The sequence below is a fragment of the Anastrepha obliqua genome, chromosome 5, assembly GCF_027943255.1.
Source record: "Anastrepha obliqua isolate idAnaObli1 chromosome 5, idAnaObli1_1.0, whole genome shotgun sequence".
In the NCBI taxonomy this organism is placed as follows: Eukaryota; Metazoa; Arthropoda; class Insecta; order Diptera; family Tephritidae; genus Anastrepha; species Anastrepha obliqua.
Window position 1 is genome coordinate 111673572 of NC_072896.1, and position 487587 is coordinate 112161158.

Here is a 487587-nt window from a genome sequence, read left to right on the forward strand (position 1 = left end):
AAGGTACTTTGTCAGGCTTTAAATATAAAAAGGCAAGAAAAAGGCAACGCACCTAGAAAAGGCGGAAAAAGGCGATAAAATCAAAAAAGACACAATTTATATTTAGTATAAAAAAATGTCAAACGCGTAATTCTTGATTTGGTTAACAGATAGGATCACGCGGACAAAATAGGCAAATGCCTTATAATCCTAACCCTGATAATCACATTTCAGAATCGGATCAGATTGTGACTAAGTGGTTCATAGTTAGCCACTACTAGTCACAGTGGTGACAGTCAAGCTGCATTGAAAGCCCTTGCTAACCCAAGCTGCTCTTCGAAGTTAGTCGGTGAATGTAAGACAAAACTGAACAGTGATGCAAAACACTGGGTGCCTGGACATTGTGATTTTACAGGAAATGAGTTAGCTGATAAATTGGCCAATGAAGGCTCTTCCAGTATGCAACTAAGCCCTGAACCTTTTCTAGGTGTCAATTCCGCACCGATTCAACTATGGATTGACGACTTCATGAGGTCTAGCCATAGAGGACGTTGGTCTGGGTTGAACTCATGCAGAGTAGCCACGTGCTTTGTGAAAGAACCAAACAAGAAAATAGCGAACTTTCTCTTGAAACTCAACAGAAAGGACCTGAGAGTACTGGTGGGTGTAATCACAGAGCACAACGCCTGTGGTCGGCATATGGCTGCCATGGGGGTCGTCGACAGCCCGATATGCCTATCCTGTCTTGAGGATGACGACACGGTAGAGCATTTTCTCTGTATCTGTCCGGAGTTTTCCAGAATCAGACTTGGGATATTGGGTTGCGATATACTCAGTTTGGATAAAGTTCATACTCTTCCTCTTCCGGATCTCTTAAGATTCATCAATGAATCCAAGAGATTTGGGGGAGAGTGATCTCAAACTAATTTATCTTTTTATCTTTCTATCTCTATTCATCTCTATATCACTATCTCTATTCTTTGAAATCTATCCGGGTGTAGTACAATGGTCTCCTGACTGAGTGCTTGGACTTGTCCAACCCCCCACAAATCTAATCTAGTCCCTACTGTGATCTGACCATGTGGCGCAAAAGTATCCTTGCGATGTTTTTTGGCTGTAATTAAAAAAAAAAAATGAAAAACTTTGATTCTTCTTGTGGATTATTTTTATTTGGTCTTTTAATTTTTTTTACATCAAGTCCAGAATATGATGTCATGTAAATGGCCGCCGCCACAGTTGATTGCCATTTGAGCCCTTTTTATGGCATTTTCCATCACTTTGGCCAAAACTTCCGGCGATAGGTCCTCACATTCTTGACGGCTATTGTCTTTAAGAGCTGCAAGAGTCTGAGGCTTGTTGACATAAACCCGCGACTTCAAAAAGCCCCACAAAAAGAAGTCTGGAGCGGTCAAATCAGGCGATCTTGCTGGCCAGCGCAAATCGCCAAAACGGGAGATTAGGTGCCCTGGAAATGCATCCTTCAGCATATCGGTTGTGGTACATGCAGTGTGTGCCGTTGCACCGTCCTGTTGGTACCACATGTTTTCCAATCCCACTTCATCAAGTTGCGGCAAAAAGAACTCGTTGATCATTGCTCTGTAGCGCTCACCATTCACAGTAACCGTTTGGCCCGCGACGTCTTCGAAGAAAAAAGGTCTGATGACTCCTCCAGCGAAAGCACACCATACAGTGACTTTGAGCGGGTGTAATGGCTCTTCGTGGGTTACACGCGGATTTTCAGTGCGCCAGAAGCGTCAATTTTGCTTATTTACGTACCCGCTAAGATGGAAATGGGCCTCACCACTCATGATTATTTTTGATGAAAAATCATCTTCCTCTTGGTGGTGATTAAGGATGGCTTGAGCGTATGTTAGACGCAATTGGCGGTCAGCAGCTAACAGCTGATGCACCGTCTGGACTTTGTACGGAAACATCTTCAAATCTTGTACCAAAATTCGCTGTAAAGATCGACGACTGATACCTATTTGCGTGGCACGTCGTCTGGTCCATGTCGACGGCGCTTCCATGATATCCTCGGCTACAGCAGCAATATTCTCTGCAGAACGCCTACTCCGGGGTCTGCCACGCCTGGCAGCATCTCGTGTTGTGCCAGTCTCTTCGAGGCGAGCGGCTAAACGTCGCAGTGTTTCACCAGTAGGCGTTGGACGGCGAGGAAACCTGCGACGAAATTCACGTTGTGCCAAAGTCACCGACCGATTATTGGTGAAATATTATAAATAGTCAGCAATATTTCACGTTCTGGAGCAGTGTAGCGTAACATTGTTTATTAACGTGTATTTCGCATGTGTTTACTACACAAATGTCAAAACAGAACTGACATTAGGGGCCAATCGCAAAATTTATAGCATTTTCTGATAGGAGGATTACTTTAGCGCCACCTGTTAGAAGGGCTTCTCAGCCGAATTAGCCGCAGTAGCATTACGGGATATCCCCAAGCAAAGATCTTCTAGAGCTCGGAAAAGTACTAATCAAATCAATGTTGGCATCTTCGTGTCAATGATTTTACCGTATATATATGTATGTATGTATATATGTATGTATGTATGTATGTATGTATGTATGTATGTATGTATATATGTATGTATGTGTATATGTACAATATATACATCATGTTCAAAATGCTCACCTGCATTAAAGAGTTCACGAAAGAAATTAAAATTCCAACTTCTCCCAGTTTTTACTCCTATAAGTACACACAAATAAAACCAGAAAAAAAATGTAATACTTATATTGACTTGTGGTTTATATCTGTATGTATAAGTACACAAATGCACGTGCCACGGTCTTTCATAAAATTCTTTACCTACCAAATATGCGCTCAACTCGAACTGAATCACCATTTTCCACAATCATGGTGAACCATTTACAACTTAACCCCCTCACTTGAGTTCATAAGTGATGCCACAGACACATAAAACACAAGCTTACCTATCGCCTTTAATACTTACTCGTTTATGTGTGTATGGATGTATGTGTGTGTAATGTAGATTCACCAACTTTTGCTGCTGGTATGTGTGTGTAATGTAGATTCACCAACTTTTGCTGCTGGTTCTTCGGCGGTGATGATAGCGAAATATACTTGCAACAGCCCTTTCGCTTGTAAAATTCCCGCACAAATACATTTCTAGATACATACATACATACATACATAAAACCGCATACGTTCGTTAAGCACCTAAGAGGGCGAACAGTCATCCATTACGATTTTTTCTACAGCAGAGATGCCAAGTTACGTTAGATAGGGCTCAAAGGAAATTTTCTTAGTATGCGCAAATACTTCCACAATAGCAACTTTCATCAGATTTAAATGCCCTTTTGCTGAAAATTCGTTGCAGAACTGAAAGAGATATCGTCCGTCGAAAATTAAGTGTTTGTGGTTATTTGCCTCCCTTTCTGCTGCTATTCTGTTTTCGCATATCGACGAATTCGTCAGACTCAGAAAATTCCACAAATGATGTCTCAGCGACAAATAACGATTTTTTTCGTATCAAAATGGGTTTAGAAGAAGAATAATTGTATTCTGCGGTACTTTTGCAACCTTTCAAAAAAAATATCTCATGACGTTACATAACCTCGAATATAGCAAAATTGTAATTTTTGCACTTCAATATTACTACTTCGGAATATTATGAAAACTTGACGTGCTGGAGCTGAGGAAAAGTGCGGTCTGGTTCTTGGTACAAAATATATGTTGGCCTATGTAGAATCATGGCATTCGGTGTGGCTATTGTAACATTACCATATTAAAGTACTTAGCAATGAAGTTCAAATTTATAAATGTACTAATTTATTAATCTACATAATTTAAGAATACATTCGTCACAATGAAAAGAGACTCAACATGGCTGGTGTTGAGTAGAAAGGGAGTTCCCGCCACGTTAATCCGCCTCATCAGTGAGCTTTACAAGAACTGCGAACTGGCAGTGCTTCACAACGGCAACATCAGCGATCCATTCACCACCAATGCCAGGCGTAAGGCAATGTTGTTTGTTCCCTCTCGCCCCTTCTCTTCACCATCGTCCTAGATTACTTCATGAACTAATTGACTTTGCACAAAAGAGACATCGTATGGAGTTTCACCAGACACCTTGAAGACCTGGACTTCGCCAAAGGCATCTGCCTCCTCCCTGACAAACTCATTGTCATGCAAGCGAAGGCGGACAGACTAGTAAAGCTGGCACGCACTATCGAACTGGAGGTCAATATTGCCAAGACGAAGGCTATAAGAGTCAACTAAAATACAGGAAGCCATATAATGGTTGGCGGGTGCCCGGTGGAATTTGTCGAAAGCTTCTGCTACCTCGGCTGCGCTATCACGGCAGAGAGCGGTTCAGGGGGGCATCATGAGAATGACACGCGACTGGAACGCGCAGGGTCGCTGTCGGTCAAGAGATATTCGGAGAAGGTCATGTTGCGTGAGCTAGCGGATGCCGACTTCAAATGGGACGACGCAAAAATAGCAGCCCAAAACCGTGTGCGATGGAAGAGTCTTGTCTGTCAATTTCTTCATTTGTTGGCTGAAGTTTTCGGAGAATAAAAGACAATCATCGCTAAAGACGAATCATCTTTCACCAAGACAATGCGGGCTCTGGCGTATTGGCTCATACAAGAGAGTTTTTGAGCACTCGAAAGATCGAATTGCTGAGTCAGTCGCCTTACAGCACTGATTTGGCACATAATGATTCCTCTTTCTTAGCGAACATCAAAAATTAAGTTGCGAGGTCAATGTTTTTCAATGTCTGAAGAAGCTGTTGACACTTTAAACAACTAATTTTGAAGGTATCACTTCTGAGTAACAAAAAGTTTGAAAATTGGTTGAAGCGAATGCAGAAGTTCATTGACTTCCAAACTGAATATTTTGAAAAAAACAAATAAAGCCATTTTCATTATTATTTTACAGTGCCTTCATTAGTGTGCCCAAAATGTAAAGCAGACTATTAATATGTCGCAATTGAGAAAATCGCCAACTAAAATTTACCACTTGCATGAGTGCTGAAAGAAATCACCTAGTTCTGGGAGTCAATTCTCGTTCTGCGTAAACGTGAAGTGAAAAAAAGTTTAAATTTTTCTTTTCACAGACATTTTTCGCTCTATCTTTTCTCAAACAATTATTTCGTGATTCTTCTTTGTGCCATGAAAAAAGTGTAAGTGTAAAATTTTTCTAAGTGTGCAATGCAAATTTCAAATGACATTTGATTTGTTTAATTATTTTGCTTGGTTTGGAGCGAAGAGTTCGCGTTGAGAAAAGGTAAGTTAACGATTTTTAGTAAATTAAGTCCTTAAAGCTACAACACAACCCGAAAAACTGTTCAGAAAAAAGTAGGCTTTGATAGTGATTTTGTAGCTAGTAAAACCTGAAAAACTGTTTTTGAAAATATCATAAAAGCTATTAAAGTTTTTCAAATAAATACAGAACAAAAACTTTAATTCAATTTAAGTACAAAGCAAAAAGCTTGAATAAAATGTAAATTAAAATAAAGAGGTTGCTGTAAAGTCGGTTTACTGACGATAGTTTAACGTGACAACGTCATAAGAAAATATTGATGGAATGGTTGCAATTTTCAAAACAAAATTTTAATTTTATTTGTTTGATAGATATTTTGTATGGATATAGAGGAGGAGGTAAATGGAATTGCAATGGAATTGGTCAACTTACATTTACACAAACGTGAAAAATGACGAAACATTTATCAAATTTCAAAAAAGATATCTTCAATTTCGATTGCGCATCAGACGTTAATAAGTCAACAACACTAAGACACATTACACTCGAAACACTCCCTTTCATATTTCCTACTTTTCCTATCATCTCCTATTCTCAAAAGAGAAATGGTTCATTACCATGCACACAGGAAGAAGGCATACGCAAATACAAATATGTGAATTTACAGGGTGAACGATATGAACACCATAACTTTTTTGTGTGAAATTAGTTTTTATTGATTTCAAAGGCAAAATTGTTCAAAAATGATTAAAATTATAATATATATTCACTTTAGCTCGATATGACCACCTTTTGCGTTGACTATAGCTTTCAAACGGTCAAAACATGAGTTGCATGCTGCACGAATGTGATCTTGAGGTATTTTGACCCATTCTCGTCCTGTTGGAACGTCCTTGGTCTACGACCGAAATGTTTGCATGTCAACGGCTTTAAAGCAGCTTCTAAAACATTTTCCCGATAATAAGTCGCATTCACTTTGACACCAGGTTCGACAAAAACAATTGGAGAGCGTCCGTCAGCGGTCACTGCGGCCCAAACCATTACTTGCGCTGGGAAATTGCTTCGCGTGGCCATACGTAGGCTCAAATTCCCGTATGAGCACTTGGTCAAGTAAACACGATCGTTTTGAGTGTTTATTAACTGCTCAATTGGGAAATTTTTTTCATCAGAAAACACAATGTTAGGAAATTCGCCACGTTCGTGAAAGCGCAACAACTCCTTTGCTCTTTCGCACCGAATTGTTTTTTGCTGGGGTGAAAGATCGTGTACTTTTTGGAACTTGTAAGCCTTGACCTTGAGCTCATTTTTCAATAAGCGTCGAATGCTGTCTTGCGATATTTTCAGTTCTTTGTACCTCTTTGTCGTTCGTTCCGCGCTCTCGCTTGCAGTTCAAGCAAGGTAACGCCGCATGAGCAAGATAACGCCGCATTTTTTGGTGCGTGCAGCCGGCTGCATCGAATTATAAGACGTTATCACGTCAAAAATTAAAAAAAGTAGCTTAAATCCTAGCTAAACTTTGTGCAAGTTAAAAAAACTTCTCAAATTTTCATGAAATTTTTCAATTTTTTACACACAATTTTTAGAAAGTTTTCGGGTATATAGAGTTTTGTAACCACGCAACTACACTCGCACTTGCACACTTGTCGCATACAGTTTGTGTCAGAAGAGAAGAACCGTTTTTTTCTCGAAACTTCAAGATATATTACATTCTGCTTTTTGCTGCCTAATATTAGGTAGTCGAAAAAGTCTTTTTGTATTTTGTCAATAGATGTTGTTGGAGTCATCTATCTCTAGTGCTACCAATCACATTGTGTCATATCATATGGTGTTAGAAAGGTGACATTTTAAGCTTCATTTAACCAAAAAAAAATTAAACTCGGAGAAGTTGAAAAAAAGTTATAGCTGTTCAAAAATGAGTGAAAATAATGAAGAAATTCGCTATATTTTGATCGATGTTTGGGTACCACATGAATTGTCTGTGAAAAATTTAATGGTCCGAATAACATCTGCGATTCTTTGCTGAAACGAAATGAAATCGAACCATTTCTGAAGCGAATGGTAACAGGAGACGAAAAGTGGATCAAAAACGACAATAATGTGCGAAAAAGATCATGGTGCAAGGGTGGTGAAGCTCAACAAATGGTCGCAAAGCCAGGATTGACGCCTCGAAAGGTTATGCTGTGTGTTTGGTGGGATTGGAAAGGAATCATCCACTATGAGCTGCTCCATCCTGCTGGAACGATTGATTCTACGCTTTACTGTCAACAACTGATGAGATTCAAGCAAGCAATCGAAAAAAAACGGCCAGAACTGATCAGCAGAAAGGGCGTCGTCTTCCATCAGGACAACGCTAGCCCACACACATCTTTGATGACTCGTCAAAAACTGGGAGGGCTTGGCTGAGAAGTTTTGATGCATCCACCATATAGCCCTGACCTTGCACCATCGGACTAACATTTGTTTCGGTCAATGCAGAACTCCTTTAATGGAGTAAAGTTAGCTTCAAGAAAAGCCTGTGAAAATTACTTGTCGCAGTTTTTCGCCGAGAAACCACAAAAGTTTTACACTGTTGGAATAATGTCTCTGGAAGAAAAATGGCAAAAGGTGGTCGACCAAAATGGTAATATACATATTTGGTTTAATAAAGTTTATTATAAGTATAAAAAAAATGAGTTGAAGTTTGATTAGAAATACGAAAAGACTTTTTCGACTACCCAATAGTCCCACTCGAGGGCTACGACGTCAGTGCTAACTCAGGTTAGTGTTGTTCGAGTCTCGTAAACGCAACCAAACAAAAATGAGTGAGAAGTACGCAAAGCGTTTCGAGGCGGTATTTTTATGCACGCATTCGAAAGGGCCGAAATTATCTAACGCCGCGGCTGCAAAAGTGATTAAAGAATCGAAAAAGTTTGTTGTGATATGGAATCAGCGGTATAAGGTGTACAAAAATGTTGATGACTTTTCTGAGCGCGGCTTGAAGCGAGTGACGAAAAAAAAGAAAGATAAAGTGATCGTCTAAGTTTAAGCGATACCCTTCTTTGCGACTACGCCAAGCACGCACAATTCTTGCTAAAGAGGGAATAGATGTGAGTATCAACACCATCGAACGTCGATTGAACGTGGCGAACATATCCTAGCGTTCCACATCATCAAAACCACTGCTGTCAGAAAAACACATTGAGAAACAACAAAACAAGAAAATGGCGTCACAGTATTGGACTGACCTTCCTAGTCCCCAGACGCCAACCCCACTGAAAATGTGTGGGGAACTATGAAAACGCATCGTACCGGAAAGCCAGTCCATGATGGCTATACTCGACAACGATGGGGACTACACGTCTTATTGAGTAATTACGACTGTTAGTAATTTCCATATGAAAATATGTTAACATTTCTTTTCATTTTTTCACTGAACGCGAATCGAAAGTGTAAAGAAATGGGAAAAATATTTTCATTTCACGTTTACACAGAACGTGAATCGACCCCTGGTTACATATTTCCTACAAGGCAAATATTTGGTATGCGGTGGAAAATACTGCCGTGAAATAACTAACGTCAATACATTTGCATCCACACACTCTTATTAGGCACTTTCGTGCAATGGTAATACTCGTACAGATTGTGGCAGGTACTCGTACGCTTGTGGTAATTTGTTTATAGCTCAACATCGGACACTTCTTCCTGATAAGGTTTTCATGCGAATCGAGAAGCAAACACAGGCAGTGAAATTAGTAGTGGGAACGGAAAAGGCAGCTACAAATCAACTCAATCCAAACGTAACCTTTTGCATGTAGGGAAGTATGTGATTATATGTGCAGTTATGTATTTATGTATGTTTTTATGTTTGTATTTATGTATTTACTCTACCCCTTAGTATTCTGCTCCTAAGTTTATACGCTTATTTATATGCAGAAAAGCAACTTCCCCTCCCAAGACCACAGCCAAGTGATGGTCCTATAGACCGCGCAAAAAAAAAAAAACATTTCGTGACACCTGCTTTAATACTCGTAGCACCAAAGTTGTACAAATTGTGGTAGAGCAATATTACACGTAAGATTGCAAATTGCAAAGTATCTGTACGTATGAACACTTGCACATACACACATTTTCTTGTATTCATGTTGCATTTGTGGAGAAGTACAATTTTAAATATTTCCTTAACTTATTTCGTGTTCCATCTGGTAAGCCTACATCGCTAACAAGTCTTGTACATGCGAGAAAAATAACTTTGCGCGCATATTCACCTATGTACAGTTGCGAACGCGAAAATAGCAGTGACAAAAAATATTAAATTTTTCAAAAAATGATGTGATAAAATTTTTTTTTTATTATTTTGAAATGTTTTTCAACTGAAAACGTACATTTTGTCAAAAAAATATTGTTCATTTAAAAAGCGCGCGTTATTATTATTATTAGAAGGCCATTACGCACTGCGACCAGAGCTGATCTATTATGAAAGGCCTATTTTTGTAACCCTAGAATTTAAGGCTTTTTAAAAATTTTAGCACAATTTTAGGTTTGTTGTTCAAAGATTGTATGGAGATACTACGATACCACCAAGGTGATGAAGTCTCTGTCTGCCCAACGCAGGATATTCACAAAGCACATGTTCTGAGCTTTCTATGTCCATTTCACAAAAGCGGCAGACATTGGTCTCAGATAGACCAATATTATTTAGATGATACCTCAGGCTGCAGTGACCCGTAAGATATCCTGTTAAAAGACGCAGATCTACTCTGCTTAGGGAGAGAAGTTTATCAGATATTCCTTTGTTTGGACTTAGGAATAGTTTGGCTTGACGCTGACCGGCACAGTTTGGCCAGTGTGCAGCAAATTTTCTTTCTTCCCATTTCCTAAGGAATTCATTAATGTGGCCTTTTGTGAGTCCACAGAAAGGCTCAGGATCAGTAAGTTGCATATTTGCTCCTTGTTTTGCAAGGTCATCATTTCATTTCCCTCATGTCCCGGAATCCAGCATAGTGTTACTATGTTGAGGTTCCTTAACGTATTGAGAAGGTTTAGGCAATCATTTACCAATTTAGAGGTGATAGTTGTTGATAGAAGGGCTTTTAGAGCCGCTTGGCTATCTGAAAGTATGTAAATGTGAGTACCGCTCATTTTCCTGCTAAGGCATTCTCTCACACATATTTCAATGGCATGTATTTCTGCCTGGAATATTGTTGGGTAGAATCCCATCGGAATCGATTTTTTGAATTTAGGCCCATTGATTCCTGCCCCTGTTCTACCATTTTCCAATTTGGACCCTTCTGTAAGCCATAGCTGGGAGCCAGGTTTGAAAGTGATAGAGTTAGTTCTCCAGTCTGTGCGTTCATTAATTATAACTTGGAAGTTCTTGAAGAGTATTGGTTTGGGTGATAGTATATCATCCCTATGAAGAATGGGACTATGTAGGAAGTCTTCTAAGATCTTTAAATGTCCTTTCATATCCCCACTTTTAAGTTCAGATATACCTTTTAATCTTAAGGCACTCGAGCGAGCTTCCCTTTCAATTAGAATTGGAAGCGGTGGTATGTTCAGGAGCACACCCAATGCATCCGTGGGACATGTTTTCATAGCCCCTGTAATACCAACACATATCAGGCGATGCAGTTTGTTTAATTCGTTTACTGCTTTTCTTTACTTGACCTTGGGCCACCATGCTAAAGATGCATAAGGGACTATGGGTTTCACAACTGTGGTGAATGTCCAGAAGGTCATTCTAGGGTTTAGTCCCCATGTCTTACCAAAAAGCCTTGTGAATGCCCCTGTGGCTTTTGAAGTAACTGTCTCAATATGGGAATTCCACGTAAGCGTTTTGTCAAGACTGACGCCAAGATAGTTCGCTTCTGTCGAGAGTTGAAGTGTTGTTCAATTAAGGGTCGGACATTTGAGATTTATATTCCTTTTCCTAGTAAACGGTACAAGTGCTGTTTTGGATGGGTTAATGCAGAGCCCTTTTTCCGTGCACCATTTGTTTATTATTGTAAGGGCTTGCTGCATGCGATCCGAAATGGTTTCCTCATGCCAGCCTAATACATAAACTACTAGGTCATCAGCGTAGCCCTGAGTGTGAAATCCTAGGTTATTCAGTTTGTGGAGAAGTTCATCTATGACTAGAGTCCACAAAAGAGGAGAGAGTACGCCTCCTTGAGGGCAACCTCTTGTGGCTTTAATAGATTTGATTGATTCCTCCTAGTTCGGTGCTGATCGCCCTAGATTTCAGCATGAATATTATCCATCTAGTGATGGGTTCAGGTAAGCATATGTCGCGTTACACATATGTCTAAATTTTTTGCGCTGGAATGTTGATACAACTGTCCTCTATAGTGTGACAGAGTTTGAGCGTGATCTGTCAATTAGCTTATTTTTGGCATTTAATTATTATATATCAGTCAACCGCAGGTGTGCTCTGCGATTTTCACCATGGATAAAAATATTTAACAAAAAAATTGTCTGAAATTTTGTGTTTTGAACGGGAGTCATTGAAAATGTTGCAAAAAGCCTATGGTGGGGGTGCTTTATCAAAATCACGGGCCTACCAGTGGTATAAGGTTTGGCGGAGCGCCGAAAAATCGTGGAAGATTTGCCTCGATCTGGTCGCCCATCAACGTCCTCAACGGATGAAAACGTCGACAAAGTCAAGGAAATGGTGCTGGAAAACCATCATTGAAGTTTGAGGGAGGTAGCTCGTGACCTTAGCGTCTCTCAAAAAACAATTCGCAACATTTTACACCATCAATTGGGCATGAGACGCGTGGAAAGTGGAATTTCTTCCAAAAAATTCATCGGGAGAAGGTGACTGCAGACATGCTTGTGCAAGTGAATTCGGACCCAACGTTTATCCAGCGCATCGTAACAGGTGATGAGATGTGGGTATATGAGTTTGACATGCAAACCAGTCAACAGGCGGCTTTGACGAAAAAAAAACTCATGCATCTTGCACCATGATAACGCACCGTCTCACAAGGCTTATATTGTGAACACTTTTTTGACCAAAAAGTCGACAAATATCATCGAACAACCACCATATTCACCGAATTTAGCCCTCTATGACTTTTTTCTTTTCCCAAAACTTAAATTGCCACTCCGCGGACGCCGCCTTGAGTCGATAGAGGCCATTAAGGAGAATTCGCTGAAGGAGCTGAAGAAGATCTTTTCAAACACGTTTAAAATGTGCTTTGATGACTGGACTAATCATTGGTATGTGTGTGTTGCTTTGAATGGAGCATATTTTGAAGGCGATAAAATAAATTTTGATGATTCACCAATTAGTTTGCTTTTTATTGAACAATTACCGGTACTTTTTTGACAGAATGTATTTAAATCAATTATATGGGGAAGTTTTCAGTTACAATAACGGAGGACTCACTCCGGAGCAGAAGTTTCAGAGGGGAGCCACTCCTCTGCACACGGACTCAGAGGCCGATCCTTTTTGCCCACTTAACTTCGTTCCAGACCTGACCCACCAAAGCTACTGCCGCCCTGTACATCGTGGCCGACCGCTCGTCAGCGCACAAAATGAGCTTAAAAGAGCAATTTTTGTCCACAGCTTCGAGCTTAACTTCGTTCCAGACCTCATCCACCAATGCTACTGCCGCCCTGTACATCGTGGCCGACCGCTCGTCAGCGCACAGAATGAGCTTAAAAGTAAAAAGTGCCACCCGACACTCTTACAGCACGGTGGAAGTCCAGTCTTTTTTTCATTTTTCCTTAGAAATGGTACCGCCTTCCCTGCCTTTGTTGACAATCCCCGCTCGCTCAGCGACTTCGCTAAATGATTTCGGTGGTCCTCTACCAGTCTTCAGAGCGTTGCCGTTTGACTGCCAATTCCAATGGCGGCGCTCTCGCACACTCCCTTTCCACGCAGCCTTTCTTTGCACCTCTGATTATCATCCCGACCCACTCATGCGTCCGTAAGTATTGCACTTTTCAGGTACCTGTCAAGTATATTGGTCACCGTATCGTTCCAGGATCTTAGTAGCTAAGCGCTGATTAGAGAAGGCTCTCCTGCTCTGCCCTGGCTACCGTTTAGGCCTAACAGAGGACTCCTAAAGAGAGGTATCCGAAGCCCCTGGAAAGCTGGAGGAGAACCCCTTACTGGTGTTGGCCATCCCCTCCAGACCTACTTCACCACGGGCACCAAGCGGATCCGGATGCGGCTGTCTACCTAAGTGAAGTGGACTCCCAATCAATTCTATAACGGAAAACAAGAATTTGTATAAGAAAAAATAGAAATTCAGGGCAGTGGTCGTATTAGTAAAGCCTTTTAGATAAGTTTGGTGAAGGCAGCAATATATATGGCCTCCAGATCAATGCCACTAAGACTAAAGTCATGGATATATGCAGAATAATTTGACCTTATCGACACAAAGAGATCCCTTAGAAGGATTATCCAAATTCAGGTGCCTTGGTTGTTGGCTTAATGAGAACTGCGACTGCGACTGCATCGCAGAAATTAGGACACGAATAGAAATGACTAGAGTGGACAACAGTTTACTAAGGGTGAGTGTCCGCCCAAGGCGGGTTTCACTGTAATTGAATTGAGCCGATACATTAAAACAACTTGAAAACATTTGGTTACATATTTGTTTAGTGCTGATTTGCTATATCCTTTAAAATTATTCTTTATGCTGCCTGGTTTGGTGGGATGCTCTTCGGAAGGGCCATAATATCACTAAACTGGGGAGGGTACAAAGGACTGCAAGCATTGGCATCACCGGAGCATGTACAACTTGCCCCAGTGCTGCCCTGTATGTCCTTTTGCACTTACTTCCCAACGACTTTTCCGTAATTTCCATCGCAGCTCAAAGTACAATCAGGTTAGTCTCTTAAGGGATATGCCAGCATTTTCGGGCAGTTAGCACCGTATTTCTCCGAACTTGAAACAGATCTCTCTATCCGCAAACTAGACTTTGAGGGTCGTCCTAGGGAAATCTTTCCAAATAGGCAGGATTGGATCGAGGGGAAGCTGCACCGAAGCTTGCACCTCTGTCTGCACTGACGATTCCAAGATAGAATCGGGAGTCGGATCAGGAGTTTCTTTAAATCAGCCAATTTATCTATCTCCTTTAAACTGCCGAATACTGCAAGTGTTTTTCAAGCAGAAGTCTTTGCGATCCTGCAGGCATGCAAAATACTTAGGGAAATATTAACATTTTCTCCTATAGTCAAGCCGTGATTAAGGCTTTCACGATGCCATGGTGCAGAACGAACTTAGTAAACTCCTACAATATAAAGAAGAGATCAAATCTCTTGGCTGTGCAGGTCATATTTCTCTAATCTGAGTTCCAAGATAAAGAAGCACAAAAGAAAATGAAATTGCTGATGAGCTAAATTCTGGTGACTCCACACCATTCAATTTCCAAACTCGTAGCTGTGTTTACTGGTCACTGAACGATCGGCACACATGCGGAAAAGCTAGGGTTACCATTTAAACCCCATTGCAGAAGCTATACGGACCTTTCAGAAAAGATGACTGTAGAGCATTTTCTCTCTAAATGTCCGGGTTTGGCAGCTAGACAACTAAGGTCACTGAGAGCTCCTTTCTCCTCTGGCTAGCTGTAGATATCTACCTGTTGGAGGTCTCATGGTGGTATCACAACCGCGTTTTAGTGCTAATTGAGGAAAGCCAGACCGACACTTCAACCATTTCACCTACCTACCTCCCTATTCTTTATGTTACACACCGCACTATTAAAGACCGCTGACCGTGGAGGCTAACCACAGCTTAACCAACTCTACTTAAGTAGTTATGCTTACAATGCTGTGCAGTGCTTGGGTTTAAAGGTCAACATCACTTGTTAGTGGTTAGCAAAAAGTCATTGCGAGCCATTAAGTATAACTATTAAATTGCTTAAATATCAGACATACAGACAATGTAATGAACTAAGAAAAAATATCAAAAAATTACACACAACAACAACATTAATGCTCCAACTTCATAAGAGCAACAACCTTTCTGTGTACTTAAAAAGATTGCCACTTAAATTTTGAGGTAGACAAGTAAAAGCAAATATTCTTAATCAAAATGACCTCATTGTCTTTCAAAATATTTTCTATGCCTATCAATGCATTTTTATATGCGTTTGAAATAATTTTGGAAGTACTTTTCCCACTCCGGACTGGACCAAAGAAAACCAAAATGCTTCTGCAATGACCATCATTTGCTAACACAACGATCGAACATCTATCACCAAGCCTTCACTTCATTAAAGATTTCTTAGTGGGATCTCCATCTAGAGCAGATTTGAAAATAAGTAGAGTTTTTATAGATTTTGCTGCAGAAATTGACAATAATGGGTCCAAAACGGATTGCGGCATCAAGGTCGGTTTCTACACTGAAAACCTCCAATATTTAAATCAATGCGCCTTCCAGACAAAGCTAGCGTATTCTACGTGTATTCTGCTGGTAATCAAGAAAACCTGCAAAGCTACCTCCGACGCCAAGCAAGCTGGAGCCAAGGTAGTTATCTTCCGAACCTAGAAAACTGCGTTTAGAGGAACTCAATGGCTTGATATTACTTTAGTATGGATTCGATACCACAGAAGCGTCAAGGGTAAGTAGAAGGTGTATGAGCTTGCTAGGCCGGGATTCTCTTTATGGACGACCGAAGTGAAACCAGTAGAAGCTCCCTTCAGTTGAATTAAGACGGAATTACTGTCTCACAATAACAACATTGCAGTAAACGAGGGCGTTGTCCTGTAAGAACAAAGACGGCGATCTGGTGACTGACGTACAGAGCAATCTTAAATTATGGAGGGAACACTTCTCGAACCTGTTAAACGGTGACAGCTGCGCATGTCATAGAGAATGTGAAGATCCCGATACCCCAATCGTTGACGACGGAATTGTCGTTCCGTTACCCGACCATGACGAGGTGAGAATAGCAATATCACGGCTAAAGAACAACAAAGCCGCGGGCGCCGACGGACTGCCGGCTGAGCTATTCAAACATGGCGGCGAGGAGCTGGTAAGGTGCATGCATCAGCTCCTATGCAGAATATGGTCGGATGAAAGCATGCCTGCCGATTGGAATTTAAGTGTGCTCTGCCCAATCCATAAGAAGGGCGATCCTGCAATTTGTGCCAATTACCGCGGGATTAGTCTTCTAAATATCGCCTATAAGGTTCTAGCGAGCGTATTGTGTGAAAGGCTGAAACCCACCGTCAACCAACTGATTGGACCTTATCAGTGTGGCTTCAGACCTGGAAAGTCTACCATCGACCAAATATTCTCAATACGCCAAATCTTGGAAAAGACCCATGAAAGGAGAATCGACACACACCATCTTTTCGTCGACTTCAAAGCTGCATTCGACAGTACGGAAAGGAGTTACCTGTATGCCGCTATGTCTGAATTTGGTATCCCCGCAAAACTAATACGGCTATGTAAGATGACTTTGCTCAACACCAGCAGCGCCGTCAGAATTGGGAAGGACCTCTCCGAGCCGTTTGATACCAAACGAGGTTTCAGACAGGGTGACTCGCTGTCGTGTGACTTCTTTAACCTGATGTTGGAGAGCATCGTACGAGCCGCAGAACTTAATCGCTCAGGCACAATTTTTTATAAGAGCGTACAATTGCTGGCGTATGCCGATGATATTGACATCATTGGCCTTAACAACCGCGCTGTTAGTTCTGCCTTCTCCAAACTGGATAAAGAGGCAAAGCGAATGGGTTTGGTGGTGAACGAGGACAAAACGAAGTACCTCCTGTCTTCAAACAAACAGTCGGCGCACTCGCGTATCGGCACCCACGTCACTGTTGACAGTTATAATTTTGAGGTTGTAAAAGACTTCGTGTATTTAGGAACCAGCATTAACACCGATAACAATGTCAGCCTTGAAATCCAACGTAGAATCTCTCTTGCCAACAAGTGCTACTTTGGACTAAGTAGGCAATTGAGCAGTAAAGTCCTCTCTCGACGAACAAAATTAACACTCTACAAGACTCTCATCATGCCCGTCCTAACGTATGGCGCAGAAGCTTGGACGATGACAACATCCGATGAAGCGACGCTTGGAGTGTTCGAGAGAAAGATTCTGCGTAAGATTTTTGGACCTTTGCACGTTGGCAACGGCGAATATCGCAGACGATGGAACGATGAGCTGTATGAGCTTTACGACGACATAGGCATAGCGCAGCGAATAAAGATCCAGCGGCTTCGTTGGCTGGGTCATGTCGTCCGAATGGATACAAACGCTCCGGCTTTGAAAGTATTCGATGCGGTACCAGCTGGTGGGAGCAGAGGAAGAGGAAGGCCTCCTCTGCGTTGGAAAGATCAGGTGGAGAAGGACTTGGCTTCACTTGGTGTGTCCAATTGGCGCCGGTTAGCACGAGAAAGAAACGACTGGCGCGCTTTGTTAATCTCGGCCAAAATCGCGTAAGCGGTTATCGCGCCAATTAAGAAGAAGAAGTAAACGATAAAAGGGACTAACAACCTGTGCCATGTTCGGAAAGATATGACTTAACTATAATGCATCAAAGACTAAACAACTGTATACGGACAATCTAACATCTCAAAACTAACCGCGTGGAAGGCAGGAGAGCATGCGGCGAGTTTAAACATAAACTATAGATGCCGCGGTTGTAGAAAAGTGGGGGAGAAAGAAACTCCGGTTCATATTTTTTGCGATTACCAAGAGTAAGTTGACGAGTTTTTGACAAACCATTCCTTAACAATATTGATGCACTTTCAGGTATCTTCTTCTCTACCAGATTCCTTTTCTGTCTAGAGCAAATAGCACTCTTGGAAATTCGACTACCAAAACAACAGAGTATTGTTCTATTAAATCCAACCTATACACCAATTAAGGGAGGAGCCTGCTTTAGAGGCTTCAAAAAATCGATTTTTTCGTGGATTTTTTTGGGAAGGAAAGAAATATTCGATTGAAACGAAACTTTCAGGTGTTATTGTCATATATTTCAGTAGTCTTCTAAAATTTTTTCATTAAAATATATGTCATATTATGCCTGGTACAAGCATTTTGCCAAGGCGCCTCGAGTGTGCATGTGTCGTGCGGCGGGAAAGATTCAGGTCGCAATTTTCATCTGAAACCAAAAAAAAATTTTATTTTAGTATAGTATAACTTCTAGTTAAACCAAGAAAACTAAACAAAAAGTGAGAAATTCAACAATTTTTCGCTAATTGAAACAAAAATTCATTTTTTTGGAAAAACAAATTCCCTTTAGATTGTTTAAAAAGTGGGTTAATCGTAACTTTCTAGAGGTTTTTTAGGTTCAACTAGAAGAGAATTTAATTCCGAATACCTTCTACTCAAATATGAACGAGACGGTATCAATAAAACGGTCCGCGGATGACATATGGCAAAAATACATTTTTTGTTTTTTGGTAGGACTGTTATAAGCTTACATGGCAAATTTCAGCGTGTTATGTCACATAGTTTGTTTTCTGTGCTACTGTAAACAAGTCAAGCTCGAGTGTGTTCTTCGAATTCTCTTTTATGACTTCAATTGTCTCAAAATGTTTTCCACGGAGCGGCAACTTGAGCTTGGGAAACAGGAAAAAGTCACATGGAGGTACAATCAATGTTATCTCGTTTCGATAGGAAGTTTAACTTTTCCCCTATCTTTCCCGCCAATTAGGAGAAATCGTAAAAATAAAAAACCGAGAAATCGCGCGTCAAAGTTTTTGTATATAAAAAATCAGCTCGTAACCTCGACGCTTGCCCACAATTTCTTCTGTAACTGCGAAAATATTTTGAATTTTGAGGACACAATCTTGGATAGTTTGGTAAGACATTTATGCAAAAACAAAAATATCGATTTTTTGAAGACTCTAAAGCAGGCTCCTCCCTTAAGTGGCTGCCTGTCTAGCAAACACAGCCACTTTAACAACAAAAGCATACTACTGTGGGCAAAAAGTAAGGTGAATTTGGTTGTAAAATGAAAAATCTTTATTTATTCTTGTAAATCAATTTCATCCCCTTCAAAATAATCCCCACTCGATGAAATACATTTATGCCAACGATTTTTCCAATCCCGAAACATGCCAAATAATCCATTTCCGGTATAGCCATCAGCACCTTCTTCGATTCAGCTTTTATCTCCTCAATTGACTCGAAACGCGTACCCCGGAGTGGTCTCTTGAGTTTTGGGAATAGCCAGAAGCCACACGGAGCCAAATCTGGCGAATACGGTGGTTGCGGAACGATATGCGTGGAATTTTTGGCGAAATGGTCACGAAGAACGAGTGCAGTGTGAGACGGTGCATTATCGTGATGCAAAAACCACGAGTTGTTGGCCCATAATTCTGGTCTTTTTAGACGAATTGCTTCACGTAAACGACGCATAACGCCCAAATAATATTCCAATAACAGTTTGACCAGGTGGAAGGAATTTATTGTGCACCACACCACGAAAATCGAAAAAAACTGTCATTATGACCTTTATTTTTGAACGACTTTGGCGTGCTCTTTTCGGTCTGGCCTTGCCTTGAGCACGATATTCGCTTGATTGGTCGGTTGTTTCAGGGTCGTAAGCATAAATCCAAGTCTTATCTACCGTAATGATGCATTTGAGCTTGTCCTGATAGCCTGAAAGCATTGTTTCACACACATCAACGCGACGACTTTTTTCCAAGAAATTGAGAGTTTTCGGTACCAAACGAGATTTGACTTTTCGTAGGCCCAAATGGTCTTTCAAAATGGCTTTCACAGATCCTTCTGATATTCCGATCATATCAGTAAGGTCTTTAACAGTCAACCGACGATTTTTGAGCACTAACTCCTTCACTTTATTGACGTGTTGGTCATCTGTTGACGTCGATGGTCGTCCGGAGCACTCCACGTCATCAACACGTTCTCGACCCTCTTTGAAGTCTTTGTACCACTTATAAACATTTTTCTGCGACATGGTCGAATCACCAAATGCCTTCTGCAACATGCTAAACGTTTCCGCAGCCGAAATTTCATTCCGCAAACAAAATTTGATGGCACTTCTCTGCTCAATCAAATCAGACATTGTAAAAATCGAAAAATGTACTCTTGGTCATTTGGTAAACACAAGCGTAAATATAATTCACATGAAAGTTGGCCCAGATGTTATTAACAGTGCTGCCAACTCATGAAAAAAATAACTAGAGCAAAATTTTAATCCCGCGAAGGTTGACAAATAAATTCACCTTACTTTTTGCCCACAGTAGTATTTAATTCATAGGTAATAAAAAACTAATATTCAAATATTGGTTCCCAGGACAAGGCGGTATAACTGGAACGAAGTAACAGACGTATTGGCAAAAGAGGCCTCGTTACTAGTAGGACCCGAGCCCTTTCTTGCTATGGACAACACACTATCGAAGAGAAGCTTAATAGTGAAGAGCTAAAGCTGAGGGAGGCTAGTTGGCACCAAATTATGGTGTGTCCTTACTGTGTTTTAACTGCGGCTAAGACGAAATTCTTACTTGAGGCGTATAGTCAAAAGGGGTTTATACAACTCTTAACTCTACCTAAGAATAAACCGAGACTGCTCACGGGCATTCTCACAGGCCATTGCAGACTGCATAGTCATCTGCACATAATCGGGATATGGTTCACTGACTGTTGTCGTTTCTGTGATCACTCCCAAGAGACTTCAATGCACCTTCTCCTGGAATACAGCGCTATAGCACAGAGAAGGTTGATACATCTCGGTCATTTGTAGCCGGAAAGAAGCCACATACGCTCAGTTCAACCCAGCTCTATCCACAGTTTAATAAGGGAACTGGCTCTGGATGGGGTACTGTAATGAGTAGAGGACACAAAAACACATGAGGTCGAAGTGAAAACTTCCAATAAATCTAAATCTAATAATATTGCGGCCGCCACAACCGAATGGGTTTTTTGCGTGACTAACATTCGGGAGTACGTAGGTTCGAATCTCCGTGCATGAAACAGCAAATGTTTCTTTCTAATTGCGATCGCCTCTCCGCTGGCAATGACAAACCTCCGACTTTATTTCTGCCATGAAAAGTTCCTCATAAAACCCATTTACAGTTCGGAGTCGGTTTGAAACTGTAGGTCCCTTCATTTGTAGAACAACAACCAGACGCATGGCATAAAAAGGAGGAGGAGCTCGTCCAAATACCTAAGAGAAGTGTACGCGCCAATTATTTATTTTTTTAATTTTTTTTAACATTCAAATGTAGGTAAACCTAACATTAAAATATAAAGTTAAGAAATGCATTTGGACATTCATTTTTTCAGCTTCTCATTGCGCTGACTTTACTAGCTTCCTTCAAATCTCTTCTAAAATCGGTGTAGTTTCAAAGTGACAAATTAAATTGGTATGAAATTAATTTAACTTCTAGATATTGCATCTAAAAATACAAAAACAAAAAAAAAACAATCATTTCTTATCTCTGCATTCACGTGCCATGAATCTCATTATCCTTTGTTCGCCAAAACAAACTGTAACTAGAAGGTCACTTTCCATTTAAAAGGTCAGCATCTTAAGTTGATTTCCAGCTGAAATGGAAGAAAACTCATTTAAATGTAATGCAGCGCGTGTAAGTGTCCTTTGTTTGGCGGCAGAAGAACACAATGCAATCACTTACAGGGTAAACGAAACAAAGGGACAACAGCCCTCTTGTTTTTTGGAAAAAAAATTAAAAAGTAAACAGAAATGTTGAAGTGAAGGGGATAAAGTAAAAGAAGAAAAATATGTAGAAGTAGAAAGCAACAGAAACATAAATGTGCATGTAAATGGCTGTGCGTAAAAATATCACAAATTTTTAATATGAAGAAACAACTTTCTAGTGGAAGTTAAAAGCGGCAAAAGGAATGACTTGAAAACTGCGGCAGTTTGCAACTTTTCGCTGCATTTCTTAAACGGATAATATTTGCGAAACCAACGCTCGTACGCACCAATGAAGGGATGTATACACATATGCAAGTACAAGTACACCCATTTGTATTCACAAAATTAAGGCACGTGCTGTTGTGCTGACGTCCCCAAGCCTTAAGCCAAACGTCGCGTCTGTGTCCTTCGCCCTCAGTTGAGCTTAACACTGCAAAATGCCTTGCATGCCTTGAATTTACCAAAAATCAATGCACTCCTCTGTTTGGAGAGTGTGGAGCGGTGGACGCTCCACTGTGCTGCTAGAGGATTCACAACAATTAAATGCGAAGAAAAATACAAATGTTGAAGAGATTTGTTGTTTGGGGATTTGCGTAGAAGGACACAAAAACAAAGAGTTGCATGAATGAGACTGTGAAGACTGAAAGGGATGGGGGAAAGCAAGTATCAAAGTATGTAGAACAATTTAAAATGCTCCACCTAACGAAAGGAGACTTATGCATGTATTTAGATGTATGTATGTAGTTGTGCATAACTTCTGTTAATTATCTGAGCTTCGCTGGAGATTTCGGTCTGCAACGCTGATTTTGCTTTTCAAGGTAATTTGAAGAAGAGACGTGAAAAAATCAAGATTTAAATTAAAGTTAGACGGAAAATTAAGGTTTATTGCTGTACATTTATCAAGTCTCTGTCTTCTTAAATGCCACTTAGCTGATTGTTTTTAAATTAAAATTTTGTTTACTCTAATATTCAGATTTCTCTAAGTGTGTCTGCCACTGTGCCCACGATTATCGATACACCCTACCCTTTAAATTATTTACATAAGATAGAAGTACTCACGTTCAAGATTTTTTTTTTGGCGGTTGGGTTAAAAATGCCTTCGGTAGTTAAATTTCAAGGGCCGATGTTGAATGTGAACCACACCTAAACGTCAAGTTTTTTTCTGTACTTCATTTGACATTTTTCAATTTCAGACTAATTCAATTTGAACCATAGAAAGATACATAATCGAGCAACGCGTTAAAGTTATTCAGGCTTAAAATGAAAACGGGCGTTCAAATCAAAATGAATATCGCGCACTTCATCTTCAGTGATGACACACATTTTCACCTCAGTGGATTCGTCAATAAGCAGAATTTCGTCATTTGGGCGAATGATAATGCAAGAGTGATTGCCGAAAAACCAATGCACCCACAAAGAGTGACTGTTTGGTGCAGTTTATGGACTGGCGGCATCATTGAACCGTATTTTTTCCAAAATGAGGCCGGCCAGGCAGTTTCTGTGAATAGTGTTCGCTATCGTGAGATGATAACGAACTTTTTATGGCCCGAATTGGAAGATATGGATGTGGACGATATGTGGTTTCATCAGGACGGTGCCACTTGTAACACAGCTAACGAAACAATGGCTCTTTTGTGCGAAAAATTTTATGGCCGAATAATCTCTCGTCGCGGCGATGGCAATTGGCTGCCAAGATCATGTGATTTGACACTGTTGGACTTCTTTATTTAGGGTTATTTGAAAGAAAATGTGTACGTCGATAAGCCAGCAACAATTCAAGAGCTAAAGGATGACATAATTCGGCACTTTAACGGCATAGAACCTCAATTATGCCTCAGCGTCATCGAAAATTTGGACCATCGGATGGAGGTGTGCCGCCGAGGCCGCGGCGGCCATTTGACCAATATTTTGTTCCATACGTAATTGAGCCATACAAATATTATCATAATAAAGAGAAATGACAATAATTTCTTAAAAACATTATATTTTATTCAACGTCAACACCGGCCCTTAAAACTTAACCACCCTTTAGTAACCGTCGCTTCTACGTGTGTGATGATTCCTCTAAAAATATTCCTCCTCTTCTCTTGGATTTTTCCCTCCACCCCGGGTCTGCTTTCGCATTACTTCGAGGTAGAGGGCCAAGACGGCGTCCTAAGAAGGACACTTACTTACTCACCCTGCTTCCAGGATCGCTTGTTTTGAGAAACCTATGCTCGATGCTCTTCAGCATAGGTCTCCATTTCACGCTTCTTATCCTCCTATAATATCCTCCACTAAATTTGCGTCAGCGTTCCATTTTTCTTCGTCTATCATCATTTTCTCGATTATTTCTTCAGGTGTAAATACACCAATAGCTCGTTGCAGAGCTGTTCCCTCTATGTTCCACCTCGCGCATTTAAAGAAGGTGTGTTCCATATCATCATACTCAGTATCTCCATATATGCAGTTTGGTAGGCTCACTTTTTCCATTCGCCACAAATACCAGCGAAAGGACCCATGTCCGGACAAAAACTTTGTGAGGTAATAGTTAACTTCACGGTGCTTTCATTCTACCTACTTCTTTAGATCGGATATTAGTCTCGCTGACCATCTACCGTACCGTTCAGAGTGCCATCTTGCCTGCCAAAGTGTGAGCGTTTGAACTCTAATATCGGAGAAGCGTGGTACTGGGATTCCTGAGATTTTGGTCTCCCATCGCCGTTTGCGCTCTTGTTCTACAATATCTATATGGATGGTTCCGCTGATAATTCAAACCGCTGCTTCAGATACCTTTCTGTATAAAGAAGCCACTCTGAGAACGCAGTTGCGTTGCACAGACTGCAGAGTTTTCCGCAGGCATTGCACCCTTAGTGAATCTGCCCTTAGTTCGCATCCGTATAAAAGAAGAGGTATTAAGGCCCAGTCTTCCAGTGTTTGTTTAACTGTGGGGAATTTTTGAACTGAGTTTACGCTTCCAAATTCTTTACCAAAAACATATCACAAAATTCGTGATTTTTTTGGTTGAAATAATCGTCCGAATGAATCGACAATTCAAAGGTTGGTGAAAAAATGTCAAGAAATTGGTTCTGTCGAGGATAGAAAAAGGACTGACAGACCAAAAACCGGACGTTTTGTTGGGAATATTGCGGCGTGCGTTGGAAGTTACGTCTCTAGCTGACTTCCAGTGAAAGCGTCTAAAGTGTCAGTATGTTTGCGCCATCGGTACAAAAATGAGTTTTGAACAAAGAGCTAATATCAAATTTTGTTTTAAAATCGGTAAAACGTTTACCGAAACACTTAAATTGACGGAAAAAGTTTACGGCCATGATTGTCTATCTCCTGCCAGAGTTCAGAGATGGTTGTGAGAACATAAATGACAATGAACATACCGCCCAAAATTAGTAATCACCGCAAACTCCATCGAAATTGTTAGTAAATTTATCAAAAATGAACCGAAATCATTGTTGAAATTCATGGAATCGGAGTTGAATATCTCCAAAACATCGATTTATCTCATTTTAACTGATCTTTTGGGCTTACGAAAGGTCTGTGTATGTTTCAATCCGCACAAGTTAACTGAGGACCAAAAATTGCTTAGAATTCAACATCCGAAAGACCTCATTAAAGAGGCGAGAAAAAACGAGAACTTCCTTTACAACATTGTACTTGGTGATGAAAAGTAGTGTTTCCAACACGAACCTGAGAATTTGCCGAATGGAAGGCCCCAGCCACCACCCAAAAAATCGCGTTTGGAGAAGTTAAAAATCCAGTAGATGCTCATTTTTTTTACGATTCCAAGGGAATTGTTCACAAGGAATTCGTGCCAACGGGCCAAACCATCAATGCAATTTTCTATCTTTGCGTTTTGAATCGTTACTGCATCTCATTCGTCGAATTCGCCCTAAATATCGGGGAGGAGGAAGCTGGCGGTTATTGCATGTAAGTGCACCATCTCATCGATCCACTCTTGTGACTGATTTTTTTATTAGAAATGGCATTTTAACCTTCAATCACTCACCGTATTCGCCTAATATGGCTCCCTGTGACTTCTACCTATGCGGAAAATTGTATTTGGCCATGAAAGGAAAACGTTTTGCGTCCGTAGAGGCCATTGAAGGAAATTCCGGATTCCGGTCAATGACCTGAAACACACTTTCGAAAAGCTTTTAGATGGCGCAAAATAGTGTATCGCGGCCGGAGGGGATTATTTTGTATAAATAAACTCGAAGTTATCAGAACAAAGCTCCTGTTGTTTCTGTTTTAGCTCAGTCTTGTTTATTTTGGGCTTCACCTTGTAAATGATGTAATTTTTCACATATAATTGTTAAAAGCCGTATTTTAAATAAAAACAATTCTGAAACCTGAAAGAATCTAAATTTTTGTTTGTTTTATTTAAAAACCAACATCTAGACGCGTCTTTTAAAATACTCTTTATAAACTAACTTTAAATTTTTCTTTAGAAGCGCTGTCTATTTTTTCACTCGATTCTTCATTGTCTCACTCGCTTCATCTACAATTACGTCACCGCAAATGTACGCTCATTTTTCCACTGCAATCTGCGTATTCTTGTATTCTCTTGGGTACAGTTAGACTACTTAGTGCTTGAGCGCAATTGCTTTTGCCAGCTGCTGCTGCATTCAAACTGAATAACGAGTTGAGCATTAATTTTGTGGTCGCACAAAATAGACGGTAGGTGGATTTAAGAGAGAATTTACATATAAATATAAATGGATACTGCTGATTTTTATATTCGGGTGGAATGATCATCTACTTAGTTGTTTCCCGAATTTATTATTGTATAATAATTATAGACGTCTGTAATGCAAATACGTACATACTTTATTTTATTTTATTTATTTACTCATTTAATAATCTAAAAACATAGTACAATATTTTTTACAGACTATGAAAAATAGATTAATATGTCAAGCAAATAAATAAAAAATAAATTAAACTTATAATTAAATTTTTTCATTTTAATATTAGAGAATACTTGGAATCTAGTTAACGAATTCATTTAGTAACATTTTGAAGTGGTTCTTTGTTGAAGAAAAATCTAGGCCAATATGACTTGAAAACATATGAAATTCTCTTACAGTTCTAGCAATCGGAGCGTTGGAAGCGCAATTAGTTCTAACCATCCGTGACCAGAAAATATCAATGGTTGAGGTTGATCGGAAATTTTTCCAAGCACACATATATTATTGCACATTGCACTTGAGGCCAAGAGACGCTCACGTTTAGTGTTGCCCCAGGAAGAACAAGAAGTTTTGCAACGTAAATTCAAAAATCCAACACTAAATCTGAAGTGAATCACCAATCAACTTGAAAGTCCTGTGCGAAAATGTGGCAATTCTCAAAAAAGAAGAAGAAACAAGCTACAGCCACACCACTTCAAGAAGTCAAGTCGGTCAAGTCGCTGAGGAATATTGAAATTAATTTTCTCGAGTAGCGATTGGGAGTCAATGGCCCCATTTCATCAAATCGAAAATGAAAGTGAGGGAGAGAATACACCTTCTAACGCCTTGTCTTTTTAGATTAATGAACAACCATCCACGTTTATATGAAGGAATTGAAATAGTGTAATTCAAAGAACGTAAAGCATAACGCACAAAGGCTTTCTGGACACGTTCAAGCCTGCCAATTTGACAAGAATAATATGGCCTCCAAATAAAGGCGACGTAATCCAGCTTCGAACGCACCAGCTTTAGAGTATTTGGATCACAAAAGTCCGAACTAAAGCGACGAATAAACCTAATTCTCTTTTTACGAAAGATACGTTCCCCAAAAATACGTGTGAAAAGAGAATTAGGTGAAAATTATTAAATGATATTATTATAAAATATTAAAAAATTCTTTTTAGAGTTCACTTAAGAATTTATTTCGAGCTTCCACATTTTAATTCATTAAATATATTTTAAGAAATAAATTATTAAACGGCCAGAGGAAAATCTACCGAGTCTCAGATACTTTTTCTGAGACTAATTTAAACGCTTTGCATATGCGTCGAAAAATCTCACCCTATTTGCGCTATTAGATTCAAGAAAAAATCATAAAATATTGAAAATCGTGTTAAAACAAAACAATTCGTGTAAAAAAAGATTTTTTTGTTTGGTTTTAACTCGTATTAAATCAAATTCGCATAAAAAAAAATCGTATAAAAAGAGAAAAAAATATGACTTTGCAAAGGTGTAATTTAAATGTCTTTACATAAATGTATACATATATACAGAGTGTTTTTTCTCGAAATCACAGTTTTCAGCTTAGGATATTTTATGCCTTGAATGCCTTTTAAATACTGAAAATTAAAAACAAATAACTCGTATCTGCAGAAATACCTTGTAAATTCTACACATTTTTCCTCTACATTACCTTCTCGAAAAGTACGCAGGGGTTTATTTAGTCAACTCTGTAAATGTACAGCACAACTTCATATTTACATACATACATATACATGTATATATCTATGTATAATTCTGCACTCACTTTGCGTCACATCATGCATCCGTGCTGTTGTTGTTTTCATTGCATTGCATTGTTTTGGTTATATTTGCATATATTGTCGTGTATTTACTCACCACCAGCAACCCTTTCTCTCTCATTTCTCCCACTTCAACCATACGCTCGCTAGCTGCTTTTGTTCATATCCCGTTCCAAATTGCACACTTGCATTTTTATATTTGCTTATTTCGCCTCATTTTTTATCCATTTTTATTTGTGTATGTATGTGCACATGTATGCATGTAAGTATGTAAAGACTCGTATTTTCCGCCTTTATGCTGCATGCACTCTATGCTTATGCGCTCGCCTTGCTTCACATTCTATTATACATTTGCATTTGTATGTAATTGTGTATGTGTGTATGTGTTTGTATTTTTATTATGTCGCCTAAGGGTTGAAAGGCATGCCAAGTCATGGCAAGCAGCAAAGGACTCATAATAACCGTCTCGGCGTCATGTCTGCATTTTATTGTTGCAAGCAAACCAGTCAGCTATGTAGCTAACTACTAAAGTACTTATTGAACAACAACAATAACAAAAACACATATAATAATCGACATTATGTTGCATGAAGACGGAGCAAGGTGTGTGCACATGAACTTACATACATACATACATACATACATTTTTCCAAATTGCAATCCGCCAACAAATACAACAAATAAAATGTGCAGAGTTTGTCAGACCCGACCGTCAGCCCTTGAGTTAGTGAGCCTTTGAGGCTGTCTAGCATTTTCATTAACAACCCGCAAGTTGGCGGCATATGACAGTCGCGTCGAAACTTAGGACTAAGCATTGCCGACATTAAAGTCGTTAAAGCAGCACATTGCAAAGGTGCTATTTTGCTGGAAAATGTAACAGGGGAAAAAATTGTGAGCCAACAAAAAAGTGTGACTCATGCGCAGTGTTGATTTTGCTTTACTTATACAAGTATGTATGTAAGTAAATGAGCGAGCGACCGGTCAAAGGTGGCAAATTTGAGAGTGGCAGCATAATCATTATTTGAGCGAAAGCGGCATTACAGTACTTAGAGTTAACTTAACAGTATGTTAGTTTAGTTGAGGTGTGACTGACTACCTTAATGGCTGGTACATTAACAGCAGGTCGATATGGCTGTAGTTGCTAGAGATGCTCGCTCTTGTTACTACTGTAAAGCTGCTACAGCATCAGCATCAATATTTTATGCATTAGTCGGTAAAAGTGATGTACTCGTATGTATGTGTGTAGATGTGAGAGAGAAAAAACAGATTGAATTTTGCTTGCCTATATACATATGTACGTATAATTACATATTTATAAGTTTATTTAATATTCATATATTCCAAATTTCCCATCCGTAATTATTTCACAGCGCGCCATCTTCCTACACGCTACTTCCACTTTACTCCCATCACCCCGTTTACCTTTTTGGTATATCTTTAGAAATTGCTTAGACATGTGCATTTGGTCTGTTTGATCTTAAGTTGATTTAATTATGTTGGATAAAAAATATTGTACATTCGCAAATGAGTGTGGGCCCATATGACAGTTGCATGTGTGTGTGTATGTATGTATGCACACATGCACTAGCTTTTGTATACTTGCATCAATTTCGGTCCTGGCAAAGTCAGCAACACCAAAGCGAAGCGTTCTGCGCCTATTTTTCGCTCTCACAAAATTACACAAATAAAATACAGATGTATACATGTGTGTATGTACGATTATATGTGTGTGTATGCGTCTTCCATGCAAAACATCTATTTTTGGGCGCATAAAATTGTGTTATAAAAATCGATTGAAATGCTTTTGAAAGTCAATGTCCTTAGTTGAAGGTTAGATGAATTCAAAATGTTGGCTGTAGCTTATCGGGCCCGCAAATATTCAAGATAATAGCACACACCTGCAGTTTTGGATGAAATGAAAAATGAAATTAACAAAAAATAATAATTCTAAAATATGTAAAAATGTTTGAATATATTTTATTTGACAAAGATGGCTGGAAAGTAAAATAAAGCATCCTTTTATTCAAAATCTTCAAAATTGTGAATTTTATTTCTGTTTATTGTTGCTAGTAAAATACTACAAAACTTTTTGAAAACCACTCGAACATTTTGATATCGAATCCTCCTTACATTCACAACCTCCTTGCCCGCCTTCTGCGATGACTAAATACGACAAAAAATGGGTACAGTTTCTGGGCGAGGAAGTAGTTGCTCTGACAAAACCGACCTTCATACAAAAAACCGCTACTCCCTTTAAAATTTTCTTCAACAAAATTGAAATTTTGTTTGCAATTATTTCAGAGTTTCTAAAGAAGCGGTGAAAGACAAATGTGTAGGTTTTCTTTTTATTTTGAAGAGCGACCCTGCTGTTAGGCGATGTTGCGGACCTGTAGAAAGTTGCTTTTATAGCCTGAATATGTACAGGGTGTGCCAAATAACACCTACTAATGCTAAGCACAAATAACATTTTTATTTTTTGACATATTTATTTTTCCTTTTTTGTAGGTTATAATTGAATTGTTGGAAATTTATTATGGAACCCTACCGTAAGACCATCAACAACGATTACAATACGCTATTCGTTTTACACAATTAGCCACACAAATTGATTTTTTAAATAATGTTTTGATGTCGGATGAAGCGCATTTACATTTAAATTTATGTCAACAAACAAAACTGTAAGTTGTGGGGCTCTGAAAATCCAAGGGCAACACACCAATATCAGTTGCATCCATTTAAATGTACTGTTTGGTGCGGTGTTATGGCCACTAGAGTTATCGGCCCATATTTCTTCGAAAATCAAGATGAAACGCCGGATTCGATTTCAGGAGCTTCTTACAGAACATTCATTGAAACTTTTTGCGGCCAATGGCGGAGCAGTATTCTAATTTGTAGTTTCAACAAGATGGAGCAACTGCGCATACTGCTAGGCAAACTATGGACCTGCTGCGTAGTAGTAGTAGGTCTTATTTGGCCATTGTCTTAATAAGCCCGAAAAGTATTAGTTACTGGAAAACCAAGCTGCCATAACTAATAATGACGAATATCGGAGACAAACTTCGAGCATTACAGGAATTAGAACCAAATTTCGAGAAGAATTTTATTCATGAAAATTAGCAGCTCAGTTATTCACTTAATAAAAATGCAAACTTTGGGCATTAAACTATTTCAGTGGGCGAAGTGCAATTCAAGTAAACGAGTATGCATACAATATACTATACATATAAACATACTTGAATATACATACATAAATTGTACACAATTTCGCGTGCTATTGATACATAAAATTATTCCCAAACTTTTATGCCTAGGAATGTACCTTCGGATGAACATTTTTTCATACTAAAAAGCGAATTAAGATGGAATATATGGCTACTTGAATGACTGACTGGGCTTGTGCTCTTGCACACACTTAACAACTGTAGTTGGCAACAACTACAAACTCATATCAGATCACATCAGAATACTTTATATGTATTTATATGTAGGCTTAAACTACCTTGTAGGCAATTTTGTAGTCGCCTACTAAAAGGTCGGACTTTTAGCTTATCCCTTTCGATTATTTTTTAATAGACTGCATTTGTGCGACATTTTTTGGCAAACCAAGCACATTTAAATAAAAATTGGCAAACACATTTTTGATTCAGTTGAATTTTTTTAAATGAGTTCTATATTGGAAAAAAGAGCTTCTTATTGTTGAACGTTTTTCTTTTATTAAAAACAAGGGGAATGAAATTTTTAAGAACTGCATTTTTTTTGTTTTTGCTTAGAGAACGGGTCTAAAACTTAATTACTCCGCCTCTTTTAATGCTAAAAACTTATATTTTAATTGTGAAACAAAAGGTATATTAATTCCTTAATGTAATTCACCAATAAAAATAGTTTTAATAAAAATGTATAATTTTTAGTAACTGCGCCTGCCACCTGCATACTTTTTTAAAATTAAACAAAAAAATGGTAACGATAACTTTAAAAGTGGTATAACTCAGTTTCTATTCTTGCTAAAAACTTATTTTTGGTTTTATTTTGAACCTAAAGAAATTAGTAAAAATAAAAACGATTATAATGAAAACATAAAGTGCGTAAACAGTTTTTTTTAAATCGGCTATGCCACCAGCTCACTTCCTTTTTAAAATAAAATTTTTTTTTTTTAAGTAAATATTTTTGTCAAAATTTTTCGAAAATTTTAAAACACTATTTTGACATTACTAAAACTCAGTTTCTATTGCTTTGATTCCTTAATTTTAAAACTAAAGAAATTAATAAAAAGCATAAAAATAATTTAAAAAATAGTAATAAAAATAAAAAAAATAAAAAAAATAACAAAAAATAATAATAATAAATAATTTTTAATAAGTGTAACAGGTGTTATCTATCGCTATCAAGAGATGATTCACGTTTTTTTTGGATGGTATTGATCTGGACAACGTTTATTTTCAACAAGACGGCGCTACGTGCCACACAAGCAACGAAACCATTGATATTTAACGGAAAAAGTATCTGGACCGTGTTATCTCTCGCAGAGGTGATCACAATTGGCCACCGAGATCTTTTTTCTTTGGGGCCACGTGAATGAAAAGGTCTTCGCCAACAGCCCAGGGTCGATTCAAGATCTCAAAAATGGAATTCGTGAGGCAATCGAGGCCATAGGGCAGCCACTTTGCAATTCGGTTATGGAATACTAATGAAAAGGATGATGTTATTTTCCACTATGAACGGCATATCTTCCTCTTTATAATCAAATAAAGATCCGATCATTTATATTAAAAAAAATTGTGTTTCTTGGAATATCAAAATAACACCTCTTATTGGAAAAATCTTTATTTCAATATTAAAGCGACGATATGTACAATCTTTGAATTTGCAAAATAAGTCAGTGAAAACTTCTAAAAATTTACTCCATCAAATATTACCTGCAACTTTCATTCGAAACTTTTTATTGTAAAATTAATCATAAAAAAGTTATAAACAAAATTACGCCAAAAATTAAAGGATGATTTGTTTTCAAGCGTAATAACTTTTTTTTATTGATTCTGTGGAAAATATATATAAGAGCTTTTTTATAGAGCATTCTTTTGTGAATATTTTTGTCTATAAGTTTTTTCCGCTATCTTTATTTAGTCTTGTGATTTTGAGCTGCTAAGCGGAGCAACCATTACATTAGCGAAGCGCATAAGCGTACATGAATATCATTCGTTCTAATTTTGTACGAGATAATATTTTTCTGCATACCACCTTTGAGATAACCCTGTTGCGTATATATATATATATATATAAATTTGCCTACCTACCTACCTACTATATACATATATATGTATATCTTTCAAAAATATTTGTGAACAATATGTAAATTATGTCAAAGATCATTACGGCTCAAATGCGACCATTATTTTTGATGGTTATTCGGATGATCCGAAAAAAAAAAAAAAAAAAAAAACAAAAATCAAACGACATTATTTTTGATATTTATACGATTTCACCGGTACCACCAGAAACATTTCTTGGCAACGAACACAATAAAAAAGCTTTTATCGACCTTCTCAAAAAGGAGTTAGAAGAATCGTCTTACAGAGTCGATCAAGCAGTAAATGATGCAAATGCTGTAATTGTTACTTCTGCTCTGGAAAAAACTGCCATATTTGATTCGGTTATTATCATTGCGGAAGATATTGATGTTCTTGATTTACTGACAGTTGCTGGATCAAATTTAAACAATGTATTTTTTATTAAACCAAAAAAAGGTCGTTCATCTGAAACTATTTACTCCACTTCGAGTTTCAAACATACAGAAACGAGTAAAAAAAATGTATTACTAATCCACGCTTTTTCCGGCTGCGATACAACTTCTGCCACTTATAACATCGGCAAAATAAACTTTTTGACAACGTTTGAAAAATGCCCAGAGCTACTATCTGGTACCGAGCTCTTTATGAGTCGACATGTAGATGTAAATCTACTAAGTTACGTAGGAGAGCGATTTTTTATCGCGATCTACGGTGGCGAAAAATCAGAAGAATCAATCGACACATTACGTTTTAAACGATTTACTAAAGCTATTGTGAAAACCGGCCGCCGTAGCCGAATGGGTTGGTGCGTGATTACCATTCGTAATTCACAGAGAGATCGTTGGTTCGAATCTCGGTGAAAGCAAAATTAATAAAAACATTTTTCTAACAGCGGTCGCCCCTCGGCAGGCAATGGCAAACCTCCGAGTGTATTTCTGCCATGAAAAGGCTCCTCATAAAAATATCTGCCGTTCGGAGTCGGCTTGAAACTGTAGGTCCCTCCATTTGTGGAACAACATCAAGACGCACATCACAAATAGGAGAAGGAGCTCGGCCAAATACCTAACAGAAGTGTACGCGCCAATTATTTATTTATTTTTTTTATTGTGAAAATTACATTCCCTTTATCGTCTCTTCCTCCAACCAAAGATGCTGTTCATCATCATTGTATGAGAGTTTACCATCAAATGCAGACTTGGCTTGGAGAGTTTAAAGATCCAGAATGTTGGGGTTGGAAAAAAACATCTAGGCATTTCATGCCGATACAGTGCACCAAGCCTAACGCACCTCCAGAGTTATTGAAGTTAATGTTCTGCAGGTGCAAGGCGAAATGCGGTAAAGCCTGCGGTTGTCGCAAAGCAGGGCTGAAATGTTTACCAATTTGCCAACATTGTAGCGGCGAAACGTATGAAAATACGAGTACAATAGATATTTCTGAATTCATTGATAACAACCTGGATCATCCAAAAAAAACAAAAATTGAATAATAAATAAAAATTAGGGGATTAGTCCTACAAGGGAGCCCACATAAAAAAAAGCGCTGCAGACTCTATTTCTTAGGTGGTGCGGAAAGGAACTCAATAATTTATATAAAGTATGAATATAATTGCGTACAAAATTAACAATACAATAATACATAATAACATCACCAAGAAAAGTAGATAAATGCAATGTATATGATATTCGTATACGCTTATGCGCTTCGCTAATGTATTGGTTGCTCCGCTTAGCAGCTCAAAATGATAAGACTAAATAAAGACAGCGGAAAAACTTATAGACAAAAATGTTCACAAAAGAATGCTCTATAAAAAAGCTCTTATATAAAATAAAAAAAAGTTATTACGCTTGACAACAAATCATCCCTTAATTTTTGGCGTAATTTTGTTTATAACTTTTTTATGATTAATTTTACAATAAAAACTTTCGGAATTCACGAGATAAACGCAAAAAACAGTTGCACCCTTATTTCTAAGATGGCGGCCGCGGGACACAACCCCCGACCCCGAAATCTCAAACTTAAGTTCAAAGTGATGGGCTTTACATAATAAAACCATAAACTCGCATACTCCTAAAATTACTTACTTAAATCTTCTTTTGACTGGACTATTCATTTAAGAGAAATTTTAGTGAAAAATACCTGCTCCAGCTCTTTTACACATATTTGATTAACGGTATCACTGAAAGAAACTAGTCAACATTTTTGATGGAAAACAATTTTTTTCCAGATAATAATCTAGGGCTGTAAATGGGCTATATATTTAAATTGCTAATGTATTGAAAGTAAAAATATTAAATATAATACTTTTTTTTATATTTATTTTATATATTTAATATATTGAGTTTTTTTTTAATATTTAACAACTTTTGCTATTTCAATATTCCACTTAATTCGCAATGCTTGCGAAACACCCCTAATGATAAATTATACGTATACGTATTTTATGTAGTTACATTGGGAATGGAAGAAGGTGTGCGAAGCTTTATCGATTAATGTGCCCCATTGTAATTCAGCCGGTTGACTGTTCATAGCCACAAATAAGCCGTATTACTCAATAGTAAATTTGTATGTGCCAGTTGTTGTTCTTAAAATGCCGCTAAAGAATTTCAATGCTTTCCTTTGGGGGTTGTTTGCAAAAAGCGCGCATACAAATATTCTGATAAACGTTGACGCATAAGTACATACATACTCTGGCACATGGAACACATAACTTTTTGAAAGCAATTCTTGTTGATGCTAGGGTTAAGAGTGCTAACATATGACCTACGAAAGCTCTGATGCACGAAAGCTCACTGGAAGCAAAATGGTTATAACTTGGAGTGATGATAGAGATTCGTAGAATTGAAATTTATATCCGCCAAGTCTATTAACTAACTATTAGTAGATGACATAAATATTAAAAACATTTTGTATGAAATTGAGGTATACCAGAATATCTAAAAAGTAAGTAAGCAGGCTTGCAGGCCTATACTGCATTTCTATTCAATATGAAAATCAAAACTAAATAAGTACAATTTCTCTACCTTTTTGTGCTGGCTTCTACAGTTTCGAATAAATTCGAACTAATTCTTAAAATATTTTTTTGCGGGCTACTGAAAAAAATGGCAGTAAAAATATTTTTTGACTGAATACTGAAAACAACTGCAGCAAAATAATTTTTTTACTGGGTAGATTTTCAAGCTCTATAATTCAAACTAAAGGTATTTTCTTTGCTTGCTGGTGAGGTAGGGTTCAAAATGCCTTCGTGACCGTCGTCTACTTGCGTTGGGTAGTGTGACCACTAAAGTAATCCCTTCTCTCCTTCTGCGGAGACACCCTTCCCAGGACTACTTTCTGCATAACTTCGGGAGGGCTCAGAACGGCATACATAAAGGATCAATTCAATTCACCCACGACTATTCACCCACCATATCTGTAGCCAGCTTTCATGCTATAGGCTCGCCTTCTTGTGTCTCTAGCAGTAAGGCATCGCTTTGTTGCACTGTGTCGGGGAATATTTTTTTCCGTAGTACGTTCTCGATGTATCACTTTACCATATTCCAGCTGCCCTCGCGTTCGAGTATTTTGCTGATTATGTTGCTCGGCGTGATGTCGCCAATCTGCTGCCTCAGAGCACTTCTTTCCACGAGCCACCTGTCACAACTATAAAATGTGTGTTCAGCGTTATCGCTCGGTGCTTCGCAGTATATGCACTTGGCATCGATGCATGGGCAAGGTATGCGGTATAGGTATCTCCGGAAGTATCCGTGGCCCAAGAGGAACTGACTTAAGAAGTAATTCACTTCCCCAAAGTCACTTTGCACTCATTTGCCTATTGATAGAATGCGTTTCGCCGTCCATCTGCCACTCGCTTTAGTGTCCCAAACTAAAGGTATAGACATAAGCAATTGGGGAGAATAAGATCTCTAAATATTTGAAATAGTTTTGGATGATTTCAGTAATCGTTTTGCCATAAAAGCCTCATGATTTCATTAAAATGCGAATTGTAACCTTAGAAGTGGCATAAAATTTAAAAAATTAGTTATGAAAAAATTTGGTAAAATACGTGCCTTTTTATTTTTCATAACCTTACAGAGAGAGGGATAACATTTTTTTTCATTTTGTTGCACTATGTAATTTGTGTATGCCTCTCTATATTTTTTTAAGGGCCTCGCCCCATTGGAAATGGTGTTTTTGGTGTTTTTTGGGTGTTTCTTTAAAATCGTGTAAAATGGAAATGAAATTTTTGTTCTCAGTATTTTATGTTTTGATCCATTGTTAAATAATACAAATTTTTTTGAACATGCAAGGCTTGTTAAAAAAGTTGTCAGCCTTCAAAAAATAGTCTTCCAACAAAAGGTATGTCGCTGACGACACGGATTCCGGTGGTGTCTCAAATCGAAATGACAAAAAGGTTATTGTTTAGTGTGAATGAAAAAAAGAAAAATTTGATAAAATTACGGACTTTGAAAGATGAAAACCCGTTTTTTTACTTTAAAGGTCCGATAAAAATTCTAAAAAATTTGTTTTCAGAATGGTTGTGGCTCACACTAAATAACGACATCAATTCCACGTCATTTAAATTTTATTTCATCAAAATCGGTTCAGTAGAACCGGTTATATCTGTGTCCATTGTCCATGTGAATATCATTTTTTAAAGGCTGACAACTTTTTGAGCGAGTCTTGTATGGCAAAAAAAATTTTTTATTTTTTAACAATGGATCAAGAAATAAAATACTTAAAACAAAAGCAAAAAATTCTTTTTCGTTTCCGTTTTACATGCGTTTAAAGAAACACCTAAAAACACCATTTCAAATGAGGCGAGGGTCTTTAGTCCTTTATTAGTTGTTTATCCGAGCTTCTCTTACAAGTTGTGGGGTGCATTTGGGTTTTGTTCTACAAATGGGGGGCCTATAGTTTTGTGCTAACTTCAAATGGCAATCCGCACATATTCAGCAAAACCAAAGGACGCCAAAGGCAAGTTGTCGGTTAACTACATCTGAACTTTCTAATTTAAGTAAATATGCCAAACAAATTGGGATGTGATTTTCGTATTTGAAGCTTCGTTTTGCTTCGTTTTGCTTCTCAATTATTTTCTATGCTTAAATATTTCTGGACTACTCGGATATAGATACCTCTTTTTTCACTGACGGATCCAAAATAGAGCATTTCGGTCCCCTTTAAACTGCCGGAAACAAGCAGAGGTCTTCGGGATCCTGCAGGCATGCAAAATGCTTCGGGATCGCTGTTGGGAGGGGATCATTAACATTTTTTCCGACAGTCAAGCTGCGATCAAGGCCCTATCGTCGTCGTATTGTAGCTCTCTTCTGGTGAACACCTGTAAGGAGGAACTCAAACGTCTCGAACTTGCAGGTAACATTTCCCTTGTCTGGGTTCCTGGGCACAGGAATATAGAGGGAAATGAAATTGCTGATGAGCTTGCCAGGAAGGGGTTGGCAGAACCGGTTCCAGCTGTCCCATTCTCAGACATGGGTGTCCCCTTGGCCGTCGTTAAAGGGAAACTACACAATTTCTTTCTAAAAAAAAGCGCAAGACAGATGGAGGTCTGTCTCATCGTGTGCTATTTCAAAAACACTATGACCTCAATACGATAGAAACAGAACGCTTAAGGTGATGGGAATCCCCCGTCATTCAATTTCCAAACTCATTGCGGTGTTCACTGGTCACTCGGAGAAGCTTGGAATTCCATACAACCCCTATTGCAGAAGCTGTGGCGATCCTGCAGAGAAAGAGACTGTGGAATACTTTCTCTGCAAATGTCCGGCTCTGGCGGCTACGCGCTTGAGATTCCTTACTCTTGCCATCTTACCTACCAACCTACCTAGAGCGCTATAATTTCCCTGAAATGGGTCAAATAGTAAGCTGGTACACTTATTTTAGTTTTGGAATGAATTACAAAACTTTTGGATTTTTATTGACGTGTAATCGGTAAATTCATTAATTTCAAACCGCAGATGCTTTTACACCGTTATCCTTCACTTTCCAGCACTTCCACTTCCTGCATTGCCTAATAAGCCAAAATTTCCAAATATTTCCCTTCCAGTCGCTTTCAGTGTTTCAAAAGCTCTTTCTTGGCATTTTTCTTTTAATCCCTTTTCCCTGGAAAATTTTCACGCTGATAGCAAAAACATTCTGGTCGTGTGCGCACACTGCGGTTACAGAGAGAGAAAAACAAAATAATTCGCTGCTGAAATAATTTTAAAAAGAAAATAAGTGTGATTAACGCAAAAGTGATTATTAAAATAAATTTAGTTTAAAACCTTTTCAGTGCTAAAATCAAATATGTAGTGAAATCGAAAAGCGTTGCTGTGGCTTAAGTTTCGTTGCGCAAAAAACGGTAGCATAGGAAAGAGAAAAGCCAGAAATGGTGTGGAAAAATCGATAATTTCCAGAGTGAGGCCGTAACAACAAACAAACAAACGAGAAAAACAATAACAATAACAATTAGTAAAGTGGACGCAAAAGGTGTAAATAGAGAAATAAATAAAATAAAGAAGAAATGTTATTGAGAAGTAATTAATAAAGCGGCAAGCGCATAAAGTCATGATAAAAAATTAATAAGAAGTAATAAAAAAAAATTTAAAAATTAATAAAAAACAATAAAAACAAAAAAAAAATAAAAAAAAAATTAAGGGGTTACATGGGTTTCGTTGGTCCAAAAAATCGATTTATTTATTTTTTTTCTTATTAATTTCTAAAACTTCTTAGGAATATTATCCAAAATTTTCAAGTCGATCCGAATAACAGTTTCGGAGATACAGCCTTTGGTATGTGTGCGCTCCAAGCCACTTTTATTGTTACTCAAAACTTTAAACGCGTTTTTCTCGGAACCGTGTTTTCAAAGTCGGTTGCCAAATGTTCTCGAAAACTACTCAATCGATTTTGATGAAATTTTACACAGCTGTTCAAAATACAATTTACTCGTGCTTGAACGAAGGATTTTGTTTTTTTTTTTCAATTACAACTATGTATTTAAAAAAAAAAAACAAAATGTCAAGCAAATTCGACCGAAATTTTCATTTTTTTGCAAAAATGTCTGCCAAAATTCCAATTTTTACTTTTTTTTCTTTCCTGCGTTCAAGCAAGAGTTTATGGTCTTAACTATAGCATTTATTTTTGTTTTTTCATTTTTGATGAGCCTGTCAGGAGTTATGCTGACAACGCGGACGCACCTCTTTTTCGAGAGGTCACCGAAAATGACGTCACAACGGAGGAGTTTTAATTTTTTTTTTTTTGAAAATTTCAGAAATTATTCTTTAAATATGTATCTATAAGACAGAAAAAAGTTTGAATTAAATAAATAATTTTTTACATAGAAAAAAAAATTTTTGAAAATAGGCCTTTTTTGACCCGACGAAACCCATGTAACCCCTTAAGAAAGTAATAAAATTTAATTAATTTTCGAATATCAAAACAGACGTTCATTGCTTGCATTGTTGGTGTGCTGGACGACCGTTTGTGCTGGGGCTGCAGTAAATTTGAGAGCAACTATGTAGAAGAAATGCTTTACAAAGATTACAGTAAAATTCACAATAAATAAAATATTGTTGCATTCAAAAAAAAAAAACAAAAAAGTTTTCAATAACGCCTCAAAGCAACGCGCAATTTTTAGCCAGCTATAAAATAATAAATACTTATTTCTGAAAACAAAAAAAATATTCAAACACCGAACACCCACATATTTGGAGCTGCAGTCAGCCACCCAGTCTACCCATTAGCCAGTCTACGCTACGCCACGCCGCGCATGTTTCATAATCGCATTTTAATGGGCGTTGCGCACGCGCCCGGCATACGTCTGCTACGTCGAAGCGCCGAAGCCGCCAAATTTCTAACCGTACTTTTTCTAATTTTGACTCAGAATGTCTCGAGCTTTAGCTGCGCCTCCAATGCTATTAACACCGCCAGCGATGGCTACACGAGTTGGGCCTCTACGCAGACAGGTGTAGTTGGAAGCCCAGCAGCAGCAGCAGCAGCCGCCGTCGACATGCATCGCTTGGCAAAACGAATGGATTTGGAGCTATGTTTGGGTAGGTAAAATGGCGTGTACTCATACGTTAATATTAGCTTTTCGTTGGCGTGACGTGAGCTTTGAGGCAGGGAAAACTATTGTTTGACTCTAAATTGAAATTGAACGGCTGAGCGCTTCTTCATGCGCAAGTGGACTGTGGTCGTTTTCTTTATAAATAATTCCTATTTGGCTTTTATTGGCTTGATGACTCGGCTGCTTCACATTTTCAATTGCGGTTTACTATTGTTGTTTTTGTTTATGTTTTTGATTATTTTTATTTCTATTTTTACTTTATTGCATTCAAATGTTGTATGTAATTTTATTTCTGCATTTAATAGCTGAGTAGTTTTTTTTTCGTTTTGATCGCCAGTCAGTCAGTGTTTGTTTTGCCTGACTTTTGGTTCGACTGCTTTTGAGTTGCTTCTGTGTGTTGTTGTGGTGCATCTGCCATCGCCTCGTAACTAACTGTAAATAATGCCACTTTGTCATGGCTCTTGAACACCAACTGCTGAAGCAGCAGCTACGGCAGCAGTTAACTAGCGTTGGTAGTTGTGCAAATGGCATTGGACCACAGATATGCAGATGAGTTCCGTTGATAAGTTTTTCTGTTTTATTGTATAACTATTTGTTAAATTTGCTTTCCCGGCTTCTCTTCTCTTTTCTTTGCTTTTGATTTAATTTTTGATGTTTTTAAGGGAAAGTTTGATATCTTAAACGAGACGTAAACGAGGCCTTACTAATTAGCTACTTGCTTCTAAGCAGGTGGGAGTGTTTGGGGCTAATTGGCAGCAAGTGTGTTGAGGTGAAAAAGAGGCAATTGAAATTAAATAGTGATTTACCTTGGTTTACCACTGTAGACAGTTATAATTTCGAGGTTGTAAAAGTCTTCGTTTATTTAGGAACCAGCATTAACACCGATAACAATGTCAGCCTTGAAATCCAACGTAGAATCTCTCTTGCGAACAAGTGCTACTTTGGACTAAGTAGGCAACTGAGCAGTAAAGTCCTCTCTCGACGAACAAAACTAGCACTCTACAGGACTCTCATCACGCCCGTCCTAACGTATGGCGCAGAAGCATGAACGATTACAACATCCGATGAAGCGACGCTTGGAGTGTTCGAGAGAAAGATTCTGCGTAAGATTTTTGGACCTTTGCACGTTGGCAACGGCGAATATCGCAGACGATGGAACGATGAGCTGTATGAGCTTAACGACGGCGTGTACATAGCGCAGCGAATATAGATCCAGCGGCTACGTTGGCTGTGTCATGTCGTCCGAATGGATACAAACGCTCCGGCCTTGAAAGTAGAAAGGACTTGGCTTCACTTGGTGTCCAATTGGCGTCGGTTAGCACGAGAGAGAAACGACTGGCGCGCTTTGTTAAACTCGGCCAAAACCGCGTAAGCGGTTATCGTACCAATTAAGAAGAAGAAGAAGTGATTTACCTTATTGCCTTTAGCCAAAGTGGTATTTGAAGTTTTAATGTTTTTTTGTCGTAAACAAATTCTCACACTCAAATGGTCAGCCCTGTATTTATATGGAGTTTATGTATTTTATTTCTTCCTCTGGTAGGAAGGTAGATGAAATGGTTAAAGTACCACTCTGACACTCCCCAAGTAGCACTAAGGCACCCTTTTTTTTACCATTTTTTAGACCTTCAACGGGCAAACATCTACAGCCAGCCAGAGTTGTTGATGTAAAAGAGAAGATTGATGCGTTTTATGTCGGCGCACTGTCCTAAGCTGTCGAAGAAAGGATCACCCAGTGACACGATTAAGGTTTGCCAAACCCAGACATTTACAGAGAAAGTGCTCAATACTCTACTTCTCTGAAAAATGACCACAACTTCTGCATTGGGGGTTAAATAGTAAACGAAGCTTTTCCGCGTGTGTGCCGATTACCCAATGACCAGTAAACCCAGCTACGAGTTAGGACTTTTTTTTATAACTTTCTGAGTCCTCCATCTATTGTACTGAGGCCACAGGGTTTTCGAAATAGCACACGAAGAAATGGAGCTCCATCATTTCTGCGCTTTTCTGAGAAATAAGTTGTGCAATTCCCCTTTAACAAATGTCAGGGGGATGCCGATGACCGGGTAGGAGGTCTCTGAGACCAATACTGTCCCCTTCCTGCGAAGCTCAGCAGCAATTTCATTTTCTTCTATGGTCCTATGTCGTGGAACTCAGATGAGAGAAATGTTATCTGCACCACCAAGAGATTTGATCCTCTGCTTACAGGAGTTGAACAATTTGGATCTGCACCGTGGCGTCGTCAGAGCCTTGATCGCGGCTTGGCTAATAAATTCCTGGCTAATAACTTCCTCCGTTATTATTGCATAAAATCGGGAGTTTCAGAGTTCCCTTCCTACAAATTAGCAAACAGAGTTTGTTCACTTTTCATGAATAACTCCAAGCTATAGTAGGTAAGTCATGTTAAATTGTTTATTTTATTAATTGGTTGTTGCCTATTTGGCCTACAAATTGCAGAAATTATTTTTAAGTATGCGAAAAGGTTAGTCAGCTTCTTCGGTGGTTGTTGTTGTTGTTGAAGTGGTTGAGTATTTCCACTCAAATTATCCTAATTAGTGACCAGCACCACTGTCATCGTGTCATGATGACTTTTTTTTCTAAGTCAAATCCATTTAGTAAGGTCCAAGTATAGCAGCAAATTCTGTACCTCGATGTCTGAGGTCTCATTAATTTGCTGTAAGAAAGGCTTACCGAAGATTCGGAGTCGTGCCCTAGCTAGCCATGGGCATTCACATAAGTAGTGGGAGAGACTTTCCTTCACCCCTTCCGCTTGACAGCTTCTGCAGATGGGATTGAAGGGGAGGTTGAGTCTGGCTGCATGATCCCCCACATTCCAATGACCTGTGCAGTGATGCGTGAAATGTTTGGTCGGGAGCATCCTAACAGGTGATTCGTCCTTTTGATTTTGTACGACGGCCATGTGTTTTTTTTTGTAGTACATGTAGTGAATTACTTCCATCTTCTTTCGGCTGAAGCATGATAGTGTGAAGCAATAGATGTTTTTCTTGTGTTGAGTGGGGTGGAGACTGCCATCGCCTCTGTTATGTCTAGTGTCGAACCTTTTCTTGCTAGCTCATCCGATATCTCAATACCCCGTATGTTCCTATGACCGGGAACCCATATCAGAGTAATTTCAAGCCAATGACTAAGTTATTCCTCTCTACACTGTAAGTCTAGTTTGGATAAAATGAAGTTGGAGTCTAAGGCCCTGATAACTGCTTGACTGTCTGAAAAGACGCTTGCACCAACTTCCTTGTAGAGTTTTAGTGATTTGCATGATTCTCTGATCGTTGGTTATTTGCAATAGTTACACAACCGTCGCACACGCATTTGTCGCTCGACGCTAATTTTCTGTTATTACACTTCCAAGGAGTGCTCCTGCTAGATTCATAAGTTCATTACATTTTCTGATTTAAATGGGGACCGAAGCTACAGCAAAGCACAAATAAGTTTTTTCGTTAAGCTATGCAGTGGCTTCAACTGCGTTGAAGCACAGTTTACAATTTTTACTCTTGTGAAGCCAGCAAATGAACTACAGCAGAACAAAGTTCTAAAAAAACACCACACATCACATTGAGCTTTGCAAATCCCGAATACTGCGTACATAAATATTTCTAGCTTAAAAATTGGAGATATATCAGTGCATATTAGGGCGGGTCGATTTAAAAATCGCTCATTGCTCTGTGAAAATCGTATTCTACGGATCAAAATAAGAAACTTTGCCGAAGGAACCATACCTCTAAAACGAATTCTGATGTCCCCCAATTTGGGTCGAACGAAAAATACCACTTTGACCCATTTAGAGTGCTCCAATCGAGTCCAAACGTATGACCGACCCCCACTAACTTTGGACGGCCGATCCACCCATGCCAGTGCACACCCCCTGGAACTCCCCTGGGGGGTTCCCCATACAATCATTTCAAAATATCACCATTTTTGGCCTTTACATGAGAAAAGAAACTAAAAAGTTCGGCCCAAATTGGGGGACATCAGAATTCGTTTTAGAGGTATGGTTCCTTCGGCAAAGTTTCTTATTTTGATCCCTAGAATATGATTTTCACAGAGCAATGGGCGATTTTTTTGCCTCCCCACAAATCGACCCGGCCTAGTGCATATGAATATCTTACGGAATTCGTAAATTGCCAATATTGCAAGATCTCATAAGGCTTTGAGATTACTTTTGCATTTTGAGTTCTCAAACTCAACTTGTGGGTCTGGTTCAAGGAAGGCTCAAATCCTGAAGATTATTTATGTAGATGTTGTCTAGTGTATTTGAGTCAAACTAAAAACATCTATTTTTTCAAGAAAAAATCATGTAATGGAAATTTATTGTAGAAAATGTTTTGAAATTTATGTCAGATAGATCTTAAAGAATGCTCTGAATGTTCCAGCATTTTAGATGGTAATATCTCGAGACAGGATGCTATATGCTAGAAATATCACGCTGTTCTCAAGCTCAAATTCTTATGTTGAACTTTTTCGAGCTTGATGATGATGTACAGCGCACCGCTGCTGAACGTGAGTAATGTTTTTGTGGGAATAAAGGAAGAACTGGGTTCACATCCTCTGTTAGTGCGGAATCTTGGAGGTGTGGGAATAAGACAGACTGACGGATGGCATGGTGTAAGAAGTATGGTTTTCACTTGTCGGAATGTCGAAGTGGTCAGTTAGCTAGTTTTTATGGACTTTATTTTAAAAATATATATTCAATGGGTGCTTCATAACTAGTAGAACACACGACTATAACATTGATACGTTTTCAGTCGGAATAATTTAAAATAAGTATATGATGGCACAGTTTTCTTCATTTTTAATTCAAAGGATTCAGGTTAAAAAGTTTTATTATGAAATGCAACAAATGCCTAAAACTTCAGTACTCACAAAATATTATTATTTAAACTCAAAAGAGTACTTATGAAAATGTCGAATGTATGTATAAGTATAGCGAAATTTGAGGGCAAAGTCTTTAGATGACGAAGATACCCTGTGCGTTCAGTTGACTAGTTCATTTTTTGTGGGAGTGGGTTGCGTGTAGTTTAATGTAGTGTGTGGCGTTCAATATAGGTCACCAGTCTACGGCAGTATGTGAGCTCAACTGGTAATACCCTATGATCAAAAAGTACCGGGAATGTTTAATTTAAACGAACCGTGCACGTGGGGCCGGTCCATATATATTTTTATGTTGGTAGGACTGTAAGACACACATCTGTCACTTTTTAGCGCCATCGGACGATTGCGAGATGCTGTACGTCGCAAACGGCCGGAAATGTGGGCAAACAATTCTTGGATTTTGCGTGAAGTTAACGCGCCATCGCACCGAGCCCAAATTGTGCTGGATTGTTTGACCAAAGACCAAGTAAATAGCATCGTGCAAGCACCGTACCTGTATTCAAGTGATCGGGCCCCGTGCGACTTCCTTTTGTTTCCCAAGTTGAAGTTACCACTTCGTAGAAAGAGATTTCAGTCGATAGAGGAGATCAAAGAGAATGCGACGAAGGAGCTGAAAACTATCACTTCGTCGGGCCTACCTGGGTGGCATGGAGGACTGGGTTAAACGTTGACACATGTGTGTTGCTTTAGACGGGCCATATTTTAAAGAAGATAAAATAAATTCGTCTGTAGTTTAACTCTGTTTTGTTTTATTTAAACATTCCCTGTACTGTCTGATCATAGGGAAGCTTCGGCTATGAAGTTTGACCGGAGACTTAATACTGGTACTTCGGTGAGCAGGAACTCTTGATGTAAACGTCGAAAGTTATAGATAAACTTCAAACCATAACAAGATACTACAAATCAGTACCTAAAATGCATCTACGCATTAATTTAATCAGCTCTGCTTTTGAGCGCGATGATTTAAGGCTGACTACCACAGGTGACGCACCGTAAAACGCACCGGATGCTGCCCTTTGACCTCATTTTGTTATAAAATAATAATTTTGAAGGGGATATAACTGATTTTTGTCCTCCATAGTAGGATGGGTTGGTGCATGACTATCATCGGGTAGGTCCCGTGCTCGAAACCCGCTGTACGCACGAAACACCAAAATGATAGACAATGTTTTTTTCTAATAACGGTCGCGCCTCGACAGATAATGGCAGACTTCGGAGTGTATTTCTGCAATGAAAAAGCGCTTTATAAAAAATCATCTGCCGTTGGAAGACGGCGTAAAACTGTATGCCTCTCCATTTGTGGTAAAATATCAACACGTACACCACAAATAGGAGGAGAATTTGGGACAAACACCCAATGAAAGCTATACGCGTTATTTATCAAACTAGTATATATATGTATTAGGGCGGGTCGATTTAAAAGTCGCTCATTGATCTGTGAAAATCGTATTCTAGGGATCAAAATAAGAAACTTTGCCGAAGGAACCATACCTCTAAAACTGTCCCCCAATTCGGGTCGAACGAAAAATCCCACTTTGACCCATTTAGAGTGCTCCAATCGAGTCCAAATGTATGACCGACCCCCACTAACTTTGGACGGCTGATCCCCCCATTGCCGGTGGCACACCCCTGGGGGGTTTCCATACAATCATTTCAAAATATCACCATTTTTGGCCTTTACATGAAAAAAGAAACTAAAAAGTTCGACCCAAATTGGGGGACATCAGAATTCGTTTTAGAGGTATGATTCCTTCGGCAAAGTTTCTTATTTTGATCCCTAGAATATGATTTTCACAGAGCAATGGGCGATTTTTTTGCCTCCCCACAAATCGACCCGGCCTAATATGTATGTATATACAAATTATTTAAGAAAATCGATTTGGTAAAATTAGTCACAATGTTTGTATTTTTCAACAATTTTATTTCTTTTTTCTTCTAGGAAAATTTGAAATCCACAAAAACACGATAATTCGCACGGGCGAATCTCAAACGCTTGGTGGCAAGTACTTGCAAGGGCTGGAGCTCGACACCGCCGAGGAATGTCAACGACTCTGCTGCGAAACGGAATCTTGTGACGTTTACGTGTTTGAAGACAAAAGCGATGGCTATTGTTATCTTTTCGAGTGTGGCCCACCCGAGAATTTCCACTGTAAATTCACACGCCATGCCAACTACACCAGCGCAGTTCTGACAGTTGCGCGACATTTGACCGAAATGACTACGACGAAACCCAGTGTGTCACACGCCATTTCCACCAACAACATTTCCCAGCAAGAGTGGGAACTGGCTAGTTTAAAAGTGAAACCAGAAACGCGTGACAAAGCAACAGTCGCAGGAGGAACAGGTGGAGTAGAGGGTGCGGCGTCCGGCATGTCAGCTGCAGCCATTGCTGTCGGTGGCAGTGCCAATGTGGCGGCAACGGCGGGACCGGTGCCGATGCTAGGCGTGGAGAAAATACCACCAATGAGTGTAGCTTTTCCACAAAAAGGTGTGTGCCACTAATGTTTACATTCGCATAGTTTTTTGGCAGCGTACAGCGACTGTTTTTGTTTTCTGTTTTTTTGTTTTTCTTCTTCTAGTTTACCCGGCGCATTGTGGTCGCTTTCAGTTTACTTGCCATTCGGGCGAATGCATTGCAGTCTATAATGCTTGTGATGGTATACCACAATGTGAAGATGGCAGCGACGAGGGACCGGAAGTGAGTGTGCAATACTGATTTGAAAAAAAAAAAAAAACAAATGTCCACAAATGTCAAAAATTTTTTCAACATTTCGTTTAGTGTTCTGCTGCAACCTCAACTGCGAAATCCAATGCCGATGCTGCATCCTCAAATGCATTGGAAGCAAATAGTCAGAAGGTAGCTTAGAGCTTCCATTGTGTAATTTTTAAAGTGGAAAATTAAATTTAATAGAGTTGACTTTTCACAGATCGCCTCAGTGGCCCAATATCAGCCGCCTCTTCTGCAACAAACGGTGCAACAACAATTGCAGTCTGTACATCAAGCGCACCAACAACAACAACAGCAGCAGCAGCAATCAGTGCCACAAATGTTACCTGGTGTTGTACCACCACTCATAAATAATCGCGAGGATCCTGGGGCTTGGGCAAATCGCAAAACAGCAGCCTCGGAACGCAGTCACGCCGATCAAGCAACAAATGACGGTAGGTAGAATTTTATTTTACATGGTTAAACTAACCAGGTGCAATTTCATGGGAAGCACTTAACTGGCTTTCGATAATAGAGTGCCTTGAATTTAGTGTGGCTGACCTGAAAGATACCTTTAGATGTACACATGTATGTGTGCATTAGGGTAGGCATAATTTTTACGAGGGAAAACATATTAATAATCTAGAAACGTAAAGTTATATAAAAAAACGAAACTACTGAATAAGAAATTTTATGTTGATCGTTAAAAGTTACGACTAGAGCCTTAAGTTTGAAAAATATTCCTTGGAAAATCAATTTTTTTGCTCCCTTAGGAAAAACGACCCTCAGATTTTTTTCTTACGTTGTTTTAATAATGGCTTCAATGGTGATTGTCGCAAATTTCATAATGGGATTTCTAAATTTTTTCGCGCTATATTCAAAGACATTGAGTGAAAAATACCCCAATCGGTGAAAAATGTTACTTTAGCACACTTCATTATTGCCCTGATTCGCTTCTACTCTTAAAATACTTTAAAATCAATGACGATCAATAGGGCTGGCTCCAAAGCTGGCGACCCTGGACCCCTGGGCAGGGGAGCGTAGAACAGGCAGTCTGTATCAGAACACTTATTTGAATCTTCTCTGTCTTCGAAGAAATGCTACCGTAGTTTCGGGGCAGAGGAAAAATCCAGGGAAGAAGGAAGAGGGATTGTTTTTGTGGCTCACCACTCGACGTGGCAAACGACGGCCGCTGTAAGTGCGAAGGCAATTTAAACCCTACCTCACCACCACAAAAAAAAAGAAAAAATAGAGTTTCCATATTATTTGGAAATAATGAAAAGACGTAACTAATTTTAATTTTTTTTTACATTATTTGATCTCAGTTTAGAAAAATATTAATTTTTTGAGCTTCGGGCACAAATCGGAAGCACTAAATCTCACCAGATTCTCTTAATATTCCATATTTAGGAGTTTTTTGGGTAACCCTATATTTCTAAAGGCTATACCGAATAATACCAATAGTATTAGAAATAGGGACCACCCTAAAGTGCGTATATATTAAAGATAAAGATCAGTTATGACACTTTTAAATAGGAGAGAGGAGAAAGGAAATACTAAGAGAATAGAAAAAAATAATTCTAGTAAAATTGTAATAACAATAATGAAGTTGGAATAATATTTTTTATTTACTATAGAAATAATAACAAATAAAATAGAGGTGCAGAGGAAAACAATTCAAATCCTGCACTTATGAGGAATGATTATGTGGTCGACCAAAATAAACAGATAAATTAGTGAGGTTTTCCAATTAATTCATAAATTTCGTGAAATTATATTTTTACGAAAACAACAATTTATTAGTTAGAGAGTCCCCGCATAGTGCATTCTGGATGAATCACCACTTTAAACAACCAACCAACCCCGGCATACCGATAAGAAATTCGTATCAACGGTTAGTATCTGCTTAATATAAGAATGTGAAAAATTAATATATGATAAAGTGAACCTTATGAAAACAGAAGCAACCACAGGTGCAGATTCTAACTTCAATGCCCTGCTAATAGGCAGCGCAATTCCACCGGTCCAATTTTCTAATACTTTCTCCAATTAATCTGGCCGTGATTTTGGCTTGAATATTGCAATAAATCGAATCTTAGGTGCGATGTATAACAAGTTGCCCCATCTGGTTGGAACCAATATCGTCGATGTTTAGCTGTTTCATTTTTGGGAAACAAGAATTCAGTTAGCATGGCTCGATAGCGTTCGCCATTCACCCTAACGGGAACTCCTTCCACATTTCGAAAGAAGGAAGAACCGATGATGCCGCCACTGTTCATAGAGCGTTCAGCGCTCATTCGCAAACAGATTTTTTTTCCAAACAAAATTTCCACAATTTGAAATCGTTATGAACAGAAATACCAACACTCAGCTGTCAAACCATAGTTATCGATATCGTTAGTACCCATGCAGCTAAAAACACCCGATAGTTTGAGTGGGTTAGGAAGCTCCCTTAACAAGCTCCGTTTTTCATCTGGCTGGAAAAACTTCGCAACATTACATGCTTTCGTATATTCGCTCAACATTTATTGAGTGGACTCAAGTCCACAGGTAGGTGAAAAAGATTCACATTCCCTTTACTTTGAATAGTCAATTAGAAAATTCATGAACCAAACATTTGCCAGCAACTTTTTTTGTGCTGCTCACCTCAATATACATACAGAAGCAACCGAAAGGGAAATAATTCATTTCCGAACTGATCTGATGCGTACACTAATCTAAGACCTTGTTTAGCATTTGATCACTACAGAATATGCAATATGCAAATATTGTTTGTTTAGGAAAAAATAGTTTAGGAAAAAAAAAATATTTTTTTCCCTAACAAAAAAATTTGTTTTCCAAACAAAAAAAATAATTGTTTAGAAAAACAAGATTTTTTTCCCCCTAACAAAAAAAAATGTTTTCCAATTTTTTTCCAAAAATAATTTTTTCCTAAAATTTTTTCCTAAAAAAATTTTTTCCAATATTTTTCCAAAAAACAAATTTTTTTAAACCAAAAAATAATTTTTTTCCCTCGAACAAAAACTAATTTTTTTACCCAAACAAATATATTCTTTAAAAAAGGGTTTTCCAATAACAGATGTTATTTTGAATAGCCCGCTATTTTGGTAGATGTCACTTTTGAAGCTGTCATTTTTTGATATTTGACAAGTAGAAACTACGCCATTAAAAAAATGGAATGACACACGCTTAAATAACGCATTGAGATTTTTAAAATTCACTATAAAAATGGTGAAAATTTGGCAGAGACGGTTCGTAAAACTCGAACATTTTTGGGTCACCGTGAAGCACCTTGTCGGACCGCAATACAGAAATTGGTGAAAAAATTCGAGCTGTTGGGACAAGTTAGTGATGTGAAGAATAAAACCCGTGCACATCGCTCAAGAACAGCCAAAAATGAATATTTATTGCTGCTGTAGCCGAAAGTGTTGAAGAAAACCCAGATTTGTCCATTCCTCGTCGTTCTTTGGACTTAGGCATTCCACAAACGTCATTCATTACACCGTATTTTGCATAAAGATTTGGGTCTTAAGCGTTATAAAGTCCAGTTAACACAGGAACTCAAGCCGGCCGATCATCAGGTTAGGTTAGGTTAGGTCAAATGGCAGCCCCAGCTTGGGGCACACTTGAACAAATATTCAAAAATTCGTCCGTTGTGATGCCATACAGGGGAGAGGCAGCCGATCATCAACAACGGCATGTCTTTGCTGATTGGGCCGTTGAAATTCATGCACGATCTGGAATTCCATCGAAAAATCATCTGGAGTGATGAGGCCCATTTCCACCTCGGTGACTTCGTCAACAAGCAAAGTTGTCGGATCTGGGGCTCAGAAAATCCAAGAGTTATTGTTGAAAAGCCTCTCTATTCTCAACGTGGGACTATTTGATTTTTGATGCGGCGGAGTCATTGGAACTTACTTTTTCAAAAATGAAGCTGGAGCAACAGTTACGGTGAATGGATTGCGCTATCGAGAGATGATTAACGATTTTTTATGGCCAGAATTGGATGGTATTGATCTGGACAACGTTTATTTTCAACAAAACGGCGCCACACAAGCAACAAAACCATTGATATTTTATGGGAAAAGTTTCCGGAGCGTGTTATTTCTCGAAGAAGTGATCACAATTGGGCACCGGGATCTTGCGATTTAACACCTTGTAAATTTTTTTTTTGGGACCACGGGAAAGAGAAGGTCTACGCCAATAGCCCAGGGTCGATCTAAGACCTCAAAGATAGAATTCGTGAGGCATCGAGGACATAGGGCGGTTATGGAAAATTCCATGAAAAGAATATTGTCCTGTAAGTGTGGTGCTGGTAGTCATTAGCCTGATGTTATTTTCAACTATTAAACACATACCTTCCTCTTTATAATGAAATAAACATCCGATCATTTATATTAAAAAAAAAAATTTTCCTTTGAATATTAAAATAACGTCTCTTATTGGAAAACCCTTTAGTAAATTTTATCCTAAGAAATATTAAAACTTTAAAAATAAACCAAAGATACTTCACCTCAAAAAACTCCATATCAAAATTTTCAGCATAGAATAAATTATTTAAAAAAAAAAATCAGTTTACTTCAAATTATACTCAAGCCTACAAATGAACAAATTTTAAAAAGAAATTCCCTATCACTTGCGATGAAAAAGTGCTGAAAAGTTGTTATTGTTGGACAATCTGTTACAAAAACTTATAAGGAATATTTTTTGCAAAAGGAAAAACAAAAGTAGGAGCATTATTTGTCTGATTATGAACTCTGGAAAAGATTACAATTTGGCTAGTAAAAATTTGCTATAAAAAAGTATTCTAAACATAAATTAGTTCATATAAAAATATACTCAGTTAAAAAAAAGCTTTATTACTGTCTATATAATTAAAGTGAAAATTAAATAAAATCCCCTTTTTTGTGACCCTCGATGTGTTATCGTGTAAAACAGAACTGCTGATCATAATCACTTCGCTGGAAAAATTTTGTTCTTACAATATTTCCTGTGTTTATGCATCAGCATCCGCACATAAGAGAGAGAGAGAGAGGAAGCCAGCTAGTAATTTTTTAATGCAAACAAAAACGCATGTGGAAGGAAAATTGAGTAATCTCAAAGGCATTCTTCATACACATTTTTACTACTTCCTGATTTCTCTGTAACTCTGGCATAAAAACAAATCAGCAAAAGTAAACGAACACGCACACAGTTCATTGAAGCCACAGCCAATGTTGGATCATAAATATGTATGTATGTGAGTGTAGGTGTGTGTGTGCTTAATATCCAAGTGTAGTAAATTTTCCAACTGAAAACAAAAGAAGTGACACCAACTACACCCTCACACATACTTACGCAACGTGCAGCTTTGTGTAAAATTATTTCTTCTATTTTGTTTGGTTTTCTTGTTTTTGTTTTGCTTACTTTCCACGCCTTTTCACATGCAACTAAAATTTAATTCAATTAACTGTCACACAAAGCAAACGCCACCGCATCTAAATTGGAGTTATGGCACATCCATTCATTCCTTCGTGCACTGGAATCGTCTTAAATTGCTGTAATTGCTCTTGAATTTATTGCATGCACTACCAGCGCATAAATCAACAATTATCGCTTTTGAATTGATGAGTGAATGTCACAAATAATGAAGCAGATGAAGTACAAATATGTGGATGGTATTATTTCTCATGTATGTGTGTATGTAACCATGTGTGGGCATGTAAAGGGATTATTGTGGTATGCCCAAGCGAATGTGTGAGCGGAAAATTCATGTAATCTTTGAGACACAATGGAAACTTTTCAAATGTGTTTATGCATATAAATTTTGAACATTGAAACTTGCAGTTCAGACAAAGGCAAGCGAAAGCAAACATAAATTTATGTTCATAATTGGGCATGCTGGGGGCGTATATGTACATATGTATGTATTTATGTGTGTACTACCTACCAATAATATTATTCTAGGTTCAGCTTGTAAAAGGTGGTTAAGTTTCAAGGGCCGGTGTTGATTCTGAATAAAATACAATTTTTTTAGGAAATTATTGTCATTTCTCTTTACTATGATAGTATTGGTATAGTTCAATTATGCAGAAAACAAAATATCGGCCAAATGGCCGCCACGGCTTCGGCGGCACACCTCCATCCGATGGTCCAAATTTTCGATGACGCTGAGGCAGAATTGAGGTTCTATGCCGTTAATGTGCCGAATTATATCATTCTTAGCTCTTGAAATGTTGCTGGCTTTTCGAAGTACACCTTTTCTTTCAAATAACCTCAAAGAAAGAAGTCCAACGGTGTTAAATCACATGATCTTGGCGGCCAATTGACATCGCCGCGATGTGAGATTATTCGGCCATCAAATTTTTCGCGCAAAAGAGCCATTGTTTCGTTAGCTGTGTGACAAGTGGCACCGTCCTGTTGAAACCACATATCGTCCACATCCATATCTTCCAATTCGGGCCATAAAAAGTTCGTTATCATCTCACGATAGCGAACACTATTCACAGTAACTGCCTGAACTGCCTCATTTTGGAAAAAATACGGCCCAATGATGCCGCCGGCCCATAAAACGCACCAGACAGTTACTCTTTGTGAGTGCATTGGTTTTTCGGCAATCACTCTTGGATTATCATTCGCCCAAATGCGGCAATTCTGTTTATTGACGAATGCACTGAGGTGAAAATGTGCCTCATCACTGAAGATGATTTTCTTCGAAAATCGGTCATTCACTGTTGCCAATTTCTGCCACCATTCTGACCATTGACGACGCTTGAAATGGTCAAGATGCTTTAGTTCTTGAGTCAATTGCACCTTGTAAGCGTGTAAGTACAAGTCTTTATGCATAATGTTCATCAACGACGAGCGTGAGAGGTGCAATTGTTGGGCACGACGACGAGTTCAGGTGGACGGCTCTTCAACCGCACAATCGCGAACAGCAGCAATATTTTCTGCAGCATGAGCTGTACGAGCTTGCACTGATGTTTCCACATCTCCTACAGATTCGGTTTGCTCAAACTTTTGCACAATTTTTCCGATTGTACGCACATTTGGACGATTAAATTGACCGAAAAAATCACGAAGTGCGCGATATTCATTTTGATTTGAACGCCCATTTTCATAATAAACCTGAATAACTTTAATGCGTTGCTCGATTATGTATCTTTCTATGGTTCAAATTGAGTTAATCTGAAATGGAAAAATGTCAAATGAAATGCAGAAAAAAACTTGACGTTTAGGTGTGGTTCCTATTCGACATCGGGCCTTGAAATTTAACCACCCTTTAGTATAAAAGTGTCTGAACCTAATACATATAGAGCACACCGAAAAACGGTAGCTCAGCAAATTTATCAGAATTTAATTATAGAATTTTAGCATAAAAAAGAAAAAGAATTTTATGTTTTATTTATTTACAATATTTATTTTAATTACAATTAAAACTATAATTAATTAAGCACTAACTGCAAGGGCTATTGGCTTAGAATGTATATAACTTACAGGAAAGATTAAATTAATTTATGAATGTGTAGTTTAATATTTTTCTCTTGTGGGTATGTTAATAGTTCAAAGGGGTTGAAGTTGGGAATAGTCAAGCAAGCACTGAGGCAAAATTTACATATTGGTTGAGATTCCTATTTTAACAAATGATCGTATGTTACGAATAAAGCATTTGTTCATGACTATTCCCATGTTCCCACTACTACGGTTGGGAGTCTGACTGCAGTTCTGTTAGGGTTGTATGACTTGTAAGAGTGAGAATAATTTGCCCATTGTATAGCGCATCGTTGGTATACAAATTTAGAAATTATTTTTGCCACATCTTTCCTCGAGAAAGGCATAAAAGTTACTAATGGGGCTTTTGAAGCTAATTTGGCTGCTTTATCTGCGTGCTCATTTCCATTAATGCCAGCGTCTCCAGGAGTCCACATCAATTTTACTCTTACGTCTAGTTGAATGATGAGCTCTTTTATGGTAGAAATCGGTTCAGATGAGTTGCTTGCTGATTTAGCGGCTTCAAATACTGAAAAACTGTCTATACACACAACGAATTTATCTTTTAATGATTTAATTAGCAGAGCAGACAAAATGCCTTGCACTTCTGCGTCAAAAGCCGTTGCAACTGTGGGTAAGATGCCTTGTGCAAATATTTTACCATTGACGTCAATAACTGCGAAAGATGTACCCTGAATAGATTTAGATCCATCAGTGAATAATATTTGCCAACCTTGCCGTAAAAATGGATCAGTAATTTGCCAGTTTAATTGCCTATATATGACTACGTTTCGCAAGATTAGAAAAGATTTGTCTTGCATTAACCACGGCGGGTGTTTCCGGGTAGGAGAAGGTAAAGTTGTGATGGTTGATTTAGAAACCACATCAAGTATACAAGTCAGAGCGGATGAGAGTTTCATGCTGCGTTTCCGTCGTTTTAATAAGGTTATCTCTTTGGATAAAATTAAGTTGAGCTTATTGAATAGATAACTGGAATTTGACGGCATGTAATGTATCCGATCTTCAATAGTGAGAAACCCACTTTCCGCCAACAAATTTTCGATGGGTGTGGTCCTGAACTCTCGGAGCCTTGATTTAATAGCTGCTTGATAAGGATCTTCGGTGAGTGATAAGTATGATTTTGCACAATTTTTCTATATAATTTTGCTAAGACCTACTACCATTATTTTATGACTTTCAGTCATTTTAAAAACGTTTTTCATTATTTCTTACTGTTTAGTCGTGTGCGTGTGATAGGGGCATGTCAAATGATCCAAGTTTTCGGGCATTGCCATCAGTTTTTCTAAAAATTTCTTTATTTATAGGCTCGGGCAAAATAAGAAGTAACTGAAAAAATTAAAAAGTAAGATTTATTTAGTGTTGAAAACTTTTAGAATTTTCGTTTTTGTTTTTTTTTGTAATTTTTAGGAGAGTTGAGAGTTATTTGATGTAAAATAGCGTAAAATTGTTTCCTTAATTCTTAATTTTATGTTTTTAATTTTAAGTGTGCAAAACTATGGTATGGAGTTTTTGAAGTGAAATATTTTCGGTTCTTTTTAATACTTTTATAAATATTTTAATTTTTTTAGAATAAAATATGCTTTTGAAAAAGTTATGAGTCAGAGGTATTTGATGTGAAATATCTTAAAATGTTTTCTTTAATTTTTTATAATAAAATGTGCTTTAAAAAAAAATTATGGTGGTTTTTGAATTGAAATATTTTCCACTCTTTTTAACATTTTTATGAAATTTTCTTTTTATTATTTATATTTTATTATCTTTTTTATACTTTTTTATATATTTTTTCACTTTTTTCTAATAAAATATGCTTTTACAAAAATTATAGTACAGAATTAGAGGATGTGAAATATCTCAATTTTTTTCTTTAATTTTTCATGATAAAATATGGATTTAAAAAAAGTTATGGTATAAAGTTTTTGCAATGAAATATCGTCGGTTCTTTTTAATATTTTTATACAATTTTCTTTTTATTATATTTTTTATAATTATTTTTTTTTTAATTTTTTTGGTATAAAATATGCTTTTAAAAAAATTATAGTACAGAATGATTGGATGTGAAGTGTCTTACAATTTTTTCCTTAACTTTTAATGATAAATTATGCATTTTAAAAATCCTATGGTACAGAGTTTTTTGAAGTGGAACTTCTCTTCAATATTTTTATACAATTTTCTTTTAACTTCTTAGAATAAAAGATACTTAAAAACAAAAAATTGTAATATAGTATAGAGTTATTTGAAGGGAAATATCTTCGGTTCTTTTTAATGTTTTTATAAATATTTTTATTTTTTTTATTAGAATAAAATATGATTTTAAAAACTTATAGATTAGAGTTATTTGATGTGAAATATCTTAAATTTCTGCTTTAATTTTGTATGATAAAATATGGATTTAAAAAAATTTATGGTATAGAGTTTTTCATTGAAATATCTTCGGCTCTTTTTAACATTTTTATATAATTTTATTTATTTAATATATTGTATTTTTTATAATTTGCTATACTTTTTTTCTTTTTTTTTAATAAAATTTTTACACAAGAGTTAGTGAATGTGAAATATTTTAACATTTTTTTTTTTAATTTCTTATGATAAAATACGCATTTTAAATGTATTATAGTAGAGAGTTTTTTGAAGTGAAATATCTTCGGTTTTCTTCCATTATTTTACAAAATTATCTCTTTCACTTCTTAGAATAAAATTTTACTTACTTACTTACATGGCCTGATCAAGGATCACAACCCGTTACCGGATTAAGGCCGACTGTAAAAAATCTCGTTTCTGCTTCACCCGTGCCTTCTCCAATTTGTTACACCAAGCGAAAATAGGGTTCCCTCAGCTCCTTACTTCCATCGGGGGCATGGTCTTCCCCTACGTCGTTGTCCTTAACTTATCATACGAACACCTGCTTTGCTGCCATAGCAAGCGCTTAAAATTGATGTGCTTCACTATGTACACCTCGTCGTAGAGCTCATACAGCTCGGGGTTCATTTGGTTGTAGTAGTTATCGCAAACCCGAAGAGCGCCGAAGGTTTTCCGAAATATCTTTCTCAAGAGCTGCAGCATCAGACTGCGACACAACCCATGCTTCAGCGCCATAGAGTAGTATGGGCAAGATGAACGTCTTGTAGAGTGTTAGTTTTGTCGGGCGAGAGAGGTCTCCACTATGCATTTGCATACTGAGATCGAAGTAACACCTATTAGCAACGTGATTTGTCGGTTTATCTCCAGACTGGCATCGTTTGTTGTTGTGACGGCGGTGCCAAGATATATAAATTCCTTGACGATTTCCAAGGTATAGTTGTCCGCTGAAATGCTGCATGCAAAACGCCGTATATCTTTCCTAGTGGACAGCATATACTTCGTCTTGCCGTCGTTAACCGCCAGATCCACTGTATTTGACTCTCTTCTCTGTGCCCTACGATGTCAATGTCATCGGCATATGCAAGGAGCTGGACACTTTTGGTGAAAATAGTGCCATTACGATGAATACCGGCTCTCCGCAGTACCCTTTTCATGAGGAAGTGGAAAAGGTCGCACGATAGTGAATCGCCTTGTTTGAAACCTCGCTCAATATTGAAAGGTTCGGAGAGGTCTTTTCCTACCTTGGCAGAGCCGAACGTGTTGCTCAATGTCATTTTTCTAAGTCAGATCAGTTTTGCGGCAATACTGAATTCAGACAGTGTGGCATATAAGCGATCCCTTATCGGGCTATCGAAAGCAGCCTTATAATCGACAAAGAGATGGTGAGTTTTGTCGTTATCTTTTTCATGGGTTTTTTTTCCAGAATTTGCCGTATTGTAAAGAGCTGGTCGATGGAGGACTTTCCAGTTGTAAAACCACGCTGATTAGGTCCAGTCAGTGAGCTGGCATATGGCTTTAGTCTTTCACACAATACGCTGGACAGAATCTTATATGAGTTGGCGATAAGACTGATCGCCCGGTAGTTGGTGCTTGTAGTAGGGTCGCCTTTCTTCAACACAGGAAAAAGGACACTCAGATTCCAATCATTGGGCATGCTTTCTCCTAGCCAGTAGCAGAATAAAATCTACTTAAAAAAAAGTTGTGGTATATAGTTTTTTGAAGTGAAATATCTTCGGTTCTTGTTGACATTTTTATAAAAAATTATTCTTAACTTTTTTATAACAAAATATACTTTTTTAGAAAAATTTTAATATAGAGGCCTGAGGTTTAAGTTGGCCTGAGCGTGCGATGAACACTTTTCACAGAGTGTCGATTTTCGTAATTCAATTGTACGATTTGTAAACGTTGTTGAGGCGTAAGTCTTTCCACAATGAAATGTCAATCGAATACTGAAAAAAATATGTATTTAGTTTGACGGTAATCGCGCATAATCTATCAAAAACTCTGTTTTGGAAAAAGTACCTTCAACTTGATCACCCTTTACATATATGTGCCTCATGCACTTATTTCACGCTGCTGCTAAGTTTTTGTACACTTCTAATTATGTGAAATGTTTCTTCAATTAATGAAACTATAAAACATTTTTCTTGTCACGAGCAACAATGGCATATCGAATGGCACATCGAATGGGGCATATCGAAATAATCGCTGCATTGTAATCAATGACAACCACAAACACGTCGGGTGGAAATATTCGATGAAGGCAGCATACAAGTGCCCCTCAGTACACTTCCCGATTGCATAGAATGAGTTCATGCTAATATTTCTCAATAAAGCTACCCAATAATATTCCTGAAATCTATTTTATTACACACTCGTTTATAAATTCTATATATGTACACTCAATTGTAGGTATGTACATTACCCTGTGGGAAATTTTCAAGCATCAAAGTGGTAAGCTCTAAGTGCATACAGAACCATTACTGCTTCGGGCACCTTCGCAGCTCCATGAATATCAGCAACAGAGCGAATATCCTAGGCAGTTTTATTTGCCCTCCGCTGCATTCTTAGTTCGGAGATAGTCAATAAATTGTATGATATTCATATCTTCTTCCTTCCTTTGTGTTAAATTCAATAAATTTTATGAAGGAATGGAAAATATTAATTTGGCTCCCACTGCTACTAACATAGCAATAATTGAACTAGCAGGTGCTACACGATTTTTTGGAAAGGGAAAAGAATTAATTTTTATTTTTGTCTGAAGTAAAATTTATATTTTTTTTCTATTTTTTCTCTTGAATGACTGATTGGAAAACAGAAAAATAAAAATTAATTTAGTGACAAAACTAAAAATTATTTTTTTATACCTATTTTAACGTAAAATTCAATTTGCCATCATCCCTTCTGCTCAAATATGAACGAGACGGTATCAATAAAACGGTCTGCGGATGACATATGGCAAAAATAAATTTTTTGTTTTTTGGTAGGACTGTTATAAGTTTACATGGCAAATTTCAGCGTGATATGTCACATAGTTTGTTTTCTGTGCTACTGTAAACAAGTCAAGCACGAGTGTGCTCTTCGAATTCTCTTTTATGACTTCAATTGTCTCAAAATGTTTTCCACGGAGCGGCAACTTGAGCTTGGGAAACAGGAAAAAGTCACATGGAGCCATATCAAGCGAATACGGTGCTTGCGGAATGATATTAACATTGTTTTTGTTCAAATAATCGCGAACAAGACGTGATGTGTGAGATGGTGCATTATCGTGATGCAAGAACCATGACTTGTTGCCCCACAATTCCTTCCTTTTAAGACGAATGTTCTCGCGCAAACGCTTTAAAACGTCTAAATAATATTCAGCGTTAACCGATCGGCCTTGCGGAAGGAACTCCGAGTGCACCACACCTTCGTAATCGAAAAAAAAACAGTCAGCATAACCTTCATTTTTGAGCGACTTTGGCGTGGTTTTTTGGGTTGATGTACGGCCCTCTTTGAACGATTTGTACCACTGGAAAACACGTGCACGCGATAGAACAGAGTCCCCATAGGTTGTCTGCAAAATTTTTAAGGCGTCTGAAGCCGAAATTTTGTTAGAATAACCAAATTTCAAACAAATTCTTTGAATTTCCATCGTTAAATTCGAAGAACACACTCGAGCTTGACTTGTTTACAGTAGCACAGAAAACAAACTATGTGACATATCACGCTGAAATTTGCCATGTAAGCTTATAACAGTCCTACCAAATAACAAAAAATTTATTTTTGCCATATGTTTTATTGATAACGTCTCGTTCATATTTGAGTAGAAGGTACATTTTATTAAAAATAATAATGTGAGTGAAGAATTTTACTGAATTCATACAGTGTAACGCTCCCATATAAGCTCTTCTACATACACTCACATAGAGGAAAATAAACGTAGAATCCAGTAAATAATGACTTATTGCCACGCCTACTTCTCCTGTGAGTGGAAATGCTAAATATTTCTGATGTACTTAATATTTCTATGTACTTAAAAAATTCTAAATTTATAATAAAATTATAAAGGAGATAAAGTTGGGCCGAGCCACTGTCACGACCTCCAAATATTAGAAATTATCTCATTAATTTTCATGTAAGCCTATATTTTTTACTGCTATCGTCAGACCCATTCGTCTATATGGAAATGTTGTCTGGTGGTGTGCTATGCAGAAAAAAACCTATTTTAATTTATTGAATAAGGTGCAGAGATCAGCGGAATTAGAAATACGTGGCGCCATGAAAACCAAGATATGCATGGCCTTGGATATCATGCTACATCTGCCACCCCTTAATCTCTTCTGCAAATACTCAGCGTCCTGTTCCGCTTTAAGGCTTAGAGTGAGCTCACAATGGAAGACTGTCACAAATGGGCATTCAACCATCTTAGACTCCTATACGGATATGCCCAGTGATTTTGATTATCACCCTCCGATTCTCTGCTTCGAAAGGAATTTCCTAATGGAAATCCCTTCTAGAGTGGAATGGCTTGAAGAAGATCCAACACACCCGTTAGGATCTACACGGACGGATCTAAAATGGACAATGGTGTCGGATCAGGCTTATATTGCGAAGAGCTGTCTATCAATGAATCCTTTAAACCACCGGATCACTGTAGTGATTTTCAAGCAGAAATAAATGCTATTCATGAAGTCTTAAAATGGTTAGAGATAAACAGAATATCATCAACGGATATCTGCATTCTATGAGACAGCGAAGCTGTCCTACGGGCCTTGGATGCACTCCGAATAACATCAAGGAGTGTCTTACATTGACGCCAATCTCTTAATGAGATGGTCAAACAATATCTTATTATCTTATGCTGGGTTACCGGCCACAGAGATACACCAAGGAATTGTTGGGCTGACCAACTTGCAAGAGAAGATACCTGCCAAAACATAAGTAATTTTATGGAAGTACCTCTCGCAGCTTGTAAGCTTCTTATTATGGATGCACTTATTAGTTTTATATATCAAAGATGGATTAGTGCACCTGTGAAATTGCTAGGCATACATGGCCAAGGCTAAATTTACGTCTGTCCAAGAGTATTATAAAACTGAGTAGACTTCAAATCAGGACCTTAGTAGGGGCCCTCACAGGACATTGTCTCATAGGAAATCATGCAAGGAGATTAGGCGTTTACATGCACGATTTCTGTCGTAGCTGCAGAAGGAGGAAACAATTCAACACATTTTTTGCACATGCCCGGCTCTAGCCAGACGCAGGAACCGATATTTTAGATCCTACTTCTTAATGAATATAGATAGTCTATACACTTTAGGTATCAACAATCTTTTACGCCTTGTCAAAAGCTCAGGATGGTTCAATATGGAAGGGGAAATGTAGGCCAGCCACGCGGCTCACAGCGGACCCATTTCGTGGGCGAAGTGGCACATCCAACTCTCATACAAAATTTCTCAACTCAATTTTGATAAACTTTTGCCTCTAACTTTTTTTGACTTATAGATACTTCCAATTCCGCCTTAATTTCTTGACTTTGCGTGACCAATTCTGTGAAATCATAATTTCGAACTGACCGAAAACCAATGGCGTTAAGTTGTGCTCCGCTAAGCTCCTAATATTTAAAAACGACGATTATTAGTGCATATTTTTCGATTTTTTCACTTTCATATCCTAAAGAAAGCCTTGACTATTCACGACATTAATAACTGACGAAATTATTTAAAATACTTCTGAACCGAATAAACTTGTTTCAGTAGTTCAGTTTTTCTTGCAGGGTATGCACGTATGTGTGTGTGCATGTATTGCATTGCCAGATTAATGACCTTTTGTCCGTTGTAATCTATTGATTGTTCTACCATCGAAACTGCGCTTAACGCTTTACATAACCTTCCTTCGCCACCACAATAGCTGCTGCTGCAAAACTTTCATATACACACAGTGGCGGACATAAAAACGTTAACATTTACTAAAAAATCGATTGAAAGGCCATACAAATATTAAGCTGATTTTTGCTGTCCACTTTTTCTGGGATCTTACGATTCGAAGCTAACTTAAGTTATGCAACTATTTTAGCGATACTGCTGAGTTAAGTACAAAAAAATACTAAGTTGTGAAAAATTGGTTGAGTTTGATAAGGCAAAAATTCTTACACTATGATTGAAAAAATTCTCTTTTTCATAAATACCGCGATGGAAAAAATTAAGTTTAAGAAATATCAGCAGAAGAGTTGTGTTCAGTAGGCCTGTGATAAGTAGGTATTTAAATGTTTATCAATTTATTGGATTCCTTGCAGGCAAAAAGAGGTTTGGAAGTGTATGAAAAACCACCGCTTGTGAAGAACGTTTGCTAAAAATAATGTGATAGGTTCCTTGTGATAGGTAGGGCATCACAATCATTGTGGAAGAGGAAATAACAAAATTAAGCACACGAATGGTTCGTCGATGACCGCAAGAGGCTGGCTTACTTGCTGAGAAACCTGCCAAAATGTGAAATTTGACCGAAAAAATGCGCTAAAAGTGCTTACAATGGCTGAAAACAGCTAAAAAGTTGGGCGCCATATGATTTCATAAACTAAATATAAGGTTGAGGAAAAAGAAATCAATTTTTTTTATCTTGCGCAAATGGTTTAAAACTGTTTTATGGTCCATCTTTAACTTCTGGGCGATAGGTACTACGACTACTAATATGGCGGTCAACTTCGATTATTTCTGTGATTTTATACATGGGACTGCCTGTGCGGTGTGCATAGGTATGTGGGAGATGACTGAATGGAATCGACTAAACCAACATTGAAAATAATGTATTTCTTTTTCCCCAAACTAATATTATCAAATAAAGTCAAAATTCAAGTTGATTGGTTCTGATGGAATGGCATACTGGAGGTGTAGATCAAGCTTTTCGAAGAATTATGTTAGAAGAGCCGTTGGATTGGAAGCCAGTTGACAGATTTGGCGAAATTTTACAATTATAGAGTAGGACACTGAACGACACTGATAGATGTATAGGTAAACGTTAGGCCGGGTCGATTTGTGGGGAGGCAAAAAAATTGCCCATTGCTCTACGAAAATCATATTCTAGGGATCAAAATAAGAGACTTTGCCGAAGGAACCATACCTCTAAAACGAATTCTGATGTCCCCCAATTTGGGTCGAACTTTTTAGTTTCTTTTCTCATGTAAAGGCCAAAAATGGTGATATTTTGAAATGATTGTATGGGTAACCCCCCAGGGGAGTTCCAGGCGGTGTGCCACTGGCATGGGTGGATCGGCCGTCCAAAGTTAGTGGGGATCGGTCATACATTTGGACTCGATTGGAGCACTCTAAATGGGTCAATGTGGGATTTTTCGTTCGACCCAAATTGGAGGACATCAGAATTCGTTTTAGAGGTATGGTTCCTTCGGCAAAGTTTCTTTTCACAGAATAATGAGCCATTTTTAAATCAACCCGCCCTAGTAAACGTGCTTGTAAAAACTTTTTCGAGAACCATTCAATAGAAAAATTATATTCTCGAGCAGGCAGAATAATGCACACCAGACTACACAGGCGGCCACCGAAGAGATGGCACGAATGCTGAGCATCTGCACCCATTGAACTACAGTAAAAGTTATCCAAGCATATTTTAGTAAACAGGAATTTTTCTAAATGAACGGAGATGGGGGAAAAAGAAGAAAAGGCAGAGAATCCGCTTTTTAAATAGAATTCTGCGCCATGTCATCACTGCACACTGGAAAGCGTCTTTAATTTTTTATTCTCAATTTATTAGGTGGCCGCCATAGCCGAATGGGTTGGTGCGTATCTACAATTCGGAATTCAGAGAGAACGTAGGTTCGAATCTCGATGAAACACTAAAATAAGGGGCGGTCGCCCCTCGACAGGCAATGGCAAACCTCCGAGTGTATTTCTGCCATGAAAAAGCTCTTCATAAAAAATATTTACCGTTCGGAGTCAGCTGAAGGTTCCTATTAGCGGAACAACATTTAGACGAATACCACAAATTTGGTGAAGAGTTCGGTCAAACACCCAAAAAAGACTGTAAGCGCGAAATAAATGTGGCCGCCGTAACCCGAAATCGGATTCAAATTTTAGGTCCCTCCATTTGTTGAACAACATCATGAGCTCAGCCAAACACCTAACAGAAATGTACGCGGAAATTAGTTATTTATTTTTATAATGAATAAAAAAAAAGTATTAAAATCCAATATGTGTTTTGTGCTTTACCAGATTATCTAGCAGAAATCGACATTTCTGCATCAGACTGGCTTGGAAACAGCCTCGACATTAACCAACCTTAAATAAAACTAAATAATAATACCCATAGCTCCTGCAAATTGAACAAAATGATCAAAGATGTACTTATATAATAAATATAATTAATAAAATAAAATTACACCAGCAATTTTGCATATTTGTTAGGTTCGATGCTTTACGGAGTTCAAGCGATCATAAAAATTATGGAGACCTCATAAAATCTTCAAATACTAAATTATAATAATTTTTACTGCTTAATAAGAAATGATAATAATTTTTACTGCTTAATAAGAAATGGTTTAAGAAACAAACTGTTTTAATAAGAACAAATATAATCAAATAAATAGGACTATGCTAGTAAAAGTAAAAAAAACAGAACAATTTTTTTCAAGAATCGATACCATTGACCTGTCCTACTACTGGTATACACGAATATGTTTTAAACTGTCATTAAGTGCATATTTTAAATGATTTTCATAAAAAAATATGCTTAAGAATTAATAGAAAAACATCAGAAAATGCAATGTTTTAGATGTTAGCATTTTTATGTCCACCACTGTATAGTATGTCTGCCGATTCTTCTCCACTAGTAGGTGCTGTTGTTGTTACGGTCGCTTCTCTTACACTAAATCGCTTGTCTATTAGTCTGACGGCGTTTATTTGCATGCGAACGCTTATTTTTGTTATTAGTTTGACTTATTCGCTCATTTGTTTATTTATTTGTTTGTTTACATTTTGTGCCTTTCCACTTTGTGCTGTGCATTCTCTGCTATTTGGTACGCCTTTGTTTTTGTGTTGTTGGTACAAAAGTTTTCCTACAGCCGGCTGCAGTAAACAGACAGCATCTCAATTTGTATCAACAGTCGGCGCATCTCGCATAAAGTTCTCGTTCTTCCTCATCTGCTATGTATTACTTTTCCTAGTAAACCCCAGTGTTTTGTTGTTTTTAATATTTTTCATTTATTTTCTTGTAGTACACACAACTTTTATTGCTTTTGATGCTCTCTGTATTTGGTTCAGGAAGTCAATCATTAATTTGTTTTATATACTTTTCCTGCCATAGAATTCTTATATATGTATGCATGTGTGTATGTGTGTAGCTTCCTTTTTCTTTTGTGTTAGGAATGATGGAATCATGTCAAATTTGATTACTGGTTCTTTGCGTGTTTTTGATTTGGCTACCCGTATTTGCGTTTAATTTCAGCTTTAATAAGAATTGATTGTTGAAAGGCGAAGAAGTTGTTTGCTTGATTGCATTTTATCGCATTGTGAATGTATGTATGTATGTATGTATGTATGTATGCATGTACGGCATACTGAAGTATTAAAGTCGATGACTGCATGAAGACTAAAGGGAAACTGAGTTTATACCCAGCGTATTACGAGTACTAACGCCTCCCTTTCGTGAATTCATTTGAAGAAATCGTTCGCATAAATTTCTATAAAAAGAATAACAGAGTGGAAAATATTGTTCATGTATTATATTTATGGGAATTGTTGCTCACAGGGAATTCATGAGCAGAGTACGATTGTTGTTGTTGTTGTTCCTGTTGTAGCTTACTAAACCCTGTCAGTGCAATGCTGATTACCGATAGTCTTCGTCTAGCTCATCTAACGGTAGGCCCAGGAATGTTGCGATTGTCTCATATACGGCTTGTGTGTGCCAGCATGACAGAATTGAGAACGAAGGTGTTACTTCGTAATAGTTTTCGCCCAACAGTTAATTATCGTGTAATCTCTAAAATTCCCGCTTTTGTTGTTAGAAACAGATCATTTGAGGTCATCACTGAATTTATTAGGTTCCGTTCATAAGGCATTTGAGATGCAACCAGAAGTATTTTTTTCATATTCAGAGGCTGGAAAAAATAATATACAACCATTTATTTACTTTCTTTATGAAAATAATTCGGCATGTACTTTTGTTTAGAACGCCAATTATTTTATGTGCTCACCGAAAAGTCAATGTAACCGAGGCTCTGAAGCTCTCGCCAAAAATTTTCCAAAATTGGATTTCAATAATTTAAGTGAATTCTTATTTGAAGTTGTTGTCTCTTGATCATGTTTTCCTAACAATATTCTTTTGGCTATTTCAATATTATTCTGGGTAAAAATTCTGGAAAAAGTGTGAAACAAATTCTAAATACCCTAAATTCCTTTGAGTCATAATTCTGTATTTTTAAAATTCTGTAAAGGCAAAATTATGTAGAATTGTTTTTTTTTTTGATAATAATATTCTGCATAAAAATTTATTTCAATGAAAAAAATTGTATTTACTATAAATTGAAAATGTGAAAACAATATGCCTTGAAATGCACAAATTTCTGTATTACAAATTCTGAGAATCGTAAGCACTTCTTCTCTTCATACGTTAAGTTCTCACAGTTTCTAATACAGAAAGCAAAATATTGTACCATACAAATTATTTACCCAACCCAATTATTTCTAGTGCATTCGTGTCATGTGCGTTGGCCCTATAGAAAGTAGTTCATAAATGTTAAATCGGTTCAGTAAAATCCGTAAAATAATTATTTTGTATGTATAAAATAATAAAACTACTTAGTTGTTTGGGGAAAACCTTTTTTATTTTTCGACATACTCTCCTTTTAGGCTTACACACTTCGTCCAACGCTGCTCTAGTTTGTAGAAGCCTTCCGTATAATAGGATTTGTCCAAGTCTGAAAATAGCCATTCATTTCTGCAATCACCCGCTCGTTTGAATAAAATCTTTTTCCTGCCAGTTATTTCTTCACATTTAATAGTCCGAGGGATCGGAGGGCGCCAAGCCTGTAAAATAGAGGGAATGTGACCATGAATTATGCAACCATGACAGCTGAGCGGTAAGCTGTAGCATTGTCGTGATGGAAAAGGAAAATCACTCGACTTCCTCGATTGAAACGAATGCCAAACATATAGAAATAGGTCACCGAACTAGCTGAAACTTGATGTGTGTTCTTCCAAGAGATGCTGCTAACAAAACATAAGCTGGGTAGGTGCCAGTAGTGCCTCTCTCTTTTCAAAGGACCCTCGCAATTATCATAATTAGAATATGAACCAAGTGGGGCCACAATTACGATTTCTGTTCATATTATCTATCGATGCCACCTAGTGAATACATTTTTTGTAAAAATATTATATAACTCTTTTATATTCCAAATATGGACTAAATAACACCCAATATACGAATACTTAAAATATATCGACCGCAGCACCACCTTCTTGAATAAGCCTGCAAAAATTCACTGAACTTTTATCAAAATCGAATGATATGAGATGAAATTTAATTATAGATAAATTACAAAAACAAAAAACAAAAACAGATTTAGTAGCAATTTGAAACATATGACTATATAAAAATGTCAAAGTCAGTCCCAAATAACAGCAGCATTGCTATTTTAGATCGCTCACCACTTATGCAAGCGCTTGACTGAGCTCTTTAAATACTCGTAACATAATCGAATCTAACATAACAGCAGCCGATTGGCTGTTAATTTTCAAGTCTCTTGTTGTTACTGCTTCTGATATTGTATAACTGATTGCTTACTCTTCTCAATAATTGGGCACCACTTATAACACATACATACTTATATAGTGTCGAATTTTGTGGGCGAAAATCCCGTTTTGCTAAAATATAGTTCTGCTCTATTTTCTCATTTTTTGCTCTGAACTTATTTGAAGCCATTCATTTAAATTTCTGCAGACTCACGTAAACTCAGTAGTTGACATGAATACCAGATGGGCTAAATAGAAATTTGTTGAAATCAGTAAGCTCACAAACTGTTGCCTATTTTTGAGCTACTCTACATTCTCCCATAGGTACTTCTAAACTCTACTAACTAGGCGCATAGCAATTTCGCGCAAAGGCAGGGGTCATTGTCAGCAGGCAACTAAACTTGAACTTATATTATGCATATTAATTTCACCCTTCACTGCATTTTCGCTTGCACTGATTATATTTTAATGTAATATACATTTGTAATTCGGCTTTAAAATAAAATCATTTTATATATAAGTAATATAATCAGAAATCTAAACCACCTACATAGGTATGTTAGCATGCATGAATATAAAGTACAATAACAGACATTTACTTCGTACCGTTTCTCTGAGATGATAACATCTGCATTGTTGCTCTATTAACTGCTAGGCAACAAATTTATGTTAAAATTCACTGTAACATTTCCAGCACATTGCAAAGTCATTGTCACTTAAAGAACCACATTATTTTGTCTATCTGCTTGCATTAAGATGCCTTAAAGATTAGAATTACAAAGGTAGTCAGCAAATCATTAAAAGTGAATAAAGACCTGTATAAAATAAGCCTGAAAGAAAAAAATGAAACGAGGTGAACTCCCTAATGACAACCAAAGTGGCACAATTTGATTCTAATTACGCGCTCACGTCGCTTTCTCGGATTAAATACGCTAACTGCTCTTTTTTGTTTTTCTATTTTGCTATTTTGTTTATTATGCTATGCTATGCTATGCTTTGTATTTGCCTTTGTCTTTGTTTGGCTCGCAGGCATTTCGAGTTCAACTGATGGCGTTCACTGATCTTCCAGTGGTTTTGTTTTTTCTTCTGCTTCTTATAGTTTTGGTTGACTGACTCATTAACTGGCTGACTAGATGCCAGAGTGTCTGTTTGGTTCGCTGTCCACTGAACTGAAGAGCCATGAAGTCAGTTATCAGCATTTCGCTTTCAGATGGCGGCAAGTGCGATGTACTCAACTTCTATAAGTTCATCATTAAGATTCAAAGCGATTGTGTGCATTAATGTGGGCATGTGTGTAAGATGTGTAAGTTGTTGTTGTTGCGATCTATTAAAGGCATAAAACACTTCACTATTTGTGGTGATATTTGTCTAATGTGGGGGTCACATCTTGATTAGCAAATGTACAAAACTCAAATAGAGAAATGTTAAATTTTATGTTATATACATAATTGTGAATTTTTGACATAACAACTTTAGTGTCTTTAATAGGTTTTGTTTTGAGGTCTTTAAATTTTGATTTATCATAGAAAAATGTAATATTTTGTTCGACTTTAATTAAGATGTTTACTCAAACTGTGACTACAAATCCATTAAGGATTAAATATTTCGAGACAAGCAAGCAATTTAGTGCCTACCAAAAAAAGCTAAATCGACTTAAATTGTTTTATAAAAAGCTCACAGATACATATTTATTAAATAGTTTTATTAGTACAATATGGCGGCCGCCGTAGCCGAATGGGTTGGTGCGTGACTACCATTCGGAATTCACAGAGCGAACGTAGGTTCGAATCTCGGTGAAACACCAAAATTAAGAAAAACATTTTTCTAATAGCGGTCGCCCCTCGGCAGGCAATGACAAACCTCCGAGTGTATTCAAGTAACGTATGACAATAACAATGACAAACTTCAATTCCTTGACAATGAGCTCACATCCTGCGCGATTCGACGATTTCCATGATTAGATCAACATTTTTGATGATTGGCTTAGAATGAAAATATTTGGAACCACCGGTTTGTTGTTGCGTTATTTACTATAATATTTATTCCATAAAAAGTATTTTTTTTTACATTCCTGCCCCAACTTATCACCTTGATTTTAGTGTGGTCCTAAAGAATGTATCGAATTTTCTATTTTTATTTTCATTAAATTTGGAACCCTGTAAATCACAGCTGATTTTACCAAACACAAAAATGTCACAGGACTTTCTTGAAGTATAATATTACCTTTAACTCACTGTATGGAATGACCTGATGCATACATCAAAAGATACGGTTCACTAAAATCATCTAGCGGAAAATGTTCAGAACTTTTTACTTCACCTGATATTTCATCGCCTGGGGTACTCTGAATATGGCGACTCTGACGAGATGCTATTTTTTTTGTAAAGCACAACGGGAGCCAACAAATTTCCTATCTTATTTGCCCCAACTACGGTTCTTTTCTGGACGATGCTCTCACGTAGACTCACTCGTAGACTCTCACGTGGAAAACATAACAGCGTTTTTGCCAATTTTGGTCCTTAAGTGTTTAATTATTTTTCTATTAATATATCCAGTAACAGCCTCTAAGGCTTTCAGCTGCCTTTTTTTAATTTTTATAAATGTTTCTGCTTAGTTTTTTCCATTGATAATTTTTAACCCTTTAATTTATTGAATTTTTTTTTGTCTTATTTTTGGGAAAAACTATTTCTGCCTATCTAGCTAATTTTCATTAGCATTTTTTAACCCTTTAGCTACCAAATATTTTTCATTTTTATTTGTTTTTGTTTTTTAAGACTTTTTCTGCTTATTTCTGGTTACTGAGTTATTTTTCATTAATATTTCCATTAATAGTCACTAACCCTTTAGCTACCTATTTTATATACATAGCTTTTTTTTTTAAATACTGTTTTTGTCTACTTAGTTTTTTCCATTAATAGTCTTTAACTCTTCAGCGGCTTATTTTTTCATTTATATTTTTTTGCAAAAATTTTTCCTGCCTACTAAACTATTTTTATTAATATTTCCATTACTAATCTTTAACCTCCCAGCTACCAATTTTTATATATACTTTTTTGATGTGTGTCCATTCAGAGGTCTTTGTTTTTTGTTTATTTATTTATTATTATTACTTTTTTTTTTGAAAAACTTTTACTGCCTATTTAAGGATTTTCCATTAATAGTCGCTAACCCTTTAGCTGCCATTTTTTTTATTTTTAACTTTTTCTGCCTACTTGGTTGGTTATTTTCCATTATAATTTTTTACCCTTTAGCTATTAATTTTTTTATTTACTTTTTTTCACAAACTTTTCCTACCTTCTTGTTTTTATATTAATATTTCCATTAATAGTCTCTGTCCCTTTACTCATTAATAATTGTTAACCCTTTAACAGCTTAATTTTATTTTATCTTTATTTTTTTGCCTACTTAATTATTTTCCATTACTAGTCTTCAGCCATTTAAGAAGTTAAAAAAGGTCAATATTAGTACTATTTTGTTTGTTTTTCAAATTCAAAAAATTCCAAGAAAAGAAATTTTTCAATTCACCGGTGGTAGGACTAATATTTATATTATTAATATTAGCTTTACACAGCAATTGTCAAACCAATCCTAACATACGGTATACTACTGTGGGCAAAAAGTAAGGTGAATTTATTTGTCAAACTTCGCGGGATTAAAATTACGTTCTAGTTATTTTTTCATGAGTTGGCATCACTGTTAATAACATCTGGGCCAACTTTCATGTGAATGTAATTATCAGTAATATATTTACGCTTGTGTTTACCAAACGACCAAGAGTGCATTTTTCGATTTTTACAATGTGATTTGATTTGCAGAGAAGTGCCATCAAATTTTGTTTACGGAATGAAATTTCGGCTGCGCAAACGTTTAGCATGCAGACGGCATTTAGTGATTCGACCATGTCGCAGAAAAATGTTTATAAGTGGTACAAAGACTTCAAAGAGGGTCGAGAACGTGTTGATGACTTGGAGCGCTCCGGATGACCATCGACGTCAACAGATGACCAACACGTCAATAAAGTGAAGGAGTTAGTGCTCAAAAATCATCGGAATATCAGAAGGATCTGTGAAAACCATTTCGAAAGACCATTTGGGCCTACGAAAAGTCAAATCTCGTTTGGTACCGAAAACTCTCAATTTCTTGGAAAAAAAGTCGTCGCGTTGATATGTGTGAAACAATGCCTTCAGACTATCAGAACCAGCTCAAATGCATCATTATGGGGGATGAGACTTGGATTTATGCTTACGACCCTGAAACAACCGACCAATCAAGCGAATATCGTGCTAAAGGCGAGGCCAGACCGAAAAGAGCACGTCAAAGTCGTTCAAAAATAAACGTCATGATGACAGTTTTTTTCGATTTTCGTGGTGTGGTGCACTATGAATTCCTTCCACCTGGCCAAACTGTTAATAAGGAATATTATTTGAACATTATGCGTCGTTTACGTGAAGCAATTCGTCTAAAGAGACCAGAATTATGGGCCAACAACTCTTGGTTTTTGCATCACGATAATGCACCGTCTCACACTGTACTCGTTCTTCGTGACCATATCGCCAAAAATTCCACGCATATCGTTCCGCAACCACCGTATTCGCCTAATTTGGCTCCGTGTGACTTCTGGCTATTCCCAAAACTCAAGAAACCACTCCGGGGAACGCGTTTCGAGTCGATTGGGGAGATAAAAGCTGAATCGAAGAAGGTGCTGATGGCTATACCGGAAATGGACTATTTGGCATGTTTCGGGGATTGGAAAAATCGTTGGCATAAGTGTATTTCATCGAGAGGGGATTATTTTGAAAGGGATGAAATTGATTTACAAGAATAAATAAAGATTTTTCATTTTACAACCAAATTCACCTTACTTTTTGCCCACAGAGGTATTAGCATACATGTTAAGTTCCAATTAGAATTAGCAATTGATGCAATTGGTTTATATTCTCTAATTCATCAAACAATTAGAATGAGTTCAACTAATTCCCATTAGATAATTGAAATTTTTATTCCAATGGTAAAACTAATTGCAATTAGTTGCCATTAGCAAAAAAAATTGGTTTACCTTTACAATTAGAAATCTAATTGACTTCTGCTAATGCAATGAGATATTTAATTAGCTCGAATTAGAATTAGGAGGATGGTTCCATGTGTAGAAGTCCACGCAAGTGGGGAAAGTTACTGATCGCCATTCACTTGGGAGTGGCCAGGACGATTCTTCTACATATGGTTCAAGCAGCTCACAACGTCCGGGATTAGCCCACGTATCCTCTGGTTAGCTTCCGAACACCCGTTCGGGAGTGAGCTAAAGTGAGAAGGCGAAGCATCCCAGCATAGCTGGTTGTGCGCTGGGTTTGGGACCCGCCACTTAAAAAGCCCCCCCAATGAAAACAGCAACAAAGCCTCGGATGAGAACTGCCTTTACTGATGACGACCCCTGCAAACGAAATAAGGAACACGATTTGAGGGCATGCACCTGGAATGTCCGGTCCCTTAATGGGGAAGGTGCCTCTGCCCGGCTGGTTGATGTCCTCGTGAGAGTAAAGGCTGACATCACTGCCATCCAAGAGATGCGATGGACGGGGCAAGGTAAGAAAAACATAGGACCTTGCGACGTCTACTACAGCTGCCATGTAAAGGAGCGCAAATTCGGTGTCGGATTTGTTGTGGGAGAGAGACTTCGTCGCCAAGTACTGTCGTTCACTCCGGTGGACGAGCGTCTCGCAACAATCCGCATCAAAGCGCGATTTTTTAACATCTCGCTAATTTGCGCCCACGCCCCGACGGAAGAGAAGGACGATGCGACCAAGGATTCTTTCTATGAGCGCTTGGAACGTTCCTATGAGCGCTGCCCCCGCCACGACATAAAAATCGTGCTTGGCGACTTCAACGCCAGGGTGGGCAAGGAGGGAATTTTTGGTCCCACAGTCGGAAAATTCAGCCTGCACAACGAAACATCCGGTAACGGACAGAGGCTGATCGACTTCGCCGGGGCCCGAAACATGGTAGTCTGTAGCACCAGATTCCAGCATAAGAAGATTCACCAAGCTACCTGGCTGTCTCCAGATCGAAAAACGCGAAACCAGATCGATCATGTTGTGATAGATGGAAGACACGCTTCTAGTGTATTAGATGTACGTACGATCCGAGGACCCAACATCGACTCGGATCATTACCTTGTTGCAGCCAAACTGCGCACACGCCTCTGTGCAGCAAAAAACGTACATCTACCTACGCAAAGAATGTTCGACATCGAAAAGCTGCAATCACAACAGACAGCCAGAAGATTCGCCACTCGACTCTCACTCCTGCTCTCGGAGAGCACTGCCCAACACACCGGCATCTGCGAGCAATGGAGCAACATTTCTCGTTCCCTACGTACCGCCGCCGAAGAAGAAATCGGATTCCGGCGAGCCCGAAAAAACAATTGGTACGACGAGGAATGTCATGCTGCCGCCGAAAGAAAAGATGCCGCCTATAGAGCCACGCTGCGATCGGGCGCAACGCGAGCCATGTGGGATCGTTACAGAGAGCTAAAAAAGGAAGAGAGACGTATTATCCGACAGAAGAAACGAGAGGCCGAAATACGTGAGTGCGAGGAGCTTGAGATGCTGGCCAACAGGAACAACGCCCGAAAATTTTACCAGAAAGTTCGGCGGCTTACAGAAGGTTTTAAGACCGGGGCGTTGTCCTGTAAGAACAAAGACGGCGATCTGGTGACTGACGTACAGAGCAATCTTAAATTATGGAGGGAACACTTCTCGAACCTGTTAAACGGTGACAGCTGCGCATGTCATAGAGAATGTGAAGATCCCGATACCCCAATCGTTGACGACGGAATTGTCGTTCCGCTACCCGATCATGACGAGGTGAGAATAGCGATAATGCGGCTAAAGAACAACAAAGCCGCGGGTGCCGACGGACTGCCGGCTGAGCTATTCAAACATGGCGGCGAGGAGCTGGTAAGGTGCATGCATCAGCTCCTATGCAGAATATGGTCGGATGAAAGCATGCCTGCCGATTGGAATTTAAGTGTGCTCTGCCCAATCCATAAGAAGGGCGATCCTGCAATTTGTGCCAATTACCGCGGGATTAGTCTTCTAAATATCGCCTATAAGGTTCTAGCGAGCGTATTGTGTGAAAGGCTGAAGCCCACCGTCAACCAACTGATTGGACCTTATCAGTGTGGCTTCAGACCTGGAAAGTCTACCATCGACCAAATATTTACAATACGCCAAATCTTGGAAAAGACCCATGAAAGGAGAATCGACACACACCATCTTTTCGTCGACTTCAAAGCTGCATTCGACAGTACAGAAAGGAGTTACCTGTATGCCGCTATGTCTGAATTTGGTATCCCCGCAAAACTAATACGGCTATGTAAGATGACGTTGCTCAACACCAGCAGCGCCGTCAGAATTGGGAAGGACCTCTCCGAGCCGTTTGATACCAAACGAGGTTTCAGACAGGGTGACTCGCTGTCGTGTGACTTCTTTAACCTGATGTTGGAGAGCATCGTACGAGCCGCAGAACTTAATCGCTCAGGCACAATTTTTTATAAGAGCGTACAATTGCTGGCGTATGCCGATGATATTGACATCATCGGCCTTAACAACCGCGCTGTTAGTTCTGCCTTCTCCAAACTGGATAAAGAGGCAAAGCGAATGGGTTTGGTGGTGAACGAGGACAAAACGAAGTACCTCCTGTCTTCAAACAAACAGTCGGCGCACTCGCGTATCGGCACCCACGTCACTGTAGACAGTTATAATTTTGAGGTTGTAAAAGACTTCGTGTATTTAGGAACCAGCATTAACACCGATAACAATGTCAGCCTTGAAATCCAACGTAGAATCTCTCTTGCCAACAAGTGCTACTTTGGACTAAGTAGGCAATTGGGCAGTAAAGTCCTCTCTCGACGAACAAAATTAACACTCTACAAGACTCTCATCATGCCCGTCCTGACGTATGGCGCAGAAGCTTGGACGATGTCAACATCCGATGAAGCGACGCTTGGAGTGTTCGAGAGAAAGATTCTGCGTAAGATTTTTGGACCTTTGCACGTTGGCAACGGCGAATATCGCAGACGATGGAACGATGAGCTGTATGAGCTTTACGACGACATAGGCATAGCGCAGCGAATAAAGATCCAGCGGCTTCGTTGGCTGGGTCATGTCGTCCGAATGGATACAAACGCTCCGGCCTTGAAAGTATTCGATGCGGTACCAGCTGGTGGTAGCAGAGGAAGAGGAAGGCCTCCTCTGCGTTGGAAAGATCAGGTGGAGAAGGACTTGGCTTCACTTGATGTGTCCAACTGGCGCCGGCTAGCACGAGAAAGAAACGACTGGCGCGCTTTGTTAATCTCGGCCAAAATCGCGTAAGCGGTTATCGCGCCAATTAAGAGAAGAGAGAGAATTGAATATCTAATTGCATTAGCAGAAGTCAATTAGATTTCTAATTGTAAAGGTCAACCAATTTTTTTTGCTAATGGCAACTAATTGCAATTAGTTTTACCATTAGAATAAAAATTTCAATTATCTAATGGGAATTAGTTCAACTAATTCTAATTGTTTAATGAATTAGAGAATTTCACAAAAGGAGGCTAATTAGCAATCATTAGCATTATCTAATCATTATTTAACATCTATGGGTATTAGTATGGTGGCCGGCTTTAAATAAGTTATATATTAAAAGAACCATGGTACATGTACAAAGAATGGCCAGTCTTTGCATCTTCGGGGCCCTTAGGACTACACCCACAGAGGCACTAAATATTATGCTTAACCTTTTACCAATAGAACAATTCGGTAAGCAAACAGCTGCCAAAGCAACACTCAGACTAAGAGAAATCGGCCTACTCAGAATGAACCAGAGAGGACACTCTTCAATTTTAGAAAAATGCCCCTGCATTCCTGGAACAACGGATTTCTGTAAGACCAAGGATATCAACTTAAATAAATCTTTCGTCACAGTATTTCCTTCCAAAGAGAAATCGGATAACGGGCTTATTGTTAAGAAAAATGATATAAACATCTACACAGATGGCTCAAAACTAGACAACAAAGTAGGTTGAGGGGTTTACTCCGATAAACTTGGAGTTACCCAATCATTTCTCCTATCTGATCATTGGAGAGAAACGAGAGTATTATCCACAAATGAAGCATTCATATACTCGGACAGTCAAGCGGCAATAAAAGCGCTTGACTCTTAAACGCACTCATCAAAAACAGTCTTAGAATGTTTTAAACTTCGGATGAACTTGCTCGAACCGGTACAACGCTTGATCTCCAACCGGATAAGACGCTGATACCCATGCCTATAGCCACTTGTAAATTACTTATAGACAGGGAAACCATCAAAAAGGTAAATACAAGCTGGAAAAACCTCACAACATGCGAACTAAGCCGACAGACATAGCCGAATTGGAACAGCAGTCTATCGAAAATCTTGTTAAGATTTAGCAGAGAAGCTATAAGAAAAATGATAGGTGTATTAACTGGTAATTGTTTAATAGGCAGCCACGTTAGAAGGTAAGGACTCCCGTACTTCGATTTCTGTAGAAGCTGTTTTAATACAGAAGAAGTGGAAACAGTCAGACACCTTTTATGTGAGTGTGAAAGCCTAGCTATGAGAAGGCTGCGCACTCTTGATACGCTATTTTTAACCGATGTAGCGGACATAGCGCATCTGAAACTAACGAAGCTCTGCTCGTTTATTAAAGCTACTGGAGGGTTTGAAAAGGAACACGTAGGGTAAGGATAAGCTCCAGTGGTATCACAATGGACCTGTGAAAGGTCTAAGTGTGTCGCTACGACAACCACCCAACCTACCTACCTACCGGTGGTATCCTTAAAGGTTTAATTCCAGCTTATGCTTCCGAAATGAGTGCATGATGCACCGTACTTCGGCTAGAGGTTTTTTTGTAGTGTAATTCAAGCAAAATATAAAAAAAAATACCAGTCTAACGGTTAGACGCGATAGAAGTGAAACCTTCCGTAAAACAAACTGAGAGAGAATGAGACGGAGGCAGCATTAGGAGCGGGATAATTATATTGTAGGTTCATTATAATATTGCTATAAAGTTCATATATTATTCATCCTCAATGTTTTCAATTTCAACAAATGATATGAGTGGCTTATGATAGCTAAAATATGATACAAATGCTTTGGTTTCGATGTTGTCAACATATCTTTGAAATACCGTGTCAATTGTTGTTTTTTTCTGTCGATATTCACGACACTTTTCTGCATTATTTTTCGGCATAATTGCGGTAAATATTTAAAAATGAAAATATTTACGAATATAAAAATACGGACGCAATACAGCACACGCGGTTGCTATTATGAGCGTCGTAGCGCGTATAATACACAGACGTACTAACATACACGCAAACATTCGTAGGACGCCTGGTTTGAATTTTTTATACATATGTATGTATGCTATACTATGGCCTAGCCTATGTACGTACATACATATTTGTGTTCTGAACTTCCAGCATAACAATGCTTATTAATATACACATATGCATCTACATACAACCGCACACACAGGCCACTCACTTTATTCCTGTAAATGCGTATGTCGTCCAAAGCTAAAATTCTATGCCTAGCGACTACAAGAACAAAATGCATTAATAGGCGCAGGCGTAGCGGCCATCATCCTAGTTGCCATAGCGCTGAACAGTCGCGGCGGCGCCGAACAGTTTCAACTATTGTACTGTGCAACAAAAACTCATCATCAAAAAATTGATTTATAAATTCGAGCTCATAGTTCTAAGAGCAAGTACTTTCATTCATAAAACGAGCCGCCCATATGCTAATTTTCTCGACAATTCGAAAATAGTCAATATTGGAATATTTCGCGTAGAATTATTTGCCAATATTCAATTTTTGTCAAGTCGAGTGCCCGCGGCTCCGTAAATATGTTTGCACCCATATATGTACATATGTAAATATATGTTTCTAAATGCTCGACAACCGCAGCTGCCTGTTCAAGGTTACTGTACATTAGGCCGGGTCGATTTGTGGGAAGGCAAAAAAATCGCCCATTGCTCTGTGAAAATCATATTCTAGGGATCAGAATAAGAAATTTTGCCGAAGGAACCATACCTCTAAAACGATTTCTGATGTCCCCCAATATGGGTCGAACTTTTTAGTTTCTTTCCTATAACTCACATTCATTCATTTACATATGTTCTGACTAAATAAATTTCTTAAGAGAAAAAATAGATAATATTATAAATAAATAAATAAAAATAAAGAAAAAACATAGCCATTTAGCTGATTTTTTCATGTAAAGGCCAAAAATGGTGATATTTTGAAATTGGGGGACATCAGAATTCGTTTTAGAGGTATGGTTCCTTCGGCAAAGTTTCTTATTTTGATCCCTAGAATACGATTTTCATAGAGCAATGAGCGATTTTTAAATCGACCCGCCCTACTGTACATGCAATGCTGTGCCTATGAATGTGCGCTGTGCCTATGAATGCGCGCTGGATTTCTTGAGAAATTTTACCGTATGTTTTGCTGTGGCGAGGCACATATGTACATACACACAACATATATACATATATCCGCATATATACATACATATGTAAATTCACAAATTTAAATTTGCTTATGCCATCCTTCTGTGTGCCTGGTAATGAAGCATTTTCTATACATACATATATATACGTATATCTTTTTTCTTCTTCTTTTTGGTGTCGCTTTTTCGTTTCACTTTTTCTCAAATCACTCCCAACGATTCTAAAGAAGTTTTCACTTCAATAAAAGATCTGCATAACCGAATTGTAAAAGGGGTTTCCTGAAAAAGTTGCAGAACATGGGACTATGCAAATAATTTTTTCTTCTCACAAAATCTAATGCGAGTACTCGAAACAAAGCTTTTCTATTTATGCCAAAATCGCCTTCTACTTACTATGCATTTAATATATTTTTTTTAATAATTTTTTTTTATTACATTTTTTTCAATTATTTCTAGTGGAATTAAACAGTCGCATCTTTAGTCACAAAGGTGGCATACAAGTGCCCACTACAGGCGTGAACGCCAACAACAATCCCAACAGTGTATTGGTTAATTCGTATGGTAATACCAACAGCAATAACAACATTAACAATCCGAGCCTCAATCTGAATCCGGTGTACAATGCGGCAACATTGCAACGTAGCGGTATTTACGTGCCTCAAATGGCTGATTTGGCAACGGGTGGTGTTTATATCCCGCAACAGCAACAACTACAACCGCCACCGTCACAACAGCAACAACAGCAGCAGCAGCAGCAATATGTGGTGCCACAGGGTGAGTATTTCCGTTAGTTAGTAATGCAACTTATTTAAAAAATTAGTAAAAACAACATTTAAAAAAAATTTGCATACGAAAAATATCAACTCATTAAGGCCACATGATGATGCCACCGAATGTGCAGTGGCAAATGCAACAACAACAGCACCAACAGCAAGTGGCGCCTCAGCAGCAGATGCAACAGTCACCGCAAGAACAGCAACAAACACTGCCACTCCCTCTGCAACCGGGCCCAGCTTACATATTAAACACAGCCGACCAGCAAAAACAACCAGTGGCTCCGTCAGCTGACAACAAGGCAACCGCAGTCGAGGTGGGGCCTGCAGACAAGATATCGCTACAGCAGCAATCGCAGGCAGTCAGTTCGCCACAATCAATAATGCAGCAATCAACGGTGCATGTGGCCTTATCAGCGGCGGCACCGCCAGCCGCGGCAAAATCGAATGTGGTGCCAGCGACGACGTTACAAAAGTCAGACGCCAACAAAGTGGCCAGCAAAGCTGCTGAAACGCCAGTGGCGCCCGAGGGTGAATACGATGACTATGATGAGGAAGAAAAGTCAACAGAACCGCCAAAAAAGGTATGCAAATGAAAAGATTTATGCTGTTTAAAACAACGCTGCGTATGAGTGACGCGAATCGACAAGTGCGTTTCAATGTTGTTGCTCATACGCCAACGCATGGATTAATAAAAAATTTCAAAATATACAACTTACGACTTTACCAATCAATTCCTGCCTTCATTACAGAAACACAAACACAAGAAGTTGGCCGGCATACCCAAAGCCGATGCGAAGAAGAAGCAACAATTGGACCCAATCGAGTTGGCGCTTGAAGAGCAAAGACAACGCGCCCCTGCTCCCTCGCCCGTGCATGAACAATACAAAATGATACACGAAAATCTCGGCTTGGAATTCCGCGATCACGATGGACAATCGGAGCGCCCAGGCGGTGCCATGCTCTCGCTGACGCTTGGTCTACTGGTTACGGCGGCACTCGCCATTCTAATTGGCTGCCGTATGCGTACCGTCGGTCGGCGCACGCGCCGCATGGGCGGTAAGGCGCCTTATTCGCATGAAGCAGATTTTCTGGTGAATGGCATGTACTTGTAAGGCAACTTATGTTGTGGGGAGAGGGAGTGATACATACATACATACATACATACATACACGTGTGTGCATATGTGTGGTTGTCACTCCAACCTACTAATCTAGCGCGGCTGTGGTGATTCTAACAACAACAACAAAAAACAAAACTAAAACAATTTCTTTAAAATAAATACGTATGTGAATTTCTTAAGCTGCATGTATACACACACACACACATACATGTGTGCATGCCACAAAAGTGAACATATAACCTGCAGGGAAAGACGAGGTTAGTGAAAGAATTTCCAGCCGTAGTGCGAGTATTATTTCACCACCAAAATGCATCGGTTCGCGGAAGAGAGCCTAAATGCGACATCAATGAAAAAAAATTTTTTTTTTTTAATTTTTAGTTGTATTTACACAAGTGTTTGGGAGAAGCTCAAAAGGTGCATGGAATGAGGTGGAAGTCGTGTGCAATTAAATACGTTTTTTTTGTTCTTTTCGACATACAGTCAAGCTTCTCTAATGAAAATGTTCGACTTATAGAGACTTCGAGTTATAGATTTTTGTTTTTTAAACTGCAAACATAAGTAAAAGTTACAATGTATTAAAATATTCAGAAATCACTGAAAACCTTATTTCCTTCTGCTGTTTTCATTAAAGAGAGATTCTAATATCTTCCAAGCTTTATAGGGGCCTTCAGTGGTTGTCTCTATCATCTGCAAATATAATAAAAATAATTTCCTCCATTGAACCCTAATCATCACTTCCGTTTCTGCTCAAATGCGAATCTGCTTCTACGGTGCTTAGTTGTTGTTGTTGTTGTTGTAGCAGTAATAGATATCCGTCAGTGGAGGGTATATCACCGGTCGTCTTCGTCTAGCTCATCTAAAGGTAGGCCCAGGAAACATGCTGTTTCGACAGCTTGGCCCCAGAGGGAGAGGGGTGTTAGTTGAGTGCTTAGTAAATTGGGTCGTCTGTGGAAAAACCTGTTATTAAAACTGATTACCAAATGTTACGCAAAGAAGAAACGTCAAAACGAAAAACAAAACATCTCGGATACATTGAAAAAAAGGGGTCGAAAAAACTAAAAAAAATGAAATAATTGACGTATCCACTTATGTTAGGTGCTTGGCGGAGCTCCTCCTCCTATTTGTGGCTCGCGTCTTGATGTTGTTCCACAAATGGAGGGACCTACAGTTTCAAGCCGTCTTCGAACGGCAGTTATTTTCTATGGGGAGCTTTTTTCATGGCAGAAATACACTCGAAGGCTTGCCATTGCCTGCCGTGAGGCGACCGCTATTGGAAAAAACTTTTTTTCTTAATTTTGGTGTTTCATCTACAGAGATTCGAACCTAAAACTAAACAAGTACATAATTTGGCATTTCCCTCAAAATAATTTAACTTAGAGAATCGTGACAAAATTCTTAATCGGGTTATAGAGAAATTCGGGGTAGTGAAGTTCGAGTTATGGGACTAAAATTGAGTCTGTATTGCTTTCTATCCTATTGTCACTCGATTTAGTTCGAGTTATAGAAAATTCGAGTTATAGAAGTTCGAGTTATGGAAGTTTGACTGTATGTATATCATTTTGTGTTTAGTCTAATATAGATTTTTTCTAAACCTTTTGAATACTACCAATAAAAAAAACATTTTCTAGAACTTGAAAGCTTGTAGAAATAGCTGATTTTTTCCATTTCTGGAAATTCATATTATAATAATGAGAAGAGCCTACAGCTATACAGTGAAGAATATGGTGAAGCGTTAATGAGTCACACTTTTTTTACACAAGCAGCGCACCGAAATTCTTGTCAACGGTCATATTGTTATGCAGAAGAAATACACATTGAGCCCATTTTCCTCTTATTTTCTTCTTAACCCCTTGTCGTGCTTTAACGAGTCAGACTCGTGATGAAAGTTTTGGCTCAAACATAAATATGATGAGCCAGGCTCGTGAATAGATCGTCGGATCAAGCGTAAACATCACGACCCGAGGTCGTGTACAGATAGTCGGATAAAACATAAGCATCATGAACTCACGACCAAGGCTTGAATGCTAGTTTCTATCTGTACGCCCCCAGAAGTAGCCACGAGTCTCATAATTGCATTTACGAAGTCAGTCTGATCTGTTTACCACGCGTTGTCGCGTAACACGTAACACGTAACACAATCGTAAAAAAAAATGTAAGGTCTCTTCATGTAAAAATTGTCCAGTAACTTGTCAGGCCAGTTACTTAATTTCCGATAATTCGCTCGCAAAGAGAAAAATATCAAAAAAAAATTACATGCACGCAAAACCAGTAACAATTTGCAAGTTTTACGAACAGCTGATCAAGTTGTTGGCGGAAAAAATCATAAAGATTAAAAATTTTTCACTGAGCTACCTCGTGTTAAATTGAAAAAAAAAAACACCTAAAATTCAAAATGACGAGCATGATTTTATTTTGCCAAAACAATTTGCTCCAGTTCATCATCGCTGTCAAATGAAGAATATTTCATTAGCAATTGTTGTGGCAACCACTGATTCATTGTTGTTGTTGTTGTTGTAGCAGCAAACACATTCCCCATGCATGTACAGGGAGTGTTGCTGGAGTGACAGTCCTTGGCCGGATATATAGTAAATCCGGGTTGTTCCGGTAACGTAGAACCAACTGTCGGGGGAACGAATTCCTTCTTATTTTTCGCCGTCTATGTCTGTTAAATTAGTTAATAACCAAGAAGTAGAAACAACAATAAAATATACCGTCAACGCTTTCGCTTTGTATTTCGGAAACTGCAGCAACGGTGACTGGAAACTAGGGTTCAGAAGTAATTACATACATACCTCTATATCATTGACCGATTCCTATTTAATATATGACTTCAAATAAACTTTATAAATTTTATCTAAAACATATTTACTTACATTCTCCATTATAATCACAACTTATTTTTATTTAAATTTGGAACGTACGCTCAATTCGCAAATTTGAATTCGTGTTTATTTTTACTTTACGATCAGCTGTTTTTCTCACGTGCGATTGCTTACAAGTAAAAATTTATCCAGCAAAAACTTGCAACTTCCCCTAAAAATGAAATGTCATTTTGCGCTCTCACTTTCCCCTATTTCCGAGTTTCGTTTACAGGAACAATCCGGTTCATAAATTTATCTTTGTTTTCGCTACTCAGATTCAAAAGCTCGCGTGAACACACGTCGCTCTGTTGCTTTCGAGGCAGTGTGAGCCAAGATGTATTAAAGGAAAGAGATTAACTCGCGTTATTGAGTAGCCAGCGTTAGGTGAGTACCCGTCGAAAATTGAAGAGTGAGAGTTGCAGAATGAAAAAAAGGAAAAACAACGGAAATTCAAATTGATTGGGCAATATTTATTTATTTTTATTTTTTTTTTTGGAAAGAAACATTCATGACATTTATTTTTTAAAGTTAATCCCTTTCAAATAATACCCGCAATTGCGCCGTAATTCAGCCTCCGTAAACTCCAATTTTGAGTGACTCGCTGGAGAGCTTCCGTCGGTATTTCGTGAATAACTTTAGTAATATTGGCTTCCAATGCCTCAATCGGAGCTGGCTTATCCGCAAAGCATTTAGATTTTACCCCCACAGTAAAAGTCCAAAGGTGTGATATCACACGATCTTGGTGGTCAATCCACTGGCCCGAGACGAGAGACGGCGCAGTAATTCCATTGATTCAAAGTACCTCCAATCTGATCACCCTTTACATCTGTATATTTTGTTTGTGAGTAGTTCGCATATCATAATAGGATTTAAATTAACAGTAACAGTCAAATTTGCGATACCTAAGTTAACAATGCCAGTGTGGCTATCATCTGTGCTTCACACGACATTTGTGTGAGCATTTTCGCCACCAATCTAGCGCTGATCTTAGAATTGAAATATGGATACTTCGTAGGACATTGACGTGCAAAATTCAGTACTTATATGGAAAGAGTAACAAACTGCGAATTAGAATTTAATCGTCACAGTTTCAAATTAATTAAAACCGCACTGGTTCGGAACGAGTAAATTTCCCTGCAGGAAAGTGTAACACATTTCGTTTTACAAAAATTTTAGTTAGTTTATAAATTGACTAGTTTAATTGCTTTATTTAAATATTTTGCTTTGGTTGTCTCTGAGATTTTGAGTTCAAATATTTACGATTACCGAAATAACTAAAAATGTACTCGTATTCAAACAAATCTAAATGGAGTGTAAGTTAGGTTGGGTCTTTGGTGGGGATCATATACAAACATTTATTCCTGGAGAGGATTTGGTAGCAAATTAAATAACATTTTATAAATGTGAATGATACTAAATAAACTGATGCTATATGTTAATAAAAATAAAATAAAATAAAATAAAAATAAAATAGTTACACATTTAATAAAACTGTATGGGTTTATTTCGATTAAATTTTTCAGAGCAATACTTCAGAAAAATGTTTAATTGTACTTGAAGGTAAAGTACGAAAAATGTACACATCGTCCTGGCGTGTGTGCAAATTAATGGACACTGGTGCGGCGTCTCCTGAGATACGTCTTCTTTTTCCACCCCGTTTACGTTGGTTGTTTTTGTTGTTGTAACAGCGTAGACATTCCCCATAAAAGTTGTAGGCTTGCTGCTGTAGTGACAGTCCTTGGCTGAATATAAATCCGGGTCGTTGCGGTAACGTAGAATCGACTGTTTTGGGAACATCATCTAACGATAGGTGTATCAGCTGTTTGTTGTTTTTACATGGTGAGTTTAAAATTGTGTCCACTTGCGTTGATTTCCGCACAGGGAGCCATCCGCAGACGCTCAAACCGACCAGAGTTGGGAGTTGTGGTCTAAATTTTAAGCTCTACTAATTTTTAAAGTAGTGAAAGGTTCAATTATTCTATTCTTCTTCTTAATTGGCGCGATAACTGCTTATGCGACGTGAAGCCAAATCCTTCTCCACCTGATCTTTTCAACGCAGAGGAGTCCCTACTCTTCACCAGCTCGTACCGCATCGAAAACTTTCAGAGTCGGAGAGTTTATATCAAATCGAACGACATGACCCAGCCAACGTAGCCGCTAGATCTTTATTCGCAGCGCTATGTCTATGTCGCCGTAAAGCTCATCGTTCTATCGCCTGCGATATTCGCCGTTGCCAACATGCAAAGGTCCAAAAATCTTGCGCAGAATCTTTCTCTCAAACACTCCAAGCGTCGCTTCATCGGATGTTGTCATCGTCCACGCTTCTGCACCATACGTTAGGACGGGCATGATGAGAGTCTTGTAGAGTGTTAGTTTTGTTCGTCGAGAGAGGACTTTACTACTCAATTGCCTTCTTCTTCTTCTTCATCTTAATCTTAGTCCAAAGTAGCACTTGTTGGCAAGAGAGATTCTACGTTGGATTTCTAGGCTGACATTGTTAGCGGTGTTAATGTTGGTTCCTAAGTATACGAAGTCTTTTACAACCTCGAAATCATAAATGTCAACAGTGACGTGGGTGCCGATACGCGAGTGCGCCGACTGTTTGTTTGATGACAGGAGGTATTTCGTTTTGTCCTCGTTCACCACCAGACCCAGTCGGTTTGCTTCGTTCATTCCACTATCACTATCATTATAGTGGTAGTCGTACATCGATCTTATTCCACAAAATAAGTAGTTAATTAAATCCACCAGCGTCACAACGAGCAGATTTAGTAGAAAAGAGTGAAGTTCACTCAAAATTTAATGCACTATTCTATTATATCTTTGCGCATGAAATACCAAAATGGCAGAACAAGTTTTTTCTAATAGCGGTCGCCCCTCGGCAAGCAATGGCAAGCCCTCGAGTGTATTGCTGCCATGAAAAAAGCTGCTCATAAAAAATCATATCGATCGGAGTCGGGTTAAAGCTGCGATTAGTGTGGCCGTACCTTAGCCATAACCGTAACCAAAGCAATCAGCTGTTCTAATCCAGCATATGAGCATCACTGTTAACGATTACAGGAGCCGCATCATAACGCCGTAACCATATTCGTAGCCGAATGTATGTATTGAATTTTGGTTTTTACCCGTAACCGTAAGCAGCTGTGAAATATGTAGTTTAATTTGTTTTGATATTTGCGATAAAAATGTGAATATTAGAAATGAACGACGAAAAATTAATTGGCTTAGTGGAAAATTATGCGTGTTTTTATGAAAATAAAATGGATATGTTGTCATTAATTCTACTTTAATATCAGCTGTTTATGGTTACGGCATAACTAATCGCCATGAGCTGTTGTAATGTTTTTGCTGTGGTTATGGTTACGGCTACGGCACCACTTGTAGCTTAAAACTGTAGGTCCATACATTTGGGGAACAGCAACAAGATGCACGCCCACAAACAGCAGGAGGGGCTCAGTCAAGCTCCCAAAAAGAGTGTAAGCCGGCAATTATGCATCCCATCCCTGAAACAGATATATTCAAATCGATTACTCTAGTCACTCAATATATTTTGATATGCAATTACAGTTGTCTATAAAATGGCATATGTATCTATCTCCATTCCGCTGGGCTGTAGTACATTAAACGTTCTTCTGTGCACCAGCGTTCTGATGGGCGCGCAAAATTTAGTGGGTTAAGCAGAATGGATCCAGATATACCCATTTGCTGTTAGGTCAATATATTTTCAGGACGAGGAAGTTGGAGGAAAAGTTCTGTCGTATTTTAAAGAAAAATTCTTTTCCGTTAATTCGTATGGAACCCAAACACTTTGCTTCAACAAAAACCCAAGAGATTTAATGTGATTTCCAACAGTTGTATGATGAATGCCAAACTCGTGTGCAATTTCTCGACTTGTTAAATGTGGATTATTTTCAAGCATGGATCGCAAAACATCATTCTCGATCTCGGATGGTCGTCCTGATCGATCACTTTCTTGGAGGCTCTGATCCCCGGAACGAAATTTGCTAAACCACCTCTGACAAGTACGAACATTTACAATATTTTTTCCAAATACCGCACATAAATTTTTACATGCAACCGATGCGATGCTCCCACGACAGCTAGTTCTACATAACCGGAACGACGCGTATTTATATCCGGCCAAGGACTGTCACTTCAGCAGCATTCCCAGTATATGTTTGGGGAATGTTTATGCTGCTACAACATGTTTCCTTTTTTGAGTTTATACAAAATGCAGTGTCGTAAATGCACTCTATCTACTGACAAGTTTTTCACTTTTAATATCACAAGTAAATGGTGAACACTAAAAAAGGACTGCTTTTATATTATACAGCAGGTAAAAAGCAAAAAATTCCCAATTATTCACTCGCCAGATTCTTTTTTTTTATTTACAAGAATTACCTGCCTATTTATAATCCGACAGAACGTTCCCTTCAACCCAATAGCCTACCATTCCATCCACTCTGCGGGCATTCAACATCAAAAGACATTATGTTACTTCAACGGAAACATTTCCTCACCATGAAGATGTTGCTCTGACGACATGAAACTTTCTAATTAGAAATTAAATTCGTCGTTGTCTAGTTTTCCTTTATGCAAAAGCCGAAACAAGTAACACATCTACAAATAAATATTCTTCGTCAGTGTGCAGATACGGACATATGTGTGTATGTAACCCCCTGCATCGTAACCTCAGTCAGGGCACAATGCTTATGGAATTGTGGAAAAGGGTTGCACAGCATGTAATATGAGCAGACGCATTACTCTAAGCTGATTACACACAAACACACACACACATGTGCCCGGCATTCAACTGTGCTTTGTGCATTTCGACAAGCAAAGCCACCCACAATAAACAATTAAAAGAAATGCCGAATGCACTTAACTATACGAACTACGAACACATATGAGAGACATGGAATTCAATATTTTTTATCATAGTTTTTATTTGAGGCTCACGATTATGTTTACAATTTAAAGACAAGAAGTTGTCACCTGCTTCTCAGTTCCGTCACTAAAATACAATTAATCGAACAGATTTATCAGCTCTTTCGTTACCATAATTTTCTTGTTTGGGATTTTTTCTATTTTTTTTTATTGCTGTTTTGCTTCAAAATAATGTTTGTATGCAGCTGGACTTATGTGGTTTATTATTTCACACTCCATCAGCGATTTGGTTTATTACTTATTTGTATTGTATTTTGTTGAAGTGAAGTTTGCAATTATGTATGTAGGTATGTATGTTTGGTTGATTGATTTCTTTTCTCACATAAAAGTAAAACATGAATTGTACATATTTTTTATTTTATAAGTATAGTATTTTCGATTTCGTTAAATTTAGCAGTGTTATGCTTACGTTCGTCTTTTGAATGACATTTGTTTTTGAAAAAATGAAAATGCACGCTAATAATTAAACTTGGTATTCATTCGCTTCCGGTCCCTTGTTCCTACTCAATATCTGCTTAATATTTTTGTTTTTTTTTTCGTTTTGTTATATTATGTATTATTTTTATAATTAATTTCTAATATATATTATATAGTGTTATACATATTTAGGAGAGATACTTTCCTTTTAAAATCATAATTTTACCATTATCATTATAATTTATTTGCAGGATGTTTGCAATTATTCGTTTCAATTTTTTATTCTTTTTTTTTTATATTGTTTTTTTTTTTTGCCGCAAACATAACTTTTTGTATTGTTGCTGCTGTTGTTATATATGTAATTTTATTTTAATGTCGGGACTTACAAGATTAGGAAATCATGTTGCATATCTGTAAAAAATCAGGTTAAATTAAATTTACAAAGAACTTTTGTTGCCCGGTTATTGGGCAAACCTTTTTGTCCAAAGTCGTGCGATTCTGTCGTGCTCCTCACGGTTCTGCAAATATTGAGTAGCGATGCTGCCAACCAAAGGGTCCGCTAAAATGAAATGATAACGGTTAAAATTAGCAATTTAATAATTACGAAGTAGGACAGAATCATATCAAAATTAACCAACTTAAGGGAGGGGTCTAGGGTTTGACTTTCAAAAAATCGATTTTTTGGAAATAGCTTTTTCTTATAGTAAATCATCTCAAAAATATTGTCCCAAAATTTCAGCTCAATCGGAGCAAAACTTTTGGAGTTATAGACCTTTTTGTCCCCACTTCTCTGCGACAGCTGCGAGCGTTTGGAGCGTAGCGTTTTTTTCAAACGCGTTTTTCTCGAAACCACTTTTTCAAAGTCCGTGACTATTAGAACTTCAACAATATTTAACCGATCCTTTTCAAATTTGGTATCCAACTTCTATATATAAAATACCTCCCCCCCACTGAGAGATTTTTCACTTTTTTGTTTTACATTAAGGGCGGTTTCCACTTATACAGCGAAAAAATCAGTGAAAATCGCACTTTTTCTTCAAAAACGCGCTGGCAACGTAAAAATGGGGGGAAAAAAATCGGAGCCAGTGGGGGGGGGGAGGTTTTGGTGATAGTTTAACCAAATAATGCTGTTTTTTTTTATTTCAGGTGATTCTACAACTAGATACGATAGTCACCGCAAATCACCTTTTGGAAAAGGCGTTTTCGGAAAAGCTACCTCACCGGCTTATTTCTCGATATTTTCTTACAAAAATTTAGTACAATATTGTTGAAATGATGCTTTATAATGTACAAAAAGTTTAAATACATTCTAAAGCAAAGTCTCAAAAATTCATTAAAAAAAATGCTCAAACCCTATACCCCTCCCTTAAATAAAATATGGTCCATTTTAACACCATAAATAATAGAAACCTCAAAAATAGACGGTAACATTTGAGAACAAATCTATAATTAAATGTATGATAAATGTGCACTCACCGGGATTGCAGTCAGTCAGCAGGGAACAAATTGACAGCAACACCTTCGATATGGTCAACGCTGGCGACCAATTATCTTTGAGAATATCCAAACAAATCACACCCTGACTATTTATATTGCAGTGATAGATGCGCGTGCGAAATGTCACCTTTGGCGGTTTGAAGGGATATTCGGGTGAAAAATGTATATCCAGAAAGAAGACGCCACCTTCGTATACCGAGCCGGGCGGTCCCAATATTGTTGAAACCCATTCGTACAGATTATCACCTTTGGGGCCGGCACTACAATTCGGCGGTGGATCAAGTGTTATTTCGGCCAATTCCTTTTGTATGCGCTTAGCTGAGGTACCCAATGCTTTGGAAATTTTTGGATTTGGTTTTGGATCTTTGCGTGTCTCTTCTCCAGCCCCTGTCCCTGCCGTGGCAGTGCCAGCAGCATTCACAGCGTTGTTTGGATTGGCGTTGGAGCTTCCGGCACCCGAATTATTAGCGTTGGCACCACCAGCGTTGCTGTTGCGGCCGCGACCACTGCTTGCGTTCATACTATTGCTGGCATTTGGTGCGGTGGCGGCGGCAGAGGCTGAACTTCCACTACCTGCACCGCTACTACCACTGGCCGCCGAAGTTGAGGACATGCTCTAGGCGCAAATGTATTTTAACTCGATATTTGTGAATCGCTGATATACGCTCGAGCGTACACTGGGCGAGCTGTAGTTGACTTATTGAGATCAAATGGGCGGTTTAAGCGAGTGATCTGTTAATAAAATATGATTGAAAATAAAAACAATAACAAAGTTTTTACAAACAAATTTGCAATATTATTGGAATTAAAAATTTCAGTAACATAATAATGCTACCATCACCATCACACAGAGGCTACTATCCTTCATCAGCAAATGCCTCCGCATCATCTGCAGAGTATTCGGGCCAAACCCCATCAGTAACGTCGCACTGTGGCGATTAACGAACAAGGAACACATCCTTAGGCAAATCAAACGCATAAAGTGCGAAGGATAGGTCACACATTGAGAAAACCACCAGATAGCATCGCGAGAATGGCTCTGGACTGAAACCCGCAAGGGAGCAGAGGTTGCGTAGGGCCAAAAAGACTTGGAGAAGATCGATGCTGCGCGAACTAGCAGATGCCGACATTTTGTTGTTGTTGTAGTAGTAGCACCAACATCTCATGGGACGGTGCAAAAACAACAGCACAGGAACGTGCACAATGGAAGAGTCTTGTCGAGGCCCAATGCTCTCGAGAGGAGTGAACAAAGAAAAAAATAATGCTACTCATACATTCTCTGATATTTTTCAGCAGACTTTCCATTGTCAATTATTCATGATACTTGCGCACATAAAAATTGCATTTGACTTAGAAATCTTCAACCATGACAGGTTATGAAAAAGGCAGTGGAACGAAGTCATAGAATTGCATTTGAACTTGCAGAAGGTCGAGGATGATGGCATACAGTTGTAGTTGTTGCAACAGTGCAAAATATGATCAATTAGTTTTTGCGTAATGCGGTTGAAGTGACAGCCAAGTCCATGGCCGGTTATAAATCTACTATGTCACGTAGGACCGGCTGTGGCGAACAAATATGTTTAACTACTCATTACTGCAGTTGTCTGGCTAACGTTTAATTCTCTTCTCGAATGTTAAGTGCCAGAATTCGCATAAAAAATGAACTCCAAAAAAGAACATTACGCTTCGGCGGTGGTATCCGCTTTCAGGGCATTGGCCACTCAGCCGTTGGTCCACCCTACACGTTGCTGCGAAAAAAAGAGCTAGTAGATTTAGCGGCCATTTTGGGAATTTAATAATGAAACGAAATAAAGAAAGAAGCAGCAGACTTGAACAGTGGATGGATGACGAATTGCTGTTATAAAACAAATGAAATATTAACGCCAAGAAAAATCAATTACGAACGCATTCGCCGAGTTATGCGGCCATGGAAGCTCCCCTTAAGCATGTAATCTTCGTAGTTTGTATTGCCAGCGATTGCCAATAGCAGTAATGCATCGCAGCATGATCGTGAAAGAGGCAATTAAATTAAAAAAAAAAACTGCATTACTATTGTATTCAACAATTTTTGTTTAATTTCGAAAATATCCAGCATCCATGTCCTCGTACCTTTCTAACAATCCTGTTTCTTCCTGTTTTACACATCCCGCAAAGCGGCTATTAACACTTTGTGCAAATAGTGAAGCGTAGCTTACCCCCACTTGCAGCACTCACACTTCTCTCTTCTATATGTATGCATTCTTTACTATACAGCTTCTAGTGAAATTTTCTTTTCGCCACTGGGTACTTGCCTTTATAAAGAATCACTGCAACTCGCAACCAATGTTCTCCACCAAAATTCACGTTTTATATAAGCTCTTTACTTTTGAATTCCTTAAATTTTCTCTTATTGCAATTTATACGGTAGAATCACAAAAACTTTTCAATTCTTCCATCAAACGAAAGTCAGACAGACAGCAAGCAATCAGGCAGCAATTTGGTTTTTCTCCTTTTCTGCTTTTCTGCTGCTCTTCCACTTATTCGTTTGCTTTTTACACAACTCTTCCTCTTCCTTTTTACTATTATCAAAACTGTTCCTTCGTTTGCCTTTCGCTTTTGTTGTTTGAGGTTGCCGTAATTGTTGTTGGCTTGAGATTTTCGCGAATCTACGAGCCATATACAATAGCATAAATATACATAAGCGTGAAAGGGATGACTATAATGTATTTACTTAAGCCGGCAATTGCTGCCATGTTCATAAGGCGTACCATTGCGAAAATTGACAATGCATGGATAGTGTTACCATTTATATCTCTTTTAAAATGGCACTGCCAAGTGTAAGAAAATAAGTTACGAAAATTTTGGTAGCTAAACATATGATTTTCTATGAATCTCCGTATGTAAGTATGGGGTATGGGGAACTTTCTATGTTATTCCAAGCTCAAATTGTTGTAGACATGTGATTTATTTATGTTGGAACAAAACAATAATAACGATGATGGCCTAGTCGCTAATGCTTTTTAATTCATTGAGATTGTAATTCATTACATTTCCAATTTTCAAAAAAAAAAAAAAAAAAAAAAAAAAAAAAAAAAAAAAAAAAATAACGCATAAAAATTATAAATATAATTATAACAATAATAATAATGATGGCCTAGTCGCTAATGCTTTTTAATTCATTGAGATTGTAATTCATTACATTTCCAATTTTCAAATAAAAAAAAAAAAATAATAATAATAACGATTAAAAATTATAAATACTCACAATTTACAATTGTTCAGAGCACGCTTTTTATATTATACTAATAGTCATTTCATTGAAATTTGCTACATAATGGCAATGTTTCAAATGAGCTCCCCAATAAACAACCAACAAAAGATTTATTTATTTAATATATGGAAAATAACAATAAATTATTATTTTACAATAAAAAAAAAGAGCACTAGCTGCCAGGGCTTACGGCTCACTACTCTAATAAACAAAAGATTTAATTTCCTAAAACTTTGAAATGAAACCAGCTGATCGCATCAATTTTTAACATTTATTGACTCGAGTTTGGTATTCTTTCAGTTTATCAAAATCTAATTTAGCTATTAAAAAACATTTATAACGTCATCGATTGAAACATTTTCTCAGAAAACGCATATTGCGAAGGGGGGTGGAGTCTCTATTTAGTATCATCCATGGGCTCGGTCAACACAGCTTTGCGTGACTTGAAAACCCTTACTGTATTATCAGAGCCCCCCGAAACGATGTACTTCGGATTTGACCAATCAATGTCCAGCACTTTGTCTGCATGTCCCAACAAATCGTATAACGGCGCCTTAGGGCTAAAAATAAAATTAAAAAATATGTTAAACACCTTGGCACTCACTAATTGTCATGTTATTACCATCTGTAATCCCACAGTTTATTTTGATTATCGTACGAACCAGACACAAAGAGGTATTCCTCTGTTGTAGACCACATTACGGTTTGCACCCAATGGCTGTGGCCAAAATAAGTATTGCGCACCAGGTTGCCATCTAAAAATTAATCAATAAGCAAATTAAGAACTCGTGTTGCATTACTCAAACTTACGATTCGTGCGCGGATCGTAGAGACGTAGATTCTTGTCTGCCGATGCTGTGACAATGAGATGATTCAGCTTAGAGTAACTGGCATCAAAAATTGATTTATTGGCAGAAACTTCCATTTTAATACCCTCGAGATTTAGATCCCAAATTTTCAAAGTATGATCCCAACTGCTTGTTAAAAGTGTATCTGTATCCATCCATTGTACGGAAGAAATGCATTCACGATGCCCTTGTAATGTCATTTGAGGAACCTACATACGTGGTATGAATTAATATAAACTCAACAACTCATACAACACAGATATGCTACATTTTCCATTAGTATCTTCTGCGAGCATGCAGTTTTCTTCCTAAGCACTTACCCTTGTTGTGTTACTTTCTCTTGCACGCTTCGAAGTACCTTCACCTCCTTCATTTATTTCTAAATTACAAAAACATGCTCGCTTAATTTTTTATCAGCCAATCATTACGTTATATTTCTTACCCGCCGACCATATCTTTAGCATTGTGTCCCAGCTACCCGTGGCGAAACGTGCTTTATCCGGACTTACATCCACACAATCGATCGCACGCTCATGCCCTTTACAAACTGAAACACATTCCACTGAATTCGTACCAACTAACCATTCCCAAAGCATCGCAGTTTGATCCTGGGAACATGTTACGAATTTTCCACGCTGCTCATCAACCGACACCCAAGCTACCGCCTTCACTGGCTGTGTATGTCCCGGTATAGTTAATACATGTTTGCCTTTTTCCGTCCATATGTTGATGGTGTTGTCGTAGCAGCCGGTCAATATCCATTTGTCACTTGCCTTAACTGCTGATACCCAATCATCATGCAGCAAACAGTCTTGAGGTTCTGGCGCTGGGAAACGTTCAACATATTCAATATCTACGGTGTCTTCAAAGGAAATTTCCTTTTCGCGTAAGTGATCGCACAGACGTCCGCGCAAATATTCATTAATTACTATGAAATCAAATTCAATGGGAGATTTATGGTCGCCCGCATTGATCTCGGCTTGCTCCAGCAACGTGTTAACGAATGTGTTCAGGTCAGCGGTGGTTACGCTTCCTTCGATTGTATAAGGTACATCAGGCACAGCATAACTAGAAGTGGAAGTTTTAATAATAAAACGGAACTCTGCATCGCTGAGGATTAAATTGATACTAACTGTTCCTGTTTGGTCTTCAGGCGCACCTGTACTTGTCCCTCGCCGTTTTCTACCTCCATTATTTGGCAACGTTCTTCACTTATTTTCTAAAAAATTGTATTGCTTTCCTATGCTCTGAAGCATAAACTTTCAAGTTATAATTTTTACTTCGAAATAAAACCACACCGATATTGAAGTGTTTTGTCAGTTTCACGATGTACACATGTTGGTTGAAATGTCAAATTGAAATGCCGACATGTGCTTGAGAGAGTTGCTTGATTTGCATAGGGTTGCATTTCAGAAAAAAAAATAATATTAGCAGTTCACAAATAAATCGTAATATATTAGTTACACAGTAAAGCCTCGTGTCAAGTTTTGAAGAAAATTTTAAAAACTCATAAAAATCCTCACGACATGCTCACGAATTTTCCTTGTATTCAATTTACTTGAGTCTGTATTCAGTTTTTGAGGAATGTAACACACTTTCTTGCTACTCTTTCTCAATGAAATTTGAATGTAGCAACACAGGTTTCTCGAAAACAGATGTCAAGTTCTCATTAATGATTATTGTACAGATCCATAAGTACAAACACTCTTAGCTGGTTGTCAAAAGTTGTGTTGCCCACAGCTGAGATCAGCTGATTCCTAAACGCTCTTTTATGTAACATGGTTGATTAAAAAATAATTAAATCTCATACAAATTAAATTTCATACAAGTAAAAACACTATTATTCTTCCTATTTTTCGGTAGGTACCCTTTGTGTGGGTTTAAAAGGCACCCAAATGTGTGATAGTGTGAGTGAGTGGCCTTTTTGCTTGAGTGTATTCGCGGCGGTGCTATGCCGAATTAAAAAGAGGTTATCTGTAAAGTCGGTTTACTGACGATAGTTTAACGTGATAACGTCATAAGAAAATACTGATTGAATGGTTGCATTTTTCAAAAGAAAATTTTAATTTTATTTGTTTGATAGATATTTTGTATGGATATAGAGAATGAGTTAACATTAACATAACATAATATACTTTAACATAACATAACATAACATAACATAACATAACATAACACAACATAACACAACATAACATAACATAACATAACATAACATAACATAACATAACATAACATAACATAACATAACATAACATAACATAACATAACATAACATAACATAACATAACATAACATAACATAACATAACATAACATAACATAACATAACATAACATAACATAACATAACATAACATAACATAACATAACATAACATAACATAACATAACATAACATAACATAACATAACATAACATAACATAACATAACATAACATAACATAACATAACATAACATAACATAACATAACATAACATAACATAACATAACATAACATAACATAACATAACATAACATAACATAACATAACATAACATAACATAACATAACATAACATAACATAACATAACATAACATAACATAACATAACATAACATAACATAACATAACATAACATAACATAACATAACATAACATAACATAACATAACATAACATAACATAACATAACATAACATAACATAACATAACATAACATAACATAACATAACATAACATAACATAACATAACATAACATAACATAACATAACATAACATAACATAACATAACATAACATAACATAACATAACATAACATAACATAACATAACATAACATAACATAACATAACATAACATAACATAACATAACATAACATAACATAACATAACATAACATAACATAACATAACATAACATAACATAACATAACATAACATAACATAACATAACATAACATAACATAACATAACATAACATAACATAACATAACATAACATAACATAACATAACATAACATAACATAACATAACATAACATAACATAACATAACATAACATAACATAACATAACATAACATAACATAACATAATATAACATAACATAACATAACATAACATAACATAACATAACATAACATAACATAACATAACATAACATAACATAACATAACATAACATAACATAACATAACATAACATAACATAACATAACATAACATAACATCCTGTTCAAGCAAGGTAACGACGCATGAGCAAGATAACGACGCATTTTTTGGTACGTGCAGCCGGCTACATAGAATTATAAGACGTTATCACGTCAAACAGTAATAATAACATTAAAACAACAGGTATTATTAACAAACTTGGTTTTATTTTAAATTCTTCAAGTCAATCAAATTAATAATAATCAATAAGATGGCATATGCAAATACAAGTACGTAAATTTATATATGTACATATGCGCATATACATACACATATACGCTCACTTAAGTAGGAGAGAGCAAGATGTCGAACGGTCGTTGCCGTTCGTTTGCTTTGTCGTTCGTTCCGCGCTTTCGCTTGCAGTTCATTCAATGCAATGAGCAAGGTAACGACAAATGAGCAAGGTAACGGCAATGAGCAAGGTAACGACAAATGAGCAAGGTAACACTAATGAGCAAGGTAACGACATATGAGCAAGGTAACACTAATGAGCAAGGTAACGACATATGAGCAAGGTAACACTAATGAGCAAGGTAACGACACATTTTTTCGTGCGTGCAGCCTGTTAAATCGAATTATAAGACGTTATCACGTCAAAATAATAGGAAAAATCCAAGATAATATCTCTGACTTGGAAAATTTACAATACCAAATACTATATATTTAATATATTACTTGTCTATAATGTTTTGTAATGAGTATTTAGATATATCTGAATTTTTACGTAAATTTTTAAATATTTTTATGCGATGCTCTATGAAATTTAATTATATTGTATGCAACCAAGTTACACATATAGTAAGAGTGTTTTGGCATCAGGTGATCTCAGCCGAGGGCATTTTTTGACTACCAGCCAAGGCGAATTTATTACAGGTGACAGCAAACACATATAAGTAAAATCCTACATGTATTTGTTGTTGCGTTTGGTCCAACCATCACGTCAAAATCAGCAAGCAAATGTAAACATACGAATTAAACATGCCAATACATACAAACAAAGCATATCATTTTGACGTAAGCCATACCTACGGTGAAAAATTCAGCTGGGTGAATGCTGTCACCTTAATAAATCCACCTTGCTACCAGCCCAGCTGAAAGTGTTTTTACTTATGGATCTGTACAATGGGGACGAATGAGCAAACCTTTAATAATTAAATCATGCGTCTGCTGGTGTTTACATCTGTACCCAAAGCTTTGTTTATTTTCTATACAGACGTCACTCAATTGTCGAAATCGACAAAAATAAAGTAGCAGTTTTCGGTAGGCACCACATCCGTGCTTTCTATACCAAGCGCACAGGTTCTATTTAACTTCGATTGGCTCCCACTGTCTGTTGGTGATCGCACGTGTGGGGATAAAAAAAAATAAATGTCGCTTAAAGTACGTTCACATATGCATTAATTACCAATAAATCTACAAAATTAATCTACCCGTTCACATATAGCAAATTACCTGCAAAATTGACAATCAGCTGTCAATACTGTTGTGAAAGGTTTTTCTTCATAGAAATTATTTCGGTGGAATATTTGGGTGTTTTGGTTTGATTAGTTATTATTAACGATATGAAGAAAATACAAGGAGAAGGAATAGCTAATTTAATTGCGTAATTGGCTGCTAATAATAAACAGTTGGAGGAAATCAGTAAACGACGTTTACTGAGGTTTCAAAAATTTATGGCAGCAATACGAATTCGAAATTACATTTTATAATAAGTAATAAGAGGGCAAAGCATTTATGGACACACGCTTTTTTCTGTCATATGAATGCATAGTTAATAATGAATAACAAAAATTTATTAGAATTATATCTACAAACCAGCTTTCTTTGCCGGCGTCCATTTCATTTAGTTTTTATTCGTTATAATAATTATCGATAACACAGAAAACACAGGGTTGTAAGTCGAAAAGTATCGTTATTATCTGGGATTATTTTATAATCTCAGATTTTGGGAGAGAAATATTGTATGCGAAACCGCGCTTTTTAATTACGGATTTTGAGTTAAGCACGAAAAAGTAGATCATCTACTTATATATGAACGTTTTATTAATCGGCATTCGATTTATTTTGTTTTTATATTTATTAAAATAATGAAAAGTCTTGTTTAAAATTTTTTTTTAATAAATAAAAAATAATTCACTACAATTTTTTTTATTTAAATCCGTAAATTTGTAAGATAAAGCAGTTTTTGTAGTTTTTTTGGTTGTTGATCTCTTTCGGATTTCCAAAGCTGTTGTGCCTGCGTTACTAACAAACGTTACGGGCACTAACCGAATATTTGTGGAAATGTAGGTAAAGGTATGGCTAAATGTTACAGTTATAAATTTAATATCATAAATGTTGGCGAAGAATTTCCAAATTTCACTACTTACAGGAGCCATAATATAATGACAATAATGATAGATAATTAACTTTAATCCAAATGAAGTGCTAATATTAGGGTAATGAAGCAGTTATTTGGTTGGTTGACCATCAATTTGTTACATAATCGAGCAATGCAACCACCATGACATTTGAAAAAAAAGTGCGTCAATTAAACGATGGACTTCAAAGGTTTGAAGTAGGGCTGCCTGCCATTCTTCGTTCAGTGCAAATGACCAACATTCAAATACTGGCTGTAAGTGCAATGACCATTAGGATGGTTGCCGATAAACGTCGGTAATGGTGAACAGCTGAGGTTGTACGCAGCCAAGTGTGAAGATGATCTGGCGTCAATATTTACGCAACTGCACCTATTGATATATTACACTTGTGTTCGTATGCTGTAACTGTAAAATATAGTTGTGAAGTGAAAGGAAAATGTATGGCCAAAATATGAGTGGTTTCGGCAATAATTAATGAGATAATGATTTGTTGATGTAGTAGTAAAAATCTTTAAAAGTGAAGCAAAATAAAATGAAATAAAATAAAATAGGATGAGCTGAAAAAAAAAATAATAATAAAAAAATGTTAAATAAAGTAATATGAAATAAATTAAAATGAACTACAACACAATAAAATAAAATAAGGTATAAAAAAAATGAAATAAATTATATTAAAATATAATAAAGTATTGTAAATTAAGAAAACATCAAAAATCTAAATAAATTGAAATGAAATAATCAAAATATATTTTAAATAAAGAGAAAAGTAAAAAAAGATATAATTAAACCAAATAAAATCAAATAAAATAAAATGTGAAAGATATAATAAAATAACGTAAAAAAATTAAAAAAATTAAAATAGTATAAAATAAAATAAAATCAAAAAATTTAATTAAAACAAAATAAGATAAAATAAAATATAATTAAAAAAGATGAAATAAAATAAATTAAAACCAAATATATTAAAATAAAATATAATAATATAGAAAATATAAAATACAATGAGAAAGATACAATAAAGTGAAAAATATAAAAAAATCAAATCAAATCGAATAAAATAATACAAAATGAGAAAGGTAAATAAAATAAATATCATATAGAATACAAAAGAGTAAATAAAGAAAGAAAAATAAAATGAATTAAAACCAAATAAAATAAATCAAACTAAAATAAAATTAAATTAAAAATATGAAAAAAAATAAAGTCAAATAAAGTTAAATAATATAAAAAAGATAAAAAAATAAAATAAGAAAGACAAAGCCAAATAGATTAAAAATATTATATTATACAATAATGTATAAAAATATTATACAATAAAGTAAATAAAAAAAATAAAATATATAAAATAAAAACACATAGAATTAAATAAAATATGAGAGATATAATATATTATTTTATTATTATTATTTTATAGAAGGAAAAAAGCAATAATAATAAAGAAAAATGTAAAATAAATTAAAACCAAATGAAATAAATCAAAATAATATTAAATAAAAAAATATAAAATAAAATAAAATAATATAAGAAAGATTTCATGAAATAAAATTAAAAATATGAAAGAAAAAAAAGCCAAATAGCATAAAATAAGAAGGATATAATAAAGTAATATCCAATTGAATACAAAAAATTAGATAAACAAAGAAAAGTAAAATAAATTAAAACCAAATAATACAGGGTGGGCCATATAGCGTTTGCTTTTTGAACCGCCGTTGGACTATTTTTTGTGGGGAGCCGTTAAGGACAAATGCTATGTGAACCATCCAGAGACGATTGATACTTTAAAACATGAAATCGAAGTTGCCATTCATGAAATTGGAGCCCAAATACTCGAAAATGTGCTTAAAAATTAGGTTGATCGAATGGCCTACTGTAAAGCCAGTCGTGGCAGTCATTTGAACGATATTATTTTTTATTCATAAATGACAATGTTCAATCTTCAAAATAAAAAAAAAGTTTGAAAAAATATTGATTAGTTTTTTTTTATAGCCGATTCAAAAAGTAAATTTTACATGGCCCACCCTATATAAGTCAAAATAATATAAAATTGTAGCATAAAATAATATCAAATAGAATAGAATAAAATAAACTAATATAAAAAAATTAAATTACGTTTTTCTCAAAACTATATTTTTCGAATTGGCCTATACGATAACTCGAAAAGTTATTGACCGATCTCCCTGAAATTTTGCGCACATCTTTTTACAATTATTATTATTATTAAAGTCAAAACATACTACCATAGGTTATTTTTACAATGATTGACCTTAAGAATAGTTTACATAAAAGGATTAACAGTAAAATCAAAATTAAAATTAAAATTACAGATATTAGTAAAGAAGTATAAGTTGGAGAAAGTATTAAAAGGTAGGAGTAGGGATTAATAGGAAGAGATTTAAATAATGTGGATCCATTTGAGTACATTCAGCAATTTTCGGCAAGATAGCGAAGCAATTTATTTTTGAAACACGAGCTTTCTTTTATACGTTTAATTTTGTAAGTTAAGGAATTCCAAGGACGGACAGAGACCACAAAGTATTGACGTTCAGTCACCAAACGACTGTATTTCATTGGGACTAAGTTTAACGAACGGCAGGACTTTGAAGGCATAAGTCGATCTTTGAGGTATCTGGGTTTCTTAGTGTTTATGATCTTGTGGAGTAAAACTAAACATTTAAACCTAAGCAAGTCGTAAAAGGATACGGACGCAATTTTTTTCGCAAATACAGAAATAAGGTCATAACGTTTTTTACAGTACACGTATCTTGCAATTTCCAAAATTTTTCGAAAAAATAATTTTTTCGAAGCAAAATGATAGGAAAATTCGCCCCAAAATTCATCTTTTTTTAAGCATTTTAGTATTCCGCGACTTTTTTCCATTTTTTTTAATTCATATAAAAATTATATTATTAATAAAATAAAAAAAAAAAATTGTTTTTTTGTATGTATTCAGGTCACTGACGCCGATGCTAGAATGCCCGCCGATTGAGATGCCCCGCTGCGACCTTCCTGGAAGAATTGAGTGTACATCCGCCATTTTAAATGATTAAAAAAAAAATTATATTATTCTAATATATAAATAAACTGTATGCCAATTTTGAAAAAAAAATATATTGACTTCTTCATTTTAAATAATTTTAATGAAAATCAGGAGAAAAATGGCCGTTTACAGGTATCAGGGGACAAAACCAAATAAAATAAACCTAAATAATACAAAAATGTAGCATAAAATAAAAAAATTAAATTAAATTAGAAATACAAAACCAAATAGAATCAAAATAATCATAAAATAAAATTAAATAAAAGAATATAAAAAAGATAAAATAAAATAAAATAAAATGACTTAACTAATTTCCATTTATTACTATATGTATGTATGTATGTAATTACACATCTGCGAACCGCATCACCTGTCCACCAACTATTCAAGAATTCATAATTACACCAGACATGACATCAACAGCAAATAATAATACAATATTTTATGCGTTTCCATGCTATGCATTGATTTATGAATACACTTTGTATTCGCTCGGACTTGGTGTGGGTAATTAGCATGCAACGACTGTGCAGCAGCGGTCTCGTCCACATATCTGTGCTTCCCGTTGTGTTACGTCGTTACCAAGCATTGAATTACGCTTAAGGCGATCATAGCCGGTGGCCACGATCACGATCGATAAAGACATAGTGAAAGCGGCAGATATGCCGCGCATTAGAAAAAGGTTACAACAAAAAAATAAAAAAACTTTTGGGGGAAAAAAAGAAAATAGAAATAAAAATAAAAAATACAAACAAAATAAAATAAATAGAAATAAAAATAAATAGAAAAAAAAATTAAATCTTTTGTTAGCCGTACATTCACATACACTGCGAGCCACATTGTTATGCATGAGTTAGACATCTATGCCTGATCAAAGTAGGAAATGAGCAAAAATAGCTAACGAACTCGTTAGGCTGCATGTCGTGGGACTTTCTTGGCTCCCATGGATAATTGCCAAATAAATGAATTGACTTTCACTTTTTCGCTATTGATTTTACATCTCAGTTTGATTTCCTGTTGTCTAAACTTAGCTGAAGATAGGCAAAAAACATTTCTTGTTTTTTGATTTTTTTTTTAAATATTTATTTTTTCAAATTTTCATAGAAACTATTATAATTCAACAAAAAATAATTATAAATGAATTTTTCGCATTGAAGATAACAAAAACAAAAATTAATTTAATTACAATTTAGTTAACACGCCGTCGATTGCGCGCTCAACGCTCACTTATTCTTACCAATCTGATCGACTTGCGCTTGCAGATTGTTTATCACTTCTGAGGGTACTTGATCGCCGAGAATCTCGAAGAGATTTATCCGTTGATTGCCGGGAATTGCTTCGTATGCGCCCAGCTCAATGCCTTCTTGTACATTTTGAATTTGTGCATCTTTCGGTATGAGGAAGGTCTGTTGGGCCTGACGGATGGCTTCGTTGGTGTACGCGGCACCTTCACGTTGCGGATGTGCCAATGCGAGCGCCAAGAGAGTGCAAAACACGATGAGGCTTTTCATTTTTGTAAATTTTTCTGAATAGTTGTTCGATTCCGGGAACTGCAATGAAGGCGGAAGAAGGAAATTTTTCGAATATTAACAAATTTTCTAAAATAATAGCAAATGTAATTTTTATTGACGTTTTTTATGAATTAATAAACAGCTTTTAACAATTTATATTTTTGTGATTTAATACAAATTGCTTTGGTTTTTTTATACGTATTTGAGTTTTAATTAAATAAAACCCTGCTGAGCTTTTGATTTCAAGTTATTTTCGTGAACATTTAATTAATTTTTAATAATTGTTTAATTATTTTTAAATTAATTTTTAATACTGCACTTCAATTTAATTTCTTAATTTTTCAATTTTATTTCTCATGGCACTCTTTATTTTTCCTGCAGTTATGTAATCATTTGCACAATCCAAAGACGAGCTTACCTAGCGCGCGTTCGACACGTAAATGTTTCGCGTTGCGCATGCGCTTGGCGCTTTTTATCAACTCGGCACCCAACAGCTCAGCCAACCACGCCGCTTATTTTGTGGCAGACGCTCACAACGATTTTTTATGCATAAGCATGCGCGTATGTGTGTGTTTCACTTAGGCAGTTAAACATTTTATTTGTGTATTTCTGTGAAGATTAAGCCATGCAGGGAATCTTTTTTATTTCAATTTAATGCGACATGTTGCGAATACTCATCGTTTTTCCACATTACTACAAAGCAATAAAAAAAATAAAAATAAAAATAAAAAGTACAACAACAATAGCATAAGTACACTATTATCCATTGTTTGTTTTAGTTTTGTTAAAGAAAGTGGACACAGTAGTGAAAAAATATACAAATGCTTTGTGATTTTAAATACTCGCATTAAAAATAAAAGGCCTTTCGAATTTCAAGTGAAAAGCAGTGCAAAGACAATTTTTTAATTTGTCAATGACAATAAAACTACGCTTTTTATGAGAGTTGAAAATTGAAAAACGAATTGAAGAAAGTCGGCATTTTATTTATTACTCTACTGTCTTTTGTTGTGGTATTCTAATGCACAAAAACATTGTTGTTGGTCTAGTACCTTTAGTAGATTCGCCTTGCTCTGGATGCAAAAACACAGTCTTACCAAATTCTAACTGCCGCACTGAGTGACGTTCAACTATCGCTCAGTGAAGAAGTGCAGAAAATTATTTACTCTCGAAATCAATAAAACTTAAATTTAAGTACGGAAAATTCCTTACTTAACTTTTAATGGTCTGATTTTGAGTTTTTTTTATTTCATTTTCTGTTAAATTTGCATTCGATTTTTAAAATGAAGCAAGAATGTGTGACTTGAGAAGAATGTATTGATTTTGTGGACTAGCAAAGGGAAGTTTGCTCAGACGTTATCTGCGAGATTATCCTGATCCTTTTATAGTCCGCGAGCCATACCGTTAAATTCTTGACTATATTTGGGACTAGCTTTCATGAATAACGAAAGTGAACGTTAGCTGGGAAGACAGTCAGCCGAAGCATTGAAAATTCCACGCGCCGCCGAGATGTATGAACGCAATGATATATTATTATTATTATTATATTTTCATATGTGTCCAAAATTATGTAAAAAAATTTCAATCGGCATAAAGTAGTTTTACTTTTTAATTTATTTTACAAGTTCGCCTGTTCAGCTGACGTATTTCCCCCCTCTACGACGTAGCTGACTATTTCTTTTTTATTCTAATAGGACTATGTTTAAGTTCGTGCGGTTTTTTTTCGAAATTTGAAACTTTATTGACGTAAAATTGTTACAAATTTAATATTCAAAGTATTGTCCATCGCTTACTACTACTTTTTCCCATCTTTCTGGCAATTCACGGATTCCCTTTGTGAAAAATTCGGTCGGTTTTGCCGCAATCCACGAATCGATCCATTTTTTGACTTCATCGTAATTACGGAAGTGCTGGTCAGCCAGGCCATGTTGCATCGATCGGAAGAGATAGTAATCAGATGGCGCAAGGTCTGGACTATACGGCGGGTGGGGTAGGACATCCCATTTGAGCGTTTCTAAGTATGTTTTGACCACTTGTGCAACATGTGGCCGAGCATTGTCATGTTGCAAAATAACTTTGTCGTGTCTATCGGCGTATTGCGGCCGTTTTTCTCGCAGTGCTCGGCTCAAACGCATCAATTGTCGTCGGTAGACATCCCCCGTAATCGTTTCATTCGGTTTCAGTAGCTCATAATACACAACACCCAGCTGGTCCCACCAGATACACAGCATAACCTTCAGGCCATGAATATTCTGCGCCGACGTCGATGTTGAAGCATGGCCAGGGTATCCATACGTTGCCCGACGTTTTGGATTGTCGTAATGGACCCACTTTTCATCGCCAGTCACAATTCGATGCAAAAAACCCTTTCTTTTGTGCCGTTGAAGCAGTTGTTCGCATGCCATAAAACGGTGTTCAACGTCTCTTGGCTTCAATTCATACGGCACCCAATGGCCTACCTTTCGGATCATTCCCATGGCTTTTAAACGTTTGGAAATGGTTGATTGATCAACTCCCAAAGTTTTTGCAACCTCTTCTTGCGTTTGAGCCGGATCTTGATCGAGCAATTCCTCCAATTCGGTATCCATGAACTTTGGCGGCGCACCCTCGCGTTCTTCGTCTTCCAAGCCAAAATCACCACTTTTAAAGCGTGCAAACCACTTCTGGCACGTTCGCTCAGCTAGAGCATGCTCACCATAAACTTCCACCAAGATACGATGACTTTCGGCTGCTTTTTTCTTCATATTAAAATAATGAAGAAGAATTCCCCGCAAAAACACATTATTTGGCACGAAATTCGACATTTTCAAGTGTGGTAAAAATATTGTTGTTTACGCTTCAAATAAAAAACTTATACTGACGTTTGTGCCTTACGACAGTAGCTCTCCAATGAATGTTTGGAAATGTGGATCGATGGAATAATAATCAAGTTACGCCATCTGTTGTAAAACCGCACGAACTTATCGATAGACCTATTACTAAATGTCAACAATACACAAAAAAATTTCAGCCGGTGTTAAATGAGTTGTTAACATTTTTTTTTCGATACGTTTCGCAGCATCCCACGTACGTACCCACCGCTACTGGACCAGCTGACGATTGGTTTCGTCATCCATTGGATGGCGTCTGCCTTCAGTATTAAAATCAGTGGGCATGAAATGATGAGGTCAAAATGACCCCTGGCTCCCGGACTATTACTAAATACTCGATTTAAGTAAAGGGTGATTTTTTAAGAGCTATAAGAAATTTTTTCAAAAAAATACTCGTAAAATTCAGAAAAATGCATGAATTTTTTATTTAAATCGATAGTACAGTTCATATAATTTAATGTTTGAAGATTACTTCATGCAAATGTTGACCGCGACTGCGCTTCAAATGGTCCATCCGCTTAGTCCAATTTTGGCATACGTTTTCCAATGTTTCGGCCGGTATCTCACATATAAATGCTTTAATGTTGTCTTCAAATGCGTTAACTGAAGCAGGCTTGACTGAGTAGACATGAGCTTTAACATAGCCCCACCAAAAATAATCTAAAGGCGTTATATCGCACGATCTGGGTGGCCAATTGACAGGTCCCGAACGTGAAATAAAATGTTCATCGAACTCCCCTCTTAACAAGTCCATTGCTACGCGTGCTGTGTGGCATGTGGCACCGTCTTGTTGAAACCACATGTCATACAAGTCAAGCTCTTGCATTTTGGGCAAAAAAAAAGTTGGATATCATTTCACGGTAGCGCTCACCATTCACAGTTACGTTACGATTCGCAGCATCTTTGAAGAAATACGGTCCAATGATACCTTCAGCCCATAAACCGCACCAAACTGTGACCTTTTCGATACATTGGAAGCTCTTACAATTCTGCTGTCTGATCTTCACTCCAAAATCGACAATTCTGCTTGTTTACGTACCCATTGATCCAAAAATGAGCTTCATCGCTGAACACAATTTCTCGATAAAAATTGGATCTTCGGCCAACTTTCCAAAAGCCCATTCACCAAAAATTCTGCGTTGCGGTAGGTCGTTCGGCTTCAATTCTTTCGCAAAATTTTCCACGTTGTTGAGTAACAGAGGCCCAATTGCTGCGAACGGCGACGAATCGATAATTGATGGTTATCATTAACACTGGCCGGTACTTTCTTCAGTTCGCACTTTACGTAAGCCTGGTGGTGGTTTGATGTCCAATAATGTAAATTTGGTTCTAAATTTAGTCACAATAGCTCGAATAGCCGCTTCAGCGGGTCGATTAAACTGACCATAAAATGGAAGAAGCGCGCGATAAACTTTCTTAACAGAAAACGCATTTTTACAATATAATAAAATGCAATGATTTGCAAGCGTTGTTCGTTTGTAAGACGATTCATGGTTAAATGATAGACCAAACTGAAGATGTTTGACAGTGAAATAACACACGAAACGTGCGTCAGGTGTTTAAACCATCTGTTTAAAAAGATAATAGCTAAAAAATCACGCGTTAGTAATTGGCGCTTTTATTGTATATTAGGTCGAACTCCTCCTCCTATTTGTGGCGTGCGTTCTGATGTTTTTCTACAATTAGAGGGACCAACAATTATTATAAGGACCTCTTTCATAGCAAAAATACACTCGGAGGTTTCCCATTGCCTGCTGAGGAGCGACCCCTTTTAGAATAAATATTTTCGGTCCATTCGACTGCGGCGGCCGCCGGTTTTTTTATTTTCTTACTGAAACTTTGGTAAATCCCATCCATCTTCTCCATTAAATCAACAGCTCTGGCTGGCTGTAGTTATCTGCCCGTTGGAGGTCTCACAATGGTATCAAAACGCCTACTTGGGGAGTGCCAGTGTGGTACTTCAGCCATTTCACCTACCTATCTATCTACCTACCTACTGAAACTTACATACAAACTTTTGGCAATAATTATGCTTGGCTTGTCCTCGAGGTTGAAATTAGTGGCTAATTTCATCTTATATATAAAATAAAGTCAACTTTTTGTGTGTGTTCGCTAACCGGCCAAACTTACACACATTGTTAAGTAGGTATTGAAGATGGTTTACATATAGCTTGGATGCCTATTGGTGGATAGGGCTCGAGATATAGGTCAAAACGTAGACCCGGGTAACCTTCGGATGTGTATGTACAATATGGGTATGAAATGGAAGCTATTGGTGAATGCTTTAGTACAGAGTATTTTTCATGCCGCTCCGTGACTAGGGCCTCGAGATAGAGACCAACACGTGGACCCTACAATGTGTATGTACAATATGGGTATTAAATGGAAGCTGTTGATGAGTGCTTTAGTTCAGAGTATTTTTCATGCCGCTCCGTGACTAGGGTCTCGAGATAGAGACCAAAACGTGGTATTGAATAAAGAAATAAATAATATGAAAACCATATCTTTTCTGTTCTAAACCATATCTATTCTATTCTATTATTCTATTTTAGTGTGCCCAGCGAAGCGGGCCGGGTTTGCTAGTAAGTATATAAAGTCGATTAAAATTTGATAGTTATAACTGCCAACAATTACCAGCACTTTTAAATTATTTGGATTTATGAAAATTTTGGTGTCGTTAACTTCTCATAGGGATTTTCATGGAACATACAAGGAAAAAAAAATTTAACAAATGTGTATTTCATACTTTTCTAAGACACTCAATGAACACAACATTTTTTAATTTTTTATGGGTCTTGTGTTTCCACAAAGCCACTATATCTTACCAATAACTCCTTATGCTCTACGTACATATGCTGTCGCTGACATGTACATATACTTATACATACATAACTACACACCTTCGTTCTTCACTCCACCGACGTTGGAAAAACTATAAAATCTAACCGGACCATGCAATCATATAATTAATAATACCACTTGTCATTACTCGCACCACTGTTGGTGTTGTTTTTCGTATGGATATTACCTCCACTTTAACGTGCCGTTGTATTGGTGGTAATGAAATCTGCGTAAACTTAATGGTCAACAAAATGTTGCATAATAATCCACCAACGCCAATGACTTGTAATAAAAAAATCAACAGGAAAGCAAAAAATTATGAAAACATTGCAACAAAAAACAACGAAAAAATACATTAAATTCAAAAGTAGCTGCACATGAAATGCCAAATTAAAGTGGAACGAATTGACGCAGTGGCGCACGCTTTTTGCTTCACTCTGGCTTTTTTTTGCCTGTAAATCGGTCAGTGCGGTCAATCGCAATTTAATTACTTCGAAAATATTCATATCGATATGCGAGTGTGTGCATGCATATGAATGTGAGAATGTATGTAATTGTACTTTCCATTTCATGGCAGCAAGTAGCCGCAGTCTTCTTCAATTACAATTCGTGCAAAGATAAATGGGCCAAAAAATGATGCAAAGAAGAAGTAACAAACAACTAAAACAGCGAAATAAAAATAAAATAATAAACTAAATATTACTACATTTTACCCTCTTTTGCGAAAATAATTGAAACCAATTCGATGGTCATTGTGAGCCCAGTCATAGTGTAAGCCTCTCTTTTCCTAGCGAGTGAGCTTTCGACAATTGAAAATTCCAATTTAAACTTTGAGGAAAGCCGCCCTTTTTTTAATATTTTCTTTCATACATCACAGAAAACAACTATTATTGGCAAGAGAAATTCTCTATTGGACTCACTATTCAATGTAACTATGTGTTTTAAGGGTCGATTCAGTACAATTTTAACAACAAATCGATATACACCAACACAATACGCCAAATCTTGGAAAAGACCCATGAAAGGAGAATCGACACACACCATCTTTTCGTCGATTTCAAAGCTGTATTCGACAGTACGGAAAGGAGTTACCTGTATGCCGCTATGTCTGAATTTGGTATCCCCGCAAAACTAATACGGCAATGCAAGATGACGTTGCTCAACACCAGCAGCGCCGTCAGAATTGGGAAGGACCTCTCCGAGCCGTTTGATACCAAACGATGTTTCAGACAGGGTGACTCGCTGTCGTGTGACTTCTTTAACCTGATGTTGGAGAGCATCGTACGAGCCGCAGAACTTAATCGCTCAGGCACAATTTTTTATAAGAGCGTACAATTGCTGGCGTACGCCGATGATATTGACATCATCGGCCGTAACAACCGCGCTGTTAGTTCTGCCTTCTCCAAACTGGATAAAGAGGCAAAGCGAATGGGTCTGGTGGTGAACGAGGACAAAACGAAGTACCTCCTGTCTTCAAACAAACAGTCGGTGCACTCGCGTATCGGCACCCACGTCACTGTTGACAGTTATAATTTTGAGGTTGTAAAAGACTTCGTGTATTTAGGAACAAGCATTAACACCGATAACAATGTCAGCCTTGAAATCCAACGTAGAATCTCTCTTGCCAACAAGTGCTATTTTGGACTAAGTAGGCAACTGAGCAGTAAAGTCCTCTCTCGTCGAACAAAACTAACACTCTACAAGACTCTCATCATGCCCGTCCTAACGTATGGCGCAGAAGCTTGGACGATGACAACATCCGATGAAGCGACGCTTGGAGTGTTCGAGAGAAAGATTCTGCGTAAGATTTTTGGACCTTTGCACGTTGGCAACGGCGAATATCGTAGACGATGGAACGATGAGCTGTATGAGCTTTACGACGACATAGACATAGCGCAGCGAATAAAGATCCAGCGGCTTCATTGGCTGGGTCATGTCGTCCGAATGGATACAAACGCTCCGTCTTTGAAAGTATTCGATGCGGTACAAGCTGGTGGTAGCAGAGGAAGAGGAAGGCCTCCTCTGCGTTGGAAAGATCAGGTGGAGAACTTGGCTTTACTTGGTGTGTCCAATTGGCGCCGCTTAGCACGAGAAAGAAACGACTGGCGCGCTTTGTTAATCTCGGCCAAAATCGCGTAAGCGGTTATTGCGCCAATTAAGAAGAAGAAGATATACACCAACAAACAATGTCCTTCAAAATTTGTAACATGCAAATCCCTTAAAGATTTTCTTTGGATTTATTCCAAAAGAATTTATAGGTTCGGTTAGGTTGAAGCGGTTGTCCACTGTGGGACACACTCAGGCTCATGGCCTTTTAAGATGGGAGGGAATTTATAATACAGATAAAAAATTTTGCTAGAAGCTAATACTTTCCCTCGTATATCGAATGCGCCAAAATATTGCCGTTTTAAATTGAAAAAAAAAAATAAATAAAAATAAAAATAAATAAATCAGTAGAGCTACCTCACCTAATTTTTGTTTGGAAGTTAAAATCTGATGATCAACGAGTTTCATTTCGCACTCCGAGGATTCTCAATTCATTCACGAAGCATGATGACACGGTCAGAAAGTGACTGTACGAGGTGTGCTCAAAAAGTATCGCGAATTTTGTGTTTTTTCAAAAATTATTTATTTATACATTGGTATCTACTTTGTCTCCTTCAAAGTAATCCCCATGAGATATTATGCACCTGTGCCAACGTTTTTTGCAATCTTCGGAGCACTTCAAAAAATCATTTTTTTATCTTGCTCAGCTCCTCCTTCGGTGCCGTCTTTATCTCGTCAATCGTAGCGTAGCGTCGTCCTTTCATGGGTCTCTTCAGTTTCGCGAACGAGAAAAAGTCACAGGGGGCCAGATCTGGGGAATACGGTGGCTGTGGCATCATTAGTGTGTTGTTTTTGGCCAAAAAGTCGCGCACAAGCAACGATGTGTGAGAAGGGGCGTTATCGTGATGCAATACCCAATTTTTGGCGTTTCTGGCGAATTGCTTCGCGCAAATCCCGCATAACTTGTAGGTAATATTCCTTATTGACCATTTTACCCTGTGGCAAGAACTTATGATGCACAACGCCCGTGCAATCGAAGAAAACGGTAAGCAAAACTTTTACATTCGACCGAACTTGGCGCGCTTTTTTCGGTCTTGGTTCATGCGGCAGCTTTCATACACCCACGATTCGTCACCAGTTATGACTCTCTGGAGCAAATTTGGGTCGCCGCGGACAGAGTCCAACATCTCATTAGCAATGTTCATGCGATGCTGCTTTTGGTCGAAATTGAGCAGTTTTGGTACGAATTTTGCGGCGAGCCGTCTCATGCCCAAACCATTGAAAAAAAATCGAATGGCACGAGCCAATCGATATGTCTAAGTCCTCAGAAACTTCTCTAATGGTGGTTCGACGATTGGCCAATACCATTTCCTTCACTTCATCAATTTTTTTGTCTGTTGTTGAAGTGCTCGGTCGTCCGACATGCTTTTCGTCGTTCACATCTTCTCGGCCTTCTGAGAGCATTTTGTAGCACCGATAAACGTTGCTTTGGTCCAAAGTAGCTTCTCCGTATTATACAGTCAACATTCGGAATGCATCCGCGCACTCAATTTCGTTTTACACACAAAATTTGATCTAGGTTCTTTGATCCACCTTTTTGCAAAGGTAAAAATCGAAGACGAGCCGAAGCACGTGCAAGCAAAGCAGCTGTCAACAATTAACTGAACATTCAAAATGGCCGAACTCATCGGCATGAGTGAGAGACATGAGTACCAACATATCGCCACAAAAAAATCGAAATTCGAATATACGTAACCAGCGAAAATTCAAAATTCGCGATACTTTTTGAACACTCCTCGTATAGGCCGAAGTTTGGTGAAAAATCCTAAGCGGATCACTCTGCTTTAAAGCTAGCGAGACAGGCTGTAAGTTAGCACAAAGCTAGCTTAAAAAAGATGTCACATAAACCCCTAGCAATGCGATTCGGACCCACTCTATAGCCATGGTGTAGTGCCTTGCGATATTTTCTTATTCCTCAAAAAGAAGACGCACTTAAAAGAAAAAAAGAGGATGTCAAGGAAGTTGTAACAATCGTAGTGATAGCGCTAACTTCGGGGTATAACCAAGGATATTTTCAAATGCGGGAGCAACACTAGAATTATTGTGTACTGTTAAAGGATTGGAGAAAGAAATACATTATTATTGGGTAAAATTTTTGCGCAAATCGTTTAAAACTGCTTTATTTTCATTCTTCTCCTTGGCGATACTACGACTATTAATATGCCGGTCAACTTCGATTATTTCTGTGATTTTTTCGACATTTTCTTTAACAGAATCGATCTTCTATTAGGTTGGGTTCGTTTAATTCGTAGCGTTTTTACCGAAGACATTTAATTAAACAAAAAACAATAATTATATCAATAAGTTAATCAATTATATATTCGCCACTGCTGTTTGTAACCTCTTTCCACCTCTCGACTAATTTGTTGATGCCGTTCCGCCAAAAATCGCTTCGTCTGGTCTCAAATAAATTGTTGAGCCAGTTTTTAAAGCCCTCTCTGTTATCATATGGCTTGACAGGGAGCGGAAAAGATGGTAATCCTTTGGTCTGTGGAAGGTCCGAAGAATACCTGACCTCGCTTGTCGGATGCTGAAGGACCTCTCATTCGAGCTCTTGGAGTGCGGCGTTGACGACTTGTGCAACATCGAGCCTGGCTTGGCCGTGGAGGAGTAGGGTTTAAGGTCTTTTCAATCGAATAACCTCATTCACGCGGTGTAACTGGGCAATGTAGAGCTCCTCGTTAGTCATGGCATTCTTTTCGAGCATTTTCCAGTGCACCATGCCCTGGGAGGGCATATACATATCATGAACTTTTTTGGATGAAGATCCAGTTTGACTCTCGGCTTTGGCGTATCTCCAGGAACCACTCACTGCTTTCTTTGCTTACGTTTTTTTCTCATCTTACGTGACGATTCTGTACAAAAACGCTGCTTATGACTGCGTATTGCTCGATGGCGGTCGAGATGTTGAGAAGCAATTTGAAGCCGACTTTGTTTGTTTTTTTTTTCGTTGAGCTCGTGAGACGCCCAGGCTCCCAATTTTTTGGTAAATCCCATTGAAAAAAGGTGATTGAAAATCGTTTTATGATCGCATTTCATTTTTTCCGAAATTTTACGACTGGTTTGGCGACCGTTCTCTTACAAAAGTGATTTGAGGCGTTCTTCATCGAATTCAGAAAGCCTTACGCCAAAGTCGCAATTTTTGAACTTTGTAAACCATTTCGGTGCTTTAGACTCGCCTATGACACCTTCTGCATATACGTCGCAAATGTCCCAAGCCGCTTCGGCAGCTTATTGACCTCGAAGAAAAGCAAAGAAGAGCAGGTGTCGAAAATGTCGATTTTTGCCTCCTGGGTATTCCATTTCTAAGCCTCAAAACTAATAAAAAATTAAATAACTCAAAAATAAAACTAACATAGTTTTGTAGAGCAAATAGAGTTCTATCGAATGGATACTTACCCTTTGCCAAACAGCAACAACAAATCGTTGTAAAATAAAAGAAAATATAAAAACGCTATGAACTTACGCAGCAACCCAATACTTTCTAAAAACTTCAAGGTGATTAAAAGCAAACCAGAGTTGTAAGGTGGAATAAGATCAGAAAACTCGAATGGTATCAGTGCAAATTTCAAAGGCACTTTTAAGCATTTGTGGTGTGGTCTCCAAATAAACGCAGCATATTCCAAACTAGAGCGGGCCAAAATCCGGTGTAGATCAACAGTAAAGTTACAGTTAATGTGAACAGTGGCCTCAGTGAAATCTGTCCACAATTCAATATTGAATTTCCGCTCACTGACTTTAAGGCATCAAAGCACAAGATGACTTTACTAACGAACGTAACAGGTCAAGCAGGCTGAGATTGCAGTTCGTCTAACAAAACTCGGATAAAGAATTTCACCACCCCAGAAACCTATTGGCCATGGTGAAAATAATTGAAAAGGTGTGGCAAATAACAGACCATTATCTAGCTCTCAGCGAGTTCGACAGAATCAGCTGATAGGCTGACGTATATCTGGGGTCGCGAAGCGGTTTGTTTACGAAAAAACTAGGATTGTGTTGGTGTTATACGAAAAAAACTTAACACAATGGCACTTCGTTGCCGTCTGATCGACGGCCGACTGGATGAGTGTGTGTATATATGTGAAATAGTGGCGCAGAGTTCGGTTGGCGATATGATTGGCTTAGTGATTTATGAAAAAAAAATCAACTCAGTCTCCACTTCTTTGCTTCGTTGCCATCTGATTGGACGAGTGTGTGAATTTGTGTTAAGTAATTGTGCGGAATTCGGCTGCCGAGTCCCCCGCGACGTGCGAGCTGAGCTTCCCCACACAATTTTCTTTTTCACCATAGTTATTGGCCAATCCTTGTAAATCCATCTTCCTTGCTATTGGCTATAAATTGATTGTAATTACCACAAAATAGTTTTAAGTGTGGTGAAATTCCCTACCCGAATCTAATCGCACTTGAACTGATTTATAAATGGAGATACTTGATATTTGCTTGTTATATGGTATTTATTTAAAAAATGACACTTTTTCTCAACGAAAAATATTTAATGATTTTTACCAAAATATATAATTGAATTATCAACCTCCTCCAAATTAACAACACAAGTCTAAGGGAACGAAAAGTGGCACAATAATTGTAAAAAAGCAACTATAACAAATGACCAGCTGATTAAGTTGATGGCAAGGCGACGCGTCGACGATGCTGTTGAAGGCGAGCACCAAAAGACCAAACTGTTCATTGCAAGAAGGCTTTACTAGTTGACCAATAAACAGGCAGATAGAGTGATCAGGTTGCGTTTTTGTTTGTTTTATTGCCCCAGCTCTGGCCACTCGTACTAACAGAAACACTTAGCTATTCGGAGCATTTTGGAAGACGATGAGGCTGCAGAAACTTGTAGAAGTACTCACAAATTATTTGCAATGCAACTTTTACTAATAACAACACCAACAAAATCTAAACATTCACCAACCAAAATCGTACTTAACTGCAATCCACATACCGAGCTCGCCACCAATTTGCCAACGCCATCTTCAATGGACAGCGTGGACAGCACCAAGTTTAACCAAATTTGTATTACGTAAGGTCGTGGTAATAATACGTAAAAGTAATTGTTAGTGTGGCCACTCGGCTGCTTTTGAAGTGAGTCCACAATTGCGTACATTCACACACAGATACAGATGCATATAAACAACCAAATGAGCGATGGCTGTTGGGTGCTTGTGAACAGCAATGCCTATTACTGTTGTTTTTGCTGTTGTTGCCGTGCTTTTGCTTTTGCGCATCGAGTGCCTGAAAACCACTTCCAGTGATGGCACTCAATTGGAGGTGAAGAGACCAACGATGTGCGAATGTGCTCGTAGTGGCCATTGGCTTGCTTATTGTTGCGGCTGTTTTTATGGGGTGACGTGCAATTCACTTGTTTACAACTTAGGCGAAAAATGTGCCTACATTCACATACGTACATATGTATGTATGTGTGTGTGCACATTACGTGTAATTACGAACAAAATTTACGTTAGTGAATGAATGGCAAAATTTGGTAAAAAGGTATTGCTAAGCAGTTTGCTAAATTTTCGCACGCATTTCAAGTTCAATTGCTTTCAACGGCTATGGACTGAAGACCATACGAGGGTTTCTTGGAGATCAGTAAAAAAAGATTATAAAAATTCAAGGTATCTGCACTTATTTCAGAGAAAACTCTTTTGCATTTTATGCGCATTGAAGCGAATTTTTTAGTTTTGATAATTTATAGCTTCCACGATGGAGCACTATTAAGTCCCTGAAAATTTAAAAATTTAAATAAGGAAAACAATTTGAAAAAAAAAATCGTTTTATTCTTCAGCACATGAGCTACGTATGTATGTATACCAAGCCTTCTCTCATACGGTATTTAATTTTTTAGAGAATAAAAAATCATCCAACTAAAGGGTGGTTAAATTTCAAGGGCTGATGTTGAATGTGAACCACACCTAAACATTAAGTTTTTTTCTGCATTTCATTTGACATTTTTCAATTCAGACTAATTCAATTTGAACCATGGAAGGATACACAATCGAGCAACGCGTTAAAGTTGTTTAGGCTTAATATGAAAACGGGCGTTCAAATCAAAATGCATATCGCGCACTTCGTGATTTTTTCGGTCAATTTAATCTCCAAATGTGCGTAAAATCGGAAAAATTGTGCAAAAGTTTGAGCAAACCAGGTCTGTAGAAATATTTTCCTGTTCGCGATAGTGCAGAAAATATTGCTCCTGTTCGCGATAGTGTGGTTGAAGAGCCGTCCACCTCAACTCGTCGTCGTGCCCAACAATTGCACCTCTCACGCTCGTCGTTGATGAACATTATGCATAAATGCTTGCACTTACACGCTTACAAGGTGCAATTGACTCAAGAACTAAGGCCTCTTGACCATTTCAAGCGTCGTCAATGGTCAGAATGGTGGCAGGAAATGGCAACAGTGAATGACCAATTTTCGAAGAAAATCATCTTCAGTGATGAGGCAGATTTTCACCTCAGTGGATTCGTCAATAAACAGAATTTCCGCATTTGGGCAAATGATAATCCAAGAGTGATTGCCGAAAAACCAATGCACCCACAAAGAGTGACTGTTTCGTGCGGTTTATGGGTCGGCGGCATCATTGGGCCGTATTTTTTCCAAAATGAGGCCGGTCAGGCAGTTACTGTGAATAGTGTTCGCTATCGTGAGATGATAACGAACTTTTTATGGCCCGAATTGGAAGATATGGATGTGACGATATGTGGTTTCAACAAGACGGTGGCACTTGTCACACAGCTAACGAAACAATGGCTCTTTTGCGCGAAAAATTTGATGGCCGAATAATCTCACGTCGCGGCGATGTCCATTGGCCGTCAAGATCATGTGTTTTGACACCGTTGGACTTCTTTCTATGGGGTTATTTGAAAGAAAAGGTGTACGTCGAAAAGCCCGCAACAATTCAAGAGCTAAAGGATGAGATAGTTCGGCACATTAACGGCATAGAACCTCAATTATGCCTCAGCGTCATCTAAAATTTGGACCATCGGATGGAGGTGTGCCGCCGAGCCCGTGGCGGCCATTTGGCCAATATTTTGTCCCATACGTAATTGAACTATACCAATATTATCATAATGAAGAGAAATGACAATAATTTCTTAAAAAAATTGTATTTTATTCAAAATCAACATCGGCCCTTGAAACTTAACCACCCTTTATAAACTCTCCGAGAAAAAGATTTTCCTTGAAAAAGTGTGAAAAGGAATTTCGTACAACAATTAATTGATTTCTCACATATTCGATATTTCTCCTTAGTTATTTTCGCGCTGCGAACTGCTGTTTTATTCTGTTGAATTATCCATTTGGATTCACTTACTTCAGCTGCGAAATCAATAAGGACCTCATCCAAATTGGCATCTTACCATGATATCCAATAGCAACCCAAATCATTAGCGAACCGCCGGCGCCGTTTCGAGTCAATCGCATTTCTTTAGCCTTCCGCTTGTCTTGCCAATATTTTTGACAATTGTCGAGACCACCTAGGCAAAACTTTTGCTCATCAGAAAATGTTACCTTTTGCCACTCTTCGCCCCAAAACTGGTAGTTTTCTGCAAATTTAAACATCGCATGGGCTTAGGAGTGAGATTAATGTACTTAAAGCTATCGTCTGCTTTTTGCTTAATTTGCTAAATTTGTGCTCAGAAATTTTGTGGCTAAGTAAGCACTGAATTTCAGATGGGCTGTACATTTTATTCACTGTAAGTCGACGCATTTCTCTTAAGGGGTTAGGTGGGTTTGAAAATTTCAAAAAATCGATTTTTTTTTGTCTTATTAAATAGTATAATATGTTTAAAATATTCTCCTAAAATTTCAAATTGATCCGAGTAAAATTCTACGAGATAGACCCTTCAGAAGTTCCGCCCATCAGGCCATGTCAGTGCAGCGTTTCGCAGGTATACGCGTTTATCTCAAAACTCCATTTTTTAAGTCGGTGGACACGATTTCTCGAAAAGTTATGAAGCGATTTTGTTCAAATTTTGCACACATCTTTGGAATAACATTATCAAGTTATTGAACGAAGGATTTTTTTTTATTTTTATTACAACTAATTTTTTCGAGCCAACACATGACGTAAATTTGACCAAAAAATGTGTTTTTTTGTTCAAAGTCTGTCAAAAATTCAAATTAAATTTTTTTTTTTTTCCTTCGTCCAGTAACGAGATTTATCCATGTACTAACGAAATATTTTTGGTTTTTTGATTTTAAATGAACCAATAATGAGTTATGCTGTCCACGGCAAGAGCATTTTTTTGTGAGACGTTAAGGGAGATGAGGTACCAACGGCTGAGTTTTCGGAATTTTTAAATAAAAATTTCACAAAATACTGTTTAAATTTGTATCTTTGATATGCTGAATTGTTTAAATAAAATATATGATTGTATATATTAAAAAAAAATAGTAAAAATACCCTTTTTTTGAACCTCTGTAACCCACCTAACCCCTTAAGTCTCGTTGAGAAAGTATTGGTTTTCTGCCAGAAGTTTTCTTCTTTCCATAATTTTCACCTAGGTTTAAATAATGAAGTACTACATTTTTGTGCCTATTTATTTTCTCAGCTATTTTAGCTGTAATAAAACCAAGATTTTTTGTTGCATACTTAAATAGGCAAGAAATACATAGTATTTCATAATTGACTCTATTATTATTTCGCTAAGTATAGGTATAGTTCTCGAACGAAATTGTACTTATTGTAGTAGATTATACAAGGTGAAGTTCAAGACTGAGCTAAAATCGAAACGACAGGAGCTTCGTTCTGATAACTTCGTGTTATTTATTCAAAATAGTCCACTCTGGCCACGATACAAGGTTTTGCGCGATCTTAAAGTTTTTCGAAAGAGTGTTTCAGGTAATTGACCGGAATGTACTTCAGGATGTCGGTACAAGCCGTGTATGGACGCAAAACGTTTTCCTTTCATAGCCAAATGCAATTTTCCGAATAAATAGAAGTCACAGGGAGCCATTTAAGGCGAATGCGGTGAGTGATTGAAGGTTAAAATGCGATTTCTAGTCAATGAGTCGATGAGTTAATGCATTTACATGCAATAAGCGTCAGCTTCCTCCTTCGCGGTATTCAGGGCGAATTCGAGGAATGCGATGCAACAAACGCTTCAAAACGCCAAGATAGAAAATTGCATTGACGGTTTAGCCCATTGGCACGAACTCTTTGTGGAATCGTAAAAACAAATGAGCATCGACTTGATTTTTGAATTCTCCAAACGCGATTTTTTTGGGTGGTGGCTCATCTGTGACCTTCCATTCGGCACTTTGACGCTTGGTTTCAGGTTCATGTTGGAAAACCACGTTTCATCACCAGTTACAATGTTGTAAAGGAAGTTCTCGTATTTTCCCACCTCTTTAATGAGGTCTTTTGAAGGTTGAATTCTGAGCAATTTTTGGTCCTCAGTTAACTTGTGCGGATTGAAACATACACAGACCTTTCGTAAGCCCAAATGATCAGTTAAGATGGGATAAATCGATGTTTTAGTGATATTCAACTCCGATTCTAAGAATTTCAACGATGATCTCAGTTCATTTTTGATAAATTTTCAAATAATTTTGATGGACTTTTCGGTGATTACTGATTTTGGACGGCCCGTATGTTCATTGTCATTTATGTCCTCACAACCATCTCTGAAACGTGTAAGCCACTCATGAACTCTGACACGAGATGGACAATCATCGCCATAAACCTTTTTCATCAATTCAAATGCTTCGGTAAACGTTTTACCGATTTTAAAACAAAATTTAATATTAGCTCCTTGTTCGAAACTCATTCTTGTACCGATGACGCAAACATACTGACACTTTAGACGCGCAATAACTTCGCTACCACTGAACCGAATGTTACCAAGCTTTCACTGGAAGTCAGCTATGGATGTAACTTCGAACGCACAAACTCATTAAAAAGATAGCGCCATCAAAATCATTTTTATGACGTCAGTCTTGTTTATTTTGGACTTCGCCCTGTAGATTTACATATTTTTCCTTTAACTCCTATCGTAGCATCCGATTAAAGATTTGATTCATAAAATCTGTCAAAAGAGCGCCATTGAACTATGACAGCAATCGCAAGGAAGAAAAGGCATACACCTAAAAAAAAAATTCGAACTTGAAAGTCCCTGTATTTATTAAATATCTTACATTTATTTATTAATCTTTAATTTACAAATTCATATCTCTTATTTACATTCGGATATGCAAATACTTATGTTTATACCAGAATTCGAGCTAAAATACATACAAATACAGGTCTTATGCCAGCACTTAAATATGAATATTTCGATTTTTCTTTTTGCTAAATTTATTTCCAAAGCTGTATTTTAGTTTTAATAGCTCCAGCGATTTTTCCAATAATCAAATATTTGGCTATTTGACTAAAAAAATATCTCTGTAAGTTTTTTCAATATTTTCTCCAAATTAGAGTTAAAGTTACCACTCATTTATTAACTAAGGCGCTTTGCCACTTTCATATGTTAGAAAGTAAAAATTATTTAAAAAAAAACTATAGAAATGCTACAAAATTAAAAAAATAAACTATAAATATTATAAGGAAATATAAGAAATAGCAGCGTAGTATTAATTCGAATAAAAACTAATGGGCGTATATTTTAAACTAATTTAAACACAAATTGAAATTATTATTTAGTTTTCAGTCTAAAATAAAAGCTTTTCAATTTAAAAGAGGACTACAAATTTCACTTGTTATTTTGCATAAAATTAAATAATTACTACAAATACAGATATGTGTGTATGTATGCGTGCATGTGGAATGACAATTACATTAATTTATTTTCATAATTAAAATAGTTAATAATAATGATTCTTTATTGTGAGATTTTTTTGTATTTGTTTGCGGCAAATATTTTTTGTTTTTTTTTTCACTTAATAATTATAACATAATTACTGTGTAGGCTAATAACAATTAATATACATACTATTAAAAAGTTGGTTGCGACTCTTTTATATAAACTTGTGGCACCATGGACACAATATTTATTTAAAGTTTTATTTTTTTTTTTTTAATTTAATATTTTTTATTTTAGTGTTAACAGTACATTATGAGTAATGAAAATGTTCAAAGGCAATTTTTAAATTGAGAAACTATTTTTTCTATTTCTTATTATTGTGCAATAAATTATAGTTAATAAATAGGTGAAATTAAATAAAAATACAAAAACAAAAAAAAAAATAAAAAAAAATTAAATAAAAATATTTAAAAAAAATATAAAACAATAAAAAAAAATAAAAAAATAAAAATAATTTGTTTTTAATATGTATAAACAGCATTTCATAATTACTTGCATATTAAAGCAAAATAAAAAAAAATACGTTTTATAAAAAGAAATTTTCATATGTGTTGCTGTTATAAAAAAAATTGCTTTGAATTAAATTAATTAAACTTTCACAAAACTGTTAAATTTGCTAATCAAATAAATGTTTTAGAAATAATAAAAGAAAATAAACATTTTTTTTTTAAATTATTGGAATCTCAAAGCAAAATAGAAAAAAAATATATATTTTATAAAAGAAATTTACATAATTGTCGCTATTTAAAAATGAAACAAAATAAAAAATTAAAAAAAAATTGCGTTAAGCAAAATACAAAAAAGAAATATATTTTATAAAAAAAAAATTTGCGTAAGTGTCACTATTTAAAAAAAAATTAAATAAAAAATTAAAAGAATTTACGTTAGGCAAAATACAAAAAAAATATATTTTATAAAAACAAATTTGCATAAGTATCGCTACTTAAACAAACAAAAAAAAAACATTAAAAAAAATTTACGTTTTGTAAAATTTTTTTTATAAATGGTACTCTAATAAAACAAAAACAAGAATTAAACTATTTATAAAAACACATTTTCACATTGTTAAATTCACAAAAATTATATTATTAAAATAAAAAAAAAATAGTTTTTCACAAGCATTAAGTCAAAACAAATAAAAAAATTACTTTTTATAACAAATTTTCATGCAAAAAGTATATTTACTTAAAATATAAGACAAACAAAGCAAACGTAAAATAGAAAATGAAATTCGCACAAGTGTTGCTATTTAAAAACAAAACAAAAAAACATTAAAAAAATTTACGTTTTATAAAAAAAATGTATAAATATAAGAAAATAAAGCAAAACAAGGAATTTAAAAATGAAAAGAAATTAAATTTTTCACAAACATTTAATTAAAACAAAAAAAAACTACTTTTTAATTTTAAATTTCCATGCAAAAATTATATTTACTCAGAAGATAAAACAAAAAAAGCAATAAAAAAATAGTTAATCTTAATAAAATTAAATTTTTCATATACAAATATATTTAATTTTTATACAAAGAAATTTTCATGCAAAACTTAAGTTAACGAAACACGAAAAATAAAGTTTTGTTTGAAATAAATTTTTCGCAATATCATGAAATCAAAGTAAACCAAAGGATTAATTTTTTATAATTTTCGTAATATTTTTATTGTATTTATATACCAACACTTAAGAAAAATGAATTAAAAAAATTTTTTTTTTAATTTATTTCATAAAAAACTTATTTTTTTATTTTTTTGTTGCAAAAATTTTTTTTCATAAAAAGTATTTGTTTTTATTTTGCCTTGATTTACCAACACTTATAAAATTTTAACTTCAAAAAATTATGAAAATTTTATTCTTATGAAAATTAAATATTTGTTTTTTAAATAACTTTTTTACAAATTTGTTTCAATAATTTTGTTTTTGAATTAAAAAATTATTTGTTTTTTTTTTTTGAAATTTTTATGAAAATCAATTTTTACAGCATTGTGACATTCGCTATGATTGCTGAATTGCTACTTACAAAAAGCAAATAAAAAATGTATTTAATTTTCATACTTATAAATTTTCATAGGTATTGGTGCATTAAGGCAAACTAAATAAAAATTATTTTTATAAAAAAAGTTTCTAAGTGTTGCTTAAGGGGGGAGCCTGGTTTATATGGTAAAAAAATCAATTTTTTTGTTTTCGTTTTAAGCGATTTCTTATATGTATATTTCAGAATATTCACAGAAAGTTACAGAGCCTAATTCTCAATATTTCCGTAGATACAAAGCCAAAGGTAGGCGAGCGTTAGGTAGTTACGCTGTGACCGGACAGCTATAGTACAAACTTTATCCTCTTTTCTCGACTTTTCATTTTTATGATTTCTTTGAATTGGCGTACATGAATGAAAAAAAACCTCCAAAAAGTTGAAACTTTAGAATTTCTCTCAGTTTTCTTAGTTCATCTAGAATAAAAAATCATGATAATTAGAAATCCATTTGAATTTTTTGCTTTAGATTATAATTACGAGCTGTATCTTGTACGCCAGTTGGAAACTCCAGCGTTGCAGCGCCCTACTAATTTCTATGTTAAACATTTTTTTCAACTTATTTTAACCAGTACAAACATTTTTTATACTTTTTAAATGTTCACTAAAAGATAGAAAAAACTTTGCAGTGCTAAATTAATTTTTTCCTTAAAAAAAAAAATCGCAGAGATGCAATTTTTAGACCTCATAAACCAGGCTCCTCCCTTAAAAACCAGAAATATTTAATTTTCACATAAATAAAATATTCACAATTTCTGGCATATTAAAGAAAAACAAAAACGAAAAATTAGGTTTTATGAAAAGAAATTTTTATAAATGATGTTATATTAAGCCAAATAAAATTAAAATTTTGTAAAAGAATTTTTGTAAAAAAAAGAATTTATAAAAAATTTGTAATTTACATAACTATAAAATTTTTCTAATTATTGGTGTATTAAAGCAAAATAAAAAATTGCCTTTTATAAAAAGAAATTTTGTTGCAGAAATTATATTAACTCAAAATGAAAAACAAAATTTTGTATAAAACAAATTTTTCAAAATATTACCATATCAAAGCACACAACAAAAAAATATTTTCTTTGATAATTTTTTTAATTAATTTTTCGAAATAATTTTTTTGTATTAAAAAAACTATTTTTTGTTGTTAAATTTTTATAAGTGTTGGTAAATTAAGGCAAACTAAAAAAAGTATGTTTTGTCAAAATAAATTTTTACAACAAAAAAATAAAAAATAAATTTTTTATGAAATAAATTTTGAACATGTTTTTTTAATTAATTTTTTGAAATAAATTTTGTTTTTTAATTAAAAAAATTATTTGTTGAAGTTAAATTTTTATAAGTGTTGGTAAATCAAGGCAAATTAAAAAAATATATATTTTTTATCAAAGTAAATTTTTACAAAAAGAAAATAAAAAAATAAGTTTTTTACGAAATAAATTTTAAACATTTTTTTAATTTATTTTTTGAAATAAATTTTGTCCTTTAATTTAAAAAATTAGTTTTTGTAGTTAAATTTTTATAAGTGTTGGTAAATCAGGGCAAACTAAAAAAAATATTTTTTATGAAAATAAATTTTTACAAAAAAAAAAAATAAAATAAAGTAAAAATTAATTTGTTTCATGAAATAAATTTTAGACATTGTTTTTTAATTCTTCTTAAGTGGTGGTATATTAAAATACAAATAAATAAAACTTTTTATAAAAGCAAATTTTCATAGCAATGCTATATTCTTCAAAATAAAAAGATATGCTCTTTATAAAAGGAAATTTTCGTAAAAATTGCTGCATTGGGAAAATTTATATTTAATTAAAGAAGAAAAACAATATTTTTTATATACATAAACTTTCACAAATATTGCTAAACAAAACAGAATAAACAAATTTAAGTTTTATAAACAGAAATTTTTATAAATATTGCTGTATGAAAAAAACTATAATAAAAAAAGGTTGTATTTTTGTTAAAAAAGTTTTTCATAAAAATGATAAGCAAAATAAATAAAAAAATATATTCATTATAAAAAGCAATTTTAATAAATATTGTTGCATTTACAAATAAAAAAAATTTTATAAAATGAAATTTTCATAAATATTTCTCCAATGGCAAAATTTATATTGAACCAAAGTAAAAAAAAAAAATTATATAAATAGATTTTCACAAATATTGCTGCGAAAAGCAGAACAAACAAATTTTATTTTCTATAAACAGAAATTTCCATAAATATTGAGGTATAAAAAAACTAAAAAAGGTGTTTTTTATTAAAATAGTTTTTCATAAAAATGATAAACAAAATAAAAAAAAAATATTTTTTTATTATATAAAATGAAATTTTCATAAATATCTTTTCAATGGCAAAATTTTTATTGAACCAAAAGAAAAAAAATAAGAATAAAAAACTTTGAGTTCTATAAAAAAAAATTGTAAATAGACTTTCACAAATATTGCTACATAAAGCAGAACAAACAAATTTTATTTTCTATCAAAAGAAATTTTCATAAATATTGATGTATTAAAAAATTTACAAAAAAAATGTATTTCGGTTTAAAACAAAAATTTTTTTATAAAAATGTGTTTTGGTTTCATCAATTTTTTTTATAAAAATGTATTTTGGTTTAAACATTTTTTTTTATATTATAAAAACACATGCACGAACTACTTCTCTTTACTAAAATTCCTTAAACTCCAAACCAGAATTTTTTAAATTTCAATATTTCCGTTTGCATTGCATTTTTGAAAGAAAAAAAATCTAAACAAAATTTTCACATTTAATACGTTTTTTATTACCATCGACATCAATTTCTTTTATTACAATAAATTTGAATAAATTAAAAATAGTTTTTAAATTTAACTGCAGGAACTAATACCACTTTGAATTGGTGTTTGTGTATGCCAAGGCAATAATATTAGTTACCCATTTAAAATAAATTATGTGTCTAAGTTTTACAAAATCGTTTTCTTTTGGAACAGTGGTTCTGGAACAAAGGTTGTTTCTCATAAATTCGTGTTTTAATGAAATTTGCGTGTATGCTTGTGAGTTTTGTTTTTGTTTTTTGTTTTTTACATGTTGACTTAATTAGAATTAACGCAAATAATTTATTTTAATCATATGTATCTTTTATAATTAATTTTCTCACTGAAATACTATATTTCTTTGTATGTCTATTTAATTTGAGTTATTGCATTTTAGGCGCCCAGCTTTTGTTGTTACATATTCGTTGTTGTTTTTTCAATGTTAAATGTTTTTTTTTCACCTAAACTGCTTCGTTCTACTTAAAAATAGATTTTTCAATGTTAATGCTAGCCTTAAAGTTTAACTAAAATATATAAGCATTTTACAGTTAGTGTTTTTAAAATATATTGGTAGTTGAATTTTCGTACATTTTTTCTTCCAAATTGCAGCATTCAAAAGTTAAAAAATTATAATTTTGCGCTTAGAAGTATGCGACATTTCTGATGACATGAATTTTATAAAAAATGGCTGATTTCATATTTCAACTCTTAGCGCTGGAAATTTAAGCGAGACAACAGGCCACGCGCTACTGCTTGCCTTCATACATTGATGACAAAAAATTTGAACTTTATTTTAAAACTCGCACAATGTAAAATATTAGTATATAAAAAAAAAAATATTTTTAAAAATATATAAATTTTCTATAGTCGCACTAATGTTTACTTCAGCTCAATTCAAAATTTTAGTCTATCTCTGCCCTTTCGATCGTCTCGATTGAAATATTTCGCACTCAAACCTCACTGCATTAAGCAAAATTGCGTCACATTTTTTTTAACTTCTTACTTTTGCTTCGAAATTTTGCGTACTTATTTATCTTTAACATATTTACAGTTTATACTTCTGACCACTAAAAACATTCTCTAGCATTTCTTTTTCATCAAAACAATATTCTTGTAAATTTAATTAATTTCAAACAAAGCGCTGCAGGAATAGCCGTTGTATTCTACCAATGGTCGCCGCCGGCACCTCCTCGGCTGCGCGCTCCTCCGTCGGCTTGGCATTCACCGTCAACACATCCTCCTTTTGACCCGCCTCCTGCTTAACTATGCCGTCCTCTAAATTCTCATCGGCCTTTATGCTCTCCGCATCCAGTTTGGGATCATCTTCTGGATTATTATTTCCATCGCCTGAAGTGTTGCCGCCCAGCTCGTCGATATCCACATCGACTGCGGCATGTGGCTTTGGTCGTGGTGTAGTGGGTTCGCGTTGCTTACCCAGCTTCTGTTCGGCCTCCAAGGACTCACCACTACCACTACCCGTTTCACTGGCCAGTTGAGTTTCCTTCGATTCTGCGGAATTATTTGAAGCATTGTTTGCGAGACGTGAGAAACGATCTAATTGAAAATCGCTGCTATTCGAGATGGCCGTTTCACTGGACAAATCTTCAGCTGAGTTCATGAGCAGTGCCACTTTTGTTGGCAGTTTCGATGCGGTTTCGGTGGTGCTATCACTGCTTACGCCATAGTAGCTTGCGGTAGATGAACCATCAGCGATATTAATGCCACTTCCACTACCTTCGTCCGCGGGTTTGTATGATCTAACCAGGTCAAAGGCGCTACTAATACTACGCTGCTCATCCTTAATGTCTGTCTCGCCGGCGTCATCGGTCTCACTTAGTGGGAAATTTACATCACGCAAACTAAAGTCATCTTCGGGCAAGGAAGGATATGCCGGGTTGGCTTCCATTGGTATGGCACTGTCTTCTTCTTCTAAGTGGAATGTTCTAACATCAGTGGAATGTTTTGCTGCTTCTGGCGTGGTGGATGCCAATGTGGGCGCATCTGTGCTTGAAGAACTCGAACTGGCTGGCATGGCTTCTGTTGAGGCAGTTGTTGGTAGGTGGGTGGTGCTATCGTTGTTTATGGGAGTAGCAGTGGCGTTTGATAATTGTAGTGGAGGCAGTACTACTGTGTGTTGATTATTGGAAGCTGCGGCTTGTATGTCCACGGCGCCGGATTGCGGAAGATCTGTTAGAATAAAGAAATTATTTATTACGAGTGCACACAATTAGCTCTGCAGAGTTAAACACAAAAACGCAACCAGTTTAATTTCCTAATTTTCTCATCCTTTTTCAAAGCCCATCGACTGTTCTGTGCATGGATCTAGTAATTTGTTGTTGCTTCTATTCTGCTATGATACTAAGTAAACTATAAGCGGTAATTAGGTAGGCATTGGAATAATAGTATGGGGTGCTCGATATATTAAGCTTTAGTCTCACTTCCTTTACTCGGATTGTCTGTCTGTACGGTAGGCCATGCAAGTTAACTGAAAAACGAAGAACAAGGACTGAAAAACATACCTAAGTGCCATAGTTGTTGCCTACCCTCTGTTGGAAGCAGGAATCAGGCTAAATATGATAGACCCAGTAGACGACGGCCGCTGTAAGGTTGAAGGCATTTTGAACCCAACCTTACTCACAAAAAAAAAAAACCTCCGTTTGCTTGCAGTTCATTGGTCACCGGCCACAGGCCCAGTTGATTTCTTTACACTGAATGGAAGATGGCATCACTCTCGTGATATGAAAGAGAATAGAAGCGGAGAAATTTGTTCAATCTCTAGAGATCTTCACTTGGACAATGCTCAAAATTACATTTACAAGCTTAAACTCTTAGGATAGTGCGAGAGCAGGCCTATTTTATACCTCCGTAGTCCTACGTACATAATATGAACTTTCGATGGTCAAGCAATCCAGTTACTTGGTCCATACAAACTCCGTTAGAAGTTAATACTAGAATATTACATCTGTTAAAGCTGACTTAATATGCTATACGGCGCGCGGCTACTAAAGCAGCAAAGATCACGGGAATGCTGAGCAGACTAATGGCGAACATCGGTAGACCAACCCAGAGCAAAAGAAAGCTGCTCATGGTGACTATATGCAAAGATTCCTGTACGGCAGCGAAATAGGGGGATATGCGCTAAACTGCAAAATCAAGCACAAAAGGAGGCTGTACAACAGCAGTTTTTGTGATCAGCCGATGGGACATATACTGAAAGGCGACGGGACATATACTGCGAAGTATTGTGCGATGACGCCGAGCACACGTTATTTAGTTGCGACAGATGGCTTGTGGAAAGAGTTGCGCTGATGGAGCCTATGTAACATGAAGCTGGCTACAAATATGGTGCACCCACACGTAGGTCCATTTCATGGATGTAGTTCTGGGCCCTCCCGAAATAACGCAAAGCATAGTCCGAATAAAGCTGAAGGGAGTCTACCGAGATAATTGGGGCTGCCCTTACGTTCTTGTAGTTTCTGAAGTTTTTTTATTCCAATAGTTAAAAATTATGGGAAAAATTTCAGGGGTCTATGGACTATTCGGCATCTCGGTAGTAGTTCTGGTGATTTCAACGATGAATGAAAGATACAATATCCCGTGCTTTCTTGGATTTTATATGAAATAAGAGATACTATTCCTAAAAAAAATTTAGTTACTACAGGTCCTTAAGGCTAATACCGAGCAATCCATTCATGAGATAGAGCCAGACTCCGTCATCAATGCCTTGGAATCCTAGATTAATAGGGTGCGCTATCGCGAAGTAAAGCACAGTCCTCGCACTTTTCCAAACTTACCTACTTTCCCTGTTTCTAAACAAAAAAAAAGTTCCTCCAATTTTATTCCTCAACCCCCAAAACTTATCTTTTCCATCCTTACTCCCGCATGATAGTTTGCGCATTAGTTGCATTGTGACTGCTAAAACAAGGAAGCGGACGACCGCGGTAATAGCGCAGACACACGAAATTTAGCGAAATTCTCAACCATCTGTGCGATCCTTCTGCCAGAAAAACGTGAAACACAGATGGCGCTTCAAGCAGTAAGAAGGCGTTGTTCCTGAGCAACGACAGGTGGGCATTCCCACTACTTAGGACTGGTAGCGGCAGGCTAATCACCTACCCTGTCAGAAATCAAAACAGATTAGCGAAACCAACGCAAGACTGAGTCTTGTCGAGGCCCTATGCCCGCGAGAGAAGTGAACAAGGAAAAAAAAAAAATCGCGAAGCCAGTCCAGGCAGTCACATGCTTACAATCGTATCCCATAAATAATGGGAATGCCTGTTCTTTCGAATAAATGCATAATATACCGGTCCACAATTGCAATCCTAAAAGCTCCTGTCCCTGGGATTTTATATTTCGTGTAAAGTGATAAATTATACTGTTCAAAAGTAAAACCTTAAATAAAGGCTTAATATTTGGCGCGTGCCAAAGCGATCACCTAAACAGAAATGTTGGAGAAATATACATTTGTATAGGCATATTTCGTTCGCCACTGCAGCCGAGTACCCACTTGAACAGAATTGTCGCGGACAGCGGACAGTGGGTAACGGGTTGTGGGATTCCCGCTGTCAAAATTAGTGCACATTTAATAGCATGAAATCGCACTGAATGCGGTGGGGACGGATCTTGTCATCGGTTATTTTAACGGCGGCAAAATAATTAGATTCATTTCTATTTTCTCCGACGGGTTGAAAACCCAGAGCTTTTCTGATCACTTGATGACAGCAGGCAAATAACAAGCAAGTAATATTCGATTTGACCAAGGAAATCCGCATCAATAATTTAGAAGGATGTTTTTTTTGTAGCAATGAGCCTCAACGAGTTTTTTAAGAAATATGGCAAACGAAAAGATTTCACTATAAAATTCAATTTATTGTAACCACAAAATCTCAGCTAAAAACCGTCCCCGTCGCAATGGTGTTTAATCGATCCAATTCCCCAACGGAAATGGATCAGCTGATTACCACCCGTCAACCTGTCAACCCGTTACCCGCTGCTATTCTGTTTAGGGCCTGAGTTGGTGCGTGACCACCATTCAGTAGTGGCCGGGATTTCGAAACCGAAACATCAAATGATAATTTCATTATTTCTAAGCGTCGCCGGCTCACGGCAGGCTATGGCAAATATCACAGCGTATTCTTGCTACGAAGAAGCTCCTCATAAAAATTATCTGCCATTCGGAGGTGGCGTAAAACTGTAGGTTCTTCCATTTATAGTAAAACCTCAAGATGCCAGCCACAAATAGAAGCAGGAGCTTGGCCAAACACCCAAGAAAGGGTGTAAGCGCCAATTATTTGTATTATATTAGGATGTCCAAAAATATTAATTATGCTTACTCCTATGACCAGAAAAAATAGTCACCTCTATTTTTTTAGTTGAATATATCGGCCACCGTAGTCGAATGGGTTGGTGCTTGACTACCATTCGGAATTAACAGAGTGAATGTAGGTTCGAATCTCGGTGAAACACCAAAATTAAGAGAAAGTTTTTTCTAATAGCGGACGCCCCTCGGCAGGCAATGGCAAACCTCCGAGTGTATTTCTGCCATGAAAAAGCTCCTCACAAAAATATCTGCCGTTCGGAGTCGGCTCTAAACTGTAGGTCCCTCCATTTGTAGAACAACATCAAGACGCACACCACAAATAGGAGGAGAAGCTCGGCCAAACACCCGAAAAGGTTGTACGCGCCAATTATATATATGTATATATCCTGTGCTGCTTCGAAAACTAGCATTGAATTTATATAGAAAAAATCGATAGATTAAATCCCCTCTTTTAATTTATCTTCACAAAACGTCCTGGCACGTACCTAATTGCGACATAAGTGACCAAATATTTAGAAATTGCCTCCCTTCATAGAATAAGTATTCCCATTCAACTATTACTTCATATCTAATACCCTCTACATACTACTTTTATTCCGCACTTCCTTTTCACTTACCTTCAGTTGCCTTGAAGCCTGCAAAACCGTCTGTATTTCCTTCTACGCGCGGTCCAGCTGTGGTCAAGATGATGTGATAAATGTTGTCACTGCCAGATGTTTCGGGTTCCAAATCAAATGTGTTTTGCAGTTGTAAACCGCCGCTTTGTCCGCCATCATTACCATCTATCAGCTCAGGTGAACCGAGTTCCTCACCAGCCGTTACTCGTTCTGTCGTCACCAAGTTTTCACGCTTTATATTCACTTTCGTTGGATCATTCAATGAGGCATCGTGTTGCAGTTCCTGTGCGCCAAACGCGGGAATCGCTTCGCCATCCTCAACAAGCTGTGCCACCTCGGCGGACACTTCACCACTATCACAGCTACCATTTTCCACGTTCGCCCCATTTTGCGGTATTGCAACTACAACAGTATTGCGCTCTGTGCTTGGGTAAGCAACTGAAGCGCTAAGCTTTAAGCTCTCAACATTATTAACGCCCCCAGCCACTGGAAGTAAAGTTTGACGGTTGTTGTCTATGCTGAATGTTGTTTTATTGCCATTGTTCGTAGTTGAACTCGACACACTTTCCCCACTGTGATTTTGCTCTTGCTCTGTTGGTGTAGTTTGTGATAAAGCGGCTACTGATGGTGATGACGGCGGTAATGTTGAACTGCTGCCGTCCGCTATTGTTGTTGTCCGCGTTGTCGTGAATTGTTCAGTTGAAGTTGCTGTCGTGCTGGTCGTAGTAGTTGTAGTTTGTGGTTTGAGCATATGATGAATCGGTATGACTTTGTTGTCATCGGTAATGCGTATCTCAACCGGTTTAGTGATCTCTTTGATGGTTATATTCGGATTGAGCACCGGTGGTGCCGGTGGTGGAGCTGATGTCGTCTCAGCGCTGTTCACTTCTGCAGCTGGTGTTGGAGGATTGTTTGATTTTTTTGCATTTTGAGTGGGATCGAAAGTAAAGACTGTTGATTTGGAAGAGATTAAAAAATATTTATTGGGTTAATAAAAAATGTATTTTTAAGTTTGTGTGAAAATTATTATAATTTTTTTTTTGAATGCTTTAAATATTTGGCAGCGAAGAGTTATATAAATAATATCATATAAATAATTAACATCACAGAGAGGTAAGTGGGTAAAAATAATTTTTCTAATCAGATAATAATAAAAAGGGGTTTTTAATTAAAATAGTTTTTTTTTACCGTAATTAAAAAGCCTTAAAAATCATTTCACTAAAATTAAATTTCTATAGGTATAACTTAATAAGCGTCAGCCATTTTAAGAAGTTGAGGTCTTAGGCATACCCGAAATTTTGGGACTCAGCCATAACTTTTTTCAATTTATAAGAAATCAATATTTTCGATAATTACTGATCCCGAAATTTCAGGATATTTTTTTAACTTAGTGCCGAAATCTCGGGATCAGTAATTACCGAAAATATTGATTTTTTATAAATTGAAGAAAATGTCTTAGGGATACTTTTTAACGTAGTCTCGAAATTTCGGAACTCATCCCGATCCATGACCTTTTTCAATTCATAAAAAATACCACCTTTTCCGAAAATAAGACATCCTCCGAAAATAGTTCGTAGTTAAAATAATGTGACAAAACAAAATTCGTTAAAAGTGCTGTTGATTTATTAAATACAAAAATACAAAAAATTATTCGCGGAATATAACGGAACTGTTTATATTTTGTTTGATATATTGTGCATTCAACAAGTGATTTTAATCGCGGATAGAAGCACGTGTTGTTAAAAAATAAAATGCAATCTTCGAAGTATATAAAAGGGCATAATTTGTTTTTTTTATAAAAGTGGTAAAAATGCAACAACTGCTGTGAGTGTAAGGACTGCGCGAAAGTGGTTTTCAAAATTCCGAATTGGTAACTGCGACGTGGAGTATGCCCCGCGCGCTGCGTCCTGAAGTCTTTAACTCCGATGCCTTGCTCGAACTCGTGGAAGCTGAGCCAAATTTGACAGTCGATATGACAGCTCAGAGGTTAAATTCATCGCATGGAGCAGTTCACAGGCACCTGGTTCAGTTGGGAAAGGTTTCAAAGCTGGGAAAGTGGGTTCCGCATAGACTTTCCGTCGCCAACCTTCAGCAGAGAGTGTATGTGTGTTCTCAGCTGCTGCAAAATGAAAGTTTTTTTAACCGTATCGTGACTAGTGATGAAAAATGGGTCCTTTACAATAATCCTGTTCGCAAACGCCAATAGTTAGATAAAGATTAAACACCAGAACCGACCCCTAGAAATGACCTTCACCCCAAGAAGATTTTCCTGTCTATTTGGTGGGATATGGCCGGTATTGTTTATTATGAACTTCTGGAACCAAACCAGACGATAACTGCTGATTATTATTCCCATCAGCTATCAAACCTGAATGAGGCATTTAAAAAAAAAATCGACGGTTTTTAGTGAATAGAAGCAAAGTTTTGTTTCACCACGACAACGCAAGACCTCATACCGCAAGGCAAACATTAGGCAAGCTTAACGAGCTTGGATGGGAGCTAATGCCGCATCCACCATACTCTCCGGATATTGCACCTTGTGATTATCACCTTTTCCGTGGACTTGAATCCCTTATGAGTAACAAGAACTACTCCTCAAAAGAAGCTATAATCCCTTTTTATTGAAGCGTATTTTGGCTCTAAGGACAAACAATTTTTAGACCAGGGAATTAAAAATTTGCTTAAACGTTGGGAAGACATTGTAAATAATGAAGGAAAATATATTATTGATTAAAAAATACTTTAAACATCTTTTTTATTAATTTTAAAACCACCTTTAAAAAACGCACGAATTTATGGACTGAGTTGAGTTTGTTGAGTTTTCCTAATAATCGTATTTCAGAGAAATTTTTGAAGCAAAATATTCCGAGAAATTAATTGTTTACATCTACAGTTCGTTTCAAATTAATTCTTGGAATTTATCTTAAAAATACAACACAAGGCAGCAGTCTACATTGAGCGACAGTGCAAGTATACAACGTTCATTCATACGTAATTTTATTTAAAAATAAAGTGAATAATTTTTAACCCTAGTTAAAATGAGTACAACACGAAAGAGCTATTCCGTCGAGCACAAAAAGGGAATCGTGGAAGACTCGAGGGGTGTAAATCTTGTAGCATTCTGCAAAGAGAAGATGCTGGATCTTCGTATGGTTCGTAAATGGCGTGTAGACTACGATTACCTGTGCCAACTGGTGGACCAATGAAGTGAAAAAACACAGAGTTGGATCAGGACGGCAGCCGTTATTTTCTGAGTTGGAAGATTGCATCTGGGAATGGATTGCAGGAAGGAGAGATATTCAAAAATTTGCCCTTGAAACAGCAATTGAATTTGATATATCCACAGAAGAATTTAAAGCATCGTCACACTATTTGGACTACTTCCTTAAACCATATGAACTGTCTCTAAGGAGAACAACAACATTGTTTAAGCTGGAAGACAATGAAGTTGTTAAGCGTGCACTTGCGTCAAAGTTTTTTTTTTGATGATATCGATTTTTCGAAATACCAACACTCCTACATGATTGCTATGGATGAGAATGCGGTATTCGTAGACCAAGGAGCTTAAACGACAGTTCACCACAAGCCTTTTTCGTCAATTTACGTTCCTTCTACCGGTTACGTTAGTGCACGTGCTACCTGTATTTTGGCGATTCGTCTAGATGGCAAAAAAGTATCGCCATTTTTAATCACTAAAGGTAAAAAATACCAGATTTAACGTGTTTCAGGAATTTATGTCATAGAAAGTGAAAAAGCCTGGTGCACCCACGCAGTTATAAGAATGTGGGTTGATTTTATGCTGTCACCACTGTTGACGGGTCAGAATAGGCTACTTTGGGATTCAGCCAATACTCACCACGCTAAAGACATGAACAACTTTCTTGCTGAGAGGAAGATTGCTCAAATAATGATTCTGGCAGGAATGACTGGATACCTCCAGACACTTGACATTGCAATAAACAAGCCGTTCAAGGATCATTTGGGGATGGAAATCAATGAATATTTTGAAAACAGAATGGTGAGAAATAATCGAGGTAATTTTGTAAAACCAGGCTTAGAAGAAGTTGTGAATTGGGTAGTAAATTCATGGAACAAAATAACTGATAGTGGTGTTTCCAATGCACTACGAACAGGCTACTTAGACAAGAAGTATTACTTTAACGGTAGCTACATCGCAAGACATGAGAGATTCGAACCAATGATTCAGCAGGAAATGGATTTGGGCGAAAATCAGAATATAATACAGAATTTTATTTATGACGATGCTCCAGAAGAAGATGACATGACTGTAATTGAATAAATTAAAATTTCTGTATTCTGTGTAAAAAAAAATTAAATAAAAATATATAAATATTCTTTTATTTTTGCCCTCACCCGAAAAAAACCCTAGCGCGTATTTCGGACCAAAAAAGAAAGTAAGACGGTATTTATTTTCGGAAAAATACGGTATTTTTGATAATTACTGTTCCCGAAATTTCAGAATATTTTTTTAACGTAGTCCCGCCATTCGTGATCAGTAAATATCGAAAATATTGATTTTTTATAAAGTGAAAAAAGGTCTTAGGGATACTTTTTAACGTAGTCCCGAAATATCGGGACTCATCCCGAGCCATTATCAAATAATAAAAAATCAATATTTTCGATAATTAATTGTTTACTAGTTCCAATATATCGCCAAAAAATAAAGTTAATTATAAAATGAACATCCCCTAAAATGCTAAATGCCAAATACATATAATTCAAATACTATAATTTAGTGATTTAATTTAATGAATTCGAATTTTTTAGTGACTTAAAGTGCATGACTACATCTATATCTACAGGTATATTAGTTCCAATTTTTTCTAAGAAACACTTCCTCTTACTCACCTGGACAATTGTCGTACTCCGGACAGCAACGTCCTGGTATATACTTTGGCTTGCAATCGTCACGATAGAAGCAGGTCACAGAACTGCAGAGTATTTCACCACCTGTGGCAGCAGACCAAAATGATAAAAAATAAAATAAATACTCACATTACCATTGCGGCAACAAAAATCACTTTAGATTTGTAACTTGAGCTGCATTTGTGTGCATTTTATTTGTTTTGAGAATCAGACCTCTTCACACTCACCTTGACAATAGCATACCGTACAGGGTGTCTCCGGATCTAACAACTTATCACCATTGGAATAAGTTTTGCCATCCTTCTGACAATCTGTGAATGAAAAGTAAAAAGGATAAATAAATAAATAAAGTTGGTCAAAGCATTTTAAAATATTAGATATGGCTGAGTGATGAGACTGTATTTGTATGTATTATGTACGTATGTGTGTATGTGTGCCAGTATGAAAGGTAGAGGAATCAACAAAATTGCACTTTAGGTACATTAACACCATAACCCGGTAGGAAAAACTGAGCTCGTAATAGTAATATCAGTGAATCTACTGCTTAGTTCTCAAGTAGAGTTTCAGCATTACTTATCATTTGATATCAACCATTTTTTTAAATCTGATTCCTCAACTTGTACTGAAGTTGATGTACATAAGGCCATTATTATAGGTACTCTCCTCGTTCATACGAAAATGCAAGTTGTTTTTTTTAATTAACAATAACAGATATTCAATTGTGTGTGGTTTTTATTTCATAGTTCAATGCAACAAATACAAATAATAATTCAAGTATCTTTTAAAGCTTAAACTAGTGACAATAGGTACAAAAAGGAATGGTCTTTAAAATAGGTACGAAAGAGAAATAGAAACCATACAAAAATAACCTGGTGTTTTTTTAAAAATGCTGTTTAACTTAACGAAGTATGATCAATAAACGTTGCGTCCCCCACAATTGTCAGTGACACTTTCTATGCAATTTGGCATAGAATTAATAGTCCCACCGCATGTTTCTGTGGGACTGGCACACCATATTTCATTGATTTTTTTCCATCACTCCTTCTTATTTCCGATTATTCAAGTCCCTATTCGCTGCTTTAAATCTTCTGTCACTGGTCACTGGCTCAACCAATCCATAACTTTAATATTATTTTGTAAAAACCATTCACGCCCTAACATTGAGGAGTGCTTTGGGTCATTATTTTGTGGCGTATTTTCCTCAGCAAATGCTAGCATCACTTCTAGAAGTATGTCCTTGTAATTCAATTTGTCCATTTCATTGATTAGAGAAGCATCCCCAAATTATGTTGCCACCACAGGGTTTGATTATTTCCTTTGTGAACTGCGGTTAAAACTCTTGTTCTTTTTGGGACATCTGACATTTCGCTCTGTATCAGTAAAATAATTTTTGTTTCATCGCTCCAAAGTATATTCTAGACTGATCCGCTTATTGAGATGTTGTTGAGAATTCACATTGGAGATTTGACAAGTTGATATCAACCAAAGGAGTTTGTTGTGTGAAAAAGCCAAATAGTTTTCATTTGACGGTTAATATACTAATTGGTTATTTTTTACATTTAACAAGTGATAGTTACAGAATTTGTTGTGCTTCAAAATAGAGAACGTAACGAAATCGTTTCCAGGGTTTTGCAGAAAGACTCGCCAGTGGGTTTAATTTAAAGCGAAATATCGCACCAAATACTCGTATGGAGTAGAGCTTAATGGTCAAAAAATTATGCGGACATCAAACAACAATTCTAGGTCTGGTCGCTTGACTTGAAACGACTGATTAAATTAGGTTAGGGTTGATTAGGTTGAAGCGGTTGTCCACTATAGGACACATTCAGACTCATAGCCTATTGTGATGCCGCGTGGGGAACTTGTCCTTATCTCTCCTAAATCTAGTGTGTACTTTTTAAAAATTTTAGAAAATCTCTGATTTCCGCAGTACTGAGAACTTCCAATTCATTAAAAAGTTGTCTATCTCAAATCTACGTCTGGGTAGAGCCGGACAATGGCGCAGGAGGCGCGAGATCGTCTCTTGTTCTTCCTCATCGATACAGCTTCTATCCGTTTTGACTGAAATCAGTCCTTATTTTGGCTTAGCAGATATTCTGTGCATTTAGCATTGGGAGTCGGCCACAGGTTAGGTTAGTATGGTTGCCCAAGGAATGAGCGCACTTGGACGAGGAAAAAACGGTTTCGTCCTTTGTGGTATCATTATGAAGGTAGTGAGGTGAGAGAGGAAGACCGATGGGATGCGGGGAGAGAGTGGGGAGAGGTGGTGCTGCGATGGTTAGGAGGGTGGGTTTAGAGTGTGTGGATTACGAACGATGACTGTGCTGCGTTTGCGTCAACCGCTTTGTGCTACTGATGAAATTCATCAGATTTTTAATGTTAACGCTCCACACGTGGTCGGCCACAATTGTCGGGCGATTCTGCAGGTGGTTTCATTGTGCCATCTTTCATTTGCTACTCTTACAATTCTCTAAAAAATAAGTACTTTACAAGAGTACTAAGGGTATGTCTATGTTATTGTCTGTGTACTTATCAGTCAACGAAGTTTCCTTTAAGTGAAATTACTCAGCCATCTTATTAAGATGTGCGGCATTTCATGGCTCTCTTTGAGGTTATCGGCTGCTTTGTGAGGGATTTTATCGCCACCTGGCTATCAGTGAAAATGTACTTATACATATCATCTCCAGGTTTCGGTTCACACTACACCAGTGTCAGGGCTTTTATTATTGTCATCTATTCTGCCTGGAGGAGACTGCAGTAGTCGGGAAACCGAAAGACTGTGTTAGCTGGCCGAAAAACCTGCTGAGGTTGCTGCAGCTGAATTACGAAATATCTGAGTTTTTCGAGAATTTAGTGATGAGGAGCGAGGTGAATTTTCTTCTCTCTGGATATGTAAAAAATACCGTATTTTGGTCAACCAACACTCCTTGATCAGGACCTCCTATTTTGAGGACGACAAAGAAAACGCAGCGAATGATATCGGCTCAAGTCGCAAGATTTTTTATCACCCGAACTAGTTGATTTAGAGTTGAGTTATACGTATGAGCTGCCAACAAGACGATGCCAGCGTTAACACAACTTTGTACATCGTGAAGATTTTAAGCAACAGTTTTTCATTGCAAAATCAGGGAATTTTGGTTGGCAAGCGAGATCACCTAATCTAATGACCGCATATGTGGCCTAAAACGTCACTAGTACCAAGTTGCCCGTACTAAATTCTTTCAGTCAAAGTTCCATAACTCAAATAACACAAAATTACGGATGCGTCAGGCTTTCTAAATATGCAAAAAACATAGAAATCAGATTTAAAAGAGAAAATTAGAGAAATTAGCCTAAAGCCTCACTAGTACCAAGTTGCCCGCACGAAATTCTTTCAGTCAAAGAACGTATGTGGTCATTCCTACGGATTTTCTTAAAGGAACTGGCCTACGTAAGCAAGCCGCAGTTACCCCAGGTACTTAAGAAGAACATTCGCCAAGAAATTGATAATCTAACGCCAGATACCGTGACGAACATAATGTGAAATTAAATAAAGAAAAAAACATTTGCATAAACTTTGGCGGAGACCGACAACTATCAAATATTAATTTTTGAAATATGAAAAAATTAAATTTATTCTTTGTTTTCTATTTATTTGATATATCATTTTTGTGTCACTTTGCACTTAAAAAAGGTAGAAATTCGAACTTGTTCTTGTCTTAGAATTAGTCTGGTAGTAAATTCACTAGAACTGCACAAGTTTGTCATTAATGAGATTCCCTGCAGGGAAGGGACTACATCAACGGAGTGGACCACAGCCAAATTAATTTCGTGCTACTTTGATTAACTCCCTCAGGCCGAATAAAATATATGAATGGGCAAACGAATGGCATGAGTGGCGTTTGCACGAAAAAAATTGGCGTGAGAAAAGTTTTTTCTTTACAGTTTTTTTATATTATTTATGCAAATTACATGTATTTTCGCTGAATATTTTATGAATCCACAAATGATACTCTATTTTTTATAAATATTATAGTTTGCGATAAAAAATGTCAACTGGCAGTAAAGCATTTTAATATTTTAATTATTTTAATACACCTGAATATCTGTCATTGTGAAACTGATATCAATTTAAATTAATATTTAATCGACTCATTTTTTGTTTCTTGTAAATAAATAGCCAGCTGATATTAGGTAATAAAAAAAATATTAATAAAAAAGCTTAATTTAGTGCAATTTAATTAGTTTTATTTGATTTTGATGATGGAAAATCTCATCGCTCTTAGGGTCGGTCAATCATTCACATATTCTCCCTTGTGGTTGATTTATAATTTCAATTTCAACTGTGACAAATTGAAATGTTCCTTATCGATGTCAGTAGATGTGTGCGCTAGAATTGCCAATTGTAGCAAATCTGTATATTTAACTTCACATTAGGGCGTCAGTGAGTTTGCAAGCAAGCAGCAAGATGAGCGGCTTGTTTATCATTTCATTTGCTGTGCAAATCGCTGTACCTCTCAAATGATAAATTTCAAAGAGATGTTCAAATTTCTCATAGAAATGTTAAACTGAAAGCGTACGCCGGCTATGCATCACATCAAATAAGCAGTTCCCAGTAAAAGTGATTTTGTGTGAGTCTTGCGAGACTGAAATCTAGGACCCAATACCACGCATTCCAGGCGTTATTGTTTTTAACCCTTTGTTCAGTCGGCAAATATTATTTTGGCCGAACTCCTTCTTTCCTATTTGTGGTGTGCGTCTTGATGTTTTCCGCAAATCGAGGGAACTACAGTTCTATGCCATCCCCAAACGGCAGATAGTTTTTTTATAATGAGCTTTTTTATCGCAGAAATACGCTAGAGGTTTGCCATTGTCTATCGAGAAGCGATGTTTTTTGTATTATTGAAAAAATAATTAAAAACATAAAAAAAATTGTTAGGAAGAATATGTCTCCCGACATTTTTAATTCTAAACTTTAAATAATACGATTGAGAAAATGTATCTCATACTTTATGGACTAGCTCGGGCTTTGTTTGGGTTGTTTTGAGCTAAATAAATAATATTCAAAATCTATTTATCCTTTATTTTCAGCTAAAAAGTGCAAAAAAACGCGCTTCTAGCTTTTTTACGAATGGAAGAAATATACATTTTGGTATTAACCCCAAAATTTCGGGACTACTTTAAAAATATCCAGAAACTTCGGTATCCACTGTTATCGAAAATATCGGTATCCCAAGTAACCTAGAAAACCAATTTAAGAAGATTATGCTCCAGAACGAGTCCGGAAACTCCGGGACTACATTAAAAATAACCCAAAAATCGAAAAATCAATAGTTACCGAAAATACTGGGATACCTAGTAAAGATTTAGGAATGTATGTATGATTTGGATTTTGATATATCGCAAGCGCGATTTCGCTTAAATAAATATTTGCATTTTAACTAGGATGTTGTGACTTCTGGACCCACTTTAAACAAATTTTGCACTATAAAATATTAAGCGAAAGAGTCCAATAAGATTTTTTAGCCAAAATCTAATAGGGTGCGTAGGCGCGAATCTTCGTGCATGAAACACCAAAATGATAGAAAAAGCTTTTTCTAATAGCGGCCACCCTTCGGCTCCTCAGAAGCTTCCCCAAAAAGTTTTAAGCAAAAAAATTTTTATTTCAGCTTTATTCAAAAAATAAGCAGAACATCTAAGAGGAGGTGCTTTTCAAAAATAACAAAAAAAAATGTTTTTATCAAAAATTTTTAGCCAAAAACAAAAATTTTTTTTCAGCTTTAATCAAAAAATAAGAAGAATATCATTAAAAAATTACAAAAAAAAAAATTCATCCAAAATTTTTTAATCAAAACACATTTTTTCAGCTGTAATCAATAAATAAGAAAAATTCTGAGAGGTGGTGTTTTTCAAATCAAAAAATGCTTTTCAAAAATCACAAACATTTTTAACCAAAAAAAAACAAAAAAATGTTTTCTCAGCTTTAATCAACAACTAAGAGAAAACCCTAAATTAGAAAGTTTTTCCAAACATAACAAAAAAATTTTTTTTCAGCATGGAAAAATAAGAAAAAAATCTAAGAGGGGGGTGTTTTTCAAAAATAACAAGAAAAGAAATTTTCCCAAAAATTTTTAACTACAATTTTTTTTTTTCAGCTGTTAACGAAAACATAAGACAAAAATCTGAGAGGTGGTTCAAATATGACAAAAGAATGTCCCAAAAATGTTTAACAAAAACAAAAATCCCAAAAAAATTTTAACAAAAACATTATTTTTTTTCCTCCTCATTGAAAATATCTGCCTTTCGGAGTCGGCTTAAATCTGAAGGTCCCTCTATTTGTGAAATTGTCAAAAAATTGTCAAAAATCAACCAGAATTTTCAGCCACTTTGTTATAGTAAAATTAAACTGCTCACCCAAATCGTTTTTTAAATTTTGATTAAAATTTTTTAAATTTTGAAGAACATTTGCCGAATTTTTTCAAATTTTGTACAATATAAATGTTGGAATTTTGGATTTTATGGGTTCTGTTGTAGTGTGAAGTATATATGCAAAAAAAAATTAGGTAAAAAAATACTACTGAATAAATAAATAGTTAAACCATGTTTACATTTGCACGTTGAAATTCTCACAAAAAATATCTGCTTGCGTATACGAAGAAATTTTTTTGCGAGCAAACTCGTAACTTTTACATCTCTCTGGCCAGTAAAAACCAAAACCTATAAGCATTTTTGCCACTTACCGCATTTGTAATCAGGACAACAGTATCCTGTCTTCTGTATGGCACGACAGCCCACTTGGGTCTCACAGGTAACACTCGCCTTCGGCATAAGGACACCGTCCAGCAAACACTGATCTACGACCAGGATGTGGTGAATTGAGCGCATACAGATGCAGAACAGACCACGAATGACGGTCGATGCAGGAGGAGGACACCAACAAACAAACAAACAAACGAAGAGAAGAGAAGAGAAGAGAAAAAGTAGACAAAAAAGATTGAAAATGCATTAAAGGAAAATAATGAAAAAACGAAAAAAGCGATAAGGAGACCGAGAAATGTTAGTTTAGATAAGCGACACCGCAACAGCAGCCAGAACCAGAGAGTGGCTTGCACTGAATGTCTAAAAAGCGCCACGCCGGTTGACACGCTCAAGTGGCGGCAGAGCAGCACCGCAACGAGCGAGTGGCCTAATGCCTGACGCTTGGCATTCTCTGGCGGGGCGGCAATGTGTTAGGGCGCCTTTTGATATGCATGTAATTATCGTTGATGGCATCGAATTGCTTGCTCACCTTGAGGCTGGTCCAGTGTGCCTGGCAGTGACTCCGCCGTCGAGGCGATTTCCTTTGCAGCTGGCTCCTCCGACAAAAGTTTGACAGAGAGTTCGCGCGTCAGTCGCACCAAAGTTGGACTGCGGCCCCCCACACTACTAGCGGGCAGAATATTGTAGAAATGCGCAGCTATAGAGTTGATATTGGCGTTACAGATGTTTATTGTTATTGTTGGTTTGTGCGCGAGTTTAGGTGGGCGTATCAGGACATGCAAAGAAATGTAAATGAAATGCAATGAAGGCGGATTTTTTTTCTCAAAATGACTTTGTGTAGCTGCGATTGCAAGTAAAAAGCAAGATGGTAAATGAAAAGAAAAACAAAAAAAAAGAGAAGAAAAAGCAAAATGAAAAATAGGAAAGGTGATACAACTGCGAAATGTCACTTCTACAGCCACAAACGAGGAATCTGCCGGTTGTCGCACGCCCAACCAAGCATTCTCGGTTAACTGCATTGCACACAAAAGTTTAAATTAGTTTACCAGTTGGTTGCCACCCGCGCGCAAATAGGAAATTAAGCAAGTGAATAAAAAGTGAGCAACCAACACCAGCCAAGCCAGGGAATGGTTTATTGTGTCTGCTTTCACTTTTAGTGTTTGGTTGCTTTTGTGGCTCTTTTGCTGCCTGTGCCATTTTACAACACCCGTCAGCTCGTCTTCTGCCACTGAGGTTTTGTATGACTTCTATGCGCACTTCTAGTAGTTTTCATGGCGTTAGGTTGTAGCCTCAATTTCGCTACTGTCGTTATTTTGTAAATATTGACAATGTCACACAAAGTGGCATGCAATGTTGCAACTAATTTCGTCGGAACTATGGGCGGAGTGGCAATGTTGGTTTTGCGATTAGCGCAGTAAACTATGTTATGGGGCAAACAAACAACACTAAAAAACACACTTCGTTTGAAGGAATAAAACATGCAGTATTCACTGGAAAACTTCGCTAGGGGTGTCATAAATTTTAAGTGACAGTTAATTTAGTGGAATTGGGTTTAGGAACATCAAAGTGGCTATTTAATTCGTAAATCCAATTGGATATCAACTACTGCATATCTGTATATGTGCATGTGCGTGAAAGGGACTTGAGGATCTAATAAAAAGATAATAAAATAAGTGATTTCTAAGCAAGTCTTCTCAAAAGGCATTTCCCTTCAATGAAGAGATACCACAAGATGAAGACCTCTAAGACTCAGTATTCAAACATGTGACTTTTTGTTGCAGCGGTGATTAGGCGCAAATAAGGCAGACCGCATTCCAAATTTGCCCCTCATAATGCAGCCAAACTAGGCCCATGCCCCGAAAGGTATCGCCACACATTTGCCTCATTAGGCACAGGTTCGAAAAACCGAACTTAGGTAATACTCCGGATGCCCTTCTACAAATCAGTTAGCGATTCCAATTTATGTCTAAGTGAGACACTGCCACAGATTTTCGTGACCACGACCAAATTTGGTATTGTTCTGGCATGCCAATCTTTAATAAGGTAATAGTGAGGCGTGCCTCAGTGGGGCCTGCCTAATTCGGGCAGCAAGACGAACAGCAGACGAATATAACTGACGATTGAGTTTATTGCTCACGACGGCCTCCAGACGTAATTACCAAAATGGTACCCCTGTAGGATGAACCGTCGGACTTGAGTTGCTTTTAGTGGCGTTAAAGTCCCACACTGACTAAGGTTTTCGATTGCTTTTACACCTCGTTAAAAAAAAGACTCAGTATTGGCTCATATTCGGATGTACAACTGGTAAAATCTTCCCTACCGGCAGAAACTGAATTGTATGGTAATGCTAGAAATCTTAAATATGCCTTTAATCATTGGCTATATTAAGACATCCTATTTGAATGTATTGCAATTTTTTATGTGATTTGAGAATGGAGTGTATGAGAAGTTCGTTTAAAAAAGGAACACTCGCGTTGAGCGACGAAATTTAATGCACCATTAATACAAAAAAATAAAATTAAAAAATAGATAAAATATATTTAATTAAAATTGCTTGTTAGTATTATTTATCATATACTAGTTGCAATATTATAATGGCTCTGTAAATTGTATAACATGCGTTAATAAAAAAAAAAAAAATTTCGAAAAAAGTTACCCCGGAAACATTTATGATCTCAATCCAATCAAAAATCTGTACTTGATTACGAAGCGATAAGTTTCTTCAACGGAGTCAAAACGAAATAACTCCTGTCACCAAACAAACGCCACGTATCGGCTGCCACGACAGTGTTGACAGTTATGATTTTGAGGTTGTAAGAGACTTCGTTTATCTATGAAGCAGCAATAACTCTGCTAATAATGTACGCCTTGAGATCCTGCTAGCATTGACTAAAAGACATTCTCGGAAGCTGTTGAATGAATAGACCTCTTGATGTGAAGGTCCTCTGAATACTGTTTGTAGCCATCGCCGAATATGGATGCCGTAGCTTTCATACCACTTTTGGGGAAGCGTAATGAAAGTCCGTTTTTTCTTTTTGTTCACAGATCATTGCTTTTAATTGAGATGTACAAATTTCTGTGGAGAGATCCCGAAGATCACGGTTCTACAATACTATAAATAAAGTGCAAATAGAAAATAAGCATTAATCTGTGCACATTACGCACTTCTACATTAAGCCCTTCTTAAATATTTCAGTATAAAAAAATCGTCAAAAAATTGTTTGACAAATATCTCTATTTGGCTTGACAAAAAACTATCAGGGAAAATGGGACAACTTAGAGAGATAACCTTTTAATAATTCAATACGCCGTAGAGACGCGAAAACATGTGGACAATTTTTGAATGCAATTAGGAGCTCCAACATTAAAATATTGTACAAAAAATGGTTGACTTTGTAATAGGAGCAAGTTAACTTCCACAAAAAATGTTTATTAAAAAAAAAACAAAAATAATAATAATAATTGACGCTTACACTCTTTGGAGAAGGAATCTATAGTTTATGCCGACTCTGAACGGCAAATGGTTTTTTATAAGGAGCAGAAATACACTCGCAGGTTTGCCATCACCTGCCAAGACGCGGCCGCTATAAGAAACAAATTTATAAACTGTATATTCGTTAAAGATCCAAAATCAGTTGAAAAAATTAGAGTTTTAGAAACTGTCACAGATACTTGGTTATCTTTTACAAAGCCTTTACATGGGTACATTAATGATATCTACGCAAAAATAGGTTATACGATTTTCATTAGTCTTTGAGGAAGCCTTTGAGCCATGTCGATCGTAGTCCTTCCTAATACCTTCAGAGCGATATTGGCAGATTCATATTACAATTTTTCAGTAAGTGTGAAGATAAACCTCAAGGGTTTGTTTATGTTTTTAGGCTGTAGTACTTTGCAGTTTAACGATGTTTTCATAGGCTATCCTAGTCATTGGTATGTTGCTATAGTTTAGTATGCTGACCCATTTAAGCGAATATTACAATTGGTATTGTAAACATTTTTGCTAAGTGCCGAATTCTCCGTGTAGGGTGGTGGGTGAATCTCAAATGCGGATCTACTCAATAGATGTAACTTAAGGCCAATAAATATTGAGATTCTGGAAATAAAATGTGCTGGATAAGGCATACTCTGTACAAAATAGCGTATGAAGCTGTTGTTGTTGTTGTTGTTGTAGCAGTATCTTCGCCCTGTCAGTGTACTGTAATCACCGGTCGCCTTCGTCTAGCTCATCTAACGGTAGGCCCAGGGAACTAGCTGTTTCGACGGGTTGGGTCCAGGGAAAGGTGTTAGATGAGTGGGTTTGATATGGCATGTGAAAAGGTGGTTAGTGTCGTGCGTGGTGCCTTCACATGCCGGACATATGTTTAGTATGTCGGGGTCGATTCTGGATAAGTAGGAGTTGCTACAGTATCCAGAATGTAATTGTGTCAAGGTTACGCGGGACTCTTGGGGAAGCTGGAGCTCTTCGTCTGCAATAGGTGGTGGTTGGACTCCGATAACGGTATTCGGGGGTTGGGAGCTTAAGAAGGTGGTAAAGGTCTCCCGATGAATGTCGTTTATGGCCTGTCTGTACACTGTCTGATCCTGGAGTGGTCTGTCTGTTTTGTCCAGGTAGTTGAGGAAGTGCCTCCTGATGTGCATGGGAGGTGGCTCAGGCTCAATCAGGTGTCTGCATGGGTGAGGCCTACGGTGACACCCTAGCAGAAACTGCTTGCTGAGCAGTTTGTTATGCTCCTTCACAGGAAGCATTTGAACCTCGTCATGCAGGTGTTGTATTGGGGATATCAGGAGACATCCTGTCGCGGTCCTACTTGCAGTATTTTGGCAGGTCTGGAGCTTCGTCCACTGAGTATCACTGGTTCCAGGCGACCAGACAGGTGCAGCATAGTCGGTCGGTATATTGCTCTGAAAGTCGACAGCAAGATTTCAATAGCGGTTGTGTGCGCTGAGAAGAAGAGCAAGCTGTCAAAGGTGACTCCCAATATTCTGGGGTTGTTTACCTTCGGTATTGGGGTATCATCGACGAGTACCTGAAGTTGCAGCTTGACCTCCATTGTCCAGGTGGTAAAAAGGGTCGCCGTGGATTTAATAGGAGAAAGTTTTAGGTTTCTCGCAGTGAAGAAGCGAGAAAGGCGGGCGAGGTAGTCGTTTATTTTGGAGCATCGGCCATCAATGTCATTGCTCGACACCATGAAGTCATCCTAGCTGCTTTAGACTGGAATTGAAAGGGAGCAGGAAAAAGAGAACGTCCACGAGGCTCATGCCGATGTAGCAACATTGATGACCTTGATCGTATAGACGAAAACCGGAAATGGCCACAGGTTAAGGCAAAAGTCAAAAATCGAAATCAATAGAAATCATTTGTTTGGCACTATGTTCCGCACGGTAGAAACTAATCATCATATATAATTACAAGTTATTTATATCTGCTTTAAGGAAATTGAGTTCAACGAAATTTTTATACACAAAAAATATGAGAATCAGCTCAATTACTTATTTCTTGTAAAGCTTCTCATCGTTTTTTCCACTTTCTTCTAACTTTCGTTTTTTAATACCAATCTTTTCTTGCTCACAGCTAAGTGGGTTCCCTAAAATGTCTTTGTCATACATTTCCGCGTTTTTCAAAAATTTCAAAATATCATCTCAACTGCGCATTCGTAGTGGAGCCATAATGTTATTGTTGTTCTTGTTGTGGCATCATAAAATACAATTTTTGGAAATTATGATGAAGCGATAGTCCTGGTCTAAACATAAATAAAACATAAATTCAGGTCGCTCCAATAATATTGGACCGACTGTTGTGAGAACTGGTAGCCCAATGCCGCCCGCCCCGGTGCTTGCGAGTGCTGCTGGCTCCACATTTAGCATCAGTCATAATTCAGTGGCTAGTTACTGTATTTTCCAATAAATTTATTGCTATTACAGCTTGTGAGAAGATCTAAATTAATACTTTTCACATATTTCTATAAAACTTCGTCCTCACTTTAGCCCCACGGTAATCTGCTCCTTGAGTCTGTGCCAAATTTCAAATCACCAATTAGTTCATTATTCATCTAAATTTATCGCTTGCTTGCTGACATTAATACTGTTACTGAGTTTTTTTATTTATTATGCACGTATTTATCTAAAATTTGAGAAGTTTGGCTGTGCAACGATTATTCTTTTATAACGAAGCTTCATATAAATTAAATATAATTTATTATAATGTATAGCCGACATTTGTTAATTCTTATTTTTTATTTTCATTTTCACACATGTGCATAGATACAAAATAATACACAATTTGCGTAATTTTTCTTCTTAACACTTTTTTCTTTCCTCGCTGCCATGCGGTGGCTTTGCTACGCTGCCACTTTATTGCTACAAACTCATTTCCTACTTCATCTCAATTGCGGTAATTTGTTGAATGTGCTAAGTTTGCTTTTGTGTATGAAGATTTGTACAATAATATGCATATTTTTATATCTACATACATATTTATACGCAACATGCTTTGAAAGCTGAAGCCTGTTGCTAGCCGAGTGATTGCCTGTGATTGGCGGCAGTGCTGGCGGCGTACAGCAATTGTTTGTAGTGCGAAATAATGTTGTGCAAAAAATTATGACTGGCTTAAAATGATTTAAATTGAACATAAATTTGTGGCACACACACGTCTATGTACATGTGTATATATTTCTGTAAGACAATATACTGTTACTGTATCGGCGAAGCGTGTCAAGCGCAGCAATGAGTCTGTCGTGTGTGTGTATGCGTTTGCCCGGTTTGTATGTAAAAATATGCGATTGTATGAATATAGACATCATCAGTTACCCAATTTAGCAACAAATAACTGCTATTTTCATATCAACACTCACTTAGCAAAGCATTTTTGTCGTTTTCATTGTTCGCAGTTAAGGCTGTTACTCATACGCCCCGCCTGCCGCACAAGCACAATTCATTGATAATATACTTTTAATAGTTATGTGTTAGTAAAAGATTTTGACAGAGCTTCTCCCACAACTTGAGATGTGTAGCTTGATTTCAATTAAATAGCTGAAAGTCTCTATTCTTTTATGAGAGTAGATTGTTGACAGGAGATGATTTTTAAATGAATTTGTATCGCCGAGTGGTCGGAACCTGGATTTATATGGCCAGTGCGTTCGACGGCCAGTGAAATAATAGTGCTTGTAAGAGGTTGTGTGCGACTTAATATATTATTATTTGAAATAAAGTAAATGAAGAATAGGATATCTTCGGATATCCGGACATCTTCGCCTATATTTTTTAACTACAGCCAGTATAGGAATTATTTACTAAGGTATTAAAAGTCTATTGTGTACTAATAAGGGTGGGTTCATTCTACAAGAAAAAACAAATAAATCCAGGTTTCAAACTTAATAAAAATTAAAAAAAATTTCAGCAAATTTTCATCAAAATTTTAAAACTTTCTCTCAGAATTTTTAGAAAATTTTCTGGCATGCAGAGTTATAGGTCACTGAATTTTGTTTAATGGAGTGCAAGTTTCAAGTAGCTTAAAAATCGCATTCATTTTTGTAAACTTTCAATTTTCTGAAAATAAAAAAAAAAAATTTAGTAAATTTTCATCAAAATTTATTTATATATTGTATTTCAGAATTTCTAAAAAATTTAATAGCATTAATTTTTGAGAAACTCTCAAACTTTGTGAAAATAAAAAAAAAAACAGAAAAAAATCAGCAAATTTCCATCAAAATTTACAAATATTGTTCCAGAATTTTCAAAAAACCTTCGAGTATGAAATGTTATAGATCGTTGAAGTTTGATATAATGGTGTACAAGTCTCAAGTACCTGAAAAATCGCATTCATTTTTGGCATACTTTCAAATTTCCGGAAAATTAAAAAAAAAAATGTATATTACTAAATTTTCATCAAAATTTAAAAATTTAAACATTTTTTTTCAGAATTTGTAGAAAATTTAATTGCATTAATTTTTGAGAAGCTTTCAAACTTTGTGAAAATGAAAAAAAAATCAGACAATTTTCATCAGAATTTCAAAATTTTGTTTCAGAATTTAAAAAAAAACTTCGAGTACGAATGGTTATAGATCATTGAATTTTTATATAATGGGGTGCAAGTCTCAAGTAGTTCAAAAATCGCATTGATTTTTGACAATTTTTTTTCTGCAGACGATTTTGGGAGTTTTCTTTCACATATATTAAAAAAAATCTCGATCTTTCGTTATATGGAGAAAATGCACCAGATCGCTAGAAAAAAATGTTTTAAGTAAAATTTTTTAAATTCAACTTTCTTCTAAAAATGCTAATTAAAAACTTTGAAATTGTTTTACAAATTTTTAATTTTTTTTTAATTTAATAATTTTAAAATTTATTCCAAATTGAAAATTTTAGTATGGAATTTTTAAGTGGCTTTTTTTTAATTTTTATAGTTTTTTTTAATTATAAAATATATTATAAATAAAATTCAATTATTTTCTAAAAATGCTGATTAAAAACTTTAAAATGATTGCGCAAAGTTGTTCACGTTTTTTTTAATTGGCATTAAGCTTGAAACTTGAATTTGGCAGGGGCGCACAATTAATTATCCAATGTTTTTGAAAAACTTTTTAGCTAAATAAAAAAAAAATAATATTTGGCACTTGTAAACTAGGCAGCTGCAGCATATAAGGAGATAAGAAATTAAGCTCGCAAAGGCAACAATTAAATTTTTTATATTTAGTAAACAAATTATTCAAAAACAAAAAAAAAAAAAAAACAGAGAAGAAAATTTGCGCCACTTCTTTTATGTTTTTTTTTGTAGAATGAATAATGTTTTCATATCATCTATTAGTGTTACATCCAGGGCGGTAGGCTTTAGTTGCCTCAGCAATCTTCTTCCATTGAACACGATCCAGGGCTAGAGATTTTCAGTTTTTGATGCCAAATTTTTTCAGGTCTTCGGTGACTTTATGCAGCCAATTTGTTTTTTTGTCTACCACGGGGTCTTGAGCATAAAAGATTGCAGCCCAGCAGGAGTTTTTGTGCCCTACTGTCATCCAAGTGAATGATGCGAGACCTGCCTATTTGATTTGTGCCTGATTTTGTACTCGCCATTTTCTTCGCGTATTGGGCCAAATACTTTAGGCAAAATATTTTGCGCACAAATATTGTTAGGCGCTCTTCATTTGCAAGATTCATGCTCCAAATTGGCGCGCTGCAGGTCAACATAAGTGATTTATAAATCGCGAGTTTGCATCTACGTGAGAGAGCTCTTGATTTCAAGAGATTAAGCGTAATATGCACGATTCGCCGCCATTAATCTGTCAGATATACAGTCTTGTATGCTACTGTCGTTACTTATTAGTATGCTGAGATATGTAAATTTAGACACGCTTTTAAAACTGAAGTCTTTGAAGTCAATAACGCCAGATGCTTTCGCTTTCACTTTTGAGATCCACATATATTTGGTATTTTATGTTTATTGCCAGACATACTAATCTCACATTTTTTTCTATCGCTAAGAAGATGTACATACATATATTTTCATATAGTAATTATATTTTTATTAATAATTTTTTATATAATTTTTATATAAAAAAGTATTAAATTGAAATCAGAAATCAATAAGCAGTTGGCAATAGGTTTCTGCGCTATGGCAAGAGACGCATTGTATGTTTGGTAGCTTAATGCGCAAAATTATATCAGAATAGTAGTAAAACCTTTCCTTTCTCCTTCTTCACTCCATTCTCTATCTCCATCAATCACTAACATAATAAAATATCTTACACTGCTCAGCGCTTGAGAAAGCATGCGACCTTAGACGCACAAAAAACAGTTTCCGTATACCCGAAGTTGGTCTCGAATCCGCAACCTTCGATTCAATAACTAATATGGTTTGCACAAGCATACTCGCCTGAGCCAACCACCACTACTTATCGTAAAAAATAATACAAAACAAAAATAAAAACAAAAATATAAAAAAAGAACAGTAAAAAGTGACCGCATAAGTTGCGTGTTGATCGCTTTGAGTGTCTAGCACTTGGGTGCCCCGACGTTCGTGTCGTTTTCTCAAGCTTGCAATTTCGCCTACCCCTTCTCTCTCTCTCTCACAACCACACATACTTCGTCATAAAAACTACTATAAAAGTCGAATGTCGCGCTTTGAAATTAATATGAATTCTTATCTGCGCCGTTTACGTACATCCACTAATGTACTATGTACCGTTTGACGTCAGCTCCAGCTCCAGCTCCAACTACGACTACTGAAATTGATATTCGCGCTGTATGCACTTCGCTGCCCAGCTTAGAGGGATTCTCACTATTTCAGCGCGCTGCCCATGCTAACCTCTTCCACGGCCGGTTTGTTTTACTGAGGTGCACAACAGTAATTTTCACGCGATTGCTTTTAGCTTTTTGTTTATTATTATTTTTATGTAATTTAATTTATTTTTGTTCCTGCTCGCGCCATTGTTGTCTCAGCTCTTTATTTACTATTTATTTGCTGCTTGCGTTTTCATTGTTTTCTTAATTTGTTGCAGCTACTATTCTTGGCTATTAAATAATACTCGTGTAATTGTTGACAAGGGCAATGTTGGCGAAGTTAAGCATGAAAAGTGTCAGTTGTACGTACAACAAAAAGGTGAAGTCGCTTGTGCTCATGTAAGTTAGTTTTCAATTTATTTTCTAGTTTTCCATTGTTGTTTTAAGCGACGATTTCCGCATTTTAAATGGACTCATCTTCGCTGCTGGCATTAGTTGCGCTCAGCACACCTTACACCCGCTAACTCCTCCGATGGATTCGTCTAATGGGTAAATCGTATTGTATTTCCAACTATTTTTAGACCACAGAGTGGCTACCTAAATACTTAGTTTTTAAATTTTTTTTCCCTCACTGAAAATACAGTCTATTCTTATGCATCCTCATCCTATTAAAGTCAGCTCACTAAACTCATCTGCCGCCACAGCTCCACTATTGCCTCAAGTATAGTTTTTTTCGCATAAATTTTAAGTGTTCTCGCAAGTTACAGTGCACAGTAATTTCTGTGATGCCCGCTTTCCTCACTCCGCGCTCGCTGGTGGGTGACGGCATTAGCATGCATATTAAGTCGTCTTCTAATAACAAATTGCTGGTAATTCAGCGCTGAATGCTTCTGACATTTCGACGGCTACATAATACACGAGCCGTCAAGTGGCTACTATAAATTAAACACTATTATCTGTCTCGGTTTGATGATACGTCCAGTACTTGTGCTTGCATTCGAGCAATTGCTTTGTCATTTTGAGCTATACACCGGAAAAGCTAACGAATGTAATTAATAAATATGTAGAAATGTTTCTTAGCTTTTATTTTGACAAGCAGTTATTTGTTTAATGGTTTAAAAATAACTTGAAATTGATTTTTGTATTATGTGTTTGCGCTGATTCTGCTAAAAATGAGAGCAGCGCAGCTATTCTTCGCTTTTTTGTGAATAAATGCAATAAATGTGAGAAAATATTGACCATCATCACCATATTCTATGATAGCTTCCATTATCTACTCGCATAGATCATACAAAAATATTATTGATTATCCGATTCAACGAAAGTGGACTCAAGTTGTCAATAAGGAGACAATTTGATTGAATGCAGGCGTCTGAAGCGTACATAATCAAAGCCAAGAATGAAACAAACATCTACAATTGAAATTGAATATCAATTTCTACAATTAAAATTTAAATTGAATATCTACAATTTAAGTTGAATATCCTCTCAAGCCCAAAACCCAAAATCCAGGGTTTGGCTTTGCTGGAAACGTTTTATTAGCGTGTGTAAGCAGACAAAGCTTCATGTTTTAAGAACTGAGGCTAATCCCTTGTTAGAAACAAGCAATTCCATGTCAAGTGACCGAAGTATTTTTCCAAATGACAAAAAAAATTTTCCCGAAAATTTTGAACTAAAAAAAACTTTTTGTTTAAGTACATATGTATATATTTGTTTTAATAAAAAAAAAATATTTATAAATATGTTAAAAGGAACCGAAGATTTTTGACTTAAAAAATGGAAAAATTAATTTTTTACAAAAAAATTTTGAACAAATAAAATTTTTTTTAAATATATTTTTTAAAAAATAAAAAAAGGGAATATTTATAAATATGTTGAATGGAATCAAAAATGGAAAAATCAATTTTTTTTCCAAAACTTTAGAACAAAAAAAAATTTTTTGAAGCATATTTTATCTTAAAAAATAAAAAACTTTACATTTTAAAAAGAAAATTTTTTTTTTAAATATATTTAAAATGAAAAATAAAATGTTAAAAAGTACCGAGAATATTTGACTAAACAAATGGAAAAATTAATTTTTTCCCAAAAAATTTTGAACAAATAAAATTTTTTTAAGTATATTTTATCTTAAAAAACAAAAAAAAAATTATATTTTTTCAAAAAACCTTTTAAGATATAAAGTTTTTTTTCAAGTATATTTAAAAAAAAAATATAAGAAAAAACTTTTATAAAACTATTAAAAGGAAAGGGGATGTTTGACTTAAGAAATGGAAAGAGAAATTTGTTTCCCAAAATTTTTGGAACAAAAAAAATTGTACATTAAAAATAGGGAGACAAATTTCCTGAAAATTTTTAACTAAAACAATATTTCTCGAAGTATATTTTTTGTTTTAAAAAATAAAAAATTAAATTTTTATAACTATTTAACTTTAAAAATGAGAAAAAAACAAACATTTTTTTTCCTAAATATTGTGAACAAAAAAATTTTTTTAGAAATTATATTTTATCGTAAAACAAAAAAGAAAATTTATAAACATGTGAAAAAGAACCCAAGATATTTGACTTTAAAAATGGAAAAACAAAGAATTTCCAAAAACTGTGAGCAAGAATTTTTTCTTAGTAATAATAAAAAATTTTAAAAAGTAAAAAAATTGAGGATATTTGACTCTATATATAATAAATTTTGAATAAATTTCAGAATTAATAATTTCTTTGAGTTTACTTCTTATTAAACTCATACAAATAAATAAATAAATTTTCCGAAAATTTGCAGCCATATCCTATCATCACTTGATATGGAACAGCTTGAACACAAACAAGGTTAGCCTGGTTGGCATTAAGCTACGCGATACCAGATGGAGACCGAACTCTATGAATTCTGAAAGTAGACATCATGTAGGATGTCAGCGCTTTTGGCGAATCTAAGCAGAGCTGGGAGTTCCGCTTTTGGGACGTCCTCCAGACCCTCAAACAGCGGGGCTCCCAGGCATTTTAAACGCGTTTTTGATAATGCCGCACAGACGCACAGAAGGTATTCTAAAGTTTCCTCAACATCCTTTCTGCATTTGCCCGTGTTAGTAATGCCTATCTTGTACGCTTGTGCAGCCAATAGATTATGACCTGTTAGCATACCTATGATAATTCTACAGCCCTTTCGCGAGAGCGTAAGTACGAATTGAGTCAGTTTTTTGTCGTTAGTTTTGCACATGACTTTTGCGGTTTCGCATGTGGTCAGATTTGTCTATCATTTCTTAAGTTACACTGGGAAAACCTTCATCAAAGCTAGAAATCTGTCGACTAATAATAAAGGTTTCGTTGGCTTTGTTTTACGTTCCCAACGTCTTCATGATTCCCATACTATTCGATATCCCTACCTGTGCTCCCCTCTATTTGAGGGTCAAGAGCCGAAGTTTCAATATGCTTCCCTATTCAAGCAATTCATGAATATAAATACATAATATAACTAATTTTTTACAGGTTGTCTTGAAATAATTTGTTTATTTAAAGTGACAAAAGTCACAGGGTGCACGCTATGAGTACAATCGTTCATAAAGGTCGCGGCCGATATTTCTGCATATTTATGTCTTTTTTCCCGATGTTGTGATTACTGTACTCCAATTGCGAAAAACCAAATGACGTGCTATTGCTAGCAATTTTTAAGCATACAATTAGAAAAATACATTATATAGGGTTTTCCAATAACAGGTGTTATTGGTGAATGGATTGAGCTATCGAGAGATGATCAACGATTTTTTATCAAAGATGGAGTCCGTGAGGCTCTCGAGGACATAGGGCAGCCACTTTGCAAATTCGGTTATGGAAAATTTCATGAAAAGGATATACTCTTGTAAGTGTGGTCGTGGTGGTTTCCGCTATTAACGGCATACCTTCCTCTTTATAATGAAATAAATATCCGATCATTTATATTAAAAAATAGCATTTTACTTTGAATATCAAAATTACACCTTATTATGTTGTGGTACCTGCCATCCTTTACAGGGAACTGTTATGCGCAGTTTGGCCATACAGTCTATTGTAGTGGCAAGTGAACGAGCAAATTTTATTCACTGCTTATATACATTTTCTTTACTTTATGACATGCTGAAAATTCAAGAATCACTAGATATTCACATTTATATTTTATAAGGCGGAGTTTTCGCGTTTTAGCCAAAGTGAGTATGACCCAGAGTGATAATGCTCAACGCTCTCCACCTCTTCTGCATTTCCGCAGCTGTTACAAAAGTCACGAATTCCCCTGCACTTCCCTTTAAGTAGTGGCTTCTATGGCGTCTATGGCTTCCTATCATTGAAACCATTTTTTATAAGACGATTGAGCGCGGCTCACAGTCGAAGGCACAAGCAATTTTCATGTTTGGTCTGTAGCAACTCAATCTCTAGGGTGTATGACTCAATTGGGATTAAAGATTTATATATTTTTCGTTTGATCTTTGGTCGTATCGGCCTAACCATAATCTAATCTCAATCTTCTGGTTTTTTACTATCAGAAGATGCTCTCCGTATTACTACCTATTATTGATTACTTGTTTTTCACCTCATAGTATTCATTGTTTAGAGCTGTTTCAGAAAATTCTACTCAATATATTTTCGAGGCATTCATTAACCCTCTCGCGTTTCTACTCACTTTGATCTTAAATTAGAAACTCCGCAATCTTTCTACAAACTACCTCTCGAGTCCTTTTTGGCTTGTAATTTTTTTGTATTTATACTGCAAATTCATGTGAATAATTTATTTTGATTTCAGTCTTTAAGTGAGCGAAATCCACATTTGCTCGTGTTTTGAAGCATACGGAAGTTTTGTTGTGATTAATGTGCGTTCATATTTCATATTTTTTTATAACTCGCTTGGCAAGAAGCAACATCCAACTGCTAACAACAGACAGCTAACGGATGTGTTACACATACACTCACATATACACATACATATATGTATCATGTACTGGTTTATTGCCACAATTGTTTTGCCGCTTCATTGCCAACAGCCTGCATTATTTGAATTGGCTGGCGCAACACTTACGCGCCCAATGACAGTTGTGAGTGAGTGAAAGAAGTGGGATACAATGCCGACAGCAGTGGTGCCCACAAGTAAATTAATGATGCCATATGTTTCTCGATTATCTACAACATTAGGCAAGTAACTACTTGCGGCAGCAGCCACTCGGTGTTGATGAGAATGCGTATACGCCGTGGCAATTCCTTCAATGGTTTATAAACTTTAATGTGAATTAGTTGGCGTTGTTTTGTTGCTTGAAATACTTCTAAGATAATAATTTGCTTTTTCATAGTTATCGCAATAATCGCATGTTGTTGCTGCTATTGTTGTGTGTGGTATGACTATGTGCTAAGTGTGAGAATTATTTAATGAATAATTTCGGTATTTGTTGCACAACTGTCGATGTAGGTGTATGCGTGCATTAGCTGCTTACTGCAGGGAATTATTCTACTATTTAAGTGCTCCTGTTTGGCCAGAAAACTGAAAGCAACTTGTGCCCTAAAATACCCCAGTCTGCCAATTAACTTGTGTTGGCGTGCGTTTAATTAGAATATTCCCGGTGGTGTAGTAACGTTAAATCGGTGTTAATTCATTTTTAAAAACAGTACCACAATTAATTATGCTTTAGGGACAAATTATATTTTAAGGGGCAAATAAATATATGCAAATTAGTGGAATGAGATGGGGGCGCTTGAACCGTTTCAGAATCGTTTGCATTTCTGGTCATACAACAAAAGATATAGGAAAGCGAAATTCAAACCGAATTTTCGCACATATTTGATTGCTTTATATTAACGTAAAAAGCTTGCTATTCACATTTGCTTATTAGTTTATTTGAACTTTTGATTTCAAACTTTGCCACTCAGGTGGCTCAGGTGGCTCAAGGGGCTATTTATGTATATTTCCAAGCCCTGGCAAAGAATCAGTGACCAATAATAACTTTTATTTAATTTTTCGAGATTGAAAAAGTTCGCAGCAGAACAGAGAACAACCTTTACGATTTTAGGTAATATATATATTAAGGCCGATCCTTCTGCCAGAAAAATGTGGGACACAGATGGCGCACCAAGCAGTAAGAAGGCGTTGTTCCTAAGCAACGACAGGTGGGCAATCCTACTGCCTAGGCCTGGTAGCGGCAGGCTAATCACCTACCCGACCAGAAATCAAAATAGATCAACGGAATCAATACAAGACTGAGTCTTGTCGAGGCCCGATGCTCCCGATAGGAGTGAACAAAAAAAAAAAAAGAGGTTGTCTGTAAAGTCGGTTTACTGACGATAGTTTAATGTGACAACGTCATAAGAAAATACTGATGTAATGGTTGCAATTTTCATAACAAAATTTGAATTTTATTTGTTTGATAGATATTTTGTATGGATGTAGAGAAGGATGTAAATGGAGTCGCAATGGAATTGATCAAGTTACATTTACACAAACGTGAAAAATTACGAAACATTTATCAAATTCATGAAAGATATGTTCAATTTCGATTGTGCATCAGACGTTAATAAGTCAACAACACTAAAACGCAACATCATCGATTTGACTTTTTCAAGACACATTACACTCGAAACACTCCCTTTCATTTCCTATTTATTCTATCATCGTCCTACTCTCAACAGAGAAATGGTTCATTACCATACACACAGGAAGAAGGCATATGCAAATACAATTATGTGAATTTATATATGTACGTATGCGCATATATATACATATACAAATGCTCACTTAAGAAGGAGAGAGCCAGATGTCGAACGTTGCCGAACGCGGGGCCGATTGTGCCTCTTTGTCGTTCGTTCCGCGCTCTCGCTTGTAGTTTAAGCAAGGTAACGCCGCATGAGCAAGATAACGCAGCATTTTTGGTGCGTGCAGCCGGCTACATCGAATTAAAGACGTTATCACGTCAAAAAGTCTTAAAATACAGTTAACAAGATAACACAATATGTGTATAAATTTTTAGATCAATAAATTTAAAAGTTTGCTCAGAAAAAATTCTTGAAAATTCGCTTTTTTCGGCCTTCTAACTGTATATAACCCCTTTAAATGCAAAACTCTGTTCTTAAAAGTTTTCATTATTGGGTGCAAAATATAAAACGCAGCCCTCGTACTATTAATGAGTATTGTTTATATGCACATTTTATTATATAACCCAGTGTAAAGGGCTAGAAATTTAAATGAGGCTAACAACATGGTATTTGTAATAACAAAATTTTGTTAGTTAGAAATCAATTGCGTGGTCGAATTAAGTGATGCAATTGAATTTGTGCATTCATACAATCAAATATTTATGAGTATCTGCTTGCATTTTGATAAGCATTTAAGCGAGTGAACACTCATTTCTACATACACGAAAAATTATTCAATGCGATTTTGTACTTTTGTAACAATTAACATAACAATTTAACAGTGGCGGCGTCATTTGGAAACACCCGCTAACCCATTTACCTATAAATCAAATTCACCCAGTCATGCAATAACAATAACAATGGCACCACACATACAAACATGCGCACAGAAATATGAAATGCTTACAAACAATTACAATTTTCGATATTTTGAAGGTACGAGTAAAGCCGCAGGCGTAGCTCTACATACACACACACATACACACACGCAGAAATGCATAAGTACTAATAATAATAAATGTCTGAGAGCGACAACAAATGCGTGTAAATAACAAGCAACAAACAGTAGCAGCAGTCGTTGAAGTACAAATAGCAGCAATAATAACAATAATAATGACAATTAATAAAGCTTAAGTAATGTAGAGAAATAAAGAAACAAAGAAGTAAAGAAAACGTAACAAGCGACTGAGCGAGTAAGTGGTTGGTTGGCTGGAGTTTTTTTTAAAGGGGAAAGGTAGTCATCACAATAACAAAAATTAATTCAAAAAAGCGCAAGTCATGCAAAGGGCACACGAACATCGACCAACTTAATCACATTGAGGCTGGGAAGTGCTCTGGCGGCAAATGTTTACCGACAATATTCGAAAGCCATTTGCCAAAATGAAGTACGGACATACTTAAAATCCCACGAAAATACTTGCATGGCAGTAAATGTGTGATAAAAGGCAAAATATGCCGCTCAACTGCCCAAGTGGCATGCACAAAGTATGTGAGCTATAACTCAAAAACAAAAAACAAAAAAAAAAACCAAAAAAAAAGAAAAAATACAAAGTACAAAAAGCGTCTGAGGTGGCCAACGAAGTGGCCAGCAGGTAGCCAATCCAGTCAAATAGTCAATATGTGACATAAATCACGAACAACAAGTTGTTGTTGTAAAATGATATGCAACGTAAGCGTCATCATCCGTTCTGAGGTTACGCACATATGTCAAATCAGGCGATCTTTGAGGCCTGCCAGTATGAATAGGTTTCGTCCATTGTGTGGCCAAATATTAGGTGAAGCGAAAAGTTTTGCATGTTTCTCGCTTGATGCATTTAGTGAGGCAAAGTTCACGATGACGGTGATTTAAAGGTGCCATCACGTTTCAAAACAAAAAAAAACTTGTAAAACAGTTCCAAAATAAAGTTACAAAAAAAATAGAAAACTCGTTGCATTCTTCAGTGCCACTACGAGCAAGTTCAAAAGTTGGAGCAAGATATTTATGTTTCCTAACTATTCTGCATAATTTTACGAGCGCTGCCTTTTAAAAGGGTCGCCTTTGCAATGCAAGGAGTGATTTGCAAGGAGTATTTTGTATTTTTTAACAGAAAATAGAAAAATTGATGCATCCTACGATGTCACTACGAGTAAGATAAAAGGTGGGAGCAGGCGGCCAAACAAAATTGATTTATTTTTTTGAATTCAATACAGTAACGAATGCGACAGTAAGTCGGTAGTTTCAACTATTCCATTCTGATAGTATGGACGTCGAATATGGGGTTATTTTAGGAACTAAAACTGGCATTGACCAAATTAACATTGCAAGTGTTTCTAGGATAGGTTAGGATAAATGGTTACCCTTGGACAAATATTCAAAATTCGTCCGTTGTAGTACCATACAAAGGTAGGTAGGGAAAGCAAAAGGAAAATAACCATACAGGTGGGAAAATGAATAAAGGGCTTTAGATTATAAGATGACGACGAACAGTGGCTATTTAAGGTTGTATTAACCGGTTCAAGCCACTGATGAATTTCACCTCGAGTGTGATATTTAAGCCCGCAATAACCGCGGGTTTAGCTGAAAAGCTCAGATGTCTAAATCTTGACCCAACAAGAGCAGGGCAGCTGAGAAGAAGGTGTTGAGAAGATACCATCTTGTTCTCCAGACAGCTTCTGCAGAAAGGACTTAAAGCAATACGAAGCCCCATCGGATGGACACCTAACGGACAATGTCCAGTAAGGATACCTAACAAATTCGAGAGCTGCGGCTTTGTTAGCCTTAGAAGTACCCTCGAGCGCCCCCGATCTACTCGTGGCCAGAAAGATCTCGCAATTTTGATTAATTTGCGCGCTAGTCCAGCGCTCGCTGAGTTGATGCGAGGCTCATCTTTCTAGGAACAGATCACAGGCTTTCAAGCGAACCACAACCCTATTATTTCGCGGTGTAACCGCCTCGAGAGTTCTCTGTCTAGCCAGCTTATCAGCCCAGCAGTTTGCCGCTATGCCACTGTGGCCGGGAACCCAAATGAGTTTATTACCGAAATTTTGGAAAACACTGGGAAAACACTACACTCCGGGAAACACTACAATCTGGCAAACAGTTGTCCGTGAGCCAAAATTTGAGCTTGTTGAGAAGCTCCTCGCAGAATACTCCCTCACCAACCTTTCCGTCTAACTTCGAGCCATCCGTAAACATGTTTGCCATGCCCTGCCTTCAAATGTTACACACCGCCTACTCCTCCCTTGAGAAACTATGACTGAAAAAAGTTCCTCTCGGACTTGCGCCAAAGAGTTAATTGGGGAAGGTATGTATTCCACTTGAGGTTCTAGCTTCCATGTGAAAATTATATTGACAGTAGTTGTAGAAGTACGTAGGAGGGTAAGTTTAAGAACGTCGATCAATGCAGTATTTTAGATTGTCTCGAGACCCATTGGTCGAAGTTCCTTTTAACAAACACACACGGAAAAGATCAATAGTCGAAATTGTGAATAAAATCATAGAAATTGTGGAGTCTCGTAGCTGCCATGTGATTACTTACGCCATTGCTTAGTAACTGAAGATCAGACGGAAAATTATTTAGACCCATTTGCATTAGGCCGGTTTCATGGAAAAGCTGAAGTCATGAGTGCAACACGGACTTTCGCAAAAGCACCTTGGGGACCAATTTGAAGTCTGTGACTCTTTGCTGAAATGTAACGAGATGGATTCATTTTTGAAGCGAGAAAAAATCGTTCACGTATGAGCGAAATAGGTGAAAATTTGGCGGGTAGGAAGGCTCTTTTGTTCCTTGACGAGGTTGATGCTGTGCGGGATTGAATGGGAGATTCTATTACGGCCATCTTACATCTATTACATACAGTTCTGGGTGATCTATTATAGGCCAGATCATCCAAATATCCACAAAGCTTACTTGAAATGTGAAAAGATAGTTCGATCACTGGTTTGGTTTGAAAGGCAAACAAATTTTTGGGCGAGTCATTCAAAAATAGGCTTGAGAGTGCGTAAATAATTTAATAGAAATTTAGTAATGGTTATTAATTACTTTGAATAAAATATTTTTACTATTTTTTTTTTTATATAAGAAATTTGGTGCATTGACAATTTTTTCAAATTAAATTTTTTTCCGTCTAAAAATTAGTGACAGCAAGTGGGATAAAATAATTGTTCGAACATTTTTATAGAAAGTGTAAATAATCACTAATAACAACAAAACATACAATTTAATTGACTACAAATTATTCAAAATTTTATTACAAAATTAGTATATTTAACTTTTGCAATGCGAGAAAATTTCTACAATCATTCTGAAGTGAGTCCTATAGCACTACACAAAATTTCATAAATATTATGCACCAAAAATTTTAATAGCACCTCACATTTTGCGAAGTACATTTGTAACTCCGTGTTATACGCACGACTTGTGGCCACTGTTAACAATGCACGTACATACGCACACACAGATATATTCAAGCACCGCATACACAGATTGTTACTACGCACTCGAAGCCTTAAGCCATTATGAGATTTATGGGGATTCAAGTGCCGTGCATTTAAGGAGCGAACGACAGCGTCCAACCAAACAAACAGCTAAAGAGCCTACCGACTAAGCGGCCAACACACTAACCCATCTAACTGCTTTCGGTTATCGGCGATGGGTTGGCGGTCGCAGCGGTTTTGTTAGCAGCGATTGTGGCTTCAGTAGTTGAGTTTCTACCTTCTTGTAATTATGTCGATGTGGTTTTGTGTACACAAATGCGTTGATAAATTGCAGGAGCGGATTTTGTATGAATCGGGCTGACAGGTGGACAAGTGGACACAGGTGGATATAAAGTTATAGGGCACATTTTTTCGCTCTGTTGTACTATTACTTTCTCTACTGATGAAAATGGATTATATTTTGCTAAAATTGTGATAATTTTTTGTTTTTAATTTGCTGTACATTCTACAGTAAAATTTATATTACTCAAGGCAGCTTTGTATAAAATTAACAAAAATTAAAAAAAAAAATCTCAAAAAAAATTGGTCAAAATTTTAAATTTTTTAATCAGAATCGGTAGAAAACTTCGTGGTATGCGGTTTTAATTCATTCAATTCCACTAAATTTTAGTATAAGTAAGTGTGAAGTCCCTCAAAAATCGATATTTTTTGGATACAATATTGACAATTTTCTTCCATATGTTTGTTATATGGAAAAATGCTCAACATTTCAGTAAAAACAAAATCAAAAACGAAAATTGTCAAAGATCAACGAGAATTTTGAGTCACTCGGAATTTACACTTTTCGCCATAAAATTGCATACTGAAATTTTTATGAAAATTGTGAATTCTGAAATCTGTAGAAAACTTCGAGGCATGTGGTTTTAATTCATTCAATTCCCTTAAATTTTTGCATAATAAAGTGTAAGCGTAAAGTCGCTCAAAAAATTCGTTGAATTTTACTCTTTTTACAATGTTGACAATTTTCTTCCATATGTTCGAAAGCCTTTTATATGGAAAAAATGCTCAACACCTCAGCAAAAAAGAAATAAACAAAAATCGTGAGAGATTAACGAGAATTTTGAGTCATTCGATATTCACACTTTGCGCTATAAAATTGCATATCGAAAATTTTTATGAAAAGTTTGAATCCTGAAATATGTACAGAAATTCGAAGTATTCCATTCAATTTTAGTATATTAATGTGTAAGCGTGAACTTGCTTAAAAATCGCGCTGATTTTGTGCTTTACTTTCTTTGCATACAATGTTGACAATTTTCTTCCATATGTTTGAAAGTTTTTTATATGGGAAAAATGCTCAGCAAAAACAAAAAAATCTTCAAAGATCAACGAGCATTTTGAGTCACTCGGAATTTACACTTTACGCTATAAAAATCGAAAATCTTTTATATGGAAAAATGCTCAACACCTCAGCAAAAACAAAAAAATCGTCAAATTTAAAGCAGTTTAAAATCTCTTTAAACTTCCACTTTACTATACCAGCATTCCTTGGGCTCTATTAAGCACAAACCAGCCCTGAATGTTCGCACAACTACCACAAAAATGTCTGCTAAATATCTAAGTAGCATATAAATATTTTGTAGCTGATAAATAGCATTTAATAAACAGCATAAGTGAATACCTGCTTAGGTTGCCATAGAAGCTTACGATCCAGTACTGGCTTGCTCGTATAGTAGACACCAAAATAAAAGCACACAATGCAGTGAGTGAGTAACAGTAATATTATGGGCGCGCTGGCAAGGCAAGAAAATCATATTGAAAGGAGAGCAGGGGAAGGAGCAATCCAAGCTAAACGGTACAACAAATAAGCACGAATGCGAAAGTGCTATTTTGTGCTTAATAGGCGAGGTTATGATTATCGCATGCTCATAAATACAAAATTTATGTTTTAACATATTATATTTACACCATTGCAGTTAATAAAAATCATAAAATACAATTCGCATGAAATTGATAAACAATTACATTAGGGCAACTCGCATTTAAGTGTGAATAACCCAATATCATCGCTTGCGCAATTTATTAATTGTCGATTACATTTTCAGTGGTTGTGTGACCAACTGCGTTCTCCAGCGTTCCACGTTCGAAAAAGATGTGGTCAGCATCATCTTCGGCGGCATCCCCGTTTATCCATGTGGGGTGTTCGCTTTTTCTTATTTTGAACAGGTATTTCTGGAAATACCCGTACCCCGAAAGCACTTGGGTTGTATACAAATTGATTTCACCGAAGCTGTACCTGCTGTACCATGTGTCGACGTTTTTTATTAGCCTAGCCGTCCCTCTGTTGTGTGTTTAGTTATCCAGCGGTCTTGCCATAGCATTAGGGTTTCATTCTTTATTTCGCGCGCTGCATATTTCTAACTCTTTCTTCCATTGCCTCTTTCTTTAATGCCCATAATTTTTGCCTCTCAAAAGCTAGTAAGTCTATCGGTATTAAACTACTTATTACTTGAACAGCTGGCCCTGATACTGTGTGGTAGGCGGGCACAACACTCAAGGCTGCCGTTCGTTGTACCGACGCTAACCGCTTGCATCGGCGATTTACCTTTAGTGCATTTGCTCACAGTTCACTACCAATCATTCCACGCAACTTTTAACCCTTGTCTCTAAGCGGCTGGGATTATTTCGTCCTGTAAAGCCTTCGGAATTACTATTAGTTCTTTAGTTTGGTCTTTGTACAATATTTCATGGTTAATATGTAAGTCTTCATAATTTGAAGGGTCTAATAGTGAAGTTGTCTTCCATCTGGGCCTCGTTTAGTCTATGTCGCAATGTGCCATTTACAAGCATGCAGCTTAATCTGCTGAGTGCTTCATTCGCATTCCTTTCCGATGTTCTACAGTGCAGCTAAATTTCTGAAGGAACATGGCACACTTAGTAACCCCCGGTGATAGCAAAAACATTGCAATCAATCACAAGGCAACCCTAGTACAGAAACTATCCACTTCTTTAAAGCTTCAACAATCGTTAGGACTTGCAGTTCATAGGAGTGGTACTTTCTTCAGCGGGTTTTATCTTCTTGTTGATCTTCTGGATTGTGCTGCAAGAGCACGGCTCCATAATCAAATTTTAAAGCATCCGTATGCATCTCTGTGATTCCTTTCAGATCATACAATTTCAACACCGTTGACTGCACAAGAGCTGCTTTCAGCTGTTGGAATGAAATAGTTTACTCGTCACCTCACTTAAAATCAAGATTCCTCTACAACAAATGCGTCAATGGTTTGCTGATAAGGGCATAGTTTTTAATGAATCTACGAAAGTGAGGAGTTAGCCCAACAAATCTCTGCACCCGCTTTCGGTCCTTTGGCATCTTAAAAGATTCTACCGCACTATTTTTTTCAGTAGACGGACGAACTGTAATATTTTCGATTATGAACCCAAGAAAATCTATCCGACGCTTTAACGAACTACATTTTTTGCATTCAATTCGCATACCGCTAACGTAGCTGCTTTCATAACCAGGGTATACTGTGTATAGAAATGTTAAAAACAGATTAACAGTATTCGCTACTGCAAAGCCAACAGAGCTTGACAATGAGAGAAATTCTGTTCGCGGGGATGTTTACTCAAATGAACCAATCAGATACCGATTGGTGCTAAATTTTTGAAATTTTTACAAAGAATTTTTTATTTGACTTTATATCGTAGTAATACGTCACTTTATACTGTGTACAGAAATGCTAAAAACAGCTTAACAGCATGCGCTACAGTAAAGCCAGCCGAGGCTGATAATGAGTGAAATTCTGTGCGTGGGGATGTTTGCTCTTTCGAATACACCAATCAGATACCGATTTCTGTCAATTATTTGGAATTTGTTTGCTCTTTCGAGTAAGACAATAAAATAACGAAAAAAAGATGTTCGTTATTTTTCAAATGTTGAAAACATGTGCTTTTTAGGCAAGCTGAGCTGGTTTGCCAGAAAGTTTTATTATTAAAAAAAAACTACCCTAAATAATGCCACTACTGGGGTCACTGCAATACAAATTCAGTATTCGATTTAAGGCCTCATATAGATTTAGATAAAATTTTTGAATTTAAGTTAAGCGAAAACTTTAAATTTAAAAAATTACCTCCCAGTAGAAATACAGTTTAAAATCATTAAATTTAATATTGTTAGATATTATTTTTATATAATTAGTGCTATTTTCTACTTGTTCACTAATTTCAACTATTTCAACTGTGGGTAGTTCCAGAGCTAATTATACTATTACATTTTTATACGTTTACAAAACACATGTTGCTGACAGCTGAGCACGCAGTTGGCGACAGTTTCTGAAAATTTGCGAAATTTAACAAAGCTACAAATTAGACACCAGCCATGCAAGCAATGAGAACAACAACAACAGCCAGCAGTTTATTCAAATTAACGAGATACAAATGACAGTGGGCAGTAACAAATCTATATATATATACATATATACATATTGTACTCATTCATGCAGGCAAACACACACATACACCCACATACATATATGTTAGACATAAAATCACACAATAAGCGCTGACAAGTGGCGATCTTGTATGACGGGAATGCGCGTCGTTAAATGACAGTAGCAATTTTATGTAGCCACCCCATGAGAACTCAACTATGAATACATCTGTCCGTTCATACGTGTTTGTAGATATGTATGTACATATGTACTTATAAACACATTAGACATGCCTCCAATATGAAATAGTAGCTTGCGGGGCTAGTGATGACAGAAAAAACGTTTCAATTGTCGATGCATAGACGTGGACATAAATGTGTGACAAATTTGAAAGCAACATCACAAGAAAAAAAATTAGCTACACAATAACAGCATACAATAATAATAACAATGCTGCCGACAAGCTGTAATATCACATTTCAAATGCTCAGCGAACGTTGTTGTTTTTCGTTTGTAAGAGAGATGGAGTGGAAAGAGAAGGGAGCTGCTTGAGCCACCAAATTACCTGACCGCATTGATTGCCACCAGTTAGAGAAGACAACAAATTTACGAATTGAAAGGCAAAACGATGTAACACGGAGATAAATAGTGAAATGTCCGGCTGTGATGACAGATTGAACCATTTGTATGTCTGGCGACTGAATTAACGTCTGCTGCCTCAATGAATAGTTGAATGATTGGATGAAGAATTTGAGTGCACTCATATAAGTATGCACACAGGCATGCCGACCAACAACAGAACTGGCGCAGAGTATTTTCAGAAAAGTACAATATTATTAGTTGTTGGTTGTTGTTATTATTGAGGTTAGCGAGGTTAGTGAGCTTAGCCACTTATCGGCCTTTGATGCGTTTAGGTGAATTCACAGGTAAATGAATAAAAACATTCAAATATATATCTTATCATGATGCAATTCTCAACCGGGTTATAAATTTTAAAAAGAAATGAAAGGAAAAGAAATAAAAGGAAGTGAAAATATGAAATACAAGTAAAAAACTGAAATCAAAAAACATTAAACAAAGTAAAAGAATTTTTTTTTTAAAGAAATAAAATAAAATAAAATGAAATAAAATGAAATAAAATAAAATAAAATAAAATAAAATAAAATAAAATAAAATAAAATAAAATAAAATAAAATAAAATAAAATAAAATAAAATAAAATAAAATAAAATAAAATAAAATAAAATAAAATAAAATAAAATAAAATAAAATAAAATAAAATAAAATAAAATAAAATAAAATAAAATAAAATAAAATAAGATAAAATAAAATAAAATAAAATAAATTAAAATAAAATAATATAACATAAATAGTGAAGCTGCCCAAGAAAGGCGACCTGCGTGGCTGCGGCAACTGGCGAGGAATAACCCTACATAACACCATCTAGAAAATTGTTGCTACAATCATACAAAGCAGGCTCAAAGACATCGAACGCTCCTCAAGAGACGAGCAAGCTAGTTTTCGCCCTCACAGAAGCTGTGTTGACCAAGCCAACACACTTAAGATTATAGTAGACAATCAGTTGAGTGGCGCTTCCCGCTCTACATGCTGTTCGTAGACTTTAAGAAGGCGTTCGACACTATCAAACAAGACGCAATATGGCTAGTCCTGAGTAGAAAGAGAGTTTCCGCCAAGATAATCCACATCATCAAAGCCCTCTACGAAATCTCTGAACTGGCAGTACTTCACAAAGGACATATCAGTGATCCATTCACTACCAACGTGTTCATTGTCGCCCCTTCTCTTCGTCATCGTCCTTGATGACGTCATGAGCCAACTGACCCTGCATTAAAAAGGCAACGTATGGAGTTTCACCAGACATCTTGAGGATCTGGACTTCGCCGATGACATCTGCCTCCTCTCTCACAAACTCTCTGACATACAAGCGGGTGCGGACAAACTAGCCACGCTGGCACGCACTGTCGGACTGGAGGTCACAATAGCCAAGACCAATGCCATGAGAGTTAACCAGTATAAGTTAGATATTGGTTGTCGGATCCACGTTGGAATTCTACTACCTCGTCTGCATCATCACGGCAGATGGTGGAGCAGATGAAGATGTCAACTGCAGGCTAAACAAAGCAAGGGCGGCATTCGGGCGAATGCATACATTATGGGGGAGTTCGCAAATCTCCAGATGCACTAAACTACGAATATTCGGCTCATGCGTAAAGGCGGTATTGTTGTACAGAAGCGAAACATGGCTGGTCTCTAATACTATCACACAGAGGCTGCAATCCTTCATCAACAAATGCCTCCGCATCATCTGCAGAATATTCTGGCCAAAAGTAACGACGCACTGTGGAGATTAGTGAACGAGAAACCCATCCTTGGGCAAATCAAAAACCAGAAAGTGTCAATGGATAGATCATACATTGAGAAAACCACCAGATAGCATCACGAGAATGGAACAGGACTGGAACCCGCAAGGGAGCAGAGGTCCCGGTCGACCAAAAACACTTGGAGAAGGTCGATGTTGTGCGAACTAGCAAATGCCGACATCTCATGTGACGGTGCAAAAGCACCAGTATAGAACCGTGTACGTTGGAAGAGTCTTGTCGAGGTCCCGAGAGGAGTGAATAAGGCAAAAGAAAAAAAACTATTTTGCACTTTTTTTTCTCTTTCTAAAACTCACATCATCACATTGAAGCAGCCACTTTTAGCCGATAGAAGAAGTCTCGCATCCTGTAGTTCTTCGCGCTTTAGCATCACATTCGAGAAGAATGCTTGTCGCTGCAATGTCAGGAGTCAGTGTACCATATCCCAATTCTGTGCAGAAGGCTACGTCCTAAGGGAGGGTTATGAGTTGCCTCATCCTCTTTTGCTGATACCACCACAGTAAGGTCTGGCGCAGCCCCGTAACTTGGTGCCAGATCACGTCTTTTAGCCTCAGATCTTCAATTCTAAGCTTCTTCTTGATGATGTATTGTTCCACAGCAAACAAAGCTACGGTACTAATAATAACGAGGTCGTAGTCTCTCTCGGCAATACATCCGCTACTTCGCTTCCATATGAAGCCTGATGCGATTATGCACTCCTAGCAAATTCAATTTCTCGCTGCATTCAAAGATTAATGTGTACTTAAACTCAAAGGATGATAACGCCTTGAGTGCCGCAGCTAACGTTTTTCGGAACGAATAAGAAATAATTTGTGTTTTATTGAGCAATTCCAGTTACTTTTTTGACATAATGCATGGATTTACTGTCCTCCGCTTGTTGCCTATGAATTTCCCTAAACCACTTGTCGACTTTGTCGATTTGCATGCAGCACATTTGTGGGCGTCGCAAAGGCTGGCACTGATTGTTGTAGTCAGTGCCGCACAAAACGGCAGCACAACGTGCCGCTTGCCAACTTGCCAATTCATTGCATGCTACTCTTCACGCTATTATTTTTTTTATTTTTTGCTGTAGGTCTATTAAACAATTTTTGGCAGCTACTCATATTTTATGGCTCTTAAATTTATTGTACTGGTAATTTATTTTTATTGGTGTTGCTTTGCTTTTGTTAATTTTCTCTTCATACATTTTTTTTTTAATTTAAAAAAATTTTTTTTTTATATTGTTTTTGTATTTTTTTTAATTTTTGTTTTCTATTTCTGTTACTGCCTTGCTTATTTGTCATTTGTCATTTGCCGATAAATCGCTTACATCTCGCTTACATCTCGCTTTCATTCACCTCCTAGATTTGGTGATCTGTCTATTTCCTCTTATTCAAATTCAAATCTATTTAAATATTTAATCGTGTGATTCATGTGGAAATTCAATTCAATTGACATCTAATGGTGCCTGATTGCCGCCTTTACATTATTTTAGCTACCGTAGTGAACTCGCTGTCGTTGCTGTCACTTGTTGTTGCTGTCTCGTTTAACATTTTTTTTCGTGTTTCGCCTAATCTCCAGTTCATTAATTCATTTGCTTTGAAGTTTTTACGCTGTCGCTTTGTCCATGTGCTATTTTAGTATTAATTAATTATGTGAAATTACATCGTGCATTTGTAATTTTGTTACACACTCAAACACACAAACAAACAGTGTTTTTACATGTTGAACTTGACAGCTGAATTTTAAGCTGTCAAGATTTCCACGTTTTTTTATTCAACGAATCTTGCGAACAAACCGAGAAGTTGTTAATTTCAATCGTCAATTTCAATCACTACCGACATAGCAATTAAGCAAATTGACATCTTAATAAGTTACTGTATTATTTCTTTCAAGAAAAAACAAAAACAAAAAAAAAATGAATCTAAATTAACGCCTTTAAAGTTTTGCATAAATTCGAATAGCGATTTATTGCGAATAACAGGAATTAAAAAAAATAATAATAATAAAAATTGTCAGTCGCCTTAAAAGTTCAAGGTGAATATCGGGAAAATTTTGTAAATATCTATACAAAATTTTGTGTTTAGAAAAATACCATTTAAAAGATATGCCCAAAGGCTGATTATCATACTTTAAGTTAGAACGAAAGCCATTGTACTATCACAGAGATTTGAAGAAGTAATACACAGCTCGGTGTCTTCACGTCAGTGGATACCTGCTAGTGGAGTGCGCCCGTACGCCTGTCCATTGCCATCAAATAATAACTGAATTTTTCTCTTGAACAAAGTAGCCCTCGAATAACATCGATGCATTCTATTATCTCTCCTGCCTCTTTTGAATAAATTTCCGTATAGTAGGGCAACCCATAACGCAAGTAGAGCAATGGAAGTATTTGTAGTTGCTATAGTAGAAGTCTTAGCTAAAGTGAATTGGTACATAATTTGACAGCTTTCGTATTTCTTTCGCATTATCATATATTACAAAACATAATTACAGTTTTTACAGACCCCTTAGACAGACCAAATATGAGCTTCAATTACTATAGGTAATTATTAAATAAATTGAAAAAAGCGTGTAGAAATTTATAAAATTAATTCTTTGACACTGAGAAGTCAAGCGAAGTAGAACCCGAAATGTCATTGAATTCTCTTAGAGCGCGGGCAATACGAACCTTACGCGCATAATTCGTGTTAAGAATGTGTTATTGTGTGTGTAGAGATCTACTAGGAAAATGAAAGTGAATGCTACATAATAGGGATGAACAATCGATTTCTCCTTTAATTACACTAACACCAAAAGACAATGAGAGCATAGTCGCTCTACTCTCTAGAGAAGGGATGGATTTGAGAATTTTAACAACCTTAGAGTAAATTAAAGGAACACCTTCTGTACACGTTTAATTCTCTGCATTGCAAATCAGTAGCAAGACCTCCAGGTAAATGTTGTATATTCTAATCTAGAGCGACCCAAGTAACAAGTAATTTGAGAGTGTAAGGGTCTGAGGGCTTCGAGCTATAACGCCTTCTTAAAGCTAAGATCGAGTAAGAGGTGGATACAACAAAGTTAATGTGACTATTGAATGAGTAATGGAAGACAAAAATCACACCCAGATATTTGAATTCATGAAGAGATTGTAAAGTATTATCAATGCTATAAGATGATTGGAAAATATTTTGAGATTTTGCGAAAGTAACATGTGAAAACATTTCTTGGTATTTAGAGAAATGTCACAGTTACTGCACCAACGAACGAGCGCTTTAATTTCCGATAGCAACAAAGGAACATCCTCATTTTTTCTAATAGCAGAAAATATTTTCAAATCATCAGCATACAGAAGAAAGTTGGCAAACGAAAAAGAGTAATATCATTAATGAATAGAACGAAGAGAAGAGGCCTAAAATACTGCCGTGTGGCATCCCTGAGGACGCAATGAAAGGTTCTCAGTGTTCACTCTCAATCGTTACCACACATCGTTTCTCCGATTAATAAGATTTCAGGCATTCAAAGAAAACAGAGAGAAATAACCATAGCCGGGAAGTCTTTGAGAAAAATCACGGACAGCTCATTCTTATTAGACTGTGAAGAAGTTCTTCAAGCCAAGGCCACATTCTTAATGTCCAGAGAAACAAGGTTTAAATAGCCAAAAGTCAAAGATGGATGTAGATTAAGATGGCAAGAAGAAAACGAGTATGCATCATCACTAGTGAAATTAGATTTGAAAAAAAGCGGGAAACAAATTGGCTACGTCTCAAGGATGTCACCCAAGGATGATAGATTTCAATACATATTTGGCCATCTGAAGCAAAATTGTGAAAGTAACTTCGGCTGCCACGTCATCGGAAGCTCGGCAGCAGAATTCTGCTCACTCATTCCACATGTATCCGCACACTTGTCGAAACAGTCGTTATTCAGAAGGCAGTGAAATACATAAGTGCAACTAAAATAGGATTGGTACAGAACGACGCATGTAACTTATGCAAAGAGGAAAGAAGTAGGTTAGAACACCTCCTCTGCCACTGTCTTGCTCCATGAAGAACTCGTTACAACTACCTGGGATCGGTATACTTTTAATCGCTGAAGGATATTGCCGACAAAAGGGGAAAATGTTTTCAAACGATCTTGCACGATCTTGGAACTCAGATCCAGTGTCGCGAAGCGGGATCAATTTTGAAAGTAAGGAAACATTTAAAACTGCTACTTTTGACTCCATAAAACCGTCATATTTTGGGACTCACTCAATTTGCTATAATCTTCTGGTTTAGTGTAGTGCCTTCCTACAGACCCTACAGACCATGAATAACAGGTCGAGTACTAACAACTTTCTTATTATGCGTGCAGTTAATCAAATTTCATGCTTTTTTATTACACACTTTCGTACTTATCATTCAAAGTAGCCATGCAGCAAAAGTATATTAAATTTTATTCGTTTAGACGCCCAATGTTTCATTTTATCTCTTTTTAGTTACATAAGTTTTTAGTTGCTATAAATTCCCTAAAATTGTTAATAAAAACTTCCAAGCGCTTTTCTGGCTTTATGCGCCACACTAATATAATCATTTCCATTATATAATTGAAATAAGTTTTACAAGCAATTTTACAATAAATATGACCAACAATAAAAGTGAACTTTTGAGTAGGCAAAAAGGAAATGCCATGCAAACATTTAACTTTGCTCGACAAGCGGACAAGTTTGCCATTCATATTGAGCATCAACGTTTGCAGAGATAACGCAAAGTAGCCATGTACTTTTGACTACATACCTAAATACTTACATATCTACATTGATAAAGGAGCACAAGTAAAAGTTGAAAGTGAAAAACTTGACACTAGGAAGTAAAATATACAACTACACACACACTTGCATACTCACGTAGACGATTGCTAACCAGGCAATATGAGAGTAAATGTAAATGTTATAATGTAAATATATTTGTGATGAGCAAAAGGAAGGAAATGTAGTTATAAAGAATAGCTTTAAAAGGAAGTTGAAGAGGAATGAAACTTTTAGTTTTTGTAGCCGTAGGCTGAAGGCACTAAGGGGAAGTTTTGAGTGCGTTGTGAAGCTGTAAGTGCCGTATACGAGTGGATAGGTGAGAGAATGAGAAAGTGAATGAATGATTGCGTGAGAACGTAGGTGATTTAGTGAGTTAATGAACCAGGCAGTGGGCGGATCAGTTAGCAGTTGTATTTGTTCTTTTAGTTGAGGAAAATATGAAGTTAATTTTTTAGTGTAATTAAAACAATTATAAAGATTTTAAGGTTAATAAAAATGAAAAAAGTTAAATGATTGTCATATAAATAACAACTTTTCTTGTACTAATATTTACGATGCTTCTTCTAGAAGTTGAAGGAGTAGTAACTGAGAATTAGAATGACAAAACAAAAAAAAAATTATTTTGGAATTTTATTGAAAGAGAGATTATGGAAAAGGAATTTAAGGAAAAGTGTATCTTTTCGATGGCAACTCAATGGAACTTTTCAAAGCATTGGAGGTATAGGTAAATATTAAAAAACAAAAACAAAAAAAAAATAGGTGTCTAATTTTTTTGGTCAAAGATCAAATTCAGGGTGCAGCATCAAGAAAAAAATGTTTTGGGCCTTCCTACTAAGAATAGAGAGAAGCTTATTTATTCTTTTTTCCCATGGCAACTCAATGGTAATTTTGAAACCGTTGGCGGCACGGGTAAATATTAAATAAAATTATGAAGAAAAAAAATGCTCTCTCATTTTCTTGGTCAGAGAAAAAATTCAGCGGACAGCATTAATATAAAATTTGTTTACAAAAACTTTAAAACTGATAAAAACGTACCAATTTGTGATCGTCATATTTTCATATTGTTTTGTTTTTTTTTTTTGCGCCCAAAATTTTTAAAGAATTTTTACTAGCCAATTTCACTCTAATTTATTAAATTTTGTATTGACAACATTAAGCCGTACGTAGCGGGGGCTGTTTTAGATATTAAAAAAATTGTATAGTCGCTATAAGGTTGGTAAGGTTAGTAATAGAGAGACTGAGATTTAGGATGACCAAGAAAAAAATTTTGTTTTGAGCATTTGTGCAGAGAAATTGAAAGAGGAGGTTAAATAATATCTACCTGTATGCATTTTGTACTAAATTTAAGTAAAAATGTGTTTTTTACAAGGAAGTTAGTTTTCAAAACATTGGCACTACGGGTAAATATTAAATAAAAAATATAAAAATGAGATACACATTTCTTTGTCTAAAAGAAAAAAAAAAATGGTGTGGGCCTTTCCTACTAAGAATAGATAAAAGGTTATGTTAGGTAGTGCTGACTGATCTGTAAAAAGATCTCACTTAGATCTCTAGGGTCCATTGGGGTACCAGTGCTATGTGTTGGTAGTCGAATTATTATTTTATGTATTTCATGATGCACTTTTCGCGAGTTTTAACAAAGCGTTCAGCCTTTGTCAGCAATATCCTTCGAGGATGAAAATATGCTGATCCTATGCACATTTGTTGGGTCCTACACAGAGCAGGGCATGGGCAAAGCAGGTGTTCCAAAGTACCTCTAGCATTTGCTTCGTTGTATGTGTTGCACAGGATAAACAGAAGCTTGTTTACTCTTTTATTCTTGTTTTTTTATTTGGTTGTTTTTTTACCGGCGTGTTAGCTAATATTAATGTAAAGTACCCTGCGGCTCGGGGGACTGGGACTATAGTAAGGAGCTTTGCTCGTATTATCATCTAATGAATTAAAAAAAAAAAATAGATGAAATAAGCTTTGTATTCGTCTAACGAATTTCATACATTCTTAGTGATTGAATCAGTCTTATTTATAGTAATATAAAAAAAAGTAATTAGCGCGTACACTTCTGTTACTATGAGCTCCTCTTCCTGTTGATGTTATTTTACAATTGAAGGCACCTACAATTTTAAATCGACTCCGAACGGCAAATGGGTTTTATGAGGAGCTTTTTCATGACAAAAATACACTCGAAGGTTTTCCAGTGCCTGCCGAGGGCGATCTGTATTAGGAACAATTTTTTCTATAATTTTTCTGTTTCATGCACGGATACTCGGACCTATGCACTCCCGAATGGTAGTCACCCACCAACCCATTTGGCTACGGCGGATTCATAGCAGTGGAATAATATATTTTTTTGGTCCTTTTGCAACTGACTCTCAAATTAGTATGTCTCTTTCCATACATAGTAACTCATGAATGAAAGTTTGCTGAGTAGTTCGGATTTTCAATGTAAGGTATTGAGACTCCATCCGTCATTATAATATAATAAATTCCACAGTACCTTAAAAAATTAAAATTAAACAGTTACTACTCTTGTGATGAACTAGTAATTGGTTAATAACTAGTTTGGAGTGAACTAACTGAAGATTATACATTCCTTTAACTATTTTAACATTGCTGATAAAATTCACTTCAAACTGCTACATTTTCATTACACGGCGTTGGCTAAGCAAACGCATAAGTGAGACTGATTGAATATTTGAGTCAATGAGGGAGTGACTGAGTGGTTCAGTTAGCTATTGTGGAATTAAGGCGGTGAGTGCATGGAGCAGAGAGTGAATAGGTTCGCTCTCAAAGGCCTAGGCCTCAAAGATAACTAGGTTTGACCTTCAGTTATGGTGAAAATCGAAATTGAGTATGGTGAAAAGGTTTTTAGGGCTATACTATTTAGCAGACCGCTATTCGGCTCTCAGCGAATCTGATAGAATCAGCTGATAGGTTGATGTCACTAGGGATGCGTTTAACAAAATTTAGCTTGTGTTAGTAATATATGAAAAAAAAAAAATCTATGTCACTTCGTTGTCATCTGAACAACGACTGATTGGATGAGTGTAAAGAATTCGGCTGCCGAATACCTTGAGACGTGGCAACCGAAGTTTCTTTTTCACCATAGCTAAATAGCAAACCTGGTAATCTATCATCCTTGAAAATTGAGCGAGTAAATTCGGCTGCCACGTCACCGGGTACTCGGCAGCAGAATTCTGCCCGCTCATTTGACATGTATTCACACACGCGTCCAATTAGCTGTCGTGCAGAGGGCAGTGAAGTAACATGAGCATAGACTGCGTTGATTTTTTTTCATATATCACCTACACAATTTCAGTTTTTTCGTAAACAAATCGCTGCCCTGACCTCGGTTACGCCAGCCAATCAGCTGAGTTTCTCAAATTCGCTGAGAGCCGGTCAACGGTCTGACATTGGCCACACTTTCTCACCATGGTTTTAACAGCCTTTATGCAAAAAGTTGACGCACTCAATTCAGTTTACGCGTTAAATGTATTTGGGTCTAAGTGCAAATGCAATGCATGAAACTTTTAAAAGAGTGCAAGGCACCTACTGAAGTAATAAAAAAAGGTTGAGTGGATATAGCATGAAAAACAAAAAAGCCATCATGAAAGTGTGGCACTGGGACTGTAATATCAGCAAACGCAATGACCTGACTGGAAACCTAACCGCAAAGCAGAGCTAACATTAAATTGATGCTTTCGCAGACGACCAGCCATAGCCATGGCGAGCAACAGGCCATTCCACAGGGGGCCATATTGTACCACTAGCCAGCAAGCAGTTGTTGGAGATTTGTTGTTGTTGGTTGCTTTTGCTAGTGGTGAGGGTAATTGTATTTTGGTCACGTTTAAGTCAAGCATCTGTTTTATGTCGTTACACATTTTTAAAGTTGATCAGCAGAAAATCAAAGGAAAAATGTTAAAAAAGAAGCAAAGAAATACAAGTCAGCAAAAAAAGAAAACATAAACAAATCAAAAGTTGGAAGCGCCACTAGCAACTGCTGTTGCTCTTCATGGTGAGGAGTAGTCACGCAGCAAAGCGAAAAAGTGCAATAAAAACGCAGTGAACTCGAGGTGTTCGCTTGCGTTTGCGACTGCTTTGCTGCATATAAAAAAACCATAAAAAAAGTAGATCAAATATCACTGGCGGCACAACAGCAATTACGATACAGCAGCATAAAGGCGCGTGGCAAGGGAAAAAGATGGGCACACACACATACATCTATAGTGTATGTACCTATATGCGGGTATGGAAATGTGCGAATGTCTAAACTGTGTATAAAAAATTAAACATTTCGCTACCCACGAACTTTTTTATTGCTCGGTTTCTTTGCGTATCGTATTTTATTTTTTTTTTCAATTTCAGCGCGAAACTTCGCCTAACAGTCCATGAAGTCAATTGAGCGGTGGGTTATTTTCGGTAAATCTGCATAGATTTTGTTTTCAGTTTAAAATGTTGTTTGAACGCAAATTCCATGAAAAAATTCCCTGACAGCAAATGTTAACGAAAATTGCAAAGCGATACAGTAAAAAATTTCCCCACTTTGCTCCTTTGTTGTAGTGAAGTTTTAGGGGAACGATTTGTTCACATGGCATTTCGGTGAAAGCCGATTATTTGAGGGGGAAACGCTTTAATTTTGTGTTTAATAAAAACAAAAACAAAAATAAAAAACAAACTGCCTAGTATGTCTCCTTATACCTGCCTAGTATTTCTCCTTATACTGCTCGATAATAACATTACATAATCACTAGTCGCATTTTAATTGATGGAGAATTGATATATAAAATTGTATCGAAATGACATTATTGCCTACTGTTGCTACTTGCTGAGATTGCTAATGAGAAATTTCTTACAGTCACACTGAAATTTAGTGTGGGCAACCAAAATAAGCGGCTTAAAATATTTTAGCTTCGGTGCATATGTAGATATGTGCACTCGTGGGTACAGTTTTTGACACTGAAAACTAAATTAATTTATTTGAACTGTATTCGTTTACCTTAATTTACCTACGACACACTTATGAGTTTCAGTTTAAAAATACATGTACATTAAGTCGGGTCGGTCGCTACAAAAAAAAAAAACATGTTTTTGAAAAAACCTTCCTCTCGCAGATTATCTGAAAAAAAAAAAAATGTTTTTTTGGTCCACCCTAAAAATCGCTAAAATGATCTTTGGATTATAGCTTTGCCATTTCATATGCCATTTTTATAAAAGAAAACTGCTCGACGATTGTTGCAGTTTTCTCTAAGCTGTTGTTCATCTCCGTAGTCATATTTCTTTAGTGGAGTCTTGTACTCAGAGCTATGTAAACGGCTCTATTTGTTTTTTTTGTGAAATTTTAAGGCAAAGTAATTTACCAAACTCTTTCATCTTGAACCCTCCGTTGGGCCCCCGCGTCTGGTGAGACTGGCTTTTTCGACTTTGGGCGTGAATTTAACATATTTCTATTATAGCTAACGACTTGAGCTTCCAGGAAGCTTCCTAAAATGTGATTTTCTATAAATTTTGGATATAACCTTTTAAAAGGGATCTTGGAACAGGACGAAAATAGGCCAGATCCAGGTGCCCAACCGAAGGTTTTAAAAAAGGTGTCCAGCGTGGGGTTAAACACTTTAAGGTAATACGAAAGTTGCCTTATTCAAATTAAATGTAAACAGTGCATCATTTTATAAGTTCGCCTGTTGCTGCAGTAACTCTACTCTGCTCTTATATCGTTACAAGTTATCTCCTTTAAACATTACAAGTAATTCCGAGGGTCGTTTGAAAAGTCCGTGCAAAGAGAAAAACTTCACTTAATTCTTCTTTATTTTTCGACATAATCTACTTTTAGGCTTATGCTCGTACAATTTGTCCAACGCTGTTATAGTTTGTTTACACTTCCAAATAATAGGATTGGTCAAAGTCTGAAAAATGCAATTACCTCCTCGCTTGAATGAAATATTTTTCGCGCCAGTCATTTCTTCAAACTTGGGAACAAATAGTAGTCCGAGAGATGCGAGGGAGTAAAGTCTGGAGGTTAGGAGGAATATGAAATGAGTTGGAACCCTATTTCCAGTAATTTTGCGACCACAACTGCTGAGACGTGAGCCGACGGGTCGTCGTGTTGGCAAAGGAAAATCACTCGACTACCTCGAGTCAAACGAATGCTAAACATAAAGAAATATACCGGTCTGACAGAAACTTGATGCGTGTTCTTTCGAGGGAAGAATTTGGAATACTCCAAATTGGTTAATGCGACAAACCAGGCCCATGATTTTCAAAATAATTTCAAATAGGAATGTGAACATCATTAATGTGAAGCCAAATTCAATTTTATCTTAATTTCGGTGGTAGTACGATTATCCAGATTTTTTTTCAGCTCTTTGTTTCATTCGAAAATATGCATTTCAACTACGTTTAACGTCGGTATATAAGGAACCAAAACCAAAAACAAAAAAAAGGAGTTAGTATACCAAAAGGGGCTACAAATTGCCTGTAATTATCAAAAATTCTACCTTTGCAATTTGCCTGAATTTCCCAACTTTTCTTTGTAATTATCCCAATTTTATTGTTTACTGAAAACTTTTACAGAGTGTTTACAAACAGCACAAAACAGCAAAGCCAACAGTGTTTTCTTATTCAGCGTTTGATTCGTGAATTGTAGTCATGAGGTCACTGCAAAAATTTCATTAAAAAACATTTTTTTTAAATAGTTCAAGTTTTTCTCAAATTTTCTAATTTTCTAACCACTTTTCCAACTTTTTATTACCGAAGATCCTGACTCAAACTTTTACAAATATCCAAAAGTAAAAAACAGTCACATTGGTCCAGTCATTTTCAAGTGATGAGCTCACAAGCGCAGGAAATGTAATTTTCATTAAATATATTTCTACAAAGTCACCTTTAAAATATTCGTATTGGTATTGGGTCTTTGTGTTGGTTTCGACGTTGGCCAAAGTTAGCGTTGCTCTTAGTTTCAGTCCAGTTTTATCATTGAAGTGGGTCTTGATCTTAGCCCTGGGTTGGAAGAGTGCCTAGTAGTGATCTCAGTTTTACCTATAGCTTGGGATTGGTTTTGGTTTTGGCTTGGTTTGGCTTATTTGACTTGGTTTGACTTATTTGGCTTAGTTCTGCTTGTTACTAAGTTTAAGTTGTGGGATGAATTTTGGTTCCGATCCGGTGTTTAACTTTATTTTAATCTTTAACTAGGTTTTTGCCAATGCAATTTAAAGATCTCCTGAAGTTCGCAGCGTCTATCTCGAAGCAAGCGGCTCCTAAAGCCGTCTGTTCTTCGGGTTAAAAGCGGCCTCAAGTTATAGAGTATTTGGGCATCTTACCCGGGGTACTCATCAAATCTTCCTTAGGCTTGTAACTTATGGATGTACTCCACAGGGATACAATCTCCAAGTGGTACCAATAGAAATGTGGAAAAGTTGCAGAATTTGTGTTTATATGGGATTCGTTCTACAGTTGAAACTTTGATGCTCTATGTACCATTCAGAACAAAAGGAATTGATGATGATGATTTTTTAAAGTAAATCCGAATCTTTTTCCTATTCAAATAATACCTAAAAAATTGTGAAATTCAGCGGGCATCTGCTCATGCTGCTTCTCGCAAACTATTGATCAACATATCCTCTAAATCCGCACACGTTCGCAGGGATTTCGCAATAAAACGTGACCAAACAAATGGGCAACAGAAAGTGCCAATAACTTATAAAAGCAATCGTGGAACATAAACATAAACAAATATCAAGACAAAAGGCCATACATACAAACATACATATCTATGTTCATGTCAATGTAAACAAGAGCATCCAAGGCAAGTAGAAAGTAACTTGGATGCCATGAATTATTAAATGTTTGGCTACACTAACTAACAGTTCATGCGAGTTCGTAGTTCTAAGCGATTTGCAACAAAGTTCATGCACATATCTTAAGCTCTCGTTCATATATATGTTATCAGTTGCAGATGGACATACATATTGGGATTATGGATGTACTGGAAAATGAATAAGTAGTAGTGCGAACAATCAAGTGTCGTCTTAAATGGCACCCTGTAGAATGTATGCTTGGCTATAACGATAGTGGCCAGAGGTTAAGGACGTGCGCTGTTGTTAATGGAAATTCGCTCACCCAAGCATCACATGAAACAGCAACAAAGTTAATAACCACTAAAGGGTGGTTCTTGTGGTAGTATCTGTTGGGATCATTTACTGGTTTAACACTCATATCTTTCTGTTGTTTTAAATCAGAGCTCTTAACTGGAATCCACACTTAGAACCCACTACTTAGAGCTACAATTTGACTTTTTGGTGGAGTGTCGACAAGCGTCGATGTTACATGGAGACGATGAAAACCCTGAAGGTTTCTAGCTATTCGTTGAATAGAGTTAGAAACACTCAATAAGAACTCTGCGACAGCTATAAATAAAATGGGGTTTTATAAATATTGCAATTTGTTTTGCTTTCTTATGACGAGGTGAGAACAGCGATAATGCAGCTAAAGAACAACAAAGCCGCGGCTGCCGACGGACCGTCGGCTGAGCTCTTCAAACATGGCAACGAGGAGCTGTTAAGGTGCATGCATCAGCTTCTATGCAAAATATGGTCGGATGAAAGCATGCCTGCCGATTGGAATTTATGTGTGCTCGGCCCAATCCACAAGAAGGGTGATATTGCAATCTGTGCCAATTATCACGGGATTGGTCTTCTAAATATCTTCATAAGGTTCTAGTGACCCTATTGTGTGAAAGGCTGAAGCCGACCATCAACCAAATGATTGGACTTTATCAGTGTGACTTTAGACGTGCAAATTCCATCATCGACCAGATATTCACAATATGTCAAATCTTGGAAAAGACCCATGAAAGGAGAATCGACACACACCATCTTTTCGTCGACTTCAAAGCTGCATTCGACAGTACGGAAAGGAGTTACTTGTATGCCGCGATGTCTGAATTTGGTATCCCCGCAGAACTAATACGGCTATGCAAGATGACGTAACTCAACACCAGCAGCGCCGTCAGAATTGGGAAGGACATCTCCGAGGCGTTTGATACCAAACGAGGTTTCAAACAGTGTGACTCAATTTCGTGTGACTTCTTTAATCTGATGTTGGAGTGGATCGTGCGTACCGCAGAACTTAATCGCTCAGGCACAGTTTTTTATAAGAGCGCTGGCGTATGCCGATGATATTGGAAAGGATGTTCGTTCTGGCCTTTCCAAACTGGATAAAGAAACAAAGCGAATGGGTCTGGTGGCGAAAGAGGACAATACAAAGTACCTCCTGTCATCAGTCGGTGCACTCGCGTATCGTCACTGCTGACAGTTATGATTGCAAAGTTGTAAGAGGCTTCGTTTATTTAGGAACCAGCATTAACACCGATAATAATGCCAGACCTGAAATCCAACGTAGAGTCTCTCTTGCTAACAAGTGCTACTTCGGACTAAGTAGGCAACTGAGTAGTGAAGTCCTCTCTCGCCGAACAAAACTAACATTCTATAAGGCTCTCGTCATGCCCGTCCTAACGTATGAGAGTGTTTGTGAGAAAGATTCTGTGGAAGATTATTGAACCTTTGCACAAATAGACCCCTGTTTATTTAATTTATTTTCTTCAATAATACTTTTATTTGCACCACCCGTTACGTATTTATGACTCCATCCTTTTTATGTGCGAAAAGAGTACTCAAAAGATCAATCTATAATACCTTGAAATACCGAAAAACAGGAAATTGTAAGAAGAAAATATTGCGCTTATTGCAGCAAATACAGACAGTAACAAGAAGACAAACACCAACAACAGCGTTGGCAAAGTCGCAACATAAATAACCAGAGAGTTGGTAATGCGATATTGCCACCTACTGCGAGTGTGGTTGCTGACCAAAAACTAGCCAAGAACCAATTGAGAGAGCGCAGTGTTGTGTGCAAAAGCTGAAAATTGCACCCAGTGGAACGACTGGAACAACACCACCAGCAGCAGCAACAGAAATCACAAATAGCAGCATGTGTGGCTTAGCATCTGGCCAATTCGGTGCAAAGCTTTGCATGTATATGTGTGTGTTGATATGCAATTACCGAGCTGGCCACTTTGCTTTGACCAACAGAAGTTGCGCTGGGGATCACAGCGCTTTCATGATACGATACGACTGTTGCTGCCAATATAAACTCAAAGTTTTCCTCATTGCCGAGATGCTGGCATACATTTATGTGTGGCATGTGAATTGGGTTGAAAGCTGATTTTGGTGGTCATGGTTACCAAATTGGAATGTGTTTACGTGTACGTACCGTGGCGGTCAAAATAAAGCAGCGCGAATTTTGCAAAGTTTTTAACTTTTTTATTCTGTTTATTTAATTTATTTTTATTTTGTAATTATTTTTTATATGTTCATTTCATATTGCCCAATTTTGAAAGCGGCTACAATATCATTGATTTTTGACAATTTTTTGTTTTTGCTGGCGGGCCGGTGCATTTTCTCCATTTACAAAAATTTCGGGTATTCGTTACATGGAAGCAAATGTCATAGCAAAATCAACAAAAATATTCCCAAAAATCAACGTGAATTTACGTTTTTTTTATTTTTTTGCAAAGTTATAAACTTTGAGTCATATGTTTTGTATTGCTGTATAAACTATATTTCTATAAAAAAAACCCAACAAATTTATAAAAATAAATAAATAGCCAAAATTGCTTAATATCGTGCTGCTATTATCTCGACCGCCACTGTATATGCATTAACCCATTGCCGTCTAATGCAAATTTAAATACGCATGAAAATATTGCAGCACACAGTTTCAATTATTCGGCTTCTCAAAATAGAAAATTTTTACACTTGAAAACATTTTTTTTTAATTAATTTGACACGCGTCGTATCAGTCCCTGGAATAAAAGTCTATTTGACTCAACTTCAAAAAATCAAAGGTAAGTCATAAAAAGCTTAAAAGTAAGAGGAGCCTGCATATGAATAGAAAACACATCAAAGTACATTGAATAATAAATACTAAATAAAAAAATATTTGTTGTGCTTCACATTTCTCATACAAAATGAAGCGAAGTTGAGGTTAAATTGGAACAAGGGTTTGATGCCTGTTTAATAATTTTTTTTAAATTTTACTTAAATGTAAATTGACTTAGTTTAAGTTAATGTATTTGAGTTTAATTTTTTTTACTAAAAAATTTTTGTAAAAAAAAAAATAAAAATTCAAATTTAAAATTAATTAAAATTCAAACTTAAATTTAAAAGTAAAATTAATTAAAATTTGAATTTCAATTCGATTGAATTTATTAAAATTCATTTAATAATTTTGAAAGTATTTAGTTGTAATTTAATTTAGTTTTACTTAATTTTTTTATTATATTCCATTTGAAATTTGAAAATGTCAAGCCAAGGAACACCAGGAGATTTGGTGGCTCCTAAAACACTCAGGCTAAAAAGCCTATTTGAAGCTCTGGAAAGGGGGTAGATATGTAGTTCAGGAGGGAAGGAGAAAAGTATGAGAGACAGAGATAGTTATATTCCATTGAGTTAATTGTCGTTTTTTTTATTGTTTTATTTTATCTTATTTTTAATTTTTGTTAATACATTTTTTTAGTTTTTGTATTGCTTTTTGTAGTTTTTTCGTGTTTTGTTTTTAATTTATCTTATTTTATTGAATGTTTTTGCACCTAGTTTTATTTGATCTTATATTTTGTTTCTACTTTTTTTAATTTGCATTTTATTTTTTTTTTTACTTTATTTGGTTTTATTTCACTTTGTTTTTATTTCCTACAATTTTTTCTGCTTTCCACTATTTTTTTTTGTTACTTGTTTTTCCTTGTGGAGCTTAGGGCCTCGACAAGACTTGTCGTGCGTTGGTTTCGTTATTTTATTTGATTTCTGGGAGGGTAGGTGATTAACCTAGCGTTACCAGTCCTAAGTAGTGGGAATGCCCACCTGCCGTTGCTTAGGAACAACGCCTTTTTACTGCTTGGAGCGGCATTTGTGTTTCACATTTTTCTGGCAGAAGGATCGCACAGATGGTTCAGAATTTCGCTAAATTTGGTGTGTTTGCGCTATGACCGCGGTTGCCCGCTTGCCTCTTGCTGGCGCCAAGGGGTAAGGATGGAAAGGATAAGTTTTTGGGTGTGAGGAATTCGAGTTTTGTTGTGCTTTGTTTTTTTTAGAATCAGGGCAAGTAGGTAAATTCGGGCTCACAACCTCTGGGAGGGCAGGCTAGTGCACTTACGCTTGTGTTAGTTTATCTTATTTTATTAATTTTTTTTTTACTTTAATTATTTTAACTTATATTTTATTTTGACTTTTTATCTCATATTTTATTTTGACTTAGTTTTTATGTTGTTTTTAATTTAATTTAATTTTTCATCTAATTTTTTATAATTTTTTTGTTTTATTTCATTTGATCTGAATTTTTTATTCGACTTAAATTTTTTGTTTTGCTTTTCTTAATATTATTCTATTTTTATTAAATTTTTTATTTTTGTTTAATTGAATTTAACTCTATTTTATCCCATATTAATTTTTTTTAAATCCATCTATTTTTGTTTTGCTTAGTTTTTTTTGTTTTGAATCTTAGTTTATTTCATTTTTTGGATTTTCATCTTATTTTATTTGTTTAAACTTTGGATTATTTTTGTTTATTATTTTATTTTGTTTTTGTTTTTTTTATTATTTTATTTTGTTTTATTATACCTTATATTATTTTTATTTATTTTTTAATTTTATTTCTTTTTCTCGTTAATCTTGTTTGACTTTCGTTTTTGTGGGTTTATCATCTTATGTTATTTAACTTACCATAGTTTATATTTTTTGATTTTTTTTTCATTACTCTTATTTTATTTTACTTTTTCCTGTTTTTCGCCTTTTTTTATAGTATTTTATTTTATTTAAGTTCATTTTTTTATTTTACTTTATTTTATTATATATTTTTTTAAATTTTTTTCCTTTATTATCATTCTATTTTATTTTTTCTAGTTTTTTTATCTTATTTTATTTTACTTAGCTTTAGATTATTTTTTTGATTCATTTTGCTTTGTTTTATTTCATTAAAAAAAATTTAAATTTTATTCTATTTAATTGATTTTTCTCGTTGTTTATTATTTTGTTTTAATTTATTTTATTTTGTCTTAGTTTTTATTTTAGCATTAGTTTTTTTTTTACTTTGTTTTACTCTATTTTTTTCATTTCCTTTATTTTGTTTATTTATGTATTTTATTGTATTTTGTTTTATGTTATTTTATTTTATTTTCTTTTATTTTATTTTATGTTTTTCTTTTATTTTATTTTTATTGCTTTTTGTTTTTGCTTTTTTTTTGAGTTTAATTTGTTCTACATTATTTCAGTTTATTTTAGTTATCTTATATTATATTTAATTTTATTTATTGTGCTTTATTTCATATCTTAATTTATTTTATTGCACTTGAATTTATTCTTTTGTTTTAATTTAATTTATTTTGTTTTTTTATTTTAATTTACTTCGTTTTTTCATTTTATAAAATTTTTAATTTTATTGGACTTTATTTTATGTGCAGGTGGCAAAGGGTTAACATTATTATTTTCATTACAGTTCCTTATAAGTAATCATAACTTCGTAGTGTTCATGTCGGCGAACCTTAAAGAGCTTAACTACACTTGGTGCTGCAAATGTAGTCCATACAATGAACGCATGCTTGTGTGTGTGTATGTAAAACTAGATTGCAGACTAACAGAATAAGTAGAGTTGTTTTCGAAGCTACTCATGAGTCTGAAAACGAAGTATAAGTAAATCCATTTGCGCTGAAAACTCAGTACCTAGCCATCATTTGAAAATTCATTTGTTACGTGCGAAAATGGGGGGCGGTAAGACCAAGAAGCTTAGGACTGCAAAATTTGCCACAGTTGAGCGGAATCTTGATTTATTTGGAATTTTTAATGAAACACGATAAGTTAGTAAAGATACTCCTTTGAGCTGAAGGAATCTACGGGATGTAGTTAGTTGCTGCTTCTAATCAGTCTCTTAGTGAAATAAGGAACTCTGCAATCTTGAGCAAGTCGCTGTAACTCCCCAATAGGCTCTTTTATATCTATAAATACAGTAAATCCATAAACAAAGAGAGATTTTCAGCTAGCTTGGCAATTATATTCAAATATTTGGAGAAACAGCTGGTCTAAAGGAATCTCATAAAAAGACAAAAGTGAAGTGAAATACTTCTTCCTTTGCTACTAAGTTGCACTAAATAATACGGAATATAAATTACTTTATTTAGTTAAAAATTTTGAGTCATATGATCTACATACTGCACTCGAGTTTTTAAGCTCACCAAACATTATTTCTAAAGTTGCATACACGTAAATAAAGAAAAAAATTAAAATAATTTAATACACGCACTCAGGAACATTTGCGCGTAAATGCAGAAATTAATGTGGACGACCACAACTTTACCCATTTGAGTTGAAACAGAAGTTTCGACAGAGTTCATAGGTAACTTTTAGTTGATAAAAAGGAGTAAATAAAACAGCAAAATGGAACAAATATAAACAGAAATTTGAAATAAAATAAAAAAAGCATAAATAAGTTTGGCTTCAGTATAGAAGTAGAAAAAGTCAAGATAAATATTTTCGCATGAAAAGCGCACGTGTGTTTTACTGACTTTAGGATGCTACGGAATGCCTGAACTAAGCACTAAATCGCATGAAATTAATACAAAAACAAAATACGAAAGTCGATTTGGAATGGGTGGAATTAAAAGTGAAGTTAGGTTTTGATTCTGCAAAATTTAAAATTCAAATGACAGCTGAGAAAATATACAAACAGGTAGTCATGAATGTTAACTAAGAAAGAAATCGATATTCTAAGGTTGTGCAGCGATATGCATTTATACGAATATGTGCATACACATGTACGACGAGAAGCGTGAATGGTAGTAGACTACGCTAGTCTGAGGCATTTGATGAATATTTTTAATGATTTTCTAAGACCTTCTTTAATTTGTACTCTCCAACGAGCTTTTAAAGGTATTCGGACAGTTTGTTTTTGACATGAAATAATTATTTTTATTCAAAAAAAGGGGCTGGAAAAAAATTATGAAAAATTGCACCCTATTTTCAAAGCTAGATATCCACACAACACCCTATTAAATTACAAAATTTTAGGTAATGGAGTGATAGATACGATGGAAAAGCGCTTCCAAAAGTGTTCGATCGGATAAAGGGTTTTCCAAAGGGTTATTCAAAGAAAAATTGAATTTTTTAATATAATTGATCGGATGTTTATTTCATTATAAAGCGAAAGGTATACCGTTAATAGTGGAAAATAACATAATGACCACCACGACCACGCTTACAGGACAATATCCTTTTCATGAAATTTTCCACAACTGAATTGCAAAGTGGCTGCCCTATGTCCTCGATAGCCTCATGAATTCCATCTTTGAGGTCTTGAATCGACCCTCTGGACTGTTGTCGTAGACCTTTTCTTTACGTGCCCCCAAACAAAAAAGCCACAAGGTGTTAAATCACAAGATCTCGTTGACCAATTGTGATCACTTCTTCGAGTGATTACACGGTCCGGAAACTTTTCCCGTAAAAGATCAATGGTTTAGATAGCGCCTGTTAACAGTTTTATTAGAAAACCCTTTATATAAGGTTGGGGAATAAGTTCGTAGTGTGTTTTACCGCAGACTAAAAAGCAATAATTATATCAATAAGTTTAATCTTCCCACCTCTCGACCAATTTGTTGATGCCGTTGAGCCAAAAATCGCCTGGTCTGGTGTCAGAGAAGTTGTTGAGCTAGTTTTTAAGGACCTCTTCTTTGTCGAAGGTAACGCCCTTCATATGGTTTGAAAGGGAGTGGAAAAGATGGCAATCGGTCGGTGCAACATGTGGAGAATACAGCGGATGTTGCAGGGCCTCGCATACGAGCTCTTGGAGTGCGGCTTTGACGGCTTGTGCAACATGGGGCCTTTTGAGGTTTTTTTTTCAGTCGAATAACCTCATTTACGTAGTGTAGCCGGGCAATGTAGAGCTCCTTGTTGACCGTCGCATCCTTTTCCAGCATTTCCCAGTGTACCATGCCGTCCGAGTTCCACTAAACACATATCATGATCTTCTTTAGATGAAGATCCGGCTTGACTCTCAGCTTTTCCGTATGTCCTGGAGCCACCCACTCATTTCTTGGCCTCATATTGAAGTGGGGCACCATTTCTAATCTCCGCTGAAGATTCGATGCAAAAAACGCTGTTTATGACCGTGTGTTGCTCGATGGCGGGCGAGAAGCTGAGAAGCATTTATTCCATACCCCAATAAATCGGAGGTTTGAGCCCCAATAGCTTTGTAGCATAAAATTTACTTCTAAAAAAAATTGAAAATCCCGAACAAAAACTCTTCTATTTTTTTACATCTACGAGTACATTTAAATGAAATACAGACTAATGTAAGTCATCATTATTATCAAAATATATACTATTCGCCATGGCGAGTGATCAAAGTAAGAATAGGTAGCCACAGGGCATGAAAAATTTACTGCGGAAAAGAAAAATTATGATTTTGTTGGAAAAAGCGATACACAAATAAAATGCACACTAATATGTTTCAGATAACTTAGATATACGCTGAGCGCATACTTATATATACACATGTATATACGAGGGAGGTGCAATAAGTACCCGTGTTAGAAATGAAGACACCATTCAAATATTTTTTTTTTTCAACATACGCCCCTTTAGAAAAATACACTTCTCCTAATGCTGCGGACATTTTTTAACGCCTCCAAAAAATAGGATTTGTCGAGTTCTCCAAAATACGCCTCTGTCTCGTCGATGACCTCTTTATTTGAACTGAATTTCTCTCCTGGGAGCCATTTCTTCATGATAGGGAACAAGAAAAAGTCGCAGGGAGCCAGATCGGTTGAATACGAGGGGTGCGGCAGCAATTTATGCAGTTTAGCGGCGAAAGCTCCGGATGAAAGTGCTGGTGCGTCATCGTGGTAAAACATCAGCTTCTTTTTCGCCAAATGCGGATATGTCTGCATCAAGTTTTTGTGAAATCGGTCCAATAACTCACTGTAGTATTGTCCAGTGGTCGTTCTTCCTTTTTCTAAAAAATCCATGATCATGACGACGTTCACATCCCAAAAACTCGTCGGGCATGACCTTTCCGGCCGATGGGATTGTTTCGCCTTCTATTGTTTTGATTGTTGCTTAGTTTCTGGTGTGTAATGATGAATTCGTGTTTGATAAACGATAATAACTCGACGCAAAAATTCCTTCAGATCTCGTTTAAATTGCGCCAAACACTGCTTCGAAGTTAACAACCGCATCCGCTTGTTGTTGCTTGTGAGCAATCGTGGCATCCATCGGGCCGACAATTGTTTCATCGCCAACTTATCATGTAAAATATCAATTGCTGTTCCGCTCGACACACCTGTAGCCTCTGTTACTTCGTGCACTTTCGTTCGTAGATCAGCGAGAATCATGTCGTGGACTTTTTGAATGATTTCTTCCGTAACCGCTTCTGCCGGGTCGCTCCTCCGTGTCGTTCCCCAGCAAAAACGGATGTTCGCCCACGTTTAAATTCGTTGAACCAATAAGTAACTGTATTCATAGATGGCGAAGCGTCCCCATTTATAGCATCCAACTTTATCTCCTCGCATTTTTTCTCATCCAAAAACAAAAAGCGAATTACCGAACGGCTCTGCTCTTTTTCCATCTTAGCAAAAATCACGAAAAACGTTTTACTCGAATAGCTGCCAAATCCAAACTAACCCGTCAATCAATCTGAAATTTGTTTTGTCGTCGTTTGTTAGATGCAGCATACGTAGCTCCCACCAACTTGCCTCAGGAGCGCCCTCTGGCATTAAACACGCGTACTTATTGAACCGCCCTCGTATGTACTCGTATATGCATATGCAGTTGTACTATAGCCAACTTTAATCCGCATAAAATCCCACAAAAATCTCGCTTTGGAAAGTGAAGCATAAAAACTTTTTGGGGCCACCCCAGGCATCAAAGCATGTCAAAGGCCAGCGTAGGCGGGTAGAGCAAAGCAAAGTAGATATTTGCAGGAGGAGATGCCTAACTGCACGGCGCATATCAACTGATTTTTCTAGTTACTTTTGTTTTAAGTATATTTTTTTTCTCATACATACACAGTTTTGCGTGTTTGAACAATTTCAATACGCCTACGACGGCAAGGTCTTTGTCTCCCGCTGTGTTGAAATGAGGTTTTATTTTTGCGCTTTTTGTTTCGATTTTCTTTCATTTGTTGGCTTTATGGCCATTTCCAACAGCTTAGTCGTGAAAAATTGTCACTCAATAAATATCAAAATTAAATCGGCATCAAATGAATAGGCAAAACAGGCAAGGTCAAGGAAGAGGCTACATGCCTGACTCACACATACATACGCACATACATACATACATAAAAGTATCTCAGTACAAAGGTCCCTTGTTAGGCATTTGGCAGCATTTTTGATGTTGTGCTGCAAATGGATTTAGTAGCCAACGGAAGATCCCAAAATAATTTTCACTTTTCATCGTTAAGTCGGCGATAATATTGAAGGCTTAGAAGCGAGCAGAAAAAGTGAACTGGCAAGTTTTTGTTTGCCTTTTTCTCTCACTTCTCTCGCTTCATATTTCATGTGCAAAATTATCGAGCCGCACTGGTGAAGCATGAAAAGGTGCCATAGTTTACGGTAATTAGGTCCGTTTGGGTGTGCATGGCTTTGATGTGAATGAAAGTAGAACCTTTTTTAGATGTCATAAATAAGTGCCATAACCTCACTTTTATAGCTTTTTGCACAAAGTTTTGCAATTCACTGCATTTCCACTTATTTATTCATGTCTTAATCTTACTCACCATTTCATATAATATTTTATTAATCACTGCAGCTGTCAGTGCTGCCATCCTCCTGACTGCCCTTCATTTAACACAGTTTAATTTGCTTTTCAACTAAACAATCAATTCGAGCCAGCAGACCGTTGCTATTTTTATGCAGGTACGAATATTTTTATTTTCATGAACAACTTTTAAACGGTAATGTTTAACACAAATCCGCTGCCAAGTATTTTTCCCCGAAAACAAACAATTCAATTAGCCTACATTTGTTGGTGGTGGGGTGGTGGAGCGGCAACGGCCGCAATTTGTTGAGGGGTACGCTCAAAAGTCTGTGGTATTTGTGTTTAGCGAAAAATGCTGGCCGCAGGATTATTGTTTAAGCCGCCATGACGCGCCATTTACATTGGGTAGGCAGAAGTGAATATTCAGCTTTATTTGTTCTTTGTGTTTTTTTCTCATTTTTTTTAGTCATTTTATATATTTTTAGAAGACGGACTACCTTGAAGACAGGTATGAAGTCTAGGGTCAGTCTGTTAACCAAATTCAAATCATAAATCGATTTTTTTTTCCATGTTATTGTAGTAAAACATTTCAAAAATACCGTGTTAAAATTTTAAGTCAATCCGAGCAAAACTTTTTAAGTTATAGAGCATAAATCCGAGCCGCCTCAAACATCTGCCGATCATAACTTAAAACTTTAAACGCGGTTTTCTCGAACCTGTTTTTTTAAAGTGCGTAGTCATTGGCATTTGAAAACTACTCAACCGATCCTTTTGAAATTTTGCACACATATTTTACATATAAAAAACCTCCCTCCAACGTTTTTTTTCGCCATTTTTTTTATATTAAGGTGGTTTTACACCTACAAAATGGCGGCATTTTTTCGTCAAAAATCACTTTTTACTTCAAACGACTACCAAATGGCTGAAAATGAAAATAAATCGTCAAAATAAACGTTGGGGGGAAGTTTAAATCATACTTTAACTAAATTATTCGATTTTTTGATTTCGGATGATTCTACGCTGAGATATGCTGACTACTGCAAAATGTATTTTTGAAAAGACGTCTACGTAAATGTGCTCTCATTCGCTCATTTTGCAATATTTTTACATGAAAATTTTATCAAATATTTTTGAAATGTTACTTTATAATATGCAACAACTTTTAATAAACTGACTTGAACCGTTTCGCTACAATAAATTCATGAAAAAAGTGTTTTAAGCTAATGTACGATAGTTTAGTAATTACTAAGAAAAAAAACGATTTAAGATGGTTGACTCAGATGCCATGCGGCTATGTAAAATCAGCACTAGAAGAATTGAAAAACAAATTTAAATCTGCACATGCCCTAGAAATCGGAGCATTCACCCCTTATTGGGTTCTCAAGAAGCCAATTTTAAAGGTTTCGTACTGTTGGAGCTTCTTAGATACGACGGTAAAGGTTCAGAAAAGTTTAAAGATCGAAGCCCAAAATAAAGAAAAACTCTCTGAACTCTCTCAATCCGATTAGAGAGACCTCTTTGGTACGAGAATAAAGCCTAAGCCTTGAATTTCTTCAACGAATTGCAAAGAAGAGTCAGCAATACTATACGAAGTATGCAAAGTATTGGTTGATTTAGCATATTTTACGTGAAAGCATTTGCTTATATTTAGTGACAAACGATTTAAATAGCACCAGTTCCGGATATTGGGTAAGTGGGATTGCAACTTTTCAGAGTCTCTAGCACTATTAATCACCGCAAATATTTTAAGATCATCAGCATACAACAAGTATTCAGCAAATGAAAAGCTAAACCAAAATCGTTAATAAAGAGAATAAAAATGAGGGGTCCTAGAATACTTCCCTGCAGGACACCAGACGACGCAATAAATGCACGTGATGTCGTATTTACAACGGCTTCAACGCAGTGCCTATTGGACATATATGACAGTGTATACTCGTACGATAAAAAAGTGGAGTGTATACCTATAACTTGAAGCACATCTCCGATAGTTTTGACTTCCACTACAGCAATGCGGATGCGCTAGGCAAAAGCACATCACCCCTATCCAACGAATGCAAAACCAAATCCTGAAGAGCATAGTAGACGGACCATACTAAATATATAAGCGACCTTCATCGTGCGTTTGACATACCAACTGTGACTGAAGTAACGAAGCAATTTGCCATAGCTCACAAACAGCGGCTAGGATGCGATGCAGCATCCAACTTACATCAACTGATTTTTTCTCGAAGGCATTTAAAACGCACAACGGCAGCAGACCTTATGGATAGCGAATAGCGATTATATTGTGAAATGCTTCATAAAACAAGTTAAATTGTCAAATGAATGAAAGTTGCCTATTAGTATCCTTTAATGTATTTAATACCAGTTGCAATGGGTCAACGCCTCTAAAAAATGAATAACAACCGGGAATAAAACAAATTACAGCAATAGTGTTACAATTATGTGTTGAAGTATCTGGTTCGTTTCTGGATTGTCGCCATATAACGATTTTTAGCGTCAACCTCAGAAAAGTCTAATAGTGCCAAATTGCAGCCCTGCGAAGACAAACGCACATTGGTCCGCACGAACAAGAACTCTCTCTTATCACCAAGAGCGGAATAATCCGCAATAAATTATTTTTTTGTTAAAGTTTGAGGAAAATAAATAATTTTGGTAATCCTCTATTAGGTATTATTTGCCCTATCTAAAATTCTTTTTCATTAGAACCAACAGTAAAAGTCTTGTCGGTGCAAGGTATTTTGAGTACATCGCGCATTTCAAGCGGTGAAGCTAAAGGGTCTGAATACACCTTGGTTTTTTACCCTTTCGTATCACCGCTCGAAATGCGCGAGTACTCAAAATACCTTGTGCCGACAAGACTTTTACTGGATTGGCTTGGCAGAATTTTTTATGGTTGCGTTTTTACTAATTGAATTTCTAAAAAGCATAGCGACCGGACAACTGGTATTAGTTTTCGAGAATAATGAGTATTTTCATATGTTTAATGAAATTCAAAATGTGCCACAAGTTAAAGAATAGAAAAGTCAAAGAACTTTGTTTTGTTTTTTAATTTTTTTTTAAAGCATAGAAATGTCAAAGAACTTTGTTTTGTTTTTTAAACGTAATTTCAAACTTAAATTATGTAATTTTTTACTTATGATTGTTAAGAGTCATATTTTGAATGAAAATAGTGAAAAGGGATTTAAATTTTTGCATAATTTATTTTAAAAATTGTCTATGCACGTCTTTTGAAAGAGCCTTTACAAATACTGAAAGGGCTACCAAACTGCATACCGAGATAAATTCAAAAAATTCTGAATAAAGGTTCGGAAATTTTGATGAATTATTTTTTTTTTCTTTCAAAATTGCTAAATTAATTATTTTTAGTGTTTGTGAATATCGTGCAAAATTTTCATTTTTGAATATTTGGGTAACATGGTTTTTGTTATAGAAAAAAGAAAAAATTAAAATATAAAAAAAAACAAAAAAATCTATAAAAATATAAAAAAAATTAAATACAAGAAAAGTAGGTAAAACTTTGTAATTCTTCACGCTCCTATAATTTTAAACACAGGGTAATACTTGAATTCTTATTACTTTTTTGAAGTATTGAATGCGTATTTAAATCCTTTAGAAATGAAAAAGGTGCTTATTTGTTTATTTTATTGTTTTATTTTTTGTCAAAAAAGTCGATGAAGTAACCAAACTCAACAAAATAAATGCTGGTGTGTCACAAGGCTCGGTTTTAGGTTCCATATTAAGTCCCTGTTATTCACCCATGATCTCGCTGCCTTATCAGGTGTCCTAATCGCAACATTTGCCGATGATACAAGTGCCCTATCTAAAATTGCAAAAATGTCTCGATAATATTACCCAATGGCCACGAAATTGGCGTATTAAAGCGAATTAGACGAAATCGGTTCAAGTAACATTTGCGAGCCGAGCTGAACACTGTCCTATAGAAAAGCTCAGTGGCATCGAGAACTCACTATCCAACGAAACTGAGAATTTACACATTCATATGGAATCAAAACTCATTTGGAGAGCTCACATCCTCACCAAAAGAAAATATTTGGGCTTAAAACTTGCTTCCCTTTACTGGTTACTAAGCAAAAAGTATAATTGTTTCTACATAACAAAAATCTCTTGTACCTATAAGGCCATTCTCAAACCTCTTTGGACTTCCGGTATCCAGCTATGGGGTACTATTGCCAAGTCAAATATCGGAATACAACAGAGATTTCAGTCGAAAGTACTCAGGATGTTAATCAATTGCTAGAGGTACAAAAAAAAAACATTTAATTTTTTTTTTGAAAAACTCGTTTCTGCCACTAGACTAAATTTTTTCTGTTAGCAAGATTTTAACTTTTTTTGCACTTAGCCTTGTATACGTTCAAATAATTTTTCCGCTTAAATAAGATTGAGAAGCCGTTTTTATATCAGTTTAAAGGTCGAGACATTTTGGCCAACTGCAACCAGAAGAAAGGCACACGCGCTCCCTCCAACCCAGCTCTATCCTCAGTTTAATAAGAGAACCGGGTTTGGTTGAGAAACTGTGATGAGTAGAGGACACGAAAGGCTATGAGGTGCAAACCTCGTAGAGAATCTAATTTTTAATAATGATTTCAAAATTGCTTATGCCAAATGTTAAAATTGAATTAATTTTTTAATTAAATTAAGTTTTTTCAAAATAGAGAAATTTATATTAAATTTTTTAAAAATAACTTTTTAAATCTTTAAGCTATTCAACTCGTTTAATTTCCTTCGAGGTACTGAAATATTATCAAGAAAAAACAAAACAAAAAAAAAAGACCAAAAACAAAACGGGCAAAAAAAAAAACATTGCAGTCAAGAAAAAGGCAGCAATTTTAGAAAGAACATCAAGCGGAAAACAAATAATCCTGAGTTATGCAAACGAAAGAAGTGGTGTTAAAAGACATCTTTGCCTTTTTCATGAAAGCGTAAAAAAAATGAATAAAAATATTTAAAGGAGAAAAGTCCCAAAATAGAATATATGCGCAAGCTTAAGTGGAATGGGTGATGAGAATCCTGGCACTGAAAGAATCCTGGCATTGCCTAAAAGCATAAAATAAAAATGCCAGATTTCAACAAACGGAAATTAGAGCACTTCCGCAAATAATGCGTTGGACAGTGACAATTGGGCTGTGCGGTAGGTAATTAAGCAGTCTACCCATGCCAACCGAGTAGGGACAATTTGTAATTTTTATTCCCTTTCCTTTAAGTTTTACTTCAACTGCAAGACAGTGGCCATATGGCAAATGAGCGTCGGCGCTTTGTTTGCGTTAATTTACATTTTTAATTTATTATTTGCGTTACAGTTGTAATACCCATTTTAAATACATACAAACATTTGTGGAAGTGCTGATGATGACTTACATACACCCACAAGCGAAATTGCTTTAAATATTTGAATGCAAATTAGTAGGTTTAAATATTTCTGCTTTTGTTTTTGCCAATCATTATTACATTGAAAATTATTTTTACATTGTAGCGAGAAGAAACTGTTAATAATCATAAAACACAAATGATTAATACTTTTCATTGGTAGAGTAAAAATTAAAAAAAACAGCAAAAACGAGCAGTGAACTTTCATAAAGTCGATAAGCTTAAATGCAGATTTATGTGAATATATATTTGAGGTACTCACAAATATGTATGTGTATGTGTATGTGTATATATTTAAAAAAAAATTAACCCCCTAATTGCTATAGACAGGAACTCTGGCAACGGGTGCTATGTAAAGGCACTTTTAATGAATGTCTTCCATGGTTTTCTTATTATTATAGAACTCACTTCCCTACTCGACTTAATAGTATAAATATTAATATGTAAGTAATTTTGGTTTTGCTTTATAATTACTGCTTTGGCGCCTAAAAGTTGACAATTCTAATGACTGCAAAGTATGTGCTTGCGGTTTTTGAATGCCTGTGTTGGTAGTAGAAGGAAATGGATGGGTACTTTATGGTATGAGTACAAATATTAAATTGCAAATGTTGCGTATACGCCCTGTCGGTAGGTGGTGAAATGTAGTTTAATATTTTAAAAGGCTCTTTAAAAGCGTTGGGGTGTATAAATATATAAGTAGATAAAATTTTGTTAGTTTTAAATTTTTCAGAAAATAAACATTCTGATACCGCTGACTGACCTTAAATACTGCGCATACATTTGAAAAAAGAATAACGAGAGGCCAATAAATATGAAAATTACAAATTTTTGGAAATAAAAAAATAAGAAACTAGTAAAGAATACGCAGCGTTTCGCTAGAAAAATCAAAAATTAGGTTTGATAGAACTTTAAAAAATGTGATTTTTATTTTAAAAAATTTTTAATTATACTAATTGTGCAAATCTGCGAAAAAAATTTGTTGTACTATGTGCAATGTTTTTTTGTAATGTTTCATACAAATTTTGTTTTCTCAAAAACGTACACAAAAATTTAAAAAGTACTTGCAACGAAAGATATGCATTTCAATTATCAGTGATGCTTTTTTGTCAAGAACCGGGTAGTTTTCAGGATATTAACGTCTTAAGGATGTATAAAATGGACGTTTGATCTTCAATATCTCCATTATTTCCAATTTGTTCAAAAAGTTGTGTATCGTTGTAATCAGCATAAAAAGTTCCATAGAATCTCATTTTAGCGTATTTTTTAACGAAGCGGTGCGAATTTTTTACTCATACCAAAAACAATAATTAAATACCAAAAAAAAAAAATAATTAAAATATTTACATCGTAAAATAAAATAAAGCGTGATTTAAATTGCAATATTTTAAAATAAAAGAAAGCGTATTTCAAAAGTGATACCTAGTTGTGTGTAGTAATGAACTCCTAGGCGGTAATTTTCCAAATTGGAAATCTTAATCTGCGACTTTCCTTACTTAAAACTTGGATTCTTACTCTTTTGTTGCTACGACTACCCACATGCCGTTCCACTTCGATTATTTCTGTCACTTTACCGACATTTTGTTTAACATCAAAAATGCCTGAACGCAATCGAGACAGCCTGGCAAAAATGCAGTCGAAGAAAAACTCTTAAATTTGTTTAGTGTAAAATGTCACCTTGACAATGAGCATAAACTTTAAAATTTTTGATCGATACTTTACGATATATCAATCACTACAGCCAGTTACCGAGAAAATAATGTATTTCTTTTTCCCCAAACTAATATTATTGGGTAGTCGAAAAAGTCTTTTCGTATTTTGTCAATAGATGTCGTTGGAGTCATCTATCTCCAGTGCTACCAATCACATTGTGTCATATCATATGGTGTTAGAAAGGTGACATTTTAAGCTTCATTTAACCAAAAAAAAAAAAAAATTCGAAGAAGTTGAAAAAAAGTTATAGCTGTTCAAAAATGAGTGAAAATAATAAAGAAATTCGCTATATTTTGAAATTTTTGTATAAAAAAGGGAAGAATGCCACGCAAGCCACCAATGAAATTTGTGAAGTTTACGGAGACGATGCTGTATCAGTTCGTGTAGCACAACAATGGTTCGCTCGCTTCCGTTCTGAAAATTTCGATGTGAAAGATACACCTCGCTCCGGTCGACCTATCGTTGAAAAAGTAGATGAAATTATGGAAAAGATTGACCAGGACCGTCACATAAGCCATGACATCGCCAAGGCACTAAACATTCATCATCAAATGGTTTTGAACCATTTAAAAAAGGCTGGTTACAAAAAGAACCTCGATGTTTGGGTACCACATGAATTGTCCGTGAAAAATTTAATGGACCGAATTAACATCTGCTGGGAAGTTTTGGTGCATCCACCATATAGCCCTGACCTTGCACCATCGGAATACCATTTATTTCGGTCAATGCAGAACTCCCTTAATGGAGTAAAGTTGGCTTCAAGAGAAGCCTGTGAAAATTACTTGTCGCAGTTTTTCACCGAGAAACCACAAAAGTTTTACACTGATGAAATAATGTCTCTAGAAGAAAAATGGCAAAAGGTGATCGACCAAAATGGTACATATTTGGTTTAATAAAGTTCATAAATATAAAATAATAAAAAAATGAGTTGAAGTTTAAGTACACCTTTAAGAGGTTAGGGACAGTCAGAATAATCAAAAAATTGTATTTTTTTGTTTCTACATTTTCTTAAAGTATATTGTCTTAAAAATGTGGTGTCAAAATTTTAAGTAAATCCGACAAATACTTTTCGAGTTATTCAACATTTAACCAAGGGCGCTCGGGCGCTCCGGAGCAGATAGCAAAGCTTTAAATGCATTTTTCTCAAAACTCAAAACAAAATTTTTTGAACTGGCGATCACTGTAACTTAAAAACCGCTTGGTGGATTTCAATAAAATGTATACTGCTTTTAAAAAACATAAAAAACTCGTGCCTGATCGAGGGATTTTTTTTCAAAAATTAGGTTTTTTTAACAATCAGTTTTCGGATTTTTTCTCGAAAATCTAAAAAATATTTCCTGAGACCGCCAAAATGTTAATTTTGAAAAAAGGCTTGATTTAAGATGAATCTCAAAGGACTTGTGATGATCACCGCAAGGGACTTTTGGAGAAACGGGCTGCATACAAACAGCGATAACTTTTACAATTATTGATTTTTTTTTTGTGGAAATTTTGCATAAGTCAAGTCGAAGCATGATGTAGGTATTAATGCTATGTCTTTATTTTTGTAAAATAAAGCAATTGACTAGCAAAAAAAAAAAAAAAATATTGAAAATCATAAAATTTTCGGCCCTCTGACTACCCCTAACCACTTAAAAATGCAACTTTTTACACTCTGGTAGCTACATTTAAAACTAATACATTTGGGTGCCTAATACCTTTGGCCAAGGCTGTATAATTGTTACTGTTAGTTATATGTAGTCTGTAAGAAAGCTTGTATTTCGAGATTTATTAAATAATAATAATATAATAACAATAAATTAATAAATTGCCTAACAATAAACATTATGTGTGTCGTGGGATATAACTCACGTAAGGTATTAGCAGAAGATCTTAAGAGTATTTTTATCTTAATTTAAAGAAGGACATACACATTTTCAAATGAACTCGTCATTTTTGCATTTCTGTTCTAAGTAGATGACTTAAAGGGCATATCTTATAATTTTCCATATAATTTCTAGACGCTTCTTTTAGTACCTAATAGTAGCTTATGCACAAAGTATGCTCTATTAAGTCCAATTACACTTAATTTCTTACGATGTTAATAATAAACAACTCACGCGTGCACAAACTACTTATTATTAGTACTCAAATATGTCTCAACTTTATTAATAGCATCTAAAAATTAATAAATTTTTTACCATCTAAGTACGAAATGATTTTTATATGATATTGACCGTTAAGCGTTGACACTTCGATTGCCCCATAATAGCGTTGTTGATAAATCTTTAGTATTATGACCCACTATCAAAGTCATTGAATTCACTAGCGACCTCAATAAAGTGTTTGTTTCATACAAAGGCGCTTATGTGCAGTACATACATACACACATACATATACAAATGTAGCTAGCAAATTTCCCATTTATTCCACATTATACACATCACATTGTTCGAGTGAGTACACACCCCAGTAATAATAGTAAATTAGTGCGGTTTATCAAACTCATCAGCACTGACATATTCACCCACTCACTGTCTTCGCTGTCGCCACTGCCACGCCGCCGACAACGCCTTGCTTGCAACACACACAGACACACCACCAGCTGCTTTCTTGCAATTTTCGCACGCTCTGAAAACGCTCAAGAACTCGAAAGTGCATAAAATTTACAACCCATAACTCATTAAAGCCAACTCCATAAATCTTTGTCACAAGATTTCGGGCAAGCCGCAGAGAGAGAGAGAGAGAGAGGGAAAGGGAGAAGGAGAACAGCAAACAAGTAGTGCGGATTACACATCCATTATAATACACGCACACCCACACATCCACATATATTTTTGGTAAGTTTATGAGTCAAGCTGAAGGCCGTTGTTGTTGTTTTTCTTTCATGAGGGAAATGAACTCTTTGGCCCTCAAAACTAAAACAAGTCGGACATCAGACAAGCACTCGCTGCCAGAAATTGCGGGCGCTGACAACCAAACTGAGTCATGTTATGTGTGCATATGTGTGTATGTGCGTATAATACAACATTTATGTGTGTCATAAATGCCTGCCTTCAGAGCAATAACAATTTTACCGACTTCCTTGCCTTGGCTCATTTCAGTTGGCTGCTGCTGCTGCTGCTCTTGGTGTTGTTCCTTCTGCTAGCTATTGGGATTTTGGGCTAAGGGTGCTAAAATCTTGTTGCCGCATTTATGACCATTTATATTCCGAGTGCAATGTTGCATGCAAGTTGCAGCAGCAAAAGCGTAGCAACAGCTAACGGACGATGAAGTTGGTAAAGCCATCGAAAGTCGTGACGCCAACGCCGTCGCACTGCTGCTGGGCTCTCGTAGAAATGTTAATACTCGTAAGCATGAGTGAGTATGTGGGATGTGATCATAATTGTGCATGGCTTTGTTACTTAATAATCGCGCAGATGAGCGCGATTTTCACAAAACTACTATTACCGTTATTATTTCGGGTAATAAAGTTATTACGAGTACACAGATAATCTTGCCACTAAGTATGAAGTGAGTGTAAAATGGCGTCGTCACATAAAGGAGGTGAAAGGCGTTTGTTGGCATGGCACGACATGAATTTTGAAGTGCTGCCATGAAACACACACACACACACGTATACATATGCGTCACGGGAATGCGGTCAGAGTGTGTCATCTAACGGTTATCGGGGATAAAGTGTGAATACTGTTGGAAGAAACTGTTTTTAAGTCACTCATTCAAATCATAATCGCAAAGAGAATTTGCGTGTATAGAGCAAAGTTAAGGAACAAACTAGTAAAGGGTGATCAGATTGGAGGAATTTTATCCAATAGGAGTTTTTTGAGCGATCACGCATGACTACTGTCAAACTAAACACACAAATTTTTCAGTATTCATTGGCACTGCATCATGAAAAGATCGTACAACTGAATTACGAAAATTTACGCTCTGTGAAAAGTGTTTATCGCGCGCTCAGGCCAACTTATGGCGATCAGCGACGAGGCTCATTTGTGGCTTAATGGGTACGTCCTAAAGCAAAATTACCATATTTGGGCTGAAGAGCAATACGAAGCTAGTCCAGAGCCGCCTTTATATCCATTGAAAACAACCGTTTGATGCGGCCTATGGGCTGGAGGAATCATGGGCCCATACTTCTTTAAAGACCAGGCTGGGGTCAATGTAAGAGTGAATGGCGAACGCTATCGCGCCATGATAAACGACTTTTTGAAGCCGGAAATTGAAGTCCGTGATCTCCACAACATTTGATTCCAACAAGACGGTGCTACTTGTCATACAGCCCGTGAAACAACGGATTTATGGCGTCGTCGTGTCGATGAGCAATTCATCTCTCGTTGCGGACCAGTAGATCGGCCACCAAGCTGGTGTGATATCACACCTTCGAACTTTTACTTTTGGGGGTATGTAAAATTTAAGTGACTAAATGCTTTGCAGGTAAACCAGCTTCGATGGAGGTATTGGAAGCCAATATTTCGAATTATTCACTAGATGTCGACCAAAGTCCTCCAGCGAGTCATACAAAATTCGGGCTTGCGGCCCCCACGGCGCAGTTGGTTCTACACAAAAACAATAAAGATTGCCCAATGAATTGGAACTTTCGTTGTTTTATTTCAATTTGAAATCCGCTACTTCTAAATTAATCACCCTTTACAATGCAATACATGAAAAGTACAAGTTTTAGAAAAACTAATTTGGAGGCTCGCATTGCTTTCACTACGATTCCTCCTATTCAACTATCGAAAGTGTGCATATTTTCAGATAGTCAAGCAGCCATATTAGCTTTAAAATCACCACAAGACAATCGAAAGAAGAACTTAATGCTTTTGCCCGCACGACAAACATCACTCCCATCTGGGAACATAGAAGAAATCGAGACAGCTGATGAATTGGTAAAACAGGGGACATCCCATAACGAATTCGAAGACGGTACAAATAGCCTGCCCCTAAAGAGTGCGTAAACCGGAGATCTTCTCGTTATTCCAGCAGCAGGCTGTTCACAGATGGACTAACTCTGAAACCTGCAAAATAACTAAACAAACGTGGCCGAATATCAACAAATCCAAAAAAAAGAGACTCAGAATTACGTACTAAAAAGACTTAGAATTGCGTTAACAATAACCAGCCACTGGCCTTTGGGAGACCATGGGGTGGCGAGGTAGATGCGGTGGCCGTACAACGATAGATGCAGAAGCTGCATGCAGGAAGAATGTAAGGAAACAATCTTTCAATATCTTTGTGAGCGCTTAAGGCTGGTCTATAGATCTACGACATAAACTGCTGGGTGAATTCTCGATGGTTAACTTGAAATAAATTGCAGCAAAGAAAATAGACAACATAGGACGTTTCATAGTCAATCCAAAATGGTTCGACTAATGAAAAGCAGTGGTTCTACGATCTACGAGGGGTATATAAAAATGGCATCTTTTGTGCTAATTGAGCCTGGGTTGTGTCACTCAGACAATAATAGATGCACCACCACCACTACGACCATTCCCATTACATAGCTGTGTGACTGCTTGGTATTACATTTTTGGTTTTTCGGCTTATATGTGTACAGGGTGCGTAAGGTATTGAGGAGATACATACATTACTGAAACTATTATTTTTATTTTTGCTATTTTTCAGATAAGACCTGGAGGTATACAACTTAATCAATAAATGAAGAAACATAAAGTTATCGTCGCTCATAAGGTCCGCCGTGAATTGAGAGACTATCCGATATGCAGAATTTATTCAACCAGTGCAAGCGATCATTGACGAGAACCCTTCAAAATCAATGAGGGCCTTTGAGAGGGAGCTTAATGTTTCTGGGAGACTTATGTGTCGAGTTGTCCATGAAGATCTTCGGTATAAAAATACTACGTTATGCGCGGAAGACAGTTTATGTGTGAGCAAACAGGAGCACACCTTCTAAGCAAAATTAAACACCCTGAAGTGCGTGAGATGTTACGGTTCTTTTCTGACTATAAAAATGTTCACTAAAACCAAAAAACCAACGGCAAAAATGACAGATGGCTATGTTGCCATCCCACTGAGATTTCTGTTGGTAAGCTAATGAAGTTTCCAGTCACTGCTATGGTGTGAGATAGAAAGGACATGCCATTACCCAACCATTACCATTACCATTTACTCAAGGATTTCGAGTGATTTCTGCTGTATATGTCGAGTTCCTAAAGACTGTAGTGAAATCCTTAATTGATAGTGGAAGCGGTGACAACCCATACATCTTTCGGCAAGATGTGACAAGCGACACAATATTGGATGGCTAAAAACTTCCATGACCACATATCACTGAACTTATGGTCGCCTCATTCCCCATATCTCAATCTTTTGGATTACTTCGTATGGGGTGTAGTTGAGCGCCACCTGTTATATAATTGGTAGCATCTCGCTCCTATTTGTGGTGCGTGCCTTGATGTTCTTCCACAAATCGAATTTTCGGCTTACTAACTGTAATTTCGCATGCATGTACGCAAATCTACCATACAATGGAGCAACATGATTGCCTCTAATCCAAGCGTTGAGCTTTCGTTGACCGAAGTTGACTAGAATCAACAAACAGTTGAGTGAGTTGTGCGTCTGTCAGTTGTCCTTCCAGTAGAAGTACTCGAACTGGAACTAACTTACGGCCGTTACCTTTAACTTTGCCAAACTATGTACCTTTGTGTTCGCCTTTTGCTGCTGGAGTGTTGATCTCTGTCAACAGCAGCAACAGCAACAGCATCAACGTCACCATTATCATTATCAACTGTGTAACTAAGTGGAAAAGTGTTACGATGCCATTGTTACTCTGCTGTTCTGCAAGGACATTGAGGGTGGGGGAGGAAGCGTGTACTGAGTTCGTAGACAGAGTTGCCAAGTAAATTTTCTTTTTGCTATCGATATTGGCACTAACATTTAAGGAACCTACAGACATGTGGCTTTGTTAGAAGGGTAATGGATAATACCTAATTTTCGTTGGAAATGTTGACGAAAATAAATTTTTTTCGAGAAGTAGACTTACAGTTAATCGAATTAGAATTAATCTTCCAACAGTTTCTATTAGAGAAATTATTAAGAAATTAATTTTTGAAATTTTTTATTTTGCTAAAGTTTATTTTGAAAATGAAATAGCCATTGGCCTACGTTTCTATAAACAAAATTTATTTTTTATAAACAAAAAGATTGGGTAACAAAAAAAAGTGCGACAAATTAGAAAATTTTGAGTCTTTGTTTATGATTTTGTAAGTGTTTTTTTATTTTTCCATAAAAATATCACCCATTTCACAGCATACATTTTATAATTCCAAGTTTAAAACTTGGTAGAAAATTTAAAAACTTCACAAGTTTTCAAAACAATTCAAATTTTTGTAGCAGAACATTTAAAAAAATTTTGAATACCCAGTTTTAGAGCCAATTACAATTTTGGTATGAAAAGTCCAACTTTGAAGTATAATAATTCAAAAATTGCTTTGATTTTTTACATTGTTTTGTTGGCAGTTTTATGCATTTTCTCTTTTCTCTTTTGAGTCTTTGTTTATGATTTTGTAAGTGTTTTTTTATTTTTCCATAAAAATATCACCCATTTCACAGCATACATTTTATAATTCCAAGTTTAAAACTTGGTAGAAAATTTAAAAACTTCACAAGTTTTCAAAACAATTCAAATTTTTGTAGCAGAACATTTAAAAAAATTTTGAATACCCAGTTTTAGAGCCAATTACAATTTTGGTATGAAAAGTCCAACTTTGAAGTATAATAATTCAAAAATTGCTTTGATTTTTTACATTGTTTTGTTGGCAGTTTTATGCATTTTCTCCCTACAAACAAACTTCGCGCATTCGATGTGTGTAAGAAAATGCATAGCGTCGTAAAAAAAAAATAGTAAAAACCAACGCGAGTTTTAAGCCACTTTAAACTGGCCCAATATTATTCTAGAATTAAATGGGACATTTTTCCGAAAATTTTCAATAAAAAGTTAGGAATTTTGAAGCAAAATTTGTTTAATTGTTCAAATTCTTTTACGAAGTCTGAAAGTTAAATGATTTTTTCTATATAGTGAAATGTATTTTTATGGAAATCTTAAGCAAATTAATTCATTAATTCATAAATAATAAAAATTTTGACGCGCTGCTATTATTGTGAATACAGGTAAATACCTATGTATTAATACTGCCATTTTTGATGTTTACAAAATATTTATATGCTAATTATTTCTTTATTTTGCTACATTTCTTCAACAAGAGCCAAAATCATATCAGTTTTTTCATGTTATTAAAACGTACAAAAACTCATTCTAACTTACAAAATTTAGCCAAGGAAAAAGTCATGCCAGTTATTTCTTGACATTTCAGAAAGTTACAAAAATTTATTCTAACCTACAAATTTATCACGAGCCAAAAATCATACAAATTATTTTCTGACATTATTCAAAAGCAAAAAAACAAAATATAAAATTTACTTAAGGGAAAAGCCAGACCCGTTATTTCTTGTTAGTTTTGAAAGTTACAAAAATTCATTCTAACCTGCAAATTTACCAAGTGTCAAAAATCGTATAATTTTTTTACGACATTATTAAAAATTAAAAAAAAGAAACTCGTTCTAACCTACAAATTTACCATAAAGAAAAGCCATACGAGTTTTTTTTTGTTATTTCTAAACTTTAGCAAAATTCATTTTAACCTACAAATTTACCAGGAGCCAAAAATTATATAAACTATTGATTTTCTGATATTTTTAAAATGTATAGAAACTTATTCTAACCTATAAAATTTACCTTAGAGAAAAGCCATGCTAATTATATTTTGATATTTGTAAAACTTACAAAAAACCATTCTAACCTAAAAATTTACCAAGTGTCAAAAATCGTATAATTTTTTTATTTATTAAAAATTGACAAAAATACTCATTGTAACCTACAAATTTACCAAGATCCCAAAATCGTATAAATTATCTTATATATAAAATAAAGTCAACTTTTTGTGTGTGTTCGCTAACCGGCCGTGTCTTTGCACCGAATTAAACCAAACTCACACACATTGTTAAGTAGGTATTGAAGATGGTTTACGTATAGTTTGGATGTCTATTGGTGGATAGGGTCTCGAGATATAGGTCGAAACGTGGACCCGGGTAACCTTCGGATGTGTATGTACAATATGGGTATCAAATGGAAGCTGTTGGTGAATGCTTTAGTTCAGAGTATTTTTCATGCCGCTCTGTGACTAGGGTCTCGAGATAGAGACCAAAACGTGGAGCCTAGAATGTGTTTGTACAATATGGATATCAAATTTAAGCTGTTGGTGAATGCTTTAGTACAGAGTATTTTTCATGCCGCTCCGTGACTGGGGTCTCGAGATATAGGTCAAAACGTGGACCCGGGTAACCTTTGGTTGTGTATGTACAATGTGGACATCAAATGAAAGCTGTCGATAAGTGCTTTAATTGGCAAATTCAAGAATGAAGACATTCTAATACCGAGAATTCCAATGATTCCACCTGAATTGCCATTTGAATTCAAGCGTTTGCAACTGCCCATTCGTTTAGCATTTGCAATAACTATCAATAAATCACGAGGGCAAACTTTAGAAATATGCGGGATGAATTTAGAAGAACCAGTATTCACCCATGGTCAACTATACGTTGGCTGTTCACGTGTTGGGAAGCCAACAACATTATATATTTACTCAAAAACAAATAGAAAAACAAAAAATATTGTTTATGCCAAAGCGCTTGAATAAAGAATAAAGAAATAAATAATATGAAAACCATATCTTTTCTGTTCTAAACCATATCTATTCTATTTTAGTGTGCCCAGCGAAGCGGGCGGGGTTTGCTAGTTTCTGATATGGTTAAAAAGTAAAAAAAAAACTCATTCTAACCTACACAATTTACCTTAGAAAAAAGCCATACCAGTTATTTCTTGACGTTTCTAAACCTTACTAAAATCCATTCTATCTTGTAACCTTTTTTTTGCCTTATTCACTCCTATCGGGAGCATAGAGCCCCAACAAGACTCCATCTTGCGGTGGTTCCGTTGATATATTTTGATTTCTGACAGGGTACCAGTCCTAAGTAGTGGGAATTCCCACCTGTCGTTGCTTAGGAGCAACGCCTTCTTACTGCTTGGAGCGCCATCTATGTCTCACAAATTTCTGGCTGAAGGATCGCACAGATGGTTGAGGACTTCGCTAAATTTCGTGTGTCTGCGCTATTACCGTGGCCGGCCGCTTACCTTTAAGCTTATCGAGAGGAAAAAAGTATACCAATTATTGCTAAAATCTATGAAATCGCTAAAATCTATTAAAGTTCATTCCGACCTACAAATTTACCAACAGGAAAGAATCGGATAAAATTGTTCTTGTTATTCGTAACAATCCTTAAAATTTATCAAGAATATTCATTACTCAAGCCCGTCAACTTAGCAAGGCATAAATTCTACCAATTTTAGCAGAAAAACGGCAACACTGTTCCCACATCGCCCCCAGTCAAGCAGCTGTTTGCTTTGTGGCAAGGGTGGCAAGCGCCGTCGGGGTTTCACTGACAGACTAAGTTAAGCAGGCCACCTATTTCACTTTCGCCCTGGACTACATTCCTTTCATCCTTTCATCACTCGTGTTGTGGCCATCATTCGTTGATCTGCGTATAGTTGGTTGCATTGTTATGGCTATTGTTGCTTTGTTGCTTTGCTGCTTTGGTGCTTCTGTTGCCAGTGACATGACACTAACGACGACAATAAGTGAAGCAACAGTGAAGCCGTACAGAATAGATGCTGCAAAAAGTGCAGTTGCTGAAGTATGCAACGAAATACATATAAATATAGTAAAAGTAGTAGTAATAATAATAACAATAACATCAGCAACATTTAACAGACTCTGTAGGGGACAGATAGACAGGCAAAAAGGGGACCAAACAGATAAAAGCAATGCAAAAAGTCAGTGCAGCCAAAGAGTCAACGGCAGTTGAAAAGTAGAGGCATCAAAAAAGTGTAACAAAGCAAACTTTGTGGGGGGCGATGGTTGTTGTTATTGTATGTTGCTGCTCCTTGATACTCCTTTTGTTGATGCACAGCGTTTGTTGGTTTCCCTTTGCTTCTTTTTGAATGTTGTTTGGGCATAATTTAGGCTTCTAGTAGTGCAATCTGCCTCCCTGCAAGTACTAAAATCCCAACTCAGTGCAACAAAGGCTCTTCGTTCGCCCCGTATGACATCGATCTGCCCGCTTGCTAATTTGTCTACCCATTCACAGGCTATTTGCTGCTGCATAAACAAAATTTCTCATTAGCAGGCAGTTCGAGTGCAGGCAAGAAGAGGTTAAAATGGCATATCGCCTACAACAATTGCTGAAATGAAAACTCATGGCTATTTAACTGAATCATATGGCAGCAATTGTGCAGCAGCAGCACACCAACCGATCTGCAACCATTCCAATTTGACTTTTACGAGAAAAACCGTTTAATCTAAACGGGCAGTGAATGCGAAGCGGTAGGCGGCTATGCTGCATTTTGCTTCTACAGTTGCATATAATAAAGCAGGGAGCTGATTTTCGTTATGGAAAGTCGGAGTTCACATATTGTGATTGGGTGAGAAAAAGCCTTTTTAAAAAAGGCTGAGTAGGTTACTTTCACGCACTGTGCAGAAATTGGCTTCGACATCATATTTGGCCGCTCTAAATCAGGTCCCTCCATTTGTGGAACAACATCAAGACGCACGCCACAAAATAGGAGGAGGAGCTTCTACACAGAAGTATATGCACCAATTATTTATTTATTTATTTAGATCAGATATGGGATATGGACTTAAAGGGGCTGAAGAGATTTATTTGGAACATTGGTTGGTTTAAGGAGGAATAGTCAGTCAAACTGCCCTTCATCGCAGAGACAAGTGTGCTATGGATTTTAGAAGCTGTCATTTCAATCTAACCTAACCTGAGCGCCTATTATATTAAATATAACCATAATTTATTGGATGATACGCGAGGAGACAATATTTTATCAGTTGATTTCTACTCGTGAAAATTTTCATTTAAGTCTGAGTTTTGTCACATCAATGAAGCTGTGAAGAAAATGTTGGCATGATTAATCTAATTTTTTCCCAATCAGCTTAAACGCTTCCAAATACGGATTAATAACAATATTGAGCCCACTATTCATTACTCATCCTACGGAATTATTCACCAGTGTACAAAGCTGGATTTTGGTAAGCCTTTTAATCTTTTTCAAACGCTAATGGCCAACTTTTGAACAAAAAAGTATTCAAACTTTCTTTGTAATGGCATCAGATCGGCGCCTGTTAAGATGATCCCAGTTTTATTTCTCAAAAGTAACCAAAGGGAACTGCAAATCGATTGTTACTCAGAGAAGTCGCCTAAAGAAATGTCTGTCTAGCCTGATCTTCCGTGCTGTATTGGATACCCAATAATCAATAATCAATAACCAATAATCAATAATCAATAATCAATAATCAATAATCAATAATCAATAATCAATAATCAATAATCAATAATCAATAATCAATAATCAATAATCAATAATCAATAATCAATAATCAATAATCAATAATCAATAATCAATAATCAATAATCAATAATCAATAATCAATAATCAATAATCAATAATCAATAATCAATAATCAATAATCAATAATCAATAATCAATAATCAATAATCAATAATCAATAATCAATAATCAATAATCAATAATCAATAATCAATAATCAATAATCAATAATCAATAATCAATAATCAATAATCAATAATCAATAATCAATAATCAATAATCAATAATCAATAATCAATAATCAATAATCAATAATCAATAATCAATAATCAATAATCAATAATCAATAATCAATAATCAATAATAAATAATCAATAGTCAATAATCAATAATCAATAATCAATAATCAATAATCAATAATCAATAATAAATAATCAATAATCAATAATCAATAATCAATAATCAATAATCAATAATCAATAATCAATAATCCGAATCAAGCTGCTTCGCCGGTCTCGGAAAAAAATTGACTAAATACAATGCAAACACCAAAGAGATATAAGCTTGTGAGAAACAAAGGGGATGCGCCAGACTAAATTCTTATCAGAATGGTATAGAGTTATTCAATAGGTGCGCTTCAACTTTTTTCCGATAGGGAGGGCGAACGACGCAATATTTTTTATTTTTCGCTTGTCATTTGTAAACTTCATTAGTATACATTTCATCATGGAACGCTACACATTTGAGCAACGATTACAAATCGTGCAAATTTTTTATGAAAACAATCGTTCTGTTGCTGCTACTTTAAGAGCATTACATCCATTTAACAAGCCGTCCCGTTTTGGGGTTATGTGAAGTCATTGGTCTACAGTAACAAGCCGGCGACGATTTGTGAGCTCAGAGCCAATATTGAACGCGAAATTGCTGGAATTTCGGCCGATTTATGCAAAAGAGTGGTCGAAAATTGGGTTCAACGATTGGACTTCGTAAAACGTGCACGCGGTGGTCATGCAAAAGAAATCGAATTTCATACTTAAATGTATATGTTCAAACTCGATAATTAAAAAAAAAGTTAGTTAAAAAAGTCAAACCGTTTGTGTTTTATTCAAAAAAGTTCAAAAGTTGAAGCGCTCTTACTGAAAAACCCTATATAATAAAAGGAGATTCAGCCACCTCACAAGTCTCCCTAAGAATAAATTTAGAATACCTCAGTGAGTATTCTCATGATTAACTGCAGATTATGCTGTCATCTGCATAGTCTCGGAAGTAATTTTCCGTTCCTGTAGTTTTTGTGATCAATCCCCGAGCCTCCAATATCTTCTTCTCGAATGTGATGCCATAGCGAAAAGAAGGAGTAGACAACTCAATCTAGTATGGCCAGATGAAAGGCACTTGCACTTATCATCTCCCAGCTCCATCTTAGGTTTACTTAGGCAACTGGGTTTGGATGAGTAGAGGGCTCAAAAGATGTCAAAGTTTATGTTATGTAATCAGCGCTAAAAACCTAAGCTAGGTTAGGCCCAAGTAAATTTAAAATATATTATAACCAATCAGCATAGCTTAAAAAATTTTATTCGATTCCACGCTGAGGTAAACCTACCAGATATTTGTATACTACAAATTCTCCTGGAGTTATCTTCTGCTCTGCAGGAGATGACTAAATAAAATAGTTTCAATCTCACTTGTGATAAAATGCCATAGAGGTATTGAGGGTAACTGCATGGAGGATGAACTAGCGAGACAAAGTACAACCATTTAAATACCATTTATGTATTAACGACTTCTAAACTGACGCTCAGGGAACTTATATTAAGAGGAGCGGATGGAAGATAGTCAAAAGAAACGAGTGAGTTTTCAGCTTGTGAGAACTGCTTAGAAAAACTGACGAAGACTGCAATCTTCCGTCTGTTATTCAGTAAGAGTTCGTATCCAGATTTAGGAGCCTATTAGACGCTTCTCTAAAAGGAAAAATACATTGTTTAGCCTGCCTCTGTTCTGGATTAACGTTGTCCCAGACAATAGTTAACAATTTCCTTTGTGTGAGTTTTGGCAAGCCCGCAGAAGTGTTCTGGTTCATGATATAACGCATAACTTCACAGGCTACTGTAGACTGTGACCAAAAGATCTCTTGATCTCTTCCTGCTCTGAAGTACCCTATATTTTAAGGATTTTTTTAGCACATTCTGCGGTTTATTGCTCAGTAATTTATATGAATGCACAGCAGGGGCGGATCCAAGGGGGGAAATAGGGGAAATTTCTCCTCCCAAAAGCTATCGGAGTCATAAATTATTGATTATGATTCATACAAATTGAGTACCAAATAGTATAGAGTACCATCATTGACTTTCCCAGCTTCCAGCTTTAAAGCTTCCTGGCTGTCTGTCAAAATACAGATGCGCTTCGAAGCAGTACCTCCTTGTTGGCATTCTCTGTCTCATATTTGCCAAATATGCCAAAGATTTCCCCTCTTGAGAAACGGTCTTTTGGTACCATTCCTTGGTATCGAGTTTTTAAAGTTCAGCCCGAAGACACCCGCACCAGTGCTACCATCCTTAAGCTGTGCAAAGTGTATATTAGCAATCTACAGAGAAATACATCTTTTGAGATGTTTTTCGAAAAAAAAAAAAAAAATATAGGGCTGTGTTGGGCTGAGCGTATACGCTTTTCTGCTGTCTGAAAACGGCCTAGATGTCTCAATCTGCTCCACGCTTTTGCGCTGGATTCAAGGAGAAGGTGTATTGGAGTCTCTGAGGATTGGTCATAGAAACAAAAAGAGTTAGTGGACCATATTCCAGTTTCGTATAGATGACTGCGCAATCTGCAAATACTAATCAGAATCTCAGTCTATCCTTAGGGAGGGTTTTAAGTTTCCTAAGTCTCATTTCGCCTAGCGTAGACCCATAATTTAGTGCGAGCTAAGTTCCCTTAATCTTAGCTTTTCTTTCCTAAGCTTCTCCTTGATGGTGTGTCGTCTCACAGCAAGGAAAGGCTGGGGGCTTTAGTTATGAGGCCGGAACCTCTCTAGCCAATGGATCCGCTTTCTTCCCAGTTATACGCTTGTGTTCTGAGACTGAAATTAGTCAGATGGGAATGTGAGTTCATAACAAATACAGTTTCTCGATACATTCAAGGACCAGTGACAACTTAAGCTCACCAAATTGCAGTGCCTTGATTAGCACTTGACTTTCGTTCAAACTGACAATTCGTTGATTCCGGAAAATCCAGTCTAAATTGATCTCTGCACATTGGCAGAGTGCATACATCTCCGCTTGGAAGAAGCTTGCAAAACTACCCATCGGCACAGAACGCTGAGTTATGGGGTTCTGGGGTTCTGGTTCCTTTTAAATGCAGGTGTACTCCAGTTTACTCGGTAGTTCAGTTCAATACTGCACTTTTCAAATTTAATGACTTTAGTGATATCATCGCTGGGTAGCTGGACAAGTGGGAGCTGCAGACTCAGCAATTCCATGTTCTCATGTGACATCACTTTTCTCTTACCGAAACTTTCCCTACTAATATTCAACGGGGGACGCTTGGCTGATTACTGAGGTGTCTTTGCTATTTTTTTACTCATTGCGTGAATTTTGGAATTTCAAACTCTATTTAGGTACCTAAATCCTTAAGACATTTATGCATACCATATCACACTTTAATTCGCCAAACATTGTATGGAGCGCGCCAACTTATCATTTTTATTGAAATAGTAGTTGCGTTAATGTATGCGCAACCCAATTTGTTACAAAATGTCAGGATAGTTGAAAGCAACAATTAACAGGCGCAGACCAATTGTACCAATCACCAGCCAAACGAGCTATGCTAATTTCTGCCTTAGAACGCACCATTGCAACGCATTGTATTGCCACGCACACCTGCTGAATGTGGCGGTTATGCAAACATCGAGTTGCAAGCATTTTTATGCAGCTTACCGAAAGAATTTTTGGTGTACAACTACGCACTCTTCGGCACCCAGGCGTTTTAATATCCGCCCAGGCGCGCATTGAAACGGAAGTGGTCTGCGGTCAAGCGACAGCATTTGTTTTAATTTGCATATCTGGGTATGTGTATGTATGTATGTATGAGTGGATATGTAGGTCCCCATCCATGGGCCTGTTTGGCAGCGCGTGCATATACGGATTTTGTGGTATGTCGAGCAGTGTGTGAGTAATGTAGGGCAGCTGCGTGCATTTTGGATATTAGCTGTGCAGGTGCGCCTAAAAGCGCACATCAATTGCAATATGACAACATGGCATTGCGAATGCATTTGTAACAAAAACAACTGCCCTCAGCCGCATAGTGCAAACACCTAAAAGCAATTAATGCGCATATTCGCACTCATGTTGAACATTTTCCAAAATTGAGGCTTAAAAGCAACCAAACGCCAGAGTGATGTGCACGTGTGTCGGTGCGAAATATTGGCTGCCCATACGGGAATGCGCAATAATGCATTTTACATAAATTTTCACGTTTTTAAATTAGCAAAGAAAGTCAGAAGTGGCAGTAAATTTCAGGCAATTTTAAAGCGCTAAAAATTGCATACTCAAATATTTCCCTTGTATGCTTCACATAAGACTCCGTCCTCTTGTTACTTTCGTAAGTGTAACATTAAAAAATGAGCAAAATATCTTATTGCACTTCTACATAAACATATAACAATGAAAATATATGTAAGTGTCCATGTAGCCTGCCACAAAACCGTCAACTCATCGTATTGTTGCCAACATGAAAAGACAAATTATTCACATTTCTGTTGTGCATGTCCTGCCAAATCTGTCACCGTGCTTGTTTGGTGTGCTTGCCGGTGTAGCGCAGGCAAGCTGACTGGGAAATTCGAACCGGAAGCTGCAAGAATGAGCACTCGTCGATGGCAGAATGGCTGTGATGTACCAGCTTTAGTATCAACAAATCAGGCACGTCTGATTATGCGCAATGTTATGAATTATGAAGAAGCAGCAGTTGAGTATTGCCGAAGGAATGTGAAGTGGAGATTCTCGGTGCCTTTGTGTCAGATTCGAATGAATTTCGCTAAAATTTAATTGTAAGCTAAGGTAAATTGAATTGTGATCAAATTCCTGTTTTACTCATTGATGTTGTGATTACCGTAGCGGTTTTATTCAATCAGCCGGAAATTCGGAAAAGCTGGGAATAAGTGGACTCGGGCGTCGATAGCAAACCGACTTTTATCAGAAGAAGTAGGCAAGAACAGTTTGACTCCATCTTAATTGATATCAGATGGACTTATTATATCAAATGATACTGAAGATAAAGTGTAATAAAGAATTAATATTTTCTAAGCCTCGGCTTGACGAGTTTTCACTGCGATGTTAACCAATTGAGTTATAGAAAGTTGTGAATTCAAGAAAGTTATAACGAAAAATTCGTATGATTATCCTAGAACGAGCATACCAGATGATATAAAGGGTGGCTAAATTTCAAGGGTTGGTGTTGATTTTGAATAAAATAAAATTTTTTAAGAAATTATTGTCATTTCTCTTTTTTATGATAATATTGGTATAGCTCAATTACAACCGATGGTCCAAATTTTCGATGACGCTGAGGAATAATTGAGGTTCTATGCCGTTAATGTGCCGAATTATCTCATCCTTTAGCTCTTGAATTGTTGCTGGCTTAGCGACGTACACCTTTTCTTTCAAATAATCCCAAAGAAAGAAGACCAACGGTGTCAAATCACATGATCTTGGCGGCCAATTGACATCGCCGCGACGTGAGATTATTCGGCCATCAAATTTTTGCGCAAAAGAGCCACTGTTTCGTTAGCTGTGTGACAAGTGGTACCGTCCTGTTGAAACCACATATCGTCCATATCCATATCTTCTCTATTTGGGTCATAAAAAGTTCGTTATCATCTCAAGATAGCGAACACTATTCAAAGGAACTGCCTGACCGGCCTCATTGTGAAAAAAATACGGCGTAATGATGCCGCCGGCCCATAAACCGCACCAAACAGTCACTCTTTGTGGGTGCATTAGTTTTTCGGCAATCACTCTTGGATTATCATTCGCCCAAATGCGGCAATTCTGCTTATTGACGAATCCACTGAGGGGAAAATGTGCCTCACCACTGAAATCACGAAGTGCGCGATATGCATTTTGATTTGAACGCCCATTTTCATAATAAGCCTGAAGAACTTTAACGCATTGCTCGATTGTGTATCTTTCCATGGTTCAAATTGAGTTAGTCTGAAATTGAAAAATGTCTTGGAAACAACTTGACGTTTAGGTGTGGTTCACATTCAACATCGGCCCTTGAAATTTAACCACCCTTTATATAATATATAGAATAAAATATAATTTGCACAATCTTTCTTTGTGGAACATGGAAAAATTTAAACTTTTATGAATCAATGACAGATGGTTTTTTATTACACACTTTTTTCACGGAAATACGCTCAGAAGTCTGTCATTGTTCGCCGAAGACGACAGCCGTTAGAAACTTGTTTTTCTGTTAACTGATTAGTCCTGTATACAGTGAGCATCGAACCCACTAGGTTCTAGCTGTCATAACACTTGAATTTCCTAAACCTGAAAACACGAGAATACCAATTGAAAAATAATTTAGAAACTTGTTAGCAGTTTTGAAGATGTATGCCCAGCAGATTTCTAAAAAGTCCAAAGGCAGAGGACTCAAAGGAATATAAAATCAAGTTAAATGACTATTAGAGACAAATTCTTTAATTCAATCTCAAACGAGTCAAATTCCTTCATAACATACAAATCTCCTTCGAGCTTTCCTACTCATATCCACCTCACATAAGAGTCGGATAACAGAACTTAACAGTCAGACTAGGCTCTCTTCTAAAAAGCTTGTTGGTGTTGCAACTCGCAAAATATGTTCTCAAAATTATCTGCTGAAAACTCAGATGTACTGAATTAGCATGAAGCATCACGTGTCGCAACTGAAGATTCAGTGAGGTTTTCCGCTGGCTCTTTTGACAATTTTATGCCATCTCGTCTAGATGATATGAATTCGCAAAGGAAGAATCAGCTTATCATGACACTCTTTAGGATCTACTAGATTTGCCTAACTCTATGAATATAAATTGAGTCGCGAAAAGCCGTAAGTTTGCATATATGTGGATCCTAAGGCGCTACACCAACTGGCTACAGTGAGACCAAAAATATACAAATTTAGTGGGAATTCTTATATGAAACGGGGTTCTTGTGTGGAAGAATCGAAAGAGGGGCTCGAACACTTCAGATATTTTAAGTGTCTGTCAAAAAGATCTGACAGAGAATAGCGAAGCTCCTCACTGACTGAAAAGAAATGAGCTACGATCTTGGGTGGGGCTACCCACGAGGCAACTTCTAAGAGGAAAACATTTGGCTATCATAAGCATCCCATTTATAATACGAGTATACAGGAATATCGGGAGTTTTTTAACTGCATGATAACTAACATATCGAAAACTATAGACAGCTGCGAATGGAATGAAAAAAAATGGAGTTGACATTTCATTTCAGCAAGGATTGGCAAGTCAACATGAATCGCTCAATGCCAGAATAACGCTTTCAAATTGTGGAAATTTACTTTGAAAAAAGCAAATCTGTTCGCAAAGTTCATAAGGCATCGTCGGTCTCTATAACTTTCCAAATGAGGAAAACGCTGCCTTTACCTTGAGTCATACTGGCTGAACTTTTGTTTCCAAAAATTAATCAGCTAAACATTAACGACATTTGGTTGCAACAAGACGGCGCAACTTGCCAAACAGGCCACTTAACTATCGATTTATTGCAATATCCAAACCACCATTGACGCCATACGGCCAGATTAATTGGAAAAAGTAGTCAGAAATTGGGCCTGAATAGACCATTTAACTCGTAGTCGCGGTGGATGTATGCCGGATATCATATTCAAAAAATAAATTCCATGAAATTAATCACCAGATTATAATGAAAAAAAAAAAAATCATTCGAAAAAAATTTTGTTTTCTATTATCATTTGAAATTCCCAAGCTCATTAAAAGAATACTCGATACATAATACTGCATTGAGGAAGAATATCATACATAACAGCCACAATTGCTCAGCTCTTCGTATACTAGGGCTGTAGATTTGTAGATGTCAGATGTTCTGAAAATGGATAAGTAACACTTTCCATCCCTGATAGATTTTATTTATTTTTGCAAGGGGCCTGGAAAGTGCGAAGAAGAGTAATTTAACTATACCGACGACCTCCTGATTATTTTTGTCTCTCTATATAAGTAGCGCCTTAGGCCTTGACAATAATAGGCGAGTATACCTGAGCTGAACGAGATACAAAGAACAGCGTGTGTCTTAACCACAGAAGCGCTTAGCACCAGTCCTACTGAAGTGCTCAAGGTACTAACTCATCTATTACCATTAGACCTACATATAAGCCAAACAATCGTTACCTGCAGCTCGGTGAGACTCAGAGACATAGGAAACTGGACGATAAGGTCGTACGGTCACAGCAAGATCCTCCTACAGGGACCCTCGCTGCTTGAAAAAAAGTCTGACTACACACTCCCCGACCTTAACTTCAAGAAAGACTTTACAGTAAGTTTTCCACCGAGTGCCGAACACTGACTATTCTAAGATGAACTGTGGTGTGGGAACTGGCTTTCATTCGGAGCTACTAAGCCTATATCAGTCAATCGACTTCCTGGCTATGCCAACGTGTTCCAGGCAGAACTTTTAGCCGTCAGAGAAGCATGTAAATCACTAAAGGCGTAACTATCTTTTCAGACAGTCAAGCAGCTAGACTCCAACTCCATTTCATCCAGCTAGTCTTACAGAGTGGAGAGCAACCAGAATTGCTTAGTCATCGGCTTAAAATTACTCGGATATGGGTTCTCGGACATAGGAACATATGGAGTAATGAGATAGCGGATGAGCTAGCAAGAAAAGGTTCGACACTAGACAAAACAAAGGCGGTGGCAGTCTCCACCCCACTCAACACAATAAAATCATCCATTGCTTCGCACTATCATGCTTTAGCCGAAAGAAGGTGGAAGCAGTTAACTACATGTATTACAACAAAAAACACATGGCCATTGTACAAAATCCAAAGGGCGAATCATCTATTAGGATGTTCTCGGTCAAACATTTCACGCATCACTGCAACTCTTACAGGCCATTGGAAAGTAGGGGATCATGCAGCCGGACTCAATCTACCCTCCAATCCCATCTGCAGAAGCTGTCAAGCGGAAGGGGTCTTTTCCACTATTCTTGGACCTCACTAAATGGATCTGACTTAGAACAACAAAAACAAACAAAATCTTCGTACGAGGACAGTGGTAGTAAAACGGCGCTGGTCACTAATTAGGATTCAACATACCTGAGCCATTCATCTTGGAAGCCATCTTTTTCCGGCCTTTTTAAAAGTTTAGGGCAAAATAAGTCCCTGTAACTCACAACTGAATGGAGCAAAAAAAAAAAACAGGAACGAAATTTTTTTAGTGTGAAATGTCATCTTGACAATGAGCATAGACTTTAAATTGCTTGGTCGATACTTTACGAGATATCGATGACGACAGTCTGACCTATCGAGAATCTACCGAGAAATTTTATGCAACATTTATTTCATATTTCTCATTGGAAACTGTGTAAATTATTGTGAATGAGTAACTCAGAATAACTGTCCAAAAATCAAAAATAAGAAAATCTTCTACTATTTCACACTCAATCCCCTTCTTCCTCTTAAAGATTAACATCTTCCCTTGACTACTGGCTAACGAGTTTTCTACCAGACGCTGCAAGGAAAAAAATTATGAATAAAATTTAAATTCATAAAACGGATGGAGGCAACTAGCAGATTACTTTGCGGCATAAATTGTGTATCAAAAAAATATAACAGGCGTTCAAAATGTCTGTTAAATGCAGAAAAAACTCAAAACATTTGCATATTTTGACACCCTGAAGACACAGACATAAACATGCTGGCACATATGTGGCTGGATAGACAGTCAAACAGACATATAAGCATACATACGTACACATGTACATACGTATTTATGCTAGCATATGCTTTTATTCAAAGTTTTTTTGTGTACCTTGGAGGAAAATCAAAACTGGGGGAAAAAGCAGATTGAAGATTGCAATGCAGTTCAGATTTTTAATGCAGAAGATCTCAAATTTATGCAGCTTAAAAATAGTACAACTGAAATTGAGGCGATTCTAAAGAGTCTTTCAAAAGTGAGGATTATAAGTCAGTAGTGAATAATTCCTAGACGGTACCTTTTTGTCCCAAGTGCCGTAAACCAGACTTTTACTTGATTCTCTTGTGCAAAAAGCTGAAATTTTCTTGGCCAAATAAAGTGCACCTTCAGTTGCCTTCAATTCAGTTTAGTTTTATGTATATATGTATGTAAGTAAATCTATATACATGCCAGATATCTGCGAATATTTTAAGACAAACATTTTTGTAATATATTTTCCATTCATTGACGGTGCTAGACGAGTAGGTCTTTGTATGCAAGAAAAGGCGTGGCACCTCAGCGAAAAAAAAGATCAAAAATCAACAAAATTCTGTAGTCATTTGGAACTTACACTTTAATGCACCAAAATTCAATGAGCTATAAAATTGCATACTTAGAAAAATTCTGAAAATTATGGCTAAAAAGTTGTAAGTTTTTATGTAATTTAAAAAAATTTTGAAAAATTGTATGCAGTTAGAAACTTTACGTTATATGGTTTTTGTTGTAGTGTGAAGTATTTATATTTTTATAAAAAGAAAAATTGTGGTGTGTTTGTATATTTGCATAGGGGTGCGTGTGAGAAGAAATTATAGGGGAACGAATGAATAGTGGGCAAGGCAAGTGTCGAAAGTGCGTTTCATAGCTGTACGAGTAGCAGAGGAACTTATTGAAAAGTGGTGAAAATTTATTTGCTTTGTCTTTAATTGTAGTAAATAATTTTTTAGTTTTAGTAATTTTAACACTTCAAAATCCAAGTTTCAAACTTTATTGAATTAAAAAAAAATTACAAAATTTTAATAAAAAAAATACCCAGTTTATCTGGATTGAAAAGTTGTGAAAATTTAGTGTTTTTGTTTTTTTTTTGTATTCAACGTCCATAATTTCTAATAAAAATATAGTTTATGTTCCTACACAAAACTTCAAAATCCAAGTTTCAAACTTTAAGTAATTAAAAAAATAAACTTAACAAATTCCCTAAAAGTTTACAACTTTTTTATCAGAATTTTCATATAAATTTTGAGTTAACAGGATTATAGCTCATTGAATTTTAGTGAAATAAAGAGTAAGTTTTAAATAAAAAAACTCCAAAATATGGTTGATTTTTGAAAAATTTGTTTCGCTGGGGGGTCACGCCTTTTCTTCCATACAAAATACCAACTCGAATTTTTCTATGTGAAAAATACATCTAGGCCTTATCAATGGATTAAAATTGAATACAAAAATGTTTGTTATAATGGAATTTTGCCTATAAATATAACGGGTGATTTTTTAGCTATTATCTTTTTAAACAGTTGGTTTAAGCAGCTGACGCACGTTTCGTGTTTTGTTTCACTGTCAAACATCTTCAGTTTGGTCTATAATTTAACCACGAATCGTCTTACAAACGAACAACGCTTGCAAATAATTGAATTTTATTATAAAAATGCGTGTTCTGTTAAGAAAGTTTATCGCGCACTTCTTCCATTTTATGGTCAGTTTAATCGACCCGCTAAAGCGGCTATTCGAGCTATTGTGACTAAATTTAGAACCAAATTTACATTATTGGACATCAAACCACCACCAGGCTTACGTAAAGTGCGAACTGAAGAAAATATCACAGCTGTATCGGCCAGTGTTAATGATGGCCATCAATTATCGATTCGTCGCCGTTCGCAGCAATTGGGCCTCTGTTACTCAACAACGTGGAAAATTTTGCGAAAGGATTTAGGTGTGACGCCTTTCAAAATACAGCTGGTGCCAGAATTGAAGCCGAACGACCTACCGCAACCCAGAATTTTTGGTGAATGTGCTCTTGGAAAGTTGGCCGAAGATCCACTTTTGTGTTCAGCGACGAAGCTCATTCTTGGTTCAATGGATACGTAAATACGCAGAATTGTCGATTTTGGAGTGAAGATTAGCCAGAAGAATTGCAAGAGCTACCAATGTATCCAAAAAAGGTCAAAGTTTGGTGCGGTTTATGGGCTGGAGCTATCATTGGACCGTACTTCTTCAAAGATGCTGCGAATCGTAACGTAACTGTGAATGGTGAGCGCTACCGTGAAATGGTACCCAACTTTTTCTTGCCCAAAATGCAAGAGCTTGACTTGCATGACATGTGGTTTCAGCAAGACGGTGCCACATGCCACACACCACGCGTAACAATGGACTTGTTGAGAGGCGAGTTCGATGAACATTTTATTTCACGTTCGGGACCTGTCAATTGGCCACCCAGATCGTGCGATATAACGCCTTTAGATTATTTTTGGTGAGGCTATGTTGAAGCTCATGTCTATTCAGACAAGCCTACTTCAATTAACGCATTGGAACACAACATTAAAGCATTTATATGTGAGATACCGGCCGAAACATTGGAAAGAGTATGCCAAAATTGGACTAAGCGGATGGACCATTTCAAGCGCAGTCGCGGTCAACATTTGCATGAAATAATCTTCAAACGTTAAATTATATGGACTGTACTATCGATTTAAATACAAATTTAATGCATTTTTCTGAATTTTAAGTGTGTTTTTTTGAAAAACTTTCCTACAGCTCTTAAAGAATCACCCTATATAACCCATTGAACTTTGGTATAGTAAAGTGGAGGTTTCCAGTGGATCCAAAATCACACGGATTTTTGAGAATTTTTTCGGTCGCGTGCATTTTTTCCACGTAACGCCTGTGGCAGAAAACAATTAACACCGTCAGTAGAAAAAATTGTCAAAATCTAGCGCGTATTTTGAGCTACTTGAGACTTGCACTTTGTTATAACAAAATTAAACGGTCTATAAAACTGCATACCCAAAATTTTTTTTGAAAATTTTGAGTAATCATATACTTAAGTAAATAAATAAAAAAGCTGGAAATTTTACAAATTTTACACAAAGCTCGAAACTTTGCTTATATGGTTTTTGTTGTAGTATAAACTTTATTTTTATTAAAAAAAAATAACTGAAAATATAAGAGAAATAAATAAATAGTCGAAACTTTTTATTTTGACGCTGACTGTTTAAATGGCGAGGTTCTCCTCTTATTTGTAGTGCGCTTCTTGATGTTGTTCCACAAATGTAGGGACCTACAATTTTATGCCTGCAAACGGCAGATGGCTTTTCTGAGGAGCTCTTTCATGACAGAAATACACCCAATGTCTACCGGCGGGGGGCCGCTCTTAGTAAAAACTTTTTCTATCATTTTGGTGGTACGAATGGCTGATGGTGTTTATAAGAAGCTTTTTCATGGCAGAAATATACAGGGAGGTTTGCCATTGTTAGTTATTGTGCAAGTTGGATGCGGCTCAAAAATTACTTTGATTTAAATTTTTTTTTATTTATTGTGGCATTATACATTTTCTTCATGTGACGAATGTTCGGATTTTTTCTGTCGATTAAAGATTTTGAAATATGAATGCAAATTTAAAAAAAAATTCATTTGCACAGAATTTGAATGTGGATTTACATAGTTTCTGTAGTACAAAAAATAACACTTTCGCAAAAATATTATTGTTTTAAATGAGAAAAAATAAGTAGTCAGAACATCTCAATAATTTCCTCTGCTATATGTATTTAAGGAACGCGCTTTATATGAGCCACTTATTATAACTGTATTATTCGGCTCATTAGATAAGAAACCTCTTTGGGTACACAGCAGAATAGTGAAGAAAATATTTGTATGAAATAGGATACTCTGACTAAATCTCGTTTTATGAGTAGATCCTTTAACTTTGAAAAAATAATATTTGTTCCAACAGTATTAGAAGAGGGTCCCTGTTGTTGTAGTTGTTGTAGCAGCATAAACATTTCCCATACATATACGGGAAATACTGCTGAAGTGACAGTCCTTGGCTGGATATAAATCCGGATTGTTCGGGTTACGTAGAACCGACTGTCGTGGGAGCGAAGAGGGTCGCTGTGAAGTAGTTTGGTTTCTTTCGATATCATCAGTCTTCGTCAGAAAGAAAAAAGTGGGTCGAGTATCACTTTGAACTCTCTAAAAACTACTTAGGCGATGATAAAGCCATTTAGCGATGGTAACAACGTCTGCTACTAAATTTGTCACGATTTTTCTTCCATTTTTAGGCGGTCACAATATTTTATCTCTCAATACTTCAATCAAATAGTTAATAAGAAAACATTCCTTCAAAAATACTGGGTCTTCCTCGTAGAATTTGGGTAGTAAATTTAGCCACAAATTCTGATAGTTTGAAAATATCTGTCGTAGAAATCCTGTTAATTTCCTTGTAGAGCTTAAACTGTGTAATAAAACATACCCACACAAAAAGGTATACGAGTACTTACAAATAAGGAACTATAAATACTTTTACTCAACTCTAACTGCTCATTCTGTCAGCAATGCAAAAATGGAGTACTCCAAAAAAACGTCTCTCTCTGCGTACGCGATACACATTAAGCGCTTAAGCTGAAGACACACCAAAAACAGGCACCAGAATTGCACGTTGTTTGCATGCGAAATAAATCGGTCACACATCCTTGCAATACGGAACAAGAGTGCTATTGTATTTACTGCACACCCGTGAGTTGAATTGAAAAAACTGCCTAACTGCCTAACTGACTTACTGACGCAGCAAACCCCAAAGCCGAATTGCTGCTGGAGGGGGAAAGACATACCAAATCGTTGGCTCTGGAATATGTGCCGGGGAAAAAGTAATGGTGGCACGCTTGTAAATCGCAACTTAAGTGTAGCGCAAAAAAATTACTTCTACAATAATAACAAACACACTTTGAACATAACTCAAGTGGTAACGAGTAACTGACTTCTCAATGGCTTGGAGAGTAGGCAGAAATAGAGGTGAACTCAAAAGAAATGGCACAAAGTAACAATATTTCACTACAGCTTGTCAGAGGCTTTCAGATACCGCTAACAAACCACCAAGCGTTTTCGTTTTTACACCCTGACTTGTGGCTCTTTTTTGCATTTCTTTTTTGCATTTGTTTTGTGCTTTTTTTTTTAAGTGAGGAGCCGTGGCTGTTGTTGGTTGTGGCTGAGCTTCAACTGTGTTTTGTTAAGTGTGTAAATGGGCAAATAAATGCGTTTACTTTTCACAGTCAGCACCATAAGCTGTTCTAGCTGATCCCATCAGATTTACAGCGAGACGAATGAATCAGACATGGTTTGTATACCCACGGCAAGGTGGCAAGCAACAACTATAGGGTGATGCCAGAGAGATGCAGATTTGTGACAGAAATTACTTGTGAAATGTTTATTCTTGGCTTTTCAGACAATTACAAATATGACATCAAATATTACAGGATTTGGCACGCTCAGTCATGCAGCGATACTCAGTTGAACGACGCGCAAAAGTGAACCAAGCATTTGATGAAAATGGTTGTTCTGTAAGAAGGAAATGTCACATATGGCGTAATTTTTTTCGGTCAATACTCGTATAACCGGCCATCTAAGTCAAAAGTCAGCTTTTTGGGGTACTGTTGATGCTTAACTTCAGGTAGATAGGTAGGTAGGTAGGTGAAATGGTTGAAGTGCCAATCTGGTACTCCTCAAGTAGCACTAAAGCGCCATTTTGATACCATTATGAGACCTCCGACAGGCAGATATCTACAGCCAGCCAGAGCTGTTGATATAATAGAGGAGATTGATTAGATTTAAGTTGGCGCACTGCCCCAGGCTGTTGAAGAAAGTAGCGCCCAGTGACCTTAGTCGTCTAGCTGTCAAACCCTCATATTTACAGAGAAAATGCTCTACACTCTCCTTCTCTAAAAGGTCCCCACAGCTTCTGCAATGGGGGAAAAGTATACTTCAATCTGTTGAAGAAATCAAGGATCTACGGTTTGCCTTTGATGCACGTTTTACATTCCTAATTCATATAGACTCTATTCCAGCTAAAGCGTAGTTTATACTTAGTTTTATAAGAAGGAATAGCTCGAACTTTGCAGACTCTTACACTTTTAAGTTGCTTTATACTGCCTTTGTTCGATCCACATTAGGAAATGCCGTTTTTGTTGGAGGCCTTACCACGAATTATCTATGGACAGAATTGAATGAGCTCAAAAAGTTTTTTTTAAGTACTCTTTCTCTTCCCTGAACATCTCTGATTCTGTCCTATCATATAAATCCGGGTTAAATGAAGTTTCATTTCAATCTGTCAATTAATTTCCAGTTTACAAGCCATTTAGTATCGAAGTGTCACGGTATTTTCTACAATAAAAAAATCAAATATCGTGCAGTGATTGAAATTTTATTTTTAGAAGGTTTAAAAGCAAACGAAATTTATGAGCGAATTTTGAAAGCGCATAGGGACTTTTCGAAATCAATTAGTTGAACAGTTGAAAGATGGGTTGCTGAGTTTAAACGTGGTCGTACAAACCTTGAAGATGACCCACGTCAAGGACGTCCAAAACCAGCCCCAGAAAACATAGAAAAAAAAATCAGGATATCGCATCGAAAAATCTTCGAGTTACTGAAAAAGATTCTGTAGAATCCCTGGGCATCTCATTGGCAGTGCAAACAATATTTTGACTGAAGCATTGGGTTTCAGAAAGTTGTGTGCACAACGGGTGCCGCCTCGCTAACAATCGAACAAAAACCCATTCGAATGCGACTTTCTCAGCAACATTTAAAGCATTTTCGAAAGGATAAAGTGGAGTTTGTGCATCGATTCATCACTGTGGATGAGACTGGGATCTATTACAATGATCCTAAATAAAAAAAAAAATTGGTTAAAGAGTGGTGTGAACCTGATTCTTCGGCTTCGAAACGAGTTGGTGTCCAGAAATCGGCCAAGAAGTTGTTAGCATCAGTTTTTTGGGATGCGAAAGGAATCTGGTCTGTGGATTACTCACAAACTGGTGAAACTGGCAACACTTTTAGACCAGCTGAATGAAAAAGTTCGTGGAAAAATACCCAGTTTCTATAAAAAAATATTTTTCATCGAGACACTGCACCGAGTCATAAGAGCATTAAAATCCATGAACTAAAGTTGGAATTTTTAGAGTATCCAACGTATTTGGCCTATAGAGACTTCCATCTGTTTCCAGACTTAAAAAAATGCAAAAAATCAAAATAACCAGTGAAAATTAAGATATCGGCCCCTATTATGAGCAACATTCGATCTTCGACTGTAGTCGAAAGTGCTGATCGAACGAATTTTCATTTGGTATTATGGTGCTCATTCGTTGAAGAATAGGACTATTGTGAATTTCGATCGCTCGACGCATTTACAATAGATAATTTTTTCTCAGCTGATACAGCAAATCAAAATAAAAGAAAACCCGATTGTGTTGAAATTCTTTGCTAACATTATTTTTAAAAGTTAAAAAAAGTAATTTATGTGAAAATGAGTACAACGGAGTTGTGGTTCGACGATTCATCGGACGATGAAAGATTAGTGGAACTAGCTAGAAGTAGAAAACAGTTGAGGGACGCCTCCAACCCCCTAGAAATGGCTTCCACTGAGTAAGTTCAGAATTTTCAAAATGTGTTGACGTACTTAATATTACAGAAATTTCCTTACAGATTTTTAAAGAACTTTAGATTATCTAAAGAGGCGTTTGTGAACCTACTGTCCACTACAGAAAACCAGTTGCAGCAGTGCACCCGAGCCAAATCGATTCCTAATATTTTAAAGCTAGCCACAGTTCTGCGATTTTGTGCTCAGGGATCGTACCAATTGAGTATTGGTAATGAAGGTATGATAGGACTTGCTCAACCCACTGTGTCTGTTGTGCTATCAGAAATAATAGATGTCCTGGAAAATTATATTTGCCAAAGATGGGTAAAATTTAGTAGCACAGAGGCTGATCTGCAACAAAGAAAAGCACATTTTTATAGCAAATACCCAACGATGATGCTGAAGATATTGAAGTGGAGTCAAATAAGGGAGAAGCAGAAAACATAAGAAATGAAATTCTTAGAATATTATAAAAAAATCTAAAAAGTATTAAATAGAAACCTTTATGCCACAGTTTCTGTTTTATTTTTGTTATAAATTTTCTTTATTCAGTTATTCGTTATTCGAAAAAAATATGTATTTCAGTTCCCACGTATTTCAATTTGCTATTTAGTTCAAAATCAATCTCATTTCTTTAATAAAAAACATTAATTCATTTGTTTAACCTACTTTAAATATATACAGTCTTTTCCTTATACTAATATAAAACAAAAATATCACTTCAGTTTCCTTAACACTAAGTATAAAAATTATTTCGATAGAAATTTCTTTTTGATCTCTAAAATCGCTACTTTTAATTGTAGTTTTGATCTGCGGTCTTGTTGCTTCCTCAGAACTTCTTCTTTGTAAACGCGCAATTTCTCTCGTTTTAGTTGCAAGAGTTCGTCGGTTGCGTTTTTTTTTTAACTCCTAATTTTTTTTTGAGTATTTCGCTGTTTCTGCAGCACTTTGCTTGATTTTGTGCAATGTAGATATCATTTGTTCATAAAATTGTTTTTGGCCATCAGTCTGCAACTCCAGTAACCTCAATCTCTCTGCTTTTTGAGACTTTTTTTTGTTCTGGTTTTCCTGCTGGCGTGAACATTTAAATTTAAATCGGCTTCACTTTCCTCATAGTTTTGGACCAGAAGCTCTGGGCTGGGATTTGACGCGGACAAAACTGTGAACTGGTCACTGGTAGTTGTATCCAGGGCAAATTCCACCCCAGGCGGATTTATGCAGACATCAAATTGCAGCAAACCGATTATGCTTTCTTCAGTATTTGAAAGTCCCTGAAGTTTGTTAGGGCCCCCACCTGTTGCTCGGAGCTCAGCTTTGTTTTGCGACATTTTTTTTTCGCTTTTGACTTCATGTCAGCCCATACCTGCCAAGGGAAAAATGTACTTATATAAACATCACACAAAAAAAAAAAACCATTATTAACCTTAATCCATTTTGCTGCCGTTCTAATTGGTGGTCCCAAGCAATTCAGCTCCGTTGTGAATTCTTCCCACTTTTTTGCTGCATGTACTTTGCTGCAAATCCCTTTTGCAAATTGTGGATTCTCTTCCATTAATGCAACTAGTTTTTCTAGTTGCTGTTTGGTCCTCACGACTTTCGACCTGCATAAAATTAACAAAATTAGTATATATTTATTATTTGGTTACTATAAAACCATAAATAATCGCAAACAACTTACATTTTAACAAGTTTACCCACAATACGCAACACAGTCGAAAGCAAAATTGCATTCGACTCTAAATTCGGTATTCAACGAAAATTTCGACAGGGCTGCACCGCTCATAATACCAAATTGACATTCGATTTTCGATCTTCGACAACCAACGAATATCGAAGATCGAATGCAACTCATAATAGGGGCCATCATCTCCAGGTATCGTATCACACTGTACCAGTGTCGCGGCTTTCATTATTGACATCACTTCATCCTGAAAGATGCTACAGTAGTCGCGGTACCGAAAACTTTTTTTTTTTTTTTATATCTCCCCTTTATTTATTACAGTCTGTTATATATTAACTATATGTAAATTTTGTACAGTTAGGGTCTATTATGTTCTTTTACCAATGTAAGAAGAATCTGTTATAATTATTATTATTATTTTTTTTGTTTCTTTTGTAATTACACTGTAAATCTTAATGTTAGATCAGTCGGTGTGAATCGCTTTAATCTTCGTTTGATATTTTCAGCCGGTACTATTTTACGCATTTGTTCGTTTTGGTGGACTGACAGTCGCTGGATATGCTTAGTGCTACATTTTGGGATTGTTTCTTGGATAGTGTCCATGTTTAAGTCACGATGTATGGCTTCATTGGAAATAAACCAACCAGCATTTGTTATATTTCGTAATATTTTGGATTGTGTTCGCTGTATGATGTTTTTAGCCGCTCCTCATATTTCTATTCCGTATTTCCAGATAGGAGTAATAATTGTTTCGTATATAGTCACCTTATTATAAAGTGATGCTCGTCCGATTAGCCAACTTAATTGCCGGTACTTATTCTTGATTTGATTTCTTTTGTTAATGATATGCTGTTTCCATGTTAGTTTTTCGTCAATAGTTATTCCAAGATATTTTACTGCTGGGCAGATTTTTATTTTGTTGTTTTTTAAGGTAAGATTATATTTTGATGTCTTTTTAGTTTTATATATAACTTGTATAGTTTTGTCTCTATTAACTTCTATACCCCATTCATCAAACCAATTTACTGTATTGCTTATTAATTTTTAAAGTGTAAAGGTCCCCAGTTTTTCGTCATTGTTTGATGCCATTAATACAGTATCATCCGCAAACGTTGCTATCATTGTATTATCTGTTGTCGGAGTTGGCACATCTGCGGTGTATATTAGATATAAAAGAGGACCTAATACACTGCCTTGCGGTACTTTAGCTGTCATTGGTAGAATATCGGAATATTCGTCTTCATATATTATATAAAATTTTCAATCAGTTATGTAGCTCTTCAAAATTTCAAAGTAGTTTTGTGAAAGATTCGTTTGAGCTTATGCAAAAGTCCTTTATGCCAAATTTTATCAAAGGCTTTTGCAATGTCCAGGTATACAGCTACACAATATTTTTTGTCATTCATATCGTTAAGTATTTTGTTAGCAACCCTGTGGATTTGTTGGACTGTTGAGTGTTGCCATCTAAATCCGAATTGATGGCTTGGTATCACTTTTTTTCACCTTTCACCTTTGAAAGCATTGCCAATAAGCTGATGGGCCGATATGAGGCAGTTTTGGTGACATCTTTTCGTGGCTTGGGTATGGCGGTAATTTGAGTAATTTTCCATAGTCGTGAGAAGTATTTAGTCTTTAACATGCAATTAAATATATTTCTTATGAATTGCAATGCTATTTCAGGTAACTCTTTTAAAATTTTTCCATTTATTAGATCATATCTTTTTATCATTAAGCTGTCTTATTTGATTTTTAATTTCGCTTACGTTGGTCTTTCTTGTTCCCCCAGATGGCCAAAATATAGCAGTCCGTCCACCCTGCTCCCGAGCTTTGAGCCGTCTGGGGATACATGGATGGACTCGGCCTTTCTTGCATCGTTCCTTTCCAACTCTTCCCTTGAAGACAGGAGGGTCGTGAACGTTGTAACGGCAAGCATAGACGGAAATACATAGTCCACGGGTCCGGGAATCACCAAAATACCATCCAGGATTTTACCGTGACCCTAGTCCGTGTTTGACCACAGTGTTCAGCCTTACTGCCGTACTGCGCACGATATATCTCGCCTGCAGATGAGTTTTACTTTTATATAAAAATTTAATGTTCATTAGAAAAGGAGTCGAAATTAGCCAAAATATTGAAGGTGCTACCATTTTGTCATTTGTTAGTGATTATTTGTAAAAATAATAAAATAAAAAAAATAAATTAAATAGAAAAAAAATATTACGAAAAATTTCGTTGTTTTTTATTTATAAAAGAAAATATGCGACCTTTTAGCAACACCCTGTACAAACGAGGATAGACTCAAGTAGATTTGCTTGTTAAAGCCAAAAATACCAAGAAACAGAACAAAAAGCATTCACAGATTTTTCCTTCCACTCCTGATTGTCTGCTGGATCTGTAGAATATGCACATTTCCATTGGTAAAAAACTTATATTCGTGCAACATTCGTACAGTGAGAGTGTCGGCATGTTTTTTTGGCTACAGCCTGAAGTATTGCTGCGTCTGCTCCACCTTCGCCAGTTTTCTAGTGTTTTTGTTTTTGCAAATTTTCTCACATAAGTATTTACTTAAGCTCATCCTCTTCTGCGGCACCAGAATCCTCCTGGCATACAGAGAAATGTACGCGGATGCACTTACACACGTACGTAGATATTTTCTCGGTGCAAGTGGATATGAATAAGAAAACGCTTCACGCATACATGCACATTGCTTACAAATTCATATTCATACATCCGCGTAGTTTGCACGCCGCAGCACTACGTAAATATTATGACCTCAAGCACGTTTACCTTTCTCACGCGGCACATTGTCAAAGGGATGAGATTAACACGGGATGTCGTTGTTATGTTGAGCAGTTGCATGCTGCCAGATTGTTGCAAGCTGTTAGCGGCGCAGGGAGTTTTCAAGGAGTCTATTAGGAAAGTGTACTAAGAAATGTCTCCCGATTGGTTCAGATGCTAACAAAAACCCACAGACTATTAAATTTCTATGAAAAGTTCTACTGCAGAATTTTAGAAAATTTCACTTTAGCTGAGAAAAAGATAAAAAATATAACGTACATTCATTAAGGCTCTTAATTTCAATGAGTTCAGGGTTGCTTCAATACTTAATTGTGCAATAGAGACATGTGACAAGACCTTTCAATGCCCACTCTCTCATTGGACCGAACGTAGATTTTCTTTCATTAGTTAGACCTTTGTTAGTCAAGGCTTAGACTTAACCTGGTTTTCATAGAAACTTAGAGGTAGTTACTTAGCTTCTAATCACGACTACAGCAGCCCTAATAGTTTCTCATCGGGCTTTGTCTTCATATTCGACAGTTCGCGTTAAAGCGTTGCCACATGTTTTACATTTGCACGGGAAATCAATTGTGTATAGCAGGAAAAAATAATATGGTAGCACGACTATCAACCCATCTCGTGTTGGTTGAAGTGGCCATGCTAATTGTATCGCACAGTTTGCAGGTTTAGAGAGGTGTACCTAAAATCTGCATACCAAGAAGGAGGCGACTGATAGTGCTCTCTCTCACTGGCAGCCATACCAAACGGATGTGGAAATATTCCGCGATCTCGTTAAGAGAAACCTGAAATACGCTACAGTGAATGGGAAGACGAGCCGTATCGCTTACTTTTTGATTCTTACAGTAGACACCAAAGCCAACATTATCTTCAAACTTTGAGCTCATCAGTAAATAACTGTAAGCAGTTTTTTCGACCAGGTATATTGTCAGCGGCACCGTAGTTGAATGGTTTGGTACGTGACTATTATTCGGAAGAGCTCGTAGTTCGAATTTCCGTGCATAAACATCAATGGCAGGCAATGGCACACGTTCGAGTGTATTTCTGCCATGAAAAAGCTCCTCATAAAAATCATTTGCCGTTCGGAGTCGGCTTATAACTGTAAGTCCATTTGTGGAACAACAACAAGACGCACACCACAAATAGGAGGACGAGCTCGGCCATACAAGTAACAGAAGTGTACGCGCCAATTATTTATTTTATTTATACTGTTATCCCACTCCCGTCTTGGGACGATGTAAGACAGGGCGACTCCATCCATGTATACACAGACGGCTCAAAACTCGAGGGCAGAGTGGGCGAAAGTGAATACTCTGAACATCTGGGATCTCCTTCAGTTTTGGCTCACCGACTACTGTAGTGAAAGTGTAATGAAAGAAGCGACATTGGTAGAGTGTGATGCGATATCCGGAAATGATATCTACATTTTCACTGATAATCAGGCGGGGAAAAAACCCTCTCAAAACAATCAAAAACCTCCAAGGTAGCCATGAAATGTCACACGTCGCTTAACGAAATGGCTGAGACATTTTACCTAAAGGTAAGAAAAGTTCCTCGCTATCGCGACATTGAGGATATCTGTAGAGCTGATGAACTAACGAAACTTGGCACCAAGTTGACTGAAGAGCACAGAGACAATCACATGTGCATACCCTTCCAGTCAAGTAGCTACTTATTATTGAAAAAATCGTAAGAACAGCGAACGAAAGATGACGTAATGAAACCACCTGCCGAATCGCCCGACAATTGTGGCCGACTCTCAAGGCTAAACGCACAGAATCTCTGCTAAGCCAAAACAAGCACAGTCTTAGCACACTGATCTCAGTTATAACAGGACACTGTCTAACAGATAGGCACGACCAGAGGATGGGTGTGCAAACACATGACTTCTGTAGAAGTTGTCTAGATGAGTAGGAGGAAGTGACAATCTCGGCCCTTCCGTACCATTGTCCTACTCTATCCAGACGTAGATTTTCGATTTTAGGGAGTTGGAAGATCTCAGTACTATGGAAATAGAGATATTCAAAAATTTTGTAAAAGCACACACTGGTTTTAGGGGAAATAGGGAAAAGTTCCGCAAGCGGCATCACAATGGGCTATGAAGCTGAGTGTGTCCCACAGGGCAGCCGCTTCAACCTAACCTAACCACTCACGTCTAGCTGGAATTCTATTACTAAATAGCCTATTAAAATATGATTCATCCAAACAATGCACTTAGAAATACATATCACTTAAGAATTTAAAACCTATAGCATCTGTGTTTTCCCGTATCCACACTAAGCAGCTGTTCTGTATTGCATGTTTCCTGCATAGTTGTTGTACTGGACTTGCCGTGCATCAAGAATAGAGAGCTGCCGACAGTTGTCCGTTCCGGCAAGATGGGCGATCCGATTGTGACAATCTCTGTTCAAATACAGGCAATTAATTCGGCTGTTAGTCAAATACGGAGTCAGAATGAACGAAAGAGAAGTGCTCAATCTCACTTTTTTGACAAAAATTTGCTTTTCTGGTTTTTAAGAACGTCATCGAATCAATACGATCCGTATTGAACTTAGTATTTACTTATGTAAGTATATCTAGTTTCACCTTTTATTTAATTTTCTTTGAGCGAAGGCGATGATCTGGAGCATTTACGCTACAAAACCAAACTCTGATAGCAAGGAGTTCAGAATGCACTTCATCTATTTTTGCCCATACAAAAATGCAGCTATACATAAAAATATCGCCACAATACATCATTAATTAATAATTGTTCCCCTGGTGGCAACTCTGTCAGCGGATACATGCAAGAGATTTTAAATGTCATGCATTCCGTGCATTATGAATAGCAGAGACAAGCATTCCTTCATTCACATCCGCGCATTTGAACATTTCTACTTTCATATGTAAATAGACATGCGCCCACCCATCCACCAGGGATATCCGCGCTCGTTGGCAAGCGAATGCAAGCAGCCCAACAAACGGCAAACAAAAGCGGCAACACTTTTGCACCTCTGCGCAGTGACAAGTGTTGTCTTTTGTTTGCGTATAATTGAAATTATGATGTGCATTTTCAATGCCTTTCACACATTAGTAGATAAATGAATGAATGAATGAATGAATGAATAAATGAGGGAATGAATGACTGAATAGGCGTAGGAAAACGAGATGGTGAAGAGTAGCGAACTTAATATTAAAATGGCAAATAAGTTGAAGACTTTCAGTGAATGTAAAGGAATGGCGTGTGAGTTGCACGTTAATATAAAGTAAAATAGCCAAGCGGGCTTATGGATGACTAGCCCTCTTTTAGTGCCGATATACATCTTGATAAGTTTTACTACGGCAGAGCCATTGTCACCGGCGGTATTTAATTGAGTAAAAGTTTTCATTGAGGATACAAGCCAATTGTAGCTTGAAAAGGTTAACCAAAAACGTTACTTATTTGGTTACATGGCAACTCTTTATGCCAAAAACATTTTGATCAAAGTAGAGCTCCAGATATCCGGGTATCGAGTAGTGCAAGTAGCTCGATACTACTCCATTGCTCAACTGTTCAAATATTTGTTCGAAATTTTCGAGCTAAACAAAAATTGTAAATTTTTTTCTTAGCATTTCTTTGGCTTTCCAACGACGTTAGACGAGTATAAATAAGTTGTAAAATAAAAAAAAAAAACTGGACAAAAAATTCAAAATAATAAAAGATATTCGTCCCCTTTCTGTGTTAACCTAGTATCTACAAAATCATAATTTTCAGTAAATCGATAAAAATGTTTAGAGTTACTTAACTTCTATGAAAAGTTTTATGACGTTTTGACGATACTTATAGTAGATACGAGGTTTTTGAATTCGAACATGTAGATACGAGAAAAATCGAAACGCTCTGAAAAAAATTCTATAATCATTATGAACATTGTATGTTTTGTTTTACGTAACAGGAGTGCTAAGGAGTGTTTTTCACTAAAAATCCCAATTTCGAGAAAAATAAAATTACGAGATTAACACAGAAAGGGGACGATATACTTGCACGTATTACTTGAGAAAGCTCGATATATTGCGAGCTCACGTTTGAAAATGTTCGAGTAAGGAGCATCGATCAGGTGTGGGAGTATTCGCTGCTCATTTGCATGGGCTGTTCGAAAATGCGCGCAAAAAATTGGGACTAGATTAGAGCTGTCTCAAAAACGTTTCTTGTGTTAAAAAAATATTTTAATACCAATTTGTTGGAAATTGTAAGTAATTTACAGACCTCTGCGATTGCGGAAGCACCACAACTGTCAAAATAAAATAAAGTTTTTAGGAGCTAACCTTCCTTAAACTTTTTTAAGATAACCTGCAAGCAGTTCGCTTTATTTGTATACATCGTTTTATGAAAAGTGATTTAAAAATACTAAAACTAGCCACCAAACCGCACTTGGTGTTAAACGCTCAAGTGACATCTCAAACTGTCAAATATGATTGATTGTCAAGTAATAATAAAATTATCAAATTGAAAAGAAAAACAAAGAAAAGTAAATAGTTCGTATTTGAGTTTACCAACTTCAAAAGAAAATCATCTCCTATTGAGGAAGCCACATTCACTGGCAGCACGTGCCGTCAATCGAGCGAATGACAGCTACAATAGCAACAACAGCATGCACAGCGACAGCTGCTCTAGCTCGAATGCCTCCAATGTAAATTGTCAGCTGCTAACTTATCTAATTGATGTGCTTTTAATTGTGCCAAGTCGGCGACTAGCGCACGATACAAAACGGCACGGACACGAACAGCAATTTGTTGTGTGCAATTGACACTTCATTGACAGGTCGTGAACTGCAAGTGAGTGATTACGTTACATACGCACATACAGACATATGTGGCTATCGCGCATTAGTTCTCGTGATTACTGTACCTTTATGTGAGTGAGTGATATGCAAAATGGGTGTGCAATTTTGTTGTTGTACCACAGGGAGTATGCGAACGCACATACCGACATACCTACACTTGTGTTCACAATAAAAGCAGCGCGACGTATTGCAAAGTTGTGGCTATTTATTTATGTTTTATTCAACTTCTTAAAATAAACTTGAAATAAAAATATAAATTTTTAATAAAAATATTATTTTTAAATAAAATGTTTAATGAAAATATAATGCATATCAAAGTGTATTAAAAAATGTGTCAGTTAATGGCATGAACCCTTAAGTAAGCTTATTTTGTCAAATAAAAATAAAAGTTTGCTATCAAAAGATTTCTTTACGTTTCTCCCCAAATTAATCCAACCGCGTTTTTTTCACAAAAATAAAACAGATATTTTTAACTTGAAAAAATCAAGTGCATACGTTTTTTTTTGTATTTGCTTTGGTTTTATTTTTCAACAAATTTGTTATTGAAACCCTTGAAATTTTTTATCGGGCTAATTTCCAGTTAGGTTAGCCAGTGCTGGCTGATCTGTAAAAAGATCTCACTTAGTCCTTTCCATTCCTTACGGTCCATTGTGTTACTAGTGCTATGTATTAGGAGTCGAAGACATTATTTTATGTATTTCTTAACGCACGTCTTCGCGAGCCTGCCATTCACCCTTTATATCTTTCTAGGATGAAAAATTTGCTGATAGGAATCCTACAAAGAGCTGTACAGTGGCAAAATAGATATTTCAAAGCACGCCAAGCAATCACTGCTAGTATTATACGCATCGCTCTGGACTAGTGGGGTGAGACAGTATCCCGCCAGTACTCCAATCAATATTTTGTAGTTTTCTCTAGAGAGTAATAAAATAAAGTTTGTAGTTTTCGTATTCCAAGTCTTTAGTATAATTTTGGCAGTTTTGTATGAGGTTGACTGTTCCCATATCGACCGAGTTTCCAGAGCTCACGTTTCCTCATTCAGTTCTGTTTTCAGAAAGGGGAGTGATGGATATATTTCTGACGTGCTCAGTCTCGGCAAGTAAATAACTGCCTTAGCAAGCTCAGCAGCTCTCTCATTGCCTCTTTGTGTCCTGGTATACAGTAAATAGTGATCTGCCCGTTTTCGCAGAGTTCATCCATTTTGGATCTGCATTGTTGCAGACATTTCGAGTTAGTCCAAGGAGCCATAATTGCTTTAAAAGCCCTTTGGTTATCAATGAAAATGTTTGTCAAAGTGTTCAGAGGGGATAATCCCAGAGCCAATTCAGCTGCTGGCTGGCAGCTCAGCGCTGGTAAAAAAATGAACTGTTTTCCTTTTTGGAAGTGAGTCAAGCGAGTCTGGCACACTTTCTTAAGGCACTTCGGTTCATGCTACAACAAATATAACTAAGAGTTTCAAGCTTTATATTGAATTAAAAAATTTTTTCAAGTTTACAGCAAAATTTCAAACCTTTTGGTAAAAATTTCCAGAAGAATAAAGAGCAGGAATTACATTTTGTTAATTTTTTTGTCTACGCTTTTGTACAGCTTCTTCACAATAACGATTTTTCAAATTGTTTTTATGTGGAAAAAATCCACCAGACCGACACTAGAAAGACATTTAAAAAATAAAGGCGAATTTCAAGCCCCTTTAAGATGGCGCAATACTATACCAAAATGAAGTGGGCTATGAAATTGAATACCTAAAATTTTTCTAAAAATTCTGTTTAAAAAGTTTGGAAATTTTGGTAATTAGTTGTGATTTTTTTTTAATTTTATGCATAGTTTGAAAATTTTAAATTATAAAAGTGAATAAAATAAATAATTATAAAAATGGAGAAAATAAAGAAAAATTACAAAAATAAAAAAAATTTGAAATAAGTAAAATGTAGAAACAAAAATCTATACTAACTTAAGGAAATAAAGAAAAAATTAATATATAAAAATAAGTAAAATGTAAAAAAATAAAAAAAAATAAAAAATAATAAAAAAAAGTAAAATAAAAAATTATAAAAAAGTAAAGAAAAAATAAATAAATAAAAAAAAATTATAAAAGTAAATATAAAAAAATATAATAAAAAAATAAAAGTATAAAAATAAAAAAAAATAAAAATTAAAATAAAAAAATAAAGAAAAAATTATGAAAACAAATAAAATAAAATAAAATTATAACAAAAAAAAAATCTAAAAATAAATAAATAGTCAAAATAGCTGCTATTATTGTGAGCACAGTTGTATTTAGGTAGTTGGTATAAAACGTTTATAGGTATATACAGGGTGGGCTATCTGACTTTTGAACTTCAAATAACTTCTAGTAAGAAATGAATGTTTTTTTTTTCAATCAGTGTTTTCAAAGTACCAAATCTCTGTTTTTAATTCAAATCTCATTCAAATAACTTCCAGGTTGATCTTAAATTAGCCGATATATCTTAAGAATCCAATTTTTTTAGCACATTTTCGACTTTACGGAGCGGCACTCGTATTTGATCGATAGTTGCACGAATTTTGCTCTTGCAGCGCAAATCGTTGCTGAATGATTTGCGTAAGATTTATCTTTAAAAGCTCCCCCCAAATACGAGAGTCGTTTGAAAAGTCGTTGCAAAGTGAGAGAGATGTCACTACTGCCGCGTATCGGGGAGATGTTTACTTAGTAGCATCTCTTGGAAGAGAGAGAAAGTTTCAGCCAGTTCGGCTTATTTCTTTGTGTTTGGCATTCGTTTGAATCGCGTAGTCGAGAGATTTTTGTTCTCTATCACGACAACGCACTAGCTCACGCCTCGGCAGTTGTGATCACAAAAATAGTGCAAATAGGGTTCCAACGCGTTTCACATTCTTCCTATTTTCCAGACTTGGCTCCCTCGATTCCCGCGTACTATTATTTATTCCCGAATTTAACGAGATGGCTCATGGGAAAAAGATTTTATTCAAACGAAGTGGGGATTGCAGAAATGAGTGGCTATTTTTCAGACTTGGACAAGTCCTATTAATTGAAAGGGATCAACAAACTAGAGCAGCGTTGGACGAAGTGTATAAGGTTAAAAGGCGACTATCGAAACAGGGTCGCAAAATAGAAAATGTTTAGCCCAAACAATTAAGTCGTTTCTGTTTTTAAAGGAACTTTTCAAACGACCTGCGCAGTAGTAAAGGGTGATCAGATTGGAGGTAATTTTTCCAATAGCGTTTTTTTGACAGAGCACGTATGAATACTGTCAAACTAAATACATGATTTCTTTCAGTGTTCATCAAAATTTCATCATGAAATGACTAACGCCACAACAACGTTTTTAAATCCTACAATTTTATTACGAAAATCGATGCTCTGTGAAAAGTGTGCATCGCGCGCTCAGGCCAACTTATGGCGATCAGCGGCGAGGCTCATTTTTGGATTAATGGCTACGTCAATAAGAAAAATTTCTATATTTGGGCTGAAGATCAATCCGAAGTCATTCAAGAACAGCCATTACATCCATTGAAAACAACCGCTTGATGCGGCTTATAGGCTGGAGGAATCATCGGCGCATAGTTCTTCAAAGACGAAGCTGGCGCCCATGTAACAGTGATCGGCGAACGCTGTCGCGCAATGATAAACGGCTTTTTGAAGCCGCAAATTGAAATTTGTGATCTCCACAACGTTTGATTCCAACAAGACGGCGCTACTTGTCATACAACAAGTGAAACAATGGACTTACTCGTCGTTGCTTCGGTGAGCAATTTATCTCTCGTCTCGGACCAGTGGATTGGCCACCAAGATCGTGTGATATCACACCTTTGGATTTTTATTTGTGCGGGTATGTAAAGCATAAATGCTTTGTACATAAACCTACTTCGATTGAGGTATTGGAAGCCAAGATTACTAAAGTTGCTCACGAGATACCGATCAAAGTCTTCCAGCGAGTCATTCAAAATAGGTGTTTACAGATGGTCGAATTATGACGCATTTGTGGCCAACATTTGAAAGGAATTATATTTAGAAAATAAATGTCATGAATGGTTCTGCACAACAGTAAAAAAGATTGTTCAATCAATCCTCTAAATTGACCACCCTTTATAACGAAGTCAAATCGCAGCTGTTCGATTGGCTGCTCAGCAGTCAGCTGTATGAAGCAGATTCGAGAGTTTTACTTATTGGAGTAGACTGCGAAGTGGAAATGAGTTCCTTTGGAAAAATGATTTTTTAAAAGAAATGATTTTCTTGCAGTTCTGGAAGGTAATTTACCATTTTTCTAGTAAATTTTTAATATTTCCCAAAACTGTTTTAGCGTAACTCGACGCATTTCATAAAATCCAGATGTTAACGTAACTTTCTGTTTTAATAATATACAATTTTTTATGTTTTTTTATTCTCACATTTTAAACAGTCAGTAGTTGAAGCTTCAAACTTTAAATGGCCCACCCTGTATATCTATATCTATAGCGCAAATTGTTTTTAAATTTATTTTCACTTCACTTACCGGCATTTGTGCTCGCAAGGCCACTACACAGCAGGCAAATTAATATTGCAAAGCTGTTGAACCAGAGGCGGCTGTATCGTCTGCTGTTAGACATTTTCGTGCAGCGCAAGAGTTGGCCACTTGGGGCCTGCTGTCGCGCGTGGTACATGCTGGAGGAACAACTGCAATGGAAGATGAAAGAATAAAAGACGATTTAGACGGATTCGAGCAGAAAGGTAGGCAGACTCAAAAAGAGCTGTAAGATATTATTTTAAATTAAATTTGGGTACATACATATGTACTACATATACTCGTATGTATGTATGTATGTATATACTATTTATTACTTGTATATTGTATTTTATTTACAGTTGAGTGCTGCTGAAAAGATTTTACCTCCCAAAGCTATAAAAAACCAATTGAACTTAAAACTCAGATGCAAACCCAACAAAAGAGAAAATTTGGCCAATAAAATTGTAACCTCTTTTAACGGGCACGTATGTTGAGCACAGACACAAACACACACACAAGCACACATACGATAATTCGTAGTACATTGGTTGGCAACAAACATAGCAAAGTTTTTTGCCTAAAAACAAAAACTATCAAACAAACAGCAGCAGCAGCAAAAACGTTTAAATACAAGAAATAAGAAAAAAATGCATGCAAGCGCTTAAATATCTGCCAAATAAAATAATTGAAAGGAAAATAAAAAAAATGAAAAAAATTAAAACAAAAATTGCACAAAACAAATGCCAACTGGAAACGAAGCACAATTGCGCGAAAAGTCTCAAAGCTTCAACGAACATTTTTTGCACAGGTTGCCTTGCTTTGTTTGCGTAATTCACTTTCTTTGTAAGTTAAGTTAAAAAGAAATACTGTTTGTCGAAGCTGAGAAAACACCACAAGAAGTCGAAAAGCCAACCACAAGTCAAAAAAACAAACAAAGCCAAAAACAATGCTCGCCTGTATTACGTGCACAATGCAGCAGTACTCGTATGCGCCTTGCTTGCTTCCCACACACGATGACGCGTTGTTCGGCAAAGAAGACATCAACAACACGTGGACGCAGACAGAGAGAGACATACAGATAGACATGCTAATAAATATGAAAAAAAGCGAAGGTGTACAAAGAAGTGGGTACTTTATGAGCGCAGAAATAATTAGTTGCTTAAAAAGCAAAATCATGTCGAAGAAACTTGAGCAAAGAAAAAGAAAAAAAAAAAATCCAGCAAAATGTTATTGTTGCAGTGCAAAAGTGCAAGTAAGTAATTTAAGCGGTAGATAAACAGAAGTAGGCAGGTAAACGTAGTTAATGAAAAAGTCTTATCCCTAACCTAACTTATAGGCAGGCTGCTCATAAAAAAGATTTCACTCACTATGATACTTAAAAAAAATGTCCCCGTTTTTCCCCAGATAGCCTGAAACTCTCGAATTTTGTTGAATCACCTCTCTTTCATAGAAGAAGAGATTACCTAGAAATCGGAAACTGCTGCTCATGTGTAATGAACTTCTGCTTCTTTTTTTAGGCTCTGCCAAATATGATTGACTTACCAGGTTTCGCCAATAACTGTGGTGATAAACAAAATTGTGAGGGGAAATTCGGCAGCCACGGTGCGCGGGTGATTCGCCTGCCGAATTCTGTATGATCATTTCACATGTATTCACACACTCGTCCAATCAGTAGTTGTTAGGACCAAGGATGATATAATATATGCAAGGTTTGGTCGTTAGGTATGGTGAAAAGAAAATTTTGAGGGGAACTTTGGACTCTACGTCGTATCACTAAGCTAAAGCTAAATTTTGTGAAACACGAAAAACGAATGACGTCGGCATATCTGTCAAATTTGCTCAGAGCCGAATAACGGTCTGCTAGGTAGTATACCTCTAAAAATTTTAGCTGCCAGCCTGCTTGCTCTTTAGAAATATTTTACTCACTATGGTACATAAAAAAATGTCTCCGTCTTATCCTTACATGACGTGGAACTCTCCCAATTCTTCATCTCCAATCATCTCTCATTCATAAAAGAAGTGATTACTCTGAAATCTTAAATGCGTGGTTCAAACTGCTGGTTATGTGCAATGAACTTCACTTTTTTCAAGGATGATAGATTTACCAGGTTTGACTAATAACTGTGGTGAAAAACAATATTGTGAGGGGAAATTCGGCAGCCACGGTGCGCGGGCGATTCGCCAGCCGAATTCTATACGATCAAGTCACATGCATTCTCACACACGACCATTCTGTCATCCAATCAGATGGCAACGAAACAACACAAGTGGAAACTGAGTTGATTTTTTTTTTCATATATCACTAACACAATCTTATCGTCAGCCGCAGATTTCGGCATTCTGCACAATCATGTAACATGTAATCACACACTCGTTCAAACTGAATATGTGTCGAACTCGTCCAATCAGTCGTAGTTCGGATGGCAACGAAGTGACATTGTGCTAATTTTTTTGTGTATCACTAACACATTCTTCGTTTTTCGCAAACAAACCGATTCATTACCCCTACGTCAGCCTCTTGGCTGATTCTGTCAAACTCTCTGAGAGCCGGCTAACGGTCTGATATTGGCCACACCACCATTAAAAATCTTTTCACCATGGGCTCCACAGCTTTCATAGGAGTTCGTTAAGCGAGGCATGGCACCTCACGTGCGTGTGATCAACAAATGGATGAACCGTAAGAATACCCGAGAGAAACCATATGTCATATTCTTTCTTAAGAGACTAAAGAGAAAACAATTTTTTTAGTACACGGAAAGGCAAGCAGGCAAATGCAGGTACGAAAAGCAGAAATTTTTATGTAAGCTGCAAACGTATGCTTGAAAGAAAATGGGGTCTTTAACCTAAGTACAGATTATGAATGTATAAAGTGGTTATGCGTCCAATTCCACCATACAAATCGGTAGTTTGGTGGAAAGCTATTTGCAGCTATGAAATGACGTGGCAGAATACAAAGATCCCCGCGGGTAATAACGGTCGGTGCAAATAGATCATGTCCTAGAGAGGCTCTTAACGCATAGACACATGTAATTCCGGCAGATATCCATATCGAGAAAATGGCAACCATGAGTGCATTTGGATTAAATGAAGCGGGTCGCTGGAAGTAAAAAACTTTTGGTCATGCCAGTCTATTATTGCGACAAACTCAGTTCACCTCGGAGAGAACTGAGTACATCGTCTCAACGGTAACATTCAACAGAAATTTTGCTACTCTCTTAGCATTTCGGGAGGAATGGAGTGACGGATTCTCACTATAAAACTGGGAGACCTCAATCTACACAGATGGTTCAAAAATGGATTGTGGTGTTGAAGCTGTTATATTATATATTCTCATAGACTTAGAATTAAAAAATCTGTGCAGTGTCTTCCAGGCGGAATTATTGGTAATATCCTACTAATCGTCGACTTCTCTTTTATGTGCAATATCGCTATTCTTTCGGATAGTCAAGCTGCAATCTAGGCACGGGATTCAGTTAAAACAACCCCTAAACTGGTGGGACAAAGCAGAAATAGCCTTACCACCTTGAGCGTAAGCCGTAAAGTAATCTTAATATGGGTCCCGGGGCATCGGAACATGGTAGAACATGGAAAAGCGGACGAACTGGCAAGTTGGGGAAATGCCATCAATATACACTTCCCTTACAATATATGTACATTGCCAAAGTTGCAATCTACAGGAGAAAAAGGAAACTATGTTCCGCTTCCTCTGGGAATGCCCTACCCTATGGAAGGCGAGGATGTTAACCTTTGGCATACCGCTTTTTCAAAACCTCGAACAGCTGGTCGGCATAGACGTTAACAACCCTATAAGGTTTCTCAACCGCACAGACTGAATATAGTCTTAAAGAAATAATCGCAAATACGGTTTGCTCATATTCGACGGACCCATCTGGCAACCCTGTATCTTTTGACGGAGACGTCAGATCGCTTAATGACATACCGCGTTGGAAGCGTCAGTCCAAGCAGATTTTTACCATGGAACAGTACACGCCTCGTGAGCGCTCCCAAATTCTTGAAATTTGCATTCAACAAAATAAGTCAATTGTGAAAAGAAGAAGAAAAAGAAAAGAAGAAAATTGTGATGCCAATTATTCATCGAAAGCGTATGAGGCAGTTTTGGTTTCAACAAGACGGCGCTCCACCACACACAGCTCGCACCACAATCGATTTTTTGAAGAAATTGTTTCCTCGTCGTTTGATGTCGAAAAATGGCGATTTTGACTAGCCTAACGCCACCTGACTTCTTCTTGTGGGAATATTTAAAATCAAAGGTTTATATTAATAAGCCAAAGACCATAGAAGAGCTCAAAAACAACATCTGTGAGGAAATAGGCGCTATTCCAGCCGAAATGTTAGCTAAAACTATGGAAAATGCTGCAAAACGGGTACAATACGCCGTACAGGCTCAAGGCGGCATTTGAGGATATCATATTCAAAAAGTAATGTCAACAAATCTACTTGAACCAAATAAAATGATTATTATCGTCGACATCAAAAAAATTGTATTTATCTTTGATTTAAAAAAGAAACACATGGGTCCGTCGAATATGGGCAACCCAGTATTTGTTGGCAGCGGGGATGTGATAACAAAATGGATTTTTAGTGGTTTTATTTACTGAATCACTTTTAAAGTACGCTCCTAAATCTTAATCTAGTTTATCTGCTTGTTAGCCTTTTGGTGGGCTCGTTTTTGCCTACGTATCATCAATTAACGTGGCGTGACCTTTTCATTGTAGAGGTGGCATACCGATTGTGTGTACGAGAGCAGTAGCAAAAGTAATCGGGTGGGCCTGCAATTCTTTTAGATATTTTTTGCTGCTATTTGCTCATTTCGTCATTTACCATGGGTATTTGAAGATCTCTGTGTATGCTCGTGGTACGCTGCCGATATTTTTTCCTTGTACGTTGCCGATATAGTACCTTGTATTGTATCCTTTTGACATCAATACTAATGGAATAGGCAGTGCTTTTTTCCCACGACAGTCGATGCTACGTTACCGAAACGACCGGTATTGATATTCGGCCAAAGACGGTCACTCTAGCAGCATTCACCATACATGAAGAGGAAATGTTTATGCTCCTGCAACATCAACAACGACAACAATTAGTGACTAAAAGCTGTACACCGTGCATCCACGTTGGCTTTATAATGGCATTGTATATTGTTATTTTGTAGTATACATAGATATTTCTCATGTAGATTTCGGATACATTTAAAGTTTTCAAGTTTATTTGTACACTTTTGGGCAAGAACGCGTATTTTTTCAAGTAAGAAAATGCCGTATTTTTTGTTTATCGAGTGCACGCAATAACCCGCAGGTGCCCAGATTAATCTCCCTGATTTTAGTAGCTACACTGGCCTTCCTGACACTTTTTCAAAAAAGGAAACTAAGCTTGGCTTCTTGGATCCGATTCCTCAATTCCTTCATCAAACTCGTTCTTCCCGCACTTGTCTGTACGCTCATTTACCCAAAAACCTGGAACTGAGTAGGGATAGACGCTTAGTATGCAACATTCGTTGTTTCTCTTCAAAAGAGCTGCTGAGCGACGACGCCAGTTTTTATTCAACTGTTCATTTTTGAGCTCTCTGTGATTTCGAGTCACTTCTGCACAGAAGGTGGACAGTGAAGTTATGGCAAATTGGTTCCAGAGGTATATACAAATTGGCGCGTACACCCTTTTTGGGTATTTGGCGGAGGAACTCTATTTGTGGTGTGCGTCTTGATATTGTTCCACTAATGGAGGGACCTATAGTTTCAAGCCGACTCCGAATGGCAAATACTTTTTATGATAAGCTTTTTCATGGCAGAAATGCGCTCGGAGGCCTACCATTGCCTGCCCAGGGGTGACCGCTATTAGAAAAACTGTCCCCTTGATTTTGGTGTGTCACCGAAATTCGAACCCACGTTCTCTCTGAATTCCGAATGGTACTCATGCACCAGTCCATTCGGCAACGGCGGCGGCCAAGAGATTATTTTTTCACACTCACTTAAAATACTTATCCCGCATCGCTTTACAATTAATATACCATTTTATAAAATTATTCTTACATCATTTGAAAAATGCCGTGAATGGAAAAAATGAAATGAAAAAGAAAAAATCAAATCTGAAAAATGCCATATGGCGCAGACACTATGCGAAAAACGGCTTCAGTAAGCTCGAAGTTGCCCACTTGAATAGAAATGAGAAGTGTTGCAAAATTATGCCATTCGAGTACCTTCTTCGTCGCCTTTGAACAACAACAGCTTACCCAACACAGCCGTCAAGAGCTATGGTAAGTGCAAGCAACAAGTGTTACTCAATTAAAAGAAAGGAAAATATCTTCTTTTTCATATTTGACATGAGATAATATTTATTTAGAAATAAATGAAAGAAGCAAATAAGCAAATAAAATGACAGCTTCAAAATTGGAGCACTGAAGTCGGCAGTGTTGATTTTTGTCTTTAATTTATTTAATATCCAACACAAATACTTTCATAACTTTTATAGGTTTTTGTATGCATTTTAACTGGCCGCTCGACAGCTTTGGTAGGCCTTGCACAGATGTTGGAAAGAGGGGAGACTTACAAGTTTTGGTGTTGATTTCAGTTGACACATTAACTCGCAATGTTATGCACACGCACGAGGTAATAAATATTTACTAACATTCACCAAAGTGAAATACTCTCACTCTGTTAGCTGTTACCGAAAAGTGAGAGTGAATGTAATGTATCTGTTCGTACTCGTATATGTACGTGCACATAATATAACAGCAGGTACTATCATGCCTTGCTTAACACAACTTGGTGAAATGTTATTGAGTGAATTATGGCGCGTTGTGCAATGGGTAACGGTGAGTTGATAATAATGAGAGTTGATAATAATGCCGTATATTCAGTCATAATATAATATTATGAAATTCTTACTGCTCATTAGCATAATTTTTGTATTTTAATTATGTATTGGAATATTTTTTGCAGAAAATAAAATAATAATAAGTTTTTAAGAAAGAAAATTTAAATAATAAATGATACTTTTTCACTGCAAAAAAGCAATTTGCAATATATTTTCAAGACTGAGATTGGCATGGTGAGTGCTGATACATACGTGTACATTAGGCCGGGTCGATTTGTGGGGAGGCAAAAAAATCGCCAATTGTTCTGTGAAAATCATATTCTAGGGATCAAAATAAGAAACTTTGCCGAAGGAACCATACCTCTAAAACGAATTCTGATGTCCCCCAATTTGGGTCGAACTTTTAGTGCCTTTTGTGGGGAGGCAAAAAAATCGCCCATTGTTCTGCGAAAGTCATATTCTAGGGATCAAAATAAGAAACTTTGCCGAAGAAACCATACCTCTAAAACGAATTCTGATGTCCCCCAATATGGGTCGAACTTTTTACTTTCTTTTCTCATGTTAAGGCCAAAAATGGTGATATTTTGAAATGATTGTATGGGGAACCCCCCAGGGGAGTTCCAGGGGGTGTGCCACTGGCATGGGTGGATCGGCCGTCCAAAGTTAGTGGGGGTCGGTCATACATTTGGACTCGATTGGAGCACTCTAAATGGGTCAAAGTGGGATTTTTCGTTCGACCCAAATTGGGGGACATCAGAATTCGTTTTTTTATAAATAAAGTTAGTTTTTAAAGCTATGTTTCTTTTTTAATATACCTCCTTTAACAGAAATATTTTATTTTAAAAGGTCTGCATTGAAATGTTTAACCCTTTTTCATCAAAATCAGAATAAGGAGATTTTTAATCCTATTTTTGATTTTTTTTTTGGAAAGTAGGTTTAAGAAACCTTTGAAAACTCTAATAAATCTTGACCGGTTTAAACTTCTAAGGCATTCTTGGAAACGTGTTTCCTCCCCATTTTCATTTCAAAAATTAACCAATTAACGTGACGTGGGTTTTTTCAAATGCAATTCGTTTGATACCATTTTGAGACCTTAAACGGGCAGAGCCAATGTAATGGACTAGTTTGATGGGACTTAGATTGGCGCACTGCCCCAGACTGTCAAAGAAAGGAGCACCCTGGAAGTGACCTTAATCGCTTGGCTGCCAATATTTACATAGAAAATGCTCATTATTCTTTTCTCTGAAGGGCCCCCTTAGCTTCTGCAATGGGAATTAAGTGGTAAACCCAGCTTTTGTGCGTGAACGCCGATCGTCCAATGACCGGTAAGTACAACTTGGAAATCGAATGTCTTGGACTGTATGCGTTCTGCTTCTACTGTTTTGGAGTCATAGGATTTTCGGAATACCACACGAGGAAATGGAGCTCCATCTGATCTGTGCTTTCTTGAGAAATAAGTTGAGCAATTCCTCTTTAACAACAGTCAGGGTGATGCTGATGACCGGATGGAAGATCTCTGAAACCAATGCAGTGGACCCCTTCCTGGCAAGCTCATCAGTATCAGGGCGTTGTTGTGATCAAATTAAAATTTTTTTTTTTATTGTATTTATTTCTGTTAAATTACTCCTCTATTTTTAGCAGGCTTTCTTCACTTGTTACCGAAATTTCACGTCTTTCTTTTCTAATTTTAAAAGCTGTTGTCTTATTTGATAAATGTTCAATATGGGTAAGGAATATCCGTCCCTTGACATGACAAGCAATCAATTATACAAAATTCAATTCTGCTGCTTATGAAGCATTCGTTGCCACGCACGAAGCATTTTCTCATTAATTTTAACATTGCCGTAAATGTTTAAGAGCATTCGCGAAGACTTAACCGCAGTTTTGCTCGAATGGAAGTAGAAAATCAAAATTTCCCACAAACTACAAGAATTCGACACGAAAACTGACACATTTTACAGAGAATAAATTTATGAAAAAACACAAATTCACAAATGCCACATGGAGATTACAGCTGTTAATCACAGCTTACTGCAAAATATTTTAGATCCCTCAATTTCGACTAGCGCTTACCACTGCAGCCATCTATCGAAAAACAGCAGAAGTAAAGTTGTACACTAATACATTTATCTGAATGCCATTTGAAGAAAAAAAATATATATTTTTTAAAAATTTCTGCGCAAAGCTAAGCACGCTTTACAAAACCAAATGTGAAATTTTTTTTATTTTTTACAAATTTCTGCACAAAATAAATCACGCTTTATAAAACCAAAAGCGAAATATTTTTGCGCTAGAACAAATTAAATAAATACATATATCCAATCACTTTACCTAGTATTTGGACACGCCTATGCATGCATGCATTTATCTACTTATACATACATACGAGCTTAGCAACCACTACATTTCGACCACCGATTGCAGCAGCAGCAACGTACCAACAATAACCATTTAATCGTATTTGAGCGGCAATGCTAATGACTTCACCGCACACAAACCTCGAAATGGTTTTCAATAGGAAATACGCTTGAAGCAATTATTTTGTTGTCATAATATTTGCTTGCTTTTATTACCTAAACAACTGAAAATAACTAAAAATTTTGTGCTTAAAACTTGGGCAAATATTTGCAAAGTTGCGCAATCAAATCCATATAAATGACGGAATGAAAAATATTTAAAAAAAACGCCACTTAAAATATTTATTATAATAAATACTCCGTATATTAGGTGAAGTGAAAAGTTCTGAATATTTTGCGCTAGATGTCTTTTGTGAGTCATCTTTTACGGTACAAATATTTATCGAATTCATACTTTACAGCGACATAAAGATGACTTTCCGCTTCCAAAAAAGTTCCTTGTTGCAGTTTTACGTTTTATGAAGCCAGTTGTGCGTTACAGCATTCCAAAATGAAGGCAAAGAGAAAAGTTTCGGTGCGTACTTTAGCGCCACTACGACTAGAATGTGTGGCTATGGCAGCGTGTTCCAGTCAGAATTATTAGCTATCAGAGAAGCATGCAAATCACTAAAACTCTACAAGGAAGTTGGTGCAAGAGTAGCTATTTTTTCAGACAGTCAAGCAGCTATCAAGGCCTTACACTCCAACTCCATTTCATTCAAGCTAGTCTTACAGTGTGGAGAGCAACTAGAATTGCTTAGTCATCGGCTTGAAATTACTCTGATATGGGTTCCCGGTCATAGGAACATACGGGGTATTGAGATAACGGATGAGCTAGGAAGAAAAAGCTCGACACTAGACTTAGCAGAGGCGGCGGCAGTCTCCACCCCTCTCAACACAATAAAACCATCCATTGCTTTACACGATCATGCTTTAGCCGAAAGAAGATGGAAGCAATTAACTACATGTATTACAACAAAAAACACATGGCCGTCGTACAAAATTCAAGTCAAATCATCTGTTAGGATGTTCTCAGTCAAACATTTCACGCATCGCTGCAACTCTTACAGGCCATTGGAAAGTAGGGGATCATGCAGCCAGACTCAACCTTCCCAACAATTTTAACAACAACAATCCCATCTGCAGAAGCTGTCAAGCGGAAGGGGCGAATGAAAGTTTTTTCCATTGCTTATGTGAATGTCTACGACTAGCTAGGCCGGACTTCGCTCTTCCGGTAAGCTTTTCTTACAGCGTATTAATAAGATATCAAACATCGAGGTAAAGAATTTGCTGCTATACTTGGATCTCACAAAATGATTTAGAATCAAAAAGCAAAAACAAGACATCACCTCACGAGGACAGTGGTGGTAAAACGGTGCTGGTCGCTAATTAGGATTATTTCAGTAGAAATACTCAACCCCTTCAACAACAACAACAACTACCAGGATGAAAAGTCGTAGCAGATGACAAATGGCCAAAAACAAAGTGGCGGTTCCAACGAACTGGTTTTGATAGGAAAAATGTTATAAAATAATGCAAATCGCCAAGTCGCACCTGCAGAGAGCACCGAATCATGAACCCGGAATTGAAGAGTGATTAGAGAGCTGTTCGGAACTATTTGAGTGTGGATAATAGATATAAATAAATATGTTAATCACATCTTCGAAATAAAGTGGAAAAACGTTGAGCACTTTTTACATGGCCAAAATCAAGGTGGCGCAAAATTAATCACTCTATCGGGAGATTTACAATTTTTGAAAACGGAGCGCGCAAAGGTTAAAACAAAGATTTCCATCACCTAAAATAATTTTTTTATTTACTAAAAAATCTATTCAAAAACAAAATTAAATGATGAATTTGGTCCATTTTGTATAAGGAACAAGAAGATAAGGTTCAAGTTATTTGTAGATATTTTCAAATTAAAAAAAAAATGTATCTATTCCTTCCTCTTCGTAGCCTGAACTGATTCTGTGAACCCGGCAGGGGCAACTTCGTATAAATAATCCGGTGTGTTATGAAGCTGTTACTGTACATCTCTCTGGTTAAATGCTGTCGTAGTCTAGTCTAGTATGTTTTGTTCTGCTTCATAATCTTTAACACTTATACAAAAAAAGAAGAATTCCGGTAGTCTGGTTGAATTCTTAAGTTGCATTCATGACTTTTCGGTTGACGCACTCTTGTCTACATCTTGTAAGAAGGTCATTTATTTTAGTTGGGTACAGAGTCTGCCTAAATGGAACTCGAGTACAAAGAGTTTAGAGTGGGTGGTATTACGGTTGATTTTGGTAGACTTGTATATGGTAGAACTCAAACAAAAGTATTAAAATTCACAGCGAAATATTTTTGTGGAACATTTTAACTCTTTAACGCCCTCACGAGAGGTTCGTTTTGCCTCTTGCTTTGAAAAGTTGGAAAAGGAATTATAATTTAATTGGTCGCTAGAAGGTTAAAAAGTTCTACGGCACTATTGCATTGCGGCAGGCTGATCACCTACCCTGCCAGAAAGCAAAAATAGATTACGGAAACCAACATAAGACTGAATCTTGTCGAGGCCCTATGCTCCCGAGTGGAGTGAGCAAGGAAAAAAAAGTGCACTAAAATTTTCGCCAGGCTCTGCTTCTACGAAATTTGTACATGAGGAAGATACTAGAGTCTACAGGAAATAAAACAACAAATAGTTTCGCTGCAGGCAAAAATAAAAATTTCAAATTTCAGAAAGGGTAGCTGTTCCAGCCATGCCAATGAAGGAAAGCATAAATAAGTATTGATTTATTATTTTCGGATTTTATTATTTGTTGCTTACTACATCCAGTTCACCTTCTCTCAAACACCCGCACTTATTTAGCGGCCCTATTTGAAAAATAAATTTAAAACTAATTTATTACCAAGCGAACGAGTGAGTTAAAAAACCAATATTATTAAGTATTTCCACAAAAAAAATCAAAAATTAACTCGAAATCTCATTATTACACACACACACATATATACATGACCAACGTTGTCTGTGTGTGGTCTCATTATAATAATGCAAATTTCGATTAGCACTACCCAATTAATTAACTGTGGTTAAGCGGTTAATTGGTCTAGTGGAATTCGATAGATTAATGGCAGTTGGCGTTAATTAAAATCAGCTAACAAATATAAATACCTGCTACTTAAATTATATGTCTGCATGTGTGCATGAATACGTGCTAAAAAATCCGAAAATAGTTTATGTGAAATTTATTTGAATTATTTAATAGCATTAGTGTTTAATTTATTTATTGGCTTTAAATCAGTGGCGCACTAATAAGATGTTAATTGAAGGCATGCAGAAAAAATATAACAATAAATAAAATTTGTATGCAAATTTTTTGCGGAAGGCCTATTTATGCATATACATACAAATTTATTTACATATCTATACTTGTTTGCATTGTAGCTACATATCTACGCTTATGACTTTTAAATTTTTCTTTTGGCGATGTACGATTATTTAAAGAAAATTTAGATCCAACTTTTTCAATATATGAAATTGAAAAATATATGCACGAGGCTTGTGGAAAAAAGTGATGTTTAATTATTACCGACATCGAAAAGCTGCAATCACAACAAATAGCCAGAAGATTCGACTCTCACTCCTGCTCTTAGAAAGTACTGCCCAAAAATGCGGCATGCACGAGCAATGGAGCAACTCTTCTTGTTTTTACGTACTGTCGCCGAAGAAGAAATCTGTTTCGTCGAGCCCGAAAAAACAGTCGGTAGGACGAGGAATGTCATGCTGCCGCGCGAAGTAAGAACGCTGCCTATAGAGCCATGCTGCGATCGAACGCAACGCGAGCCATGTGGGTTCGCTACCGGGAGCTAAATAAGGAAGAGAAATGTATTATTAGAAAGAAGAAACGAGAGACCGAAATAATTGGCTGCGAGGAGCTTGAGATGCTGGCTAATAGGAACAATGGGCGAAAATTCTACCAGAGAGTTCGGAGGCTTACAGAAGGTTTCAAGGCTGGGTCATTTTCCTGTAAGAACAAAGACGGCGATCTGATCACTAACATCCAGAGCGCCCTTAAATTAAGGCAGGCATACTTCTCAAATCTGCTAAATAGTGATAACTGCACATGCCACAGGAGGCCCGTGCGCAGACCCTCAGATTTAGGGGGGGTTCCAACTTTTGTAGCAGTGCTATTTTGTTTTTTTTTCATATCGATACATGTCAAACAGTTTTTTAAAACTTCGTCTGGGGGGGTTTTGAACCCTGCAAACCCTTTTTGTCGATTTCAAAGCTGTATACGACAGTACGAAAAGGAGTTACCTGAATGCCGCGATGTCTAAATTTGGTATCCCCACAAAACTAATACGGCTATGCAAGATGACGTTGCTTAATACCAGCAGCGCGGTCAGAATTGGGAAGGACCTCTTTGAGTCTTTTGGTACCAAACGAGGTTTTAGACAGAAGGACTCGCTGTCGTGTGACTTCTTTAACCTGCTGTTGGAGCATCGTACGAGCCGCAGAACTTAATCGCTCAGGCACAATATTTTATAAGAGCGTACAATTGTTGGCGTATGTTGATAATATTGACATCATCGGCCTTAACAACCGCGCTGTTAGTTCTGCCTGCAAAGCGAATGAGTCTGATGGTGAACGAGGACAAAGCGAAGTACCTCCTGTGATCAAACAAACAGGATGAGGAAGAGGTAGGTCTTCTATGCATTGGAAAAATCAGTTGGCTTCACTTCGTGTGTCAAACTGTTCTCGTAAGAGCTCACGTTGCATCTTGGTATAGTAATCGAAGGAAATTGTGAACAAATTCTTTGCATTTTTCGGAGCTGAGCATGCTTTATTCAGTCTTTGCTCTTCTGCGCGCTTCCATTGGTGTGGTTGCACTTTGGTTCCTATGGCATAATCATGCCCCCATTTTATATGCATACGCCACCAGTTGGGGCTCTTTTGAGCGAATTTGGTCCTTGACCTCATTCAACACCTCTTGAGCGATGTTCGTTTGATAATGCATTACTTAATCCAGTAATTTCGAAACATAAATCGCACCGCGAAGTTGAAAGAATCACCTGATTGGATGACGTCACATGGGTTACGACTGCTGTTTGTTTGCGACAAACTGAGCACAACGACCGTTTGGGCGACTGTGTGAATATGTGTGAAATGAGCGCACAGAATCCTGGTGTGGAGTCTCCGATGACGTGGCAGCCGAAGTTACTCTCATACTTCTGCTTCAGATAGCGAAACCTTGTAATCTGTTTTGCTGAATGTTAGACGTGTTATCGTCTAACAGTTTTATGTGACAAAAAATAATGAATAAAAATGGCTGATAATATCAGTATATCTAGGGGTTGTTGTTGTTGTAGCAGCATAAACAATCCCCATACATATACTGGGAATGCTGCAGAAGGGACAGTCCTGGTCGTTCCGGTTACGTAGAACCGAAGGTCGTGGTAATGCAAATACAACTATATCTAGGGGTTATATATACTAATATAACAAAAACAAAAATCCGAAAAGCGAACATACACTTGTACCCACATAATTAAGTCACTTCATCTTTTTAAAATGGTCGCAATATTTTCTGTGGAAAATTTTGTTTTTAATTTTTTATAAAAGTAATATATAAAAATAAGCCTTGTAAACAAAAACTTTATACATCAAGGGGTATATTTTGCACAAAATTTAAAAAAAAAATTAAGAAATTTGACGAAATTATCATACAAATTTTTAACCTTTTAATCAGGTAGGTAGGTGAAATAGTTGAAGTGCCAGTCTGGCACTCCTCAAGTAGCACTAAAACGTGGTTTTCAAACGATTATGAGACCTGCAACAAGCAGATATCTACAGCCAGTCAGAGCTGTTGATATAATGGAGAATATTGATGAGATTTAGGCTGGCGCGCTGCCCCAGGCTGTCGAAGAAAGGAGCACCTATAGTGACCTTAATCGTTTAGCTGTCAAACCCGGACATTTACAGAGAAAGTGCTCAACAGTCTCTTTCTCTGAAAGGTGCCCACAGCTTCTGCGATTGGGGTTAAATGATAACCCTAGCTTTTCCGCGTGTATGCCGATCGTCCAGTGACCAGCTATGAGTATGCAAATTGTGTGGCGAGAAGTACAAAGAGCCCTTCGTATATCGTATTGGGGCCAAAGGGTTTTCGAAATAGCACATGAAGAAATGGAGCTCCATCTTTACTGCGCTTTTCTGGGAAATAATTTGTGTAGTTCCCCTTTTAGTTATAATAGAATCTCTGGAAAATTTCTGGATACGCAGTTTTATAGTTAATAAAATTTTAAATAATAGAGCATAAATTTGAGGTCACTTGAAAATTGCGTTGATATAACAAATGCTTTTTCCGAGAGTTTTCTTCCACATAAAGCTACATTTTTTGTAAAAAACACAAATCGTTGTAAACAAAAACCTTATAAATCAAGGGATATATCTCGTACAAAATTCACAAAAATTCAAGAAATTTCAAAAAATTATCATCAAAATTTTCGACTTCTTAATCAGAAACTTTAGAAAACTTTTGGGTACGCAGTTTTGCAGTTAATTAAAATTTAATATAATAAAGCGTAAGTTTGAAGTCGCATTTAAATCCGTTAATCAGTACTTCAGTTAATAAATGAGTATTTTTCAGCGATACAATTAAGCTGCATAATATTCCAAATCCAGAAGTGCAAAAAATTTAATTGAAATTCCGAAACAACTGAAGCGTATTTATTTAATTGATTGAATTATGATGAATGGACTTACGCCCGTTAATTGGGCAAACAAAAGCTTTCATGAGGAAAACACTTAAAATTATCTAATTGAGCGAAATCAGCATGCAAAAGTAGCATAATTGTTTTCTGAACAAAATAAATTCTTGGCATTTAATTTGCGTAGTTTAACCTTTTTCGAGCTTCCTACGAAATTAAAGGAAGAGATAATTTGCCACAACCCTTTTCTATTAACCAATCAAAGTGAAATTTTCGTTGCCCAAATTACAAATACATTGCCGCTCAATGCCCCATTGCTTTACCTTTCTCTATTTCCTTATCGCTTTTGCTCTCCCTCTCCCCATCTCTCCCTCTCTCCGAATCACTGTCTATCTTGCTATCCTCCTTGCTCTCCTTCTACCACCCTGTCTCTCTGCCTATCTTTCTACACTCCTTTCCCTCCTTCTCGCTTTCAGCCTCTTTCTATCCTCTCTCTATCACTTAAAGCTAAAAATTTTTGCAATTAATATTTTGTAGTTTCCCAATTTGATTGACTTTTAATAACTTCATCGTACAGTTCATTGGGATTGGGGTCTTTATAAAAAGCAAACGCATAAGCAACAACAGTAATCGAAATCAAATATAGTATATTCTATGAAAAAGAAAAAAAAACACAAAATAAAGTCCTTAAGACTTCCTAATGCTATGCGTTTATTCGCTCTCGCATTCATTTAGAAGCCACTCAACGCATAGTCGAATTACCCGTAAGCTAATCAACGGCTAACCTCCACGCTTCCCCTTTGATCAATTCACCTTTTAAATTCACTCTTCATTGCACCCCTTTGGAGGCGTCATTCAATGCGCTTTAAACCTTTCATGCAGACATACATACGTTTTGCACCCACAATGATTGCGATTTATCTCGCCGCCATTCACTTCTTCCATAGAGCTAATTAACCTTTGTCCTTCTGCAGAATTACATTTCATTCGACATTAAATTGCATTTATACCGTTTGTTTGTGAGAATATTCAATAGAATAAAAGGAATTTGAGATCAATGCAACGGACATCAATGAATCAAGCGCAGCGTATTATCCAATGCATTGAAATTTAATGAACCCCCTCAAATACGCTCAACGAGAAACGCCAATCTGCCATAGCAAACAAGAGTTCGGTTTTGTTTTTGTTTTTTGAGTTAGTTTTTGCTGGGAAATTTGATTACAACTGATTAATATTGGGTGCGAACTCTCTCGCACTCACAAATATTTATTTGCATACATATATCTGAACTTACTTTGAGTAGACTCGATACCGATGCACTTGTGTGGACAATACAAAAGCACTGCCGAAACACATACATATATATGCATGTTTAGATGTGAGTATTTATGCACCTTTGCGCACTTTTTGCATATATTGGCGCTGACAGAATTTTCATTAAATTTACTACTAGTTTTTTGCTCGGGTTTCAGTGCAACTAAAACTTAAAAAGAAAGAAGTTTAAATTGACCCAGAGAAGGGTTCATTTTTTTTTAATCTTTAAGTTAATGTTTAAAAAAACTAAATAGATTAACTAATTTGCCTAAAAACTATTCAATTAAATGCATGAAAAGTTTCAAAGTTATTTTACATCGGAAGACCTGCGCTCTCTAATCGATGAAGATGGGCCTTAGCGTATGAAAGGTAGGAAGTACCATTTAGTGCTAAATACAAATGGCAAGTTTGCTAAGACATCTCAAGTATAATTTATTATAGAGGGTCTTTCAAAAGTGACGCCTAGATGTCAGTAGTTAAGAATTCCTAGATCGTACCTTCTTTATGCCATTTTTGATATTTGTTAAGTAGGCAGATGTAAAACTTAACATCCTCTCATTTGTAGCCTTAAAACCTTCTTTTAAAAAATCAACTTTAATGATGAAGCTCATTTTACACTGGATAGATTCGTCAACAAAATTTACATAGCTGAGGACAAGAAAACCTTCGAGTAATTTCGCCACCGTTCAGAGTCGGCTCAAAACTGTAGGTTTCTCCATTTGTGGAACAACATCAAGACACTCATCACAAATAGGAGAAAAATTCTGACATCCATAAAAATGAACTGTTTAGTGTGTATTCCACGAGCCCGAATCGTGGAATAATTGACCCGGAAAGGGAAATGAAAAGGCTGATACTGTAAGTGGATATGGCTGACTGAATATTCTTTGTGGCCTGAGCATGAAGGAATTTACAAAGACGATCGTTATTTTCAACAGGATGAAGCCACAATTCACACAACAAAACACAGCATTATACCGGTGTAAGTTTCCCGGTCGATAAATTTTACGTACTGGTGACAGAGAGCTGATTGTCTAGGTAAATAGTTTTTCAATTCTTTTACAGAACTGTCTGGCGTGGGGATGGAATCAATTCTGCGCTTCATGAGAGCCACAAAATGGTTGCACAAAGAAAAATAAATGAGACTCCCGCGTCGTTTAGTGGTATCGCAATAGACCTGTAAGGTCTAAGTGATTTGATCGTACAAACCGACTACCTAACCTAACCTAAAAGTGACATAAAGGCCAGGTGGTCAGGTAGATCATGCAAATTTAACTCCACTAGACCACGTTTTGTGGGGTTTTTTGAAAAGTATAATCTTAAATCCAGAGCGGAAATATAACATTTGAATCGAGATTGTTGAACTCAGAGCGATAATGTGTGAGCGAGTCCTGGAATATTTTAATTCCCTTATGACGTCCTATAGACCTGGTCATGGTGGTCATTCAAATGATGTAATTTTTTCTTATAATTTTTAAGCGTCGTATTTTGAATAAAAATACTGAAACCTGAATGAATCTAAAATTTTACACGTTTTGTTTTAAAGCAACATCTAGGCGCGTCTTTTGAAATGCCCTGCACGAGTAAACCCATCCAAGCTTCACTGCGTCTCAGCCAATTTTAGAATAAAATATTGCTCTTCGTGTAGCTAATATTTATTTGAAACTTGAGCCAAATCGAACCATAAACATGATTTTTAGAGATATCTCGACCACAGCGCCACCTAGGAGAACTTAGTTTTAAAGCTCTCAAATCGCATCCGATCCAATCTAATGTAAATAGGGCGACGATCTTTGAATTTTCAAAAACTTTATAGCTGAAATAAATACAAACACATTTTTAAAATATTTTTTACAGAATAACATCAATTTTTTTAATTTTTTTTTGCGTAAAATTTAACTTTTCTTTATATTTTATTTAAAGTGCCTTCGAGTAGTCGCCCGATTCTTTAGTAAATAAGTTTATTTTATGAAAAAAGTGCCTGGTCTATTTTTCTCAGTGCATCTGAGTGTAATCAAAATTAACAAAACATTAGTCATTCGCTTGACAAGAATATTTGTTGAAATCATTTGGCGTCGACCTGCAAATATTTATTTACATAAAATACAGCATAGAAGCATACGCACCCCGCAGGAAAAACCTAAGCTAATGAAAGAAATTTCTGCGTCTGAACTAATGAGTTTTGCGATTGACTATGTATTTCTTGGTGTATAAATATAGGTTAGGTTAGGTTGAAGCGGTTGTTTTGGGGACGAACTCAGGCTTATAGATGAGATGCCGTAAGGGGAAAGTGGGGAACTCTTTATCTACTTTAAAGATAACTCATAAGGTTATGAGGGTACTGGATCTCAGCTATTAATAAAATGAGAAAAATCTAAAAATAAACAAAAAAAGAAATATATATATAAAATAATATGTATTTAAAAATTTCAGAAAAAAAAAATTTCAAAAATTACAAAAAAAAGAAAAACTTTTAACAAAATAAACAAAACAAGCAAAAAATCAACTAAAAATAAAAATTTCAAAAATTACAAAACAAAGAAAAACAATTTCCAAAAAAAATTTTACAAAAATATATTAAAACACATTTAAATAAAACAAAAAAAAAAAATTATAAAAATAAATAAAATATTCCTAAATTTCAAAATAATTTCCAAAACAACTGCAACAAAAATATATGCATACTTTTCGCCAAATTTTTCTTTTAAATAAAAATAATTAAATAAAATAAAATTTAAAAAAGTTTCATAAATTACAAAAAAGACTATTTCCAAAAAAAATGTAACAAAAAAATATATGCATACATACTTTTCTCCAAAGTTTTTGTTTAAATAAAACAAAAAAGAATTAATAAAAATATATAAAATTCATAAATTCCAAAATAACTGCAACAAAAACATACATATGCATAATTTTTATCAAATTTTTCTTTAAATAAAATAAAAATAAAATCAAATTTCATAAATTACAAAAAAACTAGTTTCCAAAAAAATGTAACAGAAACATATACATTTCTTAAACCGAATTTTCCTTTTAAATAAAACTAAACAAAAAATTAAAAATTTCCAAAAAGACTTTATCAAATCCATATACATACTTTTCACCAAAATTTTTTCTTTAAAAAAATTTTATGAAATAAAAAAAAATCATAAATTATGAAAAAATAAATTCCCAAAGAAATTTTTACAAATAATATTTGTAATAGTAATAGATTTAATTCTAAAAAATAAATATAAAATATTTAACAAATAACCGAAGATATTTGACTTTAAGCACTCTATACCCAAATTTTAAAAGTTGAATAAAGCTGAATATTATTAAACTTTTTTCAAAATCTCTCCAGTTTACTACTTATTAAATGTACGCAAGCTTTGAAACAAACAATTTTTTAGAGAAATTAACGAGAATGTCGGAAATGCCTCGATTACTTCACATGGAAACGATCAGACTGCCTTTAGATTGGCTTTAAATATGCTATCTAACTCAAAAACTATATAAGTCAACACATTAGAATTTTAATAATAAAAACGATTTAGAAAATACAGAAGGTGACGCCTTCCAAAAAAGCTATTATGTTCTTATCGAATTTGGCTCTCAATTGACGTTAGGACAAACAATAGTTAAGGAAAAAACTGTGTGCAAATGTATTCGCGTGCAATTTCTCTAAGCACTATTTACGCTATCATTCTTGGCTTTCCACTAACTTTCGCCTATTCTTCCTCTTCTTTTCGTTTGATTACTTTCTGTACTCAGTTCATAGCTTTTGGGCAGACGCACTCTTGTATCCTGTCATTCTTGAATAATGAATAATGCATTTTTCAAATTGAAGAACACTAATTTAATACAAAAAAACAAAAAAAAGTATATATATATATATACATATATAAATTAATAAATAATAATAATATAATTTCCTTTTCGCCAAAAATCAATTGATTTGTATGCCAGTGCAATGACGGCAGCAGCGCGTGCCACGACTGAGTTACGCGTTCCCACAGCAGGCGACTCTATGGTACCGAACGGCCCGTATTTATATCCGCCCAAGAATTGCCGCTCCTGTAACATTCCCCGTCATTGCATGGAGAATTTTTATGCTACAACAACAACAACGAGTGAGTTACGAGTCTGTTATGTGTGAAGTAGTTCTTGGTTAGTTGTAACTTTCCAACTTAATACTACTTCGCGACTATCCAATAAAATCAACTCGCATCAGCCGAACTTAGTGCGAACTCTGCTATTACTACTACTACTACTCGTATTAGTTCCGAAGAAACGAATGGGGAACTTTCCAAGATCTGCTGCTTACATGGAAAAAGGTGACCGGGACTAATTAGGGTTGTAAGTTCGCTAGAAATGCACCAGCTCTAGTACTCGAGAAATTCCCTGCAGAGCAGTTACTCAACACAGTTGCCTACATACACTAATACACAAAAACACACATAGTGCACACACCTACATACATTCATATAAACGATGCGCGCATTTGTATTTATCATTCTGTAATTAGTGTCAATATTTGCATTTTACAGATTGCATTGACATGACACCGGTGACAGCGACTATATCAATTGCAATTCTCTAACGTAACACGAACAAAAAAAAAAAAATACAAAAACAAAAAAAAAACAACAATTCAAGTGTAAAGTGAACTGGCAAACATTTCTGGCACTAGCTGTGATTGGGTGTAGTTATTGTGTTGCAGTTGATTTACACTAACAACAAAATATAGACCTTCCGGCAACATTAGCAGTTGGCAGCAAACTTGCTCTGCAATTCGAAATCAATGCTCGTGTTGTAGTTGTTGTTGTTGTAATTATATAATGTTGTTGCTTTGTTTTTGTTTTTGGATGACACTGAACTGTGCGAGTACTTAATGTCATGGCGTCACGTGGCTTGCTCTCTGGCTTCTCACCTCCGATACTATAACACATGATATGCCGATTCACTTTGGTTCCCCAACCACTTTCACTTGCCGTACAATTAGCCATACACTCACTTACACAGTCATACACCCACTCACCCACTCGTTGACATCGTTTATCAATAACCCTGTGTGTGTGTGTGTGCGTGCGCACTATTGTAAATGAATGAAATTTAAATTGCAGCCAACTTGACAACTTGTTGCATTTCAATGCAGTGCCACTGTTGTAGTTGTTGTTATTGTTATGGTTTTTAGTTGACTTGCATTGCCGTTGCATTTTTGAATGTGAGTTTGTGTATAAGTAAATATACATACATACGTGAGTATATACATAGAGAGATTGTCTGAGTTTTATTTGATTTTAATGTGAGTTAATTAGTGGTCATTTAAGTGTTATTGCCGTTGTTGTTGTTTTACTTTTAATTGTGGTTTATGAATAATGTTTTCATATTTTCATATTCTCATATAATTTTAATATTTCCTGTTTTCTTAGCTTTCATTATTTATTGATCAACTTCTTGATTGTTGGGCGAATTCGTAAATTATTGACCTGTAAATTTTGCGGTTGCTGATTTATTAACATTTATTTAACAGATGTAAATAAATGTATGGCAAATGTTATATTTGCGCTTGAACGATAAAAATTTAGTTCCTTATTAAGGGGGAACGCCACTGTGAAAATTAAAAAAAAAATCGATTTTTTTTTGCATAAATTGTTAGTATCAAGAAAATGTGGTAAACATTTTAAAGCGAAATTCGCTTTATTCCCGATTCTATGAGCACTTAAGTGAGCGCCCGTCGGTTCAACCCCGTAGCGCTACGATGCGACGCTTTATTTCAAACGCGTTTTTCTCGAAACGACTTTTTTTGATACGGTGGCAACGATTTCGCGAAGACTAATGAGCCGATTTTAATTTTCTTGTTTTCAAAATTTTTGTTATCATATTGGCTATCGTGGTACGTAGCCGATTTTCAAAATTTTGAAAATAACTATTTCTCGCCTGTTGAAAATCAAAAAAATGGTGAAAAACAGACATCGAAATTTAAATCACCTCCATTTTGTCAAAAAAAAAAAAAAAAAAAAAAAAAAAACGGCTACGTACAACGATATCCACTATTGCGTAGTTTAATAAAATTTTTAGTTTTTTGATTTAAGATTATTCATTGCTGTATCGCTGCCACCAGATGACGTCATTTTTTTAAACTCGTTACGTTTATTTACATAAATTTGTTAATTTTCAATATTTTTTAATAAAAGTTTGCATCAACATAGTTTAATACATATATAGTAAATTACCTTTGTCCGATCCTCGAATAATCATTCCTACTTACAAAAAAAAAATTCCCAAAAATCGACTATTTTTTTACCTCCCACAGTGGCGTTCCCCCTTAAAATGTGAGTGCAGATGTCTATGTAGAGACAAAACAGGGCCCTTTATTTGTGTAGATTGATTGCGTGTGTTGTAGAGAGGAATGAGCCATGTATATTGAATAAAAATTGATACAAAGTATATATACGCGGTGGCGCAAAATTAATCATCCATTTTTTGAATAAGTTTTTACTAAATGAAACATAATTTTGAATGACTAATGTCTTTATTTTAACTTTTCCCATTCCGTGGATTGTCGCCAGCTGTCTTATTCGATTCACAAGTGTCAAATGATTGATTAATGTGTCGGTTAGGGTGATTAATTTTGCGCCACTTTGTACAAAAATTATCATACATTCTGGGATATGTCTGCAAGATTTCCAAATTCCAGCAACAATTTGGTTCCACACCTGCACAACAAAACTTGATTACTTCGCTTGCCTGACTACAAATACTTAGTAATTTAGTAATATGAGTTACTAGTGAAATAATATTTTATCTCACAGATATTTTATTTCTAGTTTGACGCATGACGGGTTCAGGGGCTAATACTAAATACGTACATATCAACATTAGCTAATAATAAATATTTGCGCAAATGAACAAAAAACAGAAAACAGTTTTGAAAGGTGTACATTTTTCACCGGCTATTGAACCTTTATAATGAATATTAAATAAAAACATTAAATAATTCAAGTGTACATAAATACAGATGTACGATTAAGTAAACACAACATTTAATTTATCAGAATGAAGATAATAAAAGAGACAGATTGGAGGTCAGCGTGTCAACGTATTTCGGTAAGTTTACTAAACATAAAAAAAACTGTTTTCATGAAGTCAGTGTGCGTATTTTTATTTGAATGGAAAAAATTAAAAATACTCGTATGACCTTCATTTAAGTTATTAAAATTCTACAATAATTTCTACTCAGGTTCTATTAAGCAAATAAATTATGCATTAATAGTGAGAACTGAGCTGCTCAAGTGTGGGGTTTTGTTTGCTAAGCATTTTTGAAGTGTCACCTAGGAAGCGCCTAAGGAACATTATTTTGGAATGGAGCACTAATTAAAAAAAAAAATTCAAATTTTAAGACCGACCACTTGCTACAATTCTGAGATAATTTCAGACCAAAGTTATTTTCTTCTTCTCTTCTTGATTGGCGCAATACCAGGTATATACCTATGAAATGAGATGTTCAGCTATTAGTCTTTAAATGTCGCTAGGAGTACTTTTAAACCTTCCCAAATGTTTTATTGTTTTCGTCTGTTATCTGTCAACAATATTCAGTTCATTGTTTGTTACGTTTCATACAACAATGCATTTTTGTCCCTCTAAAAATGTCGAATTTCGTGCCTTCAAACTACAATTTGCGGACAGCGTTGATTTTCTGTTATTAATTGAAGAAAAATGCTTCTCAAGCTCATCAAATGCTTATAGAAGCTTGTGGTGGACATGCTCTAAGTAGAGCACAGTGCTTCAGGTGGTTTGAAAAATTCCGAACTGGTGATTTTAGCGTGGAGAACGAGGACCCTGGCCGGCCACCAAAAAAATTTGAGGACGTCGAATTGCAAGCATTGTTGGATGAAGATGATGGTCAAATGCAAGAAATGATGGCAGAGCAGTTGGGAGTGACCCAAAAAACCATTTCCAAACGTTTGAAAGACATGGGCATGATTTTAAAGGTCGGAAGATGGTCTGACAATGTGACAATGCACCGCCACATCGAACAAGAGTGACCCGAGAATTGGTGGAGACGTACTATTGGGAACCGCTGGTGGATGCGGCTTACTCACCAGACTTGGCGCCTTCCGATTATCATTTGTTTGCATCGATGGACCACGCACTTTCCGAGCAGCGCTTCAATTCTCACGAAGAAGCCAAAAAATGGCTCGATGATTGGTTTGCGGCCAAAGACGGCCAATTTTTTTGGCGCGGCATCCACAAACTGCCTGAGAGATGGGAAAAATGTGTCGCTAGCAATGGCTATTATTTTGAATATTAAAGTTGTAACCATTTTTTGTTAATAAACGTTGGAAATTGAAAAAAAAGTATTTTGTTTTGCGCAAAACGAAAGGTTCATTTTTATTGCTGATGAAAATTATGTTACTATTTTATTTCTGTATTTCTTGTTAAAAATAAAATACAATTAATATAATTCTTAAAAAAATCTAATTTTTACAAAAAGTGAAATTTAATAATTATTGAAAAATATTTTACAAAAGTATTAAAATATTAGTTTGAGGAAAAAGAAATAAATTATTTTTGCGTAAAATTTTGCAAATAATTTTAAACTATTTTTAGAATAATTTCCACCAGTAATTTTCCAATGGTTCAAAAACCACTCATATCCATCTCGTTTTTATTTATAAAATTTCTTTTTTTTTGCAATATTGAAATTCGCCAAGTCCTTGTTTGTGTGAATGTAACACTAAGCACTGGCAATCTGGAAATCCTTTCTAAGCTCTGTGAGGCTAAAAGCTACTTAGAAGATTTTGTAGAAGTTATCAAGCAGCTACAAGACAAAGTGCGCAAAAAATATAAAAAGAAAACAAAACAGAAACACGTTGAACCAAAGGCGAAAGCAGCCAATATATGAGTTTGTATGCCTTTTTGTACACACCTTGCAGGAAAAATCTGAGTTTCTCAGTAATTTACAGTTGGGTTTTGAAATTTAAGGCACCTTTTAGGTCTAGAATTTCGAAAAAAATTGATTTTTTTCCATGGTATGATAGTTTATACTTTCAAAAATATATTTGCAAATTTTTATATTGAAATTCTTTTAGCCTAGACGTTAGAGTCCTTTAAACCGAGACCGGTTTGGAGGACGACGCCCAGGTACAAGCGCGTTAAGGGGTTATATACCTTGTGTTGGACTAAAAAATCGAAAAAATTTTTATGCCATATTCTAAAAGTACGTCACTTTAAAAATATAAATTCAAAAAGTTATAAAGATCGGATCACTAGAACGAAAGTTACAGACCGTGGAAGCGCGCGACCTTATCCATAAGTGAAGTGCTCGCAAAACTTTAGACGCGATTATCCCGAAGTCGTGTTTTTTGAAAATTACCGTCGCGATGATCATTATTTATAAAAAACTATTATATTTGATCGATTTACATAAATTTTTTTTTTAATTATTCGAATTTACAACCTCGTGGATCGGAACGGTTCACTTTTTATAAATATTTGCATAGTTCGCTGGAATTAATTTTTTTTTAATTTTTCAACCCCTCAAAAATCGTTTTTTTGGTGCAAAGTAAATAATCCTTAACATTTTTCTACAATATTCATTTAATTTGTTTGATTTCAGTTGAGCTGCTCATGCGCTACCGGGATCACCGGAAGCCTCTTCTAAATAACGGCGTTTCGGGGGAAAGGCTGATACCGACAATAAATAATAACATTTTTTTTAATAAAAACACCAAAATATATTCTTCGAAGGTTACCCCTCAGTATGATATATGCCTCATTTGAATATATTAAAAGTTTTAAAACATATTTAAAAAAAATTATGACAATCATCCATTTTTTCGGGCTCACAAGGTATATAACCCCTTAACCGTGTTTTTTTTCGAACCTATTTTTTCCGAGTTGGCGTTGGTAATTTCTCAAAAAGTACTGAACCGATTGATTTGAATTTTCAATATGTTTTTGAGTAGACTTGTGGCGCTCGCGGATAGCAGAATTATAATTTTATAATCAAGTTTTCAATTTTTTTTAAGGGGAACGCCACTGTGAAAATTCAAAAAAATCGATTTTTTTGCATAAATTCTTAGTATCAAGAAAATGTGTTAAAAATTTTAAAGTGAAATTCGCTTTAGTTTCGATGCTATTTGCACTTAAGTGAGCGCCCTTCGGTTCGGCCCCGTAGCGCTACGATGTGATGCTTTATTTCGCGTTTTTCTCGAAACGACTTCTTTTGATACGGTGACGACGATTTCTCAAAAACTAATGAACCGATTTTAATTTTCTGTTTTTCAAAATTTTTGTTATCGCATTTTTTTGCATGTAGCCGATTTTCAAAATTTTGAAAATAACAATTTTTTTGGGCCTGTTGAAAATCAAAAAAAAGGTGAAAAGCACACATCGAAATTCAAATCACCACCATTTTATCAAAAACAAAAAAAAAAAACAAAAAAAGGCTACGTACAACGATAGTCACTGTTGCGTAGATTAATAAAAATTTTTGATTTTTTGCTTTCAGTTGATTATTCATTGCTGTATCGCTGCCACCAGATGACGTCATTTTTTTTAACTCGTTACGTTTATTTACATAAATTTGTTAATTTTCAATATTTTTTAATAGAAATTTACATCAACATAGTTTGATACAAATATAATAAATTGCCTTTGTCCGATCCTCGAATAATCATTCCTACTTACAAAAAAAAATTCCCAAAAAATCGACTATTTTTTGACCCCGCACAGTGGCGTTCCCCCTTAAAAGCGAGAACGTGAAAAAAATCCTTGTTTTTGTTTTTCCAATAAACAGAACGCGCAATATTGCTGACTATTTATTTGACCAATAATCGGTCGGTGACTTTGGCACAACGTGAATTTCGTCGCAGATTTCCTCGCCGTCCAACGCTTACTGGTGAAACATTGCGACGTTTAGCCGCTCGCCTCGAAGAGACTGGCACAACACGAGATGCTGCCAGGCATGGCAGAGCCCGGAGTAGCCGTTCTGCAGAGAATATTGCTGCTGTAGCCGAGGATGTCATGGAAGCGCCGTCGACATCGACCAGACGACGTGCCACGCAAATGGGTATCAGTCGACGGTCTTTACAGCGAATTTTGGTACAAGATTTGAAGATGTTTCTGTACAAAGTCCAGACGGTGCATCAGCTGTTAGCTGCTGACCGCCAATCGCGTCTAACATACGCTCAAGCCATCCGTAATCACCACCAAGAGGAAGATGATTTTTTATCAAAAATAATCATGAGTGGTGAGGCCCATTTCCATCTTAGCGGGTACGTAAATAAGCAAAATTCACGCTTCTGGGGCACTGAAAATCCGCGTGTAACCGACGAAGGGCCATTTCACCCGCTCAAAGTCACTGTGTGGTGTGCTGTTTTTGCTGGAGGAGTCATCGGACCTTTTTTCTTCGAAGACGTCGCGGGCCAAACGGTTACTGTGAATGGTGAGCATTGCTACAGAGCAATGATCAATGAGTTCTTTTTGCCGCAACTTGATGAATTGGGATTGGAAAACATGTGGTTCTAACAGGACGGTGCAACGGCATACACTACACGTGCCACAACCGATATGCTGAAGGATGCATTTCCCGGGCGCCTAATCTCACGTTTTGGCGATTTGCACTGGCCAGCAAGATCGCCTCATTTGACCGCTCCAGATTTCTTTTTGTGGGGCTTTTTGAAGTCGCGGGTTTATATCAACAAGCCTCAGACTCTTGCAGCTCTTAAAGACAATATCCGTCAAGAATGTGAGGACCTATCGCCGGAAGTTTTGGCCAAAGTGATGGAAAATGCCATAAAAAGGGCTCAAATGGCAATCAACTGTGGCGGCGGCCATTTACATGACATCATATTCTCGACTTGATGTAAAAAAAATTAAAAGACCAAATAAAAATAATCCACAAGAAGAATCAAAGTTTTTCATTTTTTTTTAATTACAGCCAAAAAACATCGCAAAGTTACTTTTGCGCCACCTGTACATAGTTTGATGGCGATGAAAGCTTGAGCAGTGGCATGAGACTAAGGCTGGGTTAAAAGAAAAATTTGCCTATTCTTTCATATGTTTTCTAATGCGCTGAACAATTTACAAATGTTGACCACCCTAGTACGTGCATTCATCATCATCAACTCTTTGCAAAAACACGCATTGCAATAAACATCCTTATCGGGGGCTTTGGCGCTTTTCTTGCCATTTCTTATGCATTTCTTCATTTATGTGTTGATATGTGCGAACGTCCCTAAGTAAGTTTGGTTAGTATTCTCGCTGGCTGACAATAAATCGCATACACATACACACACACATGCATGCATACATATGCAGAAATGTACTGGTATCGCTGGCAAATGCAGCTTACCAACATGCCAAGACAGACAGACAGACAGACGTGAAGGAGTGCATGCAGCCCAAATGCACTCTGAGATTTTTTGCGCGAAGCCAGCAAGCTTTGTTTTTATTTTTGCACTTCCATTATTATTATTATTTTTTCTTTTTGGATTTTTTTTTTTTTTGGTTTTTATTCAGCCTCTTTTTAATAGCTTATGGCCGCAAAGCAGGTAGTTAGTTATTGCACGCACTGTATCTTGCTCGAACTTGCTGTGGTTAGAGTGGGCTGGTCCCGCTTAAGAGGCCATTTCAATTTATTTATGTACGAGCAAATGTGCAGCGTAGGTTTTTAATGCTCAGCCAAGCGTTGGCAAACATAAACACAAACATAAAAACAAAAAAAAAAAAAACACACACACAAAAACATACCAAAACAACAACAGCAGGCACATTCCTTTGCAAACAGCAACGTACAGATTTTGTAGCTATGCACCTTTGTTGTTGTATGTGGCAGTACGAAGCACAGCAAAAAAAAAAGATGGATACAACTGCATGCGGGGCGTTGACCGCAGTTGAGAATGTTGATTCATCTTCGATTAATTTTTGCCCATCGCTTTTTACGGTTTTTGCACTTGGCTGGTATTTTTTGCTTTTTGGTTTTGCTGCTGTTATTGTTGCTGTTGTTTTCGTGCTGCTACATCATGCCACATACTTACACATTTTGAAGTCATGTTGCTTGCCGCATGTTGCTTTAATAGCATGGATGGTGAGATATTTTGTTGTTGTTGTTTGCGTTGGATGAAGATTCCACTGTCACTCGTTGCATCAATCAGCTTTGCGTTAGCATTTGCTCTTACGCCCGTCCATCCAATCAGCCATTCATCCTTCCCTACTTATTCGGACGTGCCACTTTGCCGACTCCACTCCAAGCGTAGAATGCAGACTTGCTGACAGTCCAAGTAGAATATCCGCTGTTCAAGCTCTGCTGGCTGGGTTTGTGAAGTTGTTGCTTGGCTATGCAGCTTCTTCAGCAAACACACTCGTGGGCACAGCTCCTTTTTCAGCACTGCTTCATTTATTATTACCCACCACAGGAGCTCCTACTGCTCAGTGGTGTTGCACTATTTTTAGACAGCTACCTCCTTTGGCAGTAAATGTTCTATTATAATAGATTTTGTATTCATTGTTTTTCTGCAGTTATTTGCTATTTTAGGTGCAGACATTTCAGTGGCAAATTATTTCACCGTACAAGGTATTTTAATCTTGTTTGCCAAGTGTGCCCGTTTGTTATTTTTAGCACGGAATGTGCAGAAGATGAGTTATTTTAATAGCCAATTATGTAGTGCGCATGTATGGGTGTGTGCATAGTACTGAGAAAAAGTGCCACTCAGAGCAAACATAGTTGAAAACTTTCAGAAAAAGTGTCATTAAAATTCTGCTTTGAACGAATGCGATTTTTATTTTTATGGCTTTGTGAAATCTTTAAATGGTAATCCCTTAGTGTCGGAAGTGTGCATACTTTTATTTTCACTTGCAATTTTATTACTATCAGTAGTGTGCAGCATGTGACCTTGACAGACCCTAGGCAAAAAAAATAGCATGCACTCAACTTATGAAGAAAATGCGCAACACCGTCTGGGGAAAAAAGTGTCAAAAATTAGAGGAGAATTTGGAGCTACCTCAAACTTAGACTCTATTGTGCTAATATTTAGTGCCCTATACAATGTGAAGCCCAAAATAAATAAAACTGAGCTAAAATAGAAACGGCAGGAGCTTAGTTCCGTTAACTTCGAGTTTATTTATTCAAAATGGCCAGAGGGGCCTTGATACACTGTTTTGAGTGTTCTAAAAGCTTTTTGAAAGAGTGTTTCAGGTCATTGACCGGAATGTTCTTCATGATGTTGGTAAAAGCCTTTTGGATGCCCTCTATGGACGCAAAACGTTTTTCTTTCATAGCCAAATGCAATTTTCCGAATAGGTAGAAGTCACAGGGAGCCATTTAAGGTGAATACGGTGAGTGATTGATGGTTAAAATGCGATTTCTAGTGAAAAAATCACTCACAAGAGTGGATCGATGAGTTGGTGCATTATCATGCAATAAGCGAAAGATTCCTCCTTCGCGGTATTCAGGGCGAATTCGAGGAATGCGATGCAACAAACGCCTCAAACTCTTCAAAATGCCAAGATAGAAAATTGCATTGACGGTTTGACCCATTGGCACGAACACTTTGGGGACAATTCACTTGGAATCGTAAAAACAAATGAGCATAGACTTGATTTTTGACTTGTCCAAACGCGATTTTTTGAATGGTGGCTCATCTGGGGCCTTCCACTCAGCACTTTGACTCTTAGTTTCAGTTTCATGTTAGAAAAACCACGTTTTATCGGCAGTTACAATGTTGTAAAGCAAGTTCTCGCCTCTTAATGAGGGAATTTTGAATTCTGAGCAATTTTTGGTCCTTAGTTAACTTGCGCGGAATGAAACGTGCACAGACCTTTCGTAAGCCCAAATGATCAGTTAAAATGCGATAAATCGATGTTTCGGAGATATTCAACTCCGATTCCATGAATTTCAACAATGATGTCGGTTAATTTTTGATAAATTTACGAACAATTTTGATGGAGTTTTCATTGACTCCTAATTTTGGGAGATCCGTGTGTTCAATGACATTTATATCCTCACAACCATCTCTGAAACGTGTAAACCGCTCATGAACTCTGGCACGAGATAGACAGTCATCGCCATAAACTTTTTTTATCAATTCAAATGTTTCGGTAAACGTTTTACCGAATTTAAAACAAAATTTGATATTAGCTCTTTGTTCGAAACTCAATAGCTTTGCTTCCACTGAACCGAATGTCACCAAGTTTTCATTAGAAGTCAGCTAAGGATGTACCTTTCAACGCACTAACTCATTAAAAATATCACGCCATTAAAAACATTTTTATGATGCCAGTGTTGTTTATTTTGGTCTTCACCTTGTAAAACTGCGCGCCCACTTTTTTGTTTGTTTTACAATAACTCTTTGTCGAATTTTTATGAATCGATGCACCCTCTTATGGTCTTTCATTTGCTTTAAATTGTGTTAAGATTCTCCACCTGATTCGTAAGATATACGCGATGGAGTAGAACCATCGAAAACTTATCCATAAAAAATTGAATTAAATTTTCGGAAACAAGAATTAGGGAGTGACAACCGTAGCGCATTTTTCCTGTAAGTCAGTTATTAAAGTATTATATAAAAATTTTAATTATAATTAACTATTATTTTGAGACTGAAATCATATAAGGTGTTAAGGGAAGTAAGAGGACTAAAAAAATTATGATGATCAAAACTTTTTTTTTTACTACTCAGTTGGTTTATTTTACAAAAATAAAAACATAGCATTAAATATCATGTTTCGACTTGACTTTAGCAAAATTTCAACAAAAAAAAACCTAATAATTCTAAAGGTTATCGCTATATGTGTGGAGCTCATTTCTCCAGAAGTCCCTTGCAGTGAACATCACAAGGATATTCATCTAACATCAATCGGACAGGAGGAATTAGTTTTATTCATAGATAATCTTCTGCCTGATCGAGAATTTTTTTTTTCAAAATTAACTATATGGTGGCCTCAGTAGATAATTTTCAGATTTTCGAGAAAAAAAAACCGAAAATGAATTGTTTAAAAAAATCGAAACTTTTGAAAAAAATCCTTCGAGCAGTCTCGAGTTTTTTATGTTTCTCAAGCTCAGAAGGTATTGAAATCTGCCAAGTGGTTTTTATGTTACAGTGATCAACAGTTCAAAAAACATAGTTTTTAGAAAAACCCATTTGAAGTTTTGCTATCGAACTCCGGAGCGCCCGAGCGCCCTTTGTTAATTATTAAATAACTCAGAAAGTGTTTGTCAGATTCACTTCACATTTTCACACAATTTTTTTAAGATGTTATGCTTAAAAAAATCTAATTTGATGATTATGAAAATGTCTGGGTTTTACAAAGTGGCACTAAAATAATCACCCTATCGGAATATTCACTAGTTTGGGGAAAAATAAATGCATTATTTTTTACTAAAATTTATGCGCACATGGTTTAAAACTATTTTATGATCGGGCCTTAGCTTCTGGGCGATACTACGACTACCAAGATGCCGTTCAACTTTGATTATTTCTGTGATTTTTTTCTTTAACATCAAAAATTGCACTTAATTAGCTGTTACAAAGGGTGGCTAAGTTTCAAGGGCCGGCGTTGATTTTAAATAAAGTACAGTTTTTTTAGGAAGTTTTTGTCATTTTTCTTTATTATGATAATACTGGTATGGCTCAATTACGTGTGAATCAAAATATTGGCCAAATGGCCGCTGCGGCCTCGGCGGTACACCTCCAACCTATGGTCCAAATTTTCGATGACGCTGAGGCATAATTGAGGTTCTATGCCGTTAATGTGCCGAATTATCTCATCCTTTAGCCCTTGAATTGTTGCTGGCTTATCGACGTATACTTTTTCGTTCAAATAACCCCAAAGAAAGAAGTCCAACGGTGTCGTTGACATTTAGGTGTGGTTCACATTCAACATCGGCCCTTGAAATTTAACCACCCGGCATCGGCATCATAAATTCCATTCATAATTTCAGCAACCTGGCTTGCATTTTCACCTTTGTCACAAAAATGTTCTAAATTTTCTCTTTGTCGACTTCCATTGTCAACTACCTGTAATTCACAATTGAATGGCGAAATAAAAAACAGCAAAAGAATTTTTTTAGTGTGAAATGTCAGCTTGAGAACGAGCATAAACTTTAAATTGCCCAATCGATGCTATACGAGAAATCGATCTACCGAGAAAATAATGGATTTCTTTTTTTCCCAAACTAAAATTTCTGTTTTGGAATGAGGTTTAGGAGGATCACCTATGTAGAATCAACCTAACACAGCGCACGCATGCACACGTAAGGCTTTCTTAGGCAATGTTTTTTTGGAAACCAACGACTAGACGACCTGCAGCCCGCATTGCAATTCATTGGCGAATATTTGGGGATTATTTTGGGGTAGAGGCACTTAAAGTGAAAATCACCAATTTGAAAGTATCGCCGAGTTACAGCTGGTCACTGAGGTGCATTGTGCTTCTAGAAGCGTAGTTTTTGATAAAAGTACCAAGATAATATAGCAAAAAATGTTAACAATAATCAATCAGCGGCACGAGCGCTGAAACAAGGTCAAAGAACATACCTGCACACATACTTGTGAAGTTGCAAGTGGGTGCCCTTATACAGCGATGCAGTTGGCATTATAATTTCCAGACGTCACTTAATACGTAGACTTTAGTTTGTTGTTACTGCACTTTGTTTTTATGCATTATTTTAGAATTTTTTGTTTTTTAATTTTTTTCTTATAATTTTTTGCACTGTATTTACTCGCTTTCCAACCACCTGTTCAAGTATAAGTTCACATATGTTTGACTGTTTCTGACGTCAACTAGTGGTTTTTTCATTTATTTTATTTATTATAATATTTGTTTTCTGTTTTATTCGTATTTCCCACTTACTTTGCGCTATTGCCGCTTTTGGTTTTGTGTTTCCCTTATTTATGAATAAATACGGTTTTTTTCACACAACTGATAAACTTTTTTTTCACTTCCTTGTGAATGCCATATGTTTTCTTCATTTGCATAATATTTCATAATTTTTTTTGTAAATAATTTTTTTACTTTATTTTGTCCGCTTTGAGGAAAGCAAACACGTCTTTGAAAGGCGCATTTAGTTTTATTAATTAAATATTAATGTCAAGCACCAAAGCCAATTCACAATAAAAAAGTATGTTTACAGATGCGCACACGCGAAGAGCAGCGTTCTAAAAAATAAACACTGCATACTTTACCAATAGAGAAATATTGAGTTTTTTGCGGTTTTGTCAATATATAGTTTTTTAATATTTAAAATTTTTGTTTTTAATCTTTTTGTTTTTTAATATTTTTTTTTTAATATTTTTGTTTTAATATTTTTTTTTAATATTTGTTTTTTAATATTTTTTTTTTTAATTTTTTTTTTTAATACAATATATCTTTTTAATTATTTTTTGTTAATTTTTTTTTTTTTTACATTTTTAATATAGGTACTGTTTAAATATGAAAGTATACATGCGCGCCTAGAAGTATAAAGATATTAGTCAGCTTTTCTATTTAATGCCACAAATGCAGTTGCAAAAGGCGTCAAAAAATATTAATTCCAATATGCGCCATATTATGAAGACATTTTTTAAATAAATTACCTTCATAAATTTTGTGGGAAGCGTACGCTACTCAATCCAGGTCCGTAGAGAGCATATCCGGGCCCCGGGGGAAAATTGCAATGCGGACCCTTTCCAATTATGTCTAATTCATATAAATACGTATAATCTCGAGTCCGGGCCCCTCTGAAAACTCCGGGCCCGGGGGAAAAAGTACCCGATCCCCCCCCTCTCGTCGGGCCTGACTCAACCACATACCAGGTGTAGCTAAGATCTTTGCTGTTATAAAAGAAGCCCGCATTCGGCAAATACCAACGCGAAAAAGCCTTCCTTCTCTATGCCAAACAAATCAGTACAGCCACACCCTTCATTAGCGCGAAGTGCGGCATACACATCAGCAATTATGGTTGATAAGTTTTAGTCAATATAGGTATGAGCTCAATTCTTCATTTAAGTTATGAAAGTTGGGTGAGTCAACATGACGAACAAGAAAATCGGAAGTGCCTCATTAAAAATTTTTTGCCTTGCATGACGCACACTGGGCTTATTATGTACCAGAAGTAACGCTGCAATTTTGTAGGAAAATATGAGCTCCTTTAAAATATGCACATATTTTCACCACTTTTCCTCCCTTTACTGACACTGCTTGGATATATTACTTACGAGCGTCGTTTAAAAATAATAATATAAAGGAAAAATATGAGAACGCTAAAGTAAAAACTACTTCGTTTGTAGTTGTTTGGGGTAAACATTTTTGTTATTATTCGACATAGTCTTCTTATAAGCTTATACACTTCGTCCAATGCGGTGCTAGTTTGTTGATCCCTTTCGAATAATAAGACTTGTCCAAGTCTGAAAAATAGCCAATCGTTTCTGCAATCACCTCCTCGTTGTTTTTTTTTATACTGTTATTATTATTTATTGAATCTATTAATTAATCTTAATACGAATAATAAGGTTTCGATTCATAACCTAAATTATAGTACCTACAGTTTCTTGAAGAAGGTTAAGGTTGTTATGGGGGCTTCAAATATGCGTCACAGGGTTGGCAGGCCAATTCTTCTGAGACGTTACGAATTGACGGTATGCAACAGCGACCGAGCCAATGGATTTGGGTGCTGTCTCAGCCTTTGGTAGTAGTTTTGTTGGATTACTGCTATTTGGGCTGCCACTAATGGAACATTTAGGTCTCGATGGATATTTGCATTGGTTATATACCATGGCGCTCCAGTAACCATTATTAATATTTTAGATTGCCTTCGTTGTAGAATTGCAATATTGCTGGCACTTGCATTACCCCGCAGTTGTGACGCATACGTCCAGATTGGTTTGATGATTGTATTGTAGAGAAGGATTCTGTGATGAAGGCTAAGCCCGGAGCGGGAATTAATTAGCCAATGACGATCTTTCATTTTTAGCTCTGCTAGCGACATATCTGTCCGAGGTTGTAAAGGACTTCGTATACTTAGAAACCAGCATTAACACCGATAACAATGTCAGTCTTGAAATCCAACGTAGAATCTCTCTTGTCAACAAGTGCTTCTTTGGACTAAGTAGGCAACTGAGCAGTAAAGTCCTCTCTCGACGATAAAAACTAACACTCTACAAGACTCTCATCATGCCCGTCCTAACGTAAGCGCAGAAGCGTGGACGATGACAACATCCGATGAAACCGACGCTGGGAGTGTTTGAGAGAAAGATTCTGCGTAGGATTTTTGGACCTTTGCACGTTGACAACGGCGAATATCGCAGGCAATGGAACGATGAGCTGTATGAGCTTTACGCCGACATAGACATAGCGCAGCGTATAAAGATCCAGCGGCTACGTTGGCTGGGTCATGTCGTCCGAATGGATACAAACGCTCCGGCACTGAAAGTTTTCGATGCGATACCAGCTGGTGGTAGTAGAGGAAGAGGAAGGCCTTCTCTGCGTTGGAAAGATCAGATGGAGAAGAACTTGGCTTCACTTGGTGTGTCCAATTGGCGCCGGTTAGCACGAGAAAGAAACGACTGGCGCGTCTTTTCCATGTCAGGTGCCTGCCCGTACGAACACCGAGGTATGTAACTTCTTTACAATGAGGTGTGAGTGTGGAGTTTAGACATACACTGGAACTGTCGCTTCTATTTAGTGTAAAAGTTACATGCTGACACTTTTGGTCATTCACTTTGATGCGCCAGTCTGCCAACCACTTTACCATGTGTTTCAGATGACTGTTGAGTTCCCCGACGCTCTTATTGGACGCACTCGGAGCGACAACGGATTGCAGTGTCGTCAGCAAACGTTTATGTAATTATTTGCGGGCTTGTTGGAAGTTCAGCCGTGTATATTACATATAAAAGAGGACCCAGTACAGTGCCTTCCCGTTATTGCAAAGCATTCCTTATTTCGGAGCTGATGCGATTGACTTGCTCAATTGTGCCGTGTTTCTCACGAAAACCGAACTGATGAGCTGGAGCAATGTTGGTTTGCTGCAGATGCATCATGAGTTTTCGTTTTAGCAACTTTTCAAATAGTTTGGAGTGAGATGGCAGCAGCTGTATGAAACTTTATTTTTTCCTGGCTTCGCGATCATTATAATGGTCGATTTTTTCCATTGAGAAGAAAATTGGCCAATTTGAAGAATTACGTTAAACAGCACACTGAGAAATCAAACAGCGTAGTTAGGAGTCTCTACCATCATTTTAGGAGATATTTGATCATACCCATTTCTTTAAATTCAGAAATAAATAATAGTCCGATGAATCCGAGGGAGCTATGTATAGGGGGAATGTAAAACGAGTTGCAACCCCATTTCCAATAAATTTGCAACCACAACTGCTGAGGTGTGAGCTGATTGGTTGTCGTTATGGAAAAGGAAAATCCCACGACTTCCTCGATTCAAACGAGCACAAACAAAAAGGCCATCGAACTGGCTGAAACTTGGTGTGTGTTCTTCTAAGAGATGCTACTAACTAAACGTAACCTCGATACGCGCCAGTAAAGCTGGACGTTTGAAACGACCCTCGTGCATATATACATTTTGTCAACAAAATATGGGGAAACGTTCATTCAAAAAGCGCGCGTTACACATAGCCCAAATTTGTTTTTACTGGAATGTTGGTATAACTGTTCTCTACAGTGTCGCAGAGTTTGAGCGTGATCTGTCAATTAGCTTGTTTTTGGCATTTAATTATATCAGTCAACCGAAGGTGCGCTCTGCGATTTTCACTATGGATAAGAATATCGAACAAAGAATTTGTCTGAAATTTTGTGTTTTGAACGAGAATTCGTGTGCCGAGTCATTGAAAATGTTGCGAAAAAGCTATGGTGATTGTGCTTTATCAACGAGTGGTATAAGGTTTTTGCAGAGCGCCGAGAAGTTCTGGAAGGTTTGCCCCGATCTGGTCGCCCATCACGTCTTCAACGAATGAAAACGTCGTCAAAGTCAAAGAAATAGTGCTGAAAAACCATCATTTAAGTTCGAGGGAGGTAGCTTGTGACCTTAGCGTATCTCAGGAATCAATTTGCAACATTTTACACCAACAATTGGGCATGAGACGCGTGGCTGCTCGACTCGTTCCAAGAGAGTTGAATTTCTTTCAAAAAATTCTTCGGAAGAAAGTGGCTGAATGCATGCTTGAACAAGTGAATTCGGCCACAACGTTTATCCAGCGCGTCATAACAGATGATGAGACGTGGGTATATGAGTTTGACATGCAAACTAGTCAACAGACGGCTGAATGGCGCTATCCACATGAGACGAAACCCAAGAAACCACGTCAAAGTCGCTCAAAGGTGAAAGTCTACTCGTTTTCTTTGATTGCCATGGTGTTATGCACTCGGAGTTTATTTCAAATGGTTTTACGATAAACAAAGAATATGATTCAGAAGTTATGCGACAATTGAGAGAGAATGTGCGTAGAAAACGGCCCAATTTGAGGAAAGAAAACTCATGGATCTTGCACCATGATAACGCACCGTCTCACAGGGCTCATATTGTGAACACTTTTTTGACCAAAAACTCGACAAATATCACCGAACAACCACTGTATTCACCGGATTTAGACTCCTGTAACTTTTTCCTTTTCCTAAAACTTAAATTACCACGTCGCGGGCGCCGCTTTGTGTCGATAGAGGCCATTAAGGAGAACTCGCTGAACGAGCTGAAGAGGATATCTTCAAATGGGCTTAAAAGTTGCTTTGATGACTGGACTAATCGTTGGCATATGTGTATTTTGAAGGCGACAAAATAAATCTAGATGATTCAACAATTATTTTGTGCGTTATTGAACAATTCCCGGTACTTATTTGACAGAATGTATGTATAGATACATATACGTAATTGGCGCTACATCCTTTGTTCACCCCTTTACCCGCCAAGAAAAAAACTTCGTTGTCGATTGTTGAACAATATTTACTAACTTACATAGCTATGGACTCAAACTACTGAGAATATCACAAAAAAAAAAAATAATGAAATTAAATTAATAAAATATTTAAAAATTTTATGGGTGAGGCTGCCCCATTTCATTTGCCAATGAATCTATAAAATTTTTCACGTATTGTAATGCACTTGTCAAACAAAATATATTTTAAAAGCAAAAAAAATAAAATCAATAAATAAATAACGAATAACTTGAACCTGAAAAACAAAGCAGTATTAAAAATAGAATAAATACAAAATTTTCAACTACTTTTTTGCAATTGTTTCTACATGAAGTCGCTCGATAATTACGATCATTTTGAACCCAGAGTTATTAAAATCGGTTCATTTTTGACTAAGTTATAGGCATTAAAAAAAAAAAATTCTTATATAATTAAAAAAAATCGAGTTTGAGCCGAAAAACAAAATTGCCGATAACTCTTGAAAAAAAATTTTTTCGGTCGAACAAAAAAATACGTGTCTTATTATTTTGACCAGAGAGCAACATATTTAAGTTACATCGAAATCGAAGAACATGACTCGAATAGCCCGGTTGAATTGAAATGGAAAGCATCTATAGTAAATATGAAGCCACGACAATTCGTAATTGCATTCTTTGCCTTCTCATTGACCCTGCGATCAAACGCAGCAGGCATGCGCGTCATTTACTACAATAGCGACCACACGCACACACACACGCAAGTAATTTATGAAAAGCATACCTTCAAACCTTACACATAATTACACATTTCCATGCACATATACATATGCACATACGAAAGTGTGTGCGTATGGCCGACGCATATTTCTGCCTTCGCATATTTCTATATATTTTCGTATATTTTTTGTTTTGTTTTTTCATTTTTTTCTTTGCTGTAAATTACTAGCTTGACTGACCCTCAGGTTCGTACGTGTTTTTTGTGCGCTCGTCTGTCAGTCTGCCCATTTCGACCGCCTGCTGGTATGCTACTGATGTCGTCGCCGCTGTCAGCGCTACTCAGGAAACGTGACCAGGTTGGCCGATAAGGCAGGCGACAATTCCAATATAGGCGAAAAAAAAAACCATTTACAATAACAAAGGTTACACAAATTATATATGTATGTGCGTACCTACCACACACGTACAAACATACATACACACAACAATTACAAAATTACACTAACTACTCAACATAGAGGAACAACGAGCTAAAACAAAAAAAAAAAAAGAAATCAAAAAAACTAAACGCAAAAGCAAAAGTTAAAAAAAGCCATTGCGTAACTGCAGAATTGTTAAAAGCGATCGTTGCTTACTTAGAGTCGCATATGAAAGTGTACGTATGTGTGTATGTAATGGCCGAACTTATACATTTTTGTACGCCAGCTTAAAGCGATGTTCCTTCGTCAACAGTAAAATCCCTTAATATGAGCTTAAGACGCATTAGATAATCTTTTGGTGATAATTTAGAAGTTGGTAACGTTTATCTCATAATTTTCTGTAAATTTGGGCTCATAATTAATGGAATACTGTTACGGGAAATAATGGGGAACAGAAATTTACAGAGCTTCAGGAAAATCGTCTCAACGTTCATACATATATGCACATAGACTTTACAGGGCTGCGCAAAATTTATCATCCCATTCTCTTTTTAATAATTTTTTTTTTAATAAATAAGCGAGCTTATTTCGATAGTCTAGTTCAAAAGTGCCAAATGTGATTGATATATGGCGTCATTTCCAAAAACTATAAATCTTCCGATAGGGTGATTAATTTTGCGCCATCTTGCCTGTTCTGCCTCCCTTAAATTCGTACCAAAAGGAAAATTTTTCTGAAGTATACGAATATGTCGATGTATTGACGATGAATTGGCCAACTGTGGATCAGCGGTTACCCCACAGTGACTCGGAATCAATTCTACAAGAACAATGAATTGGATCAGCGACTATGTATGCAATCTCCTTCTTCTTAACTGGTTTTAACAAAGCGCACTAGTCGTTTCTTTCTCGTGCAAACCTGCACCAAGTGAAGACCAAGTCCTTCTCCAGCTGATCTTTCCAACGCAGAGGAGGCCTTCCTCTTCCTCTGCTACCATCAGCTAGTACCGCATCGAATACTTTCAGAACCGGAGCGCTTGGGCGGGCGACATGAGTCAGCCAACGTAGCCGCTGGGTCTTTATACGCTGCGCTATGTTTATGTCGTCGTAGAGCTCATACAGCTTATCGTTTCATCGCTTGTGATATTCGCCGTAGCCAACGTGCAAAGGTTCAAAAATCTTGCGCAGAATCTACATACCTAAAGAGCGAACAGTTTAGTTCCAGCTGTAACTGTCCTGGTTTTGCTAGAGCAAGGCTACGAAATGTGGGTTCCTATGTCATAAGAATGAGTCAAATTCGTGTTCTTAAACTGGAAGATATTTTCAGATTTGCAAAAGAATCTGGAAAACTCTCACAGGACTAGCTATCTCTGTCTTTGTCTCTGCCTCTATTCTATCTTATCTCTTTCTTTTTGTTACTTCTCTCCTTTCCTTCTTGACTTTCTACCCTGTAACTTTCCAAAGCTTTAAATACAATGGTCTTTTTGGCCCGACTGTTTTAGGAGTTTTTAGGAGCCAAACTCTCGATGATTCTTGGTTCGACGTTTTTAAATTTCAATCCCAAATTTCATGACTGCCCCTAACCCCTTAAGGAAGCTAATGTAGGAAGAGAAATTCGGGTTGCTTTGAATTTAGCCTGATGATGCTACTGAAGACTTCATTCTCACCAAATACAGAAAAAAAGTTTATTGATATCTGCGCCGCAGAGGCAGACTAGAAATACATGCGTTGATCAAATGAATAAATGTAATTACGTTAAGTCTAAATTCAATATTTAGTACCTACTTTGCATGAAATTAATGTGATTTAATAATAATTTTTTTTCTCATTCAATCCGGTCTAATATCTCATTTTTCAAAATAAACCAATTACAGTTCTTAACCTAGTGGATATTACGCTTGACTCGGAAGATAACTGGTCCGGTGTCTGTAAACTGGCAAGGAGTATTATTATAAAACTGCGTCGCGCTGAACTACAGCGAAGATCTTCACGAATTAACAATAGGCCGCTCACCCTCCTGTGAAGTTATACTTAATGGTTGTTCCACGGTGGGAGAGAAACGGAGCTGGGGTGGATTTTTAGTGGATGAGGCAAGTCTCACACTTTTCGGCTTTCAATGCTAAGTATGTGGCCTGCAACAAAAAAAAGAAAAAAACACGCAGCGACTCTGTCGAACTCGCTGCGAGCAAAGTAGCGTTACCACAAGCGACTCCATCTTGTTATTCTCGACATCGTGGAAGAATCAGATACCGCGTTCTGTTTCATTAATTCTAGGCCAGATTGGTGAAATTACCTCACAGGTGTTGGGAGGTCCTTGGTCTATGTATTATATTTTTGGCTTGCGCGATGTAGACCGACCTCATCCACAGCTTCGAAGCTTCAGCAAAAAGGGATGCCCACATACTGCGCAGAGTTAAGATCAGTTACCCTCCTAGCCAAGTACTCCACAATGCAATTGCAGAAATGTCTCTGTGTTCAGGCATGCAGCCACCAATCATTTATTGACAGCTTGTCTTTCAGAGTGGATAGTTATCGGTACGCAAAGTAGATTCCTAAAATGTGCCAGGATTTTCTCGAAGTGTAATTTTACTATCGCACACTCTTTGTCCTACCATTTTCTGTTACCGTAGTTTACCCCAATTTGGCAAACGACTATAGTCAGACGTGGTGACAGCTACTACCGTCAGCTGAATGTCAGTAAGTACAAGTATAGGATGTATGTATGTATGTGTGTGTGTTTCACCGGGGCCTTAGTACGGCGACCTAACCTAACAATGCGACTGTTGTTTTACCCTGCATTCATATGGCCACATATACACACAATTTTTCATGTAAATATGTATATGCATGCTACACACATACATACATATATACATATGCATACTGAATGGCACGTTAAAAGGTTTTTACTGTCATTTCGCTGTCAACTAAATGTTGCGTGCGATAGCGTTCAATTTCTGAAAGCGTTAAGTTCATACTCGTACATGTGTATGTGCATAGATATGTATGTGTAAGTATAGCAGGGAAAGAAAAAATGCATATCTTTAATTCACTTTTATGCTGGCGCACGTCGCTGACACTCGCCTTAACCCGGTGTATGTCGCTTGTTTTACAGAATGGATGTGCGGGTATGGAAAAGAGTATGAAAGTACATACATATGTACGTACATGCATATAAATATGCATACATAAATACCCGCAATGAGGCTTGCGTTAGACACTGCCTCATCTTGAATGCCAGACTTGAAACGCTCAACAAATTGCCGAACAAAACCGCAAATTAGCGATTTAACGCATTTGACAAGCATATATACGAGTATGCGGAAAAAATTACAATAAAAACGAGAAAAAAAAATCATTCGGCATGTGTCAAATTTTTCGGTTAATGAAACGACAAAAATTCGCGAAAACAACAACAACGGCTAGTCTGTGAAAGCGTTGCTATAACGCATTCGCTTTTTGTCGCTTCTTTTGCCTTCTTAGCAAACGAAACACGCCCACCGCAAAAGATGATTTTCGCAAAAAAAAAACATAAAAGTTTACAAGCAAGTGGCGTTGACAGCCGCAAAATAAACAGCTAATAGTTGGTTGCGCATAAATTGGTAACGAACGCGCGTACATACTTAGTCATGCCATGCCACCAATAACTATGCAACTTTGCGGTTTCGTTTGCTAGCTGATGGTTTTTGTTTGTGCTTTGGTTTTTTTGTTTTTTTGCAAAACTAGCAGCAAAAACTATACGTACGCGTCCACCACCATTCACTGCTATCATTCAGTGCGAGTATTCCGCCAATTCAAAGGTTCAAATGACATGCGCGCATGTCAAAATGACAAAAACGCTATCGAAATTTTTAATCTCACCTTCTTTGGCCACCGGCTGGCCTCTACATTTCGCAGTGGATTTCATGAATTGAATTGGATTTGATTGGTTTGAATTGAACTGAGTAGGATGGTGTTTGACGTGCTCGACATTCTTCGCACTGACGTGTCCCAAATGAAAATTAAACTCTTTTGAACTGAAGCAAAAGATGTGGCTCGGTAAAGTGGGGTAAACGTAGAGTGGTTGAGATGCATGGCTGGTGCAATGGCTGCTTTATAGGCAATAAAATTAATTAGGTGACTATGGAAGATGGCAGCTTAAATTAACGATTTTGTTTAAATTATTTATATAACTGTTGCATTTTCGTATTTGTAGAATCCACTGGTTGCTTGTATGTATGCATGTATATTTGTGAATACATGGAGGTCGAAAAATTAAGGGAATTCTACTACTTTCAGGGATTACTGAACATAGTCTCGGCTATTATTGAAGTAAATATGAAAGAAATCTGAGACGGGGTGTTATTCAACAATGACGTAAAAAAATTTTTTTCCCAACAATTTTTCTCAAAAAATTTTTTCCCCAAAAAAATTAAAAAAAAAAAATTTATAAGGTACATTTTATTCTAAAATCAAAAAACCAAAACATTTTTGTAATAGAGTATATTTTTTTCTAAGTTAGAAAAAAATTCCCTAAAATTTTGAACGAAAACAGACAAAAAAAATGTTTTTTCCTACAAAAATGTTGAACAAAAAAATGTATAAAGTATATTTTATTTTAAAATCAAAAAAGCAAACATTTTTGTAATAAAGCATATTTTTTTCTAAGTTAAAAAAGGTCCCTAAAATTTTGAACAAAAACAGACAAAAAAATGTTTTTTCCTACAAAAATGTTGAACAAAAAAATTTATAAAGTATATTTTATTCTAAAATCAAAAAAACAAACATTTTTGTAATAAAGCATATTTTTTTCTAAGTTAAAAAAAGTTCCCTACAATTTTGAACAAAAAAAGACAAAAAAAAAATGTTTTTCCTACAAAAATGTTGAAAAAAAAATGTATAAAGTATATTTTATTCTAAAATAAAAAAAAAGAAACATGTTTGTAATAAAGTATATTTTTTTTCTAAGTTAAAAAAAAGTTCCCAAAAATTTTGAACAAAAAAGACGAAAAAAAATTGTTTATAAAGTATGTTTTATTATAAAATTAAAAAAGAAACTTTGTGAAATAAAAGGTTTTTTATAAAAAAGTAAGTTTTTTGTTCCAAAAATGTTTCCAAAACAAACAGTTTTTTGTTCAAAATTTTGAAATTTGAACAAAAAAGTTTTTTTAAGTATATTTTATTCTAAATATTAAAAAAAAATATGAGACAGGGTGTTTTAAAAAAAAATTTTTTTACCAAAAAAATTTGAGCAAGAAAATTTTTTTCATACAGTATATTTTATTTTAAAATTAAAAAAACAAAAATTGTAACCAAAAATATGGTTGCTATTTTCCAAAACAAATTTTTTTTTTTCAAAATTTTGAAATTTTAATTCTAAATCTTAAAAAAAAAGTTAGAAATGCTTAAAAAAGTGTTTTGTTTTTCAAAAAAATTTGAGCCAGAAAATTTTTCTCATACAGTATATTTTATTTTAAAATTGAAAAAATAAAAGATGTAACCAAAATAATTGTTTCCAAAAAAATTTGAGCCAAAAATCTGAGATAGGGTGTTTTTAAAAAAATTGTTTTTTCCAAAAAAATTTGAGCGAACAGAAACAAAAAATTGTTTGCTCAAAATGTTGAAATTTGATCAAAAAAAGTTTTTTTTAAGTATATTTTATTCTAAATATTAAAAAAAAATTCTGAGAAGTATATTTTATTTTAAAATTAACAAAACAAAAAAATTAATGAAATACATGGCTGCTATTTTCCAAAACAAACATTTTTTTTTCAAAATTTTGAAATTTTAATTCTAGATCTTAAAAAAAGTCTGAGATGCTTAAAAAAAATTTTGTTTCCAAAAAAATTTGAGCCGAAAATCTAAGATGGGGTGTTTTAAAAAAAATTGTTTTTTCCAAAAAAATTTGACCGAACAGAAACGAAAAAGTTTTTGCTCAAAATTTGAATCAAATTGAAATTTGATCAAAAAAAGCTTTTTTTAAGTATATTTTATTCTAAATATTAAAAAAAAATTCTGAGACGGGGTGTTTTAAAACAAATATTGTTTTTTCCACAAAAGAATTTGAGCCAGAAAATTTTTTTAATACAGTATATTTTATTTTAAAATGGAAAAAACAAAAAATCTAACCAAAAATATGGCTGCTATTTTCCGAAACAAAAATTTTTTTTCAAAATTTTGAAATTTTAATTCTAAATCTTAAAAAAAGTCTGAAATGCTTAAAAAAATATTTTTTTCCAAATAAATTTTAGCCAGAAAATTTTTTTCATACAGTATATTTTATTTTAAAATTGAAAAAGTAAAAGATGTAACCAAAATAATTGTTTCCAAGAAAATTTGAGCTAGAAAATTTTTTTCATACGGTATATTTTATTTTAAAATTAAAAAACTTCTAATCCAAAATATGGCTGTTATTTTCCAAAACAAAATTTTTTTTTTTAATTTTAAAATTTTAATTTTAAAATTTTAATTTTAAAACTTAAAAACAAAGTCTGAAATGCTTAAAAAAAATTTTTTTTTTTCCAAAAACTTTGAGCCAAAAATCTGAGACGGAGTGTTTTTAAAAAAGTTGTTTTTTCCAAAAAAATTTTTGCTCAAAATCTGAATCAAATTGAAATTTGATCAAAAAAAGTTTTTTTTGTTTGAAGTATATTTTATTCCAAATATTAAAAAAAAATTCTGAGACGGGGTGTTTTAAAGAAAATATTGTTTTCTCCAAAAATATGGCTGGTATTTTCTAAAACAATAAATGTTTGTTCAAAATTTTGAAATTTTAATATTAAATTTTAAAAAAAGTTTGAAATGCTTAAAAACAAATTTGTTTTTTTATACTGTAATTTTATTTTAAAATTAGAAAAACCAAAAATGTAACCAAAAATATCGCTACTATTGCCGATACTGCGTGGATGAACACGAGCGCACAGTTACATCGCAGATCTCTGCACTAGCCTGGGCAGAATTCGGCATAAATACCTTGGCTTATTCGCTTAAGGCTTATTCTTGGTAATGCAAGGTTCAATAAACCTAGGGATTGAAGGCAATTGACTATCTACTTCGATGGCGCTTTCCTGTGTGAGATTTTACGCAGCTGAAAAGTGACGGAGTTTTCGATAAAAAAAAAATGTATCTGATGCGGCGCATTTTCAGCTTGGCGGTTATGTTAATGTGCAAAATTGAGGTGTTTGAGGATGGGGATTCCCATCAGGAAGTAGTTGTAGTGAAATTCAAGATAATTTGAAATTTCTAGATAATTTTAACTACTATGGCAAATAAATCTAGCTCAAATAAAGTTAAAAACAATTAAAACTTCCTTCTAAAAATTAAAAAAATTATACGAAATTCAAAAAATGGCAAGCCATGAGCGTGGAATCTTCAAAAGCTATAATTCTTCAAGCAATGACAAGAGAAGAAAAAATTTTACTCAGCACAGAACAGACCAGCTTATTGAAAACCATTTAAGCGGAGCTGAAATTATTGTCTTTGTTTAAATGACTTAGTGAAAATCCACTGCAGCGTAAAAACTCACGTTTAACATTATCTTAATGATGGAGAAGACGAAAATGTTCTACATACACACTTTCCTTATCCTTAACGTCAGCGCGCTTCACTTTAATTCACTTGATTGCATTATTATGCGCGTAGCTTAAAAATACCAAGGCCCATTCTATGCCATGCCATGCTATGCCGTGCTCAGGCCATTCCGTCGAAAAACCGCCGCCACATTGTTTCATGCTGCATGCCATTGTTGCTGCTATTCTATCAGTTAGTTGCGAAGTAGAAATGCTTTTCAAAAGCGACTTTACTGGTGAACGGGCATGTATGAATGCATGCATGTGTGTGTGTGCATGTATGATGTGTGTGCACGTGCAAAATATTCCCACCACTTCGGCTTAGTCGCTGCTACAAGCAGTTTCTCGATTTTCTTTCCTTGCCTCGCCGTTTGATTGCATGCCATTGCTTCGTATTTCGAGTTCCATTCCTGTCATGCCACATTTGATGCGCTTTGCCACTCGATTTAATGCCTTACGCTGCCCGTCTCCACCTTTCTCGTGTACTCACCGCTTCACTTCTTTTAAAGGAATCTGCTGAGGCACTCTGCCTCGGCATTCTGTTGTTTTTTTACTTGTCTTACATTTTTCACTTTTATGCCCTGCTCCTGGGACTTCTTTAGCTTCTCTTGTGCTTAGCACTACTGTTTTTGTTGCTGTTGCTGCTGCTGCTGCTGCTGGTTTTATTATAATCGCTTTGTTGTTGGCATTGTATTGCCTGTTGTAAGCCAATTATCGTTTACTTGTTTATCAGATTTGTTGTACAACAGAGAATTCTTGACGTCTTTTCACCATTCCACATTCCCTCAATCGATTGTACTAAAATTGCATAGGAACATACGTACACACACACACACGCACACATATGCACATGCATGTAAGGATATGTATACCTACATATGTGCGCTTATCTGCTGTGGCATCAGTGATTTTTTTATTTGCCTCTCCACACCCGCTTGGGTAATAACTGTGGAAACACCTGTAATTATATTTTTGCAACATCAGCAGCAGCCAAAGCGGGATGGAGGCTGATGGAGATGAGTTGAATGCGGCAAGGAGCGATGATGGCTAATTTTGAAAGGCTCCGACAGCGTTGCACATGAGATAGGAAAACGCGCGATAGTGGAGAACGGCTCAGCGATGATGTTGTTGAATTTAACAAGAATTGATTTCGACAGAATGATCACTTCAGCATTTACAATAAAAAATGCGTTGAGTGGAAAAATGAAATGCGCAGGGTGAGTGAATTAAAGTATTAATGGTTTCACCCGCTGGCTTATGCCAAATACAGGAAAATATACGTACGAACTGATGCGATTCCACTAACATTGGGTCCTGTGGTAGTTCAATGAATGTATGTATGTACAGGGTTTGATTAGTACAAGTAATTAGCCTTATTTTTTTAGCAGTTTTATTAAACCTTTTGGATTATACAACTAATATTCTTTAAAATAGGACCCTTAAGCGTCAATACACCGCTGGTAGCGGTCCTTCTACCGCAGGAAACATTTTTTAAACTCATTCGCCGGAATCGCTTTCAATTCGGCTGTCACAGTTTTTTGGATCTCCTCGATGGAGTCGAAACGCCTCCCCTTCAGCTTTCTTTTCAGGCGCGGGAACAAGAAGAAGTCCGGAGGGGACAGGTCTGGGCTGTAGGGAGGGTGGGGAAGCACCGGAACCCCTATCTTGGCCAATGCAGAGGTACATAGGAAGGCGATGTTCGCCGGCGCATTGTCGTGATGAAGGGTCCAATTGTTGAAGCGGTCGGGCCGAACCCGGGCGACGCGGTTTTTCAGCCGAAGGAGCACATGCCGCGTTTACAGTGCTTCCTGGAGGTACAAACTCCTTGTGGACGATGCCTCGACAGTCTAAAAAGATGATTAGCTCCATTTTCGCCACTGAAAAATCCTAACACACTTTTAAAACAGTTTTCACGCGCGGAGGGATGTTGACTGCACCGCTGTTGTCAGCGAACTGGGACCGGTTCCTAGTGGAAGGGGAAGGTCCAACGACCATTTTCCCCCACCAGCCGTTTCGGTTGATCTCTTGGCAGACGCTCCACGCGGGAAGGCTCATTACTTTTTAATCAAACCCTGTATGATAGCAGCATACACAGAAATGATTTGAAAAGCCTGAATCCCGCTGACCAAATCACAAATCTCAAAGCTTGACTCGGTTCGAATGTCTGTCTAATAGAAGCGACGCCGGCAAGATTCAAACTTAGGCCCAAATTTCATATTATTACGCATTTTTCTAGCTTCCAATTTTTTTTTAGTACATATTTTTTATTGGGTATGGGAATAAGTTTCCGCCCTCGTCAAAGAGGTGTCACTGCTGATATTATTTCTTTGTTCACCTGGTGATTTGAAGTTGTATATGGGACATTCGTTTGAAGCGTGAAGATCCTTTTTTATCTGACGTCAAAAATATCTACGTTCGTCCCGAAAAAACAGTATTTGCGGGAAGTCATGCTTCATTATTACCTTTTAAAGAAAAGTGCAGTTGAATTGTGTCGTATATTGATCAATATTTACAGTAATCACGCTCCATCAAATAAAACTTGTAAAGAGTGGTTTCGACGCTTCCAAAGTGGCAATTTCGACGTGAGTGATAAAGATCGCCAAGGGGCAACGAAAAAAGTCGAAGATACTCAACTATTATCAACAATTATTGGATGAAGACACATGCTTTGACGATATGTATAAAGAGTAGGATGTTGACAGATCAACCAACGGTAAACGTTTGCACGCGTTGGGAATGGCCCAAAAAGCAGGTAACTGGGTGCCACATCAATTGAAGGAGAGGTATATCGAGAAACGTTTGGTGACGTGTGAGATGCTTCTTGAACGGCAGAAAGGCAAAAAAGAAAAAGTTTTCTGCATCGCATCGTCACTGGCGATGAAAAATTGATCTATTATGATAATCCTAAGCGTCGAAGATGTTCGAGTCTCCCAGGTGAATCAGGTCCATCGGCAGCGAAAAATATATTCATGCTTCAAAGGTTATGTTGTGCATCTGGTGGAATCAGAAGGGTGTCATCTATTATGAACTCCTTAAACCATCTAAAAGTATCACTGGCGATCGTTATCGATTGCAGCTAATGCGTTTGAAACGAGCTCTCAAAGAAAAGCGGTTAGAGTGAGACAGTAGACATGACAAACTGATTTTGCTGTATGACAACGCCAAGTGACACGTTGCCAAATCGGTGCAGAAATATTTAGAGGGACTGAATTAGGAAATCTTGCCCCACCCGCCGTATTCTTCCGAAAATGCATCATCGGAACAGATGCGATCAATGCAGTCAGCCCTTATTGGAGAGCGGTTCACTTCTTACGAAAGCATCGCCTGCTGGCTCAATGAATGGGTCAAGTCAAAAAACTCGTATGCTGCCTGACAGATGGAATAAAGTTGTAGCTTCTAATGGCTATAGCCGCCACTCAATTTCAAAAATCCTCCCCATACTTCATATAATATCATGTATTATTTAAATGTTTATTTTTTGGCTAAGAAAGGACGGAAACTTATTCCCATCCCCAATAATTTAATTTTTTTTTACTATTTATTATTAACATTGCAATTACTATTTTCCTACTTGTGTTCTGAAGAATTGAAGAACTTTTTTTTACTCCAGGAAATTATGGGGCTTCTTTCATTTAAACCTTGTCCTCCAATCGGTTAGGTCAGATAGTACAGCACAGTTAGACAATCGCTTCGCTATTGATATGCTGTTGAAGTCTATCTCTGTGTGACTTGGCATATTTTTGTATTGTGACGACGCCTGATTCGATGCCAAGATCGCATTCAAAGACGTATAGCGAATACAATTTTTGAATCTGCATTATATTACAGGAACTTGAGCAACACCAAAGTTATATTCCATATGTCCATACAGGTTTCAGAACATGCTGGACTTTGTTGAATATTGATAACTTGGACCTTTGGTCCATGAGCCAGTAGAGACTTCTATATTTGATTTCAAACACTTCTCTTTTGTTTTAATATGTACGTTCCATTTAAACTTAGCATGTAGACTCATACGGTATTTGGACGCCAGTTAGATGCAATGGAAGATATCTTACTTTAAGGGGACCCAGTGGTTTAGAAATTTAAAAAATCGATTTTTTTTTTCGATATTTCGAAAGTGTCGTGTTTTCATGCGGAAATTCCCCCTTATAGCTTTTACAGCAAATTAACTAGGTAGAGAGCGTCATTTATCTCGAAACGACTTTTTTCGGCCTGGTGTTGTCAAAAAGAAAAACAAAAAACTATTCAACCAAATTTTCTGAAATTCTAATATGTTGTTCACAACATTAAAGGCTATCTCCCGCACTAGAGTCATATTATTATTTCAGTTATTTCGTTTTTTTTTTCATTATTAAAAAACTGAAAAAAACTCGATTTTTAGAGTGTAAAATTCAAAACCGCGCCATTTGGTGAAATTTTTTTTTTATCTAGTCCCTTCCCATAAGTAATGGCTGAAATTTTGGTAGGTGCTCTGGCTACACTCAGTAGATGGGCTGCCAGTTGCGGTCTCAGAGTCAACTCTGACAAAACGGAGTTTATGCTATTCACCAGAAAATACAAGCTTCCACATTTTAAACTTCCAGACTAAACAACCAGCGCACATACCGGTATTTTGATAATCTAGGCGGCCAAAACTATTTTAACGTTTTTTATAGTCTTAAATACTTTTATTCATCATCATTTAGACAATGGACTTTTTTTATTGAACTATTATATTATTAACCCTTAAATGACCGTAGTATCTTTAAAGATACAACCATTTTGTACTAGAATAAATAGAAAATGAATTTTTTTTGGGTATTTATAGGTTAAATTATATAAAATAGACATCATTATTAATGTTTTAATTATTTATTATCAAATGCCAAGTTAGTTTTTGTTTAAACTGTGACTGCTGTGAGCCGTCGCATCCCCATTTACAAATAAGTTTCAGGGACAATCTTTCTTGTTCTTTAAGGGCTGAAAGAACTACTTCCAAATAAGTAAATGTAAAATCGACCAAGGGCTGTAAATCAAATTCGGCACTAGTGCATGTAATTCTGATAGATTCAGTAGGCGGATACAATTCATTTTTTGCTTTTTGAATAAGTGTGTAGCAGGGAAAACATTTTTTACATGTGTTCCTTATAACTTCGTACTGAGCACTTGTTAGATCAGCATCAATCATCATTTTCAATGCTTGCATTGGTGATAAAGAGTGCATTTCTTTTTTCCTAGTGTTTGAAAATGCCTTTTTGTATTTTGTCGCACGTATCGGAGAGTTTTGAATGTCTTTTAATACTTTAGAAGCATCTCTATTTCCACTTTTGATAAACTCTACTGAAGCAGGATGCATAATCAAGTTTTTGTCCTTTACTGTAGATCTGAGTTCTGCAGTTTTGAGTCTTTTAGATCTTTCACCTGAGTCACTGAAATGTTTGTGAGGACGGCCACATCGTTTCGGTATTGCTGCAACAGTTAATTCAAAACCTCCTTCCAACCAAGACTTGTACTTTGATAGGAAAACATCTTCCTTTTTATGTACTTGTAGCCACTTTTTCTTGATTTGTGATTTAAAATGTGAAAAATTGTGCTTAAGAGCTGATATCTGTTCGTCAGAGTATTTTTCACCTGACAAAAGCTCCTGTTGTAAAGAGTTTAATTTTTCGTCCAAATTTGGTAAATTCTGAGCTTGCATGTGGTCGAATATGTATTTTCGAGTACCAATTCGAGCCCCTGAAGTGTCTTGAGAACCTTAAACAAACCAAAAAATAACAAGTATAAAAAACGCTTTTAAAAAAACTGTTCCATGAAACTTTTGAAATTCCACAATTAATTAATTTGCGGTTTTCTGCAGCTAATTCTACTTTATTCTACATCTCAAAGCATATGTACACAATCTGAAAAAAAAATTCAAGCTTGGACGGACTTGGAAGTATAACTTTCAGCTTAACAAATAAAAAAAATATGTGTAAAAAATTCACTATTTCTCCTTGTACTAAATTCAATAAATTACCGTATTAATGAACAAAATCTATAAAATATTTATTAAATTTGGAAAAAACATACCTGAAGCTTCAATTTCCATCATTAAAACGAGACATATAACTTTAAATAAGTTAACTTTACTCTTTTGAAGATTTGTTGCTTGCCGAACGCCGAGCGAGATATGTGTAGTGTGATAAGCAATGAACTTTTGACTGACAATACGGCTGTAGCGCGCGCGACGAAAAAGCGCGAGAGGGGGTGGAGTGAATACTCTATTGTGTTATCTTTCTATTCTATTCATTATTAAAATCAATTAATGCATTTTCAAAATTGACTTTTGGCCGCCTAGATTATCAAAATACCGGTATGTGCAGCGTCTTACTCTTTCATCGGAAGTCAAGTATCTTGGTGTAATACTTGACCCTAAGCTCCACTGGAAGCTGCACATAGAAAATCGAGTTAAGAAGGCCAATATAGCCTTCTACGACTGTAAATCTATGTTCGGCAAAAAATGGGATCTCAAGCCACGTGTCGTACTTTGGATGTACAACTTAGTGGTTCTGCCAATTTTGACATACGGTTGCCTAGTTTGGTGGGTAGCTCTTCAGAAGGGCTACAACACCACTAAACTAGAGAAAGTGCAGAGAACTGCATGTGTGAGCATCACTGGTGCTGGTAGAACATGACCTACTGCTGCACTCAACATTATTCTGCACTTACTTCCTGTGGATCTGCAGGTTTTATCCATTGCTGCTCAGAGTGCTGTTAGGTTGAAGGAAATTGGCCTTTGGAGATAACTTCCTGTAGGACATAGTAGCAGCTTGAAGCGGATGTGTTAGGGCTATCTTTCCAAGCAGGCAAGATTGGAAAGAGGGGAGAGTCGGTACGGATATAGATACCTCTGTTTTCACTGACGGATCCTAAATGGAGTTTGGAGTGGAAGCGGGGGTTTAAATCTAAATCAGCCAGCATTTCGGTCTCCTTTCGGCTGTTAAGAGGGAGACATAAGTATCTTTTCCGATAGTCAAGCTGCGATCAAGGCTTTTTCGACGCCATATTGCAGCTCTCTTCTGGTGAACTCCTGTAAGGAGAAACTCAAACATCTCGAAATAATGTTGCATTATTATATGGAAAATTACTGAATAAAGTAACGCATATACACATTGCCAAAATTAATCTAGAGAAAATAATTTTTCCCACCAAATTAATACCAGCAATTAAAACAGCTACGACAAGTAAGCTTTCCCATTACATGTTTTGTTGTATTTTTCATATTTACTGTATTTTGTAGAATTTCTAGTTTGCTCGCTTGGTAAGTTCAGGGTCTATATATGTATGTATGTATGCAGTATCAATATTATCTAAAAATAAGTAAATATTTGGACACGTGAAAAAATACGATTTTGATTTTCATTCATTGTTCGTCACAGGGTGTTGCTCTTTGAATAATAAAAATAAAATATTCAACGTTTACGTAAACAAAAATATTTATTTATAATACCAGAAACGACGCCAATAGTGAAGGTCAGCATGCAATTTAATTGCAGTGATCAGTTTAGCGTTTGGAGCTCGAGCCATCGATTCGGCAAAATGCACCAAACAGGGCACTTTTCGCCAAGCCGTCGCTGCGTGAATACCGGACAGTTACCAACATTGACATAGACTGACCATTTCAGTTAAAGTACACGATAAGGACCCCCCGACGCATTACTTAACGGCATGGTTCCGGGATGGGAAACCGTTCGGAAGAGAGGAGGTTTTAGTTAGTGTTAAAGTCCCACACCGACGGCCAACTCGCCAAGTAGACTTTTGACGCTTTCCTCCTATTAGGAAAAAAGGTGATGGTGATGATTCGGCCAATTAGTAGAGTCAGTCCAAGTCCTTACTCACACAGCCTCTGTGTGCAAAAGTGAGCCTCTGAACGCTGAAGAGCGGGCGAAATGCTTCGAGCACACTTTTTTTCTATACACAGCTTTTTATTAATGTTTATAATTTATAAGTAATTTCTAAAAAAATTTAAAATAAAAAATAAACTTCTATTGTTCTTCCACGCAATTTCAAAAATCCTTGTTTATAAAGGGTTTTCCAGTAAAAGGTGTTAGTTTGAATAGCCTATCGCTATCGAGAGATGATTAACGATTTTTTATGGCCTGAATTGGATTGTATTGATCTGGACAACATTTATTTCCAACAAGACGGCACTTCGTGCCACACAAGCAACGAAACCATTGATCGTTTACGGGAAAAGTTTCCGGACAGTATTATCTCTCGCAGAGGTGATCACAATTGGCCACCGACATCTTGTGATTGTGATTTAACATCTTGTGACTTTTTTCTTTGGGGCAACGTGAAAGAGAAGGTCTACGCCAACAGCCCAGGGTCGATTCAAGACCTCAAAGATGGAATTCGTGAGGAGGAGAGCAGCCACTTCGAGGACATAGAGCAGCCACTTTGCAATTCGGTTATGGAAAATTTCATGAAAAGGATATTGCCCCGTAAGCGTGGTCGTGGTGGTCATTTGCCTGATGTTATTTTCCACTGGAAAACCCTTTATAAGTATACGGGTTTTGTTTTTTTAAGATTTACTTTCTAGCGCGAAGTTTCGCGGGTCGATTTAAAAATCGCTCATTGCTCTGTGAAAATCGTATTCTAGGGATCAAAATAAGAAACTTTGCCGAAGGAACCATACCTCTAAAACGAATTCTGATGTCCCCCAATTTTGGGTCCCACTTTGACCCATTTAGAGTGCTCCAATCGAGTCCAAATGTATGACCGGCCCCCACTAACTTTGGACGGCCGATCCACCCATGCCAGTGGCACATCCCCTGGAACTCCCCTGGGGGGTTCCCCATACAATCATTTCAAAATATCACCATTTTTGGCCTTTACATGAGAAAAGATACTAAAAAGTTCAACCCAAATTGGGGGACATCAGAATTCGTTTTAGAGGTATGGTTCCTTCGGCAAAGTTTCTTATTTTGATTCCTAGAATATGATTTTCACAGAGCAATGGGCGATTTTTTTTGCCTCCCCACAAATCGACCCGGCCTAGTGAATATAAATAAAATTCGAATTACAGCGGAACCTCCCTTGAGCGGGCACTGACTGTCAGTCAGCTTTTGTCCTGCTAAGAAGGGCATCCACACGAGAGAGTGTAACTTCTTCCGACACATAAGATTTGGTATAGAAAAATATGTCCGCCCAAAGGAAGTTGCCGGCAAATAGAGGTGCCCTTTAGGAGATATTACACTGTATATGAAATTTAACATTTGCTCATCAGTACAGCGGCACCTTCAGCACACTTTTTCGCTACTGAGTGAATGTCAAAATTTTTTTAATGTTAACGCTATTCAAAAAATAAAGAAAGAAATTCCTTAGAAACTCTATGACTTTTGCTTGTAAAATTTTGCTCTTCTCATCATTCTATGAAGCAACAAACAATATTTTTTAGCAACATCCTGCAAACAGTGCATGCAATAAGTAAACTGACCTTAGCAAAATAATATACATAAAATAAGCAAAATAAAAAATAATTCAAGACAAAATATGAGCCATAACTTAGTGTAAAAGAGTATAGCATATAAGAAAGCAACAATAAAAGCAACAACAATGTGCGAGCTGCCAAATTTTTAATAGCTTCATAATTTAAATAAAGCCGTAATTTTGGAAATAAATATAGAAATAAGACAGAAAATTTTCAAAAATGAATGGCTGGAAGATATTTACATATCCACACATACGTACATATATTCATACATACATACATACATATGAATGTGCATACACATGCAACATACACATTCAAAATCACTGCTATTCACTTTCATCAGTGGCTGCTGCGTTGGTTTGTTTAATTGTTTGAAGAAACGGAGCTAAAAATGAAGGAAAGGAGCTAAAAAAATAATTATTATAAATCAACAGAAATGCACTCGACGAGAGGAAGTAGACAAGAATGATGGTGCAAAATTTCCGGTACCCCAACTGACCGAAAATTTTTCTTGAAAAAATGGGCTGTTATTTATTGAAGTTTTTATAAAGCTTTGCGGTTAGAGGCTACAGTTGCTGGCGCATGCACAAGAGGTTGCAATAGACAGTTATGGTCAAAATAATAAGCACCCGATATTTTAGACAGTGTTGATTACTTTTCTGCTGCTTGGTTTAATATTCATTAATTAACAAATATCATATAAAATAAAGCTTGAAACTTCGATGGTGCCCAACTGGAGGATGTGCAATGTTTTTGCTATCTGGGCAGTATCATCTCGGTGGAAGGTGGCTCGAGCGAAGACAAAAAAAAAAACAAAAAACACTAGCACCATTTGCACAAGATTACGAGTAGATATCTCAGTCGTATGCGCCCAGAAGAAAGGCACATACGCTCAGCGCAAGCCAATGCCATCTTAGGTTACTTGAGAGAGGCTTTCGATGAGGAGGTAGTGTGATGAGTAGAGAGTACAAAAGACCATGGAGTCATACCTTACTTTCATTCATTACGCAAGACTTTTAAGAATTTGACAAACTTTCACAAAAATTTCAATTTTTTTTATCAGAGTTAAAAAAATAAAAATTGTGTACGCTGTCTTGTAGCTCATTAAATTTTAGAATAATAAAAAGCAAGTTTGAAGTGACTCAAAGTTCTCGTTGATTTTGATAATTGGAATTTAATTTACTTACTTTAACTTAATTTTGGATAATTTTTGATAACGAATGATCGACATTTTTCTTCACATATATTTCTATAAAAAATTAATGAAAATTAAAGAAGAAGAAAAATTCACAATTGATCTGATCAGCATTCGTTATTGTGTTTGTCCAGAAGATTTTTAGGATTTTGCATTTATAAAAATTCAATAAATTTTCATCAAAAGTACACACTTTTTTATCAGAGTTTTAGAAAAAAAAATCTGGGTATGCAGTTTTGTAGCTCATTAAATTTTAGCGTAATAAAGTTCAAGTTTGAAGTGACTCAAAATTCTTTTTGATTTTTAGTCATTATTTTCCCTGTCCGTAATGTGCATTGTGTCCATATAACGAATGCTAAAATTTTTTGCACATATATTTTTTAAAAAAATGAAGAAGAAACAACTGTCGATATTGGTCAAATTTATTTTTGTTATTATTATTATTATTATTATTATTTATTCTCTTTATTTATTATTAATATTATTAAACAATATATTATTATTATATTCTATGGTTCCAGGGAGAAACAGAGGGTCGCAAAAAATTTCTTCCATACAGATCTGTTTTGCGCCAGTATCTTAGTTTCATTGCAGATTAAATTCACGACGTTCGTTTCCAAATCGCACAATCGTCTTCAATTGTTTGATGGCTTATCTCGTCTGCGATTGCCTTGGGGATTCCACTCAATAGCGGCTCCTGTAATGTCATCGCATTGTTTACGAAGGATATGGGCAATCCAACCCCATTCCCTCTGCAAATTTAGGGAGTATTGACTTTCCTGAGTTATTCTCCACAGATCAGGGTTCAAGTTTGTATTTGGCCAGATGACTTTCAGGATTTTGCTTTTATAAAAATTCGATAAATTTTCATCAAAATTACAAACTTTTTAATCAGAGTTTGATGGGGAAAAAATCTGGGGACGCAGTTTTGTGTCTCATTCAATTTTAGCGTAATAAAGTGGAAGTCTGAAGTGACCCAAATTCTCTTTGATTTTTTAATAATTTTTCCCTGTCCGGTTGCGCATATGTATATTCTTTAAAGAATGAATACAAAAAAAAACATTATAATAGAAAAAAAAGAAAATAATAAAAAATTTCCAACTCTGGTAAAATTATGAAAGTTGCGCATTTTCTCTACAATACAAAAAAAAAAATTAATAAAATATTGTAAATTAAAATAATAAAAAATTGGCAACTCTTGTAAAATTATAATAATCTGTCCATGTTGCGCATTTTCTTTACAACACAAAAAACAAAAACAATATAATACAAAAAAATTAAAATAATAAAAAATTGGCAACTCTGGTAAAACTATGAGATAGAGTATCCATGTTGCGCATTATCTCTACAAGGCAAACAAAAACTAATAATAAAAAAAATTAAAATAATAAAAAAATGGCAACTCTGGTAAAATTATGAAATAATCTGTCCCTGTTGCGCATTTTCTCTATTAACGAATGCTCGAGATTGTTTTTGCGCATCTATTTTTTTAAAGAAAGAAGGAAAATACAAAAATAATAATAATAAAAAATTTAAATAATAAAAAGTTGGCAGCACTGGCCAAATTTATTTTTATAATTAATATTATTATTATTTTTTATTTATTTTTATCGTTATTATTTCCTATAATTCCAAGCAAAGGAGCAGCAGGAGCAAAGAACCGCTCATTTTCTTCTGCAAATCTTAAGGAGTATTTGGGTTTGCTGAGTTGTTCTCCACTGATGAGCATTCGAGATTGTCGCTGGCCAGAAGATTTTCAGGATTTTTCAAAGGCATCGATTAGTGAAAATTTGCAGTTCGTGAATATCGGCCGCTGTTTAGAAATAAATGTCACTAGAATTAAAGATCATCAGCTTTGTGCATGGCGAAATGTGTTAAGCTTTTCAGATTGGACGTTGGGAGCCAAATGTTGCCAGAGCTTTCCTAATGCGGTTTTTGCTGTTTTCGCTCGAACCACTTGACACCGATAGCGACCTGACTGTCTAGATAGCAAAAGGATTGCAGTTCCCCCAGCTGGGCACCATCGTTCAGTAACCGACGCGTATTTTGTGTCCAAGCACGCATCACTTTGGTTTTGGAGTTGCAACTCGTCTTTCAAAATATTATTTCTATGCATTTACTACTTTGGCCATGAGTGTAGATGTATATATTTACAACTTCGTATGTATGTACATATGTATGTATTTATTTTAATTACCACGCGCTTCTACCAATTTTTGCGTATCTTTCGCAGCAGGTGATCTTCGATTGTGTAAGCTTTTTTTGTAAATCAATGTAAATATTTTCCTTTAATTTCGATAGAATTTTAAATTGGCGCCAATACAGCTGCAAATGACGTACTACGTATTTCACCCCAAAACCAGCGGCAGGTCACCTTGTCTATCAACGAATGCACAACCGGCACTCACTTGTAAATGCGCATATTTGTGCATTCATATTTACATGCCTGGATAAAGTTGCCTAGATGAGCTTGCATGGCTATACACATACATAAATGCATACCAGAAACATATTTATATGTATGTGTATGTGTATATGCATGTGAAGCAGCCGGCGCCCTCGGTTAGCCAAATCAATAACTCGCAAATAATAGTTTCCACTGGATTCGCGCTATCATTTTGTTTGCATTGGTATTTGCGTATGACACACACACACACATAAATACATTAACTATGGTACATATGAATGTTTGTTCTGTGCATTGTTTGTTTATTTCATATCCGCTTGTTTGTTTGGTCTGTTGTCATGGTTTATAACTTGTTTTTGTTTGTTTTTTAGCGAAGTACAAGACTAGCAAGAACAACAACACTACTTACAATAGCAACAAAAACCAACCGCTGCAGAAATAAGCCATTAACAATAATAACAAAAGTAACAAAGCTAGTGATAGACATATTTATTCGTTTGTAGAAATGTTGCAAAAGAAAGAAAAATAAACAAGGAAAAAAAATCAGTGAAAATTCTGCCAGAAAAATATGAGCGCCAACAATATTTTGCATATTTCAGCAGAATTTTCAAAACTCGTGCACTCATGCAAATATGCATTCGTACGTAGTTTAGTCTGTATATATTAAATATTGTGGTATTGTTTTTGATAAAAAAAATACACTCGTGTTTCTAGATACATACATACATACACCACATAACAGATCACTGTCACAGATATTAAGCACATTTGACATTCCACGAATCACAGTGAATCTGTCACGTTGACTTCACAAATCAGTACTCTTGATTTACAAGAATGGCTGTAAACATGCAAGCACTACGAGTACAGGGGTTTTCAAGTAAGAGTCTTTTTCTTAAATTCAACGAATTTCAATTAATGAATTCATAAAACACTTTTTTGAGAGAGAATTGTCTGTTTATTGGCATATTTACATGCATATACACTAGGCCGGGTCGATTTGTGGGGAGGCAAAAAAATCGCCCATTGCTCTGTGAAAATCATATTCTAGGGATCAAAATAAGAAACTTTGCCGAAGGAACCATACCTCTAAAACGAATTCTGATGTCCCCCAATTTGGGTCGAACTTTTTAGTCTCTTTGTATGGGGAACCCCCCAGGGGAGTTCCAGGGGGTGTGCCACTGGCATGGGTGGATCGGCCGTCCAAAGTTAGTGGGGGTCGGTCATACATTGGGATTCGATTGGAGCACTCTAAATGGGTCAAGGTGGGATTTTTCGTTCGACCCAAATTGGGGGACATCAGAATTCGTTTTAGAGGTATGGTTCCTTCGGCAAAGTTTCTTATTTTGATCCCTAGAATACGATTTTCACAGAGCAATGAGCGATTTTTAAATCGACCTGCCCTAATATACACATACATAGATAGTAGAGGCATATAACTTTATACAATATAAGTACAACAAAAACAAAAAATTAATAATTGCAAAACTTCACCAACGAGTTTTGGTAGAGTGGACAAAAAGCAGATACGCGAAAGTTTTCCGCTGAATTTTCTTGATTTTTTTTTTTGTTTTTTTTTTGGATGTCAAATTTCCCCCTTCAGTCTTATGGTAAATCGGCATACGAAACCACTTGAGCAGACATTGGATTTTGGCATTGTGGAAAAATAACAAAATCCCGACACAGATTTTGGCAGAGTGAAAAAAAACGCATTTTTATCGGCCATTTGCTTGTTATAATACATTTTAGACATTCATATATCTTCAGCAGTTGTGCATGGAAAATGACCGAAAATATTTTTGTGGAGCACTTTAACTCTCTAACTCATCAATGGGAGGGGAGTTCTTCTCTTTTGCGGAAGAGTGCCACAAATACGGATAATCGAGTTATATAACGGTTTGGAATGTACCATAAAAATATTCGTCCTAAAATTTTGCTATAAGTCACCAAAGCCAGAAATTTAGCTCAAACGCCAGAAATAAAGCAGAATGGAAAATGTGTAAGGCTTAAATTACTAGTGACTAACAGGAAGCTTACGAAGGTTACTACGAGAGATTATGTTTAGTTAGTAGCATCTCTTGGAAGAACGACACCAAGTGTTGCAATCAAATGTCGAAAGAACTGACCGTAGCATCCGCCGCATACTGAAAAATGATCTCAAAGTCAAGCCTTACAAGATCCAAAAGGCGCAAGATCTCACACCAAAGCAGCAACAAGTCAGACTTGGGAGAGCGAAGACCGCCGAAAGCGGTTAATTTCCAAACATTGAGTTTTCTGACAAGAAAATTTTTCGAACTGAGCAATTCGTAAACTCCCAAAACGATAGAGTTTATTTGAACGACCGTTCATACGAGAATTGGCCTTTAGAAGGCTGCATCAACCACAGGTAATGGCCTGGGCCGCTGTAACCGCAGATGGGTGCCCTCCAATCAATTTTATCGAGCCGGGCGTCAGGGTAAATGGGAAATTTTATCGGAAAAGTATTCTGGAGGTTGCTTTGAAGCCGTGGACAGACAAACATTTCGGTGGCAAACCATGGACGCTTCAACAGGACTCGGCACCGTCTCACAAAGGTCAAGTGAACCAAAAATGGCTTAAAACAACGTTCCGAGCTTCATAACGTCCACACAATGGCTCTCAAATTAACCAGACGCGAATCCGATGGATTATTCTCTTTGGGCCATTTCGGAGAGCAAGGTCCGAACTAAAAGATTCACAAGTCTCGAGGCGCTGGAAAAAGCCATTGCCCGCGAGTGGGCCAAAATACCTGCAAGTCACATCCGAGCAGCTTGCGATTCGTTTTTGGACCATTTCAAGGCCATAGTCAAGGCAAAAGGTGGTCATATCGAGCAAAAGTAAATTGATTCCTTTTTTTTGTATTATTTTCACACATTGCTTACTTTAAATTGAATGAAAGTAATTTTACCAAAATAAACTTATAACCGTTTTAATTGGTTACACTTTGAGTGCCGGACCCTGTAAGTTCATACAATATATCTTAAGAAATTGCAATGAATTTAAAAAACTAAAATAACAAGAAAATTCCACTGAAATTAATCCAATTAATAATTTCAAGACAACTTAAAAATATGCAAAACATCAACATAAAAACATGTGCAAAATCAAACGACATTTAATTAACAAATGAAACGAAATTCACTAAAAGAAATATAAAACCGTCGATGCAAAACAAAAATTATTTAGCACAATTTAAAAAATTAGATGACAGAAATCATAAAAAACAAGAAGCTACCATAATAACGGTATAGACAAGTACAGTTTTAAGTCAAAATAGACTGTCCCGCATGGTGGAATACCCTGGCGCTTTGTGGATTTTCATGCCGCCATTTAAATGAAAATTAAAAGGAAAAAAGAATTTTGTCAACATTGGAGCGAACGCCAGTCTATTGATTTTGAACTTATTTTATAAAACGACGCTTTGGGGGATTGAGTAAAAACTAATCGACATTTAAGTTATAATATGACAAAAAAAATAAATTAAAATAAAATAAAAAAAAATTAAAAAAAATAAAATAAATAAAATAAAATAGAATAGAAAAAAATAAAATAAAATAAAATAAAATAAAATATTATAAAATAAAGTAAAATAAAATAATGGGCTCTAAAGATCAGCTTATTATAGACACTGTTATCACAGGAGTAGCTCTGAGAAGAAGGCGGAATTTAAGCGTCGCGTTTATTGACTACAAAAAAGCTTTTGATTCAATGCCACAATGATTACCTATTGAAATATTAAGAATTTACAAAATCGATGCTACCACTGTTGCCCTCTTGGGCCGCATAATGAGCAAGTGGAATACAAAACTGGTTCTAAATGGAACTGTTTCAAAACAGATTTCAATCAAACGTGGTATATTCCAAGGGGATGCCTTAAGCCCCCTATGGTTCTGCATTGGCCTCAACCCGCTTAGCAGGCTTCTTACACATAAGCAAAACTTCTTTACACTCAAAACAGAAATAAGAGAGCACACGTTCAACCATCTTCTGTTTGTTGATGACTTGAAACTTTACGCAAACAAAAAGCATAAGCTTCATGAGTTGATAGATGTCACTAAAGCTTTCAATGATGACGTAGGAATGGAATTTGGGACAGATAAGTGAAAAATAATACATCTAATTAGAGGTCAGCTTGATGAAACCGAAGAAAACTACGCAGTAGATCAAAATATTATTATAGACAACTTGCATAGCAGCGAATCGTATAAATATTTAGGATTTCTGCAACTTAAAGGAATCAACCACACGCTAGTAAAGAAAAACCTCATTAACAAATTTGAGGCACGACTGAAAGCTGTATTAAAAACTAGTCTGAACAGTGGAAATAAATGCAAAGCAATTAATACCTGGGCCATACCTCTCTTGACATACTCGTTTGGTCTCAGACAGATATCCTTCGGATTGAAACGCTGATACGCACCACTTTTACAAAGTTTCAAAGCCATTACCCTCAAAGCGCTGTGGAAAGAATATCCCTTCCTCGAAACGTTGGTGGGAGAGGAATCATTAATATAGCGCGTCTACACTTCTCGCAAACTTTAAAGCTACGTACATATTTTCTAAGCAGCGAGTCTCATCTATTTAGAGCTATCGCTATGGCAGATAACGGCTTTACCCCGCTAAGTCTGATGGAACAGGATTTCCCAGTACCTGAGGGGGTTAAATCCCCAGCAGAAATGATCGCAGCATGGAAGGCAAAAACAATACACGGTGCCCATCCCCATGATCTCGAAATGGAATGGATAGACGCACAATCATCCAATTTATGGTTGAAAAAAGGAAAACAATTTTCTGAAACAGAAGGTTTCGCAATCGCTATCCAAGACCGAGTTATTCCAATAAGGAATTTCCGAAGGTCGATACATGGCGAGGCAAAAGAAGATAGATGCCGAAGGTGCGGCATTTACGGCGAAACAATCGACCATATAATTGCTGGATGTAGTGTACTTGCCCCCCGTGAATATGTCATGAGACATAACAATATAGCAAAGATCCTCCACCAACAACTTGCGATAAAACACGTTCTCTTACAAGCAGAAGTCTTGTATTTTAAATATGAACCAAAGCCAATATTGGAAAATGCAAATTTTAAACTGTACTGAGACAGATTTATATCCACGGATCAAACAGCAGCTGCCAACAAACCTGACATTATCTTGTTCGACAAGACAAATAAAACGATCGAAGTAATCGATATAGCGGTGCCCCTTAATCGCAACATCCAAAGCACATACTCCACCAAAGTATCGAAGTATGCAGCTTTGGCCATAGAGCTTAAACGGATGTACAAAGCGAGGGAAGTGAATATAATACCAATAATTATATCTTCCACTGGATTAGTGCCTAAGCATTTAAAAAAAAACTTGAAGAAGTATGACTGTCAACACCTCTTAGAAGACATGCAGAAGTCGACCATACTGGACACATGTGCAATAGTTCGAAGATTTTTAAATATTTAAGCAATAGCAATCGCATGGGCGTAGAACTTGGACTACGCTCCACCAGAACACAATCCCTTGAAAATTTTATCCGGGATGTGTAATCTCCGGCAATAGCTGAGATGGATTAAGCTCAAATAAAAATAAAAGTAAAAATAAATGATAGGCGACTATTTAATTGACCTCATATTCCTTTTTATTTAATATTTCATATATTTAAGTCCTAAGAATGCAAAAAAAAATATGTATGCAAATTACAAAAATTGTTTCATTTAAAAGCTATTAAGGAAAACATCAACCAGGAATAAAAAACACACCCTGTATTTATAATTATTTATTAAACATAATTATTTTTAAATATGCATAACAGCAAAACCCCCTGAGTTATTGTATGTATTTTATTATTAGACATTTTTGTATTCTTTTTCATCTTAATTTTTTTTTAATCGTCTTTTTTCTTTTTAATTTTTCAATTCAGTTGCGTGTCATTCGCTTCTTTCAATATTCTTCCGAAACAATTGCCTACTCGCTTTCGGGATTGAGAACAATTAAACTTAATCAAACGATTTATATACCGTTGTATAATACACTAATTAATCTCAATACATATTTTTTGTTTATTGTTTGCTTTTAAGCGCATTAACTTTCTTAAAAGCTTGCTACCATTTACGAGTTTTTATTTACTCAATGAACTCGCCGCCGTCACTGTAGCCAACAAGCACCAGTTACCAACAACCAACAGCAATTAACAACAAGAACAGCAACCACTTTACAAATCAAACTTGCTAAAATCGCATTTCGCAAATGTGCTAATTTCTCGGCAAGCTCCGAAAAATCACCAAAATTGGCGCTCGTAATTTACGTTAAATATTCAAAAAAAAGAAATAAGAAAAAAAAATTCAAAAAATAAAAAAATAATGTATTTTACAATGAATCAACACTGAAAAAAGTTACAACAAGTCGCATTTTCGAACGAAAATTAAGCTAAAACAATGGAAAATATGTCAACAGCCAGCCATAATAGAAATAGCAGAAACATCGCAAATACTCGAAACTGAAACGAAAACACAAACAAAGGCAAAAATAAAAACAGTAATAACATAAAATTGGCGCTGAGATGAGTCAAAGCCAAAAATGTCAACAACCAAATAACGAAACAAGTCTTTACTAAATACTCGTCTAAAATATTTATATATAGAAAAATCGTAGAATTGGTAGTAAAAACAATTTGTAGAAAAATGCGAACAAACAACAAACTGTTGAAGTGTACGTTTCGCAAAGAGCGTAGGGGGGGAAAGAGCAGCGGCATTGCTATTGTGTTGGGGGTAAAACGAGATTTTAATGAAAGTTCAAGTTAATGTATCCATTCAGACGGCTTAAAAGGAAAAGAGCGGTGGTGGGTGCTTTCAGTAAATATCAAATAAGCAACTCTATTTAATACAGATTTGTTGTAGGTAAATAATAATTTTTATTAAAGTGGCTTTTAATGGGGACATAACAATTTTGTAATTAAATGAAACACAGAATATCTGCAAAATTGCGCTAAAATTTGTTCCGGATGTAGCAGATGTGTTTAATTGTAGTATAGAATTCTATATCACTTACTCGCCGATTATTTAGTCACAAACGATGATCACTTTTGTAGCAAACGACTATTGGGAGTAAATTTTCCGTCAGAACTCTTTCAAACACAGCAGGAGGAACATTGGCTATTTGGCGTTCGATATTGAAATTCAACTCCCCTTGTTGTTATTGTAGCAGGTCATTAAACCCATAGAGCGGTGTATATGTAGAGGGTTCGATTGACAAGTAATGATCCTTATTTTTTTAAGCAGTTTTATTAAACCTTTTGGATTATACAACTAATATTCTTTAAAATAGGAGCATCAATACACCGCTGGTAGCGGTCTTTCCACTACAGGAAACATTTTTTAAACTCATCCGCCGGAATCGCTTTCAATTCGGCTGTCACAGTTTTTTGGATCGCCTCGATGGAGTCGAAACGCCTCCCCTTCAGCTTTCTTGTCAGGCACGGGAACAAGAAGAAGTCCGGAGGGGACAGGTCTGGGCAGTAGGGAGGGTGGGAAAACACCGGAACCCCCATCTTGGCCAATGCAGAGGTGCAGAGGAAGGCGGTGTGCGCCGGCGCATTGTCGTGATGAAGGGTCCAATTGTTGACGAGGTCGGGCGACGCGGTTTTTCAGCCGAAGGAGCACATGCCGCGTTTACAGTGCTTCCTGGAGGTACAAACTCCTTGTGGACGATGCCTCGAGAGTCGATGATCAACTGCATTTTCGCCACTGAAAAATCCTAACACACTTTTAAAACAGCTTTCATGCGCGAAGCGATGTTGACTGCACCGCTGTTGCCAGCGAACTGGGACAGATTTCTAGTGGAAGGAGAAGGTCCAACGATCATTTTCCCCCATCAGCCGATTCGGTTGATCGCTTTGCAGACGCTCCGCGCGGGAAGGCTCATTACTTTTCAATCAAAGCTTGTATATATTAGCCGTTGTTCCTTGGTGCAAAAAACAGGTTAGGTTGCGTTAGGTTAACGTACCCATAGACTTATTGGTCCTTAGTGATACCAGATGGAGCTAGACCTTTACGTTCCCTTGCAGTAGACAATTACAGGATAACATCCGCGTCTTTTGCGAATCTGAAGCTCTAACCCCGAGAGGCATTCTAACGTCACATATTTTAGAGCTCCTAAGCATTTCAATCTGGTTTTAGCTAACGCAGTGCAAGAATATAGAAGGTGTTCTAGCGATTTCTTCTATTTCAGTTCATTGCAAAATCTGCAGCTATCGTCGTTGGTAATTCCTATCTTGTTTGCGTTTGCCGCTAGTAGCACAAACAGTTTATAATTTGAATTATTTCAAGCTAGAAATTTTATTTGTCTCCACAACTAGCCAGCTTTCTGCGCTTCTGTATCCATCTGTCGCCTCCAGATGTTGGCTGGTCTTCAGCGTCTGTGACTCTCTTGGGGGCTCCAACCCAACGCAGCTCGTGTGATGTCATGCAGGGGTTTACGAAGTGTATGACTGATCCAATTCCATATGCGACGTCGTATTACGAGGAGGATGGGTATTTGTTTAGTAATAGCTTCCAGGTCGGTGTTACTTAAGCTTTTGGGTCATGGCTTTCATCCACATGATTTTGCATTGGCCGCGATTAAAAAAGGTTTGCAAGGTTTGCAAGGCGCACATGTTCAGGTTTCACGCCTCACAACCATATGGTATAACCGATTTTACGTTGATGTCGAAAATCTGCAACTTCGTACGTCTGGATATATGCGCCGATCTTCAGACTTTATCCAGACTACCAAAGGCAGAACGTCCTTTTGATATGCGATTGCGATCCGCCTTTTTTTGTGATAATGCTGCTGAGATAACATAATTCATTTACTACTTCTAAAAGGTTGCCGGCTATCTGAATAGCTTGCGTTGATTCTTAGCCCAGTGTTAGCTGCAATAGCGCGGACCGAGAGCAACTTTGAGCATATATATGCGAGTACTTGTGCGCCATCAGGCATATGTCATTTGCGAAGTCCAGGTCTTCTAGATGTCCGTTCAGATTTCTGGCTATACCTTAATTTTTCGCGCAAGTTCGGCTCATAACTTGGTCCATGACTAAATTGAATACCAGCTGCGAAAGCCCATAAGCCAGTTTGACCCCGGCTTGTACTTCAATACTGGTACTCAAAGCATTTTCATGATTAACACGGCAGCAAGCGCCCGCGTACCAATCTTTTACAAGGATGATTATTTGGTCATACATTCCTTTGCATGCGAGAACACTTCAGATTACTTCATGCCTTAAAGTATCGAACGCCTTTTCGAAATCAATGAAGCATAGTTATAGAGGAGAGCGCCACTCCACTGACTGCTCAACTGCGTTGTAGTCACCGATCATCTTTGTCTAACTCATCTGACGGTAAGACCAGGAAACATGCTTTTTCGTCGGGTTGGATCCAGAGAGAGAGAGGGGTATTAGAAAAGTGCAAAGGGTGGTGGTTGGGCTCCGCTGACGGCAATCGGTGGTCGGGAGATTAGGAAGGTGGTAAAGGGCTCTCAATGAATACCTTTTAATGTCTGTCTGTACACTTTTCGATCCGGTAGTTGTGACTGTGTTAGGTCCTGGATCTCGTCAGTATAGTCGAATAGATGTGTTTTGACTCTCCTGGGCAGGTGGCTTAAGCTCTATCAAATACTTTCGGAAGTGATTCCTACGGTAGCAACCCACCAGGAAATGCTTGCTGAGAATTTTACTCTGCTCTTTAAGCAGGAGCACGGAAGCCTCGTTTTTGGAGACATGCCATGGCTGTCCTAGTACAAGCTTTCTGACAGATCTGGAGCTTTGTCTACTCCGAAGCACTAGAGCCAGGCGACCAGGTTGGCACAGCGGAATTTAGAACCGACTGACAAATTGCTTTAAATGCCGCCAGCAACATTTCTTTGTCTTTGCCCCGCGATAGCAATTTGAATACCTAATTGCGATTTTGGATCTTAGTGGCAATTGCCGTTGTATGAGTCAAGAAGGAGAACAAACTGTTAAAGCCTACACCTAAAATTTTGAGGTTTTTAATGGTCGGTATTGGTGTGTCATCGGCTTTCACTTTTAACTACCGTCTGACCTTCTTCATTCAGATGGTAAAGAGGGTTACGCTGCACTTAGTGGGGGAAAGCTGGAGACTCCTCGCAGAAAAAAAGCGAGAAAGACTGGCGAGATAAACGTTCATTTCGGAACACAAGTCACCAATGTCATTGCCGGACGCCATTATCCACCAATCGTGAGCATAACAGACCAGTGAAACTTGTTCTGGTGGTTGGTGGAGCTTCGATATATAAATAGAAGTTGAAAAGTAAAGGTTGCCAGGACACTTCTTGCTCCTAAACTCCTCTGTTTTCAGCTGTAGACTTGATAGATGACAAGTGATTGTCGACCACACGGGCGGCAGTTCGCAAACCACCTCATCAGTGACGGCGCAATGGTCGACTGTTGGATATCATCTAGTATGAAGTCGTGGAATGATTGACTTCTGCAGTTCAAACACTATTAGGACAGTCTTCTCGCTGCGGTGACTTTGATTGAAAACGCGGTGTGTTTATGGCGTTAAGTCCTGTGGTGGTGCTGTGCACTCGGAACCCATGCTGGGTTCAGGTGTTTCGTGAAGAGTGGGAGTAGGACAGTGTCTAGACTTTTGGAGAATGTAGAGTTATCGGACTATAGGACTCCACTTGGTAGACGTGTTTCGCAGGTTTCAATTGTGATACTATTAACCCCGCTTTCCATTTGTCAGGAATTATGATAAAGGCAACGGACAGCACGAGGATCCTTGTGATGTATCTATCTCCCGATGGACCCAAGTTTTTCAGCATCAACATGTTAATCCCGTCGGGGCCAGTGGCTTTTTTTCTCACTGGTTGGTTGCATAGGCTTGGGATATGGCTCAACGACTTCTGTGGATGCAGCAACTTATCTCCAGAAACACCACTACACTTGCTTCTCGAACGAGATGTATTTATTTTTAAAGCCATTAAAAGGATATGAAAAATTGTTTCGTTATTTGTTTGTCAAATTGGTTTTTATTATTTCCTCTAAAATACACTATTCAAATAGCATCTAAAACAAAGCTATAGGTACGTATTTGCGAATGAGAAGCATGAAACTCAATTTAACAGGCTTACCGTTAAATTAGTCACAAGCTACTGCAATATTAACAAACCCATCAACATTGACGTCAATTGCAGCTGCGTCTTCAATTACAAATTCCACAAACTCACTGCCATACAAACACAAATATGGTACGTGTTTAGGTAGGTGCCTATCGTCTATCGACCACTCGAGCGTAAACGGTGATACTGGAAATACAGGAAAGTCATCCCAATCCACACTGGCCTCCTCAGCTGGCTGCTTAGGCAGTTTGGCAGCTGTTTGTGCTGTCCAATTGGCCACCTGTTTAAGCTGCCAGACACATCAAACTGCCTTTCAAATGCCTAGCCAGCATCAATGCAGCTGGTTAGTGCCATTTAGGCGGCTTTATGACTTTCCAACGGCCTGCTGCCTTGCTTGGAATGTTTACGTGCTTTGCTTAGGTGTTTTCTATTTTCATTAGGTGCAAATATTTTTTACATTGTAGCTCATTTGTCAGCTATGAGTAATCCCAGAAATGCTTTAGTTTATTTTATTTTCGCGTTCAGATTGGCTCATTTGCTCGCATAAGTAGGTCATTAAATTTTACGAAAAAATTCAATTGAAAAATGTGAAAGCTAAACTATTATTTTCATTTACACAACTGCCAAGCGGAATACGGACATATTTATGGATATGTGAAAATACAATTTTACGTGAATAAATGAAGGTAGCTGTAATATATAAAAACATTTCTTTGGAATTGATAACTCAACTTCAAATTTTTTTACTCATTTCAATTTCATCAGACCCTCGGACTGCACCTTGTGCATCCTTTTAATTTTCCGACACCAACGGACTTAATAGCGACAAGGTGATTTCTGCCTTTTGCAATCTGAATACCAAAGCGAGGCGTATGGATGTGGATGTTAATGAGGGAAAAACGAAGTATCTTCTGTCAGCACAAAAGAAATCGACGCATTCGCGCCTAAAAGCCTCTATCACGTTTGGCAGCTATAATTTTGGAAAAGTAGGGGACTTCGACTACTTAGAAACCAGCATCAACAACGATAACTTAAACCTTTCGCCAACAAGTGCTACTTTGGGTTAAGTAGGCAGCTGAGTGGCAAAGTCCTTTCTCGATGAACAAAAATTACACTTTATGGGAGAGTCAAAGCTATTAAAAACACAAAAAACCGTAGGTTTCTAAATTCAAGTCACTCTTTGTGTGCACCCAATCACACCAATCCCTCGCACTTACATTCTGTGTCAGTGTAATTTTCTTGTCACATTACGCGTTTGACACAAATGCGAATAAAAGTAAAATTCCCCTCAACAGCACATACCTACACATTCACACACACCATTCACTTTCAACGCATGAAATAGCCGGCATCATTGAAATATTCTCTCACAATCATTTGAAATTCAGCTTATCACTGCGCTGCCATTGCTCAGCTAGCGCGTCCAATATGCTCAATGCAAGTCCATTTGCTCAATGCAGGCGAATTTGTCAAAAGAGCGCCGATAAACATGTTTCATCATGCATTGAACGGAAATTGAAGTGTATTTTGTTGTTGTGCGTTAAATATTTGTCCAACATTGTATTGACTTTAATGCCAGAGAGATGTTTCAACCGGATATGTAAGTGCGATAAATGCAGAAAGTTGCAGAAAAATGCCATTAAGTGGTTAGTGCTGGAGTTTAACAAGAAATCAGCGGGGACAATTTGAGATGTTTTTTATGAAAGTTCTACATGAAAAAAATTATTAACTTTTTAAGTTTAATTTTCAATAAGAACATAGTTTATGCTTTAACAAAAGCCGTATGTCTAAGTCAATATTAAATACTTTGTACCAAATTCAGAGAAATTTTAAAGTTGTCATAGAACTTTCCAACTTTTCAATGGGAAAGTTTAAAAAACCTTGGTTATGCAGTTCTACAGCCCAATGAATTTCAATATAATAAAGTGAAAGTTTTAAGTACCTCAAAAATCGCGAGCCTAAATAATCGAAATTCTTATAAAATTCCGATTAAAAAGTCTTAAAATTTAATGTAAATTTGATGAATTTTTCTGAATTTCATACCAAGTTTGGAGCTTTGATTCAGATGACTTTTGTTAAAAAATGAACTGTCATTGCAAATTAATTCAAGGGAAAATAAATAAATTTCAAAATTTAATGGAAAAGTGTGCATGGATTTTTTCGATGGCTGTACACATGATTCAATGATAAAAGGTTTGCTCAGCGGGCAGCTTTCTCGTTCTCTCTCGACAAATCAGGTCCCTTAGCAAGACACTAGGTTGCTAGCTCTAGAAATTTTGTGTAAAAGTGGAGGAAAAGTTAAATTTTTAGAAAGACATTTCATTTTCAAAATGGATGGATGCAGTGTGCAGTGGAGGTTTAGCAAAGCACAGTAGCAGCAAGAAAAAGCTTCTCATAAAAAACCATCTACCGGAATCGGCTTAAAACTGTAGATCCTTCCATTTGTGGAACGCGCGCTACAAATAGGAAAAGTATCTCTGCGAAACAAATAACAGAATTGTACGTGGCAATTATTTATTTATTTTTAACAAAATAGTTTTATATTGGCGAAACTTCGCAATCGGTTTTAATTTAATAATCAATTCACAAAATAAAATCTTGAATTAAGTGAAATAATTTCTTGTTTTAATATTAGACTTAGCAATTTCCACTAATAACTTCTATTTGTACCATTATTTACATTCAAATATTAATTAAAATTTATTTTTCAAGCCGTTCGCAGTTTGTTTCCAATTAAGTAACAAAATACTTTTTTGCTACCATTTTTACAAAAAAGGATTTAATTTTTCCATTTTATGCACCTTCTTAAATACAACCTTTTGTAAGGGAGTGTCAAAAATCGAATGTCACTAGTGAGCAAATCTTTAATAATTGAATCATGGGCTGTACATACATACATATAGAGTGTAATAGTTACCAAAAATGGAATGTAAAACCTTTTCGTATCCAAAATAAATCAGTTGATTAAAAGAACAAGCACTATTGCCGCTATTTAGTCTATGCCCAGCCAGAGTTAACTAGTACCCTTGGTCATCGTACAGATCCATAAGTAAAAACACTCTCAGCTGGTACTTAAAAAGTACCAATTTCATAGAAAATCGTATCAAAAAGTATAAAAATGTCCTACAAATTTGGATATTTTTCAATAAAAAAGCATTGTTATTACTAAGAAATATATTAAAAATATTTGTTATCTAAATCTTCCAAGTCAAAAATATTATATGATATTTGGTGTATTTTTTTTTGTTTTTGTTGTCGATATTATGATATATTCGCAGCGGCAGGCTCATCACCTACCCTGCCAGAAAGCAAAATAGATCAACGAAACCAACGCAAGACTGAGTCTTGTCGAGGCCATATGCTCCTGAGTGGAGTGAACAAGGAAAAATAAAAAATTATATTCGCATCGCAACCCCTCCAATACGCTCAAGCAAAAAGACTAGGCACTCACACCATCACACACTTAGGTGCTTGAAGAAGAAAAGTGTTTTACTTGTAATTTTGTATAACGCCCTCAGTGAACTAACAGCCTCCCGTTGTATTATTCACGTACTCTAATCCCTTCCAATTTATAGCACCAGCAACAAAAACAAAAAAAAAACATTGCTGCTCTTTCAGCGAATTTGAACAGTCTCTTCGCCTGAGTCTAATATTGCCGAATGCTGGGCTGGGCGCATGGCACACTCGCTTACTTGGACTTTGTAGCCCACTCTGTGGCTTAGTTTCTAGGTAGGTTCTATCAAGAAGCTGTTCTCCATTAGCAGTTCATTACTAGAAGCTTTAAGAAATGAGATTTGATTAATGCTGCTCCCAGAAAAATATCGCCTCTCTCTTATCTTATATACATATGTATTATGATTGCCACTTATACCCTTTGTGGGTGTTTGTTCGAACTCCTCCTCCTTTTTGTGATGTGCGTTTTGTTGTTTTCCACAAATGGATGGAATTTTATGCCTCCTTCGAGCGGCACATGGTTTTTTATGAGAAGGTTTTTCATAGTAGAGGTATGCCATTGCCTGCCAAGGAGCGACCAGTATTAGGAAAACAAAACCTTTTCTGTTATTTGATACTTCAAGCTCGGGTTTTCGCTTACGTTAATTAGGATAAGTAAAAATTTCAGCGCTTTTTTTCTGTTTATTTCGACGATGAAGTGAACGTAGTAGGAATAAGTGGGTACAAAATACTATGAGGTTGAAGTGTAAACCTACATCAAAGCTAATCTAAGGATAATCCAATTTTTGTATTTATACCTTTTTTTTGACTGAGTAGAACATTACTTCCCCATTTAGAGTGCATTTAGATTAGATTAGACTTGTGGGGGGCTGGACAATCCAAGCACTCAGTCAGTAGACCATTGTACTACACCCGGATAGATATCAGTAGAAAGAATAGAGATAGGAAAGTTAAAATGGATGGTAAAACGGACAAATTAAATAGTTTGAGATCACTCTTCCACAAATCTCTTGGATTCATTGATGAATTTTAAGGGATCCGGAAGAGAGAAGAGTATGATCGCAACCCGATATCCTAAGTCTGATTCTGGAAAATGCAGGACAGCTACATAGAAAATGCTCTAGAGTGTCGTCATCCTCAAGACAGAATAGGCATATCGGGCTGTCTACGACCTCCATGCTAGCCATATGCTGACCACAGACGTTGTTCCCTGTGATAACACCCACCAGTACTCTCAGGTCCTTTCTGTTGAGTTTTAGGAGAAAGGTCGCTGTTTTCCTGTTTGGTTCTTTCACAAAGCACTTGGCCACTCTGCACGAGTTCAACTCAGACCAACGAGCTCTGTGGGTAGGCTTCATGAAGTCGTTAATCCATAGATGAATCGATGCGGAATTGACACCTAGAAAAGGTTCAGGGCCTAGTGGCATACTTATAGAGCTTTCATTTGCCAATTTATCAGCTAACTCGTTCCCTGTAATACCAGAATGTCCAGGCACCCAAATAAGACTAACTTTGTTGTGTTTTGCAACAGTGTTCAGTTTTGTCTTACATTCACCGACTAACTTCGAAGAGCATCGTGGGCTAGCAAGAGCTTTCTGAGCAGCTTGACTGTCACTACAATACTGTTGCACCGCCACTTTTTCTCAATTAGCCAGTATGCCACATTCAAGTTGGCATAGACTTCCGTAAGGAATACCGTGGCCATCTGTCCTGTGGCATAGGAGTACTTAGTGTCTTCATCTAAGTACCATCCAGATCCGCTTCCATCACTGGTTTTGGATCCGTCGGTGTAGAATATGTGCTGATATCCCGTTAATAGGTTCTCTGCACTTAACCATTGATCTCTATCTGGGATCAAAACGTCATACTTCCTACCGAAGCCAAGGACAGGCACCCGATTGTCCACCGGCATCGAGAACAGTGTGCACCGCTCTGACAACTGGTGGTATATCTGACAGTGGCCAGTGCTTACTTCATTTCCCCAGACCCCGTTTAACTTGAGCCAGAATGGCATTAAGGGCATCACCAGATATCGTACTCATGGCATCTGTGATAGCCAAGCACACACTTCTCTGCAGCCTGTTTAGGGGTTTTACTCTGGAATTAACCATTGTGGCTTTCCACTATACTACAGAGGCATATATAATAATGGGTCTAATCAGGGGGTTGTACAGTCAATGTACTATCGCCGGTCTTAGACCCCATGTCTTGCCAAAGGTTCTCTTACACTGCCAGAAGGCCTTTAGTGTTCGAGAGACCTTCCGCTCGACGTGATTTTTCAAGGTAAGTTTACTATCTAGGATTACTTCTAAATATTTAACCTCAGAAGACAGTTGCAGTGTTGACCCTTTTAATGTGGGTAGTAGCAGGCCTTCCATATTGCGTTTCCTAGTGAAAAGCACTAAGGTACCTTTTGTAGTATTCACCGAAAGACCAAGCAATTCGCACCAATACTCAATCTTATTTAGAACTACCTGCATTTTATTGCATATAACTTCAAGTGATTGTCCTGAAATTAATACGCACACATCGTCTGCGTAGGCTTGGATGTGTCCAGTTTCCTGCAGATCATTAAGAAGAGAGTCCACCACGAAGCACCCTAGTAGGGGAGAGAGTACACCGCCTTGTGGGCAGCCCTTCTTAACATCAACCCTGACTCCTTCATCGCTTTCTCTATCCATATTAAGCAGTCTTTTAGATAGCATAGAGTGGATCCATCTGACAATGATTTCTTCCACTCCATGACTTCTGATAGAAGAGCGCATAGAGTCAAAGGTAGCATTGTCGAAAGCTCCATCAATGTCCACAAACCCACCAAGAGTGTACTCTCTTGTTTCCAGCCCTTTTTCGATTATGCTAACGCACTCGTGCAGAACCGATTCGCAAGATTTCCCACTTTGATAAGCATGATGACTGACGTTGAGAGGGTTTCGACTTAGAACCCTCGTCCTAATGTGCTTCTCCACCATACGTTCGAGACCCTTAAGCATAAACGATGTCAGGCTTATAGGTCTGAAACTTTTTGGTAAATCGTAGCTGTTCTTGCCTGGCTTTGGGACAAATACAACTTTCACTAAACGCCACAGTGCATTTAAAAGCGGGTTTTGTTCGTACATCAAAAATGTTAGAATATTGCACGCGTGCCCAGCGATTATCTATTAAATTGATAATAATAGCTTACTAATGGTAATTAAAATTGATTACTAAAGTATTGTTTTCAACAGAAATATTTTAAACGGGCTGCTGGTCTCCTGCTTAGGTCCACCTAGACACATAAGTGGGTTCGGTCAAGCGCCCAACCTGCTTACTAAACTGAAAATGTTACAGTTTTCTGTTGCAATACCGTAGTGGATATTACTTTATATATTTTTGGTTAATATTTTAGTTTTGAAATTTCATATTTATACAAAATTTACGCAGAAATTCTAAATTTATTTAACCACGCGTTACGGTAATTTGACGAGCAAACTCAAATATGAATGTTTACGCTATTTCCGGGCGTTCACAGGTTTATTATTATTTTGTGTGCAAATATTTTTGCTAGCTGACATTGAAGTAAAATATGATATAAATTTCAGCTATTTATTTTGTTTTAGTTTTGTTTAAGCTGCATGCAGTTATACATATCTCGGCCTTTTCGCAGGTGTGTGACACAAAACCTCATTCAGCAACTGCGGCTGCAAAGCAATGGCATTTCAACAAATTCCTGCCTTTAGTAAATTTATACTCATTTACTCATACTTCTGCCAATTCGTATACATATATCGTGTATGCATGTACCTATGCTTGTACGTCTGTATGTAATTGCAAGTATAATTTCGGTATTCAGGTGAAAAATTCCAACCGCCACAGCATCAGCGCACTCAACGCAATTCTACGAAATGCAACCAATTTACGTTTCGTTTGTTTGTTTATTCATTGTTACGTGCGTGTGTGTGTGTGTGTTTGTGTATAATTTCATGATGATTTAATCATACGAGAAAACCTCAATGACGCAAAAAGCTGTCATTCACACATCTGATGATACGCATTTCTTGAAAACCAATATCGGTCCATTGGCCGCTTGTCTGCCTTCAAGTCCAATAACTTAAACGGAAATACAAAAATTCATGGTAAATTTGCTCAAATCGGGCTATTCCCACTGCGTTAATCGCATTTTTGTGGTCAGTAAATTTTATGTCGCCAATACAGATTGGAGATTTTTGGGTTTTACGAATGTATTTACTTAGTAAATTATATCAAATGAAGTGGCACTTATTAGTTTATAGGAATGTCCGTTTCGTTTGATTAAAGGCAATAATTTTTATGGAAGAAAATGGTTATTAAAGTAACGGTATTTGATTTAGTAATACAAGGGTTTCTGATAACTCAAGTGAAGACTGTGAAATGGTGAAATGGCTGAAGTGCCAGTCTAGCACTCCTCAAGTGGCACTGAAGCGCCGTTTTGATTAAGTGAAGACTGTACTTTGCTCGAAAATATTATCAATGCATCAAAATGTTATTCCATCTAACGGTTTTTCGTAGCAGTAACACTGCAGCAGTTATAATATTGCTCGAGATTTTTTGGCTCACTTGAATAGAGGCGCTCAGTTTGCTTACATTATTTTAGTTTGAAGCTGTGAAAAGGGTTCGTGTTTTTAAGCATTCATTGTGTTTGGGAAGCATAAAGGTTTAACAGATCGCGAAAAAGGACAAATCGATATCTTGACTTCAGAGACTTTCAAAGCGCCAAATTGCCAAGAAGATTGGTCGAAGTCCAAATGTTGTGGATCTTTACATCAAAAAAGGTACCTTCTATGGTAGGAACTACAAAAGCAGAACTGCGAAGCCCGCATAATCCTAAGGATCGCATAGATTTTCGCCCTTTCGACAGCAAAAGTTAAAGAAATGGCAAATGTTGCACAAAGCAATTCCACCGTTTGAAGGGCTATTTTAGAAGCGCTACACCTGAAGTATAAAAAATTACAAAAAAAAACCACCACTGAATAAATTTCGCAAAGAACGCCGCCTCGATTTTGCAAGGGACCCACATGGCTTGGATTTCTGTTGCAAAGAACGATCCCGGTGAATGGCAAAAAGTAGTATTTAGGCACGAAAAAAGTTCAATCTGGATAGGCCGGATGAAGGCAATTACTATTTCCTTGGCTTAAGAAAAGAGGAGTCGACATCACATCCGTGCAGGTGGTGATATGGTATGAGGAGCTATTGTATATCGAACTTTGGCGCGTTCAAATTGAAAATTGTGTGCCTGCTACAAAATAAGCTATAAAGCTCTGTTGAAATCAACTTTTCCTGAGATTCGTGAAACATTTGGACTTATTTATGAATTGGATCTTTCAACTGGAGAATCCACCTGCACACGCTTCAAGTGTGGTGAAAACTTGGATTACATCCCAAAACGTTGAATCTTTAGCATGGCCATGGCTAGCATTCCCCAGATCTGAACATTATTGAAAACCTATTTGGATGACTTGCTCGCGAGGTTTATGAGAATGGGCAACAATTTGAAGACAAAAACGCTTTAATTCGAATCATTAAAACGGCCTAGTCTGAAATTTCATTAAGCTAGTAATTTATAAACAAGTTGGCAGCACAAACTAGTATTAAGTATGTAACCTTAGTAGATTTTTCAATAATAAAGGGTGGTTAAGTTTCAAGGGCCGGTCATGACGTTGAATAAAATACAATTTTTTTAGGAAATTATTATCGTTTCTCTTTATTATGATAATACTGGTATGGCTCAATTACGTATGGGATAAAATATTGGCCAAATGGCCGCCGCGACCTCGGCGGCATACTTCCATGCGATGGTCCAAATTTTCGATGACGCTGAGGCATAATTGAGGTTTTATGCCGTTAATGTGCCGAATTATCTCATCCTTTAGCTCTTGAATTGTTGCTGGCTTATCGACATCCACCTTTTTTTCAAATAACCTCAATGAAAGAAGTCCAACGGTGTCAAATAGCCTGGTTACTAGGGCGGGTCGATTTAAAAATCGCTCATTGCTCTGTGAAAATCGTATTCTAGGGATCAAAATAAGAAACTTTGCCCAAGGAACCATACCTCTAAAACGAATTCTGATGTCCCCCAATTTGGGTCGAACGAAAAATCCCACTTTGACCCATTTAGAGTGCTCCAATCGAGTCCAAATGTATGACCGACCCCCACTACCTTTGGACGGCCGATCCATCCATGCCAGTGGCACACCCCCTGGAACTCCCCTGGTGGGTTCCCCATACAATCATTTCAAAATATCACCATTTTTGGCTTTTACATGAGAAAAGAAACTAAAAACCCAAATTGGTATGGCTGTTTGGGCAAAGTTTCTTATTTTGATCCCTAGAATATGATTTTCACAGAGCAATGGGCGAATTTTTTGCCTCCCCACAAATCGACTCGGCCTACTGGTTAATGTACTGGACATTGTAGCCTTTGTTACCATTTCACAAAACTAGAGTTAGTAGAAACAAGCATCTGCCTTTTTTGCGAATTGACGCGAGAGACGAAGACTCTCAAGCCTCGATGACTCTAAATAGTGATAAGTAATAAGAGGCCTGAATAGGTACTCAATTCATCAGCAGCCTCCAATTTTAGGCTGACGCTCACGCATAATACATCACATCAGAGGTCGGAGTGCACTAAGGCCCAACAATTATAGTAATAATAGGATATATAGACCTATGTACATATTAGCCAAAACAAGATTTAGAGTAAATCTAACTAGTAAGTCTTTTCCGATCTGTGCGAAATGCATTCATTGCCCTGGTCCTAGAAGATACTTCAAAGTAATAGTTTCAACCAAAGAATTGCTGCTGATTTCGGAAACACTTTAAGTAAAACTTGATCAACATCTTCCAGTAGAAATTTTTGTTCCATGTTCCATATTGGCTGTAAATTATGTCTAACTGAATTATGTAGCAACAAATTAGGCAACTTTTAATCGAGTTAAGTAAAAATCGATAAGGCTAATACTAACTAATACTAACCTCACATCGTGCAATCTCGTCAGCAACATGCTTTTGGCAGCAACATTGATTGTCAAATGAGAAGAAACGTCAAAATAATGAGCATCGCCCCAGAAGTAATTGGCAAATTTTGTTAAGAAAAGATTTTTTAAACAAGTTAAAACACATATATTGACATATAAAAATACAAAGAAGATTGATTAACACTCTTTGCGCAGACGTTTCACTTAAAAATGCCATATCTTCGGAGTATATGAACTCAGGCACTTCACTCGCAAAAGCAACTGTCAGTTTTCGCTTTAGGTGTGGAAAAATGTTGCTGGCATCATGTTGCGCGGTGTGAACTGAGTGTTACTTTGCCATGAGATACATACGAAATTTCACGCATATTTCACGGCAATGCAATATGTATGGAATTTGACAGCCATTTCGCGTGAAACGCAAACTTAGTATTAACTCATTTCATGCTCATTTTTGTATTGTATTCATTATTTTATTTGGTGGCATAAACCGTATGCCGATAAGAGTAATACAAGAAGAGTTAATTTCTGTATTTTTTAATATTTATGCATCGCTCATTTACTGCAGGAAAGTCATAGTTCAAAAACTCAAAATGTTGAAAAAAACAGCTTCAAAGTTTTAAATTTACTGTGGCTTCCTAAGTAAAAGTAAGCGGATATTTTCATGTAATGAGTTCAATATTTTAGAACCGGGTGCTCTACCGCCACTTAAATAAAATTTTAAAGTAATTACTAAAAATAGGGCGTGGAAAACATTGCACGCCGGAGAAAAGAGCTCTTATATACCGTACGAGTCAAAACGGAGAAAGCTATCCAGAAATAGCTGAAATCAGAATGTGCTCTCGGAAAATGGTGTATAATGCTCTTCATTCAGTTAAGAAAGATTCATACTATCTAAGCAAAAAAACGGAAAGAAAACCAAAGCCGCGAAAAACTGATGTTAATGTGGATAGAGCTATAATACGTAAGAGCAAAGCAGATCCTTTAAAGTCGGCACGGCAAATAATGCTTGAAATAAACCAAGAATCTGGTCTACAGGTGTCCAGAAAGCTTGTAGGAAGGCAACTTAACGAAGCCCTGCTGTTTGGCCGCATAAGCAGAAAAAAACCACTCATCTCAAAAAGAAATATCAAACACCGACTTGCCTTTGCAAAAACCCAAAAAAGACAAATCTATTCCGAAACCAAAATAAATAGGATGGGTTGCACGTCGTCCAAAAAATCAAGCGCGAAATCCTAGGTTCGCAAAAAAGACGATTAAACATGGCAGCGGGAAGCATCATGGTTTGGGGAGCTTTTTCCTGGCATGGTATTGGGCCAATTGTTCGCGTTGTTGGTAAAATGGATAGATTTCAGTATCTGGATATACCCCAAAATAAAATGGAGCCATTTGTGTTTGAATTTTTCCCATTAAATTTGACATTTATGCAGGACAATGATCCAAAGCATACTGCAAAAACAGTGAGGCAATGGCTCAGAAGAGAAAAAATTAATGCACTGGATTGGCCGGGGCAGAGTCCTGATCTCAATCCAATAGAAAATTCTTTGAATGACGTTAAATCAAAATCGCTGATTTGTGGGCCGCAGTTGAGGAGACTTGGTACTCGATTCCAAAGGAAGGATGCCACAAGCTTGTAGAAAGCATGGAGCGACGGCTTGAAGAAGTAATCAAAAACGGTGGATATAGTACAAAATACTAATCTGGTAAAACAATATTATTACTTAACTATCTGATTTGCTTACTATTTTTGCTTTTATTTGGAATGTTTTAGGATGTGCTATTTATGTGTCCAGGAGGCTTCGTGAGTCATCAACGTTCTCGTAAATTAAATCAAAACTGAAATTCTTTTTGACCATTTTTTTGTTTTAAAGGGGAAGTAAATAAGTTTTTTTATTTTTTACGTAGCTTTTTTCCTAATAAAAAATAATTATTTAAAAACATATTCAACTCTTTGCTTCCACAGTCTAAATGTGCTATTTATATGACCATGGCTGTATGTGTGATGATGGTGGAATCCATGATGGAAAGAATAATGAGATGGCGCCTATCGTGGTCCCGTTACTTTGCTTTCAGCGAATTTGACAACGAGTTACGTGATTTTAGCTCTAGTATGGCCAGATTACCATTTTCGTAACTTGATTTAGCTTTTTGTTTTGTTATTTAGTCTCGGAATTTTAGTTCTTTCTTCATGACATTTTTCTAGCCTGTTCTAATTAAAAGTAATGTTTATAATTTTGTAAAATATAAATTTTTTAATAATTATTTAAAGAAATCACTCAGTTTTATTCAGGTTTACTTTTTTTAACATCTGGTGGCATTGCCCGCGATTGCAGGTGTTGTTGGTGTTCTTCTGCTTTCGGCAGTCAAATCTCTCTCTCGCTACTGCAGTGTTGCCTAGCTTTGGATATAAAAACCCACTAAAATTCCCATTCAAAGAAAATAACACAACAAATTTTTATTGAATCACTTAAAGAACTTTGTATGCGTGACAAATAGTCTTTAGAATGTGCGTTTTTTTCTAAAATAAATGTGTTATGGATATGTATCTACAATTCAATTTATGACTTTTTTTTTGTTAAGTGAGACTCTTTTGTTAAGGGAACGTCTTATTTGCTATATTTGAGGTTATGTAACTAGATAAGGTCCTCTTTTTGTAAAAATGCCAGTATGGTTTCTTTAGTATTTTCTGGTATTTTGTGGCTTATTTTTACAATGAATACACCTCTTGATCCCTATGTCCCACTAAGGGTTGATGACCGGAAGAAACGATTACACATCTGTGGTTTTAATTCGCATTTAGTAAGTCTAAACGCTTTTTAGAATGAGTAAGAAGGTTTTGAAGAGTTGAGGGAGGGACATTTAATATTCTTGCATAACCTTAAAAGGAGCAACAAATTAAATTCACACTTTCAAAATATCAAATTTTATAAGAACCAACTAATTTTCATTAGCACTAAAATCTTCTCAGAATGGCCTTTTATAACCTTCTTTTGTATAATAATACAGTTTTTTTTTAACTTAAAGTTTCGGTAGCTTTAAATTAAAAAAAAAGAAACAAACACGAAACTTCAAATTTTCGCATTTTCGGTATAAAAGCACTAAATTTATTGCGAAGAGCAAATGGTTGGCAATACTCAACTTGGAAAAACGTGACGTCACGTACTCTCTGATGGGCGCTGGATGGAATCGATAAGATGAGGTTCAAATTAGGAATAAACACGCGATCGTTTTGCCTAAACTATGTTAAAAGTCCACACAGCTTCTTTATTTAGATACAAGAAATTTAATAATAATCAAAAATATAAGAAATGTCAAACAGTGTCAAAGTGACAGGTTGGCATCTAAATGGTATTGCCACAGGTGCGCATCAAAATAAGGTGACCAGCTTCACAAGATAGCGCCAGGAAATTTTTTACACATAATTTTTTATAAAATAAGGGTGTGTGGTCATTTCTGCGTACTTATCGAAAAAAAATGTTTCTGTTTAAAGCACTACTGAGTTAATTTACCGATATTTCGGCCTAAGCTGATAAATTTTATTCCCCAAAAATGTCTCATCAAAAATACGATGTGAACGAATTTGTATTCTGTTCTACATCTATTGCCGGCTTGCCCGAACCGTTAGACTAACGATCTACCCAGTTTTGGGCGAATGATTTTATAATGTCCCCCCGAAACTCCCTTTTTTTAAACAAAATACAAAAAAAAAACAATGAATATTTGTAGAGTGAACTCAAGCGAAATTAACAAACTGTCACTTACCTTATTTCGTTGACAATTTGCAATCCCTCACGATTTGTCGCGCAAATTTCAGCTTTCTGCTCCAACTGCGAATTAAGTTTAATTTGTGACCTTTATTTAAATCAAGGTGAATATTTGTTGTTGTTATGTATGGATTTGCGCTTTAAAACACTAGTAAAATAAAATAAACACGATTAGCCTTTTTGCTGCTTCACTTCTTCAAAATATCACCAAATCACTTATTTTTTTGTTGTTAATTTTTCAATTTTTTTTATCAGCAAAATATTTAGTTGTCGTTGGAAGTTTTACTACTGTTGTACTTGTTGATGCTATGGGCTGAAAAATAGAAAGAAACAAAAGTTAAAATCAAATAAGTATCAACGCAAAAAAAGGTGAAGAAAAATCTTAAGGCAGGCAAAGCAAAACATGCAAGGTAAGTTTTAAACAAAAAAGTGTGTGGCGACTTTTCCAATGGCTACCAAACCACCAAAAAGGAAAAACAAAATTTGCAGCCGAGTGCTGACGGCAGCAATCGTTTTGTACACTGACATCTACAAGTGGCTTATTTTCAGTTTTCATGTTTCTATATTTTGTATTTATTTTTATTTTTAGTTTTATTTGCTTAAATTTTTTTTCTTACTGCTCTTGCAACTTGGTTATTTGATTTTTGTTGCTAATTTTAGGTAGACTTATTTTTGCTTTTAGCTTTAATGTAATTACAAGGCAGGCCCGTGTAGTTTGAAAAAATCAAAAAGCATCAGTATCAACCACCTTCATTAGCCATATATGCACACACACACACATACATGTATATGTATTTGTGTCTACATGTAGTTACATGCAATGCGACGTGATTTTTAGCGAAACGGCGTTGGAGGAGACAGATGGGGTAGCTGAAGCAATGATTGTTGTGGAAAAGGTGAGCGTGCAGCATGTAGTTGCACTTGTCGGGGCTCCATACACACACACACATGCATACATACATACACACATATGTACATACACTCATACACACATACAGATGTGTGTATTGCTATAATTAATTAGATTTGATGGTAGATCAGTGAGTTTTTTGCTTTTCGAAGTTACTTTTCATTGCCAATTTCAACTTCATGGCTTTCAGTGCCGTAAAATTGCAACATATGAAATGAATGAAACCAAAACAACTAAATAAAAATTAAACGAGAATGAAAGATAATAAAATAAAATTGAGTTAAATCAAAATAATAAACAAAGTAAAATAAAGAGATGAAATGAAAAAAAAAGAAATATTGATATGAATCTAATAAATAAAAAAAGAAAGAAAATTAAGTAAAGTAAAAATAAACTTAAATGAATTAAAATAAATTAAATTAAATACAGCACAATAAAAAAAATAAATAACTTAAAACACAACAAAATAAAATAAAATAAATAATAAAATATTATAATACAAAAAAAATTTAAAAATAAATAATTTAAAATTAAATAAAATAAATTAAAAAATTAACAAAAAAACTAAAACTAAAATAAATGAAAACTTAATAATAGTTTTTACACACCACTTAGAGCTAATATGAGCCTACTACACATAGTTAAATAAATAAAGGGTGGTTAGATTTTAAGGGTCGATGTTGAATGTGAACCACACCTAAACGTCAAGTTTAGACCAACTGAATTTGAACTATGGAAAGATACACAATCGAGCAACGCGTTAAAGTTATTCAGGCTTATTATGAAAACGGGCGTTCAAATCAAAATGCATACCGCGCACTTCGTCTTCAGTGATTAGGCACATTTTCACCTCAGTGGATTCGTCAATAAGCAGAAGTGCCGCATTTAGGCGAATGATAATCCAAGAGTAATTACCGAAAAACCAATGCACCCACAACCCACAAAGAGTGACTGTTTGGTGCGGTTTATGGGCCGTCGGCATCATTGGGCCGTATTTATTCTAAAATGCGGCCGGTCAGGCAGTTACTGTGAATAGTGTTCGCAATCGTAAAATGATAACGAACTTTTTATGGCCCAAATTAGAAGATATGGATGTGGCCGATATGTGGTTTCAACAGGACGGTGCCACTTGTCACACAGCTAACGAAACAATGGCTCTTTTGCGAGAAAAATTTGATGGCCGAATAATCTCACGTCGCGGCGATGTCAATTGGTCGCCAAGATCATGTGATTTGACACCGTTGGACTTCTTTCTATGGGGTTATTTGAAAGAAAAGGTGTACGTCGATAAGCCAGCAACAATTCAAGAGCTAAAAGGTCAGATAATTCGGCGCATTAACGGCATAGAACCTCAATTATGCCTCAGCGTCATCGAAAATTTGGACCATCGGATGGAGGTGTGCCGCCGAGGACATGGCGGCCATTTGGCCAATATTTTATCCCATACGTAATTGAGCCATACCAGTATTATCATAATAAAGAGAAATGATAATAATTTCCTAAAAAAATTGTATTTTGTTCAAAATCAACAACGCGCCCTTGAAACTTAATCATCCTTTAAAATACAATACAATAAAATAAAATGAAAAAATAAAATATTATATAATAAAATAAAACAAAAAAAATTAAAAATAAATAAATTCAAATTAAATAAACTAAATTAAAAAGTAACCAAAAATTTAAAATTAAAATAAATGAAAACTTAATAATAGTTTGTGCAGACCACTTAGAGCTACAATAATATGAACTTAAATTACTAAACATAGTTAAATAAATATATTAAATACAGTTCCAAAGCGAGATACACTTCCTTTGCTACTACATACTACCGTTTTGCTCAATTTGCACCGCTGAAGCAACAGCAGTTCTCTATGTCATGCAGTATTCGTCAAAATCCAAGTGGAAATACATCATATGCACAGAGAGCAAAACTTGATTTTTGAGGCCATAAAAAACGATAATAACTGCAATCACATCATTGGAACCATAAGAAATATCCTGATTTCTCATCCTCATAAAATCAGAATCATGTGGGTACCAGGGCATTAATGCATCAACCGCAATACAATCGCTGATACTGCTGCCAAGGATATGAGCGTTACTCCTACTAACTATCACATCAAATCTTATATATGAAAATGATGTTTATCGACTTACAGAGCAGCATAGGCAAACCAAGCTAGTAGCTGACTGATTTCACTATAGCCATCACTATTCTAGAATTAATCCTAATCGTACTAAATCAACTTATCTATCATCCCTCTCATCTAACTATACTACGCCATACACTCGCCTACGCATTGGTCACAGTGTAATCACTAATGCATATCTACTACGAGGGAGGCAACCAAACCTGTGCCCGTTTTGTAATACTCCAGTCAGCATCCCGCACTTATTAGACCTTTGCGCTGGACTAGATAGACAAAGACAGCAGAATTTTGATGGTCATGATGCACTATCGCTATTAATTAACCCTTCCGATTCCAACATTTTCAAAATCTGGAAATTTCTGAAGGACTCTTATCCTCTACGACGTATATAAACCAGCAAATCTTCACCAGCCAGCTGAAAGCCCCCGTTGCTAGCGCTGCGTTATCTTATTGTTTATTTAACAATTCTATTGTTATTTAAGCTTAAAAAAAAAGTAAAAAAATATTAAATACATAAAAAAAAAAGTCGATAAATTTATAAAATTCATTCTTTCTTGACACCGAAAAGTCAAGAGGAATGCAACTCCAGATTTCATTGAATTCCCTTAGCGCGCAGGCAATAGGAGCATTACGCGCATACTCGTGTTAAGCAATTTACGATGGAATGGGTAAGTGTTGTGTAGAGATTTTGTAGGGATATGAAAGCAAATGCTTTGCAAAGGAAAAGTTTCTCTGGTGCCGTATGAAATTCAAAAGAATCAAAAACAGGGTGTACCGCTTTTCGTGGAGGCGTGTACGTGGTAAGATAGGGGATGGCGATAGGAACAAAAAATCATACGGGACCGTAGGGGTGAAATGCTTGATTTCGGAGGTAGGGGAGATTTTGTGGTTCTAGATACTTTTTTGCCAACACCCTATATCTTTCGTGGTGTAGATTCTACGAAGGTTATATTTATCTCTAATGATAGCTAATAGCCTAGGATTTCCAAAAAATGCTTCGTCAACTCCTGACTTCCGAAAAACTTAACGAAACTATATTTATTTATTTACGACCTAATATAGTCAAATCGAAAACAAATATTGAAATATGTGATAACCGTCGAGCGATGCTGTAAGAGACTCTATGTAGACCAAGAACGATTAAACGTGACAAAAGAAGAACTGAAAAATGCAATCCTGTAAAATTTTACCTGATACAAAGGACAATTTTATTTGATTCAAAATTAAAACAGTTATCGGCACTTTAAATGTATGCTCATGAAGTTCAACAAAAATCACAAATATGATATGTGCACATGGTAGGTAATGTGTGAAGAGCGGAACTTGGGTTTTTTTCCGGGTTTACGCCTGTGAAGAGGAAACTCTCATGAGAACTGCTGTACCAGCATATGAACAAGCACGACTTGTAGCTTCACAGCTACACCTACGTCCTAAAAACTTCTCCACAATCAACCACTCTGCCCACGGAACTGTCTAAAATTACTACCTCACGGAAAATAGCTCAGTGGATGAGCGTTCGACTGCAGGGGAAATTTGATTGCCACATCACTCGTGCATTCGGCAGCCGAATTCTGCACGATCACATTCACACACTCACCCAATCAGTCGTTGTTCAAACTGCAACGAAGTGTCATTGGTTAATTTCTTTCGTATATCACTAACACAATCTTAGTTTTTTCCGTAAGCAAATTGCTGCTGCTTCATGATTCAATTATTAAAGGTTTGCTCACTAGTGACATGCGATTTTTGACACTCCCTTACAAAAGGTTGTATTTAAGAAGGTGAATAAAGTGGAAAAAAAGTGGTAGCAAAAAAATATTTTCTTACTTAAATGGAAACAAACTGCGAATGATATAAAAAATTAATTTTAATTAATATTTGAATGTAAATAATGGTACCAATAGAATTTATTAGCGGAAATTACCAATCTAATATAAAAACAAGAAATTATTTCACTTAATCCAAGATTTTATTTTGTGAATTAATTTTTAAATTTAAAACCTATCACGAAGTTGGGCCAATATAAAACTATTTTTTTTAAATAAATAAATAATTGGCACGTGCAATTCTGTTAGGTGTTTGGCCGAGATCCTCCTCCTATTTATAGCGCGCGTTCCACAAATGGTTCCGTCAATCCCAACATTTTTATAATGAGGTATTCAATGTTATAGATCGCGTCGGGACTACCCAATTATTCTCCCTGTCGTAACTATTTGGAAATTGCTAGCTCTTTTTAAAACATGAATTCCGTCTAAATCTCCACATCATAAGAAATAAAGCTTTGTAAATTCACCACTCATCGATCTCGCGTTGCATCAGTTACTCCATCATGTCCTGACTTAAGCGGTATGTATAGTATTCCATGTCATACTACCATAGTCCTGAACATACCGATGAAAACTCTTTAGCGAGTTGTTGCTCGTAAGCAGACCATTTTGAAAATTAATTGTTTTCTACAAATTTTACTTTTCCTCCATTTTTACTCAAAATTTCTAGAGCTAGCCACCCAGTATCTTGCTAAGGGAGCCGATTTGTCAAGAGAGAACGAGAAAGCTGCTTACTGAGCAAACCTTTTATCATTGAATCATGCTGCTGCTTGAGCACAAGTCATGGTGAAAAGTCTTTTACGAGGAGGATGGTTCCACGCAAGTGGCCATCGTGGCCACTGATTGCCATTCACTAGGAACTGGCCACGCCGATTCTTCTGCTTGCGGTCCAAGCAGCTTACAACTGACGGGCTTAGCCCAAGTATCCTCTGCGTAGCTTTCGAACACCCGTTCGAAAGCGAGCTAATGTGAGGACGCGAAGCAACGTAGGTTACCTGGCTGTGCGCTGGGTTTGGCACTTGCCACTTAAAAATCCCACCCAATGAAAACGAAGCCTCGGTTGAGAACTACCACAACTTATGTTTGCAAAAATAACAAAAAACAAAAAAAAAAAAAAAGATTCTCACAGTTGGACATGTGGTAATTATTTAATACTCATAGTTGGATAATTTTATATTGTAAAGTAAAAACATTAGCTTATCGGCATTTTCCCCTTCCACCGGCACAGAGCTGACTTGCAGCGCTGAGCAATTGCCCACTAGCCACACTTGAGGGAGCAGCAGATAGATATTTTGAAGCAATTAAAAAAACAAAAAAATAGGGTTTTGATGCCAGTATTCAAAAAATGTTAGAAAACTTTAGACGATTCAATTTTTAAATATAAAAATTTCAAGAAATATTCGACCAAAATTCAGCTTTTTGGCGAAAGCGCAGCCAAGCTGCAATCTTGTGGCCAAACATGACAGAAGTCGAAGATCGATGGTTCTCTATAAATACAATAAATTCAATCATTGAAAATATTATGGGCAGATTCTTAACTACTTTAATGATTCAGCTAGACAACAGCAAAACGGTCACTTATCTGCGTAGTGCAAATATTTAACATATTTCTTTAGATACACGTTCTTTCTTCTACGAGTGCTCTCGAACTGCACTTTTATCGCGCACTTTTCGCTTTATTATGCGCTATTTTACAACTGTTTGACTTGACCACATTTTGCATGTCTCGTACACACACACACACACACACGCACACGCATGCCCATTGCGAATATCCGTTCATATGCGTTGACTTTGCTCATTCATAGCTGAGAAGCGTTGCGAAGAGTGTTGTTGTAGTGGCTGTTAGCCGCATAATTGCGCATGCAAGTCGTATCTAAAAGATATTTCTACCAGCACACACGCCCGCGCCACAGTAAAACTCACTTGCGTTTTTAATATTTCTCCTCTGCAATCTTGTAGATTAGCTGGCTGTGTGTTTCGCGTTTAAAGAAATTGAAATTTTTCGATCGGATTAAAAGCAAATAAAAAATACAAACAATTGACTCGAACTGAAATGAAAAGAAATTACAACAAAGTACAATAAGACAAAAAATTACAAGTATAGTGAATGAAATTGAGCGTGTTGAAATTGACAGTGTTGACTAAATGTAGAAAGCGTGCTTGTGGCACGTTGTATGTACATAAAAGTATGTATGTATGTGTGTATTCAAGTATGTCTCTTATCGTGGCTTCAAACAGTTAAAAGTGTCTATATTTATAAATGTATATATGTATGTATGTATGCGCATATGGTACATGCGCTGGCTTGTACGTGGCCTGCCATTCACATTTCGCCAAATTTTATTAGGCGACAAAATCGTATCATTTTTGTGCAGAAATTTTGTCATTCATAAATAAAGTTGAAAGAAATTTATTTTCGTTGAACATAAAAACTATGTATTTCGTAAGCGCAACCAGTGGCGACAAAAATTAGAAATTAACCATTTAAAAAAACTGTTTGAAATTTCTTTTCAAAGCTGAACTCAATTTAGTTTGCATTTATTAAATTTATTTTAGTTGCTGATTTTATTTCACCTTATTTTTGCATGGAAAACTTACATTTGTGGAAACACACCAAGACCTACGCCACAAATAGGAGGAGCAGCTCGGCCAAACACACAAAATTGTACATATTAATTTTAATTTAATTTAATGTATTTTATTTTATTTAGTGCCACTTTAATTATTTTAAATTAATTTTATTTTAATTTATTTACTTTTATTTTTAATTTTTTTAATTTTTATTATCTCAGTTTATTTAATTTTAATTTTTTGTAAGCTTATGCCATTTTAATTAACTTCATTTTATTATTTTAAATTATGTTTAATATTACTGTAAGTTATTTTATGAAATTTATAAAAACAAAATGTTGTTTTTAATTTTATTTCATTTACATTTCATTTCATTTTACAAAATGTTTATTTGCCTAATTATTCCCTATTTGATTCTAATTTGGTTGGTTGGTTGGTTTAAGGGTGACCCCGCATCGGAGTGCCACATAGACCGCAAGTTGGGTCCGTTGTGTTGCCCTAGAGCTCATTATGTTATATGATTTCCCCACCTAACCGAGATTTTTATTGTAGATTTTCGTCCAAGGTATTAATTCGTTTCGAGAATTTGATGAGAGATTCGATTTTCAGGTTCGAGAGTACTGAAAGATTGTCAATTGTTGGAGAGCCTAGAAGAGCGAGTCGACTTCTGGCTAGACCGGGACAACTGCACAGCAAATGCCTGCTCGATACTTCCTCATCTTCGTCCTCGCAGTATCTGCACAGGTCGTTTTGAGGAACCCCGAGCCGACGTGCGTGAGTGCCCAACAGGCAGTGGCCGGTGATAAGAGATATTATATGCCTTAGTTCGTGTTTCGAAAGACTTATAAGAGTTTTTGTCTGTTTCAGATTGTAGGATGGCCAGATTTGTTTGGTCGTAACGCAAGTAGTTTCCACTCGCCACCTCCGATCAGCAATGCTGTGAAATTCTCGATCAATGAGCAATTTACATGTTGAGAGCGGAATGTGGATTGTGGGTAAGTTACTAACATTTGATTGCGCAGCTTCAGCTCTTGCGAGCTCATCAGCTTTGCAGTTACCTTCGAATCCACTGTGACCCGGTATCCAGATAACTTGGACAGAATTCTGAACACTTATCTCGTTAAGAGATAAGAGACAGGATCGAACCACATCTGAGTGGGTATAAGAGGAGCTGAGTGCTCGAACGGCCGCTTGACTGTCGGTGAAAAAGCGGATATCCTCTAGTGATATTCTATTTTCTAAGAGAGTTTTCGCAGCATACCAGATAGCGCATACTTCCGCTTGGAATACGCTACAGTAGTCGGGTAATCTAAATGATAGATTGATGTGAGGGGAATTGGAAAAGATGCCAAATCCCACTTTGCCGTCTTGTTTTGAACCATCTGTATATACAGTCAGAGGGCCATTGATTTCGGTTAGATTTGTCTTCCATTCTTCCCTAGTTGGGAGTGAACAGGAGAATAGCAAGGGTGGTGATGGAAGACTTACATGATAGTCTATGTCGGAAGAGATAACAGTGTTCCTGTTCAGTATGGCCGAATGGCCAAAATACTTATTCCATTTCGATATAGCATTCATGCGTGTCGCTGCTTTCGCTGCAATCGCTTTACCAGCCAGATCGATAGGGAACAAGTGAAGCAACGTATTTAGAGCCTTAGTAGGTGTTGTACTTAAGCATCCTGTTATCAGGAGGCAGGCTGTTCTTTGGATTCGATCAATTGTGGCTACTCTACACCGTTTTTCGAGTGCTGTCCACCATACAACCACACCGTAGAAGAGTATCGGTTTGATGATCGAGGTATATATCCAATAAATGATCCGAGGTGAAAAACCCCAGGTTTTGCCTATAGCTTTCTCACAAGTATAGAGAGTTATGAAAGCTTTTTTACATCTGTTTTCTATGTTCAATTTTCAACTCAACTTCCTATCTAGAATAACTCCTAGATATTTAGCTGAATCAGATAGGAGTAATGATTCCCCTTTTAAAGTTATTGTTTGCAGTGGAGGAGATTGTTGTTTCCTATTGAAGAGAACAAGATCTGTCTTTGCTGGATTCGCATTTAGTCCGCATTCGGTGCACTATTTTGACAGAATATTGATTGAGCGTTGCATGAGCTCAGTGAGGGTATTCAGGTGTTTGCCTGACACGCAGAGAGCAATATCATCTGCATAGGCTACGACCTTGCAGCCTGCTATTTTTATGTAAGTTTATATTTATTTTAATTAAATTTTATTATTTTAAGTTATTTAATTTTGTTTTTAATTTTAATCCTTTTTAAGTTTAGGTAATTTTAATTTACTTCATGCTATTATGTTAACATAAATTACAATAAATGTTTTAATATTTTTGAGCATTTTTTATGGTTTTTTTTTTCATTTTATTTCATTTAAATTTTTTTTATAAAATGCTTCGTTTAGTTCTTTTTTTATTTTATTTAATGTTGCTTTATTATTTCAATTTAATTTTTAATTTTATGTTGGTTAATTTCATTAAATTTAAAATAAATTTTAACATTTTAACTTAATCTTTTAATATTTTAACTTAATCTTTTCTTAATTTAAGACATTTTAATTTACTAATTTTTTATTTTAAATTTGTTTTATTTTATTGTAATTTATTTCATAAAGTTTTCGGAAAATGTTTTGTTTTTAATTGCATATCATTTAAAATTTTTTCCATTGCCTTTTATAAAATGTTCTTTTTAATTAATTTAAGTTTATTTTATTATTTTTACATTTTTTTTAAGTTGATCCCATTTTAATTTGGTCAATTTTATTATTGTAATTTTGTTTTATTTAATTGATTATTAATTATTATATATTAAAAATTTTTGATTTTTATTTTGTTTCATTTAAATATTTTCCATTTCCTTTTATAAAATTTTTTTTTTACTTAATTTAAACTTTAATTTAGTTTATTTTATAAAAGTTTTTTTTTATTTTGTTTTATTTTATTTTCTTTAATAAAAACTTAGGTTTATTTAATTTTTTTAAGTTCAAATCATTTTAATTTATTTCATTTCATTATTGTAATTTTAATTTTTTTTTTGAAATTTTGTCTATTTTCTTTTTCATTTCAATTACTTTATTTTTGAATTTCTTTAATTTAATTTTAGCCTAATATGATTTATTTCATTTTATTAAATTAACTTATTCTGTGGAGTTTCTTTATTTTATTTTGTTATATTTTAACTTAACTTAATTTCATTTAAACAAGTCAAGCTGGAGTGTGCTCTTCGAATTCTCTTTTATGACTTCAATTGTCTCAAAATGTTTTCCACGAAGCGGCAATTTGAGCTTGGGAAACAGCAAAAGGTCACATGGAGCCATATCAGGCGAATACGGTGCTTGCGGAACGATATTAACATTATTTTTGTTCAAATAATCGCGAACAAGACGTGATGTGTGAGCTGGTGCATTATCGTGATGCAAGAACCATGGCTTGTTGTCCCACAATTCCTTCCTTTTAAGACGAATGTTCTCGCGCAAACGCTTTAAAACGTCTAAATAATATTCAGCGTTAACCGATCGGCCTTTCGGAAAGAACTTCGAGTGCACCACACCTTCGTAATCCTTTACTTTTCCGATGTTTTCGTCGTTTACTGATGTTGCTGGACGACGTTCAAGAGGCAAGTTTTCAACCGATGTACGGCCCTCTTTGAACGACTTGTACCACTGGAAAATACGTGCACACGATAGAGCAGAGTCCCCATAGGTTGTCTGCAACATTTTTAAGGTGAAATAACAAGATTTCAAACAAATTCTTTGAATTTCCATCGTTAAATTCGAAGAACACACTCGAGCTTGACTTGTTTACAGTAGCACAGAAAACAAACTATGTGACATAACACGCTGAAATTTGCCATGTAAGCTTATAACAGTCCTACCAAAAAACAAAAAATTTATTTTTGCCATATGTCATCCGCGGACCGTTTTATTGATACCGTCCCATTCATATTTGAGCAGAAGTAGTTTGCTCAATTTTAATTTATTTTATTGCTTTTTAATTTACTTAAGTACATTTTGTTTTATTTGCTGATATTTTAGTATTTTTATAAATTAATTATTTTATTTCACCGTTTTATTTTAATTTGGTTTATGTAATTTTTAGTATATATATTTTTTCTTTTTTAAAGCATTATGTTTATTTCTTACTTTAGTTTACTTTGTTTAAGTTTTTTATGTTATTAGTTTAACTTCATTTTATTCTTAACTTTATTTTATCTAATCTATTATTATATTAAATTCGTTTTAATATATTTCGTTTCAATTCGTTTATCTTAATTTTACTTTAATTTATATAATTTTATTGTATTTTTCATATTATTATTTGTTCTATTTTTCTATTTTATGGAATTTTTATTTTTATGAAATTTTCATACTTTATTCTTGATTTTATGCTAATTTATTTATTTACTTTATTTTATTTTATCTCATGTAATTGAACTTATTTGATAGTTTTTGTTTTTTAGACATATTTTTTTTTTTTTTGTTTTGTTTTTCCCCCCTTCTTTTCCTGTTTCAGCCAAAAAATCTTTACACCATCTGAATAAGTCGAAGCCTGAATAACCCAAACATATCAGTAATTTTTCCCTCCCTTATGAATTGATATTTGGACTATTCAACGCAGTATTGCTGCTAAAAAAGTTTCTGTTGTTTGAGAAATAGTTTCTGGTACAGAAGTAAAGGCTTGCGTTCAACCATAGTTTCGAAGTCAGAGAGAGGTCTCAAGAAACGTAATACAATCCTTCTTCTTCTTCTTAATTGGCGCGATAACCGCTTACGCGATTTTGGCCGAGTTTAACAAAGCGCGCCAGTCGTTTCTTTCTCGTGCTAACCGGCGCCAATTGGACACACCAAGTGAAGCCAAGTCTTTCTCCACCTGATCTTTCCAACGCAGAGGAGGCCTTCCTCTTCCTCTACTACCACCAGCTGGTACCGCATCGAATACTTTCAGAGCCAGAGCGCTTGTATCTATTCGAGCGACATGAATCAGCCAACGTAGCCGCTGGATTTTTATTCCCTGCGCTATGTCTATGTCGTCGTAAAGGTCATACAGCTCATCGTTCCATCGTCTGCGATATTCGCCGTTGCCAACGTGCAAAGGTCCAAAAATCTTGCGCAGAATCTTTCTCTCAAACACTCCGAGCGTCGCTTCATCGGATGTTGTCATCGCCCACGCTTCTGCACCATACGTTAGGACGGGCATGATGAGAGTCTTGTAGAGTGTTAGTTTTGTTCGTCGAGAGAGGACTTTACTGCTCAATTGCCTACTTAGTCCAAAGTAGCACTTGTTGGCAAGAGAGATTCTACGTTGGATTTCAAGGCTGACATTGTTCTCGGTGTTAATGCTGGTTCCTAAATAAACGAAGTCTTTTACAACCTCGAAATTGTAACTGTCAACAGTGACTTGGGTGCCGATACGCGAGTGCGCTGACTGTTTGTTTGATGACAGGAGGTACTTCGTTTTGTCCTCGTTCACCACCAGACCCAGGCAGAACTAACAGCGCGGTTGTTCAGGCCGATGCAATATCATCGGCATACGCCAGCAATTGTACGCTCTTATAAAATATTGTGCCTGAGCGATTAAGTTCTGCGGCTCGTACGATGCTCTCCAACATCAGGTTAAAGAAGTCACACGACAGCGAGTCACCCTGTCTGAAACATCGTTTGGTATCAAACGGCTCGGAGAGGTACTTCCCAATTCTGACGGCGCTGCTGGTGTTGAGCAACGTCATCTTGCATAGCCGTATTAGTTTTGCGGGGATACCAAATTCAGACATCGCGGCATACAAGTAACTCCTTTCCGTACTGCCGAATGCAGCTTTCGACGAAAGGATGGTGTGTGTCGATTCTCCTTTCATGGGTCTTTTCCAAGATTTAGCGTATTCTGAGTATTTGGTCGAATACAATCCTAGTATGGTAAAATCACTTCACTCTTTAACTACCGGTGCATTCTGTTTAACAAATTCATAAGCACAACAGTTCTTTCAAATAACAATGGTACTCATTTTATGTAGACGACTCTCTTGCTGCTGAAAACGCAATCAAACATTTCTCCACTGCGTAATTCCAAATGCTGTGCAACGAATCTGAGATTCTGGTTGCTTTTGGTTAGTGAGATATCCAGAATAGCAAAATATCGCTTCTCTGCTGATGACTATCTCTGATTGAAGTTAACAGTCTCGTTACTCTGAGAGTGTACATCTATGTATATGTGTATGTGCGTTCCAACAAAAGTTGTACGTACTTATTCTCAATTAAAAACATATACTACTTTATGGAGTAAAGATTTATGTAATAATGCCCAAAATTTGCACTACTAATTTCCCAATTTTTTTGTTTAACATTTCAATGATTTCATAAATTTACCAAAGTAATAAATGATACATCATTTCTCAAGTATGACATAAAGGAAAAGACACTCATAAATTACTTCTCAGAATTCATTTGGCGTTTCAGCAACTACTAACGAATGTAGAGATACCTGAAGCTACCAAACCACACTGCACCAAAACCAAATTTGGCAAACAATAAAAAGTTATAAGCAGAGGGAAAATAATAGTAGAATACCAAACCGAAAAAAGCCAGACCAAATATATATTATAATATTTCTATGTTGGAGCTAATGACATTAACGCGAAAAAGAATTACTTAATACATTTTTCATACGAAAAAAAAACAAAAAAAAAGTATTTGCAAAAACTCACAAATGACAATGACCAAAACAGATGTCTGTCCAAGTGTTTGAATATTGCAGAGAAGCCAACGTATGTCGATAAATACACGAACATACAAAGACACAAAGGCACAAAGCCACAAAGAGACAATTACAATGCTAGTGAACTGCGAACAGCAAACTGTTGGTGACCAACAAACGCCAAGTCTAACAGACCAACTGTTAAGGTAAGGTGGGGAAAGAATGTCCCACATGTGGCGATGAACGACGGTGGCCGAGGTTACTAATGGCTTGGCACGGGTAAACAATGAAGTGCCAAGTGATCAAGTGGCTTAGGCGGTGGTGGTGGTCTATTATGCGAGCTATAATTATGTTTTTTTTTTTTCAAATTTATGGCTGTTAACTTTTTCGTTATACGAGCACGCATGTGCGTGTGTGTGTGCATAGTGGCCGATTTCGAGTTGACTGCGTTCGTATTTGTCATGACTTTTGCGTAGGCGATGGTGGCAGCCGCCAGCAAAAATTAACGCGTTTGTTATCACTTGTGATGCTGTGCGCATGCGCTCACACTGCCGGTCAGACATGCGGCCTGAGGTGAACAGTAGTTGTTGAAGTGCTTGCTTATGAGTGCAGAATAACACCTGAAAATACTCAACAAACTTCTATGTATGTGTGCACCTTTTAGGTGCTACAAAATTTATGAATTAAAATAAAAAAATTATAATAAAAGTTTACCACCCGCTGTCTTTTCACGAAAAGTACAATGGCAAAACTCCAATGCAATTTGCACTATGCGGTTTTTTAGGCGATGAAGGTTGCTCAGCTGCGTGGGCTAGCGCGTACCAGAGTATATTTTTAGTAAATTGATTCAAATACTTAAAATGAGTTGGGTTTTATGAACTAAATTGGCCTCAATGACTGACTAGTTTTTTACAGAAGTTTTTTCTCTTCATATATTCATTTGTGCGTACGTACAAATATATTCGAGCATAAATTAGTACCAGCCGGCTCGCATTAATAAAATGATTTCTGCAGTAATTTTTTCTTCACTCTTAAATATATTCTGCTGGGCAATTTAGAACATTTTAAATTTATTAAGGTTCCGAACGGAAATAAGAGTATTTTCATATTTTCACTTCGGCGTTAATTTTCTTTTCCTTGTATAATTTCAACTGACTTCAATTGAATGCTCATTTTTGGGAGATAAAATAGCTCATTTGCAAGGTCATGAGTACTATTTTTGTTTTGCTTTACATAAAAAAGAGGCAAATTGTGTATTGATAAAATTTCGCTCTCCTACTCCCACGTTAATGTCATTTTGCACTTACTTCCCATCCACTTTCACGTTATTTGCATCGCTGTTCAAAGTGCAATCGGGCTAGGGGAAATTGGCCTCCGAAGGCAATCTCTCAAGAGACATGGTAGCATATTCAGATAGTTAACACTTTCCCCTGAACTTCGTACCGGTTTGCTCTATCCACAAACTGGAGTTTGAGGGTCGTGACAGGGCAATTTTTCCCTGAATGCAGTATTGGAATGAGGGGAAAATCTGTAACGAGGCTGGTACCTGTTGTTGTTGTTGTAGGAGCATAAATATTCCCCATACTTACATACGGGGAATGCTGCTGTCTGCTCTGTCTTCACTGACGGTTCCAAGATGGAATCGAGAGTCGTAGCAGGGGTTTTTTCTAAATCAGCCAATTTATTTATTTCCTTAAAACGGCCGAATACTGCTAGTGTTTTACAGGCAGATGCTGCAGGCGTGCAGAATGCTTAGCAAATGTAGGATCGAGGGAGATATTAACACTTTTTCCGATAGCCAAGCCGCGAACAACGCTAAACCCCCGTAGGGAGGAGATCAAATATCTTGGGTGTACAGGGAAGTACTGGTGTACAGATGTCTTTTATCTGATCTGGGTTCCTGGGCATAAGAACATAGAGGGAAATGAAATTGCTATTGAGCTTGCCAGGAAGAGGTCGACTGAATTGGGTTCAGAGGTATTCTACCCACATGGTGAAAAGATTTTTAGAGGTGTACTACCTAGCAGACCGTTATTCGTCTCGGAGCGAATTCGCCAGATATGCCGACGTCATTCGTTTTGTGTTTCACAGAATTCAAAGTTCCCCTCAAACAATTTTTTGACATGATAACGTCTTATAATGCGATGTGGCCGGCTGCACGCACTAAAAAATGCGTCGTTATCTTGCTCATGCGTCGTTACCTTGCTTGAACTGCAAGCGAGAGCGCGGAACGAACGACAAAGAGCACAATCGGCCCCGGCGTTCGGCAACGTTCGACATCTGGCTCTGTCCTACTTGAGTGAGCATATATATGTATGTATATGTATGTATATGCGCATATGTAGGTATATAAATTCACATACTTGTATTTGCATATGCCTTCTTCCTGTGTGCATGGTAATGAACCATTTCTCTGTTGAGAATAGGACGATGATAGGAAAAGTAGGAAATGAAAGGGAGTGTTTCGAGTGTAAAGTGTCTTGAAAAAGGCAAATCAATGATGGTGCCTCTTAGTGTAGTGGACTTATTAACGTCTGATGCACAATCGAAATTGAAGATATCTTTCATGAATTTGATAAATGTTTCGTCATTTTTCACGATTGTGTAAATGTAACTTGACTAATTCCATTGCGATTCCATTTACCTCCTTCTCTATATCCGCACAAAAAATCTATCAAACAAATAAAATTACAATTTCGTTTTGAAAATTGCAACTATTACATCAGTATTTTCTTATGACGTTGTCACGTTAAACTATCGCCAGTAAACCGACTTTACAGACAACCTCTTTCTTTTCACCATACCTAACGAGCAAACCTGGTATCTATTATCCTTGTTCTACCCAGTTGTCTGCATCCTCCTCACTGTTGTTAAAGGGGAATTGCACAACTTATTTCTCAGAAAAGCGCAGAACAAAAGGAGCTCCATTTCTGCGAAAACTCTTTGACCGCAGTACAATAGCGCTGTGGAGACCTTTCAGAGAACGAGATTGTTGAGCACTTTATCTGTAGATGTCTGTGTTTGGCTGTTAGACAATTAAGGTCACTGGGTGCTCCTTTCTTCGACAGCCTGGAGTAGTGCGCTAACCTGCATACCGTTAACCTTCTCCATTACATTAACAGCTCTGATTGGATGTAGATACCTGCCGGCAATTTAGTGCTACTTGGAGAGTGTCAGACTCGTGATTCAACCATTTCACCTACCCATCTATGTATCTACCCCCATAATGATTTTAAGATTTAATGTTTCTCTAATATAGTAATAATTTGACCCTAAATAAGTGTACATTTTTCAAAGAGAATCTGATTAAGAATAAAATGTGATGGTTGCATGAAAAACTCCCTACGAGGAAGAGCATATTTAAAATCGACTTAAGTATTCAATATCTTTGCGAAAATAAGAATTTATTAATAATTTTTATTAAAATTATTTTTATTAAAACTAATATTTTCCAAAAATATTTTTATTTTGACTTGAAAATTATAGTTCCAATCGAACGAAAATTACGAATTTTACGAGTTCTAAAAACCTAATCATGAGTTCAAATTTTGAATATTTCTACTTTCCACAAAAAGAAAAAGAAAAAAAAAACAATTAAGCCGACGAACATCAAAAAAGTTGTTTCTTCTTGTTTCGGAGCTTTTTCCCCGCTGTTGTTATTGTTTGACTCATTCGTAAAATTGTTTGTGTTTTATTGCTCTCGCTTTTTATTGTTTACAAAAATAATATATTTTTATGTCATCATTGCTATCGTTACCGTTATTGATTACGAATAGAAACTGGCAGGAGATTTTGTGTACAAAGTCGTAACAAAAAAATGAGGGGGAATAAGGTCATATTTCAACAGTTACAACGCAATTTTCATATTCACGCTGGTAAAGCTGTATATGGGGAAATTATAACGGTACTGTAAAATGTTTCATGTCGATACTTTGACGATTTCTGACTATTATTCTTCTTTTTGTAGATTCATTCGTTTTTTTTTTTTTATAAAATGAAATTTTTTAATTAGAATCAATAGAAACTAAGTATGCATTTTTGTAGCCCATTAAATTCTAGTACAATAAAGTGCAAGTCCAAAGTTGCCAGAAGATCCTATTGATTTTAGATAATTTTTTTTTTCTTGACGGTTTTGCACATTTTCTTCATATAAAAAATCTACAAAGTTTTTTACAGGGAAGGACATACGCAATACCGTCAGAGGGAAAATATGTCAATATTGTACCCGGTTTTTGAGATACTTTTAACTTACAATTTATTAGACCAATGATTAAGTCCAGAGAACCCAGTGTAGTGCTACCAGAGGCTCAGTTGTGGGGAGACTCAGAAAATGAGCCCGGCAAACACTGTTTTCGCATTTTTACGGATGGCTCCAGGACCGAGCATGGCTCCGGCTCTGGAGTATACGTGGAATCCAGCGGGACAAAACTGCATTTCGCTCTTGGAATGCTCTGTGTTTCAAGCGGAAGTGTATGCAGTTCAGGAAGCGATGAACTCTGTTGTGGAAAAACGATGGAGAGGCAGATCTATATGTGTCTGCAGCGACAGCCAAGCTTATGGCCTTAGACAGCCCTCCAACCACATCAGGGGTAGTCAAGTCCTGTAAATCCAGGCTGAACTCTGTCGGTAGACATAATAGCCTGATGCTAACATGGGTCCCGGGACACGTGGGTATCGCGGGTAACGAGACCTCTGACTCCTTAGCTAAGATGGGCTCTGAGGCCAACTTCTTTGGCCCAGAGCCCGTTTTGCCACTCCCTTCTGCGGCCATCACAGCCACGGTTTGCAAATGGGTAACTACCACCCACAAGCGAGATGTTATGATGTTACCTGCCATGTCCGACAGACTGTCGCAAACCCTTCTGTCATTAAGCAGAGGGAATGCAGACGGCTGGTTGGACTGATGACGGGCCACTTTCTGTGGGCGAAGCACATGGAAAGGTTGGGCATCTCAGACAGTGTACTCTGCCCAGCTTGTGAAGAGGCGGATGAGACGGCGGACCACTTCCTGTGTGTCTGCCCCGCCTTAGCTCGAATCAGGTTTGAGGTCTTTGGCACTGATGTGTTAAGAAGCGACCATCTTGGCTCCTTGGCACCACAAGATCTACGCAGATTTCTTCGGAGATCGGGTAGATTTAAAGAAAATTAAAAGGGAATTTAAGTGTAGTACAATGGACTTAATTAATGTCTGAGTCTGGCTAGTTGTCCCGACAAAAAAAAAACCTATTAATGGGATATCAGCACTCATTCTACACCGACGAATCCAAAACCAGTGATGGAAGCGGATCTGGCTGGTATTTAGACGAAGACACTAAGTACTCCTATGCCACAGGACAGATGGCCACGGTATTCCTTACGGAAGTCTATGCCAACTTGAATGTGACGTACTGGCTAACTGAGAAAAAGTGACGCTGCTCTTCGAAGTTAGTCAGTGAATGTAAGACCAAACTGAACAGTGTTGCAAAACACAACAAACTTAGTCTAATTTGGGTGCCTGGATATTGTAGTATTACAGGGAATGAGTTAGCTGATAAAGTGGCCAATGAAGGCTCTGCAAGTATACCACTAGGCCCTGAACCCTTCTAGGTGTCAATTCCGCATCGATTCAACTATGGATTGAGGATTTCATGAGGTCTACCCACAGAGCTCGTTGGTCTGAGTTGAACTCGTGCAGAGTAGCCAAGTGCTTTGTGAAAGAAACAAACAGGATAACAGCGACCTTTCTCCTAAAACTCAGCAAAACGAACCTGAGAGTACTGGTGGGTGTAATCACAGGGCACAACGTCTGTGGTCAGCATATGGCCGCCATGGGGGTCGTAGACAGTCCGATATGCCTATTCTGCCTTGAGGATGACGACACTCTAGAGTATTTTCTCTGTAGCTGTCCTGCAATTTCCAGAATCAGACTTAGGATATTGGGTTGCGATATACTGAGTATGGACAAAGTTCATACTCTTCCTCTTCCGGATCTCTTAAAATTCATCAATGAATCTAAGGATTTGTGGAAGAGTGGCCTCAAACTAATTTGTCCGTTTTCACCATCCACCTTTTATCTTTCCTATCTCTATTCTTTGTACTGATATCTATTCGGGTAGTATAGTACAATGGTCTACTGACTGAGTGCTTGGACTTGTTCAACCCCCCACAAATCTAATCTAATCTAATCTACACTTTGTTATACCTAAATTCATTGGCCTATCAAACTGCATTCTCGAAATATTTTTTATAAATTCTGCTTAAAAATTTTGAAATTTCGATATAAATTTGTCGAACATTTATAAATCTTACATAAAGTTGGAAACTTGGATTAGTATGGTTTTTATTATAGAATGAACTATAATTTTACAAAAAAAAAAAATTATTTAAATTTAAAATTAAATAACTAAATAGTTAAAAATTGTCAATATGGTGAGGTGCTATATTTTATTTTACGTCCTACACAGGGTGAGTCATGTAAAATTTGCTTTTTGAATCGGCTATAAAAAAAAAAACTTATCAATATTTTTTCAAACTTTTTTTTTTATTTTGAAGATTGAACACTTTCATTTATGAATGAAAAATAATATCGTTCAAATGACTGCCACGACTGGCTTTACAGTAGGTCATTCGATCAACCCAATTTTTAAGCACATTTTGGATTGTTTGGGCTCCAATTTCATGAATGGCAACTTCGATTTCGTGTTTTAAAGCATCAATCGTCTCTGGATGGTTCGCATGGAGCAGACCATAGATTTTAAGAAAACGCCAAGCCTCTAATTTCGCGGAAAAGTCAACTCATGTGTGTTTCCATACCTGATTTTTTCATATAAAAAAGTTTTATTTCATACAGATTTCTTCATAGCAGAAACTCACTCAAAGCTGAGGGGCTACCACGATTAGAGAAAAATGTTTTGTTAAAGGTTTTTGAACTCCGGCAATTCTGCCGCTATGCGACTCACAGCCATTATCGGCGTTCATATCAAACATTTTCCTTTAGACTCCTAATCTTCATAAATACTGGGATTGTATTAGGATTTTTTGGACTGCAATTTGTAAATTCTTAAGAATTTTTTAGTACCTTGCACCTCTCTTATTTTTATTATTATTATTATTTATTTATTTAAAATTAATTTGCAACTAAGGCTATTGACTTCGCTTGTTAGTTCTGCTGTTTTGCCACTACAAATGGGCAGCAAATTAAAAAAGAATTAAACTTTTTTCACAATAGCGTCTAAATTTTGCGTCTCAACTTTTGAAATTGTCATGCAAAATTAAACCCATAAAAAAATTTTATGTTTCGTATACCAGTTAGAGCATTTTTGCCGTTCAAATCAACGATGAAGTATTTTTACTTTTTTTATTTTTTTATTTTTTAATTTTTTATTTGTACTGAATCATTTGCAGACTTTCTTTGCTTTCAACGGCGGCTTTGGCTTTTATGGTAGAGCCGTTCGAATATATATTTATATTGGTTTTTTTTTCAAGTTTACTATTCTCTTGCCAAAAAATTAGAGCCATTTGTTTTTTTAACTAACCGAATTTTTGGTTTCGACGAGAATTTACGACTGTTGACCGAAGTAATTTTTTTAACTAACTGAATTTTTCGGTTTGTACGAGAATCTAAAACTGTTGACCGATGTATTTAAATGTTTTGCTCAGTTTTTATTTTTTTCTTAATATTTTTAATAGTTTGTTTAATTTAATTTTTTTTTTTTTCTTAATATTCTAATTGGTACTGATAATAAATGAAGAAATTAAATCAGCGAAATAAAAATATGGATTTTGGTTTTATTTGCACATTTTTCTCATATTTGTATGTCAAGCTAGTTTTTTTTTTTGAAATTGAAATTTGAAAAGGTCGAGCGAATTTTTGGTTTTTATTTCAATTTCTGTAAGTTCAAAAAAAAATTTTTTTTTTTCTTTGTGAAGTTTTGTTTTTTATTTGTAAATTTTAATGTTTATCCGTGCCATGAAAACATTTTTCTATATGTCGTGAATTTTTTTTCGCAAGTTTTTGGTTTTTTATTTAAGTTTCTAAAAGTTTTAAACTAGTTTTTTTGTACAATTTTTTTTATAGTAGTTTTGTAGTTTGTATTTGCAAATTTTAATGTTCATCCGAGCCATACAAACATTTTTCTATATGCCGCGAGTTTATTTTTTTTTTTGGAAGTAAGCTTTTGTTATTTTATTTCAGCTTCTGTAAGTTTAAAACTTTCTTTTACATGTTTTTTTTTTTGGATAATTTTTTTTTTCTTTGGTACTTTTATTTGCAAATTTTAATGTTCATCCGTAACATGCAAACATTTTTTTCGCAAGTTTTTGATTTTTTACTTCAATTTCTGTAGGTTTTAAATTTGTTTTTTTTTTTTGTACTATTTATTGTTTCTTTCTTTTTGTAATTTTTATTTGTAAATTTTAATGTTCATCCGTGACATGCAAACATTTTTCTATATATCGCTATTTTTTTTTCTTTTATTTTTTTTTAATTTTCGCATTATTCCGATCTTATCGCAAATAATTTGTATTTTGTAATTTGTAATTTTGTATTTTCAAATTTTTGTATTTATTTCCACCGAACTATTTCAAACTTATCGCTCCATTTTTTTTATTTCTTTATAAATTCTTTTTTATTCTTTCTAATTATTTTAAATGCTCGGAGCTTTTAGAATTTGCAATTTGAACTCTAAAGTGACTACTTTTTTTTTGTTATAATTGTATTTATTTTGGAACTTTTCGATTTATAATAATATTAAATTTTTTAACTGAAAACTTTTGTCTTAATTTTTGCTGAAGTATATGAAACTTCCCGAAGTTTTAAATTTTGAATGCTTTTCCTATTCGATTATTATTTTTTTTTATTTCTTACACATTACGACATTTTGTTATTTTTTATTATTTTATTTATTTTAGGTTTTTTTTTATTTGCAAATAATTAGAACTTTTGGTGGCAAATTTGTATTTTAATTTACTCTGAAATATTCAAAATTTTATAAATTTTTTTAATATAATTTTAACTGATTTATTTTTCCAAACTTTTCACTGTCGTAATTTCTAATTTTTGTTTCCTCGTTTGATGATTGAATGCTATTTCGTGCTATTCGGCTATTTTTTTGTTATTTTTTATTATTAGGTTTTGTTATTTTTTATAATTATATTTATTTTGGAACTTTTTATATTATTTTTAATTATAATATTTAATTTAGAACTTTTTAATTTGTAAATAATTGGAACTTTTGGTTATAATTTTGTATTTAAATTTTCTCTGAAATATTCAAAATTTTTGAAAACCTAAATTTTGTTATTTGTCAAATGTTTTTCTCTGTTAATTTCGAGTTTTTTATATATCTGTATTTAAAATTATATATATTTATGTATTTATATTTTTTTTATTAAAAATTATTATTTTTTTTAAATTGTTATTTTCTTTTTGGAAATTAGTTAAGTTTTTTTACATTTTTTGCTTTGCTGCACATTTTTCTGGTTTTTTTGTGTTGTTTTCTTTGGTGTTTTTTTTTTTTGTTTTTTTTTTTTTTTGTTCTTGTGCGCACTCTCAGAATTATGTGATAAATTTATTAATTGCCTTCTTTATTTTGAAGATAGTTTTAAACAATATTTTTAGTGGTATTTGTCAGTTTTTTTTGGTTGTCAAACAATTAAAAGCTGCTTTCCCTCAGCCAAAATTTTTTTCAAATATTTTTTTTATCATATAATATTTCTTATCGTATATAAAACTATATTTGTAAATAATTTTTTAGTTTTATTTGCTGCTTTACTAACAAAAATTTAAAATTTTTTTTTTTTTTTCAAGTTATACCCAATTTACAGTTGTGCAATTTCTGGTCAGTTCAATAAACTTCAATTTGAATATCAAATTTCAGTTTAAAATAATGAAAATTACTGCTTTGCTTGTAAAATTTATTTTTTTGCGAAATAAAGTAAGTTTTTTAAATACCTTCTCTTTTTCAATGTTTTCTCTTTTGCCTAATCCCGTTAACACCTCTCCATTTATTAGTTTAATTCTGCTTGGTTAATTTTAAACTTTTTCAATTTTGCAAATTCACAAAAATATAGTAAAATATTTTCTTATAACTTTTCCTAATCGTTTACTGAAATAATTCTTTTCAACCTTCTTCAAATATCAATTTTCTTTAAACGAGCAACGCTATTCGGTAAGTTTTTTTAGCTTCACTTGTGCTACGATAACACAAAAAATGGCTAAACTTAAACGCTTGAAATCTCGCAACAAACTAAATTCAAAACGCCAACGAATAAAGGTAAGCGAGCATGTTCGCCAGCAACTAAACTCAGCGGGTGCGCACATACATATACACACAGGTACATACATGCATAAATACGTATGTAAAATTAGTGTGTACAACAAACAAGCAGCTCAAGCGGAGTGTTTAGCGCCAACACAACGCGCACCTGTGCTACGACGAGCGCACGCGGGAGTCCACGAACACAAATCTGAGTTAAACGAGAGCGCTTAGTTGAGCTCTGACGAGCTTGAGTAGAGATGGGTGGCTGCCAAATTGTTACAGATATACGAATGTATAAATGTCGTATATAGAGAGATTAAACCGTAAGTATTGTGTTTTACAACAACTGGTACAACAATAACAAGGGAAGTTAAGCCACGCGCAGTTGACAAGTTCAAGTCTCAATGTCTCAGCGCGCGCAAGTTCGTTGCGCACTTAAGCCGCCCAGCAAAAAAAAACAACAAAAAAAAGCAGCAACAAACACAAAGACACAACAAAAAATGCAACGCAACAATGCCTGCAATAACAAAAGCTGTAACAGCAGTGCAAAAAAAACCTAAACCACAAAGGCAAGCTTAAGCAGAGCAACTAGCCAACGAACCAGCCAACCAAGCAGCAAACGAACAAACGAATAAACGAACGTTCGAACCAAAACCCCACTCGCTTAGACCAACTGTTGAGCCGCCGTTCTACACCGCGCTTAACAACCCATTTGTTGGCGCTCTTGCCGGCTTTTGAATTTACGCTCAGTGCTGGTGTTTTGAGCTGCAATTATCGCAACTCACAACCGCGACATCGAACAGCGCTTACAATCTAATAATAATGCGAGCGCTTGTTGTTCGCCACCACTGTTGCAAAAGGTGCGCACGTTATGAGAGCATTTATGCAGTAGTTGTTTGGCAAAATAAAAAGAAGAAAAAGTCTAAGAAACGATTGCAAGAGCCAATAAATGAGTTGAGTAAAGAACCAAATCGACGCGTCGACTTGGCAACAGAAAATCAACAAGCATTTTTTCATATTTTCACTATTAATAACTTTCTTCTGGTCGTTTACAGGGCAGGCATAGAGCAAAGGGTCTTACTCTTTTGTGCTACTTATGTTCTCCAAACCACACACCAATCAGTTCATCAGGATGTTAGTTTAAGTTAATCACTTAGGCAGTTAGTTGCGCGTCTAAAGAGAGTCTTAGTAGAAAAGCGCTAACTTTGCGAGCTTAATTGGGAGCAAATGCAATACATATCCATTCATATAAATCAGCGGTGAACCAGGGAGGTTCAAACTTACTCCGAAATGCTTTCGGAAAATTTTGAGAATATTTTCTCGTCATTAGTTAGTTAGTTGCGCACACCGAACAGTAGTATCTGCTTTTATTTCCGTTAATGTGATCCCTAAAAGTATGCTACCGGTAAATTCTTTTTTTTTTTGAGTTTCTACGTATTTTGGAGCTTTCGAAAGGATTAAATTGCTTTTAAGTTAAAATTATTTTAGGTATGTATTTACATGAAAAACTTACACTAAAAATGTCGATTTAGCTCACGCACATTGAAAAAGCGTTACCGGAACGGCCCAGATACATATATATCCAGCCAAGGACTGTCACTCCAGCAGCATTCTCCGTACATGCTGCTACAACCACAACAACCACATAATATGCTATATGCTAATGTATTATTTGTGAATCAGCAAAATGAACTTTGTAACTGCCAATTTCCCTTTTATGGAAGAAATATTTCTAAGTTTTTCATACATACGCTCTTCAATTTATTAAAAAACGAAAAAATTATTCATCATGTTCTTCTTCAGTGACTAGCACAATTTTTTGTGTGCCCTAAACTACTTGGCATCTTTGACTTCTACTTATTTATTTTTTTTTATGTAAAATTTGATAGATTACTGGATAGCGCAAGAGTGAAGCAAGCTGATCCAAGTAAATACTAAAAGCTTTTCGCTGTCCAAAATCTCGACTATGAGTCCACACCGTACCTTCGCGAAGTGATTAAATTTACGCTCGCTTAAAAAATTGTAGGAAATAAAATATGTAGTATATTTGTTTGGGGAAAAATATATATTACATTAGATTCGATGTAACGAAAGCCACAGACTTAGCCATAGTGAACACTCCCCCGATCTCGCAAATAAACTTTTATATTGTCAGCCAAGAAGACATCAAGGCAATAGCAGCTGTAATGACAAACTTACACTGCGTACGGCAATGACGGAACAAGATGGATGAGCTAGAAACTGAGAAAGAAGCCACCATCTACACGGGAATTGAAGGAAACGAGAAAGCGGATATACTAGCCAAAGCAGGCGCTAATCTTCCAGTAGGTGGCACGGCCGATATGCAACCACCTCTTTGCAAACAATGACTAGAAAAACATGCAGCAATGATTCAGGAAGCGAATTCAAGGAGGGAAAGAGCCAACTCATACTGTATCGCGAAAAACAGTCTACGCAAGCACAACGTCAGGTCTGCAATCTATATTTTATCTTTTCCCAGGAAAGACTGTAAACTTGTAGTGGGGACACTGCCTCACTCGATCATAGTGCAGAACGATACACGCAACATATGTTACGAAGTCAACGACACATACTCTGCCACTGCCGTGCACTTATTAAAACACGAATAATCTGCTTAGGTTCTGCATCATTTTCAGCTTAAAAAGTGTGATAGATCAAAACATTAGCAGCCTACTTAAGGGTTTATATACAGCGCCGAGCCCAAATTGTGCTGGATTATTTGACCAAACACCAAGTAAATACCATCGTGTACCACGTATTCACCTGAAATGGCTCCGTGCGACTTGTTTTTGTTTCCCAAGTTGAAATTACCACATCGTGGAAGGAGATTTCAGTCGATAGAGGAGATCAAAGAGAATGCGTCTAAGGTGCTGAAGGCCATCCCTTCGTCGGCCTACCAGGGCTGGGTTAAATGTTGGCATATGTGTGTTTTGCTTCAGACGGATCATATTTTGAAGGAGATAAAATGAATTTGCCTGAAATTTAACTTTGTTTTGTTTTATTTAAACATTCCCGGTACTTTCTGACCATAGGGTATATTTAAGAATAGACACAGAAAATTTAATATCGTTCCGGTGAATATTTTCGAAGTTACACGCAAATTTGAAAAGGTTTCAGAGTGCTTTAAAGTGCAAGGCAAACTTTAAACGCGTTTTTCTCAAAATGGTCTTTTCAAAGTCGGTGACCAACATTACTCGAAAACGGCTAAACCGATTAGTCTCTAATTTTAACACGAGCTTCTTACGAGTAAATACATTTTTTAGTAATTAATAGAAGATTTTTTCTCACCGATAAATATTTTTTTTTATAAACAATTTAAGGCCGAAATTTTGGATTTTTTGTTGAGAAACCGCCATTTTGTCCAAAAGACAAGATTTAACATTACTTTAACGAAATCTGTTTGGCTTTTTAATTTCAGAGGATCCCGTTCAGAGATATAGTGGTCACCGCAAAACGTCTTTTTTGAGAGGAGCTCCCGGAGACCAGCTATACTTCCTTTCCAAATAAATATTCTTACTAATACTAAGTCTTAAAATACAGTTAAAAGATAACATAATACATAACATAACTTTGCCGAAGGAACCATACCTCTAAAACGAATTCTGATGTCCCCCAATTTCGGTCGAACGAAAAATCCCACTTTGACCCATTTAGAGTGCTCCAATCGAGTCCAAATGTATGACCGACCCCCACTAACTTTGGATGGCCGATCCACCCATGTTAGTGGCACATCCCCTGGAACTCCCCTGGTGGGTTCCCCATACAATCATTTCAAAATATCACCATTTTTGGCCTTTACATGAGAAAAGAAACTAAAAAGTTCGACCCAAATTGAGGGACATCAGAATTCGTTTTAGGGGTATGGTTCCTTCGGCAAAGTTTCTTATTTTGATCCCTGGAATATGATTTTCACAGAGCAATGTGCGATTTTTTTGCCTCCCCACAAATCGACCCGCCCTAGTGTACACATTCTGGAGAATTTGCTGTTTTCGGCCTTCTCGGCCTTAAATGATGCAAACTGTGTATTAAAGAAAAAATATAAAATAAATTCTCCATACTAACACTTGGTGTAACCTAACCTACCTAAACATAGGGGAAAAGTAATCCATTGTTTTTATTTTTTATTTTGCGCAATTGGCTTAAAACTGCTTTACGGTCGATCCTTAGCTCCTGAGCAATGCTACGACTACTAACCTGCCGGTCAACTTCGATTATTTCTGTGATAAAAACTGTAAAATGTACCGCATACCAAACTTTCCCTTTGTTGACTTCCATTGTCAACACCCTGTAACTCTCCACTGAATGGAACAAAAAAAAAAAACAGCAACAAATTTTTTTAGTGTGAAATGTCACCTTTACAACGAGCATAAACTTTAAATTCTTTGATCTATACTTTACGAGATATCGATCACTACAGCCATCTATCGAAAATAATCAATGAATTTCTTGTTCCCCAAACTAATATTTCAAACTTATTTTCAATGGGTGATTTGTATTAATTTCAATATATTTCCTTTAGCTCCTATTAGAGCATAGAGTGGTGACTTGTAGAGCATGGCTTTTATTCATCGCGAGAGAGAGAGAAAGAGAGAGCGGCCGTCGCAGCCGAAAGCGTTGGTGTGTGACTACCACTAATTGATACAAAAAGTTTTTTCTAAAAGCTATCGGCCCCCGGCAAACAATGGCAAGCGCCCGAGTGTATTTTGTGTCATTAAAAAGCTACTCGTAAAAAACTGTAGCTCCCTTCATTTGTGGAAAACATCAATACATACACCGCAAATTGGAGCTCTTCTTTCAATTGACTACTGAGTGAGAAGCGGTCGGTGCCTGTTGGTCAGAGTTATTCTTCATTTGGGGTGCTGGATCTAATTGCTTTACAGATTCGAGCTATGTATACTTAGCTTACAGCGCTGTTGTATGCCCCAATACATGAATACTTTTGGTGTATTGTCCGGAGCTGCTTCGTCTTGTCACTTTTTACCGCTAGACCAACCTCTTCTGCTTACTTTTTGAAGATTGAGAAAATCACGTTAACGACTTATTCAGGCTACCACCAAAATATGCTTATTGTACTCGTACGAGTCTACTCCAAATAAACCACTTAAGATCGATAGAATAACGCAAAATAGAAGAGTATACGTATGAAAAAAATATAAGAAAATTAAAAAAAAAAGAAAAAAATAGTAAATAAGAAAATTATAATAATAATAATAAAGAATCATAAATATTGTTAACCAGTCACTTCAGATGCTTAGCTGAAAATGTTATTTTACGCTCATGGCTCTCATATTCTCTTACTAGCTAATAGCGGATTATTCTTGACTCTCATCTTCTCAACCGCTCATCTGAGTACCTTTCATTAATCGCCTCATTGAATTTAAACCAGCCTAACTGATGCGTAATTCTCAAATTCTTTGAATAGTTCTTTACTTCTGCTTAAAAATCTCACTATTCACTTGAGTAGTCAATTTGTGGTTGTTGTCTGGCCTGTCTATTGAATCTCCCAAATATTTTAATGTTGCTCGTGGTGAGAATTCTTTGCCGTCGTCACTATCTTCGCCTTTTTCTGCCGCATTCGCAACCACTTCATTATTGTGTGAGTCAGTGGCCCAGTTATGCCAGGAATTTGCCGGTCACGAGAAAAAGCTATAAATATTTCAGTGTTACCTGTGTGTGTTCGAATATTTGTTTAAATTATACACTTTTACGTTTATTTACTTTCCCATCGCGTCGCACGCCAGACATTCTTGACCTTTTCCCTTTTCAACTTCAATCTGGTTGGATAAGTTAAATGTGTTTTCTGGTTTTGACGCTGTTGTTGGGTGTTAGTTTTAGGTTTTTTTTTGTTTTTGTTTTTGAGCGAACATAAACGCTTTGTAAGAGTAAATTTGTATGGTATCATTTATATAAATAAATGGAGCATTATATTATAAACCGGACAGATTTGAATAAAATTTGCCTGATTTGATTTTACATATGACTTATACAAGGTGGCGCAAAATTAAGTTAGATAATTTAAAAAATTATTTTGAGTGATGGAAATATTTATTTTGATCTTTGGGTGCTCCATTGCTAGTATGTTTGTGAAGTGCAGCTTCCTATTTCACAAATATGATTGACTTACGACTCCGTTTACAAAAATTGTAAATCTGCCGATAGTTTGATTAATTTTGTGCCATCTTGCATTTATACATTGGAACATAAGAAGAGAAAATATTTTTAGAATTTTTTGAAGGTCTGAAGACAAATTTTTGATTAATTGTGTGCCGCCTTGTATTTAAAATTTGGAAGATAGGACGGAAAAATTTTTGAAATTCCTGGATTTTCGGCTTGAAGACTCATTTTCGAAAATGCAGATCTCTGTTCTATTGGAGTTAGGTTAGGTTAGAGAAGGAGTTAGAAGATTTTCCTTTCCTCTTATTAAATAAAAAACAAATTAAAATTTTAAATTGAAAGGGAAAACACCAGGCATAGATAGAATATCGTATCCAATGATCAAAAACTCTTCAAAGCCATTTAAACCACGTCTGTTAAGATTCTATAATTCCGTTTTTCAAAATTACATTCCACAAAGCTTCAAATATAATTTAGTTATACCGCTTCCGAAACCCAAAACACAGAAAACCCTTGCAAATTCGTATAGACCGATATCACTTAACCTCTGTCTTCCTAAAGTTCTAGACAAAATAATCGCAAATCGGCTTTGGTGGCTTGTAACAAAACACAAACTACTCAATAACCGTCAAACTGGTTTTATGAGAGGAAAATCAACAGCAGATACCCTACTTTTCTTAGATTATTTAGCGTCAACTAGACTCTCTTCAAAAAGTCATCTAACCCTTATATCCCTCGATTTCGAAAAGGCCTACGAGAGAATCGGCATACACACTATAGTGGAGCAGCTCAAAACGTGGAAACTCGGCCCCAAAATTACGAAATACGTCATAAACTTCATGATCCACCGTAAATTTGCGGTACGCGTCAAAAACCAATTATCCGATATCCGGCCCATGGCCAATGGAACCCCCCAGGGCTCACCCATATCCGTCATCATTTTCCTCATCGCCTACAACCAACTAAGGTCCATCATATCTCGTCACAAAGAATTCGATTTCTGCGCATACGCGGACGACTTCTATATAATAATTAAAGAAAAAAAAGGAAAAAATCCAGTAATAGACATGAGGAGCATTTTCAGGGACATACTAGACTGGTGCAAGCATTCAGGAACAAGACTATCTCAAACAAAAAGCAAATACATCCACATTTGTCGTAAACACAATTGCAAATGCACAATCTTATCGCAGGAAATAAACCTCCAGCCAAGCAATTAATTAAGAGTACTAGGCGTCATATTCAACAAAAGATACATGTGGAACTCTCACATAGATTTAATGAGCACATCAGTGACAACACAACTTTATGTCATAAAGTGCCTGGCCACTCCAAAGTTTAATTGTGATACCCAAACTTTACTCACATTGGTCAAAACGCTACTCATTCTGAAAATAAATTATGGTATTTTTTTGTAAGGGTTCGCCTCAAACTCACAGTTGAAAAAAATCAAAACAATACTCAATTCCGCTATAAGAACTGCCCTGGGGGCACTGCGCACCACTCCAATTGCTAACATACTCTTCGAAGCCAATATACGATCGGTAGAAAATCAGAGAGACTTGACCACGGCAAGGTTATTTAAAACAATTTTTGTATCAAAACACAAACCGCTCCACAACATCGCCCAAAACTACAAAAAAAGAAAATGCATACCCAAACAAGAGCCAGCCATAGGCAAAATATTAAACCTCAGTGCAAAACTCAATCTACCTACAAAACATCCACAACTCGCCTTCCTGGATACTAAACCCTAAAGCAATTAATACTACCCTAAGTAACTTAAACAAAAGCAACACGAACCCAATCCAGTTTCAAACAAAGTTCTACGAAATTAAAGAGAAATACCACAACTATACCGTCATCTACACAGACGGATCTAAGATCGACAACAATACTACATACAGCATAACCTCACCAAACGAAGTTATAAAAATGTCAAACCTACCAAGCTCAACATACTCTGCAGACATTATAGCCATATGTGAAGCTATAAACACAATAAAGAGCAAAAACAAAAACTTCGCAATATGTTCTGATTCCCTCTCGGCCATCAACTCAATAACAAACATATACAACTACGATCACTACCCAACCAACATAAGAAACATTATGATAGCGAAATACCCTAAAATCAAACTAATTTGGGTATCGGGACACGCCAACATTACCGGAAATGAATTCGCTGACTACACCGCAAAACAAGCACATCAAACACCAACGCTAATGACAGATAACTTCAACTTAACCGACATTAAAAAACATATAAAAAAACATTTTGACAACAAACAGAACCACACATGGACCTCAACCAATGACTGGTACCAACAGGTAAACCATACAAAAACCCACATAACGGACTTTATAAAAAATAATAAAAATAGGGTGACCCGACTAGCCGTCATAAAGTTCGGGCGTCTTCGACTAGGGCATACAAAGACAACACATGGACACTTCATGACTAACACCAACCCAACTACGTGCACGTGCAACCCGGACGTAACATGTACCATACCCCATATCCTTCTTCATTGCCCACTATACACCGCCCGCAGAAGACAAATCTTTAGCAACTCAAACCCAATGACGCGTCTATCTTCCCCAACCTCCGATTCAATATCTTTAATAACCAAATTCCTTAAAATAACCAACCTATACGATAGAATTTAAGACACAATACAAAATAACTCCACATACACAGTTTAAGCGTAAGGCCTCGATGCTATCGCTTTATTTACAATTAGCTTATAAGATTTACTCTTTAAGTCAATTTTTTAAAATAAATAAATAAAATAAATTAAAATTTTTTTAGAATTGTAAATTTGTATTGTTAAAAATCTGGCGTCAGCTGAGTGCCAACACCAAACGCGTTGTACTGTTAGAATTTGATGCAGTTCATTTTTTCAAAAGTTTACTGATGAGCATCGGACACATTTTCACTCTGAACATAAAAATTTAAAATATAAAAATCCTCGGTTCAGGCAATAAACCATTCTTGGGTTAGGTTCAATAAGACAAAATTCCATCCACAAATGCCAGTGATAACTGGCTCTGGCCCGTAGGAGTGCAGGCAGCCAAAATTGACATCCTTTACAATATATACTGCCGTAGTTGTAATCAACAGGGGAAAAAGGAAACTATCTTCCACTTCCTCTGTAATTGCCCTGCGAGAATGGAAGACGAGGATGTTAACCTTAGGCAAACCGCTTTTTGAAAACCCCAAAGAGCTGGCCGGCATAGACGTAAACAACCTTATAACGTTTCTCAATCGCACAATTTGGATATAGTCGTCCAAAAATAATCGTATAAATTGTTTGTAGCGGGAATGTGGCAACAAAATGGTGCGGAAGTTCTAATTGGATTCTTGGTGAATCAGCACTGCAACCAACTAACCAACCAACCAACCATCCAAAAACTCAGCGTGCTGCTTTCTTCAAGCATGACCATTTTTGTTTAGAACGACAAGAGAGACAAGGTAGCCGCAAATTGTTTGAATTGGAGATGGGGGTTATGTGTTTCCAGTAAGAAGTGTCAGAAAATGTTTTTCCCGATACTGCGCGCCACACAATGGAGATGTTGAGGATCACTTTTTCAGGTTGTTTGCCATCTCGATTAGTTTTAACGATTTTTAGTTGTAAGCGATGTAGTCTGATAGTGGTGTTTTGTGAGTTAATTGAAGATGCTGGTCAACGTGAGCTCACTAAGTATCCGAAAAAATTAATAGAATATCCGAAATTCGCAACAACTCTGCTGGTGTCCATCTATCAGATAACATTTTCGAGAGAAGAGAAAGGGAATTTTTTATTCCCAATAAAAGTATGCCATTAAGGGGATATATACATTGTATTATACTAAAAAATTGAAATTATTTTTATGACATATTCTAAAAGTACATCATCTTAAAAATATATATTCAAAAAATCATAAAGATCGGAGCACTAGACCGAAAGTTACAGACCGTGAAGAGCACGCAAAACTTTAGACGCGATTATTTCGAAGTCGTGTTTTTTGAAAGTTACCATCGCGGTGATCATTATTTATCAAAAACTATTTGACCGATTTGCATAAACCTTTTTTTTAATTATTCGAAGTTACAACCTCGTAAATCTGAACGGTTTACTTTTTATAAATATTTGCATAGTTCGCTGGAATTAATTTTTTTTTTTAATTTTTCAACCCCTTAAAAATCGTTTTTTTTTTGTGCAAAGTGGTTTTTCTATCGAGACAATTTTTTTTGGGTAAATAAACCGTTCAGATTCACTAAAAAACATTTTTCTACAATAATCATTTAATTTTTTTTATTTCAGTTCAGCTGCTCATGCGCTGCCGCGATCACCGCAAGCCTCTTCTAAAAAACAGCGTTTCGGGGGAGGGGCGATATCAACAATAAACAATAACTTTTTTTAAATAAAAACATCAAAATATATTCTTCGAGTGCTATCCTTCAGTATTATATATGCCTCATTTAAATAAAAGTTCTAAAACATATTTAAAAAAAATTATGATAATCGTCCATTTTTTCGGGCTCACAAGGTATATAACCCCTTAAAAGGAATATTTTTTTAATTAGTTTTTTGCAGCCAATAAAAATATGCCATTAAAGTAAAGGTTTTTTTTTTATATTTCTTTGTTTCAAGCGAAAGAAAATTAAGTTCTTTTTCACTTTCAGTTTATTTGTTTATATAAATAGTACATAGTAAGACTAAGGTCTTTTACGAGGGGTGCCTTTTATTTGGCAGGATTTAGCAACCCTGGTCGCAATCTGGCAATTGACAGCTGTATCGCAAAGTTTGACATTTTTTGGATTTTACGTACTCAGAACGTTTTGAAATACCTGCGCTATTTGTGTTGTTTACAGTTGCTTAAAAGATTCATCTCGGTCCAAAAATGGAATTAAATCGTGAACATTTTCGTGCGATTATTTTTTACAACTTTCGACGTGGATTAACTCAGCAACATTGCATGGATGAACTTAATTCATTTTTTGGCGATGAAGCTCCATCAAGGACCAGTGTTTATCGATGGTATGGTGAATTCAATCGTGGTCGCAGTTCACTCCAAGACGAATTTCGTGAAGGTCGTCCAAAATCAGTTGTTGTTCCGAAACCCATTGATGGTGTGCGCGAACTGATATTGCAAGATCGTCATGTGACCTATCGTGAGATTGAGACAATCTTAGGCATTAGTGGGACCAGCATACATTCAATATTGCATAAACATTTGACTGTCAAAGAAATTTGTTCGCGTTGGATCCCACACAATTTGTCAATCGCTCAAAAAAAGGCTCGTGTCGATTGGTCGAAGGAAATGTTCAAAAAATACGATCGCGGGGCTTCGAAACACGTCTATGACATCGTGACAGGTGATGAATCATGGATTTATGCGTATGAGCCCGAAAGTAAACAGCAGTCGACTGTATGGGTGTTTCAAGATGAGCCAAATCCAACAAAAGTGGTTCGCGCACGAAGCACTTCCAAGCAAATGGTCGCCTGTTTTTTCGGAAAAACTGGACATGTCGCAATCGTACCACTAGAACAACGTAGAACAGTAAATTCTGAGTGATACAGAACAATTTGTTGCCAGTTGTCTTCCAAGAAATTAGGAAAACCAATCGCCAAAGACGGATCACTCTTCCCCAGGACAATGCGAGCTCTCACACATCGGCTCAAACAACTGCATTTTTGAGCACCCAAAACATCGAATTAATGGGTCATCCGCCGTATAGTCCTGAATTGGCACCGACTGACTTCTTTTTATTCCCGTACGTAAAAAACAAACTGAGAGGTCAACGTTTTTCGACACCTGAAGAAGCGGTTGCGGCACTCAGAATGCATGTTTTGGAGGTACCTCATTCAGAGTGGCAAAAGTGCTTCGACAATTGGTTCAAACGCATGCAAAAGTGTATAGATCTTCATGGAGAATATTTTGAAAAACAATAAAGTGATTTTCGATGGTTAAAATTTGTTTTTGTTCTCTAATCCCGACATATAAAAGGCACCCCTCGTAATAGTACTTCAACAATATTATAAACAACTGGAATATTTTTAACATACAAGTTTCTTAATCTAAATTTTACACCAGTTCATTTACGAATCAATCCAATATATTTAACTTAACTATAATAATAAGAAGAAAAGAAGCAATAGGAAAAGAGAAGAAGGATTTACAAAAGAAAGAACAAAAGTAGTAATTAGAGAATGTAGAGAGAAATTTAATGCCCTAATTGAATGCAATCAAACACTTTTAAAGTAATTATAAACTTGTGCCCTGAAGTTAAATCTGTTAAGTCCAGCCTTTGCAGTGTCGGGTAATGAGTTCCACACTTTAACAGCGTTAATGAAAAATAATCTAGATGATGGTAGGTAATTAAATTTTGGAACGATGAATTTGTTGTGGTACCTTACTGGTATCAACTTCTCTGTCAGATAGGGAGGAGACTTGAATAACGTAAGTTTGCACAAAAATATGCAATTTCTAGCAGACAAATAACTATTAAGGCAACAGCCCAGTAACCTTGATCGCCATGCAGAGATATGGTCATATCTGCCAATCCCAAATACATACCGCGTGGCATTATTAAACGCCACATTAAGTTTATGGCAAGATGTGAAGTCGAGTTTGCTGTATAGCACCTCAGAGTACGTAATGAGAGGCATAATTAGCTGGAGAACTAATTTGCGTCTCGTTTTCTCTGGCGTGAATGTTGCCGAGACTCTCCGCTTACGCAATGTAGCACAAATGTTCCCCACAACCCTATTTATATAGTCAGCACATGTAAGTTTTGTGTTGAGAATGAACCCCAAATTTTTTACCTTATCCATAAAGGTAAGGGAACTTGTACCTATCCACAATTTGGGGATATTGTCAACATGCACCACACTATTACATATAGGTAAGACATGTGACTTTGACGCGTTCAGACATAAAGAGTTTTCATTAGCCCATACAGAAATAGCAGACAAATCACTGTTTATTTTGAAACATAAATCTTCAACGAGACCGATACGACTGGACAAGTACAATTGTATATCATCAGCATACGCATGGACATTCGCATACTGGCAAACGTTAAAAACATCATTGACAAAAAGACTGAATAAAAGCGGACCAAGGATAGACCCTTGCGGAACACCAGTGTGTACGTATCTAGACTGAGATGTTGATTTACTGGTCTTGACCTTCTGCGTTCTGTCTCCAAGGTAGCTGGCCATGAGCTTCACCGCACTGTCTTTGAAACCGAAATAGTGTTTAAGCTTCAAACATAACAATTTGTGATTCACTGAGTCAAATGCTTTAGAAAAGTCAAGTAAGCAAAGTAGAGTCAAGTCTCCGTTGTCAAAACTAATTCTAATGTCGTCCAGTATTTTAACCATTGCAGTCGAGCAACTGTGACTTTGTTTGAAGTCAGATTGTAGTGGAGAGAGTAGACGATTGTTCTGTACAAATGATGAAATTTGCGTGGCCATCAAGTTTTCGCAAGCTTTGGAAAATGTGGGCAGTATGCTGATAGGTCTATAGTCACCAGCATAAATAGCATTTGCCATTTTTGCGACTGGGAAAACTATAGCCTTTTTGCTCTACTTTTTTGTGTAAGTAATAAAATTCGTATTCATTTTGAAGAATGAGTTTATTCTAAGTTTATCAAAACTCCTTTCTTTTCTCTTTCTCTGTACTCGTATACTCGTATGCGTCATATGAATATATCTGTATGCATGTATGCGTGTGTTTACTATTTTACTTTCCCCTCTGCGGCTCGTTTCTATTGTAAAACCAGTCTTGAGTGCATGCGTTCACTTTTAATTGGCAAATTGATTTACATTTGTACGATAAAATAAAATCGTAGTAAAGTTCAGAATGAGGCGCGTGCCAAAGTACCACACCACAGCACATAGTTTCAGAAAAAAAGCATCATGCAACGGTAATAAAAGAATAATAAAAGTAAGTGAGTAAATAAAAATGCAACTAGTTTTTATACACAACTAAATGCAGATTTACTTACATGCATACATATGAATCTAGCCTTTATTATTATAGGCATGAGCTATACGGTGCTGTACGCTGAGGAGACCCTGCAGGGAAATCCTTTTATTCTGTGTAAGCACTGATAAATTTGAATTTGAATCTCAAGCAGCCATATTGGCCCTCACTGCAAACGAGTATATTTGCCGCTGCTGGCAATGACGTGCAATGTGTTCCTGCTGAATTAAGTGTAAAAAGGATGTGGTTTATTCCGAAAAGCAAAACAATATCCAAATTCTAAGAAATATTCCATTTCAAAATACGGCTATTGCAGCAGAAATTCTACAAAATGTCAATATTTCTGACTGGAGGGACTTCTTTAGGTAACAGCCATTGCGTTGGTTAGCAAAACAGCGTGGACATATCACAAGAAAAAATCCTCCTACACCCAGTAAGCAAAAGCCTCAACGAAGAAGTCAGGTAAGCGCGAAATAGGATAAACGTAGTGAAACTGTATGGGAATGTAAGAAATGTCTTGTTGACTTGCATTAATTAATAAAATTCGTTAAAATGTTGCTAAGGGGACCGATGGTCTAGAAATTTCAAAAAATCGATTTTTTGTTTTTTTCAATATTTCGAAAGTATAGTATCTATATCTATATATATAAAAGAAAGTCATGTTAGTTACACTACTTATAACTCCAGAACGGCTGAACCGCTTTGGCTGAAAATTGGTGGAGAGGTAGCCTAGAACCAGGAGACGGACATAGCATCCTTTTTTATCCCATTCGAACGCGTTTTCGTGAAGTCACTATAAAATGTGGTATAACAAAAACGCATCTGATATGGAATAACAAAACGCAAATGACAGCTAAACGTAGTTTTGTCTATGGTTAAGTAGAAAATTTGACAATATAAATTTTGTCAGAAATATATATGTAATCACAGTAATTTGTATTCTATTTGAATCATCATTATCAATGCCGCGACCAAGACGATCGAATCTTTCCCGACAAAGCCGTAATGCAAGAAATACATATACGAAACATTGCGAATGAAACGACTAAAGAAGCACAAGGAATGGCCCGTGAAGAGCGCCGCGTTAGTATGGCTCGACTTCGTGCTTCTCAATCACAAGAGCAAAGCGAGGCAGCCCGGGAAACGGCTCGGTTGGCAATGCGAAATCGTCAAGCGAATAACAGAGATCAACAAGTAGATCATTTTCGACGCACAAGAAGAAAAATATCAAGTGCTGATTTGAATCGAGCAGCGTTTCGATCTGACTGCAACACTGATTACTGCTTGCATCCTAGCGTCTGCATTGGGCCAATGAACGTTGCTTACGAGTATTGTGGCGCATTGAAGTTTTCCGGAGAAGCGCCCGGATTGTGCTGCCTTAGTGGAAGAGTGAAATTGCCATTATTGACTCCGCCACCTGAGCCATTGCATTCATTGCTTTGTGGCGAAACACCAGAATCACGTCATTTTCTTGCAAACACTTAAAATACAATAGTTGTTTCCAAATGACCTCATTTGGGGCAGACATTATCGAAGAACGAGGATTTAATCCGACATTCAAGGTATTTATTGATTTGTTTTTGAACTTACTATCATTATTCATACGTATTATGTTTGCTGAGTATAAAAAAAAAATACTGACTTTGCTTTATATAGATGCAAGGACAGATTCACCATCGAATTGGATTATTGCAACCTTTCGAAGATGCACAGCATAAATTTTTACAAATATAGGTACTTCATGGGCAACATGGAAGAACAACTTGATCGACGTCAAGGGATCAATGCAGCAATGAAAATAGCAATTCTTAAAGATCTACTACGAGTACTTCATGAACATCATGCGTTGATCAGGCTGTTCAAGAGTGCTTTGGAACGCATGCCAAATGATGACTACAAAGTCGTGATCAGAGCAGACCATCTGGAACACACGAACGCACATTTAACGCTCCAACAATAGATGAAGTTGCCATCCTGATTGTTGGTGAAAACTTGGAAACACGCGATATCGGGCTTACACTTCGTCATACTGGGCAACTGCAACAAATATCTGAAACACATCGTTCAAATGACACGTTGCATGTTCACGGGTCGGAAAACCATCTGCGTTGTTTGTTCTTGCACTGATAATAAAACAATAAAACAAGGTCGATTGCTTGCTTCAATCTCATCAGTTGTTGACAGTAAAGCGTAGAATCAATCGTTCGAGCAAAACCATTTGATGATGAATGTTTAGTGCCTTGCCGATGTCATGGCAGCTTATGTGACGGTCCTGGTCAATCTTTTCCACAATTTCATCGACTTTTTCAACGATAGGTCGACCGGGGGGGAGGTGCATCTTTCACATCGAAATTTCCAGAACGGAAGCGAGCCAACCATTGTTGTGCTACACGAACTGATACAGCATCGTCTCCGTGAACTTCACAAATTTTATTGGTGCCTTGCGTGGCATTTTTCCCTTTTTTATACAAAAATTTTAAAATATAGCGAATTTCTTCATTATTTTCACTCATTTTTGAACAGCTATAACTTTTTTTCAACTTCTCCGAATTTTAATTTGTTTGACTAAATGAAGCTTAAAATGTCACCTTTCTAACACCATATGATATGACACAATGTGATTGGTAGCACTGGAGATAGATGACTTCAACGACATCTATTGACAAAATACTACCCAATATATAGTATCTTAAGAATGTACTGTGAAAGTTTCATGCGGAAACTCCCAATATTATAGGTTCTATAGCCCATTAACTAGGTAGAGAGCGGTCTGCGCGTACCTGCACCTGAAATTTTAAACTCATTTATTTCGAAACGACTTTTTTCGGCCTGGTGTTGTGAAAAACAAAAAAAACAACAATTCAACCGAATCGCCCTGAATTTTAGTGTGTTGTTCACAACATCGATGGCTATCGCTTGTACTAGAATCATATTATTATTTTAATTATTTCGTTTTTTTTTTATTAAAAAGTGATACTGATTAATAATTTTTTTGTTTTTTGTGTTTCACATAAATAAAAGAGCCAAAATGGATAACACCGTCCAGGTCCAATTTTTCATGAGGGTCAACTTCAGCGCGATTTTTTAAATTATTAAAATTAAATTTTTTTTTTCATTTTTGTATGTAAATGACGCTAAATAAAAAGCCTAAAAAATTTAAATATCGTTTTTGATTTTTTTATTGTAAAAAAAAAATACTGAAGATACCCTAAATTTTCGAGCTCTAGACCACCGGGACCCCTTAATTTTATTTACAGTCTGTGTCAGAGAAAAGGAACCGCGAATATTCATGAAGTATAACATACAGTACAAAACTAAGAGTCGGAATTACTCAATAAGTCGTGTAGTATCCATCGTTTGAGTACAGCCTGGCATCGTCTCGGCATGCTTTGAACCAGCTTTTCTGCGGAGCTCGTCGACAGAGGACCAGATTTTGCGAACTTAATGCACGAGTTGCTTTAAATCATGGACTGGCCTTCCGGAGAGATGTGTTTTCATAGTTCCCCACACATTTCCAATGGGGTTGGCGTCTAGGGGCTGAGAAGGCCAGTACTGTGACGCGATTTTCTTGTTTTGTTGTTTCTCAATGTTTTTTTCTGAGAGCAGTGGTTTTGATAATTTGGGACGGTAGGATATGTTCGCCTTCTTCAGTTGACGTTCGATGGTGTTGATACTCACATCTACATATTCCCTTTTTAGCAAGAATTGTGCGTGCTTGGCGTAGTCACAAAAGTCGTCAACATTTTTGTACATTACAACAAACTTTTTTGATTTTTTAATCACTTTTGCAGCCGCGACGTAAGATAATTTCGGCCCTGTCGAATGCGTGCATACAAATACCGCCTCAAAACGCTTCGTGTACTTCTCACTCATTTTTGTTTGGTTGCGTTTACGGGAAAGTTTCGAACGACACTAACCTGAGTTAGCACTGGCATCGTAGCCCTTGAGTGCGACTATTACGCAGTAAAAACAGAACGAAATATAATATATATGTATATATTTACTATTCACACCTTCGAGTGTATTTCTGCCATGAAAAAATCGCCTCATATAAAAACCATTCCGGTCGGAGTCGACTTAAAAATAAAGAGTGTACGAATTTACACAAGCAAATTAAGTTTTGACCAAAATTTTAGCATCGACCTTCACAATAGACTCCTTTTAAAGCTAGATTCAGAGGTTCTTGATTATTCGCCAGAGTTAACCCGTTGATCGCCGCGATTATAGCTTTGTTGACTCCTTTTTTTGTGGCATTACCAAGTTTTTTTTTCCATTGAGATGAGACTTCACTTTGGAAAATAAAAAATAGTCAAAAGGGACGATATCGGGGGAAGAGCGATGATATCGGGAACTCATCGATAACCAAAGGGTATTTCAAAAAACGCACTCTTGTTGAAAAGCGCAAATTTTTTATAACAAAAAATAACAGAAAGTATATGAAGCTTTAGATACAAAAAAAAATTGGTGAAATCTCATAATACAAGTTTAGCACTAAAATATTATCGCCTTCATCACTAACTACTAAGGTCTAACTACTAAAGTTTATTATTTATTTAAATTTTATTTCAAAAAATTTTACCTACATTGTACATTTTTTTCACGATAGAATTTCCAAGTTGTGGGATTTGGATATACAAGGTGATGTCCAAAAGAAACAAGACTGAACTAAAATGGAAACGACAGGACCTTTTTTTCTGATTCTGACTTCGAGTTTATTTATTCAAAATAGTCCCCTCTGGCCTTGATACACTGTTTTGCGTGACCTAAAAGCTTTTCGAAAGAGTGTTTCAGGCCATTGACAGGAATGCCCTTCAAGATGTCGGTACAAGCCTTTTAGATGGCCTCTACGGATGCAAAACGTTTTCCTTTCATGGCCAAATGCCCGCATAGGTAGAAGTCACAGGGAGCCATTTCAGGCGAATACGGTGAATGATTGATGGTTAAAATTAGATTTCTAGTCAAAAAATCAGTCACCAGAGTGAATCGATGAGATGGCGCATTTACATGCGATAAGCGGCACCTTTCTCCTTCACGGAATTCAGGGCAAATTCGACGAATGCGATGCAACAATCGCTTCAAAACGCTAAGATAGAAAATTGCATTGACGACTTGGCCCATTGGCACGAACTCTTTGTGGGCACTTCCTTTGTAATCGTAAAAACAAATGAGCATCGACTTGATTTTTGACTTCTCCAAACGCGATTTTTTGGGTGGTGGCTCGTCTGGGGCTTTCCATTCGGCACTTTGACGATTAGTTTCAGGTTTAAGTTGAAAACACCATGTTTCATCACCGGTTACAATATTGTAGAGGAAGTCTTGTCTTTTCTCGTCTCTTTAATGCGACCTTTCGAATGTTGACTTCTGCGCAATTTTTGGTCCACAGTTAACTTGTGCGGAATGAAACGTGCACAGACCTTTCGTAAGCCCAAATGATCAGTTAAAATGCGATAAATCGATGTTTCGGTGATATTCAACTCCGCTTCCATAATTTCGGTTCAGTTTTGATAAATTTACGAACAATTACGATGGAGTAATGGGTAAGGGATACAAATCGATTTTTTTTTGCCTGTTATTGTAGTAGAACATTTCAAAAATACCGTGTTAAAATTTTAAGTCAATCGGAGCAAAACTTTTTAAGTTATAGAGCATAAAGCCGAGCCGCCTCAAACATCTGCCGAGACGCAGCAGTTGCGCGCGTAGTCCGTTACAAACTTTAAACGCGGTTTTCTCGAACCTTTTTATTTAAAGTGCGTAGTCATTGGCATTTGAAAACTACTCAACCGATCCTTTTGAAATTTTGCACACATATTTTACATATAAAAAACTTCCTCCCAACGTTTTTTTCGCCATTTTTTTTTTATATTAAGGTGGTTTTACACCTACAAAATGGCGGCATTTTTTCTTCAAAAATCACTTTTTACTTCAAACGACTACCAAATGGCTGAAAATGAAAATAAATCGTCAAAATAAACGTTGGGGGGAAGTTTAACTCATACTTTAACTAAATTATTCGATTTTTTTGATTTCAGATGATTCTACGCTGAGATATGCTGACTGCTGCAAAATGTATTTTTGAAAGGACGTCTACGTAAATGTGCTCTCATTGCTCATTTTGCAATATTTTTACATGAAAATTTTATCAAATATTCTTGAAATGTTACTTTATAATATGCAATAACTTTTAATAAACTGACTTGAACCGTTTCGCTACAATAAATTCATGAAAAAAGTGTTTTTTTAGCGTTTATCCCTTACCCCCCCCCCCCCCCCCCCCCCCCCCCCCCTTAAGACGTAATAACTTCGCTTACACTGAACTGAATATCACCAAGCTTTCACTGGGAGTCAACTAGGGATGTAACTTCCAACACACTAACTCATTAAAAAGATAACGGCATCAAAAACATTTTTATGACGCCAGTTTTGTTTATTTTAGACTTCACTTAGTATATATAAAATTAGCCCTTACACCCTTTATTGGGTGTTCGGCCGAGCTCCTGCTATGTGTGGTGTACGTGTTGATGTTGATTCAAAAAAAGGAGGGGCCTATAGCTAAATCCGCTTCTGAATGGCAGATGGTTTTTATGAGAAGCTTTTTCATGACAGCAAATACACTCGGAGGAAAGAAGAAATTTTTGGTGTTTTATGACCGTAGATTCAAGCTCGGGCACTTCAAATAGTAATCATGCACCAACCCATTCAGCAGCCGCAGTCGTGGGATTTGGTTACGTGAAGCATTTCAACTTAATAGCTAGACAATATCCATCTGATTGAATACTCGTGACGCTTGTCGTTCAAGATTTTAATTCTAAAGAAACTTGATGATCTTCTCTTACAATTCATTTTTATTTCCTCGACAGACTGTTTTGTGTGTGCGATCCATAAATAAAATATTAACAACAAGTTTACAACGTCAAGACAACAGAATTTTACGCATTTACGACAGTTTTCCTTATTTCGCTCTTCGACTTTGTTACGCATTTACTGCTATGAAACAAATATCATTTAACGGAAAACTTAGGAAGCGGAATCAAATTTGTCGCGTTGACAAACTAAATTATTCACATGAACAGGAAGTTGAGATAACGAAAAGAAAAAATGCAGGCAATAATTATTGTTGTTTTTCTTTTGTTTAATTTTGAATTGTTACAATTCGTTATTTCATAAAAGAGTTTTTGAAATATAAATTTTCTTGTTAATTTTTAGCAGGCTTTGTGCAAAAAACCCGGTAACTGCAATTTCCTCGATTCCTTTATGATTATTATTATGTTTTTTGTGGCATTACGGCATTACAGTCTTGCGTCAAAGTTTTCTTCCCCCTTCTTCACTCCTCTCGGGAGCATGGGGCCTCGTCAAGACTCAGTCTTGCGTAGGTTTCGTTAATCTATTTTGATTTCTGACAGGGTACGTGATTAGCCTGTCGCTACCAGTCCTAAGTAGTGGAAATGCCTACCTGTCGTTGCTTAGGAACAACTCACTATTACTGCTAGGAGCGCCATCTGTGTTTCACATTTTTCTGGCAGAAGGATCACACAGATGGTTGAAGACTTCGCTAAATTTGGTGTGTCTGCGCTATTACCGCGATTGCCCGCTTCCTCTTGCTGGCGCAATGCCACTGATTTTGCTTGTTTTAGCAGTTGCAGTGCTAATAATGCGCTGACTATTGTGCGGGAGAAAGAATGTGAAGAATGGAAATAATAAGTTTTTGGGGTTGAGGAATGATTTTTTTTTTTTTTTAGAAACCGGGAAAGTAGGTAAATTTGGAAAAGTTACGTGGGATTCGAACCCACAATCTCTGGGGTGGCAGGTTAGTGCACTTACGCTAGACTACCAAGGCCGTTATCAAAGTTAAAGACCACTATTTTTTATTTTCTTTTACTTTTTTTGATTATCACCTTCTCGAGCTTCTCAAGATCTACCTCCTTTCACTCTGTCTCACTAGATCCTCACTCAGTCTTTCTAGATTGGCTGCAATCTTACTCATGTAATAGGAATTGTATAGTTTCCGTTGATGAGGCTCCATCTGCCCCTTTATCTGTGTCTTCTGGTGTGCCTGAAGAAAGTATGTCCCTTGCTTTTTGATGATTCTAAGAAAAATGTAAGGGCCTGTACGACTTGAAGACCGGTGCTTATCGCAATCGGTACAACGCCGAGTTAGACACACTTATCGGCGGTGCAAAAGTATTCAGGTACATCAAGCATGTGAAACTTGCCCCAGTGCCCAGCTGCCCTGAACGCCCTTTTGCACTTACTTCCCATCGACTTTTCTGTTATTTTCATCGCAGCTCAAAGTGCAATCAGGTTAAAAAAGATTGGCCTCTGGAGGCAATCTCTCAAGGGACATGGTAGCATTTTCGGGCAGTTAACACGGTATTTCTCCGAACTTCGAACAGATCTCGCTATCCGCAAACTAGAGTTCGAGGATCGTGCTAGAGCAATGTTTCCAAATAGCCGGGATTGGATCGAGGAGAAAATCTGCACCGAAGCTTGCACCTCTGTCTTCACTGACAGTTCCAAGATGAAATCGGGAGTCGGAGCGGCGGTTTTCTCTAAATCAACCAATTTATCTATCTCCTTTAAACTGCCGAATACTGTTAGTGTTTTTCAAGCAGAAGTCTTTGCGTTCCTGCAGGCACACAAAATGCTTAGGGAGCGAGGGAGATATTGACTTTTTTAACTAATTTTTTTTTTATTATCGGGTTTGAACATATACATTTAAGTATGAAATTCGATTTCTTTTGCCTGACCACCGCGTACACGTTTTACGAAGTCCAATCGTTGAACCCAATTTTCGACCACTCTTTTGCATAAATCGGCCGAAATTCCAGCAATTTCGCGTTCAATATTGGCTCTGAGCATACAAATCGTCCCCGGCTTGTTACTGTAGACCAATGACTTCACATAACCCCAAAACGGGACGGCTTGTTAAATGGACCGTAAAATGGCCGTAATGCTCTTAAAGTAGCAGCAACAGAACGATTATTTTCATAAAAAATTTGCACGATTTGCAATCGTTGCTCAAGTGTGTAGCGTTCCATGATGAAATGTATACTAATGAAGTTTACAAATGACAAGCGAAAAATAAAAAATATTGCGTCGTTCGCCCTCCCTATCGGAAAAAAGTTGAAGCACACCTATTGAACAACCCTATATTAACATTTTCTCCGATAGTCAAGCCGCCATCAAGGCTCTGACGACGCCATGGTGCAGACTGAAATTAGTAAACACCTGTAGGGAGGAGATCAAATATTTTGGGTGTGCAGGTAACATTTCTCTGATCTGGGTTCCAGGACATAGGAACGTATAGGGAAATGATTGCTGATGAGCTTGCCAGGAAGGGGACTGAATTGGCCTCAGAGACCTCCTACCCGGTCATGGGCATCCCCCTGACAGTTGTTAAAGGGGAACTGCACAAATTATTTCTGAGGAAAGCGCAGAAAAGATGGAGCTCCATTTCTTCATGTGCTATTTCGAAAAGACTTTGGCCCCAGTACAACATACGAAGGACTCAGAAAATCCTTTGGACTCATCGCCATTCAATTTTCAAATTCGTATTTGTGTTTACCGGTCACTGGACGATCGGCACTCACGCGGAAAAGCTATGGTTACCATTTAACCCCCATTACAGAAGCTGTGAGACCATACAGAGAAGGAGACTGTTGAGCACTTTCTCTGTAAATGTCCGGGTTTGGCAGCTAGACGCCTAAGGTCACTGGGGGCTCCTTTCTTCGATAGCCTGGGGCAGTGCGTCAACCTAAATCCAATCAATCTCTTTGTGTCTCTAGGAGGTATCAAAATGGTATCAAATCGGCGCTTTAGTGCTACTTGCTCAACCATTTCACATACCCACCTACATCAAAGCGTAAAGGATTCGATGATACAGTGACATTTCACGAATGGGCAACGAGAGAGCTGTAAAATTGATCTAAGAAACAAAACCACAAGGCGACAGAAGAAGAGGACGGCCAAGAAAACAATGGTGAGATAACATTGAAGGTGACTTGGAGTTATAGGCGTATCTGCTATCAAACGAAAAGCTAATGGCCGAGTGACATTGAGGCGAATTGTAACGGAAGCGAACTGTGATGCTATGATGATGATGTAATGATGATGTAATGATGTAATGATGAGATGTGGAGGATTTCAAAATATTTTCTTTCTTTTTCTTAAAGGATTTACAAAACTGATGTTCAAAGAATAGATTATTGGCGTAGTACCTATACTTCGATTATCGCTTAATATTATATTAAAAAATATTTTAAACTCACTCGGTATGACATCGTGCATGATATACTTCAATCTGTTGAAGAAATCAAAGATCTGAGGGGTTGTTTTCGATGCAAGTTATTTTCTAAATCATATATTATATATATATATATTGAAAATATACTATACAAATTTCATACAGTGTGTATGAAAGCGTGTGACACGCCAGCAGCAGCTGTTGTCGAAACTTTAAACGCGTTTTTCTCAAAACCATGTTTTCGAAATTTTGGGGAATCACTGACTCAAAATTATTTAACTGATTTGGCTAAAAAATTAACCCGTTATTCTAGACACACATATCTAGATCCCGGACCTTTAAAACATTTAATTTTTTAATAATAAACTATTTAATTTAAACAATTTATGAAGAAAAAAAATTAGATTTTCAGAACTTTTTTCACAAGTCCGCCATTTTGTTTTTATTTTTTTATATTTTTATTTATATTTTAGGTTCGGGACCTAAAACAAAGTCTACAGAATAATAATCTCTTTGAATTTTTTATTTCAGATGACTTTGGAAGGCTGTGTGTTTCCCCGAACCAGCTCATCTTTTTTTAAGGACTCCACTTTGACGACAAAAATTTTTAAACAAATTAATATAAAATTAACTTAAAAAAAATTAATTAAAAAAAATTTTATATACTTCAAAACACCAATAAAAACATGTAAAAACTTTAAAACGATCGCATTTTATTTTCTTTTTAAAAAGATTCATGAAAAAACGTCGAAATTTCGGTCGTTACACCGGACTACGACCTTATACTCTTCCTATTTGATGCGATTTACTTCATTTCTTCGATCTATATTTTAATACGCTGTTTTTATTTGGCGAACTTACACCAATTCTCTATAGACAGAATTGAAGGAGTACAAAAAGTCTTTCTTAAGTAGGCTCTCTCTTCCCTGAATTTCTCTGACCCTGTCCCACCAAATAAATTCCGCCAACTTCCATTGGGTTGGGGAATAAGTTTATATTTTCTTTTAATTTACAACGAATTGTTTGCTGTTTGGCAACGAGTAAGTATTCATTTGATAGAACTCTTCCTGCTCTATAAAACTATGTTAATTTTATTTCTGAGTTATTTAATTTTTTATTAGTTTTGTGGCTTAGAAATGGAATACCCAGGAGGGGTAAAACCGACATTTTCGACACAAGCTATTCTTTGCTTTTCATCGAAGTCAGCATGGGACATTTGCGACGTGTATGAAGAAGGTGCCATAGGTGAGTCTACAGCATGGAAATGGTTTGCAAAAATGGCGACTTTAACATCGATGGCACATCCCGTAGCGGAAGAGCTTCTGAATTCGATGAAGAATGTCTCAAATCACTTTTGAAGGTGAACGATCGCCGAACCAGTCGTGAATTGGCGGAAAACATGAACTGCGATCATAAAACGATTCTCAATCACCATTCAATGGGATTTACCAAAATATTGGGAGCCTGGGCGTCTCACGAGCTCAACGAAAAAAACAAACAAAGTCGACTTCAAATTGCTTCTCAGCATCTCGCCCGCCATCGAGCAAAACGCGGTCATAAACAGCGTTTCTTTGTACCAAATCGTCACGGGAGATGGGAAATGAAGCCTTTATGTCAATATGAAGCAAAGGAAGGAGTGGGTGGCTCCAAGAGATACGCAAAAGTCGACAGTCAAGCCGGATCTTCATCCAAAGATGACGACTGGGAGAGCATGATGCACTGGAAAATGCTCGAAAAGAATGTCACGGTCAACAAGCAGCTCTTTATTGCCCAGATACACCGCGTGAATGAGGCCTCACGTTGCACAAGTCGTCAAAGCCGCACCCCAAGAGCTCGAATGGGATGTCCTTCAGCACCCGCCGTATTCTCCAGACCTTGCGCCGACCGATTACCATCTTTTACGTTCACTGTCGAACCAAATGAAGGGCGTTACCGTCGATAACAAAGAGATCGTTAAAAGCAGGCTCAACAACTTCTTTGACACCAGACCACACTATTTTTGACGGAACCGCATCAACAAATTGGTCGAAAGGTGAGAAGAGGTTGAAAACAGCAACGGCGAATAAATAATTCCTTAACTTATTGATATAATTTTTTTTGTTTTGTATTTTGTATTTGTATTCTCCAATCTAATAATCAATCTTAAACAATTTTACCGAACTTGTTTCAATACTCCTTTTATGCTCTAAAGTAATAGAATTCCATACAAACTACAGTCATCTTAAAGTTTTGCGCAATACTGTATTTTAATTTAGCTCAATAAATTTTGCAATTTGAAAATTGCACAGCACACAATTGCGCATAATTTCGCTTAAAATAACTTTTCATTAAGACATTCATTATTAATCTCGTTTTAATAGATGAAAAATGTGTCTCTTTTATTTCATCATTTCATCTTTTGTCAAATGCGTTTCAATACCTCGGATGTTCTCTGCAGGGGAGTTTAGCGTCAAATATCGCATATGCCACTTCCCCAGGTAAATGTACGTATGTATATATGTATGAATGCGTGTACGAATTGTAGAGTTTTACTACAGCAGCCGAGTCATAACATTCCAGCAGAGCTAAACGGTTTTTATATGAATGTAAGTTTAAATATGTATGCATCATACATACTTACATACATATGTAATTTGTTATACCGCGAATGACTATGACTGGGTGAATACTGGGTGAACAAAGAAATCCACAGAAAGAGGTGGAACACAGCAGCGAAGTGCTGCAATGAAGGTGCAATAAATATGAATAGGTGGGACATTCCCACTTATACATACGTACATGTATGCAGATGTGTATGTGCAGATGTAAATTTATAACTCTGCTGTTGCATTGCACTCTGAAGTATGAAAGGCTGACGCGAATGCGCGCTGTGAGTCATTCAAAACCAAAAAAAAACGAAAAAAAAACAGAAAAAAGGAAAAAAACAGACAACAAAAAGCGTGAAAAGCATTTAATAAATGAATACGCGCCGGCGACCGTTTTGTATTGTGTCTGTAATCTGTATATCTGTAGATCATTTTGTGATCGGCGGGTGTTCGCGATTAATCATAAGCGATGTCGATATGCTGATCGATAAAGACCAATTATGCATACTAAGGCATTGGGTTGAAGGTTCAATTAGTTTGTAATGGGTTTAAAAAATGCAAAGAATTAAAATTGCATTCAATATAAATTCTGCTCTATGCAAATATTAACAATATTAACCATCACCCGGCAGCAATCTAAGTCAAGAGCACAAGCGAAAATTCTCTTCCAAGAGAAAAAAGTTAACGAATAAAAAATTTACTATTTCTTGCAATTTACTACTTATTACAGGGTTGCCCATATTCGACAGACCCTGTATCTTTTGACAGAGACGTCAGATGGCTTAATGACATACCGCGTTGGAAGCGTCAGTCCAAGCGGATTTTTACCATGGAACAGTATACGTCACGCGAGCGCTCCCAAATTGTTGAAATTTACATTCAACAAAAGAAGTCAAAAGAAGAAGAACAACAAAACTATCATGTCCGATGAGGCTCATTTCTTTTTGAATGGGACGGTAAACAAGCAAAATTGCCGTATTTACGCCACTGAAAATCCTCACGAAACTCAAGAGGTACCTTTTTACGACGAAAAAGTCACTGTTTGGTGCAGCGTTAGTGCGAAAACGATTATTGGACCGTTTTTCTTCGAAAATGAAGATGATCAAGCTGTTACCGTCAATCAGGAGCGTTATCGCGATATGATAACCACTTTTGTGATGCCAATTATTCGCCGAAAGCCTATGAGGCAGTTCTGGTTTCAACAAGACGGCGCTCAACCACACACAGCTCGCACCACAATCGATTTTTTGAAGAAATTGTTTCCTCGTCGTTTGATGTCGAAAAATGGCGATTTTGACTGGCCACCGCGTTCGCCCGATTTAACGCCACTTGACTTCTTCTTGTGGGGATATTTAAAATCAAAGGTTTATATTAATAAACCAAAGACCATAGAAGAGCTCAAGAACAACATCCGTGAGGAAATAGCCGCTATTCCAGCCGAAATGTTAGCTAAAACTATGGAAAATTGGAAAATGCTGCAAAACGGGCACAATAAGCCTGTACGGCGGCCATTTGAGAGATATCATATTCAAAAAGTGATGTGAACAAATCTACTTGAACCAAATAAAATGATTATTATCATCGACATCAAAAAAATTGTGGTTTTCTTTGATTTAAAAAAAAAAACACTTGGGTCCGTCGAATAAGGGCATCCCAGTACTATTAATTTAATCGGTGGAAGACGACATATCAGGTGAGTTGGTTTACAGATTTTTGTGTTATCCCAAAAAAGTAACTATAAATATATTTCATATACTCAGGTTTTATGTGGCTAAATATCCCATTTTATGGTTTTCGCGTATTAACTGCAAATTGCGAACCTGTTCAAAAATTCAAAGTACAAAAGCTAACTAAAATTTCTCCAGCAAAAAATTAACATCTCTCCTCTAACCAACTTTGCTCTCTCAATTTTTTTATGTGATGCATAATTTTTTGGCGCTATCGAACACCTACTTGCAAAAATTACGAATAACTAATACAAATGTTCGTGTTATCGAACGCAACAAATGCAACAATGAAACGAAAACAAAACAACAAATGTCCAATCATCATCAAATGCACGCCAAATTCACTGTCAATGGAATAGCGGTTCATGGAAGTCGCCATTTTCTGTATTCTCTCCACCGTGGGAGTGTATCACTTGAAGTTTCCCCTATTTCTGTCGTGACCTACAGCACCGCACGAATTGTACGAGCAGATATGCATCGGGCGAGTAGCGATCAAATGTAATAAAGTACAAGTAAAGTAAAAGCAACGCCAAGTACTATTGCATTCTAAGTGCGCCAATAAGAGATTCGAGATATTTTTTTTTATTAGTTTCGCAAGCGTTATAAATCACTATAGATCCGCACACAGCACAGCATGCTCTCAAACCTTCAATAGCAACTCGGCCAAAGAAAATCTTTACAAGATAATTTCGACTCTACAAATAAAACAGTTTGGTGAACTATTGTCAAATTTTTCAGCTATTTTTTTCTGGAGGAAGAAGGGGGAAAGAAACTACAAATAATCTCGCTTTAAGAATCAGGTACTAATCAACAGCCCGTTTCCGTAAAAAATCGACAAAATTGTGGGTTACAGTGAAGCTCCCCACGCGAAAAGAATGGGGAATTCAATAGTAAAAAAAACAATTGCAGTTTACACTGATGAATACAAGCTGGATTGCGGCGTCGGCGCCGGTGTGTATAGGAAAATCGGGAAGCTTCCAAGTCTTTTCTGGGAATTAGTATAGTATTTGCACGCAGAAGTCCTCGGAATAAAAAAAGCTCGTAGGATGATTAGAAACCATCCACAACAACTATCGGAAGTATGTATTTTTCATATCAGCCAAGTCAAGCAGCCATCTTAGCTTTAAAGTCACCACAAACCAATTCAAAAATCGGCAGGAAATGCAAAGAAGAACTTAATGCTTTCGCCCGCACGACAGACATTACTCTCATCTGGGTATTTGACTATATGAACTTAGAAGGAAATGAGAGAGCTGATAAACTGGCAAGACAGGGGGGCAACCTATAGTGAATTCGAAGCGCTAGCAATAGGCTGTCCCCAAGGCTGTCCCCAAAAGGCAGATCTTCGCGCTATTTCACCAGAAGGCGGTTCGCAATTGGACTAACATGGATACCTGCAAAATACTAAAGAAACGTTGCTCAATTTAAACAAATCCAGAACTGACGAATTGCCACGAGCAGTCATATTCCGCATTACGTCAACAATAACCGGTCACTGGCCTTTGGGAGACCATGCCAAGATAGGGTGGCCGTACAAGGATAGCTGTAGAAACTGCAATCAATAAGAATCTGACGAAACAGTATTTTACTATCTGTGTGAGTGCCCAAGTCTGGGTGCTCTACGACATAGAATGCGAGTGGAATTCTCGATGGTTAACTTGGAAGAAATTGCAGCAAAGAGAAAAAACGATATAGCCAGATTCATAGTCAAATCAAGATGGTTCGACTAATAAAAAGCAGTGCTTCTATAGGTGGTGTATAAAAATGGCATATTTTTGGCTAATTGGGTCTGGGCTGTGGCACTCAGACAACACCTCCACAACCACCACAATAGAAATCATGCAACTCACAGTTTCTAACTTTTTACAAAACTTTAAAAACTTCAAGCAAATTTTCATGAAAACTTCAATATTTTTAGTCGACTTTTTAGAAAATTTGCAAATATATTTGAAAATATGCAATTTTAAGGCCTATTGATTTTTGGTGTGTAAAGCACGGCCCTCGCACTTTCCCTAATTTACCTACTTTCCATGTTTCTAAAACAAAAAATCTCATAGCTCAAACCCAAAAACTTATCCTTTCCATCCTTACTCCCGCACAATAATCAGCGCATTATTTGCATTGTGGCTGTTAAAACAAACAAAAACAAAGAGAAACACACAGTTACACATTGCATCAGTGGCGCCAGCATGAGAAAGCGGGCAACCGCGGTAATAGCGTAGACACACCAAATTTAGCGAAGTCCTCAACCTTCTGTGTGATCCTTTTGGCAGAAAAATGTGAAACACAGATGGCGCTGTAAGCAGTAAGAAGACGTTGTTTCTAAGCAACGGTAAGTGGGCATTCCCATTATTTAGGACTGGTAGTGGGAGGCTAATCACCTACCCTGCCGAGGCCCTATACTTCCGAGAGAATTAAACAAGCAAAAACCAAAAAAAAATCCAAGTTTGAAGTAGCTTAAAGTAGCGTTGATTTTTGACAATTTTCTGTTGGCGGTATGGTGTATTTTCTCCATATAGAAAAATGTCCACAACATTTCGTTTAAACAAGTCAGCACAAGTTGCTATACAGAGCGCTAACAATCGATTTATTAGATTAGAAAAAGTAGTCAAAAATTGGACTGATCGAAGGGACCATGTAACTCGTAGCGGCGGCGGACATAAGAGCGGCCGGATATCAGGTTCAAGAAATAAATGCAATGAAAAAATCAACCAGATTATGATAAATGAAATAAAAAGTGCGTCTAGCGTAGTACGCATAACAGACGTGAACCTTTCAAGGCAGACAAAGGAAGAGGGAGAGACCCGCTACTTGCCTTCCAAACTTCCTACAAAATAATTGTATTCATATGTAACTACATCCAAGCACGTTCAAACATGCATGCATATATGCGCGAGCACAGCGCTCCCTTCTTGCTTCCGTGTACTTTTGTCTTCCATTAGTCCATATTCCGAATATTGCACTTACAAAAACAAACCTTGATTGACGCAAAAGCAACAGCAAGCGCAACGCAAAGGGCCGCTTTGGCACCACGCAATGCAAAATGCTCTAGAACACAACAAAAACACAGCCTACCGACTACAAAAATAAAATACATTCGTATACGCAGTCGCAGCGGCCATGATTCTTTTAGGCACGACGGCGCTGAACAATTTAGAATATTATATGGCACAAAAACAAAAAAAGAGAGACGTGAATAGCCTAAAATGTATCTAAGATATACATATGTATGTATATAAAATATATCTCTCTCTCCCTCCTTTTCCTCTACGTTATATCTTTTTTCGATCTCGCGGAACGAAAATGCCCAAAACGTTGCATGGCCTTGAATTTTCGCTCTCCATTCTCGCTCGTCCATCAACGCCTAAGAAGTTTCACTTCAAAAATTCATTCCACCAATATTTTTTGTTTTGTACTTGTACAAGTTTTATTATTTTAAGTTCTCAAGCTCTTGAAAAAAACACCCGACCCTTGTGCTTGCGTTTTTTTTCATTAAATTTTCTCTTATCCACAATTGCCATTGCTAGTTGGTTTCTGCGGTTTTCCGTAGTGCATAACCATCCGTAGTTCATCTGTTCGCATGCCTGCAAACGTGTTTGATTTTTAATTACTTTTCATTCAATTTTCTCACTTACACGCAGGGATTTCTCATTTTGTTATTATCGCATTACATTTCACTTCATTTGAAATTCATTTGCGAATTGTATGTCAACGGATATTGCCAATTGTCAACCGGTAGCCGTTATTAATTTTTATGATGACACTGTGCATATGTATGCGTGTGTGTATATATGTATATTAAGTGTATGTAGGTGTGTGTACGTATGTATGCGTGTTCTAGCATTTAAGTACGTATGTCACTGGTTAGGCATTCACTTACTTAAGTTGTGCCTTTGAATTGTGCGCAAAGCTGTTAATATTTATTTACTGTAGTAGTTAGTCGACGAGGCCTGCGGACATATTTATTCACATACTAATGGTTGCATGTTGATCTGTATAGTAACATACATACATACATACATACATACGCACAGACCGCGTAAAAATATAGCAACTCAGCATTTTTACGAGTTTTTACCATTTATAATAAAATAATTTTTTTTTTAATTAAATAATTTTCTTTAAATATTAAGTAATTTCTGGCAACTCTATGTCGTAAGATATTAATCCAAGTTTTAAATTTTGTACCGGATTTATAAAACTTAGACAAATTTTCATCAAAATTAAAATTTTTCAATCAAATAGAAAAAAAAATGGGTATGCAGTTTTAGAGCCTATTAAATTTTAGAGTAGCAGTGCGCAGTGCGCAAGTAGTGACTCAAAATTCTCGTTGATTTTTGATAGTCTTTTCTTCTGGCGATGTTGCGCATTTGCTTCATACATAAAAAACACAACCAACAGGTATTTATTACACTAGGTGGCGCAAAATTAATCACTCAATTATGTTTTTTAATAACTTTTTTACTAAATAAAAATTAAAATGGTGACCAAATTTTCAAAGCAATAAACAAAACGGCCCTTTCCGAGAGAGTTAATTTGTTAAAATATTTCACAAAAATATTTCTCTGCGAAATTTCAATATATTTGTCTAAGTTATCCATATACAAGGTGGCGCAAAATTAATTATCCTTTTTTTTTAATAAATCGAAAAGAAATATTTTGAGTGATCAAAATATTTTTTGGCCTTAAACTTAAAAAATCCTTAAAAACTGTACACTTTAAGCTATAGTTTACGATATATACAAGGTGGCACAAAATTAATCATAAAATTTAATTTTTAATAATTTGTTTGCTAAATTAAAAACAAAAAAATTGTTTTGACCTGATACTCAAAAAATCATTAAAAAATAGTTTATAGCTTACGATACATAAAAGGTGGCGCTAAATAAAAAATCTAATTTTGTTTTTTAATAAATCAAAAAGAAATATTATGAGTGAGTGCAATCTTTTTTTTACTTTAAACTTAAAAACTCCTTAAAAAATACGTTACAGTATACGATATATACAAGGTGGCACAAAATTAATCATAAAATTTTATTTTCGAATCAATTTTTTGCTAAATTAAACACAAAAAACTAGTTTTGAGTGAAGGATATCTTTTTTTGACCTGATACTCAAAAAATTATAAAAAAATTGTTTACAATTGACGATATATAAAAAGTGGCTCCAAATTAAACATCCGTTCTTTTTTTTTAATACATCGAAAATAAAAATTACTTAAAAAATATTCAAAAAAATACCTTACAGTATACGATATATACAAGGTGGCACAAAATTAAACATAAAATTTTATTTTTGAATAATTTTTTTTCTAAATATAAACAAAAACAAAAATGATTTTGAGCGATGGAAATCTGTTTTTGACCTGATACTCAAAAAATTATTAAGAAATTGTTTACAGTTTACGATATATAAAAAGTGGCTCAAAATTAAACATCCGTTTTTTATTTAATACATCGAAAATAGATATTTTGAGTAATCGAAATTTTTTTTACTTATTAAATCCCCAACAAATAGCATACAGTATACGATATATGCAAGGTGCCACAAAATTAATCATAGAATTTTATTTTTGAATAATTTTTTTGCTAAATTAAAAACAAAAAATTGTTTTGAGTGATGGAAATCTTTTTTTGACCTTAAATTCAAAAAATCATTAAAAAATTCTTCACAGTTTACGATATATAAAAGGTGACTCAGAATTAAACATACATTTGTTTTTTTTTTTTTTGAATACATCGAAAATACATATTTTGAGTGATCGAAATTTTTTTTTACTTAAAAAAACCTTCAACAAATAGCTTACACTTTACGATACAAGGTAGCACAAAATTAATTTTATTTTTGAATAATTTTTTTGCTAAATTAAAAACAAAGAAAACTGTATTTTCTGCATTTTGACCTTTACCCGCTCCATTGCTTGTCTGCTTGTACACTGCAGCTGTTTAATTCACAAGTGGCAAATATGATTGACGAACGACGCCTCTTGCAAAAGATAGAAATCTTATGATAGGGTGATTAATTTTGTGCCACCTTGTAGTTGCTAAAAAATTTCATTGATTTTTATAATTTTTTTCTCCACATAACACAACCTGGAAAAATATTATAAAAATTGACGGAATTTTCTAGCAACTTCAAATTTGCACTTTATTATTCTATAATTGAATTAGCTATAAAACTACTTACAAATTATTATTATTTTTTATTTCATTTATTACTACTTTTTTTATCGCTACGGACCGAGCCGATGTCTGCAAGTCAGCCAGTTGATTAATATTACTTTTTTTAACTCTCTTTATTTCTTATAATTTTATAATTACAATTTTTCTAATTTTTTTATCAGTTTGAAATTTGTGTTTATATAGTCTTTATTAGACAATGAATTATATTTTTATTTAAAAAGGATTAACTTCACAAGAAAACAGAAAAATAATACAAACAGGTCAGAATGTTGAGTTGCTATATTTTTTTCGCGGGCTGTTCGTATGAACATATTTTTTTGGTGTGGATTTCAAGTGCCAATGGCAATGCCTCAACACCCTACAGCTGTTGTTGCTATGATGAGTTTATTATTTCAGAGAATAAGTATTTATAACAAGCGAAAGTGCCAAATGAAATTTAATAATAAATATTTATTGGGAAATCCGTTTAAACATTTCTTTGAGCATTCAAACGCATTTTACACACAGTTTACGTAAATAGACTCTTAATGAACGTAATAGCACCACACAATTGAGAAAATAATGGATGAGTTATGAACTAGTGAAATAAAGATTAACTTAATTACTTGGTAAATTTTCCGAATTTTCCCTCAATTTGGAGTTTTAATCCAAAATTTACAATCTGTATTATTTCCGTTTTGACTTTGCCCCATTTTCTCATGTGGGCGGGCATTTCATTTTGAAAATTTCATCATACAAATCGGATCGCTCAATGAATATCGAGTTGACAAACTACGAAACGACAACTGATGTTAAGACTGTAAGGGAAGAAATTCTGTAAGCCACATAGGTTGTAACAGTGAAATTCACGGTTTCCACCCAACATTTTAGTTTTAACAGAGCTTTTTGAACATAATTTATGGATGGGTTGATGGAGCTTAATGACGATTAAGAGAATACAGAAGGTTTGCATATATTGCCTTTACCGCTATCCGGTTCTCAATGAATTTCAGAAATTTGACAATCAACTGTCAACTTTAACATCTTCCTTTTATTATCATCTATGTGCTCTTCCTTGTTTACCTTAACCTGACACAACTTTGTTTCATTTTCGCTTACAAAAGTGCGCTAGCATTAACTGCAAACAGTAAAAATACTAAAAATCACTAATAAGAAAAAAAAACAGGTGGCGCTAAATTAATCGCCCTATTGGAAAATTGATATGTAATTTCTGAAAATAGCGACGTACGTCAATAATATTTGACACTTGTGAAAAAGACAGCTGAAGTAGACCAAAAGACAAGCAATGGAGCGCGGAAAATGATAAAAAAAAATATTTATAAACAACATTGGATGATTAATTTTGCGCCATCATGTATTTGGATAACTTAGCCAAAAATATTGAAGTATTGAATATTGAAAACACTGAAGAATATTTTTGTAGTACATTTTAACTCATTTAAACTCGTCTCCACCTCAATAGCGAAACCGATCTCAATTCTCTTCAATAAATGTCTAAACAAATCGATTTTCTTAGATGCTTGGAAAATATGCTCAATCACGCCAATTTATAAGTCAGGAAGCCGAAATGACGTATGCAACTATCGCCCAATAGTTAAACAAAGCACCATTTCGAAATTATTTGATTCTATTCTCAAAGTTAAAATGTTAAGTCAAATTAGTGATCTTATCTGCGAGTACCAGCATGGCTTTGTCCCCTTAAAATCCACTTGTACTAATTTGGCACTAGTCACAAACAATATTATTAACGCTTTTGTAAATCGCGCATAACTAGATGTAGTTTACACGAATTTCTCAAAGGCATTCGATAAAGTCGACCACTCTATCCTCATTAAGAAGCTGAGTGCATGCGGTATTAAGGGAACACTTTTAAAATTCTTTTTAAGCTACCTTACGGGAAGGAAATTATTCGTTAAAATAGCATCGTCTAAATCTACATTATTAATTAATGCTTGGTCTGGAATACACCAAGGGACTCACTGTGGGCCAATTCTTTTCCTAATATTCATAAACGACTTACCTAAAATATTTCAATATGTAAAATGCTTAATGTTTGCAGATGATGTTAATTTATTTTTACAAATCAGCTGGATTGAAGATAGTTCCAATCATCAAAAGGATCTCAAACTTCTTCAAGATTGGTGTACCATGAACCACCTACACTTGAATACCGACAAATGCTGCGTGGTTTCATACAGGAAAAAATCTAATCCATTCATCTATAATTACTTTTTGAACAATACTATACTTAGTAGGAAAGAGGAAATCAAAGACTTGGGCATAATCTTCGATTCAGGACTTACGTTCTCGAAACATATTGATTATATTATTTCTAAAGCTTTTCCTATGATTGGATTTTTACGTCGTAATACGGAAGACTTTTCAGATCCCTTGACTTTGAAAGCACTCTACGTCTCCTTAATTCGAAGCCGACTAGATTATTGTTCTCTAATATGGAACCCATTCTACCAATGTCATATAAATAAGATTGAAAGAGTCCAAAAAGTCTTTACCAAATATGCGTTGTGTAAGCTGCGCTGGCCTAAAGGGCTCCCTAGTTATATAGGCAGACGCAAATTGATTGGACTCCAAAGCCTTGAGGACAGACGAATCTACTTTTCGATTCTCTTCGTGTATAATCTTTTAAATTTCAATATAAATTGTTGTGAGTTACAGAGTTTAATTACATATCAAACTAAGCACCATGATTTAAGGCAGGTTCGCTTATTTGTAGATCAACGGTATAGAACTAACTATGCCCTCAATGAACCAATGGTTGAGATGCATTCGATTGTGCAACAATTATCCTAGCCTCGACTTTAGACTAAGTTTATATAATTTTAGGCAACAATTGTTTATAATCTTTAACTAATAATTAAAAATTATCTAATATAGTCTGTAAGAATTATCTGTAGACTGAATAAATAAATAAATAAATAAAAACTCCCTCGCGAAAGGGTCGTTTTACCTCTTGCTTTGAAAAATTTGAAATTAATTGTAGTTCACTTGGTCGCCATCTCATTTTTGCATATAAAAAAAAAAGTTATTCAAAAACATAATTGGATGATGAATTTTGCGCTTACTTCATTCGATAAACCACTGGAGCTACCTCCAAGCTGAAGCTATTGCTCGGATAGAAACGAAGCACTAATGTATTCTGACAGCCACATTATCTCTATCATTAGCCATATCATCTTCTGTAGTCAAATTCTAGCTAGTGTAACTAGAGTATCAGTGTCGCGATCGGAACACGAATGATAGAAAGCAATATTGCGCCTTCCCAATTTGCAGCGACATCAGTTTCTCAAATAAATAAACAAATAGGAGAGGAAAAGTAAGCGATTGGAAGTGGAAACTGTCAAGTAATTATTCATATACAAACACCCTTTCTTCTTCTGCGGTGTCATCGGCTAAAAAGCAAAAATACAAAACAGCATTTGGAGGTATTCTTAAAATTCGAACATTCACATTTTAATATGTAGTACTTCAAATTTATTATTTTGCAAATTTAAAAATCAAAAATCTTAGTCTCTATATTTACCAAGTAATTCACTGAATATTCACAAACAAGTAACTTCTCTTCCTTTTGTGTGTTTATTCACACCACTGAAGTCATCTGTAAAGTAGCGATTTTCGGAAGGCGCCTCATTTTGTATTTGTACATCGAGCGATCGACACACATAATTTTACCTGGATTTCCATTCGTAGGAACATTGAGAGAGCTAAGCTTGGCTAAGGCAGATGTCTGGCTGGATGAAAACGGAGGCCACTAGGAAGGTATGCTGGAGAAAAATATGCTTCCCTATAACATAAACTGTTACAGCCGTTAACTCGGCCAGATCATATCTTTCCGCGCGAGTGCCTTGACCTTAGGGCAAAAAACACACGAGAGGTATAGAGAAGAGCAATTAACAGCCTTATTTCGTTGACTGTGAATTGTGTGTCTAATTAAGCTATCCTGAAATGGTTGTATTATACACAAATAGTCAATTTGCAAGCACTGCAGCTATGCAACCAACAACAAATCATGTCCAAAATAAAAATATTGTTCAGCACACAAAAAATATTGATCGATTGAATTCAGTCGTGTTAGATTTTTGTATTCCGCTTTGAAATATTAAATTTGTGTGCTTTTTGTAAGAGTCCTTAAAAACAAATACTCTTTGGTATATTTCTTATATGCCTGCATACATATGTATGTACGTACATACTTTTTCACTTCTATTTATTTCTCTTTTCAGCTAAACAGACTGCCTGTCTGCCCGGCCGCATGCACTGTAAGAGCAACAATTGCCGTTACTGCACCAGCAGCGATTTTGTTGCTTCCGTTGGTTCATTACCCCAGTGCTCTGGTTTCGCTTGAAGAGCTCAATATAGTTGTAAATTGCTATGGCTTTGACATTTGTTTTTGTCGTAATCTTACCAGCTTTTTGTCAAGTTTCCCAATTTATGTTCGTTACACTTCTTAGCTGAATTTGATACTTACGTTTTTATATACTAGTACTTTTTCTTTAACAAAAAATATTAACTGCACAAAGGGAAAGAAGGAAATTATTGCTGTCACCCGCTTTCCAACGTCAATCGAGTCAATCAACTAAACCAAGTGTTGTTGCCTTGCTTTTGCACTGATTTTATTTTGGAATATTTTTATGCTCTGCGTTCCTATAAAATGCATTCTCGGATTTTTTGTCACTTGACTTGTGTACATATTGAGGTACTTTTAACTGTGCATATATATTTTTGTATATGGGTTTGTATGTGTGTGCTTAAATTCAACTGATGCATACACCGGTTTTAGAAATAATAGGAGCGCGAGGAATTAGTAAGATTAAAAAAAATTTCCTTTTTATTTTTTGGGCTACATTTTTTTTTTAATTTTTTATAAAACTGTAGTGCATTTCCCAAACACAACTATGTAACTCAAAGCTTCGAATTTTGTATGAGATTCCCAAAAACTCTACAAATTAAAAAAAATTCGTTACGAAAGTTCAAAATCTATTTAATCAGGCCGTGCAGAAAACTTCAAGATATGCAGTTTTATATAGTAAAATGTAAGCTTGAAGTCGCTTTAAAATCGCTTTGATTTTTGACAACTTGTTTTTTTGTGCATGCGATGTTGAAAATTTTCTTCATATACATAAAGCACATGTTCGGATGTCTTATACAAAGCGGCGCAAATTAATCACCCTATTGGAGGGGCTATAATTTTTACAAATGGCGTCGTACGTTAATCATATTTGACACTTGTGAAATAGACAGCTGGAGCGTAAACACAGACAAGCAATTGAGCGAGATTTCCATAATTCAAAATTTATTTATTTTACCTATTTATTAAATGGGGCCATATCTGTGAGACTTTTTAGTATCTTATGCACAAAATCTGCTTGGAAAACATATTTTTTTTATTTAGCAAAAAGATATGGAAGTCCCAAAATGGATGATAAATTTTGTGCCACCTTGTATATGGAAAAAAATCACAACACATCAGCGAAAAAAATTGTCCAAAATCATCAAGAATTTTGACGCACTTGAAACTTGCACTTTGTTAACTAGTGTAGAATACGCGATAAAAGTGCATACGCGGAATTTTTCTAAAAGCGCTGAATATTGTTAATAAAAATTTGGAAAATTTGATGACAATTTTTTTGAAATTCGTTAAATTTTGTATGCATTTCGTAATTTCGTACAAAGTTTGTAGCTTTTTACCATATAGTTTTTGTTGTAGAATGCATTGTAATTTTATAAAACACTAGCAAACCCGGCCCCTTTCGCTGGGCACACTAAAATAGAATAGATATGGTTTAGAACAGAAAATATATGATTTTCATACTATTTATTTCTTTATTCTTTATTCAAGCACTTTGGCATAAACAATATTTTTTGTTTTTCTATTTGTTTTTGAGTAAATATAAAATATAAATTGAAAATCAGGAAAAAGAAGATTGTTTTTAAATTTCAAATCAACGCATATGAATAAACAATCGTCTTTTTTCCTGATCATCCATGAATTTTTCGTTTCAATTTATATGTTTTATTAAGCATTGGAGCTTTTTTACCATTATCCATTTATATTTTTCAACAAAAAATAAACGAAAAAAAATGTTTTTTCCACGAACACATAATTTCCTTCGGATTTCACATTAAATTCTCAAATTTCGTAAGAAATTATTCACTGTTCCAAAATCCACTCCAAAAAAATTCACAAACAATTTTAACATGTTGCACTTACGTTTTTTCCTTATGGCATCCAAATCAGAAAGAAATATTGACACATTGTAACTCACACGGTCAATTTGATAGTTCAGTTCCGCCCCAAGCGTTAAAAAAGTAAGCGACATTATGGCTGGTTCAAAAGAACGCTGTACCCGTTGCCAGTGCTCCGAATTACAACCAAACTTTACGAAACCCCCCTTTCAATACTTACTTAACAATGTGCGTAAGTTTGGTTTAATTCGGTTCAAAGACACGGCGGGTCCACGTTTTGGCATATATTTCGAGACCCTAATCATCAGTAGGTATGAAAATTACCCCGTATTAAAACACTTATCAACAGCTTTCATTTGATATCCATATTGTACAAACACATTCTAGGGTCCACGTTTTGGTCTCTATCTCGAGACCCTAGTCACGGAGCGGCATCAAAAATACTCTGGACTAAAGCATTTACCAACAGCTTCCATTTGATACCCATATTGTACATACACATCCGAAGGTTACCCGGGTCCACGTTTTCACCTATACCTCGAGCCCTATTTCCAAAATAAAATATAATCCATGTTACTCGTGGATGATGTAGCTTTCGAATGGTGAAAGAATTTTTAAAATCGGTCCAGTAGTTTCTGAGCCTATTCATTACAACCAAACAAACAAACAAAGTTTTCCTCTTTATAATATTAGTATAGAAAAAAAAAATGTATATACTTTTTTAAAAAAAATAAAAAAAATATTTAAAAAAAAATCATAAAAAAATTTATATACATATAAAAACAAAATAAAAAAATATTGTAAACAAATATAAAAAAATGTATATACTTTTATAAAACAAAAAATAAAAAAATTATGGAAAAAAACAAAAAAAAAATGTATATACTTTTATAAAAAAAAATATTGTAAAAAAATAAAATGTATATGCTTTTATAAAAAAAAAATAAAAAGATATTTAAAAAATATATAAAAGAATTTATATCTTCTTCTTCTTAGCATCACAATCCGTGGTGGACCATAGCGTCATAAACAATTTTTCTCCATATATATATACTGTATATACTTTTATAAAAAAAAATATTGTAAAAAAATATAAAAAAAATGTATATACTTTTATAAAAAAGAAATAAAAAGATATTTAAAAACATATTAAAAAATGTATATACTTTTATAAAAAACAAAATAAAAAAATTTTGTAAACAAATAAAAAAAAAGTATATACTTTTATAAAAAAAAAAAAATAAAAAAATCTGTAAAAAAACAAAAAAACTTTTATACTTTTATAAAAAAATATTGTATTCAAAAAATTTAAAAAATGTATATACTTTTATATAAAATTAAATAAAAAAATATTGCAAAAAAAATATATAAAAATGTATATAGTATATCGAGCAGACATTTGCTGTGCAGTTGTCCCGGTCTAGCCAGAAGTGGACTCGCTCTTCTAGGCTCTCCAACAATTGACAATCTTTCAGTTCTCTCGAACCTGAAAATCGAATCTCTCATCAAATTCTCGAAACGAATTAATATCTTTGACCAAAATCTACAATAAAAATCTCGGTTAAGTGGGAAAATCATATAACATAATGAGCTCTAGGGCAACACAACGGACCCAACTTGCGGTCTATGTGGCACTCCGATGCGGGGTCACCCTTAAACCAACCAACCAACCATATACCTTTTTAAAAAACAAAATAAAAAAAAATATTTTAAAAAGATATAAAAAATGTATATACTTTTATAAAAAAAATTAAAAAAATTACTTAAAAATTTATAAAAAAAATGTATATACTTCTATAAAAAAAAATTATTAAAAAAAAGTAAAAATTTCGTAATTCTTCATGCTACCATTATTTTGCACACAGCTGCACATATTTATTATTGCATATTTTTGCTAAACTCCTCTGATATTCTACACTGTTCCGCTTCTTCAGCAAATTCAGCATTTTGATTTTTTTTCACATATTGATTTTGTTGTTGCTTCTCACGTTTTAGCATATTTTCATGTTTCCCATTGCCTTGAGGTCATTGCACGTTACCCAACAAAAACAAACAAAAGGTGACAAAAAGCGATCATAAAATTCATAAACAATGTTGCAAAAGACCTAAAACCATAAGTTGGCTTGGCGCGAAAATTTGTGGTATTTGTCAATATTTGTTCGTTGAATTTCATTAAATTTGCAAAGAAAAATTACATTTTGAATCCTTCGCTGATGAGCTCTTTTCTGAGCCATGCGACTTGGCAAATGAAGTTAAATACGTGGCTACTAGAGATGTCAATCAACGGACTAGGCATTTCAAATTCCAAAATAAAATAATAAAATTTTTTAAATAGCACGCAATTAGACAAATAATCATGAAAAAAATTCACCATTTTGAGGAAAATTGCCTCATGAGAGTTCGCAACACTTTTGTTTTTTATAACGCAACTGAGTTCTTAATTCACAGAGAATTGAGTTTGAAGAGTGAGAAAAAATAACAGCAAAAATTATCGCCACTCTCAGCAGTTAACATGAAGAATAGAGTTCTTTAACTGGCAGTTCGCAAACTTTGTTTACTAAAAATTCATGTGATATTTCAGTAGTTTTGATTAAAGAAAGTTTCTATTTTTTCTCAAGGTACAGACAAAGCTTTTTACCTACAGAAAGCATCACAATTTCTAGCAAGAATCTAGCCAACAAATCTTCAAGCAAAACGGTGCTTCTCATCTGCTCTCTTATGCCATAAATTAACGTCACGCTTAAAGAACAACACAGACAATACTTTAATATTTTTAAGCTCACACTTTAATCGAAACAAACGGTTATTTAATTTCAAAGTAATTCGCTTATAAATTTTAAATGCAACAAACACTATACCTCGTTTAATTTTCGGCAAGGAACGTTGACTTAAGTGTCAGGTTATTGATAAATTCTTTGGTTGTATCGACCACTTTGCGCAAAATTATCGCACGTTAAATTATTTATTACTATTGACTTTTTGCTACAAATTTGTCGCGCACTTCATTACAACTTTGTCACATCACTCGGTAAAAGTGACTGTTAATTTGATTGTATGGGACAACGCATTTTTTCCTTGTTGGCGAAATTATCGTTTGTGCCAACAAATTAACAGGTGAAGCGGATTGCTCTCTTTTTGTAGCCGTTTTTCATCATACCTCTTCGGTTTACCGCTACTTATAGGTGTTACTTTGCATCCAAGTTGAAGGGAAACATTAGTACTAGATTATAATACAAGGTGTTGCATTCACGGAGAGTGGGCTTTCTTTTCTTAAGAGGGAACGTCACTGTGGGGGGTCAAAAAATAATCGATTTTTGGGATTTTTTTTTGTAAGCTCGAATGATTATTCGAGGGCAAAGGCCATTTATTATATATACATATATCGAACTATGTTGATGTAAATTTTTATTAAAAAATATTGAAAATTCCCAAATTTATGTAAATAAACGTAACGAGTTAAAAAAAAAATGCCGTCATGGTACCACCGTATGGTGGTAACGATACAGCAATGAATAATCATCTGAAATCAAAAAACCAAAAATTGTATTAATCTGCGCAATAGTGGCTATCGTTGTACGTAGCCGTTTTTTTATTTTTTTTTTTATGACAAAATGGTGGTGATTTGAATTTCGATGTATATTTTTGAAGTGAAAACTTCTTTAGAATCGTTGGGAGTGATTTGAGAAAAAGTGAAACGGAAATAGCGACCCTCTTGGCTACGAAGCGTTATATTATATGTTGATATAAACGTAGCGACGAACTAAATAACTTTTATTTTTTCTTGTGATTCGAACCAAGGATTTTGGATCGGAAGCTCACATTGCTAGCCGCTCGGCTACCGCGCCATGCTGTCGGCGCTGGCCTAAAAGTTATTTAGCTACGAAGCGTTATATTATATGTTGATATAAACGTAGCGACGAACTAAATAACTTTTAGGCCAGCGCCGACAGCATGGCGCGGTAGCCGAGCGACTAGCAATGTGAGCTTCCGATCCAAAATCCTTGGTTCGAATCACAAGAAAAAAAATTTTTTTATACAGTTATTTTTTTTTTTATGATATGTTTATGAGGAGCTTTTTTTCATGGCAGAAATACACTCGGTGTTTTGCCATTGCCTGCTGAGGGGTGAGCGCTATTAAAAAAATGTTTTTCTTAATTTTGGTGTTTTCACCGAGATTCGAACTGACGTTCTCTCTGTGAATTCTGAATAGTAGTCACGCACCAACCCATTCGGCTACGGCGTTTGTTTAATTTTACTGATGCAAAAATGAGGGAAAATATTTGAATAAAGTTTGCTTACTGTTTACACATTTTCCAAAGGTGACGGAGAACCAAAATCAATAAATAGCATCACGGAATTCATTCACGAAAATTTAATAAAGTATACACCAGAAGTATCGCGGATACGATAAAGTTCCAATGATTTTAAGAGGTGATTTCAACGTAAATTTTGCATTGGACACAGCGGTTCCTTCAATTGACTTTCTCAATACAACATTCAATTTAAAAATGTGTAACAATCGCACTGAATCGACAACACGATCAAAAACAACAATTGACGCGGTATTTCAAAGATATGTTGACAACATCGAAACCAAAGCATTTGTATCATATTTTAGCTATCATAAGCCACTCGTATCATTTGTTGAAATTGAAAACATTGAGGATGAATAATAATAAAATGAAGAAAATAAAATATGAACTTTATATCAATATTATAATGAACCTATAATTATCCCGCCCCTAATGCTGTTTTCGTCTCATTCTCTCTCAGTTTGTTTTACGGAAGGTTTCACTTCTATCGCGTCTAACCGTTAGACTGGTATTTTTTTTTTACTTTTTTTTTGATTTTCAACAGGCCCAAAAAATAATTATTTTCAAAATTTTGAAAATCGGCTACATACAACGATAGCCAATGCGATAATAAAAATTTTGAAAAAAAGAAAATTAAAATCGGTTAATTAGTCTTCGAGAAATCGTTGCCACCTTATCAGAAAAAGTCATTTTGAGAAATAAGCGTTTAAAGTGTTCATTGCGTATTCAACAGTTCTGCATGCAGTTACATCTATCTTGTATATCTCAGTCAATTTTTAAGATTTTAAGTTAATAATTTTTTTACATATTTTTGAATATTTATACTTTCAGAAAATGCAAAAAAAAAATCGATTTTTTTGAATTTTCACAGTAGCGTTCCCCCTTAAGTAGGTATGCATTTGGCGTATTCTTCAAGGCGTAGTCGTAAAATGTAAGTTGGTGCTGTGCATAGGTATATCATACCATTTGGGTGCCCACAATTATTCGCAATGCACGAACGAACCCATCACAATACGACTGCATCAAATTAAGCCACTTTGAATGTAAAAATTGGAAGTTATTTCCTCTTTTTTCGTTACCCAGCAAAATTTAAGTAAACTTTAACAAAATTGGCAAAGCTGTTTTCCGAAATATTCAAGTTTATTTGAACTTATGATGGGTATCATGATAATTCTACTAAAAAAACAAAAACTATGAGCAACTTAAATTTTGCTTTTAAGTGAGTTGGTTGTTGTTGTTGTTGTAGCAGCATAAACATTCCCCGAACTTACATACAGGGAATGCTGCTGGAGTGGCAATCCTTGGCCGGATATAAATCCGGGTCGTTTCGGTAACGTAGAACCGACTGCCGTGGAAACGGTCGTACAGACCGACTACCACCATAACCTAACTTAACTTAACAAAAATTTTACTTATAAACTAGAAACGTATACATAAGTGCATATCACAAAAAATGTATTGACTTACAAAATCTTTATTAAAAAAATAGGATAATTTAATAAGTATTTGGATTTAAAGTATTTCTCAAAATTAAAAGACTTGTTAAAAAAGCGATGACTAAAATTAAAAACTACTCATTCCTTAATTCCAAAACATAAAATTTTGTTAAGCCCATGCCCTTGTCGAATACCCTTAAAGTAATAGAATCGCGATAAATCCTTCATTTGCTTCAAATTTAAATCTCGCATAACTTTTGTGTTGTTTTAGGTTAGATTAGGTTAGAATGGCTGCCCTTGAGAGAGGCCCACTTGGACGAATAATCAAAATTCGTTCGTTACCATACAGAGGTGGGAGGGTGAGGAAGGGAGAAGAAAAGAAGCACCAGACAGTTGAAAAAGGAGCTTTGGATTAGATTATGACGACCAACGGTGGCTAATTACGTTCGTATTGCCCGCTTCAAGCTACAGATGAGTTTAAACCCGCAATATCCGCAGGTGCAGCGAAAAAGGGAGAGCCCAGATATCTAAATTGTTGTCGCACGAGAGCAGTTGTTGCCCACTGCTTCCTTAATTACGGCTACCTCCACTTGGAAAACCCTACAGCGTTCAGCTTACCTGCAGAACGTCTGCATTCGTTAGAAAAATGGCAAAGCAGATGGGACTCGTCTGTTAACGGATGTTGGACCTCTATAGACTTATCCTCAAAATTAGCCAATGGGTGACCAGAAGACACGGTGACGTAGACTACTATTTAACCCATATATTGAGCCGTCACGGATGTTTCTTGGAGTACCTCCATCGTTTTCACATGGAGGACACTTCGCTCTGTCCAAGCTGCAACAATGCAATCGTGATCAACGATGTGATCGTTTCAACGAAGAACGCCGAACGCTTGAGTTAGTCCTGCGTGAACAGCTGAGCCCAGACAGCTTAATCAATAACATGTGTGCATCACGTGACTGTTGGAACGCATTTAAAAGAGAATAATGCTGCACTTGCAACGCGTGGAGTGGCAGCGCCAAACGAAGGGAAAAACAAACCAGCCCTCCATAGGAGGTGGACTGTCCACGAACTGACGACAAATAACAGACCGTCGAGTCACGTGCTCACGACGGCATAAGACGGTATAATATTACCGCAACATCTTCTTTGCTGCAGATGCAAAAGAAACCTCGATAACGCATAACATCCATAGGCCCATGTGAGAGGAACCTGAGAGCATGCCATACATACCACTGGTATGACGGCACTGAGACATTAGAAGACGATCCTATAGCATGAAGCTGGCTACAAATATGGTGAACCCAGACGTGAGTGAATAGTATTGGTCCATTTAATGGACACCGTTCCCGGCGTTCCCGAAGTAATGCAAGGTAGTTCCGGGAAGGGAGTCTCCCCAGAAGAGGAGGAGGGATTGTTTTAGTGGCTACATCATTTGACGCAGTTGACGACGGTCGCTGTAATGCGAAGGGATTTTAAACCCTCCTCACCAACCACAAAAAAAAAAAAACAGCGTTCAGCTCGATGCCGAACTCCTCGGAGAATGCACCCCCGCCAACTCTTCCGTCCAACTTCGAGACATCCATAACATATTGGCCAGGCCCTGACTCCAAATGTTGCAACCCGCCCATTCCTCGTTTGAGGTAATTTGACTGGAAAAAGTACCGGACCCAGTTTACTAGTATGTAATTAAAATAAATAAAAAAAAATATAACAAAAATTTTTTTGAAATTCATTTAAAGTTGAAAATTTTGGTACTTAATATAGTTTTTTAAAGTGAAATAATTTCGGCTGGTTTTAATATTTCAATATCTTCATACCTGTTTTTTTTTTTTTTTTAATTTGTAAAATCAAATATTTTTGGTAAGTAGTATTTCGAAAAATGTTTTTTTTTTGTTTAAAATTTTTTTGAAACATTCTACAATAATAATATTTTTTTTGAAATTCGAAAAAAAATTTTAATTTTTTTTTTACAATAATTTTTGGGAAAACAATTTTTTGTTGCCATTTCATAAAGAGATTCCAATAACTTTTCGAGTTATATCGAAATACGTGCAGTAAATCAGTGAAATCAAGGCGCGTCTATGTTGACAAATCAACTACTATCGATGACTTCGGAACCTATAATCCGCACATTATAACCACGATAAGGTTGGTTATGCTGGAAGAAGTGGTAAACAATTGGGTCAGCCGGTTGGTCTTCAAAGTAACCAATAAATAATTCAAAATTCTAAATGCCCAAAAATTGCTGAACTAATATCAATACATCGGCCTTCCGAACAAAAAGCAACCGTTATATGCAAATGTATACATATAAACGATTATGTAACTATACTTCACCACTATCTGTTCTATTGAAACGTTGTATGCACACACAAACACACATCCATAGATTTGAGTCACTTTGCCACTCAACTTTAGAGCTCAATCAACAAAGCTTAGTTAAACGGATTAAAATGTATTATTTGGAGTCAAGAAGATTTCGATTGTTAGAAGTTTAAAATGCTTTGATACGGATTAAGAGCGAACAAAAATTAAGAAAGTTGTAGCAATTACTAAACTACTTGTGGTGACTTTTTTAGTATGCCACAGATTAGATAAAGTTTATTGAAAAAAAAAAAAAAAACACAAAAAAAAAAATATTCCGAGTGAGGTGACATATGGAAATCATGCTTCAAAAGCATTATAAAGCGAAGATGATATAGAGATAATTCGTAATTTTGTAGCAAAAGGCGATACTAATTCAAAGAGAAGCCAAAGCCTATCCACAGATATAGCAAATGTCTGTGCATTATGATATACTTATATAGTATTAGTTGCCAGAAAAGAAGTGGAATTAAATTTTGTTTGGGGAATGAAATTCCTTTTGCAAAAATGTTGCTGTTCTTGCGGATAATCTTTACTAGCTAATTCAACAAATATTTTAAAAACTTCAAAGAAGGCAGAGAAAATGTTGAACACATTTGATGCTTAGTAATCATCAACTGGCCATGGTAGACCTTCTCGATTTGCTGATACATCCTGTGAAATGATTTAAATATTTCTAAAATGCGATTCGCGTTTAATTGCGTTTTACCTCGATTGGTTTCTCAAGTTTTAAAGGGAGAGTAAAAAGATAGGTTAGGTTAGGTTTGGCAGCCGCATCGCACATAGAGACAGCAATGCCACTTAGACCACGAAATGGGTCCGTTGTGAGCCGCGGGGGCTGGGCAACATTTCCCTCTCCATATTGAACTATTCTGAGCTTTTCACAAATCGTAAAAGGTTGTTAATACCTAGAGTGTGTAGGTTATCTATATTCGTTAAGAAGTAGGATTTTAAAAATTGGTTCCTGCTTCTGGCTAGAGCTGGGCATGTGCAAAAAAGGTGTTGAATTGTTTCCAACTCGTCCTCCTTTCTGCAGCTACGACAGAAATCATGCGTGTAAACGCCTAATCTCTTTGCATTATTTCCTATGAGGACCCCTACTAAGGGCCTGATTTGAGGTCTATTCAGCTTTATAATATTCTTGGACAGACGTAAATTTAGCCTTGGCCATGTTTGCCTAGCAATTTCACAGGTGCACTAATCCATCTTTGATTTGTAGAGCGTCCGTAATGAGCAGCTTAGAAGTTGCGACAGGTATCTCCATAAAGTTACTTATGTCTGGCATACCGGTACCTTCTCTGGCAAGTTGGGCTGCCGTACAGTTCCCTGGTATATCCCTGTGGCCTGGAACCCAGCATGAGATTTTACGATATTGCTTGGCCATCTCATTTAGAGATTGGCTACAATGTAAGACACTCCTTGATGTTGTTTGGAATGCATCCAGGACTCGTAGGGCAGCTTGGCTGTCTGATAGAATGCAGATATCCGTGATGATATTCTGTTTATCTTTAGCCATTTTAAGGCTTCGTGAATAGCGTTTATTTCCGCTTGACAAACACTACAGTGATCCGGTAGTTTAAAGGATTCACTGATAGAAAGCTCTTCGCAATATAACCGTGATCCTACACCGGTGTTCATTTTAGATCCGTCCGTGTAGATCCTAATGGGTGTGTTGGGTGTAGGATCTTCTTAAAGCTATTCTAGTCTAGAAGGGATTTTCATTAGAAAATTCCTTTCGAAGCAAAGAATGGGAGGGTGATAATCACAGTCACTGGGTATATCCGTGTAGGAGTCTAAGATGGTTGAATGTCCATGTGTGACAGTCCTCCATTGTGAGATCGCTTTGAGCCTTAAAGCGGAGCATGCCGCTTAATTAAATACATAATAGATGGAGGTAAGACTTGGATCTGTGGTCACTTCACCGAAGTAATTGGGCAAGCGAACGATGATGATTTCGAAGGTGAACAGAATAGAAAAAAACACTCAAAAATCTAGCTGGACTACGCCGTTCGATAAAAAAGTTCATCATATTATATAAGCGTTGCAGCCCTGGGGGAGCTTTAGCTGCCTCAGCAAACTTCCTCCATTCAACACGCTCCAGCGCTAGAGATTTCCAGTTCTTAACGCCTAATTTTTTCACGTCCTCGGTGATGTTACGCAGCCAAGTTGTTTTTGGTCTGCCACGGGGTCTTCAGCATAGAGGATTTTAGCCTCGCAGAAGTTTGCCGAAGTCAATGCCAATCATGTGACCTGCCCATCTGATGCATTGCGACTTGATAAATCTCGCAATATCTTTGCTAGAGACTAAGCAGAGACAAGACTATAGTGCTTGATTGCGTACTCGTCATCTCCTTCTTAGGTGCTCCTCGTCTCCAAGATTCACGCTCCGAATTTCTGTGCCATAGGTCAACACAGGTTAAAATAGCGAGTTTGCACCTACATATCTTGATTTTAGGTGATTTATGTTAGCGGGAAAAATTTCATAAACATCAACCATTTTGTTTATTGAATAGCTTTTTTACAAAATAAAACTAAAATGATTTGAGTGATGGAAATATTTATATGATGGATATATTTCTTTAAGCACTCCAGGGCTTGTCTATTAGTATATAAATCTTCTATACGCCACTCCTCTCCTCGCTATCTCTCTGTCCGGCTCACTTGTCGAAAAATTTGGATGTAAAAGCAGAAAAAAGTTGTGGAGGAAGATTCGCCGCTACCGGAAATGTGAATACCTCAGAAAACTGGTATCGTTCACTATTTTACAAACAAATATAATTTTAGGCAGCTTTTCCAGCGTTTCCGAGATATGCTCATTTATACCATTGTATCATCTAAAGGGTGATTTTTTAAGAGCTATAGGAATATTTTTCAAAAAACTTGCGTAAAATTCAGAAAAATGCATGAAATGTTTATTTAAATCGATAGTACAGTCCATATACATAATTTAATGTTTGAAGATTATTTCATGCAAATGTTGACCGCGACTGCGCTTCAAATGGTCCATCCGCTTAGTCCAATTTTGGCATACTCCAATGCTTCGGCCGGTATCTCACGTATAAATGCTTTGACATAGCCCCACAAAAAATAATCTAAAGGCTTTATATCAAACGATCTGGGTGGCCAATTGACAGGTCCCGAACGTGAAATAAAATCTTCACCGAACTCGCCTCTCAACAAGTCCATTGTTACGCGTGCAAGTCAAGCTCTTGGATTTTGGGCAAAAAAAAGTCGGTAGCGCTCACCATTCATAGTTACGTTACTATTCGCAGCATCTTTGAAGTATGGTACGGTCCAATGATACCTCCAGCCTATAAACCGCACCAAACTGTGACCTTTTCCGGATACATTGGTAGCTCTTGCAATTCTTCTGGCTGATCTTCACTCCAAAATCGACAATTCTGCTTATTTACGTACCTATTGATCCAAACATGAGCTTCGCCGCTGAACTGAATTTTTCGACTGTAAACATTCTTGACAGAACACTCACTTTTATAATAAAATTCAATGATTTGCAAGCGTTGTTCGTTTGTAAGACGATTCATGGTTAAATTATAGACCAAATTGAAGATGTTTGACAGTGAAACAAAACACGAAACGTGCGTCGGCTGTTTAAGCCAACTGTTGAAAAAGATAATAGCTAAAAAATCACCCTTTATTTGCCCTTTGCTAACGCTTGGCGAAAGGAAGAGACATTATGTAAGCTTTCAATACAGAAAAACGTACTAATACAAAGTGTTGCAAAATTAATCATCGATTTTGTTTTTGAGTAACTTTTTTACTAAATAAAAAACTTATTTTGAGAGTTGGAAAATCTTTACTTTGACCTTTACACTCTCCATTGCTAGTCTAATAAGAAATATAATAAGAAGTGTCAAATATGATTAATGCAAGACGGCATTTGCAAAAATTATAAATCTTCCGTTAGGGTGATTAATTTTGCGCCTCCTTGTAGCAATGCTGTACACTCGGTTTTTCATTTTCTCATTAACTAAATTTTTTAAAGGACTTAATTCCGAAGGACTAAATTACAAAAAAATTCCTTTAAATACTTATCCTCACTCTTTATAACGAGCTTTAAAAATTCTTTTTTACGTGACTCTGAAATTTTTTGTGGAAATAAAAAAGTGCTTTTTGTCGCACGGTTTTGTCGAGGTTCGGTGCGCTATGAATCGATTGCACCCAAATATGGCCAACTTGTCAATATTGAATGAGTGTTAAGCGCCGTTTAGATGAAGAAAAGTCACAGTTGTGCTGAGACAAGTCTTGATTTGGGAGGTATATCTTTTCTCTGTGCCGAAACATTGGCCAAAAATTCAACGTTTATACTTTCACAAGCAACGTAATCACCTGTCCTGATGTAGTTTAAAAACAGTTTAAAAGCTATTTCGAGAATCGGAAAAATTGGTGTCAAAGTGTATTTTATAAAAGGGTAAATACTTTGGAGAGGGACATAATACCTATCATAATATGGAAGATGTGGTCACTCAAATAGGAGTTTGCTAATAAGCGCCAGGGAGCGACGGCTATTGGAATAAGAAAAGTATATAAAGGATTTTTCAATTGACGCGGGTCGATTTTGGCACCCTGTGGCAGCCATTTTGTTTTGGTGACATCTGTCAAATCTTTTGTTTATTATTCAGTTGCTTATGCCAAATCATCATGACAAGTTACACGACTGAACAGCACGTTCAAATGATAAAACTTTATTATCAAAATTAGTGTTCATTAACGCAAACGTTGCGCGCATTGCGCCCATTTTTCGGTAGACGTGGTGGCCCTTCCAATTTCTTATGGCTTATATTGAACCATATGGACCTAGACGACATGTGGTTCCAGCAGGACAACGCTACGTGCCACACAGCAAATGCCATTTCATTCCATTTCAACATCTACCCGCCCTTTTTGAAAAACCCTATATAAGAGTAGAACATTTTTTTCATAAAGCGTCAGGTGTAATTTTGTATACATTTGTAAAAATACATTAAAAAGGGTGACTAAATATATCGGTCTGTAAACATTGTATACAAAATAAATAGATAAGGAACTATTGGCATTTGGTGGTCTTTGGAGGTGTGCCGCCGAGGCCGCGGCGGCCTCTTGGCCGAAATTTCATTTCACACGTAATAATTATCATAATAAAGAAAAATGACAATAATTTCTTAAAAAATTGTATTTTATTTAAAATCAACAGCGGCCCTTGAAACTTAACCACCCTTTATAATGAAAAATTAATTTTTCCTATGGGAATCCAATGGTTGTTGGAGGCACAGGTAAATATTAAACAAAACAAAAAAAAAAAAAAAATAAAAATTATAATAATAAAAAGTCTCTCAGCTATTTGACCATTGAACAAGCTCACTAAGCAGCTACAACAAAAAAAAATTTGTTTGGGTTATAATTTTTGCAAATGGCGGACAAATTGCAGAAAGCAATGTAGTGTAAAGGTCAAAATGAAAATTTTCCTTCACTCAAATAACTTTTTTATTTAGTAAAAGAGGTATTCAAAAACAAAAATGGATGAGTCATTTTGCGCCACCTTGTTTTTTTTTTTTTGTTTTTAAACTATTATATAAATGGCGGGATGAAAATCCACTAAATGTTAGGGTATTCAACTTTTTTTAGTTTTTTCATCATAAAGCTGTACTCGTCTATTCCGTTATTACGGCAGCGTCATCCTATTTGAGTTTATATAGTCCGTATTAATAGTCCGGTCTATTTCGACATGGAACTGTACCTGTATGTACACTAGGGCGGGTCGATTTAAAAATCGCTCATTGCTCTGTGAAAATCGTATTCTAGGGATCAAAATAAGAAACTTTGCCGAAGGAACAATACCTCTAAAACGAATTCTGATGTCCCCCAATTTGGGTCGAACGAAAAATTCCACTTTGACCCATTTAGAGTGCTCCAATCGAGTCCAAATGTATGACCGAACCCCACTAACTTTGGACGGCTGATCCACCCATGCCAGTGGCACACCCCCTGGAACTCCCCTGGGGGGTTCCCCATACAATCATTTCAAAATATCACCATTTTTGGCCTTTACATGAGAAAAGAAACTAAAAAGTTCGACCCAAATTGAGGGACATCAGAATTCGTTTTAGAGGTATGGTTCCTTCGGCAAAGTTTCTTATTTTGATCCCTAGAATATGATTTTCACAGAGCAATGGGTGATTTTTTTGCCTCCCCACAAATCGACCCGGCCTAATGTACACGTACGTATGTTACCTCCTTATTTTTATTTCTAGTGAATATTTCGAATTCAGTTGAATTATGAAACATTTTCTTTTATTATGATTTTTTAACCGATGCCACCTTATATTAATAGGTTTTATTGTATTGATTTAAATTTGTTTGATTTTTTCTTACAGACCCAGCTGTTGTGATAAATAATTATTTTCACTTTTATTTATTTATTTTGTTAATATTTTGCTTACTGGTATTGCAGTTACTATCAAAATAAAACTTCTTATAAGGCATCCACAATATGTAGCTACGCAGTTATTAACGTTGTTGTGTGGCGTTATTGAAAACGATTGCGTGAGCTGCGTATCAATTTACGATTTGAGGAAATTCTTCCGGAAACTCAGGCGCGTCTTCAAGTTCAGCGCTTTGCATTGGAAATTTTTTACCTGTTTGTTTGTAGTTATGTAAATATGTATGGCTCTATGTAAGTGGGTACATATACACATATGCATGCATTCCCACTTGCGTATATTTATATTTTTATATAATTTATGTAAGCAGACAAATTTATTTGTGTAACTCTTACCTTTTCTGCGTGAGTAAGATTTGCATTGTTAGGCAAGTTTGTTATTTAGCAAACGGAAAAAAAAATTAAGACAAAAAAACAGTAAAAATATTATAATATTAAATATAAAAAACAATTATTTGTCTTAAAGTTAAAGCATAGCTGATAAAATTTAATAGAAAAATTATAAAAAAAAAACATACAATTAATATAATTATTGAAAAAAGTGTTTGTTTTTGCTTTTTTCAAAAAAGGTGTTAAATAACATAAAATAATGAATTTTTTGTTTGTATTTTGTTAGTTAATTAGTTGCGCATTTTAATTACCTTTATATAGATTATAGGTTTGAAACGTAACTTTCGTCGTTCTTCGTGTTTCAAAGTTTTCAGAAGGTAGACAGTATACTTACACGAGGGACGGTACTAGGGCCTGTAACTACGAAATCACTTTGAATTCCGATATAAAATTTTGAGGGCATATTTTCCTATAATATATCTATCGATTGCAGTAAAAAAAATCGATGTTTTGAAGCCGACTGATAAGAGGCCCCCCTTAATCTGATAAAAATTGTAGTGTGGCAGGCGGTTGTTACGCTGATTAGTGAAGAGCTGATTTGTGTATTGGATAGTTTTGACAGTAAAAGATCGACCACAGCCAACTAATACCGTTATTAACTGCTCTGTTACTAAAAATAATTATTTATTAAAAATAATAATAATAAAAAAAATTAAATTCACTTAATACTTCTTGCACATTGCTATAGTATGACATCGACAGCTCCTTAAAGTAGCCGCGCTACAACCGAGGAACTCAAACGGCAACTCTGCTAGTTCGCGCAGAATCGACCTTCTGGTTGTGTTTTTTTTCGACCGCGTGGAAGTGTTCTTTCGTCAACCGCGACCTCTGCTCCCTTGCGGATTCCAGTCCAGTGCCATTCTCGTGATGCTGTTTGGTGGTTTGCTTAATGTATGACCAATCCATCGCCACTTTCTGCGTTTGATTTGCCTATGGATGGGTTCCTCGTTCATTAGTCTCCACAGCGCGTCGTTACATTTGGCCAGAATATTCTGCAGATGATGCGGAGGTATTTGTTGAGGAAGGACTGTAGCCTCTGTGTGGTGGTGTTAGGGGCCAGCTATGTTTCGCTTCCGTACAATAACACTACCTTTACGCATGAGCCGAATATTCGTAGTTAAGTGCGCCTGGAGATTTGCGAACTCCCCAACACCGTATGCATTCGCCCGAATGTCGCCCTTGCTTTGTTTAGCCTGCAGTTGACATCTTCATCTGCCCCACCATCTGACGTGAGGATGCAGCCGAGGTAGCAGAAGTTTTCGACGAATTCCACCGGGGATCCGTCAACCAATATCTGCCTTGCGTTATAGTGGTTAACTCTCATGACCCAAGGTCTTAGCGATGTTGACCTGCAATCCGACAATACGTGCCAGCGAAGTCCAGGTCCTCAAGATGTCTGGAGAAACTCCATACGATGCCTTTTTTGTGCAGAGTCAGTTGGCTCATGACGTCATCAAGGACGATGGCGAAGAAAATGAGCGACAGGTGCTGCTTCTGATTATTCAGCTTTAAATTTGAATATCTCAATGAAGGTCCTCTGAGAACAAGGCTGAAGGTGGACTTTTGACTGTGAATTCCAATCCTTCCTTCCTCCCTTTTTGCCCTTTTCTTTATATGTTTATATGTTTGTTCTCTCCGCTTCACCACACCGAACTTCCCGACAAGTGCTAAAGCTAACATGAAACAGTGTTCCAGAGGAGGTCGACGGTAATGCACACGACATTACCTCACACTTTTGAAGTTCCATTTACTTCTTAATGGAGTAATGAAGACTATCACCGACGTATAACCTCCATACGTCAAAGGTAGAGAGCCTGGACGCAGGTTTCTTTTGTGGTTGTTATCCACTATCACAGCTCCACCCTCGATGTAGTGCAAATGCGGTCCCGGGGTGGAAGTCAGCCGAAGAGGGGAGGTCTGTTTTAGTGGGAGCGTGTCCCACATATTATTGGCACGATGGCATCAATTGAATGTTTCTGACATTTTTATCCTCCCCTCCCACAAAAAAAAACAAAAAAACCAGGACTCGAACATAATGTAGATCAATTGAATGATTAAATGACTTTACTAATTGAACCAAACTTATATAGGGGAGCTTTTTTAATACCCCAGCTGTAATTAAATCGAATCCGGGCGTTTTTTTTATCTTTTAGTTATTTTATTTCTCTTTTGAGTTCTTTTATGGTAATCAATGAGATAAAGGTGTTTTCGTTCATAGTAAGAGTATAAAAATTGTCACATTGATTTTCGTTGGGTTGGAAGGTTTTTGTTAACTGTTTTGCAAAAGCTATTGCCTTGTATTTGTCACTTTTTGTTCATGTATTATTATCTTTTCTGATTGGAGAAACGTGGCAGTTTGGTATTTTCAAATATTTTGTACATTTCCAAAGTGAGTAGTCCCCTCTTTAATCAGATCTTAAACTTTTTTATTGATTCATTTTAGGTATATTTATGAATTCATTTTTAATAAACGTTATGAAGCAAGTTACCGAATAGCAAAATCGTTAAAATTGTGCTTAAAAAAAGATAACAATGCGAATATCGTTGAAATCATCATCATCATCAGTCCGGGGTGGACCAGTGCCACCTCTACAATACACCTCCATTCTTCTCGACAGTCCGCTGAGATTTTCATCTTTCGTATATCGTCTTCTACATCTTGCAACCATCGTCTCCTTCCCGGCCTCTCCTTCTTGCTCCTTCAGGGTTTGCTTCAAATACTTTTTGCTGGTTCTTTCGCTGCTCATTCTTTAAACGTGTCCATACCACCCCAATTTTTGGGACTTTATAAAGCACGTTATATTTCCTCCCGCCATTAAAACACTGAGCTCGTGGCTATAGGGTATACGGTATGTACCGTCTTCTAATCGTATAGGGCCAAATAAGAATTTTTCTTTCAAATCGCTTCAGTAAATTGACGTCATTAACTTTAAGGACCCATGTTTCACAGCCGTAGGTTATTATAAAGGGTGTTTTTTTAGAGGTTAGGTTTTCAAGTTGGCACTACTTTTTTCGTAGATGGTCTTTTTGACAGCTGTCACTTGATTTATGCTCAGTTTGGTTTGCCATTTCATAATGAATAGACTTACACCTGAACAACGTTTGCAAATCGTGCAAATTTATTACGAAAATAATGGTTCGGTTCGCGCGACGCATCGAAGAAAATTTTGTTCAGCGATGAAGCTCACTTTTGGTTGAATGGGTATGTCAATAAGCAAAATTGTCGCATTTGGAGTGAACATAATCCACAAGCCATTGCTGAGACGCCGTTACATCCTCAAAAAGTCACTGTTTGGTGTGCTCTATGGGCAGAGGGAATCATTGGTCCATATTTCTTTAAAAATGAAGCCGGCCATAATGTTACAGTCAATGGAGAGCGCTATAGAGCCATGATTAATGACTTTTTAGTGCCTGAATTGGACGATGTTGATGTGGACGACCTTTGGTTCCAACAAGACGGCGCTACATGCCATACAGCCAACGCAACAATCGATTTATTGAAGGAAACTTTTGGTGAGCGCATTATCTTGCGCCGTGGACCTGTGGCGTGGCCTCCAAGATCGTGCGATATAACACCGCTGGACTATTTCTTGTGGGGCTATGTGAAGTTGCTTGTCTACGCAGATAAGCCCGAGACGATTGACGTCTTGTAAGAGAATATTCGGCGCGTTATTGCTGACATACGGCCCCAATTGCTGCAAAAAGTGGTCGAAATTCGGCCACTTGCCCGAAATCATTTTTAAAACATAATGGCAAACCCTTATCTTTATAATAAAGCTAAATTCTTGGCCATAACATTAAATTATATACGTTTTATTTCATCTTGAAAACCTAACCTCTAAAAAAAAACACCCTGTAGGAAGAGAAATTGGGGTTGCTTTGAATTTAGCCCGATGATGCTACTCAAGAATTCATTCTCGCCAAATACAGAAAAAATTTTTTTATCAATATCTGCGCCACAGGATCAGACTAGAAATACATGCGTTGATCAAATGAATAAATGTAATTACGTTAAGTTTACTTTTAAATGATGGTCGATATATTTTCTGTTCAGTTTATTTAACGCTTGCTTGAGGTCTATGAAAAGGCAGTGTAGATTAATGTTGAACTCATAATACAGGTTTGCCCATATTCGACGGACCCATCTGGCAACCCTGTATCTTTTGACAGAGACGTCAGATGGCTTAATGACAGACCGCGTTGGAAGCGTCACTCCAAGCAGATTTTTACCATGGAACAGTACACGTCACGCGAGCGCTCCCAAATTGTTGAAATTTACATTCAACAAAAGAAGTCAAAAGAAGAAGAAGAAGAAGAAGAAGAATAAAATCATCATGTCCGATGAGGCTCAATTCTTATTGAATGGGACGGTAAACAAACAAAATTGCCATATTTACGCCACTGAAAATTCTCACGAAATTCAAGAGGTACCTCTTTACGACGAAATAGTTACTGTTTGGTGCGGCGTTAGTGCGAAAACGATTATTGGGCCGTTTTTCTTCGAAAATGAAGATGGTCAAGCTGTTACCGTCAATCAGGAGCGTTATCGCGATATGATAACCACTTTTGTGATGCCAATTATTCGTCGAAAGCATATGAAGCAGTTCTGGTTTCAACAAGACGGCGCTCCAACACACACAACTCGCACCACAATCGATTTTTGAAGAAATTGTTTCCTCGTCGTTTGATGTCGGAAAATGGCGATTTTGACTGGCCACCGCGTTCGCCCGATTTAACGCCACTTGACTTCTTCTTGTGGGGATATTTAAAATCAAAGGTTTATATGTATTAATAAGCCAAAGACCATAAAAGAGCTTAAGAACAACATCCGTGAGGAAATAGGCGCTATTCCAGCCGAAATGTTAGCTAAAACTATGGAAAATACTGCAAATAAAATGATTATTATCGTCAACATAAAAAAAGAGGTTGTCTGTAAAGTCGGTTTACTGACGATAGTTTAACGTGATAACGCCATAAGAAAATACTGATTGAATGGTTGCATTTTTCAAAAGAAAATTTTAATTTTATTTGTTTGATAGATATTTTGTATGGATATAGAGAATAAGTTAACATTAACATAACATAATATACTTTAACATAACATAACTGAACATAACATAACATAACATAACATAACATAACATAACATAATTTGGGGGAAACGTTGTCGGACATTCAAAAAATTAGTAATCTTTTTGCAGATTTTTTTCGATCTGTTTATGTTCGTCAATCCGACACCGGAAAAGAAGATATCTCTTTTAACAGCTCACGAATATATAAAGGTTTCCAGCTCTCATCTAATGATGTACTCAGGAGCCTATCGGCTTTGGCAAATGACCCAACTCCTGGAGAAGATGGCTTCCCTCCTATATTATTAAAAAACTGTGCTACATCGCTAGCAAAACCATTAACAATTATCTTCAATAAATCACTAGCTTCTGGTGAGTTTTTACGTAATTGGAAAAAATCGTTTATCATACCGATACATAAGTCTGGAAGTAAGTCGGAAGTTCAAAATTATCGCCCTATCTGCAAAATCTCTTGCATACCTAAACTCTTTGAAAAGCTAGTTTATGATTTGATTTTCTTCCAAATTTCAAATCTCATATCGCCTAATCAGCACGGCTTTGTTAAGAGTAGATCTACTGTTACGCATTTAGGATTATTTACAAATTATGTCTTAAACCAATTTGAAACAGGCCAACAATGTGATGTCATATTCACCGATTTTTCGAAAGCGTTTGATCGAGTCAGCCATAGTATCCTACTTAAAAAGCTGGGTTCATTTGGTCTTCATCCTAGCTTACTCAAGTGGCTTGCATCTTATCTAACAGATAGAACTCAATTCGTTCGTATAAATAACATAAAATCTGATGTCATCAAAGTTACCTCAGGCGTACCTCAAGGTAGCCATCTTGGGCCACTATTGTTCTTAATGTTTGTTAATGACATTCCAGACGTTTTCGAGACATCACGTTGTCTGATGTATGCAGATGACCTGAAAATTTACAGTCGGGTAGAGAACGTAACTGACTGCATAAGACTTCAGGAAGACTTAGCCAGATTGGAAGCTTGGTGTGATGATAACTCCTTACCTCTTAATGCTGGTAAATGCCAGCACATGTCATTCAGTAGACGAAAAGTTCCGATTGATTTCGATTACAAGTTGGGCACTACCACCCTAACAAAAATTTACGAAAAGAAAGACCTGGGGGTCATATTTACATCGAGAATGTCGTTTTCCTAACATATAGACTTTATGATTGCCAAGTCTAGGTCTATGCTTGGATTTGTAATAAGGAATTCAAGGGAGTTCCAGGATATCTCTACGCTGAAAAATTTGTATTTTTCTCTTGTGAGATCAAACCTCGAATATTGCAGCATCATTTGGGATCCATTCTATAAGGGTTCATCCTTAAGAATTGAGAAGGTTCAAAAACGTTTCACTCGATTTGCTATTCAGTCACTTCGTTGGCCTTGCAGTTTGCCTGCATACAAAAGTAGATGTCTTTTGTTAGCATTGCCAACTTTAGAAATGCGGAGAAAAACTTCATCGGTAATGTTTATAAGAGACATAGTTACGAATCATATCAAATGTCACTTCTTGCTGGAGCTAATACTCTTTAATTGTCCCACTCGTAACCTAAGACTCAACAATATGTTCTATTTACCTTATCACAAGACCAATTTTAGTCGAAATGAACCGCTTGCACGTTGTATAAGACAGTCTAACCAATTATGCAAACATTTGGATATATTCTCTAACTCACGAGAGACTTTCAAATCACGACTTAATCTGGAGATACACTTTTTGAATTGTGATTAATGTATCTCACAGTATTGTTATTATATATTATATTTAAGCTTTAATATTAGTAATCTATTTAAGTTATACTTTAATTGATGAATAAATAAATAAATAAATAAACATAACATAACATAACATAACATAACATAACATAACATAACATAACATAACATAACATAACATAACATAACATAACATAACATAACATAACATAACATAACATAACATAACATAACATAACATAACATAACATAACATAACATAACATAACATAACATAACATAACATAACATAACATAACATAACATAACATAACATAACATATCATAAAGCATTCACCAACAGCTTCCATTTGATACCCATATTGTACATACACATCCGAAGGTTACCCGGGTCCACGTTTTGACCTATATCTCGAGACCCTATCTACCAATAGATATCCAAACTATACGGAAACCATCTTCAATACCTCCTTAACAATGTGTGTAAGTTTGGTTTAATTCGGTGCAAAGACACGGCGGGTCCACGTTTTGGCATATATTTCCAGACCCTAGTCATCAATAGGTATGAAAATTACCCCGTATTAAAGCACTTATCAACAGCTTTCATTTGATACCCATATTGTACATACACAGCCAAAGGTTACCCGGGTCCACGTTTTGACCTATATCTCGAGACCCTAGTCACGGAGCAGCATGAAAAATACTCAGTACTAAAGCATTCACCAACAGCTTCAATTTGATATCCATATTGTACAAACACATTCTAGGGTCCACGTTTTGGTCTCTATCTCGAGACCCTAGTCACGCAGCGGCATGAAAAATACTCTGGACTGAAGCACTCACCATATTGTACATACACATCCGAAGGTTACCCGGGTCCACGTTTTGACCTATATCTCGAGCCCTATTTCCAAAATAAAATATAATCCATGTTACTCGTGGAGTAATGATGTAGCTTTCGAATGGTGAAAGAATTTTTAAAATCGGTCCAGTAGTTTTTGAGCCTATTCATTACAAACAAACAAAGTTTTCCTCTTTATAATATTAGTAAAGACAACATATCTTATAAGGTATATGGTAAATATTACCATACATTTTTTCCTTCATATATAATAAACAAATTAATAATAATAACATTAAAACAGCAGGTATTATTAACAAACTTGGTTTTATTTTAAATTCTTCAAGTGAATCAAATTAATAATAAGGAATAAGAAGGCATATGCAAATACAAATACGTGAATTTATATATGTACATATGCGCATATACATACATATATACGCTCACTTAAGTAGGAGAGAGCAAGATGTCGAACGCTGCCGTTCGTTTGCTTTGTTTGCTTTGTCGTTCGTTCCGCGCTTTCGCTTGCAGTTCATTCAATGCAATGAACAAGGTAACGACAAATGAGCAAGGTAACGGCAATGAGCAAGGTAACGACATATGAGCAAGGTAACACTAATGAGCATGGTAACGACACATTTTTTCGTGCGTGCAGCCTGTTAAATCGAATTATAAGACGTTATCACGTCAAAAAAATTGTGTTTTTCTTTGATTTAAAAAGAAAACACATGGGTCCGTCGAATATGGGCAACCCAGTAGTCCGGGAGCCACGGATCATTTTGATCTCATCATTTCATGCGGACTGATTTTAATACTGAAGGCAGGCGTCATCCAATGGATGACGAAACCAACCGTCAGCTGGTTCAGTAGCGGTGGGTACGTGCTTGGGATGTTGCGAAACGTGCCGAAAAAAATGTTTAACGATTCATTTAATACCGGCTGACATTTTGAAGTGAAAACTTCTTTAGAATCGTTGGGAGTGATTTGAGGAAAAGTGAAACGAAAAAGCGACCCTCTTGGCTACGAAGCGTTATATTATATGTTGATATAAACGTAGCGACGAACTAAATAAAAATAACTTTTATTTTTTCTTGTGATTCGAACCAAGGATTTTGGATCGGAAGCTCACATTGCTAGTCGCTCGGCTCGGCTACCGCGCCATGCTGTCGTCGCTGGCCTGAAAGTTATTTAGTTACGAAGCGTTATATTATATGTTGATATAAATATTATATGTTGATATAAATAATTTTTGTGAGCGTGTAATTCTCAAAAGGTTTATTAGAAAATCTATTGACTAGGTAGTGTGGTATCTGTTCTTATCAGCTTAACATCTGATGTCATGATAAATGTTAAACTAATTTTTGGAAATGGGCGGAGTGTTTTAGGGACTTGCTCTCCACCTCTGCCACGGGTTGGCCCGGTATTGCAGTACCGCCGGGATTTCGGCTTTGAATAAATACAAGAAGAAATATACTAATACATTTAGCTTTGGTGGGAAGAGGCATAAATTTTTATATGAATACAAGTAGACGAAAATGAAATTTTTTTTTTTTTTTTTGAAATTTGCATTGTAGGACATTTCTGATTATTTATTGAAAACAGTTTTTTGGTTTAGATACTCAAAGTCAGTTTAAGTGAATCGGTATAAATATTTCGTACATTAATTTTTGTGAGCGTGTAATTCTCAAAAGGTTTATTAGAAAATCTATTGACTAGGTAGTGTGGTATCTGTTCGTATCAGCTTAACATCTGATAGATCCTCCATCGGAGGACAACAAATGTTAAACTGATTTTTGGAAATGGGCGGAGTGTTTTAGGGGCTTGCTCTCCACCTCTGCCACGGGTTGGCGCGGTATTGCAGTATCGCTGGGATTTCGGCCTTGAATAAATACAAGAAGAAATATATTAATACATTTAGCTTTGGTGGGAAGAGACATAAATTTTTATATGAATACAAGTAGACGAAAATGGAATTTTTTTTTTTTAATTTGCATTGCAGGACATTTCTGATTATTTATTGAAAACAGTTTTTTTTATTAAAATTGATTTTAGAAGAAAATTGAATTTTTTCCAAGGTGAATTCATACACTAAGCTAAGTAAAACGTTTCGTAATTCAATTTTATGTTGACATCCAAATGTACACGGCGGAAGAAAAAAATAACAAATCAGCTGTGTTATTGCTACCACCTCCAAAAGATTCGCCTTGATGTTTCATATAAAAATTATAAATATCATCACTTGTGACAACTGTACCCAGTCGATCGACAGTGTGTGAATCATCTTTAAATTCTGCAATAATACCCTAACCTGCGCAGCGCACAGTAAAATCGACACAAAGCTGAGCGCAGAGCACAATCGTACAAACACACTAACGTACATACATACATATATACGCTCGAATACATTTTCTTACTGTGCTCAGCCAAGGCTGGTAGTCATGCACTGTGGCGATATGAACGCACAATTGCACATACACAGGCACGAACATGAAATCAAACAGCTCGCCGTGTTTAAGTGAATCGGTATAAATATTTCGTACATTAATTTTTGTGAGCGTGTAATTCTCAAAAGGTTTATTAGAAAATGTAATGACAAGGTAGTTTGTTGGTTGTGTATGGTTATCGCTTCTCGGCCTTATGGCTAAGATCAAAGTGATCAAATGGGCGGAGTGTTTTAGGAGCTTGCTCCACCTCTGCCACGGGTTGGCCCGGTATTGCAATACCGCCGGGATTTCGGCCTTGAATAAATACAAGAAGAAATATACAAATACATTTAGCTTTGGTGGGAAGAGACATAAATTTTTATATGAATACAAGTAGACGAAAATGGAAGAAATTTGTAAGTCTGTTTCTTCGGTCCGTTTGGGTATTTTTTTTTGACAACATCGAAACCAAAGCATTTGTATCATATTTTATCTATCATAAGCCACTCGTACATTTGTTGAAATTGAAAACATTGAGGATGAATAATGATAAAATGAAGAAAATAAAATATGAACTTTATAGCAATATTATAATGAACCTATAATTATCCCGCTCCTAATGCGGCTGCCGTAGCCGAATGGGTTGGTGCGTGATTACCATTCGGAATTCACAGAGAGGTCGTTAGTTCGAATCTCGGTGAAAGCAAAATTAATAAAAACATTTTTCTAATAGCGGTCGCCCCTCGGCAGGCAATGGCAAACCTCCAAGTGTATTTCTGCCATGAAAAAGCTCCTCATAAAAATATCTGCCGTTCGGAATCGGCTTGAAACTGTAGGTCCCTCCATTTGTGGAACAACATCAAGACGCACACCACAAATAGGAGGAGGAGCTCGGCCAAACACCTAACAGAAGTGTACGCGCCAATTATTTATTTTTTTATTTTTAATGCTGCTTTCGTCTTATTCTCTCTCAGTTTGTTTTACGGAAGGTTTCACTTCTATCGAGTCTAACCGTTAGACTGGTATTTTTTTTTTTTTTTGTGTATTGTTGACATTTAGTAGAATAAAAAAAAATAGTCAGCTGCGCCGTAGAGGGGGGAAAATACGTCAGCTGAACAGGCGAACTTGTAAAATAAATTAAAAAGTAAAACTACTTATGCTGATTGAATTTTTTTACATATTTCTGGATACATATGAAGATATAATAATGATGGTCAGCTGCGTTTATACCGGTGGGAAGACCGTCAGCCGAAGCATTGAAAAATTCCGGGCGCCGCCGAGATGTATGAACGCAATGATACATTCTTTTTTTTCGACACGTTTCGTACCTTCCCGCAATCACACCCACCGCGGATGCGCCAGCTGACGTTCACTTTCGTTATTCATGAAAGCTAAATCACAAGTATAGTCAAGAATTTAACGGTATAAAAATGCAGTCCAAAATCGACCCCTGGCTCCCGGACTATAACATTTTTTAAATATCTGCGACATAATAAAGCATTGATCTGTTGTCGAGCCTCCGAGCGTTTAAAACCGCATTGATAATCTCCCACGATCTCTTCTGCATACCCATTTAGTGTCTCCTATAGTATGTTTGATATAATTTTGTAGCTCACGTTTAGAAGATCTCTCTGTATATAATTTACACAATTTAATGTGCCCCCTTTTTTTATAAATTGGGGCTCTTAGGCTTGTATACTATTCTTCAGGCTTTCAGTTCTCCAAATTTGACGTATTATTTCATGTATCTGTCTTATCAACTCTTCTCCACCATATTTTATGAGCTCTACATTTATATAGTCTTCACCACCTGACTTGTAGTTTCTCAGCTTCTGTATTGCTCTTTTCGTGTCATTCGTGTCATATCGTTAAAATATGTTGGTGAATTCCACTACAGTTATGCTTGAGTGGTACATAGAATGGCAAGCACTTCCGCTTAGAATGGAATTCAAATTTTCTCTCCTTGTCACTGCGCTGTGAATTCAAAGTCTTATAATTTTAAAATTTCACAAATCAAACACCATTAGATTGTTTATAAAATTATACAACTTTTTATTTAAAGTGCGTGTTTAAGTGCGAAACTAATCTAATACTAAGTACAATAGGAAATAAATTTTATGAAAATTGAATAGATATTTACAGTAAATATGTAGGTATGTATATATGTGTAAATTCGTGCGCGCGTTTAAAAGATTATAGGAATGTGAGTATGGATTAATTTGATAATATAATTTAATTTTTTTAATGCCAGTGGCTGTATGTTTGATACGAGTATAATGCAGGGGTATACTTTTTTAATAATATTTAAGAATAGTTAGTAATTCTTGAGTGTGAGTATAAAAAAAGTATAAAAAATATATTTTTAAACAAGTACTTCGCACTTCATAATAAAATATCTTTTTTTTTGTTTATTTTTTTTTTCTTTATAAGATAATGTACAGTATAGGAGCTTGCATGGCTTCAGCTGATATGTAGACATATGTATGTATTATTAATCATTCTCGAGAATGTTTCGTAGAACCATAGATTTCTTTTTTTTTTTTATCAAAAACCTGATTGGTTATTTTTTAAAATATATGTAAATGTTTTTTTGTAAATTTTCTTCGATTACAAATTCAAGTCTGCAGTCTTTTTCTTGGTGGAAAATTAGCTTACAACGCATTCAGCGTTCGCGAGCCGCGCCGCAGTGTTGACTTATTTCGTGCTTCACCTGCATGTGAGGTAATACCGAATATATCTTCGTGGTAGCGATTTTCGTGCTGGAAACGAAACAAAAGTTGAGATTAAATTAGGGCACAAGTCAGATAACGAATAATAAAAATTTGAAAATTGAACGGAAGTAATCATAATATTCTAAATGGAATTAAAACTAGATAATTTTGTTATAACAATTTTAGTTATAAATTAGCAAAGCTAAATAATAGTAAGTAACTTGATTAACACCGATTATGACTAGTCTGGCACCTAAATTAATGAAAAACGTGCGTGTAGCGTAGTACACATAGCAGAAATGAAACTTTCAAGGCAGCAAGAGAAAGAGGGAGAGACCCGAAAGAAAATGATAAAGAGATTGAGAGAGAGAGAAAGAATATATATCTAAATAAATTCACAACATTTGCAGAGAATGCAAATAGACAAAATTTACAAAAAACGGAGAACGATCGGCCGGTGTAGGTAAACACCGGACACAAACCGTCGCAACAACGCGCATTACTCCGAGTGTTTATCACCCGCACAAACGCAGCGATTCAAGGGCCGCAGTAACGGCAAAAATTACCGACGCCGGAATGCATAGCACCTTATAGTGCGCACAAGCACTAGCCAGGAAACGAAAATAAGCGCCAAAAAGTAGGCACCAAAAAAAATAAGGCCTGAAAAATTGGGACCAAAAAATGCCCCAAACAGTAGGCCCCAAAGAAATATAACGCCAAAAAGTAGGCACCAAAAATATATTTCCTACAAAGTTTGCACCAACAAACCAGCGCCAAAATGTAGGCCATGTTATTTCTCACTAGAAATTAGCTACCACAAGGAAAAATTCAGAAAAAATAGCCTAAGGTGTATCTAATATATATATGTATAAGGTATAGCTCTCTCTCTCCTTTTCCTCTACGTTATACCTTTTTTCTCTCTTGCGGAACGTAAATGCCCAAACCGTTGCATGGCCTTCAAAGTTTACTCTCCATTCTCGCTCGTCCATCGACGCCTAAGAAGTTTCACTTCAAAAAAATAGTTATATAAAACTAAAAAACTCGAATAACTAGATTTTACGCGATTAAAAAAGGAAACCCTAACAAATTACTTTGTTTTTTTTTCTTGTTCCCTCCGCTCGGGAGCAAAGGACCTCGACAAGACGCAGTTTAGCGTTGGTTTCGTTAATCTATTTTGATTTATGACAGGGTAGATGATTAGCCTGTCCCTACCAATCCTATGTAAAGGGACTGACCACCTGTCGTTGCTTAGGAACAACGCCTTCTTACTGCTTGGAGCGCCATCTGTGTCTCAAATTTTTCTGGCAGAAGCATCGCACAGATGGTTGAGGACTTCGTTAAATTTCGTGTGTCTGCGCTATTACCGCGATCACCCGCTTCCTCTTGCTTCCGCCACTGATGCACTGATTTTGCTTGTTTTAGCAGTCACAATGCAAATAGTGCACTGACTATTGTGTGGGAGTAAGGATGGAAAGGAAGGAAAGAATATATATATTTTTTTTAAAGGGAAAGTAGGTAAGTTAGGAAAAGTGCGAGGACCGTGCTTTACGCGGGATTCGAACCCACACCTTCTCGGATGGCAGGCTAGTGCACTTACACTAGGCTACCAACAAATTACTATTTAGCCTAATTCTTTATATGACGTTTTACTAAAACCTTAAGGACCTCTGTACAATTAAAAAAAAAAAATGAAGTTATTAGCTGAAATGATGAACCTTCTAAAATATGGTAAAATATTATTTTGCTAAATTTTTTTAATTTTTTTTTAATGTTATGTTATTAAATTTTTAATAGTATTTGATTAATTTTTTTCTAATTTTCTTAACCTAACTTATAAAAATTTTATTTGATAAACTTTTTCATTTTATTTTATTCTATTATATGTTTTTAATTTACCATAATTTAATTTTATTTTTTAATTTTATTAAATGATAATTTTTTTAATTTTAATTCACTATTTTTTTTAATTTTATTTTATTATTTTTTAAGTTTTCTTGATAAATTAATTTCTTTTATTTCGGTAACTTTTTCAAATTTTATTTTATTAATTTGTTTACTTTGTTTGGTTTTTCTTTATTTTTTTTATTTTACTTAGTTTTATTAAATTTTTTAGTTTTATTTTATAATTTGTTGTTTTTTTTTAATTTATTTGAATAATTTTTGTTTTAATTTTTTTTTATTAGTTTTTATTGAATTTTTAAAATTTTATTTTTTCAAGTTTTCTTTAATTTAATTTTATTGTTTTTTTAATTTTATTTTATTAAATTTTATTTATTAAGTTTTTTATGGAATCTTTTAACAGCACTTAATTTTGTTCATTGTTAATTGTTCAATGTTATTTTGGCAACACTGCGCGCACTTTCAAATTGAAATAAAAAAATTAAACATTACGGCGCATCTCGGGGCCAGAACGTGTTACTGACTGGAAATTAATATATCACACTTGTTGCGTTGTTACCATTTAGAAATGTGCGTTGAATTCATAAATTTTCTTATATATTATTTTACAATCTTCTTAATAATACAAAAATAGGGCTATATTTGTATAAAAACTAAAATCTTCAAAAAGCTTTTTTGCAGTGAACATATTTTTCCTCAAATTTTGTACTTTTTGTATTATTTCCCTTTATTTTATTTTAGTTTGTGTCTCTTATTCAAGATTTTACATTCACTCAAAATTCTGAAACAAAAATATATTTTTTTTTTCTACTAAAATCTTCAAATAATATTTTCAGTGATCTTCAAAATATTTTTTTGCAGTTTCTTTCATTTTCGAATTATTAATTTTTAATTTGATTTATAATATATTTATTTTTTATACTTTTTTATATTTTTTTTAATAGATGTTTTTAAATTATTTTTTTATTATTATTATTTTTTATGTAATTGTTTTTTTTTTTCATCTTCAAAAAATATTTTCAGTGATCTTCAAAATATAATTTTTGGAATTTTTTCATTTTCACATTTTTTAATTCTTAATTTTTAATTTGGTTTATTTACATTTATTTTTTAAGTTTTTCTTTATATTTTTTAATAAATTTTTTTTATTTAATTTTATTATAATTTTTTATTTTTAATGGTTATTTTTTTTTCTTTTTTGCGAATGAGTGGGCTTAAATTGCCTAATACATCATCAAAGGTGCCATTGCAGCACTGGTATGTCCGGAGACTAAAAGCTACCTCTCGTCTGGAACTGTCGTTACCTTTATTTATGTTTTTATTAATTTATTTTATTTATTAATTTTTTTTGATTTTTTTTAATTTATTTTATAAAATTTTTTAAATTTTATTTTGCTAATTTTTTTTTTATTTTATTATAATTTTTATTTGTCTTAATTTATTAAATTTTGTTTCATTTAGTTTTTAACTGCATTTAATTTGCCAACGTAAATTTTTAATTTTTGACAAACGGCCACACCTCGAAAATGAAATTTGATACTCAGGTCTCAGAAAGGCAAAAATAAATAGATCGCAGTTCAAAATTAAGCTCAGAACGTTGTCAATACAAAAACAAAGCTTAAAAACTTTCCATCATAATTTGCAAATGCCATGCCATGTTATTTGTACTTAATTGTGAATTGCTCTATAAAAGTTATTTTTTTATATAATTGATTTTTTTATTTTTTTTTTTTTTAGAAATATAATTATGAATAATTATGATTACATTACGAGAGGCGCTGGTAGCTAAGATTATCAGCCGCTTCCTCTCTTCAGTTGACAAATAAATCTTTCGCCTTTTATAAAATTTATATTTTCTGTTATTTATGAAATTAATTTTCCACTGCTGCTTTTTTTGCGCATTATCTTTTCTTGTTTTATAGAGATAAGTAAATTCAATATCGCCCATATTTCTTCTCAAAACTCAAATTCAGTTTAATTTGCTGCGAGCGAATATTAAAGTTCTTGTGCTTGAAAAGTTGGCGAGTTCACAGAAATATGCAAATTTATTTTGATTTGTTTGCTTTTATTTCTTGGCTTGCCAATTTACCTCCGCAACTTCTTGTATTAAATTGCATTTTCTCTTGCTTATCGGCGCCACGAGAACTCGCTTTCAATTGAAGTTTACTAAGCCTTTATAATTTCTTCGAGTATTTATTATTACACCAGCTTAGTAAAAAAAAATGTTGTTTATATTATATGTGCTCCGTTTGAGTGGAGTAGGCTGAGCTGGCTGATAGTCGAGAGTGTAAATATTAATGATGTAGCCTAAAGGCGTCTATTTATAAAATGTACCTCTAGCCTATTTCTAGGCGCACTCATACTGTAAGCTTAAGATAAGGCATCTAATGCTTTCCCTATATCAAAGTTACGTGCATATAAAGCATTTGCTAATAATAACCTACGCTTACAATTCAATGCCTTGGATACATATGAACATTAGTATATGTGCATGTATGTATATGCAGGTGCATATGTACCGTATTCTTGAATTTTACAAATTTTTCATATATATTTGTAATATATATGTATTTATGTGCTTTTCTTGTATGTAGGTACTTACTCTCAATGTCAATAGGAACGCCTCCACTTCTGCCTCGCTTTTTTGTTCTTTCTTAGCAATGCATTTCCTGTCAACCGAGAAATAATAAAAAGGGAGAAAAAGAAATTAATTGAAGGTATGATTTGGTTAAGCAAGAAAGTAGAACGTAGAAAATCATTAAATATGTGAAAGTGAGTACATGAAAGTCATCAGTAAGCATCTTGGGGTATAACTGTTAGGCGTCATAGCAGACGTGGCAGCAGACAACAATAAAGGCTTACTTGCTTAAGGAATATCAGAGTTTTAAAAAGCAGAACTAAAAATTTCGTTTATATATCTCCAAGGCCTAGTAAAATAAGTTTTAGAAATTGGGAAAGTTTGAAAATGGAGTAGTTGAAGGGAGGAGGCAAATTTTTTTTTACTTATCACTACTTGGCGCCCCTTTACTACTACATGTGGGGAGTGATGCAATAAGAGCCCGAATTTTTTATAAATAAAATATAACAAAATTTATTGAAGTCATTGTTTTTTCTTTTCTGTATGATTTTTACTCTGACCACCACGACTCTTCTGGCAACACAGGCTGCTTTTAACAAAATTGTCCATGGCGTTTTGGCATAGTTCTGGCTGCATATGACTTACAACGCACACCATTTCGTTCTTGAGCTCTGAAATCGTCTCGGTCTCATTGGCATAGATCATAATTTTCACGTAGCCCATTGAGCTCGCTGCTTTGTGGATTAAGCGCTCTGAGAATTTCGTTCGTACTAAGGCTATTGCGTCATGCGCTATGTGGCAAGTGGCACCAAATATTGTCCCAGTCCATGCCACCTAATGTAGACCATAAAAAGTGCATTGGCATACCACGATAACGTTCACGAAGTAAGATCCAATGAGTCTGCCAGCCCAAACACCTCACCAAGTAATAACTTGGTATGGGAGCATGGTGTGTTCTTGAATGACTTGTGGATTTCGGTAACCCAAACGTGGCAGTTATGCTAATTAATTTATCTGTTTTCACACCAACTAGTTTTTCACTTCTCACTTTTCAATTTTACGCCTTATTCACCTGACTATCGCTGCATGACTAAGTTTCCAAAAGCCTGACGCACTAATTGGCTGAATAAAAACTACTTTTACATATCACAAATAATGATTGGCAAAGGTCTGTACCACTCTTGAATAACCCCATATTAGGTGAAGAAAAAATTTCTAGTCATTTCACGCTGGATATTTATGTGAACAATTTTACGACTCCATCCAACGGAAATTTTTGCCATTCTGAGAGTAGGATAGTTGAGAGGGGATGGAGCGGAAAACAGATTGGAGTCTTTAATGACAGTCAAAGATTGTTCAAGAATGTAAGAAGAAGCTTAATTCTGTTGTGTTCTAGGACATTGCGGTAATCAAGGGAATGAATTATCCAACAGGGACCAGAGCCAATAATCGGACTCTGGCCTGCAGGAATTATGAAGTGGGTCAGCGATTATGTACATAAACAGCGCTAGTCCAGTCTAGAACGCTGCAGAACTGCAAAGTGTTTTGTGGCAAGCCCACCCACACAGAAAACTGTCAAGCTTTCTTCTAAAACTTAGAAGAAAAGACTTTCAATTGATGGTCGTCATTATTGCAGGGCACAACCCACTGGGTAAGCATATGACCACCATTGGAATCATGCAAGACGCGATGTTCCTGTCTTGCTTAGAGAAGGCAGCGCTATCCGCCTTTCTCTGTGAGTGTCCGGCATTCGCGAGAGCAAGGCTGCGAATTTTAGGTTTCGATGCCAGGAGTTAGAGTAAAATTCGCTCTCTCGAACTGAAGGATATTTTCAGATTAAGCAAAGGCATCTGTAAAATTCTCACAAGTCTATGTCTTTTATTTCTCTAATCTATCCTATCTTTTTCCTTCTGTTATTTCTCTCTTTTCCTCCTTGACTATCTACCCTTTCACGTTCCAGAGTTTTAAATAAAATGGGTGTATGGCCTGAGTGTTTTAGGAGCTGCCAAATCTTTCGGCACTTCTTGGCTCGACTTTTCAAATTTCAAATTTCAGTTTCAGGACCCGACTCTAAGGCGAACCCTTGCAGCATCTTTGAATCGAGCTTTCGCAGCTTCGGGTGCGTCGTTACAGATGTAAGCAAGATGACGTTGCCCTGATGGAGCTCAACACCTTTCTATTCGTTAATTCTGGTCCCTTCTGGTCGATAGTCTGCTTCAATACGGTTGGTTGTTAACAATAGACGATCAATGGAAGCAGCTCCTAGTGGATAATTTCCTTAGAAACTCTCTCAACACATAGCAACTCGTTGTGATACTGAAGAACGTATCGAATTTCCTCTTTTCTTACGTCTATTTTGCATTGCTGTAACTCACAAGATCGATTCCTTTCAGACATTTTTGATGTTAAATGAAATGATGACGAAAATGTCGAAAAATCACAGAAATAAACAAGGTGATCGGTTTTTTAATAGTCGTAGCATCGAAGCAGAAGCTAAAGATCGACCATCAAACTGTCAGCTCAGAAGCTTAACGACCATGCGCCTATAATTTCACTAGTCTAACTTTACTTTAATTTATAAAAAAATTCATGTTAATTCACGTTAAATGCACTCACAAACCCTTCACTGATTCAAACACCTGAGTCGTCTAATATTGTGGATGGCACAAAGCCATCCAGAGCACTGATAATAAATATCACATAAACGGACACAACAAATAAACACATCTGTTCACTCGGCAGCCCAAGTGAGCTCTCCTCACCTCCTTTAACAATCAGCTCCTCATTTTGCCATCTTAGTTTTTAGACCTTTTCAGTGGCCAACCCATTTTCTTCGTATTTACTGTTTTTTGCTGCTCACAACCACTCAAATGTAACAAATTGCCTTCCATTTAATATCAACCTTGTGGCTATAAGATCATTAATCACCGTCACAAGGTTAACTAACGCCCACAATGGCAATGCTTACCCGCAATGAATGTCAAATACACTACATTCGTTACGACCATTTACGTCATTCACTCACCTAATTGTCTCGTAGACATCCTCAGCCATTGTCACATCACCGCACACGTAAATGTGTCCTCGCTCCTCGACAATCAGTTGGTAAAGAGAATCAAATTCATTTTCAATTTGATGCTGTACGTAGGTCTGCAAAAGTGAAGGGAAGCGATAATATGTCATTAGAACTCGTCGAAAAGAGAGGTAGTGGAAGGTTTGAAAAACGAAAACAAAAAAAAAAAATGAAATAAAACCAAAGTTTTGCAATTATTTCGTCACTAAGCAGTTGCGCTTGAATAACTAAATTCGAGTAAGACTCACCTTTGGTATCTCAATTTCACGCGACAGAGCAAGAAATACGCGATCCAAGATCTTCTCACGCTCCAACAGCGCCTTTTCCTCAGCGTACAAGTCCATTTCACGCGTACGACAACCGAAGAAGAGCCACACCTTTGAGCGTTGCATTTTCAATTCGCGCCACACCTCCAACTCTTGCCAGAAAGAGCGGAAAGGCGCAATGCCCGTGCCAGGTCCGATGAGCACCATCGGCTCCGCTGAGTCCTTAGGCAAATGGAAACCGGGCGCGCTGCGTACGAAGAAGTATAGTGACTCCTGCTCTTTCATGTTGGCCAAATAATTCGAGCTAACACCAAAACGTTCATTACCGCGTTGATTCTTATACTTGACAATGGCCACAGTCAAATGGATTTCGTTAATGACCTTGCGTGGCGACGAGGAGATGGAATAGAAACGCGATTGTAAAGGCATGAGGTTGCCGAAGAGCAAACCTGCAGGCGGCTTGCATGAACGGAATTGTTCCAACACGGTGAGCAATGTAGGCAAATGCAATTGGCGCCATTCCTCATAGGCAGCACTATCTGTGCCCAGCTTCTGCAGACGCTCCGCATCGTAGTTGTCGTCACAGAAATCAGCCAGTAAATTCAATAGCTCCTGCTGTGGTGGCGTGTTAATGTCAAAGAAATGTGTCAAGAGTGCACGTGGCGTTTCGGCGGGGATCTTGTCATGTGGTTCCCAGCAGTTGAAGGTGCCGTTGGGTGTCTTCTTCTTCCTCATCACTTGCACTTGCAGCACTTCATCGGGATCCTCGAAACCGGTTAAGCGCTTCAAAACGCCATTAACAATATCTGTGCGATTGGCCGGGAAGATGCCCACATGATCACCTGGCTCATAATCCAAACCGGGCGCATAGATTTCCACCAAAATGGTAGGATTTTCATTTTCAGCCAGTTTGGTGAGATTGCGTGGCGCCGACTTGATCTTGTAGCGTTGCACCTTCTTATTGTGGTATTTTGAAAGCAGCTGATCGACGGTGCCCTCGCGTTGTGAGGGCACCATACGCACGGTACTGGCAGTGAGCGTGTCATCTTGGAATGCGTCCGATAAACCTTCTGCATAGTCCAAATCGAATGTTTGGCAAGCGGATTTGAATACTTCAGGCGCCCATTTGCGGAATGTTTGCTCTTGGCCACACATTTCATCGCCACAGGTGACCTCGAACAGCCGCTCGCCGCCAAGTTCACCGAGAATTCTGTCCAGATAGATGCCGAAAGCGCAGAAGTTCGGGTAAGTGGTGGAACCCAGCGCAAAAACGGCGAAGCTATGAAAGGTGGGAGGAAAGAAGATATTTAATTAGTGCTCATAAATATGACTGTAATTGGATGTTTAAGTAATTTTATTTACTTTCAATATGTTAGCGCTAAGATTGGTAAAACATGGTCTAAAAACTTAAATGGCCTTAGGAGTGGCCCAGCCACATTTTGTGGCCGAGGAAAGACCACAAAGTCCCTTCTTCTTTTTTTTCATCTGTCTGGTTCATTTCCTTCTCTTTTTTCTCCCTCCCCCTGTATGGTATCGCAACGAACGAATTTTGAATATTTAGCCAAGTTGATCCCTCTCGCAAGGGCAGCCATTTATTCTAACCTAACCTAAAGGGTAACTTCTTTTCTCTTATTCAGCAAGTAGAAGAAAGACAAGAAGATCAAACTCGGACAATCTGCCGAGCTTATTGCAATTAAAATCTGTGAAAGCTGGCGTTTACCTAAGCCGATGTAAAGGTTGTATGGAATTAAATAAGCATAATTTTTTTAAAATGTATTTTTCATACTACAACAAAAATCATACAAGGCTAAATTTCTAACTTTATAAATATGTAGTTTTTCAAAATTGTATCAATACCTTAAAAAATTTTGACGCGAATTTCTAGAATTTTGCTGACTATGCAGCTTTGTAGCCCATTAAATTTCAGTATAACAAAGTGTAACTTTGAAGTGCCTAAAAAATCGCATTGATTTTTGAGAATTTTTTTCGCTGAGGAGTTACGTCTTTTCTTCTAGAAAAAGTGAAAACTGAATTTTCTTTATATGGAAGAAAAATCCTGAAAAGTTAGAGCAAGTAGAATAACAGGACATTGTCTTATGGATAAATTAAGCCATTATCATTTCCCTTTTCTTCAGTTGTCCCATAACACTCGCCAGTAGAGTCTTGCGCACACAAAAGAGGCTGCGCCCTTTTTAAAGGGTCTTGTCGCTACTATAGAGTCAAATTTAAATCTTCGCTGAGTGAAAAGTTGGCGCTCGTTCAAAAATTCCAATACTTTGATTCCGATTCCTGCTAAGTGTGTAGAGAGTAGAGAGGCAGCTACTACAACCTAACCTGATTTTTGACAATTAGTAATTCAAAGGCCAACTGTATGCAAGTTGCTTACTTCAAATTGGGCGAAGCAGAAAAATTTTCAACTCTACAAAAAGGAACCCAAAAATGGCACTAGTCTATTTCAATAATATTAAATAGGGATACAAATAATTTTTTCAATGCATGGAAATCAAAAAACAAAAACAACAACAACATTCAAAGCTATTTACTTACTTCAATTTGCGCAACGGCTCGGATTTTTGAATATCATCAATATTTAGGCGTTGGAACTTAGGCGAAAAGATATCCACGCTGTGAGAAGAAAAAAGAGAACAAAATTTTAATGAGCCATAAGAAAGTTGGAAGCAATAAATAATAAATATAAATTAGTAAACATTTCTGGTATATATCAAAATTGGTATGTCGTATTTCCATTGGCAAAGTAGCTTAAAAAATAGTTGCTTAAAAGAAACAGCGTGTCATATAAGTCAGGGATGATGCATCATCGGAATAAATATTCCGCATTTTCGAAAGTTGTAAGTCCTACAACACTTTTTTTTGTTTTGAAATTTTTGTGTGTGTTTTTAAGGCCTTTTTAAACGCAGAAAATTGTAAAGAACTCGAAAATTGACACATTATAAGCTTAGGATGATCAAATGAATGAGAAACTAGTTGAAACAATTCTGCATTTTTTGGGTGAATTTATTTTTAAAACTATTTTTTCTGTTTTTTTCGGATTCGAAAATTGGCCCTTACTAAACCTGGGATGGTCAAAGGAATGAAAAACTAATCGAAAACATTCTGACTTATTTTGGGAGAATTTTTTTGAAAATTTTAAAACTGTTTTTATCTGTTTTTTCCGGATTCGAAAATAGACTCTTTATAAGCCTGGGATGGTCAAATGAATGAAAAACTAAACGAAAAAAATCTGACTTATTTTGGGTGAATTTTTTTCAGAATTTGAAAGTTCTTTTTTGCGGATTCGAAAACTCACCCTTTGATCCCTAAATGAATGAAATGAATGAAAAACTAATTGAAAAAATGTTGACTTATTTTGGTTAAGCCTGGGATGGTCAATTGAATGATAAACTAATGAAGAACCTTTTTTACTTATTTTGGGTGAATTTTTTGGACACTGTTAGTTTTCTTTTCTAATGATCATAAGTCCTCTGAAAATACTATAAACTTGAAGAAAATCCTATCAACTTGAAAAAAAACCTATCAACTTGGAGAAGATCGATGTTGCGCGAGCTAGCTAGCAGATGTCCCAATCACATCGGAGAGCGCAAAAACAACAACCCAGAAACGCGTACGATGGAAGAGTCTCGGCCTTTTGCTTCCGAGTGGAGTGAACAAGGCGGAAGAATATATAGGTATATATTTTTTTTTTATCTATATCTAAATTTTTAACAACATGTTTCTCCCAGAATTTATGAAACTTTTGAAAATTTTTTGTTTTGAAAGATTTGCCAATTTTCAAAAATGAGAATACCTCAAGCCCACTTTGATGGAGCTGAAAAGTTTTGACCCAGCTTAATATCTTAAAAAGAACATAATTTCAACTATATATATATATTCTTATTTATATACCAGTATGGCTGTGTTCAAAATAATAACAGCGGGACTTAGTGCAAAGTTTTGATCATTCAAATATTTTTCATTTTTCTTCTTTGTTTGTTATAAAAATATAGTGTTCATACTACAACAAAAACCATATAACCCAAATTTTCAAATATTCTAAAATTAAAAAAATAAATTAAAAATCTTTCATCAAAATTTCAAACTTTTTAGTCACACAAATTCTGGGTATGCAGGTTCGCAGCCCATAGATAATTTAATTGGGTAATTTGGGAAATTCATCTTGGTTTTTAAAATTTTCTTTCTCTATTTGTTTTACTGACAGTGCTGTGCATTTTCTTCCATATAACGAATGCTCGAAATTTTTTTATCTAGTGAAAATGCAATACCCCTGTGAAAAAAAAAATTGTCATAAATCAGCGAGATTTTTGCGCAACTTCAAACTTTTTATAGACATTTTATAGACTTTAAAGCTGCATAACCAAAACTTTTCTACAGATTCTGGTTAAAAAATGTTAAATTGTTATGAATATTTTTTTAATTTTTGAAAATTTTTTATAAAATTTTACATTTTTTAAAAAGATGATTTTTGTTAGGGTTTAAACTATATTTGAAAAATTAAATTAATTTAAATTAAAAAAAAAAATTTAAATCAAATAAAAAGTAAAAAAAATTGTCAAAAACCAAAACGGTTTTTGAGCCACTCGAATTTGGACTTTATTGATTTGGAATCGGCATACCCAAAAATGTTTCTAAAAAAGTTTCACCTTAAAAAGTTTTAAATTTTGGTAAAAATTTCATGAATTTTCAAAAAAATTTTACAAATTTAAAATTTTAAATTATATGATTTTTTTATTATATGATATTTTTTTATAAAAATAAAATAGTTTTAAATTTAAATAAATTTCTGTGAAAAAAAAAGAAAAAAATAAAAAGTACGTAAATAATTACAGCCTTACAGGATGTAGCGCCGCTATTCCTCTAAATGCAGGTATAAAAATGTATGTATGTTGCCATTATTAATCTACTGGATATTTTAAATATTCAACCGCATGTAGAAAAAACTATAATAAAAAGAACTGTACATACACACACACGAATACATAAAACAACGCCACCATAATAGGCCACAAGAGAGATGATCCAAATTACGGCGGAAGGAAAAAAATTAAAACAAAAAATATATTGCAGAAAGGATAAATAAACAAAGTGAGAGCAAAAAAGTAAAAATAAATGCCTGAAGGAAGCAACACGCGAGAAACTGATAGCAACATACATATTTACTACAGGCGGCATTTAAGCGGAAAAATATATATATTTAAGTGGGCACATCTACAGTTACCGGCAATAAAGTTGGCCAAGGTAATCGGCTTGCACTTAAAGCGCAAGCCACTAGATTAAATGCTTATTTTATGTATGTAAATGTGTTTATTAACCTAAATACTTTAATCGAAAATCTTGTGGATCAGCTGCACTACAAGAAAGTTCTTTATGCTTTTCTTAACCAACTTACGAAACTCAAGAGACTTGGCTCTACATCAACTAAAAAATAAATAAATAATTGGCGCGTACACTTCTGTTAGGTGTTTGACCGAGCTCCTCCTCCTATTTGTGGTGTGCGTCTTGATGTTGTTCCACAAATGGAGTGACCTACAGTTTCAAGCCGACTCCGAACGGCAGATATTTTTATGAGGAGCTTTTTCATGGCAGAAATATACTCGAAGGCTTACCATTGCCTGCCGAGGGGCGACCGCTATTAGAAAAATGATTTTATTAATTTTGCTTTCACCGAGATTCGAACCAACGACCTCTCTGTGAATTCCGAATGGTAGTCACGCACCAACCCATTCGGCTACGGCGGCCGCCTCCCTACATCAACTATGCTACGTAAAAAGCAGTCTAAAAGTCTCAGTCGAGAAATTTTCATATCCTCTAACTAAAAAAAATCATGTACTGGATTTTACGGAGTACTGAGTCACCATCAAAATCGAGCGTCGCACACTTCGTGCAGTACAAAAGTTGAAAAATCGACCAGCTAAAAAAAGGCTCTTATTCTATACAAATACATGCAATTTTTTATCATTTGAAGTGTATTTTGCCTGAAGAGTAGTATTAGAAGAGGCCAACGAAAGGCAGGGATTGGCTTTGGATATTCTTGGAAAAATCATGAGAACATCTCTTAATACATTCGAGGGTGTGAATGCTATATTAATTATTTTCATTTGCCACAAAATGAATTGGACGTTATACTTTTCTAATTTTAGAGGCATTTATCCGATAACACCGCTAGTTTTATTTTGGAACAAAATATACCAACGCTTATTGTTTAGTTTTCATTATGGCATTTTTTATGACAAAGAGTGCTAGTGAAAAATCTGACATTTTTTAGTGAAAACTCCTTGCATTTTTCTACTGAAAAGTCTGCCATTTTTCTAGTGAAAAAACTGTTATTTTTCTTGTAAAAAGTCTGTAATTTTTCTAGTTAAAAGCCTCTAATTTTTCTAGTGAAAAGTCTGTCCTTTTTCTAGTGAAAAGTCTGTAATTTTTTTAGTGCAAAACCTGTCCTGGTTCTAGTGAAAAGTCTGTAATTTTTTTATTGAAAAATCTGTAATTTTCTATTGAAAAGTCTGTAATTTTTCTAGTGAAAACCCTGTCATTTTTTAGTGAAAAAACCTGTCATTTTTCTAGTGAAAAGTTTGTAATTTTTCTAGTGAAAAGTCTGTAATTTTTCTAGTAAAAAGTCAACCATTTTTCTACAATAGTAAAAAGTCAACCATTTTTTTAGTGAAAAGTCTGTTATTTTTCTAGTGAAAAAACCTTTCATTTTTCTAGTGAAAACCCCTTTCATTTTTCTAGTGAAAAGTCTGTAATTTTTCTAGTGAAAAAACCTGTCATTTTTCTAGTGAAATACCTGTTATTTTGGGTCACTTCAGTTTGAGTCTATTGCAAAATCCTAAAATGGCATTTCGGGCCAAAGAATAAAATGAAAATTAGGCAATAGCATCGTGTTTCGATCCTCTCACACGTACTAAAATTTATTTATTTAATTAATTTATTTGAAGAAGTCAAGAAAATATGATTTCAGACTGACAACTAAAACTAAAGAATAATGAAAATATATACAGTGGGTAACTTTAATATGCGATTTTTTATTATATTATCCTAATTTGTATTGAACTTTTTTAAATAGAAATAAAGACGAATTTGCGAAGAATTCTGGAAGGTGTAAGAAAATAATTTTTGACTTTGAAGCAGAAATGGGCAATCAATGTCACCTTCAATAACATTGCAAACAAACCAGAGGGCAAAAACCGATCTTCTACATTCTAAATAATTCAATAAAATAACCATTTTTTGTTCATAAACGTTTGAAATTGAAAAAAGAAGTCTCATTTCATAGGTATCTGCCATAGTCTCAACTCAGGCATTATTTCTTTCCCAGCTAAATCGCATAAGTGCATCTATAGAACCACAACTGTTCTCAGATTTCCCGAATCTCAATGACTGCCACTGTATGCGTGGCTGAAAGTACGAATAAAAATACTCGCTTTGGGAAAAGTATGCGCACACATACAGTTTTATGGTAACTACATGTAAGTGCATAAGTATTTTATGTTGTAAACGTTATATGAGCGACGTGTCTGTGCTGCCATGCACATACATACGTACATACATACGTACGTGTGAGTAGTTGACCATGGCGCGCCTCCAACAGTTGCTGACAGCAATAATCAGCGGCATTATCATGCTGTGGGCAGCTCAGTAACCAACATTAACAGTTTTTGTTGTTGTTCTTATTGTCGGCGGTGATGTTGCCTAGCACACACAACATATGTAGTGATGGTGGGCAACACGCCTGCGATAAATTTGCTTTTATTTATTTATTTGCGATGTGATGCAGGGCAAAAATCACGCAATCGCCACCAAAAAACAATGGAAGTTCAAGCACCAAGAATGTAAGTACAAAAAAACACAAAAACAAAGAGAAACAAAAAAAATTAAAATTATAACGAAAACGAAAATGAGAACTGAAGCAAAAAAGTCTGCAACACAAAACATATTCACTGTTCCATGGCGCAATATCAAGCAAATCATGACCTCACAGCCGGCCTTGAAGTAATTTCCCATCGGACAATTGCACAGTTGTTCACATGCTCACATATACACGCGCAGTGGAGTAGGTGGTTGTGCCGGAAATGCAATGTGGCATAAATTTTTTTCGGCTTGCGCATGGGTCAGCTGGCGGACAGTACAAGTGAGCTTTGTTTTGCTGTGGCCAGAAGCGGAATTGAATACAGTATGTATGTATGTATGATGTATGCATGTATATGTGTATGTATGTGTGTATGTATGCATGTATGTATGCATGTATGTATGTGAATATGTATGTATTTTCTTCAAAACAATGCGCCAGTAAAGTATTGCACAAAAGGATTTTACAAAGCTTCAAAAAGCCGGATTGTGGCACTAAAGATAATGAAGTAACTGTGAAGGAAGTAAATGTGAAAGGAGGTGCGAATCACTACGAAATTGCGTGTGAGGTCCTTCAGTGCTGCTGCTTTTTCGGTGCTTTTCACAAATGGTTGCAAGAGGTTCCTTTATATGCATGCACATTAGGGTGGGTTAATTTGTAGGGAACGCCGTTGTTCGATATCGCGTCCAGCAGATTCCAGTACTGCCTAATATATAAATAAAAAATACTAGAGCATAACTGTAAAGGCAGAAATTGAAAACTATTAGTATTAGGCAATTCAATCCAAAGAGTTTCGCGTTTTAAGTACCTAACATAGGATTTTGGCCTAGCGATACTTGGCTAAATGGCAAAGAAATTTGTTGTTGGATCGAAGAAGCGAGGGAATCCTTTTTGAAGTATAGAAAAGTTCTTTCGAATAGAAACTTGAATATTAAGTACATCTTCGGTACCTTAAATGTTATGTTTGATTTTTTTTATTGTACGGAGACCCAAAAGGTAGCGAGTATGAACAAATTAGAGGCGTCCGTGATTTGGTGCTATGTGCGAATAATGAAACTATAATTGACAGACAAAATCAATAACAAAGATGCCTTAACTAAATTTCGAAGGGATAGAGAGCTGGTACTAACGTTAGAGCGCCACCAAACCGCATACCTATGTCTTATTGCAACTGCAAAGTGCAAGCCAAAATCAAAGGCAAGCGAGGAATTAGAAGAAAGCAAATGTCCTGGCTACGTAACATCTGAGAGTGGAGAAGTTTAGGGACCATTCGGCAGTTAATTAAAGTAACACGAAGCAGAGACAATTACCGTAATATAATACTAAATAGTTTAAAGTTATAAACACCGCGGATGGGATGACGGTTCTGAGGTGGCTGTTGAATATAGAATTATCAAAGCTAAATCATCTTTCGGCATCCTCGCTCCATTTGTGCAAAACAACAGTATCAGCCTTCACACCGAGCTGCGCATCTTCACTCGAACGTCAAATCCGTTCTATTATATGACTGCATCACCTGGAAAGTAATTGCGAAGATCACGAAGTGCCTGCAAATGCTCGTAAATCGCCGCCTTCGTCGGATTTTGCGAATTTTCTGGCCAACTAACCTTGTCGACGTTGCATCAGACATCAAAACAAAAAGGAAATGGCTATGGATTGGCCACACGCTCAGGAGAAATGACGACAATGTCGCTAACCAAGGGTTGCGCTGAAATCCATTTCAACAAACTGATAGAGGAATGTGCAGACTAAGTACCACTTGGCGGCGCTCAACAGAAACCGAAATGGAATCTCTTGGATTATCGTGGAAAAAACTAAGATCCCTAGTACAAAATTGTGTCTGTTGGGAAAGAGGAGTGGTTGAAGGCGTATGCTCTTAACAGCAGTTAAGGGATCTTTTAGGAATCAAACAAACGCATAGACAATGAGAGTTATGGGTTTGCATCATTAAATGGACGGACGGATATTTAGTTTTAACATATAAAAAGTGGGCATCGAATTTATGCGAGGTGGCTAGCAATTTGTGTACTAAGTTAGGGAGAATTTTATGAAGTCGTTATCGAGATAGGTGCATTTATGAATAAGTGGGCGGGGCACTGCCCCTTTTTCCCGAATTTTACTTTCATCGTATTTCGGTTTTTGGGTTAATCAATTTTGAATAATTTTTCCCCATTTATTTTCCTTTTTTGAAAATTACTGTTATATGGTTGTTGTTGTAGCAGCATAAACATTCGCCATACATAACGCGGAATGCTGCTGAAATCACAGTCCCTGGCCGGGTATAAACCCGGGTCGTACCGGTTACATGGAACTGTCTGCCGTGGGAACGACCATTATATGGTAGGTGGGCGCGACTATTGAGCGTTTTTGCCCATTTTCAATACTGCCCTACCTTGGATAAGGAGAAAATATATTCTTTTATTATACAATTTATTGTGTTTCTCTCCTCATTCTAAGCATTTTAGCATATATATGTCTATCTCGATTATTTTATGCTTTTACATACAATGCAATTAAAACGTATTGACTTTTTTGTTTTTGTTGCCTAGTGTTCTTTGCTGAAATCCTGATAAAACTATTTCCAAGCTAAATAGCTTAAGCTAAGAAATGCTTTCCCATCCTCGCTTAGTGTTAAAATTTTTTAGCCAAATGAAGGTGCGAAATAAGAAACTGAAGCATATTTTGGAGAATTAAAAAAAAATATTTAAGAACAAACTAAGAACAAGTGCATAGCACTAAAAACAACCAAAGCATGAATACAAAAACAAAAATTTTTTTCCTAAATAACAAGGTTGCAATATAAAACAAGCGTTCCATCCTTCAAATACATACAAAAGTACCGGGAACTGTTCAATAAAACGCAAAATTATTATTTAATCTTCAAAGTTTATTTTGACGCCTTCAAAATAGGCTCCATTCGAAGCAATACGCATATGCCAACGATCCAGTCATCAAAGCACCTTTTAAACGCGTTTGAAGAGATCTTCTTCAGCTATTTCAGCGAATTCTCCTTAATGGCCTCTTTCGACTCACATCGGCGTCTGCGAAGTGGCAATTTAAGTTTTGGGATAAGGAAAAAGTCACAGAGGGCTAAATACGGTGAATACGTTGATTGCTCTATGATATTTGTTGAGTTTTTGATCAAAAAAGTGTTCACAATATGAGCCTTGTGAGACGGTGCGTTATCATGGTGCAAGATTCAAGAGTTTTCTTTCCACAAATTGAGCCGTTTCCTACGCACATTCCCTGCAAATCGTCGCATAACTTCCAAATAATATTCTTTATTCACCGTAGAACTATTTGGACCGAATTTCAAGTGCTCAACATCCATGATAATCGAAGAAACCGAGTAGCATTACTTTCTCTTTTGATCGACTTTAGCGTGAGTTTTTTAGGTTTCGGCTCATTGGATAGCGCCATTCAGCCGCCTGTTGACTGTTGACTGGTTTGCATGTCAAACTCATATACCCACGTCTCATCACCTGTTATGATGCGCTGGATAAACGTTGGGTCCGAATTCATTTGCTCAAGCATGTCCTCAGCCACCTTCTCCCGACGAATTTTTTCAAAGAAATTCAACTCTCTTGGAACGAGTCGAGCAGCCACGCGTCTCATGCCCAATGGTTGGTGTAAAATGTTGCAAATTGATTCCTGAGATACGCTAAGGTCACAAGCTACCTCCCTCGAACTTAAATGATGGTTTTTCAGCACTATTTCCTTGACTTTGTCGACGTTTTCTTTTGTTGAAGACTTGATGGGCGGCCAAATCGGCCCCAATCTTCCACGATTTTTCGGCGCTCCACCAAACCTTATATCACTCGTACACCCGTGATTTCGATAAAGCACGCTCGTCATAGGCTTTTCCCAACATTTTCAATGACTTGGCACATGAAATCCCGTTCGAAACACAAAATTTCAGACACATTTTTTGTTCGATATTTTTATCCATGGTGAAAATCGCAGAGCACACCTGCGGTTGACTTATATAATTAAATGCCAAAAACAAGCTAATTGACAGATCACGTTCAAACTCTGCGCCACTATAGAGGACAGTTGTACAAACACTTCAGCAGAAAAAATTTAGACATATGTGTAACGTGCGCTTTTTAAATGAACAATTCTCGATATTTTTTTAACAGAATGTAAAAATAAAAAAAATAAAAATAAATGAAAAAAAACTGGTTTAAATCCTCTTAACACGCAACTACTCGTAGAGTTATAAAAAAATGAGAAAGCTTTAATTATTAGAAATAATTGCTGAGTTCCTAAAACATAATTTTTGAATAAATAGAGGTAAACTTAGAAATTAACCAGATCTGTATCAATGACTTTTGTCATGACGTTATTTTGCACATCATAACACGAATATCATAAACTTTGCAATATACAAATAGTAATAATTTGTAGTATACTTAAAACACTGAGTAATTCAACCATTTCAACTACTCTTCAGTATTAAACTTAATCAAAAGTTACTAGCCAACAAACATTAACCAAACTTTTAACTATAGAACATAAAAACAATTCTTACCTGCTATCCTTGGTAATTTCCGCATTTTCATGTAGGTCATACAAATCTTGAGAGAAGAGCTATAATCACGCGACCAAACGAATGCACGCACACACGCAAAGTGGCCATGATGAAGCAATTGAAGTAGAGTTGCAGACGAAAGGCCAACGGCAATGTGGCAAATAATCAGCAGCATCAGCAGGAGTGACGCAGCAAATAAGAGATGAAAAAACCAGAAAAACAAAAACAAGTTGTCATTAGTCGTATGCAACTGGCAAACATTAGCAGCTCATTAGTGTCGGAGCGTAAATGCAAGCAAATGGGTGTTACGTATACGCACTGGTGGTACGCAAGAAGTGATGTTTTTTGCTGCTTAGAGTTAGTAAGCAGTAAAGTGCGGCCGACGAGTACTTTAAATGATTTGCAATACATTTTCACTCATTGTTTTAATGGTTTAATAGTTTTTCTTTTTTTAATACATTTTTTGCTTTTACTAATATATAATAATTTTTCGCTTCTACTAGTTTTTCGCTTGACTTACCTCGCCATTTTCTGGTGGATCGCCGTTACCGAATGTGGAAGCCACCACAAACAAAAGTGATTCATGTTCGATATTGGAGATATCGTAGTCGGACATGCAGTAGGTCTAAAAGAGAAGAACGGAAGGAAAAAAGTTTATAAAATACTTGAAAAAAAATTAAGTTTCAAATATATTTTCAGTTGATTTTGATGAGTTTTTTACTAAGAGATGAATGAATGAATTTCCATGAAAACTACCACTTGTTTGAGTATATTCTTTTATTTTTTTTTTTTTATTTTTTTTTTTCGTAAATTTGGTATAAAATGTTTACAGGTCCATACTTTCAAGACTCCCTTTTAATTCCTCTTCCAAAAAATAATAAAAATAAATAAACAGGTATATTTTAAACTGAAAATTATACAAAAAAAGAGGCGAAAACAAGATAAATTTTTTTTATTATTAATTTTAAAAATGTGTTTAAACTTTTAAGTATATCTACTTATATAAACAAATTAGTCAACATTTTTTTTAAATTCCCATTTTTCAGCCATCATAATAGTATTGTTCACACATTTCTTTATAGTATATTTAAGTTATCGTATATTACAGGCATTTAATGTGAGCGTAGCCTTTAAGAATTTTCCACTAAATACGTACAAAAGTATTTGCATGGATATCATGCGGAATTTAAGATTTATATGCAGCCAAGGTAGTTAATTTTTGCGCTTTAGTTACTGAAGTGCGACTACTTCATTGTCGTTGATACGTTGGCATGCCAATAAGTATGCATGTGTGTGTGTGTGTACAGGCCAACTACACCTGGCTAATCACATTTGCAAGACAGCATATTTAAGTAGTTAAAATGGCTCTCTATACAAACGCACACGCGCTACACTTGCGCCTATAAGTATGTATGTATATATCTCACTTGGTGTAATATGGATGAGAATGTGGCAAATACCTACTGCCCTGCAGGAACTATTTTAGCCAGTGAAACAAAACGCGTACTAAGATCTACTTAACACATGGGCTGATACAGGGTGGGCCATATAGCGTTTGCTTTTTGAACCAACTATTTTTTTGAGAATGGTAACACAAATGACATGTCAAATGTGTTCATAATTTACTTAAAGGTTTGACATTTACGAAATGGGACGCTATACGCTTGAACAAAATTGGGAAATATTGAAAACTTATTTCCAAAGTGGTTAGTCTTCTTCTTCTTTTCTGATTTTCACATCGGTGTCTACGTCAATAAGCAAAATTGTCGGATTTGGGGCTCAGAACATCCACACGCTACTGTAGAGAAGCAAATGCATCCACAACGAGGCACAAATTTGGTGCAGTTTTTGGTCTGGCGGCATCATCGGGCCATTTTTTTTCGAAAATGAGCGAGGAGCCGCGGTTACAGTAAATGGCGAGCGTTACCGTGAAATGCTTAACGAGTTGCTTCCAAAAATTGAAGAGGATGACATGGACGACATTTGGTTTCAACAGGACGGTACAACTTGTCACACTGCCAAAGTTACACTCGAACTTTTGGCTACCGTTTTTGAAAACCGAATAATCAGCCGAAATTCCAATATCAATTGGCCGCCTCGGAGCTGTGATTTAAGCCCGTTGGACTATTTTTTGTGGGGAGCCGTTAAGGACAAATGCTATGGAAACCATCCAGAGACGATTGATGCTTTAAAACCCGAAATCGAAGTTGCCTTTCATGAAATTGGAGCCCAAACAATCGAAAATGTGCTTAAAAATTGGATTGATCGAATGACCTACTGTAAAGCCAGTCGTGGTAGTCATTTGAACGGTATTATTTTTTATTCATAAATGAAAATGTTCAATCTTCAAAATAAAAAAAAAGTTTAAAAAAATATTGATTAGTCTTTTTTTTTTATAGCCGATTCAAAAAACAAATTTTACATGACCCACCCTATAAGTTCCGGGCCTAACACTTAGATGGCAATAGTTTTTGCATTCGCCCTCGCAAGTGCCCACATGTACGAAATTCCGCTCAAATGAAGAGGTTGTCACTGAAACTGAGGCCTATTTTGAGGCAAAAGATAAATCGTTTTCAGAAGTGGTATTGAAATGTTAGAGCGACCCTGTAGTGATTGTGTTGTTCTTGATGGGAGTTATGTTGATGAATAAAGCTAACTTTTAACAAAAACAAAAAAAGTGTTGTCTTTGTTAGATCCGGTACTTTTCAGCCCATGTCATACATATATTTCAATGCAAAATTATAAAGCACCACATATTGACAGTTTTGTCACCATATTTGCTTTTTTCCATTTCACTCATTTTTTTAATAAAAATATGGCTTCCTATTAATCTAAATTTTAAACTTTGTACACGATTTATAAGAGTTCAACAATTGAACATAAAAATTAAAATAATTTTAATCAGAATTTGTAAAACAAAAATTTGGGTACAAAGTTTTCCTGTCCAATAAATTTTAGTTCGGTTTGTTTTTGACCATTTTTTTATTGCTGATGTTGCAAAGTGGTTTAATATAAAGAAAAATTTTGCGCATTCGTCAACTGAGCCAGTTTAAATCTGCTCTTTACTATATTACAATTAAATAGACATAAAACTGAATACCCAAAAATTTTCTTTTTCACTTATTTATTTGTTATTTCATTTTATTGGGTCTAATAGAATTTTCATGATATTTTATTTTGAGGAGTTTACTTCAAAAAATTAAAAATCTAAGATTAAACTTAAATTTTGGGTGGCTTTGGCTGATACACAAATATTCCATTACGGCAATGGCCCCTGTGTCCGGTAAGTTACATGGATATGTAATTTCATTTTGTCGCATTCAACACTGGTCCTCAACTGACCAAAAAGGGATATATGTATATATATATATATATAATTGGCGCTTACACCCTTTTTGGGTGTTTAGCCGAGCTCCTCCTCCTATTCGTGGTGTGCGTCTTGATGTTGTTCCACAAATGGAGGGACCTATAGTTTGAAGCCGACTCCGAACGGCAGATATTTTAATGAGGAGCTTTTTCATGGCAGAAATACACTCGGAGGTTTGCCATTGCCTGCCGAGAGGCGACCGCTATTAGAAAAATGTTTTTCTTAATTTTGATGTTTCGCCGAGTTTCGAACCAACGTCCTCTTTGTGATTTCCGAATGGTGGTCACGCACCAACCCATTCGGCTACGGCGGATATAGAATGCCTTAATTCTCAGCTTCCGCATTCAATACTACAAAGTAACGAAATATCGAAAAGCGAATGCGGTGGAAACAGTTGGCTCTCTCTCTCTCTCTCTCTCTCTCTCTCTGAGGCATTGGCGTGCGAAATTTGATGACTTTCGAAGTCAGTTTCTTGTATCTACTTTCAATTTCTTATATCGAAAAAAATAAGTCTCTAAATCGGGTACAAGCGCAACACTTCATTGCTAGTAAATTTTCCTGCAGGGTTATGCATCGCTTCGCTTGTATGAGAATGTGGCAAGTAAGTACAGTTTGCTTAGCACCGCCGGATGTGTGATCCCCTTCATGTGTCAACAAATACGCTCATCAATTATATTGAAACCGAAAGGCACAATCAGCCCTTGAACGTTGTGGGCTTTACTGCTGGAGCAACACGACACACCGACATGGTTTTTAGTGAGGTATGTAAGTATGTACAAAAGTCCATAGGCTTTGCAGTTTGTCTTAAATTGTCGATCAATTGGGCCTGAGTCAAATGTCTATTAAATTGGCTATTTACACGTAACGTACCTTTTAAGCTGTTTATCCTAACAGAAACAGGCAAACATCCACACACCCCTGCTCCCTTAGCCACACGCAAACAAAAAGAAAGGAAGGTAGCAGCAGACGTCTCCCACTTTCGCACACCTGAAGTGCCAATTTACGTGTTTATTAGCAATGAAGCTCTTGATATTATTGACACCGCAGGACAGATGCAACAGATGGAATACAGAGCAGAGAAATGTTAGTGTGTAAGTGAGGCTGCTAGAGCCAGTGAGTGATTAGTGGGTTGTCAGGGCGCAATGCTGATGAGTGCTGCCTTATTGCTTCCACATAAGTGCGTATGTATGTATATATTTACATAAATATTATTCTGTTTTTTTTTGGTGGTGTAGTAATTTTCGCAGCGTCGGTAAGGGTAAATGATGATATGTTCAGGGTTAAATAATTGATTTCTACGTTTCGGAAACATGCGAAAAGTGGCATGTTTTGATGAGGGATGGGTCTTAGAGGTGCATGTCAAATGTGTATAGTGCTTTAAGGTTCGAATGTACTTAATAAATGTAAGTAATGGAGTTTACAGTGTGCTACAAAAATTTTTCGCTACCAAACTTTTGCTTGAAATCATATTTTTACAAACCCACTGTATTTGTTCAAGGCTACATAATGTGCACAAATAATTATGCGAGAGCTAGATAAGAATTTTATTTCTAATCTCTTAAACTATTTCTACAATATGTTGTGAATTCATTTAGCTTGGCCTGACACTTTAAGAAATGTTAAACCTTTTAACTCTCTTTCAAATCTGTTCTCAGTTTGCTTGCAATACCAAATTCGTGTTCTCTTCACACGCCACTGAGTACTGGCAGAAATAGCTCCATCAATTCTTATACTATTTTATTAAGCAATCTAATTTTACCATAAATTGTTAACTTACATGTGTATTGAAGGCATGTCCCATCAACTCCGCCAGTTGCTTTGCATACTGCTCCGATTTACCCGTCTCAGTGGCATAGAGAACTGTAGCCTTAATACGTTTCGACAGAGCGCGCAAATACAAAAACGAAGTGAACATAACGGCTCTGAAAAGAGAAAGCGGGGGAATATATGTATGTATATTAAATGGTAATAGAAAATATTAATTAGCATGCATAAATTGTAAAATCTTGTGAAATTAAAATTTTTAGATGCATTTATTTTTAAAAATAGCTTTAATTTCTGGTGGGACTACTTCAGTTGATGGATCGGCATATTCAAAAGTTGTTGGCTCATTTGCAACTTTGAGAATATAAAATTTGTAATATTACAGCAAAAGTTCATTTTTTTATTGTATTTTTTTTATTGAAATATTAAAAATTTATTTACATTGCAAGCTATTCCATCTAGTTAACAAACCTAACAAGTATTTTTTTTTTTTTTTTTTTTTTCAAAACATGAGCACATTATAACAATAGGTGAACGGCAGGGTTCAGTGATTTGTTCATTTTCTACTTTCTTGTGCATATTGCTTCATTACAAAGAGTGCAAACTTCAACATTGATGTGCTGTTGTATTCTTTTTGTACATTCTTAATGCAGTAATTCTTCTCACAGTACTAACCACCCTCTACTCAAAAAGTCTCTCACCATTTGCATCGTGATATGCATGGAATACAAAGACTAGTTGCCGAAGATAGCATACAACAACATACAACGTAGCCATTTGAAAGAAAGGTGAAGAGAGAGATTTGCCAACTACGATATTATATTTCAGGTTAGAGACAGTCGACGAAACGAATAAAGCAAGAAGAGCTTTAGGAAGGCGCAAGCTACACCAACAATGGTGGGACCCAAGTACAGTTTTTATAATATTTGTCAGTAGTTTAGCTAAAAAAACTGAGCGTATGTGCAGTTGCAGAAGAATTCTATAATAAATTATTTTAATAATTTATATTTATATTTAAGATTTAATATTAGTAAAACGTAAAAAAAAATCTAATAAATTTTCAGTTTAGTTGCGAGACCAAAAAAAACAAAAAACAAAAATCAAAAAATATCACATTTATCTCATTTACACTTAAGTATTTAATTTTTAAATATTTGCTTTCTATTATTTAAAATTAGATTTACTTATTTTTTTACTGAGATGCTGTTAAAATTTAAAGTTGTACAACTTAAGTACAAAACTTTGCTTTTTCAATTTAAATCTAAATAAATTTAAAACTGGTTGATGAAACCGATCACAAGTGTATTAAAGTGAAGCTTTCATTGTAAGGGGTACTTTTTTATCGCACCGAAATTTCGAAATAATCTCAGTCTAAATAAATTACTTTTTTTTATGTGCATCCTTCAAAGAAAAACTAAAATCTGCATTCCTTATTATAAATTGCATACAAAATTTGTATATATTATATATAATTTTTCAACTTAGATTTTCACTAGTCTTCTATAAAAATATAGTTCATTCTTTAATAAAAGCTATTATATAAATCAAAGTATCGAACTTAATACAAAACTAAGAAAAAATCATAAAATTTGCATCAAAATGCCATACTTCCTAATCGAAACTTTTAGAAAAATTTTGAGAACGCAATTTTATAGTCCATATAATTTCAGCGCTTGCATATTGCGCGAGTTGATTTTTGACAATATTTTTCGCTGACGGTGTTGCGTATTTTTTCCACATAAAAAAATTTCAAGCCTTCGTTGTATGTAGAAAATTCATAAAAGCGCCAGCAAATAAATTCTCAAGAATAAATGTGACTTTTGACCCACTTCAAACTTTTTAAATGAACAATTCTCGAAATTTTTTATTAAACCAAAAATTTAAAGAGCTATAAACTGCGTACTCGACATTTTTTTTTAATTTCTGATTAAAAGAATAGAAATTTCGAAGAAAATTTGTTGAATTTTTGCACAAAGTTCAAAAATTGCGTGTACATATATGGATTTAGTGGGAGAATAAACTGTTTTCCCCAAAAAAAAAATTATTTAATTTTTATTATTAAATATTAAAATGATAAGTAAAGGGTGTTTTTTTTAGAGGTTAGGTTTTCAAGTTGGCACTACTTTTTTCGTAGATGGTCTTTTTGACAGCTGTCACTTGATTTATGCTCAGTTTGGTTTGCCATTTCATAATGAATAGACTTACACCTGAACAACGTTTGCAAATCGTGCAAATTTATTACGAAAATAATGGTTCGGTTCGCGCGACGCATCGCAAGAAAATTTTGTTCAGCGATGAAGCTCACTTTTGGTTGAATGGGTATGTCAATAAGCAAAATTGTCGCATTTGGAGTGAACATAATCCATAAGCCATTGCTGAGACGCCGTTACACCCTCAAAAAGTCACTGTTTGGTGTGCTCTATGGGCAGAGGGAATCATTGGTCCGTATTTCTTTAAAAATGAAGCCGGCCATAATGTTACAGTCAATGGAGAGCGCTATAGAGCCATGGTTAATGACTTTTTCGTGCCTGAATTGGACGATGTTGATGTGGACGACCTTTGGTTCCAACAAGACGGCGCTACATGCCATACAGCCAACGCAACAATCGATTTATTGAAGGAAACTTTTGGTGAGCGCATTATCTCGCGCCGTGGACCTGTGGCGTGGCCTCCAAGATCGTGCGATATAACACCGCTGGGCCGCTTGTGGGGCTATGTGAAGTCGCTTGTCTACGTAGATAAGCCCGAGACGATTGACGTCTTGGAAGAGAATATTCGGCGCGTTATTGCTGACATACGGCCCCAATTGCTGCAAAAAGTGGTCGAAAATTGGGCCTCTCGGCTGGAATTTATTCGAGCCAGCCGCGGCGGCCACTTGCCCGAAATCATTTTTAAAACATAATGGCAAACCCTTATCTTTATAATAAAGCTAAATTCTTGGCCATAACATTAAATTATATACGTTTTATTTCATCTTTAAAACCTAACCTCTAAAAAAACACCCTTTATATAAAGACAAATAAATTGTTAAAACTTGTCAACTAGTCTTTGTGTTTTAAGGCACCTTTAATTCGTCACTTCTCTGCTTGCTATCTCTGGGCTTCGCGCACTTGACAAAAAATGTTCATGTGAAAGCAGGAACAAAGTTATCGATCAAGATTCTCCGCTAGCGAGAATGCTTATGCCTCATAAAACTGATATAACTCACTATTTTCAGTCCTGCTAGATCTCTTTCAAGACAACTTTATTGCGTTGGAATTCATACAGGGAGACTTCATTGCGAATTCTCTATTGGTACCGCCCGTCGTGCTCTCACTTCTTGCAATTGTTAGTTTTTATTCTACAGTCAACAACAAAATTGAGAAGAACGAGAACAGAAGGGGTGTTGATAGAGCACGAGCATCACAACTAAGGAGTTGAAGCAACAAAGGTTTGCCCGTACGAACACGCACTCTGCAGCTCTTTTCCAGTGCAACAAATATATTTATTTATTTATTTATATGTAGGAGTAATAGTTATAAATAACCAATACACTAAAATTTAAGAAGAACTCTGGCTACTAAGGCCTTTGGCTCGAGAACAAATATATGTTTATTTATAGCAGTTGCTTCATCTATTCGGCACTCGCTAATGATTGGCGAATGGCAGAGGTCTATAGCTGTATAACGTAGTGTATGTGTATATAGTGAGAGCAGGACTCACAAAACTCTCGCGGCTACATTATAGGTCCACGTATAAGCACTCAATGACATAAATTTTATAGTTAAACTATTGGCTATTTAATTGACCTTTTCCGGTGTCGTTTAAAAAAATCCTATTCTTTAGCTGCCAAAGAACACCCGCTACCACTTATTTATTTAAAATTACGCTTACGCAAAAGAAGTGCATATCAACTTTTTTTGTTCTTATTTGTATTCCATTCAGTTTAAGGGATTAGTGTCACATTTGTGTTCGTTCAGCCGGTAAGCATTGAAAATATTACATTTCTGATGATTTTAAAACTGCATAACCGAGATCTGAACAAACAAATATGTAGGTGCAAGTGCATACATACATACATACATATTTGTATCTCTACGTAATACTTTCCTGACTTCACCGAGACTGCTAAGTAATCTACTTAAAGGATAATCTGCTTGTAAATGTGGCAAACGGCCAGTAAAGTGACATATTGCATGCCTGCACAGTGTGTGCAAATGTGTGCATACAACCACATACACTACACACAAATTTTAAAACAATACAGTTGTCACAGTCTGCATATTTTGCATTGAACCCAATGCAGTGCCGACTGATAAGCCTTCATTTTCATGTCGCTTTTGACATTTTGTTCTTTTACGAACTTCTTTTCTGTTATCATTAGTTTATGTTTTGCTTTCTTTCACTTCATTTTCAATTCGCTTTGTTTTTATAGGTTTTATTCTCACCTTGCAATCTGCTTAAAGTTGAATTTACGTCTCGGCTTGATTTCACCACGTTCCTTTTCCCATACGTGCACCTTCCAGGCAGGATGTTGATAATCGAACGAAGGCCTCAGATAGTAGAGGGCGAATTCTTGATGATAGACGGGCGTCACCGAACCGGAGAGTGGGGGTACAATCCAAATCCAATCAGCCGGGCAGCCATTGCTAAAATGTTGATATTTTATGATGAAAGAAATAATTTAGTTAGCAGGCATGCAGGCGAATATGTGATTGACTGGTAAGTTTTTGGAGTTATTGAGGGCTTCTTACAAAAAAAAATTTTTAAATGCATATGGGTGCTTATAACAAGCATACTTTAATAAAATAATAATGAAAAAAAAATAGTAAGGATGCAGCGTTTTTGAACATAAATTGCACAAACTTAAAAAAGAGGTATATATAAAATTCATTTTCGAACTGCAACTAATAAAAAATAACTGAATCGATTGGATCAGCTTTTCTCCGCTATACAACTTTGAAATGTTTGCTTGCAATCTAAATTAATCCAATGTTTAAATTACTTCCTATTAAAATTTTGAAAGCAAAAAGATAAGAGACATTTTCTTTTAATTCCTGCATGCAAAAATGTCTATGCCATCTTGAATGTGAACTAGCCAGTACAGTTTAGAAAAAGTGGCAGGGCAACAGTATTAAAATTTGTAGTGACGGTCAAGCTGCACTGAAAGCTCTTGCTAACCCACGCTGCTCTTAGAAGTTAGTCGGTGAATGTAAGACCAAACTGAACACTGTTGCAAAACACTGGGTCCCTGGACATTGTGGTATTACCGGGAACGAGTTAGCTGATAAATTGGCAAATGAAGGATCTGCAAGTATGCCACTAGACCCTGAACCCTTCCTCGGTGTCAATTCCGCATCGATTCAACTATGGATTGATGACTTCATGAGGTCTACCCACAGAGGTCGTTGGTCTGAGTTGAACGCGTGCACAGTAGCCAAGTGCTTTGTGAAAGAACCAAACAGGAAAATAGCGACCTTTCTCCTAAAACTCAGCAGAAAGGACCTGAGAGTACTGGTGGGTGTAATCACAGGGTACAACGTCTGTGGTCAGCATATGGCTACCATGGGGGTCGTGGACAGTCCGATATGCCTATCCTGTCGTGAAGATGACAACAGTGCAGACCATTTTCTTTGTAGCTGTCCTGCATTTTTCAGAATCAAACCTAGGATATTGGGTTGCGATTTACTGAGTATGGACAAAGTTCATACTCTTCCTCCTCTCTTAAAATTCATCAATGAATCCAAGAGATTTGTGGAAGAGTGACCTCAATTAATTTATCCGTTTTTACCATCCACTTTTTATCTTTCCTATCTCTATTCCTTCTACTGATATCTATCCGGGTGTAGTCAATGCTCTACTCACTGAGTGCTTGGACTTGTCCAGCCAAACACAAATGTATTCATAATTTACATAAAGGTTTGACATTTACGAAATGGGACGCTATACGCTTGAACAAAATTGGGAAATATTGAAAACCTATTTCCAAAGTGGTGAGTCTTCTTCTTCTTTTCTGATTTTCACATCGGTGGCTACGTCAATAAGCAAAATTGTCGGATTTGGAGTTCAGAACATCCACACGTTGCTATAGAGAAGCAAATGCATCCACAACAAGTCACTGTTTGGTGCGGTTTTTGGTCTGGCGGCATCATCGGGCCATTTTTTTCGAAAATGAGCGACGGTGCAACTTGTCACACTGCCAAAGTTACACCCGTTTTTGAAAACCGAATAATCAGCCGAAATTCCGATATCAATTGGCCGCCTCGGAGCTGTGATTTAAGCCCGTTGGATTATTTTTTGTGGGGAGCCGTTAAGGGCAAATGCTATGCGAACCATCCAGAGACGATTTATGCTTTAAAACATGAAATCGAGGTTGCCATTCATGAAATTGGAGCCCAAACAATCGAAAATGGGCTTAAAAATTGGGTTGATCGAATGGCTTACTGTAAAGCCAGTCGTGGCAGTGATTTGAACGATATTATTTTTCATTCATAAATGACAATGTTCAATCTTCAAAATAAAAAAAAAAGTTTAAAAAATATTGATCAGTTTTTTTTTATAGCCGATTCAAAAAGCAAATTTTACATGGCCACCCTATAGTTTCTATAACTCCTGGTATGTTGCTTTGTCACTCTCTACTCTCTCGTATATATATACAGTCAACGTCAAAAGAAAGGGCACACTATATATTGATAAATAGCTAAATTATTTATTTACTTTTTAATTTCAATTATTGTTTTATAAAAACATAGTTCATACTACAACAAAAAACATTTAAAGCAAAGTTGCAATCGAAATTTCAAAATTTTACTCAGAATTTTTTTTTAATTTCAGGTAAGTAATTTTTTCACGCATTAAATTTTGGTATAGTAAAGTGCAATTTTCAAGTAGAAAATTAGAAATTTTCCTAAAAATTCTGAGTGAAATGTTTGAAATTTTGATGAAAATTTCCCAAATTTTTTTAAATTTTATACAAAGTTGGAATTTTTTTTTGTATAGTTCTTTATGTAATATGAACTATATTTCTTGTAAACAAATAACTGAAATTACAAAATAAGTAAATAAATAGTCAAAACTTATCAATGACGCTGACAGCGCTTAAAGGCAGAGCAACTCATGCCGGGCCTAGTTCCGGAATGCTAGCGCAATTTCATTTAATTGAATTTAATTTTACTTCAAACTTTTTCATATTAAATATTTATGGACTCTATTTTACTCACCGTGTTTTCGACTCATTCTCAAAATGTTTCATGAAATTCTCACTGGCCGTGTGGTGATCCAAAATAGTGATATTTCGGCTTTGGAAAGAGTGCAAGACAGCCAAATTGACTTCAACCAATGCTTTGTCCTTCCACAGAGACGAAGTGGTGCGCGTGTCCAATTCCATTTTAGTGGCAACGGTCTTGAAAAAGAAAATAGAGAAAAATTTTGATACATATAAATTCAATTTATGCCAAAAAATTAGCTATTAAATAAGAGAATTTTTTTTTATCAAATACATAGCCATACAAACAATAAATGTTAAACACAAATTTCGCAGTTACAAATAAAAGTAGTACTCGTGATTCGAGCATAAATCGTCCTTTCCTCTCCATTTATTCCGCTCCCCACTTACCTCCAATACATTTCGTCGATTTGTATCACACAAATTGCGGCAACCGATTTCGGTGGACATATACCAACCGCTGAATGCGGTTGCGGTAAATTGAATGCCACCCACATCGAACATCATCGACGAGACAGCAGGCAAAGCGTACCAGCGCAGCGCAAGTTCGGCGAACCACTCATACCTGCAAAAATAAAATGTAAAGTCATGATTACATAAAAAACTGTATGAAAATTGAAGAGTTAAAAAAGAAACATCTGCTGGCACCTAAAAGTATGCTGCTTTTGCGTAAAAATCAATGGCGCAATGCAATAAAGCAGTTTGAATGCGCGTTTAAATTGCATATGCAGGCATATAAACATATAATATATGTACGTACATCTGTGCATACAGGGTAGTCCAATCATAAGGTTTTTTGATAATAACCGCTTATTATACTATACTGAAACCAAAACTAGCACGGGATTTGCTAATATTTTTTTTGAAAGAAAAAACACTCGATGGATTTGCAAAAGTTCGCACTTTTTCGATTTTTTTTTACGTCCTACTAAATTTGTCATGTTTTTCAGAAAAAGTGGAAAAAATGGTTAAAAAATATTTCTGAGCGAAATAAAAGGTTGAGACATATACACTAAAATTTTAAGGGGAAATATTTTCGTAGAACATTTCAACTCATTCTTCTTCTTCTTCTTAACTGGCGCGATAATCGCTTACGTAGTTTTAGTATTCCAACTCAGTAACTCCCACAAAAATGAGTTTTTTTTGTTTTTTTTTCAGCAAGTACAGCACTCAGACAACATTAAGTCCATTGCACTACACTCGGGTTCCATTTTTAAAATTTTCTTGAAATCTGCCCGACCTCCGAAGAAATCTGAGTAGATCTTGTGGTGCCAAGGAGCCAAGGTGGTCGCATCTTAACACATCAGTGCCAAAGTCTGCTTCAAGTCTGATTCTAGCAAATTACGGTGCGCCGTCTCACCCTCCTCTCCACATGCCGAGCAGAGCGCACTATCCGAGATGCCCAACTTTTCCATGTGAAAGTGGTCCCACAAAAAGTGGTCCTTCGTCAGTCCAACCAGCCGTCTGCAGTCCCTTTTGCTTATTAACAGGACGACGATTTCAACGACGGTCGATTGAACATGGCAGGCAGCATCAGTTTTCTCCATCTGCAGCATCTCTCTGTGTGCCAAGCTCACTTGTGGGTTGAAGCAACTCGTTTGCTAACCGTGGCTTTGATAGCTGCAGAAGCGGGTGGCGGAACGAGATCCGGCCAAAGAAGTGGCCTCAGAGCCCATCCTAGCTAAAGAGTCGAAAGTCTCCCATGGTCACAGATGCGTACAGTCCAAGAGGAAAGTGTAGTTTCGTCTCGCTGGATTCCATGTAGACACCAGAGTCATTATGGTCACACATAAAAGAATGCTTTTGAACCTTACTTCAAGAAAACGCTCAAAAAAAGATTGGAAAATTGTTAGAGGATCAAAATTTTGTAGAAAATTATTCTTCGAAAAATTTTACTAATGGTCTTCTAAGGAAAAAGCTTCATTGCAAGTTGTAGCAAACTTATTTTCAAAATGCGTGCTGTACTGCCTTAACTGTACGTTTGGTGTGAAGAGACTTGGACGAGACGCATTTCAATCTTGCCGACTAAGTTAACATTAAAATTATCGCTTATCGAAGATTATTATGGTAATGAATCATCTCTCTCTTTATTCTTGTTCTCCCTTTTAGGACATAGGTCCTCCTCAAAATGCTTCCAACGGTCACGATCCTTCGCACTGACTTCGATTTCATTGAAAGATTTCTCTGCAGCTTTAAGTTCTTTTTTGGGAGTTCGCTTCCAAGTACATTTAGGGCGTCCTTTTTTCTACTGTCTGGGAGGTTATAATCTAATATCGCTTATCGAAGATTATTATGGTAATGAATCATCTCTCTCTTTATTCTTGTTCTCCCTTTTAGGACATAGGTCCTCCTCAAAATGCTTCCAACGGTCACGATCCTTCGCACTGACTTCGATTTCATTGAAAGATTTCTCTGCAGCTTTAAGTTCTTTTTTGGGAGTTCGCTTCCAAGTGCATTTAGGGCGTCCTTTTTTCTACTGTCTGGGAGGTTATAATCTAATATGCAGACAAGCATATTTCTGTGGGATCCTTTCAATGAGTATGGCCAATCTAACTCCACTTCCAATGCATTATTTTAGTCTCAATGGGTAATTGACTACAATCCGCGCAAAGCTCTATGGTGTTGATTATTCTGGACAACCAAATCCGCAATAAACGTCTTAAACATTTGAACAAATCATGAAGTGATATAAATGGCTTCGTCGTTGTTACAGCATAAAATATTCCTTAGAAATTTTTTCAGAGTGCTTGTCCGAGTGCTTGTCTTTGACCGAATATAAAGCCGCATTTCTCTGGCAACGTAGAACCTGCAGCCAAGGAAAGTTTTTGGGAATAGTGTGTTTTTGTAATAAATAATGTCGAGGTTCTGAGTGCATTTTAGGTACAAAAAAGATTCTCATCAAAACCATTTATTTTTCGGTAATCACATAAAATTGTCATTTATGGAGCATGAATTGGAAAGCTACCTCTGGTTTGGCGAGACGGCAATTCATGCGTGGAAGATGATAGTTTGGTATTCATTTTGGAGTGGTTGCCTCATTAACGCATTTTTTTGCTGGAAATTCCATTTTTAATTTTGGCTCTTTAGAAGCTGACTGTGAATATATACATACGTTCCATACGTACCGTTAGTTTCCCATAGACTAACAAATAAGCGGACTTTTGTTCAACCAGCTAAACTTTTCTCGAATTTTCAAAGCACCTTCGATGCTATGCGGATAATTTACAAACCCTCCAGACGCCCATAGTAGTCAAACTTTTGAGAAAAAGCCAGAAACCTAATCATAGTTAGTTAGAGCCAGCCACATGAATGAAATCATGTTTTATAAATAAAGCGAAAGTATTTTTTTTTCTATGAAGCTATAAAATTTCAAAGGAGTTTGAGTTTTGTTCATTTCATTTTTAAAAACACACTTTCATTTGAACCACCCTGTACATATTTCTGTACAGTATAGCCCGCAGTTCTCTGGGTGAGCCTGTGAACTAACAAAAGTAAATCCACTGTAGAGTGCATGTGTATGTGTGCATGACATCTGCATGCCGTGAAATGGGGATAGTCAAACATTTACCGCTGGCCCGCACGCCAAGTAGTAACTATGTGAGATGCACTTCGGGTATGTACGCCCATGTATGGCAAACAAAGTATGGAAAAATTCGGTTGAAAACTATTTAATGGTGTTTTACTGTTTTACGATCCACACATATAAATTGAAAATATGCAGTCGTACAAATACTTAATTTTTTTTTTTTTTTTGGTTTTTGTTAATTTGCCACTTTGTTGCGGTTTTGATGGTTGGCAACTCAATACTTGTTGGAGCTTATTCATATAAATGCGCAGAATACAAATATATTTGTAGGTGTGAGAATGCATGTATTTGTGTGCGTGTTTTAATTCCACAAATTTGAGGATTAAATGGCTTTCAAGCGCTTGGTGAAATCTTCGCCAAAGGAAACTAAATGTACAATATTAAAGTCTAGTGAAGAATTTTAGCTTCTAGTACTGCTAATGCTTCAAAAGCGCGTGCGTAGATTTTACAGCTTCTCCAATTTTGCTTGTAATTTTTTTATTTTTTGTTTTTAATAAACTTCTTTACTTACTTTGGATGCGAGAAGGGCACCTCCAATATCAAATCAGGTGGATATTCGAATAGTTCAGGATCTTCGCCATTGGCAGAGACCACCAATGGAAGAATGTCCCACTCTGTGCCTTTGCTCTTCCAACCCAATTTCAAGCAGACCTGCAAGGAAAGGAAAATAGTAATTTTAATTACCAAAATTTTATTCTTAAAATATATACATATTTGACGTGTGACTATTTGGTTGAAGCTATGATTAAAAGAAAGAAAACCATATTTTTTAATACCAAACTTAATATTTATATGTATCTCTGCTCATTTATAAGTCAGTCGATATGTTGAAAAATTGAGTAGCAATCGGTTGGCGCTTTATTCGCATGTATTTTCGTTTTACTTACAAGATCTTCTGGAAACTCTTTCTAAAAAATTTTTTGTATAAAAAACAATCTTACTTTTTCTGTAATTCTTCAATCCCCTAAATCTGATTCTATCAAAAAATTTTCACCTCAGGTTGAGTGAAAATGATTGAAAGTGATAACAAATTTATTCTCAGTTTTTGATCCTATCTCAAGTATTTCTAATTTATCTCTTTATTCTGTGTCTTGTATCTGTGTTGTGTAACGTCTTCTTTGTAAATGATGAATTTCGTACAAATGATTGAAATTGAAAATTAATTATGAACACAATGAAAATATCGCGCGACACAAACAAAGCACAACAATATTTTGACCAGTTTTGACTTTATTTATTTCTTCTGTAGATTGGTCATAATTTTTTTCTATAAAATTATAGCTCACCGTCTCACAGAAACCATACAAATACAATTTTACAATTTTTACAATAAAATTAGAAATATGCCAAAAAAATTGCATCCCACCTTCAAGGCTTTTTAACTAGAACTTCTATACAAAATTTTGCTATGCAACTCTATAACTTACTAAAATTTATTACGATAGTTTCCAGTTGATAAAATGTGCTACTGATTTTTATAATTTTTTTCCAAAATGGTATTGAGCACTTTCGCCACATAAAAACAAAATTTCAGACATTTTTTGCTAGCAAAATTTCTGGTTTTTCGGCACCTTTGGATACAGCAAATGAAAGATAGAACTAGCATAAGACTGATCACAGATTTATTAGGAAAGGAATGAGAGCTCACGTTTGGCTGGGGAAAAACATGCCAGCTCACTCATTAGTTGCGAAGCAATTTGTAATGCAAACAGCTGATATCTATTAATAAAAATACTATTTATTATTCAAATCAAACAATATAGTTTACTCATTCGCATCATTTCAGAAAAACTACAAAGATTTTGTGAATTCCCTTAGCGAAAGAATTTGAAGCCTACCTCAACCACCACAAAAAAAAAGTACTCAAATGGTTGCGTAATATCTTTTGTTCATAAGAAAAAATCACACAGCTTAGATGTTTATTTACATAAATACTCACATCAGTGAACTCAGCATTTATTGGATCACCAATAATTGTGCCGTCACTCTGTCTGTAGCCGGCATAGGAAATCAGCTGACTATTCCAGATGCGATAATCATGGAGACCATCGGTGCGCTGAGGGAAAATCGTAATGGCTGAACTGAAAATAAAATGATATGCAATTAAATAAATTAAAGCTAATAAAAGGAATAAAAAGGCAAAGCAATTGGTTAATGAAATAAAATAGATGAAGTGAAGTGGAGTAATATAAAAAAGTAAATTTAAATCAAATAAAATGCAATAAAAAATATTTAAAAAAAGTAAAAACAATGAAGAAATAAATTAAATTAAAATAAAATGAAAGAGTTAAATCAAAATAAATTAATATGAAAAAAGTAAAGAATCCACATACACGTAATTATATTTATTATTACAACCCAAACAGAAATTTTATATCAGCGCTGCGAACACCCATAAAAATTTCCAGTGGGAATGGATCGTCACACTGAGCTTGATAACCCAAGAAAACCCACACAATGAGTATTAAATTGCTTTAGCGCCTCGTGTCTACGTAAGACCCGTTTATAAATAAACTAATTCTGCGTAAAACTAATCTAATTCTAATTCTAAAACAGGCACTCATAAATGACATTTGGAGGCGTCATAAAACTGTAGCTCCCTCCAATCGTGGAAAAATATCAAGACGCGCCCCACAAAGTTGGCGTTTAAGCGCCAACTATACGTGCACACAATTAGTAATCACTATGCAATTAACTGGGACAATAGATCACGCAACTATGTAAGTGTGTAGGCATACACCTTCTGGTCAAAAAGAAACCGGAATTTCCAATTTGAACTATACGCGCGTGACATACAGACAAAAATAATGTTTTTTTTTAAGTTGATAAATTTTTCAGTTTTAAGTTGATAAATTTTTCAGTTAGAACAGTTTTGCATTCTGGCAAAAATAATGCAAATAATGGCAAACAAGGAATTGCTCGAAAAAGCAAGCATGGAGTCGCCAGACACTTAGATTAGAAGACAGGAATGGAAGTGCATTGGTCACACTTTACGCTTGGAAGACGGCGACATAGCAAAGAAGGCAATCGAATAGAAACCACTCACAGCGAGAGGCAGAGCGCCTGGCAGGCCTAGAGAAACTTGGAAAAGAACTGTGGATCGCGAGACGGCTCAACTCGGATTAAGCTAGAAGCAGGTGAAGGCGTTATCTAGTAATCGGAGGAGATGGCACATAGGTGCTGTTGATGTCCTATGTCCCGCTAGCGATTCAAGGAAACAATGATGATGATGATGAGTCTGCCCGCTTTTTTGGCGTATTCTGCGAACTTCGTATTTATATCGTTTATAGTTGAGTAAAGAGTGCGTCTGAAATTTAGTGTTTCTAATAAAAGTTGATAAAAGGATAATGTGCGAAAGCTTTGCAAATATTAATCATGACGGAGAAATTTCGGAAACACTAGCATACGAGTGGTATAAAGCTTTTAAAGGGGGACAATATGTGAGCGAATCGCCTTGCTCCGATGGTCAATTCACCTCTGTGACATAGTTGTATGAAAAGATTATCGTCTGAATATCTGCGAGATATTAGCCGGTTTTGGTGAATTTTTCGGATAGACGCAGGGACAGATGTATGCGCGATGGTTTGGGGATGAGACAAATTTATAGCGATTTAAGATTTCCTGTCACTGAGGGATATACTAAATTTGGACCAAACTCGTTATAAAAGGCATTAGTAAGGTGAGTCCATGAAGATGTCAGTGAGCCAATACTGAAGAGCCGACAATAAAATCAATCGAAAAGCAGGGATTGTTTGTTGAACGATTTTTTTATTTTTTTGTGGTTTTATTTATTTTTTTTATATATATTTTTTTTTTACTTTTGTTTTATATTACTATTTTATTTTATTTTTTTATTTTTTTATTTATTTATTTATTTATCTTTTTTTTTTCTTATTTTATATTGTTTTTTTTTTAATTTTTTTTTTATATTATTATTTTATTATTTATTTATTTTTTTAATTTTATTTTTTTTCTTATTTTATATTGTTTTTTTTTTAATTTTTTTTTATATTATTATTTTATTATTTATTTTATTTTTTTTTATTTCATTTTATTTCATTTTATTTTTTTAGTTTTTTTATTTTTTTTTTTAATTTTTTTAATTTTTTTTTTATATTATTATTTTATTTTTTATTTTATTTTATTTATTTATTTATTTCCTATTTCTTCTATCTTAGTATAGCCGCATTCATTGATTCAATGGCCGCCTGGCTATCCGAGAATTTAATGTAGTAAATTTTTTTATAGCCAGAAGTTCTGCCTGATAGAGGAAATATAGTTCGCTCAGATAGTTCCAGCCCTAATTCCTTCGAAAACCCAACTTTATCGTCTAGCTTGGAACCATCGGTAGAAATTTAGTTCCCCCTCTTCTTCATGGGCTTGGTGTCTGCCACTTCCTTCTTGACTGTATACTCGTCTTCAAGAGTCTGCCGAAGGTGAGTATAGAAGGTAGAATAGTCTATTTCTTGCTGGTGACGACTATTCACAGTGTGCAAAATAGAGACGTGGCCAAGCCACCGGCCTTTCCATAGTGCCATACTTTTAAGTCTAAGGCGCCGGCCACGATGTTTATTGGTTACCATGGAGATTAACTCGCAAGGAAATATCAAAGAATAATTCAACCGCTTATAGTCACTTTACGGGTACATTTTGAGCACAGTATATAAACATTTACAAATGGATGATTAGTTGCTGGTTTTTGTTTTCAAAGCATTTGTTTAATAGTAATCGAAAATATTAATCATCTGGTTGGAAACAATATTTCAAAATTGTGTTACTACTTAGCATAATCAGTCGTACGCTCAATGGCCCTTTGACTAGTTGCTCGCTTGTAGTTAATTGCAGCGCGTGTAGCTGCTTTATCGCTAATCGCTTTTAGTGACGACGCTTGACGCCGGCAAAAATACAAAAAAGATTAAAATTGTCAACAGAAAGTACAACAATTTTAAAGCACAAAAAGCTGCAATGAATTGATGCCGTGACCGAGAGTGGGCGCAACAAGTTGAAACGTAATGATGACCAAATGAAAATAATGTTTTAGTGTTAAGCAATAGAATTAGCGACCGGTCAAAATGCAAGAAAAAAGTTTAAATAAAATAAAAAAATTCAATTAAAATAGAAATATAAAAGAAACTAAAGTAAGATAAAATTAGTTAAACGAAAAAAAGGAAAAATAATATCATATCCAGCTTTGGAGCTTCATTCTTGCCTGAAGTTTTTAATGTTTTACTTTCACTAATATGGAATTTAGCCTTAAGAATTCATACAACCCTCTTGGCTTGAGGCACTCTTCATAAAAATTCCACCGTTGGCAAATGCAAGCGCCGCAAAATATTTTTAAATATTTGAGGAATGCGGCCTGTGTCCATTGTTGTCACGTTTTTCTCTTGAAATTGCATTTAATATTTTACTTTTAGTACTTAAGAATATTCTAGTTTAGAATATAACTTACACATATTTAAAGACATGATGGCACAAAATTAATCATCCAATTTCATTTTCGATAACTTTTTTGGAAGGTGAAATGGTTGACGTGCCAGTTTGGTACTCCTCAAGTAGCCAAAAGCGCCATTTTGGTTAGCTATAACTCTTTTACTGATTAAAAAAAATTAAAATGAGGATCAAGTAAATTATAATTCCTTTTCCAACTTTAAAAAAAAAATAAACTTTAAAACAACCGTTTTCTGAGTGAGCTAATGAGTTGAAATATTTCAAAAAAAATATTTCTATGTGAGATTTCAATATATTTTCCAAAGTTATTCATATGCAAGGTGGCGCAAAATTAGTCATCCAATTTTGTTTTTCCATAACTTTTTTGCTAAATCCGAAAAAAAGTATTTTGAGTGATGGGAATTTTTCTGATTTGATCAAATTGTTTTTGAATAACTTTTTTGCTAAATAAACAACAAACGAAATAAAAAATTATTTTGAGTGATAAAAATCTTTATTTTGACCTTTAAGCGTCCCATTGCTAGTCTCTATGTACACAGCAGCTGTCTAATTCAGAAGTCTTAAATATAGTAGACGTCCAAGCGCTATTTGCAAAAATTATAAATCTCTGGAAAGGGGGATTAATTTTGCGCCACCTTGTATACTATATACGCGCAGGATCTTTCAATTCCAAGTTTCTTTTTTAGCATTCGAGAGAATAGTTTTACGCTGCGTTAAGTTGGCCACCAAAATTATACGACCTAACGGCTTCGGACTATTTTCTCTAATTATTTGAGAGTTTGAGAGTGAGTCTCAAAGACAGAAGATAAAATAAGTTTAAGTGAACAAATCAGAAGCGGTTGAAAATTAGAGGGCCTTCAGCGCGAATTTTACTAGAAATATTTTAACCCTCCTACGGCGACCGCCGTAGCCGAATGGATTGGTGCGTGATTACCATTCGGAATTCACAGAGAGATCGTTAGTTCGAATCTCGGTGAAAGCAAAATTAATAAAAAAAAACATTTTTCTAATAGCGGTCTCCCCTCGGCAGGCAATGGCAAACCTCCGAGTGTATTTCTGCCATGAAAAAGCTCCTCATAAAAATATCTGCCGTTCGGAGTCGGCTTGAAACTGTAGGTCCCTCCATTTGTGGAACAACATCAAGACGCACACCACAAATAGGAGGAGGAGATCGGCCAAGCACCTAACAGAAGTGTATGCGCCAATTATTTGTTTTTTTTTTTATTTTTAACCCTCCGTTGAATACCTTTTTTAAAACCTCTGGTTGGGCACCCATTTCTGACCTTTCTTTTCGTCCTGTTCGAGCATCCTTTTTAAAAGGTTATATCCGAAAATCGATAGAAAATTAAATTTTAGAAAGCTACCTGGAAGCTCAAGTTGTTAGCTATAATAGAAATATTATATTTTAAATTCACGTCGAAAGTTTTTGGCCAGTCTGACCAGACACGGGTAGCCAACGGAGGGTTGAGATAGAAGTGATAATTTACAAATTGTACATGAATTGTACCAAATGCGTCGGGTTTTTTTTTCTATCGAAAGCGATAAGGTGTACGTGATTTAGTAGAAAAACATATAAATCACAAATTATCAATTATGAACGAAATCATTTGTATGTACGCGTGAATTTGCTTTGATATTCATTTGACTTACCGAATATTACCCTTGTTTGTGCCGTATTTAATGTGATTGCACAAGACCTCGAACATGCCCCTTGTGGTGGTTACATGACGACAATCGAATACCTACATAAAACGAAAATAATAGCAAAATTATGACAAACATTAACCAACCATAAATAAACAAAGAAGATGTAAACATAGAATATGTAAGTAAAAGGACATCGCTGGGTTAATGCGAGACACTGACGTCGAATTTGACCGCGTATCAGCCAAATGACGGGAAAAATAATGACGAGCACAAACAAATCAGATGGAATTGTTGGACATTAGTGAATAGGTTCGTTCATGAAGTAAATAACAATAACAATTGTTACAGCTGCAAGCATTGGGGTTCATTTATCCAAAAAACTGGCAATGTAGGGGAAAGTGAGGAAGTGAGGAAAATTGTAAACTTTTTCTCTTACCTTCAATTTGGACCACTGAATACGCCCAATACAACGTGAAGCATTGCGCCAGGCCGCCTTGGCGCCGAAGGTTAACTCAGCTTCGGTTAACTGATATTCGCCTGTGGCTTCGATGCTCTGTTGCACTTCCTTCCAGCGCGCTTCATGACGTGGACTGGATGCCCTGTGGAAATGGAGAAAGAAAGAGAGAGATTTGTTTATAAGAATATACATATGCACATATACACATGCACACTTCTGTGAACTTTTAAAAAAATAATTTACTTAAGACATTTTTGCTATTCTATAATGCAATGAAATCTGGCATTGGAATAGAACTTTTAGTAAAAAAGATTGTTAAGCACAGTTTGAACGTTGAAAACAAACCCCGCAGTGAGAAAATCTGTTTTTTTTTTGTAACTAATTTTTTATAAGAAGTATCAGTAAAAGAGTTTTAAAATAAAAATATTTAATATGGGACTGACAGTAAAGAAATTGTACCAAATTTTTGCTGATTTGAAAAAAATTTGACGGGATTACACTAAAAACATCCCGAAATATAGTGACTGGCAATAAAAAACAAGTTTTTGCTGATTAAAAAAGAAAAAGTAATGTCACGACCGATCCCGGTATCTCGGGACTACATCCAAAATATCGGGACTGACAGTAAAAAACAAAAATTATTAAGTTTTTGCTGATTTAAAAAAGAAAATAAATGGCATGACCAATCCCGGTATAAAAGGATTACACTAAAAACATTCCGAACTATCGGGACTGGCAATGAAAAACAAATCGTTTACTAAATTTTCGCTAATTTAAAAAAAGAAAAATAGTTCTACAACCAGCCCGAAATATCGAGACTGACAAATAAAATAAATTTTTTTGCAAAGTGTCCGCTTATTTCAAAAAAAGATAATAACACGACCGATTCCAGTATCTCGGGATGGCATGCCCGAAATATCGGGACTGAAAATATATACCACACTGCTGTTACGTTGCATTAAAAATCTCTCAAAATATTGGTATTGGTCATAAACAAATTGTTTACTAAGTTTTTGCTGAATTGAAAAAAATAATTATTCCCACGACCAACTCCGGTATGACGAAATTACATTCTCAAAATATCCCGAAATATCGGGACTAATAGTGTATACTACACTAATATCGCATTTTGAGTTGCTTCGATTTGCGTCGTTTCGAAGTTCCGTCTTGTTAAAATTTTCTATGGCTTCGGTTGGTTGCATCATTTATGTCTCGATTCGCATTGCTAATATGAAAATGTTTACTGGATACGAAACATAAACAGAAAAAGGGGATTTACAATTAGAGTCTAGTTTACGCGAAAAGTGTGTGCCGGGCAATACTTGAAGATTGTTTAGTTTCACACTTTTAGCTTTGTACGACGAATTCCCTATTTTTATTCTGCATCTCAATGCTGCTGCTGTTAGGTTTATCTGTGGCATTTTTTTCTCTGTATTTCAATAAAAACTTTTTTTCAGAAAATTTCAGAAAAGTTAATTTTTTTTATTGCAAAATAAACCTTTCAGCTAAAATAATTAGCAATCAAATAAAAATCAATACGGGCGTCCACTTCCAATTAGCCACTCAAATCGGGGTATTAGGAAGAAACTAATTTGCATACACGTACATACATATTTTATGAAAAAATTCATCTTAAAATCATCTAAAATTCTGTATACAATATTTTTATTGCGAATTCAATAGTATTTGTAAACACCTAAAAATAATGAACTTACTTTTTCATGGAAGTGAAATATTGTTCCAGAAAGTCCCTCGCTTGATCGAGCACTTCTTCTTGTTTGCGCGACTCCAACGAGGCTGTGTAGAAGCCCATAACACTGCTCATACATGTCGATTTCGAGCAAGACAGATTCTTTATGAGAAAAAGTCAGAAAGAAACATAGGAAAATTATTAGAAATTAAGAATAAATGTAATATTTTTTAATTTGTACTGCTTTTTTTTTATTCAAAATAGTTAGCAAAATTTAATAACTTTTTAGTTCTAGAAAGGCAGCTGTGGCGCTCTTCAGCTAAATAAGTTAGTGAATTCGAAAGGGTGCGTAGTTGGTTAGTTACTAAATATCGGAAACAGTGAGTGTAGTTATACGTAGTCAAGGTATCCACTTGCTTTATATTAATGGAAAATGAAATAAAAAATTAAAAAAAAATGTTTTTAAATTACACAAAAATTCATGAACATTTAAACAAAATATGATAAAAACGAAATGTTAATTTACAAAAAATGCATAAAAATTTAAATTCAATTGCAAAAATTTAATAAATTAAAAAAAAATTTATATCACAAAAAAAATTTATGAAAATTTCAATAAAAAATTCCAAAAAAAATAAAGTTTGAAAAAGTAATAAATTCTTCTTCTTCTTTAAATTGCTTTATATTAATAGAAATTTAAATAAAAAATTGAAAAAACTTACAAAAAAGTTATAAATTCTTCTTCTTTTTAAATAAAAAATTACAAAAAACAATTTTTTAAATAGAAAAATAATAGTTAAATGAAATTTAATGGAAAAAAGATTTTAAATTGCATTAAAATCAATAAAAATTTAAATACATAATTACAAGAAATTTTGTTTAATTACAAAAAAACCAATAAAAATTTAAATAAAAAATCACAAAGAAAAATTGTTATGAAAAAGACAAATAATTCTTCTTCTTTATATTGCTTTATATTAATGGAATTTTTTTTTAAGTCCAAAAAAAGTTTTTTTTATTACAAAAACAAAAAACAATGAAAATTAAAATTAAAAATTACAACAAAATTTTATTTTTATTCTCAAAAAGAATCAATTAAAATTTAAACTAAAAACTACAAAAACATTGTATTTTCATTACAAAACAATTCATCAAAATTTAAATAAAAACTTAAAAAAATTATTTTTTAATTACAAAAAAATTTATGAAAACTTATATTAAAAATTACAAAAGAAATTTTTTTTAGTACAAAAATACTAATTAAATTTAATTAATTAAAACAATTTTAATTACAATAAAATCAATGAAAATTTAAATAGAAAATTACAAAAGAATGTCTCTTAATTACAAAAAAATTAATAAAAATTTAAATAAAACTTACAAAAAAAATTTAATAAAAGAGATTAATAAATTCTTCTTCTTCTTTAAACTGCTTTATATTAATGGACATTTATATAAAAAAATTACAAAAAAAATGTTTATTGCAAAAAAATCTACGAAAATTTGAATTTAAAATTAAAAAAAAAAATGTTTTTTAATTACAAAAAAATTCATGAAATTTTAAATACAAAATTGCAAAAAAACGAATTTCAAATTTAAATAAAAAATTACAAAAAAAAACAAATTTTTTAAATTACAAAAAATTAACGAAAATTTAAATAAAAAATTACAAAATTTTTTTATTAATGACACAAAACTCGGTGAAAATTTAAATAAAAAATTACAATTTTTTTTTGTTATTTACAAAAAACTCGGTGAAAATTTAAATAAAAAATTAAACAATTTTTTTGTTAATGACAAAAAACTCGGTGAACAATTAATAAAAACGAATTTTTAATTTACAATTTAAATAAAGATTTAGAAAAAAAAAATTAATGAAAATTTAAATTAAAAACTACAAAAAAAAGTTTTTATTTACAAAAAAATTAATGAGAATTTAAATAAAAAATAAAATTTTTGAATTACAAAAAAATTTATGAAAATTAATTAAAATATTACAAAAAGAAAATATTTAAAATAAAAAAATCAATGAAAATTTTAATAAAAAACTACAAAAAAAAAATTCAAACTTCTGAAATAGTAATAAAAATTATTAATTAATTAATTTAATTATAATTAATTTAATAATTAATAATTTCAATAAAAGTTAAAAATTCGTCTACTTCTTTAACGTCCTTCACACAACCTGCTGCACAACAACTTCATTGCTATGTTCAGCATCACTTTCCTGCTACATAAAAAGTCCTTAACAACTTTTGTGGCAATTTTAATTTTCCAACATTCCCTTGCTATTTTCACAACCTCCGGTAAGAATTAGTAAAGCTAATTTCTTCAAGTCAAAAGGCAAAATATTTTCACTTCTTTGACTGCCACAAAAACAACAATTACCAAATTGCCCTTTATTAAAAGCGTAAAAGCTGTAAACATTTCACTGGGAAAACTGGCAAAATTCTACTAAATGTGCAAATGAGATAATAAAATAATTTTACCGCAAGGAAACTGCCAAACTTTGGCCACAAACAAAGGACACTCGAATCCGATATTAAAAATTTTTATACCCAGCTATTCTCAGTGGGCCATTAAGAGCAGTTTATTTCTTGGTTGCTTCTTTCTGCTGGCCACTCGTGGTGAAGTACACGTAAGATTTTAGTGGCAATGAGCAGAATTGAATAAAAAAAGTACAAAAGCAAACAATGGGAATGACACTTGTTGCTTCAGAAATTTTAAAAGTAAAGAAGGTTTGGAAAAAAATTTAAGTTTTTAAATTTTTATGTTAAACTGTTTTAACTGCAAATTTTGTTGAGGATTTTAGCAATTTTATTTATAAGACGAACTGAAATGTTCCACCTTAAATAGCTTCTGGCAATTAGACCATACCGAAACTTGGTATATTTGTATATTATTCTTGGCATAAGGTAGATAGCGGCCGCCATAGCCGAAAGGGTGACTACCAAACCGAAATCGAAACCGTGACTGCCATTCAAAGGTTAGGTTACCATACCATACGAAAGGGCACAGGCGCGAATTTCGCTGCATGAGATACCAAATGATAGAACAATTTTTTTCTATTAGGTTTTTCCATCTGTCATTCAAAGTCGGCTTGAAACTAAATTTGTAGGAAAATATCAAGACGCGCACCACAAATTGAAGGAGGAGCTCGGCCAAACACAAAATAAAGGGTACAAAGCCAGTTATTTATTTTTGACTCCGTATAAAAAGCTTGCGAAAATGTGCTTTATATGTAAGAAATGTATGAAAAAAAAATTTTAATCAACGCGATTTTTTAGCGACTTTCAACTTACACTTTGTTGTACTCAAATTTTATGAATTTTATGAAAATGCATACCTTGAAGCTTTCTAAAAATTCTGATTAAAAAGTTGAATATTTTGATGTAAATTTTTTTGAAAGTTTAAATTTTTTTTTTTTTTGAATTTGGTACAAAATTCTGCACCTTGATTTATAAGATTTTTGCTATGCAATAAACCATATTTTGCAAAAAATTATCGAAAAAATTTTGCATGAACAATATTATGAATAGTATAGAGTGACTTGATTTTGTGAGAACAAAGTTTTTTACTTAAAAAAATTTAATTTTTTGAATAAAATAAAATAAAAATTTAAATAAAATTATTTTATTTTATTTTTTTTTAATTATTATTTATTACTTCTTTTAATTTTTTTTTTGTTTTTGTTCTTCTCTATTCGCATTACATTTTCACATTTATTTCTACCCACCTCTTGTCCCTTCAGATGCAATTTGTCGTACACTTCCGGTTTGCCCTCGATATTCTTCAAACGAATGGGGCGCTGCATAGGGCAACCCCTTGACGTAGATGGTCCTGCTTCATTCTTCTTGTATTCATTCAGTTCTTCAGTTATTTGCATATACTGATTGAGATGATTTAATTGTTTCAAGTGCACGCTAATATCCTCCAAACGATTGACGAGCACATCTTCGCCCTTATCGGCCTGTGACTCGGCCAGCTGCATGGCGAGCTCCTCGTCGATCATCAACGCGAGACTGTCCTGTTTGACTAAAGTGGTGGAAGGCATTTTTGTGTGATGCTCAAGGAGGGTTAAGCGCGAGTGGTGGTTGATTACAAGAAATGGATACTTTGATTTGTTTACTGTTGTTGACTGTTGTGCTTTAACTATCAGAAGTTATTCATATTACTTTATTCTGAATGTCTATGCAGAATCTTCAATATTTTTTTAATTTTTTTATTTTTAAAGTTTAAAACTGTTTAAGATTTCAATTCAAGCACTTTTTTGCTATATAATATTTTCAATATTTTTTGTTCTTTTTTTTTGTTGCGATGCTTAGTTTGATTTAAAATTCTTAATTATTTTTTCTCAAGTTTCAGAATATGTTCAGTATACACTCAAGCAGCTAACTCTAATGAAACTGATCATCAATTTTCTATTTTCAATCAATGCGATTACACTTCGTATTTTTGTTCAAATGTTCACTTATTTGCCGACCAGCAGCGACTGTGCACAATTTGCGGGTCTCTATGGTTTATGTAAATTCGCAATTCTAAAATTTTGTTTGCTTCTTTGCTGCTAGCAGAGCGGCATTATCATGGCAACAAGGCTTTGTTTTAATAACAAACAACAACATCTACCGTAAGTCTATTGCACTGCTGAGTTGGCTCTCCACAGATTCCAAGTCACATGAGCTGCCATCCTCGTCATCCAGATCACATGAGTAGTAGTTGTTGCACGTGACTGTATATGCGTATGCAGGTTTGTGTGCAAGCCCGCGATAAGGAATTGGTAAATAGTACATATTCAAGCATAAAGCTAGAGCAGTCGCTTAAATGTCAACAAGTACCTACGTGTACTGTTAGTGGGATGGTGGAGAGCCAATCAGATTTCGAATTAAAAACATAAAATGTTCGTAGGTGACGAAGCGAAAAACCGAAGAACTAATGCTTGTGCATATAATAGCACTACCACACGGTGTACGAGTAGGTATGTGTGTGTAATGAAGCTATTAAAAACACACGCGAAATTTGATAATGCAAAATTTTAAAAAAGAAACAAATTTTTTAAACCTTTGAACCACAAATCAAATAATTCAAATGAATGCAAAAGAAAAAGGCGAACAGCTTAAATAAATCCAGCATGTGAAGAAGTGTTTAAGTTAGGTCGGAACCAAATTTTATATGTATGTCGAGTGCATGTTTTAAGTAAAATGTTATGGTCATTCCAGCCTCTATTCTGAAAAAACAGAGCTTTTTGCAAAGAGAAATAACTAATTTATATTGGGAGACCATTTTTTTTTTTTTTTGTACTAATCAATATTTTCGACTTCTGTTGCGTTATTTATTTTGCATACTTTTCCAAATCATCAAACGAGCAGTCTATGTACTTTCAGGAATGTTTTAGTCAAAATGCGGTACACAGTTGACGGAAGAATCTTCAATTCCGTTTAAATGATATTCGCCATATGCTTTTTGAAGCATTTGCTGCTTTTCGGCAAAAATATTTACTAAACAAGTGTGACAGACTCATTTTCCGAACGCCAACCGCGGTAAAGAAGATACTAGGAACAACTAAAGTTGTGTTCAATTTGAAGTGTTCGTGACAAAGTGCACATTCGCCTCTTAAGGCGAAGGAAGCAGTGCTTATAGGTCAGAGTAATACATGATCGTTGGAGAACAAGAGAAGAAATTCAATTCAGCCTATTTCGCGTTGTGTGCAGTAGACTGGCCTTTCTACAACATCGACTTAGCGCACGAAAAGCTTGGAGAAGAGTGAACTGAATTTTAACAAATTTCAACGTATTTTGCGTAGCGTCTCATGATTGAAAGCCAAATAAATATAATTAAAAATGAAGTATTACTAAAAATAAGTATTGCCACCAAATTTTGCAGCTGCAACTCTATCAAGATGACTGCTATAAAGTGGACTTTTATCAAAGTTTAAGCTCACCTATTAGATAACCCATTGCATAAGTGTCCTTGTAAATGTACGTCTGATGGCAAGAAGTAAATAAATAAGAAATGATATCAAACTTACAGAAAATGTTGCTATAAAGTAGCTTTTATTGCGTTAAAATTTTACTTAAACGTAAAGCATAATTTTGAAATAGTAAACAAAATTACTTTTAATAGTAAATTCACTACGCATCCACCATTTTTGGTATTATAAAATTTTTCTATACTATAAAATACTTGAATACTCCTTCAAAAAAATGTATTGCCCTAGTCAAATTAATCGATATTTTTCTATTAAAAAATGGGTGCTAAAAAAAGAACCTAAAATGTGTAAAAAAATATATTTTTTTACTCTCCTTATTATTTAAGGAAATCTCACATTTTTTGGTGCAAATATTGTTCGTTAGTAACAAGGGAATTTATCCAATTTGTCAAACGAAAATTCGAATACTGAAAATTAGTTTGGACTCTCATCAAATTTGTGTGCATGACTAGCATTAAAAACTTTAAATTTTCCTACAAAATAATCTAGCATGATTTTTTTAACTGCTTAAAAATATTAAGTGTACAGATGATAGTGTGTGAGAAAAAAAACAGACTATGAGAAACATGATTATGGAATTGCAAAAAAACAAAATTAAAAAAAAAATTCTGAGAACTACATTCCTCAATAAAAACGCAACGCTTATTTGAAGGGCCTTGACTATGTATTTGGCTTAAGAGTCATTTGAAAGAGCGTGACTCAGTATTCAAGTTCTGCTTACGGCAGATTGTTCCACATCGAATTTTGGTACTAAAAAATTTGAAAAGAATTTTTAGGAATTTCAATACCGATTTTTATAAGCGTGTGACTCAACCTTCGACTTCTGTTTATAGCAGACTGTTGCACACCAAATTTTAGTACTAAATCTTTTTTAATTCCTTTAATTTTTGTACCCAATTTTTTTTAATTTTTGGGGATTTCATTACCAATTTTTGTTCATAAGAGCGTGACACAGCGTTCAACTTATGCTAAGTAGACTGATCTACATCGAATTTTAGTAATAAAAAATTTCAAAATAATTTTTAAAGATTTTAATAACAATTTATTCTAGAGCATATCTTAACCTCTAAATTCTGCTAATAGCAGGCTGTTCCACATAAAATTTTAGTACTAAATTTTATTTTTATTTTTAGTACTCAATTTTGTTAAATTTTTTAAAGAATTCAATACCAATTTTTATAAGGGCGGGACATAGCTTTCACCTTATGCTAATAGCAGCCTGATCCCCATCGAATTTTAGTACTAAAAAATTACGAAATAATTTTTAGGGATTTCAATAACAATTTATTTTAAAAGTGTACCTTAACCTCTAAATTCTGCTAGTAGCAGACTGCTCCACATAAAATTTTAGTACTACATTTTTTTATATTTTTAGTACCCAATTTTTTTAAACTTTTAAGGGATTTCATTACCAATTTTTATAAGAACATGATACCGATTTCAACTTTTCCCAATAGTAGCCTGCTCCACATAAAATTTTAGTACAAAATTTCAAAATAATTTTTAGAGATTTTAATAACAATTTATTTTAAGAGCGTGCCTTAACCTTTAAATTCTCCTAATAGCAGGCTCCTCCATATTAAATTGTAATACTAACAATTTTTTTAAATTTAAATAGGGATATAAATACTAATTTTTATAAGCGCGTGACAAAACTTTCAACTTCTCCTAATACAGATTTATGCACATCGAATTTTAGCACTAAACAATTCAAACAATTTTTAGAGATTTCAAGAACAACTTATTCTAAGAGCGTACCTTAACCTCCAAATTCTTCTAACGGCAGACTGCTCCACATAAAATTTTAGTACTAAAATTTTTATTTTGCCTCATTTTTTTTCGGCTGCCGTAGCCGAATGGGTAGGTGCGTGGTAACCATTCGGAATTCACAGAGAGAACGTAGGTTCGAATCTCGGTGAAACACCAAAATTAAGAAAAACATTTTTCTAATAGCGGTCGCCCCTCGGCAGGCAATGACAAACCTCCGAGTGTATTTCCGCCATCAAAAAGCTCCTCATAAAAATATCTGCCGTTCGGAGTCGGCTTGAAACTGTAGACCCCTCCATTTGTGGAACAAAATCAACGCGCACACCACAAATAGGAGGAGGAGGTCGGCCAAACACCCAAAAAGGGTGTACGCGCCAATTATATATATATATATAATTTTTTTAAATCCTTAAGGGATTTCAATACCATTTTTTATAAGAGCGTGACTCAGCTTTCAACTTCTCGTAATAGCAAATTTTTCCATATCGAATTGTAGTACTAAAAACTTTCAAAAAGTTTCAAAATTTTTTTCAAGGATTTCAATATCAATTTGTTCTAAAAAACTGAGCGCAAGGAAATATTTTGAACACCTGATTTGGATTCAGCGGAATAAAGGCCTTCGAAAATACTATACCGCAAGCATTCGGCAGAAAAAAGTACAAATTTGCAGGCCGTCTGTGAGTCTGTCCATACTCATGAAGTGCGAGCGTGACTACTGCAACAGCTGCCGAACTGAGTATTAAGTAATTTATCAACAAATATGTATGACAGGGGAGAAAAAAAGCCATAACTGACCACCCACAATGTGTAAAAATTCACCGCAATAATCGCAAATTAATACGATGGCTTACATACCCACCATGGGGATGTCGGAAGATGATTTCACTTTTATACAAATTGAAATGGCTAATCATTTAGTGGTGGGAATACCCAGATTTTATTACTACAATTTAAAAGAAAACTTTTATTACCCATCGTATTTAGTTACATACAATACATAAATGCCTACATAAATATTTAAATTTTTATTCATATGCTGAGGTCAGCGCATTATTCATCTGCACTAAAATAAAATAATTGAACGACCTCACTTGGGTTTAGGGGTTTTTTCCGCAAATTTACATACACTGAAATATGAAAAATGAAATTCTTTCTATTATTTTGCCAATCACGATGAAAGGAGTATTCGAAACCACAAGAATCTTTCTTTGCTTTGGATTTTTATAATTCTATATCTTAAAGCCACGTCGTTATTTCTCTGTAAAATAATTTTACTTGCCATGCAACTCTACCTAATCACGCGAGTGGGTGAGTAAGATGGATGTTCAATATTAAGTGGCACGAAATATTTGAAGACTCATGCATTAAATTGTTGCAGCCACTGCAACATTTCACTTGATTACGTGATGATTGATTTTTTGATGATTTTTTTAAGTTTAGCTCAATAAAAGGTTTCCATCATTCAAAATATTATTTTTCGATTTAGTGAAAAAGTTATTCAAAAACAAAATAGGATATTTAATTTTGCGCCACCTTGTATATATCTTAAACTGTAAACTATTTTTTGAGGATTTTTGAAATTAATGTTCAAAGCTTTGAGTAAAGTAATGGAATAATTTTTTAAGTTTAAGGTCAAAAAAAGATTTTCGTCGCTCAAAATATTTCATTTCGATTTATTAAAAATACAAAATTGGACGATTAATTTTGCGCCACCTTGTATATAGCATAAACTGTAAAGTATTTTGTAGGGATTTTTTAAGTTTATGGTCACAAAAGATTTCCGTCACTCAAAATATTTCATTTCGATTTATTAAAAATACAAAATTGGACTATTAATTTTGCGCCACCTTGTATATAGTACAAACTGTAAACTATTTTTTGGGATTTTTTAAGTTTAAGGTCAGAAAAAGGTTTCCATCACTCAAAACATTTCTTTTCGATTTAGTAAAACACAAAATTGGACCATTAATTTTGCGCCACCTTCTACATATCATAAACTGTAAACTATTTTTAAGGATTTTTTAAGTTTAAGGTCAAAAAAAGATTTCCATCACTTAAAATATTTCTTTTCGTTTTATTAAATAAAAATACAAAAGTAGACGATTAATTTTGCACCACCTTGTATATAGCATAAACTGTAAACTATTGTATTTTGTTGGGATTTTTTCAGTTTAGGTCAAAAAAAGATTTCCGTCACTCAAAATATTTCTTTTCGATTTATTAAAAGTACAAAATTGGACGATTGATTTTGCGCCACCTTGTATATAGCATAAACTGTAAACTATTTTGTAGGGATTTTTTAAGTTTAAGTCAAAAAAAGATTTCCGTCACTCAAAATATTTCTTTTCGATTTATTAAAAAACAAAATTGGACGATTAATTTTGCGTCACCTTGTATATAGCATAAACTGTATACTATTTTTTGGGATTTTTTAAGTTTAAGGTCAAAAAAAGGTTTCCATCACTCAAAACATTCCTTTCGATTTATTAAAAATATAAAATTGGACGATGAATTTTGCGCC

General features: G+C 36.0%; 7 protein-coding genes, 1 long non-coding RNA gene, 1 other non-coding gene and 2 pseudogenes across 13 annotated transcripts; 5 read left to right on the top strand and 6 right to left on the bottom strand.

Moving 5' to 3' along the window:
- The first annotated feature begins 41110 nt into the window (after positions 1-41110).
- LOC129249133 (transcription factor 20) lies at positions 41111-84496 on the top strand. Its single transcript, XM_054888786.1, has 8 exons — positions 41111-41572; positions 48413-48961; positions 49053-49171; positions 49253-49330; positions 49401-49635; positions 82721-83038; positions 83137-83621; positions 83790-84496. The coding sequence occupies exons 1-8, from the start codon at positions 41290-41292 to the stop codon at positions 84150-84152; spliced, it is 2430 nt and encodes an 809-aa protein (XP_054744761.1). The 5' UTR covers positions 41111-41289; the 3' UTR covers positions 84153-84496.
- Positions 84497-91942: 7446 nt separating this feature from the next.
- LOC129248071 (ubiquitin-conjugating enzyme E2 E1) lies at positions 91943-96132 on the bottom strand. 3 transcript variants are annotated; one of them, XM_054887503.1, is made up of 4 exons: positions 95992-96102; positions 93862-94614; positions 92860-92944; positions 91943-92796 (listed from the first exon to the last, which is right to left on the bottom strand). In XM_054887503.1, the coding sequence occupies exons 2-4, from the start codon at positions 94493-94495 to the stop codon at positions 92784-92786; spliced, it is 732 nt and encodes a 243-aa protein (XP_054743478.1). In that variant the 5' UTR covers positions 94496-94614; positions 95992-96102; the 3' UTR covers positions 91943-92783. The 3 variants fall into 3 exon arrangements, with proteins under 3 accessions (XP_054743478.1, XP_054743479.1, XP_054743477.1); XM_054887504.1 differs by having other exon boundaries at positions 91943-92944; positions 96078-96132; XM_054887502.1 differs by having other exon boundaries at positions 91943-92944.
- A 1254-nt stretch (positions 96133-97386) lies between these two features.
- LOC129248662 (ribosome biogenesis protein WDR12 homolog) lies at positions 97387-99323 on the bottom strand. The gene is made up of 6 exons (XM_054888294.1): positions 99114-99323; positions 98423-99048; positions 98301-98359; positions 97943-98189; positions 97755-97887; positions 97387-97692 (listed from the first exon to the last, which is right to left on the bottom strand). Exons 1-6 carry the CDS (start codon positions 99170-99172, stop codon positions 97530-97532), a joined length of 1287 nt encoding a protein of 428 aa, XP_054744269.1. The 5' UTR covers positions 99173-99323; the 3' UTR covers positions 97387-97529.
- An 8389-nt stretch (positions 99324-107712) lies between these two features.
- Positions 107713-120854, bottom strand: LOC129248275 (uncharacterized). 2 transcript variants are annotated; one of them, XM_054887762.1, is made up of 2 exons: positions 120834-120854; positions 107713-108110 (listed from the first exon to the last, which is right to left on the bottom strand). In XM_054887762.1, exon 2 carries the CDS (start codon positions 108069-108071, stop codon positions 107784-107786), a length of 288 nt encoding a protein of 95 aa, XP_054743737.1. In that variant the 5' UTR covers positions 108072-108110; positions 120834-120854; the 3' UTR covers positions 107713-107783. The 2 variants fall into 2 exon arrangements, with proteins under 2 accessions (XP_054743737.1, XP_054743736.1); XM_054887761.1 differs by lacking the exon at positions 120834-120854 and adding an exon at positions 108490-108543.
- Positions 120855-131465: 10611 nt separating this feature from the next.
- LOC129248931 (serine-rich adhesin for platelets) lies at positions 131466-150262 on the bottom strand. The gene is made up of 8 exons (XM_054888544.1): positions 150176-150262; positions 150003-150078; positions 149595-149906; positions 149047-149160; positions 142555-142638; positions 142310-142411; positions 137441-138391; positions 131466-133690 (listed from the first exon to the last, which is right to left on the bottom strand). Exons 1-8 carry the CDS (start codon positions 150260-150262, stop codon positions 132633-132635), a joined length of 2784 nt encoding a protein of 927 aa, XP_054744519.1. The 3' UTR covers positions 131466-132632.
- An 87247-nt stretch (positions 150263-237509) lies between these two features.
- LOC129248932 (uncharacterized) lies at positions 237510-247073 on the top strand. Its single transcript, XM_054888545.1, has 3 exons — positions 237510-237835; positions 237896-238248; positions 246781-247073. The coding sequence occupies exons 1-3, from the start codon at positions 237717-237719 to the stop codon at positions 247071-247073; spliced, it is 765 nt and encodes a 254-aa protein (XP_054744520.1). The 5' UTR covers positions 237510-237716.
- Positions 247074-251598: 4525 nt separating this feature from the next.
- Positions 251599-407288, bottom strand: LOC129247129 (uncharacterized). Its single transcript, XR_008582538.1, has 3 exons — positions 407062-407288; positions 338754-339068; positions 251599-251760 (listed from the first exon to the last, which is right to left on the bottom strand). It is a non-coding gene; the product is annotated as an uncharacterized LOC129247129 (long non-coding RNA).
- Positions 407289-428076: 20788 nt separating this feature from the next.
- LOC129249525 (U2 spliceosomal RNA) lies at positions 428077-428258 on the top strand (annotated as a pseudogene).
- Positions 428259-428494: 236 nt separating this feature from the next.
- On the top strand, positions 428495-428690 carry LOC129249672 (U2 spliceosomal RNA). Its single transcript, XR_008582708.1, has one exon. It is a non-coding gene; the product is annotated as a U2 spliceosomal RNA (small nuclear RNA).
- Positions 428691-429423: 733 nt separating this feature from the next.
- LOC129249607 (U2 spliceosomal RNA) lies at positions 429424-429549 on the top strand (annotated as a pseudogene).
- Positions 429550-431785: 2236 nt separating this feature from the next.
- Positions 431786-482709, bottom strand: LOC129248198 (nitric oxide synthase-like). Of its 2 annotated transcripts, XM_054887660.1 has the most exons (18): positions 482656-482709; positions 481050-481719; positions 477339-477475; positions 475603-475765; positions 475170-475261; positions 470008-470149; positions 468580-468719; positions 464873-465047; positions 464478-464659; positions 461706-461906; positions 457292-457436; positions 452668-452772; positions 452148-452206; positions 442300-442377; positions 439735-441031; positions 439439-439563; positions 436438-436504; positions 431786-431984 (listed from the first exon to the last, which is right to left on the bottom strand). In XM_054887660.1, the coding sequence occupies exons 2-18, from the start codon at positions 481365-481367 to the stop codon at positions 431877-431879; spliced, it is 3534 nt and encodes a 1177-aa protein (XP_054743635.1). In that variant the 5' UTR covers positions 481368-481719; positions 482656-482709; the 3' UTR covers positions 431786-431876. The 2 variants fall into 2 exon arrangements, with proteins under 2 accessions (XP_054743635.1, XP_054743634.1); XM_054887659.1 differs by lacking the exon at positions 482656-482709 and having other exon boundaries at positions 481050-481788.
- Between the last annotated feature and the right edge of the window lie 4878 nt (positions 482710-487587).

Coding starts and splice junctions, on each gene's coding strand:
- LOC129248662 (XM_054888294.1), bottom strand. CDS start 99,172: ATGGAGGTAGAAAACGGCGAGGGACAAGTACAGGTGCGCCTGAAGACC. Junction 99,049..99,113: donor CTGAAGACCAAACAGGAACA/GTTAGTATCAAT, acceptor TTCCACTTCTAG/TTATGCTGTGCCTGATGTAC. Junction 98,360..98,422: donor GCTAAAGATATGGTCGGCGG/GTAAGAAATATA, acceptor TTTGTAATTTAG/AAATAAATGAAGGAGGTGAA.
- LOC129248931 (XM_054888544.1), bottom strand. CDS start 150,262: ATGGCACAGGCAGCAAAAGAGCCACAAAAGCAACCAAACACTAAAAGT. Junction 149,161..149,594: donor CACACTGGACCAGCCTCAAG/GTGAGCAAGCAA, acceptor TCCTGGTCGTAG/ATCAGTGTTTGCTGGACGGT. Junction 133,691..137,440: donor AGGCTTCAAGGCAACTGAAG/GTAAGTGAAAAG, acceptor TTATTCTAACAG/ATCTTCCGCAATCCGGCGCC.
- LOC129248071 (XM_054887504.1), bottom strand. CDS start 94,495: ATGTCCTCAACTTCGGCGGCCAGTGGTAGTAGCGGTGCAGGTAGTGGA. Junction 92,945..93,861: donor GCTGACTGACTGCAATCCCG/GTGAGTGCACAT, acceptor ATTTCATTTTAG/CGGACCCTTTGGTTGGCAGC.
- LOC129249133 (XM_054888786.1), top strand. CDS start 41,290: ATGTTTCATAATCGCATTTTAATGGGCGTTGCGCACGCGCCCGGCATA. Junction 49,636..82,720: donor CGATCAAGCAACAAATGACG/GTAGGTAGAATT, acceptor AATTATTTCTAG/TGGAATTAAACAGTCGCATC. Junction 83,039..83,136: donor GCAATATGTGGTGCCACAGG/GTGAGTATTTCC, acceptor CAACTCATTAAG/GCCACATGATGATGCCACCG.
- LOC129248932 (XM_054888545.1), top strand. CDS start 237,717: ATGAGTACAACGGAGTTGTGGTTCGACGATTCATCGGACGATGAAAGA. Junction 237,836..237,895: donor CTAGAAATGGCTTCCACTGA/GTAAGTTCAGAA, acceptor ATTTCCTTACAG/ATTTTTAAAGAACTTTAGAT. Junction 238,249..246,780: donor GCTGAAGATATTGAAGTGGA/GTCAAATAAGGG, acceptor CAAATTGAAAAG/AAAAACAAAGAAAAGTAAAT.
- LOC129248275 (XM_054887762.1), bottom strand. CDS start 108,071: ATGAAAAGCCTCATCGTGTTTTGCACTCTCTTGGCGCTCGCATTGGCA.
- LOC129248198 (XM_054887660.1), bottom strand. CDS start 481,367: ATGCCTTCCACCACTTTAGTCAAACAGGACAGTCTCGCGTTGATGATC. Junction 461,907..464,477: donor GAGAATGAGTCGAAAACACG/GTGAGTAAAATA, acceptor TCAACATTTTAG/CAATGGCTGCCCGGCTGATT. Junction 439,564..439,734: donor GTGAAATTGAGATACCAAAG/GTGAGTCTTACT, acceptor TCACTTTTGCAG/ACCTACGTACAGCATCAAAT.